General features: G+C 36.9%; 3 protein-coding genes and 1 long non-coding RNA gene across 9 annotated transcripts; 3 read left to right on the plus strand and 1 right to left on the minus strand.

Moving 5' to 3' along the window:
- Positions 1–48,857: 48,857 nt before the first annotated feature.
- On the plus strand, positions 48,858–110,649 carry TEX10 (testis expressed 10). Of its 4 annotated transcripts, none has more exons than XM_001364362.5 (15): positions 48,858–49,105; positions 56,265–56,453; positions 60,287–61,002; positions 61,381–61,627; positions 69,521–69,633; positions 71,821–72,056; positions 78,667–78,802; positions 80,921–81,096; positions 82,244–82,421; positions 88,526–88,614; positions 90,346–90,479; positions 97,887–97,967; positions 100,606–100,787; positions 103,868–104,078; positions 110,446–110,649. In XM_001364362.5, the coding sequence occupies exons 2-15, from the start codon at positions 56,274–56,276 to the stop codon at positions 110,557–110,559; spliced, it is 2,793 nt and encodes a 930-aa protein (XP_001364399.1). In that variant the 5' UTR covers positions 48,858–49,105; positions 56,265–56,273; the 3' UTR covers positions 110,560–110,649. The 4 variants fall into 4 exon arrangements, with proteins under 4 accessions (XP_001364399.1, XP_056661876.1, XP_016279573.1 ...); XM_056805898.1 differs by having other exon boundaries at positions 48,910–49,071; XM_016424087.2 differs by having other exon boundaries at positions 48,913–49,033.
- INVS (inversin) lies at positions 107,857–340,886 on the minus strand. Of its 3 annotated transcripts, none has more exons than XM_007498992.3 (17): positions 340,762–340,886; positions 333,350–333,476; positions 303,905–304,071; positions 196,286–196,459; positions 191,867–192,034; positions 187,677–187,857; positions 175,567–175,676; positions 163,943–164,114; positions 162,260–162,415; positions 155,174–155,403; positions 152,632–152,738; positions 144,667–144,879; positions 129,969–130,270; positions 123,839–124,607; positions 118,258–118,487; positions 116,281–116,361; positions 107,857–113,928 (listed from the first exon to the last, which is right to left on the minus strand). In XM_007498992.3, the coding sequence occupies exons 2-17, from the start codon at positions 333,453–333,455 to the stop codon at positions 113,813–113,815; spliced, it is 3,282 nt and encodes a 1,093-aa protein (XP_007499054.2). In that variant the 5' UTR covers positions 333,456–333,476; positions 340,762–340,886; the 3' UTR covers positions 107,857–113,812. The 3 variants fall into 3 exon arrangements, with proteins under 3 accessions (XP_007499054.2, XP_001364478.3, XP_056661875.1); XM_001364441.4 differs by having other exon boundaries at positions 340,642–340,765; XM_056805897.1 differs by lacking the exon at positions 340,762–340,886 and adding an exon at positions 340,652–340,708.
- LOC107649606 (uncharacterized) lies at positions 217,340–274,840 on the plus strand. Its single transcript, XR_001623541.2, has 3 exons — positions 217,340–217,598; positions 249,018–249,090; positions 273,662–274,840. It is a non-coding gene; the product is annotated as an uncharacterized LOC107649606 (long non-coding RNA).
- Positions 340,752–463,328, plus strand: ERP44 (endoplasmic reticulum protein 44). The gene is made up of 12 exons (XM_007498991.3): positions 340,752–341,365; positions 382,942–383,014; positions 386,450–386,489; positions 388,698–388,813; positions 396,094–396,278; positions 397,369–397,484; positions 404,423–404,480; positions 406,331–406,447; positions 431,460–431,571; positions 433,733–433,874; positions 460,475–460,577; positions 462,727–463,328. The coding sequence occupies exons 1-12, from the start codon at positions 341,309–341,311 to the stop codon at positions 462,826–462,828; spliced, it is 1,221 nt and encodes a 406-aa protein (XP_007499053.1). The 5' UTR covers positions 340,752–341,308; the 3' UTR covers positions 462,829–463,328.
- Positions 463,329–496,057: the final 32,729 nt, after the last annotated feature.

A 496,057-nucleotide genomic window follows, 5' to 3' on the forward strand; every position in this document is an offset into this window, starting at 1 on the left:
GGAAGGAAGGAAGGAAGGAAGGAAGGAAGGAAGGAAGGAAGGAAGGAAGGAAGGAAGGGAGGGAGGGAGGGAGGGAGGGAGGGAGGGAGGGAAGGAAGGAAGGGAGGGAGGGAGGGAGGGAAGGAAGGAAAAAGGGAAGGAAGGAAGGAGGGAGGGAGGGAAGGAAGGAAGGGAGGGAGGGAAGGAGGGAAGGAAGGAAAAAGGGAAGGAAGGAAAAAGGGAAGAAAGGAGGGAAGGAGGGAAGGAGGGAAGGAAGGAAGGAAGGAAGGAAGGAAGGAAGGAAGGAAGGAAGGAAAGAAGGAAGGAAGGAAGGAAGGGAGGGAGGGAGGGAGGGAGGAAGGAAGGAAAAGAAAAGAAGGAAGGAAGGAAGGTTGGTAGGTGATGAGGAGATGGATAGCTGGAAGATTTCTCCTTTCTCCTCTTCCTGGGCTCCGGTCCAGCAAATTCAGAGGAAATCCTTGGGGAGGGTGCTGTCTCTGGCCTAATTAGGCTCTTCTCCCCCCCCCCCCCCCCATTATATGGTTAAGTTATCACAGAATTTGGCTTTATGAAGGTCACTAAAAGCTGTATCCCTCCTCACCATTCAAAACCATTATGTAGTTTAACAAAAGAACAAGGAGGAAAAGAAAGAAATGGGAAGCTTGATCCAAAGCATTGGTACATACCAGTAAATGCTTCCAATTTGACAAAAGGCAACTCTGGGACTTGAATCCAGAACTGGAAGAGGTTCCTTCTAAGTTTGTCATTTCTAGAGAAAAGAAATCTGGATGTGGGTTCATTCTTTGTTTTTGTTACGTTTTTGCTGAAAACCTTATTGTATTTGTATTTTAATTTGTATATGTTTGTATAATAATCTGTACCTTTGGTATGTGGTACTATTAGAGAAAATCTTTGAATTGAAACCTACTTATGTTTTTTCTATCATTGCCTTGTTTTTTTTTTTAACAAATCCTAGTAGTTTGGTCCAAATCCCATGAAATTTGTATAAAGAAATAAAAATAGGTACTTACATATTTTTAAAATGATGAAAAGCATACCTAATTTTTGAAGTAGGGAAAAACCCGTAGCTGTTTGATTTATTGGGGATAGATTTAACTTCTCCAAAAAAGAGGCTTCCCTCATGCCACACCCTGTTAAGTTCTTTGGGAACTCGGAAAAATTAGTCAGTTAAGTAGTGTCCACAGACATGAAAACATATTTTTAGCATTCATTTTCTGCACAATTCTAGTCTCTCTTGATCTGAATTATGTTTAGAAAATCCCTATAATTCCTCTTTATTGGCTGATTGTTAAACACTTCTAAAATTCTTTCTAAAACATTTTAGAGACTTCACTTTCAACAAACTACTTAGGGCTATCTGAGTTTGGCCCTACTCTCTCTCTCTGGCTCCTCTCCATCTCAATTTTTGGTTTCAAACTCCTGGCTTGATTATACATGTGTAGTAGTTTGTTGCCTTCCTAGTCATTTCTCAAACCCTGCCTTCACTAAGACTGCAGAAGTATAAATAAAAACTACATTTAATTTAATTACATTTATGTACCATTCCTACCTCTTCAACCAAACTCTGGTCAAAGTCCAAGGTTGATGAGGATTGGCTGAACAAACCAGCATGTGAGCATAATGGAATATTATCATGTTCTAAGAAATGATGACTATGAGAAATTCAGAGAAATGAGAAGACTGTATAAAATGAAGAATAATAATGTAAGAACTAGGAGAACAAAATACATGTTGACTACAACAATGTAAATGCAAGTAGTTGAACCTTTAGTCCAGGAGAGTAGATAATGAAATATTACCCATTCCTCTCCATAGAGCTATAGGGTACTAAGTGGCATGCTGGGATACAATGGACAGAGCAGCTCTGTTGGTTTTGCCTAAATATTTTTCTTTGTTATAAGAGAGCATTATAAATGTAGGATCAGATGAGTATTCAGCAATGACATAAAAAAGAAAAAACAACAAAGTTCTATTTAATGTTTGCTTTTTTTAAAATTTAAACCCTTACCTTCCATCTTGGAATCAATGCCATGTATTGATTCCAAGGCAGAAGAGTGGTAAGGGCTAGGCAATGGGGGGTCAAGTGACTTGACACAGTTGGGAAGTATCTGAGGCCAGATTTGAACCTAGGACCTTCCATCTCTAGGCTTGGCTCTCAATCCACTGAGCTACCCAGCTGCTCCTTATTTAATGTATTTTTAAAGTGATAAATATAACCACCAGTTTCTTTAATATGTTGCCAAAATTAAATGCCACATTCCTTGTTTCTGTTAATACTTGTCCAAGATGTCAAACCCATTTTACCCTCTATTATTACATTATTACTGGAAAAATCCTAGTTTTGATTATTTAGACCTTTATTGGCAAGGCTAATGTCTCTGCTTTTTACTATGCCATCTAGTTTTGTCACAGCTTTCCTCCCAAGGGGCGAGCATCTTTTAATTTCATGGCTGCAGTGAGCCCAAGACACTCTTAATTAGTGGGAGCATTACGCTTGCCCCTGACAAAATCAGACTGGCATAGGTAGGTAGATCAGGTTATATGGCAAAGGAATCAAGCCCCATCCTGTGCTGCACTTTCCTCTAGTAACCTCCCTTATTGCCCCGGCCTTCTCACCCCATGGCAATTTACTAAGTAAGAGATAGTAGACTAACTTGGCCAAGTGATTCATACTTCTCTCTCCTCTCTTGCCCACTTTTTGCTGTTTATGTTTTTTATTTTCTCAGTGGTGGTGAGGTGAATAGTTAGGACAGATTAATAAAAGAAATTAATATTATTAATAATATTAATTATTAAATTAATTAAAAATTAAGTAATTAAAATATTAATAATAAATTTAATAAAAGAAAGATGAATAATTGAAAAAGTATTATGAGTAGCAATAGAGTCAAAGATATGATTAAAAGCTGCCATGTTTTGAGATTTTGTATACAAAACCAAGACATTGATAGTATTATTATGGTTATTCTCATATTACAAATGATATTATAAATATATTTGATGTGAGTTGCCATGCAGATGGTGTACAGATGTTGACAGGTTGTTATAAGGATGTAGACAACCGGCCAATCAACATGGGCACAGCAAACTAGGGACTTTCCCTCCTTTGGACTCTGCAAAGAATCAGGCAAAAGAAACCTGAAGTTACCCCATAGTGTTTAACATATCATTAGCATCCCATTTGCACTGTGATTTACACACACACACACACACACACACACACACACACACACACACACACACACACACACACACCCAGCAATGGGGAAACAAGATGGGTGAGACTATGCAGATCAAGGTGAACTATGGGTAAAGTGACAGCAACAACTTCCCAAACAAAGGACCCCTTTCTTAGTAACTAATCAAGATAAAAAGCATTCCTGAAAACCTCCCTTAGTCTTTCCATCACCACAGCCACTCCATCACCAGGGCCAGCCCACCACCCTCCTCTCAATCAGTTTTGTTCCTTTGCTAAGGAGTTTGCTTAAGTCTTTAATTCTTTGGACAAGACCTTAAACTCACACACACACACACACACACACACACACACACACACCCATCCATCCAAATAAAATTTTATTTGATATTTAAGATTTGGTTGTTTTAAGCATGATATATATTGATACTCTTGTTCTTTTCTGTATACTTTTAAAATGTTTAACTGGCACTCTTTTCCTTTTTTAAATTTCTCTCACTACCTCCCTTTTGCCCCATGATTCCCCTGCTTAAATAAAAGCTTTCCCTTATGACAAATAAATATAGTTAAAACAAAAATTGCAAAAAATTATCTGTATCTGAAAATATTTCTTCTACATGTCTGATTAATCCTTTTATTAAAATAAATTTTACTGTGCTCAGAGGTAGGAAGCATACTTGGTTGTCATTCTTTTGAGGTCCCTTTTCATCATTGTAGTGATTAGAATTCTTAAATCTTTCTAAACTGTTTTATTTTGCAGTTGTTGGTCAGATTTTTCACTGGTGTCTGACTCTTCTTGACCCCATTTGGGCAAAGAACCTGGAATGGTTTGCTATTTCCTTCTCCAGATCATTTTACAGATGAGAAAACTGAGGCAAACAAGGTAAAAGTGACTTGCCTATTGCCTCAGTCAGGGTCCAGCCTCACTTGCGACTCCAGGGTTCCCAACAGGTGGTGAACGATCAGTCAAAATAAATAAAATAAAATAAATAACAAACAGAAGACAGCTTAATCATAACGGACATGGGATTGCTTTGCATCTCAGCTGCTCTGACATTCCCAGGCCTAGGATTTATTTTTATACCCATTTTCTTGGCATGCAGGTATACAAAATCAAAGAGAGATAATTGGAAAAATGATACATTAACTTTTAACAAATCACTTGATTAACATCCTATATTTTTGTATTGTGATTACAGACAGAATACAAGATAAATGATTTCATCATAGGTGGCTTACTAGGGAGTTTGAGTTACTGATTTGTGTAATTGAGTCACTGAGGCATATTGAAGCTTAGTGTACCTGTACTTTACCTGTATGTATTGTATGGGTCTCTATGATTGTTTTGTGTGCTGGCTTCATGAGAAAGTTTTGGGCTTGGCCTCTAGCTGCGATTTTGTTGGGAATTATGTACCTAAGTAAAAGTTAACCCATGACAGTCTTTTGGGATTGTGTATGAGAGTCTGATCTTTTGGTGATGTTTTGGGGAATAAGGGTACATGTGTTTTGCTCTTGAATTATTTCTTTTGAGACTAGGGGAAATAATAATCATGTCAATTCATAGGTAAGGGGCATTGATGAAAGAGGTGGGTAGTCACATCTTGCCAAGAACCACTATGTGGTCTCCCCAGCTACCACGCGTGACTCTATCAAGGTGTTGTGGACTGATGGCTCCCAGCAGCCTATGATCACATAGTTAGTAAGTGTCTGAGGTCAGATTTGAACTCAGGAAGAGTATTCTTCCTAACCTAATTTCAGGTTCAGCACTGTATGTGGTTTTTTCCTGATTCTCCTCACTTCCCCTTTCATCCATTCATACAAGTCTTCTAAGTTTCTCTGCATCCATCTCTTTCATAATTTCTGGAGATATAATAGCATTCTATTATGATCATTTTTTAGTCATTATTTATTGGCACACATTTTGATGAACACATTTTTGCTATTCAGGCTTTCTAAGAGACTTGAGCCATACAAATTAGACCTCAGAAAGCCTTTCTAAATTCAAAGAAGACAAACAAAATAATCATTAGTTAAATCATGGAATCATGAATTCTTATAATTTATCCCTTCTTTGAAGCATGAAACTCTGATATAACATTCCAGACAAATGGTCATCTAGCCTTTGCTTAACCATTTCCAGTGATTGAGATCAAGAAGTACCCTTCTATTTGTTACTGAGAAAATATCTGCCTTCTAACTTCACCTCCTGGCAAATGTTGACCTCTTGGCAGATGTTCTGCCCCTTGGCAGAACTTGATAGAACTCTCAGTAAGTCCAATCCATCTTCAGAAGAAAAACCTTCAAAATGACTTGAAGAGGAGATAGCTAGGTGGCTCAGTGGATTGAGAGCCAGGCCTAGAGATGGGAGGTCCTAGGTTCAAATCTGGCCTTAGACACTTCCCAATTGTGTGACCCTGGGCAAGTCACTTAACCCCCATTGCCTAACCCTTACCAATCTTCTGCCTTGGAACCAATACACAGTATTGAGTCTAAGATGGAAGGTAAGGGCTTAAAAAAAATTACTTGAAGATAGTAATCATTTCCTTTTACATCTTCTCTCTCTCTAGGCTGAATATTCTGATTCCTTCAATGAGTCTTTATAACATACTGTTAGAAATGTCTCACTCTCCTGTTTGTTTTTCTTATTAGCATACCTCCTAAAACTTGGCATCCAGAGATTTCTGACACAGCAGAATAATTAGAAAACAGGAAACCAGCTCCACAAAGTACTCTGCAACAAAATCTACAATACAGTAATATGAAAAGCCTAACCAAAAAATCCTCTAAAAACAATAAGAAATATTTGGAAGTTGCTATTGCCATTTGATGCCTGCAAACTCCTCGGTCTGACGGGCCCCCTGTTCCTACCCCCTACTACCCAGGATTAAAGTGGAGAGGGTAACAATAAGAGAGGGAAGGAGATGGAACCTGAGTTGGAACTTTAGTTCCTGGATGCCATTGGCTGCCCCAAACCTAGGTGAACGTAGCTCAAATGAGGAGTAGAAGGAAACAGTGAGGGGAATCTGAAAAAGAATAAGTCATGGGGAAAATAGCAGCCCCAGAAATAGGTCAAGAGCTTTCGGCATTTTGAAATCATGATAAAGTTTTAATAATATAATTTATTTAATATAATTATATAATATATTTTATACCATAATAGAACGTAATGGACTTCTCCATTAGTGGCAGTGTAATCTCCCTGAACAATCTGCAGGGATCTAGGAGAAAAAACACTATCCATAAGCAGAGGACAAACTGTGGGAGTAGAAACACCGAGGAAAAGCAACTGCCTGACTACAGTGGTTGAGGGGACATGACAGAGGAGAGACTCTAAACGAACACTCTAATGCAAGTATTAACAACATGGCAATGGGTTCAAATCAAGAACACATGTGATACCCAGTGGAATCACGTGTCGGCTACGGGGGGTGGGAGGGAGGAAAAGAAAATGATCTTTGTCTTTAATGAATAATGCATGGAAATGATCAAATAAAATACTATAAAATTTATATATATATATATATATATTATACCAATAAGAATAAAGCTTCATCTTTCTCCTAGTTGATAGGAAAGGAGATTACAGTTAAACTATTTCTTTGCAACTACCTTCTCTCTTGCAGGAATGGTGGGAGCATCTGCCTTTCAACATATTGATCTAAAATATCCATCAAAGCAGTATCAAGAGAAAAATGAGACAACAAACATCCTCTAAATAAAGAGCAAAACAAACCAAAGACACTCCTTTGACAAGACAAATTTGCAGTGAATAGAACTAAAAAAAAAAAATTCAACACAGGAAGAAATAATGCAAATGTAATGAATGCCATCCAACAGCGCATGCTTAGAGTTGCCAGTCCTGATTCTAGGGAAGGGAGCTTGAGCTTAAGCAATAAGGGTTAAGTGACTTGTCCAGAGTCACACAGCTAGGGAGCGTCTGAGGCTGGATTGAATTTATGCCTAATTGTTGTACTAATTTTAGTTGTTCCATTTTTCCTTATAGCAAATGGGAACACGTGGCACAGATGATGGGGGTCTTTTCACACTGCTGGATTGGACATTTTTTTAAACGTTGAGAACTATTTCATGAATATAACCTTTCCTCCACCTCTTTCATTTTACCTACCTGGGTCTCAAGTAGTGACTGGGAGTGCTGAAAGGACTTATTTTAGTAAACGAGGCATGGTATAAGGAACATACATATGAAGACAATTCTTACCTCCTGTAATTTGTCAGTTTTTTCTTGGGATAACATACCACTTCCCCTAGGGCTCTATATGTTTGCTGGGCAGGAGAATTAGTTGGGGTCCCTGTGCCAATACTAATGGTTCCTTCTTACTTCAATAAAGGAAACTTTTTCATGTTTCATGAAAGTATAACAGGGTAAAGACATGTTTTACTTAATTGAACATATGAATACTTTATTAATTGTGCCTCATGTTGATGAAACCAATTCCCCTTTCCTCCATAAAAGTCACTCATTCTGTTTTCTTGGACAAGATGTAGAGATGGGAACTAGAAAATAGTATAATGGAGACAAGTAGGGGGCTCAGTGCATGGATTGAGAGCCTGGCCTAGAGAGGGGAGGTTCTGGATTCAAATCCAGATTTCAGACACTTCCTGGCTGGATGACTCTGCACAAGTCACTTAACATTCACCTCTTAGCCTTACCGCTCACCAAAACACAATATTGATTCTGAGACAGATGAGTAAGGGATTTAAAAAAGGAAAATAGTATAATTAGATGGATTCAAAACTGTTTGAATGCCTAAAACAAATAATATCTAATAATAAGCAAATATAAAAAATGTAAATAATAATAACAAAACTTATTTAGAGGGCAAGTAAGTGCCTCAATGGATAGAGAGCTGGGTCTGGAGTCAGGAAGATCTGAATTCAAATCCAAGCCTCAGACATTTCCTATATGTGTGACCCTGGGCAATTCACTTAACTCCCATTGCCTAGCCCTTACTTCTCTTCTGCCTTGAAACCAATACATGGTATTGATTCTAAGACAGAAGGTGATTTAAAAAAAAAACAAAAGAATGGGGCAGCTGGGTAGCTCAGTGGATTGAGAACCAGGCCTAGAGATGGGAGGTCCTGGGTTCAAATCTGGCCTCAGCCACTTCCTAGCTGTGTGACCTTGAGCAAGTCACTTGACCCCCATTGCCTAACCCTTACCACTCTTCTGCCTTGGAGCCAATACACAGTATTGACTTCAAGACAGAAGGTAAGGGTTTATAAAAAAAGAAAGAAAAAATATAATTAACTGGATTAAAAATTGATTGAATGTCTAAAAAGATATATAATACTAAGTAAATATAAATAATTTAAATTTAAAAAGATATAAAAATAATTAAAATTTATTTGCCTCAGTGGCTAGCGAGCTAGGTCTGGAGTCAGGAGAACCTGAATTCAAATACAGCCTGAGACACTTACTAGCTGTGTAACCCTGAGCAAATTACCTAACATCTGTTTGCCTTAATCCAATGGATAAGGAAATGACAAACTTCTCTAATATTCTTGCCAAGAAAACCCCTTGGACAGTATGGTCCACGGGGTCCCAAAGAGTTGGACACAAGTGAATGACTAGACAACAATAATGACAACAAAAGACTGCTTCCCATCCAAGGTACCAAGATCTTCAGGAAAATTCTGGCTGGCTCCTTGTCAGTCTCTTGTAGAAGGGATTCTTGGTCAAGTGTGGTGGGTTCTTCTTACCTCTTTCATTTTACCCACCTGGGTCTCAGTTTCCTCAGGAGTAAAATGGACTGAATAAGCATTGTTGAAGTCACCACTGAGACTCAGACAAGACCCTTTATCTCCTTTCAGTAATCTCAGGTCTTTTCTCTTTCCTACCAAATGCTGGGGGCAAAAAGGTAATTATTACAAAACTTTGAAGGGGATGAGTCCTGAACAGGATTAACAGGACTCTAGAAAGAGAGGTGTAGTGAGGAAGATTGGACTGGTTGTCAAGTGATTTGAGTTTTCTAGTTCTAATTTTGTTATTAGATGTATGAATTTAGGATAATAGGGAGGTCTGAGGAGAGGGAGAGAAATGGAGGGAGGATGACCAGTAGGTGGAGCAGTGAGAACACACATTTATTGATTAAGTTCCTGGTCTTATATGGGCACAGTTTGTGGGGCCCCAGAACTATGACAATAGTAAGATCAAAGATCCCAGTTCACCATAACAGATATAATAATGAGAAAGTTTGAAATATTGTTTGAAAGTTTGAAAAATGACCAAAATGTGACATAAAGACACAATGTGAGAACATTTTCCAAACTTTCCAAATTGTCTAGCACTGCCCAGGGGGGCAGCGTCTGTAGGATCAACTTCTCACTGCATGAAGGTTAAATTCTCATCAAAAGGATTCACAGCTAAGGGTGTGAATTTTCTAAATCTCACCTAGTACTAAATAGGATGTTCAATCTTTTGTGGATTCAATTTCAAAGTAGACAAAGGAGAGTTAAATCCTGTCTTCAGTCTAGCAAGGTACTAAGGAGGGTTCTTAAGTTAGTGTTAACTCAAGATAGACAAAAGAGTAAAGAATTCTCTTTCACACTACTCTTCTGCCTTGGAACCAATACACAGTGTGATTCTAAAACAGAAAGAATGGGTTTATAGAATAAAACCTCTCCTGTTCTGTGTCTGATTATAAATTTTCCCCTAGCTATAGTTGTGAAAGATATAACCAATCATTTTTTTACTTTAAAAAATTATATCAAAAGACATATTGTTAAAGGAAAAAAATGGACTGAAAATAGGCTTATGCTATAAAGTTACATGTTCTATTGCAGAGGTATCAAACTTGCAGTCTGCAAACTGACAAAAGAATTGCAGAGGATGGCATGAATTTGGTTAAAATGTAATTAGGAAATGTTTAATCAAATTAATAAAAATACAATGCAGGTGATGTTACTTTGTGGTTTTCTAAGTCAATGTGTGGCCTATTGGAATTAGTTTCTATTTGATTTTGACACCACAGTTCTAATGGATTGCAAAGATACTTCAGTGTAATTCTTCTTTTAAAATAATTACTTATGTTTTCTTAAAAATCTGAGCTTCAGCATTAAATTTGTGGTGCCTTTTCCATGATTTCAGACAAAAAGTGATAAGATATTAAAATGTTAAATTTTAAAACATAATACACAGATATTTTATAACGCTGAAGTATTGAAATTTTAGGTTATTTTAGTTTTCTTAAAAGATACAGTAATTTTAAATTATATAAGTAGTTTTTTATAAGAAAATTATTTTATTTGTAAAGATATTTTATTTTACTAACTATATGTAATAACAAATTTCCACATAAGTTTTCTGAAGTTATATGATCCAAAATTGTCTCTTTCTCTCCCTCTTTTCCTTCCCCCTTCCCAGAGCTGTCATGCAATTTGATCTGGGTTATACATGTATTGTCATGCAAAACATATTTCTATATTGTTCATTTTTGTAAAAGAACAATCATGCAAAACCAAAACTCCAAAATAAAAACCCAAATAAACTAAAGTGAAAAATTGTATACTTTACATTCCAACTCCAATGGTTTTAAGAAAATTATTTTAGACATTTAGAGAAAAATTCTCTTACATTTATTTCTTCATTAATAAACAGAGCTCTTTTAGATATTGAAATAAAGTTGATTTCTTAAAGATTTCTCCTCAGGAGGAGTCTCTGAACTCTGTTCTCCCAGCTGTAAATATTAATCATCTTCAGAAAATATATTATGTGACCAGTGGGATTGGTCATTAGAATAATAGAACCACTGAGAATATGGATTAGCCAAGAAGAGCTTTTTAGTGAAAGTTCTTTTTCCTCCTTAGGAACTTATTTTACATATTTCTTTGTTAATAACTGATTTTTTGGTCTATGCTTTAAAACTGTATGAGCTTACAACAGATGTTAAAGATGCCTTAAAAACTATGGATACTGGTTAAGTACCACCATGCAATATGATTGCTTTGGAGAAAGATTTTGAAAAAGCACACCATCTATAGATATTGTCTGTAAACTTTGTCATTGTTTCTTGTGAGCACAAATGTCTTTAAATAATGGTATCAATATGAAAAAAATTACAGTTCTGCTGTATTAGTATAGCTTTTCAAGGGAAAAATAAGACCCTTGGTGTGGTGTCCACAGAATAGCAGAGAAATCCAGGAGACATGCTGTCTTTGATGTGTCAATAACATGTCAATAGATGTTAATAGCTATCAATATTTTGAAGAGGAATGAACTGGAGTATTGATGGGTGAGCTCTTTTGGATTCTACATTGGCCACGGGGAATACAAATGACAAGGGAGCACATATTATTTATACTTTTGAAAGAGTTTTAATGTAAAAAAATCCATTCAATTTATTTTAAATTCTATTATAAAAAACCATTGTTTAGTCATTTTTCAATGGGGTCTAACCCAAAAATATTGGAGTGGTTTTCTATTTCTTTCTCCAGCTCATTTTATAGATGATGTAAAAGCTAAATTAGTTTCTAGTAATAAAAAGTATTATATTTTATGAGGTTTATTAAAGATTATTAGAAATCAAGGATACAAAATAAAAAACCACGTGCCTGGGGCTAATTAGCCCATTCACATTTTACTCACTACATCTTGCCACATCTGAGTAGAGGAAGAGAGAAGCCAAAGTAGGTGTTACAGGCAGTTTAAGTACAAATTGTGATCTCGCCCAGGTGAGGACTCAGGTGAGATTATAGGGAATTCTGGGAAATACCAAGAATTTCTGGGGATTGAAGTCTAGGGTTCAAATCTCCATTTTACAATGAGGAAACTGAAGTAGAGTTAAGTGACTCATCCAGGTTCATATAGCTTATGTCTGAGGCCGAATTTGAACTCAGGACAAGGAGTCTTCCTGATTTGAGGCCTGGTAATTTATTTACTATACCACCTAGCTGCCTGTTGTCTTTCATAAATTAAAAAGTTTTTAATCATTTGTCATAAAAGAGGGTACACTTATATTTGCGTATCCCATCAAAATCTTCTTGATGTGTATATCTTAAAGAGAGACTATGTTACTTCAGAAATATCCTTTCTACGGGGGTTTTGATAGAAATATTTGAAAAATTTCAAGAAATTAGGATTAATTAAATTACAGTAATCAACCTCAAGTTGTCTATGTTTCACATTTAACTTTTTTAGATTTTAAATGGTACTCTTGGTAGATTCAGGTACTTTGTCTTAAATTCTTTTGAATAAAAAAAGGATTCATACATTAAGTTCCATTATCTACCATATTTGCACCTTTTCAAAATAATTAATTTGGAAGATATAATTTTGTTCATTGACTCTTGATACATTCCAATCCTTTTCCCCTCTATAGACAGCAGACTAGAATGTGGAAGATAGAGAATGAAAATGAGAGTGGTAGACTTTATGTGTGCATATATCTTTTTGTCAAATGATGCCTTCTCTAATGGGAGGGAAGGGAGGAAGGTGGGTATTATAATGTAACAAATGTTTTTAATGTTTTAAAATAAATGTTTTAAGGGGCAGCTGGGTAGCTCAGTGGATTGAGACTCAGGCCTAGAGACAAGAGGTCCCATGTTCAACTCTAGCCTCAGACACTTCCCAGCTGTGTGACCCTGGGCAAGTCACTTGACCCCCATTGCCTAGCCCTTACCACTCTTCTGCCTTGGAACCAATACACAGGATTGATTCCAAGATGGAAGGTAAGGGTTTAAAAAAATAAAATAAAATACATACAAAGCAGGATTACTGTGAAAAAGGCACTAGCAGCTTGGTGGATGGATGGGTAGAGAGGTTTGGCCAAGAAAGACCTCAAAAGGAAGATGATACTTGAGCTAAGTCTTGGAGAAAGCCAGTGTTTGAAAGAGGCAAAGAAGAGGAAGAAGAACACTCCCGACTGAGAGGACAGACAATACAAAATTAGGGAGAAACAGAAGTGTCCTGTATGAAGAACAAGTAGCCTAATGGGATTGGACGGTAGAATGTGTAGTGGGGAGTGATGTGAAATGCCTTACCAAAGAATTTACAATTAGATTCAAGAAGAGTTATTGAGTTTAATGTTTGGGATGGGGTGGGTGATATGGTCAGACTTGTGCTTTGGGAAAACCACTTTGGTACTTTTGGCTGTGGAAGATGGCTTAGAGTGGGAAAGAATTGGGTTAAGGAGACCAATGTGCAGAAATGCAAAGGAGAAATGATCAGGGACTGAACTAGGGTACTGATACCACCAGTAGAGAGATATTGTAGAGATAGAAATGACAAGATTTGGCATTTGTTTGAATGTGTGAATCTTGGGCATAGGAGAGGACTGTGAAGTTTATTATCTCAATACCTGGAAGGCCAGTGGTGCTTTCCACAGAAATAGGGAAGTGTTATGGAGGAGATAGAGGGAAGGAGGGAAAGGGGGGAGAGAGTGAAAGGAGTGTTTCTCTCCTCCCTCACTTGTGGGGAGAGGCAAGCCAGGTAATGTCGACTTGGAAGGGATGTGACCCCAAAGAGATGTTGTTTTGGGAACAGGAGGACAGGGGCCTGGAGAGGGAGTTGATTCAATGAGGTGGCTCTATGCCTCCCTCAGAAGAGCCCAGGGCCTCTGAGTTCAAATCTCTGTGAGACAAGATGACCCCTTGTAATGCCCACCTCCCAAAGGCACACTAACTGTCAGCACCCAGGGTTTTAGGTATGGCCAACTGTCAAAGAAAGAAAGGCAGTTTCCTTGGTCAGAAATACCCAGTTGCAGGGGTTTGAAATCAATCCCTCCTTGGGAGAACCTAATCCCCTTGTTGATATCTAACACAGATCCACACCCAAAGTCCAAATAATTTCAAATGGTTTATTTGAGATTAAGTGAGGCATTTAATGGCAAAGGTGTGAAGGAAAGAGGGAAGTGGGTGAAGGGGAGCCCTAAGAGTTGCCCCCCTTGCAGATTGGCTTTCAGAGTTTGGAGGCCAGAGACTTTTGGGGCCCTGGCCTCTCCTTTTGCCAACTGCTTCTTGATCTTATTCTTAAAGCAAACTAAATCCTAAGGTACAGTTCAAGGAACAGGTAAAGGAGAGAGAGAGATCCCAAGGGAAGGATCTGGTTGGCTCTGGCCAGAAAGAGTCCAAACTAAATCCTTCTTTAAAAAAAAAATATTTAATTAGATAATTAAGAATAATTTTCCATGGTTACAAGACTCATGTTCCTCCCCTCCCCTTCTCCCACCCCCTCCCATATCCGATGCGCAATTCCACTGGGTTTAACATGCGCCATCTATCAAGACCCATTTCCTTATTATTAATATACTAAATCCTTCTTGAGAAGTTGTGTAGCTGTTGTTGAAGAGTCTCAGTGGAGATATTTTGGGGTCCCAGAAGGAAGACAGGTCCCAACTGGATGGGCTCTTGGCTCAGCTTCCAGAAAATCCACCTTCCTTCTTTACTTCCCAGACTGGAAGTAACTCCTGTCAGTTGGCTTCAGGGTTCTATTCTCCTCAGCTTGTCAGTATTCTCTTTGCCCCTCCTCTACCGCTCTTCAGGCTGGATTTATCAATCAGCCTGACTTCTCAACATAGGGTCTCCTTACTTTACAAGAGTTCAAAAGAAGGGTAAATTTGAGGGGAAAGTTTAGCAGCCCCATTTCTGGATATGTTGAGATTTCAGTGGGACATCCAGAGTTAAATGTTCTGTTGGCAGTTTGTGATAATGTATTAAAACTCAGGAGAGAGTCTAGGACTGGATGCTGTTACAAAAGAAAAAGAATTGGGCAAAGATCTGAGTGAAACTGGCTTTTATTATAAATGCCACAGGTTACAGAAGCCACGCTCTACAGATTCCCATTATGGTCTGAGACCCTGAGTTTTAGTTCTTATAGATTTTATAGGCATAAGCAGTGACTCAACAGTTTTAGCTGATGATCAGAGGTTATGAACATGGCAAGGTGTTCAGGTTCTGAATAGGGATGATTAACAGGGCACCCCCCTTTTCCCTCCTCCCTTTTTTGGGTGTCACAGTCAGGAAACACTAGGGGCCCATTTCCCCATGTCACAACCTCTAGAATTTATGGCAAGAAAAGGGAAGGTGTACAGGCACTTTCATCATTGTAAAGGTTTTTAATACTCTTCCTATTGCTATTATATCTCATTTAAATCACAGTTACAACTTACCAAACTATTATATGGGAATCCTTATAAGTGATTTAAAAAGCTCCCTAGTTAAATTTATTCTTATAATACATATATCTGGGAGTCATTTGCAAAGAGATGATGATTGAACCTAGGAGATGTGACGAATTCATCAAGGTACAGAATATAGAGTGGAAAGAGAAGGGGGTTCAGGATAGAACCTTGCGGGCACACGCAGTTAGCAGGAATGATATGGATAATGACAGCACAAGAGAATGAGAAGGAATGATAAGAAAGTAATCAAAATCATATTGAAACTCCTCTGTGGGAAAAGAGAGAAGCATCAAGGTGAAAGAAAAGAAAATTAAAGTGGGGAGAAGTGAGACATGGAAAAATTAGGGGGAAGAAAGTCAGAGAGGTATAGGACATGAACTGTAATTGATACTGTACTCAACCCTAAGTCATTGTGACATGGCAGACATTTTGCTGTATTTGGGATCAGAGGACCTGGCATTAGATCTTGCTTCTGTTACTTAACTATTTGTGTGATCTTGACCAAGTCACTTAATCATGATCTCAATGTCCTCAACTGTAAAATAAAAGAGTTGGACTAAAATATCTTTTCATTTGCTTCCATCCAAGTATCTGATCCAATAATCCTCAATTTAAAATGTCAAAAATGAAGCTTTTATACTAGAACATCTCATTTAAATTAGAGCTGAAGTAAAGGTAGAAGAATATGGTGAAAAGGAACAAAAATAAATTTCTTTGATTCATAATTTTGCCTGGTCACAGCCTGATTTGTACCTCAGAGACTTATCAAGTTTGACTTGTATGGTAATCAGTCCTATTTTGCACAGAGGTAAATTTCCATTCAAATTTCCCTGCCTTGGCTCTCCAAGGCCTTAACACCCGCTTTGGCTCAGCCTGAGCCAGAGTGGTTCTGAGTTAAACTTCTTTCCTTCTCTCCTTTCCTTCTCTCCCTTTTTCCTTCTCTTGCTCTCTCTCCCTCTCCCCCTCTAATATATTCTTCCTCCTGTTGTAATTAAGACACCATAAAAATTTGGCAGCTGACTTGGGTATTTTATTATTTGGGATTTCCCTTGGTGACCATTTAAATTTAAATTTTTTTCAGTCTCAACCATAATATTTACCCTTTACACAGGCCACCATGCACCTGAGCTGAGTACTCATTTATAATTGTCATCCAGTGTATTAGGCATAGGATGTTGATTTTGTCACTAGGTAATGTTTTCTTTTAATTTTTCTTTTTTTTTTCAGTAAATAAGCATTTCTTTTCTTTCTTCCAATGCCTTGTCCCTTTTAAAGAAGATAAAAATAATGAAAACTCAAATAAAACAAATCCCTAAATTGGCTTTGTTAAAATGTATATATCATTCTGTATCTTGAGTCCTTGATCTCTTTGCTAGGGAGGTGGGTTAGCTTGGCTCATCATAGATCTTCTTGAGATATGGTTGCTCATTTCATTGATTGGAGTTCTTAAGTCTTTCAAAGTCAAATTTCAAAAAAAATTGTCTTTCATACTGTTTGTCACTATAGTTTGACTCTTCACTTTGAATCATTTCATACAAGTCTTCTGGGATTCTCTGAGATTGTTCCTTTTATGATTTCTTAATTATGTTAATATATAACATTATATTAATGAAATGTTAATATACAATAGAGTATAATATTATAAATATGTGCTCTGGAGTTGTTGGTCATTGCTTTAATCAGTCTTATGGAGTTGTTTTTCTTTACAATATTGTTATTCTTGTATAAAAATCTTTATTTTTGTTCTCCTGGTTCTATTCACTTCACTCTGTATCAGTTCGTAATTCCCAGGATTCTTTCAGATTATCTTTTTGATAATTTCTAATGGCACAGTAATATTCGATTACATTCATAAACTGGTTTGTCAAGCCATGCCCTGTCAGAGGTTGATAACTTGGAGCTCATCTAGATATAGATCTGAGTGCCCTCTGTCAAGAGGTTGAAACTCAAAGTCTGTTTGAGAGCGAGCCCAAGTGCTCTCTCCCTCCCCTTCTTTAGGCCTCTCATAGTAATACATGTCTATTGCTGGCAAAGACCTGCTGCTGACCGTTCCATGAACCTTGGATGGTGTTTGAGTCATTATCTTACCCTAAGTGCCTATCTACATTTCTTGAAAATATTCTCTCACCCTAATTCCTGGAATCCTATCCCACACCAGGTGTCATATCTACCACCCTCGTTGCACTTTCCCAAGTACTGTCTCAGCCCTTTCCCAAGGACCCACCTCAATGGAATGCTTTCATTTTTTGTGATCTGTACCTTTAAAAGTTGTTAGCTGCCTGCAATAAACTGAATTTGTCCTCCATCAGTGGGCAAAACCCTTCCAACTCCATACAGTGTCTGTTATATTTTGATTCTTCTCTTTTCCCTTGTCCTTACCTACAGACATGGTCCCTATAATTTCCACCTTTGTTATTCCTCTATTATTTCCTTCATCCTTACCTGGAGAACTCTGGTCCCAGGCCTGCCCTTCCTCTGGGGCTTTAACAATTCCCCAATGATGAATACTCCCTCAGACTCTAGTTTTTTGCTTTTCAATTTTTAATGAGCACTTTTAGGATTAGGGAACTTGCTTTTAATGGAACCATTGCCTCCCTCATATTATCCTCCCTCTAAATTACTCTCCCCACTGTCCCCATTTGTTTTCATGTTGAGTTTTATATATATTTTACACCAAGTTGGTATGTGAATGTGTGTGTGTGTGTGTGTGTGTGTGTGTGTGTGTGTGTGTGTGGTGTTCAACCTCTCTTTGTTCAGTTCGGATAAGAACTGTTTCATTAACAGATGCCAGTTCTTCCTGGTCCTTCCTCCATGTTTGTTGTATTCTTCTCACATTCCCTGTTTGTGAGGAATTGCAAGTTCTGCTCCCTTCTTCCTCCTTTCTACACTAATGCATTCCTTGGTCCCCATGCTGATTCTTGCTATATGCTGCCAAACTTCTGTGACAAGGTGTCTGTTTTGCCTACTTTCTGGGCAATATTCTGATAAGCTGAAATGTGGTTCTAACATTGGTTTCCCACATTCTCCTCATCATCTCTGTCCCCAGCCTGTAGAGAGAGTTGTTTTTTGAAAACCAGTCATGGATACAAATAGATCATTTGATGTGTTTTACAGTTTAATAACTTTCATGTCTTTATTCTAGAACATGAATATGTCAGTGAAAATCATTCAAAGGAATATATTCCTGATACCTATGAATATCAACTATACAAATGTCAGAATGACTTGAATAATATGTTCATGCATGGCTTTAGAAGGAAACAAACTAGCATATCAGTTAATTCAATTCTAAAGCAATAGTATCCTTTTGAATAACAATTACTTGGACTAGCAAGTATTAACTAGCACCACCTGGCTTTTGGAATAGATTTCATATTAAAGAACTAGATAATATATTTTTTAAAGCTACTAAATTTATTTGTTTATATAATTTTTTTTAGGAAGCACATTACCTTTAATGGAGGAGTACCTAAACTGAGGAAATTATAGATTTTAAAAAATATTAAAGTATTTTAATTTTGGATAATTTAAATTCTGTATATTTAACCTCAGTTTGCTTTTTAATGAAGTTACAGCAACATTCAAATACATAGACATTTATTACATAGGTAACAATCATATTTGTCCTTTTTAGACCCACCTCTTTATTTCTTATTTTTAAATTTAAAGATATCATATTTTCCCAATTACATGTAATAATAATTTTCAACATACCTTTCCCCAAATTATCATATCCAAACTATCTCCCTTTCCTCCCTCCCTTACCTGGAAGATGGTAAGCAATTTGATAGAGGCCATATATGTATTATCATGTAAAACACACTTCTATATTGGTTATTATTGTAAGAACACACTCAAACAAAAACAAAACCCCAGTACACTGATGAGAAAAATAGTATGCTTTGATCTACATTCTGAATCCAACAGTTCTTTCTTGGGAGGTAGATAGCATTAGTCCTTCAAAATTGTCACAGTGGGGGCAGCTGGGTGGCTCAGTGGATTGAGCCAGACTCAGAGACAGAAGGTCCTAGGTTCAAATCTGGCCTCAGACACTTCCCAGCTGTGTGACCCTGGGCAAGTCACTTAACCCCCATTGCCTAGCCCTTACTGCTTTCCTGCCTTGGAACCAATACACAGTATTGATCTAAAATGAAAGGTAAGAGTTTTTAAAAAATTGTCATAGATTATTGCATTGCTGAGAGTAGCCAAGTCTTTCACAGTTGATCTTCAGACAATATTGTTGTTACTGTGTACAATGTTCTCCCAGTTCTGCTCATTTCACTCTGCATCAGTTAAGATAGATCTTTCCAGCTTTTTCTAAAATCATCTTGTTTATCATTTCTGATAGCACATAAATAGTATTCCATCACCAACATGTACCACAATTTATGCATTCCCCAATTGATGGACATCCTCTGAATTTCCATTTCTTTGTTACCACAAAAAAGAACTTCCATAAATATTTTTGTACAAGTTGGTACTTTCCCCTTTTTTATGATCTCTTTGGGACACAGACCCATGTCTTTATTAAAGCATGCTTTGTTATTTCACCTTATATATTTCTATTTATAAGCCAGCCATTCAAGGGATTTCATTTCCTGTTAGGTTCTTGACTTACAATTAGGATACAGCACCATCAATATGGATGGTACTGTCATATTTATGGACTTTTGAGCCTAATACTAATAGACAGTCTTCCCATAGTTATGATTAAGTTGAAGGAAAATTAACATGTTTTTTCAACTAGTTAATCCATTTTAAAAACATAAAAAAAGAATCATTTGTTGAAATAGTTAAACTTTAACATCTCTATAAGATCTTGCCAAAGGTGTTGCAAGGAGGAAACAACACATTTAATTTTAACTCATATGTTGACTTTTTTTCTCCTCTAAATCTCACCCATCTGTAGCCTGGTGTCAGGAGACATAGCTGTAAGGAAAAGTAGTTTGAGATTCCTTCCTCATGACCTCAGCTGTAAGGAAATACTTCATTATTTCTCTATCCTCAGAATGCTGTTTTGGCAAATCCTTCAGGCTTCTTATTATCCATCTGAGTTTAGAACATGAAATTATTGAATAGAGACAGGATGGAGAAACCGAGTAACTTTTCACACCGCCTTAGTCAGGATTTTTAGTATAATTCTGTTATTTCTTTGAAATATTATAAATTCCAGAATATAAAACAATTCTCAAAATATAAATATAAAATATATTCCAAATATCAACATATTGAGATTATTATTAATACACACATTTTCATACACATGGCTAGAACCGTATTAATTATTCACTTATCTGATTTAATTAAACATTTATTTAGCAACTAGTACTTTCATTGATCTAGGAGAATCAGAGAACAGGATCTTGCTCTGAAAGGTCTTGACATGCATGTGTGAAATAAGTTGAAAATGTACAAGGCAACATGTAAACAAATGTGTGACAGAGAATAGAATGTTATAATTACTGAGGAAGCTTAATGCAAGAGAAAATTCTGTCTAGAATGAGAAAACTTATTATAATAAACTTCATGGTGAAGAACTGGGTTTTCTGCAAGTTTCAAGTTTGCCCCCCTCTCTGAGAAGTCACATTCAGGAAGTCCCTGGAACACCTGTTTTGGACTGAACAATAGACCTGGAAGTGTTTGGTGAGCCTAATTTGGGTGGCACTAGTAGATACAGTCAAATGTTGAGTACCCTTATTTGTTTTAGTATCTTATCCCATTGTGTTAGAGTCCTCTCAGGAAGCCCAGCTCTTGATTTGACCCTTTCCTTTTGCATTCATTATAGCTGACCACTTTCTGATACCTCAGCTTCTGGCTGCAGCCTGTCTATGCCTGTTTGCTCTACCAAGTTCCCCAGAGGGTATAAAAGACCCCCAAGTCCTGTCCCTCTTTGGAGAATCATCTTGTGTGGTGCAGTGCATTCTCACAGAGATACTTACTGTTCCCAGAGTCCTTGGCTTTGTGTGGTTTTTAGGCACTTGACTCTGTGTGGTGGCCAAATATTGAACACTCTTTTTCCTGTTTAAAGAAGAGGTTTTCCTGACTATATTAGTAGTTTTGTGGTTTTTTTCCCAAGTTAACAATACCCATATATATGCATGAGATTATATTTTCCCCTACACTACCTCAGTCTCTGGAAAGAATAGGCTCAATTTGGACTACAGTTCCTATATACCAGTGATGGCGAATCTGTGGTATGGGTGCCCAAGATGGCACACAGAGCACTCCCTGTAGGTATGCAGTTCCCCCCCTACCCCTCCCTCAAGTTTGTTACATTTTTTTCACATCCCCTGCCCCTCTTCCCAGTAGCCCAATGGAAGCACACAGGGGATAAGGTGGGTGACTCACAGGCGGCAGAGCTGAAGGAGAGCAGAGTGCTCAAGCCACTCCCCCCCATGTATACTGAGGACATTCCTCACTTCTCCTGCCTCTGCCCAGCAGTCCAAAGGGAGTGCTTCTTCTCTCCCCTGTGTAAGGTAAGGGGGGGGGGCAGGGAGTGCCCCATACTCAGTGGGAGAGTGGGGCATGGCCCTTGGTCTCTGGGGGGAGTGGGCACAGCACATGGTCAAGGGGGTGGGGTGGGGCCAGGACCCTGCACTCCATCTCTAAAAGGTTCGCCATCACTGCTAGATGGTATCTGTCCCACCAGATCCATATCCAGAGGTGGCATCACTTGCTTGATGAAACCTTGTCTTCAGCTACCATTGTTTTTCACTCTGAGGATTGTAGTTAAGGATCAAAGTCAAGTCAATAAGGTAAACAAGTCAGGCTATGATATAGTTAGTTCCATAGTCATAACATAGTCAAACAGTAAAGGGCAGAATCCAAGACCAGAGTCTGAAACAAGAAATATGATTATTCCCAGAGAGTCATGTTACACTCAGAGAAGTCTTTGCCAGGTGCAGCTTTTCAGGATAGTGGTTTAGCATTTTTTCTTAGAAGCCTCACTCCAAAGCAACCCTTCAATATTTTTTAAGAGTCAAACTTATCAAGATAGTTCTGATTTCCTGGGGTCTCATTATTTCATCACAAGGGAGGTAGATCTTTGCCTAAATAAGAAAAACACCAGGGAAATATGGCTAACCCACCTTATTTTTTTTAAACCCTTACCTTTTGTCTTAGAATTAATACTCCCTATTGGGTCTAAGGCAGAAGAGTAGAAAGGGTGAGGCAATGGGGTTAGGGGGTAAGTGACTTGCCCAGGGTCACATAACTAAGGATAGACCTGAAACCAGTTATGAACCCAGGTCCTTTGGACTCTAGGTCTGACTCTCTATCCACCAAATCACCTGGCTGCCCCACAGTGTGCTTTTTTAAAAAGTTTATGAGATATATATTTTTTTAACATAATTTTTTTTTTCTACCCAGCATTTCTATTTTTTCTTTTTTAAACTTTTGCTTTTTGTTTTAGAATCAATACTAAGTATCAATTCTAAGGTAAGGGCTAGGCAAATAGGGTTAAGTGACTTACCTATGATCACAGCTAGAAAGTATATTTGAATACAGGACATCCCATTTCCAGATCTGGCTCTGTATCCACTGAAACAACTAGCTACCTATATATATATATATAAATAATTTTTTTGTTTTAGTTTTTCTTTTTAATTCAAAGATATTTTATTTTCCCAATTACATGTAATAATTTTCAGCATATGTTTTTCAAAATGATTAGATCCAAACTGTCTCCCTTCCCCAACTCTGAGATGGCAAGCAATTTGATCTGCGCCATTCATGTGGGTGCCTAAATTCTTTTTTAAAAAAGGAACCTTTGACTAAATGCATAGTCAAACAATATAAATTCCCACATTGGCTGTTTTTAATATGCATGTTTCATTGCAGTGTCTTGAGCCCAGTACTATTCACAATATTACTACTATTATTATTTCTATTGAGAATAAGGTTTCCTGTTTTGCTTCTGGATGAGAGAGTCAAGGTCCCAAAAGGTCTTCACAGGTTAGAACATTGGGCCGAATTTAACAAAATGAAATTCAGTAGGGATAAATGTATAGCTTCACACTTGGCTACAAAAAAAATAAATACAAATGAAACAAATTAACTTCATAAGAATAAGATGGAGAGAGGGGCATGGTTAGATAAAAGATCTCGGGGTTTTAGTGACCTGCAAACCCAGGATGATTCAGAAGTGTGTTGTGGCATCTAAAATAAAATGAATGCAATCTTGGGCTGCGTTAGGAAGGGCAGTATCTCTAGAAATAAGGAGGCAGTGGTTTCACTCTTCTCTGTCCTTGTCGAAACTCATTTGGAATATTGTGTCCATAGGAGAGCAGTGAGACTTTTGAAGGGTCTTTTGTTCATGTTATGTGAGGATTAGTTGAAGCAAATGGGCCAAAAGTTTTCACCTAAAAAGAAAAGACTTAGTCAGGGTCAGTGTGATAGCTGTCTTCAAATAGCTGAAGGATTGTCCAGTAGAGGAATTACTAGACTGTTCTTTTTAGCCTTAGAGCACAGAATTGGGAACAAGGGTTGGAAGTTGCAAGAACTGCAATAGAGAGCTGATGTAAGGAAAGCCTTCCTAATAGAGTGATCTAAAAGTGGAATGGGATACATTGACAGAGGTGGTGGGGTACCTTTCCCTGGGGTCTTTCAGAAGAGCTTGGATGACCACTGGTCAGGTAGTTTATAGAGGAGATTCCTTTTTGGTATGAGACTAGATGGCCTCTGATATCCCTTTCAATTCTCAGGTTTTGTGATTCTGTGTCTTTCATTGAAGGCAACCATGAGGCATCTCTTCCCTTGTAATAGATTTAAATTTTTAGATAACTATCTTTGTCCTGTGTTTCCCAGTCTGAATATCATTTTCCAAGCAAGGGAAAAAAATAGATGTAAAAGATTTGAATAGTCCTTCCTTTTCTCCATTGAATTGTCCACAGCCCATGAATCTACCTGTATGTTAGTGGGGACAGTGGAGCCATTTCTCAGACTCATCTTAAGACAAAAGGCATGACAAATGTGTACATATATTAGAACTAGGCTAGATTTGGGCACACGAATTGGGTAAATTGTGAGCTGAGCTTGGATACAGAGTCTATAATGGAGCAGGAAGCAGGGAACTCCACAGGGGTAGATTCAGATCCAGAATCATCATTGTGTGTAAAGACTGACTTGTGAACAAGTCTATCCTGTTTCATAAAGGAGACCACCCCTTGGCACTTGAACTTCTTGCTCTTGGCATTAATGTCCTGGCTCCCCTACAATATTTAATCATTCTTCCTGCCTATCCATGGAATAGGGAGAAAACTGAAGACTCAGAAAAAAAAATTCTTATCCTGTTTTAAAAGTTTAAAGGTTTCCAGACCCAGTACTTGTTCATTTCATAGTAATAATATCATCTCACAGTAATGATCATATTTTGAATACATTTTTTTAAATGGCTAAAAATTCAGCCAGTAAATGTGCAAATCTTCATTTGTCCTTTGCTCAGGCATTTTTCAGTTGTGTTCAACTCTTCTTGGCAAAGATACTGAAGTAATTTACTACTTCTTTCTCCAGCTCATTTTATAGATGAAGGAAACCGAGGCAAACAGGGTTAAGTGACTTGACTCTCTAAGGCTAAATTTGAACTCAGGTCTTCCTCATTCCAGGCCCATGCTCTTTCCACTGGACCACCTAGTTGCCCACACAGTAGCTAGCTATCCCGGTACCAGTACCAGTCTAGCTGCTCATTTGTCCTTAGTTTACTTCCATCCCAATATCTTACAGTTATACTCTTAAAAATAGAGCTAGCAAGAAAGAGTTATGCAAATGTCATCTAGAGTCCTTCTACTTCCTATCATGGGACTTGAAGTTTTACCTTCTCAGGTCTCCTTCAGTGAAAGCTGCATCAGTTTTACACTCTGTCCACTGTTTCCAAAGTACCTCTAGGTTGCCTTTGAATCACTTCTGGGCTGGACCAAGTTTATCCCTAGGGATTTGCTCCTCAATATTATGCTATGGATTCCAGTTTTGCGACCTTCTCTAATCTCCTTGTAAAGCTCATAAGATCGCAGCTTAATCGGATCACTTAAGACAGTAAAGTGTAGACGTGGCAGGGTCAGAAGCAATGAGAAGGGCATCAGTCCTTGGCTTCATGCTGGCGCTAGCTTTCTCTCAGCCCTCAGATGGCACTAGCGGTCCATTGCCTCCTCCCTCAGAAGCAACTAGGCAGGAAAAAGAGAGGCTTGCTTTGGCTGGTTAGTACCTTTTGAATGTACACTCAGTTAGTTCTGTCTGGCTCCGCAGCCAATTAAAAATCTGTTTGTTGGTTTGTACTCGGACGCACGGGTAACAAAGTCCACTGCTCTGAGGTGGAGAACAGCGGCACTCTTTTCCACATCACCAAGCCCTTTCAGAAATCGTCTCCTCCAATGTCGGTGCTCCCATCGCTGAGCCTCGTGTGGCCAGTCTCCCAATATACAAGTGGGATATCTCAGGAGAAGAGAGGGAAGCAGAGTATTTCTAAACCAACAGGGATGAGCAACTGAGACCACAGAAAAAGATAACCTGTAAAGAAGAGTTTAAGGGCGAAATGACTTATTATGGGCAAATAAATAATTATAAATATAAATTATAAATAAATAATTATAAACAATTTATAAATAATTATAAACAAGAAAGGCAACCCATTTGGGACTATTGGCTGAGTTAAAATGGGGAAGGATAGAGTCTAGCAATAGGAGCAGAGAGAGGGAAATGTAACACTATGGAAGAATGGGCTAGAACTATATCTATGCAATGAGTGTATTCTATTTTTGGCTGGAACGATGCAGGCTTCTGAAAGGACATTGGTCAATCTAGTATACATTAACATGCCTTTGGGACTTACACTGGACAGAAAGATCTAGAAGCACCACCTTGGCATAGTTAGTTAGTAGAGTTGTACCTGGCTGATTGTCCATCCTTTGGAAGATAATTGTTGTGTGGATTTGGGAATAGCATGGGGATTTAGTAAATGGTTAACATTAATGTTATAAAAATGTTGGAGAAAATATATAATTAGAGTAATAATAGTCATATGGTAGAGATCAAAGTTTTAGACAAAAAAAATGCTAATTACACTTTGCCTAGAAACAGCTGATATGCCATTGTGATCCCTGTCATTGTGAAAAGGTGACTGTGTCCCAGGGGGAAGATCTACTTGAGAGACAATGCAGCCTTTATAATTCCAGTAATTAAAGGGAAAACACTAAAGGTTGGTCACTCTGGCAGACTTTAAGGGTAGGTCACCAACAATGTTGGCAGATGTTTAAAAAGGAGAGAACAATTGAAAGTAGAAAGAAGGAAATGGGTCAGGAGCTAGAAAGGTAACAAAAAGCAGCAAACTATCTTGTACAAGAAAATAAAGCTTTGAATCAAGACTAAGGAAAGGCTAATGGAGTAGTAATAGACTGATGAACATGGTCCCTATAAATTGAAGTCATTTCAGGAATAATAGGAAGAGATCAAAGGGAAAACAAGAGAAATAAGCTTAATTTCTATGATGGAGTTGCAGAAAGACTCATTTTTTTACACTAGCCAAAATATAACACCAAAGCAGTCAGACTTAACAGCTGACAGATATACAAAATAAAGACAAAGATATAGGTTAGATAATGGAGAACCCTACTTGGTCTCAGTTTCCATTTTGTTCTGTTTTGGATTAATTTGCTCTGAAGATCTTGGAAGTAACTAAGGTTCTCTGAATCCTGAATTAAATACTTCTCTGTGACTGAAGGCTTTGAACTTTCCTCCCAATATTGATGTTATAAAAAAATTTTTTCATTACCATTATGAGGAAGAGGAATTTAGTTACTCCACCTTAAAAGACTGAGGCTGAAATGGTTTTAGTGGTCCTGGAGAGATGAACCTAGATTCTGTAGAAAAACAGAAGCCAAGAACAACACTAAAAATAGCCTACAGAGCTTGCAGCTACCAAAGCACCCTTAAGCTAAGACTAGCAAGGACTTGTGGCAGCTAGGTGGCTCAGTGGATTGAGGCCCAGGCCTAGAGACAGGAGGTCCTGATTTCAGATGTGGCCTCTGTTAAATGGAAAAAAAAAAATAGAATGATTAAATAGTTGGGAAAAGCCACTCTTTAATTAAGGAGAGGAGTATAGTGCTAAATTAGGCCTCCTTACAGAGCTATGCCTTATCAACCCAAGAAGAGTCCCAGACTCTGGCAGCTCTAATCACTGAACTCCTGGAGTGCCACCAAGATAGATGACTCCTCCAAAGAACCATTAAAGGAAGAAGCTTAAATACCTTTCATGGGAAACATGGGGACTGAGGATGAGAGGGTAGTTGATTGGCTTTACAATGGTAACAAAGGAAAATGAGGAGTCCCAGACAGGAATAACAATGAGGGGCTTATGGACACAAAAGGGAAGGATCCAACCAAGAACTGGGCCATCTTGGTAAAGGACTTTGGCATAAGGGGAGAAACCATTGGGACAAAAGATATACTTAACACCTGATGGGATTAGCCCTCCCCACCTAAACTACTTGAGACTCTGAGGTTGGACTTTCCCTCAGGGAGAAACTCTCCTGTGAAGGTCAAACTTGAGGCTTCTCACCTTTTAGCTGAATAAACTGGGGGTCATTGAATCTTACTAGGCTACAAGTTTGGAGGCATCTGGATTCCATGTTGACACCTCAGACACTTCCCAGCTGTGTGACTTGGTTAGGTTTAACCTTCATTGCCTAGCCCCCTTACTCCTCTTCTGCCATGGAACCAATACACAGTATTGATTTAAAAAGGAAGATAAGAGGTTTTTTGTTACTTCTCCATCACCGGAGATAGCATTGACTGATATACTCTAGTCTTAAGTACCTTTTTCTAAAGACTTCTCACTAAATTATTGGTAGGTTGCAAAAAAAAAATATTCCTCAGTAACTTAATGCTGAATCTAGAGTTATGAATTTTGAGATTGTTTTGTAGTTTAATATAAGGTACTTTGAGTTCTTATCAAAAATATAAACTCAAATAATTAATAATTTTGTTAAAAAGTACTCTTTTCTGATTACTCTTTTATAAAAATGAATAATATGGAAATGTGTTTTGAGTGATAATACATGTATAACTCAATGGAATTGGCTTGTCAGCTCCCAGAAGGGGGAGAGGAGAGGGGAAGAGAACATAAATCATGGAACCATGGGAAAATATTTAAAAAGAAAATTACATTAAAAAGTACTCTTTTCTAATTTCTTAGTTTCCTCTGTTGTAGCTAAGCTGCTCCTAGGTATCCGAGGCTCTGGCTACACCCTGTCATAAGTCTTTCCATAACCAGTCCTTTGTCGTGTCCTTTCTTCTCTATACTTCCCTAAAGTATATAGAGGACTCTGAGTTCTCCCAAGTTCTGCAGTTCACAGGCAATTCCCAGTAATTATATTCCTGGCAGCCTAGGGCGATTGTCTTTGTGTGATATCTGTGATATTTGTCTCCCTTGTTTTGATGAAAAACTCATTCTGGCATGGGACTCAGGGTTTCCCTCTTGACACCCCAAACTCCAGAAGTGTTCTAGGTCAAAGGGGATGTAAGAAATTCCTTTAAGATCCCTGAGAGAAACATACCCTTTGGATTTCCCTAGATCTTCGATTAATATACATATGCACCTCCCAGTTCCATCCTGATAAGCTTTGGATGGTACCTAATCCAAACACCCCTTGGATTCCACAGATCATTCCTTATACCCCCCAACCCAAAGAATTACCTCTTTCCTGATTCACCCCATCCCCATCCTCTTAGCCTGTAACCCCTGTTGCCAAAGGGGTATATAAAAACCGCAGACCCCAACTCCTTAGGGAGGCAGTGTTCCACATGCACACTGTCTCCTGGCCATTCAGCATTGCTTCCAAATTGATAACATTTTCTTTTTGTTTTTAAGCTAATTTTTGGAGTCTTGCATTCTTGCAAAAGCTGCCTGCCTCAAACCCAGGGTTTTACCTTAAAGCTCTCCCATAACAAGTCTAATATAACCACTCTAGTTGTTCTGATTATTTTTCAGGTTGGCAGGTTCCTAATTCAAAATACCTTCTCATTCCTTCTCTCTTCCCACTGATGGTGTTGTGGGGGTGAAGAGGTGTACCCCTGGGGTTCGGGAAAGATACCTTTTGCAAGAATGCAAGACTCCAAAACTTAACTTAAAAATAAAAAAGAAAAATTTATTAATTTAGAGAGTAATGTTGAGAAAGGCCAGGAGGATGGTACAGGTGGAACAGCAAGATGGAAGGCTGCTCCTTGGGAGGACAGCATGGATGGAAAAGCTGACCCCCAGATATCATCAGTTCTGGGGATCATTCAGGCAGGGGTTTGGTTATCTGACTGGGGTCTGCCTGGAGACATAGGGAATGACCCTCATAGAGATTCCTTGGTTTTAGGGAACAGACCAATGTCTGAGATACAGCCTTGATAGAATCGAGGTGTAGCCTGGAGGTGCATCTCTCTGTCCATCTTAAACCTAAAGGAGGGTCAAAGGAGGACAATCATGTCAGGGTCCTATAGGGGTCATTAGATGTTTTAGGCTAGGAGTCAGGATATGAGGGAGCAAAGGAATTTTCCTGATAATAGTTTGCCCGAGTTTCTGGGGGTGCAATGCCCATGTCAATGGCACATACATGTGTAGGGGAGTGGGGGGAGAATGTTCTATTATAAATATTCTTTCTATGCTATTTCATCAAATACTTTTGCTTAGAATACATCAGCAAGGCACAGAAGCTATGAATGAGTGCTCTGAGAATGCTTCTAACCTAGGATACCTATTCTGGGCGCCTTGTATGTAAGAAGAGAGTTCCTGAGTTACTCGAAGCTATATCTGAGGTCATGGATGATAAACTCCATTGTGGACTGCAGATCCTGACTGAACAGAAGAGGAAGGATGGGGCACCCAAGAAAGATAGACATGAAAGAACTTTTAGGGAGAATTCATGAAATCTAAGGGTTCCAGACATCAATAAGAAAGGAAATAGATGAGAATATTTCAGGGTGGAGCTGAGGCTTCACTGGCTGGTATTGATACTTGAAATATTTTCCCTCATCACTTCTGCCAACTTATTTCTGTGACTTTTATCAAGATGCATCTCAAATTCTCTTTTCTACCAGAGGCCTTTCCTGGTTCCCCATTCTCAAACCCTACAATTAGTGCCTTCCTTCTAAGATTACTTCCAATATACCTGTAGCTATCTTAAATGTATATAATTGTTTGCTTGCTGTCTCCCTCATTAGAATGTGAATTCCTCAAGGGGAGGGCTCTATCCTTCTACCCTTTCTTTGTATCTCCCCAGTGTTTAATAAATGTTTGTTGATTGACTGATAGTTAATGGGAATCACAGAATAAGAGACTGACAGTTATGAGGAACTGGACTGGACAAAATAAAGTTAAGGGATAAAGAAGCCTTGGGATCTTCCTAGGTTTGAAGCAGGAAAAGTAAAAGAGATGGAGATTGAGATTATCATAATAATGGTGAAAAGTCATGAGTTTTATTTTGAGATCTACCTGTTAAAAATGGAATGCTTCATTCACAAAAAAAGAGGAAGCTGTGCCAAAGCCTACATAGAATTTGATAGCGGTTTATTGGGTAAGCAGGTATTAATTGGGGCATTCGGTGAATCTAGAAGAGGAGGCACAGAATGAATCTAGTGAGAAAGAAATTATAATAAAAGTAGCTGGCTTTTAATATAGTAGGTTCTAAAAGCACCTTACACATTTTCTCATGTTTGTTCCCCACAACAACTTTTATAGATACTATTATTCCCATTTAAAGATGAAAAAACTGAACCTGAAAAAAAATTAAATGATTTGCCTGGGTCCACATAACTAGTGAATGTCTGAAGTAGAATTTGAATTCGGTTCTTCCTTATTCTAATTCCATAGCTCTCTCCATTGTACCACCTAGTTGCCTAAGGAATGACCTTAGGGTGAAAAGAAAAAGATGGGTTAAAAATCTTCTGAGAAAACTGACTTTATTGTGAGAGCTGCAGTCACAAAGTCAGGGTCAATAGATACATCCAATATGGTCAGAGACACCAAGTCTTTGCATCTCAGTTGCTCCGCTTTCCCAATGTCTGATCTTTATTTTTATACTCATTTTCTTGGCATGCAGATACACAAAATCAAAGAGAGATAATTGGAAAAGTGATACATCAACTTTTAACAAATCACTTGATTAACATTCTATATTCTTGCATTGTGATTACAGATAGAATAAAGGTTGCACACAAGATAAATGATTTTGTCACAGGTGGCTTAATTTTCTCATTACCCGGTGAAGAGTTTTGAGCTTACAAACAATCAAGGAAAATTACTTATTGCTTTTAATAAAATGGAATAATTAATCAGCAGTTCTTAGAAGACAATTCAACAATCATACCACAGGGGCTGAGGGGTCTGGGAACACAATTCAAATTTAGACTGGTGGCTTCTAGGGAGTTACTGATTCACTGAGGCATACTGAAGCTTGATGTACTTGTACTTATCGCTTGGGCCTCTATGATTGATTTGTGTGCTGGCTTCATGAGAAAGTTTTGGGGAATAAGGGTACATGTGTTTTGCTCTTGCATTATTTCTTTTGAGACTAGGGGGAATAATAATAATGTCAATTCATAGGTAAGGGGCATTGATGAAAGAAGTCATGCAAGGGGGATAGAGTGGGCAGTCACATCTCGCCAAGGACCACTCTGTGGTCTCCCCAGCTACCCCGTGTGACTCTGTCAAGGCATCGTGGACCGATGGCCCCTAGCACTTAGAGAAAGCTTGGAGGAGTTTTTTGGATAAGTGATTTGTGTGAATTTTAAAAGTCTCCATCTTGGTCTAGCACCCAAAAATTGTGCACACCCACACTACACGGGCATGTGCTAGTCAATGACAAATCAGAAATAACTAACTGCCCACCTGGGCTGTCCTAAGCCAAGCTAGAGCCAACCATTGGATTTGTGAGACACAGGAAGTGAGGTAGGGAACAGCCTCTAGAATTCGCTCACTTCCTGTGGAGAGAGCTAGGGGGTTGGGGTTAGGAGCTTGGAGAGGGAGGACGCCCGCAGACAGCTTTCCTTCAGATCGGTCACGTGAGTTAAGGACTGATTCTTTCCACCTGGGCCTTTGGGCCTAAAACTCCCTCTGCCTTGGTCAGAGGTTGAGTAGCCCCTTTCCCTTTTCTCTTCTCTCCTTCTCTCCCTCTCCTTTCTCTACTTCCAGTGTGATTAAACCTCCATAAACTCCATTCTGACTTGAGTGTTTCATTTTAGGAATTTCATAAGTAAATTCCTTGGCGGCCATTGTTCAATATTACATAAATCCTGTAGCCACAATTTTAGCCATTACAATATTATAACCTCTCCCAGAAGCCTAAAATTTCTATATTTACATTTGTCATATATCTAGTAGATGACAAATCTGGTATTTGAACTTGTGTCTTCTGCCTCCAAATAGAGTGGTTTTTTTCCTACCTTAACATGATGTCTTCTAAGATATTATAATAGATTTCAGATTATAAAAGAATGAGGGAATAAGTAAATATTGACAATTTCAGTTTTTCTTTAAAGCCTTCATGAAATTATAACAGGTAAGTCTGGAATGGAAGGATAACATAGAATGACCGTTATAGAAATTTAACACTAGTCTATACCTCTTTTTTGGCACCTCAAGACAACCTTTGGATTTTAAAGGGAGAAAAGTTTCATCTAAAGATTGAAGTTACAGCTTTACTTCTTTGTTTATTTGCAAACAAGTCTCTTAAGGTAGTGAAGTAGAGAAAAATGGACATTTTCATTCTGCAATTATTCCAAAGGACTTCCAAAAGTCCAGAAGACTAGGCTCTTACCTAGAGTGAGAATGGAGTCTTCCAATAAGAGGAGCTTTGGAAAGGGACATCATAAAGGGCATAGATTGGCATACCATGAGGAAGTAGGGGCTTTTTTCCCTGGGAAATCAGAAGCTCTATAGCCCTTGCTCTCAACAGAGAAGGCAAGGTAATTGGCCGTGGCTGTAGGCCTTCTTTTTCTCTGGCCAACTTTTTATTATTTAGTCATTATAAATTAAGAAATAGTCTCCATAGAAGTTTAATCTTAATATCTTATATTTGAACTTTAAATTCATGAATAATCTGAATTTAGTGTTGGAAATTGATGTCAAGATGATTATATTTCACCTGTTACCTTCTTGTAGTTGGACAAAACATGATGTTAATTTTCAGCTTCTAAATGAACTACAAGAAGTTGATAAATGCATGGATCAGAACTGGGGACTCCTGATTTGTTCTTGTCACTAGTAGCCTTTATCTACTTATAGTTTCTGAATCATGGGTCAGTATGCTGATTAATGTAGTTCAGGAGCAAGTAGGAACCATTAAGGAAATGGATATAATCTTTAGGATTTTAAGTGACATTTTGAACAAGATATTAAGCAACATTTGGGGAAGGAAAATGAGGAACAACAGTGCTTGAATGCATCAAGAAAAATGATATTAGGGGGCAGCTGGTCAGCTTAGGGGATAGAAAGCCAGGCCTAGAGATGAGAGGTCCTAGATTCAAATCTGGCCTCAGACACTTCCTAGCTGTGTGACCCTGGCTAAATCACTTGACCCCCACTGCCTAGCCCTTACCACTCTTCTGCCTTGGAACCAATACACAGTATTGATTCTAAGATGGAAGGTAAGGGTTTAAAAGAAAAAAAAGAAAGATATACCTTGATATACTGTGGCATGACTAGGTAGTAGTTAACTTAAGCTATGTATGTGCCAGAAGCTTGTTCTCCATAGCAGTTAACCAAAATTATTCAAGCTCATTCAAGTAATTTGGTACATTCAGGGCTTTTTACATTAAAATTTTCACCCCTGGGCCATGGGGGTTCAGGAGCAGTATCACCTACCCATCTTTCATAGGACATGTTTCTCATTCCCTTCTTTTCAAAGATATTAAGGATTCTTGACCTTTTTTTGGGATCTTAGAACACTTTGGCAGTTTGGTGAAACCTATAGATCCCTTCTTATAATAAAGTTTTAAAATAATTGAAAAATATTAAATTTCATTTAGAGATTAGTGAAAATGAAGATGCAATTTTTTTTTCTGATCTAAGTTAATAAACCCCTTGAAATAATTTCACATCTGGAGGGGTAATTTGGAACTATTCTCAAAAGATCATAAAATTGTGCATACCTTTTGGTTCTATAATACCACCATTGGGTCTGTATCCCAAAAAGATCATTAAAAAGGAAAGGACCTATTTCTAAAAAAAAAATTATAGCAGCTCTTTTTTGTGGTGGCAAAGAATTAGAAATTGAGGGGATGGCTGCCCAGATTGTGTGCTATAAGAAATGATGCACAGGACAATTTCAGAAAAAGCTAGAAAGATCCACTTGAACCAATGTAGAGTGAATTAAGCAGAACTAGGAAAACATTGTACACAATAATAGCAATATTGTCTGATAATGAACTGTGAAAGACTTGGGTACTCTTAGCAATGCAATGATCTGGGACAATTCTGAAGGACTTATGACAGAGAATGCTAGCTACCTCCAGAGAAAGAACTGTTGGAGTTGGAAGCATATCAAAGCATACTCTCTTTTATATTTGTCTTTTTGCAGTTTTATTTTGGGGTTTGGGTTTTGTACTACAGAAGTGTGTTTTGCAAGATAATACATGTATGACCCAGATCAAATTGCTTACCATCTCCTAATGGGAGAAGGGAAGGGAGGGAAGGAGACTATTTGGATCTTATAATTTTGATGGAAAATTATTATTTTACATAATTGGGAAAATAAAATATCTTTGAAGAAAAAAAATCTGTTCATAGACTCCTTGGGAATCTTCAGACTGTAGGTTAAGAGCTCCTTGTATAATAGAAATAATAGTCATAGTAATAATGATGATGATACTAATAGTTCACATATATATAGTGCTTATTATGTGTCAGGCAACTGTGTTTAGTGCTTTACAAATATTATCTCATTTGATCCTCACAACAACTCTCTGAGGTAGATATTATTATTATATCCATTTTACATATGAGGAAACTGAGGCAATCAGGTATTAAGTGACTTGTCTGGTATCACATTGTTATCAGTATTGGAGGTCAAATTTGAACTTTGGTCTTCCTGACTTCAAGCTTGCTACTCTATCACTGCATCACTTAGCTGAAATAACCCTAAGCAGGATATTGTGTAATTTGAATTTGATCTCCTAAAAACTACCATCCCCAGCAAAACTACGATTCCCAGCACCCTATTCCCTTCCTGTAATTATGTGCTGAAATTATGTGCTGACATAGACAGGATATAAATTGGGTAGAGGTCCATCTCTCAGCCTCTTTCCTTCCTGTCAAGGCTTTGGTGGAGCGGGCTTTTTGAGCAGATTTTAATTCAAGGAAAAACTTAAATCACGTGGTTCTATTTTGTCAGATAATAAACTTTTATAAAAAATAATACTTGAAGTATTGCACATTAATTTAAATCCTACAATATCCAGAGATCTGGATCCTAGTTTTGGATTTACCACTCACTATGTGATATTGGATGGTAATGTCACTTTCCTGGATTTCATTTTTCTCATCTATCAAATGAAGGGTTAGGATTAGTTGAGATCATTTAAAATTTCTTCCCACTCTAATGTTCTATGATTTTGTAAACTCATTCCTCTTCTAAAGTCCTATACAAGTTGCTTATATTGTCACAAATAATTTTGCATTCTTTAAGGCTTTGTCAACAAGATGTCAGATCTGACTGTTTCTACTTTCCTGGAAAGGCTTTAAGTATTATCATCAGAAGAGCCTAGTAAAGTCTAGAGAAACTCATGAACAGAGAGTTGGCCAGTAGGTAATGGATTGTTTCAACTATTGCTATTTATAGAGTATCTATTAAGGGTTGGGGAAGGCTGTGATCTCTGAAAAAAGTATCTACACTAATAAAATCAAGGATCATTGAAGTACTAGCATTACTTTATACTGATCTTCCATATTTGATGATGAGGTCAAGCTAAGTCACTTAACCTCTCTAAGACTTTTTGCTTATTTGTAATACCTGCATAATACTTTCTGCCTGTCTACCTCCTAGGGTTTATTGTGAGGATCAAATAGGATGAAGTTGCAATCAATAAACAAGACCTGATTAAGTACCAACTGTTAGGCATACAAAAGCAAAAGTAAGACATGTCTCCCCCTCAAAGAGAAGGCTTTCTATTGGCAAAGAGATGGCATGTGTGTGTGTGTGTGTGTGTGTGTGTGTGTGTGTGTGTGTGTGTATATACATATAAAATTCAATACTCAAGTGGATCTTTGATCCAACTGATTTGGATATCTCTTTCAGTGATATAGGTCATAGCCCATCCATACAACTTTTGCCCATGACTTCCACTACTGGTGATCTACCCAATATACTATAGACTCTTCTTGAATTTTTCCTGATATCAGAAGTATACCATTCTTGGGCACTGAAATGGCACAGTGGATAGAGTGCTAGACCTGAAGTTGGAAGGATTTAGATTTAAATCTGGCTTCAGACACTCTTCTCAGCTATGTGACCCTGGGCAAGTCACTTAACCTTGTTTGCCTTGCCCTTGCCCTTATGTCTTTAAGTTTTTACTAAGACAAAGAGTAAGGGTTTTTAAAAAATGTGCACCAGTGAATCACTGTGGCTGTCCACTTGCCATACATTTGCCCTCACTATATATGACCAATATATCTCCTTTTTCTATCATATATTTTTCTTTGATGACATCTTTTACTCCTGTTCTTCTTAAAGTTTCTCACTGATTAGATGTTATAACTTACTCACAACCACCTTACACCTTTCTATTACCTTTTGTGTGATATTTTTAATTCTTTGGAGACATTTGTATTCCATTTCTCACTGCTATTTAATATTGAGGAAAAATTAATGAAATTTAATATTTTGGACAGGAGATGAGGTACTAACATAATCCAAAGACTCCTCTTTTTATTCTAGAAGTAAGTATATAGACATAAATTAAATTCATAGACAGATAGTTATTAAGGGCCTGCTATATGCAGGATGAGAGAATGGACCTCAAAATTAGGAAGACCTAGGCTCAAGTGTGGCCTTTGACACATACTGGCTGTGTGATCTCGAGTAACACCATCATGGAGTGTATAAATGGAGATTTTGAACCCTAGACTTCATTCCCCAGAAGTCCTGGGTATTTTACAGAATTCCTATAATCTCTCCTGCGTCTCCATGTTGGCAAGATCACGTCATTGGTATTTAACTGGCACTAAGGCCTCCCACTTTTTACCTTCCTTTGTGATGATGTAACAATTATGGTGGTAAGCTAAGCACGGGGATTTTAAATGGGCTAATCAGCCATGGGCACGTGGTTTTTATTTTGTATCTTCTTTATTCCTTGACTTCTAATGATCTTTAATAAACCTCATAAAATATAATAATTTATTATTAGAGATATAATTTAATTTTTACAGTTTTGGCAACCACGAAGGAACAAGAACTTCTCAATTTTTTTTAAACCCCTTACCTTCTGTCTTGACTCCAAGGCAGAAGAGTGGTAAGGACTAGGCAATGGGGGTTCAGTGACTTGCCCAGGGTCACACAGCTGGGAAGTGTCTGAGGCTAGATTTGAACCTAGGACCTCCTGTCTCTAGGCCTGTCTCTTAATCCACTGAGCTACCCAGCTGACCCCCTCAATTTTTTTTAAGATAGTCTAGATAATTTTTTTTAAGCCACATTTCTCCTGCCATGGCTTTTCACCCACCCCACCCACCTACCTTCACAAAGCCTCTTCTCCTGATTCAGCTCACTTCTGCTGCCCACTCCTGCCTCTAGCCATCCACTCCTGACCTCCTTGACCCAGATCACTCACCTGGCCCTGGCCCCAGCCTCAGGCCCCTGCAACTCTACTCCTGATGTCCAGCCTCTAATCCAGATTGCTTATCTAGTCCCAGGCCCAGCCCCAGGACCCAGGATGCTAGTAGCTTCCCCTGTGTCTTCGGAATCACAAACCAGCTGGTAAAAACTGGAGTGTTCTTTCCTTAGGCAACAATTAGCCTCCACATGGCAGGAGACCTCAGTGGGGGGGATGAGGATGTGAATTTCAAAACTACTCCAACCTGTTCAGACCATTCTTTGGAGGATGGGATTTAGCTATTTCCTGATCAATGACAATGGAGATATTTGGAGTAACAGAGTCAGGTCTTGGAAACTGCAATCTCCACCCTACTCAGGTAGAGATTAGGAAGAGTTGCAGCAAAAAGCTCAAGATTTAATTATTTGAGAATATGGCCCTCAACAGACATGTGCAGAAAGGGATAGACCTTTGGGCATTCCTAGGTCAAGCTAGAGCCACTATTGGCACTTGTGAGGCACAGGAAGTGAGGTAGGGAAATTCACTCACTTCCTGTGGACAGAGCGAGACGCGAGGAGCTTGAGCAGCTTCTTTCAGATCAGTCACGTGAGTCAAGGACTTCTTCCCTTCTTTACCTTGGCCTTCCAGGCCTAAAAAACTCCCTCTGACTCTATCAGAAGGTTGAGTTAACCTCTTTCCCTTTCCTCCTCTCTCCTTCTCTCCCTCTCCTTTTTCTTACTCCTTAAAGGTGATTTTCACCAAAACAAGGAGAAGGAAGAGACTTTTCCAAACAGGAAGTTGATTATAAGCATGGTGTATCCTATGATAGAGCAGTACATTGCCTATTTCAAACAGCTTCCAGCTTTAGGATGTTTTTTCATTAGTGCACTGATCCTTTTACTTATCTTACCTGAGATTCAGGGGAGAAATTAATCTCCCTGCAACTCTTTGCCATTTGGCCTGCTCAGTTTGAGATTTCTAAAACCCATGTTCTCCCTTGATATGGGAGATACCACAGTACTGACAAAAGGAATCTTGACAGATTAAAAAAATGAACTTTAAAGAGACTAGAGGTGAAATTTTTAAGACTTTTCAGACTCCAATGTTTTAAAAGTCTCTGTATTTTGCTGATTGTTTTGTTTAAGATTTAATTTTGTGGTTTTAAATTGTAAAGATTAAAATTTAGGGGAGACTGAGGCAGAAATTAATTTCTCTCTGCAAGGAGTATTATATTTTATGAGATTTATTAAAGATTAAGGATTAAAGAAAAGACAGGATAAGAAACATATGCCTAGGCCAGAGTGGCCTAGACAAGATAATCTCACATCATGGAAGAGAGGCCTCTGCTCCAAAACGGAAGTCCAAAAGACTCAAAAACCTTTGCAATCAGGTTAAATCCCTTCTCGATCTCAGCCCAGGTGAGATTACAAGGCATTCTGGGGAAGTGGAGCAAAGGCTTGTGGGGATTGAAGTCCTGGATTCCAATCCATTTTTACAGTTCATATATTGATATATTCAATATTATTCTGTTACACTGAATCATTTTAATGTACTGGGTTTTAACTACTGTTATATTCTGTTGTTTTTCCCCTATAACTACACTGAACAGATATTATTGAATGAGCCCATGCCAAAAAAAAAAAACAGCCTTTTTTCCATTTTGGCTTTGTAAATTGTCACATAGAGGATGGATGGACTTCATCAAAACTGGTTACAATTGTATAACAACCTTTGGAAAATTTAATGGGCTAAATATCTCAAATTGATTTTAAGGGGTTTTTAGACATGATTTTTAGATTATTTTTCAACAATTCTGATCATTTTGCCTGCCTCTAACAGGAGGTAAGGTCCATGTTAGTAGCTGAAGTGAAGTACAATTATAATCCCCACCTCCCGATGGAACATTACAGTCTCATTCCAAAGGAGCTGGGAAGTTGATCCCAGGGCATGGCTCCCCTGGATGGCTCCCAAAAGAGGGGCATCTCTCATTTATAACTCCTCAACTTACCCTACCCTTCAACCAGAATGATCTCTAGATTCTACCCTTCAACCAGAATGATCTCTAGATTCTTGGTGACATTCTTAGACCCAACATAAACAATACAGAGGTTGTTTTGTTTTTTTTTCTAGACCCCTCTGCCACATTTTTGTAATGATGGCAGTAATAGAATTTTTAAAAAATATCTCAGCCAAGGTTGAAACATTGGGACACCTGAAAAACTTGTGACAAATATCCATTTTCTTTAAATGTCATACAGCAGACTCATGTAAAATATGATAGTGGGTTTGTTTGCTATTGTCATTAAATGGGATATTATAAAATTTGGGATTCTGATACTTTTGAATGTGCATTACATGTTGTACTATTGTTCTTTATAAAAAATTGTTACTTTGTGTAAATCATTTGTTTGTACTCATAGTGGATCATGGCCAGGTTCGAAGAGGAAATGGATCTCATTTTTTGGTCAGAAACTTTTGTATTCTACATTTTCTTAGCTGACACAGTGTGTCAATGATTATAAGCTATATTTTTGATTTTAAAAACTCTTTTATTACTGTTTTTGCTTGCATGTGCAATATACTATTTGTGGCATTTAAAAGAGTGGGAGCCATAAACTGTAAGAGTTAAAATGGTTGAAGATATAAATTGTGATAAATATAAGAGTGGGTGAGTAAGTTGTGACCACAGAAATTATGTTTTCACTACAGTGTCTTGTTTTTAAATCAAATATAAGGTGGTCGCCAGGGAAATATTTCCAATTATTAATATACCCAAGTCAACTGGGTTTTATAGAGAATTTAATTAATAATACAATGAGGAATCAAAGAAAGAGAGAGAGAGAGAGACAGAGAGAGACAGAGACACACACACACACACACACACACACACACAGAGAGAGAGAGAGAGAGAGAGAGAGAGAGAGAGAGAGAGAGAGAGAGAGAGAGAGAGAAAGGAAATAAATGAGAAAAGAATAGGCTGGCCCAGGCAGCACTAGCCAACCCAGGCCTAAGCCCTAAAAGAAAAGATCAGTCAGTCCTTAATCACTCACCATAAGATCTGTTCAAGCGAGGATTCAGGGGGACAGAGTCTCCCCGGAGGGAGTTCCAGCCAGAGTCAGCCTCCCTTGAGAGACCTCCTTAGAGATTGTCCTTCTCTCAACAACCTCCTTAGAGGCTGTCTCTCAAGAGACTCTATCTCTTTTCAACAGCCTGTCCTTTTCTTATATAGGGGGTTTTCTCCTATGTCACCTCCCCTAAGTTCTTCCATCTACCAATTACAGTAGATGTTTTCCAAAGGACAGCCCATTCTGAATTCACACCTGAGTAGACTAATCCTTTTAGTAATCCACACCTGAGTAGGCTAGAATCTCTGAGTAAGTTTTTTCCTCTTTGCTCCTTGTAAGTTCACAAGTTGCCTGATCTTTATAGGTACATAGCACCCCTTTGTATTAATTCTAAAAATAGGCATGGCTTAAGTATGGGTGTAATTATTTTTCATTGTTCAGCAAGGAGTTTTCTCCCCTAAAGCAGGTTTAAGTATGGGTGGAGTAGAGGTCTTCACATTTTTGATCAAAGTAGAGTTCTCACTGTCCAAATGGGGAATAATCCCAATAGGGAATTGTCCCGATGAAGAATTCCCCAATGGGGAATTTTTTTAACATTCACAAGTCTGAGAAATTTCAAGATTCACATATTTCAGTTTTTTATTTTTTCTCTCCTTTTTGTATTTGAAGCACATGTCACCAGTAGCTTTTCTTAAACTTTTTTGATTTTGCAGTAATATAAGTTTAAAATATATTTGCTATAATATCAATGCATACCCAAAAAGCTTTAGACTATAAAAATGATGCCATTGATTATTTAAAAAAATTATGGGACTTTGCTTAATGATTCTGTCTGGTTCCAGGACAAGAGAATACAAAAAGAGCCATTGCGCAGTGCCAAAGAAGCACAAAGCTAAACTGCATAGTACCAATTGAGCACAAGGTCAAGGAGACCAACCAATCCTGATGGGATTGATGAAAATTTTGAGCCACGATGAGAGGACTTGAACTTGTTTGGGGTTCAAGGTTTTGGCTGTTTAACATGTGTTAAAGGCAGGTCTTCCTTGTCTCACATTCTACCAAGTATCTCAAATTTGGTTCCTACCTGGCTCCTATTATCTAGTCCCTTTTCTGTCTTTCATGGTGGGGCAAACTTTCTATAGTCCTGGCTACTGACTGGGTAAATGCATAATTGCTTTAATCATTTTAATTGGGCCCTGATTCAAGGACCTATTATGGATTTATTTTTCCTTTATTTAGACTTTTTACACATAAGACTTTGATAGTCTATATTTCATCCAGAAATTATTTTTTTATTTGGATTAAAAAATATTTTTTATTTCTCTTGCCAATTGATTTATATACTTCATAACTCAGCCATGCATCCCTAAGTCATCCCTGTGTTTTTCAATCAACCTCTTTGCGGGGGGGGGGGAGTATAATTATTATTATTTTAAATTGCAAAGTTTAAATTCCTTTTGAGAGTAATTTTAGGTTAAGTAACATGCTACCTCTCCAAATCCAGAAAGTGAACTTGGGGAAGGCACCATGAAGATGGCTCCACAGATCATATATTGCACCATAAGATACAGAGTGAACTTTGGGATGTGGTGATTTGAACTGTGTGGGGTTGAATGCATTTGTTTTGTATGTATACTCTTATGCTGAAGGGGACTTCCCCCTAACTGGTTTTTTATCAATGCCTCTAGCAATCATTGGTTTTTTTCTCTTTCCTCTTATCTTCAGATTATTCTAATTTCATAGCTGGCATGTTTATAAGACCCACTGGAGAGACTAGTCTTCCATGGGTCTCAGGGGGGAATGTATAAATGGTGATTTTGAACCCTAGACTTCATTCCTATGGAAAAGAGAAAAATTATAAGGCATGCAAAAGGACAGAAGCTGGAGATTGATCAGCTGTCAATCAAAGGAAGATTCCATTTAGAATGTTACTGTGAAATAGTGGAAGGCAAGAGCCAACTGCTGACTGATTTCTGGGTTTCTGGGCTGATGGTGGTGACTTTGAAGGAAGAAGCTGGGTTTATCTCTGGGACTTGGGATCATCAAATTAGAGGTGGCTTGGCTGATTTGAAGGCAGAAGAAGAAGAAGGACAATAGTCCATATATCTCTCTCTGACTTGCTCTGTTTCTGGTAGTGACTGAATTGCCATTTCTCTCAATATCTTCCAACCAAAGGCTCACTGCAGATAATAGGAAAACCTTCAACCCTCTTACCTCCATTCTCTTTCCTGTCTTCCCCAAATAAACCCCTTATTTGAGATAAAAGAAGATAAAGACTATATCATTTCAAACATCATAGCTCACCCTGAGTGATTTAGAAAGAGGCTGAAGAAGAAGGGAGAAGGGGAAGAAGAGGGAGACTGAAGAAGAGGAAGGCAGAGGGAGGAAGGGAGGTATAGAGGGAAGAGGGTAGGCAAAAAGAAGATAGCTGCCTGATCTATTAGTTATCATTTACCCATCAGACATACCCCCTTAAGATTATCTATTACATTCCCCAGAAGTCCTTGGAATTCCCCAGAATTCCCAATAATCTCTCCTGTGTCTCCACACTGGCAAGATCAAGTTATTGGTATTTAATTGGTAGTTAGGCCTCCCACATCCTCTCTTCCTTTGTGATGATGCAGCAATTATGGTGGTAAGATAAGCATGGGGATTTTAAATGGGCTAATCAGCCATGGGCACAGGGTTTTTATTTTGTATCCTCTTTATTCCTTGATTTCTAATGATTTTTAATAAATCTTATAAAATATAACAACTTTATTATTAGAGATATAATTTAATTTTTACAGGAGTCACAGGTAACTCTCGGATTCCAAACTGAAGAATAATTAATGAAATTATGTCTAAATAAAAAAAATTATTTTTGAAATTCAGTGTTCTCTTAGATACTAGAAATAAAAGATTGGCTTATACTGTTCCTGTCCTCAAAGAATCTGACAATATAATAAAGAGACAAATCATTACAAGTTAGAATGTGATAATATAGAAACGTTTTGGTAGAGACAGATACACTGGCATTTGGGAATGATGAAGTCATTTTTTAGTGGGGGGTAGTGCCCAAGAGAACCTCAAGTTATTCTAATTAAAATTCAGAATCACTTTATTTTTTTGAGATTATAAAGATATTTTATTTTACCAAGTTTTCTGAAATTACATGATTCAAATTGTTTCCCTCCCATCCTTTCCTTCCTCTTTCCAGAACTGGCAAGCATTTCAATCTGGATTACATATATATTATCATGCTAAACATATTTACATATTGTTCATTTTTGTAAGAGAATAATCATATAAAACCAAAGCCCTCAGATAAAACCCAAATAAACTAAAGTGAAAATCATATGCTTGAACCTACATTCTGAATTCAACAGTTTTTTCTCTGGAGGTAGATAGCTTTCTTTGTCAGACATCTCTCAGAATTGTCCTGGATCATTGTATTGCTGAGAGTAGCCAAATCTTTCACACTTGATCATCAGACAATATTGCTGTTCACATGTACAATGTTCTCCCATTTCTTTTTTTTAATTTCTTTTTTCTTTTATTTTTTTTAAACCCTTACCTTCCATCTTGGAGTCAATACTGTGTATTGGCTCCAAGGCAGAAGAGTGGTAAGGGCTAGGCAATGGGGGTCAAGTGACTTGCCCAGGGTCACACAGCTGGGAAGTGTCTGAGGCCAGATTTGAACCTAGGACCTACCGTCTCGAGGCCTGGCTCTCAATCCACTGAGCTACCCAGCTGCCCCCATGTTCTCCCATTTCTGATAATTTGGCTCTTGTGTAATTAGAATCTGTTACCTGAAAAACTATGATCCCCAGCAAAACTATGATTCCCAGCACTCTACTCACTTCCTGTCATTAAGTGCTCATGCTGATGTAGACAGGATATAAATTGGGTGGAGTTCTCTCTTGCTCTCTTTCTTTCCTATCCAGACTTTGGTGGAGTGGGCTTTTTGAGCAGGTAGAAAAACTTAATCACATGGTTCTATTTTTCAGATAATAAACTTTAAAAAATAATACTTGGGGGGGGGAGGGGGGAGACAGCTTTTCTATCCATGCTGTCCTCCCAAGGAGCAGCTTTTCCACCCATGCTCCTCCACTTAGGAGGCAGGCTTCCACCTATGCTGCTCTCCTGGCCAGATTCAACATTACTTTCCAAATTAATAAATTTCTCTTTATTTTTGAGCTAAAAAAAATAAAATAAAATTTAAAAATACTTGAAGTAATGGACATTAATTTAAATCCTATACTCTGTAGCACTTCATGTAGGTCTTTCCAGCTCTTTCTGAAGTAATCCTGGTTTCTTAAACAACAATAGTATCAACCATCATATACCATGATTTGTTCAATCATTCCCCAATTGATGGACATCCTTTCAATTTCCAATCCTTTTCTACCACAATAAGAGTTGATATAAATATATTTGTGGGAGTATGTTCTTTCCCCTTTTTTTGACCTCTTTGGGATACAAACCTAGTTGTGGTATTACTAAATCAAAGGAATACATTGTTTTATAACCCTTTGGGCATAATTACAAATTGCTGTCCAGAATGGAAGAATTATTTCACAGCTCTACCAGATATACAACATACATACAGGTACACATTAGTGTACCCATTTTGCCACTTCTCCTCTAACATTTATCACTTTACTGTCAAATTAGCCAATCTGATAGGTGTGAGGAGGTACTGTGAATCTTGAAATTTTTCAGACTTGTGAATGTTAAAAATTTCCCCATTGGGGAATTCTCCATTGGAACAATTCCCTACTGGGAACATTCCCCATTTGGACAGTGAGAACTCTACTTAAATCAGAAATGGGAAGACCTCTACTCCACCCATACTTAAGGACTGCTTTAGGGGAGAAAACTCCTTGCTAAACAATGAAAGTACTTAAACCCATACTTATAAAGAGGCAAAAAGTTCTTTAAGTCATGCCTATTTTTAGAATTAATACAATGGGGTGCTAAGTACCTATTAAAGGTCAGGCAACTTGTAAACTTGCCAGGACAAAAAGGTGAGACACTTACTCAGAGATTCTAGTCTACTCAGCTGTGAATTCAGAATGGGCTGTCCTTTGAAAAACATCTACTGTGATTGGTGGATGTAAGAATTTAGGGGAGGTGACAAAGGAGAAAATACCCTATATAAGGAGATGGGAAATCTGAGTAGGAAACCGTCAGCTGGGAAATGCTGAATTGAAGAGTCAGCTGGGAGAGGCTGCCTTGAAGGGTCTCTCTTGGGACTCTCTTGGGGACATTGGACACATTCAGATTCAGGCATTAACTCTTTTAACTGCCACAGTTTATGGCAGACAATTATTTTAAATATAACAGTTTATGTCTCCCACTATTTTAATTATTACAGTACAGAATCACTTTGAGTGGAGAATGGACTGAAATGGGGAGATACTTTTGGCAGAAAGACCAAGCAGCAGACTTTTCCAATAGACAAGTATGAGGCAATGAGGGCTGATGCCAGAGGGCATATGTATGACATATTATGAAGGTGGAATCTATAGGATATGACAACATTTTTCCTTTTTGGGGCAATAATATTGAAGATTTCCCCCCCAGACCATTGATGCCTTTTAATCTTTCAGATATTTTGAGAATAATTGATCCTTTAATGACCTTGACTGAATTAATCAACTTACTACCAATACCTACCTGCTTGCCAACCTGATCATTTTGATATCTCACATATCTCTTCTTTTTATTCCCATTGCCCACATCCTAGCACCTAATGACCTTTTGCTTGGACTACTGTAACAATTTCCTAACTGATCTCCTAACTTTCATTTGATCTCTCTTCTAGTCCATTCTCTTCTTCATTACTGGATGAATTTTTCTACAGCACAATTCTAATCATACCAGAGAGGCAGTTTGGTAGTTAGTCAATCAAAAAGGAATTTTTAAGCACCCACTCTATGCCAGGCATTGTATTCAAAACAACTTAAAGAAAGACAAAGACACAGTCCTTACCTTCTATGAGTTCAAATTCTGATCATGAAGTTAACATGCAAAAGTTTTACACACAAGATATGTACAGTGTAAATGGAAGATTATCTCAGAACAGCAAGTAGGTTAAGTGTAGCTGGATACTAGGGCACATGAAGGGGAGAAGAGCATAAAGAAGACTTTTACAGTTGGAAGTGTTCAACTTGGGAAGGGTTTTAACAGCCAAATAGAAGATTTTATATTTAATTCTGGAAGGGGTGGGAGAAAGGAAGGGAATAAGCATTTATTTACTACTACAGGGTACTAGACATTGTGTTAAGTCCTTCACAAATATCATCTCATAATTAGGATCTATTGGTGTTTTATTCTGAATTTATTGAGACTGGCAACTGAGGGGAAGATGGATTGAATTGGGGAGAGGAGAGGCAGGGAGACTAACTAACAGGCTATTACAACAGTCTGAGCCTAAAAAAGAATGTCAGACTTGATTGGAATCAGGAGACTTAGATCTAAATTTTGGTTCAGATTCTTTTACTAGCTATGATCATATATAGAAAGCAGTTTCTCAATGCCATCTATAACATGGAGGTAGTTATCATTGGATAAAATACTTTAGGATTAGCATAAATTTAGATCTGGAAGGGATCTTAACGGTCATCTAATTCAATCCTTTCATTTTATAGGTAAGGAAACTGAGAACTAATTGTCTAAAGTCATACAGGATGTAAGTGGCAGGATTGGGAATCGAATCTTGCTCTTTTGATTCTAAATCCATTGCTGTCTAAATGTGAGTTTTAATTTTATCCCTTGGCTCATAAAACCTTCATTGGTTCAGTAGTATCTGCAGAAAGCAGCATAAATCTATTAGGTCGGCTCCACAATTGGGCCATAACTGACCTCAAAAACTTTATCTTCTCTCCATGTACCTTCAAATAAATACAAACGTTTCCTGGAAAACCCAGCATGCTTTCCTGCCTGTTCTTTATTGCTGAGGTGACCTTTCCAGACACTTCTTCCCCTCTTCACTCTCTGCTTGGCTGTTGCCTGCAGATCCTTCCAGGTCTGGATCATTTCCACTAGTCCCGAATGTCCCAACTTCAGTTTTTCTCTCCACATAGAAAAACCCTTTCTTTGCTTGACAACCAACTCTTCCATAAAATTTGTCCTGATTACTCATCCTAAACTAGAAATGATCTCTTCCCTCCAAAATCCATTGTTTCTCAGTTAAACTTCTTTTAAGAACTGATTTCATTCTTCCCTATCACATAAATGCATGTATGGTAACTATACCATGGTCTTTTCTCTTTCCTCTGGAATGTAAACTCCCTTAGGGCAGGGATTGGATCATTTAAAAATCTTTATCGATTGCACCTACCACGTGTCCTCAACATAGGCTTAAATTAATGTTTGCTTTCTTAATTTTGTTGAATTGCTTAAAATATTTTTTCAACGAATGAGTGAACTAATTGGATGCGAAATCGTTCCACAGCCTCCGGTAACATATATTCCTCGTTTAGTCCCATCAAGCTCTCCTTGGAGAGTCGGTTCGCTTCCATACTCGAGCACGGGAGAGATAGTGAATAGGATGGACTGGCTTGAAGTGAACCTAAGGCACTCTAGAGAAGAAATAACTGGTCCGGTTTCAAACTCCGAATTTTGCATACTGCCCACGGCCTCCAAGGTACCGCCCACAGGAGGGCCGGGGCTCGCGGTGTCCCGCCCTCTCTCCGTGGGCGCGCGCCGCGGACGTCACGTGTGAGGGCAGTCTACATGAGGCGGGGGTAGTGGAACCGGATTTCCGGGCGGGGGAAGGCTACGCGGAGGCCGCGTGAGGAATAGGCGATTTGAAAACACGCTCTCTGCTCGGGCAGAAGAAAAGGCGGCGCTGAGCTCGACGAGTTCGGGGGGTCAGTAGTGGCGCGCCCCGACGTCTCTTCTGGCTCAGGTTGGGCCTTGCATATCCCACATCAAAGCCTCAGGTTAGCGGCCTGAAGCCGGGGGTAGGGAGGATGTGGGGAGAGCCCGAGCTAGCAGCGCGTGTGAATCCCGGCGCGGGGCTCCGGCCCGCCCGAGTCCGTGGACAGTCTCGCGCGCTAAAGGTGTGAGAGGTCCAAGGCCTGCGATTCTGAGACCGGGGGACCAGCTGCCCGGGAGCAGGGCCAGGGGCGAGCCTGTAGCCCGCCGTACTGGTCTTGTTGGCCTGCCTGCTGACTGGGTCGGCTGGGGCGGGGCCGCCGCTGTCCCTAAAAGCTCTGAATTCTAGTGCTTTGACTGGTGGGGAAGGGGAGCCTACCAGCTCCCTTGATTTGGGAGCGGGGGCCGGCCTAGCGAGGGCCTAGCCTGCGAAATTCATCCCCTCCCCCATTTCTTCCTTCATTCGTGGCCTAGGCTAGGCCGAGGAGCGGAGCTGGAACTGGCTGGATAAATTGCAAAGAGGAAGTGGTCCCACTGCCCACCCTTAAATGGATGCTTTGCTTGAGAGGCAGTTGAGATTTCTTGGACTTGGTGATCTGACACAGATTCGTGACTAGAAAATTTAATTAAATTTCACCCTATATAGCCGTGAATTCCAGGTATTCGTGACTTTTGCTGGGCTTTTTAAGACCATCATGCATCACTGGCCCTCCACTCTTAATTGAGCAGTAGGTAGTTGGGAGAGGCCTTTGGAATTCAAAGCACCTGCTAGGAGAGTGGCGTTTCTCCCTTGCTTATGCTGTGTTTCATTGATTTCCTTGAGATTACCCCCACAATTTATATCTGGCCGATATTTTGCTTGTACCTAGTTATTTTAGCCTTTGTCTACTCTTTTAGACAGTAAGCTACACGAAAGCAGGGATTCTTTTTTGCCATTCTTTGAATCCCCATAGTACCTGACAAGTATGTGCTTAATGTAAGTATGTGCTTAATAGATGTTAATTGATGAACTGAAGCCACACATATTTACTTGTGTGCAAAGTTCTGGAACCAAAACCACTGTCTTTGAGAAGGGGGAAATTGAAGATTGAAGGAAAATTCGGAAACATACAAATATTTTACTTCCCAGTGTCTGAGCTATGATGAGGTTAGAGAACAGGAAAAATTAAAGATGTATTAAGAACTTTATATATGCAAGGAAAAAGCTTAGAGATTGGACTCATTTTATTGTTATAGGGAGTTCTCAAGTTAGGAAACTTCCACCATGGCAGGTAAGCTACTCTTTCAGCAATTTGCAGTCTTTGAGAGTTACAGATGTGACTTGGCATATCTTAAACCTAGGTATTCTTAGTTTTGAGACTTGTTCGCCATTTCTGGGTTATGCTTGCATTATATGCAAGACAATAGAAAAACATGTTAATTTATTTTCTCTTTTTAACTACATAACCTTTTGTTTTAGTATCAATTCTGGTTGCTAGGGCTAGGCAATTGGGATTAAGTGACTAATCAGGGTAAACAGTCCCTGCCTTTAGATTTGAACCTAGGTCTTCCGGACTCTAGGCCTGATTCTCTCTACTGCTACTGTGCTAGCTAGCTGCCCTTTTATGATTTATTTGAATCCTTTTCTTCCTCCCAATTTAGTGGTAAAGCATTCCTATATTTGTTTAGTGAAGAGAGGTAGGAGTAAGGAGTCTTGTAAGGTAGCAAACAGAAGTAGGTTTCTCAAGCTAATTTAAAGCAAATTGGACTTGGAACCAGTACTATCTAAAATGGGTTGGAACTATGGAAAGGATAAGGTCCTTAGTTACCTCTCCCTGGCTTATGATAGTTTTTTTAGTTGTCTCTTCCCCTAATTTCACTCTTTTATTCCTCTGTCCAGAAGCTCCTAAGGCTCCCTTTGCCTCTAGTGTAAAACACAAACTTTTCTGTCTGACTTTTAAAGTTCTTCACCTTCTGGTTTCAGCCTGCCTTTCCAGGGTCATTTCAGTTGCTCTTCTTTTGATAACTAGTACTCTACACTCTTAACTGACTTATTCTTCCCTACACCAAACGGCATGACATTCTGTGCCTTTGCACTGAGCCTTTTTCTGTGTTTTTCCTCCCCTTCTCATAAAATCCTTACTTTCCTTCAAAGTATAATTTAGCTGTCATATCCTACAGGAGGCCTATTTGGTTGCCCCCATTTATTAAGTTCCTCCTCATGGAAATTACTTTGGAAATGTTTTGTATTTGATTTTTTAATTAAAAAAATTTAATGGGTTTGTACTTTTTCCCACATATTTCTCTCCATAGAGAATGGGGGGAAAACCCTTCAAAAGAAAGTAAAGCAAAACAAATTACAATATTTTATTTTATTTTCAATCTACCTTTCAGAACTCCAGTTGAATGTAAGGTTCTTTAGGGCAGTGAGTGTTTGAATTTCTGGCTTTCTTCAGTATCTATTAATATGTGGTATCCAAGTACTTACTGAATGTCCCATAACCTCTGTGGACAGAAGAATTGGAATCTAGGATATTCCTTTGAAGCCCTATTCCATATGTTCAAAAGGTATTAAAAAGCAGTAGAGTCATAATAGCTAGGATTTCTATAATGTTCTTTACAGATACCTCATTTTATCATCACTCTGGGAGATAGATTCTATTAGGTCTTATTTATATTTTACAGAGAACTGATGAAGACAGTTTAAGTAATTTACTTAAGGTCACAGGGTGAGTTTCTGAGGCAAGATTCAAACAAATCTTTCTGACTCCAGGTCCATCGCTCTATTACTATGCTACCTTAACTACTTGGAAATAAGCAATATTCTGAAATTTTTGCATTATACAGTAGGCTTTTATTTTACATGAACTCAGCACACTTGAATTCAGGTACTGTATACATGATTGCAGTTGTGAAAAATAAAGGCAGAAAAGTATGTAAAAATTTTTAATTATGAACTAAATTTACTCCCATTTTTCCACATGATAAAAAAAAGCTCTATGCAGTTTACCCAATTAGACTCATTCTTGTTCTGAGACATGTTAGTGTGAGTTGTTACATTGTTTTGTGCCAAATATTAGTCACTATATCAAATCTTTGTGCCCTTCAGAGCAGTTCTTCTCTTTTGTTTCATTAACACTAGTTATTCCCAAGTACAAGGAATGCTAGTAGCTCTGATAAGCCTAAGAAAAGTCATAAAGTACCTAGGGATGTTCATAGAAGAAATACTTATTAAATAATGGTGTTTGCTATTAGGCATGATTTTCAGCTTACTAGAAGGGTCTTGGAAAATGTTGATCTTGTAAACCAAGATCCTATTGTACATAATAAAATCATCTAATTGAACTTAAGGTGATGTGTTTTGTGCTTTTAAAAGTAATTTCACGTTTCAGTACAAGGATAGTCTTCCATTATCTGTGATCATAGAGCTATAATATTTGTGGATTTAAAAAATAATGAGTAATCTGATTGGGTTCTCTTGCTGGGTGAGAGACAGGCAAGACAATCTAGGAATGGAGTATTGGTAAATTCAGCCTTTTTTTGTTTAGCATTGGTATATGTTCTTGTAGTGAATCCTTTTTATTTCTTTACCTTAAGATGGTCTACAGTAAAATTGCTTAGAAGGTAGACAATAGAACTCATTCACAGCAGTTTTGCATAAATAATAGCTCACAATTGATAATTATACATATAATGTATGGATAGAGCCCAGCTTAAATAATATTTGTAGTATCAACTGTAAAGTTTAGCTTTTTAAAGGATTTCAGACCATTTAGAAGTGCTGCCACTTCTGATTCCTTTCTACACTTAGGGACAGGAATATTCAAGATTGTTTCCATAGCTATTATGATTGAGGGGTAAAAACTGTAACAAAATATCCTTTTGTAACTTCAGAGGAAAAGCAAGGAAAACCAGGCTTGAAATCCTTAATTACATTCCTTATATTTTGTTGGTCAAGTTTTATTCCTTTAAATAGTCTTTCATAACTTACTGTTTTCATTGTTACCTTTCTAGTCTAGAACTAAGACATAGTTTATGACTTGTGGTTTTATATATATATATATATATATATGTATATGTGCATATATATATGAGCGTATATATATATATGTGTGTGTGTGTATATATATATATAAAAACAATCATTCTAAACATTTTGAGTTCAAAATTTTCTCCCCTCCAGTCCCTCCCTACATTGGTAAACAATATGATATTCATTATTTGTGTGAAGGCATATGAAATACATTTCCATATTAGCCAAGCTGTTTTAAAAAAAAAGTGGGAAAAAATGCTTTCAGAATGCATTCACTTCAATAGTCATCTCCCTGGAGTTGAATAGCATTTTTATCATGAATCCTTTGGAATTGCCTTGGATCTGGGTCTTGATCAGAGGAACTTAAGTTCTTCACTGTTGATCATATTTACAATATTGTTACTGTATCCATTATTCTCCTGATTCTGCTCACTTCATCTTGCATCAGTTCACATAAGTTCCCAGGGGTTTTCTGAAACCTTCTTGGCACAATCATGCCACACCATGTTTAGACATTCCCCAATTGATAGACATCACTTCAATTTCCAAATCTTTGCCACTACAAAAAGCTATACATATTTTTATCCTTGTAGATCCTTTTACTTTGGGATATAGACCTAGCAGTGGTATTTTTGAGTCAAAAGAGCATGCACATTTTATAGTCCTTGGGGCATTGTTCCAAATTGTTTTCCACAAAGGTTGGACCAGTTCACAATTCCACTATACTGTGGTGTGACTTGTGTGAGTGACCTAGTTGGTCTCCTAGATTCTAGTCTTATTCTTATCACTCCCTTTCTTTTCCAAACCCAGGCTATTTTCCCTTAAATACGACCTCTACTTTGTTGCTGTATCTTTGCCCAAGAACATGCAATGATTCTTGCCTGTCACATAAAGTCTAAATTCACCAGCATTTGAGATCCTTTATAATTTAATTTTGTCCTATGTTTCAGAACTTAACTTTTTTGCTCTTCTCCAACTTGAATTATTTGTCTTTTATTCCACACATGTGGGATTTTTGCCTGGGATCCCCTACTCTCTTTTTTGCCTAGAGACCTAGCCCCAGTCTTCTGAGACTTTTCTAGACTGAGGTGATTGTACAGTAACCTGACTTTGTCTCCCATTTTTTTTGTACCCCCTCATTCAGTTTAGCCTCAACTTCTTAGATCTATTGTAGGTACTTAGTGAATGAATACTTGTGTATTGAATATATTTAAAACATTCACTCTTAACATAGTAAAGTGCTCCAAAAGACTGTGATTAATTAAAATGGACCTATTTCACTTTGAGGTCTTCATAATTTAATTTCTTTACTATTCAGTTTAAAATTCAGCAAACATTCATTTAGACCTTAGTTTGAAGCATTGATGTTTACCAAATTTGGTACACTATTCTTTTTTCAACTCTATACCATAATTAATGTAAAAAGTATGCAGTTGCTTTTTCCTCTACCCCTGTTTTAATTTTACTAAACCTGGGATTTTTTATCCTAGGGAAGGGAAGGCTGGAGGATATGATTGTTGTTTTCATTTATTGAAGTTATATAATGTGGAAGAGGAAAGAGATTGCTGGGACAGAATTGGGAGCAATGGGTATAGGTTACAAGGAAGTAATCCATGATGATCAAGAGCTGTCCAGCAATGAATTGGGTCTTCTCTAGGGCTAAAGAGTTGACTCATAAGGTCTTCACAAGGATGTTAAGTGATTGCTTGTCTGGTATGCTATAGAAGGGCTTTATAAAGTTTCAGGTAGTTGTTGAACTAGAATAACCTTAGAAGTAATTTTAACTTTGAGATTCTAAGATTCTGTTTCTATAAAGATATACAGTGTGTTTTCTTACCTATCTAATCTGAACTTTATTGCCTTAAATCATGAAAGTAACATAGCATCAAGATTCCTGACAATAATGTATTTCTTAGGAACATAGATTTCAACTGAGGCTTTAATGGGATAGTGTGTGTGTAGATATGCATGCCTCTGTGTGTGTGTGTGTGGGGAGGGAGAGACAGAGAATTATTCTACTTTCATTTGTGAAGAAAATTCTTATGTGGTGTTGGAGTAGATTATTTGGGATTCCTAAATCAAATGATGGTGGTGGCATGTTTTGGGTTGGAAGAATAAAATAATCCTAAAGTAATGAACCTTTTTCTTCTTTGGTTTCCACCTGGCTCTGAAGAAATAACCTAAAGAGGAATTTCAAAGGGCAGCCAAGTGGTTCAGTGAATGGAGAATCATGGCGGGAGATGATCAGAGTTCAAATTTGGCCTCAGACACTTCCCAGCTGTGTGATCCTGGGCAAGTCACTTGACCCCCATTGCCTAGCCCTTACCACTTTTCTGTCTTAGAACCAATACACAGTATTGACTCTTAAGATGGAAGGTAAGGGTTAAAAAAAAAAAAGCTCTTTAAGTTGCAAAATGGACAATTCACTTATAGAAAAACTACTATTTGCTTACTTTTTAAGGAGATAGAACACAGCATCTATTTAAAATTGGTTATTTATTGTGAAATGCCCAAGGACTCGAAGAGAGAAGGAAACTGACCTTAAATTTGATTTTACTTCAAAACCCAATCCTTCCCTGGGAAATCATCAGGTTTTAAATGCTGAAAAATGTTTTCACTAGGAGCATGGATCACTTTCTCTAGGTTCCTAGGCTAATAGATGTTTACAAAAATAGGTTTTTATGCTTAATGCACAGGCATGAATTATTTTAATATTATACATATGTTTGTGTCATCCTATTACTTAAAGTTGTGAGGACTGTGAGGGGCAAAAAAACTATTCTACTTTGTAATTACCATAGTTCCTCATCTGGTCCTTTTAAATAGTTAATTGTTTATTAAATGTTGATTTAGAATAATTGGAGATGGTGTTTGAATAAGTTGTGCTGTGCAACTCTGTAAGCTGGTTATATTGGGGAGGATGAAAAAGAAAAGACTCCTAGATCTTGGGACATTTTTGTCCTGCTTCCCCTTTCTTTCTCCCTTTCAACCTTTGGGCTCCCCTCCATTCACATTTCTGAATAGAAAGATCATTTTGTGAATTTTGAAGAGGGTTTTTTGCCCAGTGTTTTGCTAATGTAGTATACTTACATTTGCATTTGTCTTGTCCTTAGGCTGTGAAGTGTTTAAATAGTAATATGAGCATCTGAACCATGCAGTTCTTTGGATTCATTACTTTTATTCTGTTTTTTAAATAATCCTTCTAATTTTAGGATTCAAGAATGACTAAAAAAAGGAAACACCAAGAAGATTTTCAAAAGGTGAAACTGAAAGTTGGAAGAAAGAAGCCTAAAGTGGAAAATGCCACAGATACAAACTTTAAAACAAAAACAATTTGCCTTCCTGAGCAACTCAAAGAGGATGAAACACTTCCAACTAATAACAGAAAACTTAATATAAAGGTACACCATGGTATTTTGGTAGTTAAATGTTTTACTATCAACTCATCTAAAACTTTAAAAATGAAAAGTTTTTGTTAATTTTAGTATAACTAAGAGGCTACCACAACACAGTTACTTGCTAGGTCAGAATTAGAGCCTGTTTTGTCCTATCTGTTTTGTTGCATGTGCTATCTTATCTCTTCCACTGTACTTTCTGACAACTTTTAGTTCACAGTTGTCTCTATTAATCTAAACTCATGGCACTTAATGTTCGTAGTATTCATTTGACAACAAATCATTTCATCTTATGTCATCTGGAATATTACTGTCTTCTATTGTACTTTTTATTGGCAGAGTTGTCTCCACATTTATTTTGTAAGCTTCTTGAGGGAAAGGAACCTGATTCATGTTCTTTCATGACAACAAACCATATTATCTTATGTCATCTGTAGTATTACTGTCTTCTATTGTACTTTTTATTGGCAGAGTTGTCTCCACATTTATTTTGTAAGCTTCTTGAGGGAAAAGAACCTGATTCATGTTCTTTCATGGCTTCTAGAATGCTATAGGAAATATAGTTAGGTCAGATAGTGCCAGATTATGGAATGTTGATTGCAAGACCATAGGAGTTTTAATTTTGCTCAAGAAGTAATATGGAGACCTTGAAGATTTTTGAATTGAGGAATAGTTAAATATTCCTGTCTATATTTAAGAGAGATATTAAAGAAGATAGCAATGGAGAAGAGATTATAAGTGAAAAGACTTATTAGGAAGTGAAGTATCTGTTAACAGTCCAGTAAAGTAATGAGAACCTTTGTTAGTGTGGTGGAAATGAACACCTGATCATCATCAGTATACCTGATGATGGTAGAAAAAACAGTACTTAGTAGAGATGGATTATGAAGTAGTGGAAAGAATATTAGATTTGAAATTGACAGATCTGGGTTTGAATCCTGCCTCAGACCCTTAATAGCTATTTGGTGATCATGGTTAAGTCATTTCTTGGGGTTTTAGTTTCTTTATCTGTAAAATGGAAACACTAATATTTGTACTGCCTATCTCACAGGGTTGTTGTGAGGAAAGCATTTTCCACCTTAAAAATCTTACATAAATGTTTGATATCATTGTTTTTGAGAAGTCAGCAAAAAGGGGAGTTATTAATGACCATAACCTATGAAAACATGGAGAGGATCAGGGGAATGATAATTCCATAAATAGAAGTAGTGAAATCAGAAGGGAGAACAGTCATGAGGGGAAAGCTTTTAAACCTGGATTTGAGATCTTTATGTGGGACATCCAAATAGAGTCATCTAGGAATGCAGAACTGGATATTGGAAGAGAAATCAGACATATATAGATTTGGAATATTTGGAGTAATTTTAATGAATAAGAATGCCATGGAAAGAGATTATAGAGAAAGAGAAGTAAAAAAGGAAGCAGGCACAGATATTTGGGTAAAACCCATATTAAGGGAGCTGGAAGAATTTAAAGATATGGAACCTTAAAAGATTGTGTTATCCCCAGCCAAGAGAGGAGAGACTATCCCAGTGAGTGAGGATAGTCAATAGTGTTAATTTGCACAGAAAGGAATGAGGATTAAATCAGAAAAAAGGGCATTTAATTTGATGGTTAGGAGATCATTGGTACATTGGAAAAGGAAGTTTCAATAGATTATTATGATTGAGATCAGTAGCAACAGTGGGGAAAGGTTAGAAGAGAGATTAGAGAAGTAGATAGGATAGAGATGAGATACTGTTGAACATTAATGGCATGTATCAATTTTCTTTCATGTTAATATATTTCATGAGCATATTCTTAAAGTCATTATGACTCTATACTGAAAGTGTTCCTTCTTCCAAGCCCAGATATTATATAAGTGCAATATGTGTGATCCCTTCTACCACTCCCAAAATGTAACTTTACTTTTCTGTCCCCAACTTCTGACTATTTCTGGGCAATAAAGACGATTTCCCCATATCATTGAAATAATTTTCCATCATTCCTTGACTCTTTTTTTTTTTAAGTTTGTAAACTTCTACCCTTAGTTTGTGTTAGAGATTAGTGAGTACTAGAAGTCATATATGTTAAGGGAGCTCTTAGCAAAGGGAACTGGTAAAGAATAGGTCCAGGATTGGTGCCTTGGTGAGACTACATTTCATTTGACTGCTTTTGTCATTATTTAACAGTTAAGTATACGACAAATTATCTAAAAACAAAAACTGCAACAAGATATAAGATTTCTAGTGTGTGAGGCCATGGAGGTTTTGTTTACTCTTCTAGGGATGGCTGGAATGGCAAGAGATTAGCTGATCAGATCAGTTCTGAGTTCAGCTAAGCAAAACAAAATAAAATAAATTCAAAGTTTGAAATGTGTTTTGTTTTGATATTTTCTGCCCTTAAAAGTAAAATAACATAAGCTGTTGTATATGTTGTTTAATTTTTAAAAATAAAATACAATTATTAAATTAGAATTTTTTTACATGGAAACCAGGCTATTAAATACATGAAAAAACTTGTCTGACTACAGATTGAAGCTATAAGTCAGTGTTTAAGTAAATTTAAAAAAAAACCTCAAAACAGCTTAAAATAACTTTGAAAATGATTTAAAACATTATTGAATTAAAATGTTTTAAAAATTCATTAATTTAAATTTTTTGACCCTGAAGGCCTTAAATCGTGAATCCTGTTTGCTCATTTGCAAATGTGTAGTTTTTACATATATGGTCTAAATCCCATATGTATTAGTGAGGTGTGTGTGTGTGTTAAGTTCAAGAGACTTGTGGAAGCATTTATATTTTGTCATTAATTTAGATTTAATTTTTGGAAGGCTAGGAGAGAAGTGAGCTTACGGTTGTTTTTTAATGCAAAAATATAACAAACTTCATGGAATATCTAGGTTTTGATAATGAAATTCTGTTAAACTTTCTTTCTGCAAGACTTAGATACGAAACAGTTTCTCAAATAAGTATATGACAGGAAGCTTTTTGAACCCAGTAGAAAAAGGAGGGAGATCATTCAAAATTTTTTGTTGTTGAAAGTGTGATTTGGGCATTTTGGGTGGCTTTATGTTGATGTTTGAGAATGAATTAGGGCAAATGAAGAGGAACTGGTTCTTAGTCATTGGGTAAAAGAGCAATCCAGTCCAGTCCAGCTCTCAATTGGTTTGTCTATAATTCAGGTATAATTTATTAGAATCTTTAATTGCTATTAAAGTAGATTTCTCAATTTTAGATAGTTCAATTAAAAAATATTATTTAATGGACTATCTGGTGATATATCTATGTATTATCTTGTGATAGAGGATTTTTATATTTGTATTATGATGAAATTTTATCTGTATCTATAAAAAAGATTTCCTAAGTATATTGATAAATGTGTTAATGGGAAATGTTAGATTTTATCTGTTAATTAAAAAAAATGAGTTGTTAATCCTAATCAAAGTTTCACTTCTTAGTAGTGGAGTCTGATCCATTGGGTTGGTAGAATCTGGTGATGGGCTTTAGGAAAAGAAAGAAAATCCCTATGCCACTAAGAATTTCATACATATCAACTGAAAGGAACATGCCAAATATCTGTCAGCACATTCAGGCTTATGAAAATAGGGATTCACAGCTAGATTGTGTGTGCTCAAGTTTAAAAAAAAATATTCATGTATTATCATTTTAGGTCGTCTACTAATCTAATTAAATATTTATTGAATTCCTTGTTGAATTGAACCATGCTACATTTTGGAGAGCCAAGGAAATTGTAGTCATGGTTATTATTTTCACATATATATATATACACACACACATATATATATATTTATCTAGATATGCATAATACACAACATGTAATTGTATTTATATTTATAGGACCTTCTGTCACAGATGCACCACTACAATGCTGGAGTTAAGCAAAGTGCTCTTCTTGGGCTCAAAGAGCTTTTGTCTCAGCATCCACTCACAATTGAGGCACACCTTTCAAACATATTAAGTGAAGTAACTGCAGTGTTTACAGACAAAGATCCCAGTGTAAGAGCAGCAGCAGTCTGCCTTCTTCAATTCTTGGCTCCCAAAATACGACCTGAACAAATAACTCCATTTTTTCCTTTGGTAAGTGCCCATCTCTCTAGTGCCATGACTCATATTACTGAAGGAATTCAGGAAGACTCTTTAAAAGTTTTGGATGTTCTGCTGGAAGAGTATCCAGCTCTTGTTACTGGCCGCAGCAGTGTATTGCTAAAGAATTTTGTAGAACTTATTTCTCATCAGCAGCTTTCTAAAGGACTGAAAAATAGAGACAGATCCCAATCCTGGATATTATCTGTTAATCCTAATCGGAGACTCACTTCTCAGCAGTGGAGGCTGAATGTATTAGTGAGGCTCAGTAAATTTCTTCAGGCCTTGGCTTATGGATCCACTAGGTTGGGAGAATCTGGTGGTGGACTTCAGGAACAAAAAGACAACCCCTATGCTACTAGGAATTCCATATATGTCAACTGGAAGGAACATGCCAATGACCAGCAGCATATCCAGGTTTACGAAAATGGGGGTTCACAGCCAAATGTCCATTCACAGTTCAGGCTACGGTAAGAGAGATTTCAGTTATGTCCACGCTAAGTTATTATATGTTGACCTATAGTTGTTGATCATTGATGACTGATAGAAGCCATGTCTTAACATAGTTAATCATAATTTGATTTTGTGGAAGGAGTGATTAAAAGTATATTAAAATAGTTTTATCATCAGGGAAAAACCCTATCTTGAAGTAATAACTTAAAAATGATTCTGAGCTTTATTATTAGGTTATTGTATTTTGTCACTATTATTTTGTATGACACTAGATCTAGACATATTGTCACATCATGTTATTTAATTGCTACTTAATATTTTCTTAGCTTCATTACATCATATAAGGGATTGAACTTAAAGTCATTTTAATGTCTTTATTTTCCTTTCTGATTTAGGTACCTAGTTGCAGGAGCAGCAGGTGGTGTGGATGAGAGCTTGTCATCAGCTGAAAATTTGAAAGGATTTATTGAAATAATAATTCCATTACTAATTGAATGCTGGATTGAAGCTTCACCTTCACAATTTGCTACTTCTCTTATAAATCCTTTAGGATCAGAATCTCATCAGCTTATGGAGCAAGTACTTAGTATTATTTCTCTGTTGTGGAAACTCTCTAAGCAACATGATGATACGCATAAAATGGTAAGAAAAAAAGAAAATTACAGTTCTGCCTCTTAACACCTTTATTATAGATGTGAATAAAATGGTTTCTTAAAATTATTATATACTACTATTACATTTTACTCAAGAGAATACCATTTTTGTAACTTATACATAAACTCGAATAAGAATTATTTTGAAATGTTACATTGCTCACCTTTATAGGATTTTATTTTTCTTTTGATACTTGCTAAGAGGTATAAATATGTAAGAAAAAATTATCATCATGAATTTATATATATTCACTAAAAGTTTTGGTTTCCTTTTAGTTTTCTTATGTTGTTTGGACTACTTGTTATTGTATCTTGTACAGTATATGCTAGTTGATATGTGACCCAGCTGCTTTATGAATACTTTGCACAGGGTCAAAAAAGTTGTCCATTAAGTCTAGGTTAGACTTTTGTGGTGGAATTGCAGAGAATTAGGCAGGCATAAGTAGGCTCAGGATATGGATAAAATTTGAGGATTTCAGAGACGTTCTTCATGTGCCATGAGATTACTTCAAATTTATATTCAAAATGGTGTGTGTTCATTTCTTTTAAAATATTTTGTCTTAAAGAGTACAAACTTTCATAAAACAGGTCTTATTCTTTCCAAAAATAGATGGACTGTAGCTACTGATAGGGTGTAGCTAAGAGAAGTACTATGTAATTTTATTTTTAAAAATTTCTTTGTATTTTTGTAAGAAAATTTATTCAGAACTCAAACATCAAAAAAGAGCATTTCCATACACCTAGCAGAACACCAAAAGGTTCTCTATGAAATTAAATCTCCATTTTATACTACTTGCTTTAAAATATATGTCCATATATTTTAAATTCTGCTTGTTACTTTCAAAACTTTTCTAGTTGGTATCTCCTTCTGAAGTACTATAATCTTATTTAATAAACATCAGTAGTAGCTTTTAGCTAGAAACTTGGAGTGTAATGTTTGTTAATTCTTTTTAAAGAATTAAGTGAAAGGTAGTTTTTCTGATTGAAGATAATCTGGTCATGGAAGTTTTTCTGCTATAGTTATAGAAACAGTCTATGTAGTTCTTGCCTCTGCTTCTAAGTTGAATGGTGCTTGGGGGAAAAACAATGAGATTAAACTGATGAGGAATTTAGTTGTAAACTGTCAGAGGGTAGATAAAGGAGAGTGACTTTTAAAGTTAAAGCATCTATAGGTGGCAGCAGAGAATGCAGGTAAGACTTTGACCTTGGTCTAAAGCCCAGGAGCTATGCATATGTCCTGGGAAGGACTTTTTATTACAAAATGAAATGTGGGGTGACATCTAGTCAACTTGTGGATTGTACCCTTGCTAGATTCAAGTTACAGTTGACAGTTCTTAAGCATGAGTGTGAGGTATCTTTAAAGTGTACCTTTTCTTTAAGGTGTAACATAAAAATTATGTACTTTTTTTTAGAGGGGTCTTCCTATATTTAGTTATTTTAATAAATTTCTATAGGCATTTTGATGAGATGAGTTATCCACAGCAACCTTGAAGGCTATCTTACCAAATTAGAGCAGTTTTATTTTATAGTGGAAAAATGCATATCCATAGCAACAAAATTACAGCATTGAAAAATTATTTTTTGTTAAGGAATGAAAATTGATTGTTAACTGAGTCTGAAATTTAACTCTGAGACTGTGTAAAAGGGAGCTATCTTAATTTCAGGAAAAATACTTAAAGAGGGAAAAAGTCCAACAATGATTAATACCAAAGCACTTAGAAGAAACCTTGACATAGATTATTTTGTAACATAGGTTTATATCAAAGAGGGAGTATGGAAATCTGAAATTGGGAAATTAAACAAAAAAACCATGGAAATACTTTGTGGAAAGGGGCATGGAAAAATCTTATTTCTCAGGCCTCTAAGTTCTCCAGTATGACTTAGGAGGCAATGGCTTTATAGAAATTCCTCTCCCCACTGAGAAAGAAAAACAATCCCTATTTCAAACATACATAGTCAAAACAAAACAAATTCCCACATTGACTATTTTAAGGACATTTCTTTAAATGGCTAGGCCTATTTCCCTTCCCTTTTTATGCTAATATACTTCACTCACGTAATTCATGTAACCTGTTCATTTTACAGATGAGGAAACTCATACCCAGGAAGGTTAAATAATTTACCTAGGGTAACAATAATAGTGGAGGTGGGATTTGAACTTTGGTAATATGATTCTACTGTTCTTTCCTTTAAACCCTGCTATTTCATAAGTTGGATATCCTTATTTCTAAGGGGGGAAAATATATGAAATTATCTGACATACAGAAATCTTTTAGCATATCTTATGCTCTCATTTATGTGGATACTTTATAGTGTTAACAGGTTGCAAATCATGTTCCTTTCCCTGGCATCTCCTACCCCCACTTGTAATTCTCCTAACAATGTATAGATAATATTGATAAACATGATCTGGACTGCCCGACTCTGTGGACTGATCTGATACTCTTGAAATAGAACTGAACCACCTCATTTTAAGGTTATACATTTTTCTAAACAAGTCCTTGTTACTACTTTTCAGGACAACTCTATTAATATACTGCAACCTGATAACCACAATGTCCCATTTTTAAACATTACTTACAACTTTAATTCTTTGTAGATTAGTAGCCCATGATCTGTAATGATAAGCATCACAAGAAAAATATTAAAAATGATGGATCATTTCTTCAAGAAGTTTAGGTTCATAAAAAGTACTGCACAATTTCCTAAATGCAATCCAGCTGTCTTTTGTTCAATTCTATGTTCATTGTTCATCAACAGTGTCTGTCTAAAATATACATACTGTATGTACTAAAAGACCAGTTTTCTGGGTTGTCCATCAAACTGCAGATCTTATCTTTATCCACTTGGTTTTTCTTGTGTGGATAGTTAGGCCCAACTTTTTTGAGTGATTATGGATCTCATTTAGGAAGCTCTGCAAAGCTATGGGGCTTGAGGCTCCTGTTTCCAGATGACATTGTGCTGATTGCAACTGGAGGACCTCAGCATTCAATTTGGACTTTATCCCGGACATCTCCATGGTGGTGGCAAATACCTTTGGTGAGCATATGTCTCCCTCTTTTATGCCTCATGCAGAATTAATCATCAGGGGGTTATCAAGGTTATTTTTTGTTACATCTTTCAAGGAATCTTGTATGGTTTTAATATATTTGGGAGGCAACATGGGAGAGCCTTTTTAGGCAGCATTTTGCTCTACTAAATCAAATTCTTTTTTTTTATGATCAATGAACTAAACAAAATGGGGTCTTGTATTCTCTACATTTTATATTCTGTTATGTCTGTAAAGGTCTTTAGAATATCATTTGCAAGAGTTTGCCTATTTCCTTTTAAAATCTTCATCAAAACATTTCCTCAATGTATACATGGATTATTCTCATAAAGATTCAGTAGACATGGGAATGAATGCATAAAGAGATTGGTAGGTAGTTATTGTTGTTTTCTTGTTTGCCTTTTTTGTTGAGTTAATAGATTTGCAAGGGACTTTGGGGGTTATCTAATTCAGTCCTCTGATTTTGCAAATGAGGAAACCAAGACTTAGAAAACTTAAGTGATTTGCTCAAGGTAACTTAGGTAGTGATAGTTACAGTTTCAAATCGAAGTCTTACCTCTGAATCCAGATTCAGTGCTCAGTGCTATTATTTCTCTTAAACTTTTGATGCCTCCTCACTTTCAAATACATTGAGAATTGATCTCTCCTTCAAAATCTTGTTGCCTCAAGAATGGACCTCTTCTTTGTATACTTGATGGCCCAGTTTCTTTTATTGTCATTTAATGTTATTTCTATTTCTCATGTAACAGTATGATAACTTTGATATTAGAATCCAAAAATGTTGGCCCCCTTGTCAGTGACGGGAAATAGTTTGTTGCATAGATCTTAACACAACTTTTGTGTTTTTCTTGATTCATTGTACTCACATTTGACCCTTAAAGGCTCCTTGATTGATCTGACTTAGTTGGGTATCTCATCAAGAGTTCTGTAAACTTGCTTTACTCTCCACTGCTTCTTGTTTGTGGCTTTATGAAATGATATTCAATCTATTTTACCATACATTCCATAATTTTGCAAATAACTTGATACTCTAAACTGGTGTTGGCTTTTGGCTACCATATTGCTCTGCTTAGCTTGGTAGGTGTAGGATCCTAGGTTCTAGTCTCTTATTCTTCTTTGATTTACATTGGTTAATTTTCTTTAATAAATGGTAATAGTCTGGGTGAATGTGTTATTTTTGTCAATTTCTTTTTTGGGAGGTGTCATCAGCTTGGTTAAATTGGCCAGACTAGTGTTGTCTCAGTTGCATGTTACGTCTTTAAAAAATTCTTCTAGCTTTCCATATATTTAGATTTTTCCTATAATAAATCAGTGGTCTGACTGTACTAGGGCCAAATGATTAGGAAATGACTTTCCTTTACATTATTGCTCATTTCCTGTCAAAATAACTACTTTTGCCTTTTTGAGACAAATATTATTTGACATTAGTCATGTCTAACATCTCACTCTTCTTGATGAAAGTACTTATGATCTGAAGGCCTTTATATAGTCTATTTAAGATTTTTGCTACTTATTTCTTAAACCAAGTTTGAATCAATTTTCTCATATTTTTCTATCATATTCCCCTATTTTTACCATTGCATTGAATTATTGAATTCACCAAGTTTTAAAGTATGTGCTGATTTAATTTGGAGAGTCTTATAACACTCATGAATTAGGATCTTTGATTAAGAATTGGAAGGAGGGTCCTTAGAAGTCATCTGGGCCATCCTCTCATTTTATAAATGGGGAAACTGAGACCCAGAGAGATTGTGACTTGCCTGAGATCATACAGGTAAGACCCAGTATTATAAATCCAAGTCCTTTGTTTGCAAATTTAGCCCTTTCCCCACAATACCTGCCATATTTCCTCCTTCATAGAATTTCCTTACTTGTTTATTCTCTGCAATAGGTGTTGGTGCATAACCTACCAATATCTTTTGAATGGTCTTTTTGAAGGTGCTTTTCCATAAGGGTTAGAATATGAGATAATTTAGTGTTCTGTGAAATGATGCCTTTTTGTGCACCTTTGGTCATGTATTAGAACCAACTCCAACCCCTTTATTTGATTCTCTAAGATGAACTTGTGAGCCGTCCTTCCATTTAACTTTTTTGTTTTCTAGGGTCATTTATAGTGAGATTTTGAAGATTTAAGATTCAGTTCCTCTATTAGAATGTGTGCACTAACTAGTTTATTGGACAAGGATCCCACATTTAAAAGTACCAACAGTTAATTAAATGTTTATAGATGGCCTCTTGATTCTTAGCATCCTCTATTCTTATTTTCCATATTTCTTCTGTCATTGAGTCAGAAGGTGGCTGGACAGACTGTTTTTTTCCCTTGGCCGCTTCTATTAGTATATTTTAAAGAATTTTGTCATCAATTGGTCCAGCTGTTTTTTTTTTAATTGGAAAATTAAATTAAATTAATTAATTTAGAAAAATTTTCTGTGGTTACAAGATTCATGTTCTTTCCCTCTCCTCCTCCCACCCCCCTCCTGTAGCCGATGTGCAATTCTACTGGGTTTTTACATTTGTCATTGATCAAGATCTATTTCCATATTATTGATATTTGCACTAGGGTGATCATTTAGAGTGTACATCCCCAATCATATCCCCATCAACCCATGTGATCAAGAATTGTTTTTCTTCTGTGTTTCTATTCCTGCAGTTCTTACTCTTGAATGTGAATAGTGTTCTTTCTCATAAGTCCCTCTGAATTGTCCTGGATCATTGCATTGCTATTAGTAGAGAAGTCCATTACATTCAACTGTATCACAGTGTATCGTCTCTGAGTATAAGGTTCTCCTGGTTCTGCTCCTCTCACTCTGCATCAATTACTGGAGGTTCCAGTTCACATGGAATTCCTCCACTTTATTATTTCTTTTAGCACAATAGTATTCTATCACCAACATATACCACAATTTGCTCAGTCATTCCCCAATTGGAGGGCATCCCTTCATTTTCCAATTTTTTTGCCACCACAAACAGCAAGGCTATGAATATTTTTGTACAAGTCTTTCCCCGTATTATCTCTTTGGGGTACAAATCCAGCAGTGCTATGGCTGGATCAAGGACAGGTAGTCTTTTAGTGCCTTTTGGGCATAGTTCCAAATTGCCCTCCAGAATGGTTGGATCAATTCACAACTCCACCAGCAATGAATTAATGTAATTGGTCAACCTGTTGATGGTAATTGATCTCTTATATTTAACTCTTGCCATGATTATACTTGCAGCCTTTTCACTTTGGCAGAATATTCTAGATTTTAGACTTTGCTCACATGAGAGCCTATAGTCATTGATGTTGCCACAGTGAGACAATAGAGTTGGACAAAAACTTCTTGTTTTTTCATTTTCTCTAAAAAAGATTTTCATCAATTCCTTTAGATAGGCTTTTCTCCTGACCCCTTACATATAATAGATGGAAAGACTTCAAATAAATAGAAAAACCCTAGAAAAATCAACCTTAGGAAGCTTAAGGGGCTCACTGACTTTGAGTTCAAATTCAGGCAGAAGTTGAGCTTTAGCTCTTTGCCAAGATTGGTTTGCAAACAATTGGGGTCACAAGATCACTACTACACATACATCTTTGAGGAAACTTCACTGAAATAAGCCTGTGGCATTTTTAGCAAATGAAAATTTTTAGTTTTCAACATTTAAAAATACAGTAAACTTACCAAATAGTATTAAATTATAATTTTATAGTTAATTAGTAATTTAGTTAAAATTTGATATGTTTGTGAGTTTTTAAAGTTAAGAATCAGTGAAAAGCATTGTTAATTCTGAAGGCTCATCAATAATTTTGACATTTTTCATTTTGTCCTAGTTTTTAAAAGTGATTGTTTTGACCTCATTGTTTTGACCTCATTGTTTCCTTCATTTGATGCTGTTTTATAAACTACCTATATTTATCTTTATCTGATCATTTCTGTCAGTGACACAAGAATATATTTGAGCACCAGTGCATCTTTAAAGGAAGTCACATTTAAAAAGTGAATCATCATTTTACGTTTTGATAGAAGTGGAAGGGTGTCTATTTGAGAATCCTAGAAATCCTGATTAGTCCAGAATTTTATAGTAGTTCCCATGTGTTTCATAATTACTGTGTCAATAGCTTAGAATCTAAAATTAATTTTTGTCATATCCACTTCCAATGTAAAATTTAACAAATAGGACAGCTTTGAAAGTTACACGTTCAACTTATATAAATAAAAAGAAAAGCAAGCAGTTTATGATAGGGATTCAGTTTCATGTACAATGTGCTTTCTGTTTGACTTTGTATATGGAAATGCTCGTTTTCTTTGGTGTGAAGTTCAGAATAAGAAAAATATTTACTAAATTTGAATTTGGCTGTAAAACAAGTTGTGAGTGACTAATATACTTGACAAAGGTTTTGAGGTGAAAATTGTGAACTATACCAATTCACTGTACTTTTATTTAGATTGTCCTTAGCTAATGTCAGTTGTAGTAATTACAAGTATTTATACCTTGGGGGCAGATAGATGGTGCAAGTGGATAGAGGATGAGACATGGAGTCAGGAAGATCTGCATTGAAGTCTGGCCTCAATCACGTGTGACATTGGGCAAGTAACTTAAGCCCTATTTACTTCAGTTCCTCATCTTTTTTAAAAAAGGGGGGCACACTGGAAATGAAAATGGCAGATTACGCCAGTATATTTGCTAAGAAAACCCCATGGACAAATCCATTGGGTAACATAGAGTCAGACACGACTGAACAACAGTAGGTGAAGAGGAATCTTTAGTTTTAGCTCCTAAGTTTTATCATTTAGACTGTTAAATAATTGATCATAATTTTACTCAGATTTTTCTAATGTTGCATTGTCTTTTTAATAGGAGGTATGGCTTCGAAAGAATTACCTTGTTGATTTTAAGCACCACTTTATGAGTAATTTTCCTTATAACCTACAAGAAATAATGAAACATAAAAGGAAAGAATCAAACAAAAGGTATTGTTTTTCATTATATAGAGCTGAAAAAGGAGTTATGATCTATAACTATTTTTGCATTAGAAAATATGTATGACTCATTATTTGGCTACATATATTTTAATTAGTCACTGTCAATTCTTATTTAAACTAGGACTGATATCCTACTATACACTATATACTACTATATACTACTACTACTACTAAAATCTATTCTTTTTTCATTTTGGGAAATATTTTAAAGTATATCTTCATTTCTAAATATATCCTCTTTCTTTCCGTTCCCTAGAAAGCCATTCCTTATATCAAATAATTTAAAAAAAGAACAAAGTCAGTTGAATAAAACTAACCAAAACGGGAACCTAGACTGACATATGTGCATTGTTTTATACTCATTACCTCCTACTTCTTCAGGGTGAAGCCTATTTTGAGATATCTCTTTCTAAGTCTTGTGAAACAAATATAGTGTTATTGTGTTTGACTTTGGGCAGATTATGTTCTAGATCTCACACTTAAATAGTAGCCAGGTTACTTAAGCTATTTGAGCCTCAGGTTTCTTCCTCTATAAAATAGGAAAACAATATCAGTAAAATTTTGTATAAATAGATGTTATAGTTTGGAAAAAAGAAAGGCAATTTTTCATTGGGGCAAACAAATTTGTCAAGGAAGTATCATACACTAGTTGGGAGATGGTTCTTGACTTAATAATTAAGTTGGGTTACTTCTATTATAGTTCCCAGAGTTGTCCAGGATGTAAAGATTATTCATAACCTCCCGTAAAACAAAATGTTAGACCTAGTAGGGGCTTTAGGAATCAACTAGTTTAATTTTACAGTTAAGGAAATAGGCCTGTAGAAAAGTCTTGTCCAAAGAACACATAGCTGGTAAATGAGGAGTAGGTATCCTTTCCCAAAGAAAAAATGACTTCCTTTGGCTAAAGAAGAAAGATCTAACTAAGCATAATCGGATCTCACCAGAAGCAGAGAACTAGTAATGTTTGTGACCTGGTAAGGCACTAGTTGTGATAATATGACAAAGTAGTACCAACTAACAAATCTCTGTCAAAAAGAGACAGATTTGCCCTTTAGTATTTAAGAACCCCAAAATTATGACTATAAAGAAAAGCATCATGAGTTTAAAATTAGTAATAAAATAGAAATTAATTATACATTTAATGAAGTTAATGAGAATCACAGATAATAAAGTCCTTTTAGAAATGTTGTGTATTTAAGACCCATATTTTCAAAGATTTGTTGAGTAAAACTTCTAAGGAGAATTATTATGATCCTAGTCTTGTGAAATGAGCTTTTTTTTTTCAGTGCTTATATTTATTGCATGTTCTAAATAATAATTATATTACTAAACATTTATACAGTGCTTACTTTGTGCCAGGTACTTTGCTAAGTGCTTTATACTTATCTGATTTGTTCCCCACAATACTCCTGGGAGATAGGTGCTATTATTTTCATTTTATAAAGTTTTATTGCTAACTTTTAAAAATACCCTGGTTGTTCCTGATATCCTCCTTCTCAATTGAATCTCCTCTTTATGTTATCAAATGTATTATTTATTATAATTTATTGTATATATAATTTTTATGTTTATATAATAATTATATGATGTAATATCAAATGAAATAGTACTTGTAAATCTCTTAGCACGGTGCCTGATGAGTAGGCACTTAACAAATGTTTGTCTCTTCTTCTATAGCAAAGAAAAATTTAGGCAAAAATGACCAATGAAACAACTTTTGTTTAACAATGATTTTTAATATAAGAAATATAGTTGATTCTCCAGGATCAAGGACGAAGATTAGCCATTTCTAGTAATTTGAAGTCATTATTACATGGGATTTTGCCTGCTAGATCAATGAACCAACCTTAGATAAATTAAAAGTATAGGCCAATATATATTTTGATATATTTTTATAGTGGTTATATTTTCTTCTTTATTTCTTCCTAGATTTGAACTGGTAGTTAGTTACTTAAAGCATTTCAGATCCTCGCCCCAACCATGACTTGATAATTGGATAAATTTAACAAAATTGATTGCAAGCATTTTTGTACATACTATTGAAATTTACACTTTATAATAAAGGAGATATTCTTCCTAATGTTTTTTAATATAGCAACTCATTAATTGTATTTGAAATGTTAATTATATTACATATAATGTCTTAAAGTTTTTGTTTTATTTTTTTAAATTTAGCAACAAGTATATGACTCCATTAAACAATGTAGATCATCTTTTACTGAATTTAACTTTGTGTGATATCATGGTGTCCCTGGCAAGTACCTCGACGTTGCAGAAGGACTTTGATTGGATAGAAATGATTAGGAAATTTGTGACTGAGAGTTTTGAAGATGGCTACAAGCTAAATAATAAGCAGTTGAACAGATTGCTTGGGGTGACATGGAGATTAATGCAAATACAACCAAATAGAGGTAAATAATATTTCTAAAATTATACCAGCACATAGTTATGAATAAAGTGGTTTTTATTTGTACTCCTTTCCTGTGTCTTTTTGAGTACTTATTTGTCTTTGGGGAAAGATTATCACTACTATTAACGCTATCTGTTTTTATGTGTAATTACCTAACTCTGCTTCTATTTTTTGGTGTTATAAGTTTGTGAAAGGTAGATAAATTAATATTTTTAACTTTTTTTTTAAGCCCATACCTTCTGTCTTGGAGTCAATAAGGCAGAAGAGCAGTAAGGGCTAGGCAATGGGGGTTAAGTGACTTGCCCAGGGTTGCAGAGCTAGGAAGTGTCTGAGGTCAGATTTGAACCAAGGACCTCCCATCTCTAGGCCTGTCTCTCAATCCACTGAGCCACCCAGCTGCCTCAATATTTTTAACTTTTAAAAAATAATTGCTTCTAATTTTAATTCACCAAATGCTTAAGAAATGGCTACTATGTGCGTAATTCCATGCTTTGTATTGGGAATTCAGTGGAAGAAATGATGCAGTCTTCCCTCAGGGAATATGTGTATCTAAAAAGTTCTGAAGATAAGTTAATATGAAACAGTTTGAAGAAAGAGAAGGTACTAACAAATTCGGTAAATGGGAAAGATAATGTATGGGAGGTAGTTTTCTGATTGAACCTTGAAGCAAACTAGGAAACAACTTTGTAGCCCCTGTGTTCCTTACTAGAAAGGCAGAGGGACCCTCTCCACCATGCCTGATAACATTTTTTCACACCCTTTGCCCAGAAGCCCAATGGAGTATGGGGGGTGGGGGGAGGGAGAGGTGGGCAGCTCACAGGTGGCAGAGGTGGAGGGGAGCAGAGTGCTCTGGCCATTCCCCCTCCCCCTCTCTGTGTGCTGTGGACATTCCTTACTTCACCCACCCCTCTGCCCAGCAGTCCAATGGGAGCTTTTTCTCCCTCCCCTGTGTGGGGTAAGGAGGGATAGAAGGGTGTCCAGCACTCAGTGGAGGGAAAGGAGAGCCCTTCAGTATCTCTGAAAGGTTTGCCATCATTGATTTAGACCATAATTCTGAGCTAAAGATCCAGCTTTAATGATGGGAAATCAGAGCTAGAGGTTTCACTATGCCCAACCTGTGACAAATGTACAACAGTTTAAATGTACAACAGTCATTTGATAGTTAATATCAGTGAGTAATAAAACCAAATGTACTTAATAAATTCCAAATAAAGGTTTAAAGACAGGCAGCCCTTATTTGTTCTTGTCTTGGTGATTTAGCACCAATGAAGACTTCTTGTTTGGACATCAGAAGGACTTAAAGATTAAGGCCTCTGTTAAATGTCTCACTCACAGTGCACAGTTCATGATATGTCACAAGTACCATTCAGTTATTGCAGTTTGAAAGTAACAATAAAAATATGAGAATAAGTCTGATTAAATAGTTTGCTAACTGGGTCTAACCCTTTCTAAAATAGTTATAGTTATTTGCTATAAAGGATTATATGTGATGACTTGTTTTATAATCACTGATATAAAAGTAATAAAGGAAATTTTCCTTTTCATTCTTTGCCAACACAAAAAGTGCCACTATAAATATTTTTGTACATATGGGTACTTTTACTTGATCTCTTTGGGGTCTCTTTGGGATCTCTGCTGGTCAAAGGGTATGTACAACTTTGTAGCCCTTTGGATATAATTCAGAATTTCTCTTCAGAATGATTGGTCTAGTTCACAATTCCACCAATGTTTTATTAGCATACCTATTTTTCCTTATCCCTTCTTACCATTTGCCATTTATGATAGGTATGAAGTATTACCTCAAAGTTGTTTCAATTTGCATTTTTCTAATTGATAGTGATTTAGAGCATTTTTTCATATGTCTATAAATAGCTTTGATTTCTTCTGAAAACTGGCTGTTCATATCCCTTAACCATTTGTCAGTTGGGGACAGGCTCTTATTTTTTTTTTTTATAAATTTGACTCAGTTCCCCATATATTTGGGAAATGAGTTCTTTATTAGAAAAACATGGTGTCTAAATGTTAGATATTACTTCATTGTGTATGGTCCCTTTTAGCAAAATGCAATTTCCCTGATTATCTCTTTTAGTTAGAAATCTGTTTCTGCTTTTGCTTTGTGAGATCATGATTACCATCCCTCACTTTTTTACTTCTGCTGAATGAAGCATAATAGATTTTTAACATGTTTTCCAAAGTTATAAGATCCAAACCAGCTTCCTTTCTTCCTTCCCTTTCTCATAGATGGTAAGCAATTTGATCTGGGCCATACATATATTATCTAAAACACACTTCCATATTGGTCATTGTTGTAAGAGCACATTCATACAAAACCCCAAAATAGAAACGTAAATAAACAAATGTGAAAGATAGATAGTATGCTTTGATCTGCAAGAGTGATATAGAGGAAAAAAAGTGATATAGAATTTTTTTATATAATTATAGGTTTGATTTCTTCATTTAAAAATTGCTTGTTCATATCCTTTGACTATTTGTCAATTGGGTCATGTATTCTTATAAATTTGACTTAGTTCTCTATAAATTTGAGAAATGAGACCTTTATCAGAGAAATTTATTATAAATCCCCCCACCCCCCAGTTTTTTGTTTCCCTTTTAATCTTTTTTGGTTTTGTTTGTAAAAAAATGTTTTTAATTTAATATAATCAATGATTCATTTTGCATTTTATAGTGCTCTCTATAACTTCTTAGGTCTTAAATTCTTTCCCTCTCCATAGATCTGCTAGGTAAACTATTCTATATTCCCCTAATTTAGTTAAAGTATCACTCTTTATACCTAATCATACCTATTTTGACTGTATCTTGGTCTAAGGATGAGATATTGCTTTATACCTAATTTCTGCCATTTTGTTTTCCATTTTTCCCAGGAGTTTTTGTTAGTGACCCAAAAGCTGGGGTCTTTGGGTTTATCAAACACAAAGTTGCTACAGTCAATTTATTGTATAGCTAATCTATTCCACTGATCTATCATTCTATTTCTTAGCCAGTACCAGACTGTTTTGATGATTGATACTTTATAGTACAGTTAGAGATCTGGTACTGCAAAGCTAGTTTACTTTTTTTCCCTATTCTCTTGATATTCTCCAGCCTTTTATTTTAAATCTTGCATGTCTTTCTGTTTCAAGTATGTTTTTTGTAAACAGCATGTTGCTGGATTCTGGTTTTGAATCCTTTCTGCTCTCTGTTTTAATTTTATGAGTAGACTTATCCCATTCACATTCAGTCATGATTACTAACTTTTATTTCCTTCCATCCTATTCCTCTCTCTTTATTTTCCTGTCCCTCTTCAAAAGAATGTTTTGCTTCTGTCAAGTGCTTTCTTTCCCTTTAATCATTTCTCTCCCCTTCTCTTATCCTCTTTCACTCCCATTTCCTTATTGAGTAAATTAGATTTTTATACCCATCTGTGTGTGTGTGTTTCTCCCCTTGAACTGGTTTCTATGAGAGCGGGATTCAAGCATTGTCCACCCCTCATCCCCCATTTTCTCCTCCAGTATAAAAGTTCTTCCTTGTGTCTCCTTTTTTTTTTTTTAAGATCACAACATAAATGACTCTCATGCACCCTGTAGACAGGGTACCCTGATAATGATAATGTTCTTAGAGTTAAGTGTATTATTTTTCCATATTAAAATATAAATAGTTTGACTTTATTGAGTTTTGAATGATTACTCTTTCATATTTACATTTTCATGTTTTTATTGAGTCTTGGGTTTAAATGTCAATTTTCTATTTAGCTCTGGTCTTTTTTATCAGGAATGCTTGAAAATTCTCTTATTTCATTTCATATCTATTATTTTCCCTGAAAGATTATATTCAATTTTTCTAGGTAAGTTATTTTTGGCTGTGGGCCTAACTCCTTTTTTCTGGAATATCATTCTATTATATTCTAAATCATCTGTTTCTTTAACATGGAAGCTTGTGTGATCCTGATTGTGGCCCCATGGTCCTTGAATTTTTTTTTAATGTTCACAGCATTTTTTCCTTGACATGGGAGGTCTGTAATTTGGCTATAATTTCTCGGAAGTTTTTATTTTGGGAGCTCTCTTGGGACATAATTGGTAGATTCTTTCAATTTCTATTTTACCCTATTTATCTAAAATGCTGAGGCAGTTTTTCTTGTTAATTTCTTGAAATATAATATATATGTATATAATAAAATTTTTTCCAGAATGTTTAAAATTATCTCTCTTCAATCTATTTTCCAGATCTGTTGTTTTTCCAAGGAGATAGTGTCATTTTCCTCTGTTTTTTTTTTGTTTTGTTTTGTTTCCAGAAATCTCATGGAGCTAATCACTTAAAATTCCCAATTTTAATTGTCTAATGGAAATCATTAGCTTCCAATTTCCCATAAGGAATTTTTAAAAATTAAAGAATTACATTTTTCTTTAGCTTTTCTACCTCTTTTCTGTGTGATCTATTCTGCTTTTGAAGGACTTTTTCAATGAAATTCTGCGTCTCTTTTACCATTAGACCAATTCTGTTTTTTAAGGTATTTTCTTCCATTTTTTTGTACTTCTTCTACCAAGTGGTTAATTCTCTTTTCATATTTCCTTGCATCACTTTTAATTTTCCCAATTTTTCTTTTATTATCCTCAAAATCAGTAATTCTTGGTGGGCTTGAAATCAATTAGCATTTTTCTTTGAGGCTTTCCTTGTAGCTATTTTCGTGTCATCTCCTGCATTTATGCCTTTGTCTTCTGCCACTTGTTACTAATAAAAATTAATCTTGGAGATTTCATGCTAAATTTGTATTAGTAAAGAGAAAGAAATAGAGAAATAAGGTTTCCAGCTTTTCTAATTTAAAGTAAATCAGGTCCTGGATTCCAGCCTGGCATGGTCTCTACCATGTTGCCCACTTGCCAGAGATACTACAACAGTAGCAGCCAACACCTTCTGGATTCCAGAAACAGTAAGAAGGGGGTCAGAAAAAGATTGCAGAGGACCCTTTCCTAGCACTGGATTTAGTTAGTGCTGATTGGCAAAACTACTTCCTATTCACAGTTCTGGGATGCAGAACTTCCAGAGCAGAGCCAAAATCTTCTGGCCAATCATAAGGGAGCAGGATTCCTATATACAGTTCTAGGACCAAAAAAGGCACTACTGTTTGGGGCTGCAGGAATATAGGGGCCCCTTCTGGGTAAACATGAGAGCATAGACCAAGAAAGAAGTGATGAGACCTTTCCCCATAACATTATTATTTGGAAATGTCAAAAATTTGCACACACCTAGAACTAAGGCTGAAAATATTAGCCCCCCAAAGCCTGAAACTTGGGATAATATCTCCTCACTTTCAAAGGAACTGCCACTAAGACCCTCTGCAGAGTTGGTTGGGCTCTGAATTGTGCATACCCCCCCCCCCCCCCCCCCATTCCTACACCCATGGTATCTAATATAGAAAGCTTTTTTTTCCCTTCAGGATTAAGTCTTTATGTGTGATACAGTAAAAACTCCATGATACAGAATTAAGATACTTTTTTTTTAAACCTGCAATACAGTGAAGTTGTGATAAGTGAACTATAATATAGTGAGGGACAACTGTATATAGTAATTAAAATAATTAAAATTATGTTAGTATATATTTTAATACTAAAATTGAGGATTTGGACAGAAAAGTGGGTGATTATAATTGTTCTGGGCCTGACCTTTTGGAGTGGGGGTAGACTGCAGGATCTGTTTAAAGTGGGTTGGCATATAGGTAGTGTGCAAATTTTCAGACTTGCATTGTCAGTAGAGGAATAAAAAAACCATGGAGACTTAACTGTATTATGTATCCAATCTCTATATCTTCTTATAGGAGACCAGAGCTGGGGTGGAGAAAAGCCAGTGAGAATACAGTTTTTTTTAAAAATTTCTATTTTTAAAACCCTTACCTTCCGTCTTGGAGTCCAAGGCAGAAGAGTGGTAAGGGCTAGGCAATGGGGATCAAGTGACTTGCCCAGGGTCCCACAGCTGGGAAGTGTCTGAGGCTGGATTTGAACCTAGGACCTCCTGTCTCTAGGCCTGGCTCTCCATCCACTGAGCAACCCAGCTGCCCCTGAGAATACAGTTTTATTACCTGCTAATATTTTGTTTGAACCACCTGTTTTGGGAGAAAGTTTTCTATATTTTGGCTATATTATCCATATTTGTGTATTAACTAGTGATCATTTTCTAATTTCTTCCTCCATTGTATTTGGATTTATATTTCACTCAGAAGAAATCTTTTTATTTATTTAAAAAAAATACATATTCCTTATTCCTTGTTAAATTCCAAACTTCTGCTATCCATACCTAGGCTTTGTATCACTTGACAATTGCTTGAAACAGCTGGTATCATCTTAATTGTCTCTATTGTTTTGTCACTTTTCTATCAGAGAGAGCTAATGTATCTCTTTAGTTATTGTTTTCCAATTAGACCAATTTAAATCATTTTTGTAGACCATTCAGTGAACTGGATTTCCTACAATATTGATAATTAATAAAATTTTATGATCATGAGTTTGCTATAATAAATCTTTTTCTAAAGATGATAAAGACTGGTCAAGTAATTATGATGACTAGTGTTCATAGTTTAATTTGTATAAAATTTGTTATAGTTTTATTTTTTTCCCTTCTAGTGTCAACAGAGGTGCTAATCAGGGCAGTTTATACACTTTATCAACAGAAGAATCTTCTTGTTTCTGTCCGTTCTTCACTTCTGAACTTCTTTAGTAGCATTTATCAGAAAGAAGAAATGGGTCCTCACAAAATCAAGTAAGAAAGGATTTTAATTTGTTAATTTTTTCATCCTAGATATAACTTTCCTATGGTGATAGTTCTTTTCAACATGTACTGTAGTTCAATTAAATGATTGCATAAAACAGCATATTTCCTGATTAGTGAATAAAACTTTTGAAAGAAAATGAAAAAGCATATATTAAGCACTTATTGTATATTAAGCACAAAATGCAAATAGAAAACCAAGGCATATCCTGTTCTCAAGGAGCTCATCCATTCTAATTGGGAGAGACAACTCATAAAGTTTATAAATGGTGCTTGTGGAAAAGCTTATGATTGCTTTTAAATGTGGCAGCATAGATGGCAAGGCACATGAGAGCTTTACACTGTAACAAAAGGGCAGATGTCATGGCTCAGGAGTCTGGAGAGTTCAGTAGTAAGGCAGATGATAAAGATAATAAAGCCTGGAGGGCCAAAGGGCATAATGGACTGTAAAAATCAGTCATCCTCCATCTTATTGGATATTGGGTAAATCCTTACTCATTCAAATGGTGTGAGTGTGTTTGTCCACCCTATACAAGTGGGTAATTGGAGAGGCCCCTGCCCTCAGCTTTTGGGAAAGGCAGTATGGACATTCTAGGCCTTTTCCCTGTTTGGTAACCAGCCAAGACGGGGAAAGAGAAAAGTTTGGCAAGAACATTTCATGGAAATAGACATCCTATTGGGATCTGGACCGGGATTTGAAGTCTCCTATCATGTCCAACATATAAGCTGCATAGATGTGTAAAGAAAAAATAGTTTCTTTTTAATTAAAATTTTTGTTTTGAATTACGAATAGCTGAAGACCATGTACTCCAGAAAACATGCAATATTTATATGTTGTGAATGGGTTCAGCATATTAAGGGAATTTGCGGAGCATCTGGGAGACATTTTCTGTTTTAAGTAGCGGCTCACTTAATGATCTCTACTCTTGTTCAATTTTAACTTTGTGTCATGCCCTCTGCTACTGGCACAGTTGTGGAAAGTAAAATGACTTCTGTTGGGCATCTGACAGTGCCAGTCAGGATGAAACTGTCTTTAAAATGTGTGTATTCAGGTTATAACATCCTCCTGAGACTTTCTGATCTGAACAGTTGTTATCTGTTTTTGGTGACTAATTTGGAGATGAATTGCAATACTGGAAAGAACCTAAATAGGATATTGAGGGATCATGAAAGGAAATGGTGATGACTTGATGCATAGGTGGGGCTTTTATCACTAATTCAGATTTTAAGGTAGATATTTCAGAGGTGAGAGGATGATATTAGAATGTGTTGAAGGCAGTTCACAATGACTCTGAAATAGATGTTATCACTATTTACAGGAAGCCAAGACTGGGAGGTCACAGAGCCCATGAATAGTGGACTAGTTTCAAATCCAGTTTTCTTAATGCTGTTTATATTGCACATGTGGTAAAGGAATTACTACGGTTTAGGGATACAGATCTTGATTTTATTGGTCTGAGGAAATCTTGATAATTAATTTACTCTTCCATTGCAAATTGGTACCTCTTCCTATAGCCTATAATCTGGAGACATGAAAATTTTAAATGGTTTGTCTAGGGTTACAGAGAAAGTATATTTTAAAGGCAGAAGTAAAACTCATCCACACCCATTAAAAAAAAAAACCAAACTGTACCAGAGTTGTATCCAATATGATTTGTGTCTTTTTCAGAAGTTTTCACCATGTATTCACTTCTTGGTTAGGAATAGTTTTGAGTTAAGAGAAGATTCAGGTACATTCATTGTATTCAATTTTAAGGAGGCAGAGATAATATTAGAGTAATTTTCATCACAGTGGAGTAAGAAAAGTTTTAACTCTACAATTAATTTGAAATTTTCTTTAAATGGAACAATACATTCCTCCTTCTCCGCCAGTGAAATGTAGGGTTGTGTGATGCACCTGCCTAAGACTAGAGATTATTTTATTGTTTTTGTACCTCTAATATCTAGTACAGTGCCTGGATCAGAACATATGCTTAGTAAATACTAGTGACTGGTGAATATTTTTTCATTATTACAGTATTCTTAAATATGCTAGGCATGATTTGTTGGGTGGTTTTATTTTTTTTTTAGGTAAATTAAATGTTTTGGTATCTTTTTGTTCTTTTTTAGAAGCCGTAGTAAAGTATTATCTCGTTGGCTGGCTAGTTTACCCTTGCAGCTTGCTCAACTTGGCTGTAAAAATCCTGAACTGTCGACTCAACTTATTGATATCATCCATGCTGCTGCAGCACGATCAAATAAAGAGTTATTAAATAGTTTGCAAGCCACTGCTTCTCGGATCTATGGTAAGACTTGAGATCTTTAACAACATAGGTTCTGATGAATTTTAAAAATTTTCCTTTACTTAAAAATTTTTTGATATCACCATTATCCCCATTTCTGAGTTTGGCAAAGTAAAACTTTCTAGGGTGACCTTTTCCTACTTTTCATTTGAATTGAATGATTTAGTATATTAAGGCAATAGAACCTATAAATATTCAGATAATTCTAAACCCAATATGGAATTTGAAAATTAGTGGACTGAAAGGAATCATAGAATATTGGATACTTGCAGTGGAATTGCTTATCAGCTCCAGGAGGGGGAAGGAGAGAAAATAAATCATGTAACCATGGAAAAATATTTTAAAATAAATTAAAAAAAGAATATTGTTACTTGGAATAAGCTTTCATTTATGGATTCTTTAGATGTACCTGCTCCATTTGAAACTGTAAAATAGTAATTCTATTTCCTTACTACATGAGACCAATAAGTGGCTTAATATCTAGTAGAAGTTTTTTTCTTTCAAGTTTAGGGAAGTTAATGGTTCTTGAATTCCTTAATCTTCTCGTCCTCTAGTGAAACCTATATAATCATCTCTGGAGGAGAAGATACTATTTTATAAAGAAGTCAGTTAAAAACACATTTTACTATGACATTTATTTACTAATCACACTTAAAATAAGTCTATATTTTTTTTCATCATTTATGGAGAAGCACTATTTAAATAAAATATACTAAGCCTAAAAAGTTTTCCTTGTTCAACTTTCTGAATTACAGAATTGTTTCCTTTCTGAAAAAGAGGATTTGTGGATGTCTCATTGAAATGTTAATCATTGTGTTTTGCTGGTAGGGGGGCAAAGTGGAATTGTTTTTAAAATACTTTCTAATACCCTGGCTTTTAAAATGGCTAGAAAATAGTATTTTGCAGGTTATGGAATTGCCCTCCATTAAATGATGATCAGAGTATTTTTTGTTTTCTAAATAAAAAGACTTAAAAGATATTTTTATGATAACATTTGTTATAGTAACTTTCCATCTCTAAGCCTCAGAAATTACAACATTCCAAATAATGTTCCAAACATTCAGAATTGTTCAGTCTTTCTGAGTGAGTTCCTTTGGCTTCTAACAATTTTTATACTCTAATTTAATTTAATTTCTCCATATCTGTTTAGATCCACAAGAAGGCACTGTGGTTCTTCTTCCAGCAGCATCTCAGCAGCGTTTGGTCCAATTGATATATTTTCTGCCTTGTCTGCCTGCTGATTTGCTATGTCATTTAAGTCATTGCTGTATTATGGGAAGGCTTAGTTCAAGTTTAGCAGTTGCCCTCATAAGGATTCTGCATCTGAGGTAATTTGCTTAAGTGAGCATATGCTAATTTTTTGTTCTCTACATCTCCCTCCCCCACTTCCCCTACATCAGTAATGTTTTGTTACTATAATTGTATGGTAGATTAAATGCCAAGTGTAGAAAGTTAGGTTTTAGTAATATGTACAATGTAATTTACTTAATAGTTTATTTCCAATGTTGTAGCAAATTAAATTTTAGCTGTTACATGACATAACCAGAAATTAATGATCTTTGAGTTAAGAATATTTTGAGGTGTTTGATGGATTAGAATTCAGATTATGTGGCAGTTATCATCAAAGAGCAGTGTTCACTTGTAGTTTGTCATTGTGTCTGATACTTTTAAACTTAGAGAATATAATATATGGATTTTAGATACATTTAGACATAAAATCTAGTGGAATATTCCAACCATCAAAGCCCCACTAGCTTAGTCACCTTGTTTTTTGGAAATTTTGCTTACCCAGAGGTGGGAAACTTGGTACTTCAGTGTTATTTTAACCAGCCTTTGAAATAGTAGTGCTCTAGATCATTGGTTCTCAAGTTTTTTTTAAATTCACAACACAGTATTTTTTGCCATGAAGAGTTGCATTGCACAACCTTTGAGTCATAACATGAGATATTCTTTGAGACATTCTTCTATGCAGTTTCCTCTCAATAACAGCAGGTGTTGCTCTTTGTGAGATCAACATCTGATATTTTTTGAGATGAGCCCTTAATTACATAATAGGCAAATTTTGTTTATTTTGTGAATACTATAGGTTGCTTGGTGGAAAGAGCACTGAAGTAAGCAATCAGCCTCAGACACATTATATCTTTGTCTGGGCAAGTCACTTAACCTCCATTTGCTTTAATCTAATGGAGAAGGAAATGGCAAACTACTCTAGTATCTTTGCCAAGAAAACGTCATGGACAGTATGGTCCACAGGTCACAGTTCAACACAACTGAATAACCACAAAAATATTTATCATACTCTATAGTATATTAAATAATCATTTATAGATTTTGTTTTATCTACAATAACATTCAGAATTTTGTGGTACACTTTGTGAAACTCTTCTTTAGAGGTGGTGACTTTGAACTTAGTAACTTTTACCATTGTAACTTAGTGTTGCTACTATACTTAAAAATGTTTCTAAAGCAGTGGTATTCCATTATTTGATTGCTGAGCCACATAATGCAATCAAGTTATATACCATAAGAGTATATTATAGTATAACACAGAAACTTAGGGGATCTTAAGTTTATATGTGGAAGTGCTATTGTGAGATCTGAAGTCACAGTTTGTCACCGTTCTGTAATATGTGTGTTCCAGAAAGAGCAGGAGGCTTAGAATTTGGAGGACTTGATTCTAGTTTCCCCTTTAGCAATTGATTGATTTCATGATGCCAGACAAGTCATTTTTATCCCTCAGGACTTCATTTTCCTTTCCTGTAAAGTAAGAAGATTGAACTAGATGATCTCTGACTTCCTTTCAGTATCAGATTTAGGACATCTGGGTACAGTGCACTGAACATCAGGCTTGGAGTTGAGCAGACCTGATTTTAAAGCCTGCCTGAGACACGACTTGCTGTGTTGTGTGATTCTGGGCATGTCACTTCACCTCTGTTTCCATTAGGTTCCTTAACTAATGGGGATAATAATAGATTGTCATGAGGATCAAATGGGATATTTGTAAAAAGTGCTAAGTACAGTGCCTCATACATAGGATGTGTTATATAAAATTATTATTATTGCTAATAGCTTGCATTTATATAGTCCCAAAAGATTTGAAAAGCACTTGAAATGTTATTTCATTTAGTATTTATAATAATAGCACTATTATGAGGAAACTGAGGACTGGAGAGGCTATGTGACATACCCAGTTCACCTAGCTAGGGTCTGAGTCAAGTTTTGAAACGCAATTCTTGACTCCACATCTAGTTCACTCTCCATTACAATGCTTAGGTTTCTTTAAACAAGGTTTAGGTTTCTGTTGACACTTACTTAACACTTTAAGCTTTGCAAAGCACTTTATAAGCATCTCATTTTATCCCTATAACAGCCCTGGCAGATAGACGCTATTATCTCCATTTTATGGTTGAGGAAACTAAGACAGAGATGTTAAGTGATGTGTCCAAGGTCACACATTTGGTGAGTGTCTAAAGCCAGATATAATCCTAGGATTTCCTGACTTCAGTTCTGTGCTGTATCCATGGCACCATCTAGCTGCATGTTGAAGATAAATGTATTGATGGATATAGCTCTATAGGGTATCCATCCAGTAGCACATACTATCAACTAGACACTAAATATTCTTTTTCTTTTCATGTTTAGCTCAGCTCTTCAGTTATTGCGGGAATTGCTTTCAGAGCTTCTTCACTATCTTGCAAACTTATACTTTGTAGCACTCTAGCTGGCCATTACTCTAGCTACATGGCTATTGCTTGTTTTAATGTCAGAATTCTTTGATGGAAGAATTACTTTGTCCTGTCCTTTTTGGAGTTTCTTGATATTACTGTAATATTACAGATCACCTTCCTCCCACTCTTGTTTTTCTTGTGTGATGCTTATCTATGTCTCAGTGCTGTACAGGAAACAATTTATTAGAGTAATGCCTTTAAGGTGATGTTTTACTTATCAAATGTTTTTAATAGTGAATAAACACACATCGTGGGGTCTTATATTTGTTACAAAGTTTGATTGTGTGATTAAAAATGTCTTTTGTGGAATTATTTGCAATAGTCTAATCTGTTTATTGCTTGTTTTTTCCAGTGCCTCATTTCTTTGTTTTGTTTTTTTTAAATAAAGTTTTATTCAGTTATCAAGCATTTATATTTTTTCCCTCTCATTTCTTCTGAGTTTATTACAGGAGTGAGGGGGAACCATCAATCCTTTGTAACCAATAAGCATAGTTAAGGAAATCAAATTTTCACAATGACTAAAATGTGTATCTCATTTGTCAGTGACCATTCTCTAAAGAAATAGGTAGTGTTCTTTACCATTGGTGCTCTGAAAATGTGATTGCTCATTACAGTGATTAGAACCTAATCTTTCAAAATTGTTCATTCTTACATAATTGATGTAGAAATTGCTTTCCTGGTTCTGTTCAATTAGTTGTCTCGATCCATACATGTCTTCCTAGGTTTCTCTGAAACCACCTTTATTCATTTCTTATATTATAGTAGTATTTTATTACATTTATATACCAAGATGGGTACATCCATTTCCCATTTGAATTTTATTCCTTATTTTCCACTTCTTTGCTACCACAAAGAGTTGTTACAAATATTTTTGTAAATATAGGATTTTTTTTTTCTCTTTGGGGCAGACTCGCTAGTGGTATTGCTGAGTCAAAGAGTATGTACAATTTGGTACCTTTGGACACAATTCCAAATTGCTTTCCAGAATAGTTATACCATTTTACAGCCTTAGTAGCAGTGTATCAGTTTACTTCTTTTCTCTAGCCCCTCTAACATTTTACATCCATCTTTTTTCCTGAACCCTTACCTTCCATCTTAGAATCAATAGTAAGTACCAAGTATTGGTTCCAAGGCTTAGGCTTTGGTGTTTAGGTTTAGGCATTTTTGGGTAAGTGACTTGCCCCAGGTCATAAGAACCATTCTCCAAAGTTAACTGTTTGAAATAATTAGTTTTATTAAATATTTTCTTTCACAGGTCAAAAGATGATTTAAAAAAAAAAGAATATTTTCATTATAAATTCAAAATGTTCTTTATAATTTTTAATCTGGGACATAGGGAAAATATTAGAGAGATAGTTCTAGTTCTATATCTGCCACATTACCTAGCTGTTAGACCTTCAGAAAGTCATATAACTGTAAAATTAAGATAAGATCTAGGCATTTATCCCTTTTCCCTTGTACGTTGTATTATCTGTAGGACTATTGCTTAGAAGTGTAAACTGGTCACATTTCTTCAGCTATTTTAGATCTGAACTTAATCCCTGTTGAGTAGAGTAGTTTTTTTAAATTGTTTTTTTACTTCTAAAAAAATAAGCTATTTGAGGAATCCCAGGAAAGCTAATAATATTGGGCCTGTATTACCTCTGGGATTCATCTTCCTTTCCTATCCATGTACCCATGATGTGTTATGATTTATAATATGTGTATGTAATGATTAAATTAATAATCATTTCTAGCAGTGTTAGAACCTTTATACTTTGATAACTTTTGACCTTTAACATCTTTTTTGTTATTGTTGTTTAAAACCCATACCCTTTGTCTTAGACTCAGTGATATGTATTGGTTCCAAGGCAGAAGAGCAGTAAGGTCATTGAGTATGCTCTGGAGGTTGTGTCTTGCCCAGTCATAGGGAGTTTCTGAGGGCAGATTTAAACTTAGGACCTTCTGTCTCTAGGCCTGGCTTTTAATTCACTGAGGCATCTATCTGCCTTCAACCTTTTCTATATCTAAAATGATGTGATTGAACTAGATGATTGCTAAAGCTCCTTCTAGATTTAAGGTTCTTTGATTACTTTATTTTAGTAAAAAATGTTTGTCTGAGGGCGAAAAGAAGAATGATGACAGAGTGGCTAGAGTGCAGAGCCTGCAATCAGAAACATTCCATTTTGAACTCAGACACTTCCTATATGGTTCTGTTCAAGTTACTTAACCTGTTTACCTCAGTTTTCTCATTTGTAAAATGAGCTGAAGAAGGAAATGGCAAACCACCTCAGTATCTCTTCCAAGAAAACTCTTAGATAATCAACACATGGCATTTAATGTCCAAAGCAACTTAGAGTTCAGTAAACCCAAAGAGCCAAGCCTTTGGGGAAGAAACTCACTATTTGACAAAAATTGCTGGGAAAATTGGAAAATGGTGGAGATTATGGCATGGACCGACATCTTATACCATATACTATGATAAAGTCAAAATGGATACGTGTTCTAGAAATAAAGGGTAACACCATAAACAGATGAGGGGAACATGGAATAGTTTCAGACTTACAGAAAAAGGAAGAATTTATGACCAAACAAGACAGAGAACATTACAAAAAATGAAATAGATAATTTTGATTACATTAAATTAAAAAGATTTTGTACAAATAAAACAATGCAACCAACATTAGAAGAGAGATTACATTTTTTGGGGGAAATTTTTATAACCTGTATCTGACAAAAGTATAATTTCTCAAATATATAGAGAACTGAGTAATATTTGTAAGAATATAAAGCAGTCCCCAATTGAAAAATCGTCCAAGAATATGAACAGGCAGTTCTGAGAGGAAGAGATTAAAACTGCCCTTAGTTATATGAAAAAATGATCCAAACCACTTGATTAGAGAAATAACAGTTGAGATATAGTGACTCGAATCAACCAGAAATGTTGGAGGGGATGTGGGAACTGTTGGTGGAACTTTGAATTGATAGAACCATTCTGGAGAGCAGTATGGAACTAGGCTTAAAAGTCCACAAAATAGCATCTGCTCTTTGTTCTAGCAATATCACTACTAGATCTGTATCCCAAAGATATTAGCGATATGGAAGAAGGGCCTTGCCTGTACCAAAATATTTTTAGCAATTCTTTTTGTATTGGCAATGAATTTGAAACCTGGGAATTGCCCATCAATCAGGGATTGGATGAACAAGTTGTGGTATATGGTTGTAATGGATTACTTTAAACAATGCTATTGTGCCATAAGAAATGATGAATACGTTGAGTTCAGAAACACCTGGAAAGACTTATTTGAACTGATGCAAAGTGAAGTGAGCAGAACTAGAGATTACTAAAACATTATCAGCAAAGCACCACAAGGGACTCATGATGAAAATATCCATAGTCAAAGAAATAACTATTGGAATCTGAGTGTAGATCAAAGTGTGCCATATTCTTCTACTCTGCTTCATAACAATTTTAGAAATCATTGTTTCCCTTTTCTTTCTTTCTGGTGGGTGGTGGGGTGGGTGGAAAGAAGGATGGGAGTGGGGAAAGGAAAATGCCATATTGTTTTTGCTCTGCCCTGGGAATCAGAAGACCTAAGTCTGAGACAATTTGATTGTGATACTGTGGGCAAATTACTTAGTCTCTTTGAACCTATTTGTTTATTCATAAAATAAGCATAATAACACTTACTGGAAGTATCTTACAAATCTGATTTATCATGTAGATCTGCATTTTCTGGATGGAAACGTTCTCTGCAAGCAAGTATAATGAGTGATGTGGACTATTTCAGTTTCTTATTTTCAACCCTTACAGGTAATCCATACCACTATTAGATTTCCTCCCTTTGTCTTCCCTTCTTGTTATAGTAGTGGAAAGGAGAAATACGTTTAATGCTCTGGCATCTCTTTTCTAAGATGTACTACATTCATGTATATTGTGTTCCAGTATTTAAAATGTCCTTATTCTTTGGAATTCTCATGTGATTAATGATGAATCAGAGTGCCCTTACATTCCAGTCAGCTTATCAATATCATTTATTGTCCCTATCATCAAAGCTTTACCAGGCTGAAATGGTCCACTTTTTTTTTTGTTTGTTTGAAGCAAATCCTTTGTTTCTGAATAGAATTTTCTATTTTAAACATGATTTAAGAGGCCATGTTTAAATAAATTATGTTTTCCATATCTCATATTATTCTATTCAATTCTATTGGCCATAATAGTTTAGGGTAGTAAAACATTTAGAAGGTGTGTTGTATGGTAAATACTATTTTTAAAAATACAAAGAAATACCCACTTTAGGAGTAAAACACTGACAGAATTTAGTTGATCAGAGCTACTTATTTAGCCTCTAAACATGGTATTAAGGTTTTTCAGTGTACTGAATGAAATAAACATTTATTAAAATTCCATTTAAAGATTGCCATAACTTATGAAAAAGAATGCTATTTACTTTTAGAGAAAACTGTTGGGACTAGAAAAGCAGATGAAAACATGGTTTATCACTTGTTTATTTGGGTATGTGATTTGGGGTTTTGATTTTATAAGATTATTCACTTATAAAAGTGAATACTATAGAAGTAGGTTTTGTGTGATAATACATGTACAACTCAGATTGAATTGCTTGTCAACTCGAGGAGGAGGAAAGGAAGAAAGGAGAGAGACAATATGAATTTCATAACTCTGGAAAACTTACGTGTAAATTTGTTATTAAAAAAAAGATTGCCCTAGTAAATCAGATTTTCAGCATTTGGCTTTTAACTTCTTAGAACTCTAAGAAGTTAGATTGGATGATAGAACATATTAATATGGAGTCATGAAGCAGCAGAGTGTAGTATAAAGAATTTAGGAAATTAAAAATAGTAAAGTTATCTACAAATTACTAATTTTAAGTTTATGCTTTCATTATATTATGTCTTGGAGTATACACTAGTAGTATTTTAAGTTAGAGGTATTTTGATTGCTTACTTGCTTTGAAGAGCAATCACCATTCTCTCTAGTTTCCTTTTGTCACTTTTTACAAGAAATTGTGGCTTTCACCATAGTTAACAATAAAATCCTATGGTAAGCTCCTCACAGTGCTTGATGAAGATTTTCATTTCTCATCCACAAAAGCCTGTGGTGTTGTTGGCCTGTTGCTATTGTATTTTACTTTCCCTTGTGTTGCACAAAATGCTGGAACATTAAAAAAATTATTTTTGTTATTAAGAATTAAGAGTTAATATGGAATTTGTCTTTATTGTTTCCTGTGTCTGTAGACATTATCTTCTGTAAAGATGATGGCCTGAAATAGTCATTGATGTCATATAATGGGAAAAGCATTGATTATAGATTTAGGAGATCTGAGTTTTGATCTGGGCTTGACTTACTACTTCTGTGACTTTAAAGAAATCATTTAACCAGTCTTAAAGTTTTCAATTTCCTTTTTATAGGCCTCAATTTCCTCATTTGCAAAATTACTCACTGTATTAAATGATTTCTAAGGTGCCTTCCAATTCTAAATCCTATGATAACGTACTAGTTTTCATTAATTTTACTTTTCTTTAGGGTTTTCAGCAAAGGAGATGTCATGGCTTCAGAGCATACGAGGAAATCCTCATATCAGCCAAACACAACTCTCGCCAGTACTTCTATACCTAACTGACCTGGATCAGTTTTTGCATCACTGGGATGTCACAGAGGTAACTTTTATATTAATTTCAAGTGATAGCCAGTAGTAATTATCTTAATAATTTAATGAAATTTGGATGTTTACAGTGTTGAAAGCACAGTTTAAGTTATAGTTCCTGCCCAAAAAGAGTTTATAATCTAGTTTTGTAGACAATATAATGAGCAATGTCAAAAGTTTAATGTGAGGAAATAATTCAACTATGGCATTGTATAAGATAAATTTTATTTGGTAAGTAAATGTCCAGATGGTGGATAATGAGCAAAATTTAGAGATGATTTCATTTGTAAAAGTCATTTTTAAAAACAAATTTATTATTTTTATTTTTAAACTTTTATAAATTTTTAGTTCCAAATTTTCTCCCTTCTATCCTTCCCTCACCCATTGAAGAAGGCAAGAAATGTGATATGTGTATATGTGAAATCATTCAAACCAGATTTCTGTAATAGCCATGTTGTTGTGCCCCCCCCCCAAGAAAAACAAAATGAAAAAAATATTGCAGAAGTTGTGTATAAAAGCTCAAAGGCTACAATTTGTAAGAAGATAAGTTTGATTTGGCAAAGAGGTTTATTAGTGAGAGGTGAGGATAAAAAGATAGTAAGTAGAAGTCACCTTTTAGAAGGTCTTGAATTCTAAGTCCAAGAAATTTTATAGTTTCCTTGGAGCCTATTAAAGTTTTTTTTGGGGGGGAGGCATAAGGGAGAAATAGGAACGTTGATATGATTCAAAAGTGTTTTAGGAAGACTAATCTAGTGGCAGTGGGCCAAGTAGATTAGAAAAGGAAGAGATTAGAGGGAGTTTTAAGACTACTGTGCTATCACAAAATCTTCAAGTTGGGAGGTTATCTCAGAGGTCTTCCAATACAACCAGTGCATGAACAAGAATTCCCTCAATAGTACACATGACAATTGATCCTCCAGTCTTTTTGTGGAATATCTCCAGTGAGGAAGAATCCACTACCTCCCCAAATAGGTTATTTGTTTTTTGGATCACTCTAACTTTTAGAGGAAAAAAGTTTACTTATAACAGCCCCACATTTACTCCTTTGCAAATTCTCCAATTGCTTCCAATTCTTGTTCTCTGGAGTCAAGTAGAGGTAGTCTAAATCCTCTATGTGACAGTCCTTTAGATATTTGAAGACAATGTCATGTGTGGGCTTCCACCCACCCCCACCCTCCCGCCCCCGCCCCCCTTCATTTAAAACTAAACATTCTTAGTTCCTTTAACCACTCCTCATATGATGTGAACTCAAGGTTTTTAACAATTGTGGGCACTCTTCAGTTTATGGGTGTACTTCCTCAAATTTTATGATTAGTACTGAACCAAAGTACTTGAAGTGTTGTCTGACCAGGATTTTCATTTCCTATTTCAGGATACTCTGCTTTGCCCTATTATCACATTAGTTTTTTTGGCTACAGCATTGTTCATTCATTGGACTTAAAATTTGCTGGAAATCTCAAGACATTTTTCACAAGAAGTGTTTTCTAGTTATGCCTTCTTCCATTTTATTGTAAAGATGTTTTTTAACCCAAATATGTTTTTATTCCCATTAAATTTTAACACTAGACTTAAATTGTTATTCTAGTTTGTCAGAATATTTTTAGTTCCTTATTCTTTTATCCAGTGCGCTATTTATACCTCTTAGCTTTGCGTCATCTAGAGATTTAATAAGCATATCACCTCTGCTTTTATGTAAGTCTCTAATATAAATGGACACAAGGCCAGCCAAAGGATATTCCCCTGGTGACCTCCTTCCAATTTAACCCTAAATATTTATGGCTACTCTTAATAGATGTCTTGTTTGAAGAACATCAGGGAGGCTAGTGTTGAGTTCCCTATGTATCCTATATTGATCTCTATATAGTTCCTAGTTTTCTTTTTTACCAGAATTGATTCTCTTTTCTGTCTTGAGACTTTTATTTTTGAGAGCTTCTAATCTTTCCTTGGCTTTCTTCTCTAATGGAATTTTAGTTCAATGAACTTCCTTTATTCTTTGGAACACTTTGAAATTTGCTTTAGGGTGCATGCTAGATTTACTTAGGTCTAGCTTTCATTCTTTCTGTATCACAAATTTTAAGATCACTTCTCAATATCCCCATAATTTCCATCCCATCAGTCTTGTTGATAATGAGATGTAGAATAGAACTTCTTGTTGAATTATTAGCTGTTCTTTATTGACCTAAGAGAAAGAGAGCTTCAGAATATTTATTTAGATAATTGAAGTCCTCAATTATCCTTTGGTGTGCTTCCAACAATGAAATTAATAAAGGACTTGAACTACTGGTGCTAGTACTAGTGATAGAAGGGAAGATGAAAAGAATTGATAAGACTTGGTGATTAAGCATTAGTAGTGAGAGAGAGAGGGGTAAGAGTTCACTCCTATCTCCCTAATTTAGATATAATTTTCATGTCCATCATGGCCTTTCTACAGGCAAATGACAATCCATTTACTTGACCTTTATCCCATTCCTTTCTGACTGCCTTGGGACATTATCTTAATTCCCTTTAACCTAGCCCACTGCCATTCCCCTATCAATTTTTTTCTTTGCTTACTCACTGACTTTTTTTATGCTGTCCACAGACTTAATCAAGGACTTTGCTATTCTCAAAATCCCTTCAATTTACTATTAACTCAAGACATCACCATACATCTCAGAATAAGTCTTAGATGAAATCATTTCTAAAATAGGAATTTTCCACAGCCAGATTCTCAGGGCCATCTACGCTCATTGATTCTATTTCCTCATTTCCATTTCACTTCTTTTAAGAAAACAAGAACAAAACAAAACTCTTACCTTCTGTCTTAGAACCAATACTTGTATTGGTGACATTCACACAGCTAGGAAGTGTCTGCAGTCAGATTTGAACCCAGGATTTCCCACCTCTAGGCCTGGCTCTATACCCTGAGCCACCTAGTTGTCCTGTTTACTCCTTTAAAAAAAAAACAAACGTAATGGTACTTATTTAGTTTTATCACCTCTCTCATTGATAGCTTGGATCTAATAGTAGGTAGACTCTATCGTTGTTTGGCTATTTCATTGATCAGAGTTCTAAGTCCTTTGAAATTGTTCTTTAGTTTTGTTACTATTTTGTAACTATATATATTATTCTGAAAGTTCTGCTTACTTTACCGTCCCTTTATTTCTTATGGTGCTATATTATTATTTGTAGGTAGATAACAATAATGTATCAGGTGCTCATTATGCCCCCTGGTACTGTGCTAAGTGTTGGGATACTCATAGAAATAACAGAAAGTAACAGAAAAATAACAGAAAAAGCAGAACAGAAGCTTTCATTCTTACAACCTAGATGACACAGAATATAGTTTGGTGTTGGAGAGGGTCCTTTTGATTTGGAAGTAGCCTCAAAATGCTCCTTTAAAAGCATTTGGGTCTTTTACATTTTTCTTTTACCTCTTCAGTATATCCTAAAGGTCTAGTAATGGTGTTTCCTTTTTAAAGTATAGTTGCAAATTGCTTTCTTTTGTGATTTGAAGAATTCATGGTTCCACAACAGTCTTCTGTTTTCCCATTTTCTTTGCAACTGTTTCCACATTTATTACTTTCCCTTTTTATTGTCCTTGCTAAGGTGATTATAATCAATATTTATTTAAAAGATTACAGTGTTCCAGGTAATGTGCTTAGCTTTAGGGATTCAAATAAAAATAGAAAGAACAAAATAAAGCATCATCCTTGCCTTCAAAGTATTCACATTCTAAATGGGTTTGAGTTGAAATTCAAAATGTTTTGAATTTGCATTTCTCTAATTTTTTATGTTTCCTATTTTTCATGTGTATATTTTTGGTGGAAGGTAGAACTTAAATGCTAAAAAAGAATATTTTCATGCAGATCAGAACACAAAAAGAATTTCTATATTAAACTTTCAATGTCTTTCATACCTCTTGCTTTAAAAAAAACACATAAATTTCTACCAGGTGATTTCAAAACTGTCCTACTTGTTTGTGCTTCTTTCTGAGTTTTAAAAAAATGTTCAATAGCCCCCTCCTCCCATTTTTGCCATCACTGTTGCAAACCCATTTTCCCCACCATTCTTTTTAGAAATTAAAAGAAAGAAGGAATGAAACTCTGGTTACAAGCGTAATCAAGCAAAACAAATCCACACAATGACCTTGTCTGAAAATATAGTTTTCATTTTGTACATTATGTCAATCACTTCTCCCTTAGGTAATGTGCCTTTGACATGGATTCTTTGGAGATATTGTTGGCCAGTTGTATTCATTAGTGTTCTTAAGTGTTCCAAAGTTATATTTCTTCATAATATTGCTGTCCTTGTATAAATTGCCATCTTCGTTTGTCCCACTTCATTCTCCATTAGTTCATGTTTTCCAGGACACCCTGAAATGTCTATTTTGTTGGTTCTTACAGTACAGTAATATTTCATTACATTAATATACCAACTGTTTGCCCTGGATATTCTTCAGTTGTTGAAGAGGAAATCTTAAGGCATTCCCTTAGAAGAGAAGTATCAAACTAGTGGGGGAGAAGTATGCAGTACTTACCATATGTAATTGAGAAATGTTTGATAAAATAAAAATACAGCATAGCATATTGTTAATTTGAGGTTTTTTGAAGATAGTATATGGTCTCTAGGGCAGATGGTGAACCTTCCCCACCGTGCTTGACAATTTTTTTTCTTATCCTCTGCCAGCAGCCCAATGGAAGCGCTTTCTCCCTCCTCTGAGAGGGTAGGAGGGAAGTCTGCACCCAGGGGTGGGCATGGCACTTGGTTTCTGGGGAGAGGGTAGGGGCAGGGCCCAGCACTCTGACTTTAAAAGGTTCACCATCACTTCTCTAGGGGAATCCCTTTTATTTGAATTTGACCCCCCTGCTTTAGAGTATAGTTCTTTTCTCATCCTTCCCCTTTAGTTCCTTCTTCTGGATCAGGAAATTTAACTTGTCTATTCCTTCTTTGTTGAAATTCTCCACTTAAATCCTCACCTTCCTCATTCCTGCATGTTTCTTTGTTGAGTTTGATATGCAGACTGCTTGTGTGTATGTTAAATTCCCTTGTCTCGTAATATCATGCCTACTCTGCTCTCTTCTATGTATGTATACTTTTCTACTCACTTCAGTTTTGTTAAATAGCACATACTGTCTTCTCTTCCTTTATTCATAGCCATTCCTTTTAATCACCTTTTTTTCTCTCCTCTTGTTTTGCTTTCCCTTTAAGAAGAGTTGGAATCACTGGTTGTATCTAAGAGTGTTCACTCCCCAAATATTTTTTTCTCTTGGTCAGGGAACTATGTTGACCAATTGCATTGTTTTTCTCACAGAGTAGAAAATCCATAATCCAGTACATGATAGAGAAACTTACTTAATTTGGTAATTTCAGAATAAACTGTTAAGAATCACAATTTAATAAACACAATTTTAAAAAAGAAAAGAAAACACATAAAAGTAGCTGAATTTTAACTGTAGTATCTTCTCTTGGTCTGGAAGATAGGCAGTGAAGCATGTTTTCTTTCTCTTGTCCAGGAAATAGGACAACAGGGGCAAAATGTTGCATATGCTATCATTATTGGTTATTTTTACTTAATATTCTTTTTTAGGATTCAGTGCTTGGAATGGGAAGGGATATATCCAGTAATCAACATGGTGTAAATGAATGAATGAAAAAGCACGTATTATAGTGCTTACTATGTACTAAGCATTTGGGATGCAGCTAGAGCAAGTGAGATAGCATGTGATCTTAAGGACTTGTTCTTTTTGGGGGAGATAACAGAAATGAAAGTTCAGCTGCAGGGCTGACGAAGAGGTCCAGGAGTCCTAAGCGTACGATAGTGGATTGGATGGCAAGGTCTCATGTGAGAGGTACTTGGGTTGTATAAATTGGTCAGGTGTGGTGGGACACTACATGGTGTAGAGTGAACTATATAACTACATGATGCAGGAGCAGAATAGATGATACGGTTTAGTGGTCTTGTTTCATCAGATGGAATAGAATTCCTTTTTCATTATTTCCATGACATCAAAATCCTTTGAGGAGTCAAGTACCTCAGGTGAAAGAATAAGAGAAAGGAAGGGAAAATATTTGCAGTAGGGGTGGGAAAATCATAAATGGATTCTTTAGGTGGCATGAGGGGGAGAAGAAAGTGGGGAATGCAGGGGCAGAAGTACCCCTTGTAGTTAAAACCAAAACACACTTAAAAAACAAGGTTATCAGTAACCCTTATATTTTAAAAAATGAATTATAAGGACTCATGTAAAACTCAGTGGAATTGTGTGTCTGCTAAGGGAAGGGGGGTAGAGGGTAGGAGAGGGAAAGAACATGAATCTTGTAACCATGGAAAAATACTCTAAATTAATTAAATAAATAAATGAAAATTTCCAGCTTTAAAAAATGAATTATAAGGTAAAATTGAACCAGTCTGCTGGTTCAATAAGGTAAAATTTTGTGTTATACCTATACACATACATACTCATATATATCATTAATACATTTGTAAGGTTTTCCTCCTTGATGGATATGAAATGAAATTCGATAGTTTTAATTTGCATGTACAGAGCTTTTTTTTTTTTGAATATTCATTGATGACATGCAAGTTTCTTTTTTATGCCTATCTTTGTCATTATATATAGAGAGAGTGCTGCATTGGTCTTGGATATTGGCTGTACTAAAAAGAAATGCCTTTGAAAGGGAAAAAAATGCTATTTAGACTGGGAAAATTTGTTCCCCACCACTACCTTGTTTTGGAAACTATACTCAAATCCCAGAACACATAGGCTTTTCATAGCTTAAGGATAAGGCTTTCACCCAGTACCCTTTTCTTTTCTGCTTTCTGACCTTGAATTCTGCACATCATAGTAGTAATTCTTGGTGGATGGGGTTCCTAAAGATTCCCTCAGTTCCTAACCATTTTGTCTCTTGCTTTCAGGAATGCAAAGGAAGAAGGAGTAGTTGATAGGTTTATATTGAGATCCCTACTGATTTCAGGATGGAGCTGTAGGCAAATCATTTGAAATTGTGAGGAAAATGGATCAGTCTTTGTTAATTCATCTGGTGTGGGCATAGGCTTTTCCTGCTATTCCGGGAAGCTGGCTAAACTGTGTGTGATCTAAAAAACAATTGTCAAATTTAGAGGAAAACTGTGTTTTTGTTTTCATTTTTTAACCCTTACCTTCTGTCTTGGAGTCAGTACTGTGTATTGGTTCCAAGGCAGAAGAGTGGCAATGGGGGTTAAGTGACTTGCCCAGGGTCACACAGCTGGGAAGTGTCTGAAGCCAAATTGGAATATTGGACCTCCCATTTCTAGTCCTGGCTCTCAATCCACTGAGCTACCCAGTTATCCCTGCAAGCTGTGTTTTTTGATTGAATTAACATATAGAAATTTTATATATTGAATTTCAGTTTCCATTATGAAAACATTGATTAATTTACTAATTTCCTTTTATTTTGACAGGCAGTATGTCACAACTTATCCGTTATTCCTGCTCGAAGTCAGTGTTTGGATGTCCTGCAAAGTGCCATCAATAAGCATATGGTAATTATAATTTTCACTAGTTATTATACTCAGACTGAATTTTTTTTTTTTGAGTGCTATAATGTCAGACAAGGGATATTAAGCTTCTTTAGGAATGATAGGGTTAATATTTTGCACCTTGGTTCTTCTTTGGGAACCTGCTCTAAGGGTTCCTCCTTAACTCTGATATGAGGAGATCATTGGACTAGAAGTCAGGAGATCTCTGCTGCTACTACTACTTAGCTGTCTGACCTCAGGCAAGAAAGATAGTTAACATCATTGTGTCTCAGTTGGCTTATCAGTAAAAAGAGAAAATTGGACTATAAGGTTTTTAAGGTCATGGATCTAAAATTATATTATTAAAATTTGACCTCAAGGGACATTAATTCTTTGATTTCGCCTTATGGCCATCTTCATAACAAACCTCCTTTCATACCTCTAAAATTTCCCTTATGTAGGAATAATTGACTTGCACAATTTAAAGAAATGACACTAAAGGGCCAGTAGCTAAAATAAAATGGGAAAAGTTGATACAATGATACATAGTTTTATGAAAACCTACCATAGCTGGGATGGGAATTTCCTAGGACTATTCTCTCTCATGCTTCCTTGACTTTCAGTAGCTTTATTACACTTCCTCTCCTCTCTCAATTTTGCTCCCTGGCATATTTACATTGAATTTATTAATTATTGATTAATTTAACTTATTTTTTCCCCAAACCCTCCTGTTTCCCTATTACCATCCACAGCACTGCTATCTTCAGTCACCAAAGCTCACCTTTTTTTTTTGACCATCAATCTTTATATTCTTTTCCTTTTACACTAGATATTCCCTATGCCTTGACTGCTCTCCAGCTTCACTTCTTCAATTTCTCTGGTTTCCTTCAAGACAGCTCACATCTCATCTTCTGCAGGAAGCCTTTGCAATCTCCTCAGGCCCCAGTGCTTTTTCCTGAGATTATCTTGCATATAATCTGTATATTTTGGATGTGATTTCATATTCTCTCTCCTATTAGAATTCAAACTCCTCAAGAGAAGAGACTGTTTGCCTTCCTTTGTATCTCCAAAGCTTATTAGCTTAGTGCCTTGCAGATAATTAGCAATTGCTTTCTAACTTTGACCACCTCAGAAGTCTTTCCCCCTTTATCTGTTCAGACATAAATGTGAAGGAAGTTGTCTCACAACCTGAAAATCAAGAGATTTGAGCAAAGAAAGAATTCTTAAATAGAGCTTTCATCATTTTTTTAAAGAGAAACTATAGTTTCTAGGATCTTTGCTGTTGAATGGTGGTATTCAAAGAACCAGATTCCAAGTCATGGAAATAGGCAATTTCCCCAGTTTATAAATCATTTTGGATCTTGGAATGCATTTTCCCCTGAAACAGTATTATAATGTGTGGTTACCGTCCAGGCTAGCCCACAAAAACCTGTTTTAGCTTATATCATTCCTAAAATACAGTACCAGAGGAACTAATTCATATGCTAACGATTTCTATTCAAATATAGTCATAATGCCAATGTAAGATGTAAGAAAGTTAGAATTATTGGTACACACTTGGTATACTGAAGGGATTGGCAGTAAAGTTCTGTTGGGGGACTATAGGAGTAGCTAGTTTATGGTGATGGCATAAAGCAGAGGTGTTAAACTTGGCAGAATTCTTGAGTGCCAGAATCAGATTAAAATAGAGTTGGGAAATGTTAAAAAATAATTTAGTACCATATAAGTAAATATTAATTTTTGTTTTCTAAGCCAATTTCTAAGTCCTTTCTTTTTTTGGACACCCCTGGCATAAAAGACTTTGATAAGTTCAGGAGTTGTGTGTGTGTGTGTGTGTGTGTGTGTGTGTGTGTGTGTGTGTGTGTGTGTATTTTTAAAATTTATTTTTATATCATAAATATATTTATGATATATGTACATCAAAGCTCTTATAAGTAGCCATCACTTAGATTTGTCTTTGTCTACTCTTAAAAGTTTCTTTGGTGGGAAGAGATAAGGTACTTCCTTAAGAACAAAAGGGAAACAATTGATGCAATGCAAAAACAAATAATTTAATGCTTTGCTGACTATAAAAATGTACTCATATCCCTAACTTTCCATTAAGTAGTTCATAGAAGATAAGAAAGAGGGCAGACAAATAAATATTCACATCAAAATTCGGTTACTTATTATAGTAGCTGAGTTCTGTTCTTAGGTGCTATTGAGTTAGTCATGTAGAACATTCTGAGGAGTTAATTGTCTTCTGTATCATTTAGAAATCACAGGTGTATGTCTGCTAGTGCCAAAGTCATTGTTATTTGGGAAGATTGATTTCTCTGGAGGCTTGAAAAAATATTAAAGGTATTTCTGACTCGCACAGGTCTTTAAGCTATAATAGGGAAATACTAGGAAAAAGAACACTTGTGAAAAGGAAGTATTAATTCAGTCATATTTTTTGGTGAGATAACTTTCTAAGGTAATTTATGATGGAATAAATTCTCAAAGAAAAATAGGAGCCTTGAGGCAAGAGTGTAGGGACCTGTGCATTAAATTAATTTAAAACAGAAGTGCTTTACAATAACTTTGAGTTCAGTATTTGGGGACGGGGGAGTGGGGAGGCTTTGTAAGGAGTTGGATAGCATCTTTTGAAAAGATATAATTAACCTATGTCTTTTATACCTAGGCTGGATTGTCTGTAATCCCTGATAGCACTGCTGGATCTGTTTTGTGTGTTGTGAGTAAGCTCCTGGATCAAGCTTGTGTACTTACTGATGCGATATATAAGTTTCTAGCATCTTGCTGTTACAGTCTTCTTCACTTCCTCCTCACTTTAGAGAAAGCGGATGCAGAACATATGAGAAAGAGGTAATGGTTTTCATTTTCCACAATTTCTCTTTCCTTTACTTTCTCCTCAGCTTTGCATTGCAATTCTATCCTTCCAAAAAGTGAAGGTTTCTTCAGTGAATTTTCTTATCATATTATAAGTCTTCTAAGAAAAGAAATGCAGCATCCTAGTTTTATAAGAAGATGAGCTTTGATAGCGATCATTTGGATTTAGCTCCTGGCTTTATTCTAGATAGTGAGAATTCTTAGGATTTAGGCTTTGTTTTTTTTAAAAGAATTTTTTTTAATTATTTGGGGATTCAGTTGCATAGTTTAATGTGTTATTTTGAATTCTAACTGAATTTTGAGTAATATCAACTTTGTTCCATCATGTTTTGGGCTTGCAAAGATCAACTGTAGTTTCTGTTTCTTTTGCTGTGTCCTCATTCCTATCACACCCTCTAAACCTTAGGTAGGCTTCTGTCCTGGGCCCTTTTCTCTTCTCCCTCTATGCTACTTCACTTAGTGATCTTATGATTGTCAAATCTACCTATCCTACCCCAGTCTTTCTCTTGACCTCCAGGGTCACATCTCTTAACTGCTTGGAAGTTACATTTCTAACTGCCTTTCAGATGTTTGCAACTGGATGTACAGAAGACATTTTAAAACCCAAATGTCCAAAACTGACTTCATGATTTCCTCCAAACCCTCCCCTCTTTCCAATTGCTCTGTTTCTGTTGAGGGTACCAACTTTTCCCCAGTTACCCAGGCTTGCAATCTAGGTATCATCCTCTCTTCTTCATTATAGTTCATCTCCCATATCCAAGCTATTGCTAGGGGCTGTTAATTTCACCTTTTTCATCTCTCAAATACTCTCCCTTATCTCCTCTTGACACTACCAACACTCTGTTGCAGGTCCTCAACACATCATAGCTGGATTTTTGTAATAACCTGCTGGTATATCTGCCTACCATAAATCTCTTCTTAATCTAGTCAGTCCTCTATTCAGGCATTAACAGGATTTTCTTAAGTCACAATTCTAATCATGTCACCATCCTTCCCTCTAAGTTCCAATAGTTTCCTGTCTCCAGAATGAAATACATAATGCTGTTTGGCATCCACCGTCCTTCTTTTTAACCCCTTCCTTCCTTTCCAGCCTTCTTATACCATACCCATGTCTATCCATTGGCACAGGTGTCTTAATTGTTCTATGAACAAGACATTCCATCTTTTGGCTCTGAGCATTTTCTCTAACTCTCCCTCATGCCTGGATTCTCTGCCTCTTGGCTTTTCTGGCATCTTTTTAAGTCCCAGTTAAAATTGCCTTCCCTTTATCAATTATTTCCTGTTTATTCTGAGTATAGCTTGTTTTGTATATATTTGTTTGCATGCTTCCTCTCTCATTCAATTAATAATTTCCTTGAGGGCAGGGACTATGTTTTGCTTCCTTTTGTATCCCTAGCACCTAGACCAGTGTTTGACACCTAGTTAGGTACCAAGCAAATGTATATTGAATGATCTAGTTATTAAATACCTACTATGTGCCTGGTACTGTGCTAGGTACAAGGAATACAAGAACAGAGAGTAAAAGAATCCCTGTTCACAAGGAGCTTACAAGTACACACAAAATGCACACATGCAAAAAATATAAAATTAATTACAAACATATACAAAATAAATATGAAGTAGTTTGAGAAATTACTTTACCAACAAATGTGTATAACAGATTAGAGTAGTGAGAAACTTGAGGCAGGGAAACCAGGTAATGACTTTCAGTAATCTAAGCAAAATGTAATGAGGGGCCAGAATTAAAGTGGTATCTATATTCCTACAGAGATATAGTTTAATATGTTATTTTGAATTCTGACTGAATTTTGAGTTGTATCAGTCCTGGTGCATCTCTTCCTAGACTCTTGGGTTAGATGGGGGCGGGGGGTGAGGCAAGATTTGAAATTTGTGAGGGTTAGGAATTGATAATGCTCAGGTTAGGAATCTGGGAAGCTGGAAAGAAGAAATACTGACGAAAGGAAGGAAAGATAAGTTTTGGACCCATTAAGTTTAGATGTCTGTTTTAGATGTCTCCCATTCAGTTCAAAATGTTTCATTAGCCTTGTCATTGTGGGCTTAAGTTACTTACCATTTCTGAAATTCAGTTTGTACAACCTACATTACAGGATTGTATTAAGTAAAACGTTTTATGAATTTTAAAGTGCCAAATCTGATCTGTTACTATCAAACTATCAGTGTTCCTTGATCTTGACTATGAGATTATCCTAAAATATTTTGTCAAATATTAAAATCAGAGTTAATGGGGACAGCTAGGTAGCTCAGTGGATAGAGAGGCAGGCCTAAGGGACAAGAGGTCCTGGGTTCAAATTTGGTTTCACATACTTCCTAACTGTGTGATCCTGGGCAAGTCATTTAACCTCACTTGCCTAGCTCTTAACTACTTTTCTGACTTGGAACCAATATTTTGTATAGATTTTAAGATGAAAGATGTTATTTATTTTTTAATCAAAGTAAATGCTATCTGTCATTCCTTCTTTTTTATGATGCAGTGTTGATTCCTCGTAGTTACTTTATTCCTTTCTGAAGGCTCAAAAAACCATCTGTTCTAGAATTTGCCAAGGATCTACAATGCACTTAATTATTTAATTCCTACCTTTTCTTTTTTGGAGAAAACCAGGACATTCTTTTCATCTTAATATGTAATTTCCTATTGTTAACATCTAGTGATGATCAACTAAGCTAATAGATCATGGGATGCCTGTTTTTTGTTTTTGTTTTGCTTCTGGTTCTTTTGATCAGTTTCTTCAAAGTCTAATGGTTTGGCTATTTATGGATATTGTGATTATTAGTGGTGTTAATATCTATTGAGACCAAAAAATTGTTTATTATAAAATTTTCTGAAAGTGTAAGACCTCTGTAATGTATTCACAAAATTAGTTTCTGTCTAATGAAATTCATTTCTTCCTCATTAGTTCTTATTTGTTTGCTGCTTTTAACTAATCACATTGTCCTGTTAAAAGGATATTTTTATTTTGAGGAAAGAAGAAAATGAACCTTTTCGTTGCTGAATTCTTTATAGCCTTTTCTTGATGTCTATCCTTTGTATTCTTTAGGGATAAATTATGGGGATCCTGTATTTCAGTATTGGCTGTTTTACCCAGAGTACTAAGACTGATGCTCCAGAACTTGCAGGTCAATAAAACATGTCAAGAAGAGTTGCCAGTTGTTGCTCAGCTCATTCGTTTGCTGCTGCAGCATGCACCACTGAGAGTGCACATGATGACAAATGCACTTCTGGTACAGCAGATCGTCAAAGATATTATGGTAAGAAGTTTTTTCACAAGTCATTTTTTGGTTTTTAGCAATAAGATGCTAATAATGTAGTCTGAATAGGGTCCTGATTGGTTTCAGCAGACATTTTAGATAAACATCTTCTGTGGCTAAGAGTGTAAGTAGATTGTACCTTTGTGCTAAATAGTGTAGGATTTGGTACCTTTGTCTCCTGAAAGTGAGTGCTTTTATTTGTATTTTCTGGTTCAAGCAATATTCAGAATTGTAGTCATTAGAGTTTGTGATATTTGATATCAAGGACCCAGATGTTGAGACTGTGAAGCTGCATAGGACCTTGGCTAGAAACCCTGTTGCTCAAGCAAGTTTTAAATGTGATTTTTGTGGCCAGTGATATTTAAGATGATAGTGTTCTAGAGCTAGAAGAAAACTCAGAAGCTATCAAATTCAGTAACCTCTAACAGTTCTTTTTCCCACTCTATCCTTTCACCCCACATATAGGCATATTTACTTATCTATTAATTATAAACACATAATGTACTAAAAGTTAAATACCGATGAAGACTTACACAATAATAGACACTTTAAAAGGATGAGATGAAGTAATAGTTGATTCTGAAGGGGACCTAGAGGAGTTTACTGAGTAGATTAAAGGTTTTTTTTTTTTTTAAAGGCAGAAGAGTGGTAAGGGCTAGGCAATGGGGGTCACTTGCCCAGGGTCACACAGCTGGGAAGTGTCTGAGGCCAGATTTGAACCTAGGACCTCCCGTCTCTAGGCCTGACTCTCAATCCACTGAGCTACCCACTTTGCCCCTTAGATTAAAGTTTTAAGAAAATTGATTTTGGTAGCTGTGTGGAGGATAGAGAGGGAAGAGACAAGTAAGTCATTTCAAAAGTTTAGGTAAGAGGTGATCATCTGAACCAAAAGTACCCCAATAACTGAGGCAGCTAGATTTAGTACCAACTTTTGAGGCATAGCAAAGGGATGGGTAGGAGATGTGAATATAAAAAAGACAATATCTGGCAGTTCACTGGTTATGGGAAGTGAGGGAGGGAGAGCAAATACCCAGGTTTGTAGCCCTGAATACTTAAAAGAACCACCATGCTTTCAACTAGAATAGAGAAGTGGATGTATCAGTAGCTTGCACTGCAAGGGAACAGACAGTGTGTTGGAGACAATTCCCATCTGTCTCTTCCACTATACCATGCTGCCTACATTTACAGAAACTTCTTGGAGATAAGTAATTCCAATTGAATTTGTATTGAAATAATTTTTAAGCCTTTTCATGACTATGTTAGAGTATATAAATTTCCAGTGAAGTCATATTTCTTTTGTTCTAAAGATGGAAAAATTGTCATGGCTGTTAAACCAAGTAAGTTCTTTTTCAGTGTTCTGAATCTTAGAAAATATTTTACCGGGCCCACAATATCTGTTGTATTCTAAGTTACTAGCATGTGGTGTGGTGCCCTTGTGTGATATGTTGAGGATCGTTATTTAAGACAATGGAGAAAATGCCCTTCTTTTCAAAATGCTCTCTTTTTGTTAAGAGTAGAAAGAACATTGTTTAAAACCTACAGATAGGTAACTAGACAAGTCCCTTTTTGACTCTTAATTTACTTATCAGTTGCCTTTTCTGGAAAATTGGGAATACTTTTGGCATCTATCTCACAGGAAATAAGAATGCTTTGCAAACTGTAAAAGCCACTACAAATGCTTTGTTGCTCTTTTCACTGAGGAGGTTTAAATTGTAGGTCTTGATTTTCTTCTAAGCAAGATGTGGGGAACATTCTCCCTCCCCATTTTCCCCTTTAATCTTATTCACTCTGGCAACTTTTAACCAGAACATGTTAGCCTGACTTTGACCTCTTCTTTTTCAAACTGAACTCTGGCAATTGGCACTTTTATTTCACATATTACTAGACGGAGATTTTCAAACCTTTGTTGTGTCCTATCCTAGAAGCCTAAGGCCTTTTCAGTCATGATTTTAAAATGCATTAAATATATAGTGTTACCAAAGAAATAAATTTATATTGAATTAATTATCATTGCTATTTTTAAGCAACCCTTGCCCACCTTTTCCACCTCAGTTCTAGTAGGACCCTATAGTTTGCCATGGATTTTCTTATTTTCCTTAAATATTTCTTTCCATTCCTTTTTAATCCTCTCCTTAGATCTAATCCTCTTTGTCATTACTCTTCTTTTGGTATTTCTCTGAGATCAAACCCTCTACAATCAAGTCTCCAATCAAGAATATATTGTCATTTTGGTAGCGTGTCAGGATACTAATCATTTCCCAGTTTATTTCCTATATAAGGCCCGGGGCTGCTGGGATTATTACTCTTCGATGTAATTTGTTTGAGATAGCTTGTGTTTTACTTTATGAGACAAGCAAAACAAGATTTGAATTTTTTTCTTTTTACTGTCATCTGTTTTTGCATTTGGCCTAGGCAGCTTTCTTTTCTTTACCATGATTTTTTGTTCTTGCTTTGAAAAGATAGAGCAGCAAGTCATTTTCTTTTTTAATTAATGAACTTTTATTTTCTTCTTCCTCTAATCCCATTGAAAAAAGAAAAATAAAACTCTTATAACAAATATGCAGAGTAGTTAAGCACAAAAAATCTGCTTCTATCACCTCTCTCTCAGGAGTTGTCTTTGTCACTGGTTTGGATTCATGGCATTGATTACAGTTCTTAACACCATTGGTATTTTAATAATACTGTTATTATTATGTTATTATATTATTTTAGTATATATATTATATATAATATACGTATTATATATACATAATAATATATATTATATTATTATATAATAATACTGTTATTATGTTCTCTGAGTCAGTTTATGCAAGTGTTCCCAGGTCACCTAGAAGCTGTGGTACAACAGTATTTAATCTGGTCCATAAATTGTTGAGCCATTTTCTGTCAGGACCTGCCTGACAATAGAAAGGGTCCTTGAAGGTGTTTAATGATATGTACATTGTGGGGTCAGGAGGATTTGTGGATTTGCAAGCAAGGCACTTTATTGAAAGTTATATCCTCATTTATGGGTTGGAGTTTCTACCCAAACTTTCCATACATATGGTCATAGGCAATGTTTACATGGTAAAAGGTAGTGTTTTGTAGAGTGACCCTAAGCAACACAATGCAATGCCATACAGCAGTGATTTTCTAGGGTGCGTTTCATGAAGGGATTGGAGGACTAGGGGGTATCCATAGGTTACCTGGTATAACACAAAGATTTATTTGCCTAGGTTGCGTGATACATAAGAGCTTGCCTGGGTTTTGAGGTTTAGTGAACACAAACATAATCTAGATGCAGAAGGATAGAAAGGAGGGGGGATGTGCCTGGGGACTTTCTACTCTAGGAGCCTGAGCCTTGCTGAGGGTCCTTGGGCCCAAGGGTCTTAGGCTGCCAGAATTCTCTAATTCTTGGATACCTTTTTCTTTTTTAGATTCTTTGCTACTCAAGGAAGAGCTCCTTTATATAAATGTACATATACATCCTTTTTTTTTTTTTGATCTCTTGAGGTGAAGGTCTAGTAGTATATCTTTAACAGACCTCAGTAAGTACAGTGTGTATTAAAGCAGTGCCATAGCTGAGTGAATGGGGGATGATATTTCTTCTCTTAATGGGAAAATTTCTTATCCCTGATTAACACCTACAACTTCCAGTAGCTTTTATTTACTCTGCTTGCTATGGGGAATCTAACATGTCTTTTTTGTTGATTTAAATTATTTTGATATCTTTTTTATATCACTGTCTTTTGCCACAATATCCTTCTCCCAGAGAATCATCTCTTATGGCAAAGAATTTTTTTTTTGGAAAATTTTATTTAATTAGACAATTTAGAACATTATTCCTTGGTTACAAGAATCATATTCTTTCCTTCCCCTCACCCCTTCCCATAACTGACATGCAGTTTCACTGGGTTTTACATGTGTCCTTGATCAAGACCTATTTTCATGTTATTGATGTTTGCATAGGATGATCATTTGGAGTCCACATCCTCAATCATATCCCCTCGACTCATGTAATCAAGCAGTTGTTTTTTCTGTGTTTCTACTCCCACAGTTTTTCCTCTGAATGTGGATAGTGGTTTTTCTCATAGATCTTTCCAAGTTGTTCAGGATCACTGCATTGCCACTAATGGAGAAGTCCATTACATTTGATAGTACCACAGTGTATCAGTCTGTGTATAATATTCTCCTGATTCTGCTCCTCTCACTCTGCATCACTTCCTGGAGGTTGTTCCAGTTCACATGGAATTTCTCCAGTTCATTATTCCTTTGAGCACAATAGTATTCCATCACCAACATATACCACAATTTGTTCAGTCATTCCCCAATTGAAGGGCATCCCTTCATTTTCCAATTTTTTTGCCACCACAAAGAGCACAGCTATGAATATTCTTGTACAAGTCTTTTTCCTTCTTGTCTCTTTGGGGTATAAACCCAGCAGTGCTATGGCTGGATCAAAGGGCAGACAGTCTTTTATTGCCCTTTGGGCCTAGTTCCAAATTGGCAAAGAATTTTTAAAAAAATATATTTTATTTGATCATTTCCTAGCATTATTCATTAAAGATATAAATCATTTTCTTTTCCTCCCCTCACCCCCCATAGCCGACGCGTAAATCCACTGGGCATTACATGTTTTCTTGATTTGAACCCATTGCTATGTTGATAATATTTGCATTAGAGTGTTCATTTAGAGTCTCTCCTCTGTCATGTCCCCTCAGCCAATGTATTCAGGCAGTTGCTTTTCCTCGGTGTTTCTACTCCCTCAGTTTGTCCTTTGCTTATGAATTTTTTCTCCTAGATCCCTGCAAATTGTTCAGGGACATTACACCGCCATTAATGGAGACGTCCATTATGTTCGATTATACCACAGTGTATCAGTCTCTGTGTACAATGTTCTCCTAGTTCTGCTCCTCTCGCTCTGCATCACTTCCTGGAGGTTGTTCCAGTCTCCATGGAATTCCTCCACTTTATTATTCCTTTTAGCACAATAGTATTCCATCACTAACATATACCACAGTTTGCTCAGCCATTCCCCAATTGATGGGCATCCCCTCGTTTTCCAGTTTTTGGCCACCACAAAGAGCGCAGCTATGGATATTTTTGTACAAGTCTTTTTGTCCATTATCTCTTTGGGGTACAGACCCAGCAGTGCTATGGCTGGATCAAAGGGTAGACATTCTTTTATCGTCCTTTGGGCCTAGTTCCAAATTGGCAAAGAATTTTTAAAAAGATGGGGAGAAACAGTTCAGCAAGCTATTGAACACATAACCCAAATCTTACATATATAGCTTTCATTGCTTATATTTCCTTTCCTCTGAATAGAAGGGAAAGAAGTATACTTACATATCTTTTTTTAATAACATGACTTTTTCACTGATTACAAATAAAGGCTTAAAGGCTCTTGAAAATTAGTATCTCGTAATTTGAAGATAGTATTTTTATAAATTACCTTTCCTTCACAAAAGTCAGTATTTTGATATGTATCAAAAACTCAAAAGACACATGGGTTTTTGTCTTTGTTAGTTGGCAAACAATCCAAGCTCAGTGACATCACCATGACCACCCCCAACCAGGTATTGCTAAGATTATTTTAATTACATTTGCTCTTTGAAATAACTTCACAAGGAGAGTATAGTGAATAGAGAGCTAGTTCCAGAGTCAGGAATACCAGAGTTCAAATCTTCTCTCTGACAATAGCTCTGGATTAGGTACACACTGTGGTCTTAGGTCCATGTTAGCAGTCCTCCAGGGGAATCAGGGGACTTACCTTCCCCTTAATTCATTGGCTAGAGCCGAGGGGACTGGAGGTAGAGAGCAAGGAGAGAGAGAAAAGTCTTTCAATATGCCAACAAGCAGATTTGCATTCATTTGGCAGAAGGATGCTAGAAAAAAAATGGCATTGGAACTAAAGTATGGGTAAGGTTTTTATGGCTGAAGAAACTCACAAAGTAATTTGTTTAATAGTGTGGACTTTCCTCTGAGAATATTGTAAGAACTTGGGGTAGGGAATCATTTATATAAGTCAAGTTACTGTCCTCTACTGATTCACTGTAGGATGATATCTAAACCCAGAAAGTCAGATTTAGTTTTGTATAATATTAGTTTTTCTTTGTTAAACTTTGTAATGAATAATGTGCAAAGCACTCTTCTAGTGATCACAAGCACTAGCTCTTGGCCTTGTGGAGCTTACAAATTAGAAATGTCTGCTAGGTCTGTTATGACTTTATTGGCTAGCAGAAGAAGGAATCTCCTGGGAGGTAATATTGGGGTGTCAAATAAAAAACATGGTAGAAACACCCCAAAACAAAACATATATGTACAAATAGTATCTGCCAAGACGTAGAACAAAAGGTAACTAATTTCTCTTTTTTTCCCCCTGTAGACAGTGAAGAGTGGAGGAGTTCAGGAGCAATGGCTTACAGACCTTCATTACTGTTTCAACATTTATCTGGCTAGCCGCCCACAGGGATCTGGTGCAGTTAGCACAGTCTGTTGAGGAGACACAATTTTAAACTGTTTACTTCTGTATTATTTTGAAAAAAACATTGGAACAAATATTTGTCAGTAAAGCTGAACTTTAAAGAAAGCTGTGTGTGTGTGTGTTCCTTTCCCCTACTGTGATAGTGAAATGAATACCTGTTTCATTGTTACAAATGACAATAATCATGGTGGGTATTTTTCTCACTATTTATTTATAAAAAAACACAAAATACCAAATAGCACCATCATCTATATATGAAGAGAAATGACTAAAAGCAGGACAATTTCAAGTCTTGCTATATATACAGTCTCTTTTAAAAATTGGAGCTGCTTCTCCTTTGACTACATCTTACTTTTTCTGATGTACTATTTAAGATGCAGAGCAGTTATCTTTGGCCCTTGAGAAAGATGAAGCAGCAAAATTCTTACTCAGCCTACCATTTTGTTAAGTCTGATGATGTATGTGTTGTGTTTCTCTACAAGAGGGCTACAACTTGTTTCCATGCTGTTTTTTATTTCTTATAAAATATTTTCCTATTACTTCAATGAGAAAAGGAATAAGCAATCTTAAAATTTTGGAAATATCTTAGGCTTATACTAATTTTATGACTGCTAATGGCTTAAATGGGAAACTAGCCAAGAACTCTTCCCAGGTTACACTCTTTTTGCTGGGAACTGTGTAATTGGCATCCTTTTGTTAGTTTTTTTTTTAATCTTTCAAATGTTACCTTAAAAGACCATATTAAAGCTATTTAAGTCCTCCCAACCTCCAAAAAAAAAAGTGGAGCTTGAGAGCACTGCTAAGTGGCTTAGTGAGAGCCAGACCTAGAGATGGATGAGTTCTGGGTTCAGGTGTGGCCCCTGACACTTACTAGCTGTGTGACTCTGGGCAAGTTACTTAACCTCCATTGCCTAACCCTTAAGAAAGGTAAGGGCTAAAATAAAAAAAAAGGTAGAACTGTCCACTCCATTGGTCATCAGGTTTGTTTTTCAATATGTAATGTTAAAATTATATATATTGTTATGATTCCAAACAAATTTTCTATATGACCAAACCATAATGGTGAGTTTTATATGGTTTTTCTGTAATATATTATTTTCTTACTCCATTAGGGTCAAGTGTTTTGTCACTGTAGTGTGTAGCAGAGGCCCTCTAACTAGTTAATCTAGGTGATCTGGGCTTTTGAGATTTATACATTCAGTTAATAATTTTTTCTAATCTTATTTATGGTTAATAAAGTGTTCTAAAGCTAATACTGTTGTTAATATGATTTCACAATGTAACAAAAGGTGATCTGGAGGCCCATCACCAGATTTATAAGCATTTATTAATAAAGAGAGAAGGAGAATAGAGTTCAGCCTTGCTAATTTAAGGAAAGATCAGGTCCCAGATTTCAGACTGGTGTGGTCACCACCATGCTTCACAGCTTTAAGTGCCAGCCTGGGATGTCAGTTTGTTCAAGAGCATAAGTAAAGAGCGTCTGTCCTCTCATTTGAACTGTAAACTCCACTAGTTCCTCCCTCCATGGTGATGTTGCATCATGATGCTCATAGGAATACCGGGGTGAGAATCTGTATTTTTGATCAGTGTTCCCTAAGTAATTTCTTTCACACAACAATTAATAAGAAAAGCAGCTAGAAAAATTCCCTAGCACTTTTCCTTTTTTGTGGCAACCTTCACAATTAAAAGAGTCATTTTGAGAAGGAAATAGAAGGTGGTTAACTCTTTTCATGCCCCTATTCACCATTCCTATGTATCTGTTGTTTACAAAGATCAAGAGGGTCTCCTGATATGTGTAAAAAAGGCCTTGGATAAGGTTCAAAATTGGAGGGATCATTTTTGAACAACTTTTTTCCCTTCCCCCAGCTCAGGGCAGAGTAAACAAGCGTGCACCAAATTTATAAGAATTGGGAGTGTTCACCAGAGAACATTGGAGATGAGGTTATTTTGTATTATCACTGTATATGGGTAGCAGCCTAGAGATAAACCGGCGATGAAGGGATCGAGATCGGCATTTCAGATATGTGACTTTATCACTACACGTGACTAGATCTTTTCTTCACGATCAATAGTTATTCATTTTGTGATGCATTTCATGTGTATCTGGTGGATACCAACACGCTTTTAACTCTATGCTTTAGTTTTTAATTTTCCACAGGGTACAAAACTTTTGTCCTGATTCCATTAAAAAAAATTTGAAACATTTTGCTTATGTGATAAGTGCTAAAATTCTTTGCAAAGGTAATAAAAAATGTCAACTAGCACAAATCCTTGGGTATTCCAATATAGAACGTGTAAGTTCGTGTTAAATGATGCTCTTTGGGTCTGATCATTTTAGTACTAATTTTAAAGTGAATTAATATGTAAGGCACTTTGCAAATTTTTTAAGTGTTATATGGATGCTGTTATTACTATTAGTCGCAGTCAAAATTAAAAATTTAACAAATTGATTTTTCTTTGAAGATGGAGTTATAACTTCAGATCCTGTTCCTTGTTTAAGTTAAGCATTTTAATAATATCAGGAGAGCATATGGACTTGGCAAAGTTGTAGAAGTTGTATTGTTGAGGATACTGACTTTTGAAAACAACAGTTCATTTAAAGGGATTGTCATTCAGTACAGTTCAAAAATGCTTATTTAGGATGCACTATTACTGTGGTTTATATCCCCCTTCTGAGAGAAGACAATTTAGCCGTCCTTGGGGGAGGTTGTAGACCGACAGTCATTACTCATACACCTTGGTTTTGGTAGTCACCGTACTCTCCTGTCGGCATGGTCTTTCTCAGTAAGACAAATGGTATAGACTCAATAATCCTAGTGACAAATAAGTTTCCCAAACTAGCATGAGAACATTTATAAAACTAGGAACAGTATTAAAGACTGTTCTAGCTTTGACTTCATAAGCAAGAGGGTGCAGCTGGTGAGCTCCGTGGCTTGAGAGCCAGGCCTAGAGACGGGAGGTCCTGAGTTCAAATATGACCTCAGACACTTCCCAGCTGTGTGACCCTGGGCAAGTCACTTGACCCCCATGGCCTAGCCCTTACTGCTCTTCTGCCTTGGCACCAATACACAGTATTGACTCCAAGACAGAAGGTAAGGGTTTAAAAAAAATAAGCAAGAAAATTTGCTCAGAAACTAGTTTTAAACTTCTTGTAAACATTGCCCCATTTCATAACTAGATTTTTTAAAGTGACTGAAGTATAAAAATTGGATGACTGCTAATAGAATGAACTAAGCTTAAGCTGTCCCGTCTCATAAAGACCAATCCTTCAGTGACTGGATTTTTGATTTCTTGCTTTCACCTTGGTGGCTGGTCTCATGTTGTAAGAGAAGTTCTTTAATTTTCCATCATTCTCAAGTAAGTGTACATACTGCAAGTTGCTTACTGTTAAAACAAAAACCAAAATAGATGTTCCAGGTTATTAGCTTTAATTAAAAAATAAAGTCCTCAAGATTGATAAGAATGCTTTAATTCAACCTTCCCTGCCCTTTCTGACTGATAGACCTTAATTCACCAAATTTAAAATAAGCAAAGACCAAGCCTTTATGTTCTAAACCTCATTGCTGTGGAAGGATGATTCAGACTGATAGACTTGCTTTTGGGCATAAGATTCTAGGCTAGGTGGGATGCTTTGAAGCTTGGGAGTCAAGGAGGGGGAGAAAAAGGAGGTGCCAGTTTGAGAACTATGTGGAAAAGGGTTCTTGGAAGTTCAGGAAGTTGAGATTCCTCTGGGAGTATTTAGAAAAGAGCTGTAGGCAGAGCCTTGAAAGTTTCCTCTTAGGCTTTTAGGGAGTTGGAGGAGTATGATGCATTCTAGGAATTCCTGAACTTCATTTAGGGGAAATAGCAAGTGTTAGGATGTCTCCAGAAATACTGTGCATTGACAGAAACTCCACAGAAATGAAATTATTGCTCAAGTCTAAAGTCGTGAAACCATGTAGACTGGTATGTATGTTGGATAGCGGTTTTTTGGTGTTACATGTTGCCTGCTTGCAGAAAGATGAAAATAACTAGGACCTAAGAGGTAGCATGATAACTGGATTACAGCATTAGATTTAAGAGCCAGAAACATTTGGGTTCGGAGCCTGCCTTATATACTTACTAGCTAAGTAACCCCTGGCAGTTGTTTACCTCTGAACCTATTTCCTCATTTGCTAGAGGACCAGCTTTTCTAGCTCTATGATGCTGTGGTTGTTCTTAAAGCATGCTTTGAGAAAGAGCCAGTAAACAGTGGGCCAGGCTACGGTGGGCTTAAAGCCTGGGTCTTGTTAGTAATTACTAGTAAAACTTGAAATGTCATGCATGGTGACTAGGTTACTATGATGACTAGAAAGGCTTGAAACTTAAGAGGAAAATATTTATAGCCCTTAATCTTTACCATCTGTCTTGGAGCCAATACAATACTGTGTATTAGCTCCAAGGCAGTAGAGTGGTAAGGGCTAGGCAATGGGGGTCAAGTGACTTGCCCAGGGTCACACAGCTAGGAAGTGTCTGAGGTCAGATTTGAACCCAGGACCTCCCGTCTCTAGGCCTGGCTCTCACTCCACTGAATTACCCAGCAGCCCCCTAGAGCCCTTATTTTTAAAAGGCAGGGTTTCTGTGTCCTTAAAAATTCTAATATTTTTTTCTGTCCCAGAAGCTCAGGCTCGTAATTTGCCTCTGACTTTAGAGGCTAATGCCCACTGCAGCATTAGGTAACCATTGTCTGCTTATGAAATGACTAACAATCCCATTTCTTAATTATCATTATATGAAAAGCTTTTTAAAAAGTTAACAAAAACAACTTGAAATCAAGTTACAACCATTTAAAAATTGGTTAATGAAATCTAAAACCGAACTCTGATGCTATCTCATGGCTTGGAGCTGATTCTGAGTTCTCAAAGGCCATGTCGGAATGTACCCGCTGGGGGGACACACTGGGAATGTGGTCGGGGCTCCGTGATAGAAGAAAGAATGCCGGGCTTGGACCATCAGACCTGGGATTGTGTCCTTGCTCGTGTTGCCTCTAGAAAGCCAGCTGGCCTGTCTGCATCTTACTGTTACTCTTATAATCAATGTAATCGATCGAGCTCGCGTAGAAATGGGCCCCTGGAGGGTCCAATGCACGCTGGCTTAGAAAACCAAGCATAAATGTGTTTTTTTGTTAAACATTTCCCAAGTTAATCCGGGTCTGGCCCAAGGGAGTTTTTCCAGTGGCTTGCCGCCTGTCCAGTTGACAGGTCCTGGCTTGCTATGATTTTACAATGCAACATAAATTTATAATTTAATAATGACGAAGTCCTGTGAAAGTCCAAGTCTAAGGATAGCCTCCTCCAGCTAAGGGTGGGGATGAGGTTCGTGTGGCTTTCAGCCACAGGAGTTGATGAAGATCAGCCTAATGGACTGGGGGCCTCCCCTGCTTTCTCTTGACTTCACGAGGTTGCTGCTGTGACCCAGGGACCGACCCGCTTTGTTATCCTTCATTTCATCCCCATTAGATGCTCTTGAACCCTGGAACTGTCTTTCTTTGTATCCTCCACATTTAACGCAGAACCTGGTACGTGGTGGCTGCTTAATAAATGTTTACCAACGACTCAACAAGGAGTCCGTTACGTTCATGATGAGGATGGGCCGATAGGAGCAAAATCAGATCTCTGGCACGTGGGCTAACGTTGCCAACATTCCTCCTTTATGCCTGGGGACTAGCCGCCTGTGGATAAATGAGCTGGGCCTGCAGGCCTAGAGGATTCGACTCACCTGAAAGTAAGTGCATGGCAGAGAGAGGAGGCTTTGCTGAAGGTCTGGCGGGGTGATAGACTCTCCCTTCCTGAGGGCATCCTAGAAGGAAACAAGAGCCATCACCAATATAACCTCTAGAGGAGGCTCAGAGGACCCCACTTGGATACAATGAATTAAATGTTCTAACTTACAGATCCTGAATAAACAGAATGATGCTGTCAGTGTATTTTGGGGAGGAACTGAAGGCAAGGAGACCCTTTTAGAGGCTTTGCCTCACAATCTATTATGTGAAAGAAAGTCCCATTAGAGCAGAAAAGGGCTTTTGAAATAATTGATACCCATATCTTTATTTTACAGGTGAGGAAACTGAGGCTGCAATTAAGCGATTTGCTCAGGATTACCCAGGGAGTGATCTGAGGCAGGATTTGAATTTGGGTCTTTCTGACTTCGAATCCAGTGTTATATCTACTTTGCCACCTAGATGGGAAATCAGAAAATCTGGCTTACAGTTCCCATTCCACTATTCACTAGCTGTATAACCCTTTGCAAGTCATTTCTCTCTGCTCTTTAGCTTCCTCACCTCAAAAAGGATATTATTCTAGATAGGTATGGGTTATTGTCATTCCATTTCTTAATTTATGTTGTTATTTCAGTCACATATAACTTTGTGAACCGATTTGGGATTTTCTTGGCAATTATACTAGAGAGGTTGCCATTTCCTTCTCCAGCTCATTTAACAGATGAGGAACTTGAAACAAACAGAGTTAGGTGATCTGCCCAGGGTCAAAGCCAGCAAGTATCTGAGGCCAGATTTGGGCAGGAGAGGAGTCTTTTGGACTTCTGACCTGGTTCTCTATCCTTTGTGCCACCAAGCTGCCCTATCACTTATATACGGCTTCACAGATATCTCATTTTAACCTTACAACAATCCTGGAAAGTAGGTATTAGTATTAATCCCTTTTTTCAGATAAAGAAACTGAGGTAGAGATAGGCTAAGTCAATGAAGGTAAACCTTTTAGAGACAGAATGCTGGGCCCAGCCCCCACTCCTGGACAGTGCTAGGCCTGACCTTACCCCACACAGGGGAGGAAGGGCTCCCATTGGGCTACTGGGCAGAGGATGGGAAAAGCTGTCATTAGGCACAGTGGAGAGGGGGAGAGGAACAGCTCAGCCCGAGTCCCTCTGCCTTTCTAGTAATGGGAGAGGGAAGGCAGCTGTGTGCCATCTTTGGCACTTGTGCCATAGTTTCGCTATCACTGGGTCAAGTGCTTTGGCCAGTCATCCAGTATCTGAGGTAAGTCTCAAACTTCCTGACTCCAAGCCTAGTATTCGATCGACTGTACCACCGAGGTCTTTTTTACAGAATCCCCAGTTCTACGCAGATCTTTATTAGATGATTCAGACAATAAAAGTGCCTTGAATTAGTTGATAGAATCAGTTATCATTAATAAGTATCTGAAGTGTCTCCCATACTTGAGTGGTACAAAGCTGAAGAAGATAATGTATTTAAATATGGCAATATGGTGACTAATGTTTGAAATTGTAAAAAAAAGTTATGTTTCTCTAGAGCCAGCAAGTCCCATGCTTTGTATGAACAAGGCAATGGATTGGCACTGTAGTGGCACCTACACAGCTTTACAGTTTCATGTGACCACTGTGTGAAGGAGAGGATTTGTTAAGAAGACTAAACCGTTTTTCCAAGGAAGAATTTGTATTTAAATGTCCAAAAGCATGACTAGTAGTAACCCCCCCCCCCCAAATCACTTGGGGATATGCAACAGCATTGTCTAAAATGATTGCCAAGTCCTTGAAAATAATGTGAATTACTTTGTTCAAGGGAGGATTTCAGAAGATTTTCCCATCAAACCTTTCCCACTGCTGTATCCCATCCAGCATCTCCTTGATTACTGTGGATGGTGAGGCTCACCACAGACTGAGCATAATAAAGCGAACCTCTTTAGGATAGACACTCAACTGCGGGAGAAAGAGAATTACCGTAGATCTGTTGGAGGACAGCTTGCTTCTTCTGCTTCATTAGGGAGTTGCTCTTGTTTATAGATTTGGGAGCTTTACAGGATGATGCAGGTTTCAAGCCCTTGGGGTTCTGCTGCTTTTTCTGAGCAACCTGGAAGGAAAAGGCAGCTCTCTCTTGTCTCCATTTGTCTTCCTCTTCACCTTGTCGCTGGATGCTGCACAGCTCAGACAATTTCTTTCTTAGCTGGTAACTAGAGAAAAGAAAGACTCATTTGAGGTGAGCTATTTTGGAAGGAATTCCACAAACCAGTTCATGAGGAAGGTTGTCTGAGGAACTTGGGAAGCCACAATGGCTGATAATTTCGGATATTTTTATCACCAACATCAGCTAATTCTGATTGGATTTTCTTTGGATTCACAATATAACAATGACCAAATCCAAAAGAAAAACGACATTCTAAGGGATTATAGATGATGAAATCATCAGTAGATTCATGAAAGGATGGAGCCAAGGGTGACCTTAGCCCTTATCTAATCCAGTAGTCCTCAAACATTTTAGTCTAAAGACTATTACACGTAAGAATGACTGAGGACCCTAAAGAGCTTTTGTTCCTGTTGTTTTTCAAGTAGTGTCTGACATTTCATGATCCCATTTGGGGTTTTCTTGGCAAATATACTGGAGTAATTTGCCATTTCCTTCTCTGGTTTATTTTACATTTAAGGAAACTGAGACAAACAGGTTAAGAAACTTGCCCAGGGCCACATAGCTAGAAAGTATCTAAGATTTGAACTTGGGAAGATGAATCTTCCCGACTCCAGGCCATTGCCCACTTAGCTGCCCTTATGTAGGTTATCTATTAGTGTTTGCCATATTTGAAAATAATTAAATAGAAATTCATAATAATATTATGAAAATATGAAAATAGTTTTGACCTCAAAGGTCCCCTGAATTGTAGGGAACCTGAAGGGTGCCCAGGGCACACTGAGAACCACTGATTTAATCTAATCTCCTCCCTTACAGATGAGGCAATTAAAGCCAAGGATTATTATGACTTGTCCAGGGTTATCTAGCTTTTCAGTGGTACGACTGAGAGTAGAATCCATGGTTTTGGTAAATTTGTGGACTGGATAATACTAATAGGTTCCACATACGTGTCTGCATTGTACTTTCTTCAAATAACCTTTTGATGAATATAGTTTAAGTATTCTATCATTCTCACTTTGTGGATGAGGAAACAGACTCAGAGTGGCTGAATAGCTTATCCACCATCACCTGACTAGTAAGATAGTACAAACAGAACTTAAATGCAGATCTCTTGATTTCCAATCTGGTGCTCTTAATGTGATTGCCACTCCTGGCTGGATGCCAACCATGATATCAGATGTATAGCAAATTATTAGAAAAAAGCTGGTACTTGTTTCCACACAATATCAAACTGAAAATCATCCCAACATCTTTATTTTTTTTCCTTTCATCGTCTTAAGATAGGAAAAATATGAAAAACAAGAATAACAAATATAGTTGAGAGAAGAGAGCTATGGAAGTTTTGCCCATCCCAAAACATGAATACAATAAGGGTAAATTAAGTAACTGTCTAAAAGACTGGTTTCACACAAAAGAAAAACAACCGCTTGATCACATGGGTCGATGTGGATATAATTGGGGATGTAGACTCTAAGCGATATGGAAATAGGTCTTGATCAATGACACATGAAAAACCCAATGGAATTGCTTGTTTACTACAGGGGGGAGGGGAGGGAAGGGAAAGAACATGAATCATGTAACCATGGAAAAATATTCTAAATTAATTAAATAAAAAATCTTAAAAAAAAAAAAGACAAGTTTCAGATCAGATGACAATCTACATTGTGTACAGGATAATTTTAGCATTGTGACCTAAACTATATTAATTATTGGTCACCATGGGATATCCCAAATAAAATACCCAAGACAGTTGGAAATTTATGGTGATTTTAATTAATATAGAGGAAAGAAATTAAGGAGAAGGGAGAGGGAAAAGGTGTAGGATTTCTCCCACCTGGCCTGTGCCAGGAGGAAGATTAGAGGCTTCTAGGAAGATAAAGTTTGAAGAGTAAAGGAGGAAGGAATCAGCCTGAACTCCAAGAGGGCTCAACTAAGATGCCTGAACCTGAATTAGCTCAAGGGCAAACTCACTGCCAAAACCCAGAAAAATAGCTGTCACCACACCAACATGTTGGAATGCTTAGCACGCTGCCAGCCAGAGTCACATCTCCAGGGAAAGAGGCCGAAGAGGAAGTGACGCAAAATAAATGGACAGTTTTACATCACTTTCCTGCATCTCATTTGTACCAATGGTAGCTTAGCTTGATTTAGGACAGCCCAGGGGTCTGTCAGCTGTTTCTGCACATGTCTGTTAAAGGCCATCCTCCTGAATACTTAATCCTTAAGTATCGGTGTAGACATTCCTGATTTTGTTAAAGAGAAGTCTTCATAGTTACAATCAGGAGATAACTAAATCCCATCTTCACAATTGGGGAAGCAATTTCCTCATCATGAGTACCCTATCCTGGTGAAATCATAGGTCTGGTACAAAAAGTATAAAAAGAGTTTTCCAATATTGTGGCTGTAATTCTGCATTCAGAAATGGGGGGCCATTTTATAGTAGTTTTCTAACTCTACTCCAGTAAGTAGCATTGCTGACTCTCAAATCGTTATACTGATTGCTATATAATGTTTTATAAGAATCTTGTTGAATTATTTCTTCCAGCTGCTCTAGGCAATACTATGGGCCCAGAGTTCTTAGGAGAAATCCCTGCCAGTTTGCTAATAGTGGAAACTTATGGACAGAACCTGTTGGAACCGACCCTCTCATGTAGTAAAGAACCTATGAGTTCTGTAAAAAATTTCTCCACTAAAAGTATTATATTTTTAGAGGTTTATTAAAGATGATTAGAATTAAGGAATAAAGAAATACAACATAAGAAAAGCACATGTAACCTACTCACTACATTTTTCCTGCCTGGTAGAGAGATGTCTGAGCCTAGAAGTGGAAGCAGAGAGAGACCCGAAGTAGGCGGAGAGTCAGTTTAAATACAAATTGTGTTCTCGGCCCAGGTGAGGAATTCAGTTGATATTATAGGGAATTCTGGGAACTGCCAAGGACTTCTGGGGATTGAAGTCTGGGTTTCGAATCTTCATTTTTACAGTTCTGATCATTTCATTCAGTGAATATATCTGTCTTTTTGAACATGATTTATTTTCTGTTAGCTTTGATTTCATTTTGTCTCTGATATTTTCAAGAAGAAACACAAAAAAAGCTTTTTTACATTTCTCCCTACAGATGATCTCCTTTGTTAGCCTTTATGAATTCTGGTGCTTTCTTCCTGTTTGTCTGCTGTTCTTATAATGGTCCTTCAGTGACAGGGAGCTAGAGCTGTGTGTTTGTGTACACATAAAACTATATGCACTCCCATCTTCTTTTGACAGCTCTTTAATACTGAATATATCACCATACTCCTATGAGAATCCTCTAATACCAAACATACCACCATGTTCCTTTGACTGCCCCATCCTATTCCTATAAGAGGCTTTCATCCTCCTGCCCTGTCTTGCAGGGGCCATCACGGTTTTCATCTACACTGCATGGAAAATTGCTTGCTCCAGTCTCGAGATCTTCTCTGAGTCAGAGTCATGAAACATGGCTTTTCTTATCTCTATTTCACCACCGGAGGAGGACCCTGGAATGAAACTGCCTAATAGGTTCCACATTGTGAGATGTGTAGAACCCCTCAGGGAAACCCTATGGCAGTGGGGGCAGATCCAAGATGTACAACTGAAAAGTATATTCAATATTTGTGGTTGTTTCATCAAATTTGGCCAGTCTAGTAGAGTTTGAAAGAGTAATAGCAATATGTAAGACTTGAAGAATTACATCGTCCTTTAATATAGTGTTTCATTTGATTCTCATTCATAAAAACCCTGGGAGGTAGGCTCCACAAAGAATGACTGAGGCTTTGATATTAATTATATGGCACTTCAATCTTCCCTCAGTTGCCTCTCCTCTCTGACTGGAGGGCTGGCAGATGGACCACCATGCTCCTATTAGAGGCTTTGATCGCTCAGCTCTTATCCTGCAGGGACCAACATGATCTACACCTCCCCGGAATGGAAAGCCTCACAACTTTCCTGGTAACTAATTTTCCAAGAGCAGCTCAACTGGCCTTGACTCCATGGAGCAATATGTCCCTAGGCTGGGTATTCCCTACTGGCCCTCCTTCCTTCTCAGCTCCCTTTTAAGGGTTCTCCAATTAGATTAGAAGCTCCTTGAGGGCAGAGGATGCCTCTTTTTCTTATCTGTATCCTCAGCACTTAGCACAAGTACCTGGCACATAGTAAGAAACTTAATAAATGTTTGTTGAACTGAATTATCATTATACTCATATTAAAGGTGGAGAAACTGAGTCATGGAAAACTTAGATGACTTATCCAGAGTCACACAGCTAATAAGTGATGGAATAGATATTGGGTCTTCTGATTCCACTTCTAATTTTCTTGCCAGTATATTGTCCCCTTCAAGAAAATCAAATATAAATTGTTAATAATAGTTATATATCTTAAACATCATTTAATGAGAACTCAATTCCTGATTTCTCTTGGATAAGAAGGGTACATATTTGGTTCATATTAAGAAGTTCCCCTGTTATAACTTAGTGAGGTAAATGAATGCTGAATTGTATTGTTTATTAGTAATATTTTTATGTTAAACCATTTTCATAAACCTAGCTTGTTTTTTTTTAAACCCTTATCTTCCATCTTAGGATCAATACTGTATATTGGTTCCAAGGCAGAAGAGTGGTAAGGGCTAGGCAATGGGGGACAAGTGACTTGCCCAGGGTCACACAGCTGGGAAGTGTCTGAGGTCAAATTTGAACCTAGGACCTCCCATCTCTAGGCCTGACTCTCAATCCACTGAGCTACCCAGCTGCCCCTTTAAACCTAGTTTTAAAGGTCAGTCTGCCCCAAAGCTAAAGTAATTTGTGGGGGCATCAGAAGTGGCTCAGTGGATTGGGCAAAAAAATTGTTCCTGGGCCTCAAGGCATCCAATTGGACTGGGACCTTTTGTCTTTTGTGAAAGGCTTTGAAAGGATAAAGGTTTTTAAAGCACTTGTAAGCAGAGCAGGTCAGCCCACCTATCCTAAGTGGGTGAATATACTCCTCCTAAGTGATGAAATAACAGAGGAGTTCATCTCTAAGTCCACCTCTTCTTTCAAAATATCCACCAATTGGGACTGCTAGGGTAGGTCCAAAGGATGAACTGTGAGACCAATCAGAAAGAGGACACATCTCCCTATAAAAGAGAGGGTCAGGGCATACTGAGCATCATTTGCATAAAAGGCAGACACAATGAACCCATCCTTTGTTGATAGATCACATACCTCTATTAATAAATTAAATAAATATAAATAAATACATTATTATCAAGGAAGTGCCCTCATTATTTATTGGGTAAAATTCTGGGGGCTACATTGGTGATTCTATGCAAGAAACTAATTAAACCATTTAGGACATCTAGTTTAGATGTTTCCAAAATGGAAAAAAAATACCCCCAAATTTTCCTACCTTCTCCATGCCGTTTGGATCACAGCAGCAGCATGGTTCTTTTTCCGGAATAACTCTTTCCTTGTTCTTTCTTTTTCAATGATCATTAGCCGGCTCTCTAATGGGAGAAGTTCAATATTCAAATTCTGCCCCATTGGGGAGAAGGACACGTGATCCCCTGTGTTTGTGGATGATGTTTTTGCCTTCACTGAGTTCAGTCTGTCACCAGGCATAGGCTGCATTCCTATATTATTGAGTCCAGATCTTGCCGATCCTGTTTTACTTGATAGCACAGAGCAAACTCTTCCTATGCCTTCATTATCTGTCCCCTTGCTTCTTTGGCCCCAATTATATGAAGTCTCATTCCCTCGGTGGGGGTGGGCAGTTTCTACCCTGGCACTTCCAGGTCTACTGGAACCAGCTGGAGAGCCCCTCCCTCCCTTTAGCACTTTCATCGAGTGCATTTTGGTCCTTGATAGTGTTTTGTGGTGCCTCAAATTTCCATCTGGGCAATTAGAATTGGGCAAGCACATTGCTGCTGTTCCTTCCAAGGACTGCCCTCTAGAAGCCACTGTCATCTTTGGATCTTCTAACCTCTCTCCAGCTCTGCTTGCCTTAGTGTAAGAGGGATGCCTTGGAGCACCCTTTCCTTTCAGAGAGGGCAATTCTCTGCTTTTGTCACTTTCTGTTCTAGAAATGGTCATCTGAGCTTTGCGTTGTTCATTATCTCTTTCATTGGGGCTGAAGTGAACACAAGGAACTTTGCATTTCGAATACTCTCTGGTTGATTCTTAAAGGAGAAAGAAAAGGCAGATGTTTATCAGTACTAAAATTATAAGGCACAGCTTATTTTGCATTTCACCACCCTTATCCTCCCCTCTCCATAATGACTTTTCATGGCTCTTTATGTTAAATAATTTACCACATTCTAACTCTCCCTTCTCTTTTCTCTCAGTGCAACCCTCTCTTTTACCCCTTGATCTTTTTATATATCATCATATACATATATATAATACATACATATAATTTCATACCATCACATATAAATATATGTATACATCATATCATCAAAATCATCATATACCTTATATCATCATAATCAGCTTGCTTCCCCCCATCCTCTTTCTAAGTATATTCCTTCTAACTTCTCTACTACTAAGAGTAAGTTTTGAGAATTATAGATATCCTCTTTCCATGTAGAAATAAAAATATTTTGACTTTAATGAGTCCCTTTCTTCTTTACCTTTTTAGGTTTCTCTTGGGTCTTGTGTTTGGACTTCACATTTTTTGATTAGGTATGGCTTATTCCTCAGGAATGCTTGAAAATCTTCTATCTTATTGAAAATCCATTTTTCCCCCTGAAAGAATATATTCAGTTTTTCTAGATAGGTGACTCTGGGTCACAAACCTAGATCTCTCACCTTCCTTAATATCATATTCCATGCCTTCAGATCCTTTAATGTAGAAGCCACTAGGTCCTGTGTGATCCTGATTGTAGCTCCATGGTATTTAAATTGTTTCTTTTTGATTGCTTGCAGTATTTTCTCCTTGACCTGGGGGCTCCTGAATTTAGCTATTATATTCCTGGAAGTTATCATTTGAGGATTTCTTTCTGGAGAAGATCTGTGAATTCTTTCAATTTCTTTCTTTTTCTTTCTTTCTTTCTTTCTTTCTTCTTTCTTTCTTTCTTTCTTTCTTTCTTTCTTTCTTTCTTTCTTTCTTTCTTTCTTTCTTTCTTTCTTTCTTTCTTTCTTTCTTTCTTTCTTTCTTTCTTTCTTTCTTTCTTTCTTTCTTTCTTTCTTTCTTTCTTTCTTTCATCCCTTAACTTCCATCATAGAATCAATACTGTGTATTGGTTCCAAGGCAGAAGAGTGGTAAGGGCTAGGCAGTGGTGTTTAAGTGACTTGCCTAGGGTCACACATCAAGGAGGAAGTGTCTGAGGCCATATTTGAACCTAGGATCTCCCATCTCTAGGCCTCATTCTCAATCTTCAGAGCTACCCAGCTGTCCCCCCAATTTTATTTCCTTGTTCAAGGATATATAGGCAGTTTTCTTTATGTTTTGTATTATGATGTCCAAGATTTTTTTTTAATCATAACTTTCAATTAGTCCAATAATTCTTAAATTGGCTCTTCTGGATCTATTTTCTAGGTCAGTTTTTTTTTTTCCAATAAGATATTTCATGTTTTCTTCTGTTTTTTTCATTTTATTTTGTTTTATTGTTTCTTGATGTCTCATGAAATCATTAGTTTCTAGTTGCTCAATTCTGATTTTTAAGGCCTGGTTTTTCTCTGTCAGCTTTTAGGTCTTCTTTTTCATTTGGCCCATTTCTTCTTGTATTTCTTTCATTTCTCTTCCCTGCTTTTCCTTTGCTTCTCAATTTTGTTTTTTGAAGTATTTTTTGAGCTCTTCCAGAATCTGTGTCCAATCCATATTTTTCTTTTAGACTTTGCATGCATTTGCTTTGCTTTCACTGTCTCCTTCTGTGTCTGTACTTGCTCTTTGTCTCCATAAAAATTCTTTAGAGTTAGGTGCTCTTTTTGTTGTTTGCTTGCTCACTTTCCCTACCTTTTTATAGGAAGGCTTTGTTTTCCAGGAGGTTAGGGTTCTCCCTTAATTTTTAGTCCTTCCTTGATGCTACCCCTTAGCTTTTTTCCCTGGGTTGTTGCCAGTTTCACTTTTTCCAATATAGTATGATGGCTTGAGGACTGGGAGCACTGAAGACCTCCTCTCACTGCTGGTTCAATTAATCTTTGAGATGCTGATAGCTTAAAGACTTGCCTCAGTCTTAGTGTAAGCTTTTGGTCTCACTGTGTACTTGATCTAAAGGGGCACACACTTGATTGCCTTGTCCTGGAGCTCCACACTGAGCTTTTGTTAAAAAGATCCTAACCCACATTGGGTCTACCAACTACCCCAAACTGGAATCTGTGTCCTCACCACAAGCTCAGACCAGGACTCCTGGCTTCATCCTGGGCCCACACAGATTAGCCCACTTGAGCACAGACCGCCCTGGGCTGGGATTCAGGACTTCACAGGTTTAGAATTTGCAGGGGTGTGGGTTGGTTGGACCTCTATATACCCAGGTAGGGTCTCAGGGTCCAGATGTTGGCTTGGGCTTAGGTTCTAAATCTGGGACAGCAGATGTGTGGTGGGGGTGTGTGGCTTGCTCTTGGCTTCCTCTTCACTCCTTGCCATAGCTGCCTGTTGTCTGTGCTCCTCTCTGACCCCAGTGCCCCAGTTGTCTGCCTACCTTTTGGGTTTTTCTCTTTTTGAAAGTTGTTTTACTCTGTCTCCTTGTTGGTTCTTTCACTCCTGTATTCATTTTGTGGCGTTATTTTAAGATTGGTTGGAGATGATTCTTGCGGTGACTTTGAGCTTCTCTGCTTCTACTACTCCACTATCTTGGCTCCACCCCTGGAACTCCTACTTCAGCATACCTTATTTTGCTACTTAATTTTTCATAAAATTAGTCTAGAAAATGTTCTACAGCAGAGGTTCATGACTTTTTCTGTTCCCTGTGCCCCCTTGCCTTTCCATAAACATTCCTTTACATGCTATTCAATATGAAAAGAAAAAAATTCTAGAGTTGACCCTATATATGCAAATAAGAAGTGTAATAGATTTGTTTCATAAAGAAAACTTTTATTGGTACATAACCACATTATTTAGAACCAAAAAGTTAAGTTTATCTGAACATAGTCAAATAAATTAGAGCTTTGATCTGTTTCTTACAGTTTGTTGTTGTTTTAAACCCTCATCTTCCATCTTAGAAGCAGTAGTGAGTATTAATTCCAAGGCAGAAGAGTGATACGGGCTAGGTAACTGGGGATAAGTGACCTGCCCAGGGTCACACAGCTGGGAAGTGTCTGAGGCCACATTTGAACCCAGGACCTCCTGTCTCCAGCTCTCCATCCCCTGAGCCACCTAGCTCTTGTATAGTTTTAAAAAGAAATAGTAGCCTATCTGATTTGTTTCTTGCTTTGGATTTGATTAAGGACGAGTTGAGAATACTAATTTACTTTGTTGTTATAAATGGAATTAAAGCCTCATGAGCACATCTAAGAACAGGATATGCTTCCCTAAGATACAACAAAATTTTGTAACTTCATTGATTGGAAACCAATTCCGGTTTTCTGGTTATTAGGGAGATCATTTAACTTGTCATTCACTGGATTGGTACTGATTCTTTTTTGACTCTCTTAATATGAAAAAGGTTTTACGTCCAACTTCATTCCTTGGGTTTGGCCAGTAGGAATTATTCCTTCAGTTGTCTCTTTCAAATATTTCAGATGCATTAACATGCCTTCTCACAGTTCTCTTCCAATCTGTAACATTTTTCATTAATGCCACAAATTTTAAGATATTTCAATAGAAGAAAGGAATATTTTTTACCAGATATTTCCCATATCCTCTTGACAAGCTTCTCTTACATGCTGGTGGCATGCCTACCTCAGGTTGGGAAACCCCCATTCTCTGGCAAACTTAAGCTGATGACAGTAATAACAACAGGAGATAAGCAGATATGCTTTTTACATTGGGCTTCAAAAGACTGTGCTCTGGCATGTGCTTTGTCTTTGTTAAAACAAGTGTTAGATCATGGTTCAACCACATGAAATAGTGAAGCTTAGAGTCCAGAAATGCAGATGATTTGAAAAATCTGGGAGCCAATGACACTCTCATTCCACAATAGAGCTGGCATTCACTGGCATTTCCCAAGCTCTCTTTTCCCCTTCAGGTCCTTTCCAGTCTAAAATCCTCTATTCTTTCCCTTTCTAGCCATGAGCACTCACTCTGAGATTTTACCTTCTTTTGTTGGATCCCCATTATCATGAATACTTCAGTGGAAAGAATGCCAAGGTAGGGGTCTGAAGAAACAGGTCCTAGTCCTAGCTTTGTCTTTGTCTCACTGTGTTATCTTGGGCAGTGTTTTACCTTCCCACAGTGCTTTTCTTCCTCCAATTTAAAGTGAAGAAACCGATCCCTGCTTCGAGGAATATAATAAGATTCAAAGAACATAAAAGAAATGGACATTCAGAACATAAATTGTTCTACAAACATGGATTGTGAGGCACTGTAGGGTAGTGGAAAGAGCATCACTTTTAGAGTCAAGAGACCTGGGTTCAGATCCCAACTTCACTACTTCCAATGAGATCTTGATCAGATCACTTGTCTACTCAAGCCTCAGTTTTAAATGAGGGAGTTTAACTAAACACTCCAAGGTCCTTTCTGGCTCTAAAGAAATATATGATTCTAGAATCTCTATAGTCTCATCCAATGTTAACCCCATTGTCTAAATCGAGGAGGTGAAATGTGTTTAAAGAATAGAACATTTTGGGGCATAGCTGATGAACTGCGACATTTATTATCACTATTTTTTGCTGAGGTTTGCAAGTTTGGCACTAGAGATGTTTATTTCTCACTTGGTTACTGTTGTGATAAGCTATATACAGGAAAGTGTTCGTACTTCACTTGTGGAATCCTGGCCCAAATAGTCATGTTGTAGATGTAGGTATAGTTAAAAGAATGAGCTTTAACCATCTTTAATGATGTTGCTGTTCATGACCCCATTTGAGGTTCTCTTGGCAAAGGTGCTGGAGTGGTTTGCCATTTCCTTCCTCAGCTCATTTTATAGATGAGGAAACTGAGGCAAACAGGGCTAAGTGACCTGCACATAATAAGGGTCTGTGGCCACATTTGAACTCAGGTCTTCTTGACTCTAGGTTCAGTGCTCTATCCACAGTGCCACCTAACTGCTTATCTATATATCTTTATTAAAAGGAAAGGGGAGACAGTATAGTAGACATTGACTATAATATATATGAAAAGTTGGGTGCTTTTTTTTTTTGAAAGTAAAAGACATCAATAAAGAAAGCCTTGTTAGAATCAGGCTAACCAAAGAAGTAATCAGGCCAGACTCTAGGCAATATGTTACAGTGGAAAGAACATTGATTCTAGAAACAAAGAGATAGGTTCAAAGCCAATCTTGGACAATGACTGCCTCTACAACCCTGGGCCACTTGACCTTTCTCAGCCTCAGTTTCTTCATCTGCAAATGAGGATGGTGAACCATAAGACCTTTTATTTCCTTTCCAGCTTTTGAGCTCAGCTTCTAACATCTATTATCATATAAGTATAAATGAAAACATACCTTTTTGCCTTCGGTGATTTTCTCCTTGCTTTTCTGTAGAGAGAAATTGCTCTTTTCTGTATGCTATGTCAGGAGACACTCTTGGGGATCCCTTGTGACTTTTCCCCATTTGGCTTGGAGAGGCATTGCTAGAAAATGATTGTTTTCCAGGGAGAATAGTGGGTTTGCTGGATAGCTGCGGAGGCTTGGTTGCTGCATTACGCTTCTCTGGAAACTGTTGTCCTTGTATGTGGGATTTGATTGGGCTCGATATTCTCTTTTGGGGTTCTCCTTCTTTCCTCTTGCTTTCTTCTTCACGTTTTCTAGAATAAAACCCAATTCTTTTAGCAACAAGACCAAACATCAAGGGCATCCTAAAGAAGCTGGAGAGTCCTAATATTTCTTAGCTAGCTCAAATTCATGTCGTGCTTTAAAGTTACAGAGCACTCTTGAGTTACGTGTTCATTGATAGTTGAAAGAAAGCCAATTTCACACACCACCAGTTTTGATGAGATCACCTCGGCAGAGCCTTCGAGGATACTCAACAATTTCTCTATTCTTCCTTTGTTGAATCCCCGTCTTACTCTCCCAGTGATGGATCCAAACCTCTCTCTCTCTCTCTTCAAGTCCTCACCTGTCTGAGGTGGTTATTAAAGCCAGATTATTTATACAGTTAACCAAGCATCCTAAAGTACACACATCGGTTTTGTTCATTGCAAAAGCTCTGCAGTTTCTGTTCTTAAAAAAATAAAAAGATCTTGTTTTTTTGGGGAAAAATGCAACTTTGTCCTTCATACCAAGGGCTTCCTACATCATCGAGAAGATTGAAGTTGTCTCAAGTTAAGTCAATAAGTATTTCCTAAGGGTCAGCAAGGTGGCTCAGTGTATAGAGAGCCAGACCTAGAGATAGAACCCTTCCTAGCTGTGTGACCCTGGGCAAGTCATTAACCTCAGTTGTCTAGGCCTTACCCCTCTTCTGCCTTGGAATGGATTCTTAGTATTGCTTCTAAGATGGAAGGTAAGGGTTTAAAAAAAAACAAAACACCAAACATTTCCTAAGAGTTTATTATGTGTCAGGCACTGTACTAAGCACTGGGGATTTGAAAAAAAAAAGGCCCAAACTTAGTCCATACTCTCAAAGAGCACACATTCTAATGGGGGAGACAACATGGAAAGAGACAAGTACGTACAAGATTATTTTTAAAGTGCATGGAAGTTAATGGCAGAGAGAAAGGTAGAGGAAGCTGGGAGGATCTAGAAAGGTCTCCTGAAGAATGTGAATTGGGTTGACTCTTCCATTCATAACTTCTCAGCATCATCACCCACTCTGTCATTCTTTCCTCTTGTCAAAGAAGAGGCATCCCTACTTCTCCCTAACACCAGTCTCCTTATACCTTTGATCTTATTCTTCTCTGTGCTTTCCCTCTGACATGCATCTTCAATTTCTCATTTTCCAGTGGCTTCTTTCCAACCTCCTACAAATATGCTCAGATCTCTCCAAATCCTAAAAAGAAAAACTTTCCTTTAAAAGCTGCAACTCTAACTACTATCCTATTTCTCTCTTCTATACGGTTAAATTTCTTTAAAAAAAATTATCAAGTGCTGATGCCACTCCTTGCTTACCACCACTCTCTTTTCATCTCTGAGTATCTCTTCTGATCTCACCTCCTTAAAACTGCTCTCTTTAAGGTCATCAATCGCTTTCTAATCCCTATGTTGACAAATGAACACTTTTCTCAGTGCTTGTAACCTCTCTGAACCATTTGACCATTGCTGATCACTCATCTTTCTGTATGTTTCTACTTTACTTGATTTTAGAGATATCCCACACTCCTTAGCAGTAGCCTACCCAGTGCTGACAGGGCAGGTAGAGGCGGAGCAATGGAAAGAGAACTGGCTCTGGAGTCAGGAAGATTCTTCATTCTGAGGCCAATTCTGGCCTCAGACAATATGTGACTCTGGGCAAGTCACTTAACTCTGCCTCAGTTTCCTCATTTGTAATATGATCTAGAGAATGAATGGGGTCATGAAGAATCAGAAACGACTGAAAATGAAACAACTATAACCACCAACTTTTTGCTGAAACACCTATGGTGAAAGTTTCCCTAAGGGTCTGTCCTTGGCTCTCTGCCCTCCCTTCCTTCCTCCTCTCCCTCCCTTTCTCCATTCCTTCCTTCCTTCCTCCTCTCCCTCCCTTTCTCCATTCCTTCCTTCCTTCTTCCTCTCCCTCCCTCCCTCCCAAAGAAAGACAAAAATAATCTCTATCTTCAAGGAGTTCCTACCCAAAAGAAGAGATAATATATAAACAACTCTACAAATAAGATATATACAGGATAAATTGGAAATGGCCTCAAAGGGAAGGTACTCAAATTAAGGAGGTCTGGAAAAATCTCCTTGTAGAAGGTGGGACTTTGGCTAAAAACTTGAAGAAAGCTAGGAGATAGAAATGAGGAAGGAGAGAATTCTAAGCATGGGGGATAGTTAGGGAAAATGCTAGCAGGAGTTGGCCACAAAGTGTACTATAGAGAATGACAAAATATGAGGATTCTATTTGGAAGGAAGGGTGAACTTTTATAATGATATTCATAGAGCCCACAATGGTTTTGTCCCAGTCAAGTGATTATTTTCTATGTTCAAAGTGTGGGTTGGTTCACCTGCTAGAAGATAAGATAAGGGGAATCAAGGCACTCAACTCTACTTACTGTATTATTAGAGAGAATGAAAAAAGTAGAAGGGCTTCAATGCCAAAACAAAGAAAAAGAATTTGAAGGGGGGGGGGTGGAATCCCAATATGTTGGGAAGAAGGCAGGCAGAAGAATGTGCCATAGAAAAGGAAGAGGAAAATGAGAATCACCAAATGCTCAGAACTAAGTAAAACATTTTAGATGGCTCAGGAGATGAAATTCTAGACTTGGAGTTAGGAAAGAGGAGTTCAAATCTGTCTATAAAATGTAAAATGGGAATAATAACGGGTTGTTCAGCACTTAGCACAGTACCTGGTACATAGGCAGCTCTCTATAAATGTTAGTGATGATGATGAGGATGTATTTTCCACGTGAAACGTCCTCGACACTTTCAGTTTCCGTATGCTCCTCATATGGAATCACTTCATGTCCCCTATCTCGTCTCCCTTCCTCTAGACAGGTTCCAGCTTCTCAATCTTCCTTCAAATGCCTTGCTTAGAAGTAGATACAATATTTGAGGCTACATGGCCGAGTAGAGTGACATTATCATTTCCTTTATTCTGGATATTCTACTACTCCGTTGGGCCTGTGGTCTCATTAGTGATGGCATTTTCCCCACCGATGCAGATTCCAGCTCCTTCTCTCCATGTCTTGTAACTCTGGACCACGACCCGCTGACGAGTCACCCACAGGGACTCATCCTCGTATGAATACCAAAGAAGTGGAGAGCATCCACTGATTATCCCTCATTCCTGTTGTGTGAGCAGACCATTTCCCCCCCTGAACTCACATTTCTTTAATGGCATCTTACATACAGATGCTCCAGTGTAATTCATTTGTAGCATATTTCAGTTTGTTTATAACAATCAGGAACTTCTTCATTTTCCTTTGGGTGATCATCAACTTCCTTAGAGACTACAGTGTTCCATGATTTGGAGTCGTACATCATAGGAAGAATATTATTCTGAATAACTTGGGCCTTTATTTTGGGGTGACATGTGGAGTCATGAAAAGAACCATTTCATTTCCCAAAGGCAATTCAGCCTGGTGAGAGATGTCTTGGACAGACTCTACAAATCGATTGTGAGCTGGGCTTGAGATTGAAAAGGAGGGGGACAGGCTGAATTACTTTGGAGAAACTGCATAATTCTTTTTTATTGTTGTCATTTTCTCCAGTGTCATTTCTATGTCCTTAAGCAGCACGTTAAGAATTGTGATGTGTTAAGGTCCAAATGTTAAACAAAGACCTACAGTCACTGGCATCAAACTTGTTACAAAAATCTTGTTGGATTTTTTCTCTTTTTTTCCCCCTTTCTTTCTTTCTTTTTTTTTATATTACACTTTAAAATTTACCCTTAAATGTTTTCAGGATGACTTTTTGTAGTTGAGTCTCTTGCCAAGCTTCTTTAAATTTGATTTCCTTTCTACCATTCTTAATATTTTATGAGAAGATACTACTTACAATCTGCTATTCTTCATATGATTTTTAAAGGAATTTATTCTCAGTATTGTCTCTGATTTCCCTATCTCTTTGCTTATCAAGGGGATCAAGAATTTCTTGACTAAAGTGATTTCTAGACTTCTTTTTTTGTTCCCTTTATGTCAGTTAGTTTTTATTAAGGGAATCATGAAAATTTGTGTCAATATCTGAACCTACATCTGCTTCCCATGTTTTAGACATGGGTCCATTCTGATAGGTTAAATTAGAGCTGTTTAGACTGTATAACATATCTTTTCCATATTTTCTTCTAATTTTGTTTGTTTTGATCTTTCCTCTAATAAGATACCCTTTTAAACTGTACGTAGTCAGCTGATTTGGGAATGACTTCCACATTAATGAATCATTTCCTGTTTACTTAAATAATTAATTTCATTTTTATGATATTATTTGATGCTCTCCATGTACAGCATATTGCACCTCCCACCCCACAAGACACCAATTCTTTTCTCAAATAAAGTATTCTAGGTGGTTCAGTAGACTGAGAGCCAGGCCTAGAGACAGGAGGTCCTGGTTACAAATCTGGTCTCAGACTCTTCCTAGCTGTGTGACTCTGGGCAAGTCACTTAACCCCCATTGCCTAGCCCTTACTGCTCTTCTGCCTTGGAGCCAATACAGAGTATTGATTCTAAGATGGAAGGGCAAGGGTTTCATTTAAAAAAAAAAGTATTCTGTTTCTGTAGTCTACAAATCTTTGACCCCTTTTATTTCTTGTCTAGAATCAGATTTCCTAACATTTTTTGTCACCCCCCCTTTGTATTAAAGTTACTGAGTATCATAACAGCAATACTGTGAAACAATCAAATATGATAGATTTGGCTACTCTCAGCAATACAATGATCAGGACAATTCTGAGGGACTTAGGACAAAGAATGCTCTCCACCTCCAGAGAAAGAAACGTTGGAGTAAGAATGCAGATGGAAGCATATGATTTATCACTCGTTTATTTGGATGTAAGTTTTGGGGTTTTGGTTTTATAAGATCACTCACATAAAAATGAACAGTATGGAAATATATTTCGTGTGATAATACATGTGTGACTCAGATTAATTTGTTTGCCAGCTCTGGGAGGGGGGAAGGAAGGAGAGAGGGAGGCAACTTGGATCCTATACCTTTGGAAAACTTATGTGGAAATTTGATATTATGTGTAATTGGTAAGAAAAAAGGTGACTGAGTATCAAAGTACACATTGATTTAATTTGGAAAGTCTTACTGAGTTCTTTATAGAATGTCCCTACCTTGGCCTCTGCATATAGATATTGGAATGCAAGAGGGAATAGCGTCATTTTCATAAGTGTCTTTTGCACATATTTATCATGAGCTCTGCATATCCTCAAGTCCTTTGGTAGGACGTTTCTTGTTTCCTTTGGAGCAGGTATATCCTCTCAACTCCTTTAATTCTCTCTCTCCAGGGAGAACTTGTAAGGCACCTTTGCATTGTGTTATAACTTCCTTTTGTCTTCGGAGAATTGTTATACCAAGAAGGTCAAGACTGATGTCGCCAGATACAGATCCAACATGTAGAAGACCAAAAGGCAACGGGAAATACACACGTGGTCTGGGAACTCTGTCCCTTTCTTCAGTTCTGGTGACATCTCTGAAGAGGAGGAAGGGCTTTAGGGGTCATGGCCGTCTTTTTCACTTGTCTCAAGGGTTCGTCAATAAAACTCCAGACTCCTGGCAAGGGGCCTTTTTGGGCTGCCCCTCAGAAAGGAGACACAGGTTGGTGCTGGAGCCACCAAAGACAAGAATACAGAAGTTAAATTGAGTTCCAGAAAAGCCCAAGAGAAATCTCACCAGGCACTAGATAGACTCTATCAGATGCTATTAGTCATTTTAGGATTTCCAAGAGATGGAGATGGCTGTGGGCTGGGGTGTTTCCGAAAAAGCTTTACAGAGGGGATAGTGTTTGGGCTAAGTTGAAGTCTTTGGAAAGTAGAAGCATGAGGAAGGCTAAGAGGATGATGGGAATAAAAACATAATGATGTGGAAAGACAAGGCATCTATGGGAGAACAGTGGGCCAGTCTGGCTGGAAGGATGGGTACTTGTATCTGAGTGATAAGGGAGAAAGATGAGAAGGTTGTTTGGGGCCAAACCATGGAGGGCCTGGAGTGCTAAGCTAGGAAACTGGACTTTATTTTTCAGAAAACTGAAGATAGCCGAGCAGGGGGAAGGCATAATTAGAGCACTCTTTTAAGAAGATCAGTCTGATGGTGGTACGTAGTCTGGAATAGATCTGGGATAGACGAGGGTCAGAAGATGCATTTAATTAGTCAGCTATTACAGTAGTTCAAACTGTATAGTATTACATTTTTAATAAGGTGAGGATGGTATTGTAGTGGGAGTGGAAAAGAAAGGACAATATTTGACATTTTTTCAGAAAATCAGTGAGTCTACATATAAGACCTGCATATTGATTTGTTTTTGCCTCTGTCTAAAAACAAGGTTGACATCATTGCTATGTGTGAAGCACGATGAACAGCAGATCTTATGTCAAAGTGGAAAATTGGCGATCACAATCTCCTTGGAAAGACCTGCGAGAACAGTGCCCATATGGGTGGTATTGGCTTCACTGTTTGCAAGAATGCTGTTTGCCGCATTAAAAGTTGTGATTTCCTCTTGCCTTAAATGCTAAAACTACGTCAATGCAAGAGTCTGAAAATTATTCAAGTGTATATGCCAGCACAGAGCAATAGCCAATCTTGAAAGGTGGCAAATGAGACATTAGGAAGACTGTTCAGACGGTGAAAAGGTGATGAAAGAAATGTCAACTAAAATTATTGTGCAGAATGATTTTAGTGCCATGCCTAGACAGAAAACCAGGTAGGATAAGACTTCCTTTGGCAAATTTGGAAAAATTGTTGTTTGCGCTTAATCTCTAATACCAATAAATAAGAATGCATGTGTACAGATGATGAAGAGACAGTTATGGAGAAGTCTCATGGAAAGATATATAATCAAAATGATTTTCTTTCCAATGACAAAGGGAGTCCTCTAATAAGTCTGTTGTTGCAGAACGAATCAACAGCATTGTGTCAGACCATTGGTTTCCCTGAAGGATACCACTTCAAGATATTCTAAACAAAACAAAACTGAGGAAACCCCAAAAAGTCCTGATGAAAAAAACTGTTCCATGAGATAACAATACCTGGTGCACTAGAATGGAAGGATATTTGATTCAAGGAAGAAAAAGGAGTCAATCCAGGCTAAGAAAGCTTCATTAAAAATAATAATAATAATAATTTTAGCCACTAAATGATCAAGGCAAAGAATTTTGCCAGTTTGAGAGAGATAAATGAATGAGTAAGGCTTTTTGGTAAGCAGAACCAAGATGAATGAAGGAGGAAAGTTGAGAGAGAAGAATACAAAAGAAGGAAATGATGGGAGTTATTCTGAACATCTCAAGAAAAGATGGAAGACATGGAAAAGTTATTCCATAAATCACTAATGTTACCCAAAAAGTAGTTTGGTTCCTTCATTTGTGCAAAAAAATGTGAAGAGCTATTCTTCTGAAAAAAAAAAAAGATCCTGATATCTTTGCAACTCCTGGAAATCTCTAAACTCTCCACTGAAAGCATACCGCCTCATTCTGAGAAGGACATCTGAAATGTCATGAATTCCACAAAACCACCATGCCAGGGATTGAAGAGCACTTACTTAATAAATGCCTGGTGATGGATTGAAGTCATAAGCAGGCTTGTTTTCATTTTGTTTTTTTTAACCATCAATCACACATGCAGTCCAATAACTTAAAGGAAATGCAAGGAATATTGAGTGTCTATAATGTGTGTGAGCTATAAAGGTGACTTCCTGGAAACAGTGGTGATATTGAAAACATCTTGCTCAAGAGTAAAGTAAATCTAATGAATGCTGAAATCACTGAAGAGATAAATGTTGAATTTGGAATTGCTACCAAGCTGCTTGTATTTCTGTGACAAACCAGAATTTCTAGAGGAATTCAGCAAGGGGATACCATCGTCCCAAAGCTATTTATTGCTGCATTGGAGGTGCACTGGGAACCCAACTAAAGAAAACACACAACAAAATTATGATTGATGGTGAACTCATCACACAATTACTTCTCACTAGTGATTGTGTCTTCTTCACAGTCCCAGAAAAGTTAGAATTGTAGAAAAAGAAAAACTAGTAGATGAAGCTGTAGCATATATAAGCTGTTTAGCTTAGAAGTGAAAAAAGATTGAATAAAGTAAATGCAAAATGGATAGATAAAGTCCACTCAGCAAGGTCTAAGAGGATGGCTGGGAGACCCACAAAATAGTGGAATTCAGCTTCCTCAAGTCATCAACATTCCATCATCATCCAACATCAACAAGTCATTCCAACAAAATCAGAGCAAAAGATTAAATAACCAATATTCATAGATGCTTTTAAGTTTTCCAAGCATTTTATATACATTCTTCCAGTTGAGTCTGTGAGGTACATCCTATAGGTACTATCTCCATTTTACAGATAAACAGGCTCAGAAAGGTGGTGACTTGTTCAGTCATACAGCTATTGAATTTGATTTGAGATATGAATTAAGATATTCCTGATTCTAGTCCAGTACTCTATTTACTATGCAATAACTTTCTAAATGGCATAGATGGATTCTCCAGTAGATAAGTGGTCAACGAAATGAATAGTAGAAAGAATTAAAGATTACTGACAACCACATGAAACTGTTCCAAATCACTAATAATATGAAAAGTAAATATCAAAATAACAAACTTCCAGAGAGAGAACGGTTGGAGTCATTTTTCACATCAGTGTATCTTTGGTTTTATATTCGAGTTTTGGTTATGTATGAGTGTGCTCTTACCACAGTGACCAGTATGGAAGTGTTTTGCATGACAATAAAAATGGGAAAAAAAGAACTAAGGCTTCATCTCATACCCCTCAAATTGGCAAAGATGACAGAAGATGGAAATGGTCATTGTCGAAGAGGTTATGGGAAGACAGGTGCCCTAAACCATACTTGGTAGAGCTCTGAATGTATCCAATCAAGCTGGAAATTTTTTGGAATTATGTGAAATGACCAATATATTTTGACCCAGAGATCACACTCATAGGTATACATTTCAAAGGAAACTGAAGACCAAAAGACCATAGATGCCAAAATATTCATAATGTCCTTTTTTGTGATGACAAAGAACTAGCTCAAATGATGGGTGATTTAGTTTATTTCCAGAAGGATTTTCTTTTTTTTGCAACTACAAATAAATTTGCCATAAATATCTTTCAGTGACTGACTCCCCCAAACCTCCCCCTTAAAAAAAAAAAAACACAACAAAAAACCTTTACCTTCTGTCTTGGAGTCAATACTGTGTATTGGCTCCAAGGCAGAAGAGTGGTAAGGGCTAGGCAATGGGGGTCAGGTGACTTGCCCAGGGTCACACAGCTGGGAAGTTTCTGAGGCTACATTTGAACCCAGGACCTCCTGTCTCTAGGCATGGCTCTCCATCCACTGAGTCACCCAGCTGCCCCCCCCCCCTTTTTTGCTAAAGCTCTAAGATTATTGTTTTATGCATAGTAGGTATTCAGGAAAAATCTGTTGAAGGATGAAACAGTCTGATACCAAACCCACTAATAACAAAATTCCAGTAATTGTGGCATCATTGCTTCATTGCTTCCTGAAAGTGCCGGGGAGTAGTTTTTTGGGGCTGCAAAAAACTCCTAGACTGATGGGAAGGGGAGCAAATACAGCGTGGGGACCTGGAAAGGAGAAGGTGAGGGGGATGAGAGCTCGGGTATGCAGCCGGGGCAGTGGTGTGGGTTGGTGTTGCGAAGCCTCGGCTAGACACCTGTATGCATACAAGAGCTTTCAAAAGGAATCTTGGGAGGAGGCTGAGGTTAGTTTCCTTCCCGAAGCCCGAGATTTGCTCTTCACAGGCTCCCGGTCTCTTTCCCCTGCGCAGAGATGGCTCCGTGATCTGAGGCGGGAACGGTCTCGCGCTCGTATTTGTTCTTCCCTTTTCTCGGGAAAAGCGGCCAGATGGCGAGTGTCAGAGCCTGTAGCTCGCTCATACTTTTATTTGACTCGGATTCTGTAACCCGGTTTGCTGACTGTCAACACACCAAGTCAGAGCACAGCAAATGACAGGTTAGTTATGCAGTGTGTCATCAGCGGCTCCTGCGATTCACAGCCGTGCCAGTAGGAGTCATTTCAGTGTGAGCTGTCAGGGCAGAGCATTCGCTGTCTGTCATTCGCTCTCTCATCCTGCCCGCTCCATACAAGAGGCTGATTGAACCTGGGCGCCGGAATGCTGCTAATTGATCTGAAAACTGCCCTGGTGGGGGCCGGGCCGCTCCCTCTGGCATCGACAAAAGCGGCTGCTTTCAAATACTAATATTGGCATTGCGCGCACCGACCCCGTGCCGGTGTCTGTCTCGGGCTTGGTATAGATCTCCCTGCCGCTGCTCCGGTGCTGGAGCTGATAAATGAGACCTCCCTATTCACAGACCAGTCATTTTCCTCCCTCCAGGAGCAGCAAGCAGCCCACTAGCGGGCCCGCTGCTCAGTCCATAAAGGAAACGAGGCAGTCAATGCACCATCAGCCCGGAATGAGGCTAGACCTTGTCACTCGTGCATGAGTGTGTCAAAGGCAACAGCTGCTCGTCTCCGTTCTTCATGTTCATCCAATGATTTTTCTGTTGATCCGGCTGGGGTTAGGGATGGGGAAGGAGAAGGGGATTATTCCCCTGATGAAGTTTTTCTTTTTGATTCCTCCCAACTGAATAGAAATAAATGGGATAATCATGGCGGGAGCAATGAGACAGTTACGGAATGTGTAATTAGAGCTTTACTTTGGTAGTGGTATGGAATAAACACTAAAAATCTATACTAAAATATCTATATCTAAGCCTCCAGTTAGCTCACTCAATCTGATGCTCGAGCCATTCTGATAAAACAGATCCCCATATTGAAGGGAAAAAATCCCACTCAGTGATGTTCACCATTTTGAAATTAATTAATTAAACTAAATTAATAGTGACAATGCATTACTATCCCGGACACTACTCAGCTCACTGACTTCTTCAGACCCACACCTTCTTAAGAGCGCCCTACTCCTCTTGAGAGTTGAACTGTGAGAAGAGGAACCTGTACTAGAAATCTGAGATCGGCTCTCCTTAAGTTTATTTTATTTTATTTTATTATTATTTTTTAAACCCTTACCTTCGGTCTTGGATTCAATACTGTGCATTGGATCCAAGGCAGAAGAGTGGTAAGGGCTAGGTAATGGGGGTCAAGTGACTTGCCCAGGGTCACACAGCTGGGAAGTATCTGATGCCACAATTGAACCCTCCCATGTTCCAAGCCAGGAGTACTTCCATGTTCCTCTTTGGAATGTGAAACTCAGAAAGGCATAGCTGCTACCTTCTAAGTTACTTTTAATTTTAGCTTCACTAATTTACACTACTATTATTAACCCAATTCAGCTAAAGAACAGTAACATCCCTCCACTCTTCCTCAGCTTCATGAAGGATAATATTCGGGAGAGTGGTCTGCTTTTAATAGAGAGTGACCTCAACCAGTGTCAGAGCCGTAAGCAAGCTTGATGCTCTTTCCTTTAGGAAAGATTTCACAGCCTTCAGAGGCCAAGATTCTAAAAAAGGAACTTCACTCAGAAGTGAGAGGAAGTTTTCAATATATGCCCCCATATAAGGCTGACATATAGCCATCTCTTTTTTATTTGTTGTTTTCCTCCTAAATGATATCATTCCCTCTGTCCCAAGGTGCTAGCCTTACTCCTTGCAAAATTACCTTATATTTACTTTGCAAAGATTTGATAGCAGGCATTGTCAAGAGAACATAAGACTTGGGGAAACGACGTTCTGATGGTCAGGTGGATACCCAGAATACCCCGAGTCTCAATTAAACTTGTATTTCTTGAGTCTGTAAAGATAGGCACTATGCCATGTAAAAAGGGGCACAAAAACAAACATGGTGATCCTGACACTCTACTTTTATTCTTGAACTAGTTTCCAAGATGATTTAAAAACAAAGCAAAACAAAACAAAAAACCTCTTCCTCTATCTTAGAATCAATACTAAGTATCAGTTCCCAGGCAGAAGAGTGGGACAGGCTAGACATTTGGGGTTAAGTGGCTTGCCCACAACTAGAAAATGTCCGAGGCCAGATTTAAACCCAGGATCTCCTGTCTCTAGCCTCTATTCACTGAGCTATCTAGCTTCCCCTTCAGTGATTCTTGAAATGGAATGAGCTACTGAAGTACCATCTCATACCTATCAAATTGTCTAACATGGCAGAAAAGGAAAATTATAAATGCTGGAGGGAATGCAGAAAAATTAGGACACTCCTGCACTGTTGATGGAGATATAAACTGGTACAACCATCGGCGAAAATAAATTGGAACTGTGCCCAAAGGGCTGCGAAACTGTATATATCTTTTGACTTAGCAATACAGCCACTAAGCCTTTATCCCAAGGAGAACAAAGAAAAAGGAAAAGAACATATATGCCCCAAATCTTTAGAGCAGCTCTTTCTGTGGTGGCAAAGAACTGGAAATGAGGGAATGTTCATCAATTGGGGAATGGTCAAATAAGTTGTGGTATATAAAGATAAAGAAAGTGACAGGGACAGCTAAATGGCTTAGTCCTGTAGATAGGAAGTCATAGGTTCAAATCTGGTCTCAGATTGTCAGCAGTGTGACCCTGAGCAAGTCACTTAACCCCAAATGCCTAGCCCTTATCCCTCTTTTCTTTTGGAACTAATACTTAATATTGATTCTAAGACAGAAGGTTAAAAAAAAGAAGAAAGAAAATATGACAGACATTAAAGAAAAATGTTTCGCAAGAGTTGGTCCTTATAAAAATGTTTCACAAGAACTGGTTCTTTCATAAGAGTTAGGACTTTAATTAATTCTGACTTTCACATTTTGCTATTTTTAAAAAATGTTACTGTGCCCCAACATCTCAAAGTCTGGAGAGGCAAGCGGGTCTCACAGGTCAGGCAGCTGATGGATAAGCCTGATTGCAAATATGGCCCCTTCTTGGCAAAAGCTTTTGATGTTTTTTGGAAGGCAGGGAGGAAAGAAGGCATGTACATAAAAAAACCAAACCAAAACAAAAAGCCTTCCTCCTGCACACATATATTTCATCAATTTGAGATTAATTCGGGTTAACAAGCTTCCTTTTTTTGAGGATGGAAATGCTCCCTGGCTTAAGCCTACAAGTCATAATTTTGTATCAATTAGAGATAAAAAACAAACAAAAACAACTCAGGGAGTTTTCATGAGCAGTAAACTCAATATGAATCACCCACATAACATAGCAACAAAGAAGATCAATGCCAAAGTAGACTTCATTAATAGAAATTAAATGCCCAGAAAGAGAGTTCAACTGCTAAAGATCTTTGAAAAATTGCAGAAAATGGTCTGACCACAGACATCTGGAATGTTCCGGTTTGGGCATCACATTTTAAAAAGGGGATTGACAAGAAACGAGGAGTCCAGAGAAGAACCACGTTACATTTAGAAAATTTGAAATAACCTAGGATGTTTAGCCTGGAGAAGAAAAGATTTCAAGGGAGACTGATAGCTGAATTCAAAGAGCTGAAGGTGTATGTGAATTAGAGTTTAGACTTGTTTTTACTTGGCCCTAAAAGAGTAAAACTAGAAACAAAAGGGGGAAGGGCTAAAGAGGTAAATTTAGCCTAGATAAAGAAACATTTCCCAACATATTTGTAGAAAAGTGGAATGAGTTGACCGAGTTAGGAAGATGAGTGCTACTTCAGTCTCAAACACCAATTTTGTGACCCTGGGCAAGTTACTTAATCTGGTTTGCCTCCATTTCCTCTTCTGTAAAATGAGCTGGAGAAGAAATATGGCAAACCACTCAAGTATCTCTTGACAAGAAGACCCCAAATGGGGTCAGAAAGAGTCAGACATGACTAAAACGATTGAATTGTGTCATCATTATCATAGGCATTCAAGCAAAGCCTGGATAATAAATTGCTCTGTCTCTTTTAGAAGGTGTTCTTGTTCACATATGGACTATGTTACATGACTTGTTTTGTTCAGTCATTCAGTCTCTGGGACCCCTTTAGGGGTTTTCTTAGCAAAGATCCTGGAGGGGTTTACCATTTCCTTCTCCAGACCTTCTAACTCTAAGATTCAGAACTTTTATGATGTGGAAAAGGGAGGTAATGGGGCATTGATCCTGATTTTGCCCATTCATTTATTGCCTGGAGCCCTGCATATTGGTGGAACATGGAACATCGTTTCTGTATTGCCCTAGAGGTTATCATTCCAGTTCTCCTTATCCTTCCCGGTCCACATTCGTCTAATATCCTTTGATTTAACCTTGTATTTGTTCCTGTAATTCCCTGTCTAGTTTCTCTCCCATTTTGGAAGGAAGAAGAGAGAAAGGAAAGGTTAGACTCTTCTCATGTGACTCTCTCCCTTAGCAAGTCCTCACCTCGTCTTCATTTTCCCCGCATTCTGGGGGGGGGCACCCCTAGAGTGCAGCCCTTTCCAAAGGTAACGGGCTCAGGCACAATCCAAGGATCAGACTTACTTGGCAGCAGCATCCTTTCTCAGCTGTTCGTGCTTCATTAGGAGATTTTTTCGGTCCTGGAATGCCTTCCTGACCTTGTACCCTTTGTAGACAGCTTGGATTTTGAATGCGGCAATGTCCTGGATGGCTGCTATTGACAGAGCCCCGTGTTCCAACATAAACTGAATGACTTCATGGTGCTCCCCAAGCAAAGCGTAATCAAGAGGTGTGTACCTAAAACAGGAAAATGATATTAAATCATGATGCAATTCAAGCTACATTCTGATGACAGGTAAGCCTACATGAGTGAGAATAATAATAATAATAATAATAATAATGCTTGCATGTATTCGGATGCGCACCACTCCAAGTCACCATTATGTAAAATACGGTTCTTGGTCTAGCCCAATGGAAATGCGCACTTCCAATTTGACTAAGGCTCCCACTTCTGGAGATTCATTATTCCCACCAATAAGGATCGAGTTGCCACAGTCAGTGGAACTCTCTGCCTGCCCCCTACTCAAATTGCAAACATCTACATGGACACGCTACAGATTCCCAGATTTTTAGCTCCTCATTTGAGCTTTTCTTCCTGTTAGACCTAACTCAAAGGGCCAAGCTACATGCACGGTCGAGGAAGGGGAAGCCAAGGAGTGGTATGGCCTGCCAACTCATGCTGCTTCCGTGACTTGTCTGGGGAAAGGATGAGGGAGAGGGAGGGAAGGAGGCAGGATGCTCACAACAGGCAAAGAGTAAGAGAAGAACGATTCTAGGACTTTTTAAAATTGTCAAGCAAAACATATTTCCATATTGGTCATGGTGTACGATGTTCTCCCAGTTCTGCTTATTCCGCTCTGAATTAGTTCCCGCAGATCTTTCCAGCTTTTTCTGAAATCATCCTGCTTATTGCCCAATACTATTCCATCAGTCACGTACCACAGTTGCTCAGCCGTTTCCCAATGGATGGACACCCCACAGTTTCCAATTCTTTGCCACCACAAAAGGAGCTGCTATAAATATTTTTGTACAAGAAGGTCCTTCCCTCTTTTTCATGATCTCTTTGGGATACAGAACCAGTAACAGTATTACCGTTTGGAATTTTCTAATATAACCCGTGGCTTAGAACACTATATTTTGGAACTCTTGGATCAGATTTGATTATGGGGATTTAAAAATAATTAGTCTTCAGGGGAAATCTCTCTAGTCCTCCAGACTCAAACCACCATCCTTTAGTCCCCATAGAAAGAAAAAGTGCTGGAGGTACAAAGAGGAGCCCTCAGTGGAGAGCCTTACCCTCCTGCAGGGACCTATATATAGTTTTCTAGACTGAAAATACTGCCTCAATGGTTGGGGCTTTCCTTCGAGGGAACTTTGAACTTAAGGTTGCTACAGAGTCAACTCCCTTTCAATTGGACTTGCTGAGTCCACATAGCTCAGGGTAATGGTGGAGGGAAGGGTGGGCTCTTCCACACTCAGACTTTTGGATACTTTCTCTCTTTCCTTGACATCTGTGACAGCATTCTTAATCAAAAAGCTAGACTGGAGAGCCTTGAATGTCAGACAAAACACCTTCAAGCAGGTGGTTTGTTTGACTGAATGAATCCCTTACTTATGGCTCTCTATGGACCCCGCTACAACTTTCCATGTCAAGAAATGACCCCAAATAACCCCAAGCTGATTCCCAGAACACCCTCTGTGAAGTATTCCTCATTCTTTAACAAGCTCATACATCATAACTATTTGGATAAGTCTGTGGTTTTTTTTTTTTTTGCCATCAGTTGGCCTCTGGCCTCCTTTTTTCTTAGATTTTCCTATGTTTTAGTGACATAGGAATAAATAAAATAGGAATAAATAAATGAAAACTCTTCTTCTTTAATTAGAGTCATTTTAAGGATTACATTTTTATATGCTGAGCAATTAATGTGGAAAGCAATGTCAAAAATCAGAAGGTATGAGGGTTGGAGAAAGCTATTTTTTTCTCCATGGATGTAATCTCCAGTTAACCCAGCCTGACCTTGTCCCAAATCCCCCCATATTTCTCCTGGGAGAGTTGCCCCATCTATTTAACCCTTCCTTAAGGGTATGAAAGAGAATAAGGCCTCAATCAATTTTTAATGCTCAGGTTAACCCCCTGAATCCTGGGTTCCCTTGGGATGAGTCTCTTTACTTCAGATTGCATTTTTCAAGTCTAGGACATAAATCCAGAAATAAAACATTTTGCTGTCCCTGTAATGATCATCATCATTAAGGATCATCAGTATTAGCCTTTTTATAACACTTTGAGGATTACAAAGCACCTTACATCTATTATGTCATCTGATATCACGATGAAGGGGCTATAAAAGATATTTTTGAGATAGTGAGAGGTAGTAATGACAGAGTAATGACAGGCTTTGGGGTCAGACCTGAGTTTCGGTCCTTCCTAAGACACTTATTAGCAGTATGACCTGGGCAAGTCACTTCACCTTTCCTAGCCTCAGTTTTATTTGTAAAATATCTCATAGAGTTGGGAAAATGAGACATAATGAGAAATTCCAAAGCACTATGTTTTTGTTATTCTTTTCCATTTGTTTCTTAGGGTTGCTTACAACTAGTTTCATGTGAGAAATGAACTGCATTTTAAAATAAGCATGCAAATAAAAATCCACACAATGGTATAGAAGCAACTAAGTATCTCAGTGGATAGAAGAGTGAGAAGATATGAGTTCAAATACTGCCTCAGGTGTTTATAAGCTATGTCACTCTGCATGAATCACTTGTCCTCTTTTCCTTATTTTCCTTATTTGTAAAATTGGGGGGGGGGTCATACTCAATGGCCTCTAAGTCTCTTCCAGCTCTACATTTAGGATCTTATTATTATATGTAGTGTTTAAGAGACATGACCTGAAGTCAGAAAGACGTGGGCTCTATCCCTGCCTCTGACACTTACTGGTTGTGTCTCCCTTGTACAGGTCTTAGTCTTTCAGGCAATTCTTTAAAACTTTAAATTGCTGATATGCATAGTTAGGGAGTTTCCATTTAAGGAGTTCTTTATATCAAGATATCACGGAGCTGGACCAAAGACAAAAAAAATACAGAAACAAGGGACTTGATCAACCTTTCAATAATTTTAATATGTATAATGTAAATTTAATTACACACAGCCTTTCATGAATAAGGTATCCAAATTTTTATGCTTAAAAGGTCAGAGTACCCTAGATAGCCTATTGTTGTTCAGTCATTTCAGTCATGTCTGACTCTTTGAGACCCCATGTTGAGGTTCTCTTGGCAAAGTAACTGGGGCACTTTGCCATTTCCTTCTCCAATTCACTTTACAGATGAGAAAACTGAGGCAAATAGTAGGCCACATAGTTAGTAAGTGTTTCAGGTGGGATTTGAACTCAGGAAGATGAATCTTCCTGACTTCAGGTCTGGCACTTTCCCCCTGTATACTATATAGGTAGATATGGTTATCCCAACCTGCTTTGTTACTTCTGGTTATAGGGCTTTACTTGGCTGAATTTTGCCTCTACCTCCAGAACCCCAGAACCCCAGTTATCTCATTTGATGGAAAAATAGACCCGAGAAGATCAGAAAGAAGCTCTGGGTTGATTCTGCTACGATAGAACAAAGAAGCCCAGTAGAGAAGTAAGATGAAATTGAAGTGCATTCAGCAAATTGACCACACTGTGATTATCGTCATGGAGACTGTCTTCATCCCAAATTCAATCCTGTAACATTCAAGGACAGTGAATATTAGTGCTGGTATCAGAGTGTGGCTGTCAGGCAGTTATTGACTGAAAGCCAGCGGCCGTAGACAAAAATGATGCCTACATAGTCCATCAAGCGAAATGGTTAGTGTCAATGCATGAGAAGATAAAATTAAGACCTACTTGATGGTAACCAGGAAGGATGCAAAGCAGATAAAGACAAGAAGAAGAGACACAATTGGACTTGCCACATAAGGATTGGTGGATGGGATGATTAGGGTGCCTAAACTGAAATGTCAGGAAGAATAAAGGCAAAGGCAGAGCACTGAAAACCACACATCTTGGGATGGAGCTGACGGAACATTAAATGGGCCCGGGGCTCTGCCATTTGAATTTCACAACTTGGGGCAAATTTTCCCTGCAATTGAGGCATGTTGCCTACAGAGGGGGTGGTACATTGCTTGGATTCATGTGGTCCCTCATGCAGAACTGTCTGCCCTTGGACAAGTCTCTGTGGGTCAGTTTCCTCCTCTATGAAACCAGATGGTCATTCCCAGTTATAAGATGCTGTGACTTACTTTAGTAAGTAGACAACATGGTTTGTTGTTCAGTCATTTCAACCATATCAGACTTTTCGTGGCAAGGATACTGGAGTGGTTTGCCCCTTTCTTCTCCAGCTCATTTTTTAAAGATGAGGAAGTGAGGCAGGGTTAAGTGACTTTCTCAGGGTCACATAGCTAGTATGTGTGTGAGGCCAGCTTTGAGCTCAGGAAGATGAGTCTTCCTAACTCAGATCTGGCACTCTATCTACTGGGTACCATCTAGTGCCACCACGGGTATAACAGTGTGGAAGAAATGTATTAAACTTGTCTGTTGTGAGTTTGGGGAAAGCACCTCCCCAGAAATTGTAGGCTTATGGGTCAAATAAATGTTGCCTGTGGGACTGTGTAAATAGACATGTCTTTTTACGTTTGATTCCTTTCTTTCTTTTTTTTTAGACCCTTACTTTCTGTCGCTTTGTATCAATTCTTAGGCAAAAGAGTAGTAAGGGCTAGGTAATGGGGGTTAAGTGACTTGCACAGGGTCACACAGCTAGGAAGTGTCTGAGGTAAGATTTGAACCCAGGATCTCCCATCTCCAGGCCTGGCTCTCAATTCACTGAGCCACCTAGTTGCCCCAGTCTGATCCCTTCTTGAACTGATAATTAATTTAGGAAATGATGAAATAGTTGAAGGCACACCCCCTTTTGGGGGTTTTCACCAGGAAAGACCACAATGGCACAGGGAAACTAGGATGCCATCACTCACTAATAACCACAGAAGGTATGAGGACAATCAGCATAAAAAGTACAAAGACAAATGGTGAAAGGGGGACAGAGGCAGATGGTGTGGAGACAGGGGATGGGATGGTGAAGAAAGCAGGCAACATGAAGACGAGGAAGGGGAGAGGCAGAGAACTGTGAATTTACTCTAAAAACCTCGGATTAGAGATGGGTGCACGAGGGTCCAATGGAGAGGGAAGAATCTGGGGGGCAAGGCAAGAATTCAAGGTCTCGTTTTTGTAGGGTTTTGGGGGGAATAGATGACTCTTATCTGTGCCACCTTGGGGTTAGTTCAATAACATATCCAAAACATCTCAGAATAGTTGATAAAACTTTAAATTGAACACATCTACATCATTTTGAAATTATCAGCTCCTTTTGTTGATCTGCTTAAAGTGGATGTCTGGAATTTACCTGGGATTTACCCATCAGAGGAACACCAAAAGGCTAGCCAGCTTCTATTGACAGCACATACTACTAGGATGCAAATACTGGTTAATATAGAATACAATTTGTAAATTTTGCTCCCTTGCTCTTTGGTACAGTTGGGATAAGATTTCCAGGTTTCCCTTGGTAATCTTATTCCTGCTATTGCCCCTTTAACTGGCTATTTATAAACTGATTAACTGTATTGGCCTTGAAGTAGGGTAGGGGGCGGTCAGGGGGACGCACACATTTAACACACATTTCAAAGGGAGGCTTCTGCTGCCTCAGACCTAAACCTTGGGTCTCACCTAGACATATTAATGGTCTGATGAAATTTACTACAAGGAAACAACCCTCTGTGGAACAGACCAGTTCTTGGACAACACCAAAGTTATTCCAAAGTTAAGACATTTTCCGCTCACCACCCGGACCATCTGACATCCCATCCCGATTACCCAACTTCCAAAATAAAGTGGCCTAGTCGCCTTATTTCATAGGCTCTGTTTGCCACCTGCCCTAAAGTTGTGTAAAATCCTATATATGTTTATATTTCCCTCTGTTCTGCGAAGCTGTAGCCACCTGGCAATGGTCCATCTGCCGATGCTAATTAAACTTTTTATCTTCGTCTTGTCTCTTGATTTATTGACCTCCAGTCAAACCTAGGTGGAAGGAATCACTCCCTAGGATGATCTTAGGAGCTCTGGGCTGAGGAATTCCCCAACAAAAGCTAAGACCTGAATTACAATCAGATATTTTTCACCATGTCCTTGTTTTAATCAACAATATAACTGACATTGAGACAGGTTCAAAAAGCAAACAATGAGCTATAAATTATCTTGACCAGAAAACTTTTTAAGGAAAGAAGCACCTGGGTACAAGTTAGTACTTCAACTGCATCCCTTCTCTGACACTAGTACTGTGATCATAGGCAAGTTATTTAACATTTTCAAGGGTCAGTTTCCTCATCTGTAAAATGGGGATAATGTGGTACCTACTTAGGTTGTTAAGAAGAAAGACCTTTGTCGAAAAATCTTGTTTTAAAAAATAAATGTTAAGTTGTTACTACTGCCAGTCAACATTTTGTTATTCCTGGCTCGTCACCTTTCCATTTTTCTTCCTTATTGGCTTTAAAAAGAAAAAGCTCTATCTTTTTCTCAGTTGGTTAGTCTTAGACTTTTGGACATCAGGAGACCAAGTTGCCATAGTTTCGCTTCTTGTCAAAACTCTTCCAGAAGAGAAAGTAAGTTATAATGAAGAGAGGGCTGGATGAGGAGACTTAGGTTCTAATCCTGACCCTAAAATTCATTGAGCAGCAGATAGAATGTCAGGCCTGATCTTTCTGAGTTCAAATCTGGATTCAGATACTTACTTGTGTGACCCTGGACTAGTCACATATATTGTGGTTGCCTCAGTTCTTCATCTGTAAAATGAGCTGGAGAAGGAAATGGCTAGCCACTCTCTTTGTCAAGAAAACCCCCAATAAGTTGGACATGGCCAAATAAGAACAAAACTTAGCTTTCTAAACTTTCTGAGTCTTAATTTCCTTATCAGTACAATGGGGATATTTTAGTGTTTGTACTTCTTGCCTCACAGAGATCTTGTAAGGATCTCTGCTATATTGATGCCAGCTACCATTTTGCAGTTGTTAATTATCCAAATGAGATATATTGATTCTTGGTGTTTGTCTTTTATACAGGCAACTTGGTGCATTAGTTTCATTTGCTGTTTCAAATAACTGCTGTGTATTGGACCTAGACACTCTCCTTTCTTAGAGAAATGAATGAAATTTTTACTGATCTCTGTGGGGTGTAGAACCATTGGCTAATGGAAGGAAGAGTAATGGGTGTTCTGCCTGATCTTCCCCGTGCAACTAAAGCAATTCCATGCATGTTATTTTCAGGTAAATTTAAATTATAGAAAGGGAAGAATGGGGGAAGGAGGTTTGAAAAGCATCTCTGGGAAACAATGGCAGAAAAGAGGAAGAAAAGGTAGGTACTTTTGTCCATTTTGATTGAGCTTTCCTTTTCTAATTGTTTGCTAACTCATTTAACCAGAGCCTACATGTTTTTTTGTCTCTTGTTCCATTTTGACCTGAAAACCTTAAACTCTGACCTTAATTTTGCTCCTTGGATTTAGAGTAGGCCCATGTGTTCTCTTTCTACACTCATGGGAGCCCCCACTGCAAACACCTCCTGCCCCAACTATATATATCATACCTTGTATGCGCCAAACCCTAGTCCTGAGCCTGGCTATGGTCCTCTTGCTGATCCTGCAACTAATTGACATTCTGTTTCTTCATTTGTAAAATGAGAGAGTTGGATTAGAGATGCTTGTAAAAATTCTATGGTTGTCAGTTGCCAGTGTAGGTGGAGCTGACCACAAAACATTTTTCTCCCTTTGTTCAAGTTCTGTTCAGGGTCATTTTCACTGATTTTAAAGCAGTTCATTTCTCTGTGACAATATGGAAACATGTCTGTAGGAGTTTTTTTTTTTTCTCCTTAGCTAGAAGCAAGAATGTAGATTAAGCAAGTTGATAAATTTTCATTTTACCTTTCTTCATTGTTTTCCATCTGATTGGGAAAAGCTGCAAAACTGAGTAACAATTTTATAGCATCAAGGTATCCATTGTTACAGGACCAATGTAGCGCTGTTCTGCCCTGTGAACAAGAACAAAAAGCAAACACTTCTAAAGCAAAAGGGTTTTTAAAAGAATGTTATTGTGATAACTTAAGAAGATAGATATCTGCATGTATTTTCAATTTAAACAGCAGAAATGTCTAGGAGTGGGTGTGGGGAAGGAAGAGAAGGAAGGGATAATAAAGAAACTAGATCTCAGAAAGACTGCTTTTAATACAATTGGAAAGAAGCAAGCATATACGAATACCTACTCTTTGCTAGGAACCAAGTACTAAGAGTTTTATGAACATAATCTCACTTGATTCTCACTACATCCCTGGAAGTAGGGGCTATTATTATCCCCATTTTACAATGAAGGAAACTGAGGCAGGAAGAGATTGACTAACTTGTCTAGGATCATAAACTGGTAAATGTTTCAGGCTGGATTTGAATTTAGGTCTTCTTGATGTTGGGCAATAGTTTCTCTCTCTCTAACTCTTACTTTCTGTCATTGTAGAATCTCTAAGACAGAAGGGCAAGGGCTAAGCAAATGCAGTTAAGGGACTTGCCTAGGGTCATATAGCTAGGAAGTATCTGAGGCCAACTTTGACCAGTCCAGACCTGATGTTCTATTCACTGTGATACCTAGCTACTCTTGAGGGATAGTCTTTAAAAAAAAAAAACCCTTGATGAAGGCAATCTTTACCCTTGGGTCAGTTTAAAATTTTTTTTAAACAGCTAAAAATATTCAGAATCAATTATGGAAAAAAGGTACATAGATAACTAGACTCTCCAAGAGGAGACAATGAAGACCTGAGGCTTTCTTAGACTCCTGAAACCTGCCTTAGTGGCTAGTTTCCCAAGGCGATCTCTTGGTTGGAGACAACACCCATGGAATGTATAAGCTCAGAGGCAGGATGAGAATGGAATGAGGAATTTCTTTGGCATCTGTTGTTCAGTCTTGGCCCACTCTTTGTGACCCTGTGGACCATAGTCCATCAGTACTGTCTATGGGGTTTTCTTGGCAAAGATACTGGAATGGTTTGCTATTTTCTTCTCCAGTGGATTAAAGCAAGCACAGGGTAGGTATGGGATTAGCCCTAGGGTTCCACAGCTAGGAAGTATCTGAGGCTAAGTTTGTTCTCAAAAAGTCTTTCTGGGGGCAGATGGGCAGCTCAGTGGATTGAGAACAAGGCCTAGAGACGGGAGGTCCTGGGTTCAAATCTGGTCTCAGACACTTCCCAGCTATGTGACTCTGGGCAAGTCACTTGATCCCCATTGCCTAGCCCTTACCACTCTTCTGCCCTGGAACCAGTACACAGTATTGATTCCAAGATGGAAGGTGATGGTTTATAAAATAAAAAAAAAAAGTCTTTCTGCTCCAGGTCCAGTGTTTTCCACAATAAGCCATCTAATTGTTCAAATGAGAAAACCCTTTATAGGTCAGCACCTTCTCTGCAACTCCTACCTTGTCTTAGAGAGATGCCTGAAGAAATTAGACTTCTTGTTCAAGGTCACAAAACCAGAATAAGTCAGAGGTGGGACTTGAACTCAAATCTTTCTGATTGTAGACTTCCAGTCTACACTGTCCCTTAAATTCCACTAGGCATTGAATTAAAAACAAACAAACCAAACAAAAACTCCAACAAAGCAATAATTTTACAGCAATATCACATCCAAGTTTGTTCTCTTATTTGACATAATTGATGTATTTTTGAAAGTTCTTGTCAATCAAATAGAAATCCAACACAGGTTGTTTTCATGGACTTGCGCTGGAGCCCATTTTCTTCATTTCTGATTGGCTTTAAAAATTTTTTTTAATTAAATTTTTATTTTTAAAATCCTTACCTTCCATCTTGGAATCAATACTGTGTTTGATTCCAAGGCAGAAGAGTGGTAAGGGCTAGGCAATGGGGGTCAAGTGACTTGCCCAGGGTCACACAGCTGGGAAGTGTCTGAGGCCAGGTTTAAACATAGGACCTCCCATCTCTAGGCCTGGCTCTCAACCCACTGAGCCACCCAACTGCCCCTTCTGATTGGCTTTTGATGAGTACTGTGTTGTTTGCACATTGGTATTTCAGTCGCTACAGCTTAATCACTGACTTGGCTCTACTCGACTCTATAGCCACTAGTACATGGTGGAGATTGTGATAAGACTGGAAGCTCTTTGAGGGCAGGGATAGTTCATCTTTGTATCCTTTCTCCATCCCCACAGTGCCTAGTATGCCTGGCGTGGTCACAGGAGGTATTTAACAAATATTTGTTTAATGAATGAATGGAGAAAAGATTTGTTGTGACAGGAAAATTTTAATGTCTATCATATATAACATATGTAATTATAAATATATAATTTGAGTTATATTATCACATGTAACATTCAATTATTTAATTTTTAACCCCCCTAAGAAAGTCTCCAGATATAAGAATGCTAAAATAAACTGAATATTTTATAGTTAAAAAAATACCCAATCCCTACCTCTTTGTCTTGTATGTTAGGATCTGCATTATTTTCCATTAGTAAGGCCATGCAGTTAATATAGCCCCCATATGCAGCACACTGCAAAGGGGTTCTTCCTGCATAATCTTGAACATTTGGATTGATTTTATTTTCAATCAATATTTGACACACATCAGCATTTCCTCCCAGTGCTGCCCAGTGCAGGAGAGAATGGCCATCTTGGTCTACTAGATCGACCCTTGCTCCACCTGTAATAAGAAAAACAAAAGAGATTTAAAACATCTAATAACCCCCCCCCAAAAAAAGGAAGCCCGGTGGAGGGGGACCAAATGCAGGCCATGGACACTACATGGGTTGCTGTCCCATCTATGACATCTCTAGCTGAGTCAATTAACATTTCAACAGCTCTGAGCAACTTTGTAAGACTATAATTTGTAGAACAGATGCCACTCTATGTTGGTACGAGGCGTTTCTTCGCCAGTAATTCCTTATTCTATCCTATCCTATCCAGCCCCTCCACTCACATCCTTCCCTTCCAAAAAAAGAAAGAAACAACAAATAAACCCAGAAAACTATCTGGGTCATCAGAAAAGAGTGAAAGAGGAACAGTCAAAAGACTGAATGGATGAATTCCCAGACCTTGGTAAAATGAAATTCTGTGTTCAAGATACTGAATAAAATATCAGCATTGAAATATTCCAGTTTCCCAGGTTATTTCTTTGACTAAAGAGTATGTTGTCTCTAGAGTCCGTGCAGTTTAGTGGATAATCTGCTGGGCTTGGAATCCTAAAGACCTGAGTTCAAGGCTTACTTCTACCACTTACTAACATGTATCTGGGCAAGTCACTTAACCTGCTCGTGCATTAGCCCTCTCTCAAGGACACAAGGACTCTCTGCTAAGTCACAGACTCATTGTGGTCTCTATTGCTGGTGGGAGTCTCCATACCAGGAGATCATCATCCTTTCAAAAATCACAGATCCCCCTTTTATATGGGTAGTTCTTTGATTTAAAATATGTCTATCTGACTCAGAAGTAAATTAGAAGTTAAAACCTCAATTTGATTCTATTCCCTTTCAGGCCTACAGACCTCTCTTAGGCCATTTGGTGAAAATCTCTAAGCATAAAGGTCTCATTTGCATGGTGGCCCTCAAGTGAGCTAAGACTGTAAAAGGAGGATAATAATAGCATCTTCCTCACAGGGTAATTGTGAGATGGGATGGAATAATGCATGTAAAACTCCTTGCTAACTTTAAAGCCCTATATAAAAGGAATTATTATTCTTTATTATTATTCATATTATTCTTTAGTAAGAGGCAGCTCGGTGTAGTAGACAGAACTGACCTTGGAACTAGGACTCTCTGGATTTAAGTCCCATCTGACACAGACTGGTTGTGGGCACCTGGGTAAATCTCAGTGCCCTAGGGAACTCTCTAAGACTGCATTTCAGTGAGGTTGCTGACCTATTTAGTGGAGGGAGTTTTCTCATCTGGGAGTCCTCTAAACCAATGAAATCACTGGTTCAGTTCCTATTCCTATCACAATAGAGATATTCTTATACAATAACCAGGATACTTTGATTGTCAATCCCCTTCAATCAATCGACGTACATTTATTAAAACTCCTACTATGCGCCAAATACAAAGAAATACAAGGTTACTTTTATTCTCCTTGTCCCCTGTCTCCCTGATACCAAAACACACGTTGAAAAAGGAAATGAAAAAACATCCTGTCCAATTTTTTTAGAGGTTTGGTGACACACAGCTTACCTTCCTGCTGTACTTTGAAGACTTTCAGCATTTGTTTGTCTAAAAGATCGATCAAACAATGATTTCTTTCCATGTATGCACTCTTAAAATATCAATGGAAAATCAACAGTCTGCACACAGTATGTGCTCGATAAATTCTTCACAAATGAATGAATGAAAATACAGTCTCTCTCTCACAAAGAACTCAAAAAGCTTACAAGACAGCTAGAGGCATTAATGAAAAAGGTGTTTCTATTTAAACATCTTGTTTACATTTTGCTGGAAATGTTTAGCTCTGGATGAGGGCTACAGACTCTGCTTGAAAATGATTTCTGAATAGCCCTCTTGTGGGAGTAATTGGAAAAGTTGCAGGTTGCAAATGATAAGAAAAGAAATTCTGTTGAGTGAAAAGTTGAATTATTATTTTTTTTAACCCTTACCTTCTGTCTTAGAATCAATATTGTGTATTGGTTCCAAGACAGAAGAGCAGTAAGGGCTAGGCAATGAGAGTTAAGTGACTTGCCCAGGATCACACAGCTAATAAAATGTCAGAGGTCAGATTTGAACCCAGGACTTCCCATCCCTAGGCCTGGCTCTCAATCCACTGAGCCACCCAGCTGCCCCCAAATGATTACTTCTGAAGTCTCTTCCAATTCTGAAATTTCAAGAGTCCAGGTATTTTATAAAGGATGTTACCAGTAGGGTCCCAACAATGTTCTCATGCATTTTTTTTTTGTGAAGCTCATTGATGAGATTTACAAATGATGGATTGTCTCAGTAATGGATTGATTATCAAGGCATTTAAGATTTTGAAGTTGTGACTAGTTTATATATAGATTTATAACTGAGCTTCACCTTAGGATTTAGCCTTTAAAAGAAGAGAGGGAGATCAAAATGTCCAGAGAGGAAAGGGACTGAAGGTCAGGCGTGTATGTCTAATGCAGAGAACCTTGTAGCTCCAGGGATGACAGAGAACAGAGACAATGGTGGAGCAACCAAGGAGTTTCTAGCATCAATTAAGAGATGTAACTGAGCATGAGAAACAAAGCAATGATGTAGAAGAAGAAACCTGAGTTTTATCTTTCACTGGCAGGTTGAGTCACACTGAAAGTCTGTAATAATTAAAACAATATTTTTACCCAGATATATATTTTATAAAGTTTATTGGAAAGGGTAGACAACATTCCTATAAGTAATCTGACCGGATGGTGCCTAGCCTGCCAGTCTCTTCCTCATTCCTTCCTCTCCTGCCTGCTCTGTCTCTTCTCCATTCTCCCTCTCAATTCTCCCCGGTTCTCCCCAAGCAGCCCCCAACTTTGACTTTTATTGACACATGGAATGTACACAGATGCAACCCTGGCACAACTGTGATATGTCAGGAATGTTTGATAGACAGGTAAAGTTACTCAGGAGGGGGAGGGAATGAGCTTCCTGTACACAAGACTAAGTCTAGAGAAAGCTGATGGCTCTTCATTGACATCAAGTGCTTCCTCCAGGCAAGGGAGTCCTCTCAGGAAAAACTACGAGTCAAGAAGAATGAAGAATTCCCTGGAAGCTGGAATAGCCTAACACCAGGGTGGTACTAGTTCTGAGCACTGTTTAGGTCTTTAAAGGACATAGAGGTCAATTGGAAAGTAAAGGGAATTTGTCTTGCCTATTTATAGGCTCATAAATGAGTTTTTTGTTATGTTAAAGCCCCCAAGATGGAAATTAATTCACGAAATCTCAGAACTTTTCTTCTGAGACATGAGTCACAATTGTATGCAAATTTATTCAAATAAATTCTATCATCTGAAAAGATCTACTGGAAATAGAAAGAAAAGAAAAATGAAGAAATTAAAAAAAAATAAAGGGGAAAGTTGCTTTTCTTATTATGAAAACTCCCCATCAACTTTGACCCAATAATTCCATTTCTAGGTTTATGCCCCAAGGTTATGGACAGCAAGAAAAACCTCTATGTATGACAGCATACTCAGAGCACAACTATTTGTAACATCAGAAAGTTGGAAATAAACACTGTCCCCAACGACTGGAGAATGACTGAACAAATTATGGTATATGAATATAATATAATTTTATAGCTCCAAAGGAAACAAGGACTATGAAGGATTCAAAGAAATATGGGAAGATTTATATGAAGTGATAGAATTAGAAGAAGAACTAAAAGAATAATAACTATAACAATATAAATGAAGGCAACTTTAAATGGCAATAAAACATCAAATACAATGAATGTGGTATACATACAATGGATGGTACTAACATTAAAGAGAAAGCAGCATGGTAACCTGGAGAAGCAAATGGCAACCACTCCAGTATCTTTGCCAAGAAAACCTCAAAAGGGGTCATAAAGAGTCCAACACAACTGAAACCACCCAACAACAACAATAAAAACATATGTTGAGCTATTATTGAGTCAAAAAAATCCCTATACTTGTTTAACTATTTTAAGGAGTCGCTATGCCACTTATGGGTTTAATTGCGAGTTTGTTGGAATTTGGATGCTGTGTTGAAAGAAAATTTAACTTTTTGCTTTCTCTTCCACTTTGTATGGAGAAAGAAAGAAAGGAGTTCAACATATTTTAGAAGGATAAGCTAGGGCCATCTTTGTACTGATTTAGAGTAATCCAAAGAGAGTGAATTGACAACTCTTAACTAGGACATGAAGACGATTACTAGTCCCAGTGTAAAAGTTGCTCAAAGTACTCTGAGGCTAAGGTAAGCAAGCACTTGAGGACAGACGTTTAGAGGTGGCCTTTAACTTCAAGCTAAAAACTCAGGAAAAGTAGGACCAGTGAGAAAAACAAACTGTAGCTCAGGTAGTCTTTCAAAAATTTCCTTGAAATTTAAGCTTTGAAACCAATGACTGGCTAATATTATTCAAGTTTAGCTGTTATAAGGGAGCAGTAGGCTATAGAGCAGGGGTCCCCTCAGACCATTGGAGGGCCGGACTATAAAAAAAAATGAACAAATCCCTATGCACACTGCACATATCTTATTTTAAAGTAAAACAAAACAAAATGGGACAAAAGACAATATTTAAAATAAAGAACAAGTAAATTTAAATCAACAAACTGACCAGTATTTCAATGGGAACTTGTGCATCTGGGGGAGAATGAGGGCCATTGTATTACCATATTTCCCTGAAAATAAGACATTGCCTTATATTCATTTGACCCCCCCAAAACAGGAAGTATCTTATAAAACACCCAGTGGCAGTGGTGGGCTTCTCACAGTAGAGGCTCATCGCTGATGTCACAGGCCAGATCACTGCTATCTGATGCCTGTATACAGTACTGGTGGCAGTGCTGGGCCTGTGACACTGTTTGCCACTGTCTGGGATAGCGGAGGCTGTAGCACTGGCTGTGATGGGCCTGTCACACCTTGCACAGGCTCATCACTGCCACCACTATGCCAGGCAGCAGTATACACAGTGCGGAATCCCCTCCCCCAGGTCACCGCTCACCATGCTGACGTTGTCCATTGTGCAGCCACATAATCCTTTGCGCAGTGCCTCATTTTTGTTCAGTTACTCTCAGAACAAGGTGCCAGGCAAAGGATTATGTCACTGGAAGTAGTACTGTACGTGAGCAATGCTGCGCTTTGTGGTGCCGCCACATGCAGTGCTCCTCTCACTGACCACCAATGAAAGAGGTGCCCCTTCTGGGAGTGTGGTGGGGGTCGGATAAATGGCCTCAGGGGGCCGCATGTGGCCCATGGCCCGTAGTTTGGGGACCCCTGCTATAGAGGGTAGAGTATTATCCTCAGAGTCAGGAAAACTTGTATTCAAGTCCTGCCTCTAAAAATTTAGTAGCTGCATGACCATAAGCAACTTCTCTTTGTGCCTCAACCAATTCTTAAAGTTCTAGATTATAGCTCTTTTGTGAATTGTCTTGGTGGAAACAATCCTCACATCAAGGAAATCTGGGAACCTTGATATTTTGGTGTATTTTTTTTTAATAAATAAGGAGTGGAAAAAATTATGGATACAAATCTATAGAGAAAGAGAAAATACTTGAGTTGATAATATATGAATCTAGGAAAAATATGTATAGTTATAAACTCATAATATAATAAGGTAATAAATTTAGAGCTGAAATGGATCTTAGAGGCCATCTAGTTCAATGTCTTCATTTTACAGACGAGGAAACTTTCAATTAAATTCTTACTCTCAAGTATCCCATATCTGCCCATATTCCATTCTTCCCCATTCCTTCCCCCTCCGCCCCCCCCAGCACAATCTCTGTCCATAGTATGGAGTAGGCTGGGCAAAAATCCTAGTGGTTATTCTCTGGTTTTGTTTTTGTTTTTTATTGCTGGAGAATGCAGGTGGTAAAACCTGTGAGTTTGTCAATGTGGGTGACTCTTGGTATGGAAGTTCCTTCCTTTACTACAGACTGGCAATTTTCTGCGCTGCTAATCTTAGAGTTGTGGGGAGGGGCTGTACGGGGAGGCTCAATTATTTCTTTATGGTCATCCAGCTAGTATAGGTCAGAGACAGGGCTTGGAATCAAGTCTTAGTGACTCCGAAGTCAGCACTCTTTCCACTATACCCTCTTGCTTCTCTCCTTTGCACAAGAAATTCTTTGAGTTTACTGATACAATATTACTCACAGCAATATGTTCCAAATTTATTCTTGCCTTTTTGCTTGATACCATATATATATATGTATCACATATACATGTAGAAATACTTTGAAATGGCACAATGTTATGTGTCACATATAACAGTATTTATATATATATACACACATATACATATAAGAATGCTTTTTTGAACATATGCTAATATATGTATATATATTTTAGAAATACTTGAAGTTGTTTTCACATCTAACAAAGATCTCATTTGATCTTTCTAGCAATCCAGTCTAGTAGGAAGAATAGATTTTTGTCCTTTTATAGATGGAGAAACTGGGGCCACATATCTAGCCAGTGTGGAAGGAGGACTAGAACCCATGTTCAAGGCAGTTTATAAATGAATTATCTTGGGGGCAGTTGGGTAACTTGAAAGCCAAGCCTAAAGATGGGTGTTCAAATCTGACCTCAGACCCTTCTCAGCTGTGTGACCCTGGGCAAGTCACTTAACCCTCATTGCCTAGCCCTTACTGCTCTTCTGCCTTAGAACCAATGTACAGTATTGATTCTAAGACAGAAGGTAAGAGTTAAAAAAAAAAAAAGAATTATCTTGTAATGCTTTATTTTGAACCATTCATACAGGAACTCTTGTCTTACACTGTCAGTGTGATTCAAAATTTATTAAGTGCCTACTATGTGCAAATCATGGTGTTAGGTGCTAGAAGAGGGGTAAAGAGAGAAAACAATCTGGAGTTCATCAAGCTCACAGAGCTAACTAACCTTTTATTAGTGTCTGAATGACTTCCTTGTGCCCCATTTCACAGGCTCGAAATAGTGGTGTATGCTTCATAACATCTGTAGCATCCACCTGAGCATTGTGGTCCAATAATAACTTCACGGTGCTGACATGGCCAGAAAGGGCGGCTGCGTGTAAAGCTATGAAGGAGGTAAAGGGGGGGGGGAAGAGAACATGGAAGGGAGAGAGCAAGTGGAAGTGAGAGAGGGGAAAGGAGAGAGAATAAAAAAATCATGAAAGAAGGCTTTAGTTTCTTATTAGTCTCTATATACTTTTTCCACCTTAATTCCCTAAATTCAAATGGATTTTCATGGCCTCTGATTTTTTCTTAGCTACTATCATTTTTCATCCTTTTTACTCATGGGTATCAGGGGTAGTTAGGTGGCACTGTGACTATAAAGGTGGGCCTGGAGTCAGGAAATCCCGAGTTCAAATCCCACATCAGACACTCACTAGTTCTGTGATCTTGGGCAATCACTTAAATTCTGTTTGCCTTAATTCACTGGAAAAGGAACCGGAAAAAAACACTTGAATATCTGTGCTATGGTTCTTTGGGGTCTCAAAGAGAGTCTGACACCACTGAACAACTGAGCAATATATCACCCAAGAAAGTCGCTTCTTTCCTTTTCTTTATCCTTTTCTATCTTCACTATTCTTGACCTGTAGTTTTGTTTGACTTTAGTTCTCTTTCTACTACAATACTTTATAGCTCTATGTTAGAGCTTTTTCAAAGGCTTTAAAAAAATTTCCTTTTAAAATCCACTCTGGGGTCAGGTAAGGTGGCTCAGTGGATAGAGAACCTGGTCTGGAGATAGGAGGTCCTGGATTCAAATCTTACCCCAGATACTTCCTAGTTGTATGACCCTGGGCAAGTCACATAATCCCCAATTGCTTACCACTCTTCTGCCTTGGACCATACTAAGTATCACTTCTAAATCAGAAGGGAAGGGGTTTAAAAAAATCCACTATTAAGCTATCTATGGACATCCCATAAAAACAGAGGATCACAAACTTTTGACTGCCATTCTTGGCTAGCTTATTAAATAAGCTCCTTAAGGGTAAAAGTTGTTTCATTTTAAAAAATATTTATATTTCAGTTCCCAGCACATGGTTGAAATTTAATAAATGCTTAGTGATTTGCTAAATGATTTGCTAAAAATGCTAAAAAAATTTGCAGAGCTATAGGTTTTTGGAAGAAAGAATAATGGGAAAGCCAGAGGAGATCTTTTTGGGGCAGGGTTATGTTTATGAGGATTCGGTGTTCTTGGGTAATATTTATGCATATGGATTTACTTGTGTTTTCCCTTGAGGAATTCTTGTACTCCAGGCTATGCTGTGAGTTGGGCACAGTCTTAAGTCTTGGGCACAAAGGCTGGTAATTGTGTCTTTTACAAAGCCTTCTGATTGTTCCCCAATTTTCTTGAGTGTACTTGTGTCAGATGTTGGGGGACCCTTACAGCTGGTCTGGGACCATGACACAGAGAATGTTCTGATAGATAAGATACTCATAGCTATGGGATATCTACAAAGAAGGCACTTAGAAGTGCCTTCTTAGGTGCCTACTTAGAAGTCAGAGACCAGACAAACTTCCCTGGAAAATGACAATTATGACATTTTTACTCCCACCAAAAGTATTACACTTCTTTCTTTTCTTTTCTCTCTCTTACCTGTACCTCCATATTTATCTGTCATGTTGATATCAATGTCCAGTTTTAAGCCCAGCATTGTCCGAAGGACATCGTCACTGCCTTTTCCTGCTGCCCACATAAAGGATGTTCTTCCCTCGAGGTCTGAGTCATCCTTCACTGAGGGATGTTTCAAAAATACTTCCACTGTCTCCTGTAAGAAAACTTCACGGAGTGAGTTTTTTGTGTCACAACACAATGACTGTTGTGACAGGAGAAGTTATCAGATATTATTGTATAACGTGATAGCTTTTGCTTATGGGTCTCCCTTTCTTTCTTCCTTTACCAACTATACAATACAATTTCCATTACGAGTTATTACCCTTAATACCTATATGGTAGGTACTCTGTGCGATTGACTAGGGTTTCCTTATTTTTCTGCAACAAGGAAAAGGCATTAAAGTTGTCCCCAGTACTTGTTTGGCCAGTGTCTCCCTTAATGCAGCAACCTGGTTACCCAAGGGCAGAAAAGATCCCACTTACTTGGAATTGGAGCCCCTCTCACTTGCTGGATTTGGGGGGACCATGGGAGCCATCTAACCCTGTCCTTGTGACATGGTTCCATGGAGGGGAGCTGCTTCTAGAGAAAGAATCACTCTTCTATTCCTGTTGTATATCCTTGCTGTGTGAGGGCAAAGTAAACCTCTTTTTAACTATTCAATGAGTTCTAAGTGCCCCAGCATGGGACAAAATGGCAGTTATCACCCCTTATGTTATGCTGTACTATACTATATGGTCATTATACTATACTATCTATACTATACTATACAGTCTTTAGTTATAGTCTACCCTACTAATCAATATGCTGTAGGGAATAGGAAACTAGCCTCAAAATGAGATTTTCCTCCAAAACATACTGATTATGTGGCCTTGGGCAAGTTACAAACTCTTACTGCTCTAAGAAACTAAGGTGGTTTCCAGATTTTTTGGTCTCAGGCTCCCTTTGCACTCTTTTTTTAAAAAAGGATATTTTATTCAAATTCCAAGAAATAACAATTTTCCACATAAGTTTTCTGAAGTTATATGATGCAAACTGTCTTAATCTCTCTCTTCTTCCTCCCTTCCAGAGATGGTAAGCAATTTGGTACTCACATAATATATATCATCAAAATCCCCAAATAAAAACACAAATAATCTAAAGTGAAAATAGTATGTTTTGATCTATATTCTGACTCCAGCAGTTCTTTCTCTGGAGGTGGATAACATTCTTTGTCACACGTCCTTCAGAATTGTCCTAGATTATTATATTGCTGAGAGTTGCTAAGTCTTTTACAGTTCCACACAATGTTGCTCTTACTATGTACAATGTTCTTCTGGTTCCGCTTATTCCACTCTGCATGTCTTCATATAGTTCTTAACAATTCTTTCTGAAATCATCTTTTTCATAATTTCTTACAGTACAATAATATTCCATCACCATCACATACCACAATATGCTCAGCCATTTCCCAGTTGATGGACATCCCCTCAAGTTCCAGTTCTTTGTCACTCCACAAAGGGCTGCTATATTTTGATACAAGTAGGTCCTTTCCCCCCATCTTTTTAAAAATATCTTTGGGATACAAGCCTAGCAATGGTATTACTGGATCAAAGGGTATGCCCAGTTTTATAGCCTTTTGGGCACAGTTCCAAATTGCCCTCCAAAATGATTGGATCATTTCACAACTTCACCAACAATGCATTAGTGTCCCAATTTTGCCGCATTCCCTCCAACATTTATCACTTTCCTTTACTATTATGTTGGCTAATCTACTTGGTGTGTAATCAAGAGTGATTGATACTCTTAAAAATTTTCCCCCTTTAGACTCTTAAAAATTATTTGACTCACTAAAAAGCTCTTGTTTTTATGGGCCAAATCTATCAATATTTACCATATTAGAAATCAAAATATCTTAGTATTATTGTGAAAATAGTTTTGACTTTATGGACACTAAGCTGATTAGGAGTTGCAGAGAAGGTGCAGATTTGCTTTGGTGGAGGGAGTTTCCCTCAAAAGTTCCCTATTCCACAAGTCCAGTCCTCATTCCTATTTTTTATCACGCTATAAATTTCTGCAACACCCCCCCCCCCCAAAACAAAATAACGCCTTGCTTTCTGTCTTAGAAGAGCAGTAAGGGAGAGGCAATTGGGGTTAAGTGACTTGCATTGAATTGCATAACTAGGAAGTATCCAAGACTAGATTTGAAACCAAGATCTCTTGGGTCACAAAGAGTTAGGCATGACTGAAATGACCTAATGGCAGCAACAAAAAGCCATACTATGATTCCAAGAATGACCTAAGCGATAAGTGAAATCTGGGATTGTAAAAATAGACTCGAATCCAGGACTTCAATCCCCAGAAATCCTTGCTCCACTTCCCCAGAATGCCCTCTCATCTCACTGAATTCTCACCTGGGCCGAGAGCGAGATGGGGTATTTAAACCTGGTTGTGAATTGGCTCGGTCTCTTTTGGTCTTCCGTTTTGGAGCAGATGTGTCTCTTTCATGATGTGAGGTTATCTTGTCTAGGCCTCTCTGGCCTAGGCATGTGCTTTCTTATTCTGTATTTTCTTTAATCCTTAACCTTTAATAAACCTCTTAAAAATATAATACTCCTTGCAGAGAGAAACTAATTTCTACCTGCCTCAGTCTCCCCTAAATTTTAATCTTTACAGTATGTTGTTGAGAGAATATAGAACCCCAAAAGGAGATGAGCCAAACATGAAATGAGAGCAAAGTTTGACAGTTTGAGTGCTGCAGCCGCCTAGATGGCCCTCTGCAGCACTCTTCAAGCACTGCTTATTCTTCTCACTCAGAATTTGGGTGTTAAGCATCTGAAAAAAGGGTAATGTAACATAGTTAAAAGAGTACTATGAGTGTATGATTTGGGGTTTTGGTTTTAAAAGATGACTATTACAAAAAGGAATAATATGGAAGTAGGTTTTGAGTGACAATATATGTATAACCTAGTGAAATTGCTTGTCAACTCAGGGAGGGGAAAGAAGGGGAAAAATTTTAAAAAAGAACGAAAAAAAGAATACTGGACTTTGAATCAGGAGAGAGATTCAAATCTTGCCTCTACTACTAATTAGACGACTGACCTTGAACAGATCACTTCCTCTTTCTAGGTCTCAGTTTCCTTCTCTGTAAAAATGAAGGTGTTGGATTAGGTGATCGACAAGGTACTTTCCATGCGTAATAAACACTAGGAATCTAGAACATCCTTCCTGATCACGAGTGGGGAAATAAAATCAAGTGGCAGTGCAGAAAGTCATAGAATATTGGGTTTGGAAGGGTCTTCAGAGCCTCGCATGCCCACCCAGACCTGAAAAAGAATTCTCCTTGAGAAGGGTTGCTCTAGTCTCTTGTAGGGGAGAGCCAGGCTAAACAGTCCGATTCACTTTTAGGCCGATGTAATTGTAGGAAATCAAAGGCCTCTGGAATAAATATGGCATCCCAGCTAACTGCAGTGGAGAGCTGCCCTACACTGGGGGATGCTTAATGAACACCAACTTCAGGCTGACATTCAGGAGGATGATGAAACTGCCTAGTGGCAACACGGAACGAGTCCTTTAAGCTTAAAGCTTCACTAAGACTTTTATGTATATGCACACAGCTACACTTTAGTCATTTAATACTTGAGTGAATTTATGATTTCATTAGTGTGGATATTCTCTTCACTGGGGGAAGATGGTAGCTCATCCACAGTTTTTAATTCTCGCCCATATCCTTCCATAAATCTTTGACTGGATCCACCCAACATCCCTCCTCTAAGTCTTTAACATTCCGCGGGTACTACTACTGCAGCGCTCAGGCTGTGCAACTAATTCTTATTCTTTGCTCTCGTTGTGTGCTTGGCTTGCCTCCTTTTGTGGTCATATATTCTTTCAACAATATCCCATAGCTCACTTATTGTATATCGTATTCTTGGAACCATGGCATACCTTTTTGTTGCTATTGCTGAGTTGTTTCTATCATGTCCAACTTTTTGTGACCCAGTTTGGGGTGTTCTTGGCAGAACTTTCAGTAGTTTGCCATTTCCTTCTCCAGTAGATTAAGGCAAGCAGAGGGTAAGTGACTTGCCCAGGGTCACACAGCTAGGAAGTGTATGAGGCTAGATACGAATTTAGGCCTTCCTGATTCCAGGCTAAGTACTCTATTCATGGAGCTGCGTAGCTGCCCTAATTAGTGCCTACTCTGTGCCTTGGCACATCTCTGCCTCCCCGTTTCCCTGGCTCCTTTCAATTTCTCAATTTAAGTTCTACCTTCTAAGTATAAGAAGACTTTCTCAGTCTCCTCTCTGAGAGGACCTCCAGCCTAGTGTGTCTATCTTGCTGACACATAGTTGTTTGCACGTTGTCTCCCTCATTAGACGGTGAGTTCCTTGAAAAGAAGGGACTGGTTTCTGTTTTATTTTGTTTTGGAGTGGCTTTTTTGCCTCTCTTTTTATCCCTAGTGCTTAGGGCAGTGACCTGCACACAGTAGGTGCTTCATCAATCCCTTGTCCCCAAACTTCAGTTCTTCAGACCTGTGCTATTCCCAGATTTGCAACTACACCATCCAACTGGGCTGGGAGAACATCTGTGGTAGAAATAGGAATTTTTTTTTTTCCTGGAGAACAACTTGGGAATATTGAAAGCACTTCAGTTTCCCCAAAGTCATTGAGCCGGCTCTTATCTCCTATTCAGTCCTGAGCACATTCCTTGTCTCCGTACAATGCCTGACCCAAACACAGAAACTAACTCAACGGACTGGCCTTCCAAGTACACGCCATAGTGTGGAAAAACACAGTTTTCATCCATTTAGTTTTTCCTGATGGTTTTTTGATTGAACTCTTTTAGAAATCATGGATCATCCTGAAGAAGCCCGTTAATATTATGGGCCTTGCCGCAACGAACACAATCTAAGCACAAAGCAGAGCCCCTGAAGTACTGGCCCGCCTGTGTGGCCTCGGACAGATCACCTCCACTTCATGGGCTTCAGTTGCTTTACCTTCAGAATGAGGGAGTTGGGCTAGATGGCTTAGATGATTTTATCAAATCAAATGACATTTTTGCACGTAATCAAGAACACAAAAAATATGTACATCAACATAGTTTCTGTCTTTCAGTCAATTGTGTGACCATAGCGGACTTCTGGACTTCTGAATAAAATATTTATATAATATAACATTAACATAACAATATAAATAGTACATAGTAAAATATTTAGCTCAATTGTGGAGGGAAGATAATTTTGTTAGTTCACAAATGGAAGGGGATTGATTATTCAGCAAAAAATAGATGTGCATGGAATAAGAAATAATTATAATGGCAAACATTTGCTTTAAAATTTACTAAGTGCTTTATATATATGATCTCATCTGACTTTCATGAGAATCCTGTGAAGGAGGTGCTATTATTAGGCCCATTTTACAGGTGAGGAAACTGAGGCTGAGGAAAGTTAAATGACCTGTCCAAGGTCATACAACTAGTAAATTTTTGTGGCAGGATTTCAACCCACAAGTTTTGCTGACTGAAAGCCCAATACTCTATACACAGATCACTTAGCTGCTATTACAAATGATTGATGTGAAAAAGACAATAACCAGATAATAATAAAAAAGAATAGATCATAAAAATTTGTGACATATGTGATAAATTAAAAAGCTGTCATTTTAAATATGCAGGTTGTTATCAGAAAGTCACAATAGTAATTTCAGGCCCACCATGAGCAAGTGGTCAAAGGATATGAATAACTTTCAAAATATGTAATAGTTAATTGTTAATAGTCATTTGAAAAAGTGCCCCAATTTACCAATAATCAAAGAGATATAAATTAAAACAACTTTGAACTTGCCACCACATACCTAGCAAATGGAAACAGATAATTAAAAGCACCAAAGTGCAATGCTGGTTTGGTTGTGAAGAAACAGGTATATTCATCCATTACTACTAGAATTTCAAACGTAAAATGTTTCTTGTGAGTAATTTGGTAGTACACAACAGGATTTACAAAAAACTTTTGTGTCATCTGACTTAAAAAAATTCAAATGCTAGGGGCATCTGGGTGGCTCAGTGGATTGAGAGCCAGGCCCAGAGATGGGAGGTCCTGGATTCAAATTTGGCTTCAGAATAGCTGTGTGACCCTGGGCAAGTCACTTAACCTCCTTTGCCTACTTCTTACCCCTCTTCTACCTTGGGGTCAATATACAGTATTGATTCCAAGACAGAAGATAAGGGTTTAAAAAAAAGCTGAGAAGGTAAAGTTATAACTTGACAGTTAATGATACCACCTTTGGGGAGAAATTCATTTTTTCTCTGTTTTTTTCCCCCCCATTCTTTTGGCATTTGGGGAAATTCTCTTTCAATGCTTTTTACCCTTTTTTTTTTACCTCCTCTCTGATTTCCTTGAGTGTGTCCTTAGTCTCATCTGGATTCTTTTCTTGATTTCAATCTATTTAATGCTAATTCTATCTATTCTTCCAGACTGAGGTATCAAGAATTCAAATGAGGTAGTTTCATTGTCACTGATGATAAAAATAGAGATCTGTGGAAATACTGGCAAATTTGCTCCATTCTATATCTATTTGTTCTCTTGAGAGTTTCATCTGTGAGTACTCTTGACTTGCTGAGCCTTAAATGGTGCTCACACTAAGCTTTCTGCAGGCTTCCGTTGTCTCTGCCATTATTTATAAGGTAATACCTCTCACCACCACCAGCCATCCCTTTGAAATTATTGTCCCATTGGTTACCAATCATTTTAATAAAAATGTGTCCATTTCACGTTTGGTAACTGTGGTGTTTCCCATGTACAGTGCCTCTAACTCTCTGGAAGGAAGTATTGCTGATACATAGGTGTGAAGCCTCTCTTGGACTAGCTGGCTTCTGAGAAGATTTATCCAGGTTGTCCCTCATTTAATTCCATTCTCTTTAGTTATAAATTATAATCAATTGATGTTCTTGGATAACTTCCTTTTGATTGCTCCTGCTCCTTTGGATTGGGTTAGGCAATTATGAATTTCATTCTATAATAAATTAAAATGCCAGGCTATGTCTTACCCCAGAGGAGATAGTCACAATCAAGCCAGGAGGCAAAATTGGCAGAATATTTGAACACTCAATGAAACTTCTAAGTCATAATCGGCAAATGGATATATCTTTCTGGACATTCTTCATCCCCCTCAGTGGGGTTAGAGAACAGAAGTGGCCAGGAAAGTACCAGAAGACAGCCAGAGATCAGCAGCATTCAGAAACTTAGGGAGTAATTAGATCTAATTAGATAAGTGCTTAGCAGGCAGCAATGATGGGCATATTTCTGTCCTTGCCTTAATTTCTTAGTAAATATCTTTTCATAAAATACAATTGATATTAATTGGTTAATTGAGGAGAGGTCAACTGGTCAGTTGCCATTGGGGAGATGTTGATGGGTTTTTGACTTTGGGGGAAATATACTAAATGACTTATGTACAGTAATATTAGAAAAATCTCCTAGTCCCTTAAGGTTACCCCTAGAACCCTGACGGAATGTGTACCTAACTAGTCATGCCCTAAGGACATGACTGCTCACTATGAGTAGGGCCCGGCAGAGTGAGCCCTAGAGCCCACTGATTTACCTTTATGATGTCTATATTATAGATCAATTAGCTTTCTGGACAGTCATTCAAAATTTTGCCAGCCGCCTCTTCAGTATATTTTGTAATGTTGGGTCTCTCAAAATCATATTTTGATGACAGTGAGAAAGTGCATATTGATCATTTTTCTAGCCTCTTCCATCTCAACACACAATCCAAGAAGCACAATTTAGGATTACCACAGCATTCATTTATAAATTGCCATAAAATAAATGGATTCTCTAAGCCAAACAGAACTGCAATCTAGATCCTAGACTTTAATGAGCTCAACCTCTCGTAAATATTTAGAGTGGATGGGAATTAAATAAAGCAGTCTCCATCTTGCCTAACCTGTACCTTAGCAAGATTTTCCTTGATAACATATTCTATAGGTGGTTATCTAACCTTTGCTTGAAGATCTTGAGGTGAGGGAGGGCAGGGAAATAGAATCCTCCAACTTTCTGAGCTATACATTCGACTCCTATTACCGCTCTAATTATTAGGAAATTTGGTGGATCCTTTAGGCAGAATTTATCGGATGGCATAGATAAGAATTATAGTCTGAGAAGGCATGGAACTGAAGGGGGACAGTGGATAGAGTGCCAGTTCTGGAATGAGGAAGACCTGAATTCAAATCTGGCATGGGACGCAGGGCTTCCTCTGGACACCCCAAACCCCAGAGACATCCCAGGTCAAAAAGTAATTCCTTTTCCCCTTGCGTTCCTGTAGTGTGGAGGGAAGGTGACCCTGAGCAATAGAAAATGGATAAGGAAAGGCTTCCAAAAGGGGCATTCTCTTGTGGCCTCTCCCAGCTTTCTTAGGAACACAGATACACACCTCCCAGGTCTACTCTGATAAGCATGGGGTTGTGTCTAACACGTCTGATCACCACTTGAACTCCAGGGGCCATCCTTTATGCCTTCAGAAGCATCATCTCATCTCCTCTCTGGTCTTGTGGACACTATAGTCCAGAGGGTTTAAGTAGCCTAACCCCCATCTCCTCTGGGAGGCAGTGTTCCACCTACTCCTGCCTCCCAGTCATTTAATTGAGTAATCCAGCTTACATTCCATTTAATAAAGCTCAGTTCCTTTTTCAGCTAACCATAGGAGCATGTCGTTCCTGACGAGGGAACCTTCTGGGTCCAGGATTTTACTCCAAACCTCTCCCACAACAAATCCAGCCTCTGACCCTAGTTTTCTGGGTGACGCTGGCCAAATCGTTTAACCTCCCTCAGCCTCATATTCTCCACCTGTCAAATGGGGATGCTAATAACAGCCTCCACCTCCTCTGGTGGTTTTGAGGATACAATGGGCTAATGTTTGTAAATCCTTACACAAGTGACAGCTGTTACTATTCTCAGAAAAGAAAAAGGATACACAGTAGGACTCCTCTCACCAGTGTTGTATTCGGGCTGCTTTTAGAAGGAGGAAAAAACAAATCAACTTTATAACTTCATATAATCACGGAATTGGAGCTAACTTTGCTGGTTAACTCGCCAGTAGCTACCACGGATGCCACGAAAGGTATCATTCCATATTGTGGCTATGAATGACAATGGTTTTCTTTGGCTTTTTTATTTTTAGGGACAAAAGTGTCACTCACTGCCTTCCAGATTGGTCTATTATTCACTGAAGTGATCTTAAAATGCAGGTGTACATAAGCCTCCCACAAGCCTCTGGAGGTCAATAGCTCGGTCTGGAAAGCCTCAAAGAGTTCATTGAACCCCAGGAGAATCCATCCCTATAGGTGCTCTCCAGAGTGTACTCAATGTACATAGTAGATGAGTGAAAACTTCCTTTCTTTCTGAATCCAAGAAAGTTATCATTAATAACTTCCTGGGGAAAAGGGGAAAAGGAAAAGTCAGTTATCAACTGCAAAGAGAGTTTTCGGTTATTTACCAAGTTGTGGAGCCTGAAAATGTGCATTTTGGACTACCAGAGGGAAGAAAAGGTAGAAAGGGAAATGAGAGTGGGAAGGTTCTTTGAGAAAAAAAGTCCAGAGAACTAAAATGTAGTTTAGATTCCTTTACAGTGGGAAGTCAAAAGAATGATGCCAACTGGAAGGCAATCACCATTAGGGGAACTATAGCTATTTACGTAAATTTCCTGGTGTAAGTCTGAAAACCCAAAAAGCAAGTTTATAAATGATTGAAAAGGCTTCTGTGAATCAGTTTCCTACCAAATCAAACTGCAAATGTCTAATGACAATCCTTACCTCTCCTTTGGGGCAGGGCTGGAGGGAATGTGGCTACAATTACATACAGAAAGGATCAAGAGAAAGCTGGGTTGGATTTATTGGAAGATGACATAGTAAATACATTTTATGTGTTTTATGTGCTTGCAAGGAGTGTATTGTGTTTCCTTGCCCACGGATGTCTAAAAATGTCTTATCTTTTCCTTAATTGATACTTAACTGCATCCGGAGTTTTAATGTATTTGCTGAGTAATGATGGGTGGTTATTTGGGAATGCAATATTTTTCAACCTCATAACCATAAAAATGGCTATTTCAGAATTCTCTGACTTTATTCTAGTGGGGAGGTATAAACATAATTCTAAATAATCTCTTTTCTTCAGTGTAAGATCTTCAGAAGGTATGCAATTTTTGGGGTAGGCTTAAAAAACAAACACACCACTTTTGGGGGATGTTTTGACCAAGGGGGACATTTCTGGGGGCAATGAGCAAGGTCAAATCTTGACAAAATCAAATTTACATCACTTAATTGACTACTAATGGCTCATTTTTGTTGTTTTCTGTGCACCTCTAGCCAGAGATTTCATCAGTTGGGCACATTTTATAAATGATAAAAGTTTAATTGTGGCTTGATGGGCATTTTTCAAACCAGGGGATGTAAACCCTAGATGGGGTAAAAGGGTTCAAGGGAGGCAAAGAGATTCAAGCTGTGGTGCTCAGAAAATGTGTACCATGATTATAAAATCAACTCTCCAGTGGGCATATTATCCCAAACAAATCTTTCTTTATTGACAGCACCTACAATACTCTGCTTAATTACTTGCTTTGTTGGGGGAAGAGAGGTGGGCTCCTCATCCTACTGACAGCATCTGCTCTGCTTAATTACAGGCTTTGTCTCCCTCACGAGCTGGGGCTGAATTTTCTCTTACTCTACAGCACAGCTGGTAAGACCTTTGAAACACAAACGATTAAGGAGTCCCAGGTCAAGGGAAGGTCTGAAGGAGGGCATCTCTGCTTGGTTTGGCACCGACAGAAAGCAGCTTATCCCCAAGGGGAAAGGGGAAAAAATGAGCAAAGCCCAGAAACTGCCTGATTTTTCAGGTCCTTCTAGACCAACAGAGCAACAGTTATGGTATGGCTTCATTATTTGTATTTGTAGTTAACTTCCAGAACACACCCATGGGCAGAGGACAAGCATGGAAACACCCTGTAAAGCCAGAGAGAACATTTTGGATTATTCATCATTTGGGTGGTCCAGGATTCCCCTCTCCTCTGTTAGTATGGATAATCATTAGTTGATTCCATTTTGCTTCCTCTAAGTTGTCCTACGCATTTACCAAGACTGACAAATTTTTCAGTTCACCTTTAAAAGTTTCTGAGCTATAAAAGAAAAGTATAAATAAGTGTAGTGGCTGAAATTGACAGAATTAACTTCCGAACAACAAAGCAGAACACATCGTTTGTGGCCTCATAAAGAAGGGGGATGCTGCTCCCCACGACTACCACAGTTACTGGATCGATTGGTATAATGATTTCAGATCACCTGTCTTAGGTGTAGGATGGGTGTTACAAGAGGTGGGAGAATTCGCCTCCTTTGCTTTGCTCAGGTGAGGGGGCTCTCTCTGTCTGTAACATCATATCTGCTGTTGTTCTCAGCTGATAGTGTCCGTTATTTGACTAACTGTTCCTCTCAGTACTGCTTACTCCTCACTCCCACCTTTCCTTGCTTTTTAATTCTCTGTTCCAAAGGATAGCTCTCTGGGTAGGAGAGACATGTGCATTTGGGAATGATGGTGACTTACAAATGAAAGATTGCAATAATTGTTTTGAAGAATATATCTTACTGCAAAATTACTCTGGGATGCATAATGGAGTGGCGTTGCTCCTTGACTATCAGATGGAATGGTTCCCAACTTGTTTCTTTCCAAAAGAAGATGGACAATTTGTGCATGACCTAAAAAAAAGGAAAAAAAAACAACCCATGACGTGATTGTCATAACAGACCAGTAAGATTCAATAAATAGATACATATATATTCTAAAATGGTTTGTTTTTTAAAGTAATTTGTTAAAAAATCAAGATTCTACAAAGACCTGTCTTTAAAAAATCTTGATGATGTTTTTTAAAAAAATGAAAATTATCTTGATTTGAAAAAAAGAATTTAAATATGCATATTGGTTCAAATGTATACTGCACACACACCCTCCCCCTCAAATTTGGCTTATACAAAAGCCTGTAATTACATTCTTACTAAGAGAAGGATGACAAAGTAACCAAGACAACAATGTGAATAAGAAGAGAATAGAGATGGTAAAAATGCATAAACCATCTTTATTTGAATTGGAAGAGATGTGAGAAAAACCTGCATGGTAGTTTTTACATGATCATTTGTTCCATTTATATAATTTTATTATTATTTTTTAAAGCAAGCTCATTTTTAGGGGTATAACATACTCAGAGACTGGTATAGTAAATCTCTAATCATTAAGGTAGTTGTTTCAAAGATTATCATTAAGGAGAGGCATATTGAAATTTTTTACTAAAGCTAGGGTTGTTAGATGAGCCAAGAAAATGTAGTACAAGTTTAAACAAGATAGAATTTTATATGTGGCCTTTGAGACAGGACTGGATTAGTAGAGAAGGTGTCATCATTCGACTGCTAACTTGAAGAGTAGCTAGTCTTCAAGTAGTATATGAAAGAGCAGAAGTAGTTTATTATCCTAGAAACTTTATATGGAAAGTCCTTTGATTGATTTTCTGGTAGTGTTCCAACTGTGTTTGCAGGAATAAAAGGACAAAGCTAAGGCTTGTTAGCTTTTCTTTTAACATTCTACTTAAGACCTCTACAACATGGCGGATTTTCACATTACTCCACTAGTTTTCCATCATAACAAGAATGAGATACTTGGAAATATAATATTAGAAACATACATAAAAATGTACTGATTTGGAATTTTTAAGTTGATCAACTAGATTTTATGAGAAACATAAAATAATAGAATGAAAGTTGAAAAACTCTTATTTTATATTTTGAAACTCAATTTAAAAATAAATTTAAACTTAAATTTTAGGGGGCATAAATATTGAGAGGCCACTTGGCTTAGTAGAAAAGTACCGGATACAGAGTCAGGAAAGAGAGAACCCTGGTGTGATAGAATCCTGTTTCAACTATTTATTAGTCATGAGACCAAGCATGAGCTGGAAAAAATGAAGATAATGCAATATAAAAGTATAACACCAGAAGTCTGGCATGATGAGAATATGAGATAGCATCCTTAAAAAGTTATAGAAAGTTTAATAAGTCAACTAATACATAGTGTTGATTCTAAGCCAGAAGGAAAATGTTTAAAGAAAAAAACTTACATGAAGAACTTTATAGATATCCCTGTTAAATGTCATTAGTGTTGGTCCATAATATTTTATGATTTTCCTATTTAATTCTTGATCATTGTTTTGAAACCAATTCTAGCTTTAAATCACTCACAGACATAAGCCCTCCATGTCTTCATCTCAAATACTGTTAAAGTACAGTATACAACGGGGCCAATGACAAGATCCCAAAGTATTCTATATCAATAGTAATAATGCTTTTTAGATCTAGTTCCTAAAAAACAGTCTGAATCTACCCAAGTCCTACTTTCATTGAGCCCATATTCCTCTAGTTGGTTCACAAGTATATCATGAGAGATGTGTCAATCAGAGGCTCCTGATTGGTCCCTATGGTCCCTGGCAAGAGAGATGGGGCAAGACTGTATCTAAGATAACTGGTAACTGATCAGGAAGAGGACTCCACATTCCTCCATTTGGTTCACAAGAATATCATGAGAGATGTGTCAATCAGAGGCTCCTGATTGGTCCCCATGGTCCCTGGCAAGAGAGATGGGGCAAGACTGTGTCTAAGATAACTGGTAACTGATAAGGAAAAGGAGACTATTCAACAGACTTTAAAAAGAGCAATAACTTTTATTCTCATTCTTCTCTCTGAATATGACACTTGGGACTCTGCAAATGTCCCGAGCTTAAGACTTGTCAAATGTCTTATTGATTTCTAGTTATATAGTTTCCATTTCTCCCCAGATTTTACAGTCCAGAAGCTTTGATCAAAAAATAAGTATAAAATAACCATTTAAATGGCTAGTAGTTGGTGAGTAACATTCAAAGAATAGTTGGCGAGTAACATTCAAAGATGTTAACATCATAACTAAATTTCACAATAATTTCAAGGAAGGTCAGTTTAAATTAGAATAATTTATCATATAATTCTATAATATTATTGTATAATTTTGGGTTACTGGCCAATAAACCCAGTATTTGTGAGCATGTGTAGGGTGTCTCAACTGATACAATCGCCAGGGGAACTTTGGATCATGCATAGATGTTTTATAATTGGTTCCAGTCTTCTAAATATTTGAAGAACCTCACTGAATTGACTGATTAGTTGGAACTAAGAGGGTATTTAAAAGGAACTAGTCAACTAGAACCTGATTCTTTTTTAGTGTGGCTTCTCCTTGACTGGTAGCATTCCTGAAAGAGATAATGATATAAGAAAAAAAGAGGAACCCTCCCCAAAGAAAGCAGAGCTGTAATCAGAGAAGCATTTCTTCACTTCATAATTTGTTCTTTCATTTTAGATGTAAGTTTTCCATTTAGGTGGATGTTTGGGAGTAGAGCCCATGTGGGGTTCTGAAGCCAGCTTATCTAACAACACTGCCCAGATGAGTCAGGAGCAAGCCTTCCAGACTTAGACCACTGATAGTTGAGACAGGGACTTTATCCAGCAGTCAATATTTTCTATCTGGATTTAGTAGGACCAAATCTATGTAGAATATATGTTAAATTACTTCACTCACCCATTGTAAGAACTAATCGATGCTGCCAGGTTAAAATGGACCTGGAATGCCAATACCTGGCAGCTAACAGTGGAATAGAAGGAAATAGGGGTTCTAGACAATGACTATAGAGAAAAACATTTCCAACCCCTTGGTGGTGCACTTAGAACCCTAAGTGGAAGACGCTGCCTTACTTAAAAAGGTAAAGTGAGGTCTCGAGGTCTAAGTGAAAAGCTAAAATGCCTGAGAACAGCTGCTATCTTAAGTAGGCATCAAAGTAGGCATCTTTACACTCGCGATTTGCTTCATAAACACTTTTTACGATACCATCTCAAAATCTGAAGTAGAGTTCTAAAAGCAGAGTTCAACCCAGTCCCAGAGGAATTTTCATTATTTTCAAATTTGCTGAGCCTCAACTAAATAAGATTTTCTTTTTTTTTTCTTTTCAGGCTTTTCTCAGGAATCTCATGATAGCTCTGATGAATCCAAAGATATACTCCATATCATATTAAGACAGATTTTAGATGAGGGTAAGTGGCACAGTGGATACAGTGCCTGACCTGGAGTCAGGGAAGATCTGCCTTCAAATTTGGACTCACTTCCTGTGTGACTCTAGGTCTCTCTCAGCCTCTTTCTTCATCTGAAAAATTGGGATAATAGTCTCATTAGCCTCTCAGGGTTATTGTGAGGATAAAATGCAGTAATATATTTAAAGCTCTTTGCAAACCTTAGAGAGCTATATCAAGGCTATAGGTTATATTTATTTACATAATTTATTGGTTTAAAATGTGTGGAAATATAAGAGGAAATAGATTATGGGAGTATTTGGATTTCGGTCTAGGTCACTCTCAGTCATCCTTTTTCATTTTGGAAATTCCTCCCCACTCCCCCAACCCCAGTACAACACAGTAATCAGTGGTAAAGATAACTGGGAACTCCATTTGCTCCAGTGGAGGTAGTATCACATACAACAAATAAAAAGGAGGCGAGTAATTATTGACCTACCAGGAATGGCAAAGCTGTTTTGTGATAAAAGAAAAGCAACTGATTTGTAAGACTACCCACACCCTAACAAAGCAAACCCAAAGATCCTCAACATTTTTTAAAGGGAAAACCAGTTTTGATTAAAAGTATTCATACCATGTGAACAAGGGGAGAAAAAGGACATGTGTTTTCATCTGCTGGGTGGCGCCGTAGTGTGCAGAATGGTGAGTCTGGTGACAGAAAGATCCAAATTCAAATTTGACCTCAGATACTAGCTGTGTGATCCTGGACAAATCACTTAACCTTTGTCTGCCTCAGTTTCCTTGGCTATAAAATGGGGATGATGATTATAGCACCTCCCAGGGTGGTTGTGAGGATCAAGTGTGATAAACCATTTACAGTAAAGGCAGATAGATGGCAGGCTCTTAATCAATGCCTTCATTCCTACTATGCCCATTTAAATGTAAGGGGAGTAATCCAGGGAGCCCCTCCTCCCATCCCATCTAATCTCCTGGGACTAAGCTTGTGCCCTGTGTTCTAGTCTTTTGTTAGTGGACATTTGAGATTGGTCTTCATGGTCCCTGGTGAGGAGGAAGAGGAGGGCTGTGCCCAAGATAACTGGCAATCAGCAGGAAGAGGGGGTCCCTCAGTAGGCTTTAAAAAGATAATCAACTTTCTTACTCACTCTGCCCCCCTCTGAGATTGACTCTTGGGCCTCTTCAAGGGGTCTACGAGAATCCCAGGGACTGAGGGGGCTAGAGGAGGGCTCTCTCTCCCTTCTGCCACTTTCCTAGTGGCTGCTATGGCTGACAAGCTACAACTCCTCCAGCTGTTCTTTGATTTCTTTGGCATCTTTCTTTTTCCTTTAGCTTCTTTCTCCTTAACACAAGCCCTACCTCCTGAGTGATCCAAGGCCAGGAGAGCTTGGCTGTCTTGGGAAATCTGCCTGACCAACAGGAAGCTCTTGGCTCTGATCCCCCCTGCTCATTGGGCCTGCTCAGAAATTATCTACAGAAAGGCACACACTACATTTCTTAGCAAGGGAGTTTTCCTGCTGTTCTGACCATGTTGGAAAGGCCCGTTTTTAGAGGTAGCATTTAGGATTAGTTCTTTTCATATTTTAGAATAAAATTGTCCTCCAGTGGAAAGTAAGCTCCAGGGCAAGGACCATTTGGGCTTTGTTTTTGTGTCTGCAACAACCCCCAGCGTAGTGTCAAGTATCTGGAAAGTGATTTAAAAAATGGGTAATGAGTCGAGTTGAATAAAGGCTTAGGCACCTCTGATCCAGGGGAAAGGATCCTCCAATAGGGTTAAAAAGTTGACAACTGAGACCTCTCTTCATCACAAGGATAGGCCAAGGGAAGAGGGAAAGAAGAAATGAACTTTTTGTCTACCCTGGGAAGACAAAGCAGGTGCTTCCCAACTAAACTTGTTCATTTCCTCATTTTATTTTATTTTATTTATTTATTTATTTTCAAACCCTTACCAATACTGTATATTAGCTCCAAGGCAGAAGAGTGGTAAGGGCTAGGCAATGGAGGCTAAGTGACTTGCCCAGGGTCACATATCTGGGAAGTGTCTCAGGCCAGATTTAAACCCAGGACCTCCTGTCTCTAGGCCTGACTCTCAATCCACTGAGCTTACCAGCTGCCCCCCTTCCATTTCCTCATTTTAGAGATAAGGAAATTGAGGTACAGAGGAATTAACTGACTGACATAGCATAGCATACTGCTAGCAAGTGGCTAAGTGAGGATTTGAATCCAGTTCCTCTGACTCCATCTGGGCTACCGCATTGAGCCTCTAAAATGAGATTAAAGGTGTTAAGGTACCTGTAGTGGCAGACAGGGTTAGGATTTCAAAAAGAAAGAAAGAGCTTTGGGGGGAGTATTAAAAGCAAGGAAATGCTTATGGGTCCATTCGATTGTAAGCTCTGGGAGAGAAGGAACAGTCTTTGTTTTTCTTATTTAAGTCCCCAGTGCTTAGGACAGTACCTGGCATATATTAATACATGTTTATTGAATTGAATCTTAATTTTTTTCTTTCCCAAAGGTGAGAGAAATAATCTAGGTAACTGCTTTTGGTTTCACCTCAGCAAAAAAGAAAAGGAGATTTTAAAGCAGCGATCCATGTCGTTTCTGCCTGTAAAAGGATGCCCTGTTGTCCTGCTAATCCTACCCAAAGTTCTCAGAATTTCAGGAAAAAAAATATTTCCCCCCCAGAACAATGTTGCAATGGAAAAGAAATTAAAGTTCTACCACAGGAGAGCAATATGATCTCACTGTGGCTCTCTAATGTCTCCATTTCCTCATTTGTAACATGCAAAGGTACTAGGGGTTGTTGAAAATGATTTCTAGGGTGCTTTCCAGCTCTGTGAATTTGTGACTTTCCAGATGATGGATTTGTTTATTACTAGTAGTGAGACAAGGGAATCTGGGACTTCACTGGGCAGTGTTTAGGGCCTTATCTGCTCAGTTATCTTTAAAAGGACCAAAGTTATCTTTAAAGCAGGACCCACTCCTGCTTTGTGGGAATCCAGAAGATTCCACTTATAGAGCCTAAACAAACACTTCATTTGTCAGGAATTCCTGGAGATGGGGGAAGCCAAGCTGAGCCAGTGTCTGAGGAGATTGGCTTTCTCTTAGTTTGTGAAGCCTGGTGGAAAGGAGAGGCTCAGATGACAAGCTCATGCGCTCTTGCAGACAAGGGTGCTCTTACGCAGAGAGGGCAGCTTCTTACAAGTTGAAGAATCTAGAAAAATGATATGGCAGTACTCTGGAAATGGCCATCGCTATCAAAATAATGTTCATTTCTGCCTTTATTCCATTAATGCTACACTGACCCTGGGATGAAATCACCTCTAGAACAGCCCTTGTTGGAAGAAGCAAATGCAAGGATGTTGTGCATGGAGATTATAACAACATATTGATAATAGTAGTAGCTTGTACTCATGTATTTCTTTAAGGTTGGCCACAGTGTCACTTACCTTATGTCATTTGGCCCTCACAACATCCTTATTTGATGGATAATATAATTATCCTCATTTCCCAGATAAGGAGAATGAGGTGAAGAGAAATTAAATGACTTGTTCAGGGTCACACAGCTTCTAAGGAAAGGAGGATTCAAACCTGGGTCTTTTAGACTCTACTTACACCACTCCATTCACTAAGCCTCTGATTCATCGATTTAATTTAGAAGTCTGCCACTCTAAAAAATCACTGCCTATGCTACCAGGGTTCTATTGCCTAATGGTTTTTAATATGAGGAAAGGCAAAAATCTGAAAGAAAAAAAGAAATCACTCCAGTGACCCATGGAGCTGCCTTTGTTGTTGTTCATTCAGTCATGCCCAACTCTTCTTGGCTGCACAGAGTCTTGCATGCCAGTCTCATCCATGGGGTTTTCTTGGCAAAGATGCCAAGGTGTTTTGCTATTTCCTTCTCCCCTGGATTAAGGCAAACAGAAGTTAAGAGACTTGCTCAGGGTCCCACGGCTAGTAAGTGCTGAGGTCAAATCTGAACTCAGGTTTTCCTGATTACAGGCCCAGGACTCTATCCACTGGGCCACACAGCTTTTTCTATCTCTTTTAAGATTTGATAATCCACCAAATTTGTTATAGATTACAGTGTTCAGAATCTGCCTGGGTTTTATTCCCATGCTTTCCTTCCACAGATGAAGTTTTTATTGAAACTGACTATTTTGTTCCTCTATTTCCATGGAAAATCAACAAAAGATTCTATGTTGTTCTGTTTCCCCAAGAGGAAAACATTCTTATCAAGTATTTGGGGTTTATTTTAACATGAACTTGCTTTGTGTTCCTGCAGTTACGATAAGGGAAATAAACAGAATGCAAAGAAGAGAAAGAGAACAAGTAAATAGTCCAAAGGTATTATCCTTGGTAACTGTGCATGGGATGATGACATAAACTGGTGGTTTCAGAACCAGTTCCCAGGAAACAGGACTTGTAGGAATGAGAACAAGCTCTTCAGGAGAGGCAAAAGACCTAAAATGGATCTGGTCTGAATTTCCTGTTAAGGGAATTGTTACCAGTTGGGGGGTTGGCAACATTAGAGAAATGGATTGTATTGATAGTAGGAGAAATCTGTTTCCAAATGATTTGGTTACACCATATTTGTGGCCCCAAATCAACAAGATGAAATTTAACATGAATAAAAAGTTACATTTAGGTTTGAAATAATCAATTAATGAATAGGCTGGGAGAGCCTGGGAACCGCTCCTTGAAAGAAGATGGGAGAGAAGTTCAGTTAGTCACAGGCTCTATGAGCAAGGAAGTAGAAGGCAGTATGAGAAAGTATGAAGTATGAGAAAAAAGAAATATAGTATATGATTTGGGTATTCTAATTATGGGAATTAATAACTCCACTACTTTCAGACATCTCCAACTGGATGCCCTTAAATCATAAAACGAAATACATTCTGTATTGGCCAAACCACATTTGCAAAGCTATGTATAGTTTTGGCATCATCACATTTCAAGATGTTTCCAAAGAATGGAAACCAAGATGTTGAGAAATCTTGACAGGCTATCATTAATCAGTGGAAGGAGCTTGGGGTCGGGAGGGAGCAACCAAGTCTGGTTCTACAACTTATTTGCTATCTGATCATGGACTCTTTCTTCTCCCTCATCTCCTTATCATTCCTATGCCTTCCGCCATTATCTCCTCTTTCACTCTTGGCTGGCATGATGAAGTGACCTTACTCCTTATCAAGGCCAACTTCTTTACTGCTCAAGGGATCTCATTCCTTCCTTCAACAAATTTGCTCCCCCTGTCATCCCCACTCTGTAATTTATTTTCAGTCTCTCTGTTTTACTGGCTTATTTTCTGCCTACACACACGCCCATGTCGTCTTGATCCTAAAAACCCTCATTTGATCCTTCCATCCCCACTAACTATTGTCTTGTATCTCTTCTGCCCTTTGTAGCTAAACTTTGGAATCTTTCCCTTTTCTCTTTCCACTCTCTTTTTAACACCTCCTAATCCAGCTTCTCTTCTGATCATTCTACCTAAACTGCTCTCCCCAAAGTTAATGAGGACCTCTCAACTGCCAGGTCCAGTGACCATTTCCCAATCCTCAATCTTCTGGACCTCTCTGATGCTGCTGATCACTTCTCTTGATACTCTTTTCTCTCTAGGTTTTTTGGCATATCGCTCTCTCTAGCTTCTCCTCCTGCCTCTCAGACTACTCCTCAGTTTCCTTTGCTAGATCCTCACCAGACCTCACCTTTTCTCTATAGGGGATCCCACAAGGCTCTGTCCTGGGCCCTCTTCTCTTCTCCTTCCCTACTAAACTGTGAACTACTCTACTTGTAGTAATAGCCATCAGCCCCCACGGGTTAGAGGATCCTCTCTGTGTTGGTGATTCTCAAAGCTACTTTCTGGCCCCAACTTCTCTGCTGACCACCAATCTCATATCTCCAATTGGCTTTCAGACATCTTCCATGGGATGCCTTAAATCTTAAAATAAACATGTCTAAAACAGCACTCATTACCTTTCTCCCCAAGCCTTCTCTTCCTCCTCTAGCCCCTTACACTAAAGGGGAGCACAATCCTCTCAGTCCATCAGACTCCCAGTCTAGGAGTCATCCTGGATTCCTCACTGCCTCTCACCCTACCATATCCAGTCTGTTTTACTAAGACCTGTTGATTTTACCTTTGTAACATCTCTGAATCCCTCCCTTCTCTCCTCTTTCTCTTTGTTTTTTGAACCATAAAAATGGGATAATAATAGCATCTGCTTCCTAACGTTGGTGTGAGGATAAGATGAGATAATGTTTCTAAGGCACTCAGCACAATGCCTGGCACATAGTAGATACTTAACAAATACCCAGTTCCTTTCCTTCTGTATTTCAGAGGCTGATAGGTAGATTTGCAGTAGGCCTGGAGTAAGGAAGACCTGAGTGCAAATCCAGCCATAGACACCCAGTGGCTGTGTGTCTTTGGGCAAATAATTTAATTGCTGTTTCCTTTAGTTTCCACAATTGAAAATAAGGATAATGATATCTACCTCCTGGGATTGCTATGAAGATCAAATGAAATAAAAATGGCAAAGCTTGGTGCTTGGCACATAGTAGGCATTATATAAATGGTAGCTTTTATTATTATGTATATGGACACATAAGTGTATGTATGAGCAATAAATTACGATTATGGTGACAATGTTGCGCAGCTAGGTGGCACAGCAGAGAAAGCACGGGGCCTGTAGTCAGGAAAACCCATCCTTCTGGGTCCAAATCCAATCTCAAACACTTACTAGCTATGTGACCCTGGGCAAATCACTGAATTCTGTCTGCTTCAGTATCCTCATCTGTAAAATGAGTTGAGGAAAGAAATGGCAAAACACCTCCAGTATCTTTGCCATGAAAACCCCACACAGAATCTTTCAGTCAGACATGACTGAAACAACAGAACAACAAGAAACGATGACAATGTTCTCAAGCTTTCAGTTCAGTTAAACAGATAAATAATAATGTTGAGTTTAAAACGAGAGTGAGAAGATGTGTTGTAGGACGTGTATTCCTGTCACTTTACCTTACAACAAACTGTAGTTCCACAAAACTCAATTTTTTCTTTGCTTTATTAATTCTTGCTCTTTTGCAAGATTATTATCTTCCAGTTGCCTGATTCTGACCTTTAAAGACTGGTTTTCCTTTTCAGTTTGGTCTGACCTATTTTTTGAGGCTTCGAGCTGTTTCTGCATTTGCATATTTTGGTCCCTCAGATTGCTGAGTTTCTTTTGCATTGTTTCCCATTTTTCCTGCCAGAAGGCTTCCATCTTTTTGATAATTTCAGATTTAAATTCTTCAAGAGTTTGTGGAGAATTTCCATTTCTTTTGGAAGGTTTTGGAGCATTTGTTTGTGTTTCCTCTTCTATCTCCTCTGTATTTTGTATTTTTGCTCCATAAAATGTGTCCAAAGTCACCCCCTTCTTCTTGCTGTTCTTGGTGTTTGGAAGCTGTTGCACCTCTGCACTGTTTGCCATCTCTATGTTTTTTTTTCCTCCCCTTTCCAGTCAGAAATCTGAGTGAGGAGGACTGGCTCTCAGTGTATCTGTCTGATGATTGGAGGCTTTAGCCCCAGGCAAATTGTCCATTCTCCGCAGCTGCGCTGTCTTCCCGGGGAAGCCCAGGGTCTGCCTTCCCATGCCTGCTGGTGTTTTGGGTGTTACTGCTCTCAGTTCTCTCCAGTTTCTTCTCCGCTGCCTTACTTCCATGCTCTGAATCTGGCACAGCACTGTCTGCAAGGTACCCCAGTGCCTTTGCCCACCCCGAGGTTCCTGTCCTTTCGGAGGTCCTGTACTCTAGGGGGGAAGGGGTCCTGGCCTCCCTGAGCTTTGAGGGCTTCTGATGGGATTATGTTCAACTGGGTTGGTCTAGATGTGCCCTGAGGCAAAAACCTCTGGTGAGACTCTGATGAAAGGACCCAGCCACTGGGCTACAGGCTCCCCCCGTCTCTCTCAGGATGCTTCCCTGCTGTCTGTGTTGGACACCCCGGGACCAGCCCAGGTTGCTTTCAAGGTGCGCCCTTCAGAACAGCACCTTTGCTGGCCCTGAGGTACTTGCTGCTGCTGCTGCTGTGGGCTCAGCACTCTGGGTTGGGGTGTAGGGGTCCTGTGACCTTCCTTCTGCCTTCCCCTTAGACCCGAGTGTTCTAGGATTCTGGCTTTTGGGGGGGTGTACCTTTTGATTTGAGTCCAGAAGGAGGGTTCCCCACCTCTGTCATATTGTTAAGTTTGAATTTCAGTCCCCTAGGAGCATTCAGTTTGTGATCAGTAAGGAAGGGTTTTCAGAGATCTGAACTTTTGCTGCTTCTAAGCCACCATCTTGACTGGAAGTCAAAACTCAATTTTTTCAACTAAATAGATCTTCTGTCCCCAACTCTGGCCTGTATAAAATCTGAATCTAGTCTATAACTGGTATTGTTTTTCAAAATGTACCTGTGTATTTTTAACCTTTCAAAGAAATCCCATTTGGGGCCTCAGCCTATGGGACAGCCTGATTTGGGCCATGAGGGTATTTGAAAGTAGAACTCAAATAGAATGTTAAAATGGCAATGGACAGGATCTTCGCTGGCTGGGAGGAAGAGAAGGAACAACACAAAGTGACTCTAATTCTTATTAAACTCACCAAGTAAGGCAGCCCAGTGAAGAGGCGTCCGAAATAAGTTATCATAAGATGTTATGTTGCAGCTTTCGTAGGAGGTCAAAACGTCAACCACCATCACATTCCCATCAGCAACTGCGAAATGCAGAGGCGTTCTTCCTTCATAGTCCTGCCAGTTCAGTAAAGATTCAGTGGGAGCAGCATCCTGTTTTTAAATAAACAGAGACTTGAGGAACCCCTGTAACACTGGCTAAATCTCCTGAGAGGGGACTGTCTGCTTAGCCCAGTGCCTGGCACACACACAGTAGGTGCTTAATGAATGCTGTTGACTAACTATTGACTGACACCTATAACTACAAGAGCTATAATTGTCCCCCCACCTCCCAGCCTTCTACTAGCTTTCTTCTAAGTATCATAGACTAATGGGATTCAACAAGTAAACTGTACAAACAAAATATAGACAGGATAAATTGGAGATCATCAATAGAAAGAAAGTACTAACATTCAAACTGACTGGGAAAGACTTCTTGTAGAAGGTCAGATTTTAGATGGGAATTACAGGAAGCCAAAGAAGTTAGGAAGTGGATCTGAAGAAGGAGAGAATTCCCAGTATGGGGAACAGCCCAACCAGTCAGTGAAAATGTCTGGAGTCTAGAGATGGAGTCTTCTGTATGAGGAATAGCAAGGAGGCCAGTGCCACTGGATCAGAGAATCCATATATGAGTAAGGTGTAAAAAAGCTGGAAAGGCAGGAAGGAGTCAGGTTAAAACATATAAGACACATGCATTGATAATGATAAAACAAAATAATATAGGGTCAGTATATATGGCACCATGAGAGGCAATGTGGCTTAGTGGAGAGATAGACAGAGATGGGAGGGCAAAGAAGGGGAGGGTGGAGAGAGAGAGAGAGAGAGAGAGAGAGAGAGAGAGAGAGAGAGAGAGAGAGAGAGAGAGAGAGAGAGAGAGAGAGAGAGAGAGATGGCTTTGGAGTCAGGAAGCCCTGAGTTCAACTTTCACTTCTGACACTAGCTGCTGTAAGAGAGGAATATGCAAGAAAGGAGAAATGGCAAAAGAGAGTGGGGGAAGGGCAGAAAGGAAGAGACCCAGAATTCCAAAGGGAACAGGAGCTGGGAGAACTGAGAAACTGCCAGCTTCAAATCATTCATTTAGCTGAGAGCCTAACAAGAGGATCTCAAAGGCTGGAGGTTTCCCTTTGGACATCAACAGCTTCTTAGTGATCCCTGGAAATCTTTTGCTCAACTCAACATGGTAGATTAGACTTTGAAAGAAGCCATTTACTGAGGAAATCCTCTCCAAGGATTTTCTCCACCTCTCTCTCCCCCCAGTCTATCCTGAACTTCAACAATAACCACATGAGCTCAGAAATAGGGACAACCAGCAGCTGACCAGAAGAGGGGTCAAGGCTTAGAGCCTGGACCCTCCGAAATTTTTTTGGGGGGGTCAATTTGTCAGTCTTTAGGGACTCCTGCTACCCACTTTCCTTACTCAACCCTCCTATTTCCCCTTTCCTGGGTGATTCTCTATTAAATTGTTATTACATAAACCAGGTCTGCCTGCTTTCTGACACCAAACAAGGGGACTGAAGATTTGGGGGAGAATCATACCTCTCCCCAATAAGGAGGATTAGCTCAAGATTAGGGTTAGGGAGTGAACCCAGATCTCAAAGGGAAAGTGGTAGTTGGAGTATTGGGAGGATCCAGAGGCAGGAAAATCTATCCTGCCTCTCAACAACAGCTGAGATCAAGAAGGGAGGCAGTGGGTCATTTCTCCAAAGCCCTCTCCTCCAGTCCTTAACCTCTACCTCCCAAACCAAATCTCTGAGACATACTCTGACCCTCAGGGAAACAAACTCAGGTTGTCCTCACCAAAAGGAAGAGAGGGGAAGATCAACCTCTTTTCCCCTCTCATTCTCTCAACCCCTTCTCTCCCTCTCCCCTATTCACCAGGGTATGGGGGTATAACCTCCCTTAAGGGCCATATATTACACTGCATGACTTTGGGGAAGTCAGATTATTTCTTTTGCGACTCTCCAAGACTAAGTTGCAGCAAAGGTGCTGAAGGTCACTAGGAGAGGGAGTTTCTTCACTGGGTACTCCCAGACAATAAAGAAATCACAGCCTAGCTTGAGAGAAAATAGAGTGGATGGGGGTAGTTGTTGTTGAGTCATTTTGTTGTTGTCAAGATCCCATTTAGGATTTTTTGGGGGAAGATATTGGAATGGTTTGCCATTTTATTCTCCAATCCATTTTACAGATGGGGAAACTGTGGTAAACAAGGTTAACCATTTGACCAAGGTTAAGTAAACAAGGTGCCCAGGATCACACAGCTAATAAGTAGCTGAGGCCAAATTTGAATTTGGGTCTTCCTGACTCCAGGTCTTCCTGACTCTATCAACTGCATCACCTTACTGCCCTTATCTCATTCCCTCTTTACAAAAATGACATTGGCAGCTATTATCTCCATTTTATAGAAGAGGAAACTGCCTTGTCCCACAACCAGTAAAGAAGAGATGGGATTTGCAACCAGGTGTCCTCTGATCACAAATCCAGCTGGTTTATCCCCTTTAGCAGACGCTTTCCATTTGATCGCCTTTGAAATGGGTAATTGTGGATTTTTCTTTATAAAGAAGCAATCACACCCTAGTAGGAAGAGTTCTAGACTTTGATTCAGAAGATAACACTAGCTCTGCCACTGATTGGCTGTGTAAGTTGGGGGAAATTAACTTTACCTCTCTAAGAGTCTTAGCTTCCTTATCAATAAATGAAGAGATTGGTTAGCATGATATTTCTAAGGTACCTGCCACTTCCAATATCATAAGACATAATTTGGATGGCTTTGAGCATCAGAGGAATTTCAAATGGAGATTTGTTTAATTTGAAATTAATTAGGCCAAAAGGAAAATTTTCTTTTTACTTGGCAGTTTAGATTTTAAATTTGTACCACTGATCAAAGAAAAATATTGAGAGCTCTCTATTTTCTACCTTCTTTTCTGAAAGGCTGGGCGCTCTCTTTCTTGATTTTGTAGCTGACTCCCTTTGAAATTATTGCCTGACATATGTTTGCTCCTCATCTTTATGTCTCAGAATTCTTATCTTCCTTCACAGGTCTGCTTCCGTCCATCTCCTCCATAAAACCTTCCCTGATCTATCCAGGTATCCTCCCCCTTCAAAGTGCCTTGTATTTATGTACTTGTGATCATGTTAAAAAACAAACAAACCAACCCCAAACCTCATCCCCACATACAAAGTGTAATTTTCCCCCCTTTGTGTCCTCAGTACCTAGTGCAGTTAATAAGTACTCCACAATTATTCGCTGGAGTTAATGAATGGTTTAGGAAACTTTATATTAAAAGGGAGTATGTCCTAATGAATACCTGCCTTGTGTACTGTATTCTAAGGGAATCTAGGCTGAAGATTCCTCAACAAGGATGATTCTCTAACTTGGGATCAGATCAACACAAGGACCACCAGCCACTATTCAGAGGACTGATGACGAAGCATACTATCCACCTTCACAGAGATGATGGATTAAGTATGCAGAATGAAACACATTTTTTTGGACATGGCCTTTGTTTGACTATATACTGGTTATGAGGGTTTCGCTTTTTGTTTTTTTTTCTTCAATGTGGGGGATAATGGGAGGGAGAGAAAATAGAATTGAGTTGCTTAAAAATATTAAAAATTTGGATCCACACATTTCCACCTAATAAAAAAACTACTCAGTCTTCTTTCTCACATAATAATATTGTATAATAATAATAATAATATAATATAAATATAATAAAATAATTATAATGATAATAATACAATAATGCTGACCTCTAAATGCTTCTAGGGAAGCAAAGGAGAAATATATATGTATATATATTTGTACTCAGGTTATTAAGCACCATTCTAAGAATAATGGGGAAAGTAGAATTCAATGTCATTAAGCATGCTTCAATATCAAAAGAGAGATTATTTTTTAAACCCTTACTTTCCATCTTAGAAGCTATACGACATATTAGTTCCAAAGCAGAAAAGCTATAAGGACCAGGCAATTGGGGTTAACTGACTTGTCCAGGGTCACACAGCTAGGAAGTATTTGGGGTCAGATTTGAACCTAGGACCTCCCATTTCTAGGCCTGGCTCTCAATCCATTGAGCCATCAAGCTTCCCCAAAAAGAGATTTTAATAGGAAATATCTACTCACCAGAATGCATCTGACAGTGTGGACTGCACTAGGATCTTTGTGGTTAGCTGCCCAGTGAAGTGGGATCTTTCCTTCAATATCAGGGATTCCAATATTAGAATCATGTTTGATTAGAAGCTTCACATGCTCCGGGTTATTGTAATAGGCACTCCAATGCAGAGCTGTTTGCTAGAAATGTAAAAACCAGTATGTATAGGTATAAAGCCTGTATAACTTTAGTTTTAAATAGAAAGACCACTAGACTTTATTTCTGAAAAATTATTTTAAAAGAGGCAATCAATTGCTAACAAATTAATATGTAGTTTATGACAAGATAAAGTTTGATTCTTTTCTTTATCACCGACAGACTGTCCATGAGCTTAATGATATAGGATCACAGTTTTAATACTGGAAAGGACCATTTAATGTTCATCCAGTTCAACCTTCTTAGTTGATTAATGAGGAAACTTAGGACACAGATGTAAGGTGATGCTCAAGGCTTGAGGGGGTTACAGATAGCTCTCTCTAATAAGACTAAATCCTCCCATTTGTGCCTTTGATCTCATCCCATCTCTTGTCCTCCCCTTCTTTCATCAGAATTTCAGGCTTTCCCACTCCATTGGCTATTTCCATTTGGCTTATAAACATGTTCTCTTCTCCATCATTAGAAATCTTTCGCTTGATCCTTCCAACTACTCAGACTCTTGCTTTCTCTTCCCAGCCCTTGAAAAACTCCTTAACTCATTGCCTCCACTTCACTCAACCCACTCAATACTTAACAAATCCCTGCAAATCTGACTTCCAAGTCCACTCTTGAAATTACTTTTCGAAAAGTTTCCAGTGACTTCGCAGCTTCAAAATCCAGTGGACTTAATAAAACGAATGCATAGAAAATTAATGTTAGATTGGGATATTATTGAAAAAATATTTTTCTTCTTTTCCTTTCTTGGGGTCAGGATGAAACAGTCTGATTTTAGAGCCACAAAGAGTCTTCCCCAGACTATGACATTGGGTTGGGGTTCCCTTCTTTTGTCCAGATCTTTTGTCTTTGTTAAGGATAACAGGCTTAAGGGTATATGACTGGCTGACTTTTGTTATAAGCAGGATGGAGACCTCCTCCTGGTTCATCTGTAAACAAGAACTCTTTTGAATGATGAAATCAGCCAGGTCCAGCCACCACCTTGGGAAGAGTGTGGTAGGCAGCCATTTTGAAAAGCCAGGAGAAAAGAATATGCTGAGGCCTGCCTCTTCCTGTGGGAGGAAGTTGAGTTCTCTGGGACCACTTCCTACATGCTTGTTTTCCAATCAGAGATGTATGTCCTCTGGAGGGACTGAGTGATGCACAAAGGGCATGTATTGGCGTGTCTAGTGTGATAAAGGATGGAAAGGTTTGCAATTTGCAAAACTGTGCAAAAACTACAAAGTGCAAACCTAGGTATGATTGACAGTGGCATGTGACAAGGGTCACATGGGAGCCTGAACAGAAGGATCTGGGAAGACTCCATCTTGCCCCAACGGACTTTTTTTCTGGGCTCCTGAGGAAGTCCAGAGGAAGGTCTGAAGAGGATTTCCTTGTGTTGAATTGAGGAGGGGTTCCTGTGTCTAGTTGCGGGCAGCATTCAGTCTCACTTGGACATCAGGACTTGCTTGAACATCTAACAACAGATCCTGGCTCTAACTGGTTTTGGACCCGTACTGTGATATTTGGGTATTTTGTTAAGTTCTTGTAGTTTAGTAACCTAGTTAGCATAGTTAGTTAGTTTTTTAAATAAGAATAAGCACAAGTAAATCCCTAAGCCCTTATTCCTTTCCCTTCCAAAACAATAAAGTAGATTTTTATATGTTTTTCCTTCTTGTGTTTCCCTTATCAAAAAACCTATCCTAACACGAGGAAATAGTGCTCTTTTCTAGCCGATTCCTTTTTTTCCTCCTTCTCTCTTTGGCCCAATTTTGCCTAGTTGCTTATATTCTTTTGGTGTTTGTTTGGACTGTGAGGGAGTCCAATGGCTAGTTAGACATCTCAAACAGTCTTTTAATAAATTAATATTTTAAAATGAAAAAAATACAGCCTCTAGAGAATTACATTTGTTATAAATGCAACCAAGATTAAAGGGGAAACAACTGGGGGAAAATTTAAAGCAAATTTCTCTGATAAAGGCATCATTTCTCAAATATATAGAGAACTGAGTCAAATTTAGGAGGATGTAAGCCATTATCCTGTTGACAAATGGTTAAAGGATATGAAAGGGCAATTTTCAGATGAAGAAATCAAAACTATCTATAATTATATAAAAAAAATGTTCTAAATTACTATTGACTGGAGGAGTGCAAATTAAAACAACTCTGAGGTACCACCTCACATGTATCAGATTGACAATAAAGGAAAGCGATACATTTTAGAGGGGATTTGGCAAAATTGGGACACTAATGCATTATCGGTAGAGTTGTGAACTATTCTGGAGGGGAATTTGGAACAGTGCCCAAAGGGCTATAAAGCTGCACATACTATTTGATCCAGTAGTACCATTACTAGGTCTGTATCCCAAAGGTAAAAAACCCTATTTGTACAAAAATATTTATAGCAACTTTTTTTTTGTAGTGGCAAAGAATTGGAAATTGAGGGGATGTCCGTTAGTTTGGGGAATGGTTGAACAAATTGTGGCATGTGATGGTGATGAAATACTATTGCAGTATAAGAAATGGATAAGAACAGGATGATTTCAGAAAAACCTATTAAGATCTACATAAACGGATGCAGAGTGAAGTAAGCAGAGCCAGGAGAATGTTGTACACATGAATAGCAGTAGTGTATGACGATCAAATGTGAGAGACGTAGCTAGCCTCAGTAATATGTGATCCAAGACACATCTGAAGGACTTAAGATAAAGAATGATGTCCACCCCCAGAGAAAGAACTGATGGAATCTGAATGCGGTTTGAAGCATACTGTTTTTCACTTTTTATTTTATTTGTATTGTATTTTAGTTTGATCTGAGTATAACCCATATGGAAATATGCTTTGTGTTTTCATATATGTATAGCCCAGGCCTAGTTGCTTGCCATCTTGGAATGGTGGTGGGGAGGCAATGGAGGGAAGGAGTCAATTTGGATCTTATTGTTTTGGAAGATGTTTGTTAAAGGTTGTGATTACAAATAATTTTGGGGAAAAAAAGCGGGTGGATTTTCCTCAATCCATGACCTGTTGGTCATTCTGAATGTCCTATAAGTAGGTGAAAATCATGCTGTGCAAACAGAACTCATCACCTTCCCCCACTTCCAAATTTCATGGTTGCTGTTGTGGGAGCCACAATTCTTCAGGATGCACAAGTTAGTGTCCTTCTTGGCTGTCTCCCCTCCTTTTCTGCCTAATCTCCAAACAGCTGCCAAATCCCATGCATTTTTATCTACACAGCTTGGCTTAAATCTGTCTCCTGCCCGCCTTAATATAGGTCCTCATCACCTCCTGCCTGGTCTATTGTAAGAGTTTATCAATTTGTCTACTTGGGTCTACTCTCTCCCCACTCTAAACTCTCCTTTACAAAGTTTAATCTTCTAAGGTAGAGATCTGACCATCCCACTCCCATATTTAAAAAACCCAACACACCTTTGTGGCTCTCTTTTTCCTCTAGGATACAATACAAAATCTTCAGTTTGGATATTAAGACCCACCAGAGTGTGGTTCCAATTTTTCCAGTTTCCTTTTAAGTTATTTCATTTCATAATTATGTTTCAGCCAAACTTGACTATTAGTGCTTCATAAATGAACGATTTATACATTCCCTCCTCATCTTCATCTCTTGGAATTATTATATTGCTTCAAGGCTCAGCTCTGACAGAGGTAAGATTTGTGTCCCAGGTTTGTTCTAACTTTAAGGCTAACCATCTATCTTGACACACTGCTGCCCTTTGAGAATATTACATTTTAGTGTTCTACTAAAAATCACCATGAATAATGTGGAATAGTGCATAAAGCATTAGGCTTTGAGGCAGAAAGTTCTGGGTTCAAATTCCTCCTTGATCCTGGGCAAGTCACTGACCCTCTCTTAGCCTTTTTTGTTGGAATTCAGTCATTCTGTTTGTGTCTGGTTCTTCAAAACCCCAGGGACTATACCATCCATGGGGTTTTCTTGGCAAGGATAGTGGGAGTGACTTGCTGTTTCCTTCTCCAGTGGATCTGGTAGATCCCTTTTTAGTCAGGCATTTGGAGGTTAAGTGACTTGCCCAGGGTCACATAGCTAAGATGAGTCTGAGACTGGATTCGAACTTAAATCTTCCTGACTCCAGACCCAGCACTCTTAACCACCGAGTCACAGCTCCCTCTATAAAATGCAGATTCTAAAAGCACCTATCTCATAGAGATGAGGATCAAATGAGATGTATGCAAACTCATTTGCAAACCTTAAAGTATAATATAAATGTGAGCTATTACTATCATTATTACCTTATTTTTGTCCTGTGTATCCACTTCTCCTGGTGCCATAAACTTTAACAAAAGAGCCAAACATTTAGGGCTTTTATGTCGGGTTGCCAAATGCAGTGGAGTCATTTCTTCTAAGTCCTTTTGCATCCAGTTTGCCCTCCGAGTGAGTAAGAGTTTCATGAAACGATAATTTCCCTAGGAAAAAAAAAGGACCATAATAATGAGTCAACAATTCGCTAAGCAATAAACTCTAATGTTTTCCCTGAAGAGTTACATTCGTAGACCTAGCCACTACATACTCCAACCCTATACATTTTAGTGACATGGAAGCAAAGTGGAGGCCCCCTAAGCAACCCCAGAGTTATGGTAAAGTTACCATGGTAACCATGGCAAAGTACCATTCAGAACAGTGCTCTACCCACTTACAGAACAGCTAATAGAATAGCTAAATTTTAATTTTAAACTTAAATTACACAAATTTAAATTTTAAACTTCAGCTAAATTTTTAGAGCCTATTCATTAACTGATGATCACTGAAGTGTAGTTAGTTTTGTTTTGTATGGGGAAATAAAAATCCCAGAGGGGAGAGAATTAGAATAGGAACAAAGAAAAAAATATTGTATTTCCAAATTTCCTTTTTCAGAGGAACTTTGTCTTACATTACCAGTAAGAGCTGCATAAACACATTCAAGCAATCCCTATCTTTTCATTTTTTTTTAAACCCTTACCTTCTGTCTTTGGTTCTAAGGCAGAAGAGCACTAAGAGCTAGGCAACTGGGGTTAAATGACTTGCCCAGGGTCACACAGCTAGGAAGTGTCTGAGGTCCCATTTGAACCCAGGACCTCCTGTCTCTGAGCCGCTCTCAATTCATTGAGTCACCCAACTGCCCCAATCTCTCTCTATCTTTTCAAAGGACAAAAGAAGTGGGGCCCTTTCTACTGGATACATCTTTATGTTTCTCTAAACATAGGGTAAGAAGGAAGATTTTTCTGATATGTTTGCTTGAGGGCCCAAGATTTAAACTCGTGGTATTGGACACAGTTGCTTGGTCTGCTAAAAATAAATCTCATTATAGAGACTTCTGAATATGGTTATCATTGGATTTAAAAATATTTTTCTAGAATATTCTCTATGAAAACAAATGCCCCCTAATTGATTCACTCTGCTAAGTACAGGGGATAGAAAGACACAGACCTTGATCTTCAAGAACATATAATCTAATAGAGGAGGCAAGGCAATCGGGGAAACCTGGGGAAAGTTCTAAGAGAAATTTGTGGAAGAAAGATCTCTTTTAACATGAGAGGGATAAAGTAAAGAAGGCTTCATGGAAGAAGCGGCAGCTAAGTGGGTTTAGAAGAAAGTCTCTGTAGAGAGATAGGGGTATGGAAGAGTCTACTCCAGGTATTGAGGACAGCACAAGGAAAGACATGGTGATGGGAAAGGGCAAACATATGCATAATACTTTAAGAGTCTACCAAATATTTTATTCATGATAATTTTATAAGACACAGATGAGCAAGGATCACCAATACCATTTTTGATCAGCAAACAACAAATGACTTGGTCTGGCCACAAAACAGTAAGTATCAGAAAGAGGATTCAAACCAATGCCTTTAGACTTCAAATTTCACATTCTTGCTACTTTTATGGAAACAAAGATAGATGAAATCAGGCTGGAAAGGTGAATTTAATTCAGGTTGTGGAGAGTCTGAGGCACTAAATCATCATCCCTATTCTGCTCTTCTTTTGCCCCCACTACAGCGGAAACAATCTTACTAATACTCCTCTGTGTTCCTTTCCACAGTTTGTTTAGCCGCCTCTCCACAACTAGTCTGGCATTGACTACTAACACTTTTTGTCATTGCTAACCGGTTAGATGTGAGGAGAAGCCTCAGGACTGTTTTACTTATATTTCTCTTCTTATTAGATATTTGGAGCAGTTTCTCATATGGTTTTTAATTGTTTACAATTCTTCTGAGAACTATTTGTTCAACTCCTTTGACTGCTTACCTATTTGGGAATGGCTTTTGTTCTTATAGATTTCTGTTAGTTGTCTATTTATCTTGGATATCAAATCCTTATCTGAGAAATTTGATACAAAGATTTTTTTCCCAGTCAACTATTTCTTTTTCTTATCCTAGATGCATTTTAATTTTGTTTGTGCAAAAGCTTTTGAATTTAATCAAAATTATCTATTTTATCTTTTGTAATTGCTGCTATCCCTTGTTTGGCTAAGAATTCATTTCCTACTCAAAGCTGTGAAAGGCATACATAATCTACTTCTCTCCTAGTTTTTTTTGTGGCATGATCTTTTATATTCAGGTTGCATATTCATTTTGAATTTAATGTAGATTATAGTATAAGTCTAATTTCTGCCAGACTGCTTTCTAGTTTTCTCAGCAGTTCTTATCACATAGGGTATTATTTCCTAAGTAATTTATGTTTTCAGGTTTATTGAACATTTGAGTATCGAGTTCCATTGTTTCTGATTTTCCCTTTTTTAATCTTTTGCGTTGATCTACTTTTCTGCTTTTAAAAACCCAATACCAAATGGTTTTGATAGCTGGTATTTTAAAATATATTTTGAGGTCAGAAGTACTAGTCCCCCCTCCCTTCATTTCCATCTTTTCTCAGTTTTCCCTAGTTTTTTTATTTTTCCAAATGAATTTTGTCATTATTTCATTGAATTCTGTAAAACGTCCTTTTTGTAGTTTGATTGATATACCATTAAATCTGTAAGTTAATTTTGGCAGTATTGTTATTTTTATTATATTGACATGGTCCAGCCATGAGCAGTGAATATTCTTCTAGTTACTTAGTTTTTCTTAATGTAGCATTTTGTAAGTGAATCTATAAACTTACATTTAAAGAAAAGATTTTGAGATATAAGATAGATGATAATATAGTTAACTGAATTAGGAACTAGCAAAAGGGTTAGACCCTTCCCCCACAGATTATGAGCTTTTGTTTGGAACTTGGATAGCATCGCCTTATGGGTGAGACATTTATAGATCTAGTCATATGCTAAGTTCAGAAGTTTGGGGATCTAGCCTTCTAGAAGGAGATGGATAGTTCCTGGGCAGATGTGACCTCATGGAGATTGAAGATGATCCTATAATCCATCTTGTTAGTGAGAGAAGGGGGACTCTTGGGTAGCAATAGTCTTTTTAGGAAAAGATAATGGTGCATAACTTCATTTCCTCCAGCACTGAAAGCTGGACAAATATTTAGACAATGAGCCATGACAAGGGGAGCTAAAACAGAGACTTTGCTCTCCATTCTTTCCATGAGGTTTTCAGATGGTATCAGTGTGACGAGAGACAGGCATTGCTCCTCTAGCTGCTTCAAGCATGCTTCACATCCTGAATCTATGCACTCGAGGTTATACCATAAAGGTGAGCGCCCATATGAATCTCTGGGATGAAAGAGGGACTTGCCAGAATGCTAAACGTTGCCATCAACCCCAAATTGACATATTTTCCCCTAGGGGAGTCCAAATTACAGGAGAGTACAACAAATCCGGAAGGAATATACAGGACCTTGGGAATGAAAGGCCTTCCTGGAGGGATTGGAGAATTGTAATGACTGTTAATGTTCTATTGTTGAGTTCTTTATGGAGGAGTCAGAAAGCATTTATGATTGAGAAGTCAGTTTAAGGAAGGAAAAGGCTTAGATTAAATGATTTCCAAGACCCCTTATAGCTATAAATCTTATGATCTAAGGAAGGAATACATAGAAAAAATTATTATGACAAAAATTATGGCATAATTTAACATCTTGTTATCAATCTAAGCATAGGGAGGATGGGCAGAAGTCTAACCTTGGTCTAATAGTTAAACTGGAAGGATATTTGTTGTGGTCCAAATGGATAGGTAATTGACCCATATACAGTGATATGAAGAAGGCCCAATAATGGGGATGACTGAGTTGACAATCAGAGCAGAACTAGAAAAATAAGACTGACTCAATACATAGTTAGAGAAATATTGAGGTAACTTTCCTTATAGCTCCCCTGTTTAGGGCTAGCACTGATCCAAAAATATAAGCTGGGATGAAGTCTACCTTGATATGGAGAGAGGACATGGGGGTTGTTGGAAAATATGTTGCTGATCCCTACATACAGTTTATTTGGTTGGAGGTAACTATCTTTATTTCAGGCATCTGAAAAAATAAGGGGATAAAAGATCAATTTTTCCCCTTCTTTTTTATTATCTAGGAAATTCCCTTTATTTGAAATTGTCTGTTTTGAAAACATTCTAGATTTACTAGCATAAATCCCAAAGTAATCAACTGTTTTCTGAAGTAAACTGTTTATGGTTTTGTTATTATAAAGAAATCAAGTATGATTTATAGATTTTTATTTTCACCAATAAAGAATTATATAATAGCCTCAAATTTTAGACATATAAAGTCTTTAATATGTAGTTTAGGAAAACAAAAAATGATTCAACTGCCTGTATAAGAAAAATTCAGTTAATAGCTTATAAAGGGTTTGCCTCTGTTTTGATATTAAAACAGATGTATGGCATTTGGTGATTTTCATTTGTTCTTTATATTTTGCTTATTTGAGCTTCATTTATTGAGATTATTCATTTTAAAGAGAGCCAAGGGGAAATGAAAAAATTTCCTCAAGAGGGCACCCTGTTCCAAATTTCTTGCCATCTCCTTCTTCTAAAAAGCAATAAGTACTCAAGAAAACCAAATAAATCAATGGGGCACTTTTCATACCCAGAAATCAGGTTTGACCTTTCTGGTCATAACATTTCAAAGATAATAAAATAATTCGTCGTGACCTTTAAAAGATATTTAACCACTGCAATCCTGCTGATGTATAAGTCAGTGGGAGTTGTGGTTGGGCAAAGATTTTTGCCTTGAACCCCTTACTAGTACATATACAGAAATACTGTGACAAATTTTTATAGATCAGCTTTATAGATGAAAAGAAGCACAAAGTCTATTGTGGACAGGCATTACTTTTAAAGAAGAAAGAACACCTGAAGCACTTTAAAGATAAGAAAGTCTATATTGATGACTATCCATTTATACCAGAGATTACCTATTTAAAACATTTTCAACAAAAATATCTGGGAAATGTACATTATGATAAAAGTGTGAGCATGGCAAGATAGAGATGGTCAGGTAGGATCAGGTTACAGGAAGATCCTTGAATGAGTTGAGGATTAAAGAATATAAACTGTGAATTTCAAAACTATTCCACCCTATTCAGACCATTCTTTAGAAGATCTGATTTAGCTATTTCCTGATCAATAACAATAGAGATACTTGGTATAACAGAATCAGGTCTACAATCTCCACCCTACTCAGTGTAACAAGATTAGGAAGGGCTGCATCAAACTCAAGATTTAATTATTTGACAATATGGCCTTCAACAGACATGTACAAAAAAAAGGACAGACCTTTGGGCGGTCCTAGGTCATGCTAGAGCCACCATTGCACATGTGAAATGCAGGAAGTGAGGTAGAGAACAGCCTCTGGAGTTCTTGGGACTTCCTGTGAAGAGGGCTAGAGTCAGTTTGAGGCTGGTGCTTGGAGGTGGAGTTGGAGGAGACACCCCCCCCCCCCTGCCTGCTTTCCTTCAGATTGGTCATGTGAATGATAAGGACTGATACCCTTTTTCTGCCTTGGCTATCCAAGGCCTTAAAGCCTGCTTTGGCTCAGCCTGAGCCAGAGTGGGGTCTGAGTTAAACCTCTTTCCTTCTCTCCCTTTCCCTTCTCTCTCTCTCTCTCTCTCTCTCTCTCTCTCTCTCTCTCTCTCTCTCTCTCTCATACTTTCTTCCTCCTGTTGTAATTAAAAACATCATAAAAAATTGGCAGCTGACTTGAGTGTTTCATTTTGGAATTACATAAGTGAATTCCTTGGCGACCTTAAATTAATACATATCAGTCTCTTAAAGTGATTTCAATATCACAAAACATACCAGAAGCCAGAAGCAGTCAAAAGGTTAAGTTCAGGTAGCCCAAGTCAGAGGCAAAGGAGCTATCAAATAACATGGATGAATAAGAAGCCAGAGGTCAACTATCCGAGCCATGGGGTCAGCATGAAATCATTGCTAAAAACAATAGCCAAGAAAATCCTGGAATTTAGGAATTTCCATCTAGGGTCATAGAGGCAAGAGATACTTGGTCCAGGATAGACAAAGAATCAAAATTTCAAGGAGCTGTAAACAGTGTTCCTTCTACTTTTTAGAAGTTGTCAAATAGGTGACTATGGTCCATTAGCGGACATCTATGCTATAGAAGCTCAAGTAATGAAGGCTAGGCATATGAAAATGTTATTTAATGGCTTAGGAGAACTATGCCCATGATCAGGCTCTTCCTATTCCATCCCAACTCCAAAGAGATAAACTCATTATGTATGTCTACGCTCAAGTAAGAAACTTTAGATCAAGTCCATCATCATTATCACATCCATTATCAATATTATTAGGTAGTGAGTTTCCTGATCCTGAAGGTCTTGAAGAGTTTGGAAGCCCACTTTGAGTTGTACTGGATCTGAGGGCTCTTCCAATTCTGAGACTACTACTATCATCATTAACAAATGGTTGCATGTCCAAAAGAAGGAACCAAGGATGGTGAAGGGCATAGAAAGCATGTCATAGGAGAGTGAGTTGAAAGAAATGAATACATTTCACATGGAAAACTTAAAGACCTAGTGAGAGCCATCTCTGAGGATGTAACTTGTTCTGCTTAGCCCCAGGAAGCAGAATTAGTAACAAAGAACAGAAATAGCAGAGAGATATATTTCAAGTTGTTAGAAAGAGCAATTTTCCTATTCCAAAAGTTATTCCAAAAGCAGAAATTCTCTTGCTTCTGGAGGCTCCCCATAAGTTGAAAACCTCCAAGCAGAAGCTGGATAGCTACTTCTCAGGGATATTATTATAGGAATTTCCTGTTGAGTTAATCAACAAGACAACAAACCTTTATTAAGTATTTACTGTGTAAACATAAAGGCACTAAAAGACCTCTTTCACCTCAGAGATGCTATGATTCCGACTGTAGAAGTTAAGGTGAGAATATTTGAGGAGTGGGATGTGGGAAAGAGAGTGTATTGTGGGTAGAATTCTGTTATCAAATGTCAATATCCCAAGAAAAACAAATGGACTGGTAGTGGGCTGCTCAACATCAGATAACTGAAACAAAAGGTAATCTGTAAGTTTATAATATAACGCCCCCTGCCCCAGTTCCCTTAGATTTTTTTCCAATTCCTAGCTTCTTAGGGACTGAAACTGAGTCAAAGCTGAAATTCAGATCTGGTACAGTGGAAATGGGAATAGATTTGAAGTTAGAGGGCATGGATTTAAATCCTTGCTCTGCTACTTCTTAGCTGAGTATCCTTGGATAAATCATTTTATTACATACACTTGACCTCAATTTCCTCATATGGTTTTAGACCCTCCTGGAATGAAGAATTTTTACTATCTCTTTCCCAAAAGAGAGTTACCTAGATTCCTCATGGAAGAGGAGGATAGGAATGAGGGATAGTTAAGGAATAGGGTCCCAAGAAGAGCAGCCAATCAGTTGGAGCCAGAAGATGGTCCATATAGGGAATATTTGGGTCTAAAGAGGAAACTTTCTTGGGTACCTCTAGAGGAGAATCTCTATCCAATTCCACTCCATTCATCAAACATTTATTAAGTACCTACTCAGGTAGTAGGCTAGATGCTAGGGGCAAGGAGACAAAAATAACTCAGAAGCTCATATTCTACTAGAGGCAGATAAGAAAAAGGAGCTGATCTAAAGATTGGCTCTTTCATCCCCAATATTCTGGTTGGAGAAGTCCCATAAATGGAGATGCCATCTGACCTCGTAAAGGTCAGAGACCCCTTTATTTGTGATGGGCTATCCAGGAGCCCAGTATTAGTAACACAGGCCAGTGGATCTGAAACAACTTGTTTTCCCATTGAAAATCAAAAGACTAGATGTTCAGAAGTGGCAGTGGGCAGAGTGGTCAAACTACACAGAAGGTATCCCAGGGGTAATGAATGAGCACACCATTCATGTAACCTGATGATGCTTGTTGCTACAGGGTCATGTAGTAATAAAGAGTATATAAAGTCCACTGAAGATAATTCTACTTTTAGATATAATATGAACCTTTATGGGATCCATTTTTTTAGTCTTGTATATAATTACACCAAGTAATGCTGAATGATATATACTTTGCATGCAAGTCTGCAAAGTATAATTTGGTGTATATGCAGCTAAGATACTTTATCTTTGCAGGGACTTGATTTGCAAGCTTTGGAGTAGGTAGCACCCTTTCCTCCTTTCTTGGCCACTTTGCAAGGCGTAAGGAAGAGCAGGGTAGGTTGCAATAGGCAAAAAGATTATTTACCACAATGCTGAGGGTCAAAGGTATATGGCAGAAGAGCAATGAGCAAATGTTATTGGAAGAAAAAAAAACCCCATGAGGAAGGGGGAAGTTCCAATAGATGGCAACAATTGAGGGAGACTCAGAACTGACTGCAGTAGGTGGTGGCCAAATTTGGTGGCCAAAATTATGTGAGGTGGAAACAGGAATGGAAAAAAGGCAAGCTGGCATCTGTAGAAGAGATGATGGTTGAGGTACCATGATTCTGAGTTTAAAAGGGGCAGCAACAATGGTAGCAAAGATGTGGAGCTAGGATAAAGCTAACTGACCCTAAAATAGCCCCCCATTAGCCATCCAGTGACACTGTACCCCTCTTCCAGTTCCCTTAGCTTTTACTCAATTGGCATCTAGTTTTTTGAGGGGACTGAAACCCAGTCAAAATTGAAAGACAGATCTGGTATAGTGGGAAAGGCAATACATTTGAAGTCAGAGAACATGGATTTAAATCCTTGCAGTGTATTATTGGATAAGCCATTTTATTACATACACTGGGCCGCAGTTTCCTCATTTATAAAATGAGGGAGTTGAACTAGGTGGCCTTTCAAGGACCTTTAGGTTTGAATCTTCTTTTTCAGTTTACATTATTCTGGGGTTGGGGTAGAGGGAGAAGGGAAGTGGTACTCTAGGTTCTTCTATGCCAATTACTGCCTTGAATAAATTGTATTTAAATTTTGATTGGAAGCCTTGCTTTGTTTATAGGTATAGAATCTAATACCCTCAGGGAAAGCTAAAACAAGTCATTATGATTCTCAGAGAATCTGGGTGGTTTCATGAGCCAGAGAGAAGTCATATTGAGTATCAAATTATTGGTAAACCTCCAAGATTGAACCTAATTTGTCTTCAACTAACATATGGGTTACAATATGTAGAGCTTATAGGAATTACTGGTCTTAAGAACTAATTACTTTATAAATACAAAGAACTATCTGGATAAAAAATAATATATGGTTCCAGCCTTTAAGGAACTAAAAATCTAGTAGAAGTCTAATTAAATCAAGTCACTAGTATGTTGGACAGGATCCTTTTTGAGTCAAGAATGGTTTCTTCTGTGAACTTCTTTTATATTTCCTGCCTGATTCAGAGATTTTAGAGTCCTAAGTTTAGAGCTAGAAGGGACTTCAAAGGCTATCTAGTCCAATTTCATTAAATAGTGCCAAAGATTTGAGTCTAGGTCTTCTGAGACTCCACAGCAATGGTGGGATGAGCCATTTATCCAGTTGTTGGGTCAGAAATCAAAGTGAGAAATAGAAGATCATCAATTTCAGAACTTGGTCTGTCTGTCTGTCTTTTCATTTTATTGACCTGTGCACGATAGATTCAAAATAATTTTTGAGCAGATTTTTTCAAAAGCTCTCAACATGCTTTATATACAATTAAAAAAAATCTTTTCAATATACCCTGGAGACATAGATTACAATAACATGTTATATAGCTTGTCAAGAACTTTCTTCTCAGTCACCTAGTGAGGCAGAATAGTATAAGAATGGGACAGCTATGTTGCACAGTGGACAGAGGAGGATCTGGATTCAGATCTGATCTCAGATGCTTCCTAACTGTGTGATTCTGGACGAGTCTCTTAAACTTCATTGCCCAGCGCTTGTCATTCTTCTGTATTATAATTGATAGTAAGACAAAAAGGTAAGTTTTTTTTTTCACAAATAGTACAAGAATTATTATGTTTTAAAAGGTAAAGAAACTAAAGCTCTGCTAGGCTTGTGTGACTTGCAAATGATATCAATACTTGGCACATTATGTGGCACACAGTAGGTGATTAATAAATACTTAATGAGTCGTGAGTATTCAATGAAGCCAGGACTTAAATCCAGGCCTTCTGATTTTTGGTTCTAATGGCTTCCAAAAAACAATTTCTCATGTTGGAAGGATCACACGTTTAAATGAGCTTGATGTGATAATTCCGAACAAAGAAAAACAGCACAGGATTATAGATAGAATTTTAGATTTATTGTCCAGAAGTCCTCCCTCTGACACATACTATTTGTGTAACCATTGGCAAATAAAGCCCTTTAACCACATTGAGCTTCAGGAACCTTCCTAAAACTATAATTGCTTTTTTTAAAGCTGATTCTATTAATTCAGATTCTCATGGTGGATATATAAATGCTTTGTATAAAAAATCTTTTCATCTGTATTTATTTATATGAATGATTAGATAAATGAATCACTTCATCATAGGTAGGAATTTTTAAAAAGTCGAACCCTTAACATCAGTTGGTGACTGAATCATTTTTTTTCAGAAGTTGATTATCTAGGTCCCTCGATTCTCTTTCCTTTCCTTTCCTATCCTTTGCTGAGTACAGAATGAACAACTACTCATCACTGTCAGTTTTCCTTCATGCGAGTGTTGGTTAAAAGATTAAGAAGAGAAAAAAGATGGAAAAGTCCTAGTTCTCTCTGTGTAAATTTAAAGTTTGTCTGTTTTGCCATCAATTCACTACCACAGTATGCTCTTGTCTAGAATAGACTGTCACTGCTCATTGACTGTATTTCAATACCATTGGTAAAACTATAATTTTTAGCACATCAGCACAGGTGGAGGTAGTTCCCATGTAACAAAATCATTTACAGTTCCTCCAATTGTGTTTCTGTAATTGGATCTGAGGGTTATTTTGAATGCAGAAAATGGAAAAATAATTTTTACACACAAGCATCCATTCAGAACAGCCACATATCCACTAGTGGGGCATTATATAGGACCCAGATAACAGTTTTAAGATCAATGCCATTATTTCACTCCATTACAACTCTGGCAATCAGGTTTCTTTGGACAAGGCAGAGAAGACCAAGAGACCTTTCTTCTGGAGGTGTAGATATCAAAATGTATATGCAAATCCAATGATTTTTTTTTTACTGATTATCCTTTTGAATCATGCTTCGCTTCAACTGATCCAAATATATGATTAAACTGTATTTACTTGGTCTTTCTATTAAAATAAACCTCAGTGCAAACATGTCTGCCTGCTAAGGAAACAAAGAAGTTACATGGATTATTTTAGAGAAGCTGTAATTTAGGTGTAGAGTAAGTGGGGAGAGTTAGTGTTCTCTTCCAATTCTTACATAAAATCTTATACAAAGGGCCACTAAATCTCCTCCCTTGTACTATACCTAATGGCCTGTGATTACATTCTAGACCTTTACCACCTTTTTGTTTTGTAATTATAACAAGTGGGCTAGGGAAGAGTGGGAACCCATATCTTCCCCTCCTTGTACAGATAACATAATTTTTAGCTAGCAATTATTTAATCTTGACCACTTATTTATTTATTATTATTTTTTAAACCTTTTCCTTCTGTCTTGGAATCTATACTGTGTATTGGTTTCAAGGCAGAAGAGTGGTCAGAACTAGGCAAAGGGGGTTAAGTGACTTGCCCAGGGTCACACAGCTAGAAGTGTCTGAATTCAAATTTGAACCCAGCACCTCCCATCTTTGGGCCTGGCTCTCAATCCACTGAGCCACCGAGCTGTCCCCTTGACCATTTGTAAACTCATTATCAAGTAAAATAATTTGCTTAAGGTCATATAACCAGACCTTCTGACTCCAAAGTCAATGATCCTTCCATTACACTCTCAAAGTCATCCAGGTGCAAAATAAAAATACAATCTGCTTTGTGAAGTTCATGATCATTAATTCCAATGAACTTACCCTTCTTCTTGTCAAATCTAAATATGGCATGTAAGTCTAATTACTCTGTACCCAAAATGATACCCGTATCACTAGCCTCACTTCTATAAATCTTTAGAAGCTTCTCCCCTCTAAGAAACTTCATCCAAGACAGAAAACAAAAATGAAAGAGTTAGCTCAAAAGTCTAAATGCAGCTTTTTTTTTTTTTGCCAGTTTTCAAATTTAAGATGTTCATCCATCTGGCAGACCAACTAGACAACACATCAGCCAAGAACATCTCTGATTTGAAGCTGATTCTGGCTCTCAAAAGCAATCTGACTGAAAGGAAGGTGATGTCTTGAGCTGCTCTGCCACTGAACTCCTAAGCTATTTTCCCAAATGCCCCCCCTTCCTTTTTTCAAACCTTGGCTCCACTTTCCATGGTTTCCATAGGAATAGATAGTTATCAAGTGGTACAGTCAAAGGGCACAATCGGGAAGGAAACTGCTATTGTAACACCCAGGATCAGCTCTTTCTCATAAACTAAGGGGACACGTATCCCCTGTGCCACCTAGTCACCTTTATACATATATGCACACATATGTGTGAGAAAGTCTGAGAGGGCGAGTATGAGTTGGACTAGATAGCTTTTGTGCTCTCTTCCAGCTCTGAGATTCTGCGATCCATCTAGATCTCCCTCTAGTCTTACTATAGATATATCATACAACAATCTGTATTAAATCTATGGTTTTAGATTTAAAATGATTATAAAGCTTTTAAAAAATAAAACCATAGTTCAGGCTAGGTACAGCAGTACATACTAAGCTGGTAGATCATTTGAATCTGGGAATTTAGAGAATAAACATGATCACTGGTGTCCACAATGAATCTAGCACCAATTTGATGAACCCCTTGAAAATGAGGGTCACCAGGCTATTTAAGAAAGGGCAAATTGGCTCTGGGGGAGAAAAAATTGAACAGGTTAAAGCTTCCATGCCAATTAGTATTGCGATTAGGTCTGTGAATGGCTACAACACTTCCAGACTGGGTGAGATAAGGATGCTCAAAAAAGAAAAAAAAGATTAAAAATCACATTTCTATAGAAAGTAAGGGAAATGGATTTATTATATTTAATTTATGACTTACTACTCTCCTTCTGATTGCAAAAGGCATCTCTAAGATATTGTCTATCTGAAATTCTCTGAAATCCTTGCTAATTCTCCCCTGAGAGACAGAGAGAATTTCCTAGGTTGGACTCAAGTGGTCAAATTCCATGGGTGAATTCTGTTTCCAGGGGTTGGAGTGTAGAGACAGGAAGGGTGAGAAAAAAGGCAAGTGAACAATTTTTTAAAAAAAGGAAAGCAAATGCTTAAAAAAAGAGGTATCTGATTCTCCCAGTTAAATTGCAAGGTGACTGCATCAAATTGGTTTAGCTTTCTAGTTTACCAGGTATTTACAAATTTTTGAATTTTAATTTTTTCGTAGGCCATCAGTTAGTTCCTCCACCTATCCTGTATAAAAAATAGGTTGTTTTTTTTTTTCCATTTTAAACAGGGAACCAAAATAAACAATAGGGAAGGAATTACTTCTCTTTTTCTGAAGGGAATGTGTGCATATAGCAAATGAACAAGAAGGCTTCAAGGATCTTCTCAAGCTCATTTAATGAATGACTTGTTTTACCTTGTGCACTAAAAAACCCCCAAAAGGCTCTCCCTCAGAGAAAGCTATTGACTATCTTCTCCAGAAGCATCTGGTCCCCTCTTTATCACTACTCAAGTCCTGCAATGTTTTATTTTATTTTTTTAAATTTTCATTATGATCACATCATTAGGGAATATTTTTTCCTTCTTTTGATAACTAGATGATCTTCCCAGAAATACTTTCTTTTCTCATTTAGATATGTGCAATATTCCATTTCCTAGCACATTAACGGTGAAGTCTTAGAGGACTATTAGAAATGCTGTTTTCATTGATTTATATCCTCCTCCACCTTTAGAAATAATCTTTTAAAAGAAAACTCTCTTCCTTTGTTTCTGTTTATTTTCGGTAAAGAAAAACAAGAATGTTTCGCCTCTCATATCCCTGTGCTCTAGCTGATGTCCACTTTTTCTATCACTGTATAAATCTGTCATGAGAACATTCAATGTACTTCTCCCCTCAGTGGCCTTGATAAGGCCTCTCTGAGCTGCATGGCAAACCCCTTTATTATAAGACAACCCTGAAATATTAAAGTCTAAGGTTGCAAGCAACCAATCGTGTTTACCTTCTTGTTCCGTGGGGAGATCCAGGATTCTGATATTATGTTCCCTCCTTTGGTTTTCCAACAAGCCTATGTTGTGCTTCATACTTGAGTTTCATTGATTCTATCACGCAGTTTTAAAAATCAATTCATCTACTCAGTCTAGGTGTGTGTCTTGGGGGGCATTTTCTAAAACGAATTTTCAGATCTATCTGTTGTTTTCTGTAGGCTCAATTTTATAACATAGGTGGAATAGTATAAAATACTGAGAAAGGAGAGTTTTGCATTTGAAGCATTAAACAGACAAAAGAAATGAGAGCTAGCTTTAATGAGCTTGACCAGCACTTGAGGCTTTCTGCTAAGTGACCACAGAGCACTGCTCTCTGGCTTGACAGTTGTTACCCATTCTCAACGTCCGAAAGCCTTTCCCACCATATTTAGGATGGGCAGAGGTGAATTCTAGTTGTATCCTATGAACAATGATACATACGGTATTCTGTCATCTGTGGATGTACCTCAGCAACTCTTGACCTCAAACCAAATGGAGGGAAGTCTGGAGTCGTGGAGTTTGGTAACATGCACTATAGTGATAAGACATAGTGGAGAAAGTGGTAAAAGATGATTTTCAAGCCCCAAAGCATGCTTTCAGGCTCCTTTTGGCTCTTTACTCCAAGGAAGCTGCCCTGCTATCCTCATTCATTCCAACAGGGAAGACAACATTCAAAGGACTATGTACAGAATAAGATATGGGCAGGGTAAGCAGGAGATAATCCTAGAGCAGGCACCAGAGTATAAAGAGATAGGGAAAAGCTTCTTGTAAAAGGTAGGAGTTGAGCTGAGTCTTAAGAAAGTCAGCTGGGCAAACCAGGATGTAGAGAGGAGGTGAGAGCATTCCAGGCACCGGGTTGAACCAGTAGAAAAGCACTGGATCAGGAGATGGACAGTAGTATTTATGAAACAACATGAAGGCCAATGTCCCTGGAGTATAGAGTATGTGGAAGAGAGTGAAGTGTGAGAAGACTGGAAAAGGCCAGAATCAGTCAAATTTTGCAATGCTTTAAAAGCCAAAAAAGCATTTAATATTTTTTCATGGAGGTAATAGCCATTGGAGTTTACTGGATGGAGGGTGTGTTTATATGAGACAGAGAGACAGAGAGATACATGATTAGACCTACACTTAGGAGGAACACTTTGACAGGTGAGTGGAAGATGGACTGAACTAGAAAGAGACTTGAAGCAGAGAGAAAAACTGGCAACAACTTATGAGAGTTGTTGTGAAGGTAAAAATTACCAGACTTGGCACCAGTTTGGATATGGGGATGAGAATGAGAAGTTATGGATGACATCTAGGTTGTAAGCCTGGGTGATGGTGAGGATAGTGGTGCCCTTGACAATAAGGAAGCGAGGAAGAGTATGGGGGAGGAAGAAAATAATGAGTTCTATTTGGGAAATGTTGAAATGTGTATAGGATATCTAATTATAGAAGTACCAGAAGCAGTTGGTGATGTAAGACAAAGTCAAGAGAGAGGATAGAGCTGGCTATGATAAAGAAGACAAGATGGAATGAGATTAAGAGTATATGTAAAAGGATATGCACTGGGAAGGAAAAGGACTACCCACTTTGACCTCCTTTGTGTGTGTGTGTGTGTGTGTGTGTCTTTCTCTCTTTATCCACTCAATATCTATCTTTCTTACTAGTCTTGCCTCTCTCCCTCATTCCTAAGATCAGTACCCTTGATTTCATGATCTTCCACTGTTCTTGTCACATTGACTTTCAACTCTGGCAAACCCATAGCATCCAATTTTTCTGCTCTTAAAAAATGCTGGAGAAAGTCATGAAATCACACAGATTTTATCTACTCTAAAATAATTCTTTCTTTCTCAGCCGAGCCCTCACTGTTCTTTGACAATCCTTCTTTTCAAAGCTTGTTGATTTTCTGTCTATTCTATCTTTATCCCCCTTGAGTCCATTTCTGTCCCTACATTCACAGATGACTTCACCTATTCCTTCACTGAGATGAAATTCCTTCAATTCTCCTTCACCATAATTCAAAGCTTTTTAGTGTCTTCATCCATTACCTCCTTTTCCCTCCAGACTCAGAAGGGAGGGACAAGGATTCTATATCCTGTTAAGATTCATTCCATTAAGCCTTTGATCTTACTCTCTCCTACCACCTTCAGGAACTTGCTCCTTCAAATATCCCCTTTTTCTCATAAACTGTCAATATCTTCATCTCCACTGGGTCTTTTCCACATGACTACAGATATACTGGTCTCCCTAATCCTAAAAATGCTTTCTCTGAGTCTTTTACTTGACTATGGGTTTTCTAGCCTTCAGCTAACATTCCATCTGATTCCTTTCTTTTACAGTGAAAAAAAAAAGATTAATTTACTCTCAGTGCCTTTACTTCCCTATTGTCTTGCAATCTAATTTCTATCCCTATTACTCTACTTGAAAATTTTCTCCTCAAGGACTCTAGTGACTTTTTTATTGCCAATTTTCATGAATTTCTTTTTCATTTTATATCTCCCTTAATCTCTCTGTAGCCTCTGACATTATTGATTAACTATTTCCTTCTTGATATTCTATTTTCTTGACTTCCATGATGTCACATTCTCCTGGTTCCTTTCATCTACTGCCTTCTTCATTATTTTCTTTATTGTCCTCTTTTTCTTTTCCCAACTCCTAAAAGTTCTGTCCTTGGCCCTCTTCTACTCTACATCCATACTCCCTAACCTTGGCAAACACCCACGCATATGGTTTTAAATATTACTTCTGTGCATATACCTTCCAAATCTCTATCCCCTTCTCTCACCTCCTAAACTCTAGATCTGCATTTCTACCCATCCTTTGGACATCTTTGCCTGAATGTTCCATTGGCATCTCAAACTCAAAACTTCCCAGACTGAACTCCTCATCTTTTCTTCTAAACACCCTTCTTTTGCTGACTTTAGTATTTCTGTAAATAGGATGATCATTCACCAAATCATAAATCATTAATACCTAAATGTTGCCCTTTTCTTTATCCCTTGTACCCAGTCACTTCCCTGCAATATGTCTATTGGTCATCACCTTTATTTTCATTGTCATTACCATACCCAGTTTTATATAATAATAATTATTATTATGATAGCATATACATATATATATATATACTTAATACAACACGAATATGCATATTCTTATTATTTTCTACAGCCTTCTTCTAAATGTCCTTTTTGTGTGAAATTTCTCCTTTCTAAACTCTAGTATTAAGATAATTGCCAAAATAATCTATGTTATACATAGATCTAATCATGCTAATTCTCTGGTCACAACTTCTCAATGGCTTCTTCCTGCAAATATAATGAAATCCAAGGATTCAAGGTATGTCATGAGATTTGAGAACTTACTAGAGATGGGGGAGCTTGTCAGACTTGCCTGTCCATTTCCCCCACCATTTGGTTGCAAATGCTTTCTAAATGGGTAATGTGATGATTATTTGATGGCCACTAGAGCAAATGAAAAAAGAGCCCACATGCAAAACTTGCAAATCAAAAGGGGTTACTGAGGATTCTAGCACAGCTGATGGGTCCTGTACTTAAGGGAAAGTGTGCTACAACACCATTGTCTCCTATATCTTTCTTGGGCCTATGAAAAACCTGTCCATCTCTACAATGACATGAGATCTCATGTGAGTGTATGCAATCAGTGGCCAGCTTTGGGGATTTTACAACTTAGGAAATGTACCTTTTGGAATGCTGTATTTACCAACTTATTAATCTATAGCTTAATCATATTGAGATAGTGATTGGCTAAGCCAGAGACAGCTAATCTTGAAATGCTTGACCCTTATTTCATTTTATTATTTTTTTTGTTTTAAATTTTATTTAATTGATTAATTAAGAAAAAATTTCCATAGTTATGGGATTCATGTTCTTTCCCTCTCCTCCTCCCACTCCCCTCCCATAGCCAATGCTCAAATTCACTGGGTTTTACATGTTTGACCCTTATTTTAGACAAAGCTAGGGGATCTATGAGACTACCATATCTGAAAGCTCTCAGAGTTAAGGGACCCATCTTTGAAACATGGCTGTATAACTATATCTCCTTGGGAGTTTGGACAAAGGACTTCCAGGTTCAGGTGGCAAATAGGTTTAAAAAAAAAGACTATTAAAACCATGCCTAGGATCAAATGCATATAGCTTAATTCTTTACTCTCTGAAGTCAGTATCTGAACTTTAAAACATACCATAAAACTGCAGTAAAGAGGTTAATATTTACTCAGGGTTTTGCTCAAAACTAGAACAGGAATTTCCGAAATTGAGGATTTCATATCTAAAAGATGAGTCAGCAAACAAAATACAGGGATGTAGAAAGGGCTACTACCATTACACATATTGTGTCACTCCACAATCTGGCACCAATCTACCTTTCCAGCTTTATTTTCTTTCTGCTACCCTCCACATTAGCCACATTCCAGTCAAAGTGGGTTTCTTGCCCTTCCTTGTATATGTGCCACATTCTCTTGTTTTGGTGCCCTTGTTGACATTGTTCCTTAAAACTTGAAATCCTCCTCCCTCACACTCACCTGATTTAAAATCCTTTACTATATAGCTCAAATACCTTTTCTTCTATGAAGTTATCCTGGATTTCCTCAGTCATAAATTAGCTTCTTCCTCAGAACATTCAAATTATCTATCCTTATTTTATTTTGCATCATAATTATTTGGTGCCTTATCCCCTTTCTGAGCTCTATGGGGGAAAAATCCTAGTTTTTATTAATCTATACAGTGCACATAGCAGGTGTTTAACAGATGTTTGTTGATTTTGATTGAATAATTTCTTATGCTTTCATCTGCATTTCTTTTTCTATAAATTTCATATTCATATATCAATCTTTACAGCCCTCAGAATGATCATCTTTAACATCTCTAATTATCATCTATTATCATCTATAACTGAGGAAAACAATACTGACAGAGATTATCTAATCAGTTCACTTTTCAAAAGGCATTATTTCTATAATTCATGAATTCCTCTAGCATCTCCAAAGCTAAATTTAGGAATGGAAAATTTAGAACACTCTCTTAACAATGTGAAAGAGAGGAAGAGCAAAATTGGTTGTTCATTATTTTATAGGTATAGATTAATTAAAGAGAATCTTATCATTGACATGCCAATTTAAGTCAGTTTATGGGAATCAAAATTTTTTCTATATTACCTTTGCTTCAGATATAATTCATCTCATTCTCATCCATCAACAATTTAACCAACTGTTTACAGACAGATAGAGACAAATGACAAATTAGTATCTCCTGAGTTTGTGGCATGGCCATAAAAAGTGAATTTATTTTTCAAATACCTTTTACAGCCACAGACTTGCAAGTAGAAGACATCTTATCTGGTTTACTATTGATCCGGATGACAAGCCTGAGCATCAGATTAAGGCTATGTCAGAAACCTGAAAGACGATTTCTAGATAATGCAGCAGGATGGTGCCTTCCTTCAAAATGATCCATAACTATTATCGTGTTTACAAAAGCACTTGTGAAAACATTGCATAATATTCTGGTTTATATCACGTTGCAATCATAACCCCCATGAAAAATAAGTAAGCCTTCCTACTAAAAAATGAGCCTCAAGACGCCATTGAGCTCAACAAAGAGGGATATCAGATAGGTACATTTTAGCTGCAAAAAGAGATATGTTTTATTGCCAGCAAATTTTATTAATGACAAAAACAAAAGATATCAGCTTCTTTTTTTCCCATGTCCCTATTCATAGTCTCTCTTATGACTCAAATGACACTACCTCTATGAAATGGCTTCTGTTTATCATGGTGTCTGGCACAGTGCCTTACACAAAGCAGAAGCCTAATAAAATGTTGAACTGCACAGAGATAGTAGAAACTAATTTGAGCCTTGAATGTCAATTAGAAATGCCATCTATGGTTAAGAGCATCTTTTGTAGAAAGTATGGCAATGATGAGATGATTGATGTAAAAATAGCACTGCATGCAAGTATAAAATGGCATTTAACCAGTCTAAGTTTTTAAAAACCTCTAAATCCAGAGGTTCTCTTTTTTAAAATTTTATTTTATTGATTGATTGAAAAAATTTTCCATGGTTACATGATTCATGTTCTTTCCCTCCTCTCCTCCCACCCCACTCCTATAGCTAATGCACAATTCCACTGTAAACCCAGAGATTCTTAACCTGTGGTCTTGGATAGGTTGCAGGCGGTCCCTGAACTTAGATGGGGTAAAAATTCATCTTTATTTCAATATCACTGACTACTTTTGTAATCCTGCATGTTTAATTTCGTGAGCTGAACACTGGAAGGACTAGGCATGTCAGCTGACAAAAACAATTCACTTTGAAATAAACTTTCATCCTACCACCTTGATATTCTTTAAAGATAAAAAAATAAACTGCTTTGATTGACGTAACTTGGTCCTTAAAAATATTCTTAAATTCCAATCTTTTATTCTGAGAAGAGGTTCATAGGCTTCACCAGACTGCCAAATGCAGATAAGACACCTATTTAGAAATTATAAAAATAATGAAACAAACAAACAAAAAATACTTGTTCTGATGTTTTAAAAAAATGCTACCCTGGGAATATCTTTTAATAGAGAATGCTCTTTTTTAAAGTAAAAGCCATTACTTTCTAGAGAAAGTGGAAAGACTTTTTGAGTACTCCAGAAATAGAAAAGGCTTTTAACATGACCCTTTCAGATACCTTCTGATATCCAGGGTGCCCTGACCAACATTTATTACCTCACAAAATGACAGAATTTCAAAGTTAGAAGCAACCTTATTGGCTGTGCTGTCTAATCAAAAGCTGAAAGGGTTATAAAGTAGCCATTGCTGGAAAAGCTCCAGTGAGGGAGAACTTGTTTCCTCCAAAGGCAGTCCATTCATTCTATTTTGATATAGCTTTGATTGTTTGATTGTTGTTTTCCTGTAATCAAATCTAAATTTGCCACTTTGCAACTCCTCCCCATTGGTCCTAATTCTGCCCCCGGGGCCAAAAAGAAGTCTAATTCTGCTTCCGGTTAATCATCTTTCACATAATTGAAGACAGCTAGCATGATGTGGTAGGTACCAAAGAACTCTAACTTTTGAGATGGTTTCACTAATGTTTGTTTTTGTAGTTTCTATACCTCTTTGTTATTCTATAAGGATGTGGTTTTTGTTTCTTAGAAATTGGAATTAAAAGTGCTTTGTTGTTCATTTGTCGGTTGTCTGACTCTTTATGACCTAATGGACTATGGCATACTATCTCTCAAAGTTTGTCCAAGCTCATTCATTACTTCTATTATACAATCTATTCATTTCATCCTTTGTTGCCCCCTTCTTCTTTTGTCTTCATTCTTTCCCTTTCCCAATGAGTCCTGTCTTCTCATTATATGACCATAGTATTTAAGCTTTAGCTTCAGTATTTGTCCTTCTAATGAATAATTTGAACTAATTTCTTTAAATACTGACTGATTTGATCTCCTGGCTGTTCAAGTGACTTCCACAAGTCTTCTCCAGCACCACAATTTGAAAGTATCAATTCTGAGGCACTCAGCTTTCCTTACAGTCCAACTTTCAGAGCCATATACTTCTACTGGAAAAAACAGCTTTGACCATATGGACCTTTGTTGGCAAAGTGAAGTTTCTGCTGTTTAGTATGCTACCCAGATTTGCCAGAGCTTTCTTCTTTGGAGCAAATGTCTTAATTTCATGGCTTCTGTCACCATCTGCAGTGATCTTTGAGCACAAGACTATAAAATCTGATACTATTTCCATTTCTCCTTCCTGTTTGCCAAGAAGTGGTGAGTTGCCATGATAGTTGCCACGGTCTTAGTTATTTTACCCTCACCAAGATGCTTGATTCTTTTTCACTTTCTATCATCAGAGTGGTGTTTTCTGAACATCTGAGGCTATTGATACTTGTCCCAGAAATTTTGATTCTAGCCTTTGGTTTGTCCAGTCTGGCATTTCAAAATGAAATAAAATAACACATAGTCTTGTAATCTTCCTTTCCCAATTTTAAACCAATCAGTAGTTCCACGTTCGGTTCTAACTATTGCTTTTTAACCCACATATGGGTTCCTCAGGAGACAAATAAGGTGATCTGGTACTCCCATGACTTTGAGTACTTGCCACTTTTGGTTGTGCTTTAGTGTAGTTAATGAAGCAGAAATAGTTTTTTTCTGGGACTCCCCTGATTTCTCCATCATCCAGTGAATGTTGAGAATTTGGCCTCTAGTTCCTCTAAAGGCCTCTGAAAACCAGCATGCGTTTCTAGTAATTCTTGGTTTACATATTGCTGCAACCCAGCTTGCCCAATCTTTTTTTTTTTAAATAACATTATTTTATTTGGTCATTTCCGAGCATTATTCATTGGAGACAAAGATCATTTTTCTCTCCCCCCACCCCCACCTATCCCATAGCCGACGTGCGATTCCACTGGGTATCATGTGTTCTTGATTCAAACCCATTTCCATGTTGTTGGTATTTGCATTAGAGTGTTCATTTAGAATCTCTCCTCAGTCATGTCCCCTCAATAGCTGTAGTCAAGCAGTTGCTTTTCCTTGGTGTTTTTACTCCCACAGTTTGTCCTCTGCTTGTGGATAGTGTTTTTTCTCCTAGATCCCTGCAGATTGTTCAGGGTCACTGCATTGACACTAATGGAGAAGTCCATTACATTCGATTGTACCACAGTGTATCAGTCTCTGTGTACAATGTTCTCCTGGTTCTACTCATCTCGCTCTGTATCACTTCCTGGAGGTTGTTCCAGTCTCCATGGAATTCCTCCACTTTATTATTCCTTTTAGCACAATAGTATTCCATTACCAACAGATACCACGATTTGTTCAGCCCTTCCCCAACTGAAGGGCATCCCCTCATTTTCCAATTTTTGGCCACCACAAAGAGCGCAGCTATGAATATTCTTGTACAAGTTTTTTTCCTTATTATCTCTTTGGGGTACAAACCCAGCAGTGCTATGGCTGGATCAAAGGGCAGACAGTCTTTTATTGCACTTTGGGCATAGTTCCAAATTGCCCTCTAGAATGGTTGGATCAGTTCAGCTTGCCCAATATTAAACATAACCTTGCTTATTATCTGTGAAATGAATGTAATCATTTGGTAAATTTGAACCTTTTTTGGCATTTCTCTCTAGGATTGGGACATAAACTAATCTCTTCCAATAAAGTGGCCGCTATTGAGTTTTCCAAATTTGCTGGCAAATGGAGTGCAGCAGGCAGCATCATTGTTTAGGATTCTAAATAGTTCAGTTGGAATAGCACCATGCCCACTATCCTAATTGTTAGCATTGCTTCATAAGGCCCACTTGATTTCATTCTCCAGGATATCTAGATCTAGATCTCGATCAGTAGTCATACCATCTTGATTATTAGTGATGCTAAGATCTTTTTGGCATAGTTCTGCATATTCTTGCTACCTCTTCTTAATCTCTTCTATTTTTGTTAAATCCCTATAATTTTTGCCTTTTATCATGCCTATTTTTTGCACAAAATATTTCCTTGATATCTCTAATTTTTCTTGATGAGATCTCTTGCTTTTTTCATTCTTTTATTTTCTTCTATTTCTTTGCATTGCTCTTTTAAGAAAACCTTCTTAACTCTCCTTGCGCTTCTCTGGAATTCTAAATTCAGTAGGATATATCTTACCCTTTCCTTCTTTCCTCAGTTATATGTAAAGCTCATTAGACTTACTCTCTTGCTCTTTTTTTCCCTTTGGGGATTCCTTGACTTCTATATAATGTTGTGTACTTTTGTCCACAGTTCTTCAGGCATCATATCTAACAGATCTAATCCCTTAAATCTGTTAATCATTTCTACTTTATATTGATAATGGATATTATTTACAAATGGTATTCTTCCTCAATTTGAGAAATGTAAATGAATCAAGAGTGCTTGCTTTCTAATATATACACACGTGCACACACACAGCTACATGATACTTAGCTATATTCATAAGTAAATCCTTTATTCCCAAGTTAAGATCTTTGTATATTTAGAATTTTTTCCTCCTTCCCTATGGAATCTGAGCTAGCATTTTACTTGTGATATCCCAAGAGAGAAAAATGAAAGCATTTTCATAAGGCCTTTGATCCCTCACTTGAGAGAATAGCACAAAGTCATTCTTCTGACATTTGCCAGATAATTTAAGAGACAAAACTCCTTGGGAAAATTTATATCCATAACACTTGGCATATTTCTTCCAAGTATTTCTTCTCTCTTGCCTTTTTAAATTTAATTTTGCTTTTACTCTAAAACTGGCCAAGAAAGTTTCTCCCTCTTTTCTCAATAATAATCCCCCAATGAACTGTCCCTTTGAGCTCAGATGGTCTCAGCCCATCTGGCATTATAGATAAGAGCCTCCACATCTCCCTTGTTAGCACTGCTGGAGTAAATTGGGGAACAACCCACTTTTATTCTCATCCCATTCAACTAATTACTGGACTCAAAGATCCCAAAATACAGAATTAGAATTGGAGGTAACAGATAATAATACATCAACCAATTGTCATCCTGGTACCCCTGCCAATTATCTCTAACACAAGTCAAGAGATGAGACTTGTCCTATACAAAAGGGAAAGGCATACTATGGCAGAGCATGCTTCATTTGGTTCTGGCCAACTGGTTCAACATTTGGATATACTGGGGATGACCAGACAATGTGTTTGACTCAACAATAAAGAACTTCAAGAAGGAAGACCTTTTGAAATGAGAAAGACTCCCTCTTTGGCTGTTTAGCTGGAAAAGTCAGAAGAGACAAGTTACAGATTGCCCTCTTGCTTCGCCTCTCTCATGGCAAGTGGTGTCTCTTCTCAGTAAACTCCTTTTGAGGATGTGGAGGATGGGAAGTGTTCATATTAAATTTATAGTCTTGTAAAACTCTTTAATCTTTTTTTTTCATATTTATTATGGTTTAGCCATGATGTGTCTCTATTTTCCTGTGCCTCAATTGCAGAATTTGGCAATGTGATATTCTTGTTCCTCGCTACTAGATTTAAAATTCTGATTGTCTCATACCTTTTTTATGTTTAATACACTGACTTACATATAGTATGTAGGTAATAATGGTTGTGATTGATATAAAATGGCATCGACAATTTTCTTAGGTACCATGGCATGATATAATGGAACATCTAATGGAAACATCACTGTATTAGAAGTCAGAAAAACTGATTTGAAATCCTGGATCTGTTTCTCATCTCCATTGGACCTCAATTCTTTATAAAGAAGGGTTTAGACTGCATTATCTACCTTTAAGGTCAAAATGTTCTAATCCATAATCTATTACCTTTTAGTGTGCCTTTTGAGTTGCAAAAGCACTGAGTTTGAGGTAAATAGGATTGGCCTTAAGCAAAATTCTGAAGTAGTCAAAGCTGATCTTTGGTGATCCCAGCTTCCCCTTTCTGCATTCTTTTCTTCCAATAGTAGAATTCTCTTTTCTCCCTTTCAAGAGAAATGTCAAGAGCTTGTAGGTAGATGTTTAACAACTGACTCACCAAAACTCCCAACATACTTTTAAGTTTAATTTGCATTGCTTCCATTTTCTCCACCATTTTAGTAAGTTTGGACAATCAACTAAATAATAAATCAAGCCCTGTGTAAATGGGTAGACTGAAAATTTAACAATCAGCTCTGACCTCAGCCTAGTGCATTTAGTTCTTTTGGACTAGCAGCCTGGAGTACTCAACTTGCAAACTTCAAACAGTAAATAACAGAGTAATGGTATAGTGTATAAAGATGTTTAAACTGTACATGGTATCAGAAGAAACTTGATGCTGATACTACTCATAGGTATTAAAAACTAATAAATTGGAAAAACTGGACTTCATAGTATAAAAATACAGAATAGCTATTGCTTATGCTGGATGATCATACAGAATAGTAGAAATTATGTCTATATGATTAAATGTCAGATTAAGTTTATTGTAAATTTTATTTGAAGATAATACTAAATTCTATTCATGTGAATAGTTAACATAATTTGTCACTCATTTAGTGTGATCATGTCACATAGTTATACATATATTCACACTATAGAGCCAAAGACTAGATTGGAGTTTCATTCACATATTTGCAGAAACCAGAAGAGGGCAGCAACATTATATGAGACAATACTGGAACAATTGGACCAAGCAGTAGATATTAAATAGCTGACTATTCAATACCATCGGACTGGTGGAACACCAATGGTAAAAATAAAACAACAACAACAACAAAAAATAACAACTCAAGAAACCTATGGAAGCACACAGGGGAAGTGGAGGGATCCTTATCTATAGAATTTTGAATTGGAGGCGATATTAGAGATCAGAGAATTCAACATCTTCATTTTAAAGATGTGGAAACTGAGGCTAAGAGGCTGAAGGACTGGCCCACCATCATACAGATTATAAGGAGTTGAATGGGATTTAAACCCAGAAACTCCAACTACAAAAAAAAAAATCCACTATTCTTTATATTATACCTCATTGGAGATGTGTACCTGTAGGGAAGGAGGAAGCAGAATAGGAATGGGAGAACCAGGTATTTAATCCAAAAGACAGCCAACAATGTCATTTATAGGATGATTTGTGGGTTGTCACTCAGTCAATATCAATAAACATTAAACACCTGCTTCACGCCAGACAGTGTCTGTCTTAAGATGGGGATACAAATACCAACTATGAAAAATAATGAAAGCTCCTGCCTGGAAAGAGTTCATGATCTGGTGGAAGAAGACAGCACGCGACACAGGGAAGCTGAAAAGCAAGGAGGCACGGGTGGGAGAGATCCCATTAAAAGGGCATAATTAAATTCAGTGCAAAGGAGTACCGTTAAGTGGAAAATAAAGAGGTGACTGACTTGGAAGTCTTTAAATGGAGGCTTTGAGAGGAGTTCCTTGCTCTGCCCTCTAACCTTCCAATCAGAGGGGCAGAGAGCGCTACAGGTGCAAATGGGGTCTGAATACCAACGCTGGTGTAATCTCACACAGGGTGAGTTTTCTGAAGATGGGGCTCTTGGGTCATGATAGCGTCCAACCCAAAGGAGGGCGGCTTTCGGTCGTCAGACCAGAAGCAGGCCAAGTCAAAGCTGTACCTTCCCAGGATAAAACCAAAGAGAAGCTGAGAAGCAGAGCAGTCCGAGCAAAGGGGCCTCCAGTGAATGGTACATTGCTGATGCTTCCGCTCACCAGACACGCTCATCTGGCTTTTCGTTGTTCTTCCAGGGCAGCAGGCCTGCTATTGTGGGTTTGTGTGAGACCTGACACAGTCTCTTCAGGAACCTTCTAGGGCATCCTAGTTTGGTAGGGTAGCCCTAATGGAAAGCATTCCCTCCTTCTGAGGGTTGGAGTTGTCATACGGGTTCCAGGGTAATTTCTTCTGGGCTGTTCTGTTCTACTTTTAGTTAGTGTACGGTGACAATAGGAGTAAAAAATCTTTACTCCAATGTATCGTGGTGCCCAGTGACGAGAACATGGAGTATGGGACTCGCCAAGTCAGGCCCAAGAGAATAATGAGAGTGGGGTTAGGGGTGGCTGAGGGAAGAAGACCACAACCTGGGCGACCAGTGCCAGTTTTCAGGTTTTCATAGTGACCTCCTGAAAGTTAGAAAGTATGCACTGTTTCCCTCCAAGAGCGGTGCTCGGGAGTGGTACTGGCTATTTTGGTTTTGTAGGGTGGCTGATGCTTCCACTTCAGTGAAAGCGTGAGATAAAGAAGGATTTATAAAAACTTAATTGAAGGAAAGGGGAAAGGGAAAAGGAAAAATCTAAAAGAAGCAAGAGTAAGAGATATATTAAAATCGAATGGCAAGCTACAAAGTGACCCAAACATCTAGGAGGAAAGATATCTCTAGAATCAGAGGTATTGCTTAAGGACTTGATTGGTCTGTTGCATCTGATCATCATCCTGGAAATGGAGAGGTATACTCGGATTTGCAGAATGATAGGGCATTCTAGTACTATGGGAAGAATTAGGAGCTGAAATGCTCAAATAGGAAAATAACTCCCAAAGAAAGGAAGTACAGACTCAAAGAAGAGAATTGTTCCCTAAAAGTTAGGATTAGACAAATGAAAACTAATGACTTCATAAGGCAGCAGGAAACAAAATAAATTCAAAAAAATGAAAAAATGGAAGAAAATTTGAAATCTCTCACTGGAAAAACAACTTTGAAAATAGCTCCAGGATTGATAATCTAAGAATCATTGGATTGCCTGAAAGCTATGAAGAAAAAAAAAGTCTGGCCATCAGATCAAAAGAAATTATCAGGGAAAACTGCCCTGATGATCTTGAACAAGGAGGGAAAATAGAAATTGAAGGAATTCATCAATCATTTCCTGAAAGAAACACAAATTTAAAAATCTCAGGACTATTATAATCAAATTCCAGAATTCCCATCCAAGAAGAAAAATTTATAAGCAGTCAGAAAAAAATAGCAATTCAAATATTGTGAAATTACAATCAGTATTACACATAGGACCTAGTAGCTTCTACATTAAAAGATGACAGGGCATGGAATATGATATTCCATAAGGTAAAGGATCTGGGCCTACAACCAAAAATCACCAACCTTGTGAAACTTAGCATAATATTCCAAGGGAAAAATGGACAGTTAACTAATTAGAGGAATTCCAGGAATTTTGATCAGAACTAAAAAGAAAATTTGATGACAAAATTCAATGCTGGGAAGGAGCCAAAAAAAAAAAGAAAGAACCAAAAACACTCAAGGGTATTAGTGGGGTCAAATTAATCAAATCCCTACATGGGAAAGTGGTATCTAGGATATTAAGATTTCTATGGTACAAGAGATACCTAAAGTACTTAATATACTTAAAGTAATCAAGGGAAATAATTAGGTTAAACTGATTAACTTCCTTGCATATAAAAAAGTGATAACTAGAATACTTAAGATACTTTGGTACAAGAAATATTTAAGATATCTTAAGTAATATTTTAAGATAATCAAGGGAAACAATGGGGTTAAACTGATTACATTACTACTAAGAAGGTGATAACTAAAATGCTTATGATATTTATGATACTTAAAGTACCTAAGATACCTAAAGTTCTTTGGACACTTAAGGTACTGAAGATAGTTAAGGACTTTATCACTATCAGGGCAATGAATAGGAGCATATATAGACAAAGAGTAGAAAGTAAGTTGAAAAGGAGGGATTGATATTAAAAACAAACAAACATCCAGGGATAAGAAAGAGGAATGCACTGGGAAAAGAGAAAAGGAGAGAAAGTTGGTGGTAAATTATCTCACATGAGTTGAAGTGAAAGAATCAATGCAGTGGAAGAGAAGATGAGGGGGTGTCGGACAATGCTTAAACCCTACTTTCATCTATATTGGCACAAAGTGGGAATAACATCCACACTCAGGGATAGAATACCATCTTACAACAATATTAGGAAAAAAAAAACTTTATAGCAAGTTTCTCTGACAAAGGTTCCATTTCTCAGACTGGCTAAGATGGTAAAAAAGGAAAATGATAAATGCTGGAGGGGAAGTGGAAAAATTGGTACACTAATACGTTGTTGGTGGATCTATGAACTGATACTTTCATCATGGGAAGCAATTAGGAACCATGCTCTAAGGGGTATAAAACTGCATACCTGTTGACCTGACAATGCCACTACTGGGTCTATATCCCAAAGAGATCAAAGATGGGGAAAAGAAACTACCTGTACCAAAATTTTTATAGCAGTTTTTTTTTGTGTGTGTGTGTTGGCAAAGAACTGAAAGTTAAAGGGATGTCCATCAATTGGGGAATGACTGAGCAAGTTGTACTGTATGAATGTAATAGAATTCTATTGTGCCATAAGAAATGACTAAAAAGACAATATAAAAAAATGGGAAAAACTTAAATGAAATGATGCAAAGTGTAGTGAGCAGAACGAGGAGGATGGTGTACACCGTAACAAAAGTACTGCATTATGATCAATTGTAAAGATTTAACTGTTATCAACAAGGCAAGGATCCAGGGAAGCTCCAAAGAACTCATTACAAAAAAGGATATCCACTGCCTTAGAAGGATCACATAGAGTCCAAAAGCAGATTAAAACATACTATTCTTTATTTCTTCCATGAACTTCTCTCTAAGGTAGACTATGTGTCTTCTTTCACAACAGGATGAACATGGAAATATGTATTATATGAAAATATATATACAACCTCCTTATGTATAGTAATTACATTGCTTGCCTTCCCAGGAAGGGAGAGAGAGAGAGCACGGATTTATAAAATGTCAGAAATCAAATAGAAAAAATTGTATTGATATGCAATCTTGCAAAAATAAAAATCTATTAAAAAAAGAAATGTATTATAGGCAAATTTGATAAACATGCAACCTATACCTTTTCCAAATCAGTGATAAAATGGGAGACATTGTGAAATGAAATAATTGGCTGCTATACTCCACTGCAGACAACCTTTCATTATGACATTGTCACTGGGTCTAGTCATTCAACCAGTACCAACTTCATTTAATAGATCTATTATGTAGCCCATGACTCTCCAACTTATTCAAGAATAATATGGAGGGCAGTTGGGTGGCTCAGTGGATTGAGATCCAGGTCTAGAGTCAGGATGTCCTGGGTTCAAATCTGACCTCAGACACCTCCTAGCAAGTCACTTAACCTCACTGCCTAGTCTTTACCACTCTTCTGCTTTGGAACCAATACACAGTATTGATTCTCAGATGGAAGGTAAGGGTTAAAAAAAAAAGAGAATATGTAAGACTTTGTCAAATGCCTTTTTAAAAACTAGGTGAATTATATCTATGTATTCCTTGGACCTACCACTCTAAGTGCTTTTCACAAAAAAGGAAAAGGAGCTAGTTTGCCTTGATTTATTCTTGATAAATGAGTTCTTTGTAATACTGCTTCCTTTTTCTTTGCATTGAAGTAATCAAGTGACAAAGTGTAAGTTGACTTCATCTTGAGGATCTTGTCAAGCTATGTAGAATTTCTCTATTTCTTCTTCTACAATAGATGTTGGTTCTTACACTGAATTATCTTCCTGGTCATCCTGCTGCCTATATTCATTATTAACACTATTATGATGATATAACCAAGTATGCCATGAAAAGCTGTTTTTTGTTTTTTTGGATGCAAGATGGAATTTAACTGCCCAACTCCTTTATTTCTGTCTCTCAGAGATGATTTTGGGAGTCATCTTTTCATGTAGCTTTAAGTTCCTCCTATCTTTTGTCTTTATCATAAGAGTTCTAAAGAAACTGTTTCAGTGTTAGTGGAAAACATATGGAATTTGAATATCAAGAGACAAAGGATTAGAGACAAGGGGAGAGATTTGGAGGTGGAAATATAAACGAGTGAAATTAGCAAATTCTCTCATCCCTGGTAAAAAGAACTTTAGAACACCCATATTATAGTCTGTTTGTCAAATAATACTTAAAAGAAATCCTCAAAGAGGGATTTGTTTTCTGTTCTATATACTCCAGGGAACAGTTCCCCCAGGAAATCCTTTTTGCTGTCATATTTGGGTCTAGGAATCAAAAATGCCACACAAAAAAGCAATAATAAAATATGTTGATTCCAAGGTGAATGTCAGTCATGATATTTTAGTTGTTTGATCATTTCAGTTGTGTCTGACTCTTTCTGACCCCATTTGAGGTTTTCTTGGTAAAGATAGTGGAGTAATTTCTCATTTCCTTCACCCCTTTATTTTATTGATGAGAAAATTGAGGCAAACAGTCATGATATAATTTAATTTAGAAACAAGGAAACTACTTTCATTCAATAATAACTAAGTCTTCTTACTGGAGGCTAAAGAGGGCAAAAAATATAAGCTTAAGGTATAAAAGTAATCAAGCCAGATCTAAATAAATAAGATGTTACTTTCTTGCTTGTAGAACAAGTATTAAAGTGTGTCACATGAGCATTAAACTTCAGACTATTAACCCTCAATAATAGCAGGGTTACATAGAACAGAGAAAGGTCTTTCATGGATGATTGTTGGTTTAAAAAAATCATTATATGACAAGCAGATGGCATAACAGGAATTCTAAAGTTGTAATTACCATAGCAAATAGAATTTACCAATTCAGACCCCAAGGCCAAATCTCTATGGCATTAGTGAGCATGGATTGGAATGATTAAATATTTTTAGATCAGACAGGTATTTTGAGGGCCTTTAGGTGGTGAAGTGGATAGAGTGCTGGGCCTGAAGTCAGGAAGACTAATCTTTCTGAATTCAAATTTGGTCCCAGGTACTTTCTAGCTGTGTGACCCTGGACAAATCACTGAATCCTGTTTGCCTAAGTTTCCTCGGCTGTAAAATGACTGAAGAAGGAAATGGCAAACTATTCTAGTATCCTGAGCAAGAAAACCCCCAAAGGGGGAAACAATCTTCATTACAAAAACCTCTGAAAAAGTTCTAATTACTCAAATTTATAAAGAGCTAAACCAATTGTACAAAAAATCAAGCCATTCTCCAATTGATAAATGGGCAAGGGACCTGAATAGGCAGTTTTCAGATAAAGAAATCAAAACTATTAATAAGCACATGAAGAAGTGTTCTAAATCTCTTATAATCAGAGAGATGCAAATCAAAACAACTCTGAGGTATCACCTCACACCTAGCAGATTGGTTAACATGACAGCAAAGGAAAGTAATGAATGCTGGAGGGGATGTGGCAAAGTGGGGACATTAGTTCATTGCTGGTGGAGTTGTGAATTGATCTAATCATTCTGGAGGGCAATTTGGAACTATGCCCTAAGAGCACTAAAAGACTGTCTGCCCTTTGATCCAGCCATAGCACTGCTGGGTTTGTACCCCAAAGAGATCATAAGGAAAAAGACTTGTACAAGAATATTCATAGCTGCACTCTTTGTGGTGGCCAAAAATTGGAAAATGAGGGGATGCCCTTCAATTGGGGAATGGCTGAGGAAATTGTGGTATATGTTGGTAATGGAATACTATTGTGCTCAAAGGAATAATAAAGTGGAGGAATTCCATGGAGACTGGAACAACCTCCAGGAAGTGATGCAGAGTGAAAGGAACAGAATCAGGAGAACATTGTACACAGAGACTGATACACTGTGGTACAATCAATTGTAATGGACTTCTCCATTAGTGGCAATGCAGTATTCCTGAACAACTAGGGGGAATCTACGAGAAAAACCACTATCTACATTCAGAGGAAAAACTGTGGGAGTAGAAACACAGAAGAAAAACAACTGCTTGAATACATGGGTAGAAGGAATATAATTGGAGATGTAGACTCTAAATGAACATCCTAATGCAAACATCAGCATGGAAATAGGTTCTGATCAAGGACACAGGTAATACCCAATGAAATTGCCAGTTGGCTCTGGGAAGGGTGGATGGAGGGGAGGGAGGGAAACAATGTGATTATTGTAACCAAGGAATAATGTTCTAAATTGACTAAATAAACTAAAAAAAAAAAGAAAACCCCAAAAGGGGTCATGAAGTCAGACAGAACTGAAAAACAATTGGTATTCTCTAAAAGGTTGAGACCTAGATGGGAATAAAAACAAAACAATGTAATGAAGCAGGTTAAACTACTTGCACCAAAAGTTGAATAAAGGGAATAAAGACCACATCCTTAGTGAATAGGGTCAGGAAAGAAACATTAAATAACACAGATAGGAAGGAAACTGTGATAGAAATTGGTTTGTCAACATTTATTAAGTGCTTACTATATTTATTAAGTGCTTACTATATTTCGGCACTGTTATCAAATCCTGTAGACATAAAGAAAGGCAAAAATGCTCTCCCTGATCTCAAGAATTTGACATTCTAAAGGGAGAAACAACATGCAAATAACTCTGCTTCCCAAACATATACAATGGCATTTGGGCAGAGTATTGAAAGAGACCAAAGAGCTAGGAGGAGGAAGTGAGGAGGGATACATTTGGGGAAAAGGCTTGGGGAAGAATGTCTTATGTGATGCCCAGCAAGAAGACTGGTGTCACTGGACCAGTAAGAGTTGGGAAAGTGATTAAATGTAAGAAGACTGGAAAGATAGGAAGGGCTGCTATGAAAAGCTTTACATATCAAATATAAGATTTTACATTTGGTTCTAGAGGTAACAGCAAACTTTTGGTTTCTTTCTTGGGTAGGATGTGTGTGACAGGGTGAGACCTTGATTTTAGAAAAATAATTTGGCAGCTGATTGGAGAATAGATTGGAGTTGGGAGACCCTTTAAACAGGGAAATAAACCAGATGATCATCCGAACAGTCTGAAAGTGAGGTACCAGGGAAGTGGCTGGGTAAGGGGAAAGATGTAACAAGTATTGTGCCAGGAGATTTGAGAATCAAAAAACAAAACAAAATAGGAATTGACAACAGATTAGATGTGGGGTGAGGAGTAGAGAATAAACCTGAGAAGATGGAAGGCTTAGAGGAAAGATAATGAGTTCTGTTTTGGACAGGGCGAGTTTGAGATGTCTCAAAAAAAGAATTAGCTCTTCTAAGGACCAAATCCTATGACTGTTAAATCATACTTATAATTTGCATGCTGGTGGTAGTGTAAGGAAAGAGGAATAAGGGATAGGGGAAAATGGAAAGGTTGTCTCTAAAAGAGAGAGAAGAGAATTTAGCCATAAACCCTGGGAAAAGATTCTAGAAGGGGAAACTCTGCAGAGGGGGGTTTGGGGAGTTAACTGAGAAAAACTGGCACTCCTGAATTGTCCTTTCTCTGAGCTGGAAGGGAAAACAGCGGTTCCATCAACTCCTGGGAACTAACTAGTTTTGTGGAAAAACTAGGAGGTTCTTGGGTTTGGGAGATATCTAGGAGGAGATCCGATTTTCCCCATCCCTTATTCCTCTATCCTTACAAGTAGATTCAGGGAGTCCTATATTTCCTTAAATGATTGCAGATGCACCAAGAATTTCCTTGATAGATAATGTCTTATACATAGCAGGTGCTTGATAAATAGTGCCTAGAAGAGGGCCTACATTGCTCCTCTTCCATAAATATACATATATCTATATAACAGAAAAAAAGTAGTCAACTTTGGATGCCAGTTATATTATTTTTACATTTGTAGAAAAGCTCATCTTGAACTATGTATTCTGTATAATTTGAATTCCAAAGAAATTACACTTTTATTAAGGTTTTTATTTTATTTTTTATTAAAACAACAACAAGCCCAATGACCCCTTACTTTCCAATTTAGGACAGCAGTAAGGGATAAGTAGTGGAGGTTAAGCAACTTGCCCAGGGTCACACAACTAGGAAGTATTTGAGGTCAGATTCAAACCTAGAACCTCCTGGATTTAGGCCGGGCTCATGATCCACTGAGCCACCTCAATGATCCCTTTTTTTTTTTAATTAAAAATTTTTTTTCTTTTTAGGTTTTTAAGCAAAGTCTTTGGGAAATTTTAGTTTGCTTCAAAACTCAGGCCAGGCTGACAGAGTTTGGATTGTTCAGTATTACCAAAGCCTTGAAGCAGTTCCAAGGAAGCCCTATGACTAAAATAGCTCTGAATTTGTCAGTGCCTTTTAAAAACTTTTTTAAAACTGCTTTTTGCTTTTACATTAGGGGAGGGAAGGGAATAAGTATTTGCACAGTGCTTTTGTGCTAGGCACTATGCTACTTTACAAATATTATCTCATTTATTTTATTGTATTTTTTTGGTAAAAACATCAAACTTCCTTTGAGTACTCCTCCATAAGAAAAACACTTAAGCAAAAGCAACTGGCACAGTGATTGCATCTGACAGTATATGCAATGCTATTCTACCCCTGCAGTTTTTCACCTATCTATGGAAAAGAAGGACCCATGTTGGATGAATTCAAGGTTTTATGGCAGGACATTACTGAATTCCTTAGGTGTCTGTTCATAAAAGTCAAATGTTTTCTGAAAGCATTTAAAATCATAAAGGGATAGGTTTCTTTTCTTTCCTTTTTTTTTTTAAATCAAAAAGTCTATTTTAAAAATCCTATTCAAATTAAGAAAAGAAGGGAGTCCAACTGCACTAGACTGACTCACAGTAGGAGGATACAGATTGCTTACATGACATAGTGAGGAACAATGCAAACCCTTTCTCCCAGGGGAAAAAAAAAAGATCAATTCCACTGACCAGGTACCAAGTTTAAAATGTCACTACCAGAAATTCCATATTATGGGATGAGGCATTGGGTCTCCAGGAGTCCCTTATTCAAATCAAAATTAAAATATCCCAGGAGATATACTATATACCCAAATGAATAATAATGGCAACAGTTTACAGTGGCAGATAGCTTTGTAGTTTCCCAAGAGTTTGTTTCATACATGACTTCATTTAATCCTCAGGACCCTCTGAGGTAGAGCAGGCACTATTAACATCCCCATTTACAGGTGAAGAAACTGAGACGCAGTGATATGAAGTGATTAATTAAGTTTACACAGCTAGAAAGTAGTGTATCAGATACAAGAAAATCCAGGTCCTTTGACTCTTAGGTCAATTCTCTTTCTCCTACTACAATATGGTGACTTTCATTTAGTTTAAATTGAACATTTCTGCCCAGTATGTTTACATATCATTAAGTTAATAAGCTAAGAAACAATAAGAGAGCCTATGCTCAAAAGCAACCAAAAGAGAAAATGAAGCAAGAGCAAGATAGGACTATGGTAAATGAAGATGATGAAGGGAATGGGCTTACAGAGGTCACTTTGATATTTTATTTTATTTTCTTCTTTTTTTTAATGTAGGTAGCTTTGATGTTAAATACTTCATTTGGTCTCTAAAAGAAAGGTTGTTGATTTCTAATTGAAGAGAAAATGCTGACTTGGTACACTAAAAGGTACACATGGAATTTATGAACATTTGTAACTTAAAAAGAATACCCATATTATATTTCTCATGGCACGTAAGATACTCTATATGTTCATTTTCTTAATTAAAAAATAAAGTCCTTACCAAAGGAGAAATCCTCCCCCTTTTGTTGGTGCTCATGAAAACAGGATCTTTTTGATCTGTTAAAATAATCCTAAATGTTCTAAGAAATTAAAAAAAGCATTGTCTTAAAAAATTTCCTCAGCAGAAATTCAAATTCTAAAATGAAAAGCTTAATTTAAAAAGTGGTTGTGTACTAATAAAGGATCTTCAAAGGAGGGATTGTTAAAATGTGGTTGCTAAAGTTATTGGAAAGTTCATTAAGAAAAATCAGTCACAATTTATTCACATAAGGGTGCAACTTTAGAAAATCGAGAATAACAGACATTTTGATCTGTATAAAACAAATACAGTATCACATCCAGCACACTGACAAAGATGACAAAAGATAGAAATAATTAATGTCGTAGGGGTTGTGGGAAAACAGGCACAGGTTTGCAAAATGCTTTATACATCTTATTTGATCCTTAAAATAACCCCTTGAGATAGACGTTTTCATTATCCTCATTTTATAGATGAAGAAATCGAGCACGAAAGAGCTTAAAGTGGTTAACTCAAGACCCCACAGCTAGTAAATGTCCGAGACAGAATTCAAATTCAGTTCTTTTTTGATTTCACACCCAATACTTTAATGCATTCTGTCACTTAGCTGCCTAGATTAGCAAAATTTATTCTGTTATTTTAATAAAGTTTTATTTTTTATAAAAACATAAATACTGAGTTGTGTGCTTTATCTTATAAATCTCCATTCCAAGGTGTGCTGGAGGCATTTTCCAAAACAGATTGTTAAATTTTCAGTCTATTCATTTTATGTCTCAGAAATTCCCAAGTGTTACAAATTAGGGACTTGATCTCTTGTTTCATTGATTGTTCAATTTAAGAAAGTGTTGGAGAAAGTGTTAGCTATACAGATTAAATGTAAACATGTGTTTTGTACACATTTTTTGCTCTCCTGGAGAGCCTGTTGTTAAACATTTATCATCACACTGATGTACATTCCCTCTTGAGTTAGAAGAGAAAATACTTTGCTACAGAGTCCTGCTTAACCACCACAGCTCTTCCAGAGAGCCAGCTGTTTTCAGTTTTCATCACCTGTCTGCTCCAGGCTGGGTTTATTCACACTTAGCTCTCACCAGGACAGATAGGAAGAAAGATAGTTAAGGATGTAAAATACAAGTTGCCTCAGTACTAGATCCTTTTCCTTACTTGCTCTTGGTGCCAAATTTATGTTCTCCCATACATCTTCTTTCTTCAATTCTTTCTTCTCATGGGCACTGATTATGATGCCCTGTACTCTAACGTCCTACTCATTTTGTCCTTCCCCTTTTATATCTTTCGTTCTCTTTTCACTAACCTGGATTCTGATAACCTTGTGGCCCTTGATCTCTTCTTTTCTGTGTACTTGGCATTGCTAATCCTGACTTTACTTTGGTCCCCAAAATTTTGTGGGAGTCATGACCTAGTATAAGGATGGATACTAAGGAATCAGAAAGCATTGTGATCCCATGTGCTTTTTATATTATCAAAGTTGACCATCATGCCTTGGGGTTAATAAGCAGATTTTATTAGTCCAGCTCCTACCATCAGCTACTGCCTTTAGCCTCTTCTAGGATTTGTCCCTGATGCCTCTCTGCCCTCGTCCATATTAGAATATTTTAATGGGAACTCCCCTTCTCAAACCACACACATAATGGAGGTGATAATCTACCAATGGAGGCTTCTGTCTCAGGTTTGCCCAATAGCCCTACTTCTAATGAATGCTTTCCCCAGTCTTCATGATGGATCTTTGCTACCTGTCCCTCCAAACTGCTATAAAGGAACGATCTGCACAGAGAGAGGGTACAGAACAAGTGATCTGGGACCTAACCAGGCTTGAAAATACAAAATGTTAAGTAAAGTTCTTTTCTAGTAGAAAAGGATTTGAATGCTGCTGATTACACATCCTATATAGACCAAAGAGATTTCTTCAGCTAGCACCTTCATTCTCTAGGGTCGGCAAGTTTCCCAACTCAGAGAGCAGTATGGCCTTGAAAAAACCCAGAGAGCTTTACTATACTGGCCAGAAGTACCTTACTGGTTCATTGCATTGGGGTTAGATCCCTTGAGAGGCACAAATAGCCTCTCTTGGATACAGATAATAAATTGAAAATATAGTAAAAGACAGAAGAGATAAACCCAATCTAGGAACATCTTTAAGGAAAAATCCTTTGTCTTCCCCAGGGAAGACTCCATAGAGCCTAGGCCAGTCATGCAGTCTTTAACAGTGACAAAATACCCTGTTTGATGGAAAGCCTTAAAGGTTCTGCCTCTGAACATTTGTGAGGTAAAAGGAAACAAAGAACTAGATATATATTTAGAATAAATATAAAAACTTGAATTAGTTTTTGTCATCAGGCAAACAATAGCAGTGATACTGGTTAAATTTTGAGGAAAAAACATTCAGTGATGAGAAAAATGGCCATCCCAATTCAAATTTCAGGGAGACAGCCACCATCCAGATGACTAGTATCCTCCCTAAGGTTATAGATTTGATTAGAATGACCCAATTAGCCATAGGACTATGAGGCTGGTATGATTTAGAAGGATCTCTATGACTATTTAATTAGTGAAATAATTTAATTATATAGACAATGACTCATGAGATCTCATATAACAAGTACTCAACTCCAACCACTACATGGACTTTTTGTATGCATTGTACAAGGGCATTAAGCAAAGGAAGAGCCCTGGAGATACTGACTCAACTGAAGGAAATTACAGAACAGGAGCAACAAACTCATCTCACCTGGAAAGGTAATGAAACAACAGAGTAGGAGTTGAACTGGACTGACACATGGACATCATTATCAAAGAACCCCCCAAAAGTAGACATTCATTTTATTATGATTGTGGAGAAGATGCTACATGCATCTGAGGAGAGAATAGGATTTGGGTGGTAGAGAAACTGAGGATGGATTTCAGGACCAGCTTCAGGAAAAAGGAAGCTGAGGCCAGGGAATGGGATTGCTCAGATCCCTGAAAACAATGACAGTGACCTTTCAAGAAATTTCTAATGGGGTGTTTTCATTAGGATTCATAGGGTCTCAACATGAAAGCAACAATGAAAGTTGACATATATGCTGCATTTCTGTCCTAGACAATAGAGCACAAGTGACCATCAGGTTCTAGACCAGCATTGGCGAAGTAATGGCATGTGTGCTGAGTCAGCACTGGGGGAGCTGCTCCATTCCCCCTCCTCCCAGCACCTGAGGACATTTTTTGCTGAAACTCTACTTATCTTGGGCCTAGACATAGCAAAGCTACAATGCCTATTTCTTTATAGACAATAGAAATAACTTCAGGAAATCCTTCAATATACCCCAGATGTGGATAGTTTTTGTCATTTACCCCTGATAAGACAAAAACTTTCAAGAAACTATATAAATATTTTCTTCATATGTCTTTCATAAAATGACTAGAACATGATGGTCACTTGTGTTCTATTGTCTAGAACAGCACTGGTGAAGGTTTTCAAGTTTGTGTGCCTAAATTTCAACTTCAAGCTGCCTGTGAGCCCTTTGCATTACCCCAGAGAGCAGAGGGAGGAAGTACTCACTTTGGGCATTGTAGCTTTGCTATATCTAAGCCCAAGATAAGTAGAGTATCAGCTTTAATTGGAATCAATTCCATTCTGTTCAGGATACTAGCAGAATTTTGCAAACAATAGAGTTTAAACTCAGTTAAAACTAGGAGGCTTTAATTATCCATGAAGCATGAGTAGAAGCATATAGGAAGACAGAAATAGAATCAAGTAATGACAGGGAATAGCAGAAGAACCTTGGCCTTTTGACTTCTGGAGCAGAGCCTGGGAAATTTGACTTTGGGGATTTCCTGGTACCAGAGGAGTGGTTGAGACAGAAGCTGGGCAACAAAACAAATTTGTTCTCAATGTGCAAGAGTGGGATGTGCAATATGACCAAAGAACAACTCATAAGATCCAACTTACCAAATCCCAACCATTCTAGGAAAGATCTAGGAAAAGGTTTTAATGAGGAATGATCCCAGGGCACATTTAAAGAACTTGCTGGCTTCATCAAAGACTCTAAAAGCCTATACACATTACCCATAGTGATGACAATGAAGAACAGAAAGATGTACGTATGTTGACTAAGGAACTCATCTTTCTGTAAAACCACATGAGCTCTAAAACTCATACCTGTTCAATATCCCTTTCCCCTCTGCCTGGAGAGGACAGAGGGTGGATATCTAGGAGCTCCTCCCAATCCTCTATTTAAGGAAGTGATCCAGGGAGCCATCTCTCCATTTCTTACCTGTCTGCCTCATGTCTTCTTCATGCTCCCACACCAAGTACTGATCCTCCCCACCCACCCCCACCTTGTCTTCTATAGAGCATAGCTGGCAGGGTTGAGCTTGATCTCATTTGATTTGGTGATCTTGGCCTGCTAGCTGCTTGCCCTGGAGCTGGAGCTGAAAGATCATGGAGAGGCTTGGAGACTTTTTCTAGTTAGGGTGACCAGGTGATCTCTCTCTCTCTCTCTCTCTCTCTCTCTCTCTCTCTCTCTCTCTCTCTCTCTCTCTCTCTCTCTCTCTCTCTCTGTCTTTCTCTCTCTCTCTCTAGGTTGGCTCTCAATCCACTGAGCTACCCAGCTACTCCCTTCATAAACCTTTATAACAGATAATTCTGATATACTCTTCTGAGTTAACATGGCTGCAGTTTAGATGCAGGACTCTTCTTCTCCTCCTCACCTATCTATATAAACTACCTCAAAAGGTAAAAAAAACCCCAACAAATTCAGATGAATGAAGGGTCTCCACAGTAGGGCACAGGATTGTGGGATTTGGGCATTTCCACACTATAAGGGGGTGAAATATGAAAAGGGAGACCTCACCTCTAATGAAGAGGAAATTAAGGCAATCATTGAAAATTATTCTGCCCAATTATATGGCAATAAATATAGCAATCTAGAAGATATGGATGAATATTTATAAAAATATAAATTGCCTAGATTAACAGAAGAAGAAATTGAATTCTTAAATAATCCCATATCAGAAAAAGAAATTGAACAAGCCATCAAAGAACTCCCTAAGAAAAAATCCCCAGGACCACATGAATTCACAAATGAATTCTATCAAACATTCAAAGAACAACTAATCCCAATAATATACAAACTATTTGACACAAAAAGCAAAGAAGGAGTTCTACCAAATTCCTTTTATGAAACAAATATGGTACTGATTCCAAAGCCAGGCAGGTCAAAAACAGAGAAAGAAAACTACAGACCAATTTCCTTAATGAACATAGATGCAAAAATCTTAAATAGAATACTAGCAAAAAGACTCCAGCAAGTGATCACCAGGATTATTCATTATGATCAAGTGGGATTTATATCAGGAATGCAAGGATGGTTCAATATTAGGAAAACTATCCACATAATTGACCATATTAACAAGCAAACTGACAAAAATCACATGATTATCTCAATAGATGCAGAAAAAGCCTTTGACAAAATACAACACTCATTCCTGTTGAAAACACTAGAAAGTATAGGAATAGAAGGGCCTTTCCTAAGAATAATAAACAGTATATATCTAAAACCATCAGGAAACATCATCTGCAATGGGGATAAACTAGAAGCCTTCCCAATAAGATCAGGAGTGAAACAAGGATGCCCATTATCACCTCTATTACTTAATATTGTACTAGAGACACTAGCTATAGCAATTAGAGAAGAAAAAGAAATTGAAGGTATTAAAATAGGCAATGAGAAGACCAAGCTATCATTCTTTGCAGATGATATGATAGTCTACTTAAAGAATCCTAGAGAATCAACCAAAAAGTTAGTTGAAATAATCAACAACTTTAGCAAAGTTGCAGGATACAAAATAAATCCATGTCATCAGCATTTCTATATATTTCCAACACATCTCAGCAGCAAGAGTTAGAAAGAGAAATTCCATTTAAAATCACCCTAGACAATATAAAATACTTAGGAATCTACCTGTCAAGATGAACACAGGAATTATATGAACACAACTACAAAACATTTTCTATTCAATTAAAACAAGATCTAAATAATTGGAAAAACATTAATTTCTCATGGGTAGGACAAGCTAACATAATAAAAATGACAATCCTACCCAAACCAATTTACTTATTTAGTGCCATACCCATCAAACTACCAAGAAACTTTACTGAATTAGAAAAAAACATAACTAAATTCATTTGGAAGAACAAAAGATCAAGAATATCAAGGGAAATAATGAAAAAAATGAAGGAAGGTGGTATATCAATACCATATCTCAAACTATACTATAAAGCAGTGGTCATCGAAGCAATATGGTACTGACTAAGTGACAGGAGCAAGGATCAGTGGAATAGACTTGGCGTAAAGTGACCTCAGCAAGACAGTCTATGATAAACCTAACGACCCTAGCTTTTGGGATAAAAATCCACTATTTGACAAAAACTGCTGGGGAAATTGGAAAACAGTATGGGAGAGATTAGGTTTGGATCAACACCTCACTCCCTACACCAAGATAAACTCAGAATGGGTGAATGACTTGAATATAAAGATGGGAACTATAAGTAAATTAGGTGAACACAGAATAGTATACTTGTCAGATCTTTGGGAAAGGAAAGATTTTAAGACCAAGCAAGAGTTAGAAAAAATTACAAAATGTAAAATAAATAATTTTGATTATATTAAATTAAAAAATTTTGTACAAACAAAAGCAATGCAACCAAAATTAGAAGAGAAGCAACAAATTGGGGGAAAAATCTTCATTACAAAAACCTCTGACAAAGGTCTAATTACTCAAATTTATAAGGTGCTAAATCACTTGTACAAAAATCAAGCCCTTCCCCAATTGATAAATGGGCAAGGGACATGAATAGGCAATTTTCAGATAAAGAAATCAAAACTATCAATAAACACATGAAAAAATGTTCTAAATCTCTTATAATTAGAGAAATGCAAATCAAAATAGCTCTGAGGTATCACCTCACACTTAACAGATTGGCTAACATGTTAGCAAAGGAAAATAATAAATGTTGGAGGGGATGTGGTAAAATTGGGACGTTAATGTATTGCTAATGGAGTTGTGAACTGAGCCAACCATTCTGGAAGGCAATTTGGAGCTATGCCCAAAGGGCACTAAAAGACTGTCTGCCCTTTGATCCAGCCATAGCACTGCTGGGTTTGTACCCCAAAGAGATCATAAGGAAAAAGACTTGTACAAGAACATTCATAGCTGCGCTCTTTGTGGTGGCAAACAATTGGAAAATGAGGGGATGCCCTTCAATTGGGAAATGGCTGGACAAATTGTGGTATATGTTGGTGATGGAAAACTATTGTGCCCAAAGGAATAATGAACTGAAGGAATTCCATGTAAACTGGAACAACCTCCAGGAATTGATGCAGAGTGAGAGGAGCAGAACCAGGAGAACATTGTACACAGAGACTGATACACTGTGGTACAATCAAATATAATGGACTTCTCTACTAGCAGCAATGCAATGATCCAGAACAATTCTGAAGGACTTATGAGAAAGAACACTATCCACATCAGAGGAAGAATTGTGGGAATAGAAACACATAAGAAAAAGAAATGCTGGATCACATGGGTCGATGGGGATATGATTGGGGATGCAGACTCTAAATAACCATCCTAGTTCAAATATCAATAATATGGAACTAGGCCTTGATCAAGGACCCAGTGGAATTACGCATAAGTTACTGGAGGGGATTGGTGGGAGGGGAGGGAAAGAACATGAATCTTGTAACCATGGAAAAATATTCTAAATTAATTAATTAAATAAAATTAAAAACAAAACAAAAGAGATAATTCTTAGGGAAGTGATTTATAAAGAGGTTAAGTAATTTGACTGAGTTCACATAATTAGTAAATGTCAGAAGTGGCTTTGGAATCTGAATTTTTCTGACTCTAAACCTAGTAATATCACAATGATTCATCCTTTTATAACCTTTTAAGAAAAAGTAGCTTTAAAAAATAAGTGTAATGACTTAATAAGAGCAAACCAGAGCTCAAGACATCTAATAAGCTATGTGGCACTATGCAGAGAGGGCTGAACTTGGAGTTGGGAAGCCCTGAGTTTGGTTCTTGCCTCAGATAGTCTCTGTATAGCTAGGGGCAGGCCACACAATGATAACTTTTCCAACCCTTATCTGTAATAAGAGATTAGGCTCAATGGTCTCTAAAGTCCCATCCAGATCTAAATCTATGAGTATATGATCCTATAGCTATTCTCATTAGTTTGTATTGTTAACATGTTAATAGTTTCTGTTGTTCCCTATTTGTATTTCTATTCCATTCTCCTGTAGAATGCTTTTGAATCATTTCAAATTGGTTGAAATTATATTTTATAAATATGGAGGAGTGAATTTAGAGGAGTTGAATGTATATTCCCAAACTCAAGAACTACTCAGTTCCCATCATCATTACCGTCAATTTGTCTTTTTGCAAGGTTTTTGTGGGATGCTATATTTATTCATTTATGTGACAGACTGTAAACCTTATTTTCGCTTATGACTAACTAGGATATGCATAAATGCTCCCAGAAGCTAATATATCCTCAGAGCATTCAAAGAAATTTATAAATGCTTGTAGAGAACAACAGTCCTTTAAATTAGATTTGTATGTAGAGCATATAGGTCTGTGCTCACAAATTCTGCTTTTGTGTTCAGCAATTTATCATTATTAAGTTTTCTTATATTACCCTTACAAGGATTTACATGAATTTAAAGTACTTTACTTGGTCTCAAAGAGATAGTCTTAAGAGTATTGCAGTCAAAGGGCAATTCAATTCCCATACTCCAGCCCCTTGGGCATGTTACAACAATGTAAGTAGAGAAGAGATTGTCTCAAGCAGGGAGGGAATAAGAAATTGTATACCACTGATGCTTGTGCATTTAAAATCTAATATTTTTATTTACTCCAATATGTTAAAAGATTAAGTCTCTTGGGCATTATTTTTTAAATAAAATAAAGAATTTATTTAGCTCCCTATCACTTTTCATCCCATTGACTTCCTGTAAATATGAAAATATTAAAAAAAAAGGATCCGACTTCCACATAGCAATTCAAAAAAAGATTATGAAATATACATCCAGAATTATAAAGTATTCCATCTGGATTAATTGATGCTCCTAAAAAAAAAAAAACCTTTCTAATAATTAATTCTTCTAAAAATCCTTGCCGTTTCCTAATAACAATGTAATCATTTAGGCCCCCATTGCTTCCAAACAAACCAAACACAGGTTGCCATTTCCCATTTTACATTTCCATTTGACCAGTGCATTTGCTGAAACTGAGGACATAAAGGACCAGCTTGGACGTGTAGTATGTGCTTCCTCACACAACAGGGTATGAAAATATCATTCAAGTTGCAGAGATTCATTATCCAAAGGGATGTCTAATTTTAAAATAAGAGATAGCATATGTTCATCTATTTTGCTTCACCATCCATTACTTTATAAAAAGAGCTTTTCATTTGCCTGCCTGCCTGGCTGCCTCCTGGCTTCTGAAGCCTACCTCTCCCTCCTTCCCTTCAGTCTGAATAAGGCTGACATTTGACAGCTTCACCCAGCTGACAGGGTTACCCAACAGCCCACCCTCCCTATTCTCAATCCAATTAGACCTCTAATCCTCCAGATGAAAGGCCCAACTACTCACGTTCCTCATGACAAGGACAGCTATTGATTATTTGTCACTACAGTTAACACCTTCTCTGTAGAGGCCACTCTGACAGAAGCAAACCCACCAAATTAGACAGCACTTTATCTGCCCCGGAGGCCAAATGGCACAACAAGTAAAGGCTAATAAATGGTATAAAAATGAACAAATCATAACATTATGACAGGCTGATCGTTGCCAGCAGCTTCCCTGCTCAAGCTTGATGTTCCACGAGCCTGGCTCCTTCTCTTTCTCCTCCGCTCCAGCTCCAACTTTGACTGAATTAAAGGCCAGAACAATTAAGGCATTTGACCAGCAAAGATAAGCCAATTGAAGTATCATCCAGGGACAGGAATGTCAATAGCTGACTGCCATTTGTCAATACAAACATTCTAGAGATGCAAATGCTTGTGTCTTTCCTCTCCACTAGGCTGCACTGACTCTCTTCCCCTAGAAAGTCAGCTCAAACAGAAACTGCAGAAATTAACCTGAAAATACAGCATAAAACACCAAAGGGGGAAATGGGCTATTGAACACATCAGCTACAGTATTGGGGTGGAATTGCTTAAGCATATCATGAAGCTCATTTACTTACTGGCCCTAGAAATTTGGATATGCTGGAAGGCAAAGCTATTCTTTGCCTCCCCCCAACTTCACCCTACAAATCCCAGGAAAAAAGGAAAATCCATCCAATGTTAGATGCTTAAAATAGTTTGTTATTTTTTAGTTAGAAGTACATAAAGTATGTAAGTGCATAATGTGGCCAATGCTGAGGGACCAATTAGGAGAATCTTTTAAAACTATCAATTTGAAAAACACAGATTTCTATGAACCTTTTCAAGGTTTTGAGAAACCGATAATGAAACGTGGTATTAAGACAGACAGCAACAATAAGAATCCAATTTGGATTTATAGTTAATTTCATTAACACCTACAATTTAAAATATCCATCTGTACTTACAGCAACTATTTCTGTTCCAAGAAGCTCATCCAACATAGTGTAAGAACAACATTAATAAGGTTTCTGCTTCTCCAGTGTCATAATTGTTCAAAAAATATTTTTGAAAACATATTTTAGTTCTAGAGTCAAAAGACCTAGGTTGGAAATGACTCTGACACTGCCTGAGAAAATCCTTCAAAAGTCACTAAATTTCTCTGAACCTTGACTTCCTCATTCATAAAGTAGGGAAAAAAAATACTTGTACTACCTACTTAGGATCAGAAAATCAATAATGGAGCTCCAAATGGATTCTAGGGATAGAAGAGAGAAGACAGAGGTGGCTTGTGGCAGTTTGAGATCCTATTTGAACCTAGAGTCCTGAAATTGTCAGCAACGCATCTCCTATGGTATGGTTTCAGGTGAATGAAGATCACACAGGCATTTCTGATGACGGGACTGGTAGAAACATTTAAAAGGTGGTAATTGGTTTACAGGGTTGTGTTCTTGGCATTCATTTCCAGTTGGTTAATCCTGTGAATCAGTTCTGATCTTGGGCTTTTGGTAGGTTTGGGGCATTGAGGTATTCAGAAACGGTTATGAGCATAGGGATAGATAAGAAACTAATCTGTCACTCAGGCCATTTGTGATGAAGGAGTGGCTGGCAAGTATTAGCTGATGGTGTAGGAATTTCAACTGAACTTTTGAGGAGGGGACCAGATAGTAGAAAAGCTGGTGGTGGCAAGGCAGTTAGGTGGCCAGCAGAGATCAATCATTACTTGGTAAGGAGAGAATGTTTGGAAGTCTGTGGAGTGTATGATGGGGAATAGATCTGAAAAGTCTGAGAGAGAGGATATCTGCCCCCAATATCTGGTCTTTGATCTCCTCCTCATATGTCCTCATTGTGGTATGTGAGTAGATACATGGTTGAGGATCATGGTCTACAACGCTCCACCATTCATGTACAGTGTGTGTTCCCATTGATGTAAGCACTGATGTAAGATGTGGTTAGTCTGGGCTACCTGGATTGTACCCTTAGAGCTAGTTTCTGGTTTCTTATTCTTAGAGAAGGGCTTTGAGAGTACTGGGCTTAGCTACCCACTAGTTGCTATCAACATTTAATTTCCTAGTTTGAGTTCCCATTTTTCAACAACCCTTGACATAAATTTCCTGGCATCTATCTGTAAGTTCTGCCCCCACCCCTAAACTCTTACCTTCTACTGCTGGTAAGGGCTAGGCAAGTAACTTGCCCAGGGGTCACTTAGCTAGGAAGTATCAGAGGTCGGAATTGTAACCAGGACCTCCTGTCTAGGCTTGGCTCTCTATCTACTGAGCGACCTAGCTGTTCCCTTCAGCTCACTTTCTGAACTATTTCTTTGCAACCCTTGTCAAAGCTACTTGAAAAACATTTTAGTATGAAATTTCCTTTTAAAGAAGGGACTCAGTCATTGGGACTGAGCAAAAGAAAGCAGGTAATATTACATTCTCAGAACCTGAAAGTTGGAAAGCCTTTGAGGTCATCTGGTCCAATCCCTACCCAAGATATTTCTTGACAATATCCCCAATAAGTGATAATTCACACCTTTTGCTTGAACACTTCTATTAAAGGAGATCTCTTTACTCAATGAGTCAGTTTATTCACTCTAATTGCTAAAACATTTTTCAGTTTAGCTAAAATAAGACTCTTTAAAACTTCTACTTTCTAAGACTACTTATATCATAATGCTATATGAAGTATCCAATGCCTCTTTCATGTGACAGCCTTTGAAACATTTGGAGAAAATGATGAAAATCTTCCTAAGTCGTTTGTGAGTTTCATTTTGTAGCATCTGGCATGCTGCCTTGTACATATTTCAATAATTTTGAGAGGAACAAATGTAGTTGTTCTTGACACTATTGCTTGTTAATGTGATCTCACAATTGAGGAATAAAATGTTGGATTTGAGTACCATGGACATAAGCAAAAAGTCAACACCAAGATACATTGATCTTTGATATACTAACATGAATCCTATGAGTAAATACTGATTGTCTAATCTCATGAACCACAGGTTTTCAGATCTAGGATTGGAAGAAACCTTAGAAGTTACCAAGTCCAATTCCCTAGTTTATAGATAAGAAATCCGAGATCCAAAAAAAAAATGTAGTGAGCTGCTAGAGGTCACCCAGGAGGTAAATATTGAAACAAGGATTCAAACCCAGGCCTTCTGACGCCAAACCCTGTATTCTTTCCTCCGTATCACATTGCCTTGTATGATTAGATAAGCTGTTAGGAAACAGTAAGATACTGGCAGTCCTATAGATGTTTTCAAGAGTTCATTTTCTGGGTTTGGAATGAGAATTTCAATAATCAAAAGGTATATATACAGAAGGGCCAAGTTTTAGATGAAAATCAGTTATTTACAAGATTTAGAAAATATACAGTAATTTATTGAGAAGTTAATAAAGCTTTTTACTATTTTCTGAAATTTGCAGTAGAAATGTTTTTTTTTAACCTTGGTAGGAATTATGATATTTTTACTGTGTGTAAAACATTTTTGAATATAAAAATGTGGTCATGAGGATCAGGAAGAATATTGCCTTGGCAACTGACAGGGATGGAAGTTGGGAGATAGTAGGATGAACAAGTGAAGAGAGAAATGGGAGAGAGAAATGTACACAGATTAAAAGTAGGAAAGCAGGTAGAGCTAGCTGGTAACACAACTTTCCTACCTCAGTAAACTTAAGACCTCCCTACTTTTCCAATAACTTAGAGGCATTCCTCAAGTAAACAAAAACAGAAAAAGTATGGAGTTATAAAAATGGAAGCAACATAGAATTTGATTCTAGATATCAAAGGAAAATGATGGGAAAAAATTGGGAAAAACAGTATTCACCACCAAGACCTCTAGCAAGCAGCATGAGAGTAATATTCAATAAATGAATTCTTGAGGTTTACCTAATCATAGAACTAATTCTAATAACTATTAAGTAAATATTCCACAGGAACTTCAAAGCAGGCAAAGGAGGCAACTTTAAGGTTAGCATCCAAAGCTCAAAGGGTGAATTTTTTGAGACTAGATAAAGAAGTACTTCTTTTAGTCTAGTAGCTACGTCAGTGGTAGGTTGAAAATAAAATATAGGTTAGAGCATGAGGATATACCTGGCAATGTCACAGGAAAATACTTCAGACATCAATAAATCAACTCCTCTTATTTTACAGATGTGGAAACCGAGGCCTAGAAAGTTTAAGTGATTTGTGCAAATTCACATAGGTAGAAAATCTGGAGTAAAAACCAAGGTTTTCTGACTCCTAAATCAGCATTATTTCTCCTAGCAAACCACGCTAGCTTAGAGATAGAAAGGGGCAGCATTATTCAAATAGAAGAAGTTGACATTTCCTATCAGTGATGTTGAAGAAGGGATTTGTGCATTGGGTAGGAAGTTAGATTAGAGGATCTTTAAGGACCTTTCAACCCTGATTCTAACATTTTATTCTACAGTTCAAGGATATGCCTCTCACATTCTGGGTTTTGAGTTTTTTTGTCCAGTTTATCCCATATCTTCCCCACCCACAAATGGTCTCTGTTCTCATATGAAGACTATTGGGAGAGAAGAGCTATTTAAATAGACACACACATCATCATCATCATCATCGTCATCATCATCATTATCCTTCCTCAATTCAGTAGAATGTAAGCTCCTTGAGGGATGGTACTTTTGGGTTCTTTTTTTTTCTTTGTATCCCCAGGACCAACTGTAGCACTTTGTACATGGAAAGCATTAAATAAATACAAGTAGCTCTTCCACATTGCAGTTTTCCCCATCATGGTATTGTGGGTTAGCATAAGTAATTAAATGGGAATTATTGGGGAGTTTCATGGAAGGCACAGATGACACCTGAAGGCTAGCATATGACAGAGAAAAAATTTAGAAATTAAGAAATGCATACTCAATACAAAATTTACAATAAGTTACTATGAGCATTCCATAAAATAAAAATAAAAATTCTGACTTCTCTGGTAGGAAGGAAAGCCTCCCAAATTTTATGTTGGTCTTCCAGATCACCAGGGCACTATTCCTCTAACTCCCCAAAGTGGAAGAGATACCCGTACATGTTGAATTGATCAAAATTCTTCTAATAGTTGACAATAGGCATGGGGCTAGGATCCAGGATACTTACTTAGTCTTGCATAGTTTGGGAGTGAGGGGTTAGAAATTGCCCATTTCTTTGCACCATGCTCATTTTCACTTTCCTTGACTCCTTGAACCAAGATTCACTCTGAACAACGGACCTGCTGAGACCTGCACCTTGACTCACCACAAAATTGTAGGGGATCCATTGATGCTTGGGCATAAATCTAAACCACTTATATTCTCATTACAGAACCTAGTTCCTGGTCACTCTCTTCTGTTCTCTGCCCTAGTCCCATTCTCTGCACATATTCAAAAATTCAGTGCTTAGAGTTCATGTACCCAGAAGGCAATTTCCTAGCTGTGCCTATTCTACTGGTTATCAATGTCAAAGGGATATCAAAATCATTTTTTTAATAGGCAGAGGGATAGTTAACTTTAGAAAGCTGCAAGTCATCTTTATCTTTGCAACACAGTCAACTATTGTTCCTTCAGATTCTATTTAATATTAGAAAATAAAATCAAATATAAGAAAATAAGTAGACAAAGACACTCAAAATATCCTAATGAACAAAAAAGGCTGGTTGATAATGGAGTGATGTGAGATATAAGACCAGACCCAACAGTAGTGCATTCCAAATCTACTGAATTTCATGTTTTTAATAAAAATAAAACATAAAAATAAACAAAAAAATCATTTTTATTATCTTTGGCATCCATTCTCTAGCATTTCAAATGCAACTGGTTTAAAGGAAAGGAAAAGATACCAAGTCCTTATTCCTCAAACTGGGCTAGACATTATATTGTCAGATAAACTAGAATAAGAAATCTGCACTCTGTAAACTCTACTATTTTTATATTTTTGTTTTTTTCTCCCTTCATTTTCTAGGAATGGTTCTATAGGAAGGTACCCAAGGGACAGAAGAGTTCATTTTGGATTCCAGCCTTGTGCTAACAACGAGGTAAAGTTCAGACATAGGATTATGAGCAAAAAAAGTTTTACTCTTTTCTACCAAATCCCATAGACCCCAGCATTTAATATAGAAATTTAAATGATCACAAAAGAATAACAGAAAGAAATGTACCTCCTAGGAACTCAGAGTTAAAAGGGACCCAAGAGACCATTCAATTTAATGCATAACTGAAAAAGAATGTTCTCTACAATATTCCCAACAAAGTACTAACTGAGTCCAGCAATGGGGAACTCATTGTCTTTCAAGGTAGGGAACTGTATTTTTGGACAACTCCAGCTCTTAGTAATTTTTTTCCCCATAGGCTAAGCCAAAACTCATTGGCTCCAGTTATGTCCTTATGGGGCTAAGCAAAACAAATGGAATCCTCCTTTCACATAACCTTTAAAATACTGGAAGAGAGTCATGATGTCCCTTGTAAATCTTTTCTTCTCTACATTAAACAATAATGGCTTTCCTTTAACCAATTCTTTAAAATGACATGATTTCAATTTCAAATACTTTCACAATCCTGGCAACTCATTTGGACATTCCTAAAAAGTGACCCTCAGACATGAACATGGTATTGCAGGTGTGATCTACCTAGGGCAAAGTGCTATAGGACTATAATCAAGAGTATACTAGAGACAACTCTGTTTCCCAAGAGAAGACTATTAAAATTTCAATATTACCATTTACACCTGGAAAATAGGTAAATTCTATATACATCAGGCTTGATTTATTGTTTTGTTGATTGTCCACACTTGAGAGAAAAATGTTAATATAGCTGATTAACCTTAAAAGTGCCTCCTCTATGCAATTCCCTATGCATAAATCTGGTTGATAAATATTCACCACTAGATCTTTGGCTATAATCCACCCTAATTTTGGCAGCTTTGCTCCTATAAATATGGTCTAAGCTTTGTCAGATTTTTTTTTGTCCGTCAGACTATATTGTTGGTTCATTTTGATATTATGCCTACAATAACTTTCAGGTCTTTTTATAATTTTGTCATGTCTTGTCATCTTGTACCTGTGCAGTGGAGTTTTTGAATCTTGGTGCAGTATATTATATTTAGTTCCATTAAAATTCATCCTTTTTGTCAAGGTTTGTCAAGTTCTTTCAGATCCATATGGAAAATGTGTTAGTTATCTTTTCCATTTTCCTGCCCTCTAAAAAATTGATACATGTTTCATTTATGCCTCAATACAAATCACTGATAAAATATTGAAGAGTCACAGGCAAATTTCTAGGGAATTTTATAGACTACTTTCAAGGGTGGCATCATTTCTTTAATCCATTGCTGTTTGGATCTGGTCCTTTGAATAGCTCAGTATAACCATATCATCCAATACATATCTCTTCCTCATGTCAGCAAAATTGTTTTGAGAGACATTGTCAACTATCTTGCTGAAATGCAGGTATAGTATGATCATAAAATCTGAGTGAGTATATCAGCCAAAAAAAGAAAATTACTTGTTCATGAAACTATACTGACCATCTGATTGCTTTTTCCCAGTCTTCATTGTTCTCTACCTCTCTCCTGCACTTGACAACAGCTTTCTTGCTAGGTATCCCCTCAGTTCTTCTGGGCTATTATTTCATTATGCTGTGTTAATGTGATAAGAGTTACAGTCCCCTCCATCTCTGGTTGAGGCAATAGGAATGGAAATGAGGAAAAGAGTGAAAGAAAGCAATTAATACATACAGGGCAGATAAGTTAGCCTACAAGTAGAAGCACAGCATCCTGAGGGAAAGAAGCATGTTCCAGGAAAGCCAAATCAACAGCATCACTTTGGCCACATTGACCACCATGCCTCCTCAGACCCTGATGGAGATAGCCCAGGTCACTGAACTCAAGAGTCTTAGGCTTCAGTTCTAGGAAGCCATTAACCATCATCCTAGGAAACAATCCAGGTGGAGATGTAGTCTGACAATAGTTCTTGCAGTTGTCACAGCTTTAGTTACTTTATAGTTACTGAATATCCAGAAAAGTTCTTCTTATCTAAGTTCTTGACACTGTCAAATGGTTCAACATTGGAAACGTCATTATCCCAGGGAAAATGATGTTAGAAAAAGGCATTAACATTTGCTTCACCACCATACTCAAAGGACCTAGTAACCTTTTCATCTGATTTACAACTGAAGCCTTCCATATGTATGGCCTCTCCCATTGGAATGTGAACTCCTTGAAAACAAAGACTCTCTGACTTTTCTACCTGTAGCCTCAGCACTTTGCACAGGGCTTTGCCCTTAGCAAATAGTACCTGTTTAATAAATGTTTCATTCGTTCATCTTGGCCAATTTCTTTTCCTGGTGACTGACCGAGGGAGGGAGTAAAGAGGAAAGAATGGAGGCTAGATCAAGATCTAGCTTGGCAGGCTGTCTGAATTTGTGGGGAGGGGGATGTTGTGAGGTCAGGAATATTTCATTTACCAAGTCAGGCTTTTGCTGAGCAGTTCATGTAGTGCAAGGGGTATAATACACATGTGATATGCCAAGAAGTGATCAGTCCAAGAAGACCAACCTAGTAGAGAGGTATGGGTCAGATAACAGGGAAATCAATGGGCCGAAAGATTTCACAGAGCATGCAGTAGCAGCAGTACTTGGCTTTGTCTGTTCTTGGACTGCTGGGAGCCATCTGCTTTTCAAGCTTGCCTCACCCATGCTGGGCTGATGAGCTGCAGCTGGTGCTGACAAGTAGAGGTGTTCAATAAGTAGAGAAATGAATGATACAGTTTGTATTAGTTCTCTATGGATTTGTACAATATTTGTATCACTTATTTCTCTGATTTATTAATGTAATACAATACAATCCTGCATTTTCATCAGGTCCTCCAAATTATTTTTGATTCCTCATTATCTTCATTTCACCTATTAGATCAATATAATATGTGTGCCATTTTCTAAATTGTTAATATAATGATAGTGTATAAGATAGGGATTTTTAACCTTAAGTCTGTGAACTTAAAAAAATTGTTAACAACTGCATTTCAACATGATTGGTTCCCTTTATAATCTATCTTTTATTTTGTGCATTTAACATTATTCTGAGAAGGGGTCTGGAAACTTTACCAAAATCCCCACATGGATGAATCATAACACAAAAAAGGTTAAGTATCTGTAGGAGCTCCAAAACACAGTTTAGTGCAATATCTACTTTCAATCTAATTATTTAATTGTTGAAAATTTTTTTTATTCATTCATTCAACAACTATTTATTGAGTACCCATTAAGTATGTCTCTGGCCCTGGGAGAGAGAGATGAATATAATATATATAATGAGTGCAAGAGACCTTGATTTCAAAGAATTGAGAGATCAAGAAATACCTATGTGAAAAGGATTTGTGATTTTATCATGTTGACATTCCTTTCACTGATGCAGATTCTAACACTAATCTTATTTAACTTGCTCATTGCTTTTTGAGAGTTGTTAGGTGGAAAACTCATTACTCTATGGCCTTTCCAAACTGGGACTCAGTTCTTCATCTTCAAAATGAGAGAATCGGATGACATTACTTCTAACATTCCTCCCATCTCTAAATTTGTGATTGGTCCTTTTGACCTCAAATTAGCAGATTGACATGCATATAATTCATTGCCAGTCCTATATTCAAAAACATTGGTGCAACCTTCAAAAATCCAATGGTCAATTCCATGGCAAGATGGGGCACTGGAGTAGGACTTTTATGGAGTTTTTTTATTTAGGAAATAACAATATTAGAGTTATATGACCCTTAAGACAAAAATGTGAGAGATGGCACAAGAAAGTATTGTATGTGGCCAACTGTGAATAGTTGAGAGGAGGGAAATATCTTTCTGAGTTTCAGGGGTCATAGAAGTCTTCACAAAGGAGGAGGGACCTAAAACTTAAGTGTTGAAGGATGGGTAAATTTTGGTTAGGTGAAAAGGGTGGAAGAGGGCATTTTGTTCCCTACTAACATCCACATTGGAGATGTCCTCAATTCATATTTAGACGAGTCTCAAAGATTATGTATAGATAAGAGAATCACATATAGGTTGGTAGTTGTTGTTCTATTGTCACCTTTTTTTTTTGTCAATGAGGTCCAAAGTAATTTTCCTTATTTTTGATATCTTTCTATACAATTAGAATTTGCTCCTCAGGATTCTAAATCCCAGCTTCCCACTTTCTTTCTCATGTTAGGTCCTTACGTTTTGGAGATGAAGTTTTGTGTGACCCTGTCCCCTTCTCTCTTTCCCTGAGAACGAGGCTGGGAAAGCTTTCTTTACTCAGGTTTTTACTTTTGTTCTTGTATTTTTTCTACTTCAAATGATTATTAATAAATCTTATAAAATATAATACTTGGAGTTATTGGACATTAATTTTAATCTTACATTTCTGCCTTTTGGATAACTTTTAAATCAGTCTTTTATGGCCTGACAATTGTATCACTTCTAGGATAAATCTCCATTCTTTCTATCTGATCCAATCTGACTGCTTTTCCTGACTTTGTTCTCTTTGACATCATTACTACTATGAGCTAAATGGACAGCAGGAACTATCTTTTACCTTTCTCTGCATCCCCAGCACTTTTAGTGCCTGGCCCATAGCAGGCACTTAATAAATGTTCATTTACTGACTTGTTAAGATTTCAGGAACTGTTATGTTAGAGCCCAACTGAGGTGGTTCCACTATCCTTGATGGAAAAAAAAACAGTTTGCAAATCTCTATTTTTCTTCTGTTTCCCTTTCCCATTTAATCCTTGAATACTCTTGTCATGGCTGTGTGTGGTGGTATATATCTTGCCAGTCTTCCATTTGATTGCTTTTCTCCCCTTTATGAAATGATATTGCTTATTCTTCTCTACAAGAGTTTACAAATGAGATGGATATCTTAAAAAGCTTGGGCAACAATGTGAATTTCCAGGACAGATGATATAGATAGACTAAGAGCTGGGCTAAGAATTGAAAAAGAAAAGAGTGAGCTAGATTGCTTTCAGGAAAGAGCAAATCACATTTTCTGACCCCAAACTTCCTTTAACAGCAAAGGTCCATCATTTTTAAGAGACAGTTTATAGATGTTGCTATATATCTGTCTTTGAACAACTAAAGGATGTGATTAGGCAATATATATATATGATAAGGGGGCATAGGTGGCTCAGTGCATTGAGAGCCAGGCCTAGAGATGGGAGATCCTGGGTTCAAATTTGACCTCATGCATATCCTAGCTGTGTGACCTGACCCTGGGCAACTCACTTAGCTTCTATTGGCTAGCCCTTACCATTACTCTTCTGCCTTGGAACGAATATATAATCTTGATTCAAAGACAGAAGATAAGAATTTAGGAACATATATATGCATATATATAAATATAAATATAAAAGAAGGAACTCTGAGGAAGAGGAGGAACAAAAGATATCAAAATTTTTGTGACAAAAAGAGAAGATGAACTGGTCATGAAAGGTGATATGTCAGAATTCTCTACTAGGACCACTAGGATGTCCAGATTCCTTTGGGAGATCCAGAGAGAGCAAGGATGGCTACTAGTTCGTTGAGTGGATATCTTGTGGCAAAATTTTGGGAGGACGTGAATGAGAGATGTGTAGGATAGTGCAGGCATGGGATTTTAATCTGCATCATTGAAAGGAACAGGGATGCTTCCTAGGACCCTGAGCGATGGAAACAGGAACACTTCCAACCCAGTGCCTCTGGTCATTACCTTGGGCAACAGACCCTGTGGAAGTGCAGCCTGGCAATTCCTAGCAGATAATATATCTAAAATCACTGAAGACCTAGAAAAGGAAGTTTTTGCCACCAAAGTATAGTGAAATAGTTTAGCATTAGAAAATTCCCTTTAGAATATGAACTTTTGAAGTATAAGGATTGTCTTAATTTTCTACTTGTATCTCTTAACACTTAGCATTATCTTTGCACAAAGTAAGTGCTTAGTAAATGTTTTTTAGTTCATTCATTCAAGTTTCCAAACCAATGAAATAAATCCATTTGAATATTTGAACGTGGGCAAATTTTTGGGTGTTGGGAATTCAAAGGCATAATTGCAAACAATTCCAGCTCTCATAGAATTTACATGGAGCAGGGCCTGGGGCAGGATATAACATGGGATATAAGGATATAGTCAAGATCACTTCATTTCATTTAACTCTGATAAATTTAGCAGGTGAGAAAACATTAATATGCCATTTAATAACCTGACAAAATACTAAAAGTCCTTGAAAAGTCCTATATGAATGAAGGCTATCCTTATTGGATGAGTCTTTTAGTCATTCTAAGAGGAACTTATATAAAATAAAAAACTGTCTTAGAACCAATGAGATATTTTGAGGATCTTTCCATAAAACTATAAGCCTCAGGATGTCAAGAGGTAAAAAAAAAAAGTGGACAGTACAGGGTCAACCAATGAAAGAAGAAATTGAGGACTGAGTTGTGGTAGAAAAGGAGGAAATCAAGGAGGCAACTCAGGATAGAAGACTCTGGCTAATGGCACTAGTTGTGTCAGCCCCCTTAAGGACTGAAGGATGTCCTACGAAAAGGCCTATGCTTTTACCAACTTCCTCTCTAAGTACCTTCTTATTAACCTTCTTTAATATACTTTGCTACTTCTTTTCCAAAATGTTCCTAGGAATCTGAATTCTTTCCAAGCTACTAAGAGGATAAAGATAATGAATAGATAAATATAAATGTAATTAAGGCAGAGAGCCAAAGCCTCTCTTTAAATGATAGGAATTTCCTAAGTAGGGACTCAGACAGTGATGGTATTTCTAATTTTTTTTTTTGTTAAATATTAACACTCTAAAGTAGCAGAGGAGAGAACCTTTGGACCGAAAGAGTCATTATACTGCCTGTATGCTTAAGATGAGCCCATTATAGTAACAGGATGTAATAAATAAATACAATAAATTTAAGGTGGTAGAGAGCACTAACAGAGCAGGGGTTCTTAACCTAAAGTCCATGAAGTTATTTTTTTTAAGGTTTATTAATATATTTTATTTTTTCCAAATAAATGTAAAAAGTTTTTAACATTCTTTTTTTAATTTTTAATTTAATTTCCAAATGTTCTTCCCTCTGTCTTCTCCCCCCTCAATAAGAAGTCAAGCAATTTGAGATAGGTTATACACATGCAGTCTTGCAAAACATATTTTTCATGTTAGTTATTGGAAAAGAAAACAAAGATAAAAAACCTTAAACAAATCCCAAACAAGATAAACAAAGTAGGGGCAGCTGGGTGCCTCAGTGGATTGAGAGTCAGGCCTAGAGACAGGAGGTCTTAGGTTCAAATCTAGCCTCAGACACTTCCTAGCTGTGTGACCCTGGGCAAGTCACTTAACCCCCATTGTCTAGCCCTTACCACTCTTTTGCCTTGGAGCCAACAAGGCTGAAGGTAAGGGTTTAAAAAACAAATAAATAAAGTAAAAAAAATGTATGCTTCAATCTGCATTCAGACTCCATCAGTTCTTTCTTTGCAGGTGGATAACATTTTTCTTGATAAGTCTGTCAGAATCAGCCTGGATCATTATATTATTGAAAATACTGAAATTACTCATAGTTGATCATTGTACAATATTACTGTTACTGTGTAGAATGTCATAATTTATTTAAAATATTTTCATAAGATTATTTTCATATGATTAATTTCACTTATGATCCTATGAATTTATTTTATACATTTTGAAATCATTCTAGGAAGTGATCACTGGAGTTCAAGCAGTCTGCCAAAGGGTTAGGAACCCCTGAACTAGTGGGCATCCCAGAAGGCTTCCTGCATGAAATCCAAGATTATTCTTATTCTAATTCTTATTACTACTACCATTATTACTTAGGCTAATTCTAGGATAAAGGTAAGAATTCTATCAGAGGCAAGTGAGGGGAGGGTATGTGATTCCATATTCCAGGTATGTGAGAGAGCTTGTGAAAATATAATGAGACAGAAAATATGTTCAGTTTTGGGAATCAGTTTGGCTAGAGCTTAGGGTATTTGAAAGGGAATAATATGATCTAAATCTAGAAAGGTAGACTAGAGTTAGATGATGTAGCAGTCCACCCCTAGCTATGGGCAAGGGGAACAGTTGGTATGTACAGATTGCCTTAGAAGAGAGCATGCTCAGTCTTGAGCATGCTCAGTATTACACATGGCTGGGAAAGCTTCTGACCCTTGACCCCAGCTTCCCCCAGGTTAGGCGGGAACACAGGTTTCTTTGTGCTCACCTGGTTAAGAGAAACCACACCTATACCTTGTCATTAACCAATGAGAATCATCCCTATGTACTGTGTATATTTGCATATCAAAGGTTATATTTAGCCCAGCAAGCTCTGCCTCTCTCTCTCTCTCTTTCAGGCTAGCTGATGGCTGTCCTGGCAGGAGCTTGGCCTCTGGCCAAGCTCCATCTTTAAACCTTCTCTATCTCTCTTTCATCTCTCCGACCTGTGTGGTATTAAATGTGGATCTCTGGACTGGTAAAAGCCTTCGGAAGGGTCCTTTGATCAGAGCTTAGCTGTGGCTCATGGAAAATTAATAAAGACTCATTCCTGCCACCTCATATCTCTAATTTGATTCCGTCATCCCCCTCGTGGTATCTAAAACTTCTATCCTGTCTCTATCTTCCTACCTTAAAGCTTCTCTCCCCTCTGAGGAAGCTTTAGACTATTAAAGGCTTTAAATGCCAAGCTAAGGAGGTTTTACTCCAGAAGCAATAGGGAACCACACATTTATTAAGTTCAATGTAATTCTCAAGACTTCTCCTCCTCCTGTTCTTTCTTCTTGCAGGCTTCTTTCCCCTTTTTCCAGTGCCCACTTACCGCTTGTTTTTAGATATTATCTTTCCTATTAGAAATATAATTTCTTTGAGGGTGGGAACTGGGTTGCTTGCTTATATTTCACTCTTCAGCATTCAGTAAAGTGCCTAGCACATAGCAAACACTTAATGAATACTCTAGGTATAAAGTGCTGTGCTAAGCAGTGGGGTTGGGAATGTAACCTTGGTGAAGGCCATTCTTCCCAAATACATGTTGCCATGGAGATTTCATAGGTTGGAAGTGTGAGTGTCTTACCTAGAGTTCTCCAATTTTCTAGGTTTTTTTGATTTTGAGAAAACTTTCCAGAGAAGCTTGGAGAAGGAAGAAGTATGGATATATTCAGTTCCACACTTCTACCAATACTGCCAAGACTGGCACCAAAAGCCAGCAACAATAAAAGTATTCAGACCAGGACCAGAAGACTCACAATGACCAGAAAAGAGTGAGATTGGACCTGAGTTAGAGGTGGACCAAAACAAAGCAGAGGAACTGAAAGCAATTTGGTTGAATCATCAGTTTTGTTAGTTGGCGAAGATGAAGTCCAGCTCACAGCTTGTTTCTCCTCCTCTGCCTGTTTGGATCAATGCCTGGGGAAGCTACTGTTCAAGCACTTTTCCCCTCCAACTAGTGGGAGGAGGGTTAGGAGATGAGGAAGAAAGGAAAAAATTCACTCATTTGCAATTCATGTCAGTCTTTTCTATTTTTTTTAAACCCCTTACCTTCCATTTTAGAATTAATACTCTTTATTGGTTCTAAGGCAGAAGAGTAGTAAGGGCTAGGAATGAGAGTTAAGTGGCTTGTCCAGGATCACACAGCTAGTACATGCTTGAGGCTAGATTTGAACCCTAGGACCTCCCTTCTCTAGGCCTGGCTCTCAATCCACTGAGTCACCTGCCTTCTCCCCATCTATTTTATTTTAATGTTTATCTGCCTTTTTTATACTATTAATGTTGCTAATAATATCTGTGATCATTAACAGTGATTTTTTTCAAGTCTATGAGTTTGTTGTTTGAGATAAATTGCAGAAAAGATACATTGATACAGGGGACTCCTTCATCTAGAAGTTGCCTAAATCTGTTAAATCATATCAATCAGTTTAATCTATTATAGAGCATACCCTAGACCCATGGTGGCAAACCTGTGGCACAAAAAGCCAGAATGGGCACTCAGAGCCCTGTCTGTGAACATGAATGCCATTGCCACAGCACAGTTTCCCAGAGTTTGTTACTAGAAAGCCAGAGGGATGTGGGATTGGAGTTCTCTTTTCTCCCTCTCCACATGTGCCTGAGGGCCCCTCTAAAAGGTTCACCATCACTGCCCTAGACTGTCCTTTCAACCAGAGAGACTTAATAAACAAAGGCTGAGGCTATCATAGCTGTTATAAGTATACCTTTTAGCATTGTTGCTGGTACCTAACCTTGCCTGTCATTAGATGACTTTCCTACTCTCTGTATGTTCTGTCTTAGTAACAATTCTTAGACAGAAGAGTGGCAAGGGGTAGGTAATTGGGGTGAAATAACTTGTGTGGCTAAGTGAGTGTGGTGTCCTTCATCACCTGAAAGCAACAACAAATATGCCAAAGAAAATAAAAGAACAACAACCAAAAAAAAAAGACATGGGAGGAAATCCTCATGGTAATTAAATGAAGAGAGGAAAGAAATGGATAAGGAAAAGAGAGAACTTAGGGGAATGAATAAATATTATGGAGTAAAACGAAGGAGAAATCTCTAGAAGGAAAAGAAAAAGACAACTGGATTCACAGAAGAGAAGATAAACCAAACACATTCAGAATGGTGAAAAAACTTCACTTTAATAACATATAAAAACAAATATCTGGCATCTATAAAAATAGATATGAATGTTGAAAAAAAAAAGAACACAAAGGTGAATAGTAAACTCCACAGAATAAGATAATTGGTAGAAAATCACAACAGAACATTGCACTCTGGATAATAGAACTTGTACTCTCCAGTGGAACATACATATACAGAGATGGCAGGAAAAAAAAAGTGAATGTGAGTTCAGGTAGGAAACTGAGAACCTAATCAAAAGATATTTATATGGACAAAGATGCCTGACCTGCTTTCCATTTTCTCCCACTGCTTGAGGCATATTGCTCACCGTCATCACAGAATTCTTTAGGTTGGCAGTGAAGTCAAGTGGTACTATATGCTTCCCTGTTTCATGTTTAGCAATCTGCTACCTCTGTCTCTCCTAATTCCTGTGATTCAGAATCACTGTCTGGCTCTCTAGGCAAAAACTCTTGCCCCTTGCTTCTATTTACTGCTCTCTCATTTCCAACCACTTCAGTCCTGTCCCATCTATATTCATATTCTCCACTGTCTTTCCTTTAATATCCCCTTTGGAAGCCAATTTAACTGTAATGAACTTTCCTTCATATTAGAGTTTTTATTTCCCTTTCAGACACCTTCCATTTTCTCAAACTCAGAGAAACTTAACTTTCCCCAGAACATCTTGAATCCCTGAGTTCCCTCTCCAGTACTGAATGTACCTTCTCTCAGACAACCTGGTCCACAGGGACTAGAAGAGGAAGTACACTCCTTATTCTTGACTGCCACTTCCAGATCTTTCCTCTGTCAAAATCATTCAACAATCTCTCCTGTGAGGTCTACTGCATTGATTTACATCAACCTCTTCAGATCCTAGTGGAGGTGATTTGCAAGCCTCCATTCAGGTCACTTTCCTTCTTTTCTTAAGGAGTTCAATACCTGGACTGTGTCTTTCCTCCCTTTCTCAATCACACTCCCAGAAAAAGTTCTTTAGACTGATTTTTTCTACTTCACATTATAGTCACTTTTCAATCTCTTATGATTTGATTTCTTAATTAAAACTATTTCCCCAAGGTTAACAATAATCTCTTCATTGCTAAATTCCATGATCTTTTTTCATTTCTGAATTCTTCTTGGCCTTTTTGCAGTTTTTGATGCAGTTAGCCATAATTTTCTTCCTTTGCCTTCCTTCCCTTTTGGTTTCTGTGATGCTTCTTTCTGGTTTCTTTTCCTAATTCTCTGATTATTCTTTTTCAGTTCCCCATCCATGTGTTCCCCTTAACTATAGGTGGCCCTCAGGGTTCTATCTTGGATGTTCTTCTTTCTCTCTTAATGCTCTCAGTAACTTAATTACTCATTCTAGAAATGGTTTCCAAATCTATACATCCAGCTCTAATTTGTCTCCTAAACTTTGCTTCCAGCTGTATATATCCAGAAGTCTCAGAAAGTCTCAAAATCAGTCACCTAGAATGGAACTCATCACTTTCTTTCCCAAACTCACCCTTTTCTCAAAATTTTCCCATTTCTTAAAATTTTTGTTATTGTTAGCTTTTGATTTAACAACACCATTTCTGAATATGTTTCTTTCCCTTTCTTTACTAGCAGGTCATCCCTCATAACAAATATTAAATGAGGGAAAAAAAACCACTTCACCAAAACTAACCAACTAATGAAATATGCATTGTTACATGCTCATTGTGACCCAACTTTGCAGAGAAGAGAAACACATTTTCTTATCTCTATTCTAGGGTCATTGTAATTGTAGTTCATTTAAGCTTTAAAATTATTATTTCTCTTAAGAGACAGGAGGTTCTAGGTTCAAATCTGGCCACAGACACTTCTTAGTTATGTGACCCTGGGCAAGTCACTTAATCCCCATTACCTAGCCCTTACTACTCTTCTGCCTTGGAACCAATACTAAGATAGAAGTGAGGGTTTAAAAAAAGTATTGTTTATATTTACAGTGTTATAGTAATTATATATGCATATATTTTTCCTGGTTCTGTTTATTTCATTATGTGACAATTCATAAGTCTTCCCATGCATCTCTGAATTTTTCCTATTGGTTGTATCTTTTAGTAAAATGAAGCATGACATATTTGTACCATGTTTTCAAGTTTCTTCACTTCTTTTGTGGGAATGATCATTCTTCAAGTCACTCAAGGTCATAATTTTAGAGTCATCTTTAACTCTTCATTTTTACTCTACCTTCAATTCCATTTTGCCTCTACTCTATATCATCTTTCACATCTATCTGCTTCTTTTCATTGACATGTTCCACCACTTCAGTTTAAAGCTATATCAACTGTTGCATAAATTGTTTCAATAGTTTCCTAACTAGATTCCCTGCTTACAACCTCTTCTTTCTCCAATAGATTTTTCCCAGGGCTGCCCAAATAATCTTCCTAAAGTCCAGGTATCATCATGTTTTCACTACCTTTTCTGCTCAAGAATCTTCAATTCTAATGATTTGGGCTGAGGGCAGGAAACCGAAACTACAGAGATCAAAACCAGGAATAAGGAGGTCCTACCTTATATAGATTCAAGTTTTTAAAATTCCAAATTAAACTGCTCCTTTATACTCTCCTTTCTTTCATCCATTCCCCCTCTGTCTGCTTTAGATATTATTATAATTATCTTTTCTAGTAGTTCAAAGTCATAGATATATATTCTGGTTTTTCTAAAATTTCTCCGTCTCTCATTTCTTGATCACCTGTACCCTTCTCATAGGATGAGACAAATGATCTTATTTTCAATTCATTTCCCATTAAGTATCTACCAGTGAGCAAAGCACTTAATTACATTGAGATTTTTGCATGCATACATAGGATTTAACATTTGAATAAATGGATAGTCATTATTAGTAAAAGGCGTTAGATTCTAGCAAAGGAGTGGTAGTTACAGGTGGTCTAAGATGCTGGTAATTGTGCATGGTCCAAGGTTTGAGAGGAATATAGGGAAGATTAAAAACTTATGGAGAATGTTCAATTCTTAAAAGCAACAAAAGGGGGGAAAAGCCTCACTTCCTGGACTTCTGGCAGCCAAAAATGTGTGTATATAGACAAGAACCGATGTATACTCCACACACACACACACACACACACACACACACACACACACACACACACACACACACACACAAACCCAGGTGCCCTCCTATCACCTAACAGCATATACACCATGTTATCTCCCAAAGGATTCCATCACAGACATCACTTGTCCAAGAGCTGTGAAAAATAATTGCCTTGAGGGTTCTGATAGTAGTAAAGGTTGTTCCTTTTCCACTCTGGGTTAGATTTCACCAGTCCCTGATGACTTCAATACTTGCTAGCTATTGAGGTATTATTTCACCTATTTGGATGTGGATCTCATCTTTGTAGCTCTTTGGTTGCACTTTAATACTTCCCGCCTCCCCCATCATATAATTCCCTACTGAGTAATTTTAAGGAAGAAATCCTTTCCCCTTCTCATGGTTGCTGGTGCCAATCACAGCAATTTATAATAACTGAATGCACAGTAAGAGCCAATGGTTGCAATCTTAAGGTGAAATTTATAGCACTTTGGTTTACCCCTGGATATTTGGTCACAGGTTTACCCCTGGATATTTTCCAGAAGCTTGCTATATACCATTTTTCTGTCTTAGAAGGAAAAAAAAAATAGGTCTCTGTCTCACAGAGTTTTAGCAAACAATGGTGATGTAATTCCACATCTGGACATAGGCTTCTGTTCTCTTGCCATTCCTGACAGTTTGAATTCATCTCAATGGTATATAGAAATAGGTTTCTTGGTGCTTTTGAATTTATTTTTGAAAAAAAAAAAGATCAATACATGTTTTGTTCTTGCCCAAACATTTTAATATTTACTTTAATTTTTAAATTTATTTTCTGTAGTAATGGAAAGTTGTGGACCTGTGGTCCTACTCTAGATCTATAGTTTAACTGGAATGGGAGCTCCCAATGTAAAACTACCTCTATATCCTACCTATAGAGACAGCATTTTGCCTGTAACTTACAGAGAGAATGGTCTTTGAGAATGGTCTGGGGCACTGAAAAGTTTAGTAATTTGCCTGGGGTCAGACAGGTAGTCTGTGTCAGAGATAGGACCTGAACTCAGTTTGTACTGACTCCAAGGTCAGTATGCTATGCATAATGCAGGTTGTCCCTCAGAAATGGAAATATAACCTAACTAGTGTAACCTGAGCCTCAAAGCCCACAGTTATGAGATTATCCCATCATTGGTGAAGATGTGCCCTCTGACTGCCCAGGAGAGGAAAGAGGAGAGGGGAAAGGTCTCTTCAGTCTCTTTGCTCTAGCCAGTGCCTTGGGGGTCTTTTGGCTTTCATCTTTGAAAGAGATGAACAATTCCAATCTGACTTTAGGTTGATAAAAGGAGAAAAAGACTCTGGGAAAAGCAGACATGAAAAGAGCCTACAGTCTCTCCTTACCCACAACTTGCTGCTCTAGAGATTTAGGGGAATTTCCCATTAGTGAAATCTGTCTTACACGAGTAGAGATGCCTTACTCTAATAGAATAGCTTCTTCAATTTGCATTAGCTGATGTATCTTCACATTTATACTTTCTCTGATTTCTGTTGTGATATATATATATATATATATATTTTTTTTTGCCTTTGTTGATGTGCACTAGTGTTTTGCTATTTTCTTGGATAAATGGGTTTCTTTGGCTATGTGTGTTCTTTGTGAAACTGGTATTTTGTGGAAAGGAAGTCTTTTCTTGGATAGAAAGCTTGGGTTTCCTCCTTCCATATTAGAAAACAGTGATCAGGTGTTTATATAGAACCTGAAAACTACTTTTCGTAGATATCTTAATTCTAGTCTCATAACTCTTCTCTGAGGAATGTAGAGCATCCTCTGGCTCCAACTTCCTTTTTTCATTCCTGGTATAAACCAAAGAGGAGATGTAGAGCTATATCTGTTCTGCCCTCCTTTGGAACCATACAGGACATCCCATATTATGCTAGTTATCTTTTTTTTTTTAAACCCTTACCTTCCATCTTAGAATCAATACTGTGCTGGTTCCAAGGCAGAAGAGTGGGAAGGGCTAGACAATGGAGGTTAAGTGACTTGCCCAGGGTCACAAAGCTAGGAAGTATCTGAGGCCAGATTTGAACATGCTAGTTATCTTAATAATAATTTGGACTAGATTGTTATGGTAACTAATATTTCTGGATTTTATTTAATAGTTCTTTAGCACACATTTATTTAGCACCTGCTATGTACCAGCTGATTGCTCACAATATATCTGGTTCTTCACAAAGGGCTTTCCTCATGAAAAGGAGGAAAATAAGAGATTAAATGACTAACCCAGAGAAATTTCAGGTAAATTTTTATTACTATAAATTAAAATGGAAATCAGTGTCTTTGAAATGTGTACCAACAGATAAGCTCATATGGTTATTCTGCTAGGGGGAATTAGGGTTTCAAGGGTATTTGGGTTTACCCAAGATCCATCATTCTCCACTTTAAAAAAAATTGATATATTGCCTATGTGAGAAAGAAAAGGATGGAAAAATTATATGAGTAAATATGGTACTGAAATATGCAAGAATCACTATTGAAGGGTAAAGCCTAAATTTTGTTTTGAAAAGAGGATTTAAACAAAATGATTTTTCAAAAAAGAAAATTGATGGATTTAAAGATCCACTACCTGGGCCATGAAAATAATCACTGGCCATATGCCCAGGATCTAAAAGAAATCAGCATGGGCCTAATGAAAACCAAGCAGTAGGTCTAAAGGAAATTCAATATACTCTCACACTTTTCTTTTCATTTTTTGATTGGTTTCCATGGGAATTTGTGCTAGTGAGGAACTCTGAATCTATTTGTAGCAGACAGATTTTTGTGTTCTTAACTTAGTGAATGCAGAATAATTATTACTAGCAGTAATAACAATTGACATTTCCTTAGTGCTTTACAATTTACAATGTACTTTCCCTCCCTGAAATAATCCTATACAGAAGGAAGAAAAGGTCAAAATGAGGAAGAGGGAAAGATGATGGTTTATTTTGTGAATATGGTTGATATAAAACTCTAAGGGCCATATATGTTTTTGAAAGTTATGGTTCTATCTCACATAACTGTTCCAATCAACATGAACTTATAGTTACTTTAATGCATAATAACCAATATTATTTAAATGTCTTAAAACTTAGCCAACATCAATTTGTCACTTATCCTTCTATAACATTGTTGTAGTAGAGTTAACTGACATTATGGTATATAATTGTGATGGAATACTATTGTGCTATAAAAAATGTTGAGCAAGATGGTTTCAGAAAATCCTAGGAAGACTTATATGAACCAACAATAAAGTGAAGTGAGCAGAGCCATGTGAGATTGTACCCAGTAATAGTAATATTGTACAATGATCAACTCTAAATGACCTAGCTATTCTTAGCAATATAATGAAAAAAGACAATTCCAAAGGACTGATGATGAAGAATGCTATCTACCCTCCAAAGAAAGAACTGGTGGAGTCTGAATGTAGGTCGAGGCATACTTTTTAAACTTTATCTTTCTTATTGTTATTTTTTGACAGTGTTCTCTTTTGCAACATGGCTAATATGGAAATGTGCTTTGCATGATTGCCTATGTATAATCAGTGTCAAAGTACTTGCCTTCTCAAGGTAGGGGGGAGGGAACTTAAAATTATTAAAAAGAATATTAAAATTATTTTCACATGTGTTGAGAAAAATAAAAAATATTCTAAAAACATAAATGACATAGTACTTTTTCATCTAATGTGTTTACTAACATTAATTAGGTTATTATAAGTTTTAAATAGGAGGCCTATTATTTATAAAAGTAAAAATGACCATTTTATTTTAACAGTTTGTTTAAGAAAGGCTTTATAATAAACTTAATATTAAATATCAATATAGTTAAACTTGTTTTACAATTATTTACATTTAAGTAAATGAGTTTTCAATGATTAAAATGTCACGAAAACTTTTCAGTCACTTTGTGTCAATCATGATTCTCTGTCTATTGTTTCCCATTTTGATAAAATCATATAGAGGATGTTGAGAGAGAACTCTCCCAAGGTTAGTGGGTGAGACATAGATAATGGATTGGAAAAGGAAACTGAGAAAACAAAGACAAGTTAAGAGAGAATAGTGTGATAAAATTCCAGGGAGAGAATGTCAAAAACTGCTGAGAGGCAAACCATTTGGTTAGGAGTTCTTTGGCATGGCAATCCATGAAACAAAGGAAAATATAAATGGCCCTAACTCCTGAAAAGGTCTTATCCATCTCTACAGAAAAGTCAGAGTAGTAGAAAAGGAAGCAGAGGCTACAAAGCAGAGCACACTTTTTGGATTTTGCTATGAACACCAACTTAGCTGTCAGTACTCTCATTGACAGATCATTGTCCAATGAGCAACAAAGGGACACACTCCTGGAGAACTGAGTTGTAGACATCTGGACATTTTTGCTTTAAACTGAAGGAGAAAACAAAGGGAAGTTGAAACAAAATGAAGGATGGGTCACAGCTTCTCCTTGAAAAGGAAAATAAAGAAGTTTGAAAGATTCTTCTCTACAAGTGTAATGATGGGGATTAGGACAAAAGAACCATTGGGGCATTATGGAGGGCAATTTGGAACTATGCCCAAAGGGCGATAAAAGACTCTCTGCCCTTTGATCCAGCCATAGCACTGCTGGGTTTGTATCCCAAAGAGATCATAAGGAAAAAGACACATATAAGAATATTCAACTGCGCTCTTTGTGGTGTCAAAAAATTGGAAAATGAGGGGATGCCTTTCAATTGGGGAATGGCTGAACAAATTGTGGTATATGTTGGTGATGGAACACTACTGTGCTCAAAGGAATAATAAAGTGGAGGAATTCCATGGGAACTGGAACAACCTCTAGGAAGTGATGCAGAGTGAAAGGAGCAGAACCAGGAAAACATTGTACACAGAGACTGATACATTGTGGCACAATCGAATGTAATGGACTTCTCCATTAGTGGCAATGCAGTGATCCTGAACAACTTGGAGGGATCTACAAAAAAGAACACTATCCACATTCAGAGGAAAAACTGTCAGAGTAGAAACACAGAAGAAAAAACAACTGCTTGATTACATGGGTTGAGGGGGATATGATTGGGAATATAGACCCTAAAGGAACAAACATCAACAGCATGGAAATAGGTTCTGATCAAGGACACATGTAATAATCAATGGAATTGCACCTCAGCTATGGGAAGGGTGGGGGGATGGGAGGGAGGAATAGAATATGATTTTTGTAACCAAGGAATAATGTTTGAAATTGACCAAATTAAAAAAAAAAAGAACCATTAGGGGAAATGGAAAAGTGGGCAGGAACGGCAGTTGGGAACTGAAGAAGGACTTCTGGGAAATTCTCCTGAGGAGGTGGTTTTGGTTGCTGAGACACAGAAGAAAGTGGAAGGAGGAGCTATTTCTGGGGCCATTCAAGACACCTTTGGGGATTTCTGACACTGACAGAAATCTTAATATTGCTGGTTCCTGTCAAGAAACCTAATTTCTTCAAAGTCTTTCATTGCCATGAACTCTTGAGATACTGGACTCAAATCGGTGAGCAGCACTCTCTTCCCTTTTTTCTACCTCTCCCCTGCCTACAAGAAAATCGAGTACTTCAGTAATTAGTTTTATTTAGAAAGAGATTTAGGGTGACCCACAACCCTTCTAACCACTACCCTTTGCCCCAATTAACAATTAAATCAAATAAGCAGTCAGATAGCAAATTCAATCTCATTTATTTACAACTAGAGAGTTAGCCCATTGGCAGATTCCATCTTGTTACCACTTTTCAAGAAGACATGAGGGGGAAGCTTGTGAGCTTCCCAAAGCAGTGCATATCCATATTGAAGTCCCATATTCCTCTTGCAGAGAAGACTTCCCTTCCACCCTTGAGGACTGTCACGGCACTCAAGGGGCAAGCCTACACTGAGGGGAGATCTCCATTTTGTCTCCCTCAAGTAATTCAGGGACTCTGGGAGGGAGTAGTGAGGGAAGCCATTTTCATCAATCCTTTCCTCACTGCCTTCAGCTCTCATTTCTCCATTTAAGGAGTGTGAGTCCCCCAAAATTACAAAAATCAACAAGAGACATTATTTCTTGGGGCACTTGGTCAGCTCATGTCACAGTCTTTATTATAAGTGTCTGCCAAAAATATAGCATGAAAATCATTGCAGTTTATAATAATGATAACAATAATAATTTGCTAACATTTATATAGTACTTACATTTGCAAAGAATTTACAAATATCTCATTTTATCCTTATGATAGCTCTGAGAGATAGGTGCTATTGTTATTACCCTTTTACGGATGAAGAAATTGAAGTTGATAGCAGTTAAGGGACTTGCTCAGGGTCACACATCTAGTAAGTGTCTGAGGCCAAATTTAAACTCAGGTCTTCCTGATTCTAGGCCCATCACTCTATCCACTGAGCCACTAGTTTATTAGCAAAATACTCTTATTAGCAACATATTTATTAGCTTATATTCTGTTGCAGAGTATGAAGTAGAGAAATTCTAGGAAGAGCTTGATGAAAGACTCAAAATTTAATCAATATGAACTATTGTAATGGGGACTGACACATTTACAGAATGAGTCTGATGATATTCACCATGTGGAAGGTCTGAATAGTGTGCTTCTGGCACAGTTGTTATATGTTTGATGGAAGTTTCTTGGAGAGACTTTTGAACACAATAGACTTTCTGCAATCCGGCCTCAGACACTTACTAGCTTCATGACCCTGGGCAAGGCAGTTTACTCTGCCTTAGTTTCCTCATCTGCAAAATTAGCTGGAAGAGGAATAGACAAATCACTCCAATATTTTTTCCATAGGTTGGGAAACCTAGCTGGCTCTGCCAAAAACTGTAATATTTAATGGGAAAGGAAATGGGAATTGGAAAACAGGGGGATAAAGTGAGGTTTGTGTGGGGTATGGAGGAGTTAAGGGGAGGGTGTATTGCTTGGTGAAGCAAAGGAGGGAGATGCCCCCTGCTGAGAGGAAGCAGCAGGGGTCTGATAAGGCCTGTTTGTCCTGGAATGACTGAACTGAAGTTCAGCTCCCTCTATGACCAGAAAAGATAGTCCACTTATATGACTGCAAATTCAAATAATATAAAGTTTAATAACCAGGTGGGATTGGAGTTTTTTCCTCAGCTTCAGAGTTGAGGCCAGGCCAGAGGCTGGTGGAGGGTTCTCCCACTCCCGTCTGCTCTATATCAGTCCAGTTTTGTCTTTTTAGAATCTTAGCAGTAGACAGAAAGCAAACAAGAACAGATCAGACCTTCAGAAGCCTGTGACTTCCAGCTGAACCAAGAAGAGCATACCACTCCAGACTGGGCTGAACAAGCTCCTACCTCCTCCAACACCAGGAAACAAGTCCAACCCCGGCAGGAAGGAAGTGCTAGTTCCAAGACTCAATTGCCACTCCCGGCAGGAAGGAAGTGCTAGTCACAAGATCCCACTGCCACTCCCAGTTGGCCCCTTCCCCACAAACTGTCAGTCTAATTTCCTTTCCACAGCCAGGAAAATTCCAAATGGGGTCTTGAAAGTCAAAGAGTCAGACGTGATTAAACAACAACTGAAATACATATTCCTTGAGGGTAGAGATCATCTGGTACTTGTTTTCTTATATTTGCACCCCCAATGCTTAGTACAGTGCCAGGGACATAGTAAATGCTTTATGTATTTTAATTCCATTACATATCCCAAAGCAGATTAGAGTTACATTAGGTTGATCTATTGATGGGGTCCTGTAATCTTCTATGGGAATCTTCCCTTGAGAATAGAGAGAAGAGGAACCATGATCACATTCTCAGGAAGCAGATACCAGTTAGTAAGGTCCCCTAGTCAGGGCTTCTCACTTTTTCTGGAACAGAAGGATGTGCTGCTTCTTGTTTTTGCTAACTTGCCTAACTTGTTGAAGAAGGTTTTCCAGAAACTGAAGGAGGAGAATTCCCCAATGTATTGGTCTACTATGAGAGTTCTTCCTATGAAACTAAAGTTCCTGTTTTTCAAGAACCTCTCAAGGCAAAGTTAAGAAGGGTTGTGATAAAAGTTCACTGCCAGAAGAGTCACTAACTGCACCCAGTGGTGGAAGCCACGAATAAGAATATAGGTCCAGCTGGACTTCCAGCAATATTTTTTTCCTTCTGCAGCATGTCTCTGGCCTTATTCTTTCCAAGCTAATAGCAAAGTTATTCTCAGCGAAACTGATCATGACAAAGTAAGCAGTTTCCTAAAGTACAATATGCTGGGTGCTACAAGGAATATTTTAAATTTTTAATAATATTTTATTTTCCTCCAATTATATGTAAAAACAAATTTTAAAATATTAATTTAAAATTTTTTTGAGTTCCAAATTTTCCATCCTTTCTTCTATTCATTATTCCCTCTCATCCCTTCCCCTCTCTGAGATAGTAAGTAATCTGATATAGATTTTACATATGGAATCATGGAAATCATTTTTTCATATTAGCCATTTTGTGGAAGAGATCCAAAAAAATGAAGGATAAGAACAAGAACAAGAAGTAGAAGAAAGAAAAAGATATATAGTATGCTTCAGTCAGCATTTAGACTCTTATCAGTTCTTTCTCTGAAGGTAAATGGCTTTTTTATCATGAATCTCTAAGATTTTGAATCACTTCATTGCTGAGAATAACTAGGTCATTCACAGTTTATTCATCAAAAAATATTGCTGTCTGTGTTTAAAGTTCTGGTTCTGCTCACTTCGCTTTTCATTAGTTCATGGACGTCTTTCCAGGTTTTCCCTTTCCAGAAATTATCCTGCTCATCATTTCTTATAGCACAATAGGATTCCATTACAAACATATACCATAACCAGGTACTTCCCAATTGATGGACAACCATTCAATTAAAGTCTTCTTTTTTTTTTTTAAACCTATGCTTTCTCTCTTAGAATCAATACTGTGTATAGGTTCCAAGGCAGAAGAACAAGAAGGAATAGGCAATGGGGATTCAGTGACTTGCCCAGGGTCACACAGCTAGGAAGTATCTGCAACCAGATTTGCCATAGGCCTGGCTCTCTATCTACTGAGCTACTTAGCTGCCCCCAAGGAATACATTTTAGAAGAAAAAGCTTTTGTTGATATCTTTCATTTTTCTCTAACTTCAGTGTCCCCAAATACCTCTTCCTCTTCCCTTACACATAGAGCTATCCCTTATAATAAAGACTTATTTTTCTAAAAAAGGAGCATAGAATAAGTAATCAATATATTTATAAAATCCAATAGGATATGTAGTTCTTAACATTCACTATCCTTTACCTTTGTAAAGAATTAGAAACACTTGAGCTTAAATCTGGCCTCAGACACTTACTAGCTGTGAGATGATGCCTAATAATAATATGAAAGTAGGATTAGGTTGGTAGTAGAGTGCAACAGAATTGTCTAAATCCAAAGGGATGAGAGGAATTGGAAAACTAATTATTAGAACAGAGATTCAGGCTAGACAATTCATACCAGATCAACAGATAGGATGCAGAGAGTTTTGGAGGAGCTGACTGTTTGACTTCACCTAATCCCTCAAAGCCAGTTGCTTCAAGGTAGTTACTTGTGTTTTCCGCTCCTGCTGAACACTGCATTGGTCATAGGCAGATTGTGCCAAGTTTTCCAGCAGCCACACCCAAAAGGCCATCCACTAAATAAGATATAAACTCTTTCTGGGTACTTAGATGCCCCTTCCCTCTGACTCACCACAGCTCATAGTCTGATTCAGAGTTCTGGGCTTCTATTCTTTTAAGTGAATATGTCAGTACCACAAATTTACCGTAAGTGACAAGGACGTTACCCTAGGCTCTGGGATACTGATACCTAGCAAGAATTAAATGCCTGTCTTCAGAGGTAGCTACACCTATCACTCAACCATCAGCATGAGTTGATTATCAAAACTGAGAGGAGATATTTGTGTCCTATCCTCAATCCCTGACTATTGAGTGCTTAACACATAAGAGGCACTTAAATATTTATTACTTCTCCCTTCTTCCCTCACATCTATCAGATTATCTAATATGATGGAAAAGGAAAATGACAAATATTGGAGGGGTTGTGGAAAAAATAGGGACACTAATGCATTGTTGGTGGAGTTGTAGACTAATCCAACCATTCTAGAGAGTAATTTATTTGTTTGTTTTTTTGTAAAGATATTTTATTTTACCAATTACATGTAACATTTCCACATAAGTTTTCTGATGCTATAAGATCCAATTTATCTCCCTTTCCCCCTTCCCTCCCTCTTCCTAGGGTTGGTAATTAATTTGATCTGGGTTATATATGTGTTATCATGCAAAACAGGTTTCCATATTGTTTAGGGTTGTAAGAGAATACTCATATAAAACCAAAACTGCTTTGTTCAGAATTCTGACTCCAACAGTTCTTTCTCTGGAGGTGAATAGTATTTTTTCATCATAAATGCTTTGAAATTGGTTTGAATCATTGCATTGGTGAGAACAGCTAAGACTTTCACAATTGATCATCCTATAATATTGCTGTTCTATATATGATGGTTTGCTGGTTCTATTTGTTTTATTCTGCATGAGTTCCTGTAGGTTTTTGAAATTTTTTCTGACATCATTTTGTTCATCATTTCTTACAGCAGAAGAGTATTCTATCAGTATCATGTACCACAGTTTGTTTATCCATTCCCCAGTTAATGGATATCCCTTCAATTTTATGGGAGAAATTTGGAACTATGCCCAAAGGCCTATAAAACTGTGATCCAGAAATATCACTAATAGATCTGTACCTTAAAGAAATCAAATGGAAAGGAAAAGGACATAAATGTACAAAAATATCTATAGAAGCTCTTTTTATAATGGCAAAGAACAGAAAATCGAGGGGATGTCTTTCACTTGGAGAATGGTTAAACAAATGGTATATGACTGTTATGGAACTGAGAAATTGGGAATGGTTTGCAACAGGAGCTGAGTAGCTGGGACTTATGACCTGTCATTCAAATGAGAATATTCTGTTCTGGAATGTGACCAGGAGAAACAGTTGGAAGAAGGGGATCAGATCAACTGAAGTCTGAAGTCTTTGGCTTTGAAGACAGAAAAGTCAGGACTCTCTTGGCTTTGGTGACAGAAAGAAGTCTGTTATATCTTTAGCCTTGAAGACAGAAAGGAGAAGGGTCTCTTGGCTTGGAGACAGAAGAAAGAAGGACAAAGTCCACTCTCTCTGATTTGCTCTGTTGTGATACAGTGACTGAACTTCCAGACCTATCACCCCATTTTTCCAAACTGAAGCATATTCCACCATCCTCCAACCTAAGACTTATTCTAGTATTAGGGAAACCCCTAACCCTCTTTCCCTCCATTTCTTATCTTTCCTTTCTTCCCAATAAACCCCTTATTTAATTTAGAGAAGAGAAAGAGTGTTTTATTTGAGACATCATCAGAAAGGGGAGGGAAGAAGGGAGGAAGGGAGGAAGGAAGAAGATTAACAGCCCTGATCTTTAGTTACCATTTACCATTCAAATAATCCCTTATTACAATTTGGCACCCAGACTGACTGAATTCACAATCCTGAAGGCAAAGATGTTTAAGCAAGTGATCTGTGGGGTGGTATTTTTGGCAGCTATTGCAGGATACTGGATTTACAATATCCTGTATAATACAATGACAAATATGAATGTTGATTCTATGGAATATATAACTAATACCACGATGTTCATACTAAATATACCATTTCAAAAAGAGACAATACTCTGGCAAATACTGACACAGATCTACATCATTTCAATGGCTGCAATACAAACTATGACCTACCTTAAAACATTTACAGATGTGTAATTCCTAAAACTACAGCACAGATCATGGTATGTTTGGAGTTTGGAGACACTAGTTAAGAACATGTTTGAGGAATTCTTAAAGTCAAAAGGGCTAGATCAGATAAAGGATAAGGGAAATGGTCAGGCAGACAATGTACCTAAAGGTGCAAAGAATGAAGAAAGAAAGGCCAAGAAAACAATGTCTGGTGCACAGGGCAATGACAATGACAAGGACACCAAGGCAAATAATGAGGCTGAGAAAATCTTTCCACTTAAAGACATTACCAAGGTATCTAATACAGCTGGTGTGTTGCACGCCAAGGTTCATAGGCAATTTACTACTCAGGAATTAGATTCCATGAAGAAAAGGTTCCTAAAATTTATCAACGAGTTCCATAGAATGCATAAGGATCTAAAATGTACTTTTTGAGTTTTTGAACCCAATTTTGAGGATGTGGAATTTCTTCTGGCAGAACTTTTTAACCCTCCTGAGCATCAACAGTTCATTGATAGGACTAGATCATAAAGTGCCCTGACAAGTTGGCCTACAGAGGAGCAAAGAGAGGACTTTGATTTCTCTAATCTCATTAGCATGACCTATCTAAGGAAATGCAGGGAGGACTTGCTGCAAGCCATAAAAAATGTGTTGCTCAAAACCAAATGCTTGGGGAAAATTTGATAGAATGGTGAAAGACAAGGGAGAACATACAGCATCATTTATTGATTGCCTTTATGAAACAGCTGAAGATATAATCGGCATAGAAAAAAATACAGACGAATCTGTAGGCCATGTAAGGAGACAATTTCTGAAAGGTTGCACACCACACCTCAGGAATTTCTTCAAACATTATTTTCCAAGATATGACTCAATAAATTTGACTGAATTAAGAGATGCTGCATCATGCATATATGACAGCCATACAGAGCAAACTAAACAGGTGACAGATTTACAGCAGAAGTTGTAAGAATCACAGAAAAATTTAAAAGATAAGGAAATTGAGGAAATTAAGAATTTGAATACTGTTAGAACATATGCAAAACCTGTTTATCAGCCTAGAAAAGTACAGAGAGAGACCAGGCAATGTTTTTTCTGCCATAAAACTGGACACCTGATCAAAGACTATTTTCTCAAGAAGTATGAGGTTAATAACAACAAAAAACACAAGTAAAATATAATAAGCAGAAGTCTACTTCTTGTAATCACTGCTCATTGAAATCAAGTCAACAAGCAGCAAGTCTTCAAAAAATGACAGAAGTTATAAAGGCAGGGACTAAGTCCCAATATGCAGACATGGTTAGAAGAGAATTATGAAGCCAGGACTATAGTGTATGTAGTTTGGTGCATGGAGATAGAGAAATGTAAAAAAGACAGGCTGCTGTTAAACTTAAGGGAAAACAGATAAGAGACCATGAAAAGGTGATGCAAGAAATTGAATCTGTAAGTGCTAAAAAAAATGCAAACCAAGTAAAAGATCAAATGACAGGCAGAGACAAGTAAAAGAGCTTGGTGAAGAAGTTAAAAAGCATTATTTCTCAAATGAAAACCGAGATAGGAGACTTAGAGAAAAACTGTATAGTATCTACACATGAAAAAAGTAGAAATCAAATCAAAACATTCTTAGAAAACTTTTTTCAGTGCAGATTGGGCATAGGGATTGAATTTTGTAAAAGAAAAAGACAGAAAAATTCACATAAACTCAAACAGGAATTAGTGAGAGATACAGAGAAAGAAAATTTCAATTCCCTTCAGCAAAATGACTGTCGCAGAAAATCATAGCACAAGTTTACTGTTACCAATGAGGTTATTGTTAATGGAACTGTAAATGATTTTAAGACATTCACAGATTTGCACAAAATCCCACAAAACCCAGTTAATTATTCAAATAGCTATATGGCACAGATCTCCTTAGAAAAAACATCTAATTTGAATCCTGAAGGTGAAAGTTTCTATCCTACAATGACTAATTTAGAAAATACAAAATTTATTGAAAATGAAGCTGACATTACATTTGAAAATAATAATCATATTCAAAGTAATGGAGGTGAGATAACAGTTAAATTTAAAAAGATGATCACAACCAAGGATTCAAATAGCAGACTTGAAACCAACATTCTAAGTGGAGGAGGGGGTCTGGTCAAGTAACATTATATGAGATTAATCATAGCTATGATTTAAATTCATTTTCCAATGAAGTAGAGGATATAGTACAATCAAATTTAGATGATCTCATAGGAAATGATTTAAATCAAGAAGATTTAACTGGTTCAGCCATACAGCTGGCAGAAGGTAGCAAAGAAGTGCACAATGATTCAATAACAATAAATACCATCTCTATACAAAAAGCCAGAAATATATGTATGGAGTAATGTGGGGAAGAATGAATGCACACATCCTAGTGATGCAGGGGAAATGCTGCTGTACTAAACTCATTCCCAGAAAATAACATCATAGAGGAAAAGGTTTCTATCTCTACACAGTCAAAAGAGAGTGAAGATGAACAAAAACTTCAGGGTGATGATAGGGTAGAACCTATGCATTTTAGCAATAGCATTGCATATCTGCAAGAAGAAGTTAACCCCATAACATCAAGTTTAACATCTTAAAACACAAATCTAAAGCTTATTAATGAGAAACAACCAGAAACAGATTTGGGGAAGATAAAAGCCGGTGACATAGGGTTAGATCAACATAGAAAGCCAGAGTTAACAACATCTGACACAATTTTACATGACATTGAACAAAATCCAATGAATAACATAAGGATTACAGAATTCAGTGATCCAGAATCAGAAACAGAGTCAGAAGGAATACCAGATGGTGTAATAATAATGGACCAAAATAGTGATCTAGAACAAGAACCCTATGAATTTTACAAGCTTTATGAGGAAGTGGATGGAGAAGGGAATGTGTGGTGCACAAATGAGCAAATTGAATACCTGAAACCAGAACAACCAAAATCTTATGAATATGATGATGATGATGATGATATCTTTGGGCACAGAACAAGTTGTATACCATTGGAGGAACTCTTTGCTAGATTAGGAGTTGATAATCATGAAGACTTTATAGAGAAATTTAATTACATGACTTATACAGACACTGATTATGAATGGGAAGGAACATATTAAAGAACAAACTGAAGGGGAGATAGATATATATAATTTCACATCTATTCTCTAACTTCAAAAACATGACAGATACCATCTGTGGAAAAGATTGAAACCAAGATTAGTTTGAGTTCCATAGGGTAACATACAATACAAAAAAAAAACCACCTTGTGAGAATAAAGACTAGTCTTAGCTATATATATATATATAATATATATATATATATATATTATATATATATATATATATATATATATATATATAAAAGAAAAATATTCTGGCAAAAGAACAACTAAGGAATTTAATCATAAGATAATTCCTAAGCTTTTAGAAGGAAACTCCAACTTCATAACTATGACAAATACAAACACCATAGTAATGGAAGATGGGAAACACCTATAATGCTATTGAAGCATCTATTCACATTGGATACATTTGTTATCAAAGACTTTAATACCAACTTATAGATGAGAAATGGAACAGGTTGCCCATATCTCTCAACTTTCATCCTAAAAACAAATCTATACTGGGGGAAGGAAGAGAGTAATACCATGAAGATATTACTTCATAGTTTCAGATATCTCACAAGAAACAACAATATGGTCATGTTATCAGTGAAGATACATAAATATGACATCTAATACAAATAACCCTAGTCATAATCAACAACACAAATAGCCCTAGCAATAATCAACAACAGTCCCTATGAAAGGAAACATAACAGAAAGCACACAAGAGTATGAATCAATAGAAAATCACTTCTAAAACAAACAAAACAGCTCCGAAAAGAAAATAGACAGAAAGAAAAACATGCATTGTAAAATTAGCTTCAAAGAAGTCTCCACATAGTCTATACAAAGTCTCTGCCAACAATAGTAACAACAAAGAAAGTAACAAAGTTATTTAACATGAAAACATAACTCCATGACCAAACAAAATACATTATATCCAAATTCTATCTCCAAGATATATCTAAAAGACAGCAAACAATAAATCCCCTTGTTAAAATTTAAACATCAAAAGAGATAAAAAAATAAGAGAATATAAAATTCATAATATCTAATAATTTATACTACAACATACTGCATACACCCACTCATGAAGATGATCATATGACAAGCTTACTTCCACACATGAAGAACAACTCATGAATACTGACAAGCACTCATGAAAAATTCATATCTTACTTCCATGCACAATGAAAAATTTCAATCTTACATACATGCATATGTAAAAATCTTACATGTAAGCATGTTCCTGATTATTCCAGTATGTACTTGAATATTAAAGGACACAGGACTTCAATCAAGAGTAGATGACAGACAAAAATGTGGCATGCAGCACAGATGAAAAACCAAGACACATAGTTTTCTATAATCAACATCAAAAGACATAGAAGGGCTTTGAAATTTTGGACTTGTAATAATGAGGTTATGTAAGAATGCGACATACATGTTAACATCACATAAATACATACATATGCTACACATAAATACAATGTGGAAGAAATCTCATGAACTGGATAAGTATATAACATGCATAATTGCAAAACACAAAATTCATACTGATATATAAATTTCTGTGGAAAATTCCTACAAAGAAATTTCTTATCTGCATGAGTTTGCATAGAAATCAGAACAATGTATTATATTTGTACATATGTAAATCTGTATAGATACAACCTATATACATATGTAAATAATCATGTACTAAACACACTATGTTAGAATAATTTATTAATGTTTTAATAAAAAAATTTGTTCAAAGTCTTAGGGAAGTAGGGACAGACATATACTTAAGTAAAGACGTTAGATTACATTATGATTTTAGGTTAACAATTGTTAGTAATAGAACATTTTACTTAGTTGAATTTATAGACATTAGGAGATAAGACAGTTACATATTCAAAATACTGTTGAAATTGTTACATGATTTGTTATTATGTTCAAAACTATATTCATGTAAATTCTTTTCTTACCTAAATCATTTTCCTATACCCAAACAGCATAGAATTAAAGTAGACAGAATAGCTAAAATAGATTAGGATTTGTTGTTTTGGGAGGGTAGAGGAACATTTAACATAGTACAGGCTTAAAAATTAGATAGTTAGAAATGTAACAATATATATCTAAAAGGTAAGTACCATTAATATAAGATGCTGGTTGCATCTTTTTCCAAAGACGAAAAGGTGGGATTGTGGAAGTGAGAAATTGGGAATGGTTTGCAACAGGAGCTGAGTAGCTGGGACTTATGACCTGTCATTGAAATGAGAATTTTCTGTTTTGGAATGTGACCAGGAGAAACAGTTGGAAGAAGGGGATCAGACGAACTGAAGACTGAAGTCTTTGGCTTTGAAGACAGAAAAGTCAGGACTCTCTTGGCTTTGGTGAGAGAAGAAAGAAAGACAAGGTCCAGCTCTCTCTGATTTGCTCCATTTTGAATCAGTGACTGAACTTCCAGATGTATCACCCCATTTTTCCAAACTGAAGTATATTCCACCATCCTCCAACCTAAGACTTATTCTAGTATTAGGGAAACTCCAAACCTTCTTTCCCTCCATTTCTTATCTTTTCTTTCTTCCCAATAAACCCCTTATTTAATTTAATTTAGAGAAGAGAAAGAGTATTTTATTTGAGACATCATCAGGAAGGGGAGGGAAGAAGGGAGGAAGGGAGGAAGGAAGAAGATTAACAGCCCTGATCTTTAGTTATTATTTACCATTCAAATAAACCCTTATTACACTGTGATGGAACATTTTTGTGCTATAAGAAATGATGAGCAGGATGGTTTCAGAAAATTCTGGGAAGAATTACATAAACTGATGCAAAGTGAAATGGACAGAATCAGAACATTGTACACAGCAATATTGTATGATGGTCAACTTTGAATAACTTATCTATTCTCATCAATACAATGATTTGTACAATTAAAATTTGAACCCCAGAACTCTCTTTCCCAGCTTCCTATGTTCTTTCTCACCTTATGTTTTGGAGATAAAGTTTGTGTAACCATGCTTCTTTCTTGCTTTTCCTGCTAATGAGGTTGGGAAAACTTGTCTTTATTCAGGCTTTTATTTTTGTTCTTTTATTTCTTCTACTTCAAGTGATTACTAATAAATCTTATAAAATAAAATAATTAGAGTTATTAGATATTAATTTAAATCTTGCAGATCCAAGCCAATTTTCAAGGATTTATGATGAAAAATGCTATCTACCTCCAGGCAAAGAATTGAGGAAATCTGAATGCAGATCAAAGCAAACTTTTTCAAGTGTTCTTTCATTTTCTTTCTTTCTTTTTTTTGGTGTGTTTCTGTGCTTTCTTGCATGACAGGATTAATATGTGTAAGATTAAAATTAATATCCAATAACTCCAAGTATTATATTTTATAATATTTATTAATAATAACTTGAAGTAGAGGAAATAGATAAAGTCTGAGTCAAGACAAGTTTACCGGGCGGTAAATGCAGGAGAACATGAGAGGGTGGGGTTACAGAATCCTTATGTCCAAAATGTAAGGATGAAAGTGGAGTCCTGGGAAATGGAGTCATTGGATACAGAATTCTAATTACACATATGTGTTACAAGGAAATCACTTTAAAAGACTGATATATATTAATTTAAGGTCGCCAAGGAATTCAGCTATGTAATTCCTAAATGAAAACTCAAGTCTGCAGTCAATCTTTTATGGAGTTTAATTACAATAGGAGGAAGAAAGGAATTAGAGATAGAGAGAAAAGGGAGAGAAGGGAATATAAGTCTAAGAAATTTTGAGGTTTACATATGGGAATATGTTTTGCATGACTACACATATATAACCCACATCAAATTGCTAGAATTCTCATTGAGGAGGAGAAAATGGAGGGAGGAAAAGAATTTGGAACACACAAAAAAATGTTAAAGCATGTTAAAATTATTTTTTACATGTAACTGGAAAAAATGGAAAATAAAAAAGAAACAATAAGACAAAGTCAAAAGAGTGAAAAAAAAGAAGAAAATGTGAAATTTTTTATAGGAACAAAGAAGTCATTTGGATAATAGGTCAAAGAGATATAATTTAAGAATTGTTGGACTGCATGAAAGCCATGGTTTAAAAAAGCCTACACATCATATTTCAAGAAATTATAAAGAAAAAATCCTTGATTGTCTTAGATTTTTCCCACCTCTACTCCCTCTACTCTACTTATTTAAGGTAAAAAAATTGAATAAATAAACAAAAAATAAATCTAAAAAGAAACCATTAAGGGGATAGTTTCTACTGGGGAAACTTGTATGATCTAATTTAGAGTGAAGTGAGCAAAATCAGGAGAATAATTTATATAGCATAACAATGTTTTGGAGTAAACTAACATTGAAAGACTTAAGAAGTCTGACTAGCACGACAACCAAACTTGATTCTAGAGAACTAAAGATGAAGAATGCTACCAATCTTCTGAAATCAGGAAATGTGATGTTCTAAATATGAAAAATAAGAGACATATTTTTGGATATTGACAGTGGAAGAATTTATTTTGCTTGACTATTATTGTTTATTACAAGATGTGTGTTTGTGATGAGAAGAGTTAAAAGGAGAGAAAAGAACTAATTGACAAAAATAAATTATTATTAACTAAAAAAAGAAAAATGCTTATTGAATTTGATTTAAATAGAGTACTGGTTGTAATGAGCCCTTCAGCATTTTCAAAGAAGTCCCAATCTCCGATAGCAAGTGCTAACCTATGTCAAATCACCATGTGGAGGGAAGTCTGTGAGTCACATTACTAATGTTTCTGAGAAGTATTTATGAAAAAGCATGGGCAAGGTGTGCTCAGTGTGAGATACCATAGAGAATTTATGATATGTATGTATGGAAGAAGTTCCCAAACTGGTGAAATCAGTGAACATTTAGCAAAATTTTCATTTTCCTGTCTTTAGTCCTCATTATTCTTCAACACTCTTGTTGTTCATCATTCATTTTCAAAGAGGACCAATAACCAAAGAGGGTAAACTAGATTTAAATGAAGCAAAGTTATATAAAATCCATTCTGCCATGAAGTTTTTGGTTTTTTTTTTAAATCAGGGTATGGTTGCTGTGCATGCTACAATTTCTTGGAACCATAGGTAAGAGCTGGATGGAAGGTAGATACTAAAGATGGATGAGCAGCACTGAAAAGGTAAAAAAAAAAAAGCAAGCCCTTAGGCCAAGAGATGCTAGTCCTCCCTGAATACCCTGTACAACCCAACTTTAACACTCTAGGGATTAGCTAAGTAATATAATAATTTGTTACTAAATTAAAAATGTGTTAGTCATGTAATCAGGAATCTATGCATGTAGCATTAGTCTAGTTGGTATAAGTATATACTGAAATTTCAAGATCTGGAGATATTTTCTGGCTCATGGAACCATGTCTTTTGCTAAGATGATAATTGGTTTTCATTTTCATAAGCAAATAGCTTATATTTTTTGTCTGGAGAGAGAATTTAAAACAAATGTTGAGACTTACCAAAATAAGTATTTTTGTTATTATTATGATTACTTAAAATAACATTGAAATGTTATAATTTTTAATGTAGAGTATTTAAAAATTCTTATCAATATAGCTGATCATGTATTTTGCTTCTTAGCTTTTGTTTCAGCCTCTTAAATGTTGCTTCAGGGCTTAAGCTACTTTTCTTTTCACTAGGATTATTCTTTTTGCTGTTTTTCAAATTTAATATTATGTCCTTTGTAAGCTTACAACTAACTCTTCTCTCTTTTCCCCCTGGATTTTTGGCCCCTGAGAGATGAAAAACTTTTAGTTTTTTTCAACTGACACCTTGGTAATCCCTTAAATCTTCCCATATCTTGTTTTCCTCCAGTTTAAACATGCCTTTTTCTTGAAATCTTTTCCTCCTGGTCTAATTCTTGAACATTTTTTATTACTCCTGTTAATCTCTTCTATTATGTCCCCAATTTATCTGTCTGCTTCAAAATGTCATGCCCATAGGAGATGTATACAGGCTTAGAGCCTTACCAGACATTGGTCAAGAAACTACTCTTCTTTTAAAAGGCTTAAAAAAAAGACATGTTTTTTTTTTTTTCTGTTAGTATCTCCTCAGAAAGTATTCTGATTTAATCTAATGTTTCCCAAGATATCTTTGTATTCCAACTATAACCTTCCATTTCTGTAATCATAATTTGAATTTTCTTCTTCTACCACCATTCCTTAGGATCATTTGGACCCTAGATTTAAAGTTGAAGGAGACCTTAGACATCACCTTTTGTTGTTGTAAAACTCTGATTTACAGAAATATTGCTTAGGTTCAGTAGAAAACCATCAAATACATTACCCATCCAAATTAGACCACAAGAACAATATATATACAACAGTTAAATATTTTTCATATTTTAACAATTATATTAAAAATTATAACTAGATGTTCAGTGAAAAGCCAAAAGTAAGCAAAAAATCAAAATAATCAGATTTCTGAGAAGCTGGAGGTAGCAAAGGAAACTTCACAATAGAATTATCAACAAAAATATTCCAGAAAGTTTTATAGCAAACAAATAAAAAAAGATAACTACTAAACCAAATAAGTGTCAATATAATGCACTAAAGGAAACAAGGGGGGAAAGCACCAAAATGCACACTGAAAAAAATATCAGAAATTATATCAGATACAATGCCTTCAAACTATGGGAGCAAATGAGATCATTTGATGAAATAGTGTAGAGGGAGAAGAGGGCCCAGGTCAGTCTTGGGGGACCTCCACTGCTGGCAGGCATGAATGATGTGGATAAAGAGACAACAAATGAGACAGAAGGAGCAGTCAGGCAGTAGGAAGAGAAAGACAGTAGAGTCATGAAAATCTATAGAGATTAGCATATCAAAGAAAAGAATGATCAGTACTATCAGAGACTATAGAAATATTAAGGAGGATGAGAATTGAGAAAAAACCATTAAATTTGACATTTAAGAGCTCACTAGTAACTTTGGAGAGAGCAGTTTTGGTTGAGTGTTAAAGACAGGCGTCAGACTGAAAAAAGTACTATGATAATACTGGATAAATATGAAGATGGTTTACTTTATGCATTCATTAAAAGCAATAAATATACATGGTGGCATTCAATGATAGTCAAAACCACTATAGTTTGGGGAGGAGCACAGGCTAGGTTTCTTTTTTTTTTTTGGTGGGTTAAAGAATAGTTTTTTTTTTTAAATTGATAGTGTAATCTAGTCCTTAATTTTTTGTGAAAAGTTTCTGACTTTTTCATCACTTTTGATGATTGGTTCTCAAAGCTTCAGGATGGAAACACAGTACCATGAAAAATGGAAATTCAGCTTTCACAGAAGTAATGGCTAAGTCTAGACTGGCATTCTATCTATAGAGAATATGTTAGGTTAGAATCCACCATAGCCTAAGGCTTCTTTAATTTTTATATCCAATATGAGATAAACTTTCTAATTGAGTTGAATTAATCTTCTTGAAACTAAATGAAAACTCCTGGGAGATTAAAGTCCTATTGAAGATTTAAAATGTACTTAGTAAGACTAGTGAAGTTTTTTTTTGTCCTCATTAATGAAGAAACACATTTGTGGAATTCATAGAAATGGAATGGCCTTACCTAGGGCACAAACATTGATAATTTAGTATCTTCTGTGAAAAGACATGAAAGAAGTATGACTGATTGCTTTTAATGGATAAAATTAGGAGTACTAAATGAAAAATAAATCAAGTAACTCATTGAATAAGCTAAGATTAATTTTATTTTCATAGGTACTATTTTCATAGCTGCTTATACAAGTAACAGTGTGACTTGGAAGAAATAAGCCTCAATTACAATAATTACAAAACTAATCAGTACAATTCAGAGTAAGTTTTCTACATAGGCCTGCTTTTAAAATGGATAAATGTATCTAATAAAAACTGAATTTCTGATATTTATAATGTACAATTTCTACCATCATAATGCTCACTTTCATGGAATTCCGTATATCTCCTAATAAACCTTAGGAGACAAAACAGAATAGATGCAATTTGGGCTGAGTCTTATACCATCTATAATTTTCACTTTTGACTGATAAAAGAAAAATGAACATATATACTAAGGTCACAGACACCTAATTAAATGGGATGGCTAATGTGTTGAAAGATAAATTTGATGATAAGTGCCCAGGAAGAAAAGGAATGGTTAGCAGAGGGGCATACAATGAATAGTGTGTACCTAAAAAGGAAAAATGAACTGAGATGTGGAATAACTACTTAAGGAGAAAAGAACCTAGAGATCATGTAAGAGCAGAGGTTTTTACTCAGAAAACAAGTATGATACCATAGCATGTGGGGCACTGAGGAAGCTACAGTACACATAAAGATGGTACATTCTGTCTTGTATATAAAAAGATATAAGAATTTATTTTATTTTATTTAAAAATTTTTTAAACATTATTTTATTTGGTCATTTTCATACATTATTCATTGGAAACAGAGATAATTTTCTTTTCCTCCCTCCCCCTCCCCCCACTACCCCTCCCCTAGCAGACCCCTTGCTCTGAACCCATTTCCTTGTTTTTGGTATTTGCATTAGGGTGCTCATTTAGAGTCTCTCCTCAATCATATCCCCTCCACCCCTGTAGTCAAGCAGTTGCCTTTCCTCGGTGTTTTTACTCCCACAGTTTGTCCTCTGCTTGAGGGTAGTGTTTTTTCTCATAGATCTCTGCAGATTGTTCAGAGACATTGCATTGCCATTAATGGAGAAGTCCATTACGTTCGATTGTACCAGTGTCTCAGTCTCTGTGTACAATGTTCTCCTGGTTCTGCTCCTCTCACTCTGCATCACTGGAGGTTGTTCCAGTTCCCATGGAATTCCTCCACTTTATTATTCCTTTCAGCACAATAGTATTCCATCACCAACATATACCACAATTTGTTCAGCCATTCCCCAATTGAAGCGCATCCCCTCATTTTCCAATTTTTTGCCACCACAAAGAGTGCACCTATGAATATTCTTGTACAAGTCTTTTTCCTTATTATCTCTTTAGGATATAAACCCAACCGTGCTATGGCTGGATCAAAGGACAGACAGTCTTTTATCGCCCTTTGTGCATAGTTCCAAATTGCCCTCCAGAACGGCTGGATCAATTCACAACTCCACCAGCAATGAATTAGTGTCCCCAATTTGCCACATCCCCTCCAGCATTCATTACTTTCCCGTGCTGTCATGTTGGCCAATCTGCTAGGTTTGAGGTGATACCTCAGAGTTGTTTTGATTTGCATCTCTCTGATTATAAGAGATTTAGAACACTTTTTCCTGTGCTTATTAATAGTTTTGATTTCTTTTGCTGAAAACTGCCTATTCATGTCCCTTGCCCATTTTTCAATTGGAGAATGACTTGATTTTTTGTACAACTGGTTTAGCTCTTTATAAATTTGATTAATTAGACCCTTGTCAGAGGTTTTTGTTATGAAGATTGTTTCCCAATTTGTTGCTTCCCTTCTAATTTTAGTTATATTGGTTTTGTGTGTACAAAAGCTTTTTAATTTGATGTAGTCAAAATTATTCATTTTACATTTTGTGACTCTTTCTATGTCTTACTTGGTTTTAAAGTCTTTCCCTTCCCAAAGGTCTGACATGTATACTATTCTGTGTTCACCTAATTAAAATATAGTTTCTTTCTTTATATTCAAGTCATTCACCCATTCTGAGTTTATCTTGGTGTAGGGAGTGAGGTGTTGATCCAAACCTAATCTCTCCCACACTGTCTTCCAATTTTCCCAGCAGTTTTTATCAAATAGTGGATTTTTGTCCCAAAAGCTGGGGTCTTTGGGTTTGTCATAGACTGTCTTGCTGATGTCATTTACGCCAAGTCTATTCCACTGATCCTCCTTTTTGTCTCTTAGCCAGTACCAAATTGTTTTGATGACCACTGCTTTGTAATATAGTTTGAGATCTGGGACTTCAAGGCCACCTTCCTTTGTATTTTTTTTTTCATTATTTCCCTGGATATCCTTGATCCTTTGTTCTTCCAAATGAACTTTGTTATGGTTTTCTCTAATTCAGTAAAGAAGTTTTAACTAAATAGTTAGATAAGTTTGGGTAGGATGATAATTTTAATTATGTTAGGTCGTCCCACCCATGAGCAATCAATGTTTTTCCAATTGTTTAGATCTAGTTTTAATTGTGTGGAGAGTGTTTTGTAGTTGTCTTCATATAGTTCCTGTGTTTGTCTTGGCAGATAGATTCCTAAGTATTTTATATTGTCTCGGGTGACTTTAAATCTTTAAATGGAATTTCTCTTTCTAATTCTTGCTGCTGAACTGGGTTGGAGATATATAGAAATGCTGATGACTTATGTGGGTTTATTTTGTATCCTGAAACTTTGCTAAAGTTGTTGATTATTTTGACTAGCTTTTTAGTTGATTCTCTAGGACTCTTTAAGTAAATCATCATATCATCCGGAAAGAGTGACAGCTTGGTCTCCTCATTGCCAATTTTAATACCTTCAATTTCGTTTTCTTCTCTAATTGCTACTGCTAGTGTTTCTAGTACAATATTAAATAATAAAGGTGATAATGGGCATCCTTGTTTTACTCCTGATCTTATTGGGAAGGCTTCGAGTTTATCTCCATTGCAGATGATGTTTGCTTATGGTTTTAGATATATACTGTTTATTATTTTTAGGAAAGGCCCTTCTATTCCTATACTTTCTAGTGTTTTTAATAGGAATGGGTGTTGTATTTTATCAAAGGCTTTTTCTGCATCTATTGAGATAATCATGTGATTTTTGTCAGTTTGCTTGTTAATATGGTCAATTATGTGGATGGTTTTCCTAATATTGAACCATCCTTGCATTCTTGGTATGAATCCTATCTGATCATAGTGGATAACCCTTGTGATGACTTGCTGGAGTCTTTTTGCTGGTATCCTATTTAAGATTTTTGCATCTATATTCATTAGGGTAATTGGCCTATAGTTTTCTTTTTCTGTTTTTAACCAGCCTGGCTTTGGGATCAGTACCACGTTTGTGTCATAAAAAGAATTTGGTAGAACCCCTTCTTGGCTTATTCTGCCAAATAGTTAGTATAATATTGAGATTAGTTGTTCTTTGAATGTTTGATAGAATTAATTTGTGAATCCATCTGGACCTGGGGATTTTTTCTTAGGGAGTTCTTTGATGGCTTGTTCAATTTCTTTTTCTGATATGGGGTTGTTTAGGTAATTGATTTCTTCCTCTTTTAATCTAGGCAATTTATATTTTTGTAAGTATTCATCCATATCACCTAGATTGCCCTATTTGTTGCCATATAATTGGGCATAGTAGTTTTTAATGATTGCCTTAATTTCCTCTTCATTAGATGTGGGGTCTCCCTTTTCATCTTGGATATTGTCAATTTGATTTTTTTCTTTCCTTTTTTTAATTAGACTGACTAGTACTTTGGCTATTTTTTTCAAAGTACCAGCTTCTAGTCTTATTTATTAAATAAATAGTTCTTTGACTTTCAATTTTATTGATTTCTCCTTTGATTTTTAGGATCTCTAATTTAGTCTTCATCTGAGGATTTTTACTTTGTTCACTTTCTAGTTTTTTAATTTGCATGCCCAATTCATTGACCTCTGCCCTTCTTAATTTTTTAATATATGAACTCAAGGATACAAATTTCCCCCTGAGTACTGCTTTGGCTGCATCCCATAGGTTTTGAAAGGATTTCTCACCATTGTCATTTTCTTTAATGAAGTTATTGATTGTTTCTATGATTTGTTCTTTAACTAGCCGGTTTTGGAGAATCATATTGTTTAATTTCCAATTAGTTTTTGATTTCTCTCTTCATGTACCCTTACTAATTATTATTTTCATTGCATTGTGGTCTGAGAAGGTTACAGTTATTATTTCTGACCTTTTGCACTTGTTTGCAATGTTTTTGTGCCCTAACACATGGTCAATTTTTGTGAATGTACCATGTGCTGCTGAAAACAAGGTGTCTTCCTTTTTGTCCCTATTTATTTTTCTCTATGTGTCTACTAACTCTAATTTTTCTAAGATTTCATTTGCTTCTCTCACCTCTTTCATATTTATTTTTTGGTTTGATTTATCTAGTTTGGATAGAGGAAGGTTCAGATCTCCCACTAGTATAGTTTTTCTATCTATTTCATCCTTGAACTCCTCTAGTTTCTCTTTTAGAAATTTGGATGCTATGCCATTTGGTGCATAGATATTGAGTACAGATATTTCCTCATTGTCTATACTGCCTTTTATCAGGATGTAATTACCTTCCCTATCTCTTTTAACTATATTTTTACTTTGGCTTTGTCAGATATCATGATTGTGACTCCTGCCTTCTTTTTATTAGTTGATATCCAATAGATTTGGCTCCATCCTCTTACTTTCACCCTATGTGTATCTACTTTCCTCATGGGTGTTTCTTGCAGACAGCATATGGTAGGGTTTTAGATTCTAATCCACTCTGCTATTCGCTTGCGTTTTATGGGTAAGTTCATTCCATTCACATTCAGAGTTATGATTACTAGCTGTGTTTCCCAGCATTTGATTTCTGCTCCTGGTCATTCCTTTTCTTCTTTCACTATTTCTTTCTACACAAATGTTTGTTTATAATCAGTCCCCCTAGTTCCCACCCTGATTTTACTTCCCTTTCTACCCCCCTCCCTTCTTATTTCCCCCTTATTTTCCCCTGTAGTATTTTTAAAATTCCCCCCCCACCCTCTCCCTCCCTTGTATTGCTTCCCTCCCCACCAGTCTGTTTTTTACCCTTCTACTTCCCTATATGGTGCAAATCTATTCTCTGCCCCAATGGATTGGATTATTCTTCCCTTTTTGGGTCAGTTTCAAAGCATGTAAGAGTTGAGTATTTCCTATCTCCAACCTCTTTACCCTTCCAGTGTATCAATGTTCTCCCCCCTCCCACCATGAGTTTCTTTAAAAAAAATTTTTTTTTATTTAAACCCTTACCTTCCATCTTGGCTCCAAGGCAGAAGAGTGGTAAGGGCTAGGCAATGGGGGTCAAGTAACTTGCCCAGGGTCACACAGCTGGGAAGTGGCTGAGGCCAGATTTGAACCTAGGACCTCCAGTCTCTAGGCCTGGCTCTCAATCCACTGAGCTACCCAGCTGCCCCCCATTAGCTTCTTTGTGACATATCAATTTACCCCCATTTGTTTCTTTTCCCATTTCTTTTAGTATTAACCTCTTTTTTTAAAGACCTAGTTGTGTGTGTATATATGCATATATATATATATACATATATATGCATATATATATACACACATGTATATGTATTTATGCATGCATATATCTATATACCTATTTATGGCTTGTCCTTTCATCCTATACAGTTTGTCACTGTTCCCTCTAAGTGTAATTCTTCTAGCTGTCCAGGTGACAGCAACAGTTTTTAAGTGTTATCAATGACCTTTTTTCTTACAGGGATACATATCATTTTAACTTATTGAGTCTCTTAAAAATTTTTGTTGTTGTTGTTGTTTTGTTTTTCTTTTACCCCTCTTTTTAAATTACCTTTTGATGATTCTCTTGAGTTCTGTGCTTGGACATCAAACTTTCTGTTCAGGTCTGGTCTTTTCTTTACGAATGCTTGGAATTCTTCTATTATGTTGAATGACCATATTTTCCCCTGTAAGAATATAGTCAGTTTTTATGGGTATTTGATTCTTGGTTGTAGACCTAGTTCCCATGCTTTCCAGAATATCATATTCCATGCCTTTCGGTCCTTCAGTGTGGATGCAGCCAGATCCTGCATTATCCTCATTGTGTTTCTGTGGTATCTGAATGGCTTCTTCTTGGCATCTTGTAATATCTTTTCTTTGGTCTGATAGTTTTTGAATTTGGCTCTAACATTCCTAGGTGTTGTCAGTTGGGGATTAAATATAGGGGGTGATCTGTGGATTCTTTCAATATCCACTTCCCCCTCTTGTTCTAGGATATTGGGGCAGTTTTCCAGAATAATTTCTTGTAATATTATGTCCAGGCTTTTTCTTTTGTCATGGTCTTCTGGTAGACCAATGATTCTTAAATTTTCTCTTCTTGAACGATTTTCTAAATTGTCTGTTTTGTGAATGAGATGCTTCATGTTTTCCTCAATTTTTTCATTCTTTTCATTTTGCTTTATAGTGTCCTGCTGCCTTGTGAGGTCACTTAATTCCAGTTGTTGTATTCTGGTTCTTAAAGACTGGATTTCATCCCTGGCTTTTTGGTCATCCCTCTCCTTCTGGTCTGATTTTCTTTGGAGGTCATCTTTCATCCTCTTTACCTCATCTTTCATTTCCTTTTATTCATCTTTCATCTTCTTTACCTCATCTTTCATCTCCTTTGCCTCATTTTCCAGCTGGTTGATTTTGGCTTTCAAGACACTATTTTCTTGTTTTAGTTCAAGTGCCTCTGTTTCCAGATGATTTATCTTAATTTTTAAGTTCTTTTCCCAATTGTCTTCAGCCTCTCTTAGTTGTGTTTTGAGTTCTTCCACAGCCTGTATCCAATTCACTGGGATTTCTGATTTATCTTTTGCCGATCTCTCCCCTTCTGTTCCATTTGCTGAATAGAATCTGTCTATTGTAGTTTCTTTTGTCTTTTTCTGTTGTTTGCTGAAATTCACCCCTTCTTTACTCCTCGCATTTGTCTGTGCTCTTGCTCCTCTCATTTTTTTTTGGTTTTGGGGGCTTCTGTCAGTCTCTCCTCTTGGAGCTTTAACAGGAGATCTCTTGGTGTAGTCTCTGGTGGAGGTTTGTTGGGGTTTGATCTTCCCCCTCCTCTGGAGGCTTTTGATTGGATTAAAGTCCAGCAGTCAATGAGGATGGGTGTGGAGCCTGGGCTTCACTGAGTTTTGTAGACTTTTGATGAGATTAAGTTTAGCTTAGTTGGGCTGGGTATGCTCTGAGTCCAAAACTTGCTGGAAGGCTGGAGCAAATATGGAGGATCTCCACAGCTCTGGCCAGACTGCCAGGTCTATACTCCCTCTCTAGCTCCTTCACTGCCATCTGTGTTGGATGCTCTGAACTTGGCACAGTCCTGCTCACAAGGTACGCCCTCCAGACCAGTACCTTTGCCTGCTCAGAAGTTCCCGCTGCTGCTGGAGTCTCAGCACTCTGGGTGGGAGGGAGGATGGGTCCTGGGACCTTCCTTTTGTCTTCCCCTTAAACCGGAGTGTTCTTGGATTCTGGCTTTTCGGGGGGCGTACCTTTTGGATTGAGTCCAGCAGGAGGGTTCCTTAGCTCTATCTTGTTGTTAGGTTTGATTTTCAGTCCCCTGAGAGCATTCAGTTTGTGATCGGTAAGGAAGGGTATTCAGAGATCTGAACTTCTGCTCCTTCTAGGCCACAGTCTTGACTCCACTGCCAAGAATTGATTTTATACAAATGATTTTCAATTTTTTTAAACCCTTACCTTGTACCTTAGAATAGTCAGAAGGGCAGTAAGGGCTAGGCAATGGGGGTTAAGTGACTTGGTCAGGGTCACACAGCTGGGAAGTGTCTGAGGCCAGATTTGAACCTAGGACCTCTTGTCTCTAGGCCTGACTCTCAATCCACTGAGGCATCCAGCTTTCCCATGATTTTCAATTTTTCTGTTGTTATTGTTTTTTTTATGGAAGAAATCAGGGATAATGGTATCTTTAATAAGTAGTAATTATAGTGTGCTAACTGCAGGGGGAAAGCTTAAGAATCAATCAATCTTGAATTTATCATTTCTTTCTATTCCCAATTGTAGCCACTTAGCATAGGATCTCATTACCTTCCAAATGAACTTTTAAACTAGCTTTTTTAAAATCCAAAGATTTTAGACAATTACATGTAATAATAATTTTCAACATACATTTTTCCAAATTATAAGATCCAAACTGTCTTCTTCCTTCCATTCCTTCCTGCTATGCAAAGATGGTAAGCAATTTGATCGGGACCATACACCTTTATAGTAGCTTCCTAACAGGTGTAACTCCATTTTTTGCCCATTATAAACAGTTGCTAGATTAATCTTCCTGATGCCCAAGATTTATTATGTCACTCTTCTGCTCAAAACCTTTGAATGGCTTACGATTTATTACTGGATGAAATCTAAACTTCTTATCCTGGCATTCAAGGTTTTCTATAATCTGGTGCTTTATGCCTATGAACTTTTTTATCCTTAACATACAATATTTCCTTCCAGATTCCAGTTAAACTGAATTTACTCTGCTGAGTACACATCTCCAACACTTTTCCATCACTAAGTTTTTATTCAGGGTCTTTCTTATCCTTGAAATGTTCCCTCCTGGTCACTCTTTCCTTCCCTCAAATCTGTCAAAGTGCTTCTAGATGCTGTTCAAATGTTATCTTTTCCATAAAGCCTTCCTTGATACCCTCACTCAGAAGTTTGTCTTCTTGCAGAATTAGATCATACAGAGCCTTTTGTGTGTACTTAAAAAACCCCATAACTTACAATGATCTATTTTTCTAATATTATTAAAATGATTATATCACCAACTGATGATCATACAGCAATTAAAGGTTTACAAGGAAAAACAACCCTAGATACCGAAGTTATTATTATTTCCATGTTACAGAAAGAAACTGAGTATCAGAGGCTTTCCTCTGGCCAAATAGCTAGGAAATGTAAGGGTACTGATCAAGGTTTCCCAAGTCTAAGACATTTGCTTTTTCCATTAGGTTATTTGCTGGTTATTTATGCATACATTTTATCTCTCAACTAGACTTTGAGCTCTATATCTTCCTTGGCTTTGTATCTTACCCTAGTGTCTAGCTCAGAGTGTGATCACCTTTTGTCTGACTTAGTTTCTCCTTTATTTCGGTTTTGCAAAATAAAATTGTTTATGGAACTTAATTTTATGGCAGTTTCTGGACAGTGGCCAGAAATTGAGGGGGTCAAAAGATGACTAGATTTGAGATAATATTGAGAAACATAGGACTAAATATATAGGCATAGTTCTGCAATCAGTTCATCCTTCACTTGTGTCTAACGTGAAAGGCAAACTCCTGAATAATGATGAAGGGTATTGCTAGTAGTTACATAGGCCCTAAAGTCTGCAAAGTTCTTTACATGTGTTTACCTCTGTTGGTCCTCACTGTAACCTTGCAAGGTAGGTGCTTATTATTTTCTCCATTTTACAGATGAGAAAACTGAGGCCGAGCGGTTAAATGCCTGAAATAGCATTTGAACTCTCTGTGAGCAAGTCCACCACTCTATCCATTGTGCTCCCCAAAGCCAACCTTGGTTCAGTGTGGCACTGACTCCAGGCATTTCCATGTCTTATTATGCAACTCTGACAATGTACCTCCTTCTCCAGAGAGGCGTGCTGGGTTAATGGGACAGGAATTTTGATTAAGAAACTAGGAAATTTACATTTTCTCTTAAAATGTATGAATTATAAAAGAATCAGTGGTATATCTAACATTCCAGTTACAAAATTAGTCTTAAAATTTGAAAGATCTTAGGTGCTTTCTAATTTAGTTCCCCACTCATGTAGCTATCCCCCTATATAACTTCTCTGATGGATGGTCATTCAGACTCTCTGGAATATTCCCAGTTATAGGAAGCTCACTGCTTCCAAAAGGCAAGTCCTATTTTTCATATTGATCCCAAATCTTTCTGTAGTGTCTGTGTTCTCATTCTGTTCCTGGAGATTCACCAAGACAGTGTCCTTCAAACACTTGAAGACAGTATCTAGGTTTCCCCCTTACCTCTTTCTCTAAAATAAATTCCCAATTCTTTAACATTTTGTCATAAGACCCCCACCCCCCAGATGCTTCATGATGGCAGTCATATCCTCTTAACACTCTACAGTTTGCCAATCCCATTTTAAAATGCAGTGCCCAGAATTGGACATAATATTGCAGAAATGGTCTTACTAACTCCGAGTACATTATTGCAGTACAAGAATACATTAGCTTTCCCCTCCCAGTCATTTCACACTTCTGGCTCTTATCAAACTCTAAGTTCTCTAAAACCCCTAGGTCTTTTTAAAGTAGACTTTTGTTAGGCCTAGGTGCCCACCCCCAAGGATCCTACCCTGACTCCCTCTTCTCCATCAAATGCTGTACTTGTAATTGAGCTTTTGAACCTAAGGGAATTATGCCTCATTGAAAAGCAAAATGGTGTCATTTTTAGTTGATGGAAGTGTCTCCCCAATAAATGTTTATTTTACGTGATAGCTAGTTAACTGAAGCAAATGAAGTTACACTTTCTCTTGTACAATTTTAACTGCTGACAAGCTTAGGTTAGAGGTGAGAAAATCTGATCAGTAGTTAAAAGATAACAATGAGGAAAATTTTGAAAATTACTATAATGAAAAATAAATTCAAAAGGAGTAACTCTCTGGAAGTGACCTGACAGACATAGCTGATTATAACACATAACTAGTAAATTCAGTAGTATAATATTTTAATGCCAGTTTCCTTTCATGTAGTCAACTAATGAAAAGACTTTTTATAACCCTTCAATTAATTAGATATATCTGGTTCAGATTCTATTATGTACAATCCATCTAATGTTCCTATTAAATTTGCTAACTCATTTTAATGTTATTTTCAATCCTTTTGATTCCCAAAATCTAAGAACAACAAGGAGAAAAATGACAGGCATTTGACAAATCTACTATAAATGGAAAATTTATTTTTCAAAGAGGCTTTTAAACGAATGTCTTTAATTTAAATAAATTTTGATGTTTATCATTTTAAGATTTGCTTAATCTTAGAAAAAATAAATACTCAACACTAATCTTTCGAAACTTGCACACAATGATGTTGGAAAGGGGATATTAGATTTTTAAAAAGCTTATAGAAAACAACTTATTTGTCTAACAGTGGAGAAGAGCTGGATAAATTATACTACATTAATATAATCTAATATTGTACTATAAAAATGTAAATCATACAAAGAAACATGAAAAGACCTATTTGTTGTAATACAGTGCAAAATCATCAGGAGCACAACTGTATTTAGACAAACTATAGTTACATAAAAAAGGAAAAGAAGGAAGAAAGAAAGAAAGAAAACAGGGTTGATGGTGGCAAGGCTTCAGGCAGGCCTGGAAATAGACACAGAACATTTTCTTAGGCTGTTTAATTCCTTCAGTTCAGAGTTGTTTTAATTTGCACTTCTCTTTCCAAAAGAGATAACTAACAGGGAGCCAAAGTGCTACCCACATCTTTCCCCTCAAGATATTAGGAGGATCAGAGGAAAGCCTTCAGCAGGTTGGATGAATCCCCTATGGAGAGCAGCTGGAAATACATGAATAAGAATCTCATAGAATGAATAAGTATAGAGAGGTTGTAATCTTTGTCAGTGGACAGAGGACACACACCAAATGAATTCACAGAGACACTGCAATGAGGTGAGGGCCAGAAAGTTGTTTAGATGGGTGCCATCAAACTCAAATAGAAAATAGATCCCTGTAACCTACATATTAATTTGGAAAACCTCAAATCACCAATATCCATTTTATATACTATATTTTAATTTATTTTTTGTTAACATTTTCAAATTATATTTTAATCTGGTTCAGACCATATCCAGGAGTTTTGCTATAGCCACAAGTTTGACACCTCTGTTTAGAATGAACATTGAGGGAGATATAAATTAATAAATTTAAAATGTGATGGAAAGCTCTGTTCTTAGCTATATTTTCCTTTTTTTTTTCTACTTTAGCAAAACAGTGAGGTCAACTTCCAGCATATTGAAACATTTCCACATTTCAAGTTGTTATCTAAGAGGAAAAATATACCACCCATCTTGCAAACTATGTCAATGATTTTTTTTTTCATGTTTGCCCAGACCTGTGACTTCAATAGCATAAAAAATACAGATCTACAACTGCTCTGCAAATTAAAGTCTTTGAGTTGCAGAACTGCTTGTGAGGTTGCTCAGAAGTTGTTTGCCCAAGTTTAGACAACAAGTATGTGACATAAATGGAATTTGAACCCATGTCTTTCTGATTCTGAGGCCAGCTCTCTATCTACTGCACCTTGTGGTCTCTCCTCAATATGCATCTTTCTTTTTGCTATTAGGGTTAACCTCATACATATGAATCCTCCTGAAGATGTTAAAATTTCTTCATTATGATTAGGATGAAGAAAGTTCTTTCCACTGTTGTTTGACTTAGAAGTCCTCCTGTAGTGCTATTAGTGTTGTCACCACAAAAATGTTATCATCCTCAAGTAACCAAATTTCACAATTATATACCAAAAATCTCAATGGTCTCCTTTTTAAACAAGATGATGCCTGAAGATTAGGAAACAAATGACTCAGCTCTTCTAAGAGCCATTGATTCTCCTAGAACAACACGGGTAGCAAATGAAGATAATGGCTGTCAGGAGTTTTTACATTACTAAGTTTATCCTACTGTTTACCCAGCAGACATTCTTTGAATAAGTCTCTTTAAGACCCAGGGAATAGAATCTATGCAAGGAATAAGTCAGTGAGGCATTGTGTCTTGCAGTACTTACATATAGATAGGCACATTAGGGGGGGAAGGAATCATAAAATTTGTGATGACACTTCAGTGTGTCCTTTACAGAAGCATCAGAACAGATATACTGTGGAGAATATGAATTGTAAAGCATCCAGGAACATCACTCTAGTGTTTCCACATGAGAAGTGGTCTGGGCCAAATCCTAGTGTCCATGAGGTTTTTCTATGATCTCAATAATAATACTAATTAAAGCATTTGAGGGATAGAGTTTGTCTCTCTTCTTGGGCATACTCATCCCTACACTATCACCATAATGCATTTAAATATGTGCTTTGTCTTTTCTCTCCCCTATCCCCTGTCCTTTTAAAAACTACTCTCATCAGATGTGGGATTTAAATTTAATTTAATTTTTTAAACTATGAAGGCAAGGAGTCAAATACACAATTTTCATGGTACTTCTGGAAAGACAATTATTTGTACAAAAACCTTGGAACCTTAAAGATCTCCCTGACTGGCCAAATTCATGAAGGATACTAAGCTTAAAACCTTGCCAGGTTGCATGTGACGTAGCTGCCATCTTAATGGAGAAAGAGAAGATCTTCATCTTTCTATTTTAAGTCTCAAATTCCAATTTCTGTCCTGCATTCTAAGAAATGTTCTCTGGTATCTGGTTCTTTTAATAATCTTAAGTGATAATTACATTAATAACATAATTAGTATTTACTTTCCCTCATAAAACAATTATACATATAATGTATAAACATGAATTACTACATATTATATTCACCACTAAACCACCCTGAGTCTGGAATTATGCCCGGAGAGTTATAAAACTGTGTATACCCATATACCATTGCTGGGTCTGTTTCTCAAGAAGAACAGGGAAAAAGGAAAAGAACCCACATGTTCCAAAATATTCATAGCAGCACTTTTTTTTTTGTGGTGGCAAAGATCTGGAAATTGAGGGGACATCCATCAGTTGGGGAATGGCTGAAGAAATTATAGTATATTATTGTGATGGAATACTATTGTTCCATAAAAAGCAATGATTAATGTAAGAAATTTTAATTAATTTTTTAAAGTTTAAGTTAATTAAAAAAACTTGGAAAGACCAATATGAAATAATTAAGAATGAAGTGAAAAAAGCCCAAGATAACATTATATACAACTACTATTCTGTAGTATATATACTTGAATAATAACTTGTGAATGTCCACCTTTAGAGAAATAATTGACAAATAGGAACACAAAAGATGTAATTTTTACATACATATCTTTTTGTTGAGTAATGCCTTCTATGATGTAGGGAGAAAAGGGCAGAGGTCCCTGGGAATAAATTCTATTTAATAAATAAAAAAATAAAAATAAAACATATCCAAGATGGTCATTGAATTACATGAAGTCATATATCATAGAGAATAGTCAAGTATTTATTTTGTGAACTGATAGTGCACATATCCAGAACTTAGTATTACCAGGAGAAGGCCTAGCATCATATGATGTTCTAGACCAAGGGTTCTTTTTTGTTTGTTTGTTTCATGGACTCCTTCCTAGAATACTTAAATAAAATAAAATACAGGATTGCAAAAGGAACCAATTACATTGAAATAAAATTATTGACATTAAAAAAATTCAAGTTCAAGGTCTACAAGCTAAGAACTACTCGGTTAGAACTGAAATATTGAGCACAGGTATCCTAAGTGATTATGAATCAAAAAAAGTTAACTTGAGATATTTTAGAACATTAAGGACAAAGTGAAGTGTTTACTGAGGGAGGTGTCTCTCCCTGGTTGTCTGATATCTAGCTGATCATAGAGTATTTTAATCATTAATACCAAGAATGAAAGCAGAGATTAACATTGATGGGGAATACAACCAAGTTTAAAGGCTTAAATCCTTGAAACTTTTGCATGTAGGAGCCTCAGCCAAGAAACACTGAAAGAAGTCATTTTCCACTGTGGTGTCTAAGAAAAGCTAAGCTTGACTTTATGTTTCAAAATTGAAACCCAGGAATATGAGAGCAGAGAATCACAGCAGTGATTTGTGGGGCACATACTGTTTCTTGACTTCCCCAAAGTAGTCAATACTTGTATATACTGTAAATTTAAGCTAATTTATTTGCTAGAAAAGAAAATGTAAGGGATTAAGAATTGTCTTTCTATATGGCCAGCTTATCTGAGAGGAGATAAGTGAAAAGAAGTAATCCAGGAAGAAAGCCAGAATTTAAATATTCCAACTTGGTGGAGGAGAATAAAAACCTATGCTGAAAGATTAGTGAGTAGAACTTTTCATAATGGAAGAAGACAAAGAGAATCAATTGTATTAATTAAGTTGTGCAACAGGAATGTTATAATTTAGGATTTTTCCCTATAAAAGAAAAACCTATGTCTTCTGAAGAAAGCGAGCCCCATGAGTCATGAAAGATCAACAAAATATTCACAGGCACAGATGAGGATGAAAACTTCTGTTAAGAAAACTACAATCAAGGATCTCCACATTGGTTCTTGGCAACTCTTTGTTCAAGGGGATAGGAATGGTTGTGTATGGCCCTGATATGGTTAAATGATTTGGGGAAGTGCAGTGTTTTTGGAGTGTGTAATAGAGCCATACCAAGATTTGCCAAACCCAAAGACTATTACTCATTTCTGAGTCAGACTGGATTGATATAGTATGAAGTTTGGAGTTGTGGATGAGTTACAGACTGCATTGCAAAGACTTGGTTTGCAGGAAAACATCATGCAGGAAGAGAATGGAATTTTGCTGTCATTAGAGGATGGGGCTAGAACCTCTAGCCAAGAAAAGGAGATCAGCTGTTGAAGAATGGTTTCTTCTCTCTTTTGAACTAGAAGCCAGAGGAGTATCTTGCTGAGCTCAACCTGTTGTGATCCCTCATCTATCTGAAGAAAATCAGATTAACCATCCTTCCTCAGTGGTGGATAGAGACTTTTTCCCTTTGGGGAAGATAAAAGACTATCCACCCAAGAAGATTTTCAATTGATCTCTTCAATAACTGTACATACCTCTATATAAGGAAAATACAACAGCCTGATTCCATAATCTCACTAGGGACTCAGGTCCCCAGACCTGAGCCCTCAACTGCTGAGGGGAATTTAGGTTAAAATAGAAATTAGGGATTTCCTAATTTTCCCTCTTACTAAACCTACCATTCTAAAATATCAAAAAGGATAAATAGATCTTATCAATCCAGAAGAAACTGAACGTTCTATTCATCTAATGTACTAAGGGGATCAGGATAATATCTATCAAGGGAAGAAACCAGAAACCAGAGACTGAAGGGGATTTCCTCCTTACCTTTCAGCTCTGGACCTTGATCAAATCTCTCACCTTCCCTTGTGTAGCTCTCTACCCAAGAGAGGAAGTAGTGTTTCGTTTTATCTGTCCCCTCTTTCTCTCTTAGACCTTTCAAGCTTTGGTTCCTGACACTCCTCCCCCCTCTCCTCCCACTAGTACAGAATATATATCTAAAACAAATTTAGGGCAGAGGGGACATTTTCTTCTTCCAGTTGAACTCTATGCCTTTGATAGGGAAAAAGTGATAGTATTGTATTCAAGGACAATATTTGGAGTATTGGGTTTTTTTTTTCCCTTTGTACCATATTTTACAAAACCCAAATGGTGGATTCTTTTAAAAATTTAATTAAGTTCATTAATTTAGAATATTTTTCCATGGTTACATGATTCCTACTCTTTCCCTCCTCTCCTCCCTCTTCCCTCTCATAGCCCACAAGCAATCAACTGGATTTTACATGTATCACCAAATGATGGACTCTTGACCAAAGATCATGTGCATCTTTTAAAGATATTTTTAGGTAGGAAATCAGTCTACTTGTCAGTCTAAGAAGTTATAATACTGAAAGAAGAGAATGATAGATATAATAATATGTGTACCTTAAACTTTTAGATATTAGATTTCAAAAAAGTTCAGAGATAAATTAGATATTATTCAATGGTGAGATGTCCACAGCCATTTAGAGATGGCCCTCTTCTTGAAGGGTAGTCTTTCTTGAGGAGTTGTCCAGCTGAGTCTAATTTAAAAAAAAAAGCCCAAGATAGGCCAACTTCTTATGCACATAAGAGTAATACCTATGTTCTCTTATGATTATGTGCTACAAATTATCTCAGGCTCTTGTTAGTGAAAAGTCAGGCTTCCTCCTTTCCTACCCTTCCCTCCCTATTCCACTAGCATCTGCTATTTCCTGCTGGACCTGTATCATATTTGTTTTATCTTTCCTGTACTCCTCTGGTATGAATCCCTACTTCTAATTGGGATGTTACCCCTTACCGATTTCCTATTTGCTAAGCAAACTATATTTTAAGGTAACTAACTCTGCATGACTGATCCATGCTTCCTCTAACTGTGGTCTATTTGCTTCCCAGCTTGAGAATATCAGACTGTACTATGAGAATTGCTAAACTCTAATCCATGGTAGATCTCACCCCTAATTTTATCAAAGATGGTTCATTATGGCAGAGATTATTAAAAAAAGATTTGATGTCAGAGAAATGGTCTTTTTAAAATATGAAATTTTGATCATAAAATGAAAAATGAGTAAGAAAAAGGGAGAAATATCTGGAAAAAACCGTCTTGGGTTCAAAATAACATGTACAAAAGAGGGGAAGAATGAGACGCAATAGGGAAGCAATAAAAAGAGTAGATAAATGTGTAAGAAAAACATTAAGAAGGCTAATGTCAAGAATGTATTGAAATTTAACAAAAAATGTGAAATTGCTTTAAAGCAATGTTTAAGATAAGAATAAGTAATGTTAACAGATGACAAAATAAAGGTAGATTTACTCAACTTGTATCATCCTTTCTAATAAAGAAAATGATAGTTAAATTGGAAAGAGTAGAATAAGCATAAAACCCAAGAGAGGTAAAGATTCAGAAAGGTCATGATGACTGGGAGAGATTTCAGAAGGTAGCATTAGACTTCGGAGATTAAGAAGAGTAGGTAGGCAACAAGGTAAGGGATGGATTACAGGTGATTTGTTTTGCTTAAATATATTTAGTTGAAAGAGAATTCTATTGAAGAGTACTAGAGTCATTAAGAAATGAAGGCTATACTTTAAAAATAAAGAGCCTAAATAAAGCATTTTTTAAAAGGAATAGATTAGAAAGGGCCTTTGTGCTAGTTGTCTGAAATTTGAAGGTTTACTTAGATTTAATCTGTAACTTAATGGAGAAGCAGCATGGTATGGGAACTGATCTCAAAGTCAAGAAAACCTGGGATCATGTCCCATGTCTGACATATTCTGACCATATGACCCTGGGTGAATCATAGCTTTTTAATTCCCAGAAATACTTTGAGACTATAATTTACAAGACAAGTGCTAAGCTACATTTATAAAGGGAGTTTCCATTGGACTAATGAAATTATGGGTCAAGTCTAAAAAAAGAAAAAAGAAAAATATATATGACTATATTACAATTAATTTTTCTTGTAACTTGTTTTCATTGTTTATTTCCCTATAAGGATCAAAAGTTTGATTGATAGTTGACTAGAGCAACACATTTTAAGTCAATTTGTAAATCAGTATAATTTGGGCAAGTTTAAAAAAAATTTGGATCATCGGCTTTCTTGGCTATGAAAACATGATTTTGATAGGATGAACTCTAAGTTGATTTCTGCCTTAACATTCTAGGATTCAATTACCAGTGAGAAAATGTCATTAAACTATATTAATACTCTGTTTAAAGGTTGGGTTTTATAACTCCACTGAATTGATTTTCTTTAGTCCAACCTAGTAATGGGAGTTTAATCTCTGGAACAAACACTTTACAAATGCATAGTTAATTAACAAAGCACTTCTAAGCATGACTCCACAGTTTTGATTATATTTTTTAAAATTTCTAACCAGGATAGCTAATAATGTAATAACAAGATAGTTAAATGAACTCTGTAATAAGTACTGTATGAACTATTTAGGCTTCAGTGTGATTGTTTCTCCTCACCTTTTGTGCTGCAAGATGGAGTGCTGTTCTCTGGCTGTGATCAGCTTTATTAACATCTGCTCCTGCCTTCAGGAGGGCATCTGCACAGTCAACGCGATCAGCCAACACACAGTACATGAGTGGGGTTCTCCCAAATTGATCTTCTTTGTCTTTTAGGTCACGGTTTCCTAAAAGGATAAGGAATGACTTGTAATGAGTTGACTTTTCAAGAAAGCATATGATTTACAAATATTGTTAGCTTATCAAAGTTATATTAGTCACATAACCTGCAAGACAGTGAAATAAATGCTTTGTGAAAACCTCCTCCACCCTTTAGCCTCATAAGAGACCATGTGTCAGATTCAGAGTGATTACAGCTGATTCCAAAAGATAGTATAGAACTCTGCCTTTCCCTCCCCAACAGAAAACAACAACAGAGAACTTTAATTCCCTGAGCTCTCACTCATCATTTCAACCCCCAACTGATCATTTATGTTCCTGGCAGTAAGTGTAAACAGAAACTTGTGGTTGTGACTGAAAGTCTTTGGATTAAGGCAGGTCTTTGCAAGCAATAAGGCTAGTAGAATTGTAGGAGAATTTTATAAATTGACATCTGTTTTTTGAAATTGTGTAACCATGAATTTGTGAGTGTTATCTCCAGGCATATCAGCTATAGTGGATCTGTATTCTGATGAAAAATAATAATTTCCAGATTGTTTGTGACCTGTGCCATATAGGTTTTGCTTAAAAACACCCTGGTTGATCTCATGAATTTAATTTATAATAAATTTATAAATAATATACATAGGATACATTTCTAAATTAACTTAATTAGAATTAGTATTAATTTAAATAATTAAGCCAATGTTTAACTTGGGGAAGAGGAAGGTGGAGTATAGAGGAGCAGGAATTCATTTCTACAACCTACTCCATTTAAATTATCTGCATTTCTACATGTTAACCACAAAGCTGCACAGGAAGAAACAAAAAGAAAAATTCTATTACAATAATTACAGATTTTACAAAATGCTCTGGAGTATATACCTCCCAAGATACAGAGGAATTATATGGATATGTCAATAGTACTAAAACTATAACCTTTACATTAACAAGGGCGATCCTAAATAATTGGAAAGGTTAATTTCTCATGGGCAGACTCAAAATAATTAAAATACTACTACTTAAGTTAATATATTTTTGTTTTGTATAACTAGAAAAGAATTAACAAAATTTGAAGAAGCGACTCTTCAAGGAAATAATGAAAATAATCAGGAGGGAAGGGGCACAAGATCTTGAATGAGACTACAAGGCAGTAATCATCAAAATAATTTTGTACTGATTTAAAAATGTCAGTCAGTGGAACACAACATATGGAAGCAAATGAAAACATTAACTGAGGTTAGAATTCACCATTTAAAAAAATTCTGGAAAAAACGGAAAGATGTTTGACAGAAATTGGGTATAGACCAACATCTAACACTATATGCCAAAATAAGCTCCATGTGAATACATGACAGACATCAAAAGCAATTAGAGAACCAAGAGAAAGCTACCTTTTATGAGATGCAGAAGAGTTCATAACTAAATAAGAGATAGAGAGCATCATAGAAGATAACATTGACCATTTTTATTATGTAAAATTTTTTAAAATTCTTCAACAAACAGGTTTAACAAAACTAAAATTAGAAGCAAACCGTGCTGTTAGAAATAAACTTTGCAATAAGTTTCTCTCATAAAGATCTCTTGTCAAAAATATAGTAAGGAAATGATTGAAAATTTTAAGGTTGGGAGCCATTCTCCTATAGATAAATGGTTTGAAGAATGAAGTCAGATTTCAAAGGAAGAAATCTAAAATACTAACAACCAAATGAAAAAAATGCTCCAAATCACTAATATAATAACCTTGAATAAAACTAGAAATAAAAATTAGAGCTACTCTGAGGTTTAATTCATATCCATCAGACTAGCAAAATGAAAAAAGAGAAAAATGACAGATGTTGCAGGGATTGTGGAAAAATAGGCACATTATTTACTGAATTGTTGGTGGAGTTGTTAATTGGTCTAACCATTCTAGAAAGCATTTTGGAATTATTTCCCCTGAATTACTCTGTTGCATATACTTTATCCAGTGATAATCACTATTTGTTCTATACCCTCAAAGAAATCAAAGAGGAAAAGGTCTAATTACATGTTGTCCTAAAAGTCTTAGTGCAGTTTTTTTTTTTTAATACAGTGGCTAATGGTATAAAGAAAAATAATTAAAGCAGCTCATTTTATGGAAGTAAGAACAGGGAATTAATAGGAGATCCACAACTGGGGGAAATGGCTGAAAAAATGGAATACAAATATAATTTGAATTACATTATATTCTAAGAAATGATGAAAGGGACCGTTTCAGGAAAACCTCAGATCTTAAGAATTGATGCAGAATGAAGCATGCAGAACCAGGAGAATAATTTATACTATAATAGCAATACTATAAAAACAATCTTGAAAGACAACAAATTTTATTAGCACAATGATCAACCATGATTCTACAAGACCACTGCTGAAGAAGACTACCCATCTGGCAGAGAGATGATGGATTAAATATGCACGATGAGATATTTGCAGGTGGCCAAAATGGGAATTTGTTTTCCTTGATGACATATATTTCTAAAGTTTTTTCTTCTTCCCCTCACACTCCCAATAAGAGAAAATAAATGCTTTTTTAATTGAAAAATTAAAAATTTAAAATAAAACCTTCCCATATTTATAAATAAATGCTTCCTGACTCTAAAGTTCTTTCCAGATGGAGAAGAAAATTGGGAAGAAATAAGCATTTATGTAGTGCCTACTATGTGCTAGGCATTGTGCCAAGTACTTTACAACTTATTTCATTTATATCTGGAAACGTATTGATGTTTAATTCAACTTCTAGGAAAATAATGCCTCCCACTAAATCTTTCCCTTTCTTACTTAAAAATCTAAATCACTTTGAGGAACCTGTGTAAAACTTGGTGGGGGTGGGGGCAAAAAGTAGGGATTTATTCATTCACTTGAGAATATTTTATTTATTTTATTTTTTACAATTACATATAATAACAAATTTCCACATAAGTTTTCTGAAGTTATATGATCCAAATTGTCTCCCTTGCTCCTTTCCTCCCCCCTTCAGGAGCTGGAAAGCAATTTAATCTGGGTTATATATGTATTACCATGCAAAACATTTCCATATTTTTCATTTTTGTAAGTGAATACTATTATAAACCAACCCCCCCAAACATATACCGAAATAAACAAGTAAAAAGTCATATACTTTCATCTGCATTTCTACTCCAACGGTTATTTCTCTGGAGGTGGAGAGCATTCTTTGTCACAAGTCCCTCAGAATTGTCCTGGACCACTGTTTTACTGATAGGAGCTAAGTCTATTATATTTGATCATTCTACAATATGGCTATAATTATGTACAATGTTTTCTTGGTTCTGCTTATTTCACTCTGTATCAGATCATGGAGGTCTTTCCAGCTGTTTCTGAAATCTTAGTTATCATTCCTTATGATACAATAGTATCACTTGAGGACAGAATTAGAATAATGACAGAATAAGAGCTAGAGGTCTTTTATCCACTTAAAAGTAGAACCTTCTTTCTCCAATCCTTGGCCAGGATGTGGTATCATTAGATTTAAAAAAAAAAAAGAAGGTTTTGATTACTTCAGTTAATGAAAGTACCTTAAGTTCACCTTTGTACAAATAAAAAAGAAAATCCTAGGAACAGTGGTCAAAGTAGGATTTAAATGTTGTAGGGAAATATTCCTTAGGATGTGCCAGAATTTTAAGTGTAGTGGGTATTCCTCTGGCCCCAGTCTTCTACAGTAGTGTTGTCAAATTCAAATAAAGAGATCATGCAGGTAGTATCTTGACTTGATAAACCACAAATAAACATTATATATGTTGTATTATATTTTTATTTATTTTGTTAAACATTTCCCAATTATGATGTAATCTGATTCCAGGAGTTTAATATCTCTGTTCTTGAACAAGATCAACCATACCAACAAAACTCTCATGGGACTTGTACAATCAATCACGAATGAATAATGCCACTGGTCTTGCTCTAGAAGAGTGAGCCAGAGTTTATAAGTTACTATTATTGTGAGACAAGTAATTTGACTCTGAATCTTACTCCATCTTGACTGTGGAATTATTTGCTTGAGAATGTCATAAATTGTAATTCCCAAATGGCTAATGTTAGGGAGTTTTTCAATGATACTTCTATCTTTGGACATCTCTCTCCCTGTGCAGAAATAATGAAAATGAATTTAATTTCAATTCATAAAATTGTTTTTTGGAATATGCCTAAATGCAGAGAACAGGTTTTTCTTTCACCATTTTTATTATGTAATCTTCTTTTTAAATGGTAATAAGGCTCTGAGTCTATTTATATCTTGAATAGTTTCCCTGTGAACTGCTGTAGTTTTGCAATTTTATGTATGATATTCCCAAATTATATATTATAAATTCATATTTTACTATATTTGGCATAACCTTCACATGAAGTTGCTCATAAATGTTGACCTCTTCACTGTATACCACCTGTAGAACTAAATAAATACTAGTGGAAAATTTTTTTCCACAACTTAAAAGGTCTTACTAATTACTAATTGCTTTGTTTCAAAAATTTCATAACTTTTCCATAAAAATATTTGTGTAAATTTTTATTATTTTATTAAGATTACTTTAACTAAAAACCATTCAGATTTAAGCAGAACATTTCAAGCCTGACTGAATTTGTATATTTTTTCTGGTTAAAGGTAAATTAAAAAGCTCTCTAGGTATATGTAACCTAAAGTTGGTCCCATAAAATAGACATATAACAATACAAGTGTACAGGCTGTATACATCATATAAGTATAGACCATATACCATACATGTGGGCTTTTTAACAATACAATCATTTCAATAGCACTGAAAGCACATTAACTTTATTCAAGTAATTTCATTTACCACTGAATGAAATGAAATGATTCTGTCAAAGAGCATCATCATTAGATGATTATTTGGCTACATTTAATTACTGTAAAATTCTTGTAGGAAAGCATTATACAGTTGTATACAATTATACAATTGCATTGTGTAATATTTAAATTAGTTGTGGGGCTTAAATTGTTGTAGATAAAAGAGTGGGAGCCATAAACTATGAGATTTAAAATGGTTGAGGTCTTAAACTGTAGTGATTAAAATAGTGGAAGATATAAATTGTGATAGATATAAGAGAGGGTGAGCAAATTTGACCGCAGAAATATGTTTCACTACAGTGTCTTGGTTTTAAAATCAAATATAAGGTGGTCGCCAGGGAAATATTCCCAATTATTCAAATACCCAAGTCAATTGGGTTTTATAGAGATTTTAATTAACAATACAATGAGTAATCAAAGAAAGAGAGAGAGAGTAAGAAAGGAATAAGTATGAAGGGCCTCAAGCCAATATGGCCTAGACCTGAGTCTTAAAAGAGAAATCAGTCAGTTTTTTATAACTCACCATAAGATCTGTCTAAGTAAGGATTTCGAATGACACCAGGCCAGCAGCATCTCAGCTGCTTTCACCAGCTCCCTCCTCCATCTGAATGTTTCACAATCAATCTCCTCAGAATGAGTCTCTCCAATCTGAATGTTTCAGAATGAATTCCCAGCTCTTCCCTGAGCTCTTATTTTTAAGGGCAAAATCTTCTCTGTCACCTCCCCTAAGTCCTTACATCTACCAATCACTGTAGATGTTTCTAAAGGACCGCCCATTTTGAATTCACAGCTGAGTAGTTTTAATCTCTTTAGTAAGTCAGGGAAAAAATGCTGCTGTGTTGACAAATTTCATTAGAAAAAAACCTCTGAATAAGTTATCACCCTTTTAGGTTTAAGTAGTTTACAAGTTGCCCCACCTTTATAGGTACTTAGTATCCCATTGTATCAATTCTAAAACAGTCATGACTCAAAGAACTTCCTGTCCCTTCCATAAGCATGGATCAAAGTACTTTTCATTGTTCTCAAAGAGCTCTCTGTCCTAAAGCAGTCTTAAGTAGGGTGGAGTAGGGATATTCCCAAGGCAAGGTGCCCTCATATTCAAGTAGAATTCTCACTATCTGCTAGGGAATTTTTTTAAGTAGAAGATTCCCCAATGGGGGAAACCCCTAACATTCATAAGTCTGAGAAATTTTGAGATTTACAATTGAACTGTCCAAATATAGTCCTTTAATTCCAGTTGCCACGGAGGATGCCAGCAATATACATGTATTCACTGGCTCCCATTAGAACCTCTATTTTAGTGAGGAAATCTACATAGTTTTGGTGAAGGTATAAATTAAATAGCTCTTCAGGAATATGTGATTTTTCTACAACCTCCTCTGATTCAACAAGTAATTTATCCCATTCATACTCTAACAAATGAGAAGATAATTGGGGGATTCCCAATTCTATTAGAGATGTCCTTTTATAATACAATATCTTTCCCAAAATTCTGAAATTGCCTGGACTTCTTGGTTTTCCAAAGTACTAGCAGGTCTCTTTCTCAGCATTGCTCTCAACAACAAAGCATCTGATTTTAATGAAAATACTTTTTTTCTCTCGACCAAAAATTGATCTTATGAATTACCTTTACAAGAAGAAAACTGGAAACTGTTTATCATATTTCTTGTACCACCAGACCATTTTTAAGAAAGCAACTCTAAAGAGGCTTGTCAGAGTCAATGATAGGTACATCCTTAATGAAAATTATCTACTTATCAGTGTGCAATAACTAAGCATCTATAGTTTGTTATATATATTTGCTCTCAATAGAAACTCTTGAAAAATAGCCATCTGAGAACTGACTAGGAGCCATACAGAAATTTGATTCACAATTTACCCCATCCTTCATATCATGTTTTCTGGAGACCAGGGGTATGTGGGATGCTCAGGGAAGACTAATACCTCTGATGAGAGTTTGACAAATCCTTTTCAGGTTGCTTTCCTACTTTGGTGTTTATCTGCCACCCCTGTTACTTGTGGTTCCAAGAAGCTCTAGCATGCCCATGGCCACATCCTAACAAAACCACCTCAGCAGTGGTACTAAACCAGGTTAAAGATAATCAATAAGCCTCAGACCCATTGGTGAGTTAGGAAGGTGTCTACCCAAGGCATGTGAAGACTCCCCCCCATGGAAGAGGTGGATGAGAGCAATTTTTTCCAATGGCCATTAAGGTGGCAGAAAGGGACACTGTGGAGCCTTTAGAGCTTGGTTAAATATTAAAGATGCTAAGGTCATCCACTACATTCTGGCCCATCACCAGTCATCCTGACTTTTGTCTTGCCATTGGACTTCACTGGCTCTGGAAGAAAGAGTGACGCTGATAACTTTGTGCAACTCACTTAAATCCAATTTATGTACAAGTTAAAAGATATCACCGGTGATGACATTTTGGTCTTCATATAGTAAGGATAACAATAACCATCTCTATCTGGAGACTAGAAAAACAGGATTAATCCATTTTTCCTTTTTAAAAAAACCCTTACCTTTCATCTTAAAATCAATACTGTATATTGGTTCCAAGGCAGAAGAGCAGTAAGGGTTAGGCAATGGGGGTTAAGTGACTTGCATGGGGTCACACAGCTGGGAAGTGTCTGAGGTCAGATTTGAACCCAGGACCTCCTATCTCTAGACTTGGTTCTCAATCCACTGAGCCACCCAGCTGTCCCAGGGTTAATCCATTCTTGTACTTCAATAATGAGCTACTTATTCTTCCCACATCTAGGAGAAACTATAATTATTAGACCTGCCCCATTTTGAATGCTTTTCAAAATCATGACCTTTTAATCAGGTTTCAAGTTTTTCAACTTTCTTTTTATAAACACCAAGTTCATTCCAAGTAACCAGTTAGAATTTATCAAACATGGTTGATTTTCAGATGGATTTTCATTTACATTTGTTTCATTATTAATCTGTTTTGAGGAAGATGATTTTACTCTTTTTTTCTAGCTAGAAATTCGATATTGTAAGGATATAAGAAAAAAAGTAGGGGGCAGCTGGGTAGCTCAGTGGATTGAGAGCCAGGCCTAGAGACGGGAGGTCCTAGGTTCAAATCTGGCCTCAGCCACTTCCTAGCTGTGTGACCCTGGGCAAGTCACTTGACCCCCATTGCCTAGCCCTTACCACTCTTCTGCCTTGGAGCCAATATATAGTATTGACTCCAAGATGGAAGGTAAGGGTTTAAAAAAGAAAATAAGTATTGTTTTGTTAGTTTAGGGATAAAAAGTAGAGTGCTGGCTTGAGAAAGAATTGGAGTTTGAAGCAGAGCTGAGAGAGCATGTTAATTTCAGATGTTGACAATTATAGCCAATTTTCTGTGTCAATTACTCTCTCTGGCAGTTGGTAGAGACACACTCTCAGAGTCTCTCTCTCAGGGCTGGAGGAGGTAACATCTTTGCCTCTCTCTATCTGAGGGAAAGATCTGAAGGAGCTCAGTGTTTTCCTTTCCAACTTGGGAAACATTATTGACTATATATTGTGGTTTTTATAGATTGATTTAACTCTGAGAAGACCAAAGAAAAACCTGGTCTTTGGTTTGGACTCTGAGTCTGATAAGGCTCAGGGTCCTAACTTGATTCTTGTGTTCTTGTGGAGACTCAATCAGCTAGCCTTTGTTATTTTATAATTTGAAGGTGAAGTTAAGAATTATAAGGATAATAGTGGTAGTTTTTATTTAGATAGTATAAATTTGGGTTAGTCAGATCAGGGAGGAGTTGTGTAGCCTGTAGAAGCAGTTCCTTGCAGAACCAGGAAGTTTATTTGGGTGGATTTAGAATCCCTTAGAATTAGAAATCCTTTTTTATACTTATATATTTCAAAAAATATTTTATTTTTTAACTTGCCATTTATTATTTTTATAATATTTTCTAATGTGGAAGACATCTTTTTTTCTCCAATAAAATAATTTAATCCAGGGAAACAGGGTTTTGTTTTTTTTTCTCTCTCTCGAAACTCTTTATCTTCTGTCTTAGTATCAATCCTAAGGTAGAAAAGCTGCAAGTACTAGGCAATTGGGGCTAAGTGACTTATCCAGGGACATGTAGCTAGAAAGTGTCTGAGGCCAGATTTGAATATAGACCCTCTTGACTCTAGGCCTGGTGCTTTATCCACTATGCTACTAGCTACCCCCAGAGAGATATGTGTTCCCAGCAAAATCATCAAATGAAGACTCCACTTGGTTATCTTTCTGAAAGCTACTTTTCACAGTTTTTGACATTATAAACCTTGATATATTTCATATGAAGTACAGAATCTGCAGTATATTAAAATATAAATTTTCTGTAAGCAGCAGGCAATGACTCTGCAGCATCTGTCTCTCCTTCTCAGGGGAGGAGGTGGCTGTAGCCAGGGTCCATATGCAACAGCTTTTACTATGCAATCTTTTTTTTTTTAAACCTTTACTTCTGTCTTAATATGAAGATGAATTCCAAGACAGAAGAACAGTAAGGGCTAGACAATTGGGGTTAAGTGACTTGTCCAGGATCACACAGCTAGGAATTATCTGAGGCCAGATTTGAATCCTAATCCTCTCAACTCCAAGCCAGGTGCTCTCTGTCTACTATGCTACCTAGTTGCCTCTACTATACAATCTTAATAAATACCTTTGTTGAGAGAAAATTGTGACCCCAAATGATTTTTTTCAAATATATTTTATTTTCCCAATTACATGTAACAATTTCAATGTATGTTTTCCAAAATGTTGAGATCTAAGTCATCTCCCTCCCTCCCTTCCTTCCCCCTTCTTGGCGATGGTAAGCAATTGGATCTGGATTATACATGTACTATCATGCAAGACATACTTCCACATTGGTCATTGTTGCAAGAGAATACTCATATAAAACCCAAACCCTAAAATAAAACTGTAAATAAACTAATGTGAAAGATAGAATGCTGTGATCTACATTTGATTACAACAGTTCTTTCTCTGGAGCTGGATAGCATTCTCATCAAATGACTTCGTGAAAGAACACACTAGCAGAAGCTCTATAGTGTTTTGAAGGTGGCCTAATATGACACCCTGGAAACTTGAGAATAATCAACCTCAAACTTGTAGGTACCAAGTTAAAAGGAGACCTACAGAAACCAATGCAGACGTGGTACAGGAAGGATAGGTTGGGAGAGGCTTGCCTAGCAGAATGATGGGAGGAGCTGCAAGTAGTGATGTGGAAAGGAAATGTGGAAAAACAAGAATAAAATGCAGTTTCTTCTGACAAAGGTTAAGAAGTAGGCTTGCACACTTCATTGGAAGCTGTTCTCCTCCAAACACCAAACTGTTGTATTGGAAAGAGGGCATTTTGCCCTGGACTGTCAGAAGGAAGATAAAATAGTCTGGTGTTGGATTTTGAAAGCTTTAGTTAGAACATGGTCTTTAGTCCCAAGGATGCAATTAGCTTAGCAAGGAGATAAGAAAATTCAGAATTTGAGTAGTTAACTTAAGAAAAAATGCTATTGGTGGTGGTGGTTGTTTTCTGACTCTTTGTCAACTCATTTGAGTTTTTTTTGGCAAAGACACAGGAGTCGTTTACCATTTCCTTCTCCATCTCATTTTACAGATGAGAAACTGAGGCTAGGAGGGTTAAGTGAGTTGTGCAGGGTCACACAGCTAGTAAGTGTGAGAGGCCAGATTTGAAGTCAGGAAAACGAGCCTTTCTGATTCCAAGCCCCGTGTTCTATCTACCTAGCCATCTACCTATCTCAAGAAAACAAACAAACAAACAAACAAACAAACAAACCCCTGAAATCCTCATTAAGTGTCATTAATATATGTTCAAGGATGAGGTACCAAAATAACAGATAACCATCCAAATGCTTCAATAATATATATTAAAGATAGAACAAATAAGGAAGGTCTCTCAGCTGAGGCAGATTTACAAAAAGTCACTAAGATGAAAAGGCATGGGGTCTGCTTTGGTGAAGGGTGTATTCATGCTGGAGAGATCCCAGACTCAAAATACTCCCATACTGACGACTATTATGTGGATTGTAACCTTGATAACAATGGGAAGACGAATAGTTTAGGTAACAGAGGAAGAAACAATTATTATATTTTTAAAGTAGCTTTCCTAATTAACTGAAGCTCTCCACCCACCCCTGTTTATCTTTAAACAAGTGCTGAAAGAGTTGCATAGATTTGGAAAAGTGCTGGAAATCATTCATTTTTCAAAAACAATGTGGTTGTACCATTTGAGTCTTTGAACTGAAACCTTGGATGTATGTGAAAAAAAGCTAAAGTCTTAGATGATTGAGAGAGAGCTAAAATTATTCATTCAACAAACACAATATGGTCACTTTTGTCCAAGAGTACTGTCAGCATTTCTCTACTTGGTCTTACCTCTTCCTAGTAAACAAGTAACTTGATGTATTCAGTGAGGTTGTATTAAAACTTTGTAAAGTTTTCAAAGGGGAATATGACTTTAGGCAACAGCTATGAATTAAATGGGAGAGTTGATGTCTAGAAGTATGAATTTGGGATGTAAAAATATTTATTTCTGCCAATATTACCATATGTATATTATCTATCAATATTTATGTACAAGTCTACTCTATACAGGTGTGTAGTATATATGGATACAGACATACAGAAAGCAAATATTATAATTTGGTTTTAGAGACTTAAATGTTTAACATAGGTAATTGAAATGAACTTAAATCACTTATTTTCATTCTTCTGATGCCTTTATCACAAATTCTTTTATATTATGGTTATTTAAATGCAACAAACATTTATTAATGGGTGAAAAGAACTAATTAAGAATATAAGGATAAAAATAGAAAAAGTGAGAATTCTTATTTTCAAAGAATTCAGTTTCGAATTGGGGACAATAACATATAAAACAGTTAAATTGATGGACAGATGGACAGTCTATAAAGACTCTGTCTCCCCCCTAGACTAGATAATCTCTACAAGAGAAGGAACTATGTCTTAGACTTTGAGTTTTTCCTGGTGCCTGGCAAAATAATGCTCATGTAGTTGGGGTATAAACAAATATTTGCAGTGAATTGAACTTGGTTCTAAAAATCATTTAAAGCTTTGGTAATTTGTTTGGAAATTATAATTAAACTGATTTTTTAATAATCTCTACTGTTCTTAGACCCTCACTAACTATAATGAATCTGGCCAAGTCAACCACTTTCAGCTTCAGCAGCAACCATATGTAAAATGTAAAATAATTACACCTATAACAAAGCAATGGCTGGGTTGCTGTGTGGATTAAATGAAATAGTATATGATTGCAATAGGTTGTGGAGGAGGGATTGACCATTGGGAGTCCAGTTCTTTGAGCATATGCAACTTGCTCATCTGGTACCAATGCATATGGAGGCTTCATGTATTCTATATGGGCACTACGGGTCCTTATTTCAACTTCCACTTGCACTAGCAAAATTGGGTCACCAGATTGTAGCTGGCTATATCTTCCCCTGGAGATTCTGAGAGGTCCTGAGGAGGTCAAGATCTATGCCAATTTCCTGACTTGAGTGTTAACAGATATTTATGAATTGGTGGCACTTAAGGAAACTTTTTTGAATTATCACAGCAATTTTTGAGCATGCATAATCCATTCTTTCTTGCTTTTCTGTGAATTGATACTGCACGTCCAGTCAATATTGAAGAGAAAGACTTTTCCTGATGACAGTGGAAGGAAGATGTGCTGTGAGTCTCTGAGTGGGGAGAGGGAGATCATGGGTCCTTATCTCTTTACCTGGATCAATATGTGGCTTGGAACGCACAGTTCAGTTTGCTTCTATTTGGGGGTGTGTGAGTTTGATGGCACTGACAATGGCAGTCAGGTTCCCAGCTTTCTCTCTTGATTCTGGCAGTGGGGCTCTTCTAATGCTAATGGAGAAGGGTGAAGGACCCTCGATTATTCATGACTAAGAGCTTTTAAAAGATCTGGATAGTTTGGCATCAGCCAGGGCACATTAGGCCTATTTGGCCAGTCCCTGCTCTAACATGAAATTCAGTTTGTCAGCCTTAAAGCACTTTATAAATATATGCTGCTTTTACCATTAATATTACCAATGATGAGTGCAGACATGAAAAAGAATCAAGTGAGGCCAGGTCACCGGTAGCCACCTGCAAGCAATCCAAAGACAACCAGGATGACGACTTGTGGATTCCCCTCCCTAAGGAGCGAGAAGAGGCAGTACCATAGGAGTCAACACTTCACAGGCAGACTCCCACGGGGGATGGAGCACAAAACTGCCAGGTTCCCAGGATCTGGCAAACTTTCTGTAGAGTCCAGCACCATTCTCACTGATAACTTCACACAGTGAACAAAACTGCTCTTTATCTGGATAGGCTGTCAATTCAATAGAGGGAGGAGACACTCTAATTCCTGATACTCTTTTTTCACTCACATTCCTCTCTGCTCATGTGTGTTGCCAGCTTCCTGCCCAGCAAGCTTTTACTAAAAGAGGTGTGGCTTCTGCCAGGTATAAAATTACTATTTGCCACCTGCCCAAGAGTCTGCATTACCATGAAGTCCCCGAAAAACTGCCACCTGGATGTGTTGTCAGTGCAGAAATTAAAGTGAATTACACTGAAGTTAAATAAGAAATTATCAGAACTTAATTTTAATGAATGAAACTTAATTAACAGAAATTAAGAGTCCAGACTCTTTAAAGAATCTTTTTGTTAGTAACAGAACTCCAGTGGTCAAAATTCCTATTCCCTTGGTGTAAACCTATTTGTAGTGGAAATAACTGGATTGTTTTAAGTACTTCCATCATGCTTAGCAGAAGCTCTACCCTAAAACAATTACAAGGAAGGCACTTTCTCTTGGAAGCCTTCCCTGAGGGTCCTTTTCCTCAGAGCTCCCATAGCAAGATCCCATTATCATATGAACAATTAATTGTTTTAGTAGAGGACTCACTTCTCTAGTTAGCTGGGCCTCAGAATCTTTTCAAAAATCATTGATAAGAATTTCCTATGGCCATACAGTGGAATAAGTACTGCATTTAGAGCCAGAGTAACTCAGTTCAAATCCTGGTTTTGCAATTTACTATCACCATCTGTGTGATCTTGGGCAATACTTAATCTCTAAATCTCAGGGTTTAAAAAAAAATCTTTAAAATGAAGAGGTTAAATTAAACAGATTATTTTCAGTTCTAAAGAGATGATTCTTAACTTTCTCCCTGGATATTGCTACAGATTACTGCCCCATTTCCTGAGTTAACCCATTTATTTTTACCCACCCTGCTGTTTGCTGTCCAAATTCATCCTGTTCTGTCACTGTTAAGTGTCCCAATTCCCTTGTTACCTGAACATACACATCTAAATAGCCTCTCTGCTTCCTCACTCACAATACCTTATGTCCTGACATAATCTCCTCCCCTCTTCCAAGAATACACTGAAATTGTATGTCTTGTCAAGAACCATAGAATGTTAGAGCTGAAAGGGAACTTGTCTTGCAGAGTTTGACTTCAGTGACATCTCTTCTAGAGAGCCTCTCCCTCTTCAAATTTTCATGTACTTATTTATGTGTCTATGTAAATGTTGGTTTTCCCCCCATATCCCTTCCCCAACTTTTTTGGTCTTCATATCCCCTAGTTTCCACATAGCAGATTGTTAAATAAATGATTGTGTTAGAAATGCCTTAAAGATTACAGTCTTACATTGTTCCAGAATCATGGTTTCTTGGAGTTGAGAAGGCACTTCAGAGATCATTTTGTTTAACATATATTTCAACAAGAATCCTTCTTAGAATATCCTTAAATATGGTCATCCAGTTTTGACTTGAAGATCTCCAGAAAGGGGAAAAGTTCATTTCATGAAGCTTTTCCTTATATCAAACCTTCCCTCTGTTAATAATTTCATATTTTTCCAGTATATAGTTTATTTTGCATATTCTTGTTTGCATGTTGTCTGTTCTGTTAGATTGTGAGCTTCTTGAAGACAGGGACTATCTTTTGCCTCTTTTTGTATCTCTAGTATTTCGCATAGGGCCTACTACTTAGATGCTTAATAAATATTGATCAATTAATTAAAAATAACAATCACATTAAAGTTAACAAATAACTTTTTGGAAAATAGCCATTTTCCAAAAGAAAAAAAAATTGGCAAGAAGAGTGGCATTGTTTTACATATTTTTCAAATCTCTTTAATATCTAGTTTAATAAAGATGGTTAATTCTTATATCTGCTTCTGAATTTAATCAATTGTAATACTGTTTTGGCTCTACAGGAAGAAAATATGGCCTCATATATGTATTTAGAAAAAGGAGGAGTATCATAGTTGGCAAATACTCAGTATTATGAAAACATAAATTATTATAAATATTTTATCACATAATAGTTATCAATTATATCTAATTATATAGTATAATTGTATAATAGTTGTATATACTATATAATTATTATATATGATAGAATGATTATTATAATTATTATAAATTAAAGATTATGAAAAATACCTTAGTATTATGAAAACTATTTGCATCTTGTAGACCTCCCTGAAAGGGTCTTTGGAATCTGTAGGGGTTCATGAAGTACAGGGAGAACAGTTGGTTTAAGGCCATGTTGATGAAGATGTGGCACATGTATCCTGGTATGCCAGAGAGGATTGTTCCATTCCCCCTGTCTACCATGCCTGAGGACATTTTTTGCATGTCCTACCCCTCTGCCCAACAGCAAAGTGAGCACTTCCTCCCTCCACTCTCCGGGGTAATGCAGGGGGTTCACAGGTGGCTTGAAGGTTTAGCTTGGGCACACAATTTCTAAATGGTTCACCAATGCTGGTCTGAGGTATTCCCGATGAGGGAATACTAACTAACAATGCAGATAGGCAATATTTCTATAGCCTTACAGTTTTATAGACTTGCCTAAGATCATACAGTCAGATTGTATCACAGGTAGGACTAAAGGTCTTTATGATCCTAAGGCCACCCACCTCTTTGTCCACTATCCCATGTTGTCTTCCTATACAATATCCATGAAAATAGCTAACATGTGTTTTATGCTTTCACTGAGCCACCTAGCTACACCCTACTAATAATAGTATTTAAAAGGTTCCTGAGACAAAGGGCTGAAAGCACACATTCGTGTCTAATCTCAATGTTACTTTAGCCTTGGTCTAGTTTCTTTTAGTTCATGCCAGATATAGGGAATAAGGACATCAGATGCCAGGATGAGGAAACTATTTCAAATGCTGACCCTATTTGTATAGTACAGGAATATATTCTGCAACCATACTACTTGAGTGGCAGATTCCATTCTGCTTATGATAGTAAATATTTTCATGATTAAGCTAAATTTCTCTTGAATTAGGAACTTAAGATTCATTTCCTTTTGGGGAGCTTAAAAATAGCTGATGACTATTCAATTAATAGCCCTCCAGGTGTCTCATGACCACTGTCAAGTTTCTTCTCAAAATCAGTACCAGTTGGGGCCTGTTAACCTTGTGTGATCAAGCTGGTCTTAAAAAGCAGGTAGTTTCTATTACTCTTTGGGTAAATATGTTGTTTTAAAAAAATACCATTGTGGTATTTTAGATTTTTCCTCAGATACTACTGGATCCCATATAGCTTCACTCCTCTACTTTTCTATGTTTTAGTTAGATTTCCTTTTCTAGGACATAGAATATAATTCTGATGGAGTCTGATTTGGCTGTGGTAGCTCAACTTTCTTTCCTCCCAGCTCCCTACTCCATTACCCTTGAGGAACACTTTCAGGTCAAACTCAGATTCAGGCTTTAGCCACTTTACCTTCCAGAATACAAGTTTTGGTGAGTCTTTTCATCTCTTTTTTCCTTCTGAAGCCCCTAGTCATGAGATGGAATAAATGAAATAAACTACCAATGAAACAGTAAGATGGAAGGCTAGAGTAATTTCATGGAGACTATACTATGCAAGTTGGCAAGTGGGGCAAGCAAAGGTGCAGTTGGAAAATGCTACTCTCTACCTGATGGGGATAATTAAAAAATATTTAATTCAATTTTTAAATTCTCTTTCCCTCCTCTCCTTCCCCAAAGCTGAAATGGTAAAAAAAATCAAATTAATTATAAATATGCATAGTTGTGCAAAATTTTTTGTCATAACTACTTCAAAAAAAAATAGAAAGAAAATATCTTGTTTGTACTCAGAGTCCATCAATTCTTTAACTGAAGGTGGATAGCGTCATGAGTTCTTCGGATTGGCAATTGGCCATTGTGTTGATCAGATATGCCAGGTTTTTCTTTATAATATTGTTATTGTATAAATTGTTCTACTGGTTCTGCTCACTTCACTTTGTATCAATTCATATGTCTTCCCAGTTTTTATTATTTTATTATTCCTAGTATCCCATCCCATTTGTATACCTTGATTTTTCAGCCATTCTCCAATTGATGGGCATCCCCATAGTTTCCACTTTTTTGCCACCACAAAGAAAGCTGGCATCTCTCCCTCCCTCCCTCCCTCTCTCTCTCTCTTCTCTCTCTCTCGGTTAGACTTCATAGCATATTGCTCTTAAAGGCTATGCATACTTTAATAGCTTCTGGGTCATAATCCCAAATTGCTTTCCAGAATGGTTGAACTGGTTCATTTTCCATTTTTGTCATTAAAAATTAAAAAAAAAAAACTTACCTTCTGCCTTAGAATCAATACTATGTATTGATTCCCAGGCAGAAAAGCAGTAAGGTCTAGACAATAGGGGTTAAATGACTTTTAACCAGGATCCCACAGCTGCGAGGTTTCTGAGGACAGATTTGAACCTAGGACCTCCCATTTCTAGGCCTGGTTCTCAATTCACTGAGCTACCCAGCTTGTGCCCCACCCCTCATTTTCGTCATCTTTAATCTGATGAATATATGAGAGTTGTTTTTATTTTGTATTTCTCAATTAATGATTTAATCATTTCTCCCCATATGGCTACTAATATCTTGAATTTCATTCTCTAAAAATGAACTATGCATATATCTTTTGACCATTCATCAATTGGAAGTTCGTTCTATTTCTGCAGATTTTATCCCATTTCTTATAGATCTTAGAAATGAGACCTTAATCAGAGAAACTTGCTTCAAAGATTTCCTCCTACATTCTTACCTTTCTTCTAATTTTAGCTGTATTGGTTTTGTTTATGCAAAAACTTATATTTTATATAATTATAATTATTCATTTGACTTCCTATGAAACTCTATCTCCTGTTGGATCATGAATTCTTCTAATCATAGATTTGACAGGAAATTTCTTCCATGTTCTACTAATTTGTTTATAATGTCACCTTTATATTTTAATCACAGGGATAATTGTCCAGGACAAACCAGCTTGGTCTTGTAGATAGGGTCTGTAGATAGGCCCCATCCCTTGCCCTTGACCTAACTAAAGAACTTGACCATTGGGTCCCCTGGATAGACTGATGAATTCTGGAACACTTGACAACTTCATAGACTTCAATAGGATTCTTCTCCCTAGGAGTTCTCATAACAAAACCACCTGGTATTATTTTGCACCTACATATACACATAATATATACACAAAGTACATGTTAACTTACACATTAACTTGCTCCTTGAAGACTAGAACTATTTTATCTCTGGCACTGAGTCCCCAGTGTCTAGCCCAGTGTTTGGCATATAGCTGGTATTTAAGACTGATTTTAAGGGAAGGTCACTCCCTAAAGTAAAAATTTGGACAGAGAATTTCACAGCAATCCTACTATGATTAAAAATGGTCATGTGCATCTGACAGTAATCAGTGGCATAATGTACATACTTAGGGGTGTTTAGCTTTTATTTGAGAACATGCCATTTCCTCTGTGGAATGGAATTTTGTTCTAATTAGCCTCCATTGCCAATGTTAATTGTACTGGGTGCTGAGGTAGAAACTGTTACAGACAAAAGAGTGGTTGCCATAAACTGTGACCGCGAAAATGTGTAAATGGCCAAACTGTAAGGTTTTGGCCACACTGGTAAAGATAATTTTTAGTGTCTTGATTTTATATTAAAAATAAAGTGGTTGCCATGGGAAAAATTCCCAAATATGAAATACCCAAGTCAGCTAGGTTTTATAGAGATTTTAATTAATACAAATGAAGGAATTAAAGAAAAAGGAGAGAGAATAAGAGAAATATAGTATGAAGGGCCTAGGCCTGAAACTAAAGAGAGACTAGTCAGTCTTTTATCACTCACCATAAGACCTTGTTCGAAGCAAGCTCTAGTGTTCAGAGAGACCCTCCAGTTTAGCTCAGGAGTTGAGAGAGAAGAGAGAGAGAGAGAGAGAGAGAGAGAGAGAGAGAGAGAGAGACAGAGAGAGACAGAGAGAGACAGAGACAGAGACAGAGACAGAGAGACAGAGAGAGAGAGACAGAGAGACAGAGAGACAGAGACCCCAGCTCTCAGCTCCGGAGCTTTTGCAAGCTGAACTTCGTTCAGAGGCCTTCTGACCTCCTTTTAAAGAGAATTTTCTCCTATGTCATCTCCCCTAAGTTTTCACATCTACCGATCACAGTAGACATTTTCCACAGGCCTGACCATTCTTAATTCACATCTTCTTTAGTTGTCAACTTTTCTGGGTAGACTAAAACTTCACACCTCTTTTGTTAAACTTGTTCCTTGCAAGTTTGCAAGTTGCCTGACCTTTTAGTGATTAATTTGACCTTCATAGGTACTTAGCACCTTTTTGTATTAGATCTAAAAACAGACCCAGCTTAAGGGCTTGGCCTCACTATAAGTATGAGTTAGGGACTTTTTCATTGTTCAGTAAGGAGTTTTACAACTTTATCTTCCCCTAAAATATGCCTAAGTATGGGTGGAGCAATGTAAAGTTCCCAATACATTCCTGATTAAGTACCTCCATTGTTTAAATGGGGAATAACTTTACCAAAATGTTCCAAGGTAGAATCTGAGAAATTTTAAGATTCACAAGACCCAACTTCTCATCATGACCTTTTTTTGGTCATGGAAGAGATATTCTAATTCTTAGAAGCCTTCATATATTACTTATTCTGCCTCCTGCATATTTTTTACTAGCTCTATAGTTCTGCTAAGATGATCCAGTTGGGGGCCATCAGGAAGTAGGGAAATACCTCCGTTGGATGAGATGGAACTTTTGGTGGCCAGTGATCCATTCTGTGAGCCACTATGTACACATTTGCAAGGTCTGCTTGTAGATATTAAGGGCTCTGTTGGAAAGTCTCCAGAGGTCTCACAGCTCCCAGTCTTACTAGGGTCCTGGTGGCTATAACCCCTGGTCTTATTAGAAATGTGGCTCTGTCCCAATGTCAGAACTTTATTATGAAGTGATAAACATTTGGAAAAATTGCTCATTTCTTTCTCTCTGCTAATCCCTCTCCCATCATAGAAATTGCTCTTAGCAATAGAAATTGCTCTTCAGTCAGACAGGAAATTTTCTGCCTTTGTTCTTCCCAAGCACATTATATTTGGCTGTGGCTCAGAATTGTTCTCCCTTTCAAATATTGTTTCACTGGATTTTAAGGCAAGATACAACCATCCACCACCTAGCACCCTTGATATCATGGAAACTTAGTTCTTGCCTGAGAATACCACATCATTCTGTGATACTCCATCCATTGGAGATTTCTTCTCTCTGCACCTCCTCCAATTCTTAGGGTCAGGAGAAAGGGTAGAAATATTTCACCTCTCATCTTCTGACCATCCCTCTATACCTCTATACCTCTATACTGTTCCTCAAAGATCTTTCCACTTTTTGAGAGAACATAGGTCCATTTACACTATCTTCTCCTGACTTCTTGTTGCCATTTAGACTCTTAAGTCACTTTCCCAACTTTCTCAATGGCATCAGTACCTTGTTCTTTCTTTCTCTGTTCTGTTCTTTCTTTCTCTCATCCTCTGCTGATATATAGGACATATAGGTAACTTAGCATCAAGAATATGACATCACTCAATTACCGAGCCTTCCCTTCTCCATCATCCTTTAGCTACACACCAACTTGGACACGCCTTAGACTTCACCATTTTGTGGAATACCACCACCTCAAACATCCAGGGATCATAAGTTCTTTCATTCTTTCACTTGCACCTAAACATGCTTTGCCTTCATCATACTTTCAGGGTCCTTGATCCATTCCTATTCTCTAATATACTTCCTTCATTCTGGCTTTACTTGCTTCTGTACACAGTCTTGACTACATGGTCTGATATTGTGATTTTCATAGCCACTATCCCAGAATCCCTTGTTCTCTTGATACATATTTATCCTTGATACATATTAATACACATTTAACCCACCACTTGAATTTGCTCCTGGCTCCAGATCTGCTAAGTATCATTAGAGAAAGTAATAAAAATGAGCTGATTTCACACATTAAAATTCCCAATAATTTATAATGAAATATTACTTTCTCTAAGATTGGCCCAAATACTACTTGACAATTTTCCCCCTCTGACCACACCAATTTCCTATTTCATTCTGAGATGACTTTTTACACATTTATAGTCCCACCATTCCAGTTGTAATAGATGACCTGGTTTCTAAATTCACTAACAATACCAAGATGTGATAAGAGCTCTTCAGCTCTCTTACTTTATTTTAATAACTTCTTAGTCTTATCACTAACTATTTTCCTTTCCTCTGGTCACAGAAGAGGCATCCTAATGTTTAGAAACTTTCATATTAGTTATGCCTCTCCCCCTTTGAATATATGGGCAAGCTCTGCCTTATCTTTGGCTAGGAAAAAAGTTAATTTTTATTATTAGTACTGTTGTTGATGCCACTGAAGCAAAAGGTTTGCATTGTTTAAGTAGTAGAAGAGAATTTGTCTGGGAGAAGAAAACTACACCTATGTTTGTTACTAAAGCTCTATGTTAATGCGTTATCATGGAGATGTCTTTAAGTTTTTGAAAGCTATATTAGTACAAGCTCTGGCAGGTTCTACCAAGCTGGAAAGTGCTACTGGGGTGAGAGACTCTGTGACTAATCATCTGAGCTAGCTAAGCTTGGGGAAATTCCTCACAAAAAGGCTGGCCTTGGCAAATGAATGCATTTAGTCAAGGTAAACCATAAAACAGACTGATCAAAATAGTATATTCAGATCCTAAATCCTAGGCAGACATCTAAAAAAAGGCATTTATGATGTGCCCACTTAAAGTACTATGAGGAAACAATAAGACAAAGATACTGCTTTTGACATACCAGTAAGATGATTTAGTATTTTATCAACTCAGATCTCTGTGAGGTCAGGGATAAAATGTAGATCTGTAACTACTGCATATATACTTCTGTTGATCTTCCTGACATCTAGATCTCTAGTCCACTCTCCCAACTTTTTTTAATGGAATCAGTACCTCACTCACAGTCCAACTCTTTCCATCATTTCTGCTATTATACAGGATATACAGGACAACTCCTTTATCAACAAGAACACAGTCACTTAGTTCCAGGGCCTTCTCTTCTCCATTGTCCTTTAGCTATACACCAACTTGGATACACTTTAGACTTCACCATTTTGTGGAACTATATACTACCTTCAATGTCCAGAGGAAAGTGTCATGTGAGGATAATTATTGAAACTTCCATTCTCTGGATTTATAAACTTGATATATTCACAGTTTATTAGTATTTGGGCCCGACTGATAGAATTCTATTTGTGGAAATCATCTGGATAACTGCTTACCTTATCATCCAAAAGTTTAGAATGAATTACTTTTTTTCAATGTAAGACACTGTGTTTCTTCTCTCCCCTACAGTGTATATACTATGGGCCTTAGAATTTACAAAGCACTTGATAATTTTTGCATTTTTGAAATGGGCTTTTAAATAAAGAGAAAAAAAGAACTGAAATGGGTCTCCCATTTTCCCACTTATTTTAACTATTCTCCCCCCCTCTCTTATCTATTCACCAAATTTAGGAGATGGGATAAAATTCTATAGAACATTTTATACATGTTGACCAAATGGGACTATGGCAGCTAACATCACAAAAGAAGAAAAAGAATACTGTTGTTTAGTCCCCACTCCACAACAAACAACCACTGCCAAAGACATTAGTAATATAATATGACTGAATACACATCAAACAGATTTATTCCTTTTTAATATTTTTGTAAAACAATTTAGACAAACTTATTGATTTTTTTGTATTGCAAATGGGATTATAAACTGAAATTAAAATTCTCCCTAAGTGATCATCTCTAACAATTCACTGGAATAAAATTCCTACAATGAACTACTTTATAGAAGATCTCTAGCTGTCAAGAGAATTGGAAGAAAAGGGAAATAGCATAGATAAGAAAACATAGGTAAGGTAGAATTTTGTAATCAGAGTTAAGGGTTTCATGCAAACATAATACTAAAAAGAAACTGATGAAATCTCAAGTTCTTACTGAGATAAAGATATTTAACGAATTGGCACTATTTAATCACATATAACTAACATTAAAAATAGAAACAAAATAGAATTTTTCTAAAGATTCAGATTATTTCTCTTGAGATATTTCTAAAATTATGATATGACTTCTTGTCAGATAACTATTCTGTAACATAGGCAGTGTTAGACTATATCATTTAAAGTGCAATTATATTTATGGTACTCTATCAAATTTTGAAATTCAATGTCACCAACATTCCAAGTACAAAAATAAACATTGATCAACTTCATTGTGAGGATGGAAGGATTAATATAACTTGACTGTAAAGCATCTTGATAATATAAAGTGGAATGAGCCCCTTCATAATGATGATGTTGAGATAAAAAACTAATATCTTACTTAATGGACCGTCTGCATCATGTCAGGTACTGGATGAAGTTTTAGATCTAGAATATAATATATAGTTTCTATACACAATCTAGAATATAGTAGATCTGAATCTATTAAAAAAGAAATCTACCATATTACATTATTTACTCTGAATTGCCACTAAAACATGTCTTATTCAAGGAAAGCTTCTTCAGTCCTTCTCCATGACAATGAACAGCACAGAAGGTATTTGATTTAATCAGTCAGGTCTGTAGAGATGGACACTTCTGTTTCCATGGAGTCACACACCACACTATCATTGACATACTTCTCCATGGAGACAGAGCAGAAGAGTCAGAAGATACTAAAGCGAATAAATTCACTGAATGGTTAGTGAGCAAAGCTGAATCCAGACAAAATGCTTCATCCGTTGTGCCATGCCACAGTCTAGAAAAGTGAAAAACAGCATACATTTTGAGATAAAATACAAAGATTAAATAAAAGTATGCTTAAAATACATGCAAGTTTAAGAAGAAACATGAGTTAATTGCAGAAGAATACAAAATCTGAGAACTATGACAGCAAAAGTATCATTGACAACCAAAGTCAGTGGTACCAGAACAAATCTGTTAAGAATCAGGCAAGAAGTTAATAAACCAAGGAGAACAGTTTAATATTGAATCTATCAAGTTATTCCATGATTTGATTGATTCATGTTTTCTATTTTTAGGGATTCTGCTTAAAAATAATTTGTTAAACAGGGTATATGTACTTTTTTCTTTGCAGAACTGCAAATATAAGGCAGTTCAAATTTCATGTAAAAGTGAATTGTCAAATACATTAGTTATATGAATGAATGAACCTCTATTGTACTTAATTTCATCAGTAGAAACCAAAACAGACCATAGCCCTTCTTTGTTTGAAATGCGGGAAATTCCCCTCCACCATCACATGGTGGTCAGCTTGATGATAAGTCTTTCCAAACTTAGCAAGACTGTTTCTTTGGCTATAGATGGGTCTCACAACATATGAAAGGTTTTATAGTTAACAGGACCTGCCAGAACTGTGTTCCTCTGATAGACTTTGATAATTCAGGTCTATCTTTAAACTACAATGGAACACAGAAATAGGGCATTTGCACAAAAGCCTGGATTAATGGCCACAAATTCAAATCCTATTACATTTGATTCCAGGAATATATTCATCTCTCAAATAATAAGTTTCTCGACCTATGGATTACCTTTTTCTTACAACATTTATTATATGTCTTATATAATATGTTATATTATATTGATGATGTCAGATTGATGGAAAACAGAATGGAGGGCAGTTAACAATCACAGTTTGTTTTTTTTGTTTTTTAAAAAACCTTTACCTTCTGTTTTATAATCAATGCTATGTATTGGTTCCAAGGCAGAAGAGTGGTAAGGGGTTCAGTGACCTGCCCAGGGTCACACAGCTGGGAAGTGTCTGAGGCCAGAATTGAACCCAGGACCTCCCATCTCTAGGCCTGGCTCTCAATCCACTGAGCTACTCAGCTGCCCCCAACATTAATTGTTGGTACTCTAAATATGAGAGACTTGTCTACTGATTAGTTAACAGAGGTATTTTTGAACAGAAGCATATAATTTTTGTTAGCCTGGTAATAAATGAAATGAAGAGATGAAAGGAAGTTATAGTTAAATGGAGAGGTAGCTTACAGGGTTTGCCTTGGAAAGGCAGGTAGAAGAGCTGATGGAGTTAATTTCATTTTATATCTAAAGACAGCAAAAAAAATCATTATGACATTTCATGAAACATTTATATTGAAATGCTTATAATCATGTACAAATCCTGCCCTCCCCCACTCCACTATGAAGATAATTGTAACATATGTACTAATATCCATTGTTGGTGAGGAAGCAAAGAAATAAAAATGCCATGACACTTCAAATGAAATCAACATATCCATTAATACCTGGTAACTTCAATGCAAAGGTAGACAGAAATGAAAATGACAGAAATATGTTAGAAAACATAGTTCAAGAATGAGGAACAAGATGAAAGACTGTAGTTCATTAGAAATCTTGCATTTATATATCAGAAATACTTACAAGAGAGTTGGAAGAGATGGCAAGAACCAAATCAAATCACTGGATGACATTGATTATATTTTAAAAGATAAGAAATTTCTGATTATATATGGGTGTCGATTCCAAATCTTGCATAATCAACTTGTTTAAAATAAGATCAACATTAATACATAATTAGAAGAATAAAAATGAGAAGATTATCTGGGAAACAATGAAAACAATTCCAGTGTGAAGAAGCTATTGACAAAAAAGAAGAAATGAATAAGCACTGATATAGATTGTCACTATTTTTTGTTATTGTTGCAGATATCATGTATTTTCATCAATGTATGGAACTTCTGATGATAAAAGTCTTCCTACCAATTCTTATCAGCAATTTCTTCTGCAATTTAGTCTTATGAGTTGCATGAGGTACTAAAAAGTTAAGTGATTTAGGTATGGTGGGGAGAGGGGAGGGTAGCACCCCCTCCAGCCTACATGCCACAGGTTCCCCAGCACAGGGCTAGACTATCTTTGAGAAACTGAGTAGTGTTTTTTATTGACCTGCATACTTCTCTCTGAAACAAAGATCTATCTTCATAATATAAATATTTCTTCTGGTGATGCTACCTATATAATTTCAAGTCATGGAACATTATAGCTTATAAAGAATTAGTTTTAAGTCACACAAAAGGACAACAGAGTATGGTTGGCAGGAACTTGGTGCTCTAGAATACCAACAAATAACTGCAAAAAAGGCATCTTGAAAGAATTATCATTGGACAGATTTATTGATTGAAAAGAATATGAGTCTCTCTTGTACTATCTCTTAGGTTTTATGCAATGTCAAGATATCTAGAAGACCCTTTAGCTTTAGAAGGAAGCCCTGAGGAAAAATTATAGGACATGGAAAAGAGTTGTATAAGATAGGCTGTGAATGGATGTTGATTTGCACTTATGGGTTAAGTCCCACATTGATAAGGTCATAATCCACTGAAGTGTCAAAATAAGTGTTAAGAGAGAATTTTCCCCTTCACCTAAATCCAATTCCTTCAAAAATCAAGGCCATAAATTTAAAAATGAATTAAGCTAAATTTCTTTCACTATTGAAATTAAATATCAAAGTGTTTTTTATATATACTGACCATTCAATAGACAGGAAGATTGTTGTAATGTTTATTTTCATATAACTCCATATGATTTTGTGGAATGTTATATTGACTTTATAATCTCCATTAGGATTGCTATAAAAAGGGTTATCATCAGTATGTGATATACCAGTTTGTGTGTTCTTTACAAGTGCCCTAGCACTTAAGGCTCTTTTCAGCTTTATTTCCCACACAGTTCTTTAGTCCTTCTGTTCTCTACTCTCTGTCCCAGATAGTTTTTTGTTGTTGGTGGTGGTAGTGTTGTTCCTTAGTATTGGCTTGCCTTCACCTTCCTCTTACCATTTACATACAAAATCCCTCATTCCTTAAACAGGTCCTACACTTAGCCTCTATATACATTGAAATCTTCCACCTCCTCCTTCCAGGCTGAGTTCAACTATCACCTCATCCACAAAATCTTCCATAATCTCACCTGCCAGAAGGAATAATGTCTTTCACCTTTATGTTGAGGAATCTGGGCTTCTCTAAGGTTCCCTTCTAACATTGACTCTAAAACTGTGATCTCAATTGATTGGGAACAATTCCTTACATAAAGAATAAGTACTTAATTATTTACTGGATTGTTAGATTTTATGGATTCATCTCAGTTTTCACATTTATACCTCAGAAATAAGAGAGGTGTGGTACTTAACTCCATGAAACAAACGTCCATTTGTTAAAATTTTTTTTTTCTTAATCATGAAAGAAAGGCAGTCCTTTAAAAAAACACTGATGCTAATGTGAAAAACTTAACTGTAGTTAATGATATTCCTTAAAGCACTTATATTTCCTTAAAACTCCTTAATGCAAATAAATACAAATAAAAAAATAATGCAAATAAATAAAATGTAAATAAAATAATGCAAATTTTAAAAAGTAAGAATTTGATATGGTTTTTGTTCCATATTCTGAAATATCATGTTAACTTAATTTTCTATACTTACAGTTTATCAACAATATTAAGTACAACATTAACTATGCATTTAAATAACAATGACTTCTAATTTAAAACAATTCATCATTATTAAAAAATCAACATGTCACATAGGTACTCTAAAGTTCACAAAATAGCATAATTACAGATGTATTTTCTTTAAGGCCTTTATAAAGGTCTAGGACAACTTTCTACTAATGTTTAAGATGACAAATCAAGGTATACTTATTGGTAAAAAGTATTTTACAATTGGATGAGGTAATCATTTTATGTGGTCATTAATTTTAGATCTCCCTTAAACACATGCTAACTATGCTCCTAAAAAACAATACAACGTAACATTTGGCATTTTACTTCTTTTACTCTTAGAATTTTAAACTTCTTTTTATTTTAGATTACTACATAGCACAAATACTAGGCAACAAATGGATCTAAGATTTATAAACTGATATATATGCTTTAAAAAACATATCCAGAAGGGGCAGCTGGGTAGCGCAGTGGATTGAGAGCCAGGCCTAAAGATAGAAAGTCCTAGGTTCAAATCTGGCCTCAGACACTTCCCAGTTGTGTGACCCTGGGCAAGTCACTTGACCCCTATTGCCTAGCCCTTACCACTCTTCTGCCTTGGAGCCAATACACAGTATTGACTCCAAAACAAAAGGTAAGGGTTTAAAAACAAAACAAAACAAAACAAAAAAACACATTCAGGGGAAGCTGGGTAGCTCAGGGAATGGAGATCCAGGCCTAGAGATGAGAGATCCCAGGTTCAAATCTGGCCTCAGATACTTCCTAGCTTTGTGACCCCAGGCAAGTCACTGAACCCCCAATGCCTAGCCCTTATCACTCTTCTGCCTTGGAACCAATGTACAGTATTGATTCTAAGATGGAAGGTAAGGGTTTTAAAAACAACAACAAAAACCACATTCACTATTTATCTCATTGAAACATGAAAATAAAAAATCTGAAAAGGACTGAATCCCTGTGAAGATACTGGTGAAAGATAAATTATCATTATAACATTTAGATGTTTATTATTTTGGTCCCACTATTTGGCTAGTAATAATAAATTTATTTAGTTCTTTAAGATTTACCAAATACTTTCTTCACAACAACCTAGTGATGTTACAAGTATTAGCATCTCAATTTTAAGGATGAAGAAACAGAGTCTTCAAGAGGATATGCCTAAGGTCACAATGGAGCTAAAAAGTGTGACATTCAGAATTCAAACCTAGGACCAATGCTCTTTCTACTTATACAATCCTGCTTTCCATTATCAGGGACTAAAATTAAACAGGGGATAATTATCAGGATCATTCAAATGACCTTGCAAAAGTAGTAATTATATATTTTATTTTTTCTTCTCTTATTTCCTGGTTCATTTTCAGTACTCTCTTATTTTAAAAAATGGACAACCTTAAAACTTAATGTATATGGACCAAGTTCAATAGGCTAATTTATATTTCCCAGCAACTTTTATCTAGAACATTTTTGAAAAGTTTTAGACTTTGAATAAAATATAATTTGTAAAAATGGCAATTCCTACCAAAATGAATAAGAAATGATTTCTTGCAAATTCAAATTGAGATAAAAGAAATTCTAAGATAAGGAGGTAAATGCTCCAATAATTTTTTTTTACTTTTCTGACTTTAAAGAATCTGCTTACCTGCTATCAGTTTTTGTAGAGCACCCTTATCTCCATTAACAGCAGCAGCGTGAACTTGGGATACTAAAGAAGAACCACTAAGAACCCAGCTCTCTGAAGTGGTCATAGTTTGATGAGTCTATGCAACCTGAATCAATTTATAAAATACAATTAATATTGTACAAAAGAGATTCCCACACCACTTCCACATCTATCCTTATCATTTCTATGAAATAGATAGGTTACATATGTCATCATAAGTCATTCTTTTAGTTTTACAGAAAAAAATTACCTTTTCCATTTTAAAAATGTTTGTAATAAAAAATTATTTTGCTAATTATGAACTCCTGTTATATTAGTATGGAGATTACATTGAACTCTTTCAAGATATGCTAATGGGACATAAGTTTGGGCATAAGGTTATAATACAATATCATTGAAAGATCAAGTCAGATGTTTCATACTTAACTTATGAACTCTGGACACTCTTTACTGGCAGGTCAGTTGTTAGGGAATGAGTTTTTTGACTATTGCAACCCATGAAACAAAGAAAAAAATTTTAAAAGAATCGTGAATCTTGTGGGTGAGGGAGAATGGTGGTTGGGCAGAGGCAGTGGGAGAAGGTGCACCTTCCCCTCCCCCACCCCATGGAAAAGGGGATAGACCAAGTTAGGAATCAGTTTTTAGGTCACCTAGAAACACTGGAGTATATACAATGTAACTATAGTTAGATCTTTGTCTTAAGGCCAATAAATTGACTTACTGCTAGAAGAACTGAATCCTACAATGTTGACATTCTCACAACAAATAAGATCAGAAAACAAAAAGTAGTACTTAAAAGAGAGCTTACTGGTTTTCTTGGCCAAAGCAAACTAAAGAGTTTAGAAGAATTGGTTTAATTATATACCTAAAAGGCATTAAGAAACATAGTTTCAAAAACTAATTGGTAATCTTATCTTGCAGTGCTTACAATAAGCATGAACAAAAAAGATGATATCCAAAGAGGATTGTAGCAAATGCACTAACACATTAGAGGCAAGTGTCCTCAGCCTTTTCTTGTCATGGACCCTTTAGAGCAGTACAGTGAAGCCTCTGGATCCCTTCTCAGAATAATATTAACAAGTACATAAAATAAACTACACCCATATGATTACAAAGGAAATCACTGCACTAAAATATTTATAAAAAATCCATCACAAATTCATGGCCTCTAGATTAAGAACTCCTCAGTTAATAGGTAAATAAACAGAAAAATTCTATTAAGAATGACAGGACCCTCTGAACTAAGTCAACAAATGACTTCTATGTTCAGTGACTTCATTGGGAGGGTGGCAATGGATAAAACATGTTATCATATATGGTTTAGATGCAGAAAAGGAAGAAGCTAAAGAACTCAGAAGCTAAAAGATAACTCAAAGATTAAGCCTACACTTTACTTCAGGAGAAATAGAAGGCATTAAATATGACCACTAGAAAAAACAATTACATGTAAAAAGAAATTAACTAAATCTTAATAGAGGAAATTTGGTTACTACTGTGGGACTCATACTAGAATCATTTGGACTGGACTTAAATAGAGCTGGACAGCTGGTTAATTAGATAAAAGGTTAAAAAAATCAATGATTAAAAAAAAGACAAAGGTAAGGAAAGAAGGAAGATACTGCCAATAATATAAATAAATTCAACTTGGTCTATTCAAACAAGCTCTAAAGTGAGAAATGGAAAAAAGGTAAAGTCATTGACTTATTGTCCCCAAAGTTTAAATGATATAATGCAGTCACCACAATGAGGTAAAAAAAAAAAAACCAACGCCCTAATTAGTAAATATTTTATCTCCTTGCTAAACAGGGAGACATTATAGCCAAATGCAACACCAATTTAAAATATAAATTCATTTATAAAACCTAGAGAGGAGAATAGCAGATTTCCAGTATTATCTTATAAAATCACCAAAAGCAGAATTGAAATCAAGTCTATTGAAAGCTTGTTGTATTCTCTCATAGAGCCAAATCATACCAAGGCCATTCATTGGTGAAATGGCAAGAAAAACAAATAGGTGAAAGTGGAGTAAGTGTATCAATATTCTTATAATTCATTTTCATATTAATTACAGAGGAACTGTACTGACATACAGAGGAACTGATACTAGCATTTCAATTTCCAACGTGCTAGACCAGTGATGGCGAACCTTTTAAGAGACAAGAGTGCTGTGCCCCTCTACCCCATGCTGGGTATGCTCTATGCCCTCCCTTATCCCACATGGGGGAAAGAGAAAGCGATCACTGCTGGGCAGAGGGGTGGGGGATGTGAAAAAAATATCATCAGGCAAAGTGGAGAAGGGGAGAGGAGCAGTTTTGCCCAAGTCCCTCTGCCTTTTTAGTAATGAGCTGGGGTAGGGAGGAAGGGTAGGGAAGCACTCTGTGTGCCATCTTTGGCACCTCTGCCATAGGTTTGCCATCCCTGTGCTATATACCAAGAAGTCTGTAAATACAGTTAAGTAGATTAATTCAGGAAACTAGAGAGGATATACACCAAAGAAATTTGTGCTGGAAATGACACTGTTGGAAAGCCTTGAGAGTTACTATAATACTAATAATTATTATTATTTATTTTTATAAAATGTTTCAGGAAGAGGATATTCCTTCTTTTCAAAAAAGGAGGGGAAATCACAAATACCACAACTAACTAAAAAAAGTGATTAAGAGAGCATCAATAATAACTGGCACATCACTTTTATAAATCTTTGTGAGAATGATCAATACCTAAATATAGGGTAGGTTTATTGAAAATATTAAAAGAGAACAAATATGCTTTCACAAATTATTCTCTACAGGCGATTATAGTTTTATAGTCACATAATTAACATAAAGATTGCAATTTCTCCTTATGCAAAAAAAAATTTTACTCCACAAAGCAAAATGCAACCTTAATGGCTCTTTAACAAGTAGTCTTCCATCCATGCCTTAAGATCATACAAGCTTCCTTTATAAACATGACTACACATATAACTTTGCTCCAGGATCCTCTGGTTACCAATTTCAAAGGAGATACAGAGAGGTTTAACATATCAGTGTCATGGAGGTTCAAATGAAAGTAGAATCTCCTATAGATAGTAAGACCTCCTAGATGTTCTTGTTTGGGGGACACTGTCCACATTTCAAACTCTGGAACATTATTGAGGCTCATCAATGAAATCTGTGAAACAGTAGCAACTGATGTACAGTAAAAACCTATGGATTTGGAGAAAGGGGACCTGGGTTTGAATCTTACTTCCGGTATTTACTCTCTATATAACTTTGGGAAAGTGACTTCTCAGGCCTCAGTTTCCTCACTGGTGAAATTATAGGGCTGGATTGTATCCTTTCCAGCTCTAAATTCTAAGACTATTATAAAGTAATTGGTATGATGATTTGTGCAATAATGAATGTGATTAAAATTATTTAATGAACAAGATGAAAATTACTTAATGTTCAGAAAACAACAGGCAGTTGAATGGCATTGTTGTAGTTGGGTCAGGTTCTGGAGAGGGACAATGAATTAGTAAATTAGGCCCAGGTCTGAAATTAAAAAGAGTGAGGAAGATTGAATTTGGGAAATTGAGCAGTGATTTCTAATTATCCCAAGGTGATCCTTAATGCCAAGGCCCACTTTTTAAGAACCTTTACAGTCTTAGAATCCATACTAAGTATCTGTTCCATGGCAGAAGAGCTATAAAGGCTAACCAATTTTGGTTAAGTGACTTGCCCAGGGTCACCCAGCTAGGAAGTATCTGAGGCCATATTTGAAATGCTGTCTCCAGTCCTGAGCCTATCTAGCTGTTCCATCTTTAAAAAGCCCATCTTTAAAAAAAAAAAATTCTTATTTATTTCATCAGATATTACCAACTACATGTAAATTTTTTAAAAATAATCATTAAAATTTTTTTTTGAGTTCTAAATTTTCTCCCTCCCTCCAACTACTCCCCCCTTCTTGAAAAGCTAGGCAATTTGATTTTGCTGATACATGTGAGGGCATGCAAAACATATTTCCATATTAAAAGGCCCATCTTTTTAACACAAATGTTTCCCTAATAATACTATATAGTTGCAAGTACTGAATTATACAAAGCCAAACTACAAGTGGCTCAAAAGGCAATAGAGAAACACAGTAACCCAAAGAGGCTGAAACACATTTCCAAAGGCAAGATACAGCATAACTGAGAAAATGTATGATTAGAAGGTAGATTACTAGTTGACACAGTGGATACAATGCTGAATTTGGGAGTCAGAAATACTTAAGTTTAAATCCTGCCTCAGACACTTAGTACCTTTGCAACCCTGGGCAAGTCACTTAACCTCTCTTTGCCTCAGTTTCCTAAATTATAAAATGAGAAAATTGCACCTAACTCCCATGGTTGTTGTGAAAAAACAAATAATATGACATATATACAGCATTTTGCAAATCTTAGTGCATTATATATTTTTTGCTATTGTTTGCTATGATGATACTGGTCACTTAGTGTAACAGCTCAGGAACTCCACTGGTACCCATGAAATGTAAGATACTCAATATATTTCCAAAGTCTGTCTTTTGGAGAATTCATAGAAGAAAACAGACTAGACCTTTACAGGTTTAGAAGGCATGAATGAGTTGCCACCTGCAACAATAAGAATGCTCCTGTATCATGGATTCATTTAAGTAAAACTTTCTTCTCTCATTTCTTGACTCTCTACATAGGAAAATGCAGATTGACACATTCAGTGGGTTCCATCATTCACATAGCCTATTTACTATGCTACCAACAGAGGACTCAAGGTATACTTGGTGGGTGGGCAAAGTTGTTGCCCACCTCCCCCTGCTTATCTCCAAATCCATCCTGGAAGGTGTGAAAGAGCATGGTGTGGTGGCAAATCACTAGCTTGGGACTCTGGTTGGTCATCTAATATTGTACTGTAGAAGGTATTGATAATGTAGAGAATACAGTGAGGGAGTAAGAGGCTAGAAAATATAAACTCTAAGAGACCTTCCAACTCGAAGAGGCTATAATTTGGAAGTTGGAAGTCATTCAGTGTTTCATGAGTCATCAGTCAGGAAATCCTGAATCTAACCCCTGCTTTGTCCCTGACAGAGATTGATTTCTGTGTTAAAATGTAGAAAAAAGGGTGCTGATTTTATCATGTTAGAGATACGATGTTAACCTGTTTTCTTCTATGGCCATGAAGAATAGTTTTTTCCTTCCTTCTATTCACCAACCCGTCCCCCCCCCAACAAGATTTATAATTAGTGCTTTGGAAACCATAATTTGGTGTAAAAAGTGATTCATTAAGAAAAATGTGGTTTAATAAGATTAACAGAATTGCCATAATTATATTTTGTCTTCAATTACATTTTATAGTTTAGGAAGGTGTCTATTCTGGATGGGAAAATGTATTATTATATCAAGGTAATCATATTGATTTAAATTGTAGAAGATACCAGAAATCCTCCTCATCTAACCTTTACTGCAAACTTCTGTATTTCTGCTAATAGTACCAACTACCCAGGATCACAATCTGTCTTTTCTTTCTGACTCTTTTCTTTCCCTTGCCTTCCATATCCAATGAGTTGCAAAGAACTGGTGAGTATTCCACAGTATCTTTTGCATGTTCCTCACCTCCAATATCTTGTAACCATGCTAGTTTAAAGCCCTTAATTTTTTCTCAGCTGCTTTACTGTGAGTCTCTAGAAAGAGGGCAATTTGGAGAATTCTAATTTAAGGTCCTTCATGGTCTGGATCCAATGTCTTATTTCAAACTATTCCCCTTTTAGTTCTCTCTACATTCTAATCATACTAGACTATCTGCCCTTTTCCTATCTCTATCCCTCTAGAATGAATTTCCTTCTCCTACTCTCCCAGGCCTGTCAATTTCTGCTGAAATACTTTTCTTTAAGAATTCTGGTATTGCATTTTTTCACAAAACCTTATCTTACCTCTCAACATGTGATTTCTCATTATACTTTGTCTGGAAAGTCCTTTTTGTCCTTATAACAATCTCCTCTTTTAACACTTATTGGAGTTCTGTTTCCCAAACTCTCACTTCCATTGGATTGTAAACTCCTTAAGACCAAAGTAGAGGTCTTTATATTTCCAACACTAAACAAGATGCTTTGCATATATTAGGTACTAATTATATATCTTTCTTGAGAATTGAACTGAATTTTCTTTCTGATGCTATAACATCAGTATATGGAGACAAAAAATCCAAACCAATGAAACAATTTTCAAGGAGCAGCTAGTACCTTGGGCTACTCATTAGAAAGGGATTATTCTTCAAATCTCCAAAAACATTTATCAGCCTGATTTAGAGCAGTCTCACTGGTTCCAAATAATTGTCCAGACACCAAAAATCAAAAAAATATAGTCCCCACTGAAAGTATGCCACTACAACCTCAATCTGAAGATTTGGCAGAGTTGCAAGACAAATCTCTTCAGTCAACTTAGCTCATGCTACCTCTTGTCAGTGACAAGCAGTACTGGATCAGTCTCTACTCTAGAGGATGTCTTCCTAATGATAGTAAAGGCTAGGTGTTCATGTTCACATTGTATTGATCTGGAAGGCTTGTGTTGACATTCCAGAAGGAAAGATCCTGGACGGATCACTAACTCTCAGGGTTAAGTACCTGAATTTGAAAACATTCTTTGGGTTTCAAGTACATCAGTTGTACCCACACTGAAAAGAATCGTATTACTAGAGATGACTATCGAGATGAACACAAATCAGATATTAAGAAGCACGTGTTCTTAGGTGCTGGTAAGAATGAGCTGGCTAGCCTAAGCCTATAAGGTAGGGTTACATTTGCGGGGAGAGAGGTACTACATTCGGATTCTCTGAGCTGGGATTTAGTTATCAGGGAAGCTATGTTACAGTTTCTCTCTCCCCCTTTCTATATGTATTTTGACTACTCCTGTGTACTGTTTACACAGAGTGGATGGATATCTCCTCCAAGCAATCAATTAATCAGTATCTACATGGTGCTAAGTGCCGGGGATACAAAAAGGTGCAAAAGATAGTCACTGCCCTCAAGAAGCTTACATTCCCTTTAGGAAGGTGGATGTCTAGGAGACCCCTCTCCCCCAGCTAAAAGGGGGATCTGTGCTGACAGCTCCTGGTTAGGGAGAAGGGAGGAGCTATGTTTTCCTTAGTTTGTCACCGTGGGACCCCTAGAAATGAGAAATGAGGCCCAGGGAGTGGGTGTGTGTGTGTGGGGGATTTGCTCCCTCTATTGTTCATGATGAAGTGACAATCCTGAGCTCCCCACAAAGTGATTTCACCCGCCCCCGACATTTGACTCACCCTCACGTACTTCGGGAACGACATCCCACAGGCAGTTTCGCCTAAGTAGTTAAAAGCCAGACCCCCCCCCCCCCCCCCTTCTCAACCCTCCAGGCTCCAGAGGAATACTTCCGCTCAAACCTGACGGTGGCTCTAGTCTCGGGTCTCCGTTGAGTATGGGGAAGAGGGGCGTTAACGGGACATCCCGAGCGCTTTTCCGGTGCGTTCTGGGAATTGTAGTTGAGGGTCGGTCAGACGCGCGCTCATCCATAAAGGCCTCCTTTCCTATCCGAAACTGCTACGCTCGGAAAGGGGAGGAAGGGGGTGGGGAGTGGGGAGGGCCAGTGCCAAGTGGAATCAGGCCGGCGCCTTCAAGTGCCGCGGTGTCTGGTGGGAAAGGGAGTCCTCGGTTCCTTTACCGACTCTTAAGGTTTTCGGGACTACAGTTCCCGGCGTGCTCCGCAGTGGCCAGGACCTGGAAGTGAGGGCGTGCGGGCCCTCTCTGGAAGTTGTCCCGGGTGTTAGTTGCTGGATCCCCGGGTCGAGAGGACGAGGCGCTGCAGTCGCCCGAGGAGCAGCCGCCACCGCCGCTGCAGCTCCTCCACCTCCTCCTTCTGCTCTTCTTCCTCCTCCTCCTGGAGCTTGGCCACCGCCTCCGCCTCTCCTTGCCCGAGACCCTTTCGCTACAATGAAAGCTGCCATCTTCTTGCCCTCCCCCGACCTCCGATGCTCCCTGCTGCTTTTGGTGAGTCGTTGACACCTCCCTATTCCTGCTGCGGACCAGACCTGGTGGTGCGCGGAGTTGCGACCCTGCCGGAGGCGCCGCTGCCGGAGCCTCAAGAGGGGAGCCGGCCCCGGCCCCGGCCCCGCCCCCGCCGGCTCCCCGCGCTGCCTCCTCCCCTGCCCGGGGTCTCGCTCCCCCGCGGCCTGCTCCCTTCGGTCGGGCCAGACTACGGCGGGTGGGGCAGACCAAGCCTAGAGGTTTGGGGCATCGGGGCCGAGACGGTGTGGTGGTGCTTGTGGCCTGACCACTGGACCTCCAGGATGGGAGGGAATTCCCAGGCGACCCGGCGCCGGTGGCTCTGGGGGTGGTGGGCGTGAGACAAATATAGAGAAGGGAAGACTGAGGGTCTGGAGTCTGCATGAAGTACCACAGGCCGCCCTCTCCCCCTTCCCGGTATCGAAGGGCGGGATGGGCAGACTGAGATTCCCTCACTGCAGTCTTGGAGGAGAGGGGGACCCGGGCCTGGGGTCCTGGGGTGTGTGGTCTTGCTCGCTGTGTGCAGCAAGGGGGCTGGGAGTGCTTGGGAAGGTCAGTCCTGGAAGACCGAGGTGGGGGGAAGCCCCTGGTGTGAAGCTGACAGGTGCGGCGGCTGGTTCCTCTCCCTCTCTACCCCTTAAACCATGCCCCTTTGGTGGATCCCTCTGTTGTGGCTACATGTGATTGGCTGGAAACACGGAACTTGTCTGGCTGATACTCTGCTCAGGGGGTGGGGGCAGTTGGTGGCAGCACTATTTCTAGATGGCTTGAACCTGCAAACTCACCTGAACCCATTATTTCTTCCCAACACACTAAGCTGTGTTGGGAGAATGTACCAAGGCTTCTGTATGCACCCACCCATACCTGCCTTGAGATGTGCTGGAACACCCAGAGTTTATAGCTGTCCTCTGTACGTCATGATATTGAGGAACTTTCCCTATTTCTCCATGCTTCCCCAACACACCCCGAGTATGGTAGCACCCTAGGTGACCCATCATAGACAAGTTTAACTTTGGAAAAGGACCAAAGCCTGCCTGGGCTTTTGTGACACTGGATAGGTACATTGTGGACATTTACCAGAATACTGTTTTAGAAAGGTTTTTTTTTTAACCTTAAAGGCATTGTAGAAGGGACCCTAGATATCATCTTTTAACCATCTTCCTCATTTTGCAGATAAGGAATTGGGGCAGTGGTTAAGGAATTTTCTTGGGCTTACAATGAATGTCACTGCTAAGAGAATGCCATTTTTGTACAACAGGATGAGACCACACTCATCTATCTCCCTGTTCTTGGAGTTGAGGAATTGAATCTGAGTGAAGTTAAAGAATCTGCCCAGGATTTCATAGTGAATGCCACTTTCCTGACTAGAATACCAGTTCAGTTCAACTAATTTTAAATACTTACCATGTGCAAGCAATTATACTGGTATTACACCATGCTAAGATTTAGTGTTATTTATATTTGAAAAGTTTTAAATGAGGTAAAAATGTAGTTTATAAGAGACTTTCAATCAGGGGATCCAGCTTGTGGGTGAGATTCCCCAAGGGTTGACCTTTTTAAAGTAAAAGCAATACAGAAATTCAAAGAAGTTGTCAAGACAATATTAAAAAAAGGCTATGTAAAATATATTTGATTATTAAATAAAACGGAGGAAACATTTGTTGTTCCTTTGGAGACAGAAGCATTGGTGAGTCCCCATGGAAGAAAATAATTATAAAATTGAAAATTACTGAAGAGGTCTTTATCCTGTTGTATTGGTGATAGTTTCAGGAGAGAAATTTTTTTGTAATAGGAATTCCCAACAGTGAAAGCATAGATTCATTAAATAAAAAAGTACATATGAATTACTCAACTGTACATTTATCAGTATCCGAGTGGGAACAGACATAAGAGAGGTCAATCCTGTCATTTTGCAGGTGAGGAAATTGATTCCTCAGGAGGTTGTTGCTCAAGGTCACAAATATTGCAGTTCTGAGGCAGAATTTGAACCCAGATCTCCTACCAGTGCTTTTTCCCATTGTACTAAGCTGCTTGATATAAAAGTTAAACGTAATCTGACCCTCATTCCAAACTGATATTATTACTTGATGACATACTAATGCTTTAGCTACTATCCATTATCACTTTATTGAGAAGCAACAGTAACTCCACAGTGAATTTTGGTATGTGACAAGTAGAAGATATGATCTTTGACTTCAACAGAGGCAGTGGTTCAGAGGCTCTGGCAGGTATTCTGGTCCAGAGGTTATTTGACAACTCCTTTTATGTAAAAAAGGCATTTCTATGGACCTGTGTTCTTATCTTTACAGGTATTCCTTCTGCTAGCACATATCACAACTCATCTATTAGTATCTCTGTACATAAAAAGTATGGGGGGGAGAAACATAAGAAAATTTGAAAATAGAAAAAATACTGAACAGGAAAACTACTATAAAGCAGATGTAGTTTCCTATAAGATTTTGTCTAGTTCACACCATGACAACTTAACAAATCACTTGAAAAAGACTTAAGACAAGATTTATGAGTCACAGCATTTCAGTATAGGAATTTTGGATTGAAATCCCCTCTGCAATAACATTTCTCAAAAATGTTTATGGAGCCTCTGTTGGAGGACCTCAGACTAGGGGAATCCACCATTTCCTAAACCCTTTTTCAGTTTTAAACAACTCTAATTAGTAAGAAGTGTTTTTCCTTTATTAAGTTTGGGGAAGTTTAGAGAAAATGGAAATTTTCTTTTTCTTTGTTAACTAATGTACATTACTTTTTCTGCCCTTTTGGACCAAGTAAATGAATCTAATGCCTCCTCTGCCTGTCAGTCTTCTAAGCACTTTAATTAAAGACTGTGGTATGTCTCCTTTTTCTCTAATCTCACCCTTAACAAGACATGGCAACTGATTGGATGTGAGAATTGAGGGAGTAAGGATCACTCTGAGTTATGAATTGGTGGAATACAATAGTCCTCTTGACAGAAATAGGTAAATTTAGAGGAGGAATCTGGGATTAGGGGAAAAAGATGATGAGTTTCAGGTGGAATATGTTAACTTTAAGATGACAGTAAGTTTGTCTTAGTAGAAGTTGTTCAGGAGATAGTGAGGCAAGGCTGGAATTCAGAAGAGAATTAATGCTAGATATATTCATTTTAGTTATTTTTAGAGAGATCATTGAATACATGAGTTTAAATGATCATGTTACTTGGAGAGAAAATATAGAAAGACCAGATCCTTGAGGGGTACCCTTTCTTCTTTGTAGGAGGTGATAGGAGAAGGAGGAAGTAGAGATGAATGATAAAAGTAAGAGAAATCACTGTCAGGGAAGCCCAGGAAGGTTTGGAGGAATGGGAGGAAATGCGGTCATCTGTGTTAACAGTTAAATGGAATAGAATAGAATACCTTTTCTAGGAACTTGACTACCTATCCTGCCCTAAAATCCCTGGTGACCTCCAGTCTCACATCTCCTTCTGCCTTTCAGACATCTTGAATTGGATGTCCAGTAGAAATCTTAATTTGTTCAAAATAGAATTCATTATCTTTCCCCTTAAGTCCTCCTTCACTCCTCACCTTATTTATTACCCTATTACCAATTACTACATCCTCCTAGTCCCTCAGGCTCAAAACCTAGGAGTCATCCTGGATTCTTTACTATCTTTTTTACTATCCTTACTAAGGAGAGATATCCTCACTATTCCTTACTATCTCCTTGACTGGTCATTTTAACTTCTGCAATATCTCTTCAGTCTTCCTCCTCTCTTCTGATGTTGCTGCCACTCTAGGGCAGGCCCTCATTACCTCATGGCTGGTGGGTTTGCTTACCTCATGTCTCTTCTCCAATCTGCCCTTTCCATTCAGCCACCCACCTACACACACACCCCTCTCAAGTGGCTCCCTGTCACCTCCATGATTAAATGCAAAATGCTCTGTTTGGCATTCAAAGACTTTCATAATGTAGGCTTTTCCTACCTTTCCACTCTTTTTATACCTTATTCTGTACTCCATACTCTGATTCAGTGACACTGGCCTCCTGACTGTTCCATGAATAAAACTCACCTCCTCTTTAGTCCAATCCTTTTTCTGACTGATCTTTCATTTCAGGAATCCTCTTCCTTTTCCATTTTACCTTTGACCTTCCTGGTTTCCCAACTAAAATCTCATTTTTTACAGGAAGCCTCCCCCAATCCCTCTTAAATCCAGTGACTTCCCTGTGTTCATTATTTCCTATTTATCATGTATATAGCTTGCTTTTTATATTACACACACACACACACACACACACAAGTTTTCATATTGTCTCCCCCATTAGATTATAAACTCCTCTAGGGCAGGGACTGTCTTCTGTCTTTGTGTGTATGTGTATGTATGTATGTGTGTATGGGGTTGGCACAGTGCCTAGCATAGAATATAGGTGCTTAATAAGTGTTTTGTAGATTCATTAATTGATTGAAATGGAGGGGATGGCAAGGTCATATAAAAGTTTAAGGTTGCGAAAGACCTAAAGATGTTGGTGAACAGCAGAGAAGGAGCCTATATCTGTATAGAGAGATTAAACATGAGAAAGAAAGGAAGTGAAAGAGCAAACCATTAGTGGAGATGGAAGGGAATGGATTCAAGGGCATAAGTGAAGTTGTTAACCTGGACAAAAAAGGGCCCTCTTTATTTCTGAGTTTTGAGCAAAGGATTGTGGAAATGTATATGGGACCATGGAAGAGGAAAAATGATAGGCTTCAAACTGGGCCTTGTTACCGAGAGACTACTACTACTAAAGTAAGAAAGCAAGTGGATTTTTTTTCCCCTGAAAGAGGAGGAAAAGTTTTAGGGGGTAGGCGAAAGGCAAAGTTTTTAACCGTGTGGTAACTTTCTGCGGACTTGGCTTACTCTTCAATTCTTAAGCCTGCATTCATTATGGTGTTAACCATATGGTTAACCAATATTTTTCTTACGAACTTTTGTCCAACCATTTTTCTCCATCTTGTATTTCCACAGTTGAATTTCTAAATCTAAGAGTAAGACTATATTTGTAATTATAAAATGTTATCTTTTTAGATTAGATTTATTTTGGATTCTAAGGCAATTGAGATTTTTTAAGCCTATTACAACTTTTTGATTAGCTAGTGTTAATTACCTCTCCCAGTTTCTTTTGTAAGCCAAAAACTTGAAGAGCCATTGATAAAAATGTCAACCAGCACAGGGCCTAGGGCAGAAACTTGTGACTTTCCTCAAAGAGACCTCTCCTCAGGTTGACATGTAGCCATTAATTAGTCACATTCACTGAACTCTACTGTCTAGTACCTATTACTTAATCTTATCTACAAGGATATCACAAAAGATTTTTGTCCTTAAGTTAAAAAATAAAACCCACAGTAATGTTAATGAGAATACAAGCCAGCCTGGCTTTTCAAATATTCACTGGGGAAATTTAGTTTTTTAATAATAAGGTTATGGTCTGGTCAATCAACAGGTAGTTAAATGCTTATTTTGTGCAAAACATTGTGCTAGATATTATGCTGGTTATAAGCCTGTGGCTCCTATTCTCAAAGATCTATAATCTCATTTGGAAGAGAATGCATAGACAAATGAAAACATAATCCCTCCAGTGAGTTACAGACAGGAAATTCCATTGGACAGGGAAGAGAGAGAGACAGTAGAGTGTAGTAAGTAGATCACTGGACTTAAAACTAAAAATCAAGTGTTCTTGTTTTTGTTCTGCCATTTACTATCTGTATGATTTCTGATTAAGTTGTTTCACCTTTCTTGATCTAAATTTCTTCATCTACAAAATTAGAATATCTAGATAGAAGATCTCTAGTTCATTGTTGTGTTTTGTTCTTTGGGGGCAGGTTTAGGGGGAAGGATGCATTTCATTATGTATATATTAAATTTGAGGTATCAGAGATTCATCCAGGTGGAAGCATATAGAATGATATTAAACTCTGACATTCTTGGATTCTTCTCTGAGAAAGCGCAGTAACTTAACCTGGTCAATAAAAACTTTAGGGTTAAGATGGAAGTTCAGTTGAAATTAGAAAGATGACTAAAGATTTGGATAGGCAAAGAAAGAGAGTATAAAAGAATTTCTAAAAAAAGAAGGGTCAGTGACAAAGGGATAAAGGTGAGAATGTGCAATGAGTAGGACACTTTAGATAGAACTGAACATTTGTGTTGTAGGCAATAAAAAACAGGTAGGTTAGAGTCATTCTTTGTAAGTTTGAGTAAGCTTAGTAGTTTGGTCTTGATTCTGTAGGCTTTGGTAATCCACTGAAAGCTCATTAGTAGGATAGTGATAGGATAAAAGATTAGGAAAATTAACTTGATAGATATATACAAGAAGCTTTGGAGAGAAGAAAATCTGAAGATAGGATTTTATTTAATAACCAGATGTGAAAATGGCAGACTGAATGGGAAGAAAGACATTACTGCAAGAGATAGAAGAAAGGAATATCAATTGACTAGAATATTGGGATCCAAAGAATGAATGAACTTGGGGATAACAGAAGACTAATGTGAAAAATGGCATAGTTCATTTCACGTAGAAGAAGGGGGTTTATTGCTTATTCCATTGTGACTTGTAAATTATTTTAACTATTTTTGAGTCCAGAAGATTTTTATTATGTTTATTATCACTAAGAGCTGATGGAAACTAACAACAGACTTTTTATGTTAATGTTATATCCCATCTGTTTTCCTTTAGGACTTTGCCCATAAATCATCTCTTTTCTTCCATGTCCAGTCTCTCCTTTACTGTTTCCTTCTATCTGTGTGTACACATGCTTATGTGTCTTCCTCCCCAACCCCCCCCCCAAAAAAAAAACACCTTTTCTTGATTATTCTCCATGATTTTAGAGGGTCAGAGGTTTAAAGCCCAAAGAAACTTTATAGGTCATCTAGTCCAACTTCTCATTTTATAGATTAGGAAACAGAATGATAGTAGATCACTTTTTGTGATCTTTTGTATAACTCTTTCCCAGAATTATACTATATTAAGTTTGTGTTTCTTTACTTTGTAAAAAAAAAGTATAAAAAAGCAATAGCTTCATCTCTCATAATCTGTGAAAACAAGATTTTAAAATAATTAAACAATTGTAATTATCTATAAAAGTACTTTATGTTCTCAATAAATTCTATTCATAGAAATTAATGAGGCATTATTTGTCATCCTGTGAAGGTACAGAGTAAGATTAAAATGTCTTCTTGGTATACTTTAAGGACAATAAAGTCTTATGTTTTCTCTTGTGATGAGATGATATGTTGGACAAATAGCTTTACCTTTCTGAACCATAGTTTCCTCAACTGTAAAATAAGGGTGTTAGACTTTTAGGATTATTAAGTTTCTTTCATCTCTGTGACAGTGATGGTAGTTCTATTTCTCCATTTATTCACAACTAAACTTCTTTGGGGAAAAAAATTTACCTATACTCAGTGGTCCTACTTCCTCCTCACCCACTCCCCCATAACCATTTGTAATTTGGCATCTTAGTTCTCTTACCCCTCTTTTATTTTTCCTTCTCAATCTCTTTCACACTTTCATTTTCCAGACCCCTTCCTTCTCCAAGGTTTCTCAAGGTTTTATCCTCAGCCTTCCTTTGTTTCTTTATATTTGCTTCTATTCTAATACCATTTATTCCTATAGTTTCATTTATCCCAAATTTCTACTTCCAAACTTGATTCTTCTCCTGATCACCATGCTTGTATCTCTAACTGCTTATAAAACATAAAGATCTCATTGATAACTTAAAACTTAACATATCTGTTGTTGGTGGCACCACCATTCACCTAGGCTCATATTTGGAAATTTGGTATTATTTTTGAGTCTTTCTTTTTTCCCTCTCCTTTCATATCTAGTTAGCTGCAATGCTTTGTTGATTCTTCCTCAGCAGTACCTCTGGCTCCTTCACTTTGTTCCAATCCCTAAACCCTGAGTACAGGCACTTTTTAATACATGCTTGGAGAATTGCAATAGTCGAGTAATAGGAGAACAAGGGAAGGAAACAAGCATTTATTAAACTTATATTATATGTCAGACTCTGTGCTAAGCACTTCTCACAACAATCCTGGAAGGTAAGTGCTATTATTATTGCCGTTTGACTATTGAGGAAACTGAGGCAGACAGAGGATATGTGACTTGCCCAAGGTCACACAGATAAATATCTGAGGTCGTATTTGAATTCTCTTCTCATGGATTCCACAACCAGTACTTTAACCACTGTGTCACTTAGCTGCTCTAATAGTCTTTCTCCACTGTTTCCCCTTCAGTTGTTCTTGTAATTACCAGATTAATATCTGGTCATCATTCTGTACAGGGTGCTCCAGTGATGGAATAAAGTTTTTCTACAAATTTATCATTACAATAACTTTTTTGTCTTTTTTAAAATTATGAACTTATAATCATCAATTTCAATATACAAAGAAAAAAGAAGTCTGCCTATGAAATTATCAACTTCTATTACATACACAACTTGGATTTTTTCCTTTCTTTTGCCCTTCTTCATAGTGTTTCCTATCCTAGGAATGCTTTGATACTCCTTTTACATGCTGAATTCTTATCCATTCTTTCAAGTATAGCTCAAATATCACCTCTTCCTTGAAGCCTTTCTTGATTCTTTAGTCAGTTATGATCTTTTCTTCATTGAACTTCACATTTTTCTCTTTCTTGCTTTTAATATTATATTGTATTAGTTATTCACATATATACATTTTCTTTAATTAGATTGTAAGCTCCATATTATGAGTCCTGCCTTATCTAAATTTTATATATTCCTCAAGTGTAGCCTTGTTCAAGACAAAATAAATTAATGAATATTTGTTGAATTTGAAACTTAAAGTGGAGTACTATATACCTATTCTGTGAATATTATATGTATGTATCTTACACTTGTGGTAGAAAAAATGTATCTTCATACCCCATCTGTTCAGTAGTGACAGTTTATAAGAAGAGATAAGTAGATTACTTATATAAGGTTAGGATTACATGAATGTTTGAGATACTATAAAAACATTTATTTGAAATTGTCCACGCTTAAACATGTTTTTATGTCTGTCTTTTGGTGGCAAAGATTTGCTCTTATGTGGTGTTTTTTTTCTCTTACTAAATTCTACTTTCATCTTCGTAGGAAGATTATATATTTCTATAAAATAATCATTTTTCAAGTAGCTAGTCATTTATAATAAGTCAGGGATTTATTTTTAAAATGATTTTGAGTGCTTAGGTAATTGAGAGTGATGGCTTTCCATGCAAAGGAAATAATACCTTTCATCCTACACAGTACAAAATGTATTTGCTCCATTTTTATTTATACCACTTAGCAAGAATACTCCCTTTACTTATGTTAGTATTTTAAAGTGTTTGTATTAAAAGCAAAAATATATACTATGATTTTTATTTATATCAATCTTAATTGCACTTGCCACTATTTTGACATCTTTGTCACAACTTATGGGAAAAAATGTGATAAATACTTCAAAGAACCATTAATTATTTAGTTTTCATATAGTAAAGAGTCACATTACTCTAACATTACAGATGGCCAAAAAAGCTACATAAACACCATCTGCTAAAATCAGAAAGATTGTCAGTGCAGTGGCCATATGCCTCTAACTCACACCCCATGTTACAAAAGGGTGAACCCCCTGGGGACTGCAAAAGTCAGATGCTCAACACCCCCTACTTTTCCTCTACCTATTTTACGTATATATTGGCAATCATATTAGACAATCTAACCAACAGGAACATATATCCAGCTGTACAGTCTGTAATTCATTGTCTTTGGAAGTAATTCTTATGTTATATGATATATAAACAAATCTTGTCCCTAGAATTGTTAGAAGAAATGTTGTGTATATATTCAGAGTGTACAAAATTCTAGAGCACCTATATCAATCATATGACCTTCACAAAGTCCTACTGGGCTTGGAGATGACTCTGGGTTCTTAAAGGCTATACCAGTGGTATGCAAGCTTTGAAAGATTCTGGTTAAGAAAACTAGTACCATTTCAGTAAGAGGTCATACATATTTGTTATCTGGAAGACCAGTCTAGGTAAGTAGGAAGAGATACATTATCAATAATCTCGTTACTGAATCTTGACCATGGCAACAGATGAAGCAAAGACAGTTACAAAATAGCCCTATTTTATTTGGTCCATTCTACTTCTGTAGTGATGAGGTGGGATCCATCTAAAAACATTAATTAAATTGGTGAAACTGACATGAGACCCTTGTCCAGTGGTCAGTGTTTGATATTCCTTCAACCATATCAGTATTGATATTTTTGTTGTAAATGAGACCAGAACATAAAAGGAAATTGTAGATAAGTGTAGGATGGTATATAGGCTCTCCTTGCAGGAAAGCAAATAAGAGTCAGCAGTTTTTATCATGTTCAAAGCATAATTGTATAGCATAGAATATCATGTTGTATTGGTAGAGCAAAATAAAATCTTCTTTAAAATAGTATTTTAAAAATAATATTTTATTTTCCCTAGTTACATATAAAAACAAAATTTTAACATTCATTAAAACAATTTTTTTTCAGTTTCAAATTCTCTTCCTCCTTTTTACCCTCCCTCCTTAACTGTATAATTTTCATAAAATCCAAGATTTAAAAAATTTTTGAGAAAATTTTCAGGAAAAGAAGCTCGATAACTCCCTGAATCAAGAAAATGAACTGTTTGGGGAAAGTGCCATAAAGAAACCTACACTGCATCAGAGGATCCAGAATGAACTTTGGGATTTAATTGATTGTACTGAAGGGGGTTGAACACATTTATTCTGAATGTAACTTTTTTTTTAATTTTATAGTATTTTATTTGATCATTTCCATGCATTATTTATTAAAGACAAAGATAATTTTCTTTTCCTCCCCCTACCCCCTGTAGCCGACGCATGATTCCACTGGGTATCACATGTGTTCTTGATTCGAACCCATTGCCATGTTGTTAATATTTGCATTAGAGTGTTCGTTTAGAGTCTCTCCTCTGTCATGTCCCCTCAACCGCTGTAGTCAGGCAGTTGCTTTTCCTCGGTGTTTCTACTCCCACAGTTTGTCCTTTGCTTATGGATAGTGTTTTTTCTCCTAGATCCCTGCAGATTGTTCAGGGACATTACACCGCCACTAATGGAGAAGTCCATTACATTCGATTATACCACAGTGTGTTTGTCTCTGTTTACAATGTTCTCCTGGTTCTGCTCCTCTCGCTCTGCATCACTTCCTGGAGGTTGTTCCAGTCTCCATGGAATTCCTCCACTTTATTATTCCTTTTTGCACAATAATATTTATTCCATCACCAACATATACTACAATTTGTTCAGCCATTCCCCAATTGATGGGCATCCCCTCGTTTTCCAGTTTTTGGCCACCACAAAGAGTGCAGCTATGAATATTTTTGTACAATTCTTTTTGTCCATTATCTCTTTGGGGTACAGACCCAGCAGTGCTATGGCTGGATCAAAGGGTAGACATTCTTTTATCGCCCTTTGTGCATAGTTCCAAATTGCCCTCCAGAATGGCTGGATCAGTTCACAACTTCACCAGCAATGAATTAATGTCCCTACTTTGCCACATCCCCTCCAGCATCTGAATGTAACTTTTATGCCAAAGGAGATTGTTCCTTAATTGGCTTTTTGTCAATGCCCCTAGCAAACATTGGTTTTGCTCTCTCTTTTATTTCCCTCTTATCTCCAACTATTGCAATTTCCTCTTAGAAAGTGCAATGTGGTATGCACCTTTAACTAGAATATCTTTAGAGGGAAAAGCTGGTTATGTTGAATGATTCATTGGGGAGACTAGTCTCCCAAGGAATCACAGAGGGTGATTGTAAAGAGTGAATCAAACTCTCTTTGTCTGCCCATCAGCAACTTTTAAGTTAATCAGCCACTAACTATGAGAGTTCACAAGTCACTTTCAAGAGTGGGTGACAATTCCCTGGGTTAATACCCTCCCCCTTCCCCCGCTTTTGGGCAGTGCTAGGCAAGTTGAAAGACTGCAATTGGTTCCTGTAAAGTGGGGGAGCGACAGGAGATGACATTGAGAAAACTGTTTTAAAAGGACCAGCTTGAGAATTCAGGCTCTGCCTCTGCCTCGGTGATCTAGACTGCAGACTTTTTCCTTGGATCCTATGGTGATGAGTGGAGTGATTCCTTCCTTGGATCTTTGGTGAGGAGACCCTCTCTGCTTATTGGTGCTTCTGTGGGACACTCCCTTCAGCATGAGTTCTGGTGATATTCTTGGTGATCTTAGCCTTGTGTGCACTGAAGGTTCTCCATGTATTCTTCAGTATCTCCTGGCTCTAGGATTTTGGTTTCCTAATTCGGACTTTGGATTCTGGTGAGATTCACTTTTGGATTCACAATTTTGGTCTGGAGACATTAGGATTAAACTCAGGGCATTGGTAGCTAGGCAGTACTTTTTGTCTCTATCTACATTCTTCATTTTCACTCTTTCCACCTCTTTGTAAATAAAGCTGCTAAAAGTCATTTTGACTTAAGCAGTAATATTTTTAAGTTGGCAACCACAATATTAATTTAGGATTCTCATATTTAGCATAAAACCTAAATTTCAATTTCAATTAGGTTTTATGCTAAATATGAGAATTCTAAAGTAATATTACTGACTTAGTTCATTAATAAACACTCCAGATGGACAGTGACCTAGAATTGCATTGCACTAGGGAAATAGCATGGTATTTTCAGTGACCCAAAATTTTCCTTTAAACAAATCTCCATAGTTAAAAAAATTGACCTTTTAAACAAATTATCCACATTTCCTAATATAGCTCTTCTTTTCCCTCCCATAGAGTCATCCTTTTATTTGAGAGAGCAAGAAATAGGAAGATAGTTCAGTAAAGCAAACCAACACATAAGTGAGGTTTAATATTTTATATGGAGTTCTACACTCAGAGTCTGGTCCTCTGTCTAACTCCCAACAACCAAGAAAAGATAGAGCAGTACTTATTTTTTTTTTTAAACCCTTACCTTCTGTCCTAGAGTCAATACTGTGTATTGGCTCCAAGGCAGAAGAGTGGTAAGGGCTAGGCAATGGGGGTCAAGTGACTTGCCCAGGGTCACACAGCTGGGAAGTGTCTGAGGCCAGATTTGAACCTAGGACCTCCCGTCTCTAGGACTGGCTCTTAATCCACTGAGCTACCCAGCTGCCCCCAGCAGTACTTATTTTTTAAAAAAATGTTATATGTTTTGTGAGGGTCTCATTTTGTTACAGTCCCAAGCCTGAACTACTTGTCTGCTCTGAGTCAGCTCTGGCCCAGAACAAACTCTTTCTTTTTAGAAATGAGGAAATTGAGGCCCTTAGAGGCCAAGTAACTTAACACTCTTTTCCAGGTTTAAAAAAAAAAAGCCTTTTAATGCTATGTCAGTAGCATTTAGACTACATGTTAGCAGTCTTCCCAATGCCTTAATTTAACAAAGCTACAGTGCCACAGAATAGCATCAGTAGAATAGTTCCAGCTCTATCTGATGGCATATTAGTTCAAGGGATGAATTAACTTCTACTCTGATACTTTGAAGTTGTTTATGACATATCTCTTGCCTTTTTCCTATTATGTACCTATTTTAGAATTACATTAAAGTTATTAGAATATTACTTATTAATTCCTATTAAATATTAGTTTTATTTCTGTGAGCTAATATGACTACTATAAAAATTTCTAATTGGAAATTTTTGATCAATTTAATTGTTGATCTATTTTATCAGTTTAAGATGATCTGGACAAGCATGTAATAACAAAGATGTTCTACACAATACAGATGCTATACATTTTTACTTTTATGTAAATACTTCACAGGGCGTAAAAACTAAGTTTTTCACATAACAGAAAATTTTTTTAATAGAATGCAGGAGGATTCATTTTTTTCTCAAAACAATGTTCCACTTAACATATTTAGAGATGGACTAGGAAAACTGAAACAGTGATTGACTAACTGCTGTTAGGAATATCTAAACCTGTGATTATATTACTTTTGTCAATATGAAATGTATCTTTGATTTTGTTGGTATTGGTACTACTTATTTCCTCTTCAGTTTAGCATTTGGCATCCACTGAAAAAGTCATCACTTTGAGATTATGATAAATTTCTCTAGATACAGCTAGACTGGTCATACCTGTCAGGTGACAGAAATAAATGCACAGTTTATCATCAGGCTTGTACTTAATGTCTTTTCAGCCTGCCTGAATTCATATTCTACTGATATAGCTAGCTTTCAAGAGAGAATTTCAGAGTCAGGTCCCATATCATGATAAAGTTTTGAAGTAGGACTATAGTTGGAGATCACTTGGACAAAGATAAACATAAGTTGCTCATTAATTTTCACATACTATTGACAGGACTGTCTCTGTGCACCGACTTTTAATCTCTTTCACGCACAAGTATCTTTGTGCACACATGCACAAAGACAATCGTCATTCTCGGCTTCTGAGAGACTACTACTACCATCCTCTCTATATTTGATTGTATTGGCCTACTTTGAAATTTTATTAAGAGCCAGCTTTTTTTCAAATACTGCCCTGAAAGATAAAAATCTTTAGATTAGTCATAATTTCTGCACTCATAGGAGCTTATTAGGAGGATATGATATATACTGACTCTTCTTGCATGATAGGAGAGGTGCTGATAATATGGTAGATAAGGTCAGAGGGAGTTAAGGTCATTACAGATTGTAAATATCAGATAAGGAATAGTGGAGACAAGAGGATCTTTGAAGTACCTTTCAGTTCTTGGTCTTCTTAATGTCTTTTGTGGTTGCATTTAAATTAGATTTTAAAGACAATATTCTGTGATGGTGAACTTATGGCATGGGTGCCAAAGATGGCACACAGAGAGTGCTTTGTGGGCACATGGCCAACCTCCCCTCACTCTCCTGGTTTGTTATTAGAAAGGCAGAAGAGCTCTGACTCTCTACTATGCCTGATGACATTTTTTCATATCCTCACCTCTGTCCAGCAGCCTAGTGGGAGTGCACAGTGGGTAAGGTGGGCGGCTAACAGATGGCAGAGCTGGAGGGGAGCAGAATGCTCAGGTCATTCCCCTCCCCCTCTCTACACTAGCTGAGGATTTTCCTCACTTCACCTGCCCCTCTGCCCAGCAGCCCAATGGGAGTGCTTCCTCCCTCCTGTGCTTGGGTTAAGGAGGGGCAGGGCATGCTCAAACCTCAGTATGGGGGATGGGCATGGTATGCAGTCTTGGGTGGGGGCATGGGCACAACACTCAGTCTGGGGAGTTGGGGTGGAAGCGGCAACCGGCACTCCCATATAAAAGGATCGCCATCACTGGACTATGAAGTGGAAAAAGATAGCAAAGGGAAAAGTCAGAGGCAAAAGTATGAAAGGGGCAATATATGTAAAAATAGAATATATGAAGGACAAAGTGTAGTTGAGGGACAATGAATGATCAATTTTGCTGGAATGTAGGTTAGTAATATGAGAATGTTGCAGAAGAGTGGCACTAGTTTGCAAAGAGATCTTTATAGTACTTTCTACTTGTTTTTGTTTCATGCATGATTTTAAGCTGACTTTTTTTTGAAGATAGGAATTATACTATACTTTTCTGTTTCTATACAACAACCAACAATGTCAGAGGCAACATAGATGTTCAGTACTTAGAAGTTGGTTGAAATCTTAAAATAATTATATTATGGTAATGTTCGGCAATTTGTTAGATACTCCCTATGTGGTAGTTATTTCACTTAACAGAACTAAAACACTGGTTTTTCATGACAGATAACATTCCTAAGCCCAAGCAGCAATTAGGCAGATGCTTGTCATTACTACCAGTTTTTTGAAGGAGAAAGTAGGTTGCTTGTTTTCCTCTAAGATAGTAGTAGTAGTAGTAGTAGTAGTAGTAGTAGTAGTAGTAGTAGTAGTAGTAGTAGTAGTAGTAGTAGTAGTAATTATAAGTGAATCTCTTAAGAATTTCTTCCCATACCTTGCTTTTGTATGTGTGTTCAATAGTGACTTAAGAAGCTTTAGCTTCCTCAAAAAATTTGTGGTTTCATTAATGTGGGGCTCCTTTAAATGGATCAAAGCCCCTCATTACTTTAATAGATCATATTCATGAATTGCTTTAGCTAAGAAAAAGTTCATTACGTAATGGTCAGATTTCTGGTTGTGAACTTCTCCAAGGTTGGTTAAGCTTGTCTTTGAACAAGAGACATGTCCTTTGCTAAGTCCATACTTTTAAGTCTTTTTACCTTTGTAGAACCTTTGAGATATGGGAGTTTGCTAAAGTGCAAAAAATAAGGTTCTCAAGAGCATTCTAATTAAAGTACTAGAATGCTCTTGAGAATCTTCTTTTTTTCACTCTTACCTTATGTCTTAGAATGAATACTAAGTATTGGTTCCAAAGCAGAAGAATGGTAAAGAATAGGTAATTGGGGTTAAGTGACTTGCCTAGGATCATAAAACTAGGAAATGTCTGAGGCTAGATTTGAACCCAGGTTCTCCTGACTATTCATTGAGACTCTTAGCTGCCCAGGTCTTGAATCTTGGTGAACCAGAAGTAGAACTTGAGTTGGATATGACAACTTAACTAACCCTAAAACAAACAAATGAACCCATGGCTCTAAGAATAAATTCTGTATCCTCCAAAAAACTTGGAAAGTATTCCTCGTTTACCTTTGTAGTTCAAAATAATCAGCTTTTCAATTACCTCTGTTTTTTTCTGGGAATTAGAGGTTTGAAGGTTCTTGGGCCCAAGTATTTGGTTCCTTACCACAATACTAAGTCAATCAGTTTAGTGAGGATGGCTACATTATTTGGTAAAGGCGTTATGATAGGTGTTTTTTTTTTTTGCCCATTTCTAAATTGTGCTTTTGATCTTGATTGAAGTTGCTGGAAATTTAATCACCAGAAAAGGGAGACATTTTTGGTTAAGAGGATGTTGGGCAAATTAACGTGTATAAGTAGCCTGATCTTTGAAAACAGAATAATTTTCTTTGAACTCTTCTATCACAGTGACAAATACTCATAAGTATTATCAGAGAGCTACCTGGAAGAAAGCATGTAGACATAGATACCTTTATGCAGTGTGCATTCATAGATTGTTGGCAGGGCTATTAGGGAAAGAGGGTCAATGGATCACTGTACAGCATCTAAAAGGAGGAAGGGAAATGCAAAAGAATAGCTCTGTGATCACTGCTTTCTTTGCTTCCCTTCAGAAGGTCAGTTGATAGGTCAAAATTTAAGAGCTTGTTGCTATTTGACTGATCATGAACTTAATCTATTTATGATTCCCTTGGATGGATGTGATGATGATATTGCTATAAATTACTGCTATCTTGGGGTCTGAAAACCAATAAGCATAAGGGATTTGTGCCTTAGGAAAAGGATATTTCTTCATAGTACTTCTTTAATAGATCCATGATCCAATAGATCCATGACCCAATAAATTTGGGAACTCTTTTCTTAATGGCACAGATACACTCATGTATTTTTTGTAATTTTTGTCCATATCCTTCAATAAATCCTCTACTATGGGTCTATCCAGCATTTTGGGGAAGCCTTCTAGGTCTCTTAATATTGTATAGCTACCAGAGCTGCATGAGACCTGTTAATCTATTATTTTATGATCTGACCTACCTCCTTTTCTGGTCATACATTTCTTTGATGGATATCTTTTATTTTTCGAGTTGAAAGTGTTGAAATTTATAGAATTTTTGAGATAGGGTAGAGCTCTCTCCCTCTCTCTCTCTCTCTCTCTCTCTCTCTCTCTCTCTCTATATATATATATATATATATATATATATATATATATATATATACACACATATAATTTTTTAATATAGGAAGTACAATGGCATAGGATTCAAACATTGAAGGTTATTCTAGGTAGAAGTTTATTATACTCCAACTAATATGAAAACACCTGTTTATGAGTAGAATTTCCTTGTATGCAATTGAAGAGTGATATATTCTGAACTCTTTTTAGGATTCAGAAATTTCAGTACAGTAGTCCTATTTAGTATTACTGTTGTCTTTTTTGTTGTTGTTGTTAATATTTTTCCCCAAAACAGAAATTAAGATGTATCATGAGTAATTGATATTTTGATATAGCTGGATTTAAAATTAGAGATTTTGTTCTTATTTGAAATTAACTCTTAGAAAAATTTAGTTGTTGTATCCTAAATAAACTGACCAATGTAAGGGGTAAATTTAGGGGTTATAGATTGAATATATTATACTAGTGGTCACCAGGTATTAATTCAAATCCCAATAAAAATACTCAAGTCAGTTTGGGAATTTTATGGTGGTTTAATTAATATATAGTGAAGGAATTAAGAAGAGAGAGAGAAGGGGGTATAAGATTTCTCCAGCCTAGCCTAAGCCAAGGGAAGTTCAGAGAACTCAGCTACAAGGCTTCCTCAGAAGATTAAAACTAGCTCGGCTTCCAGCCACAAGGTCGTCTACTCCGAGATGAGGGGCCTCCTAAGGAGGATAGTGCTTTTAGGAGGTAAAGGAAAAAGGAATCAGCCAAAATTACTCAACCAGGTTGCTCAGGGAAGACGCCTCATCTAACCCACTCTACTCAACTTCTCCCAGTTACTTCACTGGCAAGCCACAAACTGCCAAACTGCCAGGACGCCCAGCATGCTGCCACAAGCCACACCAGCCAGAGCTGCCAAAGAGCCAGAGCCAAGTCTCTGTGAAAGGAGTTGGAGAGAGGAAGTGATGCGAAATATAAAGACCATTTTTTACATCACTTCCTGCATCTCACATGTGCCAATGTTAGCTTAAGCTTGACTTAGGACAGCCCAGGGGATCTGTCAGTTGTTTTCTTATTTGTCACTTGCTAGCACATGTCTGTCATAGGCCATCCTCCTCAACACTTAATCCTTGAGTAGGGATGTATACGTTCCTGGTTGCTAAACTAAGCAGGGTGGAGTAAATCCAAAATTCACACTTAGAAATCACAATCCATGTGACAATAGGACATGTTGCCAAAGTCTTGTAATTTTTTTAGGCACTGAGATGCTAATTGACTTGTTTAGTGTTATGCAAATCTTGAATCCAAGAAGCCAGCTCTCTCTTCTTTATACCGTAATATGGAACATATGTAATTATTATTTAAAAACAAACAAAAAACTAGATATAGTAACTTTGTGATTTTCTGATTTTAAGAGCTTGGAAACTTAATAGCTGTACACAAATAAACTTTTTTCTTCATCCAGTCCACATCTGTAAGTTTTCTATCCACATGGCTACTGCCATTAATGGTATAACTTAATTGCCCTTTTTTTCATCCAGCATTGTATAGTGGATAAGGCATTGAGCTAGAAAATCAAGAGACCTGGGTTCTAATTCTGTGAGCCATTTCCTGAGAGTTCTCTCTTGCTTATCTCATCTCACATCATTCACTTACCATCAGCTTCTTTACCTCTGTGCCTTATGACAAAATAGCCCTTCTTTTTGCAAACTCCTTTCCGTGGTCCTTTGATCTTATTTCATCCTGTCTTTTCCAGATGAATCCTTTATCCCTCCTATTTTCATGAACCTTCATTCTCTACTTGTTCATTGTTTCTTTGCTGACTACAAACCTGTGTATCCCTCATTTAAAAAAAATTCTCACCTGATCTGTCTGTCTAGCTGTTCTGTTCTTCCTTTTCAGTAAAACTCCTTGAGAAGGCCATCCACAGTCACCACTTCCTTGCTTTCCTTTAAGGCACTCATAGCTTTGGTTGTTTTCATTTACTTTCCCACGTGCCTGGAATGATCTCCCTTCTTACATTTATCTTCTATCTTCCTTGGTTTCCTTTAAGACTAAGTTCCAATCTCTCTACCCCCTAGTCCTCCTCCAAATTCCACATTTATTATTATTGCTTTCCCTCTCTGTGTACCTATCATTTACATTGTATAATCTTGTATGTACACATTTACATCTTATCACCTTGATTAGAATATGAGCTGTGTGCTTTACTTTGTTATCCCCAGCACTTAGCGTCGTATCTAGTACATAGTAGGTACTCAGTAAATGCTTGTTATTGACTGACTGCCTTGATACTGTTTCCAGCAGACTTTGTGACCTTGGACAAGCTTCTTATGTTATAGCAAAAGTGATTCTGGGTTTGGAGTCAGGAACCTAGGTTCAAATTCTACCTCTTTCAATACCTGCCTGATGTTGGGCAAGCTCTTTTGGACCTTAGTTTCTTCATTTTTACAATGATAAGGTTGAACTAGAAAGTGTTTCAGGTTCTTTCCAGTCTTAACATTCTAAGATTTTTCTAATTCTTCCTTTACCACATTATCTGGGATGGTAGCATCTTTCTGGGAGTGCTGAAAATTTGTACAATTAACAGTAAAGATAAGGGTCAAACAATGAAAAATGATGTTATGGGATAATGCCTGTGACTTATCAGGAATGCTGGAGTGGGGATAATTTTCCTCTATTTCTGTTTGTAAGCTATAATACTTTGGGCAATTCTAACTATTTCTTTTCTTTTCTTTTTTTTTTAACTCTTGCCTTCCATCTTAGAATTAGTACTGTGTATTGGTAGTGGTAAAGGCTAGGCAATGGGGGTTAAGTGACTTGCCTGGGGTCACACAGCTAGGAAATATCTAAAAAAAAAGTATGTCTCAATATGTATTTAGACTCTAATTATTTCAGTGGAGGTTGATAGCATTTTTCATCATAAGCCCTTTGGAATTGCTTTTGGTCATTATGTTGCTGAGAATAGCTAAGTCACTCATAGCTGATCATCTTACAATATTATTGTTACTGTGTACAATGTTCTTCTGGTTCTGCTCACTTTACCTCAGTTCATGTAAGTTTATTCTTTTTTGAAACTTTCCTGTTTTTAATTTCTTGTAGTACAATAATATACCATCATGATTTTATATCACAACTTGTTCAGTCTTTCCCCAATTGATGGGTAGCCCCTCAGTTTCTGATTCTTTGCCACTACATAAAGAGCTGCTATAAATATTCTTGTTCATATAAGACCTTTTTCTTCAATCTCTTAAGGATACAGACCTAGTAGTGGTATTGCTGGGTCAAAGGGTATAAATAATTTCATAGTTTTTTTGTTATAGTTCCAGATTGCTCTCTAGAATGGTTGTGTCAATTGACAATTCCACGCATCACTTCCAACAGTTGTCATTTGCCTTTTCTATTACATTAGCAAATCTGATAAGTTCAGTTCAGATAATATGCAGTCTATGGTCATCTTTAGTTTTGATTTTTTCTGAGTTCATAACCATATAATGTCAAAGGGAAGAGATTGATATTTAAAAGATGGACTTTTTCTTTAGCTACCCTAATAACACATTTATATAAGTATTTAAGATTGAAGAGTAAGCTTTTCTCACAACAATACTGCGAGGTAGGTAGTATAATAATTATTATTTTTAAATTTTATTGATGAGGAGCCTGAGACATAGAGATGCTAAAGGAATGGCCAAAGTCAAATAGCTTGTCAGTTGTTAAGAACTAGTATCTGAACCAAAGATTTACCGACTCCAAGTCCTTCACACTATGTAAATACTTTAAGACAATGTGTGTGAGAGAGATAGTGAGTCACACACACACACACACACACACACACACACACACACACACACACACAGAAAATAAGAATTCTACCTGGTGCCTGAGAATATCTAATGAGTGAACTTTATTAATGCATATCTGCAACTGTTCAGTAACTATCTGAGAGAAAGGGAGGGAGGGAGGAAAGAAGAAAGGAAGAATGAATATTATTTCATTTGATCCTCACATCATTTCTGTGAGGTAGATGGTACTATTATTATTGCTATTTTATAGAAGAGGTAACTGAGTCAAACAGAAGTGAAGTGACTTGTCCAGAATCATTCAGTTGATAAATGTTGGAGGCAGGATTTAAACTCAGGTTTTCCTTATTCCAGGCCCAGCACTCTGTGCACTATGTCCCCACCTTGTTGCTTGGAGAATATACAGGATATTGAATCCGTTTTGTTTTTTTTAAACCTTTACCTTCTGTCTTAGAATCAATACTGAGTATTGGATCCAAGGCAGAAGAGCAGTAAGGACTAGGCAAATGAGGTTAAGTGATTTGCCCATGGTCACACAGCTAGGAAGTGTCTGAGACCTGATTTGAAAACAAGACAGTCTCTAGGCCTGGCTCTCAATCCACAGAGTCAATCACTTGCCTTTGATAGAGAGGTTAAGTGATTTCCCAGCTAGTATGTATCATAAAGGCCTTGATATTTCCTCTTTAAGTACAAATTTAAAATGTCATTCAAAATAATTATTCTTCTCTTTTCCTAAGTCACAACCCAGATCGCCCTATTCTTCTGTACTTTTATGCTTTTGAGATCTCCAGGTATGGTATAATGGAAAGAGTTTGAATCCCAGATTTGCCACTTTTATTTGGGTGATTTTTGTCAAGACACTTCATGTCTCTGGGCTTTTGTTTTCTCATCTATAAAAAAGAAGGGATTAGTATGGATGCTCCCAAAGATTTCTTCCATCTCTAAAATACTCTGATTTCTGTGAGATAGTGTAGCCATAAAGCAGCAGAAAAAATAATAGAATTGATTATTTTTATATTTCATTATAGTAAAGATACAGATCATGGCCCATTAGTAGTAGTAGTCTCTTGGTAACCGAGGATGACAATTGCCTTTGTGCGCTTTCATCTGTGATGTAGATGAGTGTGCACAAAGATACTTGTGCATGAAGGAGATTTAAGTGGAAAAGTCGATGCACAGAGACAGTCCCACTCTCTCAGCGGCTCATTAATATTTCTACTTTCCATATGACCGCTTTGTGTTATAAATTCATCATATAGGATTTATCCAACCTACTGAGTGCCTTTCTTGTTAATATCTGAGAAGACTGGTAAAGCACACAATATCTATTGAAGATATCCTTCACCTTTGCAAAGTGACCTACCTGTTTTTTTTGATCAGTATATTTTTTTAATGAAATATTTTACATAGCTCTGTAATTCCTTGGCTTTTATTATACTGTGGCCTCCTCCTGCTCGTCATGTCCTTCTCCATTGCTCTTTAGGTGATGTTCAATTTCAGTTCTTCAGAGACTTTTTCTCTCAAAATTTTCTCAAATGATATGATGTATATAAAGTAGTTTGTAAACCTGAAAGTGTTCTGTAAAGCACTTTAAATGTTAGTTGTTCCCTTGTTCCTTTTCTCAAAAACAGTATCTTTTCTCTACTATGAACAATTTCCCAAAGGATAAGGTTTATAAAATTACAGTGTTAACTTTTCCTTCTTTTGTCTCTTGACTACGAATTCTAACTTCTTGTTTCTTTTATATTTCTGAATTTATAAACTTGTTAGACTGATGTTTTAGTGGAAATACTGAAATATTAAACCCACATGGACTTTCCCTGCCATATAAGCTATGCTATTCACTCATTATTTAGACTTTTTTAATATTCTGGTTTTTGGTTTTTTGTATTTTGGTCTTTAAAATGTTGATAAAAAGAATCTTTCACTTTATAAAGTACAGAAAAGAGGAAAATATGTGAAAATATAAATTCATGGATATTTTTTGCATATATCAACTTTAATATGGTAATATTAAAACTACCTTACTTCAGGTACAGTATTTTACAACTAAGTTATTAAATGCTTAGTATTTTGTGCCATGTGCCAATATCCTAGTAATGATTCACTAGCAAAAAAAAGTAAAAATTCACTAGCAAAGTTTTTTTTATAGTGGACCCTTTTGGATTCCTTCTCTGGACAGCATTTGTTTATGTAGAAGCCAAGAAGCAGAGGTTAAAAACAAATATGTAAAATCATAGTAATACTAAAGAAATTCTTGAGGAGGTAGTTCATTGGGCAGGGTTTAACTAAATAAATGACCTCTAAAGGCCCTTCCCACTCTTGAATCTCTTTTAGAAACTTTAGGTCATATAGAATAGAGGTTATTAATTTGAGGTCTGTGAACTTCAAACATTTTTTTTTATAACTGCATTTCAATGTAATTGTTTTCCTCTCTAAATCCCATGTAGCTTACTTTGTCCATTACTCTGAGAAGGAGTCCATAGGCTTCCACAAAGAATTCTTTTTTTTTTTTTAACCCTTACCTTCCGTCTTGGAGTCAATACTATGTATTGTGTATCCAAGGCAGAAGAGTGGTAAGGGCTAGGCAATGGGGGTCAAGTGACTTGCCCAGGGTCACACAGCTGGGAGGTGTCTGAGGCCAGATTTGAACCTAGGACCTCCCATCTCTAGGCCTGGCTCTCAATCCACTGAGCTACCCAGCTGCCCCCACCACAAAGAATTCTTGACACACAGAAAAAGTCAGGAACCCTTACTTTAGGAGGTGGTATTTGAGATGAACTTTGAAGGTAGTCAATGATTCTAAGAGGCAGAGGTGAAGCTAGAGAACATTGTAGATGTGGGGGACAACCTTTACAAAATCTTGGAGATGATATAAGCCTTGGCAATGAGTGCTGTATGTGAGAAACAGTAAACTGGCAAAGATAACTTCAAGGAAAATTCAAAAGAGGGATAAATTTGGAGAGAATGCTAATGAGTATTCTATTTTGGACATGTTGAATTTGAGATGCCTATGTGAGATCCAGTTTAAATCTCTAGTCAGTAGTAGGTGATATGGGTCTGGATCTCAGGAGAGAAACTAGGACTGGATATAAAGATTTGCGTAGTTTTGATAGTTGAACCTATGGGCATTAATGAAGTCAGCAAAAGAGTGTGGAGAGAAGTGGGCCTAGTATGAAGTCTTGGGAAGCTACAATTAGGGAGAGAGGTACATATGACAATGATTCAGCAAAGGAATTGAGAAAGAGCAGACATTGGTAGTAGGAGAACCAAGAGTGAACAGTATCACAGTAAGTCAAAGAGGAGAGACACCCTTGTGGAGAGGATGGTCAAGAGTGTCATATTCTACAGAGGTCAGGAAAGATGAGGAATGAGAAAAGACCTTTGGATTTGTCAATTAAGAGATCATTGGTAATTGAGAACGATGTGGATAAGAAGAAATGATGTAATGATAAATGATTTCTTCAAAGAAGTTGAACTAAGAAAAACAATGTAAAATTCTACCTATAAAATCTTAGCTATGGTATAATAATTGTAAGAGACAAATATAAATAAAATGTGACATCCTCTGATGACATATCTAAGCAGTTTATCTGGATCATAGAATAAACCTGGAAACGTAGTTTAAAAATAGGTCATAGGGAGCCTTAAAAACAAATATTTGTATCTTGCTCTGGTGTCAAAATGGAGCCACTGTAACTTTTTGAACCGGAGTGTGTTGATCATTCTTGTACTTTAGGAATAAAGCTTTGGATGTTGTATTAATGGTAGATTAGAGAGGAACTGAGACTTGAGAAAGAGATCAATAATAAGGCTATTGTAATTGTTCAGGGGAGCTATAACAAGGGCCTGAATTTAGGGTGATTGTCTTGGAAATTAAGAGAAAGGGAACAGTTGCTAGAAATATGGAAGTAGAATCTCTGAGGCTTAGATGAATCTATGGAGAGCTAGCACAGCACTTTTAAAGTCAGAAGTGGGCTTTCATTTTCTTTGAATTTCTCTTTAAGGATCATATCAGTAAACATATTTCTTGAATATTTCATTCTTAATCCCAATTTATATAGCAATTTTCCAATATTTGAAGAGTTGCCATGTGGGGGATTAGATTTAAATCTCTGCTCCAGCCTTTATGAGTTGTGTTTGGGTATGTCTAAAGTGAGCAATAGAGAAATAAAGCTAAATTGTATGAATTGACTTGTTTGCCTTTGTCTCGTTTCATTTTTGCCTTTGTCTCATTTCATTTTTGAACTGGAAGTACCTATGAGCTTTAAGGAATCCTGTCCCCGAGGAATCTAATTATGCTTCATTCACTGAGATTAGGAAGACCCAGGCTAGTTGAAGGTAGTAGGTTCTCAATTGTTCACAATCTCCTTCCTTTTGCACTACTGCACTTGAGTAGTGAGAGGAGGATAAAGGAAGGAAGGAAGGAAGGAAGGAAGGAAGGAAGGAAGGAAGGAAGGAAGGAAGGAAGGAAGGAAGGAAGGAAGGAAGGAAGGAAGGAGAAAGAGAGAGAGAGAAGAAAAAGGAGGAAGAGGAGGAGGAGGAGGAGGACCCATTTAGTACTGAGAAACAAAAGTCAATTTTCTTCTTCCATTCATTCAGAAAGGATTCTTTTGAATATCCGTAGTAGCACAATTTATCTAGATCCAGGCTATTCAGAAATCTCATTTAGTAGAAGCACAGATTTTAGGAAGGTACACATACCTTCAGAAGACCTGAGCATTCAAACTGGATTTTAAATTTTATTTTATTTTATTTGTAATGTTAACAAGCATTTATTTTTCCTCTTTCCACCTCTTTCCCCCCTCTCTCCTAGGGGAAGAAAAGAAACTCAAAAGTCTTAACAAAAAAAACATGGTCAGGCAAAACTAATTCCCAGACCGGCTTTGTCCAGAAATGTATATCTCATTCTGGGTCTTGAGAATATCACCTCTGTCAGGAGTTGGGTTTTTGCTTTTCATTGGTTGTCTGAAATCATGGCTCATCAAAGTTCTTAAAAACCTTTTCTTTACATTGTTACTGTATATACAGTGCTATTCTCTTGATTCTTCTCATTTTACTCTTACAAAATAGATTTTACAAAGTACATGTGCTAAAGCTTATGTAATTTACTTATATGCCCATACTACATATTTACTCTACAAAGCTTCCTTATTTAAATTCCAGACCCATCACAGATTAGAAGCAGCATGTTCCAAGAGAAGAAAGAAGTTGTTACAAGCAAATACATTGGCAACAGTTATAACTGACATCAAGGAGAAGAAAAACTATTGAAAACAGGCTCAGTACTCTGACCATTTAGAGTCAAATAGCCTTATATATCTGGCCATCTCTAAATTAATTATAATTAAAATTATAATGGGCAGGAAATGGCATAGTGTCAGTATAGAATCAAAGACATGGAGTTCAAATCCCAGCTCTGCAACTTATTGTAGAGTTGTTGGGACCTTTTCTGGGCCTTAGTTCTCTTAATGTAAAGTAAAGGGGTTGGACTAGATGATCTCAAAAGATCATGGAATGATGGGGTGGGTAGGTGGCTCAGTGGATAGATCCACATCTGGAGTTGATGGGAAGTCATGAGTTCAATTGTGGCCTCAGACACTTCTTGGCTATATGATCCTGGGCAAGCCACTTAACCCCAAATGTTTAACTCTTATTGCTCTTCTGCTTTAGAACTGATACTTAATCAAGCCATTCTCCAATTGAAAAATGGGCAAGGGACATGAATAGGCAATTTTCAGTTAAAGAAATCAAGACTATTAATAAGCACATGAAAACGTGTTCTAGATCTCATATCTAGATCTCTCATCTAGAGATATGCAAATCAAAACAACTTTGAGGTATCACCTCACACCTAGCAGATTGTTCAACATGACAGCAAAGGAAAGTAATGAATGCTGGAGGGGATGTGGCAAAGTAGGGACACTAATTCATTGCTGGTGGAGTTGTGAATTGATCCACCATTCTGGAGGGCAATTGGGAACTATGCCCAAAGGGCGATAAAAGACTGTCTGCCCTTTGATCCAGCCATAGCACTGCTGGGTTTGTACCCCAAAGAGATAATAAGGAAAAAGACTTGTACAAGAATATTCATAGCTGCGCTCTTTGTGATGGCCCAAAATTGGAAAATGAGGGGGATGCCCTTCAATTGGAGAATGGCTGAACAAATTGTGGTATATGTTGGTGATGGAATACTATTGTGCTAAAAGGAATAATAAAGTGGAGGAATTCCATGGAGACTGGAACAACCTCCAGGAAGTGATGCAGAGCGAGAGGAGCAGAACCAGGAGAACATTGTACACAGAGACTGACACATTGTGGTACAAGAGAACGTAATGGACTTCTCCAGTAATGGCTTTACAATGTCCCTGAACAACCTGCAGCTATCTATGAGGAAAAAAAAACAAAACAAACTATCCCTAAGCAGAGGACAAACTGAGGGAGTAAAAACACCGAGGAAATGCAACTGCTTGACTACAGAGGTTGAGGGGACATGATCGAGGAGAGATGCTAAATGAGCACCCTAATGCAAATACCAACAACAAGGAAATGGATTCCGAGCAAGGACACATGTGATACCCAGACGAATCTCGCATTGGCTAGGGAAGGGGGGGTTTGAGGGGGAGGAAAAGAAAATGATCTGTTTCCAATGAACAATGTATGAAAATGAACAAATAAAATAATGTTTTAAAAACTAAAAAAAAAAAAGATCATGGGATCATAATTTGAGTTAGAAGAGATCAATCTCCTCATTTTACATATGAGGAAACTGAATCCCCTTCTAGCCTTTAGGTTCATAATAATGACTTTGAGACAGCAAAATTAGAAAAGCATATTCAATGTATTGTTTAAAAAACTAGAATGTACTTAATTGTAGCCATGAACAGTTTTCTGACTTAAGGTTAATGAATCGAAAACATTTGAGTACCATATTCTGTGTGGCTTATTCTGATTCTCCTCTCTTTCTCTAATTCAACTGAGTATTTCCTTAACTGAGTGTTATTGGGTTTCCTGAGTGACCCTAAAACTCCTTGAAATCATTATATTGTTTTGTAGTTACTTGGCCTATCATTTGTTGTTTGTTCTTAGTAAAACATAAGCTCCTGAGGGTAGGCACTGTTTCATTTTTGTATCCTAGGGTCTTACATCTAATAGGAACTTAATGTTTGTTTAATTAAATTTTATGCCATGTATCTAGATAAATAATACAAGGTAGGGTAACATAAAGGCAGAAGACAGATCCAGGAAAATTGTTGTAGATGGTAGCGTCTTAGCTGAGCCAGATAGAAAATAAATGATTTTAACAGGCAGAGATGAGAAGTGAATACATTCCAAATTGTTCTTATTATTTACGAGTATTTCTCACTCCTCTTAGCACATAGAATATACCTTGCCCATAATAAGTACTTTATTAAGCCAATAAAAATATTGTTTTATTATTTCTTTTCTTAATCTCTTTTTGGCATTGTGATGGGAGTGAAACTTTGGGGTTAAGAAAACTATGTATCTCAAGAACTCCCAGGTAACAGTTTTGTTTTAAATAAATGAATGATTCATTTACTAAGCTCTTATTTTGTGCAAAGCAATGGAGGCAAAAATAAAAAAGTAAGCCAGTCCTTCTTGTCAAGGGGTCACATTTTAATTGGGAAGACAGAACATATGGAAGGTTTCAGCTGCAAGTCACATGAAAAGGCCCCCTATAGTACTTAATATGTAGCAACTAAGCAGATGATAATGTCTCTTCTCTAATGTCATTTCCATGGATAAAATAATATAATTTTCTTAAGTTTTACAATGCCAAAGACTGGTGACAAGAAATTGTTTTCTGAGTCTTCAGTAGATGTAGAAGCAGTTGCCAAGATGTATCTTCACAAGGATGATGACTGAGGGCATGAACTGGAAGCATTATTCATCCAGTGGTTCTTGGCTTCAGGATTCTAGATTGTCTCCATTAGGATCTGAATGAAGATGATGGTCATAATGATGGTGATTTATTTTGCCTGCCCCATGCTGTTTCTTATTTCTCCTTCACAGTGCCTTGCTTCTTCAGTTGGGCCTGCCCTGTGAATTGCAATTGGTAGGGAAGGTTTGTCTCCTTTTCCACAGAAGTTGATTACCCAAATGATTACCAATGAGGGCTGGGCTAGAAGAAGGACTAGTGGTCTAGGAGATACGGCTACGATTCATCTCTCTCTTGGTGGCAGTTATCAACAATAATTTCTTCTATTAGTGATGACTGTGGGGGGTTGAGATGGAAGGTTTAGAGGACATGGTTATCCCCAAAACTCTTATGTTTATGAAAGAATGGATATTTTTACGTCTCTTTAGTGTGTAAATCTTTGAGAAGTTCTGCTTCATAACAAAAGAACTGCTCTTTTTAGAAACAGAAAATAAATGATTAGCCATTTTAGAGGATTATTTTGAATTTTAAAATGTCATGTCAGTTGATGAATAATTATTGTGATAGCATGTATAAAAACGAGTAAAGCAGAGCTAATTTCTTAGAATTGTATATGTACTTTTACAAAATGCCACCAAGATGATTAAGGGTTAAATTTGTTTCTCTGAGGGAATGAATTGGATCATTTTTACTTTCCTCTTATTCCATATACTATTTTTTCCAGTCTTTGAACTTTCTAGTTCATTATAAGCCTTCTGGGAATATCCAGTGAGATGTTCCCTATTAGATAGTTCTTAAGTCAAACTTCAGGGGTTCTTACAACTCCTGTCAGCCTCAGCTTTGCTTTCTCTGGGGACTGTTCACATCTTCTATCCTCCTGTAGCAGGCTGCAAGCCCTTGTGTTTCCTGTTGCTTGCCAGCTTAATGCAAATCTAAGAGCAGCAGAAGACTAACAGAGCAGAAAGGAAAATGTACCTAGGGAACAAAATCAGCCATCAGATCCTGTGGGGTTAGGGCTTCAGGTGGTAGCTCCAACATGTCAATCTGGATTAGAAATGGGAGAGAGCTGTTTGCCTGGTGCAACACTAATTTCCTGCTACAGGAGAGACTCAGTTTGTAAAGGGCTTTTAGCATCTCCCAACAGAAAGGAGAGTAAATGAAAGGTTTAACAAGAATAAGCTAAGCTATTAATATAGCATGCCCAGCAGATCTAATGCTAATTAGAAAAAATAATGCCACAAGGAAGAATAGATTGCATATATCCTCTAGAGAGTTTATAGTAGAAGTGAAAATGATTTCATGCAAATATTTTAAATGTAGAAATACCCATTGATACTATTTTTAAACAGGTAGCAGTAGAATAGTTTTAAAAAATGAACATCTTTATAATTTTCAAATTAGGTTAGAGATACAAAATTTTGTAAAGGCTTATGTTGAATACTAATGTAAAAGTCCTCTGGCATTTAAACTTATTCTTCTAGTATTGTAATGAATAAAATTTAGGGGAGAGGGGGAGACTGAGGCAGGTAGAAATTAGTTTCTCTCTGCAAGGAATATATATTTTTTAGAGGTTTATTAAAGGTTAAAGATTAAGAATATACAAGTATGAAACATGTGCCTAGGCCAGAGGCCTAGACAAAATAACCTCACATCATGGAAGAGACCTCTCTGCTCCAAAAACGGAAGTCCAAAAAAAGGGGCCGAGCCCTTCAAAAGCCTTTGCTTAAATATCTTCTCGATCTCGGCCCAGGTGAGATTACAAGGCATTCTGGGGAAGTGGAGCAAAGGCTCATGGGGATTGTAGTCCTGTATTCGAGTCTATTTTTTACATCCCCCCGTGTGATCATTTGTGGAAAAATTAATTTTTCCCCAAAAGGATCATAAAAACATAATAAACTTAAAAGATTACAATAGTGTGAGGATAAGAGAAAAAAGAATAAAACCAATAATTTCTGAACACATTGACAAAAAGCCGTTAGGGGGCAGTCCCCTTTGGCATAAAAGTATACATACAAATAAATGTTCAATCAACCACACCCAAAGTTCAATTTTGTGCAACTTGTGGTCTGGAGGCTTCTTCATGGTGGCTTCTCCATCAGTTCAGTTCTGGATTCAGAGAGGTAGCATCTTCTTTACCTAAAATTCTTCTCAAAAGGAATTTAAACTTTGCAATTTAAATAATGATATTTTTTACATTCCCCCGTGTTGTGGGTGATTGATCAAAATCCCCAAAATTCTCAATAGCCCAATTAATTACAATAGCAAACACACTTTCATATTTCACATAAGTTGCTGTGTGACATTTTTAAAACCTATGAATTGATGGACATTTGTCACAATTTTTACAAACGTAGCAATCTTTCAACCTTGGTAATAAACATATATTTTTTTTTAAAACAAAGTAAAACTCATCTTGGGTTAAGAACATAATCAAGAAATCTATATATCATCCTGGTAGAAGTAAAATAGTGAGCGGAAGAGCATAAATAAAGGGGTGCTCCTTGTTCTTGGAGGCTTTTCCCAAGGGTACAAATGCCCTGAAATTAACTGCCCGACTTCCATTCGCATGTGGGAAGGTTGGGGGTTATAAAATACATTTCACTTCAGCTACTAGAATGGGCCTTACCTCGTGGTAGGGGCAGGCAAAAATAACCAGACTGTTAAAAAAAAATTCCAAAATCATATTTAAAAACCCTTAAAATCAAATCATTTGAGGTATTTAGCACATTACATTTTCCACAGGTTGTTAATACAATTATAACCAGTTCTGAAGTCCATCTATCCTCAGCAAAATAGAAAAAAGCTGTTTTTTCATATATGGGCTTATTCACAATAATATTTGTTCAACAGTTATAGGGGAAAAACAACAGAATTTTAAAACTCAGTACATTCAAAATAAATTCAATCAACCTTCAGTTCAAGCAGAATAGTATTCAATCCAGTAATATATGAACTTAAAATCACAAAGTTATATCTTAAACAAAACAATGCAATAGAATACAGAGATTTTTTTATAAACCATTGGAGTCTGAAATGCCTTAGAATGTAGCCTTTAGTCTCTTCAAAGTTCCTTGGGTGGTTTTTTTTTTGTTTGTTTGTTTGTTTTTAATTATCCATTTAAATGTCTATTGTCCGAAGGTAGAGTAGTAAGGGCTAGGCTACGGGGTTCAAGGGATCCGTCCAGGGCCCCATAGCTGGGAAGCATCGGAGGCCAGATTTTAACTAGAGACCTCCCGGCTCTGGGCCTGGCTTCCAGTTCGCTGGGCCACCCATTTTCCTTCCCAAAGTTAAAGTTGAATCTTTGGGCTGAGTCTGCTCCCAGACAGGCAGGTAAAATCAATGAAATTGCCAGAAGAGTCAAAAATCCTTTTAAACAGCTCATTGCTATTAAGTTTCTGTTTGAAAAGATCTGTTTCTTCTCTTTAGTCTTTTCTCTCTTTCCCCTCTCTGATACCCCTGTGGCCAATACCCCCAGCCACGTGGAGGCTTAGCCTAAGGGAAAATTGCCCGGTCTCCTTTCCCTCTGGTCTCTCCCCTCCGCCCACGTGGCCAATACTGTTACCAGCTGGTCGCAATGAGTCCTGAGCGATCTGCTCCAAGGATCTGGGTGATGAGCCGGCTGGGTCGGGCTCCTGGGTCTGGGGCACAGAAATAGGCAGGCAGCGGCTGGTGAGAGGCCAGGAGCAGGAGCGGCTGCGGGGGTGGGCAAGGCCGGGACCAGGTACCAGGTGAGGATGATCAGGGCTGCAGGCTGCAGGCAGGAAGCGGCGGGGCCGAGCCAGGTGGGGTGGGCAGCAGGTCCGGAGCCCGTAGCAGCTTTGTGAGGGAAGAAAACCTTGGCCAGAGAGTTATGGCTCAAAAAAAAAATTTCTAGGTACTAGATATTAAAACTGAATTTAAGATCAGAAAAGAAATCAGAAGATTGAAAGTTCTTTTTTCCTCCTACCTGGCTCGCCAACTGTAAGGATTAAAATTTAGGGGAGAGGGGGAGACTGAGGCAGGTAGAAATTAGTTTCTCTCTGCAAGGAATATATATTTTTTAGAGGTTTATTAAAGGTTAAAGATTAAGAATATACAAGTATGAAACATGTGCCTAGGCCAGAGGCCTAGACAAAATAACCTCACATCATGGAAGAGACCTCTCTGCTCCAAAAACGGAAGTCCAAAAAAAGGGGCCGAGCCCTTCAAAAGCCTTTGCTTAAATATCTTCTCGATCTCGGCCCAGGTGAGATTACAAGGCATTCTGGGGAAGTGGAGCAAAGGCTCATGGGGATTGTAGTCCTGTATTCGAGTCTATTTTTTACATCATTTAAGTTCTGAATACACACAGTATTGTATACAATATGTGTACAAATGTAAAATAATTCATTTGATACAAAAACAGACAGCTTAAAAAAATCCTGCAAAGATTTTGACTTAAAAAAATTGTTCTTACTGAGAATATCCTGTTTTTTATTCAAACTGATACTTACTAGCATATCCTAATAAAACATTTATGACAAAGTTCATAAAATGTATCCAGAGATTTAGATATTATATGTTGTTTAAATATTTGATAGTCTTTTGTACTATAATGAATTTATTATATTTTTGTCCTAAAAGAACAGTGCATTTTACTTTTTGACTCCTTTAACTAATTTGAAAATAATTTCTGGACAAGAAATACTATATTTGATTAAAAAATTTTAAAAAATAATTACTTCCTAAAACAAGGCAACCCAAATGTTAAAGAGAGAGGAGAGGTTTGGGTTTAAAACTATTATATTCAATTCAACAAATATTTATTAAATACCTATTATGCTCTGGGTACTAAGGATACAAAGATGAAAAAGAACATAATTCTTCCCTCAAGGAACTTGTAGTCAACTAGGGGGAATAAGATGTAAACAAATAATTATAGACTATGATTATATAAGAGAGTCAAATGGTGATGTTAGAGATTAGAGAAAGGAGGAAGGATGACTTCTAGTTGGAATGGGGAAATGAAGTGGGGGTTAAGAAGAGAAGCATTTTTAGCAGGTAGAGCTAAGAGGGAGTCTATTCCAGGGATAGCAGGTGGTGGGCATACAGTGCATAAAGGTGGGAAAGATACCAGAGACATTTATGATATAATGGAAAGGACACTGGATAGGAAGGGAAAGGACCTGTCTCTGTAACTTGGTCAAGCTAGTGCTCCCTCCCTCACAGGATAATGGATCAAGTCGACTGAGTTCACAATGTGCAGCATTTTACAAACCTTAAAATACTATATAAATTCTAGTGACCCATAGGATCCAAATCTGTGGTCTAAACATGTATATCTAAAGGGTACAGTAAAGGGCAAGACAATTGGAGTAGGGATTTGCCCAGGGTCACACAACTAGGAGGAGTCTGAGACCAAATTTGAACCCAGGACGTTCTGTTTCTGAGTCTGGCTCTCTATCCACAGAGCCACTTAGTTGTCCCAAATGCACAGTTAAAAAAAATTTTTTTTTAAGTATTTTTTCATGGTTACATGATTCATGTTCTCTTCCTTAACTTTTCCTCCCCCCTCCCAGAGTCAACAAGCAATTCTACAGGGTTATACATGTATTATCGCTTGATACCTATTTCCATATTGTAATAGAATAATCTTATAAGACCAAAATCCCAAATCATAAACCTGTATAAACAAGCTGCACAGTTTTCAATAGATTTTTTTGTTGTCATTTTCTAGTCATGTCTGACATTTCATGATCCCATTTGGGGTTTTCTTGGCAGAGATAATACAGTGGTCTACCATTTCCTTCACTAGCTCATTTTACAATTAAGGAAAGTGAGGTAAATAGGGTTAAGCAACTTGCCCAGGTACATAGAACTAATAAATATCTGAGGATTTGAACTCAGGAAGATGAGTTTTTCATACTCCAGTCCTAGCACTCTAAATGTGCCACTTTGCTGACCCTTTTAATAGATTGTCCATCATCATAATTAGGGAGATAAATCTGATATCTCCCCCTCCTCAAATAATGTATTTTGAGAGAAATATACAAATTTTTATTTGCTGCTAGTTTTAACTATCCACATTCTAGTGTTGCCATTGCAAAACACACACACACACGCACATACTTTTGGCTATATGTGATTCAAAATGGAAATACTTTTCAATGAAAATTATACTGAAATTGTATGCTTTTTTGTTGTTCTATTTTGGAAACATCCCATTTCGCTAGTTTTAAAGTGGTGGTAAGAATTATCGTTTAATATATTCATTGATATAGAGTACTTAGCAGTTATAAGAGATAGTAGAAAGAGTTCTGGTTCCTCAGCAGTATGGAATAGTGGAAAAAGTACAGCCTTTGAAAGTCAGTTGGTTCATATCATTACTAGAAAGTCAGAGGCACTCAGGTGAGCTTCTCCCTTCCCTCTCTCCACCATGCCTGATGACATTTTTTCACTTCACCCACCCCTCTGCCCAGAACCCCAATGGGAGCATTTCCTCCCTCCCCTGTGTTGGGTAAGGTGGGAGGGTGCCCTGCATTAAAGGGAGAAAGGGCATGGCACATGGACTCAGGGGGTGGGGGACACATGGCACTTGGTCTGGAGGGTAGGATGGGGGTGGGACCTGACACTCCATCTCTAAATGGTTCACCATCATTGCTCTAGATTATTTCTTGATCCTAAAAATTGAAACCATAGAAAATTAGAAAAACCACAAAGATTATTTAACCCAAACTTTTGATTTTATAGAGAGGAAATAGACTTTGTGAGATCAAGGTATGCAGTTATTTATCAGTGAGGCAGGTACTAGAACTTAGGTCTCATGAATCTCAGGCCAGTTCTAGTTCCACAGTACGGTACTCTATTACCTGTTAGTTTTCTGGTTTGAATGGAAAACAGAAGATATTGGGTAAATCTTTTAACATTATAACTTTAGCTTCTTTACTTGAGCTTTATTCAAGTGCAATTTCTACATAAGATCTTGTAAAATTTCTTCCTTAATTGCTACTATAGTATTGCTGAAAAATTTACTATTTATTTTCTTGTATATACAGATGGCAACACATCCATACCTTCTCATCCATTATTTCATCAGTATATATGAAGACAACCCCATATAGACATTGAGTTGTCCCTACAACTAAAATAGAAGAAATGTCAGGGTAGATTCCCCTTGTGAATTGTGCAGTTTAAAAAAAAAAAGGTTTAAAAGAAATATTCTCCTGGTGGTGCCATACAGTTATAGATAGATAGATGGTAAATATAAGTAAGCTGCAGCATATTTTCAGTGATAACCTACTTAGTAAAGTGAAGGATAGTGTTGCTTTCTATGGTAATAGGGAAGGTAGGATGTATAGGGTGTTGAGGGAGGACTAGCACCTCTGGTGTGAGGGCTTGCTAAGTCCTTTTCAGGGCTGCTTATCTACCTTTGTTGTTTACCTTTCACCCAATTTTCACTTGTGCCTCCAAGAAACTCTAGCATGCACAGCGGCTACACTTCAGTAAGTGTCTCAGCTAACTGGCTAAATCAGGTTGAAGATAACTGGCAGGCCTAAAACCCATCAGTGAGATAGGGGGATATCTACCCCATGTATATGAAGACATCTCTTCTTGGAATGGGCAGATGAAAGAAGTTTGTTCCAAAAGCCATGAAGGTGGTAGAAGCAGACACTGTGGAGCACTTAGAACTTGAGAAAATACCAAGGTCATCCACTGCATTCTGAACCATCATTTGTCATCTTGACTTTTGTTTTGCCACTGAACTTTAGTGACTGAAAGAGAGTGAAGCTGACAATTTTATGCGACTGTCTCACTTGAATCCAATTCACATGCAAGTCAAAACATCACTCATACCCTAAAACCTTGATGTCATTGGCCCTTTCAAATATGAAAGATGGACCACAACATTTAACAATTAAGCATTGATCCTTCTGTGAGAATACTGGCAGGAAAATAAACTGAGTATAGTGAACATTTTGATATGACCTTTCTTTAGTTTAGTGGTTTGAAGACCTACCATGTTGGTCTGCCATTTTCTAGTAATGCGACTTTGGGTAAGTTATGTAATCTCTAAATTCCAGCTTTTCTATGTTATACATATCTTGCAAGCTGTAGATTGAAAAGATGAGTTTTAATCATCTGATTCCTAGACCAGTGCTTTTTCTACACTAAATTCTAGAAAAGGTTTCAATAAAGCATTCGCTGGGGTTATGTTTTACAATGTTTAAAATAGAACCACAAGTAGAACATATGCTCCTCATTCAATGATTGACCTTTAACATTTTCTATAAAACTATATAAAGAGTTCATTTATTTTTGTTTTAAAAACTACTTTTAAGTGTCCTTAAAATCTTAATAAAATTTAAGATGACTCAGTGGATAGAGTGCAAGACCTAGAATTTGTGCTATGTAGACCTACTTGGTGTATAAGAAGCTTCTTAGGAAGGCATGTGGATATTTGGTAAATAATTAAATTATTTATTTAAATATTCCAATAGTTGTAGTGTTAATGGGAAGAGGGATTATGAATTCAGAAGAGAACAATGAGGAGGTAGGGTAGAGTGGAAAGGGGAGGAAACATTGTAAATACATCTAAAAACTTGAAAGATTTGTTTGAAGGAATGATTCTTACTAACCAAAACCAAATGAATAAAGTTAACATAAGAAATCCATTTCATATCAAGGAAGAAAAAAAATGAGTGATAACAGTGAAAAATGTGCCAACTAATCTTTACAACAACCAGAAATTCCAGATTGAATGAAGTTGCAACATTTTGGGTATATCTTTAGAAAACCATATCCTATTCTTACTAACTGTTCCTTCCCCCCCCCCCCCCCCATCTTAGAATCAATATGGGGCATTAAAGAAGAGCAGTAATGGCAATGGGGGTTAAGTGACTTGCCCAAGGTCTTATTAGGAAGTATCTGAGGCCACTTTTGAACTCAGGACTTCCTGTCTCTAGGCCTGGCTCTTAATCTACTAAGCCCCCTACCTATCTGTCCCACTGAGTGTTCCTATAAGTCTTTGATTCCATTTATAACAACTTAATCTCTGTAAATCAGAAATTAAATCAGGCATGTTCTCAGTCAAACCCCAAGCAAGAAATGAAAACTGGATACTGAACATGATACATGAGCATCATACAAAAATATACAACTGCTGGTTGACAGAAAACAGAAACAAGAATCTCTGATTTGTGTACTAAATATTGAACAACTTTATGTTAAAAATGCTATATACTGAATAGTGTTTTCTTTATGAAAAAAAATCTCTTTGCCATGTATGATTAAACTACAGTTTTAATTCCTTTCTTATTTGAAAGGGGTTATGAAAAGGTTAATGAAAAGCTGAGGGTACAGGGACCAAAAGTTTTGGGAACCCTGCCTTGGAGAGTTGCATGGGCACTAAGGGTTCAGTTATTCATCTTATTCACAGAACAAGTCTATGTCAGAGACAGAACTTGCAGCTAGATCCTCTTGACTATACAATCTTTTCTCTTTAAGTACTATACCATGCTCATTCTCTACCAAAGATATATATTTTTTAAGTTTTAAGAATCTGATTTTGAGGTTTTCCAAATGGTTCTTAATTGTTTAATTGATGACATGGAATATAAATTCAATATTTCATAATTTTATTTGCATATTCCATATTTGAACCATTCTTGAACAATTTTCTTGGTAAAAAAAGTTTGTACTTATAGATTTGGGTTAAGAAATGATCTAGAACCAGTTATCTCTTTCCATATTTCCAAAATATATCCTTATTAGGGGGCAGCTGGGTGACTCAGTGGATTGAGAGTCAGACCTAGAGACGGGAGATCCCAGGTTCAAATCTGGCCTCAGACACTTCCCAGCTGTATGACCCTGGGCAAGTCACTTGACCCCCATTGCCTAGCCCTTACCACTCTTCTGCCTTGGAGCCAATACACAGTATTGACTCCAAGATGGAAGGTAAGGGTTTAAAAAAAAATATATATATATACATATACATATGTATATATATATCCTTATGTAGATGTGTTAAATGCTTTATCAAAGTGAAATATAAGGAGTTTGGGTATTAATGACTAATTGTTGAGGTTTAATTGTGCCACTTAATCTTAGTATTAAAAGTAATAAAATTGGTTATTCAAACCATATATTTCAGGATTTTAGGTTATATATTTTTTCTTTTGGAAAACCCAGTTACATAGGATAATAGAACTAGAATTGGGAGAAAACTTTTAGGAAATGTGATTGTATCATTATGTAGATGAGGAAACTGAGGCCCAGAGAAGTTGTGACTTGTTTGACATCACATATACAAAAATAAATATTGGAGCCTGGTAGTAGAGACATTTTTTACTTAGGTCTTCTAATTCCAAAACCTGTGTTTTTTCCATTTTGCCAGCCAGAAAGGTAGCCATATTATTTAACCCCTTACTTATCAGTCTTATCTTCATAGAGATAGAGTCTTGCAAAGCCTCTTCCTTGTAAGTTGTATAGTAGATTGATTAAATTCACTTCCATTTTACAGGTAAGGAAACTGAGGTGTAGCAGTTGAGACTAGCTTATCTATAGTCACTCCATTACAAATTGAAATAGTATAAAGGATTTCCCAAAATGAATTGAATAAAATGGATACTGGCTTTTGTGAATATCTTGCATATAACTTGCCCCTGATTTCATGTTTTTATAGACCATATAAACCTTGAACAGTTTCTAAGAATTTCAATTATTGCTGTATTTGTTGTTTTTTGTTCCTTTCATTTCAGTTTCTTTTTACACCCCCCTTTCTCCCCACTTATTGATCCAGTTTAATGGTGAGGACTTGGCAGGGGGCCAAGTTTGAGGCCATATTTTTTTTAAACTCATGTGATTGATTTCATTTTTATTATCATGAAAAACATGCTTCCATATTGGTCATTGTTGTAAGAGCACACTCATACAAAACCAAAACACCAAAACACAACTGTAAATACACTGATGTGAAAGATAGGATACTTTGATCTGCATTCATCCAATTCCAACAGTTCTTTCTCTGGAAGTGTATAGCATTTCCCATCATAAGTCTTTCAGAATTGTCTCAGATTGTTGCATTGCTGGTAATAGCCACATTTTCACAGTTGATCATTGTACAACATTGCTATTACTGTGTACAATGTTCTCTCGTTTCTGCTTATTTCATGCTGCATTGGTTCATGTAGATCTTTCTAGTTTTTTCTGAAGTCATCTTGCTTATCATTTCTTAAAGTACTCCATCACCAATGTATACCACAATTTATTCATCCATTCCCCAACTGATGGACATCCCTTGAGGCCATATTTTGACAAATATTGACTCTGTAAAAATCCTTTTCCAAAAACCTCTTATGTTTTATAATTTTATTTTTTCTTAAAATAGTGCTATAATAACTTTACTTGCAATTTAGGATGTTTCACTTTAAATTCATTCAAACTTGAAAAATGAATAAACTTTGCTCTCTTTCATTAACAACTAAGAGCTTCCATCCCTTGGACATTGGCAATAAACAAATTTAGTATAAATAAATAGTATATCTAATATTGGCAGACTATGGAATTGGCAATGAATATCATGAAAAGGCTAAAATAAAGGAGCAGGTAAACCATTCTCAATTTTCCTAACTGCTTACAGAATCTGTGATTATGTTTATATGATAGTATAAAAATAGTCTTCAGGCATAGTGGTGAACTTTTTGTAATCCCTGTGTCTGGGGAGTCTAAAGCTGGCATATCTCTTGAGTATATGAATTCTGAACTACTTTTGGCCAAGACCATAGAATGTCCACATCTAGTCAGTATGGTGAACCCTGATTGGGGGGGGGGGCAGGGAGGGGGAAATGTTAGACTGCTCAAGAAGGGGTGAACCAGCCCAGAACAGAATACTTCTGGTACAGGTCATAATGGTATCTGGGCCCATGATTAGCCCCCTCCAGTTTCTGTTTGGATGAGATAAGTAGATCCAATTTTTAAAAAATAAAGAAATAAAAGAAATAGTCTCATTATAACATATCTCTAATGTTCTTTGCCTTCCAAATGAAACTTTAGATTTGAAATTTCCTACAAAACACTAATTACTAGTGATTTATAGCTTTTTCACATGGAACCTACTGTAAAATTTCTATGTGTTTCATTTCCCACATTTGCTTTACTTACGTCATGTTGAAATATTAGTTGTTAATTTTATATTTTTACATTTTTTCAGATAACTTGGATTTTTACTCCAATAACAGCTGAAATAGCAAGTCTTGATAGTGGAAATATAGATGAAATTTTAAGTAAGTACTTGGAAACTTAATTTTCTTTGTATAATTACTATTCCATGAAGAGCTGCCTGTGTGAAATTACTGTAAAACTTTGACTAATTGGAATACTTGGGAAATCAGTATTCTGATTAATTTAATTTCATTACTAATTGAAGAGAAACCAGAAAATACTGTTTATTTCAGGGCTTGTTTACTCTTTCTAAAATATATATTGCTATTTTCTTATCTTACCAAATATATCAACTTTATGTTTTTATAAGATTTCAGCATCTTAGAGGTCAGTTTGAATCATATTTCTTAATATCAATTCAACAAATAGTTTAGGCTGACTTACAAAGTCAATTCTAACTTTTTATATATTAAAGCTGATATAGAAATTACACGATTTGGGGCTTTTTATTCTTAATGGTTTGAAACCATACTCCAAAGATCACTATTTAAATGTAATAGTTTGATTAGTTATCCTCTAATCTATTAAAAAAATACAAATTAGAGTTTTTCAAGCCTTTTTAGTTGAGGATTGCTACTTAATGCCAAGCAATTTTAATGTTATATTTTCAAGAAGTGTGATTGTAGCCACTATTAGAGTTTTGGGATGGGTGTAAAGATAGTTTTCCATTTCTGAAATAATAATGAGAAAGTTGTTTTGTAACCAGTGATTATAATTTTGAGGTAAAACACTTGGTTTGTTGGAAAAATTGAAAAATGAAGTGTGCTATTTAGAGTTTACTTTTGTTTCTTCAGTAATTGTCACTGTGCTAAAATAAAGTATCAGTATATGTTCACAGAAGTATGTTGTAAAAACTAATGTGGTTCAAAAAAATGACATTTTCTAATGAATATTAGGGGCCATGCAAATTTTTTTTTTTATTATAACAGATTTTGTCCAAATCAAAATTCTGCTCTAAAAACTGTCTCTAGTGAACTAGGTAGTCAAAAGAAGTGCTTTAAATCTAGTAGTGGAAAAGGGGGAGGTATCACATTTGTACTACATTTTGTCTTCTGAATGGGTCAATTTCCTGATTTGTTTTGATGGGTAATTTGGAATTTAAGTGGCTTTTTGCCACCTGATGGCAAGGCAGGAGTAATATATGGAATTTGACTCTCATTTCTTCCTATGCTGATATGCAAATGTCATAATGATTTTGTTTTAGAGAATTATTGATAAAAGAACAGGGAGTTACTGAAGAAAATATAGTCAATCCTTAACTTTCAGGGTAATAATGTTCCTAGAAAATGGTTCAAAAATTTAAAAAATGAATATTCATACATTGACCTATGGGAAATGGGGGTTAGTTTCTTATGACCTCCCAAAACTGTATTCTTTTACTAGAGATTGCTGAAAATACACTTTTCTGTATACAATTCTTTATCAATTCTGACATATGCATTTTTCCTAACAGTAACCATGAGACAACTATAAAATGCAATATTGGTAACATGCAAAATTTTCCTGATAGTAATTCCCTAGAATTATGTGACCTTTTGTGTTAATATCTCAATAAAAAACGTTTTCAAACAACATTAATTTTTACAACACATGAAACCTACAGTTAAATACTATACAGCAAATAAAATTCTTAAAAGCAAAACATTTTTTAACCTGAGCTTTACCTTCTATATGTCAGTGTGAGGACATTGTTCTTTATGCACGTATACCTTGGAGATATTACAGGTTCAGTTCCAGATCACCATAATAAAGCAAATATCACAATAAAGCAAGTAACATTAATTTTTTGGTTTCCCAGTGCATATAAAAACTATGTTTACACCATATTGTAATTTGTTAGGTGTCCAATAGTATTGCCTAAAATTGTGCATATCTTAATATAAATTTATTGCTAAGAAATGCTATTCAGTGAGTTATAATATTTTTGCTAGTGAATTGTCTTAAGTTCAATATTGATGGCTACTGACTAATCAAGGTGGTGGTTGCTGAAGGATGGGGTGTTTGTGACAATATTATAAAATAAGAGAACAATGAAGTTTGCTGCATTGATTGAATATTCCTTTTACTTGAACACTTAGAGGCCATCTTAGTGTTATTAATTGGCTTAATTTCAATGTTATTGTGTCTTAGGGAATAGGGAGTTGTCTAGAAGAGGGAGAGAAATGTGGGGAATGGTCGGTGGATGGAACAGAACACATATAACATTTATCAGTGAAGTTCACTATCTTATTTGGTGCCTCAAAATAATCGCAATAGTACCATCAAAAATCACTGGTAAGAGGTTACCATAATAGATAGTCATAATAAAAAGTTTGAAATATTTCAATAGTTAACAAAATGTGACATGGAGATATGATGTGAGCACATGTTCTTGGAAAAAAATGACACTGATAGACTTGTGTAACTCAGGGTTGCCACAAAAGTGACATTTATGAAAAACACAATATCTGAGAAGCCAAATAATATGAAGCTCAATAAAATAAGGTATGCTGTTGTAAACTTCTTACCTTGCCTGTGATCTAAAAACTTAAGAGAGAGATTATAGGAATTTTAGATGTTCTTGGAAGGCACTTAGAGCCCAGAAGACTTTCACTGTGCTTTAGGGGCATAATGATAACACAAAGCTTGAGTTTTAAAGATAAAACAGTTGACAAGATGCAATGAAGGCATGGATAAGCTCCTTACAATAAGAGAGTGAAAAAGACAATGAGACACTTTGTAAGATACCAGCCACTTCTACTGTTCATAACTGAATGTGCATGGTTGCTAATTTGAAAGTGAAAATGAGGCTATTAATAAAATCACACAAATGCTTGAAATGGTAAAAATTAAATGCAGATATTGAGAAGATTGACTGTATTTACTGTACCTTATTGTTGGGCCTGGAGTCAAGAAGACCCAAGTTTAAAAATGGGCTCAAACACTGTTTAGTGACCCTGAGCAAAATCACTTAAACCAGTTTGCCTTAGTTTCCTCATCTATAAAATAAGCTGGAGAAGGAAATGGCAAATCACTCTATTATCTTTGCCAAGAAAATCCAAAATGGCATCATGACGAGTCAGACACAACTGAAACAACTGAAGAACAAAAAAAATTTAGTTGTAGAAAATTGTTGTAGTTAAATGGACCATCTTTTAGAATTTTGAAGTAGCTTTGTGACTATGTAGCCAACTTTCAATTTTTTATGCTAATGAAGGTTATGCACAAATCTTATTACAACTCTTAATTTTATTTTCTCTTATGAAATCTGATATTTGAAGCTAAATTGATCTTAATATCATCCTTCTCCTTCCTCTTATCTTTTGTATATGCCAGTAACAATGAAAATATATAGAGAGAATGTATAATAGGAAGGCCATGAAGCAAAAAGGGCACTTTAATAACTATACAAGTAGGCCCTGATTGATTGTGTATGGGTTGCTGAGTAAAATTCAAATGAGTAATATGGAAATGAGTATGGATATGAGTAATTTAAGAATATTATTTTTTTATTTCAGACAATGCAGATGTTGCTTTAGTAAATTTTTATGCTGACTGGTAAGTAAAAGTTTTGCTTTTATGCATAACTTAAAATTTATTACATTTCAAAGTTTAATTTTTTTTCTAATAGGAAGGAGTGAGAAATCTTTCCTTTTATTTAGGAATGTTTTGTATAAGAAAAGAGGGAGAGGGCACATACCAATAAAAACATTTTATTTATTTATTTATTATGGGAAGGAAGAAAAGTATCTTCTATTCCTCCGCTTTTCCATTAATAGGTAGCACAAAACTTCAAAACATACAGCAGAGAATATAAAATATATTATGTATGGATCCTCTTGGGCCGACTAAGAAGAGAAAGGGAGGTGAGGGTAAGAATAAAGAAAAGGAGTGAGCAGAAAGAGGACGAATTAATGAGAAAAGTAGAGGAGAAAAAAAGGAAATACATTGGTGGGGGAGGGTTACTCTCTGGTACTCCTATTTCTAAGAGAGGGAAAGCACAAGAGAAGCTTTAGCTACTCCTACAAGCTTCATTACAAGACAAAATGTTTTCTCTGAGGTCTTTATTCTTCACCTATGTGTGGTTTAGTTTTCATGAGACAGACAGCTAAAAGGCAAAGTAAAATCATAATTATAATTTCTATAGTGTGCCTTAAAGTTTACAAAGTATTTTTCCTACAGCTCTATAGTTAGCTAAGCAGTGCAGACTTGCCCCACCCCCCTTTTAAAGATGGGGAAACTGAAGATTAGAGAAGTTAGATGACTTGCTCAGGACCACAAAGTGGGGGCTATTTGCAGTGTGCATAGCAGAAATAGGCATGTCCTTAGAGCAGCTTCTTTGGTCCTGGAGTAATAGAAATAACAGTATGGGGGACTGACAATTAGCCAATATTCCCACTCCTTTTTTTTAAAACTTTTATTGATGCCTTTCATTTTTAGAGTGCCTTCAGTCCTGAATGAGGTAGTTAGGTGGCTCAGGGGAGAGAGTGCTAGGCCTGCAGTCAGGAAGACCTGAGTTCAACTATGATCTTGGACATTGTCTGACTCAGACACTGTAGCTGTGTGAACCTGGGCAAGTCATATAATCTCTGTTTGCCTTAATCCACTGGTGAAGGGATTGGCAAACTACTCCACTATCTTTGACAAGAAAACCCTGTGGACAATATGTCCTATCAGGTCATGAAGAGTAGGACATGAATGAATGACCAACCATTTCTGATATCCCTTCTTCCTTCCTTTACCAGTGAGTTAGCCATTCTTTGAATGAAAAATCATTTATCTGGTACTTATTTCATGCCAAGGGTTGTGCTAATAATCACTAAGGATACAAATAAAAATGTAAGATAGTTTCAGTTCTCAGGGATTTCATTTTCTAATAGGGGATGATAACATATATTGAAGGTTTCAACTGCAGTGGGCATGGCAAGGACTAGGGATCCTGAGGGTGCACCTGGAGGGTAGATAGTAAGCCTAGAGGCCCTCATTAATAGCAAGAATTATAGTTGATAAGTAACTGTTCATTCCTGTATTTTTCAAGTTTTAAGCTTATTGTTTGGTTATTTATATTCATAATGTGGAATAGAAATTTTATGTACATATATACCTTTATCTAATAGATTGCTTTTCTTTTGTGTTAACTGACATGCATGGAGATGAAATCGATAAGCTTGAATTGGTCTACTACAGTAATTTGATTCATAAATTATCTGTAATTTCTTCCACTGTGTCAACAGATGTTGGTACACAGATCTACTCATTTTAGACATAGTAGATTAATCATAGGAATTATACTTGAGACTAATGTAGATTAAGAGATGTGGCACCAGCTCACTCATTTATATGGGTTAGAGGTTGATTATGAACCCATTTGTTTTTAAATCCAATTCTAGACCTCGATAGTTTTTGTTACATTACTGTTTTTAAAGATAACTGAACAAATATAATAAAGTACTATTGAGTCAACCAGACTTCTCTGTTTCAGACTTCTGTTTTTCTCTGCAACTCAAAAGATCTCTAGATATGTGTTCATTCTGCCTCTCTTAGGTACCTTTCTTCTCTTAAAAGAAAAACAATTTAACTCATAATTTTTGTAGCCTTTAATTCCTTTTGAAACCTACCAGAGTGGTTTAACTTTATTTGAAAACTATCACACTGTCTTTAGTTAATGCTTGATTGCTTTCAACATGAACTCACAGTGAATATTAATATCCATAATAAAATACAACTTTGCTTTTCCATTTTAATTGTCATTTTCATTCTGAATAGGTGTCGATTCAGCCAGATGTTGCATCCAATCTTTGAGGAAGCCTCCAATGTCATTAAGGAAGAATATCCAAATAAGAATCAAGTAGTATTTGCCCGAGTAGATTGTGATCAGCACTGTAAGTACTTAGTTATATTGTTAGTGGCAGGGACCATCTCGTACATTTCAAATGTTTGGTTACAGTTTGTTTGAAGTGTTATACCAAAAGGATTTTGTAATCTTTTACAAAGTGATGGTGAATGTTAATGTTTAATCTTGGGGAAATTATTATTTCAAGCTTTACCTTTATCTGTGTGAAATATTAAATTGTGATATATGTGTACATATGTTAGATAAGAAAGAGGGAGAACTGCGTACAAATCTGAAATAGCGAAGTTTTAATTAGAACTGTAATAATACTTATTTATAGATTTTAAATTTATAGATTTTAACTTCTGTTATCTTAAGAAACATCTTGAAAATTGATCACAGTAAGAGATTTGTTGTTGTTGTTTGTTTGGATGAGGTTTTTGATGTTATTTGTCTAAGCAACTCTCAGTGAGGAAATGCCCACCACTGGATGCAGTTGACCAGCTCCTGCTCAGAAACTGACCTCCTTGGAGAGTTTTCTGGGGGCACTGATAGGTTAATTGAATTATATGACATGTTTGTGAGAGATAGAACTGGAACCAACATCTTCTAACAAGTTCATTTCCTTTCCTATGACATCTGGGTTGCCTCAGATATTATTTAAATATTTTTTAAACCCAGTGTGAACACACTTTATAACATGAGTTATGGTCCAGTGCACAAGGGCATGTCTAGCAGGTTCCTCTAAAGATGGAAGTAGTGCCCACGTATTAGAATTGTCTTTCTTAGGAGTTCAGCATCGACCTAACTGCTAATTAGTTGCCTCCCACTTTTCCTGTCTGCTTTTCTCTGTTCTGATTGTTTCAGTGTAAAGAATTAGAAATAAAAATACTAGTTATAGAATTTCTCAAATCTTCTAAACACAGTTCTCCTTCACAGAAGTTAATAACTCATTCCCAATCCAAATAATTAATAGATAATTAGATAGAGCTCTTATCCTAATTCTTATCTCACATATTTCTTAAGTTCTACCTCCTTCACCTCAAAGACTTTATGGGGACATACTGTAAAGATTAAAATTTAGGGGAGACTGAGGCATCTAAGGCAGAAATTAGTTTCTCTCTGCAAGGAGTATTATATTTTTTAGATGTTTATTAGAGATTAAGGATTAAAAGAAATACAGGATTAAAAATGTGTGCCTAGGCCAGAGAGGCCTAGGCAAGATAATCTCACATCATGGAAGAGCCGCATCTGCTCCAAAACGGAAGTCCAAAAGTGAGCACAAAAGCCTTTGCAATCAGGTTAAATCCCTTCTCAATCTCGGCCCATCTCAGAATTCTGTGAGATTACAAAGCATTTTGGGGAAGTGGAGCAAGGGCTTGTGGGGATTGAAGTCCAGAGTTCGAGTCTAATTTTAAATTCCCTTGTTTGATCGTTATTGGGGAGACAAGTTTCCCCCAAAAAGATCATGAAAACACAATCAACTTAAACATTACAGTAATTTGAGGATAAGAGAAAAAAAACAAAACCAATAATTTCTGGATGCATTGCCAAAAAGCCAGTTAGGGGGCAGTCCCCTTTGGCATGAAAGTATACATACAAATAAATGTTCAATCAGCTAAACCCAAAGTTCAATTTTTTGTGTGCAGCTGGCTGGTCTGGAGGCTTCTTCATGGTGGCTTCTCCAACAGTTCAGTTCTGGATTCAGAGAGGTAGCATCTTCTTTACCTAAAATTCTTTTCAAAAGGAATTTAAACTTTGCAATTTAAATAATGATCTTTTTTACATTCCCCCCGTTAAGAGGGTGATTAAAAAAACAGGATCACTTAGGGATGCATGGCTGAGGTATGAGGTATATGAATCAATTGGCAAGAGATATTAAAAAGATATCAGAAAAATCCAAATAAAAGAAAAAACTCTGGATGAAAATATAGACTATCAAAGTCATATGTGAAAAAATTCTAAGTAAAAGAAAAATAAATCTATAACAGGTCCTTGAATCAGGGCCCAATCAAAATGATCTAAGCAATGATGCATTTACCCAGTCAGTAGCCAGGACTACAGAAAGGTACCACACTATGAGAGGCAGAAAAGGGGACCAGATTATGAGCCAAGGTTTCCGGGATACTCGTCTGTATTTTCAGAGTGAGTGTGGACACAAGGAAAGCCTATGTCTAACAATGTTAAACACAGTAACCTCGAGTCTTCACACTAGGTTCAAGACCTTTGTATTGGCCTAGAAGTGCATCAGTCCATCCTGGATTGGCTTTTCTTTGGCTCTGTGCAATGGCTCTTGTGTGTATATCTTGTCCTGGAATCAGATAGAATCATTAAGCAAAGTTCCATAATTTTTTAAATAATTAGTGGCATCATTTTTATAGTCACAAGCTTTTTGGGCATGCTCTGACAAATGTATTTCAAACTTATAGTACTGAAAAGTCAAAAAGTTAAAGAAAATCTTAATGCTGGTGACATGTGCTTCGAATATAAAAAGGAGAGAAAAAGTAAAAAAAAAACCCTGAAAAAGTATATTGCACATGCAAGAAAAATATAATAATAAAAGTCTTTAAAAAATTCAAAAATATAGCTTATAATCATTGACACTCTGTGTCAGCTAAGAAAATATAAAATGCAAGGCTTTCTCACAAAAAATGAGATCCATTTCCTCTTCATGTCTAGCCATGCTCCACTGTGAGTAGAATGCAAATGAATTGAACAGTAGTACAAATATGTAGTTATCAATATCCCCAAAATTCTCAATAGCCCAAATAACTACAATAGCAAACAAACACACTATCATATTTCACATAAATTGTTGTATGACATTTTAAAAAACCTATGAATTGATGGACATTTGTCACAAGTTTTTACAAGCATAGCAAATCTTTCAACCTTGGTATTAAACATATTTTTAAACAAAGTAAAACTTATCTTGGGTTAAGAACATAATCAAGAAATCTATATATCATTCTGGTGGAAGTAAAATAGTGAGCTGAGGAGTATAAATAAAGGGGGGCTCCTTTTTTGGAGGCTTTTTAGGGGTACAAATGCCCTGAGATTAACTGTCCCAACTTCCATTCACAAATTTAGAAATGTGGGAAAGTTAGGGGTTATAAAATGTATTTCACTTCAGCTACTAGAATGGGCCTTACCTCGTGGTAGGGGCAGGCAAAATAACCAGAGATTGTTAAAAAAAAATTACAAAAATCATATTTAAAAAACATGTAAAATCATTTGAGATATTTAGCACATTAAATTTTCCAAAGGTTGTTATACAATTGTAACCAGTTCTGAAGTCCATCTATCCTCTATGTGACAATTTAAAAAGGCAAAAATAGAAAGAAGCTGTTTTTTCTTATATGGGCTTACTCACTAATATTTGTTCAGCACAGTTATAGGGGAAAAACAACAGAATTTCAAAACTCAGTACATTCAAAATAAATTCAATCAACCTTCAGTGTAACAGAATAATATTGAACTTAAAATCACAAAGTTAAACCTTAAACAAAACAATCAGGAAAAATGCAATAGAATACAGAGATTTGTGTAAACCATTGGAGTCTGAAATGCTTTAGAACCTCCAGTCTTTAAGTTCCTTGGGTTCTTATCTATTTAAATGTCTATTGTCTGAAGGCAGAGTGCAAGGGCTAGGCAATGGGCCTAGGGATCCGCTCAGGACCCCACAGCTGGGGAGTATCTGAGGCCAGATTTCAACCCAGGACCACATGTCTGTAGGCCTGGTTCTCAGTTTGCTGAGCCACCCATTTTGCCCCTTCAAAGTTAGTTGAATCTTCTCCCTGACACGCAGGTGAAGTCAATGCTATTACCAGAACAGTCAAAAGGAATCCTTTTAAATAGCCCATTGCTTTTTAGGTTTCTGTTTGAAAAGTCTGTTTCTTCTCTCTCTCTCTTTTTCTCTCTCCCCTGCTCTGATACCTCCTCCTGCCCCAGTCCACGTGGAGCCCAGGCTGCCCACGTGGAGCCAACACCCCCCCCCCCCCCCCCCCCTCCGTTTTGTTACCAGTCAAGGCAAGGATCTGGGTTTTTTGGGCATGCAGGTCACCAGGTGATTGCAATCTTGGTTGAATCAGGTGGGCCAGGTGAGTGAGAGAAAGACCGCTGGGGTGGGCAGGGCCAGGGCCAGAGCCAGAGCCGGAGCGCAGACAAGCGGGGCCAAGAGGAGCGGGCAGCCGGGGTGGGCAGTCCAAAGCGGATGGCGGCGGCAGGCAGGCAGACAGGGCTGGGAGCTAATGGCTGGAACGAGAAGCTTTGCGAGGGTAAAACAAAACAAAACAAAACAAAAACTTGGCCAGAGAAATGTGGCTCAAAAAAATTTCTAGGCACTAGATATTAAAAGTTGAAGTAAAGATCAGAAAAGAAATCAGAAGATTGAGAGTTTTTTCTCCCATGAGGTCACCAAAACAGTAAAGACTAAAATTTAGGGGAGACTGAGGCATCTGAGGCAGAAATTAGTTTCTCTCTGCAAGGAGTATTATATTTTTTAGAGGTTTATTAGAGATTAAGGATTAAGAGAAATACAGGATAAAAAACGTGTGCCTAGGCCAGAGAGGCCTAGACAAGATAATCTCACATCATGGAAGAGCCGCATCTGCTCCAAAACGGAAGTCCAAAAGTGAGCACAAAAGCCTTTGCAATCAGGTTAAATCCCTTCTCAGTCTCGTCCCACCTCAGAATTCTGTGAGATTATTTGCAATCAGGTTAAATCCCTTCTCAATCTCGGCCCATCTCAGAATTCTGTGAGATTACAAAGCATTTTGGGGAAGTGGAGCAAGGGCTTGTGGGGATTGAAGTCCAGAGTTCGAGGCTATTTTTACACATACAAGCCACAGGCTCCTAGTTTCAAAGTTTGTGAGTCATCAGTTGGGTACTACATTGCATATAGCAATCAAGTTTGTATTATAAACTCAGAAATCATGTTTTCATGCAGAGAGTCCCTGAGGAAAAGTAGATATTCTCTCTATAAACGATCGAAAATCCTACTTTCTGTCTTGGAGAGGTACAGTTGTTCTTAAAGTAAGCTGATTTCATTGCCCATATTTACCAGAGTTGATTATATTTATTTTTGCCTTTTGCATCTGATTTGTATAGATAACATATCTTCCATTAAAAACTTATAAATTCAAGTTTCTTTTCATAATTTCTGTTGATGGAAGTTACATATATATATATATATATACATATATATAAAATTTAGATTTTTTTTCTCTCTTAGTACTTTAGCTTTAGAAATGCTTGTTGAGGGAGCAGTTGGGTAGCTCAGTGGATTAAGAGGCAGGCCTAGAGATGAGAGGTCCTAGATTCAAATCTGGCCTCAGTCCCTTCCTAGCTGTATGACCCTGGGCAAATCACCTAACCCTCATTGCCCAGCCCTTACCACTCTTCTGCCTTAGAACCATTACACAGTATTGATTCTAAGGTGGAAGATAAGGGTTTTTAAAAAAAAAGCAAGAAAGAAATGCTTGTTGACTTTTCCACCCTCATATGAGAAATTCTTTCATTAAAAAAAAAATGAAAGACATGGTTATTATAATAAGTTGGTCAATGTTTTCTTCATACCTTTTGTTCATCTCTAGCCCTATTGTTGGATTTCAGTTTGTTTTTGTACAGATTCAGGGTAGCTAAATCACCCTATAGCCGTAGTACTAGTAACCCTGGATTTTTCAGGTTAATATATGGGGTAATTCAGGAATTGTACAAAGTTGATACCTATTATATCACCTATAGAACAAAATGCTCCTATATTTTTATGGTAGTATTTTTCAAAATCACATTTTTGATATTAAGACTAATTTGCTTGTAAAACAATGGTTAGGAACTTTCTTAGTTAGGAAACATAAGCAGAGCTTATGGAAACCACTGTCAGAGATTATTTTGGCTCAATGTAATGAAGAATTTCCCAACAATTAGATCTATCAAAAAATACATTTAGTCTCCTCCAGAGATAGTGTATTCTTTTTCACAGAGGTGTCAAAGCGAGTTATCATTTGTCAGGATTGTTATAGAGGATTTCATTTCATCCAGGTAGAAAAGTTAGATTAGATAACCCCTTAGATTTCTTCTAGGGCAGATAGGTGGCATAGTTGATAGAGCACTGGGCTTGTAATCAGTAAGAACTCCCTTAGGTTATCATATCAATTAGCTGTTTCCCTAAACTGTATGTGCTTTACTGCAAGGAATGAAGTGGAGTGTGGAGTCAAATAGAAGTACCTTCTGAAAAGTTTGAGATAATAGGAGACTTTGAGGCCTATATTAGACATTTTTTGGAGGAAAAAAATCTTTCCCCACTTTTTTTTTTTTGGCCACTAAGTGATAACATTTAAAGAGAGAACCTGAAGTTCCTATTAGATGAATAGGGTTATGGGACCTATTTTGTCACAGTCATAACTATTGACCAGGCAGTAGGTTTATATAGTAGTGATGCCCATGAAAGGAAGATATTCCTTTCCACTAAAAGGTTTCTATTTTTATTGAAATAAATAATCTTAGGTTGTTGCCTGGGGTCACTGCTAATGTTTGATGAAAGGGATTCCCACTCTTCATTCTTCATAGGGGCACTTAAGAATTTTTAAGTTATAGCTGTGAGATACACCTGCTTCGACACCCTTGAAAGTTAGAAGAAGGAATTTTTGCTTTTGAAGATTATAAGAAAGAATATAAATAACCATGAAAATAAAGAGAAAAGGAAAATGTTGAAAAGAAGAATATATCATCCTTCCTTCCTAATTTTCTTTTCTTTATTCCCATTCCTCTATTCCTGCTATTGAAATCTTTATTTTAAAGACTTAGTTCAAATGCCTTCTTATCCAAGAAACCTTTCATTATTTTGGTTTTTATATTCTTTGCAAGATCTATTATAGTGCAATATCAATACAATATCAACCAGCGAGTGTTTAATTAAGTGTCCTACTACATAGTTACAAGGTATAGTAGATAGAGCACTAGACCTTGAGTCAGGAAGGTTTGACTTTTGACGATAGATATTTGCTCAGTGTGACCCTGATTGAGTTATTTGACCTGTTTGCCTCAGTTTCCTCAACTTTAAAATGGGAATTATATTAGACCCACCTTGCAAGATTGTCGTGAGGATCAAATGAGATAATGTTTGTCAAGCTCTTTCACAGTGCCTGACACAGAGATGACATTTAACAAATGTTTATTTTCTTCTTTCTTCCTAGATTGTTAGCTCCTTGAGGGCAGTGATTGAGTTTGTTCTAAACTTTGTATTTACACTGTGTTAAGACATATCTATTCTCGTAATATGACTAAAGCAGGGTTTTTTTTGTTTGTTTAACTTTTCTGTTCTTCTAGCGGAAATAGCCCAAAGATACAGGATAAGCAAATACCCTACCCTAAAACTGTTCCGAAATGGTATGATGATGAAGAGAGAATACAGGGGTCAGAGATCAGTGACAGCAATAGCAGATTACATCAGGCAACAAAAAAGTGACCCTATTCAAGAAGTTCATGACTTGGAAGAAATCAAATTTCTTGATGTAAGTTCTTCAAGCAATTTTGCTTAATTCACAATGAAAATTGTTGGTTAGAATGTATAGTGTATGTTTAAGTCTTATAATTTGAAATAATGGTGTATGTGTGTGTGTGTGTGTGTGTGTGTGTGTGTGTGTAAATGTAAAAGAAGTCCAAATATTTTTTTCAATTACACATTGCTCAAATTAGGTTAACCAAAGAAAGAGTACAGAAAAAAACATCAGAATCAGTCTGAAAGTTTGTGTTTGCATCTTGGCTCTGCTATTTGCTATCTGTATGATGTTGGCAGTTACTAACTTTTCTGAAGTTCCTTTATGTGTAAAATGAGGGAGTAGGGTCCTAGGCACTGTAAGGTTCCTTTAAACTCTCAAGTCAATGCTCCTAGAAGGAATGCCATATGTGTGTGTGTGTGTGTGTGTGTGTGTGTGTGTACATATATATATATATAGTTACTTTATGAATTTACTTTAATGAATCAGGGTAAGATAATCATTTATCAGTTGTTTTAAGTGTTTATTTGAAATGGTGCTTAAAAACAGTTTGTTCTTTTAAATATTTTACATATTTCCCCCTTTTTATACCATTAATTTTCCTTAAAATTCCTTTTTTTCCACCATAAATTGTTCAAAGGTCAGTTGAAGTGCTTATTTATAAACCTACTCAGCCCAGTCTTTTTCAGGTCATCACAAATTCTAAATTTGTGTAGTTCCATTTACTGATCTTTTATTATATTTTAGAATGCATCTAACCCAAAGTTTAAAAGTCTTAAACAAGAAAAGAAATTCACTAATTAAACATTTAAAATACTTTTTGGTTTTTCTAAATAAAATACTGAAAAGAAATATTAATAATGTTTTGGTTATCATAAGCATTAATACTATTTAACCAGACTTTTTTCATATTATGGGTTTTAAGTGTTTGAAACTGAATTTATATTTATTCATCATTTGGAAACATGAAAGACACCTAAGAGTTGTTTATGGATGACCTCAGGAAGGGGTATATGAATAGCGTCATGTTAATACAGTATAGGAGTAAGATAGAGAAAATCATATATTAAAAACATTATGTGCATGGTTTCTTTTATATTTATAGCGCAGTAAAAGAACAATCATTGGATATTTTGAACAAAAGGACTCAGACAACTATAGGACCTTTGAAAGAGTAGCAAATATTTTGCATGATGATTGTGTCTTCTTTTCTGCATTTGGGTAAGTTGATTAATGTTAGTTTTTTGTTTTTTTTTTTATTCAAATGACCTCATGGATCCCATCTCACTCTGAAACTTTGTGATGTGACTTTATGTTAAATTTTAGCTGCTGTTGAAGAGTATTATTATGTATATCTATATATAAAAAAGCAACATAGTTGCTTTTTCCTGGAGCCAAAACAGTGGCTCTACATTCTATCGTTTTTCAGAGGCAGTTTAAAGAATGGATCTAAGTATCCTGCCTGATAGAATTATTTCCTAATATATTAAGGTCTAGAAGGGTGGAGGAATTAGAGAGTGACTGGAATCCCACAGTGATGGGAAAATTGATATGGATACTAGAAGTCATTAACAGGTAAATCCAGATGATATCCAAAAAAAGTGATAAAGCAATTAAAAAAACCCCCTCAAACTAGAAAATTTTAAAAACTAAAGTCTCACAGAGAAGAAAGCAGCCACAGAAATATTGATGGGAACAATTTAAAAGCACAGAGCTGATATAGAAGGTTTTAAGACAGAGGAGCGAGGATAGCAAACCAGACAGGTGGGGGGCAAATTGACAAATAATTGACAGTTGAAGTTCTCAACAGTGTTGACTATGCTACTCTTTTAAAGGGCATCCTCCCTAGAGTGAAGTTATTAATACATTACCAACCAGCATTATGTGGAGGATTCCTAAACTGAGTGCTGTATCTTTTTCATTTTATTATTATTATTATTATTGTCAATAATCAACAAGATTAAATCTCAATAATCTACAAGTTATTATTCCTTTATACCATTAACATCCAACATGTTTAGGGGCAGCTGGGTGGCTCAGTGGATTGAGAGCCAGGCCCAGAGATGGGAGATCCAGGGTTCAAATTTGGCCTCAGGCATTTCCTAGCTGTGTGACCCTGGGCAAGTCACTTAACCTCCATTGCCCAGCCCTTGCTACTCTTCTATCTTGGAACCAATACACAGTATTGATTCTAAGACAGAAGATAAAGGTTTTAAAAAAAATCTAACATGTTTATCTCCTTTGGCCTATTTAAGATCAATATCAAGCTTTTTCCATTTGACCTGATACTGCCTCACCTACTATTGCAAGGTATGAAAGAATTTGAAATCTAGGCCATCCTAAACTCCAGTTTCCCATAGAGTTCCAATAACTCATGGACAGGAAAGGGTAGGTTCAAAAGAGTATTTATGTCTTGCAGCTAGTCACCCATATCTGTACTGTCTAGTTAATCAAGCCTTCCTATCACTGTTACCTTAAAAAACCAGAACTACTCCTTTCAGCCTACCAAGAGTTACCTCCAAGGTAACTATTTAAAAAGGCCTGGGTTTACTGTTTTAAGGAGATATAGGATGAGAAGACTCTTAATTCAGCTTCCTCTTAGGGAGAAATCTTTGATCTTTTTTCAACCTTGCTTGTCAACTGAATATATTGGTTATCATTCCATGTTTCTCCCCACTGCCTCCATTGTTTCACTTCTGTATTTTTTCTTAAGTCATCTCATCTCAGACTTTTTAAGTACAAGCCCCTTTCTCCTCCTGATAAAGTATTTTTCTGGCCCTACTTAATTGGGTAACAAGTCTTAACCTCTGACTGTATTCTTGCAATAAAAGTTCTTTTAAAATCCTTGAGTTAATCTCAGTTAAACCTGGCACATAACAAGCAGTAGCTAAGACAATTTGTTAAGCTCCCTTGTAATGCTGAGTCTATGATTGATCTTTGAATGGCAAACTTCAAATTCTGGAGTCATATGATAACTCAATTAGGAAGTTTTCTAAGATGAGATTCAGCTTGAATGAGAAAGCACTATTCTCACGAAACCTCTATGTTAAGACCTCGATTAGCTTTAGTTATGAACTTATTGAGAGTTAACATAATTGTACAAAGAATTGTACAAAGAATTGAATAAAGCCAAGTATTCTATACATGGAGGTGATGAGAAAGTACATGAGAGATGATGCTCCATGTAAAGATATAAATGTGAGAAGTGGATTATACCTGAAGAGGATAGCAAGGGTAGCTGGTATATAGAATACATAAAAGGAAGGAGTATTGTGAAATCAGTGAGAGGGTAGGCAAGAATCAGATGGTCAAAGGCTTTACATACCAAAGAGTGAAGTTTAAATTTAAAATATAGGTACAGTGGAAAGTTATTGGAAATTTTTGACTCAAGGAATGGCATGGTCAGACCCATGCTCTAAAAAGATTATTTAGCAGCTATATTGGAGAGGAGGAAGAAAAAAAAAGGAGGGCAATTTAAATTCTAAAATTACCAATCTAGCTATAAATCTAGATTTATAGTGATGGCAAAAACACAAACCCTATTAGTTTAAAATTTCCCTTTTGTTCTATGTACTCTTCAGTTTCTTAAAAAATACACCTTTAAAATTGCATCTTAAAGTTACTGTATAATCATAAGTGATGAAAATGATGGACAGTTGTAAAAATTAAAATTTGATCTCAATAATAAAAATATTATATTTTAGGAGATTTATTAATGATCATTAGAAATAAAGGAATAAAGAGGATACAAAATAAAGACCACATGCACATGGTTGATTAGCCATTTCAAAATCCCCACTTACCACTGCCATGCTCGTTGACAGGGCCAAAAAGGGGGAAGGACCTTCCATGTCCCTGCCTAATATCCCCTATCTATGGGAAGTAGGTAAGGACAGGAATTCAGTGGGATCCCAAGAAATGTTCTTTTTTAGGGTAACAGATTTTCAATTATAAATTCCCCCTGAGATCCACGGAAGGCTAGTCTCTCCAATGGATCTTATAAACATAACCAACTTTTAAATTACAATAATTTGGGGATAAAAGGGAAAAGAATAAAACCAATGATTGCTAGGTGCATTGACCAAAAGCCAATTAGAGGTCAGTCTCTTTTGGCATAAGATTATACATACAGAACAAATAAATTCAAACCCACACAGCTCAAATCACCACATCCCAAAGTTCACTCTGGATCTTCTGGTGCAATGTGGAGGCATCTTCATGGTGACTTCTCCAAACAGTGAACTTTTTGGATTTGGAGAGGTAGCATGTTTCTTAACCTAAAATTTCTCTCAAAAAAAACTTAAACTTTGCATTTTAGGATAATAATACATTCCCTCCTGAAGAGGATATTGAAAAACACAGGGATCACTTAGGGATGCATGGCTGAGTTATGGGGTATATGAGTCAATTGGCAAGAGAAATCAAAAACATTAAAAAAAAATCCAAATAAAAGAGAAAAGATAACTTCTGGATGAAATGTAGACTGTCAAAATCTTATGTGAAAAAAATTTAAGTAAAGTAAAATAAACCTGTAAAAGGTCTTTGAATCAGGACCCAATTAAAGTACTTTGTATCCCACAAGTCTGTAGGATAAATGCAGTAATATTTCACTTACCCCTTTGCAACCAAGACTACAGGAAGTTGTCATACTATGAGAGAGAAAAAAGGACTAGATTTTTGTCTGATAGGGAAGTGTCATTCCCTGGTCTGATTTACCTTCACTCTCAGGGAAATGGGGAGCCAGGATGATAGACAAACTTTGGTACTTGTCTGTGAATATTTCACAAAGAGTCTTAACATATGTCAAGTGCCACAACCTCGAGTCTCACACTAAGTTCAAGACCTTTTGTATTGGCTTTGAAGTTCATCAATCCTACCTGGATTGGTTTGGTCATTTTTGACCTTGTGCTCCTTGGCACTGTGCAGGTTTTCGTAAACCTCATTGGGATTGATTGGTCTCCTTGACCTTGAGCTTCTTGGCACTACATAATGGCTCTTTTGTTCCCTTCTTATGGAATCAGACACAATCATTAATCACAGTCCCATAAATTTATCAATAAATGGTGGGTTTTCATAGTCTAAAGTTTTTGGGTATGCATTAATAGTACAGCAAATATATATTTTAACTTATATTACTTCAAAATCAAAAAAGTTTAAGAAAAATCTTTTTAATACTGTCAATGTGCTTCAAATACGAGAGAGAGAGAGAGAGAGAGAGAGAGAGAGACAGAGAGAGAGAGAGAGAGAGAGAGAGAGAGAGAGAGAGGGAGAATAGTAGGAAGGACCTAAGCCAAATGGCCTAGGCCTGAGCCTTAAGAGAGACTAGTCAGTCTTTTATCACTCACCACAAGATCGTTCTAAAGCAAAACTCCCATCCTTCACCGAAATCCTCAACTCCTGAACTCAGTTCAGAGAGCCAGCTCCTCCAAACTAACTCCAAACTCCAACTAAGTTCAGAGAGCCTCCTCTGAACTCCTGACCTCCTTTTAAAGAGAATTTTCTCTTATGTCACCTCCCCTAAATTTTCACATCTACCAATCACAGTAGACACTTTTCCCCAGGACTGTCCATTCTTAGTTCACATCTTCTTTTGTTATCACCTTCTCTGATTATATCTTCTGAGAATTTCACATCTCTTTGCTAAGCTTGCCCTTTGTAAGTTGCTTGACCTTTTAGTGATTAATTTAACCTTTATAGGTACTTATCACCTTTTTGTATTAGATCTGAAATAGACCACCTAGCTTAGGGTTTTTGCTTCACTATAAGAATGAGTTGGGCTTTTCATTGTTCAATCAGGAATTTTACAACTTTATCTTCCCCTAAGGCACTGTCTGAGCAGGGTGGAGTAATTTTAAAGTTCTCAATACATTCCTGACTATGTACCTCCATTGTAGAAAATGGGGAATAGCTTAATCAAATCTTCTGAAGTAGAGTCCGAGCAGTTTTAAGATTCACAGTATATGTTTGGAAGTGGAGTAAGATAAAAACAAAAGATTAATAAAATTTTTTGAAGTAAAATAATAGATGATTTTTTTGGGGAAATTCTATACTGGCTTTAATTTTTTTAAAAATATTTTTCCCCCAAAACATTACTATTATTTCCCAATAGACCTGTTCCTTGTAATAGGAACTTCATATATAATATGACATCAAATTACATGGAGGGGGGCTGATTTGTTAACTGTATTTTGTGAACAGAAGCTACCCTCCCTCCCAACACATACACTTTTCTCACATTTCATTGTCCACATCATCTTGGTTACTTTTCTCTAACGTTATCTCACTTACTCTCTAACGAGTGCCTACCTCTCCTGTTGTAGGCTATATTCTCTAGTTTGCTTATGTGCCATTTCCCTGTCCAATACCAGAAATGAAATGTGCTGCAAGCATGAGATGCTTTTGACTATAAGGCACTCATAACACCCCCCTCCCCATCACACTTTGGCATTTTTTATAATGTTCAACTTTACTATTTTTACTATTATAAAATCTTAATATGCTTTACAAGTTAAAAAAAAACAAGTATAATCAAGGAAATAAAGCAACACTTTAACTATGTCTGAAAATACAGACTTCATTCCTTGTTTTTCTCCATCTTTTTGGCAGTAGGTAAGAGACATACTTTATATAAAATTTTGTAAAGTAACAGTTGACAGCTGCATTGATGAGAATTCTGAAGTATTTTAATTTTCATTTACCTTAATATCATGTAAACTGATCTGGTTCTTTGCCTCCAACTCATTCAAGATTTTCCAATTTTCTCATAATTCTTTATGTTTGTCATTTCTTACCACACAGTTGTATTTAGTATTAAGAATAGTCAATCATTATTACCATTGTTTGTTTAGCTATTACCCAATTCATAAGTATCCATTTTGCCACCAGTTTTTGTTTAAAAGTGCACATATGAATTTCACATTTTTTCACATTTCTCAGTGTTTGAGTTCCTTAGATATATGTCTAATAGTTGCATTGCTGAATAAAAGGGTAAATACAGGGACCTAAGTTGTTCAGTGGTTAGAGAGGTCTGGAGATGGAAAGTCTTGGGTTGAAATGTGGCTTAAGACACTTCCTTAGCTCTGTGACCCTGAGCAAGTCACTTAACATGCATTGCCTAGCTCTTACCTCCCTCTGCCTTATAATTGATACTTAGTATCAATTTTAAGACATGATAGGTTTTTTTTTTAAAAGGGCATGTAGTTGATTGTTTCTTTTTTTAAGATTGTTTTTCTTCAGAATTAGACTAATTTACAGCTTTTTCAACCGATCATTAGAGTTCTTGTCTTTCCCAACTTCCTCCAACATTTGTTTTTTTTCATATTTGTCTTTCTGAGTATGAAGTGAATCTAGTTGTTTTGATTTGCACATCTCTTATTATGAGTGATTTGGAGGATTGTTTCATATGGTTTCTCCTTTTGAAAAGTACCTAGTCCTACCTTTTGTCCATTTGTTGATTGAGGAATGGCTCTTATTCTTATGTATTGTTATCTATCTCAGATTTATCTTAGATATGAGAGTTTTATCAAAGATACTTGCTACAAAGATTTTTTTTCCCCCATTTAATTGCTTTGCTTTGGATTATATTATAACTGCATTTTTTTAGTACAAAAGCTTTTTAGGTTTATATAATGAGATGTTTTATCTCTTTTCATGACATCCTTTTTTTGGAGAAGAACTCTTCAACTATAGTTGTCTAAAATATTTCTACTCTTAATTTTTTAATGTTGCAACATCATAAATAAAGGCAGTCTATTTAAATGTAGGAAATGGTCTTTTATCACTTGGAGCTTATTGCAGCTGGTGTAAGATATACTAAACTGATTTCTCATTTTCCTAGCAGTTTTTGCCAAATAGGGAGTACTTATTCCAGTAGTTGTCATCCTTGAGTTTATAAAATATGTTTAGTTACTTCTGGTCTTGCTTACCACTATGATCCTTTGATCAATTTTTCTATTTTTTTTCACCAGTACCTAATAATTTTGTGGATCATTGCTTTATAGTAGAGTTGAATTCTGGTTTTCTTCATTTTAATTTTTTTTATATGTAGTTTTCCATTGGGATGTAATTAGCAAAGCTATTGAAATTTCATTCCTGTTTTTTTTTAACTTCTGTTGTCCTAGTAGGAAAAGTATCTTCACTTATTTCTTTATTCTTATTAGGTCTGTTTCAAAACCAGAAAGATTTAGTGGAGACAATGTAATCTACAGACCACCAGGGGTAAGTTTATTGAAAAAGTGATCTGCCACTTGTAATCTATGGTATATACTATATCTTTCTATCTGTAGACTTTCTCTTTCTCTCTATTCATAAGATCATCAGAGAATTTTTAAATCTGAAAACTGCTTTAAGAAATTATTTTTAAAATGTGGAAATTAAGGCCCAATGAAGTTAAATGACTTGTTGCAAGGTTACTCAGTGATAGGGTCATAACTTGAAGTTAGATCTCTTCCCAGGCTAGAGTTCTGTTATGCCAAACTGTCTCTCTTTAAGGATAGCAAGCTTCTGCCATTTGAATAAACTGCTTCCTAAGCATAAATATGATGTCTTTATAAAGAGTTATAAAAACTTATTAAAGTCAATATACATCTTTGTAGCATTAGAAGAAATAATATTATATTGGAACAGGTTCACACTTTTTCTAGTGCTTTTTTTTTTTGCTTTCCATCCATTTAGTTTTTGGCCCCAAACTAGAAGTTTAAGCATTAACAGGTTACATTTACTATTGCCAAAAGCTCAAAGTCTTCCAGGAATTGAATTAAAGCCTTGATTCTTGTCAGACAATAAGGAAGCACCTATATGATTTGTAGCTGTCTGGCTACCAATAGCATAGCAGAGCATTGACCTGGAAACAGTATGTAGCTCCCTAGAATGAGCATACATACCCCGTTAGTATCTGGCAGGTTTGATGGAAATGAGCCATTACATCAGATTATAAGTAGAAATTAGGGTCATATAAAACAAAGTGATGGGGGGGGGGGAAATAGTGGTTATAATTGTTAATAATGAAACATAATGTTCTAAGGTTTCTTTCCTTTAAAACAAATATAAAATATAAGCATTATTTTGGCCATGTATAGATAAAAACCCTAAAATTTAGAGTGGTTCACTTATGATCACACAGCTAATAATAAATGTTGAACTAGGATTCAAACCGAGCACTCCCAAACCCAAGTCCATTTTCTCTCTACCACTACCACTATACTTCTCCATTGCCTCTGAGGAGGATTCTGCAGTTTTAGGGTTCTTATAGGTACCAGAATTTGGCACCATACCTTTTCTTAGATTTCTTTTACTAAATATATCAACTAAACTTTTGACTTTCCTCTTAGTAGAAAATGAGGAAGTATTTTTGACCAAAGGGGCTCCTTAAATTCAGGCTCTAATTCCATTTCAGCTCTTGCCTTTAGGAATCATTTGTGTATGTTAAAAAAAAAAATCTAAATAACTCTATTAGCTTTGTCATTAAATTTTTAGAAAGAAGATAAGAAGCTAACATTTATCAAGCACTTTGTTTCTAAGGAATGTGTCTTTTGGCCAGAATCTTTATAGAATTCATGAAAGAAAAGAGGCCTTTTTTATAGTTATATAATTCAGAATTCCTAAATAGCATTCTCTTGAGCTAAAATTTAGTACCCAGTTTCTACCCAGGAGCCATCTTATTAATTTCATGTTGTTTAATATGATAAACATTGATAAATATTTTGATATACTCCAATATCTAATAACTTTTAAAACTATAAGAAATTAAAGAAAATTTAAATATTACTTACTCTTTTAAAGACATTTCTTTACTTTGAAGTGATGCATCTATCTAATATTGGTTAATTTTTCTCCCTCTTGATGAAATTTTCATGTATGCCCATGAATTGCTTTGCCTGCTAGGTTCTTTTCTGATTCGTATATTGTTGCACATATAGTCATTTGGTATATACTTAATGAATAATTGAATTTTTAGGGATCACTTAACCAGTTAATTGATAAAATAGCCATCTTAAATCTTTGTTGTGTTTTCCAAGTACCTAAAAGAATTGTTATCAAAACTTAGGCTCAATTTCTTTTCCTAACAGGAAAATGCTCCAGATATGGTATACTTGGGATCTCTAACAAATTTTGACTTAGTTTATGCTTGGACTCAAGATAAATGTGTTCCTCTTGTTCGGGAAATAACATTTGAAAATGGAGAGGTATGGAATTTACAACATTGTATTTTTAATTTATATTCATCACAGAGTAAGTTTTCTTCATCCCTTAGGTGGCAGAAATTACTCATGTGTGCTGTTAGAATTGAAGATGGAGAAAAAGCAGTTATTTCCCCCTTCCCATCATCCCTTTTAATATAGATTTAACCATAGTAAAAATGAAACCTCTGTTAAAGTCTTCCTGATGTCTCATCTTGGATGGAGGTGTGACCTTTGGTTTTTCAAAGACTATTTGAGTTCTGACAGGTCTTGTTAAGATGGAAAAGATGGTAGTGGACTACATCCATATATATATATCATCTCTGGACTGGCCTAGATAAATGAGGAAAGGCCTATCACTAGAAAACTGGGCACTGGTAATGAATTTTTTTCAGCCAGATCAACTTCTGAAAACCTTCTTATCAGTATGTGAGAAGTTGTGAAAGGAGGAGTACCAACACTGATACGATCACAAATATTTAAAGTTTAGATATAAGTAAAAATGAACATGATTATAAAGCTAGTTAAAATCATAAAATTCTATGACAGTTACCTTACTATTCTATAATTTAGAGTAATTTACATTCCCATAATGTTTTAAGGTTTATAAAGTACTGTGATTGCAACTAAGCTCTCTCCTTTGAGATATCACAAGTAGATTTTTATTTTATAGATGAGAAATAGAAGCTTAGAGAGGGTTAAAGCACTTGGTTATGGTCACATAGCTAGTAGTGTTTGAGAATTTTCTGACTTCAAACCCAGTGGTCTTTTATCTGTCAGATGTTCTTATAATGTCTCAATTGAGACTGAGGAGGTCATGGAATTTGGATGGGGAGAAAAATTACATATTTCTCTTCACTAAACCATTGTTTCCTTTGTATTTCTATGTGTTTTATTTTATACATTTAAAAACATTATTCTAGGGAATAGGCTTCCCCATTTTGTCACAAAAATATTATGAACCTCTTTTCTATACAGTGCCATGATGATATAGAAATAAATCTAATACAAGTACTTCCTTCAATCTGTATCTGAATAATAATTGTTTGTATGTTGTTTGAATTGAAGTTGGAGAGAAAACAGTTACTTCTTTGGGTCCCTTTACCAAATCCAAGCATCTCATGCACCAAAATAAACTCCTCAGTCTAGCACTAATGTAAAACAACTGCCAAAAAGATTGAGGAGTCTTAAAGAAGTAAATATTGATCTCAGATATAAACTGTGTGACCCCAAGGCAAGTCATTTAACCCCAGTAACCTAGCCCTTGCCACTCTTCAGTCTTGGAACAAATACTTGTATTTCTAAGATAGAAGGTAAGGGTTGCAAAATAAAAATAAAGATTGAAAGATTAAACTGATTTTTCAGACCAACTGATTCTCAGGTCTTGTCTTTCTTATCCCAATGTGAGTCGTTTTGAAAGAAAAAAAAATCCATTAGTAGTTGTTGAGCCTCTCAAGGGGCCAAGAGGATGGGGCAAAGAAGCTGAATCCAGATCTCACAGTAGATGAACCATAAATTCATCTTTTCGAGTGAAACATCTTTTCAAACTATTAAGACTATAAAACCAAAGTAAATATCCCATTATGCTCACTGTAAAGGGATTTTTACCTTTGCTTGAAATTCATTTGATTTCAAGTTACAGGTGCATTTGTTGCTCTTGTTCATTGTTTCAGTTATGTCTAACTCTTCATGACCCAATTTGGGGTTTTCTTGGAAAAGATACTAGAGTGGTTTGTAGTTTTTTTCTCCAGCTCATTTTACAGATTAGAAAACTGAATAAAAAAGGGCTAAATGACTTACCCAGGGTCACATAGCCAGTAAGTGTGTGAGACCAGATTTGAACACAGGAAGATGTCTTTCTGACTCCAGGCCAGGCACACTATCCAATGCATCATTTAGTTGCCCTTATAGGTACATTAGCAATTCATGAAAAAGCTTTGTAAACTTTAAGAATGTTAACTTGTCAGTTCCCAAGATTGATTTTTTAAAATCTCTTGTAATCTTTTGAGATCCTCTTAATTCCTAGATAGAGATGAAAGGTCCTTACATTTAGAGCCCAAAGTGACCTTTGGGGTTATCTAGGCTAATCCTTTTATAGATGAGAAAAACAACTTTCAGATATGTTTAGTATCCAAAGTCTTACAAATTCTAGGTGGCAAAGTTCTGAACCAAGGTTTTCTGACTCTTAAGCACAAGCTGCTGAACCCCTGGTATTTATATTTCTAGATAAAGCTATATATTTTTTCCTGTTTCTTATGTTTTTTCTTTGCAATGTTATTTGATGCTATTTAAGTATTATAATTCATTGTCAGTGCCATCTTTAAGTAAAATGTCACCTGTTTATTTCTTTGAATTGTCTGTTTTTATTGTTGCCTTGCCTATGATCATGATTGCCTGCATCCTTTTAAAAAAAATCAGCTGAGAAATAATTGATTTTTGCTTTAGCCCATTATTTTAATTTTGCATGAGTCTTTGTTTTAGTGTTTTTCTTGTTAACAATATATTGTTGGATTCTGATTTCTTATTCATTCTTTTTCCATTTTATGAATGAATTCATCCCATTTACATTCACAGTTTTGATTGCTAATTGTGTGCTAATTGCTAATTTCCCTCTAGCCTATTCTGTTAAAACTTTTTCTTTCAATTAAATTTAGTAACCATTTATAAAATGTCTACTATGTGCCAGGTACCATGTTAAGTACTGAGAATACAAATAAGAAAAAGAAAGTTCCTGCTCTCAAGGAACTTACAGTCAAATGGATGCTAGAAAGCAGGAAAGTACTGAGTGGACAACAAGGCTCATCTAGTTGAAACCAAGCAGAACTTGTTCTTTTCTTTCCTTTTTAAAGCCTTCTTCAGAAATCCCTCTCCAAGTTTAGGGCTTGTTTTGTTGGTGATTAATCCATTCTACCTGAATCTGTTCCCCATTTTATTTTCCCTTTTCTCCTCTCCTTGTTCCCTCCTGTTTCGCTGTTGTGTTAAATGTATTGCTACACCAAATTCTGTATGCGATTGTGTTTGTATTCTATCCTGATTTTACTACTTCAGATGAAAATGAGATTCAAGTGACTCCTGTTTCCCTCTCTTCTTCCTTATTTAGATAGACTTCTTTTTGTGCCCTCTGGTGATGTGAAATATTCCTTTTCTCTTTCTTCCTTTTCTTTCCATTCTTTTAAAATCATTAAAACCTATCAAATCTACTCCCACTCCCCCTGTTTTCACTCCCTTTATAACCCTGAATGATACTGGGTTTCTGAACAGGACACTTAAATCTCTTTCCCCCTCTCATTAGCATGCAACTACTTTATCCTTATAAAGATTCTTTGGATTGCTCACTTGCATTTATACCTTTTACATGTTTTTTAATCCCTTTGTTTATATTTCAAAGTTTCTACTTACCTCTAGTCTTTTTATCAGGAATGTTTAAAGTTCTGTATTCTACTAAAAGTCTATTTTTCTCCTATAAAATTATACACAGTTTTCCTGGATAAGTTATTTTTGGTTGTAAGCCTTTATCTTCTTGCCTTTTGAAATGTTGCATTCTCTGTGTGCTCACCTCTTTATTGTGGTAGTTGTTAAAACTTGTGTGATCTTGCCTCTGGTTCTTTGGAATTTGAACTTTCTTTCTAGCTGGGAATCTATCACTTAGGTGAGGTTTTGTATCACTTGTATTAAGTTGTTAATTCTTTCTCAGGTTCTTTTCCATATTTCTTATTTCTTTGACCTGAAAGCTCTGGATTCTTAGTGTGACATTACTAGAAGTTATCATTTTGAAGTTTCTTTCAGATTATATCTAAATTTTTTCCCTTAAGAAAAAAGTTTTGCCTTTTGTTCTAATATGTCTAGGCAGTTTCCTTTTATAATTTCTTTGTTAATATATAAAATTCAATTTTTATTTTGTTTTCAGCTTTGAATTCTTTTTCTCCTGTCTCCTCTTCCCTCCCTTGAGAAAATAAGAAAAACAAAATTCCTTACAAATATGTACAAATTTCTGTATTACTGATGTCCAAAAATAAAAATACCTCAGTCTGCACTCAGAATCCATTACCTCTTCATCTTGAGGTGGCAGCATGTTTCATCATGAGTCCTCTGGGATTGTGGTTAGTTCTGGTGTTGATCAGAGTTCCTAAGTCTTTCTTTTTAAAATTCAATTTTATTTTATCCTTGGTTCCAGATTCTCTCTCTTCCTTTTTCTCCTTGCCCATTGAGAAGGCAGGAAAAACAGTCTACTGTTTATGCCATGCAGAAAAATCCCCACACCAGCTATGTCCAAAAATAAGAAAGGAAGAAAAGAAAAAGAAGAAAGAAGAAAATGTACTTAAATATGCATTCTGAGGCCATCATTTTCTGTATCTGGATGTGGATAACTGTAAAAAGAGAAGAAGGGAGACTTTTCCTTCTTTTTAAATGATGAGGGGGTTGAATGATCTGTCTCGCTGACAAGATCGCTCCCTCCCTGGGGTTAGCTGACACCAGAGCTTGAGGCAACTGTAGAAGAGACAGAAAGAAATTTTCTATCTCTCTTCTCAATGGTTATTTTTACAAACTATACCCTTTGAGACCTAATGTGAGTACCACTGCTGGGAAAGATGTTTATATCCCAGTCAGCTGTTTCAGAGCAAAGGGTTTGTAGACAAGCCCTCTTCTATTGAGGGTGATGGCAGACCAGGTCTAGTTTGCCACAGATGGGACAGGAGTCACCCTTTGGATCCTGTCCCTTATCACTCAATCCCTTTTTGTTAACGAAGATGGCCCAAACACAGATCTGATTTAACTAAGAATTATTTTGGAAAAGGGAAAGGAAGGTATTGATGGGAAAGGGGAAAAGGATGCCCTGACAAGCTAAGCCCTCCAAGAGCTGGATCTAGGTTTGAGTCGGAGACCCAAAGGACTCTGCCTACTTCCAGCTGTCAGTCTACTTATTTTCTAAGCTAATATCTCTTATCTCTCTAAGTCCAAGTCAAATTCAAAGAAGGCAAAAGGGAGACCTAGAAATGAGTAAGGAGGCTGGCTCTGATGGGAGAGTTCAAATCAAACTCCTCCTGAGTAATGGGTTCTTGTAGGCATAAGGAAAGGTAGTAGAAAATTCCTTGATGGAAACAGGTTCACAGATAGACAGGAAAATCTCACTCTTCTCCATCTCGTGGCTTCAGATCACCCTCAGCCACCCAGGAAAAGTCCTTTTTCTCTTTCCCTTCCAGAGCTGGAAGTCCTCGGGCTGACCAGTATTCTCCTCTGCTCACAGTTCTCTCCCCACAATCCTTTGCTCTCTCTCAACTGTCACCAAGCTGTCTATCCATCAGACATGCAGGATCCTATCCAGGTCCCCTTGCCATTCTTACATAACCTTTTGTGATTTCTTGAAATACAGGATGCATAGAGGCAGTTAGGTAGCACACAGGGTAGAGCACCATGCCTGGAGTGGGGAGAACCTGGGTTCAAATCTGACCTCAGTCACTTCCTAGCTTTAGGGTCCTGGGCAAGGCACTTAACCTTGGTTGCCTAACCTATGTCACTGTTCTATCTTAGAATTGATATTAAGATAAAAGGTAAGGTTATAAAAGGAAGGAAGGAAGGAAGGAAGGAAGGAAGGAAGGAAGGAAGGAAGGAAGGAAGGAAGGAAGGAAGGAAGGAAGGAAGGAAGGAAGGAAGGAAGGAAGGAAGGAAGGAAGGAAGGAAGGAAGGAAGGAAGGAAGGAAGGAAGGAAGGAAAAGAAAGAAGAAAGAAAGGAGAAATATAGCATGCAGGTCTTTTTTCCCCCCCTCCCTTTGGTTATGGCTTTTAGTCCATTTATTCTTTTTTTATTTTTTTAACTATTACCTCCTATCTTAGAACCAGTACTAAATTCCAAGGCAGAAATGCAGTAAGGGCTTGGCAATTGGAGTTACGTGACTTGCCCAGGATCATACAGCTAGGAAATGTATAAGGCCAGATAAGACCCCAGAACCTCCTGTCTGTAGAGGTCTGGCTCTCTATCCACTGAGCTACTGAGCTGCCCTAGTCCATTTATTCATGAATAAGCTCTTACTGAACTATTTTCCAAGTTGTTTTTGATTTGAGATACTTCACATTTTCTTCTATTCTTCAATATTTTGACTTCATTTTAATATTATTTTGTTTTCTCAGGGAGTTATCAACTTCAAATTTTCAAGGAATTACTTGGGTACTAAGTTGTTAATTCTTTCCAGAAATTCTCATATCTTATTTTTCTTTTGCTTCTTTTTTCTAGTGCTGTCATTTCATTTGTGTATTTTATTTATATCTTTTTTTATCTCTATGTTTTTTCGATATACGTTTTTTCAAAGAATTCTAAATGATCTTGTGGCCAAGCTGTGTTTTTCTGTTAAGGCTTAACTTATACATGTTTTGGAGTTAATTCTCTCCTGGATTTGTGCCTTACTCATTCTTCCATGGGAATTTGTACTAGGTAGTGTAAAGATTAAAATTTAGGGGAGACTGAGGCAGGTAGAAATTAGTTTCTCTCTGCAAGGAGTATTATATTTTTAAAGGTTTATTAAAGGTTAAAGATTAAAGAAAATACAGGATAAGAAACATGTGGTGCTTAGGCCACAGAGGCCTAGACAAGACCTCACCTACATTGTGGAAAGAGCCACGACTGCTCCAAAAGGGAAGGCCAAGAGAGAAAAAGAGAGCTCAAAAGCCTTTGCAATCAGCTTAAGTACCTTCTCGATCTCGCCCACCTCAGAATTCTGTGAGATTACAAAGCATTTTGGGGAAGTGGAGCAAGGACTTGTGGGGATTGAAGTCCAGAGTTCAAATCTCAATTTTACAGTAGTCAAACTTTGTTCACCCTGATGGGACTATCATGGACTTATATGGATTTGGCCTGTCTTATCTAGTGTCCTGCCACCGTTTTCCTGGTTTTGTGTCTTGTGACTTTCAAGGACAAGATGCCTTTGGTGAGTGAGTTGCAAATTTTTAGCAGACTCAATATGGTCGAAAGACACAATCTGATCACTGCCCTCCTGAACTTTCCAGGTTCCAGAGCCTGGTTTGGGTCTTGGAAATATAGTTACAAGTATACAGAATGGAGCTCGAGAGAAACGTGTACTCACCTCAGCCCCTCTCAGCTAGCTTGGTCTACAGGTTTCCAGGGACAGTGCTTCCCACTTACATTTGTTCTTTACCTTGGGGACTGAATTTGCCATTCCAATCTGTGTCTGAGGGATAGAGCTGAAGCCCTGTTATGCATGAGGACCTGAGTAAATGATTGATTCTGTCTCCTAAATTAAACTGACAAAGCTGTAATCTTGTTCTGATTTGGGTATCTAGCTCTGAGAACTCCTTTGTTGTTTAAGCAACTATGTCACAGTCCTGCTCTTTGCCTTGAGGTGTGAGTCTAATGTACTTTAAATGTTTTATGGAAGAGGTGATACTGGCCTATTTTGTTCCTCTGTTCAGTCTTTGCTTTTCTGGCCCATCCTCCATGACCTAGGATTTTTCCTTCTTTGAATCTTTGATGGAATAGTTGGTAAGGGGTTTGGCTGTATTGCTTCCTCTTACTCTGCCAGGTTGACTGACCTCCCATATATGTCCTGTGTTTTGTTCAGGTAGCTAGTCAAGTTTCTTTTGATTTTGTTTTGTTTTGTCAAGTATAAGCAAATAAAAATATTTAATTTAACTTTAATTTACTCTCATTTTGCTTGAATGAAGAACAGTAAGATCTTTTGCATTTTCTCTTTTGCATTCAATTTTTCAAAAAACCTCTTAAACTCTTAGGTATTGTCTAGATGCATAACAGCAATTATTTTTAATTTGTGCTTATTGTTTGGTCTGGATTAGAGAAGAGTGTGTGTGACACTATATGCCATTTATGAAGATATATTTTCAAACACATATTATTCCAGCAAAACCTCACCATAAAATATTCAAAAGTAGAAAATAAACTAATCTATTTTCTAGATAATTTTTTTTAATTGAAATGACCAAAGGAATTATTTTACTGCTCATTTGTTGAAATATCATTTCTGAAAGCTTTGTATTTAATTGCTTTTGGAATTATTCATGGCAAGAAACCCTTTTAGCAATAGTAAAATCAAAGCAAAGCAATCAATTGGTGTCTGACCCTGTTCTACATTTTGCTGTCACATTTCTAACTCTAAGGATAGAAAAATTAGTGAAAGAGAGCAATAATAATACTAATTATCTTTAATTTATTATTAATATTTTTGTGTATTTACCTTTAGCTATAATTTCTTAATGTGGATTTGCATTTTATTTCAGTCATGAGTATGAGAAATTCTTTTTACTCTTATTGCAGAATTTAATATATGTTATATACTATATAACTTTTTTAATTATCAGTACAGGGAGATTTAGGTATTGTAGTGGTTTGTAATATAGTTTGACTTGGAAAACATTTCCTAGACCCAAGATGATGGTGACTCTGAGGCTTTATAGATACTTCATTAATTCATCTTCGGTCAATCAAGGACAAATACTTGTGCAGTCCCAAACTGTGCCCATGATTGTGGTGAAAGATATGAGACACATTCCTTGACAGACCAGATTGAGACCTGATCACCTTTGTTTCTAGTGGCATTTAGTTCTAGTTCTCATTAGCAATATATGATGCAGCAATTGTATGGAATTCCAAGGGACTTTATTTTTCTTCCATTTAGTCTTCTACACTCACCACTGGCTCTACCACTTAGTTGGAGTATTGGATATGGGGTCCAATGTGTGATTCTGGACAAATCACTTACCTATGTTAAACCTTACTGTTCTCATCTGTAAAACTGGGATACTTAATACATAATACACAGGGGTATTAGGAGAATCAGTTGAGGTAACACTTTTATAGTGCTTTGCAAACCTTAAAGTCCTAGATAAATCTTATCTATTATATTATTACTATTGCTACCCAAGTATGGTAGTCAAACTCCATCCTCAATCCAGTTTTATCCTTCTGGAAATATCAGAACATGGTTGGTCCCCTGCAAGCTAAGTTGTTACCTCTGTTTTTCCAGTCTATGTGTGCTGCTAATATCCTGCTGGGTAAAATAGTGCTAGCCAAGTAATCCTTCCTTAGTAAGATCTGATAGTTCCTCCGACAAATCTGAGAAATCAACCTATATTTGAATTTGGTCCGACCATTTACTTTGTGCATCCTCACCTGTATGTCAAAAATAAAAGTAGGAAGTTCTAATTGCTAAGACTATAGACCCTTGAATTAAATATTGGTACAAGAGCAATTGACTTGCTGGTATAAACTTCATGTCTAAGTATTCATGAAATTGGACATTTGAGGAGGCCACTATTCTATGTAAAGTTATACCCAAGCATTTTAGGAGGCCACTATTCTATGTAAAGTTATACCCAACATCTTTATATTTTCCTTATTTTACTCTAGGACGCCTTATGAACTTTGTTACAATTATAACAGAACTATAGTCACTATCGGGAGGATATCCAAAAATCTTAACCAGAAATCCCAACCAATAACTTATCCAAATTAGCCCATTTTGACCCTGGTATACAAATTATTTGAAAAACTGGTAAAGTATACTTTTTATAGGGAGAGAAATGGAGTTTCAGAAACATATCATTGAGTAGTATGGAATCTGCATAAACTTTCCTTCCTATCCCCCCAAGAAGTGAGGCTGTCTATTATAATCTCTTCTAAAACTGAAAAACCTCTAGTTTTCTATTACCACAAATCTTCATATTCCTACTTTAATTGCTTCTCTGAGAAACTATGAATAGCAAAAGACTGTTCTTGGTGCTCATTCAAAGTCAGGAAAGCCTCCTCAAGGGTCTTTTTGCCTTAGCCCCCATTCTGATTTGTCATGATATGCAAAATCATTTCATCATAAAGACCTTTAATTTGGCATTTGGAATTTCTTTTTCAAGTTGAGCCCATGCTTTGACCACCCTAATATGCTCACCACAGGGTTGTGGGGAAATAGAGGTTATAGTCATTCGATCATTTTAAAGTCCTATATATAAAGTCCTATATAAAGTTGCTATACCTAGAAGGAATTGAGTATCTAGTTGTACAAACAGTAGATCAGATAGATCTTCTCTCAATTATATATTCATATCATATATGCCAGGATAACATCATATACACTATTTCTTAATCCAAAGTATTTTTAATCATCAGCAGACCATCTACTATTGATCTTCCTATGTTTACAACCACCAATAAACATTAATACATTGTATTAGACAACACACCAATAACAATAACCATAAACCAATAACAATACACACTGCACACTGTAGAGTCCTGTGTGTGTGTGTGTGTGTGTGTGTGTGTGTGTGTGTGTGTAATACACCTTGGTGGTACTTCCAGTTCTAATTCTATGATTACTAAAGAAACCTGAACTGAGGCCAAACAGGATTCTTCAAGATCTACTGAGGATTTTCATGGCCACAAAGTCACTGTGACCTCAGGCCCTATTTTGGTAAATGTGAAATGTGTGTTTGGGCTCAGGGCTCAGCCAAGACACTTGAAGACTTTTCTCTATGTTCCCTAATCACCAAGAGCTATTGGCTGCCATATCTTTCAATTTCAGTGCTAACTTATATCTCAAGATCATGATGGTTTTGTCATTGTAGACCCTATCATCAAAATATGCCTGTACCTCTCATTATTAGCTAAAGTTCCTGGTAGAATATGTAAACATGGATTTCTTTCTAACCCTCTTCATTATCAGCTTTTCCTAGCTTTAGGTAATTACTTCTTCAGAAAAAGACAAGGTAGTGTTACTTTAGTTCAGATAGAACTTTATTGCCCTCTGCTGGTCCCCAAGAATCATTCAGGCTTGAAGCATCCCAAGATTGGACTGAATCTTCATAAGTTGGCTTGGTCCTTCTCATAGCATACAGGGTTTGGGAGATGATGAGTTTGACATGTTGCCATGATATTCAAGTAGAGATGTCTATGTCAAGTCAAGTCAACAAGTGCTTACTTTAGGCATTGTGCTAAGCATTAGGGATACAAAGTAAACAGTCTCTGCCCTCAAGAAGCTTATAATCTAATGGGCAAATAATATATACAAGATATATAGGTGAATGAGATGTAATATCAGAGGGAAGGCACCAGAATTGAGAGTTTAAGAGAGGACTAGAAAAGATCTCTTGCTGAAGGGGCTATTTGTATTTTCTTAAAGGAAACCAAAAGGCAGAAATGAGCAGGGGGAACATTCCAGACATTTGGGACAGCCAGTTAAAAGGCATAGGTTTGGGAAGTGAACTGTCATGTGTGGAGAATAGCAAAAAGGCCATTGACTTTTGAAGTAAAAGAGGGCAAATTAAGTGTAAAAAGGCTGGAAAAGCATAAAGGGGCCAAGTTGTGAAGGGCTTTAAAAGCCAGCAGAGAATTTTACATGTGATTCTGGAGGTTATAGTAATTCACTGGAGCTTGTTGAATAGAGGACACAATATAGTTAGAACTACACTTTAGGAAGATCTTTTGACAGCTTAATGGAAAGTAGCCTGGAGTGGGAAAGGCTTGAGAAAAGGAAACTCAACAGAAAGGCTATTTCAATAAGTGTAATGTTATGAGAGAAGATATTGTATATAAGAATGTTATGAAGGCAAAGTCAACAGTCCTTGGCATCAAATTGGATATGCAGGTTGAATGCAAATAAAGAATTGAGGTTAAATTAAACAGCTAGATTGTGATTCTCAGTGCCTGGGAGGATAGTGATGGCCTTGCCAGTAATAGGGAAGATTGAACTTTTTACAGAAGTAAAAATGGAAGCAGCTAGAATAGGCTGCTAAGAGTCTAAAGAAAGAAGGAAGAGGGCCAGTGAAAGATTTTTGGAGAACACTTAAAATGAGGGCATAAGAGGAAGAAGAGCAAGGAAAGGAAAACATGTAAGAAAGTAATGAAATATTTATCATAGTACTTATGGGGAGACGACTTTCTTTTCACTTTAAGAAATGAAAAGAATTCTTGGGGACACAACAGTTGTGTTAAACTGTAGTAAATTTTTTAAAACCACACTAAGAATATTGTCACTTAAAAAAGAAAAATAACAGAGTGGGAAAAATAAAATACTTTCAGTGAATTTGAATGTTATAATCTTTAATATAAGGAGGTATTGAAAAAACATCAGCAAATCTTGTTAAAAATGGATAAATGGTCAAAAGATATGAACGAGAAACAAATTGTTAATAACTTGGGGGGAAATTGCATACCCTACTAAAAAGATATGAATTAAAACAACTTTAAAATATCATCTCACATCCATCAAACTGGCAAAAATAATTAAAAGTAACAAAACTGCAGGAAGGGTTGTGGCAAAACAGGTATATCGAATTATTGATGTGGAAATTGCAAACTTGTACAATCTTTCTGGACAGCATTATGGTAGTACACAGTAAAAATTACAAAACTAAAATTGTTTGACTCAGTAATTCCTTTTTTAGTAACCATACCTATTGTTAAAAAAAAAATTTGTTCAAAGATGTTCATGTTCATGTTAATATAATAAATAAAAAAATCAAACAAGTGACCTAAATGTGCAGTTAGAGGAATGGGAAAATTGTGTAGTGGTATAATGAAATAACATAGAGAAATTAAGATGGACAAAGTATCAAGATTATGAAAAAAATCTTGAAATAATGCAAAGCAATAATCATGATCAGAAGAATGTAGATTATACTATAATCATTTGACTAGATTTTTCTGAATGTACATGAAAATAGTGTGGTTGTTCTTAAAGGATTATGGTAATGAGGAATCAGATCTGCCACCCTCTTCCTTTTGTTTCCCTTCTCCCTTCCACTTCAGTTAGTCTCTTCATTTGGTGACAAACTGGAATTCAATTCTGAGTAAGTTTCCTGATATATCTAATAGATAACTCATTCTTTAAATGGTTGGAACAAGAGGTTTATTTAAGGAAAGGGAAGGAAAAGGAAATTGGATAGGAGAGAGGGTTTAGGGTTTCCCTGATCTTAAATAATCCTAAATTGAGAGTAGTATAGTAGAATCTTGAATGAGGGATGTGGCTAACAGGGTTGAGGATCTCTGAGTCACTTCCTGAAACAATAGAGAGAAAATCAGTAAGGAAAGGATCTTCTCAGTCCCTACTCCTTCATGTGTCAGGGAAAAGAGAAATCTCCCAACAGTTTGGATGTCTGGAATGCTCCTTGATGGACAGCTTCTGCAAACCTTCATCCGTTGCCTCTGTTTGCAGGTTTTCTTCTATTTACTTATCCACAATAGACAGCAAACCCTAATGAGAGCTTAGAGGCAGGAACTAAAAAATGTTATGCTGAAAATTAGTTATTTTATGTGTATTCACTCAGTATAGCTACTTTCAATTGATACACATTTTAAAAAATATATTTTTGTTAAGTGTTTTCTAATTAAATTTTTAAAAATTAAAAACTATTCAGTTCTAAGACAGAAGCAAGATTTTTTAAATAGACATTATTTATTCATCCTCCATTTTGTGATCTACTCATATTATTTCTCTGTCCCATTGACAAATTATCATATTTTATTCCTTTGTATTCCCTGTCTCCCATGCTTACTATTCAAGTATCTGAGGCCATATTTGAACCCAGGATGTCTCATCTCTAGGCCTGGTTTTTTAAGTATCAAGCCACCTACCTGCCCCTGTATATATTTGGATTTTTTCACTCCAAATTCTACAAAACCAAATAAAGCAAGAATGTCCATATACCAAGAAAAAGAGGATTATACATAAATAAAATCACATATATAATGTTTCACTTATTTTTTTTCATGTCTACATAATAAATCATATCCACAAATGTCTTAGCCCCTCTCTGCTTTACTCACATCACAAAAGGTATCATCTTAGAGATCAACATGTTCATAAGAATTAAGTCTTTAATGTTTTTACTTTTCATTTCACTCTTTGGAGGTAAATTCACAATTTATTCTTCCTGTATTCTGTTATATATTTGTATATATATTATATGTACATATATATATATATATTTATGTGCATCTTTCTCCAATAAGAATGTACATTCATTGTGATTAGGGATTGTATCCTTGTTTGTATTTATATCCCATGCCTGTCAGGTAGTTGGTACTTGTTAAATAATCATCAATTGATTAGTTGAAATATAACAGTGACCTTAAAAATCACCAGAAGGATGTGTAGGCCAAGATTTTAGAGTAGCAGGAAGAAGTTCAACAAGCTGCCCTTCTCTCTCTTCCACCAGATTTTCCAAACGTGTCTAGAAAATGGACCAGACCCAATCATGACTAAAAGATAATAATTTAAAAAGCTGCTGTGAGCCAGTTTTTCTACCCAGGTTGTAATAAGGAGACAGAGAATTGTGTGTCCATTAGGGCATAGTGTCTGGCCATGAGTGTGCCATAGGCATGAGAATTCCAGAGCAGAGAAAGACCAGGTTCTAGACAAGATGAGGTTCTAGGGAGGCTAAATTTATAGGTTAGAAGAATAGGTGCTAACTATCAGCTTTGTTACTCACTACTCAGTTATCAGTCACAGATTGAGGGCTCCTAGGAGTGATAGACTAGAATCAGCTTTGCATCTAGGTCTTGGGCTGTGTCCTTAACAGAAAACTAGTTCAATAAACAAGAAGCAGCTGAATGCCTCCCTAGAGGTAAAAAAAGGATCTTAATTCCTTCTAGCCCAGTTTGAAACCCAGAGAAATAATGAGAGTAGGAATATCAGACAAAAGAGAAGTGAGCAGTACTGTCATATTCAACAGGCAAGCTTTTCCAGATGCCTAATAGTGGCAGTTTCCAGAAGCAGTCTTCCAGAACTTGAGAGGAGGTAGGCCCATAGGCTTTTTACTCAGACCCAAACACAGAGCAGGACCTTTCAGAACTCAGACTGGGAGGATGGATGAGAATTTGCTTTGGATCAGATTATTTTTGGGACCATTGCAAATTTGTAGATTTTTGTTTAAGCCATTCACGAGAATAACAAATACAACACTCAGTGTCCCAAGAAAACAGCAGCAGAACCAGCCCATATATTCCTTATAGAAGTATGCAAAGCCTGACTTTAACATAAAGTCTGAGGTCAGGAAATAAGGCTGGAAGAATGGGCCAAAAGAACCTAAACCCTACCAAAAAAAGTTATTATGATGACAGAAATGCTTATAAAAATACAAACCCCGAAGAAGAGAATGTCTCCAACATCTACAAGCAAAGCCTCAAAGGGGCACAAATTCAACTTAAATTCCTGAAAGAGATGAAGCCAAAGTTTTTTGTTTTTTTTTTAAGATTTAAAATGTTTTTATAAATTAAATGAGAGCACTAGAGGAAAAAAATTGGAAATTGGAAAAAATAAGAACTATGGAAGAAAAAATTGGAAAGAGAATTAATAATTGTCATAATTATTGCAAATTTTACAAAACTTATAAAATTTCACCTAAGCAACAACTTACTGAAAACTGGAATGGAACAAAAAGAAGCTCATGACTCCATAAAATAATAAAACAAAGTCAAAAGACTGAAAAAAAAAAGAAAGTTTAAGGTGTCTCATAGCAAAAACAACTGGCCTTGAAAGCAAATCAAGAGGGAATAATTTTAAGAATCATTGGATTACCTGAAAGCCATGACTAAAAAAAAAAAAAGAAAAGAAAAGAAAAGAAATCTAGCCATCATGTTTCAAAAAATCAAAAAGAGAAAACTTCCCATATCTCATAGAATCAAAGCTCAAATAGCAAGAATCTCCTGGTCACCTCCTGAAAGAACCCCCAAGATGAAATGTTCCAGGAACATACATAGTCAAAATCCAAAGCTTCTTGGACAAAGACAAAATACTACAAGCAGCCAGAAAGAAAGAATTCAATCCTAAGGAGCCACAGTCAGGATTACACAAAATGTAGCAGTCTCCACTATAAAGGAGCAAAGTGCTTGGAATATCATATTCCAGAAGGCATTGGATATAGGCTTACAGACAAGAATAATTTACCTATTAAAACTGAATATAATTCTACAGGGAAAAAATGAATCTTTACGAAATGGAGGACTTCCAAGAATTCCTGATGAAAAGACTAGAGCTGAGTAAAAATTTGGAGGAGCAAAAACAGGAGTTAAGAGAAACAGAAAAAGGTAAATGTAAATAAACTATCATAAGAATTTAAACAAGCTATACTATGAACATTCTGATATGAAGAGATTATATATGTGTCCCCTCAGAATCCTATGATTTTCAAGGGTCATAGAGAGTCTTAATTATTATTGATAGAATTTATTTCCAAATGTCTTAGTTCTTTCCCTCATCTCCATCACCCGAGAGACTGATATATATATATATATATATATATATATATATATATATATATATATATATATATATATATATATATATATATATATAATATGTATTATAACTTTTATACTTCCATTTTTCAGTTCATTTTCTGGAGGTGACATTCACAAGTTATTCTTCAAGTATTAAATGTAACCGTATATGTTGTCTTGATTCTACTCATTTAGCTGTTCACCACCCCATAGTTCCTTCCAAGTCTTTTAAAAAATTAACCTGTGCATCATTTCCTATGTAACAGTAGTATTCCATCACAATATATACCACAATTGTTTAGCCATTCCCCAATTGATGGGCATTCCCTCAATCTCCAGATCCTTGCTACCACAAAGAGAGCTACTATAAATATTTTGGAACACATAGGTTCCCCTCCCCCTTCCCTGATCTCCCTGGGAAACAGACTCAGCATTATAACTATTGCTGGGTCTAAGAGTATACACAGTTTTATAACTCTCTGGATGTAATTCCAAATTGCTTTCCAAATTGGTTGGATCAGTTTACAATTCCTCTGATGGTGTATTAGTATCCTTGTTTTTCTACATCCCCTCCAACATTTGTTACTTTGCCCCTTTGTTACTTCAACCAATTTGATGGGTGCGAGATGATAATCTCAATTGTTTTGGTTTGCATTTCTCTAATCATTCTTGACATAAATCTTGTTTGGTCACATTATGTAATCTTTGTGATCTATTGTAGTCTCCTAGCAAGCATTTTATTTAAGATTTTTGCATCCATATTCATTAATGAAATTGGTCTATAATTTTCGTTAGCAAGTCTTCAAAAGAAAGATAAAGAAAAGAAGAAAAGACATATTAATGTATTTAGTAATTTTTCTATAACTTCTCCTTGTATGAAAGAAACATATTTAGGTAGAACAAGTAAACATTTTAACTGAGTCTGAAAATGTATGCATTATTCTGCATGTGTATGCCACTATCTGCTAAGAGAGAAGGAGATGTTCTTTATTATTCTTCTAAAGTCAAGATTTGTGACTATATTGATCAGTGTTCTGATGTCTTTAAATGCTGTTTTCCATTTTGTTATTGATGACATTGTGTATGACCTCCTGGTTCTACTTCCTTCTGCATCAGTAAATATGACCATTTTTTCCTAAATTTTTCATAATTCCTTTTTTTTAATATTAAGGGAATAATACTTTGTTGCATTCATCCTCCACAGTTTGTTCAGTTCTTCCTCCAGTCATTGGTTGCTTACTTTACTTTTAGTTCTTAACTACTATAAAGAATATTCTCTAAATACATTCATATCTGTTAAACTTTTCTATCTTTCTTTGTCCCCACCACTACCCTATATCTAGAATTTGTATCACTGGATCAAGGTGCATTTATAGTTTGTAACTTTTGCATTACAATTGGAGTATAATTCCTAATTGTTTTCCAGAATGGTTGAACTATTTATAGCTCCACCAACAATGCATGAGTGCACTCATCTTTCTACAGCTCTACCAACATTTGTTATTTTCATCTTTTGTCATCTTTGCCAATCTGTTGGGTGTGAGATAAAACTTTGGAGTTGTTTTAATTTGTGTTTCTCTTAGTGATTTGGAGCATTATTTCATATCATTTCTATATTTTCATATATGTAAATAATAATTTATACTTTTGAGAAGTCTATTCATGTTTTTTCACTCCTTGCCTTTTGGGTGAATTTCTCTTCACTATTTCCAATTTTTCTTAATCAGCAGCTTCATTTCTTATTCTAACTGCATTAATTTTGTTCATGCATAAGCCTACAAAGTTTTTCTTTTTATCATTTTTTTGTTTGTTTGCTAAAGTTTTTCTATACTAAAAATTTTTCAGCAATCAGACCTTTCCTAGTAATCCAAATGTCAGGGGAAAGCAGAGTAAAAACAACCACAATATAAGGTCTACATGAAAAAGCATTCAAATTAATCTCATATGGCCTTTTGTCCCTCCACTGCTCATACTAGGGCCGGTTATTCTTTATAGTCCTGAGCTTTAGTAACCTGAAGAATTGTCCTAGTACGTCGGGGCATTTTCTTTTTACATAAAAATTTTCATATGCCGAAAGTATGACTTAGATTGAGCTGACCTCTTTAAACCAACTGCTTAAGGGAAGAATGGGAAGTAGATAAAAATGCATAACCCACAGGGTTGTTGCCATGGGGCTGCTTCTTTTCTTTGTACCCCTATTACTAAGCATAGTGCCTGGCACCTCACTATCTTTCCTATGGAGTTTAATTGATATAAAGCACTTATCATTTCAAGCAAGAACTGGAAAAATGCCTTAACCAACTTAACTTGATCATCTTGCTAAGAAGAGAAACATGGCGGCCCAAAGTGACACCAGTCTGGAATATAGACTCATTTACATAATCTCATGCAAGAGAAAATGATGAAAGATTATGAGCAATATCACCTCAGAGTAGATCAGATGTGATCATTTTGAGGATGAAAGCACTAGTATCTTTAGCCTAGACTGTCATTATAATCTCCTGGTTAGTCTCTGTTGCCTTGCCCCAGGACTACTGACATGATTTTTCTAAATATAGATCTGACCAGGACACTTTCCTTTTTTACTCAATAAAATCTATTAATCTGTTAGATAAAATTTAAACTCTTCTATCTTCTATTTAAAATCTTTTACAGTCTTTCCACATCGTACCTTTCAAGAATTATTATACATTACTCCATTTTACTCACTCTATGATCCAGCCAAACTGCTCTTCTGATTCTTCAGTATGACCCTCCATTTTTCCACTGTGAACCTCTAATACCTGGAATGTACACCTTTTTTTAACCTTGGCCCCTCTGAATCACTCTTAACTTCCTTTGAGGCTCTGTCAGGTCAAGTGCTTATATGCCATCTTCTGCATGATTCCATACTTACTGTTGTACCTTCACTCCCCCAGTTATTTTTTTTTATATGTACATATGTATATGTTGTTTCTTCTTCCTAAAACAAACTCCTTGAAGACAAACGGGTTTGTTTTTGACATTGCCAAGCATACCAGAAACCTCATAAACTGCCTGTTGCTTGACATTTGAGCTACTACTCAATGATGGACAGGATTTGAACAAGCAGAGATGATGGAGAATATGTTCTCAGTGTCATGAAGGTGCAGAGGATGCATTTGAGAATGGCTTTTTTTTGTGGTTGTTTTATATTGTTTTCACTCTGTTTTCTTTATCCTTCATCATTTAACAAGCTTTCCATTTTTCTCTTAATTCACATTTTTCTTTTCTTACTGCATTACTCTAGTAATAATTACCAGTGGGATTTATAGATCGCTTTAAGGTTTATAGAGTCTTTTATGTATTCTATTTTGTTTGATCCTCATAGTATAACTCTCTAAAATAGGTGCTGTTGTTATCCCCAATTTGCACAGGAAGAACTGAGGCTGAGAGAGGTAAAATGATTTGTCGAAATCATTTAAGGTTTGAACTCCGTTATTCCTGATTCCAGTGGTGCCCTCTATACACCATCCCACCTGGCTGCCTCAGTATACTAGTCATCTATATATTATGCCTTCATTATCTGGGTGTCTTACCCCACAAATATACTCTTAAATTCCTTGAAAGCAAGGTTTATCCTAACCTTTGTTTTTTTCTCAGTACCTATTTTGCACAGGTTAGATACTAATAAAATTTATTGAATTTGAAACCAAATCCCAAGTACTTGCACAAATGCAAAATACACTCCAAAATGAAACTTCTAATATAAGTGGGGAGATGAATATGAGTTTAAATGCATCCAGTTATGACAAAAACAAAACAGGAAATGAAATGAAATTTAAAAGATCCATTCAGAAGCTTGGCTTAGAACAGGAAACCAAAGTGCAAAGCAGTTCAGCTTCTGCTAAGAGTTACACAAGAAGAATATTACATATTAATAAAACGACTCCTTTTAATAAGAGACTTGTTTCTTGGAGTTTGCAGTCAAAGACAACAGTATCTTAGCATGTTGAACCAAAGCAAAATGATAAAAGAGCAATAGGAATTATACTTCTGATTAATTTTTTTACTCTGGTCCTTTGAAATGAACAAACTGAAGGAATTTTTTTTCACTCTAGTAATACATAGTTGCCCTTGGCATGAAGCAAAGTTTGCATCATGCCATAATGCATTTAAAGTATAACAGTCCCTGAGCTATACCTACCCTCTATGCTTATCAGTTCACATAGGTTTTTCCAGCTCTTTCTGAAATCATCCTGTTCATTATTTTTTGCGCACAGTAGTATTCCATCACCATCATATACCATAGTTTGTTAACTATTCCCCAATTGTTGGACATTACCTTAGTTTCCAATTCTTTGCCACCACAAAAAGAAAAGCTATAACTATTTTTGTACAAGTAGGGTCCCCCACCCCCTTAATATCTCTTTGGGATATAGATCTAGTAGTAGTAGTATCTAGTAGTAGATTTAGTAGTAGATCTTATAGGATCAAAGGGTATGCAGTTTTAAATAAAGCCTTTTGGGGCATAGTTCCACATAGTCCTACAGAATGGTTGAATTTGTTCACAATTCTACCAACAATATATTAGTGTCCCAATTTTGCCACATCTCTTCCAAAATATATCATTTTCCTTTACTGTCATATTGGCCAATCCACTAGGTGTGAGGTGGTACCTCAGATTTGTTTTAATTTGTATTTCTCTAATCAAAAATGATTTAGAATGTTTTTTTATATGATTACTGATAGCTGATTTCTTCATTTGAATACTATTTATTCATATCCTTTAACCATTTTTCAATTGGGGAATGACTTTCATTCTTATAAATTTGACTTGGTTTTCTATATATTTGAGAAATGAGACCTTTATCAGAGAAATTTGTTATATTTTCCCCCTAGTTTGTTGTTTCCCTTCTAATCTTGGTTACATCTTGGTACATGGTTGTATAAAACATTTTAAATTTAATATAGTCAAAATTATTCACTTCATGTCATGTAATGTTCTCTATCTTGTTCGATCTCCATAGATCTGATAGGTAAACTATTCTATGTTCCCCTAATTTACTCATGATATCATACTTCATGTTTAAATCATATACCCATTTTGACCTTATCTTGGTATGGGATGTGAGATATTGGTCTATTCAGTAGTCTATTTTTTAAACAATTTTTATTGATTTCTTTTGTTTTTGAATCCTTTAAGAACAGTGTATTTGTAAAGGAATAGTGGTAAATAGCCCTGGGGGGATAGCTTGTGACCAGATATAATGGACTTTAAATGTTCAGAATATTAAATACTGCTTTACTTTGCTTTCTTGCCCCCATATCCACCTAGCCTTTGAAGGTAGGACCTCTGAATCCCAGCCTGTTATCCTCTCAACAACTTATATTCCAGAAAGAATTCTAGTTCTATTTGATCCAGAGCTTCAAAAAGTTTGTACTTGTTCTTTCAAACTCAAGGTGACCCATGTTCCTGCACTATCAAAATCTTTTTACTGTTTCCAGAATGTGCCCATTTGTTCTCCAGGGCCAGAGAGTACTTTATAAGTTTTCCTGAGACATTTCTTATTTAACCCCAAATTCTAGTAACACCATCCTTTGGTGAGAACCCTCCATCAAAATTGAGCTGCCCCATCCTAACCTGAAAGATCTGACCCAGTGGTTTTTGTTGGGATTAGTACCCTTGCATAATCTTTTGTACAATTCTCAGAAACCAAGCAGACTGGTAGAAGAAGCATCATTCCTTAGTCCAGGGATGCCCTTCAGATGAACTTCAAGCATAGTCAGCCTATGAACTTATATCCTAGCATCTCCTGAACTTTCTAGGGATGAACCTGGTTGCTCCCTAGACCTAACCTATTTCTATCCCCATATTTGTTTCACTTAAAAGGTCCCTTCACTGTGCTCCGTTACTTTCCCTGGACACATTCCAGCTTGTCAATGTCCCTCTTAAAATGTGTCACCCAGAAGTGAAAATCACATTTTAGTTGTGGTCTGACAAGTGAAGCACAGGGATTGCAGCCACTTTATATGGTGAAGTCAAGTTCTGCTTTCAGTCAGTCAGGCCCCTAGTATTTTCATATGAACTGTTCATCTTGTTTCTACCATCTTGTGCTTGAAGTTAACATTTTAAACCTAAATTTGGGAATTTACATTATCAAGGGCCTTTTAGATTCTGATTATCATCTAGCATATTAGGTATTCCTAGCTTTATATCGTTCTCAAATTTGAAAGACATACTATCTAAATCATCAATTAGAACTGTGATCAGAATAGTACTGAGCACCAAAGCCTTACAGCACTAGAGACCTTCTACAGGGTAGACAACAATTTCTTAAATAATTGGACTCTGTCATTAAGCCAGATATGAATGTAAAGTGCCTACATTTCTTCAGACTTGTCCACAAGGGTGTCATAAGAGACATTTTTCAAAATACACAGCCTCGTCTTGCTGAAATGCAGATAGGGGCATCTGTGGCATTCAATTTAACTCAGACTGTTACCAATCCAGTAAGAATATCAAAATCAGAAATGAGCTTGGTCTGGCATGACTTATTTTTAGTGAATTCTAGACTCCTTGTGATTTTCACTTATTTTCCTGTATACTCACAAGCCATCTGTTCAAGATTTCTTGAATTTAGCCCGAGTTTTACTAAACCTGCTTGTCTATAGCTGGTGTAATCTACTTTCTTTCCCCTTTAAAAAGAGTTTATGAAAATTTGCCCATCAGTCTTATAGCTTACTTTTCTCATTCTTAACTGTACTTCACAAATTATCACAAGTGGTTCCCATATAATATCTTTAGGTGTTTAGAGCATCCTGCAGTTTAATTTGCCCACATCAAGAGCTTTGAACTTATTCATAGTTGTTATGTTTTCTTTCCCTGCTTCCTCATCAGTCTTTGGCTCCAGTTTCTTCTCTTTTCTTTTTTTTAAACTTTTACTTTCTGTCTTAGTAACAACTCTAAGATAAAGGGGCCATCACCCAGAAAAGGACCAATAAATAAGTACTGCCAATTGATGACTTCTCCCTATCTAAAAGGGAGGGAGGGAGAGAGGAGAGAGAGAGAGAGAGAGAGAGAGAGAGAGAGAGAGAGAGAGAGAGAGAGAGAGAGAGAGAGAGAGAGAGAGAGAGAGACAGAGACAGAGAGACAGACAGAGAGAGACAGAGGGAGACAGAGAGAGAGAGAGAGAGAGATTGTGTGTGTCTGTGTTTTATTGGCCCTATGACCTTGAATAAGTTACTTAACTATTTGTTGTTTTAGATCATTCCCAAGAATTATGGAAAGAGTCCTGCATTGTGTAGTTAGGACTATTTCTTCACTGCCATTTATATCTGTGCCTTTCTACTTACTCCACTTCAAAAACATACTTCCTTTCTTAATTCTCCTTTCTTGACTACATCATACTCATCTTTCAAGTCCAGCTCAGTTTAGACTCTACAATGAGACCTTGACTGATTACTTTAGGCTTGTATTGGTGAACCCATGGCATGCATGCTCTGGCATGCCAGAAGGGCCTGCTCCGTTCCCCATCTCTATAGTGCCCAAGGACATTTTTCACATGTCCTGCCTCTCTGCCTAGCCACCCAATGCTAGCACTTCCTTTCTACCCTGATTGGGGTAATGGAGGTGGCTCATAGACAGCTTGAGGGTACAGTTTGGGCATGCATTCTCTAATAGGTTTGCCAACACTACTCTAGTACATATTAATCTCTTTTTCCCCCCTGAATTTTAATGTATTTGTATTCAGTACAATATAGCTTGACACTTAGTTTTAATTGTTTTATCAATTAATATTATATCCTCATTTAGATTATAAACTCCTTTAAGGGCAAGGATCATATTTTATACCACTTTATAATCTTTATACTGAAGGATTCATAGAGATGCCCAAAGAACACTTGCTGATTGGTTGAATAGAGGAGTTCTTGATTGATAAAATAATTGTTCAAATCTTGAAGCTGTTTGAAATAAGCAATTTTGTAATGTACACGCCTTTTTAAAAATGGAATCCATAACTATCTCCAGACACCAAAACACAAAATAAAACCTTCTAATGATGACTGGTCTTTTAAGATTTTTAAGTCATTTTAAAAATCAATAAAAGATGAAAGCTGGTAAGAGATATGATTGAAATCCATAGAAGTATGAAGGGTATGGATAGGATAAACACAGAATCATAAATTTTCTCACTTGAAAAGAACATTACATATCTTTAAGTCTAATCCTTTTCACTTTGAGATAGTGAAACAACCCAGAAAAGTTGAATGACATGTCCAAAATTACTCAAATAGTCTATGTCAAAATTTAAGTCTTCTAATCCAATGCTCTTCACATCCTGATTAATGTTCAACAAATCTTAAAATATAAGACTAGAGGAAGAAGTAACTTGGGTGAAAATAGACTTAAAAATAATTTACAGATTGATAATGAAAAAAGAAGTCAAGAATTTGGAGTTATATTCCTAATCTTTTGTTTCAGATATCTAAGACAACAACAGTACCTTACTGAAAATCTCTTGGTGCTAACTGCAAAGAATATTAGCCTAGGTGGTCCATAATTCTGACTTAGTCTGTCACTCTTAGAAGGTAGAAATGAAATAGGTTTGTTTTTCTTATGCCTAGATCATTTTTACTTCAATGGCAGTGTGATCCATATTTTTAAACTATTTTCCCATGTGATTTTAAAAATTGTTGCATGCTACTTTCATTGGGTTTCTTTTGAATTTTAAATAGCTATATTCTGCTATACTTTAAAATATTACTAGTTAAACAAAAAAGTATAATATTAAATTCTCATTTCATACATTCTCTATACAGGAATTGACAGAAGAAGGACTGCCTTTTCTCATACTTTTCCACATGAAAGAGGATACAGTGAGTTTAGATGTATTCCAAAATGAAGTAGCCCGGCAGTTAATAAGTGAAAAAGGTAGATTAACTAAAGTTTCTCTTGTACTTTTACTATTCTTTTCAAGTACACTTAAAAACATTTGGTGTGGTGGAACTTTTATGTGAAAATCTAGTGAACTTTAGAGATATAGCCAAGTCAGAATTTAGCATGAAAATAAAGGGAAACATTAACAGAGGGAATAAAAAGCAATTGTTCTCTTGAAAATTCAATTCAATTCAACAAACTTTTATTTAAAGATCTGTTATGTGAAACAGATTACCTCTCATGTTAGGTACTGGGCATACAAAGAAGAAAAACAATATAGCCTTCACTCTTTAGGATCTTGTATGCTAATAAGGGGGGAAGACATACACAAATAACTGTTTATGGGTTAGAAAATAATGATATGAACAGGATGGCTGAAATGGAAATGGTTTGAGAAAATCAAAGAAGAGAAGAAATCAGTTGAGGCAGGGAAATTATGAAAAAGGTGAGATCTGAACTGAGCTTTAAAGAAGAGGAAAAATTTTAGGTGTTGGGAGTGGGGTCCTGTTCCAGCCATTGGAGACATCCTTCACCAAAGAATAAAGGCAGGAAAGGCTAGAGGAAATCTAGTTTGGATGATACAAAGGGAGAAGTATTATTTTCTCTTAACTGAAAGAAAGCTGGTAAAATAATTTGAAGACAGATTATGTTGGGTTCTGAATGCCAGGCTAATCAATTTGTTTTTATATAGTAATATGGGGTTGGACTTTGATTTTGCTTTCAGTTGGTGTCATAGATCAAATGGCTGAAAGAAGCAGGAGACTTAGTAGGGAAAGTGATAAATTTAGCTTTAAATAACCCCTTTGTATTTCATTATTTTTTTATCAAAGCTCCCCATCATGTTGCTAATAACCATCTGATCAGCAAATAGAATATATTTTTGCACAAAAAGAGGTTGTCAAGTTATCATGGGTCTTTCAGAGTATCAGTAAGTCTATAGTTAGAAAAATATAGAGGCAAAGGAAGAAAACTTAGGATCGTGGTACAGTGATATATATATATATACATACATACTATATACTAATTTTATCCATATATGTGGTTATATACACACCATATACACTAATTGCCTAATGGGTTGAGTTGAATTGAATTGACTATCAGCTGGATTGGAATAGAGGAAATTTCTGATTGACTGATGATGGTAGGTTAGTGAAAGTTAGTCATGGTCTATGACACTGTCTGAATTATGACATTGGAATTTTATCCTTAGGTCAGTTAAGTAATCTACAGAGTAGATTATCAAACAGAAAATTGGACATGAACTGTAACCTTCCAATTATAATCTAATAATCAACATAATTTTGATGACATAAATTTCACTCTTAAAAACCTAATATTTTCTACTTTTAGTGGTATACAAAGGGAAACAGTCACAACTTTTTAATTTTTATAATTCTTGCATTACTTTAAATAACCCAGTATTATATTGATTTTTATATTCCAGTTTTACTTTTTCTTCAAATATGGTATTGGCCCAAATACATAATAATGGCTAACACATTAAATGCTTGAAGGTTTTCAAAGCACTTTACTTATATTATTTCATTTTATCCTCACAACAACTCTACTAGGTAGGTGTGGTCAGTATGACTGTTTTACCAATGATAGAAACTGAAGTAGTCAGAAATTAACTGATTTGCCCAGGATTATAAGCTAATAAGTGTCTGAGGCAAGATTCAAATTCAGGTTTTCCTAATTCAGAGTCCTATGTTCTATCCATTGCACCATACACTTTCTCCTGAATATGACTGAATATAGCTTATTATGTCATGTTTTACTTGCTTTCCTTGATGAGAGGCTCTGGTACTAAGTGACCTTAGTCCCAATTCAACTTTTCTTTAAACCTCTCAAATGTGCCTTTGAAATTATGGAGATTACCTGTTGGTATTTCTATTATAAGACTTTAGGGCAGCTTTGGATCAACTTGATAATCCCCACACATTTCTCCCCCTCTTAGAACCCAGTTTTCTCTGTGTATGTAGATATGTTTTTGAGTAATTTTGTGTAATTGTTTTTCATATCTCAGTTTGTTTTCTTTCAAGAGCTCCTATTTTAGACAGATAGCTTATATCTGAACTTGCATGTTAACTATTAACACTTTAGCAATATAATATCAAGTAATCTAATCTTTTCCAAACACTATTTTTTTAAGGTACAATAAACTTTTTACATGCTGATTGTGATAAATTTAGACACCCACTTCTGCATATACAGAAAACACCAGCAGATTGCCCTGTTATAGCCATTGACAGCTTCAGGCACATGTATGTTTTTCCAGACTTCACGGATTTGTCGTAAGTATCTATTTGAGATTTTCCCATTATTGATGGATATCGAAAGTGAACTTGAAATAATAGTGCATTTTTTCAGATAATTCTACATTGAAATAGTAATGTTTTGTTAATTTGATGGGAGAGAGTAGATAATTCTACCTTCTACCCAGTTGCATTGAATTTTACTTTTACATGATAGTTGCTCCTGAAAAATAATTTCTCATGCAGAAATATTACTCCAGTTGAGCATGACCACAGGGATAGTTCAGAAAATCCTTTTCCTGTGGAGTGGTTTGATGAGGATGCTGAGAGGACTCAAAACTTTGCTTTATGGGATTAGTTGAAAGAACTGGGGATGTTTGGCCCATGGTCAGGGATGTCTTAAAAGGTGACTTAGATGTACTGCTCTCATTGGACTCTTAGTTTTTCGGGGTTTTTTTTCTGATTCCAATTCTTTTATTTAAAAAAGTTTTTTAAGTAAAATGTGATCTAATTTATCTCATTTATCCTAAAGCTGGTTAATCTGTAAAGAAAATTAGAGCACAGGTTTTTTCCAAAGGTGAATGAATATAAGCTGGTTCAGTGTAAAACTTTGGTAAAGCTTAAAGCACTATGTGAATGCAAGCTGTTATTATAATTGATAAAGTAGCAGATTTGGAGTTAAAACTTGGGTTTTCTCATTTTCTGGCCATATGACCTAGTTCAAAGGTTTTTATACTTCCTGAACCCCAGTTTCCTTTTATGTAAAATTAGTATCTTCTTCAAAACTGCCTTAACTGTTACCAGTTGGAGAATAGAAAGCAAATATATCCACAATTCATATCTAATATGGGTTTTATAGGACATTTGCCATTTATAGGAATAGTTATGTAAAGCAATGAATGGGGAAACCTGCAAATAATATTAATAAGGGAGAAACTTAAAGGATGATAAAAAACCTAATAATATTTTTTTATATAGTTACTACAGTAGTAAAAAGTCATTAACTTTGTTAGTGTGAAGCTTTGTCTTTACTGGTTTACTTTAAGCTTTGTCTTTACTGGTTCCTTCTTCCTTCTTGAAGGTGTTGATGTAGTCTGAGCCAAAGGAAAAAAAAAATCAAAGAATCAATATATACTTTAGAAAGCTGATTTGATTTTGAGTAGCAAAAATGATAGGTAACAAACCTTTCTTTGATAAGAGGTGTGACAGGGCATGTTTCAGAAAGGGAGATTTTTAATACTCAGAAGTTGTTAGAGTTGGTAGCTGGATATATATATAGATAGGCAGATTGAATGGAGAAAAAATGGAAAGGTATATTAGCTTCTTTTCAGGATATTATTTTTTAATAATTTTAATAATATAATAAAAATGAATAATTTTTAATCAAGGTACAATAAACTATATTGAATATAAAATTTTCAGACTATAATAATATCACAGTGGTTGGGTGAGTGAACGTTTATATCTCATTTTAAAAACTGAATCTCAAATCCAGAAATCCTAAGGATTTCATTAATATCTCATTCTGCACCCTTAATTACCCACCTCTATTCAGTGGCAGCATTCATCATTGGTTCTCTGGAATCATGAATGGTTATTATATTAATCATATTTTGACAGTTTTCAAAGTTGTTTTTTTTATAGATTTGTCTTTGTATCAGTTCTCCTGATTTTACTCATTTCATTTTTCATCAGTTTATAAAATTTCTCAAAAAATTTTATTTGAAAAATATTGATGATCCAATATACATTACACATATTTTTGTTTTTGCTTACTCTTCATAAGATGATATAATTATTTCCATATCTTTTTGAAATAATTTCTTCCCTCATTTCTTATAGCACAATCATATGCTATAATATTAATTTATCACAGTTTATTCAAATATTCCTCGATTTTAATAGATCATTTTACCCTTTCTTGCCACCACAAAAAGAACTGTTATAAATGATCAGGATTTCTCTGTTGAGAACTATCTCTTTATAGTAAAAGACTATGTAAACTCAAAATAACTGTTTATAGAAATATAGACCTAAATAATTGGGAAAATATTAGTTATTCATGGATAGGATGAGCTAATATAATAAAAATGACAATAGTACTTAAATTTATTTACTTATTCAAAGCAAAACCAATCAACCCACCAAATGATTACTTTATAAAACTAGAAAAAATTAATAACATTCATATGGGAGAGAAAAAGGTCAAGAATCTTGAAATGCAGCAAAAAGAAAGGGGAACAAAGAGAGCTTAGCAGTGCCAGCTCTCAAACTCTATTCCAAAGCAGCAATTCACAGAACTATTTGGTATTTGTTTAAAAATAGATAAATTGATCAGTGGAACTGATTAGGTACATGACATTCAGAAGCAAGTGTATCTAATACATTAGTATTTGATAAATACAAAGATGCCAGCCACTGGAAAAAGTACTCATGTTGGGAAAACTAAATTAACACTGTCATACCCTATAACAAAAGATAAATTCCAAATGGATATATGGCCCATATATAAAAGATTATAATGTAAACAAATTAGAGGAGCATAGGGGGGAGGGGATATCTATCAGGTCTTTGGATAGGAAAAAAATTTATGACCAAATAAGGAATACAGAAGATCCCAGAGAAAAGAATGGATCATTCTGATGTACATCAAATTAATATATTTTTGTGCAAATAAATATAATAAAGCTAAGATTTAAAGGGAAATAATCTCATTTCCAAGATACATAAGGAATGAATTAAAATTTATAGAAAAAAAGAAGCATTACTTCAATTGATAAATGGTCTGAGGATATAAACAGACAGTTCTCAAGGTAGAAAGCTGGCTTATTTTAACCATTATAGAAACCCTAGGAGATGCTTTTCAGAGACAAGAACAAGATAATAGGTAGGTAGCAAATGAAAGGAATGCATAGGAATGTTTATACTATAGTCAGTCATACACAAAGCAACTTTAGCAGAAACAGTGCTTTCCAGTTCTCATTCCTGATTTCAGTGGGGTTTTTTATATTAAAGCAATCGGACTGATCTTTGCTGCTAACTGATATTTTGAAGCAGACAAAATAGTATTTCACATTTGTGTAGTACACTGGGGTTACAAAATGCTTTTATCTTATTTTATTCTTTGAAGGGGGATAGACCTTGATCATGAGAAATTCTGATTCTAACAGTTGTAAAAGGGTATAAAGACAGGCCTTAATTTAATAATTTTATTTGATCAGAAAGGAGTAGGAAATCAGCAGGTGGAGAAATGTGCTGCTCCATTTGATTTACTGTTCTATAGCCACCATGTGGACCCCCTAGCCACACTAACCACACTAACATGGAAGTCCAGCTGAAATCAACTTTTGCCTCAGTTTTTCAAACATTTCTCTGCCCACTGACTCTCACATGTCTTGCCTTCAGAACCAATAGTGTCCTCTCTATTTTGCCTGGGTAGTCCAGGGGTCAGTCCAGCCTGCCCCGTCTCCTGATCTCTTGACTCCTTTCTCTATTGCTGCCTTTTCTGACTGACTACAAGGGGCACCAAAGCTGCCATTCGCCTCAGTGATTCCTTCATACACAACTAAGAAGTATCCAAGGCCAGATTTGAACCCAGCACTTCCCATCTCTGGCTTTTAATCTACTGAGCCATCTAACTGTCCCCTTTCCTTTGTTTTGAGGCAATTTATTGTCTTTTTTTTTTTTAATTAAAAACCCTTACCTTCCGTCTTGGAGTCAACACTGTGTGTTGGCTCCAAGGCAGAAGAGTGGTAAGGGCTAGGCAATGGGGGTCAAGTGACTTGCCCAGGGTCACACAGCTGGGAAGTGTCTTGAGGCCAGATTTGAACCTAGGACCTCCCGTCTCTAGGGCTGGCTCTCAATCCACTGAGCTACCCAGCTGCCCCCTAATTTATTGTCTTTTTGTTGTATGTGTGGAAAGATTAGGGGGCAGGGGCCCGCAAGTGTCCTTTACTCTTCCATCTTAGTTCCCAATATGCAATTCAGTTTCATTGCATTTTAAAATTTCAGGGGCAAAGTTTTTGATTGATGTGGAAATGTTTGTTTTATTCTTATGCTGCTTTGACTGTTTATATTGCCCTAACCTTTTGACTTTGACTTTCAATTGCTGAATAAGGGAATCTAGAATTTCTGATGTATTTATGTATTTCAGATTCCTTTCTTCATGTTGCTTTTAGTTTGGCAACATGGGATTTAGCTTTTTTTTTTTTTTATGACTATCAAATAGATATTGATCGACTCTTCCATTAATTTTCTGTAGATCTTCAACAAATTTCTGAAATTGCTTTTCCACCATGGTGTTTGATGCCTGTCTTTAAGCCTGTTGCTTGTTAGCAACATTTTTTTCCTTCTGTGGTTTTTTTTACTATGGCAACAACTGCTACATTTCTTGCTGTATGTATGTCCTGAAATGTTTTTATACTTTCTGTCAAAATCTGCAGGAGAATACTTAATGGTTGTAACAGATGCTAGCTTTTTCAAATTACTCTGTTTTGGTACAAATTGGTCTGATAGTTGGATTCATGCTGTCAACTCAAAAAGAGTTTTTTTTTTTTAATTCGTCTAGGTAATCTGAGACTTTAATGGTATTTTTGTCATTTTTTTCATTATTATGTATAATTTCTAGAGTTTACATTAAGTGAAAGTTTTCAATGACTTTAGGGTCTTCAACTTTTCCCTCTTTAGAGTTAACTAATCTGTTTTATCTGATCTAGGCTTAGGGATGACAATCTTTTTAAATGGTTGGCCTATATTGGTCAGCAGTATATCATTTTATGTGCCTTGGAACTGAGGGTACTGTTGACAGAAAGCAATAATAGGACCAACTTGTAACTGGTGAGATCTCTTTCCACTTGTATTATGATATAGCATTGGCACATAATGAATGTATATCTTCAGTCCATTTCTTCTGTACTCATGGTTTGCCCACTTTAGTTGTCAGTGCCATATTCACTGAAGCATTTCCAGCAGATGGAGTATGGGTATTCCGATTTGTTCTGATAAAACTAAGCTTTTTTGTGGTACCAGAACATGAAGGAATGCACACACTTTTCTCTGTGAAGTTGGGCATTGTAACAGTTTCAGGAAGGTCCACCCTTCAATACTATAGAGCATTAAAAATGTAAATCCATTTTGGTAATATCATTTTTATTATATTGGTATGGTCTAAATATCAACACTGAATATTCCTCAGGTTCTTTAACTCTTTAAGGAGTGCTTTGTAATTGGGTCTCTAAAAGACTTTTGTATGCCTTAGGAGGTTCATCTCCATCTAGATATTTTATTCATTTTGTAATTATTTGGAATGGGATTTCCCTTTGTATTATTGCTTAATCCCTGGTATAAATCTCACTTGGTCATAATAAGTTCTATATATATAGTTATCAGATAAAATTTTGTTAATAATTTCTGAATCAACATTTTATTAAAAAATTTTTTTAAATTTCGATATTGTTCCTTCTTATAAATGAATAATCTTATAAAACCAAAACCCTAAAACATAAACCCAAGTAAACAAGTAAAAAATTATATGCTTTCATTTGCATTTCTACTCCAACAGTTCTTTCTCTGGAGGTGGATAGTATTCTTTGCCATAAGTCCCTTAGAATTGTCTTGGGTCATCGTATTAATAATCACTTGAAGTAAAAGAAATAAAAGAACAAAAGTAAAAGCCTGAGTAAAAGCCACGTGAGGGAAATTCTCCTCCCTGGCGCTCATCCCACCTCCACAAACCACAATCAAGGGAAAAGAGAGAGAGAGAGAGAGAGGGCAGCAGAGCTACACTCAAAATATAGCCTCCCTACAGTAGCACATAACATGAGAAAGAACATGGGAAGCTGGAATTTAGAATACCAGGGAGCAACTTCTAATTATACAGTCCTTCTGTGATTCCATTGAGAAAAAAGCATGTAGAAATCTCCCAGATTTGCATGCCCAGTTTCCCCAGTGAATCAGTACACATAACCAACTTATATCCCTAAAGATTTTTAACTAGAGGTACATACAATATTGCACTTTCTAAGGGGAAATTACAATAATTTGGGAATAAGAGGGAAATAAAAGAGAAAAAGAACAGAACTAATTATTTCTAGATGCATTGACAAAAAGCCAATAAGAGGGAAGTCCCCTTTGGCATAAGAGTTTACATTCAACCCCACAGAGTTCAGTTCACTACAGCCCAAAGTTTGTTCTGTCATCTTTTGGTGCAGTGTGTGGTTTCTGCAGGCATCTCCATGGCATCTTCTCCAGTTTCTTGATTCGGGGAGGTAGCAAGTTTCTTATCCTAAATTTACTCTCAAAAGTTTTTATAAATCTAGAATTTTATGACAATAATAAAATCTCCCCAAAGAGGCTGTTGATTAACACACGGATCACCCTCGGATACATGGCTGAATTATGAGGTATATAAATCAGTTGTTATAAGGAAGTTAAAAACATTAAAAAAAAACAAATAAAAGAAAAGAAAAACATCACAATTAAATAGTCTATAAAAATTCTGAGTAAGCAAGAATAAGCCTATAACAGGTCCTAGAATCAGGGCACAATAAAGTGATTTATGTCTCACAACCTGTAGGACCACTGCAGCAATATGCACTTACCCAGTCATCAGCCAGGACTACAGAAAACTGCCACACTATGAAAGAGAAAAAAAGGACTAGACTTTGAAGCAAAAGGGAAATAGCATTCCCTGGTCTAATTTTACCTTCACTTATAGGGATTGGGGAGCTGAAATGGCAGCCAAACTGAGGTACTTTGTCTGAATATGGCATAGGGAAATCCTGTGTCTGATGTGAAACAAAGGCTTCCTCAAACCCCAAAACAAGTCCTCTGTCTTGGCACAGATTCTCATCAATCCCATTGGAATTGATTGGTCTCCTTGACCTTGTGCTTCTTGGCACTATGTAATGGCTCTTTTGTGATCCCTTCTTCTGAAATCAGGCACAACTATTAGTCAAAATCCCATAATATTAAACATTCATTGGCAGATTTCCATAGTCTAAAGCTTGGGGGTACGCATTAATATTAGGGCTAATGCATATTGTAAACTTATTAGTGCAAAATCAAAAAACCATTAATATTGGTTGATTGTACAAGTACAAAAAATAAGAGAGGAAAGAAAATTCAAATATCCTATTGCGCATAAAAGGAAAAACAATAATAAAATTAAAAAATTAAAAATTCATAGTGCACATCCCATGAAACACTGTGTTAGCCAAGCAGAGGCACAATACAAAGGTTTCTCACTCAAAAATGAGATCTATTCCCTTTTTTACTTGGCCATGATGCACAGTGTGAATGTATATAATTTTTTTTTTACTAGGTAACAGCTTTATAAAAAACAGTAGTACAACAGCTAATGTACATTCAAAGAAGTACCAAAATCCCTCAAATCATAAGAACCCATTTAATGACAATAGCAAACAAATGAGCTATCATTAGGATTCACATGAGTCTCTATAGCCACTGAAATTCATGGATACTTGTCACAATTTCTCCAGATCTAGCCAATCTTTCAACTTTGGCTGAGATATTTCTAACAAAGTCTATTACTGCCGCCATCATTCTAAAATGTGGCTGGAGAACCCAGAAACAAAAAACAAAAACAAACAAACCTTTGTACTGCTGATGAAAACCTTTTGGGTCTAAAATGTCACCAAGAATATGGATCATTCTGGTGGAAGGGTAGAGTAAGCTGAAGAGTTACAAATTAAAAAAATAATGTGTCCAGGGGTACCTGAGCCCCTTGGGAACTCCTCCCTGCTCCCGGATCAGATTTTAACCTATCACGGGGTAACCGAACCCCTTGGGAAATTCTCCCTCCTCTGGTATATAACAGCTATAAAAGGCATGTCTTTATATGTCCCATGCATTGCAATGTGGAGGTGAGGAATATAATGATGAAAATCATTTCTGATGTCTCATCCATTACATTTTTATAAATGCAGAGGTGGGGAATAAAATAGTGCTATAGCACTTTGCTTCAGCCACTAAATGGATCCTTACCTCATGTTACAAACATCTCAAAGGCAGGAAAATGATCAGTCAGAGGTAGTGGTGCTACTGGATATTTGAAAATCACTTCTGAAGATCCCTTAAAATCAATTGAGATTTTTAGCTCATTAAATTCTCCAAAGGTTGTATACAGGTTGTAACCAGTTTGATGGAGTCCACTCATCCATCATCTGTGTGACAATTAACAGAGGCAAAAAGGAACAAAAGTCCTTTAAGGCAACATGTGACCTCAATGGATCTGGTGACAAACCCAGTATCCATAAGGACCTATGGTTTTGCCATGGAAAAGGGTTTGCCCAACTTGTTTATGGACTTTTATAATGGTATTTTCTCCAGTTCAGTCATGGGGGGAGGAGAGGTACAAATAAAGACAATGTAAAAGAACATATAGCTAATGGCCAAAACGTAGTGGCTGAAAATGATATAGTATAACAGAATATATTAAATTAGATTAATATGTAAAAAACAAAACAAAACAATTCTACTTATTAAATTGGTTGTAAATCTACTTCCTGTCTTTGGGTGGTGCTAGCCTAGTATGCACTGGCTAGGAGTAAAAGCCTATGTTTGGGAGAAGAGTTCCATCCCTTCCCCCCAGGGGTAAAGTCTCAGGTCCCATGATACCGCAATCCTCAACCCCACAGTCAGGAGCATGGAAGCCCCCTTGGGTTAGCCAGGCTGGGGTTGGGGTGGATAGCCAAAAATGTAAGATTAAAATTAATATCCAATAACTCCAACCATTATATTATAGAATTTATTAATAATCACTTGAAGTAAAAGAAATAAAAGAACAAAAGTAAAAGCCTGAGTAAAAGCCACGTGAGTGAAATTCTCCTACCTGGCATTCACCGCACCTCCACAAACCACAGGGGAAGGGGGGGGGGGAGCTACACTCAAACTATATCTTCCCTACTTAACATGTGAAAGAACATGGGAAGCTGGGATTTAGAGTCTTGGGGATCAAATTCTAATTATACACCATATAGTTTTCTATTTCTGTTTTATCTTTTCCTGGCTTAGGTATCAGGACTGTATTTATCTCATAAAAGGACTTTTGGCAGGGTTCATTCTTAATTTTTAAAGTATGGGCTATGGAGTATTCTTTAAAAGTTTGATAGAATTCTCCCTTGAATCTATCCAATCAAGGGGATTTTTTCTGTGGTAGTACCTTTAGAGCTATATCTTTTTCTTTTTCTTAGATCTCTACCAGGTTTTCTGGTAGCTTGGGTGTTTCATAGTTTTTGAAAGTATTCATTTCCTTGTGTGATAATTGAAATCACCTTAAAAGACTGATATATACTAATTTAAGGTCGCCACGGAATTCAGCTATGTAATTCCTAAATGAAATACTCAAGTCGGCTGCCAATTTTTTTTATGGTGTTTTAATTACAAACAGGAGGAAGAAAGTATTAGAGGGAGAGAGAGAGAGGAAAACAGGAGAGAAGGAAAGAGGGCTTAAAATACTCACTCTGCTCAGGCTGAGCCAAAGTGGGTCCAAGGCTCTGGATAGCCAAGCCAAGGAATGAGATCAGTCCCTATCACTCACATGACCAAACTGGAGAAAACAGTCCGTGGGCTCCTCCAACTCCAAGAACCAGTCTCCAACTGACTCTCTTCCTCCTCACAGGAAGTCACGAGAACTCCTGAGGCTGTCCTCTACTTCACTTCCTGTGTCTCACATGTGCCAATAGTGGCTCTAGCTTGACCTAGGACCGCTCAGAGGTCTGCCCTTTTTGCACATGTCTGTTGAAGGCCATATTCTCAAATAATTAAATCTTGAGTTTTGCTGCAGCCCTTCCTAATCTTGTTACCCTGAGTAGGGTGGAGATTGTGGTTTCCAAGACCTGATTCTGTTATTCCAAGTATCTCTATTGTTATTGATCAGGAAATAGCTAAATCCCATCTTCTAAAGAATGGTCTGAATAGGGTTGAGTAGTTTTGAAATTCACACTTGGCAATCTCAATTTTGTTCATATTACAGTGTATAATATATTCTGATTATCTTTATTCCTTCTGGTTTTGCTATAATTTCCTCTTGCTCATTGCTATTTTATTGATTTGATTTTCTGCTCTATTTTTAATCAGATAAGAAAAGGGTTTATCAATTTTATTAGGCTTTTCAAAAAACCTACTTTTAGTTTTATTACATTCTAGGAAATGTTTCCAGTTTATCTATTTCTTTTCTAATTTCTAATGTCTTCCTCTGCACTTATTTTAGGCTTGTTTATTTGTTGATTCTCTAATTTTATTTGCATATTTATAATCTTATTCTATTTTGTTAATATGCATTATAAGGATATGATTTTCCCCTGAAGACTGTTTTAGCTGCATTTAAAATTTTTGATATTTCATCATCATTATTTTCTTTTACATAATTAACATTTTTATATTTTGTTCTTTAGCCCACTCATTATTTAAGATTGCGTCATTAAGTCTCCCACTTGGGTCTGTCTCTTTTGTTTGTTGTCCCCGAACTAGTATGCATTGGTTACTTTTGCTTTTTTACATTTGCTTGCAAAATCTGTTATCTTAGTATATAGTTTTTGTAAAAGTTCCATGTGATAACAGAGAAATATGTATATTCTTTTGCTGTCCTATTTAGAAGATAACCATAAATCTTTTTAGTTCTGGTTTCTATCAAAATCTGTTAAGTTCCATGTTTTCCTTTTTGTTTATCTTTCTGTTAGACTTAACCAAAACTGATAGAGGGATAGTGAATCTTTTGACAGTATTGTGAGACTTTATCTTCTTGAAGTTTAAATGTTTCCTCTATGAATTTGGATGCTAAGGTGTTTGAGGTGTATGACCAATATTGGTGTGTTGTCTGTGGTTCCTTTCAGCCTAATAGGATTTTTTTGCTTATCTCTTTATTTTTTGAATATTTGTTTTTTCTTTGTCCTAAAGCTCTATGGCAACTACTACTTTTTTTGATTAGCTTGATTCATAGTAAAACTTTTTCCCATGCCTTCAGTTTTAGTTTGTATATATGGGTTTTTTAAAATGTGCTTTTGTAAGCAACAGATTGCAGGTTTTTCTTATCTTGTCGCTCATTTTCATTTTATTGGATTGCTTACTTCATTGAAATTTAAAGTTATACGGGTTAAGTTTATATTTTCTTCCATCTATCTCCAAAATTATTTTTTAAGTTATTTTTTCCCCTCTTGTACTGTAAACAATAGTATTATGTTACATTAGTTACTTTAATCTTTGTTTTAAGGTGACTCTGTTCCCACTGGTTCTCTTCTTAATCTTGATTCCCTCTTCTCATTTGTTACCCCTTTCCCTTTAGGGTTTTTATTAGTCCTGTCTTCTGCTTTTTATCAGGTCATGAATTTGTTTTTGTTGTTAATTCAGTTTCATTCTTGACCAACCCTTCATGATCCCTTTTGGGGTTTTCTTGGCAAAGATGCAGAAGTTATTTGCTATTTCTTTCTCTAGCTAATTTTTACAGATAAGTAAACTGAGGCAAAAACACAGGGTGATTTGTCCAGGGTCACAAAGCTAAGAAGCATCTGAAGCCAGATTTGAACTCAGGAAGATAAATCTGTGTGTCTCCAGGTCTAGTACTCTATCCACTGCACCATCTAGCTGCCCTTATTTCTATATGTTTCTACCTCCTCTTTTTCCTCTCTATCAGGTACATTCCCTCTTCAGCTAGTCTTGTTCATTAAGTTTTCAAATTTCACTTTTGTGCACTTTTCAAAAAAAGGATTTCTTTCACTTTCTTCATTATCATTCTTCCCATTATCTGATTCTGGCCCCCATAACCATCTGGCCCCTCTCATTTCTCTATATTTCTTATCCAATCAAAGCTTCCAAAATACCATTCTAGGGTCTGCCCTCTATGTGATTTCTGTCACTTACTTTGTGGATTCCCCCTTTTCTATTGTGCCTCTTTCAGAATAGTGTCAGTTATTGCAGGTATCACAGAGGATATTGCCCCATGGTAAAGCCCCTATCTCCATGCTGATTTATACCCTCTCTGGTCTCTCTTCATTTGTATGAAAATCTCCTCTTTGGGTCCATGCTCATCTATTTCTCCAGATACCATCTGCCTCCATGTGTTCCAACTCCTTTTGCCTCTCAAGACAAGTAGACTTTTGAAGCTCCAAAACTCCTACGTATTTCCTAGAGTAAATCCCCAACTCCATTCATCTATAGGAACATTCGAACCTCCAAAGTAACTGTGCCTCCTTTCTTTGCTCTCTTTTTCAATCTTTTCCCCTTGCTCCTCACCCACTCCCCTATAAGCTCTTCTCTTTTCTGAGACCACAAAGGTCACCTTCACTTTGTTGCTAGCCTTGATTTGATCCTAGCATTTCACTTACTCATCTTTATCCACTTCTCTCCCCCTGCCCCTTTCATGTACCCTCTCATATTGTAAGAATATTCTCACAGAATTCCCCTATTGCCAGCTTCTGTCTACCTTTTCACTGTTGCTGCTCTCGAGATTTCTGCCTTCTTCCCTAAGGTCTCCTTGTGTACACTTAAAGAGAAGTCTCTTACTGTTCTTTCTGTTGTCATCTTGTTGCTTTTGCTCTCTGCATCTGTTCATTTCTCCTGCATTTCCATAGTTTGGATGTTTGAGATGCAAATAACCTCTATAGTTCTCAAACTCTTCATTATTGAACATTTAATTTTTGTGCTATATGGTTAGGTCTAGATTCTCTAATTTCTCTAACTCTTTGGAACACATTCTATTCCCTCCTCCTTTTCTAGTGAATACAGAGTAGTCTTGGATGTTTGAATGGCCTTTTCCTTTGTATTTTTAGCTTTGTCCCCACCCCCACCCCACCCACACACACACCCTTGGAGGCTAACTGTGAATTCTTTCATTTGGAATTTAAAGATCTGTATAGTTCTTTTCTATTATTTCCTTAATTGTGGTGTTACAGGTGTTCTTCTAGCAGACCCATGATCTTTAGGTTATCCTTATGCATGCGATCTGACAAATCTCTATATTTTTTTGTTTCATAGTGAGCATATTTTCTTAATCTTCTAGTCTTTTGCTCTTCTTTTTCTCTGCTGTCTTTCAGTTTTTTATATTTGCATTCCTATTGTTCTTGGTTTTGTTTCTTTGTTAAGGTGTGCCACTGAAATTTCAAGTTTTCCTGTTCTCATTACTTTTGCTGTGCAGGACAAATTCTACTCTTATAATATCATTTCTCTTGTAAGCCTCTCAGGAATAGCATATTGTAGTTCTGTGTTCTCTTCAACTTCCACAGGGTTCTCGGTTTTGTCAAGTATTGGATCATCTTCCTTTGTTTTTTTAAATTAAAGAAATTATAACAAACTTTTATTTTTTTCACATTATATGTCAATATAATTTTAAAATATTTGTTTTCTGAGATTTTGCAGTCTATATTCTCCCTTTGTCTCCCACCTCTCCTCCATCTCTAAGAAGGCAGGTTATATATAGGTTGTATGTATATTTCCATGTTGGTCATGTAAAAGAAGATGCATATTGCTTACACTAGAGAAAATTTCACAGAGGGAATAAAGAATGATATACTTCAATTTACATTTGGACTCTTCCTTCTGTGGTAGTGGATAGCTTTTTTTTTGTCATAAGTCTCCAAGAGTTGTCCTGGATCCTTGCCTTGTTGATAATAGTTAAGTCATTCACAGTTGACCATCATACATTATTGTTGTTACTGTGTACAATCGTCTCCCAGTTCTGCTTATCTTACTTTGCATCTAGAAGGTTTTTTACTTCCAATTTTCTGCTTTCCCTCTAATCTTGGCAACATTTGTTTTATTTGTATAAAACCTTTTCAATTTAATGCATTTAGAATTGTCCATTTTATATTTCATGATGTTCTCCATCTTGTAATAGAAGGATTGGGAGGGGAATGGGGAAATAGAAGGGGAGGGAGGGAGAGAGACAGAGAGAGAGACTTTCTTTTTATGTCTTGATCTAACTTTAATGAATGGTGTAACATGTTGGTCTATACCTCGTTTCTACCAAACTACTTTCCAGTTATCCCAGAAATTTTTGTCAAATAGTGATTTCTTATCTCCAAAACCTGTATCTTTGCTTTTGGCCAAATAAAAGGTTACACTAGTCTTTTACTGCTGTTTTGTTCCACTGATCTACCTTTCTCATTCTTGGCCAGTACAAGATAGTTTTGATTATTACTGCTTTATACAGTTTAAAATCTGGTACTGGTAGACCTCCTTTTATGTTTTTTAAAAATTAATTATTTTGAAATTCTTGATCTTTTCTTCCAAATTAATTTTTTTATTTTTTATAACTCAATAAAATATTTTTTTTTGTGATTTAATGGGGGTGGCTTTGAATAAATAGATTAGGTAGGATTGTCATATTAATTAGATTGTCTCTGCCTGTCCATGAACAATTAATATTTCCCCAATTACTTAGATCTGACTTTATTCATGTAAAAAGTGTTTTATAATTGTTTCCATGTTCAGTTTCTGGGTTTACCTTGACAGATTTTTTTTTTAATATCTATGGTTATTTTCAATGGAATATTTCTTTTTAGCTCTTCTTACAGGGCTTTCTTTAGTAATATATAAAAATGCTAATGATTTATGTGGGTTTATTTTCTATCCTGCTACTTAGGTAAAATTATTAGTAGTTTCTACAAAGCTTTTAGTTGAATCTCTAGGATTTTCCACATATATTGTCTGCAGACAGAGATAGTTTTATTACTTCTTTGCCCATTCTTATTCCTTCAGTTTCTTTTTCTTCTCTTTGTGCAATTGCAAACATTTCTAATACTATGTTAAATGATATTAGTGATAATGGGCATCCTCGTTTCACTCCTGATTTTATTAGGAAAGCAGCTTTTAGCTTCTCCCCATTACAGAGAATACTTGCTGATAGTTTTAGGTTGACTTTTGTGTCATTTTAAGAGAGAATCAGTTATACTTATGCTTTTTAATGGTTTTTATTTTAGTAGAAATGAGTATTGTATTTTGTCAAAGACTTTTTCTGCATCTAATGATATAATCATATGGTTTTTATCAAACTCATTTACTAGATCTGAAGGTCATGTTTCCTTCTGCTGTTAACAGTTTTCCCTTTTGATTTATATAGTTATGTTCAAGGTCTCTGTGAGTTCTTTTTCTAGCAATTTTTAGTACTTTCAGACTCTTGTGTCCTCCCCACCCCCCATGATTTTTCTTATTGCTTACTTCTTACTCTCTGTAATACAAACTGTCCTTTTTTCTGTTCCTCGCATACAACACTCTACCCCATCTCTTTTCCTTCACAGTGGTTATCCCTGTTGCCTGGAATGCATTCCCTTATTATTACTTTACCTTCTTCCTTCAAGGTTCAGCTCTGGGTCCCCCAGCCCTGATAGGTAAACTTTTGCCTTATCTTATTGGGATAGTGGCCTCTTTGCCGTTTTCTGACCATCTATTTAACATCCTATCTTCTTTCTGATCTCTTTCTCATCTCCTCCCTCTACCACCTTAAGCCCCCACCTATGCTTCCCCTCACCTTGACCTTGGGACTCAAGTCAGTTGTTCTCAAGCCACCTCTTTCCAAAATCTTTCTGTGTTGGCTTCTTCCTTTAGAATGTTAGGCCTGCTGTTCCTTTTACCTTCTATATGAAGCATTTTCTGATTCCCCTAAACTTGTCAGGGTGGCAAGAATTTTTTAAGTGCATATCATGTGCCAAGCACTAAGCACAGGGAATATAAAAACAAGAAGAATCCCCAAACACCTGCATGGGCTTAGTAGTGGATCTAAGCCCTTAGCATACACATAATCCAAACATAGTTTCTTGTAGGACAAGAATGGCTTAGAGAGTATAAATAATTTGCAAAAGTCTTTCTTTAACAAACTCATCATACTGTGGAGGTAGTCCTACATCCTTGAGGGGTTGTGGCCATTGGAACAAAAGTTCCAATGAGTATGACCAGGCTGGAAAGACTTGTTTTGGAAAGAGTATGGTCCTGGCAACAGATTGTATCTCTGCCTAAGGACCGATCTGGCAAAATATGGCCCTGGTAATATATGCTAACTGAGAGCAGTTAAAGCAGTCAAATTAAAGGCTGATAGGAACATAGAGAAACAGAACTAATATTACATTACTAGAACAGCTGTGAATTTTTTTTTAAAAACAAGATGGCAATATGAATTAACAGCTATAAATTTGTTCATGCTCGTTGACCTAGAGATCCCATTGCTAGAGTTAGGCCCTAAGGGTACTATTGAGAGGGTAAAAAAGCTGTACATGTATGAAAATATTCATGGAAACTTTTAAATGACAAAATAACTGGAAATAACACGAATGCAATGAATGGGAGAAATGGCTTGAATAGATTGTGATATTTGATTGTAATGGATTGCATGATGTTATTGAAATGATAGATACTGGAAGTATAAAAAAAGGGAATTATCTGAAGAGATGAAAAGAGAAGAAAAAATAAGAATAATACATACCATAATTACATTTTAAAAATAACAGCCATAAATAAGAGAAAAAATGTCCAAGTAAAACAAATCCAAAGAGAACTCAAAAGCAGAAAATGTTTTTATAAGCATGCATATATAATTGACATGTTTTTAAACAAATTGTAAATAATGTGGTAGGCTATGGTATTGCATTTGTTAGGTTAAATTTTTTTTGGTGGTGTGGTTACCAATTATATAATAATTTTTTTAATTGAAAAAAGAACTAAGCCATTAAACAAAAAAACAAACTAATAAATAAACAAATAAATGAGCAAATAAATAAATAAAAAACAAGCAGAAAGTAAGACAGTTCCTATTCTCTAGGAGCTTATACTCTCATGGAAGGAGATAATACATAAAAGGAAGAAAGGATCTGGGTATTTCTGGGAAGGCAAGTAGAAATAAAATCACCTAGACAGAGGCATTAGAGTAAAAGTCCTGTTTAATATCAGAAGTGGTGCCTAGAAAGGAGTGAAGATATAATTGAACTCTTCCTTAAAAAGGAGTTTTGGGGAAGAACCAGCCAAGTTGAGGGCAAGGCCTCAGAGATGATAGAGGTAGTACTTTCAATGTAAAAAGTAGCCCAGAAGTGGAGTGAGCTTCCAGGGTATATTCTGTACCAGGATAGACAGAGTCCTTGGAGGGTCCTATGCAGTGTGGAGAGAATTATTAATTATTAATACCCATCTTCCTAATTACCTTACATTTAACTACTTTGTATTTATTTCTTTTATTTATTCTCTTTGTATTTAATTCTGTATATGTATTTTTATGTACTTGCCTCTTCATTCTATCCTTTTTAGAATGTAAGTTCTTGGTAAATTGAGATTGTTTCACTTTGTATCCTGAAGGCTTATTCCAGTGCCTTGCACAAATAGTAGGTGCTTAATAAGCGTTTGTTGATTGATTTGGTCAACCTTTATCATTGTTTTACAAGTCTTGTTTATTCCAAAAGCATTTTGATATATTTTTAACTGGTTTGTCATGTGCTCTGTTATTCAGCTTCTTCCTTCTTTTTGGAAGGAAGAATAAAGATTTTTATAGCTACCTTGGGGCTAATGAGCCCTGTATTTTATTAGTTGTAATTTTACAGTTTTTTGTTTAATAACCTTTTGGACTATTTCATCTGTTTTACCATTCCAAAAGTATTTATTAAGCATGGTATTGCATAAGTGTTAAGTGCCTTAAAGTGTTTCTAATTATTAAGTCTTGACTTTGGTATTATGCTGATCTAACAGATTCAATCTTAACTTTTTTCCTGTTAGCTTTTTTCTAAACGTGACTTACCTGAAGTTTTTTAAAGTGTTGCCCTTATCCATCAACTTAACTTTAATTTTAGATCCAAGCACAAAAACCTTTAAATTTCATTCTTTCTTGGTACATGTTTCAAATTTAATATTTCTCAATTACAGATTATATTTTGATATTATTGGGAGGTTCTCATAGGATGAAATAACTATTGAATGTACTTTTTAATGGAACCATATAATGTTATACCATTCATGTATAAGTCTTTTTGCTGGTACTCTATTTAAGTTTTTTAAGGGTTAAATAGTGGTTTTGACAAAATAAGAGAGCAACTTTTAATAATTTAAGTTTAAAGAGAATATAGTAAAGTTGTAAATTAATATTTATCCCTTCCTTTAAGCCAGAGAAGAGAAAACTTCTAGCAGCTTTTAACAATTAACAATTTAATTTAAATAGAGATAGTAAAGGAGGGAAAAATAGAGAGATTACTAATGTCATATGCTATAAATATGCTTAAAATTCATAATGCTACCTAAAAAATTCTAAAAACCCTACTCTGTCTTCAAGGACAATGCTTCCGCCTGGCACACCAGGCCTACTCTACTCTATCTATAAATTATTCACTAACTACCTATCTACACTAATAAATAAACAGCCACCACCCACTACCTCCTTAAATAAGTTTTATCCTTCAACTGCCAGTGTTTAACTGTGAGTCACTCCTTGCCTCAGGAACAGACTCCTGCTCCCTCTAGGTCCTAAAGAGGCAAAAGCCCTTTAGAGACTAAAGCCAAAAGCCCCTTCAGTAAGATCAGACCCACCTTTATGTAAATGCCAACCCACACTACCAGCAACCAACCCCCAAGGACCAATTAACACCCAACAGCCACCTTCTCCACAACTCCCAGTCCTAACTCTTCGCAACTGACTCCCCAACTGTCACCAACTGCCTCTCCGGTCAGCAACTGAAAGCCTGCAACTGATGCTAGCTCAGCAGGAGGCTCCCCAGTTCCTACTTCCTGTCACTGTGGGCTAGTTAATCCCTATACAACTCTATGGTAAGAGGACCTTCAGGTCCACCATTAAAAGAAATTTAATTTACAGGAGATTAGTCAGTAGTTTTCATTCTTTATTTCTGGTCTGCCTGGCTTTGGGATCAGTGCCATATTTGTGTCATAAAAGGAGTTTGGTAAAATCCCTTTGTTTATTTTGTCAAATAGTTTGTATAGTACTGGGATTAGTTGTTCTTTAAATGTTTGATAGAATTGACTTGTGAATCCATCTGGCCCTGGGGATTCTTTCTTAGGGAGTTCCTGGATGGCTTGTTCAATTTCTTTTTCTGAGATGGAATTGTTTAAGTATTCTATTTCCTCTTTTGTTAATCTAGGCAATTTATATTTTTGTAAATATTTTGCTTAGATTGTCATATTTATTTCCATGTAATTGGGCAAAATAGTTTTGCCTTCTGTCTTGGAATCAATATTTTGTATTGGTTCCAAGGTAGAAGAGTAGTAAGGGCTAGGCAATGAGGGTCAAGTGATTTGCCCAGGGTCACACAGCTAGGAAGTATCTGTGCCAGATTTGTACCTAGGACCTCCCTTCTCTAGGCCTGGTTCTCAATCCACTGAGCCACATAGCCACCCCAGTCCAATAATTCTTAAATTGTCTCTCCTGGATCTATTTTCTATGTCTGTTGTTTTATCAATGAGGTGTTTCATATTTTCCTCATTTTTTTCATTCTTTTTTATTTTATTTTATAGAGTCTTGCTGCCTTGTGAAGTCATTTGCTTCTAGTTGTTGGATTCTAAATTTTAAAGACTGAGTTTCATTCCTGGCTTTTTTGATCATCCTTTTCCTTTTGAACTGTTTTTCTTTGTAGGTCATCTTTCATTTTTTTGCCTTGTTTTCAAGTTGGTCAATTCTGGCTTTCAAGACACTGTTTTTTTATTTTAGTTCATGTACCTCTGTTTCCAGATGACCTATTTTGCTTTTAAAATCATTTTCCCAATTGTCTTCAGCCTCTATGTGTTTTGAGTTCTTTCAAAGCCTATGTCCAGTTTGCTGGAGTTCCTGTGTTTTTGCTTGGTTGTTTCCTTGGTCCTCCTCAGTTCCATTTGTTCTTTTTTCATTACCTGGTTAGAAGCTGTTGATTGTAATTTCTTTTTTCTTTTTCTGTTATTTACTCATATTTTTTCCTCCCCCTCTCTCCTCATTGACTGTATTATTGCTCCTCTGTTTATTTGTTGGATCTGTGGGTTTGAGCTATTCTTTCCTGAAGGGGCTTCTTCTCTGCTCTGCTGATTAACTGGATTAGGCAGATGGAGCTGACCTATTGTATTAATGAGCCCTGAGGCCAGATCTTCCCCAACTGCCAATAGAAGCTAACAGGTGAAGGTGAAGGGGGGGGAGCCCATGTTCTTCTCTCTATTTCTTTCTGCCAGCCACCTACCTGCCAGCTGCCAGGTTAGAACCCTGAGCTTTCTGTGGTGGTACCAAGTTATTCTGTCCCAGTTGCAGCCTTTGCCCCAGGATCCCAGTTAGCCAGATTCTTACCATGGGTCTTAGCGTAGAATATGGGGGAGGGGTTTTAGAGATTCAGGTTCCCTGAAGACTTCTTATCTGCACTATTGAAAGGCAGAATTAAGCCATCTGAGCTGATCTGCAGAGCTGGATGTGTCCTGAGATCAAAACTTCCAGAGGCAGAGGCCCAAGATGGAGGAGTGCTAACTGGAGGTTGCATCCAGGCTGCCCTCTTCTCTGCCCCTCTCCTCCAGCTGCCTCCCTGCCAGCTGTGGTCAGAGCCATGAGCCTTGTGTAGCTATGGTAGCAAGGCACTCCCTCTGGGCTGGAGGCCCAGCAACTATCCTAATCTCAGCACAGTAGGTGGGGGCAGGGTCCTGGGACCTTCCTTCTTTCTTTTCCTTAAACCCAAAAATTCAGTCTTCTCTGTATCCCTTTTAAGTTGAATCAAATAAGAGGGTCCCCTGGCTTTGCCCTGTTGTATTTGGTTTCATGTTCCCCTCAAAGTACTTTGTTTTTGATTGGTGTGGAAAGGTTTTTACAGAGACTTTGTATGTTTCTAAGCTGCCATCTTGACTCTACCTCCAGTATGATTCCCTCTCTGACTTTAAAGCCATGCCCCAAAGTGATGATCATATTCAAGAGCAAGGATAATGGTTTTTGCTAGATATAACTATATTGGGTTTAAATTGTCTCCCTAGAAAAGGCCATGTTTGATATCAATTGTTGTTGACATTACTGTGTCAGTGACACATTTTAAATAGAGAAGAGTTTTTTATGTGTACATTAACTACTCTGACATCTTCACTCTATTTTAATCTCTTTTATGTATTTGAAGCATGTGACTTTGTTTCTTTAATTTCTATGGCCAAAAAACAAACAAACCTGTTATCACCAAGTGGTTTGCTTCCTAGTGATTAACATGATTGGAAAACATGGTCCTTGGAAAACAACCTGTTTGTTGCCAGGGTCATACTGGAAGCCCTTCCAGGGTGGTGGGCTAGAATTATATTACAAAAGTGTATCCTTCAAGAACACAAGACCACCTCTATCTCATAGTGACTTATCAGGCCAAATTGCTTTCAGGAAATTATGAGACTATTTTAATGGGCTTAAACTATCTTCCTGAGAAAAATGTTCCATTTTATGTCAGTAGTTGTTGACCTATACTTCCTTTGAACTACCATAAAGCAAAGGTTCATATTTTTAATAAAAAACATTCTTCTGGTGTTATAATTTGGCAATAAGACATGGAAATGCATATTTTCAAAGGTTTTAAAATGCAAATTACAGATTTTAATAGAGGGGCACATAGTAGCTATGAGTAAATAAAGCATATAACCATACCCATACCCCCACACACCCATATATATATATATACACACACACACACACACACACATATACATATAACTAAAGAAGTACATGAATAAAAGATGTCATCAAGGAATAGTATAATAGAAAATAGAAAAATGGGTTGGTGATGTGGCACAAGCAAGTGATCATAGTTAGAGAGGACACCTATAGTTCTCCATTGGTTTTCTTACAGTTTCACAATAAAATGAGGAAGCTTTCCATTACATTTAGTAAACCTCATTCTGTGGCATAGTTATAGAGGATATACATGCCTCATACAAGATGGTTGACTTGGATAGGTTCTAATTTCAATTGTTAGAGGTATAAGAGAGAAATCAGATCCAGCATGGAAAAAGAGTGGGGGAAGGGCAAAGAAGATGGAGAATTCCAGGAAGGAACACAGATTCCCCCTCTTGGGTTGCTCTTTTTCCATGCTGGATCTGATTTCTCTCTTACAGAGGGAAACTTCCAAATTTATGAAATCACAAATCTATTTGATTTGAGTAACTGAGCAGTACAGGAGTATATCATGAGTGTGGAATTGAGTCAGATGCTTTGTGATAATTTAGGCATTATAAATGTTATGGTGCTTTTGAGGGAGTTCTTTAATGATTCAATAATTAGCTGGTCTTTATGGTCCTTGGCCTTTTTGCTCCTCGGTCAATATGTTATTTTCTTTTAAGTGTTTTTAGATTTGTTTTTACAACACAAGTTGTGGCACAGCTGTGAAAGTACATAATATATTATTGTTTAGGGGGGCCATTCCCATTCCTTGGAAAGTAATATGTGATTTCTGTTGTTAAAGAAGGTAGAGGCAGACCTTTATCAGGAATTCATAGCTGCTAGAGTGCCACTGTAAGTTTTGAATCAGTAAGTATGGATCTTAACCAGATCTCCTATTTTTCAGTTTTTCGGAGAATCTAGAACTGTGGTGGCAAACCTATGGTATATGTGCCCGCGAAGCACTCAGAGCCCTTTCTATGGGCTCATGTGCTCTTATCCCAGCACAGTGTTTGCCAGTTTGTTACTAGAAAGCCAGAGGTATATGGGGCCGGGATGTTCCCCTCCTTCTTAACACATATACCTTAGGACATTTCTCACATCACCTGCCCCTCTAAAAAGTTTGCCATTATTGATGTAGAATTTCAGTCTCTTCTTTGAATATATCCATTTTGTTGTTTATATATTAATGGTATGCACGCTTTCTGTTTCCTATGTGCTCTAACTTGTTTTTTCTTTTTATACTTCATGAAGTCATATCTATAATAGGAAGTTTTCCACATTTTTCCTTTAATTCCTTTTCTTCTCAGACTTCTTGAGTAAACTTTTTGATTAAATTGTTTATTCATTTCCTTGCACTACTTTTATTCCTCTTATTGTCTTAATCTTTTAGCTTTTGCTTTTACTTGCTGCTTGAAGGCATCAAGAATATATCATATATTTTTATTATATGGATTCCACTATGCATGTTTCTAAGTAGCTAATATGGTGTTTAGGTTTCCTACTATGCATATTAGTTAGATATTGAATATTCTATTGTTTTTCCACAGGTCTCAATAATTTTCTCAAGTCAGATTTGCCAAGGTGGTGTTAGCTCTTTCTTTCCTCCTGTGGCCATTTCTGTGGCCAAAAGATACAGCATGTACTCTATGCAGGCCTTGAAATATTTTAAAACTCTGTCAGATTTTATGTGTTCATTCATGGTGGCCATAAAAAATAACAGTTTGAAAAAATTACCCTGTTTTGATGTAGTTAGTCTTTTAGTTGAATCTATGACATCATACTCATAAAGGACTTTTTAGAATTCTATTACTCATATGCTCATTTTTAATATTGTTGATATTGATTTGCCTAGGGTCACATCCTAATCAATTGCAGAGATCATACTTGGTCACCTGACTCTGGGCCCAGTCCTCTTTCCATTACACCAGTCTTATGTCTAGTTCTCATATTATTATTTTGCACATGAGAGATTTCTGTGGATCAAAAGCCAATTTTCCTAGGGTCCTTTTCATTTTAGAGACATTACTGTGGGCTTTCTAATAAGCCACAAGATGGCAATATCATGCCATGAAAAGTTGTAATTAGAAGGTACCCCAGTAATTATCCAGTCAAAAGCTTATATTTTATGGAAGAAGAAAAATAGGGCCCAGGAATGGGAAGTGACTTGTTCAGGGTCACCCAATGAAGATATACTGGCAAAACAGGATGGCTCCTTAATTCCTTGGTAGAATTCTTTTCTTTAAACTGCTGTCTCTCATTAAATAAACTTTCCTTTGCTAAAACCGCCTTTCCAAATGACCACTTTTGCTACTAATGCTTTTATGAGTTGAAAATTATGGAACAGGTAAAAGTTTTAAAATTGTCTGGTGCTTCTCAGCCTCCAATTTCTATTTGAGGTTGACATTACTGACTTGAGGAGTCACAAAGATAGTAAATATAACAGGGAGTGTCATGGCAGGCAGGGCAGAAAGTGCCTGAAGTCAAAATGGGGATGTGTGGTCCCAGAAAGTAGAGTGCAGAAACACACTTTCTTTAAAAACTGTTGGGGCCTTCACCGCGTTGTCCTCCTTCTGTATCCAATATAGCATTTCAGAAGCTTTCCTAAAATATGGCACCTAGAAATGGACGCAGTATGTGGTGTTACCAGTAGGACTATCACATTCTTTGACCTGGACACTCTTGACTCTTTGGGTTGCCTTAAGACGTGCTGCCTCTAAAACCCCTGGGCCATTTAACTATCCTTCATTATACCTTCCCTATCTTATACTTAGAGTTACCTTTTTGGCCTCTGGAGTCGGGTTTTACATTTAGTGCCATTGAATTCATCTAATTAGATTCAGCTCCACGTTCTGGCACAGTGGTATAAAAGTAAAAGAGGAACAGGGTCACCAAATTGTACATAAGGATCTCTAAAGCCATCTGTTGGCTTAGAAAACCATATATTAAAATGATCCATATTCTGTTGTATTTATTTTGTTGAATATTTCTCAATTCCATTTTAATATGGTTCAGCCTGCCCATGGGAGCATGGAGTCAGGTGTTTGACATTCTCTTCTAGCTTGGCAGGCTTTTTCTTTCCTGCTTCTGCTGTCAAGTGTGTGGACTCTCCATCATGGTTTTATGTCATCTGCAAATCTGATAAGTGTGCCACCAAAGCTTTATTACGGATGGGTGGAATTATGACAGGTGAATAGAGACCCTTAGTAAGACATAGGACCAAGCTAGGCCCCTGAGGACAAGCTAGAAAAAACCTCCTTGGAAATTAACATCAGCTTATTAATGATTATTCTTTGGGCCCAGGCATTTAACCAGTTCTAAGTGTTTCTAATTACATTGTTGCATAATTTACATTTCTCTTTTTCATAAGAATTGATTGAAAAACTTAGTCAAATATTCATTTAAAATCCATGTAATCTATATTTTTAGTATTCCTTTGATTTTTCAGTTGAGTAACCTGTCTATTAAAAAAAATTAGACTAGCATGACCTAGTCTTAATAAAGCCATGTTGGTTCTTTGTGCTTCTTCCTTTTCCAGATGTTTACTAAGCATTCCTTTAATTTAACAACTCTAGAAATTTTTTATCAAGCACCCATATTAGGGGATATAGTGTAGTGGATGGTGTCAGGAAAACTATGAGTTCAAATCCCACCTGAAAATTACTAGCTACATTAACATGGAAAAGTCCCTTAACCTCTTTAAACTTGTTTCCTGTCTGTAAATTGAAGGATTTGGACTTATGAACTTTAAGATTTCTTCTAGTTCTAGACCTAAGTTGTTTTTTTTTAACCCTTACCTTCCATCTTAGAATCAATTCTGTGTATTGGTTCCAAGGCAGAAGAGTGGTAAAGGTTAGGCAGTGGGGGTTAAGTGACTTGCCCAGGGTCACACAGCTAGGAAGTGGCTGAGGCCAGATTTGAACCTAGCATCTCTCATCTCTAGGCCTGGCTCTCAATCCATTGAACTATCCAGCTGCCTCCTAGATCTAAGTTCTTATGTATGAAGCATATAAGTTTTAGAACTTTGTCCCTAATGGACCTCATCAACAGATTCTATTTTCTTCCCTTTTTAAAAATCATGATAATATTTACCCTTCCCTAATCCTATGGGACCTCATCTTCATAATATTTCAAAGGTCACTGATAATGGTTCAGGAATTATATCCACCAGTTTTTTCAGCAAATGAGAATGAGGTCTTTCTACTAACTGATTACTTTTATTCTTCAAGGATGAATGAGCCTATGAGTTTCCTAGGCACCAGTAATGCCCTATTTGCCATTTTTGTTCTATTCTTTGCAATGTAAAATTCTCTTTGAAAGAGCAAACAGACGCATTTTAAGAGTTAAGAAGCTCCACTAATTTTTCAAGTTATGGTTATAGATGGTGCTTTTGAAGCATTAATTCATTACCTTGAAGATTTGATCATTCATAAATTGCTAGTTGCCCAGAAAAAGCAACCCGTGCTGTTTGAGGTGATCTAATCTTTTGACTGTACAAGAACAACTAATAGTAGGTTTCATCTTAAGCATTATAGAACATTTGAGATTCATGGATAGAATTGATTACTATATTTTAGCACTGTGCTGTGGGGGACAGTAGATGATGTCAGATTAAATTTAAATTGATCTCTTGGTGTTTATCTCTGGCCCATGTGCAATTACTTCAGCACTGGAGAACCTTTCAAGGCTTCCTGTCAATACAGCTACCTGACAGTCATTTGTATTTGTAAACTGTGCATTTGGCACCTGCTGTTCTCTGTTGCTCCATGGCTAGTGGGGAGTCAGAATGGGTATACAATGAAGTTATTGGTTAGTACAACTCAGTAGGAGTTATTGAAGGAAAGAAACAACACTTGCATGCCCTTAGGAGAGGATAAGAGAGAAAAAGAAAGTGGTAACATTAATGCATACCTTCTTTTCTTTAGCTACCAGAAAATAATTAGTGACCCAAGAAGCCAGCCAGCTATATCATATGTTTAGTTGTTTGTTTGTGATAGCCATTCATTGTTATTACTTTAAAAACACACCTTGATATTCTAAGCTGAATTTATTTATCCAAGCCTTTTGATTTCAGGATTCCAAACAAGCTTAAGCAGTTTGTATTAGATTTGCATTCGGGAAAATTGCACAGAGAATTCCATCATGGTCCTGATCCTACCGATGTTGCCCCTGGACAGGTAGGAGTTGGCATATTCTTTCAATAAGATATTTTTCTTCAGTAATGGAGAAAGAAATTCTTCTTTTCCTGCATTGCTTCCATCAGTTTCTACTGTAGAGAGAAATGCTATTAAGTAATTCTGGGGCAATATCTAAAATGAAAATAAGCAACAACAGAAGACTGCTACTTCTTTTTTTTTTTAATCTTGAGACAGATGCTCTCCATAATTTTCATTTCTTTATTGGGTAAAGTGAAAATTTCCCTGAATCCTTTAATGATGAAAACTAGAAGTTCTAAAGATATTAAATTAACTACTTTCAGCAAAGGAAAGCTGCAATGAAGCTGACAACAAAGAATCAAATAGCACCTGCCTAGAATGGTGATGGCAGTTTTTAGAGAACGATCAGGGAGTTTAGTGAATTCTTTTTTTTAGAATATTACAAAATTAATTGTTTAATTACTACCCGTGGCTAACAGATTGATCACATTATATAGAGAATAATGGTTTTATTTGTTGATTTTGCTGGCTTTGTCAATATAGTAATGTTTAGAGTTTACAATTCGTGCAGTTTTATGTAGGTTTCTTTTTGGGGGTCTATAAATTATTTTGTTTCTCAGTAGATAAGAAGGTACCTACTTATGTAGGTTGTTTCATTTTTATTGTTTCTGTTTTTGAGACTAGTTCTCCCTATTTCACCAGGCTGGAAATGCAGTGGCCTCTCACAGGCCTGATCTCAGTACTGGACTGTGCAGAAGCTTTATCTTGTTCCTTTTAATCTGACTTGAGCTGGCTTTCCCCCTTTTTTAGGCAGCCTTGTGGCTCTCTCCCTTCCAGGAGCCATATTTGTGCCAGGCATAATGTGGATCCCAAAATGGTTTTTGTCCTGTCGCAGCCCAGAAACTCCAAACTCAAGTGATCACCAGCCTCAGCTTCCTCCAGTAGCAGTCACTACAGATATGCATCTCCATGCCCAGCCTGTCAGATTTTTCTCCTTAAAAGTTTTTAGCTTCTTTTTGTTCTAAAAATGAAGATCTGTAATTTCTATTTACTTTTGACCTGCCTTAATGAACATCCCTTCTTTTTGCATGATTGTAGTTTAATTCACCTTTTCTTCTAGAATGTACTAATTTTTGCTTTCCATTGTCCATTGAAAATAACAAAGGCAAAATGTTTCCTTTCATTTGACTTCTTTATTTAGTAGTTATATTCTTTTCAGTGACAGGAGCTCCCTTTAAGAGCCGCTTAGAAATTTTTTTTTAAAAGCCCCTTAGAGTTCCTTTTTTCATTGAAAATTCGAATTCAGGAATATTCTTTAAGAATTTGGAAAGTCTAGTAATAGTCTCATCCTGCAGAGCAGGCAGTTTTGAAGAAGAGCTCTATGGTGTTTTGTCTTAAATAAAAGCATGTTTAGTATTGTCCCAGTCTAGAACAAAGTTATATGCATCATAACAGACCAGTTAATATCCTCACCTCAGCTTGGTGAAGGAAGGCACTTATTTCACCAAGCTGAGGAGATGGGGAAATTAAGCATGACAAGAAAAATAAAATGAACATGATGGACACAATATCATGTGTATGTCAGACTTCTTTTGTGTTAGAACTCCTTTGCTCTTTCTTGACAGTTCAAAAGACTGGGTCTTTTTCTCTATTATTGGTGTACATTACAGAATGTGATTATAGTAAATTTTAAAGGTTGAAATGTTAACTTTCCTCTTTTTCTCACTAAGTTTTAGATTTAAGTAGCTTGTGCAGAAAGGCTATTGTATAAATTAGAAATTCTGTAAAAAGTTAGAACTACATAGTTTCCACAGAGTATAAGAAGAAAAACCTATTTGGGGGCATCATCTCCACCCAATAGAAATGTGAATCTGCTGTAGATTGCCTACTAACATGCCACCAGGAAAAAGTGAGATCATTTCTGTAGTAACTGAGGCTGAGAGAAGCTGTAATTTTTTTCAGAGGCCTTTGAACTAAAGAAAGCAGCACCTGACTCACCCTCCTTTGGAAGCTGAAATCAGTGACTGTCCCCACAAATAAAGCAGAGATCTTTAGTCAATAAAGCATCAAGAATTTGTTAAGCATTAACTATTTTAATTCTTTTCTCAAGTTCTGAGACTTTATAATGTAACTTCAAAACTGAAATATTTTATCTTTTTGTCTTTTACAGCATATTCAAGATGTAGCAAGCAGTCCACCAGAAAGTTCCTTTCAGAAACTAGCACCCAGCGAATATAGGTATACCTTGTTGAGGGATCGAGATGAGCTTTAAAAACTTGAACAAAAAATTGCAAGCCTTTCAAACAACAGCATCAATTTATGTGGTGGAAATAGTAAACCTATATTTTCATAATTCTATGTGTATTTTTATTTTGAATAAACTAAAAGAAAGGTTTGGGTTTTTAATTCCCCTGACTCAAATTGTATGGTTTGGTGGGTCATCCAACATAACCTCTTTTTAAAATTCCTATTGCAAATTAAAAAGAAAAGATGCATCAGAGGCCCATCTTCACCTTGGATCTAATCCTGACCTCCAAAATGCTCATAAATCCAATGGAAGATAGTATTGCCAGAGACAATATGCTGTTAAATTGCACTGCTCCATTAAATAAGAATTGGGATATTTTCTGTGTAGCCTGGTAGTATGTACTCTCTTTCCCCCCTTTCCTTTCTATAGGAACAGTTTTGTTGGTACTTTCATTGTCATTCTCACAACAAAGAGGGTATATATTCTGGATACTTGGGAGGGGAATAAATTAAAGTTTTACAGAATGTTGTGTTGTGTTACTGATTCATGGGATGCTGCTTGTGAAAATCTGATTATTATCTTTTGGGATCTTTGGCATGTAACTCAAACCTGTTACTGAAGAAGCCAGAAAGCCCCAAGTCAAGAATTTGGCCTGACATCTTCTCTGAGCTTAAAAAGAGGAAGAAAAGGGAAAAAATGATGTTAAGCTTATGTTTACATAAAAATGGCTGTGGGAGGTGACTAGTAAGTGTGAACTATTAAGAGTGACTTATTCGTAAATTTGAAAAAAAATTTACAATGCCAATAAATACCAGTGTTTCTAATGGGGAATACAACTAATAAAATCTGTTCAATTCCTCCTGTCTATTAAGAGCAGATCTTCCCCTTAATACATTTTGATTCATATGACTGTCTAAGGTAGTGCAGAACCAAAACTTCAAATCATGATGAAGTTCATCTTGCAAATTGTTCTTCCACTCAACCCCAACTACTCACTACCATTTTGGATCTTCCACTGACCAGAGTGGGTTACTGACATAGCTGCTGCTCAGCATTCTGTCCACTGGATTCCTGATGCAGGATGTAGAAGAGAGCAGCACAAGAGAGAGACCAAAGCCACCAGAGGGGTGCTTTGCTGGCTTGGGCTGGCACTGTATGGATCAGGAGTCTTTTTATACTTTTTATACTAATACATATAAGTCAACCCCAGTTTAAGGGATGTTTTTGCTTTTTTGTTTTGTTTTTTAATTTAAAAGGTTGACTTATGTGCCATTATATAGAGTATGTAATGATATCTGTAACACCTACCAGTTCTTTCCAAATAAAAAAAAAATCTTCATATTTCTGCTGGATATTTAGTTATTTTGTTTTTTGAAAAGGAATCAGCTTAGTCAATTTTGGATAAATCGCCATGTGTATATAAGTATGTATATATGCATCCGTGCATTTTCAATGATAGAATTATAGATTTACAGGAGAGTTTAGATGTTATCTAGGGCAATCTCCTCGGTGTTGGAGTCTTCTAAACATATACATTTTACATATTGACCCTAGTCCTGTTTTCTGGAGCCTTCCAGATAACAGATCTTTAATTTTTGTAGATTTCTACCATGCCTACTGTCTTTCTTTTAAGCTAAAGACTTTCAGTTACTTTAGTGGTTCCTCACTTGATTGACTATTCTTCATTTTGTCAGTGGCACTTCATAACTGAACCCACTGGTCCACACATGGTTTGACCACAGTAGAATGTACAATCACACTATATTTCGGATAATGTAAACTAAGAATGTATTAGTTTTCTTAGCTGTTACATAGAAAAATTGATTGAAAACTAGAAGGGACCTTAGAGGGTATCTAGTCTAAACCTTATAATAAGACAGATGAAGAAACTGAGACCTAGGAAAGTTAAATGACTACTCAAGAGTATATAGATGTGGAGCCAAGATTTAACCTCAGGTCCTCTGATGGCAAATTTATTGTTCTTTCCATTACATCATGCATCTTTTCCATTTCAAGCTTTCAATTCACTAAAATTCCCCAACACCCCCCCCCCCATTCTTATACATTTCATATTTTTGAAACTAAATATGGAACTTTACATTTATAAAATTATTTATTTTAAGAATTGACTTGTTTTTAATCTGTTCATATTAGATATTGATTCTGTCATCCAGTTTATTAATCATTCCTCTCAGCCTTGTGTCATTTTTTAATTGGATGAGCATTCCAAATAATATATGTTTTTAAACTGTTATGAAAAATGCTGATCAGAATAAGATCAAGTGACCTGTGACATCCTACCAAAACCTCTTTTGGTTGACATCATCCATTTTATATATACTCTTTCTTGTGTTTTGGGATATTGTGAGAATTTTTTTTCCAAATTCTTAGCTGAAATCTAGACATTATACCTTTTAGTGTTCCCTTCAATCTTCTAGTCTAGTAAAGTTTTTAAAAATGACCTTATAACCACATTTAGTATATTTATTGCAATGGTTCTGGGTGCCATGATTAAAGAGGAGTGTTTGGCAAAATATAGTGCCTTCATAAGAATAAAATCTGAAATTTCATGATCATTTTATAGCTGAAGAAACAATCCCAACGATCCTGGTTTGCTCAGGACTATGTCTTTTGAATCTAGAGCCAATTTTCTTTTTCTTGTGCCAGGTATTAGGGGTGAGGAAGCAATGTAATAAGAAACAACTGAAATGTCTGGACTAAGGATGTTTAGCTTTGATGACTAAGGAGCCACAATCTTTTTAAAAAATTGAAATATTGTGGAAGATGAACTAGATTTGTTCTTTGAAGATATAGGATCAATGAAAAATTCATAGGAGCCAAGTAGGAATTATTTCATTTGAATAGCTGGAAGAATTTTCCAATATTTTGAATTATTCAACAAATGGCCAAAACTTCCCCCCACAAAAAAATACCCCAAAACTCAACTTGGCCAAATCCAGAGAATTTGTAGATGAAACTGGAGGACGGACATCAAATGAATCAGATCTGTTAACATTTCTAGGGCAAAAAAACTACTATGATATTTGAACTGTCCCATTTCAGTGCCAGATGTATTAGGCGAGGATATGGTAGTTGACACGTCAAAAAAAAAATGGTTGGGTTTAAACAAATTCATGCTGAGCTGGGTATAGTGGTACACAATCTGTATTCCCTGCCCTGAGGGAGGCTATGGTTAGAGGATCTCTTGAGCTAAGGAGTTCAGAGCTACATTAAGCTAAGTCAATTAGGTCTCTCCACTAAATCTGGCATTAATATGGTAAGCTGGGGGCAAAGGGGCAGGGTACAAAGCTGCCAAAGAATGAGCAGACCCATAGATATAGTAGAGTCAAGCTTGTGAGTAGCTCCTATACTTTGAGCAAGATAGGGAGATGCAGTTTAAAAAAAGAAAATTCATGTAGGAGGCAACAAAATCTTAAAGGTACTTAGGGATCATTTCAAAGAATGAAAAAAAATCAGTGGACTGGAAAAGGTAGTGAACACAGGCGACTTGAGAAGACATTAGCAACTAGTAACATGCCTGTTTCCCTTTGCAATATTTATGGGAATGAATTCTTTATTGGGGGTCTCATTAATGAAAGTCATGAGCAAGGAACATGCAGGCTTTTGGAGATTTTTCTACTATAGCCCTCGTCTTTGTATTTGCACGCTTGAGAGATGTAGAGAAAGTGTAATATCCCACTGTGCACTGTTGACTTACAAAAACTCATTTGACTTAGTAGAGCAAAATAACTGCTTTAAAGATTTTCAAGCAAGTTATCCCCTAACACATCAGAAGCATATCCACCAAGTATTGTTGTCAGCAAGGCTTAAAACAGGAAAATTGCTCACCGAAGGTGATCATCATTGTCAGTGGCTGGCACATAATAGGTGCTTAACAAATGTTTATTGATTGGTTCAGACAATCTTAAGCAAAGCCCAACATGAATGTGGAATTACTTATTGGTGGCCTGGTTCTCTATTTGCTTCTGTTTATATTTGATGATGATTATATTGAGCCCTTGATCTAGTCATCTATGCTGAGCAGCTCCACTGAGTGAGTGTGTGTGTGTGAGTGTTTTGGAAGGATGCTATAGATGGATGATATTCTGGATGCAGAAACATAATTATAAACTTTAGAGTTATCCTTTGTATTATGAGATTTTAGGTTTAGAATTAGAAGGGACGTTAGATCATCCAGACCAACTCCCTTGTTTTACAGATGAGAAAACAAATGGAGCAAAGTTGTTAGACTTGCTCAAGTCACACAGCTAGGAATCAAGCTTGTTTGACTGTCAATCCAATACTTGTACTCCCACACCACCAAGGGTTTGGGTTCCATTACATTTTAGAAAATGTGCAGTTAATTCTGATCCCAAGTTTCTTGCTGCCACAAAAGCCAATCTTTGATGCTACATTACTATGAATCCAGGAACATGAAAGTTACAGAAATTCCACATTGAAAAGGTTCTCAGAAGCCATCTAGTCTGTAAACCTTAAAATTTCTCAGACTTATGAATGTTGGAAATTTCCCCATTGGGGATTCTTCTACTTAAAAAAAAATTCCCTAGCAGATAGTGAGAATTCTACTTAAGTGTGAAAACTCCTTGCCTTGGGAATATCCCTACTCCACCCTACTTAAGACTGCTTTAGGACAGAAAACTCCTTCAGAACAATGAAAGTGCTTTGACCCATGCTTATGGAAAGGACAGGAAGTTCTTTGAGTCATGCTTGTTTTTAAAATTGATACAATGGGATGCTAGGTACCCATATAAGTGTGGCAACTTGTAAACTACTTAAACCTAAAAGGGTGATAAACTTATTCAGAGGTTTTTTCTTAATGAAATTTGTCAACACAGCAGCATTTTTTTCTGACTTACTAAAGAGATTAAAACTACTCAGCTGTGAATTCAAAATGGGCAGTCCTTTAGAAACATCTACAGTGATTGGTAGATGTAAGGACTTAGGGGAGGTGACAGAGGAAATTTTGCCCTTAAAAATAAGAGCTTGGATCTCATTCAGGGGTCTGGATTTCTGATTCTCATTCTGGAGGATCTCATTCTGAGAGACTCATTTCCTTGAGGACTGATACTTGAGGGCTCTTTCCTTGGAGATAGATCTCTTTGAGGAGAAGTGCTCTTGGAGGAAATCTCATTCTGAAGGAGAGCTCCTTGAGGAGCTCCTCTGAGGGGCTCTGTCCCTCTGGGGTAGGAGCTCTGGAGGCTCTTGAGAGAGGCCCTTTGAAACAATCTCTGGCTGGAAGACTCTTTGAGGAAGGACGCTGGCCTGGTGTCACTAGTATCCTTGTTTAGTCAGACCTTGTGGTGAGTGTTAACACAACTGACTGATTTCTCTTTTAAGACTCAGGTCTAGGCCATATTGGCTTAAGGCCCTTCATACTTATTCCTTTCTTACTCTCTCTCTCTTTCTTTGATTACTCATTGTATTGTTAATTAAAATCTCTATAAAACCCAATTGACTTGGATATTTGAATAATTGGGAATATTTCCCTGGCGACCACCTTATATTTGATTTTAAAACCAAGACACTGTAGTGAAACATATTTCTGTGATAAAATTTACTCACCCTCTCTTATATCTATCACAATTTATATCTTCCACTATTTTAATCACTACAAGTCCTGCCCACACATGATCAAAAATGTCCTCTAGAATATCCCTAAGTCTGATGATCCTGCCCTTGCTCGAAATGCTCCTGGTTAGCTGCTACTTCTGAAAGCTGACAATTTGACTTTTGGAGAATTCTATTGGGAAGCATCTCCTTATATTGAGCCTAAAGACACTTCTTTGCATGTTTCACTCTAGTTCATCTTCTAGTTCTGCACTTTGATAGCAAAGAAAGTAAAACTAATATCCTTAATGCAAAAACTTTTCAAGTTCTTGAAGACAGTTAATATAGTCCCCCACTAAGTCTAAGCATCCTCAGTTCCTTGAACCACTGCTTGCACAGCATGGCTCAAGAGCTCTCATCAATCTGAACGTCTTCTTGATGTTCTGCAGCTTGCTTTCTGAAAATGCGTCAGAACTGAACACAGAAGTATACATGTAGCTGGATGAGGGCAGAATGTGGTGGGGATATCCAATTCTGGACAGGTCCTTGACACAGCCTACAGTTTTGTTAGTTATTTTGGCTGTCATGTGGCAAACCACTTCATGCACAGCTTGCATGCCACTAAGACCGTTAGACCTTCCCACTTAAACTGTTTGTCTAGTTATGCTTCCTTTCCTGTATGTTTATGGAATGATTTCTTGAACTCAAATGTGTGAATTTTAAAACTTCCACCCCAATCAGACCATTCTTTAGAAGATGTGATTTAGCTAATTCCTGATCAGTAACAATAGAGGTACTTGGAATAACAGAATCAAGTCTTAGGAACTCTACATTTCTCCTCCCTTCTTAGTTTAACAAGATTTGAAAGGTCTGAATCAAACTCAAGATTTAATTATCTAAGGAATGGCCGTCAACAGACATGTGCAGAAAAAAGGACAGACCTCTGGGTTGTCCTAAATCAAGCTAAATCATAATTGGTACAGATGAGATACAGGAAAGTGATGTAAAACTGTCTATATTAGGCATGTCACTTCCTCTCTCCTTCTCTTTCCCTGGAGAGGTGACTCTGGCTGAGAGTGTGCTAGGTGTTTCGACATCTTGGAGTGTTGGGTGGTGAGTTTTGCCCTTGAGCTGATTCAGGTACGAGCATCTTAGCTGAGCCCCTTTGGAAGTCAGGCTGATTCTTCCCTCCACACTCAAAACCTTACTTTCTAGATCTCCTAATCTTCCCGCCAGGTACTAGCCCCTTCCTTCTTCTTTCTTCTTAACTCTTCACTATATCAATTAAATCACCATAAAATTTCCAGCTGTGTTTGGGTGTTTCATTAGGATTTTATAAATAAAATCCTTGGCGACTAAATATAATTATTAAATTCAGTCTCAACCATAATTTTAACCCAGACAAATATAGGACTTGACTTTTGCCTCTATTAAATTTCATCTTTACAAAGACAGGTAATCGGGCCCAACTGTTACACTTTAAAGATGAGGAAGATGAATTATAAAGAGGTTGCATGGATCTTACTAGACTCACCTGATCATTCTATCCTATAGAAATCTTTATTTGGATGCTGACTCTACCATTAGACACGCTCACTCTCCCTTCTTTGTGTTATCTGGAAACTTGATACAAAAATCTATGCCTTCACCCTAGTCACTGATAAGAATGTTGAGCAGCACAAGTCTTAGATGCCTGGGACAAAGCTAAAAGTCTACCTCCAAGATGATATCAATCTGTTTTTGTAAACTTGGGGGGGGGTGACTATTCCAAAATCCAAAATCCATCTCACTGTAATGGTAAATGCTCTGCTGAGATCTAAGAGTTCTTTGCAGCAGCTTAATAACCGTCTCATGAAGGGAAATGAGGTTGGATTGTCATGATGTCTTCTTGATAAAGTCATGCTGTTTCTTAGTGATCTCAAAAAAATCAAAACTGCAGATGAATTAAGACACAGTGGAAAGGTGCTTAGCCATGTCAAGCATGCCACATGATGTTATCAATGACTTGCTTTTGATAAATAGTATTAAAGATATCAAGGACAAGCAAAAGTTTGACAAGCTGAGGACAGAACAAAGTGATGGGTAACATGGACAGCCTGAAGGTGTTGCACTGGCATTTATGAAATACTGAGGGAAACAGGCTTCCAGTGAATTGGGTGAAATCTTTTTTTTCCATTAAACGTTATTTTATTTAGTCATTTCCAAACATTAATCATTGGAAACAAAGATCATTCTCTTTTCCTCCCCCCCCCCACCCCCTACCCACCACCTCTCCCATAGCTGACGCACGACTCCACTGGGTATCTCATATGTTCTTGGTTCGAACCCATTTCCATGCTGTTGGTATTTGCACTAGAGTGCTCAATCAGAGTCTCTCCTCAGTCGTATCCCCTTCCCCCTTTAGTCAAGCAGTTGCTTTTCATCGATGTTTCTACTCCCATAGTTTATCCTCTGCTTGTGGATAGTGTTTTTTTTAGATCCCTGCAGATTGTTCAGGGACATTGCATTGACACTAATGGAGAAGTCCATTACCTTCGATTGTACCACAGTGTATCAGTCTCTGTGTACAATGTTTTCCTGCTTCTGCTCCTTTCGCTCGGCGTCACTTCTTGGAGGTCGTTCCAGTCTCTATGGAATTCCTCTACTTTATTATTACTTTGAGCACAATAATATTCCATCACCAACATATACCACAATTTGTTCAGCCATTCCCCAATTGAAGGGCATCCCCTCATTTTCCAATTTTTGGCCACCACAAAGAGTGCAGCTATGAATATTCTTTTACAAGTCTTTTTACTTAATGTCTCTTTGGGGTACAAACCCAGCAGTGCTATGGCTGGATCAAAGGGCAGACAGTCTCTTATCGCCCTTTGGGCATAGTTCCAAATTGCCCTCCAGAATGGTTGGATTAATTCACACCACCACCAGCAATGCATTGGTGTCCCTACTTTGCCACATCCCCTCCAGCATTCATTACTTTCCATAGCTGTCATGTTAGCCAATCTGCTAGGTGTGAGGTGATACCTCAGAGTTGTTTTGATTTGCATCTCTCTGATTATAAGAGATGTAGAGCACTTTTTCATGTGCTTATTAATAGTTTTGATTTCTTTGGCTGAGAACTGCCTGTTCATGTCCTTTGCCCATTTATCAATTGGAGAATGGCTTGATTTTTTGTACAATTGATGTATCTCTTTGTAAATTTGAGTAATTAGACCTTTGTCAGAGGTTTTTATGAAGATTGTTTGCCAATTTGTTGCTTCCCTTCTGATTTTAGTTACATTGGTTTTGCTTGTACAAAAGCTTTTTAATTTGATATATTCCAGATTATTTATTTTGCATTTTGTGACTTTCTAATTCTTGCTTGATTGTAAAGCCTCTCCCTTCCCAAAGGTCTGACATGTATACTATTCTTTGTTCATCTAATTTTCTTATATTTTCCTTCTTTATGTACAAGTCATTCACCCATTTTGAATTTGTCTTGGTGTAGGGTGTGAGGTGTTGATCTAAACCTAATCTTTCCCACACTGTCCTCCAATTTTCCCAGCAGTTTTTATGAAATAGTGGATTTTTGTCCCAAAAGCTGGGATCTTTGGGTTTGTCATATACTGTCTTGCTGAGGTCACTTACCCCGAGTCTATTCCACTGATCCTCCTTTCTGTCTCTTAGCCAGTACCAAATTGTTTTGATGACCGCTGCTTTATAATATAGTCTGAGATCTGGGACTACACGTCCCCCTTCCTTTGTATTTTTTTTTCATTATTTCCCTGGATATCCTTGATCCTTTATTCTTCCAAATGAACTTTGTTATGGTTTTTTCTAGATTAGTAAAAAAATTTTTTGGAAGTTCCATGGGTATGGCACTAAATAGATAGATGAGTTTGGGTAGGATGGTCATTTTTATTATATTGGCTTGTCCTACCCATGAGCAGTTAATGTTTTTCCAATTGTTCAAGTCTAGTTTTAGTTGTGTGGAGAGTGTTTTGTAGTTGTGTTCATAAAGTTCCTGTGTTTGTCTCGGGAGATAGATTCCCAAGTATTTTATTCTGTCTAAGGTAATTTTGAATGGGATTTCTCTTTCTAGTTCTTGCTGCTGAGCTCTGTTGGAGATGTATAGAAATGCTGATGACTTATGTGGGTCTATTTTGTATCCTGCAACTTTACTAAAGTTGTTGATTATTTCGATTAGCTTTTTGGTTGAATCTCTAGGATTCTTTAAGTAGACCATCATGTCATCCGCAAAGAGTGATAACTTGGTCTCCTCGTTGCCAATTTCAATGCCTTCAATTTCTTTTTCTTCTCTAATTGCTACTGCTAGTGTTTCTAGTACAATGTCAAATAATAGAGGTGATAATGGGCATCCTTGTTTCACTCCTGATCTTAATGGGAATGCATCTAGTTTATCCCCATTGCAGATGATATTAGTTGATGGTTTTAGATATATACTGTTTATTATTTTTAGGAATGACCCTTCTATTCCTATGCTTTCTAGTGTTTTTAATAGGAATGGGTGTTGTATTTTATCAAAGGCTTTATCTGCGTCTATTGAAATAATCATGTTATTTTTGTTTGTTTGCTTGTTGATGTGGTCAATTATGTGGATGGTTTTCCTAATATTGAACCAGCCCTGCATTCCTGGTATAAATCCTACTTGATCATGGTGAATGACTCTTCTGATCACTTACTGGAGTCTTTTTGCTAGTATCCTATTTAAGATTTTTGCATCTATATTCATTAGGGAGATTGGTCTATAATTTTCTTTCTCTGTTTTTGGCCTGCCTGGCTTTGGAATTAGTATCATGTTTGTGTCATAAAAGGAATTTGGTAGAACTCCCTCTTTGCTTATTATGTCAAATAGTTTGCATAGTATTGGGATTAGTTGTTCTTTGAATGTTTGATAGAATTCACTGGTGAATCCATCAGGCCCTGGGGATTTTTTCTTAGGAAGTTCTTTGATGGCCTGTTGGATTTCTGTTTCTGATATGGGATTATTTAAGAAATCTATTTCTTCTTCTGTTAGTCTAGGCAATTTATATTTTTGTAGATATTCATCCATATCCCCTAGGTTGGTATATTTATTGCCATATACTTGGGCAAAGTAGTTTTTAATGGTTGCCTTAATTTCCTCTTCGTTGGAGGTGAGGTCCCCCTTTTCATCCTTAATGCTATTAATTTGCCTTTCTTTCCTTTTTTAATTAGATTGACCAGTACTTTGTCTATTTTGTCTGTTTTTCCAAATGCCAGCTTCTAGTCTTGTTTATTAGCTCAATAGTTCTATCACTTTTGATTTTATTGATTTCTCCCTTAATTTTTAGGATCTCTAGTTTGGTTTTCTTCTGGGGGTTTTTAATTTGTTAGTTATCTAGTTTTTTATTTGCATTTCCAATTCATTGATCTCTGCCCTCCCTAATTTGTTAATATATGCACTCATGGATATGAATTTTCCTCTAAGTACTGCTTTGGCTGCATCCCATAAGGTTTGAAAGGATGTCTCACCATTGTCATTTTCCTCAATGAAATTATTGTTTCTATGATTTCTTCTCTAACTAAGAGATTTTGGAGTATCATATTATTTAATTTCCAATTAATTTTTGATTTGGCTCTCCATGTACCCTTTCTGATCGATATTTTTATTGCTTTGTAATCTGAAAAGGTTGCATTTATTATTTCTGCTTTTCTGCATTTGAGTGCCATGTTTCTGTGACCTAGTGTATGATCTATTTTTGTGAATGTGCCATGTGGTGCTGAGAAGAAGGTGTATTCCTTTTTGTCCCTATTTATTTTTCTCCATATGTCTATTAACTCTAATTTTTCTAAGATTTCATTCACTTCCTTTTCCTCTTTCTTATTTATTTTTTGGTTTGATTTATCTAAATTTGATAGTGGTTGGTTCAAGTCTCCCACTAATATGGTTTTACTGTCTATTTCCTCCTTCAATTCTTCTAGTTTCTCCATTAAAAATTTGGATGCTATACCATTTGGTGCATACATGTTGATTAGTGATATTTCCTCATTGTCTATATTCCCTTTTAACAGAATATATTTACCTTCCCTATCCCTTTTGATCAGGTCTATTTTTGCTTTGGCTTTGTCTGATATCATAATTGCAACTCCTGCCTTCTTTCTATCAATTGAGGCCCAAAAAGTCTTACTCCAACCTTTAATTCTAACCTTGTGAGTATTAACCCACCTCATGTGTGCTTCTTGAAGACAACAAATGTTAGGGTTTGGGGTTCTAATCCAATCTGCTATTTGTCTACGCTTTATGGGTGAGTTCATCCCATTCACATTCCAAGTTATGATTGTTACTTGTGGATTCCCTGGCATTTTGATAACTTCCCCTAGTTCTGACCTTTCTTCTTTACCTATATCCTTTTGAACCAGTGATTTACTTTAGGTTAGTCCCCCTAATCCCCTCCCTTGATATGCTTCTCTTTCTAGCCCCTCCATTTTTATGCTCCATTCCCCTCCCCCCTCTCTTTCCCTCTCTTTATATACTCCCTCCCTTCTCCCCCTCCTTGATTTCCCTTTCTTTCTTACCCTGTTGGATAAGATAGAATTCAGGATCCCACTGGATCTAGATATTCTTCCCTCTCAGATTTGATTTCACTGAGAGTAAGGCTAAGTAATACCACTTCACGCTCTCTTCCTCTCCTTCTCATATGAGAGTTCTTTCCCTCCCCTTCCCATGTGTATCTTTGTATGGGAAAGATTATTCTATTTAGTCCCCCCCCCATTTCTTGAAGTAAATGTTAGTATTATCGACAATTCCCCCCCTCCCTTTTTCTTTCTTTGCCCCCCCTTACACCAAATGTTCTTGATGCCCCAATTTTTCCCTATGTATGATTCTTCTAACTACTCTTAAGATGCATACAATTTTTGCAAGTTAAACAATACATTTTCCCCACAGATTAATATATATAATTTGATATAAATGTAATCCTTATAGAAGAGAATTTTACTTAAAGAAAAAGATAAGATTTATCTCCTTTTCCCTTTCTTTCATATTTACCTTTTCATGTTTCTCTTACTTTCTGTGATTGGATTTCAAATTTTCCACTAAGTTCTGGTCTTTTCTTAGCAAATGCTTGGAATTCTTCTATTTTGTTGAATGCCCATACTTTCCCCTGGAATTATATAGTCAGTTTTGCTAGGTAGTTGATTCTTGGTTGGAGACCCAGATCTCTTGCCTTTCTAAATATCGTGTTCCATGCTTTGCGGTCTCTTAGTGTGTTAGCCGCTAAGTCCTGTGTGATCCTTATGGGAGCCCTCCTATATCTGAAGCTCCTCTTCTTGGCTTCTTGTAGGATTTTCTCCTTTTCTTGGAAGCTCTTGAATTTGGCGATTACATTCCTGGGGGTTGTCTTTTGGGGATTTAGTATAGAGGGTGTTCTATGAACCCTTTCTATTTTGCCCCCTTGCTCCAGAATATGTGGGAAATTATCTTCTGTAGAAAACTTTGAGGTTTTTGTTTATCTCTGGTTTTTCAGGGAGACCAATAATTCTGAGGTTGTCTCTTCTTCCTCTGTTTTCCAGGTCTGTGACCTTTTTAGTGAGATATTTCATGTTTTCTTCTAATTCATTACTTTTTGGCTTTGCTTTATTGATACTTGCTGTTTTGTGATCTCGCTGTCTACCAGCTGCTTAATTCGGGTTGTTAGGGACTGGTTTTGCTTTTCAGCTTTGTCTGCCCTTCTATTAGATGCTTCCAGCTCTTTCTCCAATTGTGAAATCTTGTCTATCAGACTGCTGATCTCTTTCTCCAATTTTTCTTTCCAAAAGGTTTCCATCTTTTCGGCATGCTTGCTGTCTTCTAGCTGTTTAATTCTGGTCATTAGGGACTGGTTTTGCTTTTCAGCTGTCTGCCCTTCTATTAGATGCTTCCAGCTCTTTCTCCAGTTTTGAAGTCTTGTCTATCCAACTGCTGATCTCTTTCTCCCATTTTTTTCCCAAAAGGTTTCCATCTTTTGGGTAAGTTCCAGTTTGAGATCTTCCTGAGCTTGTGGATAGTTTCCATTTTGGGAGGCATGTTCTGATTTTGTTTGGATTTCATCCTCATTCTCTTCTTTTCCTTGGGTACTCCCTCCATAAAAGTTTTCAATAGTCACTTTTTCCCCCCTTTCTTCTTGGAGGCTTGATTTTGGGACATGTGAGCCATCCCTTTAGTGGTTTTATAACACTTTCTTTTTTTGGTCTGGGGTCTGGGTGATATGGGAGGGTTTTCTGCAAATTTAGATTGCCTCAAACTAGTTCTTCCCAGCCTCCAAGGTTTCTTAGAGCAGCAGGTTCAGTCCGACTGCCAGGGCAATCAGCACAGCCTGCCCAGGTGTTTAGCTCCGCCCAGATACTCAGCGCAACCTCACCGAGTTCAGCTCCACAGCCCCCTGAGCTCAGGGCAGGATTCTCCCATGAAACCGCCCTGAGAGGTTGTTTCCTTGCAATCTTTAGATCCCAGGGACCCTGGTGTGCCCCCCCAGACAGAGATGCTCCTCACTCACTCGCTGTCCCAGTGAGTGCTCTGATAGCTTACTCTGGTTTGGTGGTGGGGGGGGGGGGGAGGAAGGGAGGAGGGGCGGCTCAGTTCACGTTTTTGTGCGAGCTTTTCTTCCTCCTTATAGTGTGGGAATGCTCAAACCCCACGTACCTTTGTTTCTTTGGGGGTACTTCAGAGTCCTTCTCTTCTTCCAAAGGTGATTTTTATGCTCTTTTGAGGTAGTCTATTTCGTTCGTTGCCAGGGAGGGGAAGCGAGTTGTGTGTAGATTGCAGCCATGTTTACCCAGAAATCTGGGTGAAATCTTTGTGGAGGATTCATGGAAAGTTGCTCAAGACTTGTACAGTGTGAGAAGACAGTCATAGGTGGCCGTAATTGGTGTTAGAAGGGTAACTAGACTGATGGACGGGTATTTTGCTTCATCAAAACATAGCTAACCAGCAATGGAATAATTAGAAATATTTAAGTCGAACTTTGATAATCACTTGTCAAAGATATTTTTATGAGTTTATTTGTTTGGGAGGTTGTTTGGGAGGTTGAATTAGAAAGCCCTTAAGGTCCCTTCATTCTCCAAAATGGTATTATTTTGCATCAGTTTTCTGGGGCACATATTATTGAAAATGTTTATTTTTACTAAGACATAAACCAGAATTTTGTAGCTAAAAGGGGCTTTTGATATCTTTTGGACCTGGGTTGGTCAGTGCCAGAACAGGTGAAACCAAGAATGACTGGAACTTGAACACTAGATAGATCCAATAATTAGCCCCAGCAGAAGTCAAGGAGCAGATGTCTAGAAACAGATGGGTAGTGATAAGTAATATAGAGAAATTCTGGGAGGCATGTGGTAAATGTCAGGAAGGTTTGGTAGCTATGGAAGCTCTGGTAGCCACTGAAGCCCAAGTGGAGGTCATCTAGCAAGTCTGGTCCCAGGGAGCCAGGATCAGCTACATGTATGCCCAGGACTCTGGTCTCTAAGAAAAACCAGAAGAAGGGAAGCTAGGACCCTTTCGTTCTTAAAGAAGTGGACTACCAAGAGGTGTCAGAGTCCCAGATTCAATTTCTGTCTTCTGCTTTCTCCCTGTATGAACTGATACAGATTATTTTACTTCTCTGGTTCTCCGCTGAACCAGATGACCTACAAGGTCTCTTTGGGTCCTAAATCTTTCTCCCATTTTTCTTTCCAGGTTTCCATCTTTTGGATAAGTTCCAGTTTGAGATCTTCCAGAGCTTGTTGATAGTTTCCATTTTGGGAGGTGTGTTCTGAATTTTTTTGGATTTCCTCCTCATTCTCCTCTTTTCCTTGGGTACTTCCACCATAAAAGTTTTCAATAGTCACTTTTTCCCCTTTCTTCCTGGAGGCTTGATTTTGGGCCATGTGAGCCATCCCTTTGGTGGTTTTATTCCCCTTTCCTTTTTGGTCTGGGGTCTGGGTTATATGAGCGGTTTTTCTGTGAATTTAGGTTGCTTCAGACTAGTTCTTCCCAGCCTCCGAGGTTTCTTAGAGCGCTGGGTCCCTGATCACAGCCACACTGCCCAGGTGTTCAGCTCCGCCCAGATAATCAGCGTGTGGTCCGCCCTGGTGTTCAGCGCAGCCCGCCCCAAGTACAGCTCAGCTGGATTCTCCAGTGAAACCACCCTGAGACGCCTTATCCTGGCAGTCCACAGATCCCAAGGACCCTGGAGTTCCCCCCCAGACAGAGACGCTCCCCACTCACTCACTGTCCCGGTGAGCGCTCAGGTAGCTCACTCTGGTTTAGTGGGGGAGGTGGGGTGGGGGAAGGGCGGCTCAGTTCACTTTTCTGTGCAAGCTTTTCCTTCTTATTTTAGTGTGGAAATGTTCAAGCCCCAAGTACCTTTGCCTCTGTGGGGTACTGGGGAGTCCTTCTGTTCCTCCAAAGGTGATTTTATGCTCCTTTGATGTAGTCTATTTCATTCGGTGCCGGGGAGAGGAAGTGTGTGGCGTCTAGATTGTAGCCATGATTACCCGGACTTTGGGTCCTAAATCTGTGATGCTGTGACTTTGGGAAAATCATAACTTCCTTGAATTTCAGTTTCTTTATTTTAAATATAGAATTAATAATATCTGTACCACCAAGCTCAGAAGGCTGTTGTGGGGTATCTCAAACTCATCTCCTCCTAGATCCTACCTTTCTAACTTGGCTGTTTCTGCCAAGGGTGCTGCCATCTTCCAATCATTTGACTTCAAAAACTTAGAGCCATCTTCAACTTTACTTCCGCACACCCTGTCTGAACTCTTGCAATAGTTAGCTTCCCTCCCACAAGCTCCTTCCTTCCTCTAAGTTTTCCTCCAGACAGCTGCCAAAGGAATATTCCCAGACACATGTGGGGGGAAAAAATCTGCACTAGTTCCCTATTGCCTCTGAGATTAAATACAAACTCCTCTGTATGGTTTTTTAAGCCTTCGCCGTCTGACTCCAGCCTGCCTTTCCAGGCTCTCTACCAATTACTTTCATTCAAACTATCAATTCCCTGCTAGCTGCTCTCCTTTCTACATGTCATTTATCTCCTGATATTCCATTTCCCATAGCGTGGCCTTTGCTGTGCGAGCTGTCCCTCCGTTTGAATGCTCTGAGTCCTGGAATCACTGGCTTCCTTTGCAGCCCAGCTCATGGGACCTTGTGCGCTAGTTTTCCAGATCTCCCAAATTACTGGATGATGCCCGGTTTGCTTTGTGTACTTATTTCCTACCATGTGTACATATTGTTTCCCTTGTGGAATGGAGGCCACGTGAGGGCAGGAACTGTTTGCTTTTCCAGGATCTAGCCCAGTGCCCGGTGCCCTGAAGAGATTTAATAAATGCTGCTTGATGGACTGATGAAGCCTCATACAAGATGTGTGAAGTGCTTTATTTTAAACTTTAAAATGTTAAGCAATGATAGGTTGCTATTATTATCACGAGGCCCCAAACTAACGCTGGAAGGTAAGTGTAGAGAACAGACGACCCATTACTGGGGAACTTGGATGGTGAGTTCAGGGCTCAGAGAAAGAACACGATGACCAGCATGTGCAGTGAGAGGGGAACCAGCAGCATGGTGCCTAATTTGGGGATGATACCAGCTGCAGATTGCCAGGGCACAGTAAAACCTTCCATCAGTGATGGACTCCCAGTTTTAGACCTTGAGAGATGACCCGGTACGCAACTGGTGTTCAATAGATATTTTCTGAATTAAACCGAAGTGAAACTACCTCAATTTCCTTGATTAGGAAATGCTGTTGACACCGTGCTGAGTCTCCACAAAGCTAGTTCAGCCCCCCCAATTAACATTCTCCTCTATGCTTTTTGTAACCACATGATGTTATAAGCTAAGTCTCTTACTAGTTCTCCTCTTTGCTGCCCCCAAACCCTGGTACTAAGTGGAAATGTGAGATTCCATTAATGATGTTGTTCTCCCTTGTCAATCCTCATACCTACATGCTCTCCTAGCTCTCATGTATCTGCTACTTTTCAGGTATGACAGTCCTCTGCTCAAAACTCCTCGATTGCCCCTTTTTGACTATTGAGTTAAACTTCAAACCACCTATCATTTTGGGCCCTCTGAGGTCTGACTCAAGTAGGTGCTTTTCTAAGTACATTCCAAGCTAAAGGGCATTCGTCCTCCCAATCCATTTCCTGAGCGTACACGGAATACCCTCCTCTATAAAGCCTTGCTTGATGCCGGCCACTTCTCAATGATCTCTTCTTCCATTGGCCTTCATAGATCGCTGTGCTTCTCCTGCAGTCCTGTATAATTTTGTTCTCTGGTTACTGCATTTGTAACTGTTCCAGAGACTCACAAAAGATTTGGGCTGTTTGTTTCTTCCAGAGTCAATGAGCAACGGCGTGTGCCAAATGGAGGTAAATTTCCCTCTTAGAGAAGCTGAAAGGACTAAGGGGATACCTCTCTTTACTTCAGCTTATTTCTAGAAAGGATGGAATTTTTTTTAATCACAAGGGAAAAGATGCTAAGGAGGTCCCATATCAAGGGAGTATACAAATTGGAACAGAGGAAAAAGGGAAGAGGGAACTCTGGGGAGCATGGATGGACTTTTCTTTCTGAGGAATACTTTCTGAGGAACCAGGTAGAATGTATCTTTTTAAGGCTTGACATGATCAAGAGGTATTAGAGGTATTTAAACTTCATCCAGAGAGAAAAAATTAGACTACAAAAAAAGGTAACTAACAAAAGCTTACATTCAGATAGCCTTTTAAAAAGTTTTTCAACTTGCTTTTTCTCATATTTGCTCTTCACATAGCTCCGTAATAACCAAATGAAAGCTCTGAAAGGTTAACTTAACTGGACTAGGAGTCAAGATGGTGGCTTAGAAGCAGCAAAAGTTCAGACCTCTGAAAACCCTTCCTTACCGATCACAAACTGAATACTCCTAGGGGACTGAAATTCAAACCTAACAACAGGACAGAGGTGGGGAACCCTCCTTCTGGACTCAAATCAAAAGGTACACCCCCCAAAAGCCAGAATCCAAGAACACTCCTGAATAAGGGGAAGGCAGAGGGAAGGTCCCAGGACCCCTCCCCCCCAAACCAGAGGGATGAGCCTCCAGCGGCAGCGGGAACCTCTGGGCAGGCAAAGGTGCTGGTTTGGAGGGTCTACCTTGTGAGCAGTGGGGCGCTGGGCTCAGAGAATTCATTGTAGACAGCAGGGAGGAAGCCAGGGAGAGACCGGAGCCAGTGGTTGGGTCCTTCTATCTGGCTCCAGTCTCACTGGGAGATTTTTGCCTTGGGGCACATCCAGACCAATCCAGTTGAACCTAATCCCATTAGGACTCCTCAGAGCTAAGGAAGGCCAGGACCCCTCCTCCCCCCCCCACCCCCAGAGTGCAGGGCCTCCAACAAGGACAGGAACCTCGGGGAGGGAAAAGGCACTGGGGAACCTTGTGGACAGCAGAGAAGCAGCTGGAGATAACTGGAGAGAACCTGAGCGGCCCAGCCTTCCAGGAGTCTTCAGCCTCAGAGCACATACAGCCCAACCCAGTTGAACTTAATCCAATCAAAAGCCTCCAGAGGACAGGGAATCTAACATTCCTCCCCTAGAGACTGTACCAAGAGATCTGACAAAGCTCCAAGAGGGGATATTGACAGCCCCAAAACAAAAAAAAAAATGAGAGCAGCAAGAGCACAGACAATTATGGGGAGCAAAGAAGGGGTAAACTCGAGCAAACAACAGAAAAAGAAGAAAGAAATTACAATAGACAGCTTCTGCACAGGTAATGAGCAAAGAGCAAATGAAATAGAGGGAAAGGGATCAGCAAAGGAAAAATCAGAAATTCCAGCAAATTGGATACAGCCTTTGGAAGAACTCAAAATGCAATTCAAAACACAATTAAGAGAGGCTGAAGACAATTGGGAAAAGAACTTAAAAACTAAGATAAGTCATCTGGAAACAGAGGCACTTGAAATAAAACAAGAAAACAGTGTCTTGGAAGCCAAAATCAACCAGATGTAAAATGAGGCAAAGGAGATGAAAGATGAGGCAAAGCAGATGAAAGATGAGGTGAAGAAGATGAAAGATGAGAAAAAAAGAGATGAAAGATGAGGTAAGGAGGATGAAAGATGACCTCCAAAGAAAATCAGACCAAAAGGAAAAGGATGACCAAAAAGCCAAGGATGAAATCCAGTCTTTAAGAACCAGAATACAACAACTAGAATCAAGTGACCTCACAAGGCAGCAGGACACTATAAAACAAAACCAAAAGAATGAAAAAATTGAGGAAAATATGAAGCATCTCATTCACAAAATATACTCAGGGGGCAGTACTCAGGGGGAAATTTATATCCTTGAGTTCATATATTAACAAATTAAGAAGGGCAGAGGTCAATGAATTGGGCATGCAAATTAAAAAATTAGAAAGCGAACAAATGAAAAATCCTCAGATGAAGACTAAATTAGAGATCCTAAAACTCAAAGGAGAAATTAATAAAATTGAAAGTCAAAGAACTATTGATTTAATAAATAAGACTAGAAGCTGGTACTTTAAAAAACAAATAAAATAGACAAAGTACTAGTCAATCTAATTAAAAAAAGGAAAGAAATAAACCAAATTGACAGTATCCAAGATGAAAAAGGAGACCTTACCTCTAATGAAGAGGAAATTAAGGCAATCATTAAAAACTACTATGCCCAATTATATGGCAACAAATATGGCAATCTAAGTGATATGGATGAATACTTACAAAAATATAAATTGTCTAGACTAAAAGAGGAAGAAATAAATTACCTTAACAACCCCATATCAGAAAAACAAATTGACCAAGCCATCAAAGAACTCCCTAAGAAAAAATCCCCAGGTCCAGATGGATTCACAAATGAATTCTATCAAACATTCAAAGAACAATTAATCCCAATATTCCAACAAGGAGTTCTACCAAATACCTTTTACGACAGAAACATGGTACTGATCCCAAAGCCAGGCAGGTCAAAAACAGAGAAAGAAAACTATAGACCAATCTCCCTAATGAATATAGACACAAAAATCTTAAATAGGATACTAGCAAAAAGACTGCAGCAAGTCATCACAAGGGTCATCTACTATGACCAGGCAGGATTCATATGAGGAATGCAAGGATGGTTCAATATTAGGAAAACCATCCACATAATTGACCATATTAACAAGCAAACTGACAAAAATCACATGATTATCTCAATAGATGCAGAAAAAGCCTTTGATAAAATACAACACCCATTCCTATTGAAAACACTAGGAAGTATAGGAATAGAAGGGTCTTTCCTAAAAATAATAAACAGTATATATCTAAAACCATCAGCAAACATCATCTGCAATGGGGATAAACTAGAAGCCTTCCCAATAAGATCAGGAGTAAAACAAGGATGCCCATTATCACCTCTATTATTTAACATTGTACTAGAAACACTAGCAGTAGCAATTAGAGAAGAAAAAGAAATTGAAGGTATTAAAATTGGCAATGAGGAGACCAAGCTATCACTCTTTGCGGATGATATGATGGTTTACTTAAGGAATCCTAGAGAATCAACCAAAAAGTTACTCAAAATAATCAACAACTTTAGCAAAGTTGCAGGATACAAAATAAACCCGCATAAGTCATCAGCATTTCTATATATCTCCAACCCAGTTCAGCAAGAATTAGAAAGAGAAATACCATTTAAAATCACCCTAGACAATATAAAATACTTAGGAATCTATCTGCCGAGACAAACACAGGAACTATATGAACACAACTACAAAACACTTTCCACACAGTTAAAACTAGATCTAAACAACTGGAAAAACATTGATTGATCATGGGTGGGACAAGCTAACATAATAAAAATGACAATCCTACCCTAATTAATTTACTTATTTAGTGCCATACCCATTGAACTACCAAAAAACTTCTTTACTGAATTAGAAAAAACCATAACTAAATTCATTTGGAAGAACAAAAGATCAAAGATATCCAGGGAAATCATGAAAAAAAAAAAAGCAAAGGAAGGAGGACTTGCAGTCCCAGATCTCAAACTATACTATAAAGCAGTGGTTATCAAAACAATTTGGTACTGGCTAAGAGACAGAAAGGAGGATCAGTGGAATAGACTTGGGGTAAGTGACCTCAGCAAGACAGTCTATGACAAACCCAAAGACCCCAGCTTTTGGGACACAAATCCATTATTTGATAAAAACTGCTGGGAAAATTGGAAGACAGTATGGGAGAGATTAGGTTTGGATCAACACCTCACACCCTACACCAAGATAAATTCAAAATGGGTGAATGACTTGAACATAAAGAAGGAAACTATAAGTAAATTAGGCAAACACAGAATAGTATACATGTCAGACCTTTGGGAAGGGAAAGATTTTAAAATATGAATCAAGCAAACTTAGAGTCACAAAATGTAAAATAAATAATTTTGACTACATCAAATTAAAAGGCTTTTGTACAAACAAAACCAATGTAACTAAAATCAGAAGGGAAGCAACAAATTGGGAAACAATCTTCATAAAAACCTCTGACAAAGGTCTAATTACTCAAATTTACAAAGAGGTAAATCAATTGTACAAAAAATCAAGCCACTCTCCCATTGATAAATGGGCAAGAGACATTAACAGGCAGTTCTCAGCCAAAGAAATTAAAACATTAATAAGCACATGAAAAAGTGTTCTACATCTCTTATAATCAGAGAGATGCAAATCAAAACAACTCTGAGGTATCACCTCACACCTAGCAGATTGGCTACCATGACAGCTATGGAAAGTAATGAATGCTGGAGGGGATGTGTCAAAGTTGGGACATTAATGCATTGCTGGTGGAGTTTTGATTTGATCCAACCATTCTGGAGGGCAATTTGGAACTATGCCCAAAGGGCGATAAGAGACTGTCTGCCCTTTGATGATCCTGCCATAGCACTGCTGGGTTTGTACCCCAAAGAGATGATAAGGAAAAAGACTTGTACAAGAATATTCATAGCTGCACTCTTTGTGGTGGCCAAAAATTGGAAAATGAGGGGATGCCCTTCAATTGGGGAATGGCTGAACAAATTGTGGTATATGTTGGTGATGGAATATTATTGTGCTCAAAGGAATAATAAAGTAGAGGAATTCCATGGAGACTGGAACGACCTCCAAGAAGTGACGCCGAGCGAAAGGAGCAGAAGCAGGAAAACATTGTACACAGAGACTGATACACTGTGGTACAATCGAACGTAATGAACTTCTCCATTAGTGGCAATGCAGTGTCCCTGAACAATCTGCAGGGATCTATGAGAAAAAACACTATCCACAAGCAGAGGATAAACTGTGGGAGTAAAAACACTGATGAAAAGCAACTGCTTGACTACAGGGGTGGAGGGGATATGACTGAGGAGAAACTCTAAATGAACATTCTAATGCAAATACCAACAACATGGAAATGGGTTTGAATCAAGGACACATGTGATACCCAGTGGAATCACGCGTGGGCTATGGGAGAGGTGGTGGGGGTGGGGGGAGGAAAAGAAAATGATCTTTGTTTCCAATGAATAATGTTTGGAAATGACCAAATAAAATAATGTTTAAAAAAAAAGAAATCACAAGCAGGAGGAACTCAGAAAAACCTGGAAAGACTTACATTAACTGAAGCAGAGTGAAATAAGCAGAGCCAGGAGAACATTATACACAGTAATGGGAATACTATATAATGAACAATTATGAATAACAGCTATTATTAGCAATATAATGATCCAAACCTATCCCAAAGGACTCATGATAAAAAATGCTATCTGCTTCCAGAAAAACAAAACGATGAATTAATCCTGACCATAGCACAGTTTTTTCACTTAAATTTTTTTCTATTTGAGTTTCCTTCCACAAAAGGATTAATGTGGGAAAATGTTTTACATGTTTAGACATGTAAAATTTATATGAGATTGCTTACCCTCTCAATGGGGTTGGGAGGTTGGTGAGGAGGGAGAGAATTCAAGACTCAATAGTCTTTGAAAAATATTTGAAACTGTTTCTGTGTGTAATTGGGAGAAAAATAAATAAAATTTAATAATTAAAATAAAAAAAAGGTTAACTTAACCAAAGGTGCCCAGCTAATAATGATAGAACAGGAACTCAGATTCAGGCTCTCTTTTGAAAAGCTTGTGCTAGTTCTACTAAACTACACTATGTGGTGGAAGAGCAAATGTATAAGATTTTCAAGAGGAGATTAGATGATCCTATACTTGCAGGGATATCGTAGAAGAGGCTTTCTCTCAGGTATGGTTTGGACCAGTTTAACTCTGAGGTCCCTTCCAATTCTGAGATTCTAGGAATAGTAGTATTGTTGCATACTAGCAGTCAGCATCTCCCTGAAAGTCATCTCCTGATGCCTCCACCTCCTTCTGGACTAGAACTGACATTGGATTCTTGAAGGTTGTGCCAATGGGGCATAAGCTTTTAGAGGTCTTGCTGATCTAGAAAATGGTCGTGTACAACCAAGAGTTTGTCATCTGTGAAAACCTAAAATTGGATCCCAATTTATGATTCTTTTCATCAGCTCATGAAACCCTCTACCAAAGCATGGATGGGTTTTGTATATGCTATCTTATTTTTAACCTTATAAATGATAAACTATTTGTGAGGGTAGATTTCTCTTTGTTCCAAGAGATTGTTACTGCAGATCTTGTCCTGACCAATATACCTGAAGAAGGTCTGAAGTGGAAGTGGGAGGGAAATTAAGTTGAGAAATATTTATTATGTACTAAGTGCTAAAGAAGCTTGGAAATTGGATATTACATCTTACATTTCATAATAAATGAGGAGGGGGATTATCAGATTTATTCTGACTTGTACCTAAGATTTACGAGGATAAATTTTGAAAGATTCAAATAAAAGACTGATATCACACACTGAAACTGGATCAAGAGGTCACGAACCATTTTCCAATTGATAAATGGTGAAAGACATGCAATTTTCAGAAGAAGAAATTAAAGCTATCCATAGTCACATGAAAAATGCTTTAAGTTTCTAGTAGAGGGAAACAAATTAAAATCACTGAGATACCACCTCACACCTATCAGATTGGCTGATATGACAGAAAAGGAAAATGACAGATGCTGATACACTGTTGGTGAAATTGTGAACCAGTCCAAACATTCAGGAGGACAATTTGGAACTATGCCCAAAGGACTATAAAACTGCATACCCTTTGACCCAGCAATACCAGTCTGTATCCAAAAGAGAACAAAAGGGAAAAGAACTATTTGTACAAAAATAGTGATACCAGCTCACTTTGTGTTGGCAAAGAATTGGGAATTGAGAGTATACCCATCAATTAGGGAATAGTTAGGGACTGGAGGTGGTACTCTTGTGCTATAAGAAATGATGAGCAGGATAGTTTCAGAAAAAACATGGTTTTAGAAAAACTTATATGAACTGATGCAAAGCGAAATGAGTAGAACTAGGAGAACACCATACACAGTAACAGCAATATTGCAAAAATGATCAACTGTGAAAGATTTTGCTACTCTGATCAAGATAATGATCCAAGACAAACCGAAAGGACCCAGGATGGAAAATGATATCCATCTCTAGAGAGAATTGATGAACTCTGAATATACACTGAGGCATATTTTATTTTGTATGTATGTTTTATTTTGTAATATTGCTAATATAGAAATGTTTTGCATCATTTCACATGTATAATTGATATCATATAGCTTGTCTTCTCAGGGGATAAGGGAGAGTAGGAGGGAGGAAAAGAACTTGGAATTCAAATTTTTAAAAAAGAATGTTAAAAAATTGTACATGAAATTGGGAAATATTTAAACATTTCCATATTAACGAAAACATGGTGCCTACTAAGTGTTAGACATTGTGCAAAGTGCTTTATAAATATTATCTTATTTTATCCTTACAACAACCAGTATATTTGATATTAGTATCATCCTTATTTTACAGTAGAAGGAACTGAAGCAAAGAGATGAGAAAGGACTTGCCCAGGATCACAGAGCAGTAAGTGTTTGAGGTTGGATTTGTACTCAATTCTTCCTGACTCCAGGTCCAATGCTCTATCCACTGCACTGACTAGCTGCCTCTTACAACACTAGGAGTCAATGACTGATGGAAGAAAGAGGAATCGTTAAGGATGACAGTTTGATGAAGCTGGGATGATGGCAGTATTTTCAACAGATTTAGGATTTTAGAAGAGGGGAGAATTTAGGGGAAAGATAATGAATTCAATTTTGGACATGTTATTTTTGAGATACTTAGAACACCCAGTTTGAACTTCCAATAGGCAAACAATGATGTAAGACTTTAGTTCAGGGAAGAGCCTGGGGCTGGTTATGTAGATCTGTGAGTTATGTCATGGAGATGTTGGTTAAACCTATGGGAACTGATGAAGCTACAAAGAATGTAGGGAGAGAAGAAAGTGGAGGAGATCTATGATTATGGGATGTAAGGAGCTCTGAAAGGAAAATGAATAGATATATAGGAGAAGAACCAATAGGGTGGTGCCATGAAGAGCCAGAGGGGAAGAATATCCAAGAGAGGGTGGTCAACAGGGTCAAGAGAGTTTAAGAAGGATCAAGAATGAAAAAAAAATCATAAGATTTTACCATTAAGAGATTACTTGTAACTTTGAAAAAAACACATTTTCAGTTTAGTGATGTAGTTAAAAGAAAAAATGCAAAGGCCTGAGCAATGAGTGAGAGAAAGGGATGTGAAAGCTGTGAAGGGAGATAGCTTTCTCAAGGAGTTTGACTGAAAAGAGAGAGAAAGAATTCTACCTTGCAGGGATAGTAGAATCTAGAATAATCCCCCCCCCCCCCTTTTCAGAATGGAGAACCCTTGGACATATTTTAAAGCAGTATATTAATGAATACGTGGTGAGGGGATGATTGAGGATGGAGTTTGCTAGAGAAGATGGGAAGGGATATGAAGACATGCCCATGGAAAGGTATTGCCCTTAGCAAGAAGAAGGGCTATTTCAGAGACAGACAGTATTAAGGGGTTTTGAGAAAAAGAGAATTCAAGAAAAGGGAGATCAAATAAAATTGCATCAATTTTTTTTTAGTAAAATAAAAGGCAAAGTCCTCAACTGAGATGGGGGAAGAGGAAGTATGTAGGGATTCAGAAAGAAAAAAGTTTAGAAGTTTCTTTGGGAAGTGAAAGAAGAGATCAATTTAGAAGCAAAGGGCTGCCTTTCCTCAGTTGAATAACGTGATTTTGTAATGTACCTAGTTATCAAGAGTGTAAGGATTCCTCCAGCTGCAGTTTGCACTTCTTGATTAGGAGAAGAGATAAATAATGGGAGAATTCCAGGGTTTAGCAAGGAAAGAGTGATGACAGGACAAGGGGACAAAGGATTCAAGAGAACAGGATGGTCTAGAGTTGAGATGGCAAGTTATTGGGTTGAGATTAGAAAAGGAGTCAAGTGAAGTCAAAACAGGAGCAATGGCCTGAGAGCTGGAGAAATTGGAGGACTCTGTGAGGGGGAATAGATTCAGGAGGGAGCAGGGAAAGTGAAATGAGAGGAATAAAATGGTCAGATATGGCAATGTCCATTTCAAATTAGGGAACTGGAACGCTTGTGGATAATAGTGAGATCTAGCGTGTGACCATCCTGTTGTATGGGAGAAGTGGAATGAAACAGTAGTCATGGGCTTTAAGAAGGCCAAGGATGGGAGGTTAGGGAATTTGCAGTAGCATCTGTGCAAATAATAATATCTTCCTAATATAAGGACATGGGCTGTGGGGAAGAGGAAAGGTAGATGGTGAGGCCAATGCTCAACTCTCTGGAGAAAGAAAGAAGAATGACAGAGGATTAGAACAACACAGACATGATTTTGGTTGAATTGGAAGGCTGACTGAGTTGACTATGTAGGAGTAAAGGCTGCTGAGTGATAGTAAAGGGAGAGTCTGAGAGCAACAGATGTGAGCAGAGCATTGTGACTCTCTGTCTAGGACCAGTGTCAGGGAATGTGGGAAGTTAGCTCGAGTGCTGAATAAGACGGCTGGAGATGCAGTGCCATGGGTGACTGAGAGGATGGAGGGAAAGAGGCAGTTTTTGATAAGGGATAGTAGATGGAAAGAGTGTTATAGAACATGTATCTGTTGGGCTCCATAGTCTTATTTCACAGTTAATCAGGTCACTGGGTCTCTGGCCAAATATGACATATCTGACTATTCACCCCCCCCCCCCAATCTCCAACTGCCCATGGAAAAAGGAATGAAAATGCCTCCTGTGCCTTCAAGCATTGTAAGTTTCCTATGACTTTCACACTGTGGCGATATTTTTGTATCCTGTGTGAATCAGCACAAAGGGATAGTGTTTAGTAGGTTTTATAAGACTCTTCTATCTGTCCCATTGCATATATGTGTTCTAGGAAGATGGCAAACCTCCAAAAAAGTTTTATCAGCTCTATACCCCCCTGCCCACGGTTTATCTTTGTACCAATTACAAGTCTCTTCCTCTTGGGATCAAGATTTCTTAAACCTGCTTTTAAACTCTTCCTATTCCTACAAGAATGTGATACTTGCTTTTTCAGAAAGCCCAAACCTATCCCTGATGGGAAGAGCCATATAACCTGTATAGTGCCAGGAGGGCTTCTTTTCCTTTCCTTCTCTGCAGGGTTAATTCTGTAAAGAAATCTAAGCCTGCATTATTCCCTGCTCTCCAGGACCTTATAATCTAGTTGGGGAGCCTTAACTAGCACATTGAAATAACCAGAAAATAATAGTTTAGCACTTCATTACACATGAGTTGAGAAGAGAGAGAGAGATCAGTGTAGTTAGAGGAGGTTTCATGAACATTCTACAACTTGAGCTGGGCCTTGAAGGATGGCTAAAATTTGAATAGGTAGAGCAAGATAGAGGACATTTCAGGTTCAGAAATGAGATGAAAGGGGAATAAGCACAAAGGAATTTAGCAGTAACTAAAACACCGAAAAACATTTCTAAGAGACCAAATCTCATCCCCTAAAGATGTTATGGACAAGAATGACATTTGAGTTGGACCTTGAGAAGTGGGACAGATTTCAATGAGAATCCTTTCTGAGCATAAAGAAGAATATAAGAAAAGGTAAAAGGTTAGGAAAAGTTAGGGCAAGTTCATAGCAATGCAGGTAGTTTGGTTTGGCTAGAACTAAGTTTGGAAGTGATCTTGGGAATCAATTAATTTAGATAGAAAAAAGAGCACTGAGAATACAAACACAAGCAAGCACAAGTCCCTGCTCTCAGAAAGCCTACATTCCAGTGGGGGAAGACAAACAACCAACGGGTTGGGGTTTAGTAGGTCACTATGAACAATGGCATGGTGAAGAGATGGCAGGTAAGTGGTATGAAGTCTTAGACACTGGCAAACTAAGGTAAGAACTCACAAATCAGATTTGAGGGACCTAAAGCAGAGTTCAAGGTTCTGGAGGGAGAGGAGAGTCATTGGCTGACAACAGAAGGTATGGGGAGGTGATGGCAGGGAATCTAACCTCCTCATTTCATAGAGACTCTAAGCTAAGGGGTTAATGACTTGCTCCAGGTCAGACAGATAGCAAGTGGTTTAGCAAGGATTAAAACGAAATCTTTTTATTCAGTTCTTTACACTCATGCCAGTATGCTATCTCCTATGTCATGCAAGCCAAAAGAGAAAGAAATGATTAACAGTGGCATCTCTTACAGAAAGACCAGAGGATATGGAATAAAAATATGCCATTAGAATAATGGGATGGGGGTAGGACAGGTCAGAAATGTAATTTCAGAGTTTGGCTTATTGGAGGTGAAAATCTTAAGTGATGATGAGCTCAGAGTAATGACCACTCTGTTGAGTGACTGAAATGAAATACAGATGGAAGAACTAGGGCTCAAGTTTGATATTCAAGTTGAATATCATAAATCCCTTTCTGAGCCTCTGTTTCCTCGTCTGTAAAATGGGCACAGTGATACTTGCATTACTTACTTCATAAAGTTGTAAGTACTTATTAAACCTTTAAGTTCTATATATATGTAATTTGTTATGCCCATCAATTGAGGAATGGCTAAACAAATTGAGGTATAGGATTGTGATGAAATACTACTATGCCATAAGAAACGATAAGCAGGTTAATTTTATAAACACATGGAAAACACTCCATGGGAAAATAAAGTGAAATGAATACAGCTGAGAGCTACAGAATACTGGAAGAATAAATTGTGAATGTTACCTCAGAGAATGAACTGAAAGGTGGAAACATGAAAGACTTACTTTGTATGAACCTATTTGCCCCCTGGACAATACTTTTTGTGATGTGGGGAGGGAGGAGAAGGTTTGGGACATGTAGAGAAATTCTATAAATAAATGTAATTTGTCATTGATAGAAGGGCCATAAGTGTAGATATTAAAAATTCTGAGGATAATAATAAAAGAAATTGGATATTACATGAACTGGATACCATAATCATATTTAAGAACTTCTAGATCACATCAGTAATGGGAGGTATAGTCAGATGGCAAATACTTCAATCAATCCATGAATATTTATTAAGTACCTAAGAAGTGCTCTGTTCCTTGATGATGACAGAAGGAGCAGCAGTGGGAAGGATGCTTATTCATTCCTCCTGCTTTCAGGTGGGTGGAGTTTCCTTAACTGCTCATTATCCTTTTCATTCCCCTCTTCTTGGAAGTCTGGCTTTCTTCTCAAACCCAGGGGCCAAAGGGTTATTCTTTGGAAAAACTGGAAGGATTCATGCTCACTTTTGTGGCATTAGCAGCCTGTTCCAGCTGCTGATTTTATTTCTAGGGGTATCTGACTTATGAGCTCACTGCAAGGCTAATACAGTCCAATGTCATTCCTTTGACTTTAACTGTTCTTCATTAAGCTGAACCCTGAAATAAGATAAAAAGTGGAGAGAGAAAAATGGAGATCTATACTAGCTTGAAGAAGTGAAACTGAAGGTAGTCACAGTGGCTGTTCTCCACTATCTTTCTTAGAAAGCAGAGTGATGCCATCTTCTTGGAGTGAGGATGAACCTCAGCATGGGCACTGAAAGGTTTGGAATAGCCCCTGCTGGGGATATAAAAGGGAAAGAACAATTTAGTAGGGAAAAGGCAAGGTAAAAGATGACTTCAGGTTTTTAGTTTGGCATGTTAAATTCACTGATGGAAGGAGCAGCTAAGATGTATAGATTATAGATGTAGGGTATGCTTGTTTAAGTGCAGTTGGGCTATATTTCTATTTACTACTTTATGCCTGTCCACACTGTTTCTTACTTTTTTTTGCCCATTCATCATCTTTTTGCAGTTTCTTCCCTTTAGGTTGGTTTCCTTTGATTACCTGAGTTTAGTATCATCATGAGATAGCATATGAAAAGTGCTTCACAAAACTTCAAGTGCTATATAAATGCTGATGATCATTATTTTTGGGGGGTATTTCACTGGGTACATTTCCCTTTAGACTGTTTATGCAAGTTATGTAAAATCTTTCTCACTGGGAATCTCTGTTCAGGAAAATGGCCACTTGTCATTACACTGCACTCACTCACTGGGGTTCACTCACAGATATAGATCAGTCCTGAACTATTCAAGGTTCAATTGATTCTATTTCCTTAAAAACAAACAAACAAATAACCTCTTTATTTGGGAAGGAGTCATTTCTCTTATTCAGAAACCTCACCTCCATATCTACTCTACCAATGAGGTGGATAACTGAGGTGCCTCATTCCTCAATCTTGTTAAATATTTCCAGCTCACCTTGTAGCCCTGGGAAGAACAAAGCATGATCCAAAGGAAGGAAAACATTCCACACCCACAGACTGATTCAGGTTCATTCTCATTGTGCTAATTTACCCTTTACCCATTTGTCTGTTTTAAAGAGGACTCAGAGAATTAAAAACTCCTTCTTCCCTCTCCAGGCTCTACTTTTGACTCTCCGGACTTTCCAGCATTTATGAAGCACCTACTAAGTGCAAGTCCCCATACTAGGTGCCAGGGATAAAAAGATCCAAACAGAACAGTCTCTACCCTAAAAGATGATATTTTTAGTGGTAGAAAGCAACATTTAAAGTATATAAATAAATAGATATTTGCTGAGAGAATACACAAGAACAACTAAAGGGAATCTGATTTACTTGGTTGTATTTAAGTATACAGAATTAGAAAGCTTTTATATTTTATAGTAGGGATTCTTAACTATTTTATACCATGTGCCCTTGTTAGTTTGATGGACCCTTTCTTTAAATGTTTTTAAATTCATAAAACATATTGGATTACAAAGAAAAAAATATTGAAATGCAGTTTTTAAAGTAAAAGCGATCCCATCTAAAGAACTGCAGCTCTATACCTGTGGACACAAAATTTAAAACTAAAGAATTATGATGTTTGACAACAGTTTTGCAAAAAATTTGTTCCCAAGCTTACTTAGAACAGGAATATAGCCTCCATTGTAACCATTATTTCTATGGGGAAATCAGTTATAACTGACATCAATATTGCAGGTATGTAACATAAAACAACTCCTCCAGAAATATATCTCATGTATGACGACTACCTGTATAGAATTCACCCCAGAAAGGGAGTGAGTCTCTCAAATCAATGTTGAGTATATGAAGGGCTTTTCTCCCTACCCGAATACCAGAGTGCAGTTAGAGGATCTGGGACTGAATCCCCTAAACTCTGCTACTTCCCACTTATATGCTCTTGGGCAAATGGACCTCTAAGGTCTCTTGAAGTTCCAAATCTATGTTCTTATGATAGGCAGATAAAGCATTTATATAGTGTTTACTATGAACCAGTCATTCTGCTAAGTGCTGAGAATACAAATACAAGCAAAAATAGTCCCTTCCCTTAGCAAATATATTCTAAGGAAGGAATAACACACACAAAAGGGGTAGGAGAGGAGGAAAAAGAGGAAGGAAGGAACATGGCTGGGATGGAGACTTCTACAAATGGAGATTTCAAGAAGTAACATCAACCAAAAGAGGAAGTTAGAGGTAGAGGGATCTTCCTGGGTGAGGAATGCTGTTGGGCCAAGATAAAGAAAAGCTCAGCTAATTTCAGGGGTGGTACCTTCATTATCCTCAATGCCCAGCACAATGTCTGGAAGCTGCATTGTAGGTAATTAATAAAAGCTGGTTGAATGAAAGATTGATTGAATGTGTTCTAATTTAAATATTTCTCTCAAGTTCTTGTGACAGATAGAAAAAGAAAACCCAGTATAGTACTCCCAGGAGCGGTATAAGCTTTCCCAGATACAAACAGGAACACAATTTTGGATTAAAATTTGGCTGGAAGTATTAGACAGGAGCCAGAAGATATAAAAGCAGAAAACAAATACTAGAGAAGTAGTGTAAATGATGGAAAATACCACTCTTTCATTTCTTTCATTGTAAGGGTGAAAATAAATAATAATAAATCATGGTTCTCTAGATCTGATACTAAAGGCAAAAAGAAGTGATAAACCAAAATTCATAGAAATAAACTCAATATTAGAGAAATCATAGGTCCCCCCAGCTAAATATGATATCCTCTGATCAAAGACATTCACATTAGCTGCTTTAGCCACTGCATAATCAAATCTGATGATTGTATCAGAGACTTTGCCTGTCAGAGAGAGCAGGGACCTGCTCTCCTCTACTCAAAATGATGCTAAAGTAGGAAAGATAAATGTTATAGACAAGCATATTTGTGTGTGTGTGTGAGAAAGGGGGAAAGGTATAGGGAAGAGATGGGAGAGAAGTTACCAGCAAATGCAGCCTAAACCTTTATGGAGGTTTTGGACATTAAATTGCTT

This window comes from Monodelphis domestica, chromosome 7, assembly GCF_027887165.1.
Source record: "Monodelphis domestica isolate mMonDom1 chromosome 7, mMonDom1.pri, whole genome shotgun sequence".
NCBI lineage: Eukaryota > Metazoa > Chordata > Mammalia > Didelphimorphia > Didelphidae > Monodelphis > Monodelphis domestica.

Bases quoted from the DNA above. Each gene is read 5' to 3' on its own strand.
- INVS (XM_007498992.3), bottom strand. From the start codon at position 333,455: ATGACCACTTCAGAGAGCTGGGTTCTTAGTGGTTCTTCTTTAGTATCC. The intron at 162,416-163,942 runs GTAAGAGAGAGA...CCTCCTTCATAG, and splicing joins AGATAAATATGGAGGTACAG to CTTTACACGCAGCCGCCCTT. The intron at 124,608-129,968 runs GTATGTTTTCAT...TTCTCCTTTAAG, and splicing joins AAATCACCGAAGGCAAAAAG to AATCAACCAGAGAGTATTCG.
- ERP44 (XM_007498991.3), top strand. From the start codon at position 341,309: ATGAAAGCTGCCATCTTCTTGCCCTCCCCCGACCTCCGATGCTCCCTG. The intron at 396,279-397,368 runs GTAAGTTCTTCA...TTATATTTATAG, and splicing joins AAGAAATCAAATTTCTTGAT to CGCAGTAAAAGAACAATCAT. The intron at 404,481-406,330 runs GTAAGTTTATTG...TTTTCCTAACAG, and splicing joins TAATCTACAGACCACCAGGG to GAAAATGCTCCAGATATGGT.
- TEX10 (XM_001364362.5), top strand. From the start codon at position 56,274: ATGACTAAAAAAAGGAAACACCAAGAAGATTTTCAAAAGGTGAAACTG. The intron at 78,803-80,920 runs GTAAGAAAGGAT...GTTCTTTTTTAG, and splicing joins ATGGGTCCTCACAAAATCAA to AAGCCGTAGTAAAGTATTAT. The intron at 100,788-103,867 runs GTAATGGTTTTC...TGTATTCTTTAG, and splicing joins GCAGAACATATGAGAAAGAG to GGATAAATTATGGGGATCCT.